The 430,708-nt window shown below is 40.8% G+C and overlaps 4 protein-coding genes, 1 long non-coding RNA gene, 2 other non-coding genes and 4 pseudogenes across 87 annotated transcripts, besides 27 other annotated features; 6 read left to right on the forward strand and 5 right to left on the reverse strand.

Moving 5' to 3' along the window:
* Nucleotides 1-875: 875 nt before the first annotated feature.
* Nucleotides 876-32,042, reverse strand: LOC105369915 (uncharacterized). Of its 2 annotated transcripts, XR_945226.2 has the most exons (4): nt 31,801-32,042; nt 28,430-28,590; nt 14,017-14,127; nt 876-1,094 (listed from the first exon to the last, which is right to left on the reverse strand). It is a non-coding gene; the product is annotated as an uncharacterized LOC105369915 (long non-coding RNA). The 2 variants fall into 2 exon arrangements; XR_001749264.2 differs by lacking the exon at nt 14,017-14,127.
* Nucleotides 26,318-26,858: an enhancer, noted in NCBI's record as "NANOG hESC enhancer chr12:95316310-95316850 (GRCh37/hg19 assembly coordinates)". NCBI's record gives its function as "activates a minimal SCP1, AML or CMV promoter by ChIP-STARR-seq in naive H9 embryonic stem cells {active_cell/tissue: H9 hESC(naive)}" and the evidence as "EXISTENCE:reporter gene assay evidence [ECO:0000049][PMID:30033119]".
* Nucleotides 45,339-45,388: a silencer, noted in NCBI's record as "silent region_4735". NCBI's record gives its function as "represses an Ori minimal core promoter by ATAC-STARR-seq in GM12878 lymphoblastoid cells {active_cell/tissue: GM12878}" and the evidence as "EXISTENCE:reporter gene assay evidence [ECO:0000049][PMID:35858748]".
* Nucleotides 63,627-63,887: a silencer, noted in NCBI's record as "fragment chr12:95353619-95353879 (GRCh37/hg19 assembly coordinates)". NCBI's record gives its function as "represses an EF-1alpha promoter that drives an FKBP-Casp9 reporter gene in an ReSE screen in K562 erythroleukemia cells {active_cell/tissue: K562}" and the evidence as "EXISTENCE:reporter gene assay evidence [ECO:0000049][PMID:32094911]".
* On the reverse strand, nt 75,117-107,481 carry NDUFA12 (NADH:ubiquinone oxidoreductase subunit A12). 2 transcript variants are annotated; one of them, NM_018838.5, is made up of 4 exons: nt 107,379-107,481; nt 106,523-106,605; nt 97,954-98,041; nt 75,117-75,404 (listed from the first exon to the last, which is right to left on the reverse strand). In NM_018838.5, the coding sequence occupies exons 1-4, from the start codon at nt 107,462-107,464 to the stop codon at nt 75,224-75,226; spliced, it is 438 nt and encodes a 145-aa protein (NP_061326.1). In that variant the 5' UTR covers nt 107,465-107,481; the 3' UTR covers nt 75,117-75,223. The 2 variants fall into 2 exon arrangements, with proteins under 2 accessions (NP_061326.1, NP_001245267.1); NM_001258338.2 differs by lacking the exon at nt 97,954-98,041.
* Nucleotides 93,145-93,656: an enhancer, noted in NCBI's record as "NANOG hESC enhancer chr12:95383137-95383648 (GRCh37/hg19 assembly coordinates)". NCBI's record gives its function as "activates a minimal SCP1, AML or CMV promoter by ChIP-STARR-seq in naive H9 embryonic stem cells {active_cell/tissue: H9 hESC(naive)}" and the evidence as "EXISTENCE:reporter gene assay evidence [ECO:0000049][PMID:30033119]".
* Nucleotides 107,112-107,739: an enhancer, noted in NCBI's record as "H3K27ac hESC enhancer chr12:95397104-95397731 (GRCh37/hg19 assembly coordinates)". NCBI's record gives its function as "activates a minimal SCP1, AML or CMV promoter by ChIP-STARR-seq in primed H9 embryonic stem cells {active_cell/tissue: H9 hESC(primed)}" and the evidence as "EXISTENCE:reporter gene assay evidence [ECO:0000049][PMID:30033119]".
* Nucleotides 107,204-107,603: an enhancer, noted in NCBI's record as "active region_6804". NCBI's record gives its function as "activates an Ori minimal core promoter by ATAC-STARR-seq in GM12878 lymphoblastoid cells {active_cell/tissue: GM12878}" and the evidence as "EXISTENCE:reporter gene assay evidence [ECO:0000049][PMID:35858748]".
* On the reverse strand, nt 124,013-177,402 carry NR2C1 (nuclear receptor subfamily 2 group C member 1). 13 transcript variants are annotated; one of them, XM_006719585.3, is made up of 15 exons: nt 177,164-177,402; nt 171,115-171,175; nt 166,634-166,671; nt 166,292-166,522; nt 163,690-163,768; nt 162,094-162,273; nt 161,515-161,662; nt 161,337-161,427; nt 155,546-155,727; nt 152,852-153,017; nt 144,260-144,381; nt 135,133-135,272; nt 132,171-132,308; nt 128,934-129,039; nt 124,013-126,187 (listed from the first exon to the last, which is right to left on the reverse strand). In XM_006719585.3, the coding sequence occupies exons 6-15, from the start codon at nt 162,104-162,106 to the stop codon at nt 126,013-126,015; spliced, it is 1,281 nt and encodes a 426-aa protein (XP_006719648.1). In that variant the 5' UTR covers nt 162,107-162,273; nt 163,690-163,768; nt 166,292-166,522; nt 166,634-166,671; nt 171,115-171,175; nt 177,164-177,402; the 3' UTR covers nt 124,013-126,012. The 13 variants fall into 13 exon arrangements, with proteins under 13 accessions (XP_006719648.1, XP_005269190.1, NP_003288.2 ...); XM_005269133.3 differs by lacking the exon at nt 166,634-166,671 and having other exon boundaries at nt 132,171-132,293; NM_003297.4 differs by lacking the exon at nt 166,634-166,671.
* Nucleotides 126,782-127,014: a silencer, noted in NCBI's record as "fragment chr12:95416774-95417006 (GRCh37/hg19 assembly coordinates)". NCBI's record gives its function as "represses an EF-1alpha promoter that drives an FKBP-Casp9 reporter gene in an ReSE screen in K562 erythroleukemia cells {active_cell/tissue: K562}" and the evidence as "EXISTENCE:reporter gene assay evidence [ECO:0000049][PMID:32094911]".
* Nucleotides 158,445-159,297: an enhancer, noted in NCBI's record as "NANOG-H3K27ac-H3K4me1 hESC enhancer chr12:95448437-95449289 (GRCh37/hg19 assembly coordinates)". NCBI's record gives its function as "activates a minimal SCP1, AML or CMV promoter by ChIP-STARR-seq in primed H9 embryonic stem cells {active_cell/tissue: H9 hESC(primed)}" and the evidence as "EXISTENCE:reporter gene assay evidence [ECO:0000049][PMID:30033119]".
* Nucleotides 159,298-160,149: an enhancer, noted in NCBI's record as "H3K27ac-H3K4me1 hESC enhancer chr12:95449290-95450141 (GRCh37/hg19 assembly coordinates)". NCBI's record gives its function as "activates a minimal SCP1, AML or CMV promoter by ChIP-STARR-seq in naive H9 embryonic stem cells {active_cell/tissue: H9 hESC(naive)}" and the evidence as "EXISTENCE:reporter gene assay evidence [ECO:0000049][PMID:30033119]".
* Nucleotides 176,820-177,099: a silencer, noted in NCBI's record as "silent region_4736". NCBI's record gives its function as "represses an Ori minimal core promoter by ATAC-STARR-seq in GM12878 lymphoblastoid cells {active_cell/tissue: GM12878}" and the evidence as "EXISTENCE:reporter gene assay evidence [ECO:0000049][PMID:35858748]".
* Nucleotides 176,820-177,499: a biological region, named in NCBI's record as "H3K27ac hESC enhancer GRCh37_chr12:95466981-95467481".
* Nucleotides 176,989-177,489: an enhancer, noted in NCBI's record as "H3K27ac hESC enhancer chr12:95466981-95467481 (GRCh37/hg19 assembly coordinates)". NCBI's record gives its function as "activates a minimal SCP1, AML or CMV promoter by ChIP-STARR-seq in primed H9 embryonic stem cells {active_cell/tissue: H9 hESC(primed)}" and the evidence as "EXISTENCE:reporter gene assay evidence [ECO:0000049][PMID:30033119]".
* Nucleotides 177,180-177,499: an enhancer, noted in NCBI's record as "active region_6805". NCBI's record gives its function as "activates an Ori minimal core promoter by ATAC-STARR-seq in GM12878 lymphoblastoid cells {active_cell/tissue: GM12878}" and the evidence as "EXISTENCE:reporter gene assay evidence [ECO:0000049][PMID:35858748]".
* FGD6 (FYVE, RhoGEF and PH domain containing 6) lies at nt 180,533-321,251 on the reverse strand. The gene is made up of 21 exons (NM_018351.4): nt 321,009-321,251; nt 312,627-315,051; nt 276,384-276,528; nt 256,710-256,777; nt 256,595-256,625; nt 245,172-245,323; nt 241,306-241,462; nt 238,523-238,610; nt 217,435-217,485; nt 212,287-212,345; nt 212,132-212,203; nt 211,347-211,415; nt 210,738-210,821; nt 208,791-208,870; nt 198,376-198,478; nt 196,483-196,629; nt 195,491-195,593; nt 193,353-193,480; nt 189,564-189,692; nt 188,282-188,430; nt 180,533-185,340 (listed from the first exon to the last, which is right to left on the reverse strand). The coding sequence occupies exons 1-21, from the start codon at nt 321,022-321,024 to the stop codon at nt 185,304-185,306; spliced, it is 4,293 nt and encodes a 1,430-aa protein (NP_060821.3). The 5' UTR covers nt 321,025-321,251; the 3' UTR covers nt 180,533-185,303.
* Nucleotides 204,310-204,832, forward strand: LOC100287148 (peroxiredoxin 6 pseudogene; annotated as a pseudogene).
* Nucleotides 218,524-219,257: an enhancer, noted in NCBI's record as "OCT4-NANOG-H3K27ac hESC enhancer chr12:95508516-95509249 (GRCh37/hg19 assembly coordinates)". NCBI's record gives its function as "activates a minimal SCP1, AML or CMV promoter by ChIP-STARR-seq in naive H9 embryonic stem cells {active_cell/tissue: H9 hESC(naive)}" and the evidence as "EXISTENCE:reporter gene assay evidence [ECO:0000049][PMID:30033119]".
* Nucleotides 229,522-230,207, forward strand: RPL14P4 (ribosomal protein L14 pseudogene 4; annotated as a pseudogene).
* Nucleotides 236,684-236,884: a silencer, noted in NCBI's record as "peak1898 fragment used in MPRA reporter construct". NCBI's record gives its function as "represses an SCP1 promoter by STARR-seq MPRAs in K562 erythroleukemia cells {active_cell/tissue: K562}" and the evidence as "EXISTENCE:reporter gene assay evidence [ECO:0000049][PMID:32103011]".
* Nucleotides 294,781-294,850: a silencer, noted in NCBI's record as "silent region_4737". NCBI's record gives its function as "represses an Ori minimal core promoter by ATAC-STARR-seq in GM12878 lymphoblastoid cells {active_cell/tissue: GM12878}" and the evidence as "EXISTENCE:reporter gene assay evidence [ECO:0000049][PMID:35858748]".
* Nucleotides 301,915-302,416: an enhancer, noted in NCBI's record as "H3K27ac hESC enhancer chr12:95591907-95592408 (GRCh37/hg19 assembly coordinates)". NCBI's record gives its function as "activates a minimal SCP1, AML or CMV promoter by ChIP-STARR-seq in naive and primed H9 embryonic stem cells {active_cell/tissue: H9 hESC(naive and primed)}" and the evidence as "EXISTENCE:reporter gene assay evidence [ECO:0000049][PMID:30033119]".
* Nucleotides 302,417-302,916: an enhancer, noted in NCBI's record as "H3K27ac hESC enhancer chr12:95592409-95592908 (GRCh37/hg19 assembly coordinates)". NCBI's record gives its function as "activates a minimal SCP1, AML or CMV promoter by ChIP-STARR-seq in naive and primed H9 embryonic stem cells {active_cell/tissue: H9 hESC(naive and primed)}" and the evidence as "EXISTENCE:reporter gene assay evidence [ECO:0000049][PMID:30033119]".
* Nucleotides 302,572-302,671: an enhancer, noted in NCBI's record as "active region_6806". NCBI's record gives its function as "activates an Ori minimal core promoter by ATAC-STARR-seq in GM12878 lymphoblastoid cells {active_cell/tissue: GM12878}" and the evidence as "EXISTENCE:reporter gene assay evidence [ECO:0000049][PMID:35858748]".
* Nucleotides 312,437-312,731: a silencer, noted in NCBI's record as "tiled region #9597; HepG2 Repressive non-DNase unmatched - State 15:Elon, and K562 Repressive non-DNase unmatched - State 16:ElonW". NCBI's record gives its function as "represses a minimal TATA promoter and a strong SV40 promoter by Sharpr-MPRA in HepG2 and K562 cells {active_cell/tissue: HepG2 | K562}" and the evidence as "EXISTENCE:reporter gene assay evidence [ECO:0000049][PMID:27701403]".
* Nucleotides 317,754-317,833: an enhancer, noted in NCBI's record as "active region_6807". NCBI's record gives its function as "activates an Ori minimal core promoter by ATAC-STARR-seq in GM12878 lymphoblastoid cells {active_cell/tissue: GM12878}" and the evidence as "EXISTENCE:reporter gene assay evidence [ECO:0000049][PMID:35858748]".
* Nucleotides 320,915-321,509: an enhancer, noted in NCBI's record as "NANOG-H3K27ac-H3K4me1 hESC enhancer chr12:95610907-95611501 (GRCh37/hg19 assembly coordinates)". NCBI's record gives its function as "activates a minimal SCP1, AML or CMV promoter by ChIP-STARR-seq in naive H9 embryonic stem cells {active_cell/tissue: H9 hESC(naive)}" and the evidence as "EXISTENCE:reporter gene assay evidence [ECO:0000049][PMID:30033119]".
* Nucleotides 321,110-321,339: a silencer, noted in NCBI's record as "silent region_4738". NCBI's record gives its function as "represses an Ori minimal core promoter by ATAC-STARR-seq in GM12878 lymphoblastoid cells {active_cell/tissue: GM12878}" and the evidence as "EXISTENCE:reporter gene assay evidence [ECO:0000049][PMID:35858748]".
* Nucleotides 321,510-322,105: an enhancer, noted in NCBI's record as "NANOG-H3K27ac-H3K4me1 hESC enhancer chr12:95611502-95612097 (GRCh37/hg19 assembly coordinates)". NCBI's record gives its function as "activates a minimal SCP1, AML or CMV promoter by ChIP-STARR-seq in naive H9 embryonic stem cells {active_cell/tissue: H9 hESC(naive)}" and the evidence as "EXISTENCE:reporter gene assay evidence [ECO:0000049][PMID:30033119]".
* Nucleotides 321,570-321,809: an enhancer, noted in NCBI's record as "active region_6808". NCBI's record gives its function as "activates an Ori minimal core promoter by ATAC-STARR-seq in GM12878 lymphoblastoid cells {active_cell/tissue: GM12878}" and the evidence as "EXISTENCE:reporter gene assay evidence [ECO:0000049][PMID:35858748]".
* Nucleotides 321,591-406,583, forward strand: VEZT (vezatin, adherens junctions transmembrane protein). Of its 67 annotated transcripts, NR_147917.2 has the most exons (16): nt 321,591-322,061; nt 345,948-346,048; nt 347,725-347,793; nt 355,724-355,855; nt 360,334-360,406; nt 360,934-361,023; nt 366,690-366,865; nt 370,141-370,416; nt 373,823-373,972; nt 378,530-378,673; nt 386,097-386,428; nt 391,448-391,641; nt 398,056-398,156; nt 399,835-400,042; nt 402,646-402,727; nt 403,949-406,583. NR_147917.2 is itself a non-coding variant. In NM_001352118.2 (15 exons), exons 7-14 carry the CDS (start codon nt 370,151-370,153, stop codon nt 402,678-402,680), a joined length of 1,422 nt encoding a protein of 473 aa, NP_001339047.1. In that variant the 5' UTR covers nt 321,591-321,670; nt 327,964-328,020; nt 347,725-347,793; nt 355,724-355,855; nt 360,934-361,023; nt 366,690-366,865; nt 370,141-370,150; the 3' UTR covers nt 402,681-402,727; nt 403,949-406,583. The 67 variants fall into 67 exon arrangements, 55 of the variants coding, with proteins under 55 accessions (NP_001339047.1, XP_047285064.1, XP_047285066.1 ...); NR_147918.2 differs by lacking the exons at nt 345,948-346,048; nt 347,725-347,793; nt 402,646-402,727 and adding exons at nt 362,029-362,071; nt 366,088-366,211 and having other exon boundaries at nt 321,591-321,670; nt 373,835-373,972; NM_001352118.2 differs by lacking the exons at nt 345,948-346,048; nt 360,334-360,406 and adding an exon at nt 327,964-328,020 and having other exon boundaries at nt 321,591-321,670; nt 373,835-373,972; nt 378,526-378,673.
* Nucleotides 322,410-322,459: an enhancer, noted in NCBI's record as "active region_6809". NCBI's record gives its function as "activates an Ori minimal core promoter by ATAC-STARR-seq in GM12878 lymphoblastoid cells {active_cell/tissue: GM12878}" and the evidence as "EXISTENCE:reporter gene assay evidence [ECO:0000049][PMID:35858748]".
* Nucleotides 339,847-340,544: an enhancer, noted in NCBI's record as "H3K27ac-H3K4me1 hESC enhancer chr12:95629839-95630536 (GRCh37/hg19 assembly coordinates)". NCBI's record gives its function as "activates a minimal SCP1, AML or CMV promoter by ChIP-STARR-seq in naive H9 embryonic stem cells {active_cell/tissue: H9 hESC(naive)}" and the evidence as "EXISTENCE:reporter gene assay evidence [ECO:0000049][PMID:30033119]".
* Nucleotides 390,072-390,728, reverse strand: CBX3P5 (CBX3 pseudogene 5; annotated as a pseudogene).
* Nucleotides 394,476-394,583, forward strand: RNU6-808P (RNA, U6 small nuclear 808, pseudogene; annotated as a pseudogene).
* Nucleotides 412,204-412,297, forward strand: MIR331 (microRNA 331). Its single transcript, NR_029895.1, has one exon. It is a non-coding gene; the product is annotated as a microRNA 331 (primary transcript).
* Nucleotides 412,298-413,706: 1,409 nt separating this feature from the next.
* Nucleotides 413,707-413,768, forward strand: MIR3685 (microRNA 3685). Its single transcript, NR_037456.1, has one exon. It is a non-coding gene; the product is annotated as a microRNA 3685 (primary transcript).
* Nucleotides 413,769-430,708: the final 16,940 nt, after the last annotated feature.

Below are 430,708 nucleotides of genomic sequence, written 5' to 3' on the forward strand. Positions count from 1 at the left end.
TAAAATATTTTTATTTTACTAGATCCTGAGTGGAAAATTTTATTTCTCTCAGGACAGTGCAAACAGAGCATCAGAGCCAAAAGCTGGCAGCTGTGTCCTCAGAAGCAGAACCAGAATAGGGAAGGGGTGGCAGGAAACTGGGAAAATTCTGGAAACCTCTGGAAAATTCCAGGCTAGTCAATCTTCAGTGGTGACAGAAGCCCTCTTACCCTCCCTCTGGTTTCCTAACAGGGGCCAAGTGAAGGCAATACAGTAACAGTCCTGCAAACTACTAATCTTCTATCTTCAGGAAGGGCTGCCTTTACTGAATTCACCTTTATCAGGGCCTGCTGCTGTGCTCTGTGCTGAAATACTGAGGCACAGTCCCTGCCCTTCTGGAGCTTAGAATCTAAAGATAAAGTCTTTCCCTTTAAATTCCACTTACTCAGAATTTCAAATATTTCTGGCAACCATTTTCAAGCATGAAATGTTTTCTGGAACCCTGAGATTTTTGTCAGACGTGGACTGTATCCTCCAGTATGTAGATCCCAGGATGCTAGGGACTGAGTTGTCTTCCTTCTCCCTAAATTCATATGTTGAAGCCCTAATCCCACATGTGACTGTACCAGAAATAGGGGCTTTAAGGAGGACTAAGGTTAAATGAGGTCATAAGGGCGAAGCCCTAATCCAACAGAACTGGTGTCCATGCAAAAAGAAGAGATACTGGAGCTCTCTCTCTGCATGTGAGTCCCAAGGAAAGGTCATGCGAGCACACAGTGGGAAGGCAGCTGTCTGCAAGTCAGGAAGAGAGGCCTCACCAGAACTCAACCATGCTGCACCCAGATCCAGCCCCCAGAACTCTGAGAAAGTAAATTTATGTTGCTAAAGCCACTAAGTATTTTGTACTTTGTTTAGTAACCCAAGCTGATGAATATACAGGAAAACTTCCAGACCATGTCATATTGATGAATACCAAGCTTGCTTGTGCAGTGGGGAGCTGGAGAAAGAATCGTCCTCAGTGTGAGGCTGTTGGCGTCTCATCTTCACTCTTGTCTTCTGAACTTGCCTAGTGCATCTGAATTTGAACAGTAAGGCCATTCCTTGGGAAGCAAAACCTAGAAGAAAAAGACAAGCTAGTACACTTTTTCAATATGCATCAAAACTTGGATCCTAATCACAGCTAAGAAGGAGAAACCCTCTACGAGGAACTCTAAGGTGGTTAGTGATCAATGAATTAACCAGGTGGTCTTCCCTAATTATAGAATCTATGAAGAGGAAAACAGTAAGGCGTATGTGTAACCATTCTGCATGTGAAGTTCTATATGGTTGTCCCTTGGTATCTTAGAGGGATTGGTTCCAGAACCTCTTACATATGCTAAAATGCCTAAGTTCTGATATAAAATGATTTAGTATTTGTATATGACCTATGCATATCTTCCCATATACTTTAAATCATCTCTAGATTATTTATAATTACCTAATACAATATAATATATTGTATTATATATTATATGTATTATATGTATAGATGCATTGTATATAATACCTGATATAATGTAATACCTAATACCTTCCTGCTAAAGGGAACACAGTGTTCCTTAAAAATCTCTCTCACCATCATCTCTCATCATCTTTCTATTATCAATCAGATCATCAGCCGGGCGTGGTGGCTCATACCTGTAATCCCAACAGTTTGGGAGGCCAAGGCAAGTGGATCAACTGAGGTCAGGAGTTCAAAACCAGCCTGACCAACATGGTAAAACCCCATCTCTACTAAAACTACAAAATTAGCTGGGTGTGGTGGCACATGCCTGTAATCCCAGATATTTGGGAGGCTGAGGCAGGAGAATCACTTGAACCTGGGAGGCAGAGGCTGCAGTGAGCCAAGATCAGATCAAGCCATTGAACTTCAGCCTGGGCAACAAGAGTGAAACTCTGTCTCAAAAATAAAAAATAAGATCATCAATGGGCTGCATAGATACCCATGCACCCTGTGCATAGTAAGTTCTCAATAAATATTTATTGATAATAATGACATAATAATTTTACTCTCACAGTTGCCCTTGACCAATGCCAGCAACAGCATCATTCAGTTTGGAATTTAGAAACCAAATCTTCATGGGATCAACCCTGGATGTCTCCAACAACAGATTTCCTGGAAGTTTTGGGATCTTGCTGATATGACCTCTCGTTGGTGCCAAATTCTATCAACCTTGAACACATCTCCAGAATTTTGTGACTATTCTAAAGAAGACTTTTGTGCTGAGGATTATTAAAAAGAAACTTCCTGTGACATCTCTAGTCCAGTTGGAAACAAAGCAATCTTACTCCTGCTAAGCAGATATGCTGCTCCAGGCTCTGAGCATGTAGCTGGAAGGGTTTGCTGCTCCCTGCAGGCAATCCCCATCCATGACTGCACTTGCAGCTGGCGCCTGAGACAACTGCTCCATCCTGGGAAGCAGCCTTTCTATACCTTTCTGAGAGCCCTGCATAACACACAATAACATGTTGGATTATTTAACATTACATGTAAAGGTCAAGGGGAAAAAATGGTAATGCAATGCTAAGTCTAAATGACAATTGGGAATGAGTAAATCTGGTTGTCTTGGTAGTTGGATACCTGCTTTCTGCTCCTAATAGTATTAGGTGGCTTAGCCACCTAAGCTGTCATCCCCTATTCCATTAGATTCTCCTATAGCCTTATGCTCTATCCCTAATCTTTTTAAGAATATGCTACTAGCTTCTGAAGGACAAATATCAGAACTATGAAGGAGACAAAGGAACTCCAGTTATAATAAGATAAATGCAGATGAAAACCACACTAAGACACCATTTCTCAATCATCAGATAAGCAGAAATATAATATTAGATAACATACTCTCTCTGTTGGCCATTCCAAGGGCTAATAGGCATTCTTATACATTATCAGCAGGAATGCAAAATGGTATAACTTCTATAAAGGGTAATTTGGCAATATCAGGCAAAATTATACATGCATTTACCCTTTGATGCAGCAAACCCACATGAAGACTCTATCCCAAAATAAAAGAACATGAAAAGACTGGAATAGCACCACTAAACAAACCCTAATGAAATGAAGGATCTAGACAATGATCACCAGCAGCTGTTAGGAACACATAAAGAGAGACATCATGTGCTTCCTGGTGAAGTTCACAATAAACCCTGTAATGTATTATTGCAAAAAAATCAAACTGAGTCAGACCAAGCCTCTAGATTTAACTGTCAAATTATAGGAACTATAAGGGACAGAGGAACATATTAAACAACACTTTAGGCGATGCAATGAACAAAATCCAGACTGTAGGAAACAGTATAGGATAAACAGTCTGGCTGAGAATCTTCCAGAGTTCGTGAAATATATGAATCCTTAGATTTAGAAATCACAGTGAATCCTAAGCAAAACATATAGAAAAAAAACTATATTTGCACACATTGTATTGAAAATGGTAAAAACAAGATCTTGAAAGCAGCCAGAGGGAAAAATATTATCCAGAAAGCATAGCTCATGAAAAATAGGAGAAACTAACAGATTGAAACCAAAATCTATTGTTTTTAAATGACATACAAAATCTAAGGTCCCCTTCCCAGAGACGGGCTACCTATTGGCAACAAGGAGAAATAACATAGATACATAAACTCTCTGCTTAAAATCACTGTTTGTTTCAAAATCACTCTTGGATGGGTGCAGTGGCTCATGCCTGTAATCCCAGCACTTTGGGAGGCCAAGGCGGGTGGATCACTTGAGGTCAGGAGTTTGAGACCAACCTGGCCAACATGGTGAAACCCCATTTCTACTAAAAATACAAAAATTAGTCGGGTGTGATGGTGCGTGCCTGTAATCCCAGGTATTCAGGAGGCTGAGGCAGAAGAATCACTTGAACCCAGGAGGCAGAAGTTGCAGTGAGACAAGATCACGCCATTGCACTCCAGCCTGGGCAAAAAGAGTGAGACTCCATCCCCTGCAAAAATAAAATAAAATAGAAATCACTTTTGCCTATTTTTCTTATTTCTATTAAGGCGTGGGAAGAAACTGTGTCCAGGTAGGAGAGTTGAAATTAGATGTCACTATTAGTCCTTGATTTCTGCTCTTAGGAAACAAATAAAAGCAGTTAGCCAGCCTTCCTTGCTTGGCACGGTCACTTTGTTGCGCTTGCAAAGATTTGGTTGGGTTCTGAGCGACAGCTCTGGTGTCTGCCATCAACACCAAGTGGGAGATACCACCCCAGGGGTGAGGATGGTTTGCACAACTAAAGAAGCCACTATTTGGGCTGAAGACAGGAGCAGCGGGAGTGGTGCATCTGATAAGATAGGAGATCAGGCAAGTGCAAAACTCTTCTGGCTGGTCTCTGCCTCCTGGGATCCTACAACTTCTATTATGTGAAATCAAAAAGAACCACAGTACAAACTGCCTCAGAGAAGAGAAGCAGTCTTCAATTTGGCAGACCCCAGAACCACTTCTGTGATCATTCAGGCCTCACTGAACAATCAACCAGAGCAGGACAATACCTGCTCTGGCTTGGAAAACCACTGAACCATGGCACTTGGTGGGCCAGCCTCAGCCAAGGCCATAGGGACCTTAACTGGCACAGACAGAGATCTGAGCAATACGGCCCCTCAGACAAAGGCTTCTACCATCCCTGACAACAAATCACCCCATCTCAGCTTGGGCTGAGACTTTCACTTCCTTCCCTTGTGAAGGGAAGGAAGCCTTCCCTTCATGGCACATGAGCCATGGAAAACCAGCACGGTATGTACCCAACTCAGTGCATGCAATTATCTCATTTAGTTCCTACCCTGTGAAGTCGTACCTATCCCCATTATATATGGGAAGAAACTGAGGCTGGGAGATACTAAATAACCCGTTGGTAAGTGGAAGAACTTGCAAGACTGGGTGACTGCAACACCCACATTCTTCACCACTGCCATAAAATGTTTCCACATATTCAGGCCAGCCTGGCGGCTCAAGCCTATAATCTCGGCACTTTGGGAGGCTGAGGTGGGTGGATCACTTGAGCTTAGGAGTTTGGGACCAGCCTGAGCAACATGGCAAAACCCCATCTCAACAAAAAAATAGCTGAGTGTGGTGGCATGCACCTATAGTCCCAGCTAGTCAGGAGGCTGAGATAGGAGGATCACTTGGGCTGAAAAGGTCAAGGCTGCAGTGAGGTGAGATCACACCACCGCACTCCAGACTGGGAAGCAGAGTGAGACCCTGTCTCAAAAACAAGAAAACAAAACAAAACAAAAAAGGTTTCTACATATTTAAGACTCCTGCTCCTAATGCCTTCGATGAAAGAAATTCAGGCTTGCACACCCCGGCTGATTTCATAAGCTTCATCTAATAATCTTTATCCCTTTTACTCTTAGAGAGAAAACTGTCCTACTGGCACCCTTCAAAATATTTACTCTCTCAAGAGAGAAGAGGTTGTCCTCCAACACTTTCTCAATCTTAAGAGTGCCTGGCACGACCAGGTGCAGTGGCTCATGCCTGTAATCCCAGCACTTTGGAAGGCCGAGACGGGTGGATTGCCTGAGGTCAGGAGTTCAAGACCAGCCTGGCTAACATGGTGAAACCCTGTCTCTACAGTCCCCGCTACTCAGGAGGCTAAGGCAAGAGAATCGCTTCAACCAGGGAGGCAGAGGTTGCAGTGAGCCAAGATTGTGCCACTGCACTCCAGCCTGTGTGACAGAGCAAGACTCCATCTTAAAAAAAAAAAAAAAAAAAAAAAAAGAGAGTGACTGGCACATCGTTCCTCCAAAAAATACAATAATTTTTTTCTATTATTTTAGAGATGGGTATCACCATGTTGCCCAGGCTGGCCTCAATCTCCCGGGCTCAAGCAGTCCTCCCGCTTTAGCCTCCCCAAGTGTTAGAATTACAGGCGTGAGCCACCACGCTCAGCCATAGAAGCATGTCTCCAGCCCTAGAGCTGGACCATTTACTTCAGTGTCTCTGGCCAGGCACACTGAGGATGATAAAGGCTGCTGATGCCACGGCACTGACTGCACCCTCAGGAGAGCAAAGCATTGCCAAAGAAGCCCAAGCTGTTCGGTGGATGAACAGATCCCAGGTACCTGGAAGGCTGAGATGGAGGATCACCTGAGCCCAGGGAGGTCGAGACTGCAATGAGCCATGATTGTGCTACTGCACACCAGCCTGGGTGACAGAGTGAGACCCTATCTCAAAAAAAAAAAAAAAAAAAAAAAAAAGGCCCGGCACAGTGGCTCACACCTCTGTAATCTCAGCACTTTGGGAGGCTGAGGTGGGCAGATCACTTGAGGTCAGGAGTTTGAGACCAGCCCTGCCAACATAGTGAAACCCTGACTCTACTAAAAATACAAAAAAAATTAGCCGGGCGTGGTGGCGCCCACCTTTAATCCCAGCTACTTGGGGGTGCTGAGGCAGGAGAATCACTTGAACTCGGGAGACGGAGGTTGCAGTGAGCCGAGATCGCGCCACTGCACTCCAGCCTGGGCGACAGAGAGAGACATCATCTCAAAAAAAAAAAAAAAAAAAAAAGTAGCAGGATATGCCCCGGCTGCCTGCTACTCTGTACAAATGATAACCAAAGGCACATTTCATCAAGGGGCTATTGAGAAACACCTGGTTTACAAGGTTTTGAAAAGTTTTGAAATAACCATCACTTGAGCTTCATTCAGCAGTTGGAGAATCAACCCAAAGATAGAAAGGTGATATTTGATGTCCTGTGACTACTGCATTTATTTCAGTAATATCAATATTGGCAGCAGGATGGGCCTAAATTGGGTGGGGAGGGTGTTTGCTTCTTAATTAAAGGCCCTTCCTCACCTCATATCTATTCTCATTAGTCAGTAACTGGAGACAGCCATCTATGAAAGATTTTGTTTTTCAACGGTGTTTTATTTTATTTTCCTAAAATGTCAGTTGGATGGCCAAGGAAATTTTTCCCCCAAGAGTCCTTGGAGATTATTTTGAGCCGAAATAGCCACCATCACGGTTGGCTGAGCACTAAATGAAAAATAGTGTTAGATGTCAAATTAATATTTTAGGACCGAAAATGTACAAACCCTCCCTGGCATGTCAGCCAGCGTCATAGCAAGTGTTAGCTACAAAACTGCAGGGTGACGACTGGAAGGCTGGAGCCACAAGTGGCCATCAGTTCAAGAGCTGAAATCCAAGAGCAGGAGAGAGAATTACAGGGAGTAGGTCTCTATTCATCAAATTTGGCAGACTAGAGGGGCAAGAAAAGACAAGAGTGATGACGTTTTTAAATGGATTCATTTTGTGAGATGACTGCTGGGTGAAAAGCAGTGGATTAGGGCTTTGTCAAAACCACAGCTGAAGCCTTAAGAGAAAAATATGATACTGTAGAAAATGACAATGGAAAATATAGCAATGTGACAAAAGCAGGCTACAAACCAAATGTACAACATTGTCCAATTTTTGAAAAATACCATGAGAGGGGGAGCACACACAAGTGAGTGCAAGAAGCCTGGTTTTGCCACAGAATGTTCTAGAATGTTTTCTTAAAAAATACAGATCCTTTGGCCCCACCCCTAGAGGTTCTAATTTATTAGATCTGGTTTGGGTCTCAGGTACATGGGTTTCTTTTTTTTATACTTTAAGTTGTAGGGTACATGTGCACAATATGCAGGTTTGTTACACATGTATACATGTGCTATGTTGGTGTGCTGTACCCATTAACTCGTCATTTAGATTAGGTATATCTCCTAATGCTATCCCTCCCCCTCCCCCCTCCCCCCACCCCATGACAGGCTCCAGTGTGTGATGTTCCCCACCCTGTGTCCAAATGTTCTCATTGTTCAATTCCCACCTATGAGTGAGAACGTGCGGTGTTTGGTTTTCTGTCCGTGCAATATTTTGCTCAGAATGATGGTTTCCAGCTTCATCCATGTCCCTACAAAGGACATGAACTCATCCTTTTTATGGCTACATAGTATTCCATGGTGTATATGTGCCACATTTCTTTATCCAGTCTATCATTGATGGACATTTGGGTTGGTTCCAAGTCTTTGCTATTGTGAATCGTGCCACAATAAACATACGTGTACATGTGTCTTTATAGCAGCATGATCTATAATCCTTTGGGTAAGGTATACGGGTTTTTAAAAGCTTTTTAGGTGGTTCTCTCTGATATAGAGCAATAAAGAGAGGGTTGGGGGGAGGAGAAAAAAGATCAGAGATAGCTTTATGGGGCATTCCATTTTTTTTTTCTTTTCTCTTTTTTTTTTTTTTTGAGATGGAGTCTTGGTCTGTCGCTCAGACTGGAAGCTCAGTGGCACAATCTTGGCTCACCACAACCTCCACCTCCCGAGCAAGCAGTTCTCCTGCCTCAGCCTCCCAGGTAGGTGGGATCACAAGCATGTGCCACTATGCCCAGCTAATTTTTAAAAAATTTTAATTATTATTATTTTTTTAGTAGCGACAGGGTTTCACCAGGTTGACCAGGCTGGTCTTGAACTCCTGACCTCAGGTGATCCACCCACCTTGGACTCCCAGAGGGTTGGGATTAGAGGTATGGGCCACCGTACCCAGCCTCATGGGGCATTTATGATTTAAATGTTTTGCCAGTGGATTTTCTATATTTACATATTGCTCCATGAATATGCATTGTGTTTACTCTCAGAAAAGGTTATTAGTACAAATTCTAACTCAACTTCTTAGGAGAAATAGCCTCTGGCCACAATAATAATAATGATTAATGCTTACAAAGTGCTTCCTGAATGCCAGACACGGTTTTATTAATGCTGCCATTTAGTCTTGAAAATAACTCTGATGTAGGCACCAGTGTTGCAGCCATTTTATAGATGAGAAAATCAGAGGCCAGAGATTCTAGCTCAGACAACTAGAAAAAGACACAGTATGAGCATAGATAGGGACTGTTACTGGGAGCCTGAGGCTTCACTCCCACATTCTATTTCATCCTAGTGAACAGGATGCTTCGGACAGGAAGAAGTCTGTGGTTCAGACACCCACCTGAGGCACTGAGGGCTCCCCTCAGATCACATCATCCCATGCACTCTGGCTCCTGGGCCTCAAGGTGCCTGCTTTGAGCTTCCCTGGGAAGTCATGGGAAGTTTCTCCCTGCCTTCCCATCAGTGTCCTGTTCCTTCCAGAGACTTCCCAGAGTTTGCTACTTGCCTGACAGGAAGAATTCTATCGCCAGGCAAGCTAAACAGAGGGAGAAAGTATGAAGAAATTGAACACCCCAGGACACTGGCTGGCTATTAAGGCATGCCATCACCAATCCTTTGAAAAAATTCTTAATTGGTTTTTTAATTGAAGTGGAGAATGAACTTCTGTGAAGTACCCCATACCATTGTACATGAGGATACAGATATGAAATCTACAGGGGTTTTGACTGGAGAGAGGACAGAGCATTCATTGAGATTATTTCCCCATTTTGCAGATGGCGGTGCCAAGTCATTAAGTAATGTCCTAAAAGAGAAAAGAATGAGTTGATGCCCCTCCCAGAACCAAAGGTCTTCACTAGTACAAAAATGTTGGGAGCCAGCCCCCCAAAACCTGGCCATAAACTGGCCCCAAGACTTGCCATAAACAAAATCTCTGCAGCACCATAACATGTTCATAATGGCTCTAATGGGCAAGCTGGATGGTTGTGGGTTTAGGGGAATGAAGGCAAGGAACACCTGGCCCGCCCAGGGCGGAAAACTGCTTAAAGGCATTCTTAAGCCACAGACAATAGCATGAGCATCTGTGTCTTAAGGGCGTGTTCCTGCTGCAGTTAACTAGCCCAACCTATTCCTTTAATTCGGCCCATCCCTTCACTTCCCATAAGGGATACTTTTAGTTAATTTAATATCTATAGAAACAATGCCAGTGACTGGTTTGCTGTTAATAAATATGTGGGTAAATCTCTGTTCAGGGCTGTCAGCTCTGAAGACTGTGAGACCCCTGATTTCCCACTTCACACCTCTATATTTCTGTGTGTGTGTCTTTAATTCCTCTAGTGCCACTGGGTTAGGGTCTCCCTGACAAGGCTGGTCTTGGCACAAAGTATTCTGTGGATTTTAAAGATTTTACAAAATCAGTAGGTATTTTAATTCATTCTCTTTCATGGTAAGGTTGCCAGATAAAACACAGCATGCCCTGTTAAATTTGAATTTTGAATAACAAATAATTTTTTGTAAAGTATGTCCCAAATATTACATAAAACATATATATATATGTTGTTGTTTTGTTTTGTTTATTTTATTTTGTTTTTTTGAGACGGAGTCTCACTCTGTCGCCCAGGCTGGAGTGCAGTGGCACGATCTCGGCTCACTGCAAGCTCTGCCTCCCGGGATCACACCATTCTCCTGCCTCAGCCTCCCAAGTAGCTGGGACTACAGGTGCCTGCTACCATGCCCAGCTAATATTTTGTATTTTTAGTAGAGACGGGGTTTCACTGCGTTAGCCAAGATGGTCTTGATCTCCTGACCTCGTGATCCACCTGCCTCGGCCTCCCAAAGTGCTGGGATTACAAGCGTGAGCCACTGCACCCAGCCAAAACATATTTATATTTTAAAATTATTTGTTGTTTATCTGAAATTCAAATTTATCTGGGAGTCCTGTATTTTTATTTGCTTAATATGGCAGCCCTATTTCATGGGAAACATGATTTATTTTCTCCTTGGAGATTGCTTTTTTTCCTCAGTGTCACTAGCTCAATGATTTGAAGAAGCATAAACCAGAAAATTAATCCCAGCCCATCCTTTTGTGCCAGACACCCACAGGGTCAGTTCTTTTGGTAGTCAGTGAGTATTACATATTGCAAAAGCACACATGCATGCACACTCACCCACACACCTTCAAGCACACATGCACACACTTTCACATCAATGTTCTTACACTCATACATACAGATACAAATGGATTCTGTTTCTCCTAATATCCTAAAATAAAAATCCCTCACTCCATTCAGATTTTCATGGCTTTCCAAACACATCATTCTCCTTTTTGGTCAGTGTCTGTCTGTTCAAGGAGAAAGTCATATCCCCAGCTTGCTTTGTGTGCTCAGCTACACTGACTCAGCTTCCCACAGAGTAGGCTGGCACTGAGACTTTATCTCTTGTATTTCAGAAAATTTGAATTCTCTTTTCTTGCCATTGCATAAAACTGCCTGTTTTAGTATAAAGGGATGAAAGTTGTCTTAGGATCAGATAATGAATGCAACTTACTAACAAGAAAAAGTACAGAACTGAGAATTGAAAACTCAAGCCATATAATGAAAACATTTGAAAATGAGAGAGAAGAAAAAATTTTTGTGTATTCACAGGAAGCAGTATAGCACAGTGGTTAAATCATCACTCCCATAGCCAGGCTCCTTGAGTTACTAGATGGCCAAATTATTTACCCTAATCCGTAAAGTGGAAATAATAACACCTGCCTCCTAAGGTTGTTGTGGTAATTAAGTAAATATATAGAAGATGTATGAAATTGTATCTGACACATAGTGTTTGCTTTTATAATGATCTTCGATTTGCCAGGCACAGCAGTAGCTTCTTCATGTGTATCCTCCCGTATAATTGTCGAAATAAGCCTTGAGATGTGTGGACATGAGGAAACTGAGGCTCCAAGAGGTTGACTTGCCCAAGGCTACACAGGTGGCATGCAGCAAAGCCAAGATTCAAGTATCAATCTCAGGACACAGCCACCCATCTCTCAATTACCCAGTATTAAGGCGACAAAAGGTGGAAGGTTGATGGTTCTTTAGAGAAGTGACAGCATTCCGTCTACAATTGTTGCTTTTGTGGGATGGTGGTGCATCTGGAGATGTTTGCAGTGGTGCTTTTGGGGGAGGACAGGACCCTTTGTTTTGGTTACAGACCTGACCCAAGTGTCTGCCAACCAGATGAGGACCTTACTTTCTTGTGACTTCTCCAAGCAAATCCCCAGGAAACGGGAAGCCCTGATCCCAGACTCTGCCTGGCTTTCCATCATTAAGGCAGTATAAGGCAGGGTCCGTCGGCATGCGGTGGGGGGACAGTGGTGCCAGCAGGAGCCCCAGGACTCTATCCTCAACTCTGTTCTCTATTTGCACGCTTACCATAGATCATTTCATTCAGTCCCTTTGTACCATTTATAGGCTAATGATTCCCTAATTCATGTCTCTAGCCTAGACCTCTCCCCTGAACTCAGACTCACAACTGCCTACTCAGCATCTCCACTAGGATATATAATAAACATCTCAGAGTTTACAAATCTAAAACTAGATTTTATTTAAAAAAGCAAAAACCTGCTTCACTTCCAGTGTCCCTGGGTCAATCTATGGCAATTCCATTCTTCCAATAGGGCAGTCCTAAAGACTTGAGATCACTCCTCACTTCTCTCTTTTTATGGCTTGACTATCCAATCTGTCAGCTCATCCCATTGGTTCCACCATCAAAATGCCTCCTGAGCCAGACTACCTTCCATCATCTCCACATCTACCATTTTGGACCATTGCAATAGACTCCTGGTCTCCCTGCTTCCAACCTTGCCTCCTGCCATGGTCTATTCTTCATACTGCAAAGTATTCCTGTTAAGACATAACTCAGGTTACATCACTGTTTTGCTCAAACTTCTCCAAAGCCTCCCATTTCAGAGGAAAGTCAAGATCTTCCATGACTTGAAAAGCCCTCCATGGTCTTAGCCTGCCCCAGCTCTCTCCAACCTCACTTCCCGTCACTATAACCAGCCCCACCTGCACCAGCTGCTAGGCCTCCATGCCAGTCCTTGCATAAACCAAGCACACTCCTGCATTGGGCCTTTGCACTTGCTCTTCTTCCCATGGGACATACTCCATCCACCACAAAGTCCTCATGCCTCACAACCCAATGTCCTTCAACCCCTGCTCAAATCTCACCCTAACAGAGAGGATTACCGCATCTACCTGCATAAAACAGCCACATGCCATCCTCATCTGAGCATTCCCTCTCCCCTAAACTGTCTTATATATTTTTTTCACAGCATTCATCCTTTATCAGCACCTGATGGGATCCATTCATTTATTCACTTATTGCCTCCATCCTCTGGAAGGGACCATCTATGTGGATAGAGATTTTGTCTGTTTTATTGACTGCTATATCCTCAGTGACTGGAAGGATGTGTACACACAGTAGGTGCTCAATAAGTACTGAGTGAATGGAAAGAGCCTTCTAGATAGTCTCGTGCCAGCTGAACAGACTGCTTCAGCTTCCCTAGCACACAATCAGGCTTTCAGAAGACTCCGTCCTGTACTCCTTTCCATCTAAGGAGTCACAGCTCTAGGATGATACTACATACAGTTTCTTTCTTCCTTTCTCCCTTTCTCTCTTTCTCCCTTTCTCTCTCTCTCTCTCTCTCTCTCTCTCTCTCTCTCTCTCTCTGTCTTGCTCTGTTGCCCAAGCTGGAGTGCATGATCATAGGTCACTATAACTTTGAACTTTTGGCTTCAAGTGATCCTCCCACCTCAGCCTCCCAAAGCACTGGGATTACAGACATGATCCATCATGCCCAGTCACACAGATCTTTTCTGATGGCTTGCTTTTGTGTTTTGTATCTCTGCTCTGTTTGATTTGGCAGAAAAGGCTCCTGCGCAAAGCCACGTGCAAGTCTCCCTGTATGTCTTGGCTGCTCCTGTGCTCCTGATGGAAATGTGTCGGGGGACATTATTCTAAAGGATCCAAATCAAGCCGCAAATGATGAAAACCTCATTGCTCAAGTAGAGAGGAAAACAAATCCATCCATCCTGACTCCCACTGCCATGGAAACCCCAAATGAGTTCAAAAGGCCAGTACAGGCAATGCTTGCAGCTTTTCTTATGCTCTCTTGTCATTTCAGGGGATTGTGTTTGCAGGCACATGCTGAGAAGAGGAGGCCTTTTGAATGGAATGCACCAAGGAGGAAGCTTTCCAAAACCCAGGCTAATCATCTGTAGCAGCATCAACATAATTATTATTATGTGAGGAGTTTGTAGCCAAACACTTCGGTACATCTATTAGGGACCCTCAAACCACACCAAGTGCTCAGCCTCTCTGCAGAAATTCACTCACCCCTTAATCAAGCAACGCTATTAGAGGAAAGCTTTGCTGATTCAGCTGGGAGGCATCAGGCAATCCTCTGGCTTCTGCAGCATCTCCTAACAAAGTGTTGCTTCTGGAACCCTAGAATGAACATTGAACATTCATTGCAAGTGTCAAATACTAGGACCTGTGATATCTCTGTACCCATTCCTAAAAAGACCCAGGTATATCCAATCAAAAGATCCAGGTAGGCTGGGTGCCATTGGCTCACGCCTGTAATCCCAACACTTTGGAAGGCTGAAGTGGGCAGATCACCTGAGGTCAGGAGTTTGAGACCAGCCTGACCAACATAGTGAAACCCTGTCTGTAATAAAAAAAAATAATAATAATACAAAAATTAGCCAGGCGTGGTGGTGAGCACCTGTAATCCCTACTTGGGAGGCTGAGGCAGGAGAATCGCTTGAATCGCTTGAACCCAGGAGGCAGAGGTTGCAGTGAGCTGAGATTGCGCCACTGCACTCCAGCCTGGGTGACAAGAGTGAAACTCCATCTCAAAAAAAGAAAAGGAAAGAAAAAAAGATCCAGGCATAGCAAAGGATAAATGAATATTATCCTCCAGAATTATTATTAGCAAAACTGTCACTAGGCCAGAGTGTCTATTAATGGGTCCCAGGTTCAAGAATGCATGTTCCATCCACATAAAGACAGTGCCCCAGTGGAGGTGCTTAACTCTGTGGTTTTTGATACTCAGATCAGCAATGGCACCTGAGTATTCCTGAACATTCAGCCAGCAGAAATTTCTAGCTCATCTTTTAAGTATATATAATATGTTGGCCAGGCACGGTGGCTCACGCCTGTAATCCCAGCACTTTGGGAGGCTGAGGCGGTGGATCGCGAGGTCAGGAGATTGAGACCATCCTGGCTAACATGGTAAAACCCCGTCTCTACTAAAAATATAAAAAATTAGCTGGGCATGGTGGTGGGCACCTGTAGTCCCAGCTACTCGGGAGGCTGAGACAGGAGAATGGCGTGAATCCGGAAGTCGGAGGTTGCAATGAGCCGAGATTGCACCACTGCACTCTAGCCTGGGTGACAGAGCGAGACTCCATCTCAAAAAAAAAAAAAAAAAAAAAAAAAAAGAAAGTATATATAATATGTCTGTGTACATCATATTTTATTTTATCTGTCATCCATTTTTAAGACAGACCATTATTTTGTGTAAAATTAAGAAAGAAAATGATTTTGTCAATTAAATTAGAATGAGTCATTGATTGTAAGATGCGTCCTGATCAGAGACTTAAATTGTAAAAACATAAAGCAATTGTTAAAGGTCAACATTCAGCAGGACACAATGAAATCACGTTCATGATATCTGTGTTTTTTATTCGCTTACCCCCATCTTTCATCTCATGCTGGTAGTTGACAGAACTAGAGAGAACATCAAATGTTACCAAACAGAACACATCAAACTCAGGGAGTTTGGCACATCAAACTCGGGGAGAAGAGCATTAACAGTTTTCCAAATTTATGCATTGACAACGAGCATTTTAAGGCTCCAAAATGCAGTTGATTGCTAAAGAGTAACTACAAGAGGCTTAGACCATTTACAGGATGGAATTAGAATGGCATAATTCAGCAGAGGGGATAGACCTCTTAGCAGGAGAGACAAGAGAAAGTATAAACCTACAAAAAGACACCTTCTGGGGAAGCACTCACATGTTTGAGCATGCTGTCTGGTTAGAGTAGGCCCAAACTCAAAACTTTTATTTCTAACCTGTGACCCCAGACATCTACACACCCAATCTGAGTCAAACAGAAGGAATTGTTCTTTTCTATTTCAAAACTTCATGGAGACCAGGCATGGTGGCTTACACCTGTAATTCCAGTACTTTGGGAGGCCGAGGCAGGTGGATCACTTGAGGTCAGGGGTTCGAGACCAGCCTGCCCAACAAGGTGAAACCCCGTCTCTACTAAAAAAAAAATACAAAAATTAGCTGAGTGTGGTGGTGCACACCTGTAATCCCAGCTTCTTGGGAGGCTGAGGCAGGAGAATCACTTGAACCTGGGAGGCGAAGGTTGCGGTGAGCCAAAATCATGCCACTGCAATCCAGCGTGGGTGACAGAAAACAACAAACAACAACAAAAACATCATGTCTCAAAAAACAACAACAAAAAAAAACTTCATGGGGGGGGAAAAGCTTTAAGCACCTAGCATCCATTCTGTAGCAAAAGCTAATAATATTCATGCACTGGAAACTTGTATTAATGAGGGTTCTCCAGAGAAAAGAACCAGTAGGATATATATACAGATATATTGAAAGAGACGTATTTTGAGGGATCGGCTCCCCAGTTCTCAGGGCTTTCAGATGCAGACTGGGACTTACACCATCGGCCTCCCCAGTTCTCAGGGCTTTGGGTTTGAACTAGAACTATACCACCAGCTTTTCTCGTTCTCCAGATTGTAGATGGCAGATTGTGGGGCTTCTCAGCCTCCACAGTTGCATGAGCTTGTTTGAATGAGAAAGCAATTGCTTGAAGCAACAGCAGACAATACAAAATTCACATTTTATATTGAATCAGGAAGAGGAAGCAAAAGTATAAAATGATGAATCTCCCCTGTTCCCCAGTTCTGCTCGGGCTTTGCCCACTCTTTCCTGCCTGCATGTGGATATTTAGAAAGTGCACAGAGGCACTGGCGTTCCAAACAGTCACCCACCGACTCGGCTTCTTGCACTCTGTTTGTAACTCATTCAGAAACTGCAAAATAGAGTGAAGAAGAAAAAGCAGGTGATTTTCCCTGCCTTCTTTTACCAAAGAGGGGGCATGCTGTGGCCTTATTTCTGCATCATCTTGAGCTGATAGAGTGTTCCTCAGTCATCCCCAAACCACAGCTGGGCTGCTCTTCCCTCCTGTACCCCTGCTGAAAGTTTCGGTCTCTCCATTTTCCTTAAGCTACTGCAAATCTTGTCACCATAAGGGCCAGACACTTTGCCCTGGCATGTGGAAAGACACAGGGCTTGATGGCACTTGCAAAGGGGACTGTACTAGTCTCCATTTGTCCCCCATGCCTGCCACCATCCTTTGCCCTCCTCTACCTGCCTGGGGGCCCCCAAACGACTGATCTCTAGGGCTGAATCACCCAAGCCCCTCTGTCCTCAGGTTAGACCTGGGGGAAGGAGGGACAGGAAGTGGTTGGAAAGCTGGTGGAAGCACGGAATTAGTAGGGCATTACACAGATCAAGGTTCTTAGTTGCAGACAATAGAATTCATTCACCATGGCTAGTTTAAGCAGAAAGAAATACATGAAAAACTTCATTTACTCCGATGTGATTATTATACATTATATGCCTGTATCAAAATATCCTATGTACCCCATAAGTACATACACCTACTATGTACCCATAAAAACTAAAAATTTAAAAAAGAGAAATACATAGAAAGAACTAAAGAGCTTATAGAATCTTTCAGAGGACCAGAGAACCAGGCTTGAACACTACTCAGCCAGAAACAATGCAGCCAGAAAAAAACGTCCTCTGATGGCATGCAACTGTTTCCATGCACACCCCAGCAGAACCAAGTGCTTCCACCACTAAGCTTAGCAGAGAATCTGTTCTCTCTCTGGGCTCAGCCACCACCTTGCTGCTGTGCCTCACACGTTGGCAGAAACTGTCGTGAATATCAATCTAGCTGCAAGGGAGTCTAAGAATGTAGTTTTTTGCTTTCCTGATCGAAAGTGATTCAAATACGTATTGAATGAGTCAACTTACAGTATCTGCCGCAATAATTTTAGGGCTCCTTTCCTGTGGCTTTATTAATATGATTTGTGCCAGAAAGACTGTGAGGTATGGCGAAAAGAATATGGGCCATGAAATCAGATAGAGGTGGTTCTTTCTTTTCCTTGAACACACCAAATTTGTTCCTATCTTAGGGTCACTGCATTTGTTCACCTTTTGCCTGAAACACTCTGCACCAGTATCTTCTCATGGGTCTTCAAGTTCCAGCGCAAATGTTACCTCCTCAGAGAGGCTGCCTTCCCTGGCCAGCCCATCTACAGCAACCCACCTCACCCTCACCTCCCATCATCTCACCTTTTAAATTTTCTTTTTAGGACTTCACTGCCATTTTCTTGCTTTTTGTCGTTTATGATCCAAGCTCCCCTCATCCCAAATAGAATATAAATTCCATAAGAGCAGGGACTTGCTCTGTCTTGTTCACAGCTGTGTCGCTGGAGCCCACAAAAGTGTCTGATACACGACAGTAATAGCATTGATTATATAATTACCATCTGCCACATATTGTTTAATCCTCATGCTACTCTTTATGAAATAATTACTGTTATCTTTGCCCTTGCAGAAGAGAAAATAGAAGCTGAGACAGGGTAATAATTATTTGTCTCAGGCCAGACAGCAAGTAAATCATGGATTCAAACCTAGGTAGTCTGGCTCCAGAGTCTAAACTCTTAACTGCTATAGCATGCTGAATATAGTAGATGTTCAATAAATACTTTGTGAGGCTGGGTGTGGTGGCTCACACCTGTAATCCCAGCACTTTGGGAGGCTGAGGTGGGAAGATAGCTTAAGGCTGGGAGTTTAAGAGCAGCCTGGGCAACATAGTGAGACCTCGCCTCTAAAAAATAAATAAAAATGTTGTGGCTAAGTGAATGGACACCTTGTAGTCATCTCACTGACACTGTGTTGCATTTAACACTGCTGGATTATCTATTTCTCCATCTCTCTCATGGGCTTCTCTTCCTGAAACCCCTTTCCCCCTTCCTTAAACACTAGCGTTCCCCAAACCTCCATCCTGTGTCAGCTGCTCTTCTTACTACCTGCTCTCTTGGGTGATATTATTCAGCATCATGATTGAACCATATTATATACTGATAAGTCCCAGCTCAACCATAAATCTCTAGCATCGACTCTCCCAGAGTGAGAGAATTAAATGTTCATGGCTTCCTGATACCACCCTTTTTATTTTTTTATTTTTTAATTTTTTTATTTTTTTTTTTGAGATAGAGCCTCACTCTGTCGTCCAGGCTGGAGAGCAGTGGTGTGATCTCAGCTCACTGCAGCCTCCACCTCCCAGGTTTAAGCAACTCTCCTGCCTCAGCCAACTGAGTAGCTGGGATTACAGGCTTAATGCCACCATGCCCAGCTAATTTTTGTAATTTTAATAGAGATGGGGCTTCGCCATGTTGGCCAGGCTGGTCTCAAACTCCTGGCCTCAAATGATCCATCCACCTTGGCCTCCCAAAGTGCTGGGATTACAGGCGTGAGCCACCGTGCCTAGCCTGATATCACCTTTTGAGGATGCTTTGGGCATCCCAAACTCAACAAACACAAGTTAACTTAATTTGCTGTAGGTACAGTCAGGTTAATCCCAGCCAGGCTGTGAAAAGCATTCCATTTCATCTTCCCCCAAACAAAATCTGCTCCTTCTCCCCTATCCCCCACCTCAGCCAATATCACCACCATTTATCCAGCTTCCAAGGCCAAGAGCCTGGCAGGCATTTTGGAGTTTTCCTCCCTCGCCTCATTGCCCACCTGTGACTAAGTCCTGTGGATTCTACGTCTTAAGTAGTTCTCCAATCCATCCCTTCCTCTCTATTCCTGCTCCCAGCGGGACTATTGAATGTATTCTGAAGATCATATATTACAGTTGTGTTGCAGGAAAGGGGTCCCGATCCAGACCTCAAGAGAGAGTTCTTGGATCTCACGCAAGAAAGAATTTAGGGTGAGTCTGCACTGCAAAGCAAAAGCCAGTTTATTAAGAAAGTAAAATGGTGAGAAGACAGCTACTCCTTAGACAGAGTAGGATGTTGCCGAAAGTAAGAGGAGGAACACATTCACCCTAGGGACAATGCTTGTATATATAGGGGGATGTGCTCTGCTACAAGGGTTTGTGATAAAGAATTAATTTTCTTCATTACTATGTTTTGCAAGAATTGATATTATTATCTTTAAAGCAAAATTAGGAATGCCTTTGTGCTCCAGATATTGGGATATCTGCACACTCCCAAGTCTGGGCCTGTTTAGCAAACATTATTAATTTGTTGCCCGAACCATAAACCTCTAGAGGCCAGGAATGCCTAACTTCTGAGAATGCAGCCTAGCCAGTCTCAGCCTCATTTTCCTAGCCCTCACTCAAAATGGGGTTGCTGTGGTTCGAATGCCTCTTACAGTAGCATCCTAACTTCTCTACCTGTCTCTGGTCTTGCTCCCTTCTATGTGTTTCCCGAATACCCCAGCATGACCTAACTGCAGTAGAAATCTGCTTGCTCGACTCTAGCCTCCCCAGTGGCTCTGCCATTCATTGCCTTCAGGACAAACTTCCAGCCTGTTAAAAATCAACCTTGATGCAGTCCCTGCCCACGCCTCCAAATGTGGCATCAAGCCTCCCTCCCCCGACCTTTACCATCACCCTATGCTTCAGAAATAGCCAGGTCACCGCATTTCCCCAGCAAAACTCACATAGAGTCATGCTTTTCTCCTTATAAAACAGTGATCAGGGAAAGCCAGTCAACTTGAGAGGAGAGGGATGGACATCATTAGAGCTTTTCAGTCCCCTATTTTAGTTTCTCCTTGAGGCCCAGCTGCAGTCCTGCCATTTTATTTCACCAGACACTCCAAGAGCTTTATAATTCAGACTCTTCATTTGCTTCTGCGAGCTCTCATTGAAGTCTGTTATTTGCAACCAAAAGAGTTCCAACAAATGCACTGATGAACTGAAAGAAAAGGCGTCTATTTACATGAAATGATTTGCATGAGAGGAAAGAAGGAGCCACTTCCCAGGAAGAGAGAGATGGGACTGGGGAGGATGGTCGCGCCAGCCCCAGGGATTCGTATCTGAGCACGGTGGCAAGAGAAGCTGCAAACAGAAGACAAAGCCTGTTTTACAAAGGCTCCCTCTTGAAGCACACAGTTTGTGTGCCCAAGGGACAAAGTGCCACACAGAGCAGGGCCTTCTTGATGCAGTGCAGCTTTGGCACATTTAGGGTTCCCAGTAACAAGAAACTGCTCTGGCATCTCCAGGGCTGGCTGTCCAGGGATCACTGGAAGTTGGCATTCTTGGGACAGTCTTAGGGTTATCCCAGGGGGCACCAGCAGTTTGGGTGGTGGAAATGCACATTCTCAAATGGCTAGCTGGGCAAAGGATATCTGTGGGTCAGAGCACAGGAAGAAGGCATCACATTACCCAGTAACTGTAGAGGATACACTTGTTTGCAATATACCCTCTGAGAACTTCCAGAAATAACTGAGTGAGACTTGAGTGGGGTACTTGAGGCACCCAAACCTGAAGACGTTAGATAAATTCAGCAAAATATGGGTTATCACCATTAATGTGCCCCCCTTTCAACCCACAGGCCAGGGGAACCTGAGGAAATCAGGTTCATGGCATTAGGCTCACTTTAAAAAATGAAAAAGAGAAAGAATAAAATAACCTACTAAACTATAAATGGAATTACATGCGGGGCTTTTATTCTTCCTTCAAAGTCTTCTCTATAGCTCTCAAGATATTTATGAAATGTCATCTGCTAAAAGAAGTAGTTTATAATTTAGCTTGTTAAGATTTTTCTTTTAATTCAGCAAAGTAGAATGGGATGAACTTATATTCCAGGGCCACAGGTCTGAAAGTCATAAAATTATGAAATTATAAAGTCAGCCAGGTGCAGTGGCTCATGCCTGTAATCCCAACGCATTGAGACACTGAGGCAGGAGGGTCGCTTCAGGCTAGGAGTTCTAGGCCAGCCTAGGCAACATAGTGGGATCTCATCTCTACAGAAAATTTTAAAAAACCGGCCAGACTTGGTGGCACGGGCCTGTGCTCCTAAGTGCCAGCCACTCAGGAGGCTGAGGTAGGAGGATCACTTGAGCCCAGGAGTTCAAGGTTACAGTGAGCAATGATCACACCACTGCACTCCAGACTAGTCAACAGAGCAAGAACCTAACTCTAAAAAAATAAAAAAAGAAAAAAGAAAAAAATCACGGGGTCTCTGGTTAATCAAAGAGCTCTTGCACATTTTCCTTTATCTCATTTTGGAAAGAAGCAGACAGGCATTTTTGTAAGCTTAGTTTTAGTCCCACATTTTATATTATATTGCTTGACCCAATGGTGAAATGGCACATTTTGCACAGGCTGGTTGGGATTAACCCAACTGAACATACAGTAAATCAATTCACCCATGGAATGGATGTCAACAGAGCCTTAAAGAGAAACTTTATCTCTACAGAAAACTTTGAACTAAATTCAACTTGACACTTACATATCCTTCATGCTCTTCAAGTGCTTTTTTATTCTTATTAGTAATGAGATAATGAGTTTTTCATTTGAGCTGATTCATTATAAAAATCTTCTTTTAGGCCGGGTGCAGTGGCTCATACCCGTAATCCCAGCACTTTGGGAGGCCGAGGCAGGCAGATCACGAGGTCAGGAGATCAGGACCACGGTGAAACCCCGTCTCTACTAAAAATACAAAAATTAGCCAGGCGTGGTGGTGGGCGCCTGTAGTCCCAGCTACTCGGGAGGCTGAGGCAGGAGAATGGCGTGAACCCGGGAGGCGGAGCTTGCAGTGAGCCGAGATAGCGCCACTGCACTCCAGCCTGGGCGACAGAGCGAGACTCCGTCTCAAAAAAAAATATATATATATTCTTTTAAAACATCTTAACTATGTTTATTCTTTGAGACGGAGTTTCACTCTTGTTGCCCAGGCTGGAGTGCAATGGCGCAATCTCGGCTAACCGCAACCCCCACCTCTTGGGTACAAGTGATTCTCTGCCTCAGCCTCCCAAGTAGCTGGGATTACAGACATGCACCACCACGCCCAGCTTATTTTGTATTTTTAGTAGAGATGGAATTTCTCCATGTTGGTCAGGCTGGTCTTGAACTCCTGACCTCAGGTGATCCGCCCGCCTCAGCCTCCCAAATTGCTGGGATTACAGGCGTGAGCCACAGTGACCGGCCAACTATGTTTATTCTTGTAACAGCCTGGAGACATGAAATGCAGGACCATTAGTTCACTGGAAGATTAAAAACTTGGGGAATTATGTTTTTCAAACATAAACTTTCAAGTAAATGAAATCCAGGAATTAAACTTGCTATGTGATAGGAATTGTCCACAGCAATTCACAAAACCTTATGAGAAAGACACTGTTGTTATCCCTAGGTCATAGACGAAGAAACAGAAGCTTGGAGAGCTTATGTAACTGACTTGCCAAAGACCCCACAGCTTGTGAGTGTTAGGGCAGGGATTTAAGGCAACCTGACTACAGAGCCCACATGTACTGATCAGGATACTCTGCAACCTCCCAGCTTCTCCTACCTCCTTTCTTGAGCTAGCGTGTGTGTCTTTGGGCTGTTTTGTTACCAACTCTGACTCCATCTATACGTGATCTTATCTTACCTAGCCCCTAAGAAAGTCTAACTGGCAGCCAAGTGCGGTGGCTCATGCCTGAAATGCCAGCATTTTGGGAGGCCAAGGCAGGAGGATTGCTTGAGCCTAGGCGTTCAAAACGAGCCTGGGTAACATAGCAAGACCCCGTCTCTATTTTTTTAAAAAAGAAAGTCTAACTGGTTTAGCTTGGATTATGGTCCACATTTAAATGGTGAGGACATGGGCTGGAGAGTCCCTTAAATGCACCCACTACATCTTGTTGAATTCTCTGCACTCAAGACTGGAACAACCACCACAGGCAATAATATAGCAAGAGGAGAGTGGCAGGAAAACTAACCAGTGTTGATTACCTAGTAGGTACCAAACACTATGCGAAGTGTTTTAAATGCATTACCTCATTTATCTTTATAACAACACAAGGGCTAAAGGAGACCAAAGACTACCAAAAGGTCAATCAAAACCATTTCTAAGGTTAAAGAATAAAGATAATGCAAGACATTAGAAAGCCCCAACAGCATAAGAGGAATGAGGATAAGAAAAATGGCACTAAGGAAGAGCCTTGAAAAAGGAGACTTAATTTTTTTTCTTAATTTATATTTTGAATAAATATTACAGTAATGGGGCTGGGCGCGGTGGCTCATGCCTGTAAGCCCAGCACTTTGGGAGGCCGAGGTGGGTGGATCACGAGGTCAGGAGATCGAGACCATCCTGGCTAACACGGTGAAACCCTGTCTCTACTAAAAATACAAAAAATTAGCTGGGCGTGGTGGCATGTGCCTGTAATTCCAGCTGAGGCAGGAGAATGGCGTGAACCCAGGAGGCGGAGCTTGCAGTGAGCCAAGATTGTGCCAGTGCACTCCAGCCTGGGCGACAGAGCAAGATTCTGTCTCAAAAAAAAAAAATAAAAATAAAAATAAAAAAATAAAAAAATAATATATATATATATAACAACAATGGTACAAAATTCAAAAGATATATAAGAGAGTTTTTTGTTATTTCCTTGTTTTATATAGTCAAAACAGTTTATTGATTGGGACCATAAACTTTTCTTTTCATAAAAGTTTCATAATGGACATTTGTCATTTGTGTCTGCCTCAAATCTTTTTTTGGTAGTTCTTCTATGTTGTGAATTCTCTTTTCCATAGGAAGAAAAAAAACAAACATGCCGGGTGCGGTGGCTCACGCCTGTAATCCTAGCACTTTAAGAGGCCGAGGCAGGTGGATCACTTGAGGTCAGGAGTTCGAGACCAGCCTGGTCAACATGGCAAAAACCCCGTCTCTACTAAAAATACAAAAATTAGCTCAGCATGGTGACATGCGCCTGTAGTCCCAGCTACTCAGGAGACTGAGGCAGGAGAATCGCTTGAACCTGGGAGGCGGAGGTGGCAGTGAGCCGAGATCGTGCCACTGCACTTCAGCCTGGGAGATAGAGTGAGACTCTGTCTCCAAAAAAAAAAAAAAAGAAAGAAAAGAAACAAACAAACACAACACATTTCTTTCAAGACCCTTTGCTGCTAGGATATAGACATTTGACTATCTTCCAACAAATCCAAACCTAAGCAACACTTGAAATATAGGTGACAGGCTGCAGACACACAATATTCTAGTAAGTCTGGACACAATGCTGCCTGGTTTTCTGCACGAACTGTAATGAGGGTCCTGGTGGTCAGTTCTGGTTTTATAGATGTTAAGCATCATCTGGCAGCAACAGCAGGATTTCTGCTAGAAGAGTCTTAGGATATTTGGGACATGTGTGGGATGCTTGGACATTCCTCCTGGCTGCTTCACTTCTGGCTGTGTAATATCCAGGCTTTGTTTCTCGGCTCTCCTAGAAATTCTAAGTAATACCATGTAATAAAGTTCTGCTGAAACTAGCTAGACTGGCTTGTTTTCCTGAAAGAGATTCCAAGGTATTGGGAATCTGGAATTGACTAGGTGACTTGGTTGGATTTGGAAGTAGTAAGGATAGGATACAGGAAAAACATGACATCTGGTGGCCAGGAAGTCACTAAAACCATTGTTAGAGAAGTTAGCATGACACTATTCCTGCCTCCATTTGTTTTTTATTTTTATTTTTTTAAGAGTGAGTCTTGCTCTGACACCCAGGCTGAAGTACAGTGGTGCGATCTGGGCTCACTGCAACCCCCCCCTCCTGGGTTCAAGCAATTCTCATGCCTCAGCCTCCTGAGTAGCTGGGATTACAGGAGTGTGCCACCATGCCCGGCTAATTTTTGTCTTTTTAGTAGAGATGGGTTTCACCATGTTGGACAGGGTGGTCTCAAACTCCTGACCTCAGGTGATGTGCCCGCCTCAGCCTCCCAAAGTGCTGGGATTACAGGTAAGAGCCACTGTGACCAGCCGCTGCCTCAGAGTAGATTGAAGCATCAACAGATTAAATCTCAGGATGCCAAAATTAGATTGAGACCAACCACCACACCCCCTCCCCCGCCACCTACCTCACCCCTGCCATGCAGGATTTAGAACAGGAGTGAAGGAGACCCTTTTCCACATCTCCTAGGGTTCTCGATGAAATCAAAGATACAAAAGGGGTCAGTGGGAAGATTTAGTAGAAGATGGTTGAGGAGATTGTTTTGAAGAGGGTTTTGCTCTGCTGTGAGCCCTCTCCCCTTAGGATGAGAGGCAGAGGCTCTGTCTCCCAACCATAAGCCTAGTGAGAAGGTTTTTAGTTGTCCACTGGGAGAGCTTTTAAACGTGTGCCTTGCAGTTGGAAGACACAGAAGACTGGGGCGGCCTGACTAAAGAGCAAGAAACTTAGAGTGCACCACGAACTGAAGTCCAACTCCACCAAGAAAATTCAGAATGTTTTCCTCCGTTACAAAGCTGGCTACGTGCTTTGGAGATGGAAGAACAAGCAGGGCTTCTATATTGGGATCAGCGGGCACTCCTGGAGTTTCCTGAGGCAAAGGATGAAGGAGACTTCCCAAGACCATATGGGGGTAACACAAGACAAGGCTTGAGTCCTGTCTACCAGGTCCTCTGAGAAGGACCTCAGCAGAAAGCAGCTGAGCACGTTCAGCTGGATACTCAGAGGCTGAGGAAGGATTTGAAAGAGACAAGCTGGAATAGAGATACATCCACTTGAGTCAAGGGAACTGCAGGAGAGCGGGCCTGCAGGGAGCCTCTCCAGCATTCCTATTCAAGGGCCAGAAGAGAAAGAATCAGCTTGAGCTATCGTCCAGGCCCCCTGGGGGTTACCAGCTTTAATCATCTGCAGCCCCAGAGAGCACGAAGCTACCAGATCAAGTAGTGACTCACTTACCCCTTTTTCCTCTCATCTCTACCCTACCTTCAACCCTGGAAGAGAAAGAAAATGACAGCTAGTGGGTAGAAGTGAGGGTGAGCAGGGAAGAAAAACCAGAGAAGCCATCAGAAGTTTCTTCCAGGGCTAGAGGAAGGCCCCTGAATAAAGTTTAAAGAGTTGGTGAGAAACAAATATAAAATCGCATTTTGATTAAATCATGAGTTGTGTTCATAGATGTCCACGTCATCCAGTGGCAGAACACCAAAATTATCACCTGTAGTGACACAGAATGAAGTGCCTATTGAAAGCAAGGCCCTGGGGGCTGCAGCGCGGGGATTATAAAGGCCACGAGGTGAGCAGTTACATCTAACTGCACGATGAAGTTTAAAGAAAAGAAATGGCATTTTCAGGGATTTAAATTCTCACTTCGAAGCATGGTCAGTGAATGAGAAAATTTCTGTGACTTCCTTCAAGTACTCTTTTATGTCATGCAGGTTCAAGGCTAATGAAGCTGAAAATCAGAGGCAGAGGCAGAGCCTGAAGATTGATGAATCTCAAAATTGACTGAATTCACAGTCCCGCTATGACTTTCTGGGCATTGATTGGGAAAAGGTGGTTTTTCCCCTGAGTATTGGAGTGGAAATATTTTGGAGGTGTTAGATAACGCCAAGAATCTGAAACCCCAGGACTCACAGAGCCTCGTAGGCCAATAAAATGAGAGCAGCCCTTCCTCCCTTTCTGATGAGGCTGGTCCTGTTTTATGCAGAGACCCTGTATCGAGCTCACTGAATGGTCACCTTGCAACGGGATGTGGCCCATGGGCCACGAGGACTCTGCTCATGGTCTCCAGATCCACAACTAGAGTCAGATTCTAGAATGTCCTGAAATCAAAACCAAACCTGGGAAGAGAAGACTTACGTACCAAAAGAATAGCAAGATTATGAAGAGGTTTACACTTCCTGCTTGGCTGTCTAAAAGTGAGACTCAATGGTGGCCTGTGCAGGAGAAGTCAGATGCCACACAATCCTTGATGCGCTGTGGAAAAAGGAACCCAAAGCCTTAGAGAGATACAAATGTTGGTGTATTAGTCCATTTTCACGCTACTATAAAGATACTACCGGAAACCGGGTAATTTATAAACAAAAGAGATTTAATTGACTCACAGTTCCACATGGCTGAAGAGGTCTCAGGAAACGTATAATCATGGTGGAAAGCAAAGGGGAAACAGGCACTTTCTTCACAAGGTAGCAAGAGAGAGAGAGCTCAGGGGAAACTGCCACTTTGCTTTTTTTTCTTTTTTGGGGGGGACAGAGTCTCGCTTTGTCACAGGCTGGAGTGCAATGGCACGATCTCGGCTCACTGCAACCTCTGCCTCCCGGGTTCAAGTGATTCTCCTGCCTCAGCCTCACAAGTAGCTGGGATTACAGGCACCGGCCACCATGCCCAGCTAATTGTTTGTATTTTAGTAGAGATGGGGTTTCACCATGTTGGCCAGGATAGTCTCGATCTCTTGACCTCGTGATCCACACGCCTCAGCCTCCCAAAGTACTGGGATTACAGGTGAGCCACCGCGCCCGGCAAAACTGCCACTTTTAAACCATCAGATCTCCTGAGAACTCACTCACTATGATGAGAACAGCATGAGGGAAACTGCCTGCATGATCCAATCACCTCCCACCAGGTCCCTTCTTCCATATGTGGGGATTACAATTTGAGATGAGATTTGAATGGGGACACAGAGCCAAACCTTCAGTTAGAGTGGATTTATAATCACTGATCTACTCACCCACCTTCAGAAAAAACACACATTGGTGAGAGAGGAGTTGGCATTCTTGAAAAGCGGATGCCCTCTGTAGGCCAGGGATGATGGTGAGAGATGCTTTGATGGAAAGAGGTTTCCTTGGGGGGCAAACATCAGCTTTAACCTTCAGGGGCAAGCACGTCCTGATTCCTGAAAAAAAGCAGAAGACTTAGATGAGATTATCAAAAGGATTTGACTCTAAGGGATATTTGAGGGTGCTTAATAGATCCTAGGGCCTTTGGGGCTGAAATACATGGACGCTAAAGTCTGACCTAATATGTATAACAACAAAATATAAGTCTGGGGAACAGAGGACTGACTAGTCGTGATGATGGCGAGTCCAGTCCTTCACCCAATGCCAGGCCTGAGTCACTTTCCAAACCCAGAGCCCTTTGAATAGCAGGGAGACAAGATGCTCTTGAGGAACAACCCAGCAATGACAGCACAGTGTGTACTGAAGTCTTCCTCCTATCCTTTCAGGAAGGCACTTGGGACAATTTACCAGGGCAATTGGACCCTGGGAAAAGGAACTCATAGACCTTTCAGGATGACTATCTTTTAACTAATGCTAATCCTGCAGGCCCCAAATGCCATCTGTGATTCTCTGGTAGGTGTATGGAATTTTATGGTAATAGCTGATAGCGGGGCTTACTCACAGCGGGGACTGTTCCCAGTGACCCCAGTGGGTCCTTGAACTCATAGTTATTTCCTCAGTTCTTGAGTGCTTAGTTGTAATCAAAGTACCGGCAGAATAGTCACACTGGCTCCCTGACCTGTGATGTGAATGTTATTACAGTTGGAAGTGTTAAGAGGAAGGCTCTGGAATGGTCCCTCCCTGCTGAAATAATAAACCAAATGCTTTGTGTCTATTAACTCATTGAATTTTCACAGCAACCCTATGATGTAGGAAATATGATCGTGCCCATTTACAGATGAGGAAACTGAGGCACAGAGAAGTTAAGCAATTTGCCCACGTTTACATGGCTGGTAAGAGTGAATTCAAATCCAGTCAAATTTTAGAGTCCACATACCAACCAAAAATCCTCAGTCAGGCTGGGCACAGTGGCTCATGCCTGTAATCCCAGCACTTTGGGAGGCTAAGGCAGGAGGACCGTTTGAGCCCAGGAGTTCAAGACCAGTAGGGGCAACACAGTGAGACCCTGTCTGAAAAAAAAAAATTAGCTGGGCACGGTGGTGCACGCCTGTAGTCTCAGCTACTCAGGAGGCTGAGGCAGAAGGATCACCTGAACCCAGGAGGTTGAGGCTACAGTGAGTTATAATTGTGCAACTGCACTCCAGCCTGGGTGACAGAGGGAGACATTGTCTCAGAAAAAAAGTCCGCAGTCAGCTGAGATGCTTGCTACAGGCAAAAGGGACATCAAAGGAGTGGTGGAGGAAAGATGTTATAAACACCAATTGCGCCCTTGTGAATATTGTAGAAACAAGGAATGAAGTAGCTATTCATGTTGAGTATAGTTAAGAGGCCCAGGAATAGAATTTGAAGTCAGACTGAATGGGTTCAGATCCCAGATTTACTGCTGAAGATGTTGAAAAATTTTCTTAACTTCTATTTGGCTCAATTTCCCCATAAGTTAAAAAAAAAAGTGGGGAGAAGGGAACACTGATAGTTCTTATTTAGTAGGCTTATTATAAGGATTAAATTAATTAACATTTATGTAAAGTGCCTGGAAGGCAGTGTTTGCTATTATTATCTTCCTTACTGTATCGAGTACATTTTGATGCAGTTAACTAATTTTCTATTTTATTTCTTTTTTTTTTGAGACAGAGTCTCGCTTTGTCGCCCGGGTTGCAGTGCAATGGCACCATCTCGGCTCCCTGCAACCTCTGCCTCCCGGGTTCAAGCAATTCCCCTGCCTCAGCCTCCTGAGTAGCTGGGACTACAGGCACCTGCCATCATGCCAGGCTAATTTTTGTATTTTTGTAGAGACGGGGTTTCACCATGTTGGCCAGCCTGATCTCTAACTCCCGACCTTAGGTGATCCACCCACCTTGGCCTCCCAAAGTGCTGGGATTACAGGCGTGAGCCGCTGCACCCAGCCTATTTTCTTATAGCTTTTCTCCTACTATTTTGTATAGTCTATGTCAACGATGGCCAAGTTTACAACTTAGTTCAGGGGTTATAGAATAACAAGATGGGCTGCTTCTTCTTCTTCTTCTTCCTTCTTCTTCTTCTTCTTCTTCTTCTTCTTCTTCTTCTTCTTCTTCTTCTTCTTCTTCTTCTTCTTCTTCTTCTTTCTTCTTCTTCTTCTGTTATTATTATTAATATTATTATTATTATTATTATTATTATTATTATTGAGACAGAGTCTTGCTCTGTTGCCCAGGCTGGAGTGCAGTGGGATCATAGCTCACTGCAGTCTCAAACTCCGGGGCTGAAGCAATCCTCCTGCCTCACCCTCCCGAGTAGCTGGGACTAAGGTGCACATCACCGTGAAGAGGGCTTATTATTAAACTTGAGGAGGAACAACCATCACTCAGAAGTCCTGGACTTGGAGAAAGATTCAGGAGCTGCTATGACTTCAGGTCTCTCCTTTAGGGAAGAGAGTGAACATGTTCTCATTTTTACAAGGGATAGTAACATCTCAAATTATAGAAAGTTATATGGCTTAAAGGTAGATTTTCTTTTTCTTTCTTTTTCTTTTTCTTTTTTTTTTTTTTGAGATGAAGTCTTGCTTTGTTACCCAGGCTGGAGTGCAGTGGTGCAATCTTGGCTCACTGCAACCTCTGCCTCCCAGGTTCAAGTGATTCTCCTGCCTCAGCCTCCTGAGTTGCTGGGACTACAGGTCTGCACCACCGCGCGCAGCTAATTTTTTGTGTGTATTTTTAGTAGAGACGGGGTTTCGCCATGTTGGCCAGGCTGGTCTCGAACTCCTGACCTCAAATATTCCACCTGCCTCGGCCTCCTAAAGTGCTAGGATTACTGGCATGACCCACTACACCCAGCCTTAAAGGTAGATTTGCTGTGGATGCTTTGCTTTTAAAAATTATGACTATGGTGAATGTTCATTAATATTCACCTATAGTTTATCCAATTAGTTACGATGCTGGTTACTGATGCTAATGCTGATAATAGCATCAGACTGTAGAGCTCATAGAATAATTATGTAATGTCATCTATTTCATTAAACTGTAAGCTCCATGAAGGTCAGGGTCTTTTCTCTCTTGTTTTCCATCATATACCCAGAGCTACTGCAGTGTGCTGCACACGGGATCTCTCAATACATATTAGAATAAATGACCCATTTATTTTGAGTATGACGATTGTATTAGTTACCTATTGATGGATAACAGATGACTACAAATTTAGCAGCTTAGAACAGCACGCATTTAATATCTTACCATTACTGTGGGTTTGGGTCAGGAGTCCAGGCATCCGTTTGTTGGGTCCTCTATTCCAGAGTCTCTTCTGAAAGCTGCAATCGCATTTCTGACCAAGACTGCAGTCTCATTCACACGGTTGTTGGCAGAATTCATTTCCTTGTGGGATGTTGGACTGAGGACCTCCGTTTTTTGCTGGCTGGCATTGAAGATTATCTTCAGTTCCTGCCACATAGGCCACTCCATAGAGCAGCTCAGAGCAGGGCACCTAGATCCATCAAAACCAGGAAGGAAGAATGTGTTAGCAAGAAGGATATTACAACCTTCTGTAACATACTAATGTACATGTAATCACATACATCGCATTATCTATCTACTAAAGGCAAGTGACAAGTCCCACCCACGCCCAAGGGGAGAGAATTACACGAGAGCGTGAGTACCAGGTGGCAGCGATCACTGGGGGCTGTCCTAGGATTCTGCCTCAAAATTCACCAAATACTCTCATCAGATCAGCTAACCCGGGGTTGTTCCCTAAGGAAGGCAGGATAGTTAACGTCTGCGAAATGGCAGTGAGTCCTCATTAGCTCAGCTCTCATTATCAAAGTCTTTGCGTTGCCAGGTTGCACAGGGAAGCGAAGGTCATCTTAAGATGAAAATATCACTAATATTATCAAATTAGTCCCCACTCTAGCAGACATTTCTCCTCTTAATGCTAGTTACATCCTTGTACATCCCATTTTTCCAGAGCAGCCGCATGCTAATTATATGAGTCTACAATGTAAATTCAATCAAACCAATTGCTCAGGTTCTTCAAAAGAAAATTATTTGAATATCAGGGGCTTTGGAGAGGCTTTTGAGGAAACTGATGAAATGCTCAAATAATTTTGCACGAATGATTTTTGTTTGAATCATGTTGGGAAATTTGAGTGTGGGAGATTATGTATCCTGCTATCATTTCATGTTTGGGAGAATACTATGAAAAAATTCCAGCAAAATATATATTTTTTTCATTCTAAGAAAATTACCTACATGCAAAACAACCTAAATAATTGAACCTTAAAAGTAATTTGGCCTGGCCAGGCGCAGTGGTTCACGCCTGTAATCCCAGCACTTTGGGAGGTCAAGGCGGGCGGATCACGAGCTCAGGAGATTGAGACCATCCTGGCTAACAGGGTGAAACCCCGTCTCTACTAAAAATACAAAACAATTAGCCAGGCGTGGTGGCAGGCATCTGTAGTCCCAGCTACTTGGGAGGCTGAGGTAGGAGAATGGTGTGAACCCGGGAGGCAGAGCTTGCAGTGAGCAGAGATCACACCACTGCACTCCAGTCTGGGCAACAGAGCAAGACTCCGTCTCAACACAAAACAAAACAAAACAAAAAAAGTAATTTGGCCGGGCACCGTGACTCACGCCTGTGATCCCAGCACTTTGGGAGGCCAAGGCAGGCAGATCACGAGGTCAGGAGATCAAGACCATCCTGGTCTTTAGCAGTGAAACCCCGTCTCTACTAAAAATACAAAAAAAAAAAAAAATTAGCCAGGTGTGGTGGTGGGCACCTGTAGTCCCAGCTACCCAGGAGGCTGAGGCAGGAGAATGGCATGAACCTGGGAGGCGGAGCTGCAGTGAGCAGAGATTGTGCCACTGCACTCCATCCTGGGCGACAGAGTGAGACTCCATCTCAAAAAATAAATAAATAAATAAATAAATAAATAAATAAATAAATAAAATAAAAAGTAATTTTAAAAATAACATAGTTTCATAGTTTTACTGTTTATTATAGTTTACTGTAAATTTTGGTCTCTTGTGAGTGGTGCTTTGATTCAAATCCTAGCTATGTCAGTTACTAGCTGTGTGATCTTGGACAAGTTATTTAACTTTCCTGTGCCTCATTTAACACATATATAACATGGGGATACCAATAATAATAGTATTTATAGCACTAACTACACCATTTGACTCTAGCAACAACCCTGTGAGGTCAGTGTTATGGCAGGTACCTTGGACAGAGTGACCTGTGGTTGGGATAAGATGACCAGATGTCCCATCTTAATCTCTAAAATATTAAGCCTTAGCATCATAAACCAGGACGCCCAAGTAATTAGGGAAGCTCAGAGGGTATCTGCAAGTTTTGGATAATTTCCTCATCCAAGTCTAACTGGTTTTGGAAAAAGTTCTGCCTAACTTGAATTCACCTAAAAGAGAAACCAAATGATATTCTCTCCCTCTCTTTCCTCTTCTTCAACTAAACCTTTCATTTCTTAGCTCTCCCCTGCTCCCAAACCCACCTCTTAAGTTCCTCCAGGGTGCTATCAAAGGTCTTTGAACAGTACCCTTAAATTCTCAGGAAAAGAGAAACAATCTAAATCAAAAAAGCAAATATACAAATATTGAACCACAACCACCTTCCAACTGTTTTGTTTGAACAGAGAGAGAAAAACCCAAAGCAAGACTCAGGAGTGTTAAAGTTCATTTTCAAAACACAGAACAAACAGCGTTCATTCTTAATAAGTCAACGGAGCGTAACAGAATTCAGAGGGACCAAGGAAAGGGTTACTGTACGACAGATCAGTGACACAAACATAAGCGGTGGAGTCCACAGAGGGGCAAACACAGGAGATTGAGCTGCTGCTTGGGGCAAGAAAGGCTCGTTGGAACTTGGGGTTCTGAGCATGAAACCTCGCATTCCCCATTCAAGCAAGTCACAACATCTCTGCTTCTTCAGATGTAGAGAATAACAAAATCCTTAGAGGCCAAGCTTGGGGAAAAGAAAAGAAATGGTGGTATGCAAGTAGTACTGAAGTAGTATTGCCTTTGGAAAGTAATAACTAAGGGAGAAAAGAAGCATGATTCCATAGTTGGTGCTGGATACAATCTGAAGCATCTAATAAATTTATGTCACTGTAGAAATTTCGATTCCACTTTGATGGAAATGAAAAGAAACTATAGGTAACATAACACATGGTATTTAATCATAAGGCTTGAAAGAGGATAATCTCCTTAACAAAAGCACATGGAGAATTCAAAACCATGGGGTGGTATTTCTCGTCTCAGTAAGATGAGAAAAGGGGATTGGAGAATATTTACACTTCCAGGAACCCCAGAAAAACAAGAACCAATAAATATTTTCTAGATGGGTCATAGATCTTAAGTTCAAAAAGTTCTTATTATCACTCATAACTCTGATCACTACCATTTCAATATTTAAGGGTAAAAAAACTCTCCAATATAACAGTTTATTACATATGTGTTTAAACTCTCTAATATATAACCTTTAATCTTGAGTCTATGATATCTACAAAGCTTGTAAACCATGTCCCCGTTATAAGTATTAGAGTGTTATTTGTAGGAAATTAGATTTCCTCACTGTCTTGGATCACATTGCCTAGAAGCAGAGCCTGAGACAGGGATTGGAGTGTGCATGATTTGAAGGAATGCAATCGGGAGAAAGGGAGTGAGAGAAGGAGAAGGCGGGAGAAGGGGCTCAGCAAAACTGGGGTCTCAAGCCTGGAGAGGAGCTTCAGCCTGATCCTGCGGCCAGCTCTGCAGCATAGATTACAACTCAGAATAGGTCCCACATTGAGGCCAGGCATGGCTGACGCCTGCAATCCCAACACTTTGGGAGGCCAAGGCAGGAGGATCGTTTGAGCTCAGGAGTTTGAGACCAGCCTGGACAACATAGTGAAACCCTGTCTCTACTAAAATTAGCTGGGCATGGTGGTGCACGCCTGTAGTACTAACTACTTGGGAGGCTGAGGTGGGAAGATCACTTGAGCCCTGAAGGTCGAGGCGGCAGTGAGCCATGATTGCACCACTGCATTCCAGGCTGGGTGACAGAGACCCTGTCTCAAAAAAAGAAAAAGGAATTGAAGAATTGACCCACACTGAAGCAAGGGGGCCAGCCTCAGAACCTCGGTCATTGGCTACTGCTTGTGACTGGGGAGGTAGTGTAATTTCTTTATTTGGGGTGAGGCAATTCTCGAAAGAAGGGGAAAGCTGTGAGTGCTCAGCAGCCAAAACTGCAGCACCTGAGGGTGGGTGCACCAGCCAGGTAGAAGGCACCTGGGGGCTGGGCGTGGTGGCTCACACTGTAATCCCAGCAGTTTAGGAGGCCTAGGCAGGTGAACCACTTGAAGTCAGGATTTCGAGACCAGCCTGGCCAACATGGTGAAACCCCATCTCTACTAAAAATACAAAAATTAGCCAGGCGTGGTGGTGTGCACCTGTAATCCCAGCTACTTCAGAGGCTGAAGCACGAGAATCACTTGAACCCAGGAGGCAGAGTTTGCAGTGAGCCGAGATTGTGCCACTGCACTCCAGCCTGGGAGACAGAGTGAGACTCTGTCTCAAAAGTAAAAAAAAAAAGGCCAAGCGCAATGGCTCACGCCTGTAATCCCAGCACTTTGTGGGGCTGAGGTGGGGTGGATCACCTGAGGTCAGGAGTTCGAGACCAGCCTGGCCAACATGGTGAAACCCTATCTCTACTAAAAATACAAAAATTAGCTGGGCGTGGTGGCAGGCGCCTGTAATCCCAGCTACTCGGGAGGCTGAGGCAGGAGAATCGCTTGAACCCGGGAGGCAGAGGTTGCAGTGAGCAGATATCGCACCATTGCACTCCAGCCTGGGTGACAAGAGTGAAACTCTGTCTCAAAAAAATAAAATAAAATAAAATAAAGGCACTGGGTCAGCACACCAACAGCACCCAGTGCACTCACTACAGCTGCAACACGAGCTCAGCCACCTGTGACAACTAAGCCACTATCTACAACCTCACCAGCCTGTGTCAAGGAATCTCACTACTATAAATATGGAAGAGAGGTTCTTGGTTGTCTGTCACCAGTGTTCGCTTTTCCCATTGAAGCCTGTTTGAAATAAATACTTTCTCTGGCAGATTCAAATATAAATACAATGGGAATTGTTATTTTTCCACAGCCACAGGCAAAACCAATTAAAGATGGATAAAAGTAAATAATGTTTAAAAAACAAACGTTAGAAGACTGGAAGAAAGTTGAATTGAATATTTATCATCATTCTCAAAGGTAGATGATTTTTCAAACCTAGAAGTAAGGAGGAAAAAATCATGAAGGTTTTATCGTATAAAAATGTAAAACTTCTGGCCGGGTGCAGTGGCCCATGCCAGTAATCCCAGCAATCTGGGAGGCCGAGGCAGGCGGATTACTTGAGGTCAGGAATTCAAGACCAGCCTGGTCAACATAGTGAAATCCTGTCTCTACTAAAAATACAAAAATTAGCTGGGCATGGTGGCAGACGCCTATAGTTCCAGCTACTCAGGAGGCTGAGGCAGGAGAATCTTTTGAACCAGGGAGGAGGAGGTTGCGGTGAGCCGAGATTGCACCACTGCACTCCAGCCTGGGTGACAGAGAGAGACTCTGTCTCAAAAAAAGACAAAAGTAAAACTTCTATCCACCAGGGAAAAAAAGAAAAAACAACAGTGCATTGACAAAATTAAAAGGTAAACAACAGTTAGCAAAGAATATTTCTGCAAATTTAGAAACAAAAATTCCTTGTCAAATCAAAGTTGCTTGTGTGTTGCAGATAGTGTTTTCACAGCATGCTCCTTGGCCATATTCCGGAGTAAAACCCCCACCCAACGAAAGAAATGTTCCTTTTTGAGCGCTGTCAGTGACTAGCTGTGACCTTGAGGAAGTTACTTAATTGCTCTATACCTCAGTTTCTTTATAATGAGGGGACAATAACAGTACCTGCCTCTTTTTTATCATGAGGGCTGCAAGAGCCACGGGTCCTACTAGGAATTAATTGTCCTTATTTATTTATTTTAGAAACAGGGTCTTGCTCTGTCACCTAGACTGGAGTGCAGTGGCCTGATCATGGCTCACTGCAGCTTTGAACTCCTAGGCTCAAGTGCTCCTCCCGCTTCAGCCTCCTGAGTAGCTGGGACTATAGGCACACGCCATCATGCTTGCCTAATTTTTTTTTCTTTTTTTGTAGAGATAGGGTCTCACTATATTGCCTAAGTTGGTCTAGAACTCCTGGGTTCAGGCAAGCTTCCCAGCTTGGCCTCCCAAAGTGCTGAGATTACAGGCATGAGCCACCATGCTCAGCCTAATTGTCTATACTTACAGAAAGAGGAAATCAAGAGTTAGAAAGAGAAAGGGGAGCTATGGTGGGTGACACAGGACAACTACTAGGGAGGAATACACAGAGATAGGGTTGACAGAGTTCAAGGAAGTATAGCCAGCCAGGTTCTACCATGCTCTGGCATGAAGCTATCCTTGGCAGAGGTAAAGACTTAGAACTTGGGTCAGGGAGTTGTCAGGTGACCCTTAACACTCCCCTTTATCTACTATGACAGAAACAAAATTAGTTTCTTCTTCATCTTCCTGGGCTTCTTGTAGTGGATGTGGTCATAAGACCAAGTTCTGGTCTATGGAATATGAGTGGAAGTGGTGGGTGCCATTGCTGGGCTGACATGCATTGTGTTCCTTCCTTTCCAACAGCTGGAAATTGGATCTAATGACTCAACCTGGACCTTGCAGAAGGCAAGAGGCCCGAAGACAGGGCAGAGCCACTAGATGGAAAGAGCTTGGGTCCCAGAATTACTCTGCGGAGCAGAACTGCCAACCAACCTGGAACACCCACACTGGCAGTTTTGTGAGCAAGAAATAAACTTCATTATTCCTTACAGCACTAAATTAACAGGTCTTGTTACAACAATTTAGTCTGCCCTAATACAGCAATGTTGAGCTAAGCCCGTTGATAAATGGCACTAAGATCCTTTCCTACAGAAACATCCAAAGCATTCCAGAAGTTACCCTACCAACAAACAGCAGGAGACAACACATTCCTGCTGAAAGCTACACATACAATTTAAAGTCTACTGCTAGGCTGGGCGCGGTGGCTCACATCTGTAATTCCAGCACTTTGGGAGGCCAACGCAGGCAGATCACAAGGTCAGGAATTAGAGACCAGGCTGACCAACATGGTGAAACCCCGTATCTACTAAAAAATATAAAAATTAGCTGGGCATGGTGGCGCGTGCCTGTAATCCCAGCTACTCAGGAGGCTGAGGCAGAAGAATCACTTGAACCTGGGAGGCAGAGGTTGCAGTGAGCCGACATCATGACATTGCACTCCAGCCTGGGTGACAGAGCAAGACTCCATCTCAAAAAATAATAATAATAAATAAAGGCTACTGCCAAAAGCACTTCCCTTTCCCCTCTTGGCCTAAAGTAGGGGTTGGCAAACTTTTTCTAGATATTGTACTTGGCTTTGTAGGCCATTTAGTTTTACAACTACTCAACTCTGCCAGGGCGCCGTGGCTTACGCCTGTAATCCCAGCACTTTGGGAGGCTGAGGCGGGTGCATCACTTGAGTCCAGGAGTTCAAGACCAGCCTGGCCAACATGGGAAACCCCTGTTCTCCAAAATTAAAAAAATTAAAAATAAATAAAAATAAAACTACTCAACTCTGCCACTTTGTTAGCACAAAAGCCACCGTAGGTAATACTGAAATGAGTGGGTGTGGCTCTGTTCCAACAAGTCATGATTTACAAGAACAGAGTGTAGGCTATTTTTGGCCTGCAGGCCATAGTTTGCTGACCCCTGGCCTACAAGGACCCCTGGAATGTCCACTGTTAGACAATCATTTGTTTGGCCTATATGTAGGAGGGTCTTGTTAAAATATAAACATTGGCAGCAAACCAAATTGTAAAAGTCTGCATGTTTTGTGTTCTAATGACAGCCTTATGTTGCACCTGATTTTCTTGAGAAAGCTACATTATAATAGGTTGACACTCCTGACCAAGGGTCTAAGGTTAAACTTTTATAAAAATTATAGCCATCATATTTAGTCAATTAACTTTATACCTGCCCAATGTAATGCTTTCTAAAATAGATAAGCATACTTTAACAGAAAAATATTGTGAACACTCATATCAATTTTTTCTGAGACAAGGTCTCACTCTGTATCCCAGGCTGGAGTGCAGTGGTATGATCTCAGCTCACTGCAGCCTCCACCTCCTGGGTTCAAGCGATTCTCCTGCCTCAGCCTCCCAAGTAGCTGGGACTACAGGAGCAGGCCACCACGCCCAGCTAATTTTTGTCTTTTTAGTAGAGATGGGGTTTCATCATGTTGGCCAGGCTGGTCTCAAACTCCTGACCTCAAATGATCCACCCACCTTGGCCTCCCAAAGTGCTGGGACTACAGGCGTGAGCCACCACACCCGGCCTCATATCAATTTTATTTAAGACATTTCTAGAGAAAGTTACGATTGATTGATCTGCTACCATGGTCCAGATGCTGAGTTAGGAGCTTTAAATACATCATCACAAAAACTCCTAAGGTGCCTCACAGAGGGAGAAATTGAAGCTTAGAGGGGTCAAGTAATTTGTCCAAGATAACCCAATCAACTGATAAATAACCCGCCAGACATGTTTAGTTTCAAAGCCTCTATTCTCATACCACAGCATCCTGCCCAGGAAAAAGAAGGGCATGGGTTGAAATTTTGATGGGAAACTAGAGGCTGGCTAGAAGAGGCTACATGAGTTCTGCTTCTCAAGGCATAGGTTTCTATGGTCAAAAGTATCAGGAGAAGAAGCTTGGCCACTGCGCATTTGTCAATGGCCATTCCATGAATAACTGGCATGTATTCCAAGTGGGAATTATTGTAAGTACATGTGAGTAGCCTACAAAGAGGAGATATGAAATTAATAAATTTACTGAGTACCTACCATGTGTCAGGCAGTGTTCTATATACTTTACACGGATTCTATCATGTAATCTTCACAGTAAGGTAAGTGCTATTATCATCTCCATTTTATAGTTAAGGAGACAGAAGCACAGGGGGATTAAAGTAATTTGTCCAAGGTCAAACAGAAAATGGAAAAGCTGGCCAGGCCGGCGGCTCGTGCCTATAATCCCAACACTTTGGAAGGCCAAGTTGGGTGGATCACCTGAGGTCAGGAGTTTGAGACCAGCCTGGCCAACATGGTGAAACCCTGTCTCTACTAAAAATACAAAAACTTAGCCAGGTGAGGTGGCAGGTGCCTGTAATCCCAGCTATTCAGGAGGCTGAAGCAGGAGAATCGCTTGAACCCGGGAGGCGGAGGTTGCAGTGAGCCGAGATTGCACCATTGCACTCCAGCCTGGGCAACAACAGCAAAACTCTGTCTCAACAACAACAAAAAAAGACAGAAAGAAAGAAAAGAAAAAGAAAATGGAAAAGCTAGGCTTGATCCTATCAGACCTCAAAGACCACATCTTCATGTCCTATGCTATACTGCTTCCTGAAACAGCAAATGGTAAAATTCTACCTTGTTATAATTATTCTTATCACCATCCCTGTTCATTTCTCTAAATAACTTATCACAACTTGCAATGATGTGTATTTTGTTTTCTTTCTTGTCTCTTTAAATAGTAAGTACCATGAGGGCAACCGTGTCTATTTTATCCACCAGTCTCATTCCTCATACAATGCCTGGCACCTTGCAAGTATTTGATAAATATTTATTAAATGAGTTCATGGGCCAACAGGGGAACTCATGATAGGATAATGTCTATGCAATGGAAAGTGGTTCTTTTCCTAGTAAAACTCAAAACAAATAAACAAACAAATCAGAGTTGGAACCCTTGTGTATGGCTACTAGGATTATGTGATGGTACAGATGGTATGGAAAACAGTTTGGTGGTTTCTCAAAGTTAAATACAGAATTACAATATAATCCAGCTAATACTAGTATATATGTAGTAAGTAATAGCATTTAGTACACGTACAGTAAATTACTGGTTTAAATATTAGTAATTATTATGTATTCCACTCCTAGGTATATACCCCATAAATTGAAAGCTGAGACTTAAGCAAATACTTGTACACAGAAATTCATAGTGGCATTATTTGCAATAGCCAAAAGATAGAAACAATGCAACTGTCTACCAATGAATGAATAAACAAAATCTGTTATATCATATGATAGAATATTATTATAGAAAGGAAATTCTGATACATGCTACCACATGGATTAACCTTGAAAACATTGTGCTAAGTGAAATAAGCCAGACACAGGACAAATATTATATGATTCCACTTACATGAAGTTCTTAGAATAAGCAAATTCACAGAGACAGAGCATAGAGTAGCGGTTACCAGAGGTTAGGAGCAGCGGGGATGAGGAGTAATGTCATGGGCACAGTGTTTCAGTTTGGGATGATGAGAAATCCTGGAAATGAACAGTGGTGATGGCTGCACAACATTATAACACTGTAAGTATACTTAAGGCTACTGAATTGTACACTTAAAAATGGTTAAAATGGGCCAGGCACGGTGGCTCATGCCTGTAGTCCTAGCACTTTGGGAGGCCGAGGCGGGTGGATCACCTGTGGTCAAGAGCTCGAGACCAGCCTGACAAATATGGTGAAACCCTGTCTCTACTAAAAATACAAAAATGAACTGGGTGTGGTGGCAGGCACCTATAATCCCAGCTACTTGGGAGGCTGAGGCAGGAGAATCACTTGAACCCAGGAGGCAGAGGTTGCAGTGAGCCAAGATCACGCCACTGCACTCCAGCCTGGGTGACAGAGCGAGACTCTGTCTTAAAAAAAAAAAATTGGTTAAAATGGGCCAGGTGCAATGGTTCACACCTGTAATCTCAGCACTTTGGGAGGCAGAGATCGGTGGATCACTTGAGCCCAGGAGTTCGAGACCAGCCCAGGCAACATGGCGAAACCCTGTCTCTGCAAAAAAAATACAAAAATTAGCCAGTTGTGCACGCCTGTAGTCCCAGCTACTCAGAAAGCTGAATTGGGAGGATCACTTGAGGCCAGGAAGCAGAGGTTGCAGTGAGCTGAGGTCACACCACTGCACTCCAGCCTGGGTGACAGAGTGACACTCTGTCTCAAAAAAAAAGTTAAAATGATAAATATTGTTATGTATATTCTACCAACATTTTTTTTGAAATAGGAAATATAAAACTGTTTCCACCAGCACATCACTCAGGTCAGAGAGAGCCACCAAGCAGCAGGCCTGCTAGGGGCACATGGATCTGAGAGAACAGCTGTCCTCAGGATAAGGGTGCTGGTGTCTGCAGAGCCCAAGGGGGCTGAATGATGGCAGTGAGTCTCTGGCAATACAGATGATACTGATTCTTCATAGAGTTAAACTCTGAGCCACGGTAGGCAGAGCCCAGCTCATGCTGGTCATTATGATAAAGTCCTGGGCGCAAGGAAGTGGGCACTCCACTGCAGAAAGAGTGGTGAACCTCAGACACCATGGAAAACAGAAGATTCACAAGACAGAATCCTGCTGCAAACATTTCCATAGGATGGGGACAGAAACATGTCTTTCAACTACCTGTGGTATCCACCAATCCTCTGATAAGAAAGGACTGAAGGCTCATGCCAGGGCCTACTGCACGCGACACAATGTTGTCCAAACAACAAGTGCCTGGGACTACTTACTGAACACTGCCCATAGCTCCAAGAAAAGTGTTACACATTTTTATCATTAATACTTTGGCATGAATTAGCTTGCTAAGCAGATAAGCAAGTTAATGACTTTCCAAGGCCCGAAGAAAGAAGATCCAGGTGAATAAGTTTTTGTTTTTTGTTTTTTGTTTTTGAGACGGAGTCTCACTCTGTCACCCAGGCTGGAGTGCAGTGGCGTGATCTCTGCTCACTGCAACCTCCGCCTCCCGAGTTCAAGCAATTCTCCGGCCGCAGCCTCTTGAGTAGCTGCGATTACAGGCACCCGCCACCAGGCCGGGCTAATTTTTGTATTTTTAGTAGAGATAAGGTTTCACCGCGTTGGCCAGGCTGGTCTCAAACTCCCAGCCTCAGGTGATTCGCCCGCCTCGTCCTCCCAAAGTGCTGGGATTACAGGCGTGAGCCTCCGTGCCTGGCCCCAGGTGAATAAGTTTTGTAGGAGACAGAGATAGTATTTAGGAAGAAGCAAGGGATAGAGCCTAAGTGGATAGCCAGAGTGAAGCCCAAGAGGGCTGGAGGCCGCAGGAGGGGAGGCTCTGAAATATCCAAAGGAAGCTCAGAGGGCACAAAAGAGAAGGTCTGGCTTCTTTCCAAACGTTAGTGTCCATGAAATGGAGCCATCTAACCTCCAGAGAGTAGCGAGAGCCTCTCATCAAATGCCCTTCCCTAGCTAAAGCAGGGGCCCTGGAGCCACAGTTACACTCAGGCAAGCTCATTCTCATTTTTAGGCCTTATTGATGTGTATAGGTAGCAATGATATGACAATGAGAGGAAAGACATTGGGACTTTGGAGCCAGTCTTCAGGATGAATCCTGCTTCTTCCACTTACTGGCTTAGGAATTACTTAAATTCCCTGAGAATCAGCTTATTCATTCATAGAATGGGTTAATATCAACTTAAGGTAACACCATATACCATGGTAATTCCTATTAGGTAAGTAGGTGCTATGGATTGGATATTTGTGACACCCACCCCACCCCACCCAGAATTCATATGTTGAAATTTAAACCCCAATGTGATGGTATTAGGAGGTAGGGCCCTTTGGGAGGTGATTAAGTCATGAGAGCAGAGCCCTCATGAATGGGGTTGGTGCCTTATAAAAGAGGCCCCAGAAAGCTCTAGCCCCCATTCTGCCGTCTAAGGATACAAGAAGTTGGCAGTCTGCAACTCATAAGAGAGCCTGCCATCAGGCCAGGGATGGTGGCTCATGCCTGTAATCCCAAAACTTCGGGAGGCCAAGGCAAGTGGATCAGTTGAGGTCAGGAGTTCGAGACCGGCCTGGCCAACATGCTGAAACCCGTCTCTACTAAAGATACAAAATTAGCTGGTGGCGCATGCCTATAGTCCCAGCTACGTGGGAGTCTGAGGCAGGAGAATCGCTTGAACCTGGGAGGCAGAGGTTGCAGCGAGCCGAGATTGCGGCACTGTACGCCAGCCTGTGCGACAGAGTGAAACTCCATCTCAAAAAACACACACAAAAAAAGAAGAAAGCCTGCATCAGAAGCCAACCATGCTGGCACCCTGATCTTGGACTTCCAGTCTCCAGAACTTTGAGAAATAAATTTCTGCTGTTTATAAGCCACCCAGCCTGTGATACCCTGTTAGGGCAGCCCACTGCCTACAACAGCAGGTAATACTTAATGCCGTGTCCAGCACACAGTTACATGTTCCATAGATGTTCATGTCCTTCTTCCATCCCTAATTCCAGTCCTGTGCTCTGCCTACCCTGGAGTGAGCATGTTGCTGTTTCATTTATTCTGCTCCCTGAATTTGAGATGTCAGAGGTCAGTGCCTTCTTTTTAGCCAGCACTGTAAGAATTTGTAGCCTTTATTTTCACACTGCCCCTCCTCTGAGGCTCTCTAAGGGCTTAGCAGCCTCCAAGGGGGAAATGTAAACAATTTCTATTTTACCAAGAGGGAAGCTGGAACACAATGCAAGATCAGCTGTTTTTCCCAAAAAAAAAAAAAAAAGAAATTTCAAATTTTCTTCCATTCCCATGGTTCATTCCACTGTGTAAACGGCTGTCCTGGAAACCAGCCAAGAGCAGCCAGCAATCGGGGACCATTGCGGGCTCCTGGGGACTGCTGAGCAGGGGCTGGCTGGAGGAAGATTTTCAGTCATCGCATCTTCTGCAACCCTCTCAGACTGCCCCTCCCAAATGATGACACGTTCAGCTCAAGAGTCATTTCATTCTGAAACAATTGCCAAGCACCAGGCGTGCCCAGCCTGTGGATAGGAATGAATGACGTGCTTCCTCTGATCTATGTCTGTCCCTTTGAGAAAACACTCACTGCTAAGTGATGTTAACCTCTTGTATCACCTCCTATTTTTAGCCTCTTGAGTGAGTGATAAATCAGGTTATAATCTGACAGGATGTTTAAAGACATATTAGAATCAAATTAAATGACAGGGCCTCAGACATCATACACACTTTTAAAGAACAGAGCCAGAACACATTATCCCCGCCCAGTTTCAATGCATACCCATTGAAACCTAGTTTTTGTAAAAGGACTTGGCTTATGTCATAAGGTTGACTCTAAGATTAACTATGTCTCCTCCAATTTTAATCAAGCCCCATGTACCCAGCCAGCTCATTCCAAAAGCTGGAGACCGAGATGATTTCTCTGGAATATTATCATTATGCTGTGAGCTCAGACACTGCTGGTAGAAACCATACTCTCATCCATATCTGTAGGGAGCACCTACTTCATGACAGCCACTGCCTGAGGCACTGTGGGGACAGTGGTGAACACAGAAGACATCATTCTTACCCTTGTGGAGCTAGCTTAGTGAGGAGATAGATGTTAAGCAAACAACCCAATAAATAAATGGCTGGGTCACTGGGTTCCACTGCTGAAATTATGCTATTTGGCGTCTGTTTTAGTCTCTCTCTTCATCCATCCCTTATAGCTGTCTTCTATTTGGCTTCATTTTCCATAAGATTCTACATGACTAAGGTGGCCACTTGCAGCTCCTGACTACTGCGGTGCTAATGAATGATGACCCCAGAGCAATGACTGTCCCCAGAGTACCACCAAAGTTTCAAGGAGGAGGCTGACTGGCCCGATTCAGATCACTTGCCCGTTCCTGGACCCATTGTGGAGAACTGCAGAAGAAATAATCCGGCCAGCCCAGGTCGCATGCACACTCTCAAGGTGGGAAGAGGGAGGGGTGGTGTTGGTGCCCCCGGCACCTTATGGCAGAGCAGGATTCCGATGGCACAGGAGAGAGTGGTTTCCCAAATGAAAGGATGGTAGCTAGTGAATGTTTGTCCACAAGTGTTAGAGAGTTGATGTTTAAAGTTGGTCAAGTCAAAGAAGAAAAGAGGCAGCACTGTAAATTGTGGGTTTTTTTGGTGTTTCTTCCACCTCGTCTTGAGTTGTGCAACATGGTAGAAAGAGAGAGGCCTTCAGAACCAGGCAGATGTGGGCCCACATCCTGCCCCCATCACTTCTTAGTGGCTATGTGGCCTTGTGCAAGTCATCTAACCCTCTCTGAGACAGTTCCTTGCTGGTATCATGGCAATAGAAGCTCCGTATGGGAAGATGAAGTGATAGGATTTTTTTTTTTTTTTTGAGTTTTGCTCTGTCACCCAGGCTGGAGTGAAGAGGTGCGATCTCGGCTCACTGCAACCTCCACCCCCCAGGTTCAAGCAATTCTCCTGCCTCAGCCTCCCAAGTAGCTGGGATTATGGGTGCCTGCCACTAAGGCCAGCTAATTTTTGTATTTTTAGTAGAGACGGGATTTCACCATGTTGGCCAGGCTGGTCAAGTGACAGAATTTAAAGAAGTAGGCCAGGCGTGGTGGCTCATGCCTGTAATCCCAGCACTTTGGGAGGCCAAGGCAGGCAGATCACGAGGTCAAGAGATAGAGACCATCCTGGCCAATATGGTGAAACCTTGGCTCTACTAAAAATACAAAAATTAGTTGGGTGTGGTGGCGCACGCCTGTAGTCCCAGCTACTTAGGAGGCTGAGGCAATAGAATCGCTTGAACCTGGGAGGCAAAGGTTGCAGTGAGCAGAGATTGTGCCACTGCACTCCAGCCTGGTGACAGAGCGAGACTCCATCTCAAAAAAAAAAGAATAATAATAAGAAGAAGAATTTAAAGAAGTACCTCATTACTGGGAGCACTGGAGGTACCTACTGGATGGTGGGTATTTAGAAATCTCCCTGGAGTATCATGTCCTGTAACAAGCTTTGTAAATAGTCTCCAGAACTGTGCAGTGGGACGAGTGAGTGATGCTTACAGACAAGAGAAAGAAACAAAATATAAACAAATAAATAAATAAGCACTTCCATATTCTGATAAGTGCTCTGATGGAAATAAACAATGTGACAAGATGATACAGAGTAATAAGGGTGGAGGTCTCCTTAGACAGGTGAGACCAGAAAAGCATCCATGGGAAGATGACCTGTGAACTGAATCCTGAAAGATCAGAAAGGGATTGCTATGCAAAGAATACAGGCAGAGGATTCTAGACAGAGGTAACAGGAAGTGCAAAGACCACAAGGCAGGAAAGGGGTGGGCGTGTTGAAGAAACAGAAGGAAGGCCAGTGGTTTGAATGGTGAGATTAAAGAGGTGGGTAGGAAACAGATCATAGAAGGCCTTCTTCTTTTTTTTTTTTTTTTTTTTTTTTTTGAGACGGAGTCTCGCTCTGTCGCCCAGGCCGGACTGCGGACTGCTGTGGCGCAATCTCGGCTCACTGCAAGCTCCGCTTCCCGGGTTCACGCCATTCTCCTGCCTCAGCCTCCCGAGTAGCTGGGACTACAGGCGCCCGCCGCCGCGCCCGGCTAATTTTTTGTATTTTTAGTAGAGACGGGCTTTCACCTTGTTAGCCAGGATGGTCTCGATCTCCTGACCTCATGATCCACCCGCCTCAGGCTCCCAAAGTGCTGGGATTACAGGCGTGAGCCACCGCGCCCGGCCAGAAGGCCTTCTAAGACACAGTAAGAAGTTTGGGGCCAGGTACCAGGGCTCATACCTGTAATTCCAGCACTTTGGGAGGCTGAGGCGGGAGGATTGCTTGAGCCCAGAGGTCAAGGCTGCAGTGAGCCATGATTGCACCACTGTACTCCAGCCTGAGTGACAGAGTGAGAACCTACCTCAAAAAAAATTAAAGGAAAAAAAAAAGAAATAATTTGGGTTTTACATTGAATTATATATCTGGTTAAAATTCTAATAAGATAATTAAGGTTGTTGGGTACAAAAATAGGTAGATAAGGGCATACGTGGAGACCAGTTAGGAGACCATTGCAATTGTCTAGAGAATAGACAACTGGGGCCCAGCCTAAGGTGATGGTACTGGAGATGGGGAGAAATGAATGGATTAAAGATGTTTTTGGTGCGCCGGGTGCGGTGGCTCACGCGTGTAATCCCAGCACTTTGGGAGGCTGAGGCAAGCTGATCACTTGAGGTCAGGAGTTCAAGGCCAGCCTGGCCAACATGGTGAAATCCCGTTTCTACTAAAAATACAAAAATTAGCAGGGTGTGGTGGTGTGCACCTGTAATCCCAGCTACTCGGGAGGCTGAGGCAGGAGAATCGCTTGAACCCAGGAGATGGAGGTTGCAGTGAGCCGAGATTGTGGCGCTGCACTCTAGCTTGGGTGATAGAGTGAGACTCGGTCTCAAAAAAAAAGATGTATTTTGGTTGTAGGACCAGGAAGAGTCAGAGGTGGATTTGTACATGGGAAAGGAGTGAAAGGGAGGAATTAAAGATAAATCTTGACACTGAGGTATAAACAACTACCTGGGAGTATATGGGGCCATTTATTGAGATGGGGAAGATTTGGGATGAAGGAGATTTAAGATGTTGAGTCTGAGATGCCTATAGGGTCTTAGGTAGTAGTAGGGATTAAGACATCAGTTGGGCAAGTTTGGGTCTCAAGGGAGAGGCCAGGGCTGGGGTACAAATTTGAAGGCATGGGCATGGATGAGATCTCAAGAGACTAGATGAGAAGGGAAGAGGTGCCAGCCTTTAGGCTCACCTATCTGAGCCTCGAGACCCGTAGAAAAGCCAGCAAAAGAAAAGAAGATCTAGGAGGGAAATCAGGAGAGCTGGAGTGATAGAGACCAAGAGAGGAAAATATTTCAAAAAAAGCAAGCATTCAACTCTGGTTTAAGATGTTGAAAGACTAGTGAAATGAGGACAAGGAAATGAACTTTAAATTTAGAAGAAGAAAAAAAATCTACCCTTTACAGTGGTACCCCCAAACTGGACCCTTCTAAAACAAATCTGATCATGTTTCTCCCTTGATTAAAAGATTCAAGCCTGGCACAGTGGCTCAAGCCTGAGGCAGGAGGATTGCTGGAGCCCAGGAGTTCAAGACCAGCCTGAGCAACACAGTGAGACCCTATCTCTTAAGAATTTTTAAAAATTCAGTGGCTCATCACAACTTCTTATTTTATTTTATTTTAATTTATTTTTGAGACCGAATCTCGCACTGTCGTGCAGGCTGGTGTGCAGTGGCGCGATCTCGGCTCACTGCAAGCTCTGCCTCCCAGGTTCACGCTATTCTCCTGCCTCAGCCTCCCGAGTAGCTGGGACTACAGGCACCCACCACCACGCCCAGCTAATTTTTTGTATTTTTAATAGAAACGGGGTTTCACCGTGTTAACCAGGATGGGCATCACAACTTCTTAACAGCTTAATTAACAATTTGGCCTCCATCTGCTGTCATTCCACACCCTACTCTGCCAGCTCTTCCAAAGAGCAGTGACCAGATTCCTCCTGCCTCGCTCGGCACCCTCTCTGTGTCTGTGCTTACGCTGGATCTCTGTCTGCTTGGCCCTTCTCTTGCCCTGGTGGATGTGTACCCCTGACTCAGCTGAGCTGCAACTCCTTAGGTGAAAACTTCCCTGATTCTACCTCCAGACAGTGTTGTTTGAGCCATTCTCTAGGGACTCACAAACCTTCTCCATGGATCTCTGACATAGTATAGTACTTCTCAGGTTCCTTTTATTTTATTTTATTTTATTTTATTTGAGATGGAGTCTAGCTCTGTTGCCCAGGCTGGAGTACAGTAGTGCAATCTCAGCTCATTGCAACCTCTGCCTCCTGGATTCAAGTGATTCTCCTGCCTCAGCCTCCTGAGTAGCTGGGATTACAGGTGCCCACCACCATGCCCAGCTAATTTTTGTATTTTTAATAGAGGCAGGGTTTCACGGTGTTGGCCAAGCTGGTCTTGAACTCCTGACCTCGTGATCCGCCCGCCTTACTCTCCCAAAGTGCTGGAATTACAAGTGTGAGCCACTGCCCCCGGCCTCAGGTTGCATTTTAATCATTTTCATATTCATGTCACCCATCAGACTATGAGCACCTTCACAGTGGGGAGTGTGTTTTATTCATCTTTAGTGCCCAGTACAATACCTAACCCAAAGTAGATACTAAACAGGTATTTGTTGAATAAATTCCCAAAAGACCACTCTTTGAAACAGACATTCTAACCATTATAAAGGAAAAGCAAAGTTAAAATGTATCTTTTGAACTTGAATATACACACAAGTTCCCATCACCCAAAAAATCATCTTAGTGGTTAGAAACATATTAATACCTGTATTATGGGTTGAACTGTATCTCTCCCACCCCACCCCCCAAAATATTGAAGTCCTAACCCCAGTACCTCAAAATGTGATCTTATTTGGAAATAGGGTCTTTACAGATGTAATCAAGTTAAAATGACATCAGTAGAGTGGGCTCTACTTCAATGTGGCTGGTGTTCTTACAAAAAGGGAAAATTTAGACATGGAGACAGACATGGTCAGAGGAAAATCATGTGAAGACCTGGAGTTGTGAAGACAAGGATTGAAGCAACGCATCTACAAGCTAAAGAGTGCCTGAAGCTACCAGAAGCGAGGACAGAGGCATGGAATAGTTCCTTCCCTAGCCCCTTTAGAGGGAACACGGCCCTGTCCGCACCTTAATTTTGGACCTGTGGCCTCCAGAACTGAGACAATGAATTTCTGTTAGTTTAAGCTGCTCAGGTTTTGTTTTGGCAGCCCTAGGAAGCTAACAGACCTCACAACATGACAGAAGCCAAAATATATTTGCTTTGCTTTACCCCTTTGGAACTCTGAAAATTTAATTCTTTTCTTTTTTGGCTGAAAAATTGTTTTTATGCTGAAAAAAATCCAAGAAAACCCAAATAGCACTCTGTGCAATTTTGCCTAACAGAGAATTAAGAAGAATCCCAAAAGATCTCACTTTAATTGGGTTTAAATTAATCTACATTTTACATTTATAATGACATTAAATTAACCAAATGCATTTTTATAATAATAATGCATTCTGAAGGGTGGAAATTGGATTATGTTAATTAGAGTGCTCTATTTTTATTTAGTAAAAGAAAGTTATGCATCTTCTGCTCATTTCATAACTCTGGATGAGCCTCATTATAAAATAAAATAGTCTATTAATTAAAATGTACTCTATGAAAACTGTAGAATTCTGGACGGAAAGCAACAGGATGGAGGTAAGTGGTGAAAATTTCCAGAATCCACAGGGAGGTGACGGAGAAGGTGTCACTAAGTGGTTTTGGCAGTGAAAAAAGAAAAGAAGCTGATATGTTGGGGAGGAATTGGTCAGTCTAACCAGAAAACAAAAGCCACTTTAAGTGTCTTAACAGAGGGAATTTAATCCAGGGAAAATAGACATAATGGAAAAGCTACACATCCAAAGGGATAGTGAGGCAAACCTGAAATTACAGCAGAAGGAACCACTGCTGGCTTCAGGCTAGAGCACTTTCTCAACCTGGGCACTCTTGACATTTCTGCTGGGATAACTGTTTGTTGTGGGCAGTTGTCCTGTGTTTCATCACATGTTTAGCCTTCATCTCTGACCATTATCCACTAAATGCCCCTCCCCAAGTTGTAACAACCAAAAATGGCTCCAGACATTGCTAAACATCCCTTGGGTGTATTTGTGTGCAGCGGCTGGGGGTAAGTAGTAGACAGACATGCTCCCAGCTGAGAGCCACTGAGCTAGAAGGACAAAAGGAGAAGTAATGACCAGAACCCAGGGCCAGGGTCACCCAAGCAAGAAGAGCTGGAACCACGAAGCAGAGAGGTCTGTCCAGTAGAGAAGGGGAGGCCTCAGGCAGAGAGGGGAAGGGACAAACACCCTGGCTTCTCCCTTGTCCCCACGTTCTCCTTCAGGTGGCTGTTGGCTTCCTGCCATACAGAGCAGAGCAAGGGAAAAGAGAGGAGTGGCTCTGAGAACACAGGCCAGGGGCAGCACTTTGCTTCTGAATAAGGACAACAATTTAGATTTCAGATCCAACTCAGACTGGTGCTCCTTCAATTTGCCAGATCCCCAGACAATGGCTGCTTCACACAGGGGTCCCCGGATGACGGCCGCTTCACACAGGGGCCCCCGACTGACGGCTGCATCACCCGGGGCAGACCTACTGTGAAACTAAAGGCGCCTAAACGCCAAGCCCCTTACTTGGGCAGACTCAAGGTCCTTGGAGGGCTCTGGTAATATTTTCCTCATGGCCTCACATTTAGTCAACTTGGCATCACACTTCCCCTCCTGTTGAGTGGGACTGAAGTGGGTGTGGGCATCTGTTTAAAGGAAGGTTGAGTTGGGGATCACACTGCCCTTGGACCTGGGCAGCAGCGGCTCCTGCCCTGAACCCCACACTTAGGAGGGCCTCACCCTGGTTCTCCTCCTGCTATACCCCTCCCTTTAGGTTGAAAAGCCCACAGAGTCCAGGAGATATGCCACCCAAAATGTACACACCCCTCATCCCCAGTTCTTGCCCATACTTTCAGTACCTAAGACCCCAGGATTCTCTGCTCAAAGGCCCTGAGTCTGCCTCCAGGATGTACAGGGTCCTCTCCCCTGAGTCCAGCCTTCCAAGAGTGGACCATGCTGTCAGAGTGCACACCCTTAGACCCAGGAAGTGGCCAAGGCACCGCTCTTTGCTGGAGGTTGTGGATAAAGCTTGGACATTGTAGACTAGGGTATCCACATACATGTGTGAGAGGCTGCTCATAGTATGAAACGGAGTAGGGAGTAAGAAGAGAATTGGGGGTTCAGAAATGAGCAATAAAATCAATAGAAATTATTCTGGGTCAAGCACTATGGTTCGCACCTGCAATCCTAGCAATTTGAGAGGCCAAGGTGGGAAGACCACTTGAGCCCAGGAGTTCAAGGCCAGCCTAGGCAACATAGGGAGATACCATCTCTACAAAAAATGTAAAAATTAGCCAAATGTGGTGAAGTGTACCTGTAGTCCAAGCTACTCTGGAGGTTGAGGTGGAGGAACACCTGAGCCCAGGAGGTCAAGGCTACAGAGAGCCATGATTGTGCCACTGCACTCCAGCCTGGGCAACAGAGCAAGACCCTGTCTCAGAAAAAGGAAAGAAGGAAAGAAAGAAAGAGAGAGAGAGAGAGAGAGAAAGAAAGAAAGAGAGAGAGAGAGGGAGGGAGGGAGGGAGGCAGAGAGAGGGAGACAGAGAGAGAGAAAGGAAGGAAGGAAGGAAGGATGGAAGGAAATTATTCTGACAATGAGAAGCAAACTGTAAGCCAAAATATATTTTTTTTCAAATTATACCCAAAGTATAGTAACTAACTCATTTAGAGGAAGAAAGGACTTTCAAACAAAGAATAGGCTTTTATATTGTTTGATTATCTATTTATTTTTTATCTAACATGAAATACTGATACCATAATCCACCAGTTCAATGGGGTTACCAATGACAAACTGGCTAATGAAGGTCATCAATTCAGAATACTTAAGATCAGTCCCTCTGTGAGAAAACTTGAAATGTACATGAAGTCTTACAGTTCATATATGAAAGAAATTTTCTGTGGAGTTTCCCAAATTTGGCAACAATTTTTTTTTTTTTTTTTTTTTGAGACGGAGTCTCGCTCTGTCGCCCAGGCTGGAGTGCAGTGGCGGGATCTCGGCTCACTGCAAGCTCCGCCTCCCGGGTTCACGCCATTCTCCTGCCTCAGCCTCCCAAGTAGCTGGGACTACAGGCGCCCGCCACTACGCCCAGCTAATTTTTTGTATTTTTAGTAGAGACGGGGTTTCACCGTTTTAGCCGGGATGGTCTCGATCTCCTGACCTCGTGATCCGCCCGCCTCGGCCTCCCAAAGTGCTGGGATTACAGGCGTGAGCCACCGCGCCCGGCCGGCAACAATTTTAAAAATTTACATGACTTACCAATAGCCAGTTCTGAGGCTGAAAATCTTTTCTAATATATAAATATTTTAAAGGAAGAGTATTCAACCATGCTATAGGGAAGACTGAATTCTCTATCTCTAGAAAATGATATTACGAAATCATTGCATGTGAAGAAGCACATGGAGGTATGCAATTACAAAAACAGAAAAGTGTAAAGAGAGTGTTGAGTAGTCCAATAATAAAGATATTATTTTTCTGGATTTTTGTACTATTTGTCAGCTTTTAAAACTTTGTAACATGCTATAATTTCTTTTCCCATTTTAAGTAAAATATTCAATTTCATACTTAATTTTATATTTATAACTTTGCATTCTTTTTCCTAGGGAAGGAGCTCACCTCCCCACAAATTGTATAAACCTTAGTTTCCACAAAACCTGGATCTTCCCTGGCATCATCATTTATTATGTGAGTTGTTTGGGTGTGGAGAGGTGAAGTGAGAGGTGCTTGAGGGCTATGTCTGGGGAAATTTATAGAAAATTATCTGAAAGGGCAGCTTCTGCTGACCCATAAGATGTCAAGATGTATTATTTTGAGGTAAACATGTCAGCAACTGGTACTTCTCGGATGCCTTTTCAGATGACTGAATTCTCTCCTCATTTCTCCTTGTTTTTGTTGTGTAGTCATGGTGGCAGCTGATAAGAGGTGAGATAATGGGGCCAGGGACAGATACCTTAGCTGTCACCTCACAGTCTCCCACACCATAGAGAGCAAAGAAAGACAATGGTAAAAAAAAAAAAAAAATCCCACCCAGGAGCCCCCCGGAACACGCCACTCATCCTGACAAAGAGCTGGTTTCCAACTGGGACAGATCCCAGAAGCAGACCAAGCTGGGGTGTGGGCCCCAGGGCAGTAGGAGCCAAACCAACTTGTTTCCTCTGTGAGGCTACAGGCTGCAGAGCCAGGACTATTCTTCTCATGGAACAAAGCACAGGGATTAATTTGCAGGATGAAATTTATTATGTCTTTTACAGTAAAGACATTTTGCCCTGAAGCTTATTAGGTTTCTGAGTGCTCACATTTTCTGAAAAATAGCCACTGCAATTTGCAGATTTAATTCCAACCTAAGTTGGTGTGGTTCAGGGATGTGTCCAAGACAGGCTACCCGGGGCAATGCTGCGCATCCATTTCCCAGCAAAGCTTCTTTGATTTCTGAAAGACTTTACCATTAAATATAGTGAGTTGAACACAGGCTTTATCTCTTCTCTCTTCTGAAATCTCAATCACATGACTGTAAAATAACAAAATCGGTGTGAAGTAGGTATAAATCCACGCAGAAAAAAAGAATGAGAGGAAGATAACAGCAGACTAGAGATTCAACAGAATTCTGGAAGCTGGAATCCTGAGAAGTGGGACTTGCAGGGCAGAGAAAACTGGATCAGAAATACTCACCCTGCCCCTGCCACATTAGGCCAGAACAGAACACCTTTCACAAAGTAATTTTCAATGTATATGTTATGAGATTATTTTCTAAGATGGATCACTTATGATTATAAAACAAAGAACTTTCCTTTACTAAATAGGAGGAGCTAATCAGGAGCAAGTTCATTGTTATTCTATGTCTGCTCTCCAATCCCTGGCCAAGAAATTCTCTTTCTGGAGAGGGTGAGCCCGCAAATCCCTGACTCAGGAGGACTTGGGTGAGATGTCACAGTGCAAACAGAGGTAAAGGTGGAGTTGGCTCTATCTGAAACACAGACTGAAGAAGAGAAGAGTGGTTTCCCCAGAGGAAAAGAAGAAAAGTGGGGTAAAAATAATAATAATGTGGACAGGAAGCAAGGAAATACTGGGTAGAAGAGGGTGGTTCCCTGGCAAGGGCCCCACTCTCAAGCCTGGAAACCCACGGGAACAGGCATTCTTGTTTTTGTGCCCAAATGTTGCCTTTTGGCCTGCCACGCCCCCTATCTTGTACTCATATAAACCCCAAACTCCAGGTTCCACAAGCAGATGAGAAAACAGAAGAGCAGCAGAGTGGTGCAACAGAGAAGGAGAGAAGAGAAGGAGCATCTGAACATCAAGAGGAGTTCAGCTGGGGACAGTTGGTTGGGAGATCAGCTACAGGACAGCCAAACTCCAGGGGAAGATGATCTTCCCACTCCATCCCCTTTCTGGCTCCTCATCCATTCTGCTGAGAGCCACCTCCAGCTCTCAATAAAACCCCCACATTCACCAGCCTTCAAGTCTGTGTGTGATCTGATTCTTCCTGGATGCTGGAAAAGGACCTGGGTACCAGAAGGACAGGGTGTAAAAGGCTGTCACCCTGACTCTCTACTGAGCTGGTGTAGCAATTAGCTGTCCACAGATGACAGCTACTAAAAGGGCATAAATTGTAACACCTTCTTAGATGCCACCATGGGGCCAGAGCCCAAAAGTGCTCACCCCAGCTCCTGCATCTGCCCATCTGTGTGCTCCCCCTCCTGTAAGGTGTTTGAGTGCATGGTGGTCGAACATTTGAGCCATACTCCTGCTGCATGTCCTGCCGGGGGGTCAGGGAACTCTCCCATTTCAATAAGAGTTTATATATAAACCTGTACCAAATAGTGTTTAAAACACTTTCTATACACTAATTCAGTTAATTCTTACACGACTGTGTGCTGGAGGTGCAAATATCACTTAATTTTACATTTCATGAGACTGAGACACAGAGAAAGTAAATTCCCCAAGGTCACACTGCTGGTAAGTAGCAGAGCCAGGAGATGAACCCAGACAGTCTGGGGAAAATGGTTCCTGGGTGACAAAAACACAAAAGTTCTGCCATAGTTAATTTTGCGGATGGTACAATTTTACCCGGTTTCCCATAATTAGAAAATGGGACGAGGAAATGCCATAAGGTTAAGCTCGTTCCTCTGAGCAGATTCTTTTCTGCAGCAGCAGGTCCCCCTATAAATATGGGTCTGTGATAATCTGAGTAATGGCCCCCAAAAGATGTCTGTGTCTCAGTCCCTGGAACCTGTTACTTTACATGGTCAAAGAGACTCTGCGGATGTGATTAAATGAAGGATCTTGAGATGGGGAGATGAGCCTGGATGGGTTCTCCAGTCCTCACAGGAGACCCCACACCCCTTTCCACTTCCAGACCACGAGGGGAGGGGCTCACAGACTAGAAAGCCCTCTGCAAATGCTACCCTGAGCCCATATCACTATTGCAATCACTGGTAAGAATCTGGGGACAAAGGTGAGTGGGATCTCAGACAGATATCTCTCCAAGTTGGGATATAACTGAAATCGGCACTGATTACACCTGACATTGGATACCCATATAACCAATGGTTTATGATCACAGAACAGCAAACTCTCCCATCAAAATCAGGGTAAATATACCAAGATATTTGTAGAATTCAAACACCAATCTAACTTGATTTCATTCAGGAAACACAATGTCTAGAGTGTTAAAGACTTTGCTGTGGTTTCAAGGAAAGAATCATGAATAAAGTCTGGCTCAGCCATGTCTATAAAAAGGATTAAACTTTATGAGTCATGGATGAGAGCTGGTGTGTGATCAACAGCCCACCTGTTCTCTTGGTGTAAATCATGTCTTTTCATTTTTAAGCTACTTTTATATTGTAAATCTATAATTCTAAAATGACCTTTATAGCTGGAGGATTAGAGAGGAACCCTATTGTTCTGGAATGGGCCACCAGAGACTTGAGCAGATGGGAGAAGCAAATAATATAAGCCAGGAAGGGCACCAAGAGAGTCATTTGTCTTAGGGTATGTCAATCATTTCAGGTCTGCAACAGGACTCTGTGTTCCCTAGATAAGGAGCAGAAGTTTATTGGGTACACCCATATGAGTCATGAACCAGGAAAACACACGTTCAGCCAGGAGCTGCAGGCAGACATTGGGAGGCCATATGACTGTCAGAGGTACTAGGCTCAGACCTTGACTTAGAACAGAGACATCAAAAACATGAGGCACACTCCCCATTCCATGTCCATGGCAGACATTACTAAGTGATCACTGCATACTTTCTTGCTGAGACCAGAGACAGCCTCAGAATCTCTCTTAGCACAGATCCCCATTATCTATCTCCTACTACCTATTTTGTTGTTGTTGCTGTTGTTGTTGTTGTTGTGAGACAGGGTCTCACTCTGTCTCCCAGGATAGAGTGCAGTGGCATGATCATGGCTCACTGCAGCCTTAACCTCCTGGGCTCAAGCGATCCTCCCGCCTCAGCCTCCCAAATCTACTACCTATTGAACAGAGTTGACCCACAAAATAAAACCTATTTGTTATTCCTGGTCCAGAACAAAAAGAAAAGGAGGCAAACTTCAGTTGGAATAAAATCTGCATTAATACCTGTCTTGAGAATGCACCAAAGGCACGTGGCATTGAACAGAGAGCTCTGGACAAGAAAAGAAGGGAGGATTTCCGGGCGCTGAAGCCAAGGAGGCATCCAGGGAGTTGTAGAAGATGACACTAGCCACGCTGAAATCTAGATGAGCTTTAATACTTCCTCATGTCTCTTTGGCCTTAATGGAATCAAGTGCCCATCCTGAAGCAATCACTGTAGTCAGATGCAAGGGCTTTGTTGATCGGCTTAAGTTAATCAGAGCCCACCCATGGAAAAGAAGGAAGGCATGTAAAGGAGTGATGAGAAGCAGCTGTGTGAGCTCAATGGGCAGAAAACCCGTGCATTACAGAGCAAGAAGAATTTGTAAGTAAGTAAAAAGGGAGCCATCAAAAGAAAGCAAGCTGGAAATCCGCTACAGTGTCTTTACAAGTGGCATCAGGTGGGCTGATGTGGAACTAAAGTCATTCCCACCTAAACCACATGACTCACAGTGGGGGTGAGGTGGCGCCTCACAGAAAACTGGGGTACTATTACCATGAAGAAGAGGAGAGGAGATTTAATGCCAAGGAGTAAATAACAGGCGGCATTCACAGTAAGGTAAGATTTCCAAGGACTGGAGTGAGAGAGCTCTACTCGAAGTACAGGTATCTACAAAGCAGGTGCAGAGTGGCCTGAAGCCCAAAGAAATCATTTCTGGAGACCAAATGGGAAGCACTTTCGTTCTCTGAGGAGACCTAGGGTATGAAACCGGCCATAAAAATGAGGAAGCAAATTTAGGTTGTAACTCAGAATGCTCCCAGGACTAGCAAATGTGCCGGCATGAATTTTCCTGGAGTAAGTGGTTAAGGCCAACCTTCCAATGTCATATGAGAAAGACACCCTAGAGCCACTCAGGTTTTTCTTACTGCACCTAGATTCATAATAGACCACAAAGACCCTAAGAGCAAATGATTTCTACAACCTGTGCAAACACCCCACGTTTGTAATTCTTCCCTGGATATTTCCTTACAGTGGTTAGCAACAAATTGCTGAAGTCAGAAAGCTCCAAAGTGCTTGCCTTCTAGGAAAGAAAGTAAGGAAACTGGCGGGGGGTTGTGCCCCATTTCTTTGTCATTCCTAGAAACAGGAAAGTTCCCAGGGATGAAGAGGGAGATGGCAACGTTGAAAAGAAAAGGATTCAGGGCTGGGCGTGGTGGTCCATGCCTGTAATCCCAGCACTTTGGGAGACAGTAGATCACTTGAGGTCAGGAGTTTGAGACCAGCCTGGCCAACATGGTGAAACCCCATCTCTACTAAAAAATACAAAAATTAGCCAGGTGTGGTGGCAGGTGCCTGTAATCCCAGCTACTTGGGAGCCTGAGGCAGGAGAATCGCTTGAACCCGGGAGGCAGATGCTGTGGTGAGCCAAGATAGCACCACTGAACTCCAGCCTTGGACCTATGGAAAAGAAGGAAGGTACATAGAGGAACGATGTATTTCTTTACAACTAGCATCAATTGGGTCATGTATCTTTTAGCTTTAAGCATTAAAAAACCTTCCCCAAACTGGCTTAGACAGAAGAACTTATTGGCTTACGAAAGAGAAAAATGGAGAATGAATTTTAGGCAGGGTTTGATCCAGCAACTCAAGGGCATCCACGTCTTCCCATCTCTACTCTCTTCATCCTAATGTTGGCTCTCATTATTGCAAGATGCTGACCAGTAGCCCCTGGGGCTGGGAGAAGGGGAAATGTGTCCTCATTAATATCAAAGAGAAGAGAAAGGAGTCTGTGTCTCAGAATTCTTGTCAAAGGACCTCGGATTGGACTAGCTTAAGTCTTGTGCCCGCCTTTGAGCCAATCGCTGTGTCCATGGGGAGGAAAATCAGGTTCTAACCAGGAGATGGCTATGGAGCCAGCCACATAAAACCTGCAGAGCTGAGAATGGTGGGAATGAGTGCTGGTTTCCCCAAGAAAATAGGATATTGTTATGATGAATGAAGAGAAATAGAGGCTGGACAGCCAACAACAGGTCTCCTAGCATCAGATGTACAGGGGAAGGTGGAATGTGTGTACTGCACATTCTAAATCAAAGGTAAAGTTAACAGCTGAAGTTTCTCCCTAGAAGTAACTTTTGCTTGAAAAAAAAAAAATGCAACAGGAAGAGAAGGCTCCCATGATGTGATTGTGACCATGCTCAGCTGGGTAGCAGCTGCTCTGCCAGATGAGACACAGGGATAGCCAATGCACATGAATAATCTCTGAAGATGGATCTGATACATGCACTTTACCTAACAGTCTTGGAAGGACTCATAGGATACACCCCAAGGAGTGAGTTAATGTTGTGTGCTTTATTTATTCACAAGGATGGTTTCCTCCTGAAACCCAGCACTGTGTTAACATTCTGCATGTCACTTTGGTTCAAGCAAGTCCCAGGAAGATGGATCACTATTTATTCACTGAAGAATTTCCCAAGTTAAAGAAGAGATACAATTAATAACGTTAGAGTAGCCCAGCTAGAAACTCTAACAAGTTATATAACATAGAAGACAGAGAATAATGAGAACAGTTATTCCTTTGTGCTTCAAAGAGAGTAGTAAAATAGACTCGATAGCATGAAAATTTTTCAATAGTTTTTTTTTTCCCCACTCTTGGCCTAATGGGCCTTGATTCATGCCAGGGGTCTATGGGGCTGAAAGAGCCAACATATCTATCTGAAATAGAGTTCTCCAACCATTATGTCAGATATAACAGTAGTTTTCAAAATCTTGTCTGATAATGAGGCGATTGTTTAAATGAGTTATGATATACACCTACAGTGAAATTGTACTCATTCATTTAAAATGATGCTGTAGGCTGGGCATGGTGGCTCATGCCTGTAATCCCAGCACTTTGGGAGGCCGAGGTGGGCATATCACTTGAGGTCAGGAGTTCGAGACCAGCCTGGCCAACATAGTGAAACCCCCTTCTCTACTAAAAATACAAAAAAATTAGCCAGTGTGGTGGCAGGTGCCTGTAATACCAGTTACTCAGGAGGCTGAGGCAGGAGAATCACTTGAACCTGGGAGTCAGAGGTTGCCGTGAGCTGAGATCATGTCACTGCACTCCAGCCTGGGCAACAGAGCAAGACTCCATCTCAAATAATAATAATAATGCTATAGATAAAAATGCATTAATTTTGCCTAATGTTTACAATTTATTACTTTTTTCTTTTTCTTTTTTTTGAAATGGAGTCTTGCTCTGTTGCTCAGGCTGGAGTTCAATGTCGCAATCTCAGCTCACTGCAACCTCCGCCTCCTGGGTTCAAGCGATTCTCCTGCCTCAACCTCCTGAGTAGCTGGGATTACAGGCATGTACCACCACACCCGGCTAATTTTGTATTTTTAGTAGAAACGGGGTTTCACCATGTTAGTCAGGCTGGTCTCGAACTCCTGACCTTGTCATCCACCCACCTCGGCCTCCCAAAGTGCTAGGATTACAGGCATGAGCCACCGCACCCGGCCACAATTTATTTATTATTGAGCGAGAAAAGCAGATTAGGAAACAACATGGAGAGGTTATAATCATACTTAACTAAAATATTAAAATATTTACATTTTACACAGAAAAACGAGAAGATATACTCTGAGGTATTAACAGTGGTTTTTTTTGGATGCTCTAATCATGAATATTCTTGAATCTTTTCTTGTTTATATTTTCTAAATTTTCTATGATGTACATGTATTGCTTTTGTAATAAGAAAAACACATCAGAGAGATTTTATTTTAAAATTATGCTTGCTGCATCTGTAAGTCTTTAATTGTGCTTATACTTTCCTCTTCAAAACTTTTGGGTGGCAGCTCATGCCTGTAATCCCAGCACTTTGGGAGGCTGAGGTGGGAAGATCATTTGAGGCCAGGAGCTGAAGACCAGCCTGGGTAACATAGTGAGACCTCCATCTCTACTGAAAACTTTAAAAATTAGCTGGGTATGGTGGTGTGCACCTGTAGTCCCAGCTACTCAGGAGGCTTAGGTGGGAGGATCACTTGAGCCCAGGACACAGTGGGCCATGATCGTGCAACTGCACTCCAGCCTGGGTAGCAGAATAAGACCATCTCTTAAAAAAAAAATGGCATTCTTTCTGTCAGCAGCGACAGTCATCTGTGGATTGATGTAGGGGAGTAAAAGGATATGCGCACGGAAAAATGAATGAATGAATAAACACAGCACCAATTAGAGCAGTGAAGGAAACTCAGGAATCCAGAGGCCAACCCCCAGTTCCCTTCATTCCATCTAGCTAACATCTAAATGAGATCCTGTTCCAGGCTATCCTCTTTCCAGTCACTAGAAGGGACAGTCCGCAGGAGGCATTTTAGTGCTTCCAGATCTGGAGATGGCGTTTTCTTGCTCTCAGGAGGGGCATCTTAAGAGTCTAGACTCTCAGACCCTTCTAAGGGGTCAGCCACCTCCAGCCTCTACCCCTTGAGGAATTTATCTTTTCATTGATCTCTAGATCCCTCCAGCCTCCCCAGGTGGGGCCACAGCTTGTCTCGGAAGGAATGCCATCCCTGCTGAACCTCAGGGGCTCCTTGACCTTCACCCTGTCTCAGTCACCTTCTCCAGCGTTGCCACCCCCACACAACCCTCATTAGTGGCCACCATCACCACTGCCGCCGTGCTGCAGCCCTGTTAGAGACGACTTCCCTCCTCTTCAGTCCTGAGCAAAGAGACAAGGAAACACCTTCTCAACAGCCTCGTGAGTCTAGAAACACAGAGGTCCCATTCACGGGGCTTTTCCCAGGTAGGGAGGAAGGCGTGGACTCATCAATCTTCCATCTCGGCAGCACCCCTTCCTCTTCTTGTTAACCACCCTGCTAGCTTGAGGGACAGAAAGTGACAAAAAAAGGAGGCGAAACAAACTGAAAGCCTGCAATTAGCTTAAATGAGCTATCCACTAGATGCTGAGCTGTAGTGGATTGTTGCGAAGGGCCCCATGTTGACAGGTTTGGTTTTTTGTTTTTTTTTTTAAATTTTTCAAGAATAAGCAGAAATCTAGATTCTTATGTATAGTCTCCCAGATTTTAAACATTGGTGACTCATTTTTTTTAAGACAAAAGTCTCTCTCTGATGCCCCGGCTGGAGTGCTGGAGTGCCGTGGCACCATCTCTCCAGTAGCTGGGATTACAGGTGCCCACCACCACACCCAGCTAATGTTTGTATTTTTAGGAGAGATGGGGTTTCACCATGTTAGCCAGGCTGGTCTCAAACTCCTGAATTCAAGTGATCCACGGCCTCAGCCTCCCAAAGTGCTGCAATTTCAGGCATGAACCACTGCACCTGGCTTCATTCTATTTTTTAATCCCAATATAAATTTGTACCCATTAGAAAATCTATTCAGCTGCTTTTTTTTTTTTTTTTTTTTTTTTTTTTAGACAGAGTCTTGCTCTGTTACCCAGGCTGGAGTGCAGTGGCACGATCTCTGCTCACTGCATTCTCCGCCTCCAGGGTTCAAGCAATTCTTCTGCCTCAGCCTCCTGAGTAGCTGGGACTACAGGCGCTCACCACCATGCCCGGCTAATTTTTGAATTTTTAGTAAAGACGGGGTTTCGCCATGTTGGCCAGGCTGGTCTCAAACTCCTGACCTCAAGTTATCTGCCCACCTTAGCCTCCCAAAGTGTTGGGATTACAGGCATGAGCCACTGTGCCTGGCCCAGCTGCTTCTATTTCAGAGAAATAATATGGCTTAAGAGAGAGACTTCTTTCTCTCCCACCTGAAAGAAGTCCAGAGGTGGGCAGTCCAGGGCTGCATGTGGCTCATGAGAGCCCTATGTCTGAATTACATGGCTTGGGTTTCTTTCTAGCAGTTTCTAGAATGCACTGGAGCTTCAATTCCAGATCAACCAGCTAAATGTCCCTGGGAACAGCCATTTATCTTTCTATGCCTCTGTTTGCTCATTTGTAAAATGAACAATAACAGCACCTCCCTCACAGGTTGGCTGTTGAGAATTAAATGAGATAATACACAAAAAGTTGTCAGCACAGAGCCTGGAACACAGCCCCAAAAGTGTAAGATTAAGTGACCCCATCTCCACTCTTTGATTACCTGGGTCATTATAAACTGTAACAACAAAGCAAAATCACTTGAGGTCAGGAGTTTGAGACCAGCCTGGCCAATATGGTGAAACCCCCATCTCTACTAAACATACAAAAATTAGCTGGGCCTGGTGGCATGCGCCTATAATCCCAGTTACTCGGGAGGCTGAGGCAGGAGAATTGCTTGAACATGGGAGGCAGAGATTGCAGTGAATCAAGATCGCGCCACTGCACTCCAGCCTGGGGGACAAAGTGAGACTCTGTCTCAAAAAAAGAAAAAAAAAAAAGAAATGGGAATCAGGAGCCAAAAGTTAATCTGTAAGAACATAAGCTCTACCCCTCCCTGAAGCTTTGGATAGATTGTTGGATTTTCTTCAACTGTGAAGGGGAGAGGGGCTTTCTGAGTCAATTTTATCTAGATCTAAGGAGCAGGAAGACCCCAAGTGACATTTGATTTGTATAGTTAATGCCTACCCTCCTTCTGTCCCCAACCACTTCTAGAGACTCTTGGCAAAATTGGATGGGAATTTTCTGACACTGCCTCTGCTTGTACAATACTGAGAAGTCAGGAAGAGCTTGAGTTGGCTGTAATTCTAAAGGGTGAATGGATGCTGATGGTGTTTCCTAGCAACAGCTGAAAAGAAATCAATGTCAAGTGATACAAGTTCCATGAGTAGAAGAAGCAAAATATCCACTGAAACATGGTGAGAAGTCACATGACCTAGGTACTGACTGTCAGGCCCAAACTGGCCATTGTAAGCTAATCTTGCTGTTAGGATGCTGTAAAGATGAGGCAAGAGCAAAGGGGTTGTAGGAAGCCTCATAAAAATGACCCCAAATCAAAATGTTCAATCAAAGCCCAGCTTTGGAGCAATGGCCTTAGCCAGAGAAAACCACTTAATTTGTAGATAACCAAAGGTCATAGAAGGTTGTCAAATAAATCCCTTTAATCTAATTATGAATGACATTTACCTCAATAAAGCCACATGGTATTAAATAAGACATTAATAATCATATCTCACAAGAATGGAAATGACTCTCATCCATTACCCATCTCATAAACTTAGAAAGCATTGATTTTTAGCCAAGAACCAACTGAAGAATACTAATACCCTACTGCATTAGTCAGGGTTGTTTTTGCTGCCAATGAGAGAAATTCAGCTGGAATTAAGCAAATTCAAGGGGACAGAGTAAGTCATAGAATCAAAGGAAGTCTCTCTCTCTCTCTCCTTCCTAGGGAGGCTGGGCATGGTGGCTCACACCTGTCATCTCAGCACTTGGGGAGGTTGAGGCGGGCGGATCACCTGAGGTCAGGAGTTCAAGACCAGTCTGGGCAACACGATGAAACCCCATCTCTACTAAAGGCTGGTGAAACCAGCCTGGGCAACATGGTGAAACTCCATCTTTACTAAAAATACAAAAATTAGCTGGGTGTGGTGGCACACGTCTGTAATCCCAGCTACTTGGGAGGCTGAGACAGGAGAATCACTTGAATCCGGGAGGCGGAGGTTGCAGTGAGCTGAGATTGCGCCACCGCACTTCAGCCTGGGTGACAGAGGGAGACTCCGTCAAATAAAAAAAAAAAAAAAAAAAGAAAAGAAAGAGAGACAGAGAAAGAGAGAAAAAAAGCAAGCCAGCCAGCCTAGGGAATAATTTGATTAGCTTGGTGTGGACCGCACATATGTCTTATTCCAGGGCCACTTATTAGGGCCAGGAGGATGGTGTCAGAAGGCAGGAGGCAGTGTGCTGTAGTTAGCAGGGCTAGAATGGGAAGGAGAAGTTTTCCAAAGAAGGCGGATGCTGTTTTCAAAAGGGAAGAAACTGATGCTGAGCAGACAAATACCAAATGCCCGGCACATTTATTGAATCTGTGATAAGAGTGAATTTTATAACCTGCCACTATCATTAGCTTGTCTAAGTTGTCTTGGCAAAGGTAAAACATTACAGAATCCAGGGCTGTCTGGAATGTACTGTGGATTTGATCTTTCTAAATCATTTGTAATTATCTATCATAGGAGGTGGAACGTCAGCTGTACATCTCTGAAAATACCAAATTTCATTTTCCTGTAAATAAAAGAAGGGCACTATAAAGATAAAAGCTAATATTATAGCTATATATCTAATTTTGTCTTCAAATATAACCATTAAGTGTTTTAAGTAAATAATTTAAAATTGAGTTTCTAGTAAAACTCAAAGGAATATTACATAAAATAACTTTTAAAAAGTCTCTAAGTCATTCTTGTATAGTGATCTATATTAACTAATAAAAGGCCAAAAATTAATCATGCTTTCAGGAACTGTAAATCAGTAAACTAAATTATCATTATTTAATATTGTTGTTAAGACTGGGTGCGGTGGCTCACGCCTGTAATCCCAGCACTTTGGGAGGCCGAGGCAGGCAGATTGCTTGAGCTTAGGAGTTCAAGATCAGCCTGGGCAAGATAGTGAAATCCCATCTCTACTAAAAATACAAAAATTAGCCAGGCGTGGTGGCGCATGCCTGTGGTCCCAGCTACTCAGAAGGCTGAGGTGGAAGGATCACTTAAGCCAGGGAAGCGGAGGTTGCAGTGAGCCGAGATCATACCACTGGACTCCAGCCAGGGTGACAGAGTGAGACCCCATCTCAGAAAAATAAATAAATAAAATTGTTAAAATTTTGGATCTTTGCTTATGATTCCACCAAGATCGTTAAGATATGATGATAATAATACTAATGTTTACCATATGTCAGATGCTTTACCTAACAAGTCTAAGGAAGATTTAATCATCCCCGTGTTACAGATGAGGAAACTGATTTCCTCTTAGGAGGTGACAGTTGCCCAACGCTACGTGACTAAGCTCTGGGATGGTCCTAGGTCAGTCCAACTCTAGAGCCGGATCTCTTTCCAATCTGTCATACTGCTTCCCTGACTCAACGGTGCTGGAGAGAAGAACGCATCTGTTCAGGATGTTTGTTAATCAGATAGAACTCTAACAACTGAGTGTTCCAAAATAATTATTCAGTCCACAACCACACCACCCTAAACATGCCCAATCTCATTGAAAATAATTATTGAATCATAAATTATATAAATGTGCCATACAGTTGGACAAACAAGTTAACTTATTAGATTTTTAAATGTACTCCAAAAATAGAGTAGACACACTTGCGGTGTGTACGATGAGATAAGTGCCAATTCTAGGATCCTAAAAGAAATCTCAACATCAAACTCAACGAGCAAATACAGACAAACAAGAAATGAGGGCAAGGCAGCCATTCCTCCGTCAAACGTAGGGGAGAAACTTTGCTTTAAGTGACCACAAGAGAAAATGTGAGAGTGAAATCTTAGTTTTTCACCAGTGGAAAATTAGTTAAGGGTTTTAATTTAGGGTTGTGGGGGCTGGGTGTGTGGAGACCGTAAGGGAGCTGGGACAAGCACAGCTGTGTGACAAATATTAATGGCTATCGCAATTCTCAAACTGAGAAATTCAGGTCAGCCTGTAGGGCAAGCTGCCTCTAAATGCAACAACCTTTTTATATGGCTGACTACTTCTTCCATGAGTAATTTTTTTATTTTTTCACTTAGCTCAAGTTGGAATTAATGGTTCTAGTGATTTGTGTTGCCTTAGATGAAATTCTTAACATTGCAATTTTATTAATCCTACCTGCAAAGAGAGAGCACTCGCGCCTGTAATCCCTGCACTTTGGGAGGGTGATTTCTCATTTCTCAAAACTGAGAAAATAGTTTTTCATGTAAGTTAATATTTAAATTTTCAAATTAGGGGCTGGGCACAGTGGCTCACGCCTGTAATCCCAGCACTTTGGGAGGCCGAGGCGGGTGGATCACGAGGTCAGGAGATTGAGACCATCCTGGCTAACACGGTGAAACCCCATCTCTACTAAAAATACAAAAAATTAGCCGGGCATGGTGGTGGGCGCCTGTAGTCCCAGCTACTCGGGAGGCTGAGGCAGGAGAATGGCTTGAACCTGGGAGGCGGAGCTTGCAGTGAGCCGAGATCGCGCCACTGCACTCCAGCCTGGGTGACAGAGCAAGACTCCGTCTCAAAAAAATACATAAATAAACAAATAAATTTCAAATTAGGATCCAGGTTTTCTTGCATGTAATTTTTCCATCCCCTTTGTATTACTTTGAAAAGAGTATCATACATCACCTAAAATTGTGAGGCTGATGCTTACCCTTATTTAGTGACATAAAAATGACTGCCAATTTTTTTTTTTTTAGCAATTTTATTGTGGCTCAAACTTCCAAGTCCAGGCTACATGCAGGCAAATCTGTAAATCTGACTTCTCTGCAACTGGAATCAGGTAGAGCCATCACTTACAGAAATTTTAAAGGCCCGGATATATCCTCAAATGTACATGCAGAGGTTTTATGGAATACATGTATCCATTTCAACACAAACTTTAAGTTTTTAAATAAAGCTATTTATTAGCTTATAGTAATAAATCCTGGCAAACACTACTGGTTCATAATATGCCAAGAGTTATGAATCAGAAGATTAATAATCAGGGCTACATCTAGTAAGAAAGGTGGCTGGCTGGGCATGGTGGCTCACGCCTGTAATCCTAGCACTTTGGGAGGCCAAGGCAGGTGGATCACCTGAAGTCAGGAGTTCGAGACCTACCTGGCCAACATGGAAAAACCCCATTTCTACTGAAAATACAAAATTAGCAGGGCATGGTGGCGGGTACTGGTAATCCCAGCTACTCAGGAGGCTGAGGCAGGAGAATCACTTGAACCCGGGAGGCAGAGGTTGCAATGAGCCAGGATAACGCCATTGCACTCCAGCCTGGATAACAGAGTGAGACTCTGTCAAAAAAAAAAGAAAGAGAGGGAAGGGAAGGGGAGGGGAGGAGAGGGGAGAGGAGAGGAGCAAGCAAACTTGGGCAACATAGGAAGACCTTGTCTCTATAAAAAATTAAAAAACTAGCTGGGCATGGTGGTGTATGCCTATAGTTCAAGCTACCTGGGAGGCTGAGGTGGGAGGACTACTTGAGCCCAGGAGGTCGAGGCTGCAGAGAGTCATGATTGCACCACTGCACTCCAGCCCGGGCAACAGAGTAAGAACCTGTGTCTGGGAAAAAAAAGAAAAAAAAAAAAAGGAAAGGAAAGGAGAGGGGAGGGGAGGGAAGGGAAGGGGAGGGGGGAAAAAAAAGAAAGAAAGGAAAGGAAAGGGGAAAAGGGAAAGGAAAGGAAAATGAAGAAAGAAAGGAAGATAGTACACAGCAGTAACAAATTCTATTACTAGAGGAGAAGTAATAAAGCCATAAGGATGCTGTATCAGTGAGGACATTCAGCTGCAAGTGAAAGAAGCATAAGTCAATACAGATTTGAAGTCAAGCTATAAGAAAATAGTTGGGGAAATTTACTGGTTCATTTACTGGTTCATGTCATTGAAGAGTGTAAGTGAATGTACTTCAGGCACATGTAGAACCAGGTTCTCAGACAGCAGACATCAGCCTGGAAAACAGCGTTTCTGGCCAGGCACGGTGGCTTACGCCTGTAATCCCAGCACTTTGAGAGGCTGAGGCGGGTGATCTCTTGAGGTCAGGAGTTGGAGACCAGCCCGGCCAACATGGCGAAACCCCGTCTTTACTAAAAATACAAAAATTAGCCAGCCATGGTGGCATGCATCTGTAATCCCAGCAACTCAGGAGGCTGAGGCAGGATAATCGCTTGAACCCAGGAGATGGAGGTTGCAGTGAGCCGAGATTGCGCCACTGCACTCCGGCCTGGGCAACAGAGTGAGACTCGGCCTAAAAAACAAAAAATATACACAGACATTAACTTCCTGGAGCCAGAGCTGATAAATATGGCTCCATTACTATGCTCTTATGATGTGTGCATTTCATACTATGGGCACTTGGCACCAGTGTATGAATTAACTTGTATTTGAGAAGAATGTTAGGAACAGGACATCTCCATTCATAGAAGGATGACTTGAAAGCGGGGATATAGACCGACAGGTCTTTGCAAGCTGATCACACAAGTGATTGCAAACCCTTGAAATGATCACCAATTTTTTGGAAACACAGCATGACATCATGGTAATTAGTGTTCTTTTTTTCCTGTAAAAATTGCTTAATGAAACTTTAGAAATTTCCTATGTATAACTATTTGCATGTTTAGATGTTATTTCCCACAAGAATTCTTACTTTCTGAAACTTCAGAATTTACTGTTCTGGGCTGCCGCTGTTTAATTTCAGTCACTATCTCACCTCCAACAAAAATTATTATTATTTTTTTTGAGACAGAGTGTCTCTCTGTGGCCCAGGCCAGAGTGCGGCAGCGTGATCTCAGCTCACTGCAGCCTCTGCCTCCCAGATTCAGGCGATTCTCCTACCTTAGCCTCCTGAGTAGCTGGCACTACAGGCATGTGCCGCCATGCATGGCTAATTTTTGTATTTTTAGTAGAGACGGGTTTTTGCCATGTTGGCCAGGCTAGTCTCAAACGCCTGACCTCAGATGATCTGCCTGCCTCAGCCTTCCAAAGTGCTGGGATTACAGGCGTGAGCCACTGCACCCTGCCCTAAATCTAATCAATACAGTTTTGCTTCATTATGTCTACATGTAGAGTGCTTTTGTAGGTGGACAGTGGCTGTTTAGTAAATGCTCAATACACAGATTCTTTACTGGAATAATTTTGTTCAGGCCTTTTCCCAAAAAGTAACAATAAGTACTATGAATAAAATAAAACAAGGAAATTCATACAAATAAACAATAATAGGAAGTTCCTGAGGAAGCTACTTTAGATTAGATGGACACAGAACATTCTGTTGAGGAGGTGATACTTGTAAAGTAAGATATGAATGATACCAAAAAAAGGAGCAACACAAAGATGTTAATATTCTAGGCAGAAGGAAGAGCAAGTGCAAAGACCTAAGACGAGAATGAATCCAGTCTTTGAAGATTAGACAGAGGCTTGTGTGGCTGACCTGTAGTGGGTGATGCAGGGAGAAATGAGAGATGATATCTGAGAGGTAGGTCAGTAAGGCACATCATAAACACAAGCAGGGACTCCCACAGGCAGTTCCACTGTCTTTTTTTTTTTGAGACGGGAGTTTCACTCTTGTTGCCCAGGCTGGAGTACAATGGCTCACTGCAACCTCCGCCTCCCGGATTCAAGTGATTCTCCTGTCTCAGCCTCCCAAGTAGCTGGGATTACAGGCGCATGCCACCACACCTGACTAATTTTTCTATTTTTAGTAGAGGCGGGGTTTCATCATATTGGTCAGGCTGGTCTCGAATTCCTGACCTCAGGTGATCCGCCTGCCTTGGCCCCCCAAACTGCTGGGATTACAGGTGTGAGCCACTGCACTAGGCCTCTTTTCTTTTCTGTGAAGTGAGTTTCTCCACCACGGACACTGTCCTACATATGACAAGGTAGAAAGCATTCTAATCCCATGAATGCTGATGTTGACCAAGGCATGATAGGCAAGGAAAACAGACCCAAATTCAGAATAAGTGCCTATTCCCACAAAAACAAATCATCTCTCCCTCCAATATGGAAGAAGTCCCGTGAAATGAACTTGCCGCATTGACGATACTGGGCTTAGATATGTGTTTTCTGTTGGGATCTTCAAGAAGTAGGCACTGAGACAAAGATTTGTTCCCAGAAGGTGATCTCAGTAATCATCTGGCTACTTTGTTCTAAATCTTTTTGGATTACAGCTCCAAGCCTCAAGGTTCATTTGCCAAGCTCCTCCCAAAACTTTTACACTAATCTTCCATGTTGCTTTTCTCCATCTCTGACTATCTAGCCAGTGACTGGTTACGGTTACAGATCCTCACCTCAGATCATGTTTCTCTCAAGTCAAAGTACATGATAAAAGACAGTGCTTGGAATTCTGCCTACAAATTGAGATTTGCCCTCTACTGTCCTTCAAGACCACCCCAAATATACACAGTACATTTCTAGCTGATAGTGCCTATTGTTCATGGTATCTGTAAGCCAGGTTTGGTTTTTTTCATTTTCAGTTAACTGGATAATAATGCTCCACAAGGGTAAAGGGACAGATTGGTAGGGGCGAGGTGTGGGAATAGAGTAGTTAAAGGCACAGGGTCGGGAGAAATCTGTTCAAAGGAAATGTGTCTTCATGGCCTGTCTGGTCCCACCTGCTAGGTGATGGAGTGCTGCTGGAAATGGTCAACTTTATGAGTAGATGGATTAAATAGCACCTGGTGTCCCATAGCCTCCAACATCCCCAGAAGCAAATTAGAACCGTTTCTCAAAAGGAGAATAGTAATCTTCCAGAAGGGGGTATGACCTTGCTCCAAAGTCCTGTGGGCTTCCATTGTGATTCTCCTGGAGAAATTTGTCTCTGACTTCAATAAGTCTCCCAATCAGCCAGATAGACTTTGAGAGGGCTGAGCAGCAGAGCTGCTTGGACTGCAGACTGGGCCACCTACAGGGACTATTTTTGCTCTGCCAGCTTTTCAGGTCACCAGGTAAATAAATAAGTGCAAAACACCTGTATGTTATATGCTGTCTCAAAAGTCCAGGGCTCAAAAAGCCAAAACAGCACACTGAATAGTCTCTTGAAGGCACTGAATTCAACCTGATCCAGCTAAGTAAGGGATACTCAGGACATAGGGCTGTAGTAGACTAGTTTCTTATGAATGAGGAAGTTTCAAAATAACTGGTTTTTGCATGTTGGTTCTTTAGCACAGTTGTTCAAAACATTGGCTGTAAATGGAACCACAAGGTGGGTGCAGGGAGAGGTTTTAAAAATTACTGATGCCTGGAACCTGCCTTCAGAGATGCTGGTCTGATTGCCTGGCTTCTAGATTATAAAAAAGCTAATATGCAGCCAAGGGCAAAGACCATTGTTCTAGTTCCTTCTAGATGTCCCTATACCAATAGGCAGGGTCCCACTCTATCCCTTCATTTTCATATAGGAAACCAAGGAGGTAAGCTAACTCATATAATTACCCTGCGTTTCACTTATAACCCGAAAGGTATCTGAGACAGGTCTCAATCAATTCAGAAAGTTTATTTTGCTGAGGTTAAGGCTGTGCCTCTGACACAGCCTCAGGAGGTCCTGACAACATGTGCCCAAGTGGTCAGGGTACAGCTTGCTTTTAGACATTTTAGGGAGACATGAGACACCAATCAGTATGTGTAACATGTACACTGGTTCCGTCAGGTAAGACTGGACAACCTGAGATGGGGGCTTCCAGGTCATAAGTAGATAAGAGACAAAAGGTTGCATTCTTTTGAGTTCTTGAGCAGCCTTCCACTGAATACACTTTAGTCCGGCTCAGTGAATCCGTATTTTTAAATAAACAATAAGGCAGAGGAAGCAATCGGTATGCATTTATCTCCAGTGAGCCTCAGAGATGACTTTGAGTTCTGTCTGTCCTTTGTCCACAAGGAATTTCAAGGAAGGAGATATGTAGCTTTTTATCTTTGTAGCTATTAATATCTTATTTAGGGATAAAATGGGGGTCAGGTTTGCCTGACATAGTTTCCAGCTTGACTTTTCCCTTGGCTTAGTGATTTTGGGGTCCCAAGACTTATTTTCCTTTCACACACTTGATGCCTTGAGTTGAGATTTGAGAATCAAGGTTTATTCTCTCTTAAGTCATTCAATGCCCTTGGAAACAACCACCTGACTCCATAATCCTAGCATTTCTTTCCATTGCTATTAAATTGTTCCATGGTGGCTGCTAACCAGTCTCCAGGGGCCTTATCCTAAGGGGGCTCATGGATTCTGGTGACTAAAGGCAATAGCCTGCTAAGCTCCTTGATCACTGGAGCTGTGAGCTTTCCATCTGGAATGCAGAGAGATGTGGGCCTTTCACCCTACCCAGACACAACAACCAGTTCCAAAGATCCCGCATCATTTCCTTGAAGGTCTTTTGCCTACCTCTGGTACCAATCTGGATATTAAAGACTTTTTTATTTGTAAGCAACAAAAAAAATCTGTGACCCTAGTTAGCTTAAAGAACTAAGAATATATTGGAATAGAGTCTAGGATAGTTTACAGTTTAAAATGAACCATTAAAGAACCAGACTCAGGAAATACGATATCTCTGATAACCTCCTTAGAGAGCGTCAATAAAAGCCACCCAGTTTTGATGACTTTCAGCCTTCGTGTCTCTCCATTCAAGTTCCAAATTCCCATGAGAAAATCTGGCTTGGCTTAGGTCTTCCCATATAATGAGCTATGGTAGTAAGGTACGGTCCCAAAGCACAAACAGGACCACAGAGGCTGTTTCCAGAAAAGGGAACTGTAAACCAGGCAGCTACCCCAATACAAGTCTACTTCAATCACCATGTTTGGAAGCATCTATTTTGCAGTTGGAAAACAACAAAGTGAAGGGCAAAAAGGCACGAAAGACATTGTTTAGTCACACAATTTTAATTGTGAATTATAGTGAATGGTAAACAGTAAAAGAGTAATTACATGAAAAGCTCCATATTTTGCATGTTTCAACTGTTCTTCATTGTCTTTACTTGTAAGGTGTTGAAGGTGGGATCCACTCCTGAATCTTCTTTCTAGTGGTAGAATAAGGTACATATTGTTCTGGGGTGCCAGTCACGTTGAATTTATGGTTCGTCCAAATGAATTTACGAGCAGTAAGTGGTTTTGTTGTTGGAGGATCATCAGTCATACTGTGAAGCCAACGATGCCTTAAAGAGGGGAAAAAACCCAAACAGTTATGAAGAGGCAGTACAGCATAGTGGAAGGACGGTTAAAAACGTAGCCCTGGAACTATTTTGTTGCTTGGGTTCAAGCCTCAACTCCATCAGTTACTAGCTGAATTCTTCTATGCCTTAGATTTTTTCCATCTGAACATCCCTACTCCTCAGGGATGGTATAAACATAAAAGGAGATAATAGACATAAAGCACATAGAAAAATTCTTGTGTGTGGCAGATACGCAACAAATGTTAGCTACCGTTCTCATTACTGTATTTTTTTTTCTTCGTTTTCTTTCTTTCTTTCTTTTGGAGACAGGGTCTCACTCTGTCACCCAGGCTGGAATGAAGTAGCACTATCATGGCTCATTGCAGCCTCGAACTCCTGGGCTCATGTGATACTCCTACCTCAGCCTCCTACATAGCTAACACTACAAGAGCATGCCACCACCATGCCTGGCTGACTTTCAGAAGATTTTTGTAGAGATAGGATCTCACTATGCTGCCCAGGCTGATCTCAAACTTCTGAGCTCAAGGGATCTTCCTGCTTCAGCCTCCCAAAGTGCTGGGATTATAGGCATGAGCCACCATGCCCGGCCCATTACTGTATCTTATCAAATCTGACACTATCCATTTTCAGACATGCCATGATTTTATCTACCTCTAAGAAAGAAAAGATGCTACCAAATAAATTATGGCCACTACTGATTATAATATGTATCCTAATTTTAGACGTGGAAATGCATTTTAGAACTGATAAAAATACAGTATTACTATTAGGTGCTAGAGGCCGATTCTGGATTTTCAGTATGCTCAGGTTACTCTGGCTCATGAAGGTTTAGTTTAAAACCCATGAGGCTCCTGCTGAGAAGAGCCTGATGCATTGTAAATTCAAGCATGTGAGTGTAAACACTAGAGAATATGCAACTTGTTATATTAAAAAATTAAATCAGGGCCAGGCACAGTGGCTCATGTCTATAATCCCAGCACTTTGGGAGGACGAGGTGGGAGGATCACTTGAGGCCAGAAGCTCAGGACCAGCCTGGGCAACATAGTGAGACCCTGTCTTGAGAAAAAAGTTAAATCGACCCCCAATTCACAAATATTTCAGTCATAAGTGCTTAACAATTTAAGAGGATATGTTCCAGAAATCAGACCTAAAAGCTGGATACCTGGAGTTGAAAGGGAAGAGACCACCGATGCTGCTGCTAATGACAGGGAAAGGAGGAATCAAAGTTTGTGGGACAGAGTGCAGGAAGCTAAGCTGAGGGGTTTACATGGGAAAGAAGGGAAGACAGAATTTGTCCCAGCCTCTAAGACCTGGAGCTCACAAGACAGAGATGACCTTATTGGGGGAAAAGAAAATGAGAAGACAGCCACAGAACTGCAGCCCGGGGGTGGGGGGAAAAGTGATTATCTAGCTGCAGAGAAAAGGACAAGAGGAGGATGTTTCAGTGGAATAACTAAAACTAAAGCTAATGAGAAAAAATTTTTGTTGCTATGTAAACCTAAGAATATTTGCTAGCAGTAATTGATAGATATAGCTAGGTAACTGACTAAAAACCAGTCTGAATAGAGATAAAATATGATTACAGTTGCTATGTTTATGTCTAAAGATAATTGTATCATGATCAGCTTATACAATGAAGAATGCAGAAGGCTGTACAAGCTAGGTCAGTGTCTGTCTTACATCCTCTAAAGGAAGCTGGGGATTAGTGAAAGTGACCTGGACCAATAAACTGTAACCATTCATATGAGCACACGAGCGCTGAAGCCCTTATGAGACGATAGTGGTGAGCCAGGCTCCACTAACCACTCAGAGGAGGGATTAGCTGTTAAAGTCAAGGCTGTCACTTATCAAGGGGCTTTATGTGAGCTTACGGCACAGCTGAAATATTTAACTTTTACCTCACTGAGTCAGCTTAACTAAAGAAAAATTTTATTCAAAAAATTGCTGTCAAGACTCCGGAAGGTTAAAATGATATTTAAGGAACCATAGTCCCAAGCTTATGCCTATTCAGTTACTTAAGTGAGGAAGTGAAGAGCTCATGGAGAAATGGAAAATGCTCCAAAAAAGGAAAAGATAATTTTTATCACAATACACAAAATCTGAAAATATTTATCCTAGCAAGCCTACATGCAAGAATCAGGGAATTAATAAATAATAAACTATACCCATTATGGCAGTTTATAAAGAATTATAAGAAATAAGGAAATGTTTATAGTCTGCTAGGCAAATATAACCCTTGTTATTTTATTATTAAATAAGGGGTAAAAAAAAATCATATCTTTCAGATTGCCACACCAGAGAGTTTTACTTGCAAAACAGACTCTTGGGTCTTTTTTTTTTTTTTTTTTTTTGAGACAGAGTCTTGCTCTGTGGCGCAGGCTGGAGTGCAGTGGTGATATCTTGGCTCACTGCAACCTCTGCCTCCTGGGCTCAAGTGATTCTCCTGCCTCAGCCTCCCGAGTAGCTGGGATTACAGGCGCATGCCATCATGCCGGGCTAATTTTTTTATTTTTAGTAGAGACGGGGTTTCACCATGTTGTCCAGGCTGGTCTCGAACTCCTGGCCTCCAGTGATTTGCCCGCCTCGGCCTCCCAAAGTGCTGAGATTAAGGCTACCGCTCTGGTCCACAAGGAGCAGTAAAAAAAACCTACAATGAGATATTATCTCATCCCAGTTAAAATGGCTTTTATACAAAAGACAGGCAATAATAAATGCTGGGAGGATACGGAGAAAAGGGAACCCTCAAACACGTTGGTGGGAATGTAAGTTAGTACAACCATTATAGAGAACAGTTAGGAAGTTCCTCAAAAAACTAAAAATTGAGCTACCATATGATTCAGCAATGATGCTGCTGGGTATAACCTAAATGAAAGGAAATCAGTATATCGAAGAGACTTTTGCACTCCGATGTTTGTTGCAGCATTGTTCACAACAGCCAAAATTTGGAAGCAACCTAAGTGTCTGTCAACAGATGAATGAGTAAAGAAAATGTGATACTTAAATACAATGGGGTACTATTCAGCCATAAAAAAGAACAACATCCTGTCATTAGTAACAACATGGATGGAACTGGAGATCATTACGTTAAGTGAAATAAGCCAGGTACAGAAAGACAAACATTGCATGTTCTCATTTATTTGTGATACTTAAAACTCAAAACAATTGCACTCATGGAGATAGAGAGTAGAAGAATGATTACCAGAGGCTGGGAAGGGTAGTGGGGTTGGTTTGGGGATTAGGGGGAGGTGGGGATGGTTAATGGGTATAAAAAAAAATAGTCAGAAAGAATGAATAAGACCTAGTATTTGACAGCACAACACAGTGACTATAGTCTATAATAACTTAATTGTACATTTTAAAACAACTAAAAGAGTATAATTGGATTGTTTGTAACACAAAGGACAAATGCTTGAAGGGATGGGTACCCCATTTTCCATGATGTGATGATCACATATTGCATGCCTGTGTCAAAACATCTCACCCCATAATATATACACCTACTATGTACCCAAAAAATTAAAATTGTTTTTAAAATTGAAAAGTGTATGTCCTAAAACACTATAAACAGGATTAAAGACTAAAAGAAACAGGGGAAAATATTTGTAATATACAGAAAAAAGGTTCATCTATCATTACAAATCAGAAAAAGTCAAATATCCAATAGAAAACTGGACAAAAAACATCAAGAGATGTCAACAAAGAAAAAATTATAGTGGCAAACAATGAAGTTTAATCAAGGCAATGCACATTAAGGTATAATTTTTTACTTGCTAAATTAGCAAAGATTTTAAAAAATAAAACCCAGAATCAGTGAACTTAAAGAGAAATCAGTACTCATATACTATTCAATATATTTATCCTGAGAATATAAATTGGTATAGCCCTTCTAGAGGGCAATTTGGCAGCAGGTATCAAAAACTTATAAAACATGTATACTCCTGGTGGATCCATTTCCATTTAAGGAAATGAGGATATGAATACTCATGTACAAGGATATTTATCAGAGCTTTATTTATAACAGTGAAAGAATGGAAAGAACAAAACCAAAAATAAAGGGAATAGCTCATGGCATATCCATATGATGGAAGACTAAGGCATTATTAACATTTATGCTATAGATAATATTTTGGCCAGGTATGGTGCCTCACACCTGTAATCCTAGCACTTCTGGAGGCCAAGGTGGGAGGATCGCTTGAGGCCATGAGTTCGAGACCAGCCTGGGCAACATGAGACCCCATGTCTACAAAAAATGCAAAAATTAGCCAGGCATGGTGGCAGGCACCTGTAGTCCTAGCTACTTGGGAGGCTGAGGCAGGGATCACATGAGCCCAGGAGTTCAAGGCTGCAGAAAGCCATGATCGTGCCTGGACAGCGGGGGATCCCATTTCTAAAAAAAGAGAAGAGAGAGAGAGACAGAGAATATTTTATGACTTGAGAAAATGTTCACCATATATGTTTTAAAAGCGGGTTATTTGCCTAATTTATTTAATACTTATAGATAGCATTTATAAGTCATGGGCACTAATCTATACACTTTACAAATATTAACCTATTTGATCCTTATAACAACTCGTGATAAATATTATTATCCAAATATAGTAAGTGAGAAAACCAGGCTGCCAAAAGTTAAAATAACTTGCAAACCCAGGCTACTTCTTCAAAAAGCTCAATTACATTAATAACAAAAACAAAAGAATATATATGCATAGAAATCGAGGAGATAAGAATAAACAGTTGTCCCTAGTGTCTATGGGGGATTGATTCCAGGACACCCTGTGGATGCCAAAATCCACAAATGATCATTTGTGGATATGCAAATGTAGCATTTGCATATAATTTATGCACAACCTCCTGTATACTTTAAATCATCTCCAGGTTACTTATAATGCCTAATATGATGTCTGCATATGACTTCATTCATGTGGATTCAACATAATACTCGGCACACAGCAAATCCAAGTTTTGCTTTTTGGAACTTTGTGAACTTTTTTCTGATATAATTTCCATCTAATGTTGGTTTAATCCATGGATGCAGAACCCACAGATACTGAAGGTCAAATGTGTATCAAAATATTAATAGCAGTGGTTTCTACAAGTGGTGGGATAACAGGCTATTCTTATTTCTTTTGTTATTTTTTGAATTTTCTATAATGAACATGCTGAGCAGTTCCTCATTCACCAAGAGTAATACATAGTTTATTTCCACATTCCACATATGGAATTTTCCAACAAGGCATCTTTGTAAAATGTTAGAATCAATATTAAATGAAGCAATGAATACTCAGTGAAATGTGTTAAATAAAAGCTGAGTTTTAAAAATCAAAACAATCTTGTCTTCTGCTTATAATGAACACATTTTAACAGAGAAAGGGTATAAAGAAAAGTAACATTCTGTAACATAAGAGAAACTACCCAATTAATGCAGTTTGTAGTTTCTTAGAACACAGTCTCCTAATATTCTGATTTTTCTGGAGCAGAAAATAAACATTAGGAAGGACTTACTTTGAAGAAAATATTATCTGCCATTGACAGCTAGCAATTTATTTAGAGAAATAATATTTTAGAAGACTGTAACAGGCTAGGCACAGTGGCTGTCACATATAATCCCAGTGCTTTGGGAGGCCAAGGTTGGAGGATCACTTGAGGCCAGGAGTTTGACACCTTCTCTCTCAAAAACAAAAACATTAGCTGGGTGTGGTGGCATGCACCTATACTCCCAGCTACTCAGGAAGCTGAGGCAGAAGGATAGCTTGAGCCCAGGATTTTGAGGTTGCAGTGAGTTATGATCACGGCACTACACTTGGCCTAGGTGACAGAGCAAGACCTTGTGTCAAAAAAAAAAAACACCCCTCCGCCCCTGCCCCAAAAACCCCACAAAACTGTAACAAATGATTCAGTGGGTCAAAGTACTAAAAAGGACAGGTTGAAATTGCAATGTAATTCAGAGGTAAATCTAGTTTCAAATTCATTAGAAAGCTATAAAGGAGTAGCAGAAGATGCCATTTTTGGATCAGCTAAAGTGAAGAAAACTGATTATCATACCCAAAAAATAATGTTTGTTTCAAGTAAAATGTATATGTACATCCATTCATTCAACAAAAATCTATTGCAGAAATACTATGTGGTAGGCACTGTTCCAACATGGTATTTGGGGAAACATACAATAAATTAAATAATATAAAAAAAATGTTAAGCAGAGGTAGTTAAGTGCCATCAAGGAAAAAACCAGAGCAGGGGAAGAGTATGGAGTATGAGAGGGAACAGGGCTCTTATAGACTAGACCACCTGAAGAGCCACCAGATGGGCACTTGAATAAAGTGAAGGTGTGTGAGCCATGCCAAATCTGGGGAAACAGCTAGTGCAGAGACTGAGTTGGGAGTATGTTCACTGTTCAAGGAAAAGCAAGAAGGCCAATGTGGCCAAGTCAGAGTCAACAGGGCTGTGACTAGGACAGTGCATGCAGACTGTGATCACATAACGCCTCGCAGAGCATGGAAGGAGTTGGGGTTTTTACTCTCACTGTGATGGGAAGCCACTGGGTCATTCTGAGCAGAGACTTGATGTGTCTGATTTACATTTAAAAATATGCACTCTCATCACTTAGCATGTTGGGAACGCTAGTGCACTGCAAGAATGTTATCAAACCAGTTGGGAGGTGACTGTAGATGTCCAGGCAAGAGATAATTGTGCCTTGGACTAGGGTAACAGTCATAGAGGCAGTGATGAGATGTGGGATATATGGAGAAACGAAAGCAGGATGAACTTGCTAACAGACTGGACATTAGAGAATTAGACTGGGGGATGACACTGAAGTTTTGGGCTTGAGTAAACAAGAGTCATTTAAGTGCTTAGGAACATTTTGCTTGATAGGTTAATCTGCCTATGCACTGGGGATTTGAAGAATTGAAAAAACTCAAATATCAAATATGTTCAATTTATAAATGTGACTAAACTGCTTAAAGAGATGTATTAACTAAATTTGCAAATGGGTATTACTGTTTAGGACAATGTAATCCTTTCCATTAGAGTTTACCGAACATTCATCAAAGAACAAGAGAAAATGATTGTTCCTTATTTTTATGCAAAAAGTAATTCAATTTACTAATCTTTTTATCCTATTTATAAATTGAACCTCAAGAATGAAAAACAATTAGGTTTTTAAATTTGCAACTATAATAAATAGTATATTAATTTTAAATCCAAATTGCCCAACAATCCTTTCTAAATACAAAAGCCCCACAGAAACTAAAACACTCGAACTGACACAGTATTTAGTGAGACAGGAAAAATGTCTGTGACATATTAAGTGAGGGGAGGGAGAAGCAAGTCAGAAAATGTTGTATACATTATATGAGAAATGTGTAGGTATATGTTATTTATAATAATAAGCTTTCTTCTAAAGAAGGTGTGACCAATAAACTACAATCAGTTTTTCACACTGTGGTCTTTAAAAAACATTCCTCTGTGGAGTCCCAGCTACATGGGAGGCTGAGGCAGGGGGGATGCTTGAGCCCAGGAGTTCAAGGCTGTAGTGTGCTATGATTGCACCTGTGAATAGCTCCTGTACTCCATCCTCGGCAACAGAGCAAGACCCCACCTCTAAAACAAACACCCCCAAAACATTCTTTCTCTACCCAAAAGCAGACCCTCAAATAGTTGTTGAATCAGTGAATAAAATATTAACAGTATTGCTTCTGGGCCAAAGAATTGTTTCTACCTCATATTAATAATTCTCCAGATTTCCAAATTTTCTATAGCAATTGTATATTCTTATAATCAGAAAAAATCTTTTAATGGTGATTATAAGGATTGTTTTAATAACATGAAAAATTGCTTATAATATTGATGGAAAAAAGCAAGTAAAATGGAGTATGGTTATGAACACAACTACACAGAAAGGATTAAAAAGGGACGGGGTGAGGTGGCTTACACCTGTAATCCCAGCACTTTGGAAGGCTGAGGCAGGCGGATCACATGAGGCCAGGAGTTTGAGACCAGCCTGGCTAACATGGAGAAACCCCACCCCTATAAAAAAAAAAATACAAAAATTAGCTGGGTGTGGTCATGGGACCTGTAATCCCAGCTACCCAGGTGGCAGAGGCACAAGAATTGCTTGAACCTGGGAGGTGGAGGATGCAGTGAGCTGAGATCATGCCACTGCACTCCAGCCTGGGTGACAAGAGCAAGACCCTGTCTCAAAAAAAAAAAAAAGGATTAATGGAACTATGTCCAATATTGACAGTGCATGTCTACTAGGGGCTATGTGGATCACTCTCCTTTGCTAGAATGTTCAAACTTTTCTGATCTCTCCTCATTTCTTTCAAGAACAGATTCTATGTAGATTCAATGAATTTCATATTGCCAAATCACACGGACATTTTTCTGTCATCATCTTCCTCAACCTCTTGGCAACAATCAATACAACGAGGCTTCCCTGGCTGAAATACTCCTCTTTCTTCCCTTTCCTCCTACCTTGCTAGCTACTTACCTTGTTCTTTGCTGGTTTGGCAGGTTTGACCATTGTCCTAAGCTCGATTTGTATATTCAGCTGTTTACTTGATATATATCTAATCATGTAGATTTCACAACAGGTATCACACACTTACTATGTCCAAAAAGAGGCTTCTGATTCTAATTCTCCACCCCTACCAACCCGCCCTTCTACAAGTCTTCTCATCTCAGTGAATGGTCCCAGCATTATGGTACCAACCACTCAGGCCCCAAACCTATGAATCATCCTTGATTCTTCTCTATCGCCTCCATGTAATGGCCCTCACCTGCCACCCTGTTTCTCTACAAAGGCTTCTAGAACACATCACGCCAAATGAAAAACAGCTGACCACCACGATGTTAAGCATCTTAAACAAATTGGCCTTTCAAGGGCAAAACCATTTATTAATTTTTCCCTGGGCACAGAAAAATTTTCAGGGACAAAATTATTTTCTGTTAAAAAAAAAAAGAAACCCTTTACCATACACTATTATTTTTTAAATGATGTATTTATGTATTACTTCAGTAAATTAATTTTAATAAGAAAAATCAATGTACGAGGAGAGACTGGTGTAACTATGCTGAGAGAGAAAGACATGTTACTAAGAAATGAACAGAAAGTGCCACCAAGTGGGAAAACGGTATACGTGCAATAGAGAAAAATCTAACCAAGCCATGTCTTGCTTTGTTTTTTTTTTTAACTTGGTTCAAAGGACTTCAAGGTTCCAATACTTCAAACCACAAAAAGCACATCTTTATTTCTTCTGATACAAGTGAAAACAATAATTTTATACAGCCGTGCATGAAATAGCCCAAACTTTCTACTTTTCTACACTAATTCTATATAAATGCTAACTACCATAACAATGAAAATGAAGACTTCTGTGTGTTACTGTGTAGACGGTGGCAATTAGATAACTTCAGAATAAAACTGAAGGCAATAAAATTGGCATTGAACAAAATAAAGACAAGAACAAGAGAAAAAAAAAGAAAGAAAAAGTAGTATAGAATAGTACTTGAGCTGGGCACGGTAGTTCACACCTGTAATGTCAACACTTTGGGAGGCCAAGGCAGGTGGATAGCTTGAGCCCAGGAGTTTGAGACCAGCCTGGGCAACATGGCAAAACACTGTCTCTACTAAATACATACATACATACATACATACAAACAGTAGCCGGGCATGGTGGCCCGTGCCTGTAGCCCCAGCTACTCCGGGTGCTGAGGCAGGAGGATGGCTTGAGCCCAGGAGGTCGAGGCTGCAGTAAGCCAAGATCGCACCACTGAACTCCAGCCTGGGTGATAGAGCGAGACACTGCCTCAAAATAAAATAAAATGTTATTTGTTATCTACTTAAATACTTTCAGGGTATTCTACTCAATCAAATTAAATATAAATTCCTGAAGAAGAAATTAATATCTTGTTGCTGATCCCATAAGAGAATAAAACATATAGGAAAATGAAGGTACTGTAAAAAAAGACACTAAATTAGAACACAGTATTAGTACTAGTATTCATTAAGTGCCTATAAACTACAAGAGAACAAAGACCATACATATTTCACTCACCACTGTGAATATATAAACCCATCAAGGCCTGACATATAGGGGGGTGCTCAATATATATTTGTTGAATGAATCAAGTTTGTAAGCAGACTGTGTTAGGTTCTAGGCAATCCGTTTCTTATTTTCAAGGCACGTGTAGCTCAACTGCCCATCCAAGAAGTTTGCACCACCATCTTTTGTTTTTGTACTGGTGGACTTAGCAGCCTTTACTGGTGGCTGGTAGATTCAAAGAAGTGAAGGCCTTTAGACCAGAGAGATAAAATGAGCTCATTTTTCCACAAGATTTCTAATGTTTCCCATAAGATTAGAGAACATTAAATGAAACAGAGAAGCTGACTAAAATTCTATCCAAAACGCTAATGTCTCTAAGGGAAATCTTTCCCTAGGTGAGATTATGCAGCTACTGAACAGACTCATAAGACTATCATAGGCCACACTTGGCATCTGAGAACTCAGGACAGAGGACAGGAATCACAGCTTGCCAGCTGGGCAGCATCAGATGTTCCTCTCCCTGGGAGTCTGTGCAGTTGTTCATGCAAGTGACAGCTCACCCAGCCGTCCAGAAGCTATTTTCTTTTTCTTTTCTTTTTTTTTTTTTTTTTTGAGACAGAGTCTCTCTGTTGCCCAGGCTGGAGTGCAGTGGTGTGATCTCGGCTCACTGCAAGCTCCGCTTCCCAGGTTCATGCCAGTCTCCTGCCTCAGCCTCCCAAGTAGCTGGGACTACAGGCGACCGCCACTAGGCCCGGCTAATTTTTTTTTGTAGTTTAAGTGGAGACGGGGTTTCACTGTGTTAGCCAAGATGGTCTCGATCACCTGACCTCATGATCTGCCTGCTTTGGCCTCCCAAGGTGCTGTGTGTGAGCCACCACGCCCGGCCCAGAAGCTATTTTCTTTAACTCCCTAGATGACACAGCTCAGGCTCAAGGGAGATGAGAGCATCATGAGACAGGTGCAGGAGCTGCCCTAACTTCAAAGCTTTACGCTCCACCAGAGCCAACGTCTCTAGTAACTCCAAAGGCATAGCTTCAGGATTCCCTTTCCCACAGGGTCATGCCAGTTCTAAGAGCAGCAGCACTCACCAGGCATTTCTAATTCCTCTCAATCCAGAGGCAATTTCCCAATCAGAGGTCGATTTTATATTGCAATACTGTTAAAACAATTTTATCTGGTTTCCAGGATAACAGAGCTAGGCATTTAACTGAAGGTCATATTCTCCTAACCCTTAATTTATAAAGTTAAGTTGAATACTACACTAGATAAAATCAAACCAAAATCCTATCTCCAGCATCAATCTCTAGCCTAACCAACAGGCTAGTTTTCAACTGTCTACTCACCTTCTCACGTGGTCGTCTATCAAGCTTCTCATACTTAACGTAGACTACCTCTTCTAAACCTGCTCCCCCTACTCCACTCTTCCCTATCTCAGTAACTGTACCTCTAGTAGTTCAGGCCAAAAATATTGAAGTCATCCTTGACTGGTTTTTCTCTCAAAAGCCAATCAATCAGCAACTCCTGCTGACCCCATCTTACTTGGCACCCTCTAAGAGGGCCTCCAACGATCACTGCCTCCTGGTATTCACACCCTTGTATAATACCCTCATTTTAAGTGTGGCTGGACTGATTGACTTGCTTCTAATAAATAGACAACTGAAGTATGGGATATCACTTCCTAGATGAGGTTTAAAAAGACTGTTCCTTCCACCTTGGTCTGGGGAAGCCAGACGCCATGTCAAGAGGTGGCCTGTGCAGAGGTCTACTGAATGAGCTGGGAAGCAAATCTTCTGAGGTCTGTCTACAGCCACATGAGTAAGTGTGGCAGTGGGTCCTTCCCAAGTCAAACCTTGAGAGCACAGCAGCCTCAGAGAAGATCTCAGCTGTAACCTTGTGAGACCCTGAGCCTGGGGCACCCAGCTAAGCTACACTCAAATTGCTGTGAGATAACATTTACTGTCTTAAGCTAAGTTTAGGATAACTTGTTCCACAGTATAGACAACTAATACGATCCCAAATCTCACAACCTGCATCACTAGCACCCTAGTCCAACCCCATCAACAGCCTAGGCCATGACTTACAACAGCTTCTTAAGTGAGTAGCCTGCTTCCACACTTGCCTTGCCTCCTTCCTTTATTCTTCACAGCAACCACAGAGATGCTTTAAAAATGTAAATCAGAGTGCAAAAGTCATTAAGTGGGCCCGAGGAATGTAGCACTTGGTATGTGAGGGAGGGTGTTGCGGTAGCCCAGCAAGATGTGTCAGAGCCTTTGTGGGGAGAAGAGCCTGTCCACACAAGGAGAAGGGAGGGTGGCAAGCTGGTTTGGGGTGCTGGAGGCAAAATAGGGTAAGGAGGAAGTCCAGTGGGGGAGGGGGGATGAGAGGGCAGCAATGGGAACTTAGTTACACACAGTGGAATTGATCAAATAACTATATTAAGAAGAAACCAGCTATAAATGTGGAAAGGGAGAAAACTGGAGTGTAAACTGTAGTGCTGGACTGCCGTCAGTGGTACTGGTGGGGACACACAATCATTACCCATGTTTCCTAGCTTGTCCACTGAGAAGGCCTGGAAGCACTGACATTCCAATAATGATGAGCACATCTGACATTCATATCTTAGTTTCTAATACCACTCTCCACTAAAAAACAAGCAAACGGCCGGGTGTGGTGGCTCATGCCTGTAATCCCAGCACTTTGGGAGGCCAAGGTGGGTGAATCACCTGAGGTTGGGAGTTCAAGACCAGCTGACGCAGGAGAATCGCTTGAACCCAGAGGCGGAGGTTGCGGTTGAGCTGAGATTGCGCCATTGCACTCCAGCCTGGGCAGTAAGAGTGAAACTCCGTCTCCAAAGAAACAAAAAAGCAACAAAAAAAAGCAAACAAACACAGGGCTCCTCAGAGAAATGGCTGTCTCCAAGGCTGGAACAGAGAAACTCTAAGATGAACCTGGAACACCTCATGTCAGAAAGTAAGAAGGTGCTCCAAGAATGATGAAGACTTTTCAAAATGACCCCCTCTAATGCTAATAGCCAAAAAAAAAAAACAACAAAAAACCCATATATATATAATATATATATATGGAATTAAAAAAACTCACCATCCTGGCCAACATGGTGAAACCCCATCTCTATTAAAAATACAAAAATTAGCTGGGCGTGGCAGCGCACGCCTGTAATCCCAGCTACTCGGGCGGCTGAGGCAGGAGAATTGCTTGAACCTGGGAAGCAGAGGTTGCAGTGAGTCAAGATCGCACCACTGCACTCCAGCCTGGCAACAGAGCGAGACTCTATCTCAAAAATTAAAATTAACATAACATAACATAAAATAAGATAAAATAAAATAAAATAAAAGCAAAGTGGCTGGGCATGATGGCTCATGCCTGTAATCCCAGCATTTTGATAGGCCAAGGTGGGAGGATTATTTGAGGCCAGGAGTTACAGACCTGCCTGGGTAACATAGGGAGACTGTGTTTTTATAAAAAAAATTTTTAAATTAGTCGGGCATGGTGGCACATGGCTGCAGTTCCAGCTACTTAGGAGGCTGAGGTGGAAGGATTGCTTGAGCCCAGGAGGTCAGGGCTGCAGTAAGCCATGGTCACACCACTGTACTTTTGCCTGGGCAACATAGCGAGACCCTATCTTTAAAAAAAGTGGTTGGTAGGCCGGGCGCAGTGGCTCACGCCTGTAATCCCAGCACGTTGGGAGGCCGAGGTGGGTGGATCACGAGGTCAGGAGATCAACACAATCCTGGCTAACATGGTGAAACCTCGTCTCTACTAAAAAAATACAAAAAATTTAGCTGGGCATGGTGGTCAGCGCCTGTAGTCCCAGCTACTCAGGAGGCTGAGGCAGGAGAATGACGTGAACCTGGGAGGTGGAGCTTGCAGTGAGCTGAGATCACGCCACTGCACTCCAGCCTGGGAGACAGAACAAGACTCCATCTCAAAAAAAAAAAAAAAAAAAAAGCGGTTGGCAGGGACAAAGTACCCAGACATTTCTCAGAAGACATACAAATGGTCAACAGCTATATGAAAAAAATGCTCATTGTCACTAATCATCAGGGAAACCAGATCAGACTGTGCAACATAGCAAGAGCTCACTTCTACTAAAAATAAAAATAGGCCAGGCACAGTGGCTCACACCTGTAATCCCAGCACTCTGGGAGGCCGAGGTGGACAGATCACCTGAGGTCAGGAATTTGAGACCAGCCTGGCCAATATGGTGAAACCCCGTCTCTACTAAAAATACAAAAGTTAGCTGGGCATGGTGGTGTGCACCTGTAATCCTAGCTACTCAGGAGGCTGAGGCAGGAGAATCGCTTGAACCCGGGAGGCAGAGGTTGCGGTGAGCTGGGATCACGTCACTGCATCCCAGTCTGGGCGACAAGAGCATAACTCTGTCTCTAAATAAATAAATAAATAAATAAATAAATAAGCTAGTCTCAGCTACTCAGGAGGCTGAGTTGGGAAGATCGCTTGAGCACAGCATATTGAAGCTGTAGTGGGCTATTAATGTGCCACTGAACTCCAGCCTGGGAGACAGAACAAGACCCTGTCTTCAAAAGAAAAAAAAAGAAAAACAAGCAGAGTAGAATGGTGGTTACCACGGGCAGGAGGAGTGGAGAGTATAAGAAAGAGGAGATGTTGATAAAAGAGTACAAAATTTCAGTTAGGAGGACTAAGCTTTAGTGCTCTACTGCACAGAATGGTGACTGTAATAAATAATAATTCACTGTATATTTGGAAATTGCTAAAATAATTTTAAGTGTTTTTACCACAAAAAAATGATAAGTATGTGAGGTAATTGATTTACTAATTGGCTTGATTTAATCATTCCACAATGTAAACATGTATCAAAACATCATATTGTACCCCACAAATATATACAATTATTATTTGTCAATTAAAAATAAAATTTTAGCCTGGGCAACACTGTGAGACCCCTATCTCCTAAAAAAAAACCAGCAGGTTGTGGTGATGCACCCCTGTAGTCCCAGCTACTTGGGAGGCTGAGGCAGGAGGATGGCTTAAGCCCAGGAGGTTGAGGCTGGAGTGAGCTGTGAAAGCACCAGTGCACTCAGCCTGGGCGACAGAGTGAGACCCTATCTCAAATAAAATATTTTTAAAAACTGAGAACCCCTCCCCTCTAAAAACCTCCAAAGAACTCCAAATGCAGCTTGAATGGGTTCCAACTAGTCAAATTGAGCCCAATTTGAACAATAAAAGAACCATTTAAAGCAATGGATTATAACCCATTGATTAAAATAGGAGTTGATACAGATACAAATAATGAATTAAAGCTTTGATGAGTAAGGGGATACTTACATAACCTCAAAGTGTCTCCCCACAAAATGCTAATTAATTTCAAAGGGAAAATTAGTAACTTTAGAATGGAGAAAACCGGCAGACCCCTTAATCACGTGATAGAGGTTTTCATTAATAATAGGACAAAAACAAATCAGCTGCTACTTAATAGAGTGCAACAAGAAAAACATGGCTTCAGTGACAGGAATGTCACAGAAGCATAGCCTGAACCTAGTCATGAGGAAACATTCAACAAACTCACTGAGGGACCTTCAACAATATAACTGTCAAGTAATTTTCAAAAGCGTCAAGGTCATGAAAATCACAGAAAAGTTGAGGAACCAATCAAGTGTGAAGGAGACTAAAGAACTTGAGATCCATATGAAATGTGTGATTGGATCTCTCTATAAAGGACACTGTTGGGACAACTGACGAAACCTGAGTGGCTGAAGTTCAGAACACGCTGCTCCAAAATATGCAGCTCTGGCATATGGACTATGCTGAGTTAAAGGCACTTGAACAACAGCAGGCACGGCTGGGTGTGGTGGCTCATGCCTGTAATCTCAGCACTTTGGGAGGCCAAGGTAGGCAGATCACTTGAGGCCAGGAGTTCAAGACCAGCCTGGCCAACATGATGAAACCCCGTCTCTACTTAAAATACAAAAATTCGCCAGGTGTAGTGGCACATGCCTGTAATCCCACCTACTTGGGAGGCTGAGATAGGAGGATCATTTGAGCCCAGGAGGTCGAGGCTGCAGACTGTACCACTGCACTCCAGCCTGGGTGACAGGGCAGGACATTGTCTCAAAAAAAAAAAAAAAAAAAAAAAAAGGTAAAGAAAAACAGCAGGCACAAGAATAATATGGCCTTTTTCTTTCTGAAAGCAGGAGAAAAAATTCCCACATCAAAGATATCCTCCCTATACCAGAAGGAAACTATCATTCTACATCAAGGACAGGAAATTGAGGTCAAGGGAAATCTGCACAAACGTTGTTAAATTAACTTTTATCTTCTTAGTCACTTCTCCACCCAATTAACCTACTCAAGCCCAAGTCCCTTTGTCTTCTCATTTTCAGTGTTCTACTCCTTGTCCAATTCAGTATCTAAGTGTTCAACATGAACTGCATCTTTGGGTCTTCATCCCTTATGAGGGCTCCACATCACGGAACTCTTATATTAAATAAATTTGTATGCTTTTCTCCTGTTAACATGTCTTTAATTCTCAAGCCCAACCAAAAAGCCCTAAGAGGATAAGGGTAAAATTTTGCCTCCCTTTCATAGTGTATCTTTGTTACTTTCCTGATATTTATGGTCATATTGTGGTTATGTAGGACAATGTTCTTGTTTGCAAGACGTACACACTAAAGTATTCAGGAGTGATGGGGCATCAATTTGGCAACTTACTTTTATTAAAATATTAGTAATGATTCTGAAAGTTCGGGATTATTCCAAATGTTAAAAAACTGTAAATCAGATCACACCCTATCTTACCTTCCAGTGACTTCCAAATAAATTCAGACAAAAAGCCGAAGTATGTACCATGGCTTACTGAAAGATTCTCCCTGAGGCCTGAAAGCTTGAAGAGATGAATAACTCCTCCCTTCTCAGGCCCAGTCCCAAGCTTGGGCCAGCAGCGTGGGTCAGCAAGACAGCAGAAGCAGGAAGAGAGCTGGCCGAAAGACACATACCCCCTTGAAGATTGAGGGGCAGGCCGTCCAGGTACTATGTAGCAGTTACATCAGACTGAGACACTTCCTGTTTACAGGAGACTATAAAACCCCTGCCCCATCCTCATTTGGTGCTAACGCCATTTTAGGCATCAGCCCACCTGCACCCAGGCGCTCATTAAAACAGTGTGTTGCTCCACACTGCCATGTTGTCTGCTGATGCACTCTCAGGGTTCGAGCCGATACAAGAACCTTTCATCTTACAACATCTACATGATTTGGGCCCTAGCTATTTCTCCTACCTCGTTTCTTAACATCTTCCCCTCACTCATTCCATTCCAGCCAAACTGGCCATACTGCTGTTCTTTGAACAGACCAAGCAATACATCTCAAACATACAGGCTTTGCACCTGTGGTTCCCTCTGCCTGGAACGCTTTCTCCCCGCTTCTACGTCTTTCCTCAAATGTCACTTTCTCAAAGAAGCTTTCTCTAACTGCTGTATAAAACAGCCACCTGACCCTTCCATTGCTCTTGATTCCCATGAGGCCCAGCTTCATATTATCTTCCTTGCATTTTTCATTACCACAATTATATAAAGGATGTTTTTCTGCCTTCCCCTATGAAAACAAGGACCTTGTTTTATTCACTGCTTTACCCCAGGTTCTTGGCACCTGGTAGGTACTAAATAGTTATTTGAATAGGGATGATAAATTGTATCTGTACAATTACTCTCTACACGTGATAATACCTAGCTCTCTAATTAGAGATATATCAACCCAACATCAAATTTATTCATGAATCAAAGGTAAGAATCCACAGATTTAGAATTCCACAGTGTGTCACGGTCAACAAAGAGGGGTTTGAGAAACAAACAGCTAAGCTTGTTCAACACCATTTCTCCCTAAAAAGATTCATCACAAGCCGTGAAGCTTCCCATACAAATAAGGGTCATCAAAGGTACTCAGACCTTAGGAGGCTCCTCTCCACAAAGAAATGCAGCTTTGAATCCTCACTTGCCCTTAGGCACCTGCTGGAGTGATCTTCTACAGCTCTTAGCTTCATTTTCATGTGGTCTCAGATCAAATAAAAGGACTTGCTCCACTGAATAGAACTTTTAGCTTTTCAGGTTTTTACTATTTTATAATTTTAAACATAATTAATCGCACATAATTGAAATCACACCCCTACCCCTCATCTCCCAAAATGTGGCCCCTGAGCACCAATGTTAGATGAACATTTTGAAGCAGGTAGATGTCAATCTGAATAAGACAGCTCACATGCCTTCTATAGCCTCCCAGGACCAATTCCACCCAAGAAACAATCTCTCAGTTAAACAAAAACCAGGACACCTCAGCTCCTAAAGCCTGAATTCCATGTTGACACCTTGGTCTCAAATAGTCCTCCTAACATATAGAATGCCCCTTTGGAGAAGGTTGATGGTTCTAAACCTAAAACCAAAGCTCAATGCATGCTGGGCTTAATACCTAGGTGATAGGATGATCTGTGCAGCAAACCATCATGGCACATGTTTACCTATGTCAACCTGCACATCCTGCACATGTACCCTGGAGCTTAGAATAAAAGTTGAAGGAAAAAAATAAAGAGACATAGAATGTGGAAAAAAAAAAAACAAAAAAACCCCACAGCTCCTCAGACCTTAACGGAACCACAGGTTGTTATTTCCCACTAAAAAGAGTGCAACAGCAATCCCCAAATGATGTAGCATGAGAAAGCTCCTAATCAGTGCTGCTTTCTCACGGTAAGAACCAAAGAGCTTTTTTTATTCAGAGACAGGGTTTCACTCTGTCACCCACGCTGGAGTACAGTGGTGCAATCATACCTCCTTGCAACCTCAAACCCCTGGGCTGAAGGGATCCTCCCACCTCAGCCTCCCAAGTAGCTGGAACTACAGGCATGTACAACCATGCCTGGCTAATTTTCTAAAACTTTTTTTATTTATAGAGATGAGGCCTTGTTATGTTGCCCAGGCTGGTCTCAAACTTCTGGCCTCAAGCGAGCCTCATGCCTCAGCCTTCCAAAGTGCTGGGACTACAGGTATGAGCCACCACACCAAGCCCCAGTGAGCTTTTAAAGATATTATCCATTATCATATTCTTCAAATTACATCACTGACACAGTCAGTGCTCACAATTAGTCCAAGTAGTAGAACAGGGGTTGAAATCTGGTTATAGCTCAGCAAAAATGTACAGTACAAATATGTTTTGCTTAGCTCACAGTATTTGAAAAACAAACAAACTATTCTGTCCAATCGAGTAGCCTACTTATCTTAAATAAAAATTTTAAAATGTCCTCAGTTGCATTATCCACATTTTAAAGTGCTCTAGAAAGGCCAGGTGTGGTGGCTCATGCCTCTAATCCCAGTATTTTGGGAGGCAGAGGTTGGCGAATCATTTGAGTCCAGGAGTTTGAGACCAGCCTGGGCAACATGGCGAAACCTCATCTGTACTAAAAATACAAAAAAATTAGCTGGGCATGGTGCCACATGCCTGTAGTCCCAGCTACTCAGGGGGCTGAGGCAGGAGGATCACTTGAGCCCAGGAAGTCGAGACTGATTGTGCCATTGCTCTCCAGCCTGGGCAACAGAGTGTCCCCGTCTCAAAATAATAATAATATTAATAATAATAAAATGTTCTGGGCCACACGTGGCAAGTGGTTACCCTATTGGACAGGGCAGATAAAGAACACTTCCGTCATTGTGAAAAGTTCTGCTAGATAATGCTGTATTTAAAATGTCAAATATTTTTAAAAATTAATTGAAAAAAAAAAGAACTGACCCGGTGCAGTGGCTCATGCCTGTAATCCCTACACTTTGCGAGGCCAAAGTGGGTGGATCACTCGGGGCCAGGAGTTCAAGACCAACCTGGCCAACATGGTGAAACCTGTCTGTAGTAAAAGTACAAAAATTAGCCAGGTACGGTGGCAGGCACCTGTAGTCCCAGCTACTTGAGAGGCTGAGGCGGGAGAATTGCTTGAACCTGGGAGGCGGAAGTTGCAGTGAGCCAAGATGGTGCCACTGCACTCCAGCCTGGGCGACAGAGTGAGACGCTATCTCAAAAAAAAAAAAAAAAGCAAGAAAAAACAAGAAGTCTCACAAATAAATACAGATGTCCACCTTTGAAAAATCATCCAGAAACCCTTCGCAGAATTCTCACCTGATGGAACTGCAGGTTGCTGAATAAGCCTGCTGCCCTCTTTGACAAGTCTGTACTTTTCAGTTCACTGCAGTCTCCACTACGTCCTATTGTTTCATAGCTGCACTTCACTCACTTATGTCACATATCTGGGTTTCCAAGTGACTCTTTAGAACAGAGGCAAATACACTGAGATTATCCCACTTTCTACTGAAGACAGCCCAAAACTAGCTCTGATGATCAAATTCAATTAAAATAAAATGTCACAGCCCACCAGATATACTTATTTCTAGTTTTTGGGTGAAATTTTCTAGACCACTGGAAAGGAGCTCCAGAGTTTAATTGTATATCAACTGTATGGTATTATTTCAGCAATCTATGAAACAGATATAAGTACTTTGCTTTGAAATACGTCATGCAAAATTTGGTAATTCAAGTGAGCATTTAGAATTTCATTTCAAAATATGCGTATTATAAAGTCATACAAATTTTAGAGACCTAAGGAATTTTAGGGCTCTCATTTTATAGACAATGAGACTAACCCCCAGAGAGGTTAAGGAACTTGCTTAAAGTCAAACTGCCAGATAAGATTACAGCCAAAGTTCTTTTCACCTTTCGCTTCACCCAGACAGGTGATACTATGGCATATTGTTTTTCCAAGACAGCCACACCATTACACATCCCAATATATACTGTGATGTTGACATGCCTCCATCAAGAGATAGGTTCATGTTTTCTCATGTAGAACTTGGGTGGAGCTTTCTAATTGCCTCAATCAATGGAATATGAAAGTGACACTGGACAATTTGCAAGACTAAGTTAGATAAGGCAATATGGTTCCTGCCTAGCTCACTCTCTCAGAGCACTTGCCTGTGTCAGCCCAGGCAACAGGAAGGTGTTCCAACCCACAGGCCCAACTATACCCCCAGCTGACAGCCAGCAATAAATGCCAGATACTAAGTGAACAAGTTTTCAGATGATTCCAGTGTCCAGACTTGGAGTCTTCCAGCTGAGGCTCCAGACATCAGACATCTAGGAGCAGAGACTAGCCACCCTCGTTTTATCTTGTCTGAACTCCTGACCCAAAAAAAAACTATGGAGAGAGAAACAGTTGTTGTTTTAAGCCACTAAATTTAAGGGTAACTTATTATGCACTCAATGTAAATAGGACAGATACTTTCAGAAGAACACCACTGACTGCTTTATAGAGAGATATTCAATAAATATTTTTGTAATGAAATAAATATTGCCAAGTTAAATAAAATAAAATGAACCAGGCATGGTGGCTCGTGCTTATAATCTCAGCTACTTGGAAGGGTGAGGTGAGAGGATTGCTTGAGCCCAGGAGTTCCAGCCTGGGCAACATAGCAAGATCCCATTTCAACTAAAAAAATAAATAAAAGCTGGGCATGGTGGCTCATGCCTATAATCCCAGCACTTTGAGAGGCCGAGGTGGGTGGATCACTTGAGCCTAGGAGTTTGAGGCCAGCCTGGGCAACATGGCGAAATCGCATTTCTATAAAAAATACAAAAATTAGGCCGAGTGCAGTGGCTCATGCCTGTAATCCCAGCACTTTGAGAGGCCGAGGCGGGTGGATCACCTGAGGTCAGGAGTTCAAGACCAGCCTGGCCAAAACGGTGAAACCCCATCTCTACTAACAATACAAAAATTAGCCAGGCGTGGTAGCATGAGCCTGTAGTCCCAGCTACTCGGGAGGCTGAGGCAGGAGAACTGCTTGAACCTGGCAGTCAGAGGTTGCAGTGAGCCAAGATCATGCCACTGCACTCTAGCTTGGGCAACAGAGTGAGACTCTGTCTCAAAAAAAAAAAAAAAAAAAAAAAAAAAAAGCCAGGCACGGTGGCTCATGCCTGTAATCCCAGCACTTTGGGAGGCCGAGGTGGATGGATCACCTGAGGTCAGGAGTTCGAGACCAGCCTGGCCAACACAGTGAAAACCTGTCTGTACTAAAAATACAAAATTAGCCAGGCGTGGTGGCTCACACCTGTAGTCCCAGCTACTCGGGAGGCTAAGACAGGAGAATCGCTTGAACCTAGGAGGTGGAGGTTGCAGTGAGCCAAGTTTGTACCACTGCACTCCAGCCTGGGCGACAGAATGAGACTCTGTCTCAAAAAAGAAACAAACAAACAAATTTAAAAACAAAACAAAAATTATCCGGGTGAGATGGCATGGGCCTGTAGTCCCAGCTACTAGGGAGGCTGATGTGGGAGGATCACTTGAGCCTGGGAGGTCAAAGCTGACATGAGTCATGATCATGTCACTGCACTCCAGCCTGGGTGACAGAGTGAGACCCTGTCTCAAAAAAGAAAAAAAAGAAAGACAAATAAAATGTTGTCTTAGCTTACCATTCAGGAGGCACCATGCTTCCATCCACATCCCAGAATGTGTTTTTGCCATTCATTTCAGTAGTATATACAACCCATCGGTGACGGCCTGGGTGGGAAGATGAACATTTAAAAAGAAAAACTTTTTTTTTTAAAGCATAGATGCATAATATCAAAGAAGACAACCTTTTTATTAAGAAAAGACTTTTTGTGATCTTATATAAGAGAGCTATTGGAGGAATAACACCCTGGGTGAATTCGTGAAGGTAAGCTCCAGGAGGTGTGTGGCAAACTTTAAGCAGCAACCCGCAGCAAGGACTGAGATGATTCACTGCTGTGGGTGGGGCTCAGGCCTTTCCCACAGGGGAGAATCCTTGCTTCCCTGCCAGCTCCCCACAGAGGGAGTAGCAGACAGGATAGGAAAGTGTGTTCCCAGATGTACAGGGTATTCAGAAAAGAAGGTGTTCCTCTTGAGACTGGGGAAAAAACACATTTGTAGCAATCATACTTGAATTCTATGTCTCCACATAAGTATTTTTTTAAAACCACCCTAGATCCTTTTGGAAATTTGTGAATTATATACAATAAGCAAACATTAGAAATGATGGTTAGGTACATAGGACAGCTCATGTCATCAAAATAATATGGCTGCACTCCTCATTTAGGAAATTTCTGTGCACTAGTTGAGGGGCCTAACCACTACTTATTTACACAATTGGGTCCTTAAACTGAGCAAAGACTTGGGCTTTGTCACTTATTATCAGTGGTTATTAGGCAAATTTTATGAGCCTCAGTTTCTTTATCTAGTAAAAGTGGATGACTATACCTACATCTTAGAGTTGCTGTGAAAATTAAACATCACATACATTCACCTAGTTCAGCATCAGCCATATAAGCACATAATAAGTATTAATTCCTTCTACCCCTTCCTTACTGCTCTTACCTGCCAATAGGGAACACTGAATCCATTCATTCCTATGATGGACTTTAAACCAATAAGTAAAAGGTAATCTGCATTTCATTTACAGGGTTTTCCCAGGTAAACATATAATCAACAAAAATTGACTAACGGTACTTAAACATGACCTCATCTCTTTTTAAAAATACAGATTTCAATCAACATTTACTGCTTCATTTAGAGAAATAAATCTTAAGAATAGCTAACTAAAAGTAAACTATAATCCAGTGAGGCAGGGGAATGTGCAGGCAGATGGAGGAGACCTTGGGAAAGGTTTCATAAGTCAAGCCCTGACAATACAGTTAGGCTATAATGATGGAAGTGGGCCCTAACAATCTCTCTCTCTCTCTGTCTGTCTCTCTCTCTGTATTTCTTGAAATGTTAAATGCCTATTCTCAGACTCAGAAATTCAACTTTATTTATTTATTTATTTATTTATTGGAGACGGAGTCTCGCTCTGTCGCCTAGGCTGGAGTGCAATGGCGCGGCCTCGGCTCACTGCCTGCAACCTCCCCTTCCTGGGTTCAAGCGATTCTCCTGCCTCAGCCTCCCGAGTAGCTGGGACCATAGGCATGTGCCACCATGCCTGGCTAATTTTTGTATTTTTAGTAGAGATCAGGCCAGAAATTTATTTAAACACATGAATGTAGTTACAAGCAGGTTTACAGTAGCATCATTCCTAATAGCAAAAAGTCAAAAGCAATCTATGTGTCTATCGATAGTAACAGGATTGAAGAAATAATGGTTCTTCCATACACTGGAATGTTGTGTTGCTATTTTTAAAAATGCTGTGCATTTTTTTTTTTTAATAAACACAACTGGCTGGGCACGGTGGCTCACTTCTTAATCCCAGGACTCTGGAAGGCTGAGGCAGGGGGATCACTTGAGCTCAGGAGTTCGAGACCATCCTGGGCAACATAGTGAAACCTTGTCCCTACAAAAAATACAAAAATTAGCTGGGCATGGTGGCACATGCCTGTAGTCCCAGCTACTCTCAAGGCTGAGGTGAGAGGATCACTTGAGCACGGGAGGCAGAGGTTGCAGTGAGCCGAGATCACACCACTGCATTTCAGGTGGGGCAACAGAGAGACCCTGTCTCGAAATAAAAGAAAAGAATTTTAAATATACATAAAGACTAAACTATTGAAAGAGTTGCAAAATTATAAGGGGAGGGAGCTTTCATACACCAAATATATATAAATACATACATATATAGGTACACACACACACACACACACACACACACACACACGAGATGGGGGTCTCTATGTTGCCCAGGCTGGTCTTGAACTGCTGGCCTCAACTGATCCTCCCACCTTAGCCTCCCAAAGCATTGGGATTACAGGCATGAGCCACCATGCCAGGCCCTAATTTTTTTTTAATTAGCAAAAATAAGAATATTTCCAATGCAAGGGAGAACAGAAGAAAGGAGGCTGGCTGCAGTGGCTCACACCTGTAATCCCAGCACTTTGGGAGGCTGAGGCGGGTGGATCACGAGGTCAGGAGTTCAAGACCAGCCTGACCAACATAGAGAAACCCCATCTCTACTAAAAATACAAAAAATTAGCTGGGCATGATGGCGCATGCCTGTAATCCCAGCTACTCAGGAGGCTGAGGCAGGAGAATCACTTGAACCTGGGAGGTGGAGGTTGCAGCGAGCCAAGATCGTGCCATGGCACTCCAGCCTGGGCAACAAGAGCAAAACTCTGTCTCAAAAAAAAAAAAAAAATTAAAGAAAGGAAAGAATGTAATATTATAGTTTGTAACAATACAGTGAGAAGTAGAAAGAATAATTACCCCAGGTTCTGCCATTAATTACATGATTAAGTCTCTTTGGTAAAGATACTTCCTTGGGCCTCAGTTTCTTCATCTATAAAACAATAGTTTTTAGACAATCTCTTAAAATCTATTCTAGGTCTAAAATTCTGTGATTTATGTATTAAAAATATCATAACTAGGTGTGACAGTATGTGCCTGTAATTCCAGCTCCTCAGGAGGCTAAGGCGGGAGGATTGCTTGAGCTCAGGAGTTCAAGACCAGCCCAGGTAAAATAGTGAGACCTCATCACACTCACACATACACACACACACGCACACACACGCACACACATAGAGTACATAAGATGTTTACTTCTTATAGACCAACATGCATCCAAAGCAACCACATTCCTGAGAAATATTCCTAACTATTCAATGACTTACCTTCTTCATCTGTGAAATGGGGGCGGAGGAGCACAGAAGTGCTTATCTCAAGGAGATGTTGAAGATTAAGGTAGATAACGTATGTTTTTGTTTAGCACAGCACCTAGCACATGGTAATCACTCAATAAATGCCAGGCAATTATTTTTTCACGTTATACATTGTTCCCCTGGATGAAGACTAATTGCTTTTTCCTCTTTGATACTTTTCATCTCAATCAAGAGAGTATTTTTTTATTATTATAAAAGTAACAAATGCACATGGGAGAAAATTCAACAATTCAAGAAGGTACAGGTTGGGTATCTCCAATTCCAAAAGCTCCAAAATTGGAAACTTTTTTTGTGTGCTGTTATGACACTCAAAAGAAATGCTCATTAGAGCATTTCAGATTTCAGATTAGAGATGCTAAACTGGGACGTATAATGCAAATATTCCAAAATCCAAAAAAACCTAAAATCTGAAATACTTGTGGTCCCAAGCATTTTGGGTAAGGGATACTCAAACTGTAAAAATAATAACAGCAGTCACAGTGCTAATATTTATTGAGCACTTATTATGTGCCAAGCATTAGGCCAATGGTTCTTAACAGATGGAAATTTTGCCCCCAAGGGGACATTTGGCAATGTCTGGAGACATTTTTGGTTTGTCAGTCAGTGCTGCTGCTGCTGGTCATTCTATGATGCACAGGACAGCCCCTCACAACAAAGAATTAGCTGTCTCAAAAAAAGAAAACTACAAACCAATATCCCTGATGAACACAGATGCAAAAATCCTCAACAAAATATTAGCTAACCAAATCCAACAGCATATCAAAAAGATAATAATATATCATGATCAAGTGGGTTGAATACTAGGGATGCAGGGATGGTTTAACATACCCAAGTCAATGTGATATATCACATAAATAGAATTAAAAATAAAAATCATATGATCATCTCACCAGATGCAGAAAAAGCATTCGATAAAATCCAACATTCCTGTATGATAAAAACCCTCAACAAAATTGGCACAGAAGGAACATACCTCAAAGTAAAAAAAGCCATATATGACAAACCCACAGCAAACATCATACCGAATGGGGAAAGGCTGAAAGCATTCTCCCTGAGAACTGGAACGAGACAAGGATGCCCACATTCACCACTTCTATTCAACACAGTACTGGAAGTCGTAGCCAGAGCAATTGGATAAAGGAAAGAAATAAAGTGCATCCAAATTTAAAAAGAGGAAGTCAAACTGTCGCTGTTTGTTGATGATAGGATTATATATCTAGAAAAACTTAAAGACCATCCAAAAAGCTCCTAGACCTGATAAATAAATCCAGCAAAGTTTCAGGATACTAAATCAATGTATACAAATCAGTAGCACAGCTATACACCAACAATGACCATGCTGAGAATCAAATCAAGAACTCCATCCCTTTTACACCAGCTGCAAAAAATAAAATAAAATACTTAGGAATATACTTAACCATGGAAGTGAAAGATCTCTACAAGGAAAACTAAAAAACACTGCTGAAAGAAATCATAGATGACACAAACAAATGGAAACATATCCCATGCTCATGGATGCACATAATCAATATTGTGAAAACGACTATATGGCCCAAAGCAATCTACAGATTCAATGTAATTTCCATCAAAATACCATCATCATTCTTCACAGAACTAGAAAAAACAATTCTAAAATTCATATGGAACCAAAAATGAGCCCACACAGCCAAAGCAATACTAAGCAAAAAGAACAAATCTAGAGACTTCACATTACCCAACTTCAAATTATACTACGAGGCTACAGTTACCAAAACACTATGCTACCGGTATAAAAGTAGCTAGGTAGACCAATGGAACAGAACAGAGAGCCCAGAAATAAAGCCAAATACTCACAGCCAACTGATCTTCAACAAAGCAAACAAAAACATAAAGTGGGGAAAGGACACCCTATTCAACAAATGGTGTTGGAAAAACTAGCAAGCCACATGTAGAAGAATGGAAGTGGATCTTCATCTCTTGCCTTATACAAAAATCAACTCAAGATGGATCAAAGAGTTAAATCTAAGACCTGAAAACATAAAAATTCTAGAACATCACATCAGAAAATCTCTTCCAGACATTGGCTTAGGCAAGAAGTCATAACTAAGAACCCAAATGTAACAAAAACAAAAATAAATAAATGGTACCTAATTAAACTAAAAAGCTTCTGTTCAGCAAAAGAAATAATCAGCAGAGTAAACAGACAACCCACAAAGTGGGAGAAAATATTTGCAAACTATGCATTAGACAAAGGACTAATATCCAGAAACTACAAGGAACTCACACAAATCAGTAAGAAAAAAACAATCCCATCAAAACGTGGGCAAAGGACATGAACAGACAATTCTCAAAAGAAGATATACAAACAGTCAACAAACCTATGAAAAAAATGCTCAACATCACTGATTATCAGGAAAATGCAAATTAAAACCACAATGAGATAGCACCTTACTCCTGCAAGAATGGCCATAATTAAAAATTCAAAAAATAATAGATGGTAGTGTGGATGTGGTGAAAACACAACACTTTTACACTGCTGTTGGGAATGTGAACTAGTACAACAACTATGGAAAACAGTAAGGAGATTCCTTAAAGAACTGAAGGCAGAACTACCATTCGATCCAGCAATCCCACTACTGGGTATGTACCCAAAGAAAAAGAAGTCATTACATGAAAAAGACACATGCATACACATGTTTATAGCAGCACAATTTGTAATTGCAAAAATAAGGAACCAACCTAAATGCCCATCAGTGAACGAGTGGATAAAGAAAATGTGGTATATATACACCATGGAATACTACTCAGCCGTAAAACAGAAAGCAATAATGGCCTTTGCAGCAACTTGGATGGAGCTGGAGGCCATTATTCTAAGTGAAGTAACTCAGGAATGATAAACCAAATATCGTATGTTCTCACTTACAAGTGGGAACTAAGCTATGAGGATGCCAAGGTATAAGAATGATATAAAGGACTTTGGGGACTCAAGGGGATAAAAGACTACATACTGGATACAGTGTAACACTGCTCGGGTGACAGATATACCAAAATCTCAGAACTCACCACTAAAAAACTTATCCATGTAACCAAAAACCACCTGTACTCCAAAAACTATTGAAATAAAAAAACAAAAAATGAATAGAATTATCTGCCCCATAGTGTTAACACTGCTGAGGCTGAGAAACCCTAATCACAGTAAGTTCCTCCCATTCACTTTTCATCTTTTAATACAGCTTTAGGAGGCACATATTATTATTATTCTACTTTACAGATGAGAAAACTGAGGGTTAGGGAAGTTAATTAAGTTAACCAGGTCACAAAGTTATAAAGTGGAGGGGCAGAATGTTGAATCTCTATCATCTGATTCTATGAGTTTATTGAGTTTCCTTCCAAAATTTAACATGCACACAAAAAGCATGTATTTTCTCCTTTTAAGGATACCAAACATTGTTCTGCTACTGGAATTTTTTTATATTACACACATCTTTGACATCTCTCTATATTAAATTTATAGGTTTATATCATTCTTAACAACAACGTATTCCAAAACACGTATACATATGTAACAAACCTGCACGTTGTGCACATGTACCCTAGAACTTAAAATAAAAAAACAACAACAAACTATTCTAAAAAATGTTTAATTCATCAGTATCCAACTTACGCACACTAATGTTGCTTTTAAAATTTACTAGCACGGTGGCTCATGCCCGTGATCCCAGCACTTTGGGAGGCTGAGACAAGAGGATGGCTTAAGCCCAGGAGTTCAAGACCAGCCTGGGGAACAAAGTGAGACCCCATCTCTTTAAAAAAATTAAAAAATTAACCAGGTGTGGTGGTGCATGACTGTGGTCCCAGCTACATAGGAGGCTGAGGCAGGAGGAAGGCTAGAACCCAGGAGGTCACGGCTGCAGGGAGTCAAGATCACACCACTGCCTCCAGCCTAGGCGACAGTGAGACCCTGTCTCAAAATAACAACAACAAAAACAAACAAAAATGCTGTGGCCAGGCACAGTGACTCACATCTGTAATTCCAGCACTTTGGGAGGCTGAGGTGGGAGGATCACCTGAGCCCAGGAATTCAAGACCAGCCTAAGAAACATAGCAAGACCTCGTCTCTCCAAAAAAAAATTTTTTTAAACAATTAGCCAGGCATGGTGACACATGCCTGTAATCCCAGCTACTTGGGTGGCTGAGGTAGGAGGACAGCTTGAGCCCAGAAAGTTGAGGCTGTAGTGAGCCATGATCGAGTCACTGCACTCTAGACTGGGTGACAGAGCGAGACCCTGTCTCAACATTAAATAAATAAATAAATTTTTAAAATATAATAAAACAATGCTGTGATGTATGTTGGTTTGCAAGAATATTTGTAGAATTAATTCTTTTTTGAGATAAGAGTCTCGCTCTGTTGCCAGACTGGAGTAGAGTGGCGGGATCTGGGCTCACTGCAACTTCCGACTCCCTGGTTCAAGCGATTCTCCTGCTTCAGCCTCTCAGGTAGCTGGGATTACAGGCACACGCCACCACATCCAGCTAATTTTTGTATTTTTAGTAGCGACTGGGTTTCACCACGTTGGGCAGGATGCTCTCGATCTCCTGACCTCGTGATCCGCCCGCCTCCGCCTCCCAAAGTGCTGGGATTACAGGCGTGAGCCACCGCGCCCAGCCGAATTAATTGTTAAAAGTGGAAGTGCTGAGACAAAGGATATGTGCAATGTAAATTTTTACAAATGTTACCAAATTATCCCTCCAAAAAGACTGCATTAACCTACATATTTATATGGTTTTGCCCACATTGGGATTTATCAGCTTGAAAAATACTCAAGGCTGGACGCAGTGGCTCACGCCTGTAATCCCAGCACTTTGGGGGGCCAAGGCGGGTGGATCACGAGGTCAGGAGTTCAAGACCAGCCTGGCCAATATGGTGAAACCCCATCTCTACTAAAAAATACAAAAATTAGCCGGCCATGGTGGCGCCCGCCTGTGGTCCCAACTACTCAGGCAGGCTGAGGCAGGAGAATCGCTGGAACCCAGGAGGTGGAGGTTGCAGTGAGCCGAGATCGCGCTACTGCACTCCAGCCTGGCCGACAGAGACTCCATCTCAAAAAAAAAAAAAAAAAAAAAAAAAAAGAACAAAAACACTTCAAAATTTGATAGGTGAAAAATATATAACACTGTTTTTAAAGTTGCATTTCTGTTGTTACAAGTGAGAATGAGCATTTTTCCATACCTTCATTGGCTGTTTACTTTTCTTTTTTCTGTAAATTATCTTTTTTCATTTTCTATTGAGTTTTTCATCCTTTTCCAGGTGTTTTGTAAAAGCTCATTGCATAATATGGAAAATAGACTCAAATCAAATCCCAATCCCAATCCAATTATTCATACTAAAAAATACTGCACTCACCAAAAAATTGCTTGTTGTCTTCATAGTATTTGTTTCCATATTTGTCTTCCCCCACTAATGTACCAACCTTCGCATCATTTGTCCTGTGAATACCCAAAAGAAAACAGACATTTTAGAATGATTCTTAGTTCAAAACATAAACGGAAATAAAGTGAGAGTAACAACTTTCAGACACAAGGGCTGCTGCATCAACTAGCAAAATGAAGAAGTGCTGGGGATGGGAAAAGATGAATTGACAACTGATGTGCTCAAATTACACTAAAAATATAAATGTAGTCTCTTCAGATTACAGGACTACTTGTATCTACTATCCCTCAGCCAGGAGGCACTGGAATTAGCAAAACCTTTAGGAAATCAAAAAGCCAAAGTATTTCATCTTCTTACAATGATACGAAGGTCTCCAGGCTCTTTCATTCCACTCTGGGTCTCCATTTAGGTTTCTGCGAAACTATGCTGCTCGTGGGATCAGTGAATGTCAGGAAGAGAAGGGACCATCATTATTACCTTCAACGCCTTACAGACAAGGAACTGTACGGCAGTGCAGGGAAAAAAACTTTACCAGGGTCACTGAGTTAATGTCTTGTAATCCTCATTACTCTCCAGGGCGTGGGAAAAGAGGGGAGCCCAGATGCCCTTGCCTCCGAGTCACAGCTCTGACTCTACAGATAGCTTCGGTCTTGTATCGGGGATATATGGGACAGAGACCAGCCTGGGGGTGGCAAGGCAGAGATTGGGGCGGTTGTCCTTGACAAGAGCTGTGGATTCTCCAAGGTGACCCGAGCCTGGGACCCCTTCCAAGAAATCAGCCAGCGAAAGTCCAGCCCCAGAGGCCAAGAGCATGGCTCTGGCCGCCTACCTGAAAAAAACCCGTAGATAGCCTCGGAGACCGCCGTGGCCGGTGATCTGCTGCAGCCCGCGTTTCAGGACCTGCACTAACTCCATCTTGCCTCGCTGGCCCCGCCTCCCGGGTGCGCCGAGCAAAACCCACCGGATGGAAGCTGCCACTCAGCCGCAGGAAGCCCACGCCCAGAAGGTTCTCACGCGAACGCCAGACGTGGTGGCTCTGCGCGTGCGCAGAGCTAGGTCTTGCCTACGCGGTCATGTTCTGGCTTCCCAAGTAGGCAGAATTGGTTTCCCCTGGAAGCAAAGGTACCTTAAAATTTAGTTTTCAGAGGTTAAATCTAGAAGGCGGGCATATGCTGGAAAGCTCACCTACACGAGGCTTTCTCACACGGGGATTCCCCCTTTGGGAATTTCAGTTTCCTCATCTAAAAATAATTGGCTCTGGTGGGCGCGGTGGCTCACTGTTGTAATCCCAGCACTTTGGGAGGCCGGGTAGGGAGGATCGTTTGAGCCCAGGAGTTCGAGACCAGCCTCGCCAACACAGCGAGAATTCTGTCTCTACAAAAAAAAAAAAAAAATTAAAAATTAGCTGGATGTGGTGGCGCGTGCCCGTAGTCCCAGCTACTCGGTAGGCTGAGGCTTAGATGGGAGCATCGCTTGAGCCTAAAAAATTTCAATATTACTTCATTTGTTAACCACAATTCTTCTACAAAGAGAAACCTCCCTTCAACTATTTGGCTCCTGAGATACAATTAATGTAGGAAAGGCAGTATGGGTGCTTGATTCTCTTACTTTTTTTTTGTTTTTTAATTTTAGAGACAGGCTCTCTGTCACCCAGGCTGAAATACAGTGGTGTGATCATAGCTCACTGCAGCCTCAAACTCCTGTGCTCAAGCAGTCCTCCCATTTAAGTAAGTGCCACCACCCCTGGCTAATTTTTTTTTTTTTAGAGATGGGCATCTTGTTATGTTGCCCAGGTTGGTTTTGAACTCTGGCCTCAAGTGATCCTCCTGCCTCAGCCTCTCAAAATGCTGGGATTACAGGTGTAAGCCACCACACCCAGCCGATTCTTTCCCTTATGTGTGTTTTCAAAATAACAATTTAGTTCCCTAGCTTTTTTTTTTTTTTTTTGGTAGTGGTGGTTAAAAACACAAAATATAAAATTTACCATTTTAACCATTTTTAAGTGTACAGTAGTGTTAACCACATGCACATTGTTGCGCAACAGATCTCTAGAACTTATTCTTCTTGCAAAACAGAAACTTTATATCCATGGAACAACTTTTTCCTCTTTCTCCATCCCCTGCCAACCACCATTCTACTTCTGTTTCTAAGAGTTTAACTACTTTAGATACTTCATATAAGTAGAATCATGAGGTGTTTGTCTTTTAGGACCTGGCTTATTTCACTTAGCATGATATCCACAAGGCTCATCCATAGTGTAGTATATGACAGGATTTTCTTCTTTTTATAAATGTTGAATAATATTCCACTGTATGTATATGCCACCCAGTTACCTGTCCATAAACATTTCTGCTGATTCCGCCTCTTGGCTATTGTGAATAATGCTGCAGTGAACACGGGTGTGCAGATATCTCTAAGATCCTGTTTTCAGTTCTTTTGGATATATACCCAGAAGTGGATTGCTAGATCATATGGAAATTTTATTTTTTATTTTTATAGGAATCCCCATACTGTTTTCCATGGCAGCATCACCATTTTACATTACTAACAACAATGCACAAAGGTTCCAATTTCTCCACCTCCTCACCAACACTACATATTTTCTGTGTTTGTTTGTATGTTTGTTTGTTTGTTCTGAGACGGAGTCTAACTCTGTTGCCCAGGCTGGCGTGCAGCGGTGCGATCTCGGCTCACTGCAACCTCCCCTTCCCAAGTTCAAGCGATTCTCCTGCCTCAGCTTCCCGAGTAGCTGGGATTACAGGCGCCCACCACCACCCCCGGCTAATTTTTGTATTTTTAGTAGAGACGAGGTTTCACCATGTTGGCCAAGCTGGTCTTGAACTCCTGACCTCAGGTGATCCACCCGCCTTGGCCTCCCAAAGTGCTGGGATTACAGGCGTGAACCACCACGCCCAACCTGTGTTCATTTGTTTTTTACAGTGGGCATCCTAATGGATGATGAGGTGATACCTCATTGTGGTTTTGATTTGCATTTACCTGATTACTGATGTTAACCATGTTTTCATATGCTTGTTGGCCATTTGTATATCTTCTTTGGAGAAATGTTTATTCAAGTCCTTTGCCCATTTTTGAATCGGGTTTTTTGTTGTTGTTGTTGAGTTGTAGGCATTCTTTATGTATCGTGGATATTTTCTCCCGTTCCCTAGGTCATCTTTTCATTCCGTTGATTGTGTCCTTTGCTATGCAGAAGTTTATGTTTGATGTAGCCCCAATTGTCTATTTTTACTTTGTCTGTGCTTTTGGTATCATATCTGAGAAATCACTGCTAAATCCAATGTCATGAAGCTTCCCCCGTTGTCTTCTAGGAGTTTTATAGTTTCAGGTCTTACATTTAGGTCTTTAGTCCATTTTGAGTTAATTTTGGTATATGGTGTAGGGTAAAGGTTGAACGTCATTCTTTTGCTTGCGGATATCCGGTTTTCCCAACACTATTCTCTCCCCACTATGTAGCTTTGGTACCCTTGTCAAAGATCACTTGACCAGATACTTGAGAGTTTAACTCTAGGTTCTCTATTCTGTTCCGTTGGTCTATATGTCTGTTCTTATGCCAATACCACTCTGTTTTGATTACTGCATCTTTGCACAATGTTTTGAAGTCAGGAAGTGGGTTCTCTATTCTACTCCGTTGGTCTATATGTCTGTTCTTATGCCAGTACCACTCTGTTTTGATTACTGCATCTTTGTACAATGTTTGAAGTCAGGAAGTGGAAGGCCTCCGGCTTTATTTTTCTGAAGATTATTTTGTCTATTCAGGGTCTTTTGAGATTCCGTATGAATTTTAGGACTTTTTAAAAATCTGCAAAGAAAAATGGCCCTGGGATTTTGATAGGTATTGCAATGAATCTGTAGCTTACTTTGGGTAGTATGGGATTTTAACAATATTAAGTCTTCCAATCCACAAACACGAATGTCTTTCCATTTATTTGCATCTAATTTCTTTCAGCACTGTTTTGTAGTTTTCAGTATATAAGTCTTTTGCCTACTTGATTAAGTTATTCCTAAATATTTTATTCTTTTTGATGCTATTTTAAATGTGATTGTTTTCTTAATTTCCTTTTTGAGTTGTTCATTGTTAGTGTTTAGAAGGCAACTGATTTTTGTGTGTTGATTTTGTACCTTGCAACTTTGTTGAATTTATTTATTAGTTCTAACCATTTTTTGGTGGAATCCTTAGGGTTTTCCACATATAATACCACATCATTTGTTAATGAAGATAATTTTACTTCTTTTCCTTTTTTTTTTTTAAGGCAAGGTTTCACCCTTATCACCAAAGCTGGGGCTCAAGTGATCCCCCTGCCTTAGCCTCATGCACAGCTGGGACTACAAGCATGCAACATCATGCCTGGCTAATTTTTAAAAAGTTTTTTGTAGAGATAGGGTCTTGCTGTGTTGCCCAGACTAATCTTGAAATTCTGGCCTCAAGCAAGCAATCTTCCCGTCTCAGCCTCCCAAAGTGTTGGGATTACAGGATGAGCCACCGTGCCTGGCCCTTCTTTTCCAATTTTCAGCTTTTATTTATTTATTTTTTGCCTAAGTGCTCTGGCAAGGGCTTTTAGTAATATGTTGAATAGAAGTAGCAAGAATGTACGTACTTGCCTTGTTCCTGATCTTAGAAGAAAAGCTTTCAGTTTTTCACTATTGAATATGATGTTAGCTGTGGGCTTTTCAAACATGGCCTTTATTAGGTTGAGATAATTTCCTTTCATTCGTAGTTTGTTGAGTGTTTTTGCCAAGTGCTTTTTCTATATCAATTGAGATGATAATATGGTTTCTGTTCTTCATTCTGTTAATGTGCCTCTCAACTTAAAATGGCATTACATTCTGACATGCCCATTGTAAATAAAAAATATCTAAATAAAAAATGTACCGAGGCCAGGTGTGGGGTGGCTCACACCTGTAATCCCAGCACTTTGGGAGGCTGAGTCAGGCAGATCGCTTTGAGCTTAGAAGTTCAAGACCAGCCTGGGCAACATAGTGAAACCCCATCTCTACAAAAAATTAAAAAAAAAAAAATGGCTGGGCATGGTAGCATGCACCTGTGAAGCTGAGGCTGGAGAATTGCTTGAACCTGGGGAGCAAAGGTTTCAGTGAGCCAAGGTCATGCCACTGCATTCCAGCCTGGGTGACAGAGTAAGACCCTGTCTCAAAAACAAAACAAAACAAAACACCACAAAAAAAATGCATTGTAAACACCAATAAACCCATCATAAAACAAAAAAATTGTAAGTCAGGTCATGATCAGTTGCAAACCATTTGTAGTCCATTACACTGATTGATATTTGTATGTTGAACCATCCTTGCATTCCAGGAATAAGTCAAGTCCCACTTGGCCATGGTGTATAATCCATTTTTTTTTTTTTTTTTGAGACAGAGTCTCACTCTGTTGCCCAGGCTGGAGTGTAGTGGTGCGATCTCAGCTTATTGCAACCTCCGCCTCCTGGATTCAAGCGATTCTCCTGCCTCAGCCTCCCAGGTAGCTGGGATTACAGGCGCTTGCCACTATGATTGGCTAATTTTTGTATTTTTAGTAGAGACAGGGTTTTGCCATGTTGGCCAGGCTGGTCTTGAACTCCTGACCTCAGGTGATCCACCCGTCTCAGCCTCCCAAAGTGCTGGGATTACAGGAGTGAGCTACCATACCCGGCTGTATAATCCTTTTAATGTGCTGTTGAATTCAGTTTGTGAGTATTTTTGTTCAGGATTTTTACATGAATATCCATCAAGGATATCTATAGTTTTCTTGTAGTATCTGTTGTGGTTTTGGTATCAGGGTATTGCTGGCCTCATAAAATGAGTTTAGGCTGGGCGTGGTGGCTCACACCTCTAATTCTAACACTTTAGGAGGCTGAGGCGGGCAGATCACTTGAGTCCAGGAGTTTAAAACCAGCCTGGCCAATGTGACGAAACTGTGTCTATACTAAAAATACAAAAATTAGCTGGGCCTGGTGGTGCATGCCTATAATCCCAGCTACTCAGGAGGCTGAGACATGAGAACTGCTTGAGCCTGGGAGGCAGAGGTTGCAGTGAGCTGAGATTCCACCATCACACTGTGGCCTGGGTGACAGAGGGGAAACTCTGTCTCAAAAAAAAAAAAGAGTTTAAAAGAGTTACCTTGGCCAGGTGCAGTGGCTCATGCCTGTAATCCCACGCAGCATTTTGGGAGGCCAAGGCGGGTAGATCACCTGAAGTCTAGAGTTCGAGACCAGCCTGGCCAACATGGTGAAACCCTATCTCTACTAAAAATACAAAAATTTAGCCAGGTGTGGTGGTGTGCTCCTGTAACCCCAGCTACTCAGGAGGCTGAGGCAGGAGAATCGCTTGTACATGGGAGGTGGAGGTTGCAGTGAGCTGATTGCACTATTACACTCCAGCCTGGGCAACAAGAGTGAAACTCCATCTCAAAAAAAAAAAAAAGTGTTACCTTCTCTCTTTCTTCTTTTTTTTTTCTTTTCTAATGAGATGGGGTCTCACTATGTTGTCCAGGCTGGTCTCAAACTCCTGGGCTTAAGTGATCTTCCCACCTCAGCCTCCCAAAGTGCTGGGATTACAGATATGAGCCACTGTGCCCAGCCAAGTGTTACCTTCTCTTTAATTTTTTGGAATAATTTGAGAAGGATTGGTATTAACTTTTCAATTAATTCAAATGTTTGCTAGAATTCTCCTGTGAAGTATCTGTTCCTTGGCTTTTCTTTGTTGGGAGTTTTCTGATTACTGATTTAATCTCCTTACTAGTTATGAATCTGTTCAGATGTTTTCTTCTTTTTCTTTATTTAAAATTTTTGTTTGTTTGTTTTGAGACAGTCTCACTCTGTTGCCAGGCTGGAGTGCAGTGGTGTGATCTCGGCTCACTGCAATCTCCGCCTCCTGGGTTCAAGTGATTCTCCTGCCTCAGCCTCCCGAGTAGCTGGGGCTACAGTCATGTGCCACCATGCCCAGCTAATTTTTATATTTTTAGTAGAGACGGGTTTTCACCATGTTGGCCAGGATTGTCTCGATCTCTTGACCTTGTGATCCACCCTCCTCGGCCTCCCGAAGTGCTGGGATTACAAGTGTGAGCCACCGTGCCTGGTCTCTTTTTCTTTATTTTTATAGATGGGATCTCACTCTGTTGCCCAGGCTGGAGTGCAGTCATTCAGTCATAGCTCACTGAAGCCTCAAACTCCTGGCCTCAAGCAATCCTCCCACCTTGGCCTCCCAAAGTGCTTGGATTACAGGTGTGAACCACCATGCCTGCCCTGTGTTTTCTATTTGTCAAAGTATTTTCCTTTTAATTTCTTCTTTGAGGCATTGGTTACTCAAGACTGTTTTGTTTATCACTGCTGCTTGGTTGGTTGGTATTAAAAAAAAATGTGTTGTTTCATTTCCACATTTGTGGATTTTCCAGTTTTCGTTTTGTTTTTTACTTCTTTTTCTTTTCTTTTTTTTTTTTTTTTGAGACGGTGTCTCGCTCTGTTGCCCAGGCTGGAGTGCAGTGGCATGATCTCGGCTCACTGCAACCTCCGCCTCCCTGGTTCAAGCGATTCTCCTGCCTCGGCCTCCCAAGTAGCTGGAACTACAAGCACACACCACCACACCTGGCTAATTTTTATATTTTTAGTAGGGATGGGGTTTTACTGTGTTGGCCAGGCTGGTCTCGAACTGCTGACCTTGTGATCAGCCCACCTCGGCCTCCCAAAGTGCTGGGATTACATTACAGGCATGAGCCGCTGTGCCCAGCCCTTTGCTTTTGATTTCTAGCTTTATTCCACTGTAGTCAGAAAAGATACTTGGTATGATATCAATCTTCTTAAAATTTGTTAAACCTTGTTTTGTGACCTAATATGTAATCTATCACAGACAATGTTGCATGTATGCTTGACAAGAATGTGTATTGTCATTGTTAGGTGGAATGTTCTCTGTATGTCTGTTAGGTCCAATTGCTCTAGAGCATTGTTCAAGTCCTCTGTTTCCTTTTCGATATTCTGTCTGGGTGTTATATCCATTATTGAAGGTGGGGTTTTGAAAACTACTTTTGTTGTGTTACTATTTCTATTTCTCCTCAATTCTGTCAGTGTTTGCTTCCTATATTTGAGTGTTCTGATGTTAGGTGCATATTGAATTGTTATATCTTCCTAGTGGATTAACCCTTTTATCATTTTGTAATCCCTTTGTCTCTTGTGACAGTTTTTCACCTAAAAGTCTATTTTGTTTGATATAAGTACGGCCACTCCTCTTTTTTTGTTACCATTTGCATTAAAAATCCTTTTTCTGTCTTTTCACTTTCAACCTATGTGTGTCCTTACATTTACCCTATGTAAATCTCTTATAGAGAGCATATAGTTAAGATTCTGGTGGGTTTTTTTTTTTTTTTTTTTTTTGGTCCATTTAGCTACCCTGTCTTTTGACTGGGGAGTTTAATTCTTGTACATTTAAAGTAATTACTGATAGGGAAGGATTTACTACTGGCATTTTGTTAATTGTTTTCTGTATTTTTTGCTGTTGTGTCTCTCTCTCCTCTCTTGCCACCTTCCCTGTGTTTCATTGGTTTTTTGGTAGCAATTTGCCATTCCTTTTTCATTTTCTTTTGTGTATCTTTTATAGGTATTTTCTTTATGGTTATGTTGTCCCTAGGTTTTTTTTTTTTTTTTTTTTTTTCAAACTGAGGCGGGGTTTTAATATGTTGCCCAGGCTGGTCACATGCTCCTGGGCTCAAGTGATCCTCCCATCCTAGCCTCCCAAGTAGCTGGGATTATAGGCACATGCCACTGCACCTGGTGTCTCTAGCATTTTTAAAGTACAATATGTACTTATAGATTTAAATGTTTGATATGTTTCAACCCATTGCAGTTATTATTCTAATCAATTACCAAATTGTTTTATCTTTGGTTAGTAGAGACCTCTTCAGGTTGGTTCCTGAGTTTCTGAGACACAATCTAGTCATCTTTGATAGTTTTATTATCATTATTTTATTTTTGGTGTGACAAGATGTTCCCAGCTCATCTTACATATTTCCTACCCGGACCTGCAATCAGCCTTTCTTCTGGGGAGCTCTACTCCAGGGCTTATGGTTGCTTAAATCTCAACTCTATCACTGTATTAGTACCCTCTCACACTGCTAATAAAGGCATACCTGATACTGGGTAATTTATAAAAGCAAGAGGTTTAATTGACTCACAGTTCAGCATGGCTGGGGAGGCCTCAGGAAACTTACAATCAGGGTAGAAGGGGAAGCAAAAACATCCCTCTTCTCATGGTGGCAGAAACGAGAAGTGCAGAGGGAAAGGGAGAAAAGCCCCTTATAAAACCATCAGATCTCATGATAACTCACCCACTATCATGAGAACAACATGAGGGTAATTGCTCCCATAATTAAAGCATCCTTTCCACAACATGTGGGGATTATAGGATTACAATTCAAGATGAGATTTGGGTGGGGACACAGCCAAACCCTATCAATCACTAATTAGCTATATTGAGCAAGTTGCTTACACCTTAGTTTACTCATTTGTAAAATGGGGTTAATAATATTACCCATCTCATGAGATCACTGTAGGCATTAAATAAGGTACATAAAAAACACAGTGCCTGGTGTATCATAAGTACTCAATAAAGGTTAGTTTGATAAATTACTTCTAAATAACAATAGAGACATATGTCTTCTTGAGCAGATTTTTCACAGAACATTCTGACTTCCTGTTCTAATTTTGATCAGTTGTCTTTAGGCCTCATTCATGAATGGATGATCATTCTGGGATTTCTTTTCATTGTGTTTCTGAATAAATGAGTCTTATTTTATCTTGGATCCTGCATATTTTTCTTTCTTAGAATTCTCTCATTTAGGGTTGCTTGTTTTTTTTGTTTGTTTTGGTAGAGCACATTTTTGAGACTTTTTTCAAAAATGCATGTAGGAGATAACATTTCCCTCGATTGATCCTTTACTTGGTCATAAAACCCTAGGTTCAAAATAGTTTCCTCACAGAACTCTGAAAGCATTCCTCCATTGCCCTCTAATATCTAACATTTAGCTGGGTGTGGTGGTGCATGCCCATAGTCCCAGCCACTTGGGAGGCTGAGGCAGGAGGATTGCTACAGCCCAGGAGTTAGAGGCTGCAGTGAGCTATGATCGTGGCCACTGCACTCCAGCCTGGGTGTCAGAGTGAGACCCTGTCTCAAACAAAACCCCAAAACCTCTAACATAGTTGATGAGAATCCTGCTGCCAATCTGATACAAATTCATTTGTTAAAAACCTGTTTTTCAATCTTTTGAAGTTTTTCAGATTTTTCTATTTGTCTTTAAAGTTCTGAAATTTCATGAAGATTTATCTAGGGCTTTTGTAGTTGATGTTTGTTGGAATTCAGCATCATCTTTGAATTTGGAGATGTGACATTTTTAGCAGTAGAAATTGTTTTAAATAATTTTTCCCCTACATTTTCTGTTACTTCTTTCCGAAATCTGGGTATTAGGTGAACATTGACCCTTCTGGATTGATCCCCTATTATCTTTTTAACGTTACCTGAATATTTTGTTTTTTCTGCATATTTTCCATTTTCATCTTTGTGCTTTACATTCTGAACCATTTCTTTGCATTTATGTACCAGTTCACTAATTTGTTCCTTGTCTAGGTCCAGTCCATCAGTCCTGATAGATTTTTTCAACATGATTTTTAGTTTAAAGAATGCTTAAAAAAGAAAGAAAGAAAGAACTCTTTCTTTAATCTCTCTTCCTTTTTTTTTTTTGAGACAGAGTCTCACTCTGTTGCCCAGGCTGGAGTGCAGTGGCGTGATCTCGGCTCGCTGCAACTCCACCTCCCAGGTTCAAGCGATTCTCCTGCCTCAGCCTCCCAAGTAGCTAGGACTACAGGCGTGCGCCACCACACTCAGCTAGTTTTTGTATTTTTAATAGAGACAGGGTTTCACCATGTTGGTCAGGCTGGTCTTGAACTCCTGACCTCGTGATCCGCCTGCCTCAGCCTCCCAAAGTGTTAGGATTACAGGTGTGAGCCATTGTGCCTGGCCAGTCTCTCTTCTTTTTCATAGTATCCTGTTCTGATTTTTTTTGTCATTAACTTGGTATCAACATTATTATAGAACAACTAAAGTTAAAGAGACACACAGAATTCAGTTGGATAATACCGACATGTTCATGTGAACAAACATTGCCAGAAGCCTTAATTCTTTCTTCAATGATCTTAGCTTCAATTTAGCTCATCCATTTTGATCATTTTCCCTCTTAAATTTGGTACATTGAACATACGTACCTCACTGAAGAAATCATATAGTTCCATTTTCTGAACTGATTTCCCACTCCTAGCAACAACTACTTCCAACCCTTTTAGCTTAGTTATTCCCTACCATATTTCTAAATTACATGCTTATAGTATTTCTAGAGTTTTTCCAACTTTAGGCATTACTTGTTGACTTCTCAACATAGGTGAGGACTTTTAGGGCTTTCACACACTCCCCTCCTCACACCTAGCTCCCCCTCCAACTTCCTGCTCCATTTTTCATATACGGTTTACTAAATTTTCTGTTACATATCCATGTAAGGACAATTTAGTGTTTACAACTTCTCAAGGGCTTACTCCCCTCCCTTGGATACAGGGAATTGTGGAGGAGATCTGGAGATCTAACAGCACCTCATTTTTTCCACATAAGGATTTATTTTTCTATCAAATATTGGGAAATATACAAAAGTGCCTATTTGATCTTAAGAATCTACAGTCAGCTTAATAAGTAGAATAGTATCAGAGATTCAAGTTTTCAAAAAACATGGCTGAAAAAACAGCTTTGATTCCCTAAACTCTTCCAGAATCTTCCCACTTTCCTGTCAAAGGGCATAGTTTATCTTCCCTTGAATGTGGGTGGGTCTTTGCATCAATAAATAAAATGACATGGAAAGCAATGTTGCTTGGTTTCTGAGGGTAGGTTAGAAAAAACCATCTGGCTTTTCCCTGGCACTTCCTCTCTCAACACTTCCTCCAGCAGCCACATGGAAATTACCCTTCATTTCCCACAAAATGGAGTCCAGTCTGTAGCTGAGTAGTTTTCTTAGCCATCTCCTGCCCATACAAGTTTGAAGGTCCAAGATGATACCCTCCTGCCATTTTTTTTTTTTTTTTCAAATTTTAGAGACAGGGTCTCACTCTGTCACCCAGGCTGGACTGCAGTGGCATCATCATAGCTCACTGCATCCACCAGCTCCTGGGCTCAAGCCATCTTTCCATCTCAGCCTCCAGACTAGCTAGGGCAGCCATGCACCACCATGCCCAGCTTAAGATGTTACAATCCTTTAAACTTCTTATGATTTCTTATGTATCAATTTGTAAACAATTCCATAAGATGAAAACCACCCCCAACCTCCCAGGCCCCAATCTTGTCCAGGTAAGCCTTGTCTACCTGGGTTTCCAAGTGAGGCTGCTGAGATGGAATATTTTTTCCCCCAAATGAGGGAAACATTTCTAGTATTTCTGGTTCCATATGCTCTTCCAGAAGCTTGCCACTTCATCATCAGGAGGTGGAGTCTATTTCCCCTCCTTTTCCATCAGCACAGACCTTTGTGACTTCTTCGATGAGTAGAATGCAGCAGAAGACACTGAATTAGTGTTTTTTTCATTTTTTTTTTTTTGAGATGGAGTCTTGCTCTGTCACCCAAGCTGGCGTGCAGTGGTGCAATCTTGGCTTACTGCAACCTCCGCTTCCCAGGCTCAAGCGATTCTACCACCTCAGCCTCCCGAGTAGCTGGGACTGCAGGCACATGCCAGCAGGCCTGGCTTTTTTTTTTTTTTTTTTTTTTTATGTAGAGATGGGGTTTTGCCATGTTGTCCAGTCTGATCTTGAACTCTTGAACTCAGGCAATCTGCCCGCCTTGGCCAAAGTGCTGGAATTACAGGTGTGAGCCTGTATCCCCTGCCTAACACTGGATGAATTCTAATGCCAGGCAAGAAATGGTAACAGAGCTCCCACGTGGCCTTCTCAACCCTTGTTCTTGGAACCTAGCCTCTAGGTTGTGAGGAAGGGAAACAGGACTAGGTATGTGTTCTGGCTTCAGCTCCACCTGAAGTCCCAGCAAACAGTCACTATCAACTTCCAGACATATGAGTGAATGATTACATACATTCCAACCTCACTATTTGAGCTCACCTAGCTGTGGCTGAAAGGAGCAGAGACAAGCTGTCTCTCCCAAGCTCTGTCCATGTTGCATATTCATGAACACAGTACATGTTGTTTTAAACCGTTACGTTTTGGGATGGCTTGTTTAAAAGCAAATAGTTAGAACTCTGTCAATACTTTTCAAGCCCCTTGTATTCTGTTTTTATCCTCTTCCCACCCCTTCAGAAGTAACTAGTATTCTAATTTAGTATTATTTCCTTTGCTTTCACAAAATTAGCTTTCCCACATAAATACCTCTCAACAATGTATCTGCCTGTTTTCAGTAAACCAGTTAAATTATGGTTTTGTATACTTTTGGGCTTTTTTCATACAACATTGTATTTTGGGGATTCACCCATGTTTATAGTTTATTCCTTTTTTAGTGTTGCATAGTATTCCATTGGGTGATTATACCACAATTAACTTCTCCATTCTCCTGTCAATGGATATTTGAACAGTTTTCCTTTTTTGCTCTTACAATGCTGACATGAATATTTTTGTATGCCCCCTGGTACATGTGTGAGTTTCTCTAGGATAACTTCATGCATGTTCAACTTTCTATTTAATGCAAAATCTTTCCCGAATTTATTGTACCGACACTCCCTCCATCAACACACATATTTTTACTCCACATACTCTACGTTTGGTTTCGCCAGACTAAAATTTTATCATTCTGGTGGGTGTGTATTTACTTCCAAAATAGACTTTCAGCAAATCCTTCATCTTCCCCTCCAGAGATGTCATAGTACAAGAGCATTTTGGAGGATCTGTGGTACAAATCAGATTGCTTCACAGTTTTCCACACTGCAGGATAAAAAGTCCTTCTCAGGTTTGCTAGGATCATCACTACTAATCTATTTTTAGCTTTCAAAAAGTTGTGGTTATCATTTATTTCTGTCCCATTTTTTTGTCTTTGTAAGATGCATTAAAAAACAAACGAAAACCATAAAGCAAACCAGGTGTGGCAGTTCACACCTGTAGCCCAGCTAATCAGGAGGCTGGGAGACTAATCAGGAGGCTGAGGTGGGAACATAGCTTGAGCCCAGGAGTTCCACCCTGGCCAACACATTGACACTTGGTGTCTAAAAAAAATAAAAACAACCCACAAACCTTTAGCTGTTTTAATGCAGTTTTAGAAGGAACTTAGGGTTAAATGTATGCATTCAAGGCATCTTTCACCAGGCATTAATTTTTTAATTTCAGTAAATTTTTTCTAAATGTTTTTTGGCTTTTCAAATCTACTTGGTTATTTTTGCTGCTGTTTCTTGTTTACTTTTAGATTCAATTTTTTTCTCCTTAAAACATATCATATAGTTGCATTCTGCATGTGACAATTTTAATATCTAATACTGTCTTTGAGGGTCTTTATGTATTGCTTATTTCCTTGTGAGTTTGATAATTTTGTGTACTCATATTTGGTTGAGCCTAATCTGTGAGAATATCAAGATTTTAAATTAAGGGTTGGTAAACTATACTCCAAGAGCCAAATCCAGTCCACTGCCTGTTTTTGTATACGCTTTATTGGACCACAGGTATGCCCACTCATTTATGTTGTGTATAGTTACTTTAGCACTTTTTGAGTCGTTTTAACAGACACTGCATGGCCTATGAAGCCAAAAATATTTCCTTTCTCAACTTCTGTTCTCAATTATGAATATTTTCTCCAGAGAAGATTTACACTTGCTTCTGCCAGGACACAGGGGGTACTACTGACCTGAAACAACCTTAGCCTTCTTTAGGAAGTCATCTCAATTTGGTGAACTCAGCTAATAGATCAAAGGCCTTCAGAGTATCTGTTCCTCTATGCTGCTAAAAATAGCAGTTGTCTTCTTTGACTATATGATGATTTCAAGATGCCATATCTTTTAAAATTTATAATGGTGGATCATTTCCACCCACAGACATGTGTCCTTTTGTGGAACTTTTCTTACATTATTTAATAATTTCCTTTTCTGAAATCTTTCCTATTTTCCCTTTCTTAAACTCTTAGTATTGAAAGTGTTAGACCTTGGCCGGGTGCGGTGGCTCATGCCTATAATCCCAGCACTTTGGGAGGCCGAGGTGGGCAGATCATTTGAGGTCAGGAGTTTGAGACCAGCCTGGCCAATATGGTGAAGTCCTGTCTCTACTAAAAACAATAAGAAATTAGCCGGGTGTGGTGGCGTGTGCCTGTAATCCCAGCTACTGGGGAGGCTGAGGCAGAATTGCTTGAACCTGGGAGGTGGAGGCTGCAGTGAGCTGAGATCGCACCACTGCACTCCAGCCTAGGCAACAGAGTGAGACTCAACCCCCCTTTCCCCTGCCAAAAAAAAAAGACCTTGTTTGATTCTCTGATTTTATCATTTCTATCCTATTTTCTATTCCTTTGTCTTTTGGGTTTACTTTCAGGGTGAATTCTTCAATTTTATCTCTCAATCCTTCTAATGAATTGCCTTGACTATCATTTTTAATTTCTAGGGGCAATTCCTTGCTCCACATTTTTTTTGGGAAAATTCTGTTCTCCTTTTATGGATACATCTGGTTTCTCTCAAGATACTAATTATATTTGGGGAATATTTTTCTGATCTTTGCGTTTTGTATCTGCTCCCCACCCCTCATGTCTGGTCTCTCATGTATAGAGATTTTCCTTAAATATCTGGCTATCCTGGGCTGTAAGTTCACATTTAATAATAGGGCACTAAAGAACTGAATGGAAACCCAATACATACACACATGACTTGGTAATTGGAGGGCTTCATTGAAGAGTGATAAGGTGGCAAACAGGCTTTATTTATTTATTTTTTTATCATTAAGGGATAACCAAAATGGAGATCTTTTCTCTGGGGCCATTTAGCTTCTCCAAAGAAAAAAAACCTGGCAGAGAAAACTGTACTTGATTGCCAGTATCCTGGGAAAAGGGTAGCAAGCCTACATATCAACCAAATGCAGACTTTTTTTTTTTTTTGAAACAGAGTCTCGCTCTGTTGTTGCCCAGGCTGGAGTGCAGTGGCACAATCTCAGCTCACTGCAACCTCTGCCTCCTGGGTTCAAGCAATTCTCCTGCCTCAGCCTCCTGAGTAGCTGGGATTACAGGCGTGTGCCACCATGCCCGGCTAGTTTTTGTATTTTTAGTAGAGACGGGGTTTCACCATGTTGGTCAGGCTGGTCTTGAACTCGTGACCTCGTGATCCACCCACCTTGGCCTCCCAAAGTGCTGGGATTACAGGCGTGAGCCAACGCTCCCGGCCTCCAAATGCGGATTTTCACTTCCTCCACATTTTCAACCCTGTATCTTATTCACACCATTTGTTATCCCTGGTATCCTGTTAAGTCCTATGCTCTTCCAGTTCAGTTTCTCAGAAGAATTATCTCTGGCCTCCTCCTGCTTGAAAAGGGAGAAGAGAAAGTGGCCACCTTTTTTTTTTTTTTTTTTTTTTTTTCTGAGACAGGATCTGGCTCTGTTGCCCAGGATAGAGTGCAGTGGCATGATTTTAGCTCACTGCAACCTTGGTCTCCTGGGCTCAAGCCGTCCTCCCACCTCAGCTTCCTAAGTAGTTGGGATTACAGGTGCACACTACCACACCTGGCTAATTTTTTTTTTTTTTTGTAGAGATGAGGTTTCACTACATTACACCGGGTAGTCTCGAACTCCTGGACTCAAGCAATCTGCCTCGCTCGGCCTCCCAAAGTGCTGGGACTACAGGCATGAGCCACGGTGCCTGGCCTCCACCCAACTTAAGTAGGGCTGGGGAAAGACAGTCGAATTATTCTGTATCCAGACTTGCCACCAATCTATTTTTTTTTATGTCTCAAGCATCATCTCTTCTTCTGAGCACTGTTTCCTTCAGGGTACTGAGCATCTTGTTTGGTATGGCTTCTTTCTCATTGCATTGCCTTTTGCAGTCACTCAGTTAAAGCTTCTTTAGTTCTGGTTCTACTAAATCAGTCATTCTTTCTCTACCTGCATTTTGTTTTCCAAAAATTTACTTTACTCTATCCTTTGATTTCTTCTCTCCTGTTCCATTTGTCCTCGTGTAGTTATTATATTTTATGGACATTTTACTGAGATTTCGGGAACGAAAACAAAAGCTAATCTGCAGTATTTAGCTGGGAGTCTTCAAATTGAATTGTAAATAACCCTAAAATATAGGACATAGAAATGTTTCCATGTTTTTCTCTTCCTGGAGAGAGAAAATCATGATTTAATTAAAATCACCCCACCTAAGAGTCACCTATTATATCAGTGGCGATTCTTATTAGAGCTTTCTTAATATAGCAGATCTATACTTGCTATAGATGAAAGCACAATGGAACAAACGAAGGATAAGCAATCACTGAAAAGGAAAATGAATAATATATTTACAAATATACTGGTAAGACACAGAAATTTGTAATGCAAGTCACATTTTAATATAGTTTTAAAGTCTTCCAAATATAGTAGCAAATTTAATCAGAAAAAACACCTGAAACATCTTAACTATTAGTACATTATTTTAAAGGATTATTTCCCTGATTCCTTGGCTTACTAAACTGTATTTATAAAGGTATAAACTACTGATTTTTCCATTTGAGTATTATACTAAATGTAATTTAGCTGATAATTATAAATAAAATTGTTGACTAAGATCATGTTTTAAATAGGGAAAAAAGTTTCCCTTAGTAAACTGGTAAAGACTGTAAGTTGATATTTTCAAACTTTTGATTACTATAAAGTAGTAAGCAATAAAATCCACATCCCCACAAAAACTTCACTTTTCTTCTATTGCAAAAATCTTTACAAAAAATGTACTCTGAGTGCATTATCCGTGTTTGCTTTAAAAATCAACAAACATACCAAAATAATTCATCAAGAAATCAAAGCAAAGAAACAGTTATCAGTATCAGGTTTGCTAAAAGAATAAATTACTGTGGAAGACATCCGAGGAGTCTAAAATGAATTTGTTGTAGCAGTAACAAGGCTTCAGGCTGATTCTTATACTGTTGTTAAAGCAGCCCTCCCGTGCTTTACAGTGAAAAAAATCAGTGAATATTTCTTTATTTTAAAAAATTATCAATAGCTTCAAAATAATGTTTAAACTTGCCTTGAGAACATGTACTGGCTATGATAAATCCATTATTTGACATATTGGGTGAGTTTTTTTAGTGATCTAAAAGAAATTGGCTAAAACCCATACATGACAGGTTTGGGAAGCTCTAACTCAGGTCAGAAAAGTGGGAGAGAGATCAGATCCTTTTTATGGAATGAAAGAGCAACAATTTAAATATCTTTTTTGAAATAGTGAAACATTTTGGGCTCAATTAGTCTTTATTACTTTCTTTCTTTTTACAGAGACGAGGTCTTGCTATATTGCCCAGGCTGGTCTCGAACTCCTGAGCTCAAGCAATCTGCCTGCCTCAGCCTCCCAAAGTGCTGGGATTATAGGCATGAGCCACTACACCTGGCTAGTCTCTATTATTTTCAAAGACAGCAGTAGGCCAGGCACGGTGGCACGCGCCTGTAATCCCAGTACTTTGGGAGGCTGAGGCAGGATCACTTGAGCCCAGGAGTTTGAGACCAGCCTGGGCAACAGTGAAACCCACCTCTATAAACGAAAACAAAAACAAAAACACGAGCAGTAAGCTAAAAATATTAAAATATCAACACTAGCTTATTCTCAAAAACAATTTTCTGCTATATAAAGTGCTTGTAACTAATAATATACATTAAAAATGGCAACTCTTAAGATCATGAATGGCCTGTCTCACTGCCAGCAATGAGAGTAGTATATGCTAAGGGACACCATGATATTTAGAGAAGACAAAAAATATGTATTCAATTATTTCCTATAGTTCTAATACTGTCATTATACCAGTAAGCATAAAATAATCTTATTTTGATATGGTAATTAAACAAAAATTATTATGGCAGAGTAAAATGCAAGGAACTAACTCCTTAGGGATTTCTGACCATTAAGTATTTTTACTAGTTCATAATGAAGTTAAATATGACTAGAACACAATTCAGAAAAAAGAGACTAATTTATTTGTTTTATAAAATAGAATGAGCGCTTAGTTTAGATAATCAAGAGGTGACAGCTTCAGGTATCATCTTCACCAAGAATAAATTTGTAGTGTTTCATATTCATTTAAAGGAATCAGGAAGAAAAATTCATTTAATTTCTGCTGCCTGCCCAGTCACTTCAAAAATTCTTAAGGGAAGCTAAAATAAAAATACCTTGGATTCTGGTTACTTTTTAAAGTAAAAATTTCCAGATGCCTCAAAAGCAGTGAGTTCAATTTGGTGTCTTGTGTTCTGGCAAAGAACAGTTAAGTTTACAGCACTGCAGTCACAGTTTTCAAATGCTGTGACCAATTATTTGAGAGTTATAATCTGCAGGCTCCATTTTCAAAATATGTGGGATAACACTGTCAATTCGTATATTGCCAATGAGACCTTTGAAAAACAATTCTTCAGTGATGGTAGCATTCATCAGTCTTAAAGCTGGCAATCTGAGTAGTAGTCTGGATAACCTAAAAAAAGAAAGAAAAAAGGGAGAGGAACAAGGTTGTAAACCAGAAAGAAATTTAGTAGAAAAATATGAGTAATTTCTGCATGTGGCCTAATTTAATAAAGATAGCATTTTCAAAAGTTAAAATCAAAACTTTAGTATTCTCAAGCCTTAGAACATATGGCAATTACCTGGCTATTAATGCAGTCTGACAGACTCCACAGGGGAAAGCCCTGCTCTTAATGCTACACTGTACTGCCTCCACTTGGCTGTAAGGACTGTGGAACTGAGTTGTTAAACCATGCATCAAGTTATACAATTTTTTTTTTTTTTTTGAGAGAGGGCCTCGCTCTGCTGCACAAACTGGAGTGCAGTGGTGTGAGCTCACTGCAGCCTCAATTCCTTGGACTCAAGTGATCCTTCCCGCCTCAGCCTCCCAAGTAGCTGTGGCTACAGGAGTGTGCCACTATACCTGGCTAATTGTGTTTGTTTTTTTTTTTTTGTAGAGACAGGGTCTCACTATATTACCCAGGCTGGTCTCACACTCTTGGGCTCAAGCAATCCTCCTGCCTTGGCTTCCCAAAGTACTGAGATTATAAGCGTGAGCCATTGTGCCGGGCCAAGTTATACATTTAAGAATGGCGGCTGGGTGCCAGTGGCTCACCTCTAGGAGGCTGAGGTGGGCAGATCACTTGAGGTCAGGAGTTCGAGACCAGCCTGGCCAACATGGTGAAACCTCATCTCTACTAAAAAAAATAATAATAAAATAAAATAAAATCAGCCGGGCATGACCAGCCTGGCCAACATGGTGAAACCTTGTCTCTACTAAAAATACAAAAAATAATTAGCCAGGCATGGTGGCATGTGCCTATAACCCCAGCCACTTGGGAGGCTGAGGCAAGAGAATCATGAGAATTGCTTGAACCTAGGAGGCAGAGGTTGCAGTGAGCCGAGATCATGCCACTGCACTCCAGCCTGGGTGACAGACCAATATTCTATCTCAAGAAAAAGAAAAAGAATGGCTTAGCAACTCATTTCAGGTTTTAAAAATGGCAATGTTTTGTGTTATCAGGACATAAGACATTTTCTTGGTTTTGCTCTGCAAAAAACTACTGGAAGTAGGCAATAGTTGCTATTACTGGGAAAAGCACAGAATGTGGAATCAAGACCGCTGGGTTCAAATCTTGATTGAACTGCCCACTACTTATATAAATGTGTGCTTGCCACTTACTGTCTCTCACAGTGCTGTTGTGAGGATGAATGAAATGATCCCTGCCAATTTCTGTGCCAGGTAGTGAGGTTTCTTAGGGTAAGACCCTATCTTGTGTCAAAGTGCCTTATAAGTTGAAAACTACTATCCAAGGATAATGTATTATTTTTAAGTAACCAACAATGTAAAAAACTGAGAAAGCTGCAGTCACAAAGGAAAAAAATTTAAATACTGTATTTATTTGTATAATGAGGCATAGAGTAACTTTTAAAACTTAAAGATGCTGAAAAACAACCACAACAAAACCACCTTTTCAAAAAGACTGTGGTGGGTTTATCCTTCTGTCCTAACGCCTTGCACTCTAACACCTCAGACCAAATTAGACCAGCAGCCCCCAGGATTATCTTCCTGGAGCTGTGTGCTCTACTCCTCAAATTACTTAGCATCCACATCAAATTACTCAGCTTTTACAGAACTGGTAGAAAGCAGAATAGGAAAACGAGTTAAAGTAAGGCTGATATTTAAGATGAGACTGGCTTATAAATCTACATTATTTAATATATGTAAAAAAATTATTATATGTAAAAATGTTATCTTACTAGTTTGAAGTATGCCAAACTAATAAAATGTTTTATTTATTATAAACAAACACACTTATATAGCCCTTACTGTATGACAGGCACAGTCCTAAGCACTGTACATATATTAACTGATTTAATCCTTAAAATAATTGTAAAAAGTGGGTATTAGTATTATCTCCATTTATAGGTGAGGAAACATGCCCAAGGTTATGAAGCTAGCAAGTGCAGGAGTCAGAATTCAAATCCAGGTACTCTGGCTCTATAACCAGGTGATTAACCCCTCGGCTATAATATCCCTCTTTAAAGAAAGTGGCTCTTATAAAAAAAGAATTTTTCTCAAAGAATATTGGTGAGAAATAGCTTGGAGTGAATTTCATAAACCATGTTTCAAAATTAATTATAAAACAATCTAATGGTATTTGTTTTTATTTTTTAATATTTTTTAGACAGGGTCTCACTCTGTCACCCAGATTGGAGCGTAGGAGTATGATCACAGCTCATTGCAGTCTCACCTCAGCTTTCTGAGTAGCTGGGACTTCAGGCATGCGCCACCAAGCCGGGCTAATTTTTGTATTTTTTTGTAGAAACAGGGTTTCACCATGTTGTCCAGGCTGGTCTCTTGATTATTTTTTATCCTCCTTTTGCTAACAAAATTCATTATTTTATCCAAAGAAAAAGAGTTTGGATTTTAGAGTCAGACTACTTGGGTCACAGTCAGGTGCTATCATTTACTGTGTGACCTTAAGCAAAGTTAACCTCTCTGTGCTGAAGTCTCCTCTTATAAAAAATATAAGAACTGGATGAAATATTTTATGTAACGTACTTGCAACAATGCAATACTGCTTTTTATAGCATTAGTATTTCAAAGTTAAGGTTGCCTAAAACATTTAATTATTGTGAGAGTAGTAATAATGAGATAACAGATCCACAAAAGGTTTTTCAATTATTTTAATTATATAGAATTTAACTCTAGATACCTGTAGGTGTCATCTGGATATGTTTTGGTTATATAATCTTGGAATTCCACATAAGCCTTTTCCTGAAATTTCTCTATCTGTTCCATGTTTTCTAGGCTTGGATGATCTGAAACATTAAAGAAAACATTGGTACCCTAGTTCTGAATGTTCATTTAAGACAGAGTGGATATGAAAAGAGACAGAAAGAATAGTCAAAATAGAAGCCCCATCATAAAATGTGTGGCTCAGGCCGGGCATGGTGGCTCACGCCTGTAATCCTAGCACTTTGGGAGGCTGAGGAGGGTGAATCATCTGAGGTCAGGAGTTCAAGACCAGCCTGACCAACATGGAGAAGCCCCATCTCTACTAAAAATACAAAATTAGCCAGGCATGGTGGCGCATGCCTGTAATCCAAGCTACTCAGGAGACTGAGGCAGGAGAATCACTTAAACCTGGGAGGCAGAGGTTGCTGTGAGCCGAGACAGCGCCATTGCACTCCAGCCTGGGCAACAAGAGTGAAACTCTGTCTTAAAAAAAAAAAAAAAAAAAAAAAAGTGTGGCTCATTCATTCCACAAATATTGATTGAGGCCACCTACTATATACCAAGCACTATATTTTACATATTTAAAATTATTTTTTATCTCGTATACATATGCTAACAACTAATAAAAAATAAGCGGGTGTTACCAAAACAAACAGCTTTCTCTCCATTCCAAAAGTAGTAAGAATGCATTTGATAACTTTGCCTTTAATAGGAGCAAAAGGTAAATGACTCAGCTTAAAAAGACATCTTAAGGCTGGGTGTGGTGGCTCATGCCTGTAGTCCCAGCACTTTGGGAGGCCGAGGTGGGGGGGATCACAAGGTCAGGGGTTCAAGACCAGCCTGGCCAACATGGTGAAACCCCGTCTCTACTAAAAATACAAAAAATTAGCTGGGTGTGGTGGCAGGCACCTGTAATCCCAGCTACTTGGGAGGCTGAGGCAGGAGAATCGCTTGAAACCAGGAGGCGGAGGTTGTGGTGAGCCGAGATTGTGCTACTGCACTCCAGCCTGGGCAACAGAGTGAGACTCCGTCTCCAAAAAAAAAAAAAAGGCATTTTAAATCCATGAAATATTTGCAGATTATATTCTATGCCATATTTTTCTAAGTCAAAAATTCTATTTTTAGGTAAAAAGGTATATAAGAAATTATGAAACCACAAATATTATCTCTATCAGAAAAATAACAGAAACATGAAAAAATCTATATAAGCATTTCAATGGTCACTATAACATTACACAAAAACAGAAATATTAAAAGAACTTCATAAAAATTATGCATAGCTTAAGAAATGTTGAATATGGAAAGCTCTGTTCTCATGGATGAAAATTTTAAAAAGTACTAAATGGAAAAACCTAAAAATACTTAGTAAAATAAAATTACATTAGAATTTAAACTTCAAATCTATGTTCCTTCAATTTTCACCTAAGGAAAATAAAGGTGACAAATTGTGCTAAGAATAGAGACATACGTTACTAACTCATAAGAAACATTAGAAGAAATAGTACAAGCTTTCATGTTCTTACTGGTATTACTGACAGAAAGAAGCAGGTTTCCTCAGATAATTTTATTATGATGCACAAGAACAGAAACATATCAGAATGAAAAATACAGAACCTAAGAGAACAGTCAATTTCTCTTATTCAGAAATTGATCACTGAGAGCTTACCGTCATTTTACCATCTGTGAAAACTGTAAACTGGCAGGAAAACAAGAAACCAGTTTTTTAAATTTGTTGGTAACTCATATAAGATGTTTGGAAATCTAGCCCATCAACATAGCAAATAGTCATCTCTCATTCTGCCATTTAGTAATGCCTAAAAAAATACACCTAAGAATTCAAATGTTGACGTGACAACAGAAATAAAGGTCTATAACATTTTTTACATTTTCATTTATTTTTGAGACAGGGTCTCCCTCTGTCACCCAGGCTAGAATGCAGCAGCATGATTAGAGCTCACTGCAGCCTCAAATTCTCGGGCTGAAGTGATCCTCCCACCTAAGCCTCCCAAGTAGCTGAAACTACAGGTGCACACCAGCACATCCAGCTAATTTTTTCTGTTTTGATTTTTGTAGAGAAGAGGTCTCATTATGTTGCCCAGGCTGGTCTCAAACTCCTGACCAGTCCTCCCATCTCAGCCTCCCAAAATGTGAGGATTACAGGCATGAGCTACTGCGCCCTGCCAAGGTCTATCATATTATTTCACTGACTTCTCAACCTCCCTTTTCATACCCATATAAATGTCTAACATCCTTAAAATTCACCAATTTAAAGTATACAATTCAGGCCAGGCGGGTGGTTCACTCCTGTAATCCCAGCACTTTGGGAGGCCGAGGCGGGTAGATCACCTTAGGTCAGGAGTTCAACACCAGCATGGCCAACATAGTGAAACTTGTCTCTACTAAAAATACAAAAATGAACTGGGTGTGGTGGTACATGCCTGTAATCCCAGCTACTGGGGAGGCTGAGGCAGGAGAATCGTTTGAACACAGGAGGCGGAGGTTGCAGTGAACTGAGATTGCACCACTACACTCCAGCCTGGGCGACAGAGTGAGACTCAGTCTAAAAAAAAAAAGTATACAATTCAATAGTTTTTAGTATGAATATACTGATAATTGTACAACTATCACTACAATCTAATTTTGGAACATTTTTGTCACTCCAAAAAAAACACTCTACCCATTAGCAGTCACTTCCCATTTCTTCCTTCTCCTTAGACCCTGGCAACCACTTACCTATTTTATGTCTATACAGGTTTACCTATTTTGCGTATTTTATATAAATGAAATCAAACAATATGACTGGCTTCTTTCATTTAGCAGAACTTTTAAAGGTTCATCTGTGTTGCAGTATGTGTTAGAATTTCCTTCCTTTTATGGCTGAATGATATTCCATCATATGTATATATTAAATTTATTTCTTCATCTGTTGACCGACATTTGGGTTGTCTCCACTTTTTGACTATTATAAATAATGCTGCTATGACTATTTATATACACATTCTTGCATAGATATATATTTTTCATTTCTCTTGGGCTGACAAGAGTGAAGCTGCTGAGTCATATGATAACTCCATGTTTAACCTTTTGAAGAACTACTGAACTCTTTTCCCAGGTAACTGCACCATTTTACATCCCCACTTGCAACATATGAGGGCTTCTATTTCTCCACATCGTGAAACATTTTATTTTGAATAAAAAGTAAATGTTTATATACCTGGACTGAAGAGTACTATTGCCTTCAGGTAGGCATATTCGTATCCATCAATGCAGAGTTTAACCATGCTGTTACAAAACTCCTGTAGTTTGAAGATGTGCTCCATCAATAATTTTCTTCTTTCTGTTGACATTTTATCTTTAATTAAAAATAAACAAATGCTTCTAGTGTTTGTCTAAAATGAACAACTACTTTCATCCAATATATTTCCCTCTCAGGAATTTTGAAAAATTTTTTAATTCTTAAATTTTTTTTGAGACAGGGTTTTACTCCTGTCGCCCAGGTGGCAGTGCAGTGCAGTGCGGTGATCTTGGCTCACTGCAACCTCTGCCTCCTGGACTCAAGCAGTTCTCCTGCCTCAGCCTCCCAAGTAGCTGGGACTAGAGGCGCATGCCACCGCGCCCAGCTAATTTTTGTATTTTTTGTAGGATGGGGTTTCACTATGTTGCCCAGGCTGTTCTTGAACTCCTGGGCTCAAGTGATTAGCCCACCTGTGCCTCCCAAAGTCTTGGGATTACAGGTGTGAGCCACTGTGCCTGGCCTTCCTCTCATGAATTTCAAGCTTTGAGTATAACCAATCTAGAAATGTTTAAAATTAAGTATTTCTGCAATTATAGCTAAAACTAATCTTAAGATATTATTCATTCAAGAACAAGCTGTTAGTATAATCTGTATAAAAATCGTAAGTAGAAAGGTTTATATTTATTTTTCTTGAGACAGGGTCTCGCTCTGTTGCCCAAGGCTGGAGTGCAGTGGTGCGATCTCAACTCACTGCAACTCTGCCTCCTGGGTTCAAGCAATCCTCCCACCTCAGCCTCCTGAGTAGTTGGGACTACAGGTAAGCGCCACCATGAATGGCTAAATTTTGTATTTTAGTAGAGATGGGGTTTCACCATGTTGGCCAGGCTGGTCTTGAACCCCTGACCTCAAGTGATCTGCCTGCCTCAGCCTCCCAAAGTGTGAGCCACTGTGCCCAGCCAGGTTTATATTTCATCTTAATTCTTTTGATGTTGTAAAAGTACTTTTAAAAAATGAATTATTTTCTCATGGTAATTGCTTTTGGGGAAAAAACTATATATAAAAAATGGATTTGGATGTTTATGGCACTTGGCTTGTTAAAAAAAACAACAAACCAAACAAACAAAAAAAGAAAACTCTAAATGTAATGGTTCCTTTTTTTTTTTTTTTTGAGATGGAGTCTCGCTCTGTCGCCCAGGCTGGAGTGCAGTGGCACGATCTCGGCTCACTGCAACCTCTGCTTCCTGGGTTCAAGCAATTCTCTGCCTCAGCCTCCTGAGTAGCTGGGATTACAGGCGCTTGCCACCACGCCTGGCTAATTTTTTTGTATTTTTAGTAGAGACGGAGTTTCACCATGTTTGCCGGGCTGGTCTTGAACTCCTGACCTCATGATCCACCCGCCTAGGCATCTCAAAGTGCTGGGATTACAGGCGTGAGCTACCGCGCCCAACACCCCCCTCCCCACCCTTTTTATTTTTTTAAAGAAATGGTTCTCACTCTGTTGTCCAAGCTAGGGTGTAGTGGTGCCATCATAGCTCACTGCAACCTCAAATTCCTGGGCTCAAGTAATCCTCTGCCTCAGATTCCTAAGTAGCTGGGACTATGACTATAGGCATGCGCTACCATGGCCAGCTAATTTTTAAAAAATTTCTGTAGAGGTGGGGTACCACAATGTTGTCCAGGCTAGTCTCGAACTCCTAGGCTCAAGCAGTCTCACCTCAGCCTCCCAAAGGGCTGGAATTACAGGTGTGAACCACCCCACCTGGCTGAAATGTTTGCTTTCAAGATATACCTTTGAGAAGATAGGATGTAAAGATAACCATCTGAAACACTAGACAACTAAAAGTACATAAGACTCAAATTTTGGTAATAGGATTTTATTTAAGCTTATATTGGTTGGGAAAAAATGAGCAAAACCATCTACATGTTTCACTACCAAGACTACTATAATAAAAACAGATATTTAGTAAAAACACTGTTAAGAAGAAAAAAACTGAAGCAGAATAAAGTTTTACAATAAAGATTTTAATTTATTGTAGAGGGACATGTTTAAAACCCATCCATTAGTAATTAGTCAACCATAGCTTTCCTGAAGGTAGGCTTTATAACCATTACAGGCATATAAGACATGAACCAGGGGTAGGAGTCCATAAGTAAGATGGGAATGTGATGCTGCCTTCTAGTAGATCTATTTTTGATGACATTTTAAGGTGATTACCCCTCTGCTGTTAAACATAAGGAGGAAGCAAATGATTTAAAAATTATATAAAACAATAAGAAATAGAATATGCTAAAGAACTAAAAGGTAGTCCCCAATTTATAAATTATTCCTGAGCTCAAAAGGCAATTTTCCCCATTTGTTGATGGGGCACTGTTTTGGGTAGTCATAAGCCATTCTATAGTTAAGCATTTATAAATCAGTGATTGCTCGTCTTGTGAAATGAATGAGGGCTGCAATTACCTTGGCATCTAGGAAAGGAAAAACAGAATAAAAAGGATTGTTCCTGACTCTTCAGAACTATTTAGGTGAGAGAATACACTCTGATGAATTGATACAAAATCAACCTATCTTAGGATTCAAAGGGCTATAATAAAGAAAGGTCATTTAAAAATTGCTGAGTAGTATATGTTTTAAAATATTTGACCACCTCTACATAAGCTCACCCTGGATTCTTTGATAGTTGCACAAAAATTCACAAGGCCTGGTCAGAAATAGCCTGCCAGACTTAAGTATACTGTTTTCAATTTTGTTGCACTCTATTTAAAAAATATTTTTAGAGGATTAGTAAATTTATAAAATTGTAAAAATTATCTAAAGTAAGAAGAGCATTGGTACCTAAAACACTAATATAATAATTATTAGATATCTAACTTTAGTCATAACATTTAATGAAACTCATGCCTCCTCCTACAACCTGGAAAAGGTAAGGAAGGTGCTTTTTACCTTGTTGAAGACTATTGTGAAGACAATTGACAAATGTTGCTAATATAGTTGCTACATTCATCACTTGCCAGCACTGGGCAAGACCAAGAGTAAAAAGTTCATTCCAGTAAGCTTTCACCAGTGATATGCTGTTTTCTTGCCTATTAAAAACAGTAATAAAAGCACAAATCAGATATTATTAAAATAAGTTTTATAAACCTTACAGCTAGTCCAAATACTTAAAAACAGCATATTACTAAACTAAAATTATTCTAGAAAGATTTGAGCAAGTCTGTGTTTTGTATAGCTGATAACAAAATGAGAAATGAGGAATGCTTAGGCATTTAAATAGTAGCTAGCTCATCAATCAGCCAGTTTATAAGAACAATTGCAAGTAATATTCAAACTAAAAAAGTTGGGGCTTTAACTTCACATTTCATAGAAATGGAATAAAGATTGTTCTTAAAAGCAAAAGCATATATTAAAAAAAAACTTTTGCTTTGAATATAGGTAAATACCTTTTAAAAGAAAGAGCAATTCAAATTATTTTATTGTTTTGAGACAGAGTCTTGCTCTGTTGCCCAGGCTGGAGTGCAATGGCGTGATCTCTGCTCACTGCAACCTCCACCTCCTGGGTTAAAGCTATTCTCCTGCCTCAGCCTCCTCAGTAGCTGGGATTACAGGCATGCACCACCACATGTGGCTAATTTTTGTATTTTTAGTAGAGACAAGGTTTTGCCGTCTTGACCAGGCTGGTCTTGAACTCCTGACCTCAGCTGATCCGCCTGCCTTGGCCTCCCAAAGTGTTGGGATTACAGGCGTGAGCCACTGCTCCCAGCCTCTAGAATTATTTTATAGTAGGCAAGCAACCAATTTTAGGAGAAAAATGGTTCATTGTATGTTTCAGAGGAGATATTAGTATCCCTATAAATAAGATACCCAGGATTTTACTATGAATAACAAGAGATTAGAAAGGTCAAAAGTTCTCTCCTGAATTTCTAAGTAACTGATCTCAGCAGCACAAGGAGGCTGAGGCAGGAGAATGGTGTGAACCTGGGAGGCAGAGCTTGCAGTGAGCAGAGGTCGCACCACTGCACTCCAGCCTGGGTGACACAGCGAGACTCCGTCTCAAAAAAAAAAAGGAAAAAAAAAAAGACCCCCATCTCTACAAAAAATGAAAACATTAGCCGAGCATAGTGGCATGTGCCTGCCGTCCCAGCTACTTAAACCTATTTATCCATTTGAAATTAGGCAAACTTCCCAGGTCTCAGGTTGTCTAATGATACAAAATGCAGAGACACTATACGTCCTATATCTTGCTCAGAGTTATTAAGAGGTGAAAGGTAAGAATTAGCTGGGGCTGGGCGCAGTAGCTCACGTCTGTAATCCCAGCACTTCGGGAGGCTGAGGCAGACGCATCACTTGAGCCCAGGAGTTGCAAACCAGCCTGGGCAACATGGCGAAACTCTATCTCTACAAAAAATACAAAAATTAGCTGGGTGTGGAGGTGCACACCTATAGTCTCAGCTACTCGCAGGCTGAGGTGGGAGGATCACCTAAGCCTGGGGAAGTTGAGGCTTCGGTGAGCTGTGATCACACCACTGCACTCCAGCTTGGGTGACAGAGTGAGACCCTGTCTCAAAAAAAAGAGAGAGAATTAACTGGGTGCTGTGGCACATGCCTATAGTCCCAGCTACTCAGGAGGGTTGAGGTGGGAGGACTGCTTGAGGCCAGGAGTTTGAAGGGGTAGCACACCATGATTGCATCTGTGAAGAGACACTGCACTCCAGCCTCTAACCTGGCACAGGAAGACCCTGTCTCAAAAAAAAAAAAAAAATTGAGAAAGTATATGCCAGGTACTGGAGAAATAGCAATTAAGAGATTAAGTTTGCCTTCATGAAAAAAAGGGGAAATAACAAATATATAATTTCAAGTATTTTATATAAATATACATATATGATTATACATAATTTTAGGTAATAAAAATTCTACATTAGTATAAAGGATGTATATTAGAAAATGGGAAGGTTCAGATAAGGTGGTTAGAGAAGGCATTTCTGAGGTGGTGACATTTGACTGGAGAAAGATGGCAGAGAATTAAAACAAACAAACACAAAAACCAAAAATCAGATCTAGGGGAATAGTATCCCAGGGAGAACAAGGGCAAATGTGCTAAGGTGAGAACAAGCATATTCAATAAAACAATAGATATTCAATAAAAATTGTTAAGTGAATTACTAAATGCTATCCTATTGTCTTGGAAGGTCCTTTCGTAGCCTTGTTTTCCTGGCTAATACCTACTGATCCCTTAAAATATAGCTCAGAGTTCACTTTCTAGAAGGAACATTATTCCTCTCTCAACATATTCATTCCCCCTTCAGTGTCACGCACACACGTATCCTCACTGAAGGCAGAGACTCCCTTGCGCATTTCTGTATCTCAGAGACCAATGCAGTACATGGTACACAGAAAGAATTCTGCAAATGATTTCTGATCTTAGCGAGTACAGAACAGGCAGATGTGAGAACTTTGATGAAAAGAGCTGTGGGCCCTTTTACAATTAATCTTTAAACCAAACCTACAGACTTTATTATAAATAAGATGATGCAACTATAAGATTTCTTTCCTTAAATCTCTGGAGAGATATAAGTTGGTAAGAACGTCCTGATAGGAAATATGTCCAACTTAATGAATGGTACTTATATATTTTTCTTCTTAATAAAGCTTTAAAATTAGGATAATCAGTATGTTTAACAGAAATCATTCGTTAAGAATCACAGCCTTATGACATTACATTTTATTAAATAATCGAACATACTTGCAACAAATGCTAATACTGTCAACTCAGTCACAGCAAGTTTTTTTTTCTGAGAATTATTAATGTGAAATTTTAACTTCAGGCTGATCTCTTTTCCATTCAGTATCCAAGAAGGATCACTGGCCACAAGAAACTGCCTGTCATTTGAAAGTAAAGTTTAAATGCAAAGAAAACCGGTATTTTATAATATTCCTATAGAAAATGCTTAAAAATATCAATCTTAAACAAAATCAAAGGAGATAAAAATAAAGGATACTATTTTCATTAAAGATGGATAAAATCCAGAATTGAGGAAGAGGTGAGGAAATAAGTATTCATTCTCATACACTGCTGACGTGAACATAAACTGGATCAACATCTTTTCAGAGAACAGTTTGGTAGTACCCATCGAAAGTTGAAATGTGCACTTTCTTAGACCCAGCAATTTCACCTCTAAGAAACTATGTTATAGAAGTACAGTCATGCATAGCACAATGTTTTAGTCAACAATGTACCACATATACAATGGTGGTCCCTTAAGATTGTAATACCATATTTTTATGGACACTTCTCTATGTTTAGATACACAAACATTTACTATTGTGTTACAACTGCCTATGGTATTCAGTACAGTAACATGCTATACAGGTTTGTCCTAGGTTTGTAGCCTAGGAGCACTAGGCTGTAGCATATAGCCTTGATGTGTAGTAGGTTTGTGTAAGTACACTCTATGATGTTCACAATGACAAAACTGCCTAATGATGCATTTCTCAGATTACATAGCCATCATTAAATGGGCAACACATGCCTATACTAACATGACCATACTAAAAAAAGTGGGCGAAAATACATACACAATGCCACAAAATGCACATTGTAGCACTGGATATAATAACAAAGAAAACTGGCAACAACCCAAATGTCTACTAATAAGGAATGAATAAGTGCATAAAATGGAATACTATAATAGAAGCCATGAGGACAAATGGGGTAAATTTACATGTACTAACATAGGAAGAAGTCTATGAGTGTAAAAAGCAAGGCAAAGAATAGGATGTGTAAATATGTGTATGTATTTAATTGTCTAATAAGTATCTCACAGAAACATTCTAGTAGGACACCAAACTGTTAACAGTGGGGTTAGTTACCTCTGGTGAGTGAGGTTTTACTTTATAATCCTATACTTCAATATTACTTTAAACATTAAAAAAAATTAAAAGCTAACATGAAGGAAGTTAGAGTAAACTCAGTTTCACTTTTAACCTCTGATTCTGAAGTTTTAAGGAGGAAACAGCTAACCAAAGTAGTTTGCTAGTAAACACAGGAAAGGAAAAATAAATGGAAAAAAATCAGAGCTGGCTTGTGCTATGCATCTTGTAGTAAGAAAGTACCTTGGCATTGCTGGAGAAGCTCAGAAAAAAAGGAGTATAAGTGCAAAGGATAAGAATACCAAAATTATTACTAAGGAAAAAAGACACCAGTGGCAGATGAGAAATAACCTACCAGATTATTGTGTTTCCAAAAGAAAAGGGAAAAGGACTGTAGAAACCAACTACAGAAAGGTATCTATTTACATTTATCTAAACCCCAAACCAAAAACCCTGATGGTATAGCTAGCTATGTTTTTAAAAGTTCAATTATGTTAGGAAAGAAAAACAGCAAGGCTACTCTAAAAAGATGGTCTTTAAGAGAATGACGAAGAATGACCTTTTATTATCTACTTTGCAGCAGGCAATGGCTTAGATGCATTTACATTCATTATCTCACCTATGTGATGTAGTTCATAATGAAGTGTTTCTGCTCCCAATTTACAGACACTGGGCCTCATTTAAGTTACGTGGTCCAAAGACACAAAAGCCAGCAGATGTATAAAAACAGAATTTGAACCTTTATGCTCCTTTAAACCTCATTACACAATTTAGCAAGTGAAATGCTAAAGTCAGTAAATTTCTCAGTAGAGACTCCTCCATTTAAGGTTAATATTTTGGGATGGTAAGGGCATGTTTGCTACCAGTTTTTCCTGTTAGGAAAATAAATGACTATTGTAGTTTATGTTCAAAACATCTTTAAGAAGCAAAAAGAGCTGAGTAGAGACTGTAGTTAAGGTTATCACTAAGGCATCTAAAAAGCAACACGAATGTTGAGATTAAAAAAAAAAAAAAAAAAGGCCGGATATGATGGCTCATGCCTGTAATCCCAGTACTTTGGGAGGCTCGGCTGGGAGAATTGCTTGAGGCAAGGAGTTCAAGATCAGCCTGGACAACAGTGAGACCTCCATCTCTAGTTTTTAAAAAAGCATTAACTTGTAAAATTAGTAAATATGTTAATTTCTTTTACAAATAGGTACAGGTATTTTTCTCTAACTACTACACTATATTGTGGGTTTACTTTTTTTTTTTTTTTTGAAGGAGAGTCTCACTCTGTCACCCAGGCTGGAGTACAGTGGCATGATCTCAGCTCACTACAACCTCCGTCTCCTGGATTCAAGTGATTCTCCTGCCTCAGCCTCCTGCGTAGCTGGGATTACAGGCAGCTGCCACCATGCCTGGCTAACTTTTGAATTTTTAGTAGAGACAGGGTTTTGCCATGTTGCCCAGGCTGGTCTTGAACTCCTGGCCTCAAGTGATCCGCCTGCTTTGGCCTCCCAAAGTGCTGAGATTACAGGCATGAGCCACCAGGCCTGGCCTATATTGTTAACATTCATTATAGGACTCACAATTAGAGGTTATATAATTGTTTATACTATTTATTTTCATAAAGGAATATAACTTTTGAGCCCCTCATATCTGGTAATACTGAAGGCACCAGTCCTCAGGGAAAAGTATCAGTGATAGTCAAAATGAACCTAAAAAGTTACAGGTTTCAAAACTACAAAGTTACAGGAAACATTACATTATGCTTCAGTGGTAATTTAAAAGATTCAGCTGTCTGGCTTGGCATTTAATGGAAGGCTATTGATTACATTATTCAATAAATAAAGTCTCCTGTGGTAAACGGTGGTGGCTTGGAGCTTTTGGTTATATTTTAAGAATCTAGGTAGAGATGACTGCTGCCATACTTACTCCAGGCAAATCATGACAAGTATTCTCCACTACCCCGCAATGGAATCTACCACTATTCATATAGTCACTTAACCTAAATTTTGCAGGGAGAACTTAAAACCAACAACTGAATTACTCTAAGTACTGAAACTACAAATCTTAAAACAGAAAATCAATACCTTTGTAAAATACAGAAGCCTTGTAAAATATTAGTAGTATTAACTGTATACTGACAATCAACACCTTTGTAAAATATAGAAGCCTTGTAAAATACAAAGGTACTAACCATGCACTGTTTAGTAAAATTATTTAAGTTACTGTTCCCTTCAATTAAAGTGATCAAAACAATCTTGATTTCAGAAAATGATTAATGTTGCTTATCTGTTTCTCTCTGTAAAATTAGGACTTTGTCACCAACTTTTATATTTTTAGATAAAAATGCAATCTTGGCCGGGCACGGTGGCTCACGCCTGTAATCCCAGCACTTTGGGAGGCCCAGGCAGGCGGATCACGAGGTGAGGAGATCGAGATCGGCCTGGCTAACACGATGAAACCCTGTCTCTACTAAAAATACAAAAAATTAGCCGGGTGTGGTTGCAGGTGCCTGTAGTCCCAGCTACTTGGGAGGCTGAGGCAGGAGAATGGCCTGAACCCGGGAGGCGGAGCTTGCACTGAGCGGAGATCGTGCCACTGCACTCCAGTCTGGGCGACAGAGCGAGCCTCCATCTCAAAAAAAAAAAAAAAAAAAAAGGAACCTAATGCCAGTTTCTACTTTTAGAATAGCTTTTATTTCCATATAATAGAATTTTTCCATCATGAGCACTTTGTCCTTATCCGTATGATTAAGTAAACACATAAATAAGATCTATGAATCATCTAGATAGGGATAAAAAATAAGAGTTTACATAATGGCCTTGACTGCTAGATCAAGTTATTCTAATTACAAAGAATCTTGTGGTTGTTACATTGAAACTGATTCTCAATACAGATCACAGGAAAATGTGGCTACCACTATAAAAATGACTTATTTTATAAACAGAAACCTCCTGAGGCCTTATTTTTGGTTTCTCAACATCTGCGTTATTTCCATAGGATAATTATACTCAATTTAATAGAAGTACTTAAGATCAATGGTGGTGTAAATAATTCAAGGAGTTCAAACCACTCCCCAAAATTCCTCCCTTTTGTTGTTTTATTATAATAACTGATAGCCTATCATGAAAAATATCACCACGTTACTTTTTAGACATGTGAATGTGAGTTACAAGATGAGTGAACTACACTTAATATTTTAAAATTAGTCAATTGCTGGCTAGGCACAGAGGCTCACGCCTATAACACCAGCACTTTGGGAGGCTGAAGTGAGCAGATCACTTGAGGCCAGCAGTTTGAGAACTGCCTGGCCAACATGGCGAAATCCCATCTCTACTAAAAATACAAAAATTAGCTGGGCTTGGTGGTGCACACCTGTAGTCCCAGCTACTCAGGAGGCTGAGGCATAAGAATTGCTTGAAACTGAGAGGTGGAGATTGCAGTGAGCCGAGATCACGCTACTGCAATCCAGTATAAGTACTTATTTTAAAAATTTTGGTCGATAATAGACTAATTGTTCTCCAGATTACCCCACCCCTCAGTAGTGTGTACTTGGTTTTCTGTATCCTCACTATATTTGATACTATTGATCATTTCAGTAATTACAAAGTAGAAAAAAGACTCTAACCCAACTAACTAAAAAAAAATCAATTGCCAATATGCAAATTTACATTTTATTTTTTTCTACAAACACACACACTGGACGTTGGGCGAGGTGGTGCATGCCTGTATGGGAGGCATCCATATAGGAGGATTGCTTGAGCCCAGGAGTTCCAGATCAGTCTCAATGACAGAGGAAGAACTCATCTCTTAAACAAAAAAAACCCCAGAAAACTAGAGAAATGCTGAAAATTGAATGTTAAAAAAGGACTAACAATCATTTTAAAGGTTAACCATCCTAAATCAGGCTTTTAGTCTATGTAACTATAATATCTGAGCACATGATTTAATGCATAGTATAATGCTGATTAATAAACCAAATTATAATGTTAAATATGCCTTTATTCAATTCTCTGTATGCCTTTTACAATCATGTTCACATATTTCTTTGTTATATTCAAAATAGTCTTTGAGGATAACAGGTGGGCAATTATTATTCCCATTTGGCAAATGGAAGAACAGGTATACAGGATGTGAAACTGAATTGTTTACAAAATCATACTGGTGAATAGGGTCCTAGGAGTTGAATAAAAACTTTCTAACTTTGAATAAAAACTTTCTAACTATGGGCTTAACTTTTTCCATTGCTTTGCCTTTAGACACACCAGTTATTTTAAAACAATTTAAATACATTTGGCAAACTTTAGGTAAAGCTTGAGTTTCTTATAGTAGGCCATTTTCTATCTCATCTGATTTCTTCAGAACAGAATGTAGATATACTCTTTTTTAAGAGACAGGGTCTAGCTCCGTCCCAGGCCGGAGTGCAGTAAGCAATGTGATCATGGCTTATTTCAGCCTCGAACTTCTGGGCTAAAGTGATTGGCCCCCCTTAGCCTCTAGAGTAGCTGGAACTACTAGTGTGCATCACCATGCCCAGCTAATTAAAACATTTTTTTTCTTTTTGTAGAGACAGGGTTTCACTCTGTTGCCCAGGCTGGTCTTAAACTCCTGGCCTCAAGCCATCCTCCTGCCCTGACCTCCCAAAATGCTGGGATTACAGGCGTTAGTTACCATGCCCAACCTCAGATGTACTCTTGAGTGGTAAGACTAACCCTCTAAGTCATTGTAGTGGTACTATGAGGTTTTACATTTTCTTTTTTTTTTTTTGAACCACATGATTGGAAAACAATTATCTCTACTTTTAACATAACCACTGTAGGCAAAATTCAGCTCTTTAGTAACATGCCTGGGATGAACACTGAAACAGTAGTGATGAGAGAGAAACAAGAACCTAGGGCAGTCTTACAGTCTCTCTATCTTTGAGCCAATGAAAGATGAGGCCTGTTACAAATGCTAGCCATAGTCTTATCAATTCTACTGATCATATTCCATCCAAATTCTTAACTTAGTCAAACTACAAAATATGGATACTCTTCCACATAAATACAGAGAAAATACTAGTTAGCTGCCATGATTTGTCATTTGAATGACACAACTTAAAGCTATAATGTTATACTGTTTTTTCCTTTAATGCAAATCTTCCCAAAATAAAAAGTTTTGTTTAATGTACATTTGCACTACAAAATCACATTTATATTCAAGATTTCAAAACACTCACCCTAGAGCCTGGAAAGAAGGAATCGAAAGTGCCCAGTGCATTGATAAGAACAGCAGTCTGGAGGCAGACTCCCCAATGTAGTGCACATTCAGGTACTCAGGCATAGGAGAAGGCATGGTGAGCTAGTATGAACAGGGATTTAGGTAAATTATCTTATGACTGAAAAGTTCTAAATTATCATTTCTTTGAAAAAGTTTAAACGTAACACATCAAATGAGAGCTAATATATTCACAAAAAAAGCTAATCTTGAAATAATCCAAGTCACTAGAATTTACAGCTAACAGGGCTTAGAATAAATAAGTAGCCCATAGTTTCTAACAAGCCAATATTTAGACAAGCAGAACCTCAACAAATATCAACGATGATATTATCTGGTTATGTTACTTCCTGTCTTGGTCTAACAATATGTTTCTTTTCCTTCCTTCTCTCCATTAATGATAGCATACAACAAATTCAGTTTAAGGAGAAATTCTGTCCGCTAAATGTTTCTTTCATTTAGGCTAAGGGGTTAACAAATTCAAATGCTTACAAAGCCAGGAGAGTAAGGAGTGCAACAGGCTTGCTGGTACCAACTGGGAAGAGCATATTTATTCCCAGATAAAGGACACAGCTGTGAATTGAATTCAGTGCAGTGAAAACATATGGAATTGTGGGCTGAGCACTGCCAGCTCTTTCAGTTTTTCAAAGAGCACATTCTGTGTGAAACCTCCCTATTTAAAAAAACTGGCAGGCCGGGTGTGGTGGCTCGTGCCTATAATCCCAGCACTTTGGGAGGTGGAGACAGGTGGATCACGATGTCGAGAGATCGAGACCATCCCGGTCAACATGGTTAAACCTCATCTTTACTAAAATACCAAAAAAAAATTGAGCCGTGTGTGGTGAGCAGTCCCAGCTACCCGGGAGGCTGAGGCAGGGGAATTGCTTGAACCTGGGAAGTGGAGGTTGCAGTGAGCCAAGATTGAGCCACTGCACTCCAGCCTGGGCAACAGAGTGAGACTCCATCTCAAAACAAAACAAAACAAAAAAACCCAAACTGGCACTAAATAAAAAAAAAATGTTTTAAAAATTACAGGTATGCCTGTGGACATACTACTAGTAAGTGGTCAGTTTATATTGCTGATCTAGTTCTTTAAAATGTCTGACCACTGTTGAAACTTTTTTCTACTTTGTAATTACTGAAATGACCAATAGTATCAAGTATAGTGAGGATACAGAAAACCAAGTACACACTACCAAGGGTGGGGTAGTCTGGAGAAGAATTAGTCTACCATCTACCAAAATTTTGAAAGTAAGTACATGCAATAATACCACTTCTAAATCTCTGTTCCAGCAAAATACTTGCATACATGCACAAAAAAAGCATGTGTAAGGATGTCCATTGCAGCTCTACATCTAACAATGAAATTAAATGCTGGCAACAACCCAAATTTCTATCACTAGAGAAAAGAATAATCCATGCTATAGAATATATGTGGGCATTAAAATTGGAAAGATAAACTGAGATGTAATGGTATACAAAAAATCTCACAGACATCCAAGTGGAAAAAACTGTAAAACAGTATGTATTAAATAGATGACCCAATTTATGTTAAAGAGTACATATATATGTATACCTAAAAAGTACAGAAGGAAACACGCCACACAGTTAACAGTGGCTACCTCTGGGTGGGGTAGGTAGATGTGTCCATATGTATTTTTCTGGGGAATGACTATTATAGCTTTCATCAGATTCTCAAAGGTATCTTTTTTTTTTTTTTTTTTTTGAGATGGGGTCTCGCTCTGTCACCCAGGCTGGAGTGCAGTGGCGTGATCTCAGCTCTCTGCCCAGGTTCAAATGAATGTCCTTCCTCAGCCTCCCCAGTAGCTGGGACTACAGGCGTGTGCCACCAGGCCCCGCTAATTTTTTTTGTATTTTTAGTAGAGACGGGGTTGTACCACGTTGGCCAGGCTCGTCTCAAACTCCTGACCTCAGGTGATCCGCCCGCCTGGGCCTCCTAAAGTGCTAGGATTACAGGCATGAGCCACCGCACCTGGCCTGTCAAAGGTATCTGCTATCTAAAATACCGCACCTGGCCCCTCAAAGGTATCTTCTATCTAAAAGGCTTGAGGTTTGAAACAAAGAAAAGTTACATAAAAATGTAAAAAACAACCCCTGCCTTTGTTCATTATTAGCCAAGAATGGTTTACCTATTTATAAATTGTACCAAGTAATAAAACAAAAGGGCAATTAATAGTTGAAATTCTGTAAGTGAGAAGAAAATTTTTTACATATTTAAGAATGTTTGAGAAAGGTTTACTACAGCAGTAAGTTAAAATACAATTATTTAAGACAATTCTTGGCTGAGCGCAGTGGCTCGTGCCTGTAATTCCAGCACTTTGGGAGGCCAAGGTGAGAGGACTGCTTGAAGCCAGTAGTTCAAGACCGGCCTGGGCAACATAACGAGACCCATTTCTACAAAAAAAAAAAAAAAAAAACCGACACACAAAACAAAAAATTAAAAATTTAGCCAGGAGTGATGGCTCACACCTGTATCCCAGCAACTCGGGAGGCTGAGGTGGAAGAGCTGCTTGAACCTAGGAATTTTGAGACCAACCTGGGAAACACAGTAAGACCTCATCTCTAAAAATAAAAAAATTAGCTGGACATGGTGGTGTGCACCTATAATCCCAGTTACTTAGCAGACTGAGGCAGAAGGATCCCTTTAGCCCAGGAGGTAGAGGTTGCAGTGAGCCAGGATTGTGCCACTGAACTCCAGCCTGGGTGACAGAGCAAGACCACATCTTAAAAAACAAAATATATCATATCTTTTCAGAATTACCCAAGGTGAGTAAAAAGGAAGTCTGAAAAACTAAGGGAATTACCAAAAATTACTAGTTTTGGGGGAAGGGGCAAGTAAGATGCAAAACAACAACAAAAAAGTCCTTTGTAAGGCTAGGCGTGGTGGCTCAGGCCTGTAATCCCAGCACTCTGGGAGGCCAGGGCAGGCAGATCACTTGAGGTCAGGAGTTCAAGACCAGCCTGCCAATGAGGTAAAACCAGGTCTCTACTAAAAATACAAAAAATTAGCCGGGCATGGCGGTGTGTGCCTGTAATCCCAGCTACTCGGGAGGCTGAGGTGCCAAGAACAGCTGGAACCCAGCGGGTAGAGGCTGCAGTGAGCCAAGATTGTGCCACTGTACTCCAGCCTGGGAGACAGAGCAAGACTCTGTCTCAAAAAAAAAAAAAATCCTTTGCAAAATAGTTTAAAATTGCATTTAAATAAAATATTAATACTTGTAATGTGTAAACACTGGATATAATGGTTTTGCTTTACACAACAGTGGTGGTAACTCTGAAAACTTTCTGCTGGTTTAATCATAAAATGGAAATAGTTTACAACACACACTAAAGGGACTCGTTATTTAAAATATTACTACACCATGTTAACTTATAAAGAGAGAAAATGTTTCATAATCTGTTCTACATGCTCAATAAAACTCTAGTATTCTGAATCAGAAAGCTAATGTTGGCTGAAGAAACAATAGTCCATTTCACAAGTCTTTGAGACTGAAAAGACAAAGATTTATTCCTATATAAAGAGTGAGCTTCCCCAAAATGCCTGTATATCTTTAGGTTTATAAATTGAATTATACACATTTTTCAAATTAGAAAAGTTCAACATATTGAGTGAATTTTTAAAGAGCATTGACAAGAACTAAACCTGACCAATCTGTTTTAGAAGTTATTAGTTGCTTCTACAATTATCTTTCTAGCAGTTTCTGTATTGAAATCTTATAACAGCCTGCGTGATATAGCTTTTTTTTTTTTTGAGATGCAGTCTTGCTCTGTCGCCCAGGCTGCAGTGCAGTGGTGCCATCTTGGCTCACTGCAACCTCCGCCTCCCGGGTTCAAGCAATTCTCCTGCCTGAGCCTCCTGAGTAGCTGGGATTACAGGTGCCCGCCACCACACCCGGCTAATTTTTTTTTTTTTTTGTATTTTTAGTAGAGACGGGGTTTCACCACGTTGGTCAGTCTGGTCTTGAACTCCTGACCTCGTGATCCACCCACCTCAGCCTCCCAAAGTGCTGAGATTACAGGTGCGAGCCACCCTGCCCAGCCGATATAGCTTTTAAAAAATCACTGGATGGCCGGGTGTGATGGCTCACGCTTATAATCCCAGCACTTTGGGGGGGCCGAGGTGGGCGGATCATTGGAGCTCATGAGTTAGCATGGGCAACATGATGAAACCTCGTCTGTATTTAAAAAAATACAAAAATCAGCTGGGAGTGGTGGTGCATGCCTGTAGTCCCAGCTACTCAGGAGGCTGAGGTGGGAGGATGGCTTGAGTCTGGGAGGCAGAGGTTGCAGTGAGTCGCGATCATGCCACTGCACTCCAGCCTGGGCTATAGAGCCAGTCTGTCTCAAAAAAACAAAAACAAAAACAAAATCCTTGGAGGCTGAGCACAAGCACAGTGGCTCAGGCCTATAATCTCAGCACTTTTGGGAGGTCGAGGTGGGAAGATCATTGCTTGTGGCCAGGAGTTTGAGACCAGCCTGGGCAACATAGTGAAACCTCATCTCCACACAAATAGAAAAAAATCATTTGAGTTAGGAGATCTGGATTCTGCTTCCAACTTTTTGTTAATCACTTCGCCTAATTACCAGTATGACCCTAGATTACATATTCATTCAGTAACTATTTACTTAGAGTTCACTGGGAACCAGTAAGTGCTATTGTCTCAGTGGAAGAATAAAATAAAAACTGAATGAGCTATAGAAAAGGGCTAAGAAAGCTAATGGCATGTGTGAGAAACCATGAGCAGCTGGGTCAGAATGTGGAGGGCCCTAAAAGGTCAAGTTATAGAGACCGGACTTAATTTCATAACATATGGGCAATGGGAAGCTACTGAAGGCTGGGCAGAGTGACATAATTTGATTTTTAACAAATATAACGCTGGTACCAGCACACAGGACAAGATGGAAAAGAAAGACTGGAAGCGAAGATATTAGGGTAACAAATCAAGAAAGGAATTTTAAAAGGCCTAAAATATGGTGAAGGAAATGAAGAGGAAGGGAGAAATTCAAGCAATGGAATGGTTAAAATTCAGTTATGGAATGAGAAGAGTGAGGCTTAGGGAGAGTAACTGCCTCTAAAGTTGCAAACATGGGCGACCAGAAAGACTGACTCTAATGTGAAAATAATAAAATTTTAGAAATAAGTATATGCAATTTCCAAAACCACCTCACTTCTGTTGCATGTATATAATTTCTAAAATGGGAATATGATCTACCATATTCTTAAAATCTTCTAAGGAGATTTTAAGAATCAAGTAAAATAAAGTACATGAAATCATACCAAAAATTATGAAGTTTAATAAAAATCTTTTTCTTTTTTTTTGAAAGATGGAGTATCGCTCTGTCACTTAGGCTGGAAGGCAGTGATGCAATCTTGGCTCACGGCAACCTCCGCCTCCCCGGGTTCAAGCAATTCTTCTGCCTCAGCCTCCTGAGTAGCTGGGGTTATAGGCATGCACCACTACGCCTGGCTAATTTTTGTATTTTTAGTAAACACGGGATTTCGTCATGTTGGCCAGGCTGGTCTCGAACTCCTGACCTCAGGTGATCTGCCTGCGTAGGCCTCCCAAAGTGCTAGGATTACAGGTGTGAGCCACCACACCCGGCCAATAAAAATCTTAAATATTACTACTGCCCTTGATTTTTCAAAATCAAACTTCAAGTTTCATTATTAGACTATTTCTCCCTACTACCAAGATTGCTTTGAACAAGACACTAAACATCTCTACATCTCTTTCTTCATCCACCAAATGAGAATAAAAATTCTAACCCTACCAGGTATGGTGGGTTACACTTGTAATCCCAGCACTTCGGGAGGCCGAAGTGAGAGGATCACTTGAGGCCAGGAGTATAAGATAAGCCTGGACAACAAAGTGAGATCCCATCTCTACACAAAAATTTTTTAAATTAGCTGGGTGTGGTGGCACATGCCTGTGGTCTCAGCAACATGAAAGACTGAAGCAGGAGAATCCCTTGAGCCCAGGAGGTCGAGGCTGCAGTGAGCTGTGATTATGCCACTGCGCTCCAGCCTGGGTGAGAGTGAGACCCTATCTCACAAAGAAAAAAAAAATTAAAAATTCTAACCTCAGCTTATGTGGTGAGGCCCAAAGGAAACAGTGTATGTGAAAATATGCTGCAAACTACAGTGTACATAGAAATGCAACAGAGGAACAAAATGCTATTCAGCTCAGCAAGTAAGAAAGGACTGAGTTGTTTGATTACAGATGTAAGGTCTTGAAACCCATGATCAGAAAACTTCAATGTGAGAACCATGAAATTACCAGACTCTAGGAGCTAAGCAGGGAAATCACTGAAAAGTCAAACATTTGACTTCACAAGGCTGTAAGACTCCGAGAAAGATGAAGTGGTCCTTTTCAGGAGAGTAAGAAACTTTATAGTGCTGACTGTGAGGATACTTAGGAAGACAAAGATGGGAATGACAAAAGCCAATCCTAAGAAGAAAAAAAAGTTGTAATTTGCCAAATTCTTCTGTCCAAAACATTTCAAGCAATCAAAAACTTTGAGGACCAACATTAACAATAAACAGGTAAACTACCCCTACTTTCTAAAGAGCACTCTGGTCCTTTTCCCTCACAATGGGTCCTGTTCCTACATCTGTCTCATTTCATCCTTCCTCCCATTTAAATCCAAAGCAGAACATAAACCTAAGAAAACAAAAGAGTATCTTTTATTTAGAATACGAAAGAACAATGGGAAAAATCAAGTTTTGCCTTGCTCCACCCTTGTCCATAAATCTTACCATAATTTTTTAGAATGATACTGATTATTCCAATTACTTTTTCTTATAGCACTCATAAAAAATTTTCCTGTAGAGTGTAGAAAAAAAATTTCTAATTTTTTCCATGTAAATTATCTTTGGTAAAATTTTACATAAAAATTGGCTTCACTGATATATTTTATTGACTACATCAAATTACACTATTTTAAGCCACTGAGTTTTCTCTGTGGCTATTTCTACCAAGTCAAATTTTATAGATACAAATATTACTTTGCACTCATAACTTCTACTGGTATACATATTTATTTGATAGCTGTACATATTCTCCTAAAAAAATCCATGGAATTTTATAATCTATAGTAAAAGTATGAGCAGTCACCCTCAGGTATTCCAAGACTGCTATATATTGCTAAGTGAAATCTATATGCATTCAATCCCTTTGCATACATCTTGCTAAGAGTATCCACAGCTGAGTGGTTAAAATGGAAGAGTCAAAACAACAGGATCGTAATGTAAGGTCTCCACAGTGAGCATGGCTATAACTCTGTCCAAGCATTATTTGAATGACAAATAGTAGAAAGTGATTTTCTAGTCTTCTACATGTATTATTTCTAGTATTCTGCATGTATTGTTTCTGTCATAAATAAATTAGGTTGGTGAAAAAGTAATTGCAGCCTTAAAAGTAATGGCAAAACCCACAATTATTTATGGGAACAAAATAAATTATAAATGTACCTTCTCCAAAATGGCTAAAAAGTGTAAGTTAAAAACTAAAAGTTAAAATATATTAAATAATTTGTATCTTTTTAAATTTTATTATGTAATTTTAATTTATAATAGAGATGAGGTCTCGGCATGTTGCCCAGGCTGGTCTCCAACTCCTGGACTCATGCAATCCTCTGGCCTCAGCCTCCCAAAGTACTGCGATGACAGGTGGGAGCAGCTGCACCTGGCCAATTTGTATCTTATAATAATGCTGGAAGCCAGCTAATTAAGATGATACATAACAAATGGAGCTCTTTGTAGTTACTATGGTAAGAGCAAACTATCTGGGTCTTATTGATTACGATATAGTAGTAGCTAGGCATTGAACAAAAGCAGTCCATTCAACACATCATGAATGCCAATACTTAAAGTTTAACAAAATGTGCTGAAAAGTTATAAAAGCTAACTTTTAAACGCAATAACTGCTATTATAACTGACTTAACAGGATGCTTTATTACGCCATTATCTTATCTACATAAGGCTTTAGCCTCCTGCATAGATGCACACTAACATGCCCAGCTTATTCAGTATCTTGATAAACAGAAGAGAAAAGCCTAAAGACATTTTGTTTCTATATGCAGATGAGTTTTTTTTTTTTTTTTTTTGAGACAGAGTTTTGCTCTTGTTGCCCAGGCTGGAGTGCAATGGCGTGATCTCGGTTCACCATAACCTCCGCCTCCCGAGTTCAATCGATTGTCCTGCCTCAGCCTCCCGAGTAGCTGGGATTACAGGCATGCACCATCACACCTGGCTGATTTTGTATTTTTAGTAGAGACAGGGTTTCTCCATGTTGGTCAGGCTGGTCTCGAACTCCTGACCTCAGGTGATCTGCCCACCTTGGCCTCCCAAAATGCCAGGATTACAGGCATAAGCCACTGTGCCTGGCCCAGATGAGTGTTTTAGCTGCTGTTCTGAAATTCTATCAGGGATATTTCTGACTTTAAAAGCACAACAAACATACTTTGATTTTTGAAAGGTAGATCAAAATCAAGCAACACAACATACAAGTTAAAAAAAACATATAGAAATACCCTGAAAGCTACATGTGAATCGCTGAGAAGTGGCCCCTCTTTTTCGGTGTAATTTATGCTTGAATCTCCAGTGATTAGGTGTACACTTCCTTCCATGCCCGCTACTGAGCTCTGGCAGGCTGTGCTCTCTCCAGGATTCAATGCTTTTGCAAGAGTGTCAAATGCCCTGTATGAAGACATCAGAAGCTATGAGCTTGACCAAACACCGCAATAAAATAACAATTCTACATAGGATTCTGGAATTAAGATTTAAGCCTAAAAAACTGGCCAGGCTGGTCTAGAACTCAAGTGATATGCCCGCCTCAGCCTTCCAAAGTGCTGGGATTACAGGTATAAGCCACATGCCTGGCCTAAAGTCTCTTTTTAAAATCTTGCATAATTAAGGGGGAGAAGCATCTTCATATTTTCATATAATAATATGTTTTTAAAAGTTATATATTTTATCGCTTGAGTCCAGGAGGGCAGGGCTGCAGTGAGCTATGATCACACCACTGTACTCCAGCCTGGGTGACACAGCAAGACCCTGTCTCAATTAAACGAAATTCTTTTCAATTAATTATTTTTTAAGAACATTATATGTATGATATATATATATATGATACTACAAGACTATCAGCCTATTTATTTTGTATACAAAAGTTACTTAGAACAAGGGTAAGAACTTATGTCAACTTTATTATACACAGTACAATAGGTCTTAAATTTTATTTAAAAATTCAGAAAACATTTTACTCATGTTTATTTTTGAAACACATTCTCCCTGTGTCAGCAAGGCTGGAGTGCAGTGGCATGATCATGGCTCACTGTAATCCTGAACTCCTGGGTTCAAGCAAGCGATCCTCCCACCTCAACCTCCCGAGCAGCTGGGACTACATGTGCGCACCACCATGCTCAGCTAATTTTTAAATTATCTGTAGAAACTGGGCCTCACTATGTTGCTAAGGCTGGTCTCCCAACTCCTGGACTCAAGCAATCCTGCCACCTTGGCCTCCCAAAGTGCTGAGATTACAGGCATGAGCTACTGCACCCGGGCAGAGAGTATTTTAAAATGTGTGGTCACATAGCTAAATCTAAACTGTAACAATTTGATATTAGAATAATAACAAACTAATGTTAGCAAATAATTACTCAAAATAGTTCCCCATATTTTTCAATAAGCCTCCTAGAGTTTCTTAAAATCTCATGTTCAACAAAGTATTACTTATTGTGACTCTTAAATGTAGTTTATTCAGTATATATATTATGTTTTGTTGTTGTTTGAGACAGACTCTCGTTTTGTCGCCCAGGCTAGAGTACAGTGGCGTGACCTCGGCTCACTGCAACCTCCATCTCTGGGGTTCAAGCGGTTCTCCTGCCTCAGCCTACCAAGTAGCTGGGATTACAGGCATGCGCCACCACACCCAGCTAATTTTTTCATTTTTAGTAGAGATGGGGTTTCACCATGTTGGCCAGGCTGGTCTCAAACTCCTGACCTCAGGTGATCCACCCCTCTCGGCCTCCTAAAGTGGTAGGATTACAGGCATACGCCACCGTGCCCGGCCAATTCAGCGTATTTTTATCATATCTTTTTTTTTCCTTTAGAGATGGGGTCTAGTTGCCGGTTGACTCAAAATCCCAGGCTGAAGTGATCTTCCCGCCTCAGCCTCCTATACACTAATGTGTTCAGCTTATTCAATATTTTAAATGATAAACGCAGTGTAGGAAAACCCTGAATAAACTGTTTCTATATCCTAAGCATTAATATTTACAGAATAAAAAACAGAATTCTGATACTACTTTCTTCAACTGTAACTTAAAACTGTAGTTGATTAAACTAAACCTTTTACATTAATTTTCATCACTAGAAATTGAGGAGCAGGATCAATATGATTGCCTAGAAAGACAAGTGTTTCGCTCTCCATACACATCTTCATCTTTAGAAGAAAAAATTCCTAGGTTTTAAGACCACATTTCTAATCTTCTAATATTCACTTACTGATTTTGTCATTTAGAATATAACCTTTCATAATGAATGCAGGTTTTCAGTGAAAACTTACTATGCCTTAAATTTTCTAAGTGAAAATAGAAATGTAGGTTAAGCATTCCTAATACTAAAATCCAAAATGCTCTAAAATCAGAAACTTTTTGAGCACCAACATGATGCCACAAGTGGAAATTTCACACCTGACCTCTCATGATGGGTTGCAGTCAAAAAGCAGGTGTATTACAGTTTATTCAGTGTTTATTCCCTGTCCCCAAGGGAAAAAAGATCCTCCCAGCTGAGATAAATCTTTTCTGTATACGCCCAGACTCCCCCAAGTAAGCACGCCCACTAAGGATGATAAAATGGCACATGTACAGGCCAGACATGCCAATGGCAAGTTCCCCCGATTCCCCATGAGGAGCCAAGACCTATGTGTATTACTCACTGTGGATTTTTGCATATTCTCTTCTTTGTGGTGTAAAGATATTTTTGAAAAGGTCAGAAAGGCCTGCATGGTACCCAGAGTAATGCAAACATTCCAAAATCTGAAATCTGAAGTGTTTCTGGTCTGAACAAAGCATTTCGGATAAGAGATAATCAACCTGTATTTAGATAATCAACCTGTATTTGTTTTCTGAAACTTTTATAAATAGCATTTAACATAAAAATGTTTTAAGAAATACTGAAAGACATGTAAACAAAAGGACATTGATAATCAAAAGATACCTTACCTTGAAACATCACCGTTGGTCTGCATTTCTTGAAATTCACACAAAGAGGTATCATCATTGCTTAAGCTTTCAATCATAGACATTTCATTACTATTTTGAGAAAGATCTTTAGTTTTTCCAAGATTCGCTAATGATGTAACCACATTGGCCAATGTACTTAAATCTCCCTGACATGATTCAGCCTTTAAAAAAAAGGGTATTAAAATTCTGTGAATTGGTATCACTATTTTTTTCAATCTGAAATATCCAATTATAGATTATGATATGCCAACAAAAGAACAGTATGATAAATGAAACCTGGAAAGTTAAAGGGCTGAGCTTTCAGAAATTTACTGAGGAAAATACAAGTTTAAAAACATCAAGTGTATTTCTTAAGAAATGTTTATATGTTACTTTGTTTTTTTTTTTTTTGGGAGATGGAGTCTCACTCTGTCACTAGGCTGGAGTGCCGTGGCATGATCTCAGCTCACCGCAACCTCTGCCTGCCAGGTTCAAGCGATTCCCCTGCCTCAGCCTCCCAAGTAGCTGGGATTACAGGCACATGCTACCATGCCCAACTAATTTTTTGTATTTTAGCTGAGACAGGGTTTCACCATGTTGGCTAAGATGGTCTTGATCTCCTGACCTCATGATCTGCCTGCCTCGGCCTCCCAAAGTGTTGGGATTACAGGCGTGGGCCATCGCGCCCGGCCGTATATGTTACTTTTTTTTAAGAGACAAGGTCTCCCTTTGTCACCCAGACTGGAGTACAGTGGCACGACCACAGATCACTGCATCCTTAAATTTCTGGGCTCACTGATCCTCCTACCTCAGCCTCCTGAGCAGCTGATCCTACAGGTGTGCACTGCTATGCCTGGGTTGTTTTTTCATTTTTAGAAATGGGGTCTTGCTGTGTTGCCCAGGCTGGTCTTGAACTCCTGGTATCAAGTGATCCTCCCTGCCTCAGCCTCCTGAGTACAATTTCTAAAACTTACTATACAAACTATAAACTTGTATGGAATATGAAGAATACTAGTGAAGAGCGGGGGAAAAAATGGCAAATGAATTGTTGAACAGACTTCCTAGGATGCCAACTTTTGCCAAACATTGTGTTAATTAAATGTGTTAAAAGGCACTGTGTTAAACACAAACATTAAAAGAAATAGATCAGTTACCCATTATTCTCTTCACTTTTTTGTCACTGGAGTTGAAAACTCTCTTTATATAGGTAAGATACTGATCTATTTGTCTTTTTTTTTTTGAGACAGAGTCTCACTCTGTCACCCAGGCTGGAGTGCAGTGGTGTGATCTCAGCTCACTGCAACCTCCAACTCCTGGGTTCAAGTGATCTTCCCACCTCAGCCTCCTGACTACGGGCGCATACCACCATGTCCAGCTAATTTTTTAATTTTTTGTAGAGATGGGGTTTCATCATGTTGCCCAGGCTGGTCTCAAACTCCTGGGCTCAAGTGATCTACCTGCCACAGTTTCCCAAAGTGCTGGGATTACAGACATGAGCCACCGTGCCCGGCTTGTCTTCATTTTTTTAATGTTTGTTGAAAATGTGTATATTACTTGTGCATTAGCTACAATTCTTTTATAAAAAAGAATTTTCTCTCAACTCTTTTGACAACTCAGAAATATAATTTGTACGGGAAAGGCAGGTAAGTGCTTTATTTTTCTTTTACTTTGTTATCAATTTTCAGAGCAAGAAGCTGATATCCTAGCAATTTCTAATTATGATACATGAGTTTTTCTGAGTATAATTTTTAATTCATAGATTTTCATATATTTGATTTAAATTTATTAAATTCTTTTGTAAATCCTTTCCCATCCTAACCTAATGAGAAGCCTTTTAAGTTGCCTTCTATGGCCTACTGGGCCAACCCCTTAATGGTATCTTCTTATTAATACTTTCTTCATGGTTTTTTCTTTTTGGTGTTTTTTTTTTTTTTTTTTTTTGAGACAGAGTCTTACTCTGTCGCCAGGCTGGAGTGCAGTGGTGCGATCTCGGCTCGCTGCAAGCTCCACCTCCTGGGTTCACGCCATTCTCCTGCCTCAGCCTCCTGAGGAGCTGGGACTACAGGCGCCCGCCACCATGCCCAGCTAATTTTTTGTATTTTTGGTAGAGACAGGGTTTCACTGTGTTAGCCAGGACAGTCTCGATCTCCTGACCTCGTGATCTGCCCGCCTTGGCCTCCCAAAGTGCTGGGATTACAGGCGTGAGCCACTGTGCCTGGCCCTTTTTGGTGTTCTTAATACTAAAATAACACATATGTTCCCATGATGTTTCATTTATTATAACAATCAGTTTCTGTGAGATTTTGGTGAATCAGTAGAATAAAATAATTTTTGTGCCTTCTCCAAATTAATCAATGGTCCAAAAATCATTTACTGAAAACCCTACCAGTTATCATGTTCTTACATAATTAATACCTATATATGCATTTTATTTAACTCCCATAACAACTCTGAAATAGAAATCATCATTCCTCTATTGCTAACCAGAAAAATGACCCAAATAGTAGAGGTGGGACTGGCTGACTGCCAAAGTCTATGCTTTTTTTTTTTTTTAAGAGACAGTGTTTTTTAGAGACACTCCTATCGCCTAGACTGGAGTGCAGTGCCAGGATCATAGCTCACTGCAGCTTTGAACTCCTAGGCTCAAGTAATCCTCTGCCTCAGCCTCCCAAACAGCTGGGACTACAGGCATGTACCACCATGCCTGGGTAATTTTTTTATTTTTAGAGACAGAGTCTCGCTATGTTTCCCAGGTTGGTCTCAAATTCCTAGCCTCAAGGAACTCTTCAACTTCAGCCTCCTGAGCTGCTGGGATACAGGCTTGAGCCACTGTGCCCAGAAAAGCCCATAATGTTAAGCACTGCCCCAAGAAATTTTCTTATATTTGAATAAAAAGTACATTAGTTACAATTTTAAATGCTTTAATATTCACCTAAAACTTAGAAGCTTATATAGTCTCTTCTACCTAGCAACATATCTAACTAGATTCTTTTTTATTTTATTTTATTTTTTTATTGATCATTCTTAGGTGTTTCTCGCAGAGGGGGATTTGGCAGGGTCATAGGACAATAGTGGAGGGACGGTCAGCAGATAAACAAGTGAACAAAGGTCTCTAGTTTTCCTAGGCAGAGGACCCTGCAGCGTTCCACAGTGTTTGTGTCCCTGGGTACTTGAGATTAGGGAGTGGTGATGATTCTTAACGAGCATGCTGCCTTCAAGCATCTGTTTAACAAAGCACATCTTGCACCGCCCTTAATCCATTTAACCCTGAGTGGACACAGCACATGTTTCAGAGAGCACAGGGTTGGGGGTAAGGTCACCGATCAACAGGATCCCAAGGCAGAAGAATTTTTCTTTCTAACTAGATTCTTAAGTTTTTGCCCCTAAAGGCTCTTAGCCAACATAGAAAACTTTCATCTTGTGACTTCAGAGTTTTGGGGCAATTTATCAGAGAAGCTTACCATACGGTTGTCATAACAATTTAATACAAAGATATACAAGAGAGCACAGTGTCTGGGCAGAGTAGTTTGTCAAGGAAACCTAGTTCCCTTCCTTTCTTAAAGGAGTTAATATGTCAGTAAAACCAATTATCATTCTAACCTTGAATCATGCAGACAGGGCTAAGTGAAGTTTTCCAAAATATATGGCAAGAGGCCACTGCCTCACCTAGCAATTACATGCTAAAGCCCAAACTGTAAGATACTTTTATTACTCTTATTTTACAGATGAGAAAGTAAGGCACTAAGAGGTCAAATAACTTGCCTAATGTTATATAGCTAGTAAGTGGTAGATGAAATTTGATTTCCGAGCCTAAGTATTTAGAGCGCCTTAAAGCATCAAGTGACAAATATATAACAAATCTTGCATAAACAGGACAAATAATCTTATAGGTTATATAAAATCAGATCCCGGCCGGGCGCAGTGGCTCACGCCTGTAATCCCAGCACTCTGGGAGGCTGAGGCAGGCGGATCATGAGGTCAGGCGATTGAGACCATCCTGGCTAACATGGTGAAACCCTGTCTCTACTAAAAATACAAAAAATTAGCCGGGCGTGGTGGCGGGCGCCTGTAATCCCAGCTACTTGGGAGGCTGAGGCAGGAGAATGGCGTGAACCCAGGAGGCGGAGGCTGCAGTGAGCCGAGATCGGGACACTGCACTCCAGACGGGGTAACAGAGCAAGACTCCGTCTCAAAAAAAAAAAAAAAAAAAAAAATCAGATCCCAGCTAGGTAGGGAGGCTCATGCACATAACCCCAGCAATCTGGAAGGCTGAGGTGGGAGGGTCACTTGAGCCCAGGAGTTCGAGACCAGCTGGGTAACACAATGAAACTCGGTCTCTACAAAAATAGGAAAAATTAGCCAGGCACAGTGTCACGTGCCTGCAGCCCTAGCTTCTTGGGAGGCTGAGGTGAGAGGATCCCTGGAGCCTGAGAGGACGAGGCTGCAGCAAGCCATTACTGTGCCACCACCGTACCCCCAGCTTGGGTGACAAGAGGGGACCCTGTTTAAAAAACAAACATGGTTGAGAGAAACCCTGATCATAGGCTTCCTAAAATCTGTTTTCAGATATGAGTTTTCAGGAGAAATTTTTGCTTCTTGTTCTCCCAAAGGGCTTCTGACAAGTACAGAAACTCTTCATGTTCAATTTAAATAAACAAACTGTTTTTCCTTTAGACCCTTGGTCTAACATAGAGCTGCTCCAATCTCTAAGAGAACTGGATGACTTGGATACATAAAAGGAGAGCTCTTGCAGTCCTATTCCTACTCTTGACTCAAGTAAATATTTTGATGGAGGTGAGCTAAGAATTTCCTTTTACCTGAAATATTTTAAGTATTTTGGCACTAAAAAATAAAAAAAGTATTTTGGCACTAACAAATCTGTAAGGGAGCATAAAAGAAATATTAAGAATTGTACGGCTGGGCGTGCTGGCTCACGCCTGTAATCCCAGCACTTTGGGAGGCCAAGGCGGGTGGATCACGAGGTCAGGCGATCGAGACCATCCTGGCTAACAAGGTGAAACCCCGTCTCTACTAAAAATACAAAAAAATTAGCTGGGTGTGGTGGCAGGTGCCTGTAGTCCCAGCTATTCAGGAGGCTGAGGCAGGAGAATGGCGGGAACCCGGGAAGCGGAGCTTGCAGTGAGCCGAGACTGTGCCACTGCACTCTAGCCTCGGCAACAGAGTGAGACTCCATCTCAAAAAAAAAAAAAAAAAGACTTTTACACCTATAATAAATGTCTTACTGAGGACTCGTATTTCAAGATGAGGGAAGAGTACGTGTTTGTTGCTTTCATGTTGAAGGGATAATCATCCTAGTGAAATTATGAACATTTCTGATTTTTTTTTTTTTTTTTTTTTTTGAGACAGAGTTTCGCTCTTGTTGCCCAGGCGGGAGTGCAATGGCACTATCTCGGCTCACTGCAACCTCCACCTACCGGGTTCAAGCGATTCTCCTGCCTCAGCCTCCCGAGTAGCTGGGATTACAGGCATGCGCCACCACGCCCAGTTAATTTTTCCATTTTTACTGGAGACGGGGTTTCTCCATGTTGGTCAGGCTGGTCTTGAACTTCTGACCTCAAGCGATCCATGTGCCTCGGCCTCCCAAAGTGCTGGGATTACAGATGTGAGCCACTGTGCCCAGCCGAACATTTCTAATTTATATTAAAAAAAAAAAGGCAACTTGTAATATGGAATATTTAAGAACAAAGCAATTTACCAAAGCAAAGGAAGTGATTAGAAAACATTTTAAAATGCTTAAAATTATCTAAGCTTTAAATTGTACTAAACACACCTTATCTGATGTCATCAGCACAGCTGACTCAGTTTTTACTCCAGATGGATGAATATTCATGAACATTCCTGAATCTAACAGTCCTGTTGACCTGTAACAAATCAGCACAAATTTTGGCCTGAGTTTCATTGGGAAGAAAAACAAAATGACCAGCTACTCAGTGTCTGTTTTACTTTACCTTGTACTTTCACTATCTGTTACAAAAGTTGGAGTTGCAGTTAATGGGCTACGAAGGTCCTTTCGGATATAGATTTTTTCTGTTGAAGCGGCACAGTTGGAAGATTTTTCTCGTGATACTTCAATGGGTTTTCTTTCACATTGGACAGCTACAAAAATGTGTTAAACTATTATATCACAATATAGGATTTACAGACAATTAGAAATGTAAGCTGTAGGTAAGCTTAATGCTGCTAATAGGAGACATGGCTACCATACTAAACTCCAAAGATAACCATCAATCTTTAGAAATTATGTGCAAGTTCAACAAAGTTGCTTTAGATTAGTAAAACAAACCAATTTGCATCTCTCATTCTTTTTGCCAAACACAAACTACAAATACGTGCTTTTTACACAGGTATTCAATAAATATTAGTTGAATAAATAAAAAAGTACATACGTAGGTCTGTATTCTTATATTTTTAGTTGGAAAACTGTAAACTAAAAAGTATACATATTTGACATATTTTGTTAATTTCAATACTCTTGTAGTTTGCTGGAATCTTTAAAAAGTATTTTCTCCTTAAAAGCTAATACATACAGTCTTGCTTCATTCCAAACGCAATACATCTCTGTAACCTGCAGTATTGACAGCGGTTTCGGTGGTGCTTATTAATAATACAATCCTTTGATCCTCGACATGAATATACTAAATTTTTTCGGATGCTTCTTTTAAAAAATCCTTTGCAGCCTTCACAAGTTACTGCTCCATAATGACGTCCTAGAGAGAAAATGTTTAAGAAAATATAAAAGTCACATTATTTCAGAACAGAAATGACATAAGCCAATTTCTTCCCTTTAAACAACATATAAGATGAAACTGATTTTTGAGCTTCTGACATGAAAAACATTTTTAGAAGTTATTTTTATTTATCATAACTTTTTTAGAGACGGGATCTCGCTCTGTGGCCCAGGCTGAAGTGTAATGGTGCGATCACAGTTCACTGCAGTCTCGAACTACTGGACTCAAGGGATATCCCCAACTAGCTGGGACTACAGGCTTGCGCCACCACACCCGACCAGTTTTATTATTATTTTTTTTTGTAGAGGCAGTCTTGCCATTTTGCCCAGGCTGGTCTTGAACTCCTGGCCTCAAGCGATCCTCCTGCCTCCACTCCCAAAGTGCTGGGATTACAGGCATGAGCCATCTCACCTGGCCTAATGTAATATATTATTAAAGATCAGAAGTCATTATTTTTAAATGATTCCTTTGCCAAAATTTCTAGTTTTCACATTAAAAAATGTTTCTACAGCTGGGCGTGGTAACTCACGCCTGTAATCCTAGCACTTTGGGAGGCCAAGGCAGGTGGATCACTTGAGGTCAGGAGTTCAAGACCAGCATGGCCAACATGGCAAAAGCCCGTCTCTACTGAAAATACAAAAATTAGCAGGGCATGGTGGCACACGCCTGTAGTCCCAGCTACTCAGAAGGCCGAGGCAGGAGAATTGCTTGAACCCAGGAGGCAGAGGTTGCAGTGAGCCGAGATTGCACCACTGCACTACAGTCAGGGTGACAGCGCAAGACTCCATCTCAAAAAAAAAAAAAATTTTTTTTTTACATGTTCACTTTCAAAAGTGAAATATGCATTTTATTTCATTACAAATCATATTAAATTGCACTGAAGTTAAAAAATATAAGTGAATAAAGAACTTTGGGACCGGGCATGGGGGCTTACACCTGTAATCCCAGCACTTTGGGAGGCCAAGGAGGGGAGGGTGGATCACCTGAGGTCACGAGTTTGAGACCAGCCTGGCCAACATGGTGAAACTCCATTTCCAATAAAAATACAAAAATTAGCCATGCGTGCTGGCATGCACCTTAGCCCCAGCTCCTTGGGAGGCCGAGGCAGGAGAATTTCTTGAATCCAGGAGGTAGAGGCTGCAGTGAGCTGAGATCACGCCACTGCATTCCAGCCGGAGCAACAGTGAGACTCTATATCACAAACAAAGAACTCTGGGAAAAAATTAGTTAAATGTTATAGGCTACAAATATGAACCATAAAAACGACATACTCCTTTATTTCTCTTCTTACTTTTAGTAGAAGAAACATGGTAGTGTGGTAGTTATTTCAACAACACGACACATATAGGAGGTTATTTTTTTTTTCTGTTTTTAGGAGGTTATTCTTAATGTTACCTGATGCTTTGTCTCCACATACTACGCAAAGATCAAAAACCTTATTTGGTCCTTGGTCTGGAGAATTATCTGTTAGGAGCTAAAAAAAAAAAAAAAAAAAAAGAAAACAAAAACGAAAACCTGTTGTTACTCAACAGCACTCATTCTATTAAAAAAATTAAAGAACATTCAGTTGGTCTTGCTTTGTTGCTTTCTTTTTCACAAGTTATTTTTAAACTTTGTACTCTATGAAGAGCTCAGAACCTTTCCACATGTAATGACGACAAAAATAAGCTTATAATGGCATAAAGAGATAACTCTAAACCTTTTAAATAGAAAAGGGGCTATAAATAAATTTCCTTGAGGTAATTATAATCATGCAGATGTGCTCGCTATACAAAGGTATGGACTTAAAAAGCTCATCACTAGGCACAGCTAATAAGATACTGGCAAAGGAAACTAGTTTCTTCTTTAAAAAACAAAAAAAGGCTGGGTGCGGTGGCTCACGCCTGTAATCCCAGCACTTTGGGAGGCTGAGGCGGGCAGATCACCTGAGGTCAGAAGTTCAAGACCAGCCTGGCCTACGTGGTGAAACCCTGTCTGTACTAAAAATACAAAAAATTAGCTGGGTGTGGTGGAGAGTGCCTGTAATCCCAGCTACTTGGGAGGCTGAGGCAGGAGAATCGCTTGAACCCAGGCGGCAGAGGTTGCAGTGAGCCGAGACTGCACCACTGCACTTTGGCCTGGGAGACAGAACGAGACTCCATCTCAAAAACAAAACAAAACAAAACAAAAAACAGCAAACTAGTTTCTTCCTTTAGGTTTATCTTTCAACCTTTTCATCATTTTCTTTCAATCTTGAAATGTGAACAAATAAATTCAATTAAAGAAAATGGAATGGCATTTGAATTCCTCCAGGAATACTTCTGATTTTATGAACTTTAAATGGTTCTTAAAATGACTGCCCCTTACTATGTAATATATAGCATCATTTCTTCTTATATCACCACAAAAATCAGTCTTCAGTAAGTACTTAAGCTTCTGGTACTAGATGTCCTATGAAAGCATCTATGGCAAGTATTACTCTTTAATAGCCTACCTGTTGCAAATGGTGCTAATCTTTTATCTATTATTCCTAAGTCTGGAAGGAGATATTGAGAGATTAAGGGATTTACCCACATTCATGAGAAAAACATCAGACCAAGTCCAATAGTGGCACATCCTACAATATACCTGGCCAGTACTCCTCACGTAATTGTCAAGGTCATCAAAAACAAGGAAAGTCTGAGAAACTGTCCTAGCCAAGAGAAGCCTCAGGAGACATGTCAACTCAATGCAATAAGGTATCCTGGATGGGATCCTGGGACAAACAAAGCCATTAGGCAAAAACTAAGGAAAGTCTAAACACCTATAAACTTCAGTTAACAATGTATCAGTATTGCTCATTAATTATATCATGAATGTAAAATGTTAATAATAGGGGAACTGTGTGTATTTACGGGGGAGTAATATGGGAACTCTGTTCTATATGCTCAGTTTTTCTGCAAATCTAAAACTATTCTAAAATATCAAGTCTACTACTTAAAGAAAAATTAAGGTACATATAATGTTATACATTTTTTTGTGACTTTTGTCTTGTTGATAAAACAACTTCTTATAAATCTGTGACTGTATCCACTTTCTACCTTTATTTCCAAAACTAATACAAATATCATTGGATGAATAGATGATATCAGGATATACAGACAAAATTTCGTGTTTTATGAATTCAGAGTTTTTCAATCCAAAGAGGAATTTTCTTTCGTGAGTTTTTCATCATAAAAGATAGAACCCAATTTTAAGTAGACCCCCTTCAAAAAGTTTCTGAAGGCAAACTTCAGAGTACATTATATTTGTATTCAATCATAGCAACCAGCAGTGAAAACATCGACATAACCACAGGCATGTGGTGTATAAAAGTTTTTGAGTCTTTGAAGAATAATGTGTAATTTTCTATTCTAGCGAAAACTAAAATGATGTAATGTTAACATATACTACTTCATTCCAGAGTAAAGCAGGAGCCCATGACTGCACTGCTTGCTATTTCATGAAGATGTGCATGACAACAAAGGAGGCACAATGTTGAAGCCAGCAGCTATAGTCCAAACTTCTTGATTTGGCAGCTTCCTGTTTGTAGCACAGGCAGCTTGGTTCTGGAAAATACAGCTACAAAAGCTGCTCCTGATTTGACAATTTCCTAATTATGAAGTAGGAGGTCTCTTAGAAGCCAGTTTTGCAGCATGCTCCAATAGTCGATCTTGAAAACCTGGCCTAGAACTGTTTCTTCAACCTTCCTAACAATTCTGCAAGCTCTCTGTATCCTTTATTAAAGGCTGTTGTCCTGGCTACAATAGCCAGAGTGGATCTTACTGTATGCAACAAAGAATCCCCAAAATATATGAGTGTGAGGAAAGTACAGTGGCCCATAGGAGAGGGCTGTCACTGTAGATACTGTGTTACACATAATTTTATGCATTTTTTTCCTACTGAATATACATAGATCTAAAGTCTTCATGGCAGGGCTTATGATTAAAATTTTTTTTTTATATATGTAAGAGGAAAAGACACTTCTATAGTTATTTACCTGCAGGTGTTGTGCAGACAGATCAGGAGTGGTAAAAAATAACTGGTTGACACCTGCTGCATCTGGAGTTGTAAGGAAAACTTTTCCCGGAGTGGAATCTTGCCTGGCCAGAATGACTTTGCTTGGAGTAGAGCCGTCGTGATTTGTCAGAATGAACTGCTTGCCTTGGGTATTATGATCAAGTGCTGTCACAATCTGGATTTTCTGCCCAGTTTGCTGCTCTGTAACAATCTAACAAAATCATGAAAAATAATCAATGAAACTCAATAATTTTTCTTTAATGACACAATTATCTTCTTAGAAAAGCACATTACATATATATTCAATATAACACACACGTACCTTTTAAACTACCGATTCTATTGCCACAAAATTCTATCCTACAGAAATAAACAAATGTGCAAACAAAGGTACAATAGTAAGAACATTTTGACCTCACTATTTTGATTCCCTCCTTCCCCTTCCCTCCCATGTTCCATTTAGACAAACATATATTGGGTGATTTATATTAGCTGTTCTGCATACTGGGATGTAGCAGTGAATAAAACAAAACTTTTGCCTTCATGAAGCTTTTATTTTAGTGGGGAAAGACAGATAATAAATAAGCAAATAATAATATTGTCATGCGGTACTAAATGCTATGAAGAAAAACAAGGCAAGGTGAGACAGTAACAGAATGAGGGCAATGAGGGAAGCTCACGCTAAGGAGGTGTCATTTTTGCAAAGGCCTGAGTGAAGAAACAGACCAAGGCTTAGGACTACCTAGGGGAAGAACATTCCAGGTAGAGGAAACAGAGCATATAAGTAGGTCCCAGGGCAGGAGGGAGGTGTTTGACACATGTGAGGCACAAGGCACAGCAATAGAGATATATGATGAGTAAGACAGAAGGGAAGACAGGGATTACAGTAGAATATGGGATCTGAGTGACAGCTGGGACTCAGAGGGCTTTGTAGGCCAAACAAAAGTCTAGATTTCCTAATGTGTGAAATGGAGAGCCACCAAAGGGTTTGGAGCAGAGGAGTGACAGGATTTTATTTTTTAAAAAGGAATCAGACAGGCACAGTGACATTATCTATAATCCCAGCTACTTGGGAGGCTGAGGCAGGAGAATCACTTGAGGCCAGGAGTTCGAGACCAGACTGGGCAACACAGTGAGACCCTGTCTCAAAAAAAAAAAAGAAGTATAAAAAAAGCATTCTAAATTTAGTGTGAAGAACAGACTGCAAATGTTCAAGAGTAGGCCGGGTGCAGTGGCTCACGCCCATAATCCCAGCACTTTGGGAGGCTGAGGCAGGTGGATCCCTTGAGGTCAGGAGTTCAAGCCCAGCCTGGCCAAAATGACGAAACCCTGTCTCTACTAAAATATAAAAATTAGCTGGGCATGGTGGCGGGTGCCTGTAATCCCAGCAACTGGGGAGGCTGAGACAGGAGAATCGCTTGAACCCTGGAGGCGGAGGTTGCAGTGAGCTGGGATTACACCACTACACTCCAGCCTGGGCGACAGAGGACTCTGCCTCAAAAAAAAAAAAAAAAAAAAGGGGATGGACACAGTGGCTCATGCCTATAACCCCAGCACTTTGGGAGGCCGAGGCGGGCAACTCATGAGGTCAGGAGATTGAGACCAACCTAGCTAACACAGTGAAATCCCGTCTCTACTAAAAATACAAAAAATTAGCTGGGCATGGTGGCATGTGCCTGTAATCCGAGCTATGTGGGAGGCTGAGGCAGGAGAATCACTTGAACCAGGGAGGCGGAGGTTGCAGTGAGCTGAGATCGCGCCAATGCACTCCAGCCTGGGTGACACAGTGAGAGTCTGTCTCAAAAAAAAAAAAAAAAAAAAGTTCAGAAGTAAAATTAAGGGAGATCAGAAAGGACACTACTGCAGGTACCATCAATATCTGGTTATGACATATGGGCAGAAATACTGACCAGGAACAGGGTAGCAGCCATGCTGGGGGTGAAAAACAATTAAATTGGGATTTACTTACTTATTTATATATTATTTATTTATTTTAAGAAGAGAGAAGTAACAAAATAATGCTGATAGACTGAAGGGGAATATGAAGAAAGAAGAGTCAAGGATGATTATAAAATTTTGGCTTGAGCAATTGGGAGGACAGAACTGCCATCTGCCATCTGGGGGGGAGGAACAAGTTCATGAATACACAGAACTATTTCAGCATTGAGAGTTTCTGTTATTCAGCAAATATATCCCAGATTAAACATCATTAAGCCAATTAAATTCCTTGATTCAATTTTAAAATGGCAAAGTCCGTTTGTTTCTAATTTTCCAAAATTCCAATCCTGTTCCTTCTGTACCAAATTTTTTCTATTTTTATTTTCCTGAAATTATTTCAAGATTCTTTTCTATGCAAAATTTAAAACAAAGTTCTGATTCACTAATCAGTTTATGTCTAAAGCAAATTGTTTGGATAAAAGACTAATAGTTCATACTGACTTCTTAGAGAAGAGCATTTGGCGCATTCATGGTCCAACTGCTCCTGGGTTGAAACATTCTGCTTAAATGAGTAAAAGGACATTACTGCAGCATAATAATTGTAATAATTGAATATTTGGGCAATCCAAAGAGCCTTCAATAGAGAAGAGTAGTAAATTATGTAAACAGTTCTTAGCTTTTAGGACTCTTTATATTCTAAAATATTACTGAGGGTTCCAAAGAGCTTTTTTTTTGAGATGGAGTTTTACTCTTGTTGCCCAGGCTGGAGTGCAGTGGTGCGATCTCGGCTCACTGCAACCTCTGCCTCCCAGGTTCAAGCGATTCTCCTGCCTCAGCCTCCTGAGTAGCTGGGATTACAGGCGCCCGCCACCCCACCTGTCTAATTTTTTGTATTTTAGTAGAGATGGGGTTTTCTGCATGTGAGTTAGAAATTCAAAGAGAAATTTTAAAAATAGTTGATTCATTTAAAAATTAACAACCCATTAAATGTTAACATAATTTTTTTAAATTTATTTTTAATTTTCGTGGGTACATAGGTGTGTATTATCTTTGGGGTACGTGAGATGTTTTGATACAGGCAGGCAATACATAATAATCACATGGAAAACAGGGCATCCATCCCCTCAAGCATTTATCCTGTATGCTATAAACAATCCAATTATACTCTTTTAGTTATTTTAAAATGCATAATTAAATTATTATTGACTGGGCGCAGGGGCTCACACCTGTAATCCCAGCACTTTGGGAGGCTGAGGTGGGCGGATCATGAGGTCAGGAGTTTGAGACCAGCCTGAGCAACAAGCTGAAACCCCATCTCTATTAAAAATACAAAATTTAGCTGGGCGTGGTGGCAGGCACCTGTAATCCCAGCTACTCAGGAGGCTGAGGCAGGAGAATCCATTGAACCAGGGAGGCGGAGGTTGCAGTGAGCCAAGACAGCGCCACTACACTCCAGCCTGGACAACAGAGCGAGACTTTGTCTCAAAAAAAAAAAAAAAAATTATTGACTATAGTCCCTCTGTTGTGCTATCAAATACTAGGTCTAATTCATTCATCCTATTTTTTTGTACCCATTATAACCTATTTCTTAATGACTAAAAAGTTTATTTTCCAAACAAACAAAAATGTAGTGCAGAGAGTGGCTTTGTTTTACATTTCTACAAATTGCTTTAATATCTAGTTTAACAGAAGTTGGAATCTCATATCTGTTTCTTTATTTAATCTGTTAGACTATGTTGTTTTGGTTATAACAAGGCTGGGCACAGCACCTCACGCCTGTAATCCCAGCGCTTTGGAAGGCCAAGGCCAGTGAACTGCTTGAGCCCAGGAGCTCCAGACCAGCCTGGGCAACATGACAAAACCCTGTTGCTACAAAATATATAAAACATCAGCCAGGCACGTGAGCACAAAAAATGGCCACAAAAAATCAGCCGGAAACCTATTTCTTCACCATATATATACATATACATACATACATATATGTATATATGTTAAAGAAAATTCAGCTTCGTATTTATTGGTTGAAAAGGGGAAGGATATTTTAATACCCTTTTCAAACTGTGAAAGTTGTTCGACACTACATCAACTCAACAAGTGGCAGCTTTTCAAAGGTTAGCAGCAATGTAGAGTCATAAACTATATTAAAATCTGTTGGTCTATCCTGCAATTTAAATGGATCCTTCACTCATGCATAATTTTGTAACATTATACACTGGTCATCCGGAAAGCAATGATTCATTGAGTTATGTACACCTTATAAATGCTGACACATTTCATCATATAGTATCATCACATGTCACACAGTCTGTAGAAAATTCCATTGTATACCTGGGAGAGAACAATACTGAAAAGGCAAATAACATTTCAGTATTATTATAAAAATGGTCTTCACCTGGTTGATTCTCTGAAGTGTCCCCAGATAATACTTTGAGAACTTCCAAATTATGTGGTATCTCTTACTAAGTAATAGGACACAACCATTTAAAAAAATGAAGATGTCAGTATTGATGCTGAACTCCTACTGATCCCACCAAAACTAGGCTCAGATTGTACCCTCTAAAAAGAATTCCCTCAAAAGCATTCCTACTCACTCTACAGCTCTTTAATTTCTTTCCTTCCTTCCTTCCCTTCATTCCTTTCAATTTTCTTCTGTGCTCCCATTGCACCTGATACAATGACCTGTCACAGAACTTACCACATTCTACTATGAATTGTCTGATTATTCAACTATCTCTCAGTAGCTTGAAAAGCTATCTTAAGTTAGGGAATATCTTTTATTTCTGGAACTCCAGAACCTGGTATATGCATTTAGTAGGAATTAGAAAAGTTTGGTGGGCCAGTGCATCAACCGTAAACTAGACATACCTCTCCCATCTGTTGTTCAATAATTTGATGTGCAATTTCTTCTATGGTTGCCATGATCTACCTGCCAAAAATAAAAAGATGTTTTATAATTAAACTCACAAAACACTCTTATTAAATAATTTACAAATAAAACTATATGATATTTAAGATTTGCTTCAAAATAATCTAGTTAAGGTGGGAGGGTTGGCTTTTTCTGAAGTTTCTTTTTTCCATTCATGGGTTGCCTTTTCCATGTGTCTTTTTTATTTTTTTTTTTTTTAAAACAAGGCCCACCCAGGCTGGAGTGTAGGGGGCACCATCACGGCTCACTGCAGTCTCAACCTCCTGGGCTCAAGTGATCCTCCCACCTCAGCCTCCTGAGTAGCTGGAACTACAGGTATACACCACCACACCTGGCTAATTTTTTATTTTTTGTACAGATGGGGTCTCACTGTGTTGCCCAGGCTGGCCTCAAACTCCTGGGCTCAAGCAATCTTCCTGTCTCGACCTCCCAAGTGTTGGTATTGGAATTATCAGCATAAGCCACCATGCCCACCCCTCCATGTATCTTTTTTTTTTTTTTTTTTTTGAGATGGAGTCTTGCTCTGTCACCCAGGTTGGAGTGCAGTGGCATGATCTTGGCTCACTGCAAGCTCCACTTCCTGGGTTCATGCCATTCTCCTGCCTCAGCCTCCCAAGTAGCTGGGACTAGGCACCTGCCACCACGCCAGCTAATTTTTTTGTATTTTTAGTAGAGACAGGGTTTCACTGTGTTAGCCAGGATGGCCTTGATCTCCTGACCTCGTGATCTGCCTGCCTCGGCCTCCCAAAGTGCTGGGATTACAGGCGTGAGCCACTGCACCCGGCCCCAGCCCTCCATGTATCTTTATATGTTTATACGGTCTTCCCTCTGAGTGTCTGTGTCCTCTTCATAGAAGGACATCAGTTATTTTGGATTACGGTACACTCTAATGAACTAATTTTAACTCAATTATCTCTTTTAAGGCCTTATCTCCAATATACTCAATTCTGAGGTACTGGTGGTCAGGACATCACCATAGGAATTTGGGATTCATATGATTTTGTGGGAGAACCGAATTCAGCCCATAACACTCAGGCATAAACCCAATAAGGAACATGCAAGATCTAGGTAGGCAAATAAAACTTTAAAATGCTGCCTAAAGACAAGAAAATCTACACTTGGACCGGCCCCGGTGGCTCACATCTGTATTCCTAGCACTATGGGAGGCCAAGGTGGGCTGATTACCGGAGATCAGGAGTTTGAGACTAGCCTGGCCAACATGGTGAAACGCCATCTCTACTAAAAATACAAAATTAGCCAGGTGTGGTGGTACATGCCTGTAATCCCAGCTACTCAGGAGGCTGAGGCAGTAGAATTACTTGAACCTGGGAGGCGGAGGTTGCGGTGAGCCGAGATTGCACCATTGCACTCCAGTCTGGGCCACAAGAGTGAAATTCTGTCTCATAAAAAAAAAAAAAAAAATTAGCCAGGCATGGTGGCGGGTGCCCGTAATCCCAGCTACTCAGGAGACTGAGGCAGAAGAATCCCATAAACTTGGAAGGCAGAGGCTGTGGTGAGCCAAGATCGTGCCACTGCACTCCAGCCTGGGTGACAGAGAGAGACTCTGTCTCAAAAGAAAAAAAAAGAAAAAGAAAAACTACATCTTAAAAGGACACATAAGAAAGAAAATGGATCCAATAAGTACCTCCAAGGAAAGAAACTGCAAGTTTGGAAACAGGAATGGAAGGGAGACTTATTTTTCATTGAATAAGTGTTTGATGCTTTTAAATTTTGCTTAAATACAAGGATTACCACAAAAATTAAAGTAATAAACAAATAAGAAATCTCTTCCAGAAATCCTAAAATCAACACCAGTGTATTGGTGCATTAGACTCAAAGAAGTCACCTCCTAATGAAAACTTAGGGAGATAAACTATTTGTTTATCTGAATGAATTCCAGGGACTCATTAGATCAATATATAGTCATGTACTGCACAATGTTTTAGTCAATGAATGAGACTGCATATACAATAGCGGTACCACAAGTTTACACCCATAACACTGTATTTTTACTACACCTCTTCCACGTTTAGATTTGTTACTTACATAAATACTACTGTGTTAAAACTGCCTACAGTACTCACTAAAGTAACATGCTGTGTGGGTTTGTAAATTAAGAGCAACAGGCTATGCTGTATAGCCTATGTGTATGGTAAGTTATACCATTTAGTTTTGTGTAAGTATGCTCTATGATGTTCATCTGTGATAAAATCACTTAGGGATGCTTTTCTCAGAACACATCCCCATAACATATGACTATATTTTCCAAGACTAAATTTAACTCCGAAGATAAGGCAACACACACATTCCTTTTTTTCCCCCATAATTTTGTGACTGGATGACTGAAAAAAAATGCTTTTAAACATTAATCCATCCATCCATGCATCTATGCATCCATGCATGCATCCATCCATCCATCCAACACTCACTGCTGCTACTGCATGGGGATTCTCAACCTTATAAAAAAAAAGCAACTCTCCCTTTCCCTAACTACACCTTTCAGTTGATTGAGTCCCTGATGTCTTCCAGGATCTATGCCTGACCCTGGGATAGGATAATAAAGATGGTCTCTACCCTGAAGAGATGAGAAAGAAGTAGGTAAGTAATGGTGTAAGTTAAGGCTGCTCTGATAGCAGTGTCTGTTTTCTTCCCATTCTTCCCAACTTCAAATAGGATCCAGCCTGATAAACTGGCCTTGAGTAGCCAATACAAAAGTAAAATTTACAAGTTTTTTTTGTTTTTTGTTTTTTGTTTTTTTGAGACAGAATCTTGCTCTGTCACCTAGGCTGGAGTGCAGTGGTGCAATCTCGGCTCACTACAACCTCTGCCTCCCAGGTTCAAGCAATTCTCCTGCCTCAGCCTCCCGAGTAGCTGGGATTACAGGCATGCACCACCATGCCCAGGTACTTTTTGTATTTTTAGTAGAGAAAGGGTTTCACCATGTTGGCCAGGCTGGTCTCGAATTCTTGATCTCAAGTGATCCGCCCACCTCAGCCTCACAAAGTGTGGGGATTACAGGTATGAGCCACCACACCTAGCCAACACACACATTCTTTATACACTGTTGGTGGAAGGTTAGACTGTTTTAACCTTCCTAGAAAAGTAATTTGCCAATGTATACCAAGAGCCTTAAAAATGTTCATATTGACTGGCTCAAAAATTTATTCAATTTTCTTCCATTCAACAAATCACTTGTTGAATGCTTACTAGGGGCCAGGCATTCACAGAACGACTTATCCTTATTCTCCAGCTTCAGACCATCAGTGCTGCTTTAATGGCAAGGGAACAAAGTTTTAACCCCTTCCCTTGGTATTCATTCAATATTTATTATGCATTCACAAGGTGCCTGGCACTGTGAACACCACAATGGAGAGTTCTTTTATAATCCGACTTCCCCCTATTCTCATTTCCTATCACTCCCAAGAGGGGCCTCTGTTCAGGTCAAACTACGATGTTCTTTATTCCCCCAACATATTCCTACTTTCTCCCTCATTTAAATTCCACCTGACTTTTAAGATTTGGTTCAAGCCAGGGGCGATGGCTCACGCCTGTAATCCCAGCACTTTGGGAGGCCAAGGCACGTGGATCACCTGAGGTCAAGAGTCCAAGACCAGCCTGGCCAACATGGTGAAACCCCATCTCTACGAAAAATACAAAAATTTAGCCGGGTGTGGTGGACGGCGCCTGTGATCCCAGCTATGCAGGAGGCTGAGGCAAGAGAATCGCTTGAACCTGGGAGGTGGAGGCTGCAGTGAGCCGAGATCGTGCCATTGCACTCCAGCTTGGGAAACAAGGGCAAAACTCCGTCTCAAAAAAAAAAAAAAAAAATTTTGATTCAAATAGTTTTTTACCCAGTCTTTCTTGAAGGGTCGAACAATTATTTTGTAGACTAAGGTTGTTAGCTAGGATTCAGAAATAGATTTCTGTTAACTCCTAATACTGTCTGTAAAATTTTATCTAAAGGTGCATTTTTCTAGACAAGTTCATAAAAGACTTCAAGAGGCTGTAGATGGTCTTGTCACTGAAAAACGGCAACGAATTATATTTATACTATTATTTATTGTATGCTGTTTTGTTTTTATTCCCCAAGAGTAGGGATTATACATTGTGTGGCAGACACACAGACGGTGTGTGTTTGGGGATGTTTGCTCCCTCAAAATCCTTCCTTAAGATGCGGTGCCTGTAATTCCAGCTACTCAACAGGCTGAGGCAGGAGGATAGCTTGAGGCCAGAGATCTGTCTGGATAACAAAATGAGGCCCCCCACCATTTCTATAAAACAAAACAAAAAAACCTTTCCTAGAAGAAACTAACATGCCCCTTGAAAAACTAAGATTAGCAACATTTCATAAAACCCACTTTTTTTTTTTTTTTTGAGACGGAGTTTCGCTCTTCTTGCCCAGGCTGGAGTGCAATGGCGCGATCTCAGCTCACTGCAACCTCCGCCTCCCGGGTTCAAGCAATTCTCCTGCCTCGGCCTCCGGAGTTGCTGGGATTACAGGTGTGCGCCACCACGCCCGACTAATTTTGTATTTTTAGTAGAAACGGGGTTTCTCCATGTTGGTCAGGCTGGTCTCGAACTCCCGACTTCAGATGATCCGCCCACCTCAGCCTCCCAAAGTGCTGGGATTACAGGTGTGAGCCACCGCGCCCAGCCGCGACCCACTTTTAATGATAGAAATACACATCGCTTTTTCAGATATACTAACTGGACTTAAAGCAAAGTTTAAAAACAATCATCGGCCGGGCGCGGTGGCTCACGCCTGTAATCCCAGTACTTTGGGAGGCCGAGGCGGGTGGATCAGAGGCGGGTACATCACGAGGTCAGAGTATCAAGACCATCCTGGCCAACATAGTGAAACCCCACCTCTACTAAAAATACAAAAAACAAAAACAAAAACAAAAACAAAAAAACTAGCTGGGTGTGGTGGCTCGTGTCTGTAATCCCAGCTACTCGGGAGGCTGAGACAGGAGAATCGCTTGAACCTGGAGGCGGAGGTTGCAGTGAGCCGAGATCGCGCCACCGCACTCCAGCTTGGCGACAGTGAGACTCCCTCTCCCTCTCAAAAAAAAAAAAAAAAAAAGAAAAAAAAATCGAGTATCACCAACCACACAGCAGAAATGGTTCAAAAAAGCTCAAAATCGAAGGTCCATTTACAAATTCTAGCGGTACTAAACCCTAAAGGCCGTAATTTTAGGTCTTTCTGCTTTTGCTTTCCGGTTACTTTTTTAAAGGCTGACCTACTTACTGAAGATTATGGGACAACCTGGCAACATTCGTACTGCACAAAAATGGTATCTGCCCGAGTTGGAAGAATTATTTCTTAACAAAAGAGCTATCTATCGGAAGCTTGGACATGCCCCCTGCAGTGAGAACCCTGGGGCCGTTCCATTTCTTCTGAAAAGATCCAGGCCCACAGGCAGCGACGACCCTGGCCAGATTTGCCGTGAGAGAAAAGTGAAAGTGGGGGGAGTCATTCTGTCCGTCCCGTGAAAGCACGGGAGTTAGTGACGGGATGCAGGCCGGGACTTGCGGCCACTAGCCGAGGGTCGGCCTCTCCCACGTCTCACTCGTGCCGGCGTTAGCCGTGCGCCCTGGAAGCCCCGGCGCTGCGCGCGGCTCTCCCGGGCGGGGAAAGCTGCAGCGCCGCGGAAGCTTTCCCTGCAGGTTAAAGGTCAGAGGCGCTGCGGTAAGCGCAGCTGGAAAGGGGGTTGTGTGCTCCAAGCCGCTCGCCGTCCGGCCCCGCGTCCCGCCGCCCCTGTCGCCCCCGCCTCTCCCGGGGCCCCGCGCATTTGGCGCCGCAGCTCCGCGCTCCCAGCCGAAGTCGAGCAGCCCCAAGCGGCGCTCCCAAACTGAACGGCTCCGCTGGCCGCAGGACGCCGGCCGGGGGATGCGCTGGGACCGCGTCCGTTGGCGGTTGGGGTGAAGGGCACCCCCTGGCCCCCGCCCCCGACGCGGTCGCTGGTGTCCCCACCCAGCGTTTCTTACCGGCGCTTTTGCGCCCTGCTGACTCCGGCGTCGGGCGCCGACGCGACAGTCCCGCGGCTGCCACTCGTGGATTGGGGGGCGCTCCGGGAAGAGAGGTTGAAGAAAGCCGACGGGATGTGGGATCGAGATTCACGGCGGAGAGAGCTTTCTGTGTTTGGGTATTTCTGGGGGGTCAGAGTTCGTGACCTCTTTCTCGGCTCGGCGGCGCGCTATCCCGCCAGCGCCTGCGCATTAGCAACGGGGAGAAGCGGCGAGAGGAGGTCGTGACGTTCCCAGGGTGGGGTGGAGGGATCGGAGGGCCGAGCAGCGGCTCTGTGAGTCCACTGCCCCCTTTTGGCTTGGAGGCAGAGTGCCCCGCCAGAGCTACGCGTTCCCAGCCAGGTAATTTTTGAAGCCACGTGCAAAGGTTTAAGCATCGTTTGCCAAAGGTGGGCATTAGGGGAGGTTTTGAGTCAACGTTTTAGATTTGAGTAATAAATAACCCTCTGGGTCTTAGGCATATCTGTTTCTAATTTCTGGAAAACTGGGCTCTGGGGTAGAGTCCAATCATATTTAAACTTTTTTTTTTTTGTATTACACTTTAAGTTCTAGAGTACATGTACACAACGTGCAGGTTCGTTACATATGTATACATGTGCCATGTTGGTGTGCTGCACCCATTAACTCGTCATTTACATTAGTAAGCTTTATATATAATGACAAGCTGAGGCCGACTCATGCAAATGGTAAGGCAAAGTTTCACTTATAAACTGTTGTGAGTAAAGAGACATAATGGCTAAACAGGGCAAGAATATAATCACTAGAGACTGGGCACGGTAGCTCACGCCTGTAATCCCAGCAAGTTGGGAGGCCGAGGCGGACGGATCACTTGAGCCCGGTTGTTTGAGGCCAGCCTGGCCAACATGGCGAAAACCCGTCTCTACAAAAAAATTAGCCAGTCCTGGTGGCGCGTGCCTGTCGTCCCAATTACTTGGAGGCTGAGGTGGGAGGATCACCTGAGTCAAGACGGCAGTGAGCCAAGATCACACCACCGCACTCCAGCCTGGGTGACACAATGAGTCTTTCTCTCTCTCTCTATATATACACACACACATATATATGTATATTCCACATCCTCTCTATAATATATATATTATTATATATTGAGGATTATCCTCAATGGCCGTTTTTTGTCTGTTTTGCTCAGTGATGTATTACCAAGCACATAGGACAATGCCTGCTATTCAATAATGATGTATGAAATGAAAGCCAGGCAAGTGGCTGCTGGGAGGCCAAGGAAAGATCACTTGGGGCCAGCAGTTGGAGACCGGCTTGGGCAAGATAACAAAACCCTGCCTCCACAAAAAAAATTTTTCAAATTGTGAAATGAAGAGACATTGGTGGAACATCGCATTCTGACAGTGGCCACCTGTAGTGGCAAGGTGTGGCAGGAATAACTGCCCTGTGTGCAAAGTACTCTGCGCTTTAGATTTTGAAGCATTCTTGAAATTTCTAGTTTTTTTTTAAATCTCCTTTGTTTTGTCATGAAATTTCTATTTTATCTAGCTTAGGTCGGCACTGTAGGAAAGCAGCCACAAACTCAGGGCAGAAATCCAAGGAAGGAAAAACAAACGTTTGCTGGGAATGAGAACATCTCTGTTATTTCTCTCTGGAACTAGGCAGACGGACAGAGATCAAGGCATGAAACAATCCCTAACAAGTAAAAATATGCTTTATCCCTCATTAAAAATCCACCTCTGCTGAGCACAGTGGCTTCTGCCCCCAGAGCCTTGGGAGGCTGAGGTAGGAGGCTTGCTTGATGCCAGGAGTTTGAGACCAGCCTGGGCAACATAGTGAGACTCCATCTCTTAAAAAAAAAAGAAAAAAAAAAGGCATGGTGGTGCAGGCCTGTATTCCTAGTTACTGAGGAGGCTGAGGTGGGAGGATTGCTTAAGCCCAGGAGTCTGGTCCAGTGTTGGCACCATTGCATTCCAGCCTGGGCGAGAGTGAAACTTTTTTTTTTTTCCAACCTCTACCTTTTAGCATTATTTGTTGTGTATTTGGTTTGGTTTTAAGGGAGACCCCTGCCAATACCATAAGCTGGTCCCAAAGGTGAAAATTATGAAAGTATAGTCACGTCAGGGATATGTTCTGAGAAATGAGTCCTTAGGCAATTTCATTTTACTCTCATCATAGAGCGTACTTATACAAACCTAGATGGTCTAGCCTAGACACACCTAGGCTGTATGTTGTAGTCTGTTGCTCTTAAGTCACAAACCTAGGACAAACCCGTACAGCATGTTACTGAATACTGTAGGCAGTTGTAACATAATGGTAGGTATTTGTGTATCTAAATATATATAAACATAGAAAAAGTAAACTAAGTCCTTTTAAAAAAAAAGTGCAGTAAAAATAGGGGATTATAATCTTATGCAACCATTATTGTATATGTGGTCTGTCCTTGACTGAAATATTGTTATGCAGTGCATGACTGCACTATAGGCCTAATGGATACAGGCAATCTGAGACCTCTTCACTATTCTTGGTGGAGAATATGTATGCCTATAGTGATGCTTGTGGTTACCCCTTATCACCCAATTAATTCACTTAAGTCACAATAAGTTGACTTGTTAAAACTTGGAAGTAGAAGCCATTTTAGGAACATCATTTGTAGGTGAAGAAGCGTTTCCATTAATTATGCTTCAGGAAAAGAGGTAAATGAAGTTTATTTATTTTTGAGACAGAGTCTCACTCTGTTGCCCAGGCTGGAGTGCAGTGGCTTGATCTCAGCTCACTGCAACCTCCGCCACCTGGGTTCAAGAGGTTCTTGTGCCTCAGCCTCCCGAGTAGCTGGGATTACAGGCGCACACCACAATGTCTGGCTAAGCTTTTTGTATTTTTAGTAGAGACAGGGTTTCACCATGTTGGCCAGGCTGGTCTCGAACTCCTCACCTCAAGTGATCCGCTCGCCTTGGCCTCCCCAAAGTGCTGGGATTACAGGCATGAGCCACCGTGCCCAGCCGAAGTTCATCTTTAAATGTGTGACTCTAGCCGAAGTTCATCTTTAAATCTATGATGCTGGCCAGGCTCAGTAGCTCACGCCTGTAATCCTAGCACTTGGGGAGGTTGAGGCGGGTGGATCACCTGAGGTCAGAGTTTGAGACCAGCCTGGCCAACATGGTGAAATCCCGTCTCTACTAAAAATACAAAAAATTAGCCGGGCATGGTGGTGCGCACCTGTCATCCCAGCTCCTCAGGAGGCTGAGGCAGGAGAATTGCTTGAACCCAGGAAGTGAAGATTGCAATGAGCCGAGATCGCGCCACTGCACTCCAGCCTGGGCGACAGAGCAAGACTCTGTCTTGAGGGGGAAAAAAATCACACCAACAAAATATATTATAGTAAATTTATTTTGTATAAATACATATTAACATTATTTACAATGCTAATTTTTTTATTTATAAAGTATATATGGACAAAAAGATACAAACTGTTATCATTTTAAGTACAAAGTATTTCTAGAAATACATTATAAGCCATTAAAAAAAAAACGATATTTCAAGATTGGTTCTTACATGCTATGACCAACTCATATGAAAGAGCAAGTTGCTCCCCCTTCATTCCTTCCCCCAACTCCAAAGGGAAAGGAATTTGATATTTAGGCTTTAAAAAATTTCCTACTACCTTTATCTTTTAAAAAACCCTACTCAAAACAACTATCTCTTATAAGGGAAAATATCATAGATAAGATTTTCCTTTAGAAAATGACATTAAAAGTGGCATGAGCCCTAGAATGATATGTGTATTAGAGGCACTTAAAAAAAATCAGAAGGGATCCATAGGAAGGAATTTAATTCAGCAAATACTGAGTGTCCACTGCATGCAAGGTACCCTGCCAGAAATCTCAAATGAGTAAGTTGTCCTTAGGGATAGAAGGTGCTAAGCATCATGCAAAAGATATGAACTGAAGGCTGTGTCGGGGCTGCAGGAAGGAGACAGGATCTAGTCTGGAGGAATAGGGGAGAGAAAGACTAAGGGTCAGCTATCACAGAGAAGTCTTGGATAAACAGAGATGCGGATGGGTCAATGAGGAAGGAAAAGGAAACTGTGTGAACAAAGAAAGGTTGGGTAAGAGTTAGCTGGAATGTATGGCAACTGAGGACGTGTTCCATGCCAAGTCACTGGGAAAGCCACTGAGGCATGTAAAAGTGGGGATGAAACTAGATTAGAGCTATGTTGTTGGAAGACTGCTCTGGCCGTGTTTAAAATGGGATCACACAACGGCATTGGAATTAGAAGTTATTGCAATAATGGGAACAAGTAACAAGGACTTGAACCAGGGCCTATGTAATAACAGCAGGGCAATGAGGATGGAAAGGATACTTGAGTAATTGCAGAGTCTTGTTGAGAGTTAGAGGCAGATTCTGGAGTCTCAAATGGTATCTTTCTCTTACAGAAGAAAATAAACAGATTTGAATGGGAAGGAAGTTGAGTTTTATTCATGTAAAGTCTGAGATGCTTGAGGACTCATATAGATAGCCAATAGGTAGTTACAGATGTAGCTTTGCAGGATAGTGGAGAAAGTAGGTCTAAGGTCCAGGTTATAATGTGGATATTTTCAGGCTGTGTTGGAGTTGTAGATGACAAGAATCCTGTTTTCAATTGAACAAATATTTTCTCTTTAAAGACCCTCCTAGGAAGCCAGGCCTGGTGGTGCATGCCCCTGTAGTCCCAGCTACTCCAGAGGCTGAGGTGGGAGGATTGCTTAAGCCCAGGCATTTGAGTTCAGCATGGGAAACATAGCGAGACCCGGTCTCTTAAAAACTAAAAAGACCTAGGGCAGTATTATGGAAGACAGTGATATATTAAGTACAGTATCTGCCTTCAAGGAGTGTGTGGTACACTAAGAAAAACAATATGTATCTCTGGAAATCCCATTGACTACATTTGACTAAAGTGGATTTCAAACTTTTCAAAAGCTGAGCACAATGGAAGCACACTCCAAAACATACCAACATATGCTGTGATATAACATTTACATTTTAACTAAATTACCAAATAGGAGACTTTCCCCACATCTAGATATATTCTATGAACCAAATATAAAATACACATTTGGCTGACAATTATACTTTAAAACTGTCGCCTTCTCTTTGTTGTGTCATTACAGCTTTCATGTGAATCAAGGGTTGGTCTGATGATCTCATTTTAAGAAATGCTACTACACACTCAAAGAATCAAGAATCTTGGGCAACCAAAATACAATAGGGGGATGCTGGGTACATTACAGAAAAAGGGAAAAGAGATTGGAAAGAGTCGGAAATGTGGATGATGCCAGAGATAATTACTCTCATTTTCTTAGGACTCTGATGGGTCCTGTACATTTATAGCTGCCACAGATAAAGGTGGACTGCTAGTTGGGGACACTAACAATGCCAGCCTTCCCCTGGTTCAGCCTGGCGTCTCATCTACGTTATGCTTAGCATCATTTTTAGCTTAGCTTTATAAATGCCCTACTCTTTCCTCCTTATGAATTAAAAGGAGATACCTGAAAAAGGGTTTGATGGAAGCACAGGCACACATATCTGTATAATAAATATAGTATCCTTGGAATCTAGATACTACTTAACTTTTCTCCCCATTTATAGACTGTGCCCAATATCATTTTTCCTCTAAAATACTAGCAAAATATATTTTTATAGCTTTTTTTACAATAAATTGCATATAATTAGGTTCTTAGTTGACAATGAATGAGCCAGGTTACATAAATAACAATTGGTCAGCTTTAGTAAGTTATGAAGGACTCATAAAGGGGCAGGGGAATGTAATACTATTCCACATTTAAAACATCTTTTTGGGAGAAGGATAATTGGATAGCTTCCACAAAGACTACACATTTTTCTAAACCCTCCATGGGGCTAAGCCAATAGGTAATACAGTCACATGCATTTTACATGTAATTAAAGAGACTGTAAGTTTGTGCCAGATTTCTTCCCTCTCTCACTCTCTTTAGATTTAGAACTGGCTCATGATTCAGCCAGGTCTTAGAAGATAGAATAGCCTGGCTGATATTTTTTAGATTATAAGGCTTAAGCCAAACCTTGTAGTCAGAAGGCTGAGAGCTCAAGAGGAGGGAAAGAAAACCCAAATAACTTGTCTTGCTAAATGCCAGACGCAGAAACAGTTTATAAGGTACAACTTTAGCCTCCAAAAAGGAATACACTAAAAACTGCAACGATTCTAACATGGAAGCCTTATTTATGTGATCTTGATTATATAAAATTGAGCTACAAAGAAATTTTAGTGTACCTGCTATGACAGAAAGGGGATGGCATGTTAGGATTGTGTATGAGGTTCAAATGACTCCATGGCAAAAAATCGCCACAAAAAACTATAGCAGCCAACTCTAGATCTAGTAGGGACTCTGGTGCTGTACCAAACAGCATTCAAAAGGCCCCAGAAAGGCACTCAGTAATCCTCATGGTTGCTGTTAAGGATCACACTGAATTAGGAAATCCTTTATTTAGAGGCAGAAAGGAAAATTCTTGTACCCTTTAAAGAAATATTATATGGATAACCTTGCTGTTCAATTTTTTTTTTTTTTTTTTTTTTGAGATGGAGTCTCGCTCTGTCATCCCAGGCTGGAGTGCAGTGGCACCATCTCGGCTCACTGCAACCTCTGCCTCCTGGGTTCAAGCGATGCTCCTGCCTCAGCCTGCTGAATAGCTAGGACTACAGCCATGTACCACCACGACCGGCTAATTCTTGTATTTTTAATAGAGATGGGGTTTCACCATATTGGCCAGGCTGGTCTCGATCTCCTGACCTCAGGTGGTCCAACGGCCTCGGCCTCCCAAAATGCTGAGATTGTAGGTGTGAGCCACCGCTCATGGCAGTTAAGATAATTTATAGTTTAAACTTAGTTAATAAATTGTGTATTGTGAACATCAGGGATGGCTTTTATCACAGTGTTATTTCATTTTCTTCTGCTAATCAACAATTGTATGTGCAAGGTAGTTCATATGTTAAACAGTAAGTGCACCAGAATTATGAATCTAAATCTTTCCTAAGGAGGTGTGCTGATAGCTGCTTATAGAGAAAGGATTTGTTGTTTTTTTTTTTAATTAGGAGGGAGGATATCACAAACTGGCAGAAAAAGACCTTTTGAAAATGAATACTATAGAATTTCAGTTATTACTGGCTTATAATTATGCTTTTCTGATATAGTAATTCCAGTTCCATTTGTAATGCACAATATTTTTGGAAATGTAACATTACTTATAGATACAAATATCATCATTGACTTGGGCTCAGAACTCTTATAATAGCAGGGAATATTATGTGACATAATGCTTGCTATATTTTGCTATTTTAAAAAATGATACATTTATGTTTGTTTCGAAGTGGTAGATTTTTTAAAAGATTGGACTTAAAAGCCGGAAGAGTTGGTTATTTGTGGTATTCTGCAAATAAAAACATCTTCATTCCTACTCACAGTTTTAAAAAATTCAGATTCTATCTCTTTGCTATAATTCTTTGATGATGTAATATTAACTCCTGCCAAAGAGGTACCTAACAACAGAAATACTTTAGATAATTTACTGAAATTTCAGTTCACAGTTACTGAGGTAGAAGCTGGCCATGTTTTTCCACTAAAAGATACAAATATTCACCCAAGTTTATTGATTCAAAGACATGCATTTTTTTCATCAGCAGTTTTATAATAATCACAATTCCTAAACCAAGCACTTTGTGGAAATTTGCTCCTTGCTATGTGTTTTTTCCTTACAAAGACTTTCCACCAGTAAGATTGTTACAATGTAAGGTAAGAAAACAGTGTGAACTATGTCACGAATAGTTAATACAGTATACAGTATTAAGATAGTTTTTCTGGTCTCTAAAGAAATGGTACTTTAGAATTCAGTGTGTCTCAGAAATAATTCTGACCATTAAGTAAACATCAAAATTTTAATAAATAACATAAATGAAAAAACAAACACCTTTTAAAAATTGCTTATACCTAACAAAACAATTTCTTTGATGAAGGGTCTGGTTGGCTTTATCTTGGCAGTGTTCATTTTTATACAATTTTTGAATTGCATTTACTCCATTCTGATGAAATTCCACCTCTTTGGAATCACAGAAGAGATGAAACCAATACTGCTACAATATTGTGCCTTCCTGAAATGCTTCTATCCACCTATTGATAAGAGAAATCGGTTAGATTTGTAAAACCTAATCATCTGACGTGTGAACACCATATAGATGACAGCTGGGCCTGTGGTCCTCATTACCATAACAACATAGGTAAGATATATATATATATGTATTTTTTTTTTTTTTTTGAGACAGAGTTTTGCTCTCGTTGCTCAGGCTGGAGTGCAATAGTGCTATCTCGGCTCACCACAATCTCTGCTTCCTGGGTTCAAGCGATTCCTCCCAAGTAGCTCGAATTACAGGCATGTGCCACCACACCTGGCTAATTTTGTATTTTTAGTAGAGACGGGGTTTTTCCATGTTGGTCAGGCTGGTCTTGGACTCCCGACCTCATGTGATCGGCCTGCCTCGGCCTCCCAAAGTGTTGGGATTACAGGCGTGAGCCACCGTGACCGGCCAGTAAGATCTTTTCTTGCAGCAAATTGGCCTTCTGCATACATGGAACTACCCTTTATTTGGTAATTTGGTCCAAAATTTAGCCTGGAAAGTGTGCCTCTCATTTCTGATAGGCATAAGGAAGGGACCATTTCATGTATAAAGGTTCTATGAAGTCTTGATGCTACCAATTAATTTATTTTGGAAGTTGATATTTCAGTGAAGGCTTTATTACAACTTCTTTTTTATCTGGAATTTGGACTCAGTGCTTTTAGGAACACTAGTTCCCTGTCTCCTCCTACCTTAACTCTAGCTATCAGAGTTTCCTTGTATATCCCCTAATCCAGACCTGTTTCAAGATTTGCAATTAAAAGGAATCTGGCATCTAGTGTTGATCAAAAGTTTGCATGCTGTATGAGAGCTTCTCGGCTGGGCGCCGTGGCTCATGCCTGTAATCCCAGTACTTTGGGAGGCTGAGTTGGGCAGATCACCTGAGGTCAGAAGTTCGAGACCAGCCTGGCCAATATGGTGAAACCCTGTCTCTACTAAAATACAAAAATTAGCTGGGCGTGGTGGTGTGCGCCTGTAATCCCAGCTACTTGGGAGGCTGAGGCAGGAGAATTGCTTGAACCCAGGAGGCAGAGGTTGCAGTGAGCTGAGACTGCGCCACTGAACTCCAGCCTGGGCAACAGAGCGAGACTGTCTCAAAAAAAAAAAAAAAAAAAGAGCTTCTCAAAGTTTCACAGACATCTTTCCAAAATTCTTTAGTCTCAAAGTTTTATCTGACAATATACACAGCTGCAATTATTCAGAAGATACTTGAGAGTAGTCTTTTTCCTCCCTACTAATGTAATTGCTTCTGAACTTTTTCTTCTTTCTTATGGAAATATCATTTCTTACGGTATTATTTTATGTAGGCTGGGCATGGTGGCTCACACCTGTAATTCCAGCACTTTGAGAGGCTGAGATAGGTGGACTGCTTGAGCCCAGGAGTTTCAGACCAGCCTGGGCAACATTGCTAGACTCTGTCTCCATTAAAAAAAAAAAAAAAAAAAAAAAAAAAAATATATATATATATATATACACACACATACACACACACACACACACACACAGAAGAGAGTCCAGAGAACTATGAACACTTGAAATCACTCAGTTTAATTATTTTGTAAAAGCAACCTATAACAGATTCAGTTCAAATTTTAAGGAATTTTCAAAAATTTAATATTGAACATAAATAGCATGTTATACTGCCATAGCAAGGCTTTTTTCCCACTAAAATTAATACATTTTAATATTCTGTCATGTACTTCAAAAAGCAATCCATATGATATTAATAAAGAGAAATTTATAATTTAGCCTGGGTCAATTCTAAATTATAAGTAAACTGACTTCCTTTACCTAACTACATGTAATTCTGTCTTGGTGGCATTTCTATCTTGTCAACTCAATGATATAAGCAAAAGATGACATATATTGAAAAGCAGTACTTTTTTTCAGTTTGATGAAAATTGTAAGAAAGCTAATATCTGACAATATTAGGGCAATTACTATTTTGTCTAAATAATTTTTATAGAAAAGATGGTTAAGTGACATAATTTAAAAATATTCTCCAGTAGCCAAAGGAAAATATTTGGAAGAATAGCTATATACTGTTGGATATCCTAAAATAGACTGAAAAAAGAGTCTTACAGAGTGTGTGTAACATTGTGCCTGGCTGGTATTCAGGGATGTGTGCAATTCTGGTACATTAATCTTAACTGTCTTAAGAAACTAAAAGCTTTGCTCACTCAAAGCATTCTTTTTTATTTTCATGCACTTTTAAGCTTGTGGAGAACACATGAACACCTCTTCCTGAAAACAAAAATGTATTCTTTTGTGAAGCCAAGGTAAAAATCAAATGAGAGATGATGAACTATTTTGTTCAAAAGAGACCTAATTTCACAGAGGTAGATACGCATCTCTATGTTAAGCAAACTGATAACATCTAAGTAAAGATTCTTGCTGGAATTCTGAGGAGACTGTTTCAGCCTTTGCCATCTAAACTGATAGCCATTTCCTTCTACTCAGTCACTGGAACAGCATGGGAGTCTCTTAATGTGTTTGACCTTTTCCCCAAAGAAGTTAGCGAGCAGCTGTTTAAACTCCTGCTGTTCCATGGCACAAATGAATCGCTGGATTGCCAAAGTCCTGGAATGTTTCAAGGGAAGATTCTTACCCTCATAGAAGGAGAGGTCAAATGCCTTAGCTTTCCTTCCTTTCAGCAGAGCAGCATCACGCTGCTTCCTCTGAGATCACGTGTAGATAAAATACTTTGTATAGGACTACCTATTTTCTTTTCCCCTCTGCCTCCTGAAAATATTCCAGATACCCCTGCCTTGTCTTTAAAACAATTCTGAAGAGTTTAAATAATACGTTAAATCTTTCTAATTAAAATCTCTGATGTAAATTTTGAGTTGTCCCCATGCCTTAAAGTAGGTCATTTTACAAGCAACCATTAAAAAACTGAAATCTCATGAATAAAAGAAAAATATGGCCAGATTACTTACTTCTGAGCCGAATGAGCATCCTCTGCTTTGAATACATAAAATAACATGTTTTTGTGCAGTAACTGAAATACTTTAGACTCGGAATTCTCATCTTTAACTTGAATAACAGTGAATCCTAATAAAGGCTGACTCTCCAAAGCGGCCACGTCCTAATTTAAAAACATACAAATGGAGAAAAGTTTTTAGATTGAGACAAAATTCAGATTTGAAAACTCTTGATCTACATAGCTCTAATTTAATTTCAATTATTCACATATAAGGTAATGATAATTCTAACAACTTACTCACTTCTCATTTATTCAATAATATTCATTGAGCCACTCCCTCCCTAGGTACCCTATATGCCAGGCACTGTGGCACACAATTTCTGGCATGTTCACATCTACTGAATTTCACAACATCCTCACTAAACCAAGGAAGGCACGTGATTATATTACTTTCATTTTATGGATGCAGAAAACAGCTCAGAAAGGTAAGCTATTCACCTGGATCTCACTAAGGAAAAGTGTGGACCCTACAGCAGTGTTTTCATAGGATGGTGGAACACAGGGTGATCAGGTAGGAGAAAAGGACAGAATTAGAGTAAACTGCTAGAATTGTTTATAATCCAAAAAAGCCTATCTTATCTATGCTGCTGTCAGATCAATGCAATCTAACGATGACAGTAAAGGGAGTATCACTCAAGAGAGCTTGGCAGAAAGAAACACAGCTCTGCCTTTTTTTTTTTTTTTTTTTTTGAGACAGAGTCTCTCTGTTGCCCAGGCTGGAGTGCAGTGGCACGATCTCAGCTCACTGCAACCTCTGCCTCCCGGGTTCAAGCAATTCTCCTGCTTCACCCTCCCAAGTGTCTGGGATTACAGGCACTCCACTAATATTTGTATTCTTAGTAGAGACGGGGTTTCGCCATGTTGGCCAGGCTAGTCTCGAACTCCTGACCTCAGGTGATCCACCCCCACTCAGCCTCCCAAAGTGCTGGGATTACAGGTGTGAGCCAGTGCACCTGGGGGCAGCTCTGCCTTTAGTAAAGTAATTAGTAGTCACACGACACACACAAAAATTGCATTTTAATAATATGGAAAATTCCTAACACATTTGAGAAAGAGCTCTCCAGGTACAAAGCAAGAACACTGTTCACATTAAAAATAACAGCAACAACACCTCCCCCATCCAAAAGCAAAGCAAAAAATCTTATGTAAAATAAATGGATTTTTAAAATATTGTAATTACTTGCAGTTGGCATTACAAAACCCCAAATTACTCATCTTTAGATTTCAGATCTTACCTCACTTGCAGCATATGTATATAGTACTTTATTTTTTATGACAAACCAAAAGTGTTTCCAGGGTTTTTTATTGCCCTTTGATCTGTACAAGTAGCCACTCATAGAAGAATCCTCTGTGTTTGCTGATACCTAGATAAGAAACCCCATACAAAGTTTAATGGTTTTCAGACAAATTATAACAGCAAAATTATTTGCAACCAATAGGTGCTGAAAGCAATAACTGTAATGATAGAATGTTTCAGAATGAAATATATTTTCAAAGTGCTACTATACAAATTGAACTCTGCTATTAACATGAGCACAAAAAAGAAGACAACCATGTTAGAGGCAATTATAGAATTTTACTTGGTTTAACTGTGCCTGCACGTGTTTGCGTATGTTTCTTGGTGGGTTCATCTGTGTTTTCTGGGTTGGCAGGTGAAGAAAAATAGTTCCAGAAGACTAAAATGCTTTTCTAAAAGCTGGATTTGGGGACTTGGGGATTTGTTTTTTATTGCTCTTATTTTGGGGCATCAGGGAAAATTATTTGAACCTTTAATTCTGTTCCTAAAAAACTTTTTGGACTTCTAAAAACCATACAAACAGAATAATAAACAGAAAATTCTACTATTAAGGAAGCTCATTTTAAGAATCAATCTTTGCTTCCCAAATTATAGTAAGAAAGAAAAGAGGCTAATTTTTACTTCATAAAAAGTTGAAAATGTTTTCATCTCTATGCAAAAAGACAGTAAGCTTTTACTGATTGATTTTTTTTTTCTTTTTTTTTTTTTTTTTTTTTGAGACTGAGTCTTGCTCTGTCACCCAGGCTGGAGTGCAGTGGCCCGATCTCAGCTCACTGCAAGCTCCACCTCCCAGGTTCACGCCATTCTCCTGCCTCAGCCTCCCGAGTAGCTGGGACTACAGGCGCCTGCCACCACGTCCGGCTATTTTTTTTTTTTGTATATTTTTAGTAGAGATGGGGTTTCATCATGTTAGCCAGGATGGTCTCCATCTCCCGACCTTGTGATCCACCCGCCTTGGCCTCCCAAAGTGCTGGGATTACAGGCGTGAGCCACCACACCGGCCTTTTTTTTTTTTTTTTTTTTTTTAAGACAGTCTCACTCTGTCACCCAGGCTGGAGTGCAGTGGCACAATCTCAGCTCGCTGCAACCTCTGCCTCTTGGGTCCAAGCACTTCTCGTGCCCCAGCCTCCCGAGTAGCTGGGATTACAGGCGTGCACCACCATGTCCAGCTAATTTTTGTATTTTTAGTCGAGACAGGGTTTCGCCATGTTGGCCAGGTTGGTGTTGATTTGCCTGCCTTGGCCTCCCAAAGTGCTGGGATTACAGGTATGAGCTATCGTGCCTGGCCTATTGACTCTAATAATGGTTATTAAAAGCTGTGTTCTTAAAAATGTAGGAGTAGATAAATAACAAAATGTTTAGGATCTACCTTAGTAATGGTATGGCAGGCACACGCTTAAGGTGGCTTCCCATGACCCTTGCTGTAGAGAGTCACACTGCTGTACATTCTCCTCCCCCTGAGTGTGGACAGGACCTACGACTTGCTTCTAACTAAGAATTTGGTGAGGGTGATAGGATGTCACTCCCATGATCAAGCTACCTTATATATGGCCCTGTCTTGTTAGGAGACACTCTAGAAACTTTCTTCCTTGCTGGCTTTGAACAAAGTAGCAATGTTGAGAGGTCCACATGGCAAGGAGCTGAGGACCTCCAGCCAAAAGCTAGTAAGAAGGCAAGGCCCCCAGTCTTGCAAGTACAAGGAAATGAATTCCCAGATGAGCCTCTAGATGAGAACTCAGTACTTGCCAAAACTTTGATTATAGCCCTGCAGAGTCCCAGCTAACCCATGCCTGGACTCTGGAGATAATAAATGTATGTTGTTTTAAGCTGCTAAGTTTGTGGTAATTTATTATGCAGAAATGGAAAACTAATACACATGCGCTCTGTGAATTTTTAAAGTGTATCTTTAATTATATTAATTTCTTATAAATTTCATGAAAATAATTATATATTGTTTAGTGGGAAATTTAAGATCTAACATTAAATTAGAAATATTTGTTAAGCAACAGTAGGTTTATATAAATACATCCTTATAAAGACTACCAAGTAATTTTTTAAAAAACTAGAATTGTTTCCTATCTCAGTGAAAAAAAAGAGGAAAAAAATCCAACTAGAATGTTTAACATTCAAATGAGATTTTGCTTAAAATATAGTTACATTGGAATCCTACTATATTCTTATCTAAGTTGTTATTAATGTTGCTCAAAATATATTACATTTCTCCTTTATACCAATTTAGGACCAGTTTAGTAGCCACACAAGAAGATCAACCATAATACTGAATAGCCATGACTAGACCTATATTTTCAAAGATAAAACTGGTGTTCACCAACTTAATCACCTAACTGATCCACAAAACATGTCTTCCAATGATTTGATTATTTACAAAATAAATCAGGGTTGTGGGGGTGAGGGACTATAAAACTACATTTTGGGTACACTGTATACTGCTCAGGTGATGGGTGCACTAAAATCTTAGACTTTACCATTATACAACTCATCCATGTAACCAAAACCCACAGGTACCCCAGAAGCAATGAAAATTAAAAAAAAATAATCCAACTCCAACTCAAAAGCTGTAGTCTGCCATTACTGAGAGTACTGAGGCTCTAAATGTAATTCTAAAAAGAGGAGTTTCTAAAAATATTTTAAACATTACTAGAATAAGAACACAACTTCCCAGTTCCTCAAAAAGTTAAACATAGAATTACCATATGAGCAAGCAATTCTACTTCTGGGTATAAACCCAAGATAAATGAAAACATATGTCCACACAGAAATTTGCACATGAATATTTCTGTCAGCATAATTCGTAATAGCCAAAAGGTGGAAACAACCCAATATTCAACAAGAGATGGGTGGATAAACTGTGGTATACACAAACAATGAAATATTATTCAGACATAACAAGAAACGAAGTATGGATACGTGCTGTAATTTCCATGAACCTCTAAAACACTGTGTTTCAACTGGGAATATACTCGTAACTTTACATAAGAAACATGATCTTGATCAAATTTTTAGAGTTCTTTCCTTCCACTATGTATGCTAGAACACCTCCTCAGTAAAAAAGCAAGAGAACCAAATTAAAAACTACTCTGCTGGCCACAAAACTAGCACAGGCGGACCTCACTAATAAACTGATCATAACGGAGTAGCCAAAATGGCAATGCTGTTTGTTCTTTGACATCTAAATTTGAGGAAATGGGATAGGATATCAACAAAGTCTGTGGATTACACCATTAGCAGGTCTAAGCATACAGGCTATTATCACTATTTAAAGTTTTCTTTTAAAGGAAGTTTAAAGGAAAGACAACCTACTATCAGTGATATCAGCTGTGCATAACCAACCAATGCCTACAAATAAACCGTGCAGATCACTAAATGCTAACAAAATGCCCAAAATATCCTGTGGACTTCTTCCCTCTGGCAAGGATCTTGCTCAAAGTCATTTTAAAAAATTCATGTGTGTCCAACTTATCTTTACTTTCTATCACTGCTATTAAATGTTCTCTAAACCTTTCAATAGCCATTTTCTAAATGACTTAGGTCAGACGGGAGACCAAGCAAGATTGTGAGGCATCAGCCACATCCATCATCAGTATTAAAATTCATGACTTAATAGTTGTGGGAAATGACATCTTCCTTTATGAAAGAAAAACGGTGTATTATATGCATATGAATAATTCAGCCTCTATCACATTGCAAATTTAATGGAAACACTTACTTCTTTGAGAGCAGCTGGGATTTTTTTCTGTTTCCTCCCTGATGGAATGCTATGTAAGACTGATGATAAGGCACTTGAAGGAGATTTGTGATTTCCAGGAGATCCAATCCTAGGGGAGTGCTGGTGATCTAGAACAAATCAGGCATGCTTATGTAGGCAATGCTCAGCATTTTGCAATTCAATTTCATTCAAATCCATAAACACTGTTGCATAAAATATCCATGGAAGGACACTAAGAAACAACATTGATAACTCCTGGAAAAGGACAATGGATGGCTGGGAGTTGAGTGGCAGGAAGACTTTCTACTATCTATGGTTTTATACTTTTTGAACTTTATGTGAAAGGATTACTCTTGTGTGCCTTTAGAATTATGAAACACGTGACTATACTACCAACTTAAAAAAAATCCAAAAAACCTTCCCTACTGCCGTAAACCCCAAAGAACCCTGGTATTGTTAAGTGTCTAGATACTAGACCAGCTACAATGAACAAAGCAGCTTAAAAAAGGGGGCTATCGGACACGGATGAAGAAGTAATGAATTCTGATTGCAGAGGGTTCAGGGAAAGCTGAGAAGATAATAAGATAAAAGCTGGCCATGATGGAGTAAGTAGGAATTTGCCAGGTTAAAACAAGCAGGAGGAACACTGTGCGCTAAGAGGTCAGCATGAGCAAAGGCAGAGAGGTATGAAATTAAATCATCTATCTGGAGAATAATGAGGCCAGATTAAAAAAAAGGGGCTGGTTTGAAGCAAACTGGACTGTTGTTTATATGTTTTAGGCTGGGGAGTGACATGAGCAGATTAAATTTGGAAAAATAGATTATATCTGGCAGTACTAAGGAGAAAGGACTAACAGCAAGAAAACTTGTTAGGAAATTATTATAGTTGTCTAGATGAGAGATAACGAAGGCCTTATTAGGGCTGGGATGGAGAAATCAAGACAAAGATTTTTGATGATAAAATTGACAAGAGTTACTGACCAAATGGGTATAGGTGATGAGGAAGGAGAATTCAAAGACGAATTTTGAATGTTTGCAGCTTATACCATATACCCAGACTAAAGAGAGGAACATAAAGGAAGAGATGGATGGGTCTTCTTGGAAAATGTACACAAATAATAATAAATTATTCATCTAGAAATATGTGGACTCTGAAATACCATGTCATCCACTTAGAAATTCCTCCTTGCTAATGAAAAGCTATCCTTCAGGGAAATGAAGAACAGACTTTCAAAAATTTAGATCCTGGCCAGGCGTGGTGCCTTATGCCTGTAATCCCAGCACTTTGGGAGGCTGAGGCGGGTGGATCATTTGAGGTCAGGGGTTCGAGACCAGCTTGGCCAACATGGTGAGACCGCCCCGCGTCTCTACTAAAATACAAAAATTAGCCTGGCGTGGTCACGCGTGCCCGTAATCCCAGCTACTCAGGAGGCTGAGGTACGAGAATCGCTTGAACCCGAGAGGCAGAGGTTGCATATTGTGTCACTGCACTCCAGCTTGGGCAACAGTGCAAGACCCCATCTCAAAAAATATATATAAATAAAATTTAGATCCTACAGGTTTCAGGAATTTAACTAAAAATCTCTTCCCAAAACATAGACCTGAGCAGTCCTGCTAAGCTGCATTCATTTTACTGGAGGATACCTGCAAATAATGAGCAGGGAAATAGGAAGTATCATTTTTGTGTTCGGTCAAAAAGCTGCACATTCAGATGTACATTAACATCTCACTAAATCAGATTAACTGACTAGAATTAAGCTAACGAAGTGCCACCTAAGTAAAGAGAATTACTTTACATATAGATAAAATGATTTGTAATGAGCACACTATCATGTGAAACTATAGACTTCAAAATTACTTGAAAGTTAAAGTTCCCTTTTACTGTTTTAAGTGTTTTACCCTGTAATTACATTTCTACAGTTTTCTTAGCAAAACCTTTTACACAGACTGAAACCAAATTTCAGCCCAACCTCTCCCAGAATTACAACAAAATATGAATTAAGAAAGCTTACTACAAATTTGGAGATAAGTATCAACAATCATATTGCTAATGTACCGAAGGTGTTTCTCTCAGAAGGTTGTTTGAAAGCATCTGGGGAATAAAGGAATTTTTGGTTAAATCCTTACTTATATATTACCTAATTTCTGCAGTTCTTGGAAACAATGTTCACATACTCTTGCTGGTTGATTTTTCAGGTAATCTAAGCCATACTTATTAGACGAACAAGCTTGGCATACAATCTGAAAACACATTGGAATTATGTCATTAATTTCATTAGAATAACTTGTGTTTCTACACCATAAAGTATGTTACAATTTACAGTGCTATCCACTTTTCAAAACAGTTTCAGAGTCACTGAGTCTCACTTCGTCTCAATAATAACTCTGGAGTTCAGGCATATAGTGAACTAATGCATAGTACCACACTTGAAAGATGAAGGGGCCACAGATGATTACTTACAGAGGGCTGACTACATAAAATAATAAAGTAAAGCAGTTAATATATGCAAAATGCTTAGAACCGTACCTGGCATGCAAAAAGGCCTGTGAGGTATACTGATCACCAGCACTGTCATCATCATAATCACTGCTGCAGCAACGACCACGTCTCTGCAACTCTACCAAGTTTTTGGGCTCCATACTAAATGCTCTCTAAATACAACCTCATTTAATTTTTAGAGTGACTCTCTGATGTCACTGTTTCTACACCCATTTTACTAATGAGATCATGAAGGCTTAGAAACATCACTAGAGATAACTTCAACACTGAACATTCCCCGTACTGAATACTATGGATACTTAGTACTAGAGAGATGCAGTTTAAATAATAGCTGTAAATGTGAGGGCCTGTTTAATTGTGGATTTGTTAGATTTTGTTTTTGAATCAGTTATTACTGATGTTCTAATGTAACTCTGAAGTAGGAGGGTGGAAGTTCACTAAGAAGATTGCCCCTGCCCCCTAAATATTTAGAGAAAACACCATTCATGTTTGCTACCATTAACATAATAATAATAATAGTTATTGTTATTCTTGAACTATAATGGTTTATGAGGGGAAATATGCTTCCTCACTATGTACAGCCTGGAGACAGTAAAGACCACAATGGAGATGGGTGTTATCATCGCCAACCTTTCCACAGGCCCGGCAGTGGTGTCGTCTCCAGGTGAGAGTGAATTCGCTTGTGCAGATCATACACATTGTGGCTCTGGTATCAGGAATCCAGATGGGAGCCTTCGATCCAAGAGGACTAACTTCTTCTTTATTTTCTGAGTCTGCCTGTGGAAGAAGAACAACTTCTGATTATCTCCATGCACACTGCCTGCCTTTTTATTCGGCAGTGGCATCTCACACTACCAAGATGGGGATGAGGGTCAGGCACAGCAGCTCACGCCTGTAATCCCAGCATTTTGGGAGGCCGAGTCGAGTGGATCACATGAGGTACGGAGTTTGCGACCAGCCTGGCCAACACAGTGAAACCCTGTTTCTACTAAAAATACAAAAATTAGCCGGGTGTGGTGGCGGGTGCCTGTGATCCCAGCTACTCAGGAGGCTGAGGCAGGAGAATTACTTGAACCTGGGAGGTGGAGGTTGCAATGAGCTGAGATTGTCCCACTGCACTCCAGCCTGGGCAACAGAGTGGGACTCCGTCTCAAAAAACAAACAAACAAAAAAGATGGGGATAAAATATGGGCCATTGGCTGGGCATGGTGGCTCACGCCTGTAGTCCCAGCACTTTGAGAGGCCAAGGTGGGCAGATCACAAGGTCAGGAGATGAAGACCATCCTGGTCAACATGGTGAAAACCTGTCTCTACTAAAAATACAAAAATTGCCAGGCGCGGTGGCTCACGCCTGTAATACCAGCACTTTGGGAGGCCGAGGCGGGTGGATCACCTAAGATTGGGAGTTCAAGACCAGCCTGACCAACATGGAGAAACCCTGTCTCTACTAAAAATAACGACAATTAGCATGGTGGCGCATGCCTGTAATCCCAGCTACTCAGGAGACTGAAGCAGGAGAATTGCTTGAACCTGGGAGGCGGAGGTTGTGGTGAGCCGAGATTGTGCCATTGCACTCTAGCCTGGGCAATAAGAGCAAAACTCTGTCTCAAAAAAAAAAAAAAATACAAAAATTAGCTGGTCATGGTGGCACGTGCCTGTAGTCCCAGCTACTTGGGAGGCTGAGGCAGGAGAATCACTTAAATCTGGGAGGCAGAGGTTGCAGTGAGCCGAGATTGCACCACTGCACTCCAGCCTGGCGACAGAGCAATACTCCATCTCAACAAAAAAAAAAAAGAAATATGGGCTATTGGCCAGGCACAGTGGCTCATGCCTGTAATCTCAGCACTTTGGAAGGCCGAGGCAGGCGGAAAACCAGAGGTCAGGAGTTTGAGACCTGCTTGGCCAACATGGTGAAACCCCATCTGTACTAAAAATACAAAATTAGCTGGGCGTGGTGGTGCATGCCTGTAATCCCAGCTGCTAGGGAGGCTGAGGCAGGAGAACCACTTGAACCCAGGAGGCAGAGGTTGCAGTGAGCTGAGTTTGCGCCATTGCACTCCAGCCTGGGCAATAAGAGTGAAATTCTGTCTCAAAAAAAAAAAAGAAAGAAAAAGAAAAGAAATATGGGCTATTATATTTTTCACGTGCTCGGAATACTAAGTTTAGCTACAATCTAAAAATTTTCTAATACAAAATTAACTTAAAAAGACGCCTGTGGTAGTGGGATGGCAGCTGATTAGTTTCTGCCTTAAACTGTTTCGTATTTTCTAAATTTCCTACAATGAAGTTTTATAGCTGGGAAGAAACATGAATATGCTATATGCTATCACAGACTTGCAGTGAGACAACAATAGGAGGATAAACTTTTAGCGCTGAAATGAGACATTAATCTGTAGAGTAACTCTCTGATGTCCAGTCCAATCATTTTCTGAAACACATGTTGCTTTCTTAAACCCCTGTGAAATGTTTAAGGTAAAAACTTTGAAATGCACTGGAAAAAAAAAAAAAAGGAGAAAACAATACCTCATCAAGACTCCTACTAGGACAGAAGGTGATTCTTTTCTTGGCATACTCTTCTATTGCCCTGGAAATCGCTTCTAGCCATTCATCCCTTTCTGTGGCAGAACTGTTGGGGGCAAAAGGTTTCATCAACCAGATGTCAGTTTTTGTTCTTTTCCTTTTTCTTCTTTTCTTTCTCCCATGGCAACAGATCCCACCACCCTCCAACAATACCAGTCAAAAAAGTAGCAACTCCTCAGAGTTGAGGCAGGTTTAGTGAACAGATCATCAGAACAGACAACAGAGAACCCGTGATGGCATTTTAGCAAATACAATGCTTATTTTTTCTTTCCAAAAGTTCTGCTTTATATTAAATAGCTTTTGAACTCTCCTAAACTTGAAAATATTTTTGGTTTGGTTTAAAGGATAATTGTACAATTAATAATTATGATTATTTATATAGCCAGGGAGTTTCTTAAGACATCATCCTAGAATTTAAAAACATTCCAATAAGTCAAGTTTCAAATTCCAATTTATAGCATAGAATACTAAATATCTTTAGATTACTAAGGATTACTAAAATTTTCTAGGAAGGGCACTGGGGTGAAGGGAACATATTTTTTTGTATTAGAAAGCAGATGTTGACAATGAGGTTCACACGGTAAAGGCTGCAGTTTTTGTTAGGGCTTCTCTACCTATTTCACCCACCAAGTTCTCTGTCCCTACCCAGCTCATCAGGAGGTATCTTTAATTCAGCGCTAGATGGGAATGGGCCAAATAGGGGCAAACTTGGTCAGACAAGGGTATTTTTTTTTTCTGTTTTTCCAACCATGCCTTTTTCCCAAAACCATGTTAACTCCAAATCATTACTGGTATCAGCATACTTATGAAACCACTGTTTAAATTTTGTTTTGTATATTTAAAACTGAGAGGCACATGTTAGGTATTATAAATAAAAATAAATATATAAATCTATACATACACAGTACAGAAAGAGCAGAAAAGAGGAAGGGAGAGGGAATGAGAGAAAGAAAGACTTTAATAAATAATTAAAACTCCATCATAATAAAACAAAATTCATCAGAATGGGATTGTGACTGTGTTAAAAAAAAAAGTCTGTAGTTTAATTTACAGAGGCATTTTGAGGTATACAGAAGTAAAATCGGCCAGGCGTGGTGGCTCACGCCTGTAATCCCAACACTTTGGGAGGCTAAGGCGGGTGGATCATTTGAGCTCAGGAGTTCGAGACCAGCATGGCCAACATGGTGAAACCCTGTCTCTACTAAAAATACAAAAGTTAGCCGGGTGTGGTGGTGCATGCCTGTAATCCCAGCTACTCAGGGGGCTGAGGCAGGAGAATTGCTTGAACCAAGGAGGTGGAGGTTGTAGTGAGCCGAGACAGTGCCACTGCACTCCAGCCTGGGTGACAGAGCAACACACTGTCTCCAAAAAAAAAAAAAGCAGAAGTAAAATGACCTGATATCTGCAATTTGTTTTAAAATAGAAAATTATGAAACAGGAAAATCAGTGGCAAAATCTTGATGATTATTTTTAGTTTGGGTGCCTGAATATACAGTTTCTGGTATTATTTGCCCTAACTTTAAGTATATTTGAACTCTTAAAGAGTGTTTCTAAAATAAAAAATTCCACCATTAATAATGGTACATATAGACATATGTTGCTGTATTTTAGAGAACCCAGGTCAGATCAAGAATAGAAACCACTCACCTTCCCTACAATCATCATTCTCAGAAAGCGCCTCCCTAATCCATGGCTTGAGTGCCATTTAGAATGTTCATTCATGTGGATTAAAAAAGGTAGAGATCCACTTTACAAATAAAATTTTAAATCAAATTAATTTCTCAAATTTTCATTACATACAAAGAACAGCAAAAAAGAAATAATCTCTTTCTCTCTAAACCAAACAAAACCCTGCCTTATTTACCGCTACTATTCTAGCATTACTGCCAAAACAAGATGCCATTTAACAGTTACTACGTCAGCCAACTCTGCTAAATGCTTAGCAAATGTCACCATGTCTCACCCTCAGAGCTTCCCCATGGAATACACATTGGATCTTACACCCCTTGCCCCCAACTACAACATCATCACCCACCTTCACCATTTACAGGTAAGGAAACTGAGAATTAGTAATGTTTGATAATTTGCTTTATAGACAACAGACTAAGTGATGAGCTGTTATTAAACCCAAGTGTAGTTAAGGACTGGACCTCTCACCACCAGGTCATTGCTAGCCTCTGCTCATGTTCTCTGCAGAACTACATGATGAGAATACATGCTCAGGGTTCCAAGCAAACATTCATAAAACATTACCATCTCTCCCTCCCTCCCCGGCTCCTCACCAGAAGAGTAACAGAAAGCAGAGAGGCAGATGGTAAATTTGAGAATTGCTGTTGGATTCTTCTGGAGCCCGGGGAGCATGTGGAATGTGATTCAACTGTGTAAATCATGTCACATATGCTGTTCTTTCATTTAATCATTCCTGGCTCTCTCCTGTGTGGGGTTCTGCCAAGACAATGTTTACCAGCTCTTGATAACACATTTCTCACAGACCACACACATTTGCCCGCAGCATCCAGTGGAGATATTCTAGTCTCCTTTTGTAACATGATTAGCAGAAGAATCAGCATCTTCTTCAAACTGAAAAACTGTTAAGTCAAGTATTATTTTCTTTATAGAATGTGTATAGTACAAGAAAGCAAATTTGTGTCAAGTAAGTACCACTTTCCCAATGACTGGGATGAATTGCCAAGGGTTAAAAACCTGGCCGGGCGTGGTGGCTCATGCCCGTAATCCCAGCACTTTGGGAGGCCGAGGAGGGTGGATCACCTGACGTCAGGAGTTCGAGACCAGCCTGGCCAACATGTGAAAACCCTGTCTCTACTAAAAATACAAAAATTAGCCAGGCATGGCGGTGCGCACCTGTAGTCATTGCTACTCAGGAGGCTGAGGCAGGAGAATCACCTGAACCTGGGAGGTGGTGGTTGCAGTGAGCTGAGATTGTGCCACTGCACTCCAGCCTGGGCAACAAGTGAGACTCTGTCTCAAAAAAAAAAAAAAAAAAAAAAAAAGACCATGCCACACCATTTACTACATGGACTAACTGCAGGATGCTTCTCTGAGGTTCAAAGGCCACATCACTTTGATTTGTGAGTAACGCTGTGAGTAACATTCACTGGGAGCCTACTAAGCCAGGACCTAAGCCAAGAACTGGGCACACAAAATATACCTCACTTGTAAGGATGCACACTGAATTGAGGTGAAACATGTATTAACATATGATATGACAAATGTAGATAAATAACATAGAAGTAGTAAATTACCTTATGTAAGTAGCAGGGATGGCTCTGCAAAGGTGATGACAAAGTTAGGACTTAAAGAGTTACAGGAGTTTGGCAGGGAACTCTCTGTGTACCCTCATTCAGTCTGCCAGCCGTGGTCATCTCTAAGCTAATGGTGCCCAAATATATGTCTCTGGCCCCTACTTCCCTCTGAAATCCAGATCCTTACAGAAACTGCCCCTTGATGGCTGCATTTGGATGTTGCATATGCACCTCACATTCCATATGCACACCTGAAACTCAACTCCCAATTTCTCCCCTAAAGCTGTTCCTCTCCCAGTGCTCCCTGTCACAGTGCATGGCACCATCTCCCAATTCATAGTATATGCTGGAGTCTCCTCTGAAGAACTCCTCTTATACCCTGTGTCCAATCAGTCCCCTCCTTTAGGCCACCTCCCAAACCAGATTCCATGCAGCAGCCGGATACTCTTTAAAAAATGCCAATCTGATCACATCATTCCCTTGTATAAGCCTTTCAGCGGTTTCCTGTGGCTCTTAGGCTAAAGACCAAATCCCACAAGATGGTTCTGCACCATCTAAGTCACCTGTCCCTCCAGGCTTATCCTGGGTCATTCTCTTCCTCATTCTTGAGCTCGTGCCACACTGACCTTCCAATTCTCTGAATATGTCATGCCCCTTCTCACCTAAGGACCTTTGTACACAGTGCTCCTAATGACCAGGAGGCTCTTCCTTTTTCCTCTTTGCCCCTCTGACTCCTACTTATCTTTCCTAAGTCAATATAAACAGCAGGGTTTGTAGGAAAGAGGCTGCCCTCTCTCCCCCATTGCAGTTTAAGGTCCTTTGCTTTACAGCCTCCTAGCCCCTGGTACTTTTTCTGTGCACCATTTAATCACCACAATACTTAATTGTGTTAATATTTGCTAAGTGCGTGTCCTCCTCCATGGAATGTCAGCTCAGTGAAGGAAGGGCCCTTTTAATTTTTTTTTTTTTTTTTTTTGAGACGGAGTCTCGCTCTGTTGCCTAGGTTGGAGTGTAGTGGTGCGATCTCGGCTCACTGTAACTTCTGCCTCCCAAGTTCAAGCAATTCTCCTGCCTCAGCCTCCAGAGTAGCTGGGATTACAGGCGTGTGCCACTATGCCCAGCTAATTTTTATATTTTAATGTAAAATATTAAACGGGGTTTCACCATGTTGGCCAGGCTGGTCTTGAACTCCTGACCTTAAGTGGTCCGCCTGCCTTGGCCTCTGAAAGTGTTGGGATTATAGGCGTGAGCCACTGCACCTGACTTGACCCTTTTAATTTTTAATCCACTGTGTCCCGATGCGCAGCACAATGCCTGGCCCAAGGTAGAGGCTCCATATTCCTTACTGAACGAAGGGATGAACTGCAGGTGGAGGTAACACCTGTGGAAGGCAGATGGCTGTGGAGTTGTCTGGCATGCATGGAGTCACACGCAGATCCGTGCTGATGGAGCATGCAGTGTGTTGGTGGGAAGAGATGGAGAGACTCCTTACCCACTTTAATATGGGATGCAGTACCTGCCTAACTGGTTGGAGGAATCTGGAAGGAGAGCATGGCATACCGATGACATTCAATATGCCTTAGCTCTCTTTCCCTCATGCCAGCTTGATCCTCCCTTGGAAATTTATTTTTCCTTTATCAAGAACTTTTCAGTTCAATGATTTCCCCTGCAGAGCCCACATTCAGCCCATTAGTAATCCTATTGGGTTTTTTTCTGATTCATACCATTGTTCATCACTTTAACCCAAGACACACCATCATCTGCTGGGCACTCACTACCTGGCTGCCCAACTTCTACTGTAGTCTCCTGATGGTCTGTCTTCTACAAAGAAGCCGGTGTGATCTTTCACAAACATAAATTAGATATTATCACTTAGCTGAAAACTCTTAAAAATTCAATGACCTTACTATGGGTGGCCCCTAACTCTTGCCCCTAAACTGTAACTCACATTTAATCTCCCCTGGTACTAGGGGAGTACTAGGCTCTCCCCGGAGTACTAGGCTCTACCTATATTGGAATTCTTGCTGTTTCTTTAACATACTATACCCTTTCCTGCCTCCCTGGTATGTCTTTTGTTCCTGCTGTTCCTTCCATCTGGGATTTGCTTCTGGTCTCTGATGCTCCTCAGAGATAACTTTTCTGATCCCCCCCCCCCCCACCCCATATAAGTTCTTGACCTCATCACTTTCTATCTGCTCAGCCTACTTTATTCTTCTTTATAACATTGAATACTCCAAATTATTTCTATGTGCATAGATATAAATAAACCTGATTATTATGTATCTCCCACTTTAGAATAAAAGCTTATCCTTAAGGACAGGGATTGCACACCCCCAGCTCCTGGACAGGGTAGGTGATGCCCAGTAAACATTTGTTAATGGTTGATAGCAGACAATCGCCTTCCCTCATAGCTCTCCATATGCCAGTCTCCAAACAATGACTTTCTCTCATCACTAAAGTTAGTTTGACTCAGCAATGATTGCTCTCAGTTATCACTGCTTATCACTAAGCCCCAGACTACTAACAAAAGCACAAACAGGACTGCCCAGACCAGCTGGCTGCTTGCTGCCGTGGCTACACTGTCTCGCCCACCATGTCACTACTGCTGCCATCCACAAGGCTCCCAACTCGGAGGCTAATCGCACTGTTGGCTGTATCTGTTCCCACGACTTTCTAGGAGACTCCTGTGGCATTCTTTTTTCCCACCCTTGGGACTCTAAACCAGTGTGCACTATGGAGCTTGGCAGAGCTGCAAAGCTGGCACCAGAATTCACCAAGAGCAATGTGAAGTTGACTGCCCTTGCAACAGACAGTGCTGAGGACCATCTTGCCTGGAGCAAGGATATCAATGCTTACAATAGTGATGAGCGAACAGAAAAATGCCCTTTTCCCAACATTGATGGTAAGGATCAGGACCTTGCCGTCTTGTTGGGCATGCTGGATCCTCCTGAGTTGGAAGAAAAGGGAATGGGTGTCAGAGCTTATGGTGTTTATTTTTGCTCCTGACAAGAAACTGAAGCTGTCTACCCAGCTACCACTGGCAGGAACTTGGATGAGATTCACGGGGTAGTTATCTCTCTCCAGCTGACAGCGGAAGAGAGGTTGCCACCTTGATTGATAAGAAGAATGGAAATAGTTATGTTGCTGGGCATGGTGGCTCACGGCTGTAATCCCAGCACTTTGGGAGGCCAAGGTGAGTGGATCACTTGAGGTCAGGAGTTCAAGACCAGCCTGGCCAACATGGTGAAACCCCATCTCTACTAAAAATACAAAAAAAAAAAAAAAATTAGCCGGGCATGGCGGCGCACCCCTGTAGTCCCAGTGACTCGGAAGGCTAGGGCAGAAGAATTGCTCGAACCCGGGAGGTGGAGGTTGCAGTGAGCCAAGATCGCGTCACTGCACTCCTGGGCAACAGAGCGAGACTCTGTCACAAAAAAGAAAAAAGTCACAGAAATATAAATCTTGATCAGAGCTGTTCATTACACCTGTCTGGTACTGATCTGGAAATCATGAACATCCAGATATTCACCTAACAACCAAGGAAAGAAACATTCACTATAATTTCTTGAATGATTTAATCTTAATAAAATAGATTACTGTTTTTCACCAAGGCTCATTTTTACTTGGGAAATAGAAGTGCAATTAAAACTTGACTTTTCTATAGGCATTTCTGCCTTGGAATTTTGAAAATAACCTCTTGATTTTAAGAACCAAGCTCAAGCACTCACTGGGAACATGATATACATGGTCTTAATGTTCTTTGAACTTTCTTTTTTTTTTTTTTTTTTTTGAGATGGAGCCTCACTCTGTTGCCAGGTTGGAGTGCAGTGGTGCGATCTCGGCTCACTGCAACCTCCACTTCCTGGGTTCAAGCAATTCTCCTGCCTCAGTCTCCCGAGTAGCTGGGACTACAGATAAGCGCCACCACACCCGGCTAATTTTTGTATTTTTAGTAGAGACGGGGTTTCCCCACGTTGGCCAGGATGGTCTCGATCTCCTGATTTTGTGATCCACCCGCCTCGGCCTCCCAAAGTGCTGGGATTACAGGCATGAGCCACTTAGCACCGGCCTTGTTCTCTGAACTTTTGTTCAAACTCCTCTATCCCTCAAAAACGAAAAAAGGGCTGAACACAATCCTGCCTGTAGCACTTTGGGAGGCTGAGTGGGGGTGGATCACCTGAGGTCAGGAGTTCAAGACCAGCCTGGCCAATATGGTGAAAGGTCATCTCTATCTTAAAATTAAAAAAGATGGCCAGACGTGGTGACTCACGCCTGTAATCCCAGCACTTTGGGAGGGTGAGGTGGGTGGATCACTTGAGGTCAGGAGTTTAAGACCAGCCTGGGCAACATGGTGAAACCCTGTCTCTACTAAAAATTAAAAACTTAGCTGGGCATGGTGGCGCATGCCTGTAGTCCCAGCTTCTTGGGAGGCTGAGGCACAAGGATCGCTTGAAGCCGGGAGGCGGGGGCTGCAGTCAGCCGAGATCGTGCCACTGCACTCCAGCCTGGGTGACAGAGCGAGACCCTTTCTCAAAAAAAAAAAAAAAAAAAAAAAACACAACAACAATAAAGGAAAAGAAAAGAAAAAGTCACAATGCTAAGTGATTGAGAGTTTACCTGCACTCTCTAAATATTGGTATCTGGTGGATGCTTCAGGTACCCCCAAGAAATTTGCTTGTTCTGACTGCTAGCTGCGAAGCATTTGACAAACCCTAGACACAGGTATTTGTCTTCTCCTGTCATCCTGTATGTCAGGCAGCAGTAGCCATTGCATTTCAGAGGAGTAGCACACCCCAGGATGACTCTTGTGGTCCTCTGATTTTGGGAAGTCAGACATTTGGTTTGAGTCCTTGACATTCATGGACGTAAGCAAAATTATAAAGGTTGTCAGAAACACCTAGGTTCAAATCACAGCTCCACTGCTTACTACTCGTGTAACCTTAGATGTGTTATTGAACCTCTCTGAGCCTCCATTTTTCTAATCTGGAAGATCAAGATAATATCCACCCCACAAAGTTATCATAGAACTTAAAAGAGAAAATAAATATAAAACGAAACATGAGCACTGTGACTGATGCAGAGTAATAAATGATTCTGGCCACTACTCCACCTGCTCCTAAGATCCTAGTTGATTTCAGTGGTATGGACAATTGGAAACAGACTGCCTGGTTTCAAATCCTGGCTCTGCTAGTATAGCTGAGTGGCTTTTCTCAGCATAGAATGGGTATAATAACGACAACTTGCCTTACAGGTTGCTGTGAAGATGAAACGAAGTACTACACATAAAGTCTTTATGATGGTGCCTGGCATACAGTAAGTGTTACAAAAGCGTTTGCTTCTATTTTTATTAGATCAAAGGTTAGGTCTGAGAAGACAGTGTCTCATTATTTAGATTGTGCAGTGGAGCATGCTATGACTATTGGCATCTCTCCCTTCACCAGTCAAACCTTCCCAAATACCCACTTCCGCCACTCAGTCAGTAACTCAGTAATGTATTTTTATGAGTCATAGAGTTTCAGGTTTCCTCAGCACTTGAATTACATTATGGCAACATATTAAGTCACTGCAGGTTCCGGTCTGGGGCAAGGTGGTATCATAAATAATAATGGATTTCTTTTCCCGCCCTCCCTCCATTCTTTCTGAGATGGAGTCTTGCTCTATCACCCAGGCTGGAGTGCAGTGGAGTGATCTCGGTTCACTGCAACCTCCACCACCCAGGTTCAAGTGATTCTCCTGCCTCAGCCTCCCAAGTAGCTGGGATCATAGGCACATGCCACCATGTCTGGCTAATTTTTTTGTATTTTTAGTAGAGATGGGGTTTCACCATGTTGGCCAGGCTGGTCTCAAACTCCTGACCTCAGGTGATCCACCCGCCTTGGCCTCCCAAAGTGCTTGATTACAGGCGTAAGCTACTGCACCCAGCCCATAACAATGGACTTAAAAGCAAAAGACTTCGATTTGCATCCTGGCTGTGTCAAATATGTATCCGTAAGACAGCAACTCCATTTTTCTGTAATTTAGTTTCCTAATTTTTAGAAGGAGATTACACCTACCTCATAGGTTTGTTAGAACCTTTAAGTGACACCTACAAATTTCCTAATAACCTATAAAGCACTAGTTGTTCTTAAAAACAATTTGAAATAGCCACTTAAAAAATGATCAGCAAAGCACTTTCACCATTGTTATTCTATTCAGAAGAACATTTTAATCTCTGTGCTTCTAGCATACTGTTGCCTCTGCTCTCAGCCACTTCCTTGCATGGTAAATCAAGAGTAAAACTGCACGGTATTGGGAAAGAAGAAAAAGAAGAACAAAAAGTCAGTAGCTAACCTAAGTGCAAAAAGTGTTGGCAATATCTTTCCCTGTTATACTCACAAAAATCTATGTTTATGTATTCTTAAAAATAGGCCGGCACAGTGACTCACACCTGTAATCTCAGCACTTTGGGAAGCTAAGGTGGGAAGATTGCATGAGCTCAGGAGTTCAAGATCAGCCTGGGGAACATATGGAGACCCCATCTCTAAAAAAAAAATTTTTTTTTTTGAGACAGAATCTCTCTCTGTCACCTAGGCTGGAGTGCAGTGGTGGGATCTTCGCTCACTGCAACCTCCGCCTCCTGGGTTCAAGCAATTCTCCTGCCTCAGCCTCCTGAGTAGCTGGGACTACAGGTGCCTGCCACCATACTTGGCTAATTTTTGTATTGTTAGTAGAGATGGGGTTTAATCATGTTCATGTTAGCTAGGCTGGTCTCAAACTCCTGACCTCAAGTGATCTGCCCAGCTCAGCCTCCCGAAGTCCTGGTATTACAGGGGTGAGCTACCACACCTGGCATACAAAAAAATATTTTTAAAGTTAGCCGGGTATGGTAGTGCATGCCTGTGGTCCCAGCTACTCAAGAGGCTGAGGTGGGAGAACTGCTTGGGCCATGGAGGTGGAGGCTGCAGTGAGCCGTGATTGTGCCACTGCATTCCAGCCTGGGTGACAGAGTGAGATGCTGTCTCAAAAAAAACCAAAAACCAAAATTTTCCTGACATTCCCTAGCAAGCAGACTCAGAATGAGAAAAAAAAAAAAAAAAAGAAGAAGAAAAAATTTACCTGGCTGAGAGAATGAAGGAACGTTCTACACTTTCAATCTTTAATTCATTCTGATAGGCTTCTTGGGTAGGTTTTCTGACCTGGAAGAAAGCACAACAATTTGAGCCGACTCATCCTACTGAAAACCATATCAATGAGCTGAAGTTGTCCAATGGCCCTGGCTGCTTACATCCACAACCAATCTTCCTATCCAGCTTTCTCTACTGCTGTTCTCCTTCATCTACTCTATGCTTCAGATGAATTGAAAAGCCCACACACCAGCCCACCTTTCCCACCTCCAGGACTTTGCTCACAGTATGCCCTCCACCTGGAATGCCTTTCCCTTACATCTCAGCATGGCCAAATGTGACCTATACTTTAAGGTCCACTGGCTCTTCCTCCTCTTTCTCCTTCTTTCCTAGCTGCTCTCAAAAGCTACAGGCCAGTCCCCACCATGACCATCAAACACTGCAAGTTCTTTATTTTCTGAATTCCCAAAACTGTAATTGTGCCTTTATAGTGATATTTATTACTGTCTACTTTATAGGTATTTACGTGTAGTGTACTGTCTTCCCAACTAGTTGCTAAGTCCCTGGGGGAGGAAAGACAATAAGAATCATGCTTCAACTTATCTTCATATCTTCCACCAAACCCATTACTGTTTTGTTTATAGTAGTTCTCAATAAATATCCTATGAATACATTAATGCATGAGTGAACAAATGACTACATGAATGAATAATCAAATGCATAAACAGGCAGGGCGCAGTGGCTCACGCCTGTAATCTCAGCACTTTGGGATGCGACGGTGGGTGGATCACTTGAGGTCAGGACTTTGAGACCAGCCTGGCCGACATAGTGAAACCCCGTCTCTGTGAAAAATACAAAAATTAGCTGAGCCTGTAGTCCCATCTACTCAAGAGGCTGAGTCAGGAGAATCTCTCAAACTCGGGAGGCAGAGGTTGCAGTGAGCTGAGATCGCACCACTGCACTCTAGCCTGGGTAACAGAGTGAGACTCTGTCACAAAAAAACAAAACAAAACAAAACAAATGCATAAACAGTAACATATATAGACAGAAAAGTAAAGGATATAAGAAAGATGTTTATCTTAGGGAATTTTCTCTAAAATATATATTTGTTGTTGTTATTATTTTTAATAGAGATGGGGGTTTCACTGTGTTGCCCAGGCTGGTCTCTAACTCTTGAGCTCAAGTTATTATCCTGCCTCAGCCTCCCAAAGTGCTGGGACTACAGGTGTGAGCCACTACGCCCAGCCTTTATTTGGGCTTTTTTTTTTTTTTTTGAGAAGGAGTCTCACTCTGTTGCTCCAGCTGGAGTGTAGTCGCGCGAGCTCAGCTCACTGACACCTCCGCCTCCCAGGTTCAAGCGATTCTCCTGCCTCAGCCTCCTGAGTAGCTGGGATTACAGGTGTGCGCCACCACGCCTGGCTAATTTTTGTTTGTTTTTTTTTTGTATTTTTAGTAGAGATGGAGTTTCACTATGTTGGTCAGGCTGATCTCAAACTCCTGACCTTGTGATCCACCGGCCTCAGCCTCCCAAAGTGCTAGGATTATAGGCATGTGAGCCACCACACTGACCTTATTTGGGTTTAAAAACAAATCACCTGGGTGGGCATCATGTCTCACACCTATGTAACCCCAGCACTTTGGGAGGCCAAGGCAGGCTGATCACCTGAGGTCAGGAGTTCGAGACCAGCCTGCCAACATGGTGAAACCCGTCTCTACCGAAAATACAAAAATTAGCCAGGCGTGGTGGTGGGTGCCTGTAGTCCCAGCTACTCAGGAGGCTGAGGCAGAAGAATCACTTGAACCCAGGAGGTGGAGGTTGCAGTCAGCCAAGATTGTACCACTGCACTCCAGCCTGGGTGACAGAATGAGACCCCGTCTCAAACAAAACAAAACAAAACAAAACAAAACAAAAAACAAAACATCTAACAGATGCACACACCTTCATTCCAGCCAGTGAGAGCATGTTGTTCAGTTTATACATCCCAGACTGCACTGGTGTTGTATACAGCAGGGCATCATTAAACTGAAAGTAGAAACATTTCAGGGGAGAAAGTAAAGAAACACATTACTGCCACAAAGATTTTGACAAGATACAAGATTAAAGGATAAATAATACCTCTTTGCTAATAGCTCTCTGAATAAAATACTTATATTCTGCTATATACACTAGAACTACCCAGAATGTTTATTAGAATATAATTTAAAAGGCACTTTCTGGAAAACGTGCTTTATTTCCAAGTTCTGTAACAGATTTAATGTTTTTTGAATTCTAAATCCCACAAAGGTATTAGTCTGCCTAAACAAATGATTAGAACAATTTTCCAAGTTAGAAATGGAATAAATTCCAAAAAGAAATAATCTTCTGGTTATACATCATAACAGACGTTATTTCCCATACTTGAAATGCAATTAAGTGGTACGGCCAGTTCAAGAAGCTGGTGAGGCTGATATTTGAAGGTGCTAAGCTTATCTACCATGTATAAACGTCTCCTTTCCTTAAGCAACTATCCCTACCTCGGCCACATCAGAACTACACAAGTCCTCTTACCAGGAAAAACATTCGAGGTTGCATCACTTTCCGAGACAGCTTCATCAGAATTCCTTCTTTGAGAAAAACCTGATTCACCCAAACAAACACCCATTTAGTCCTACCATCACAACACAACGACAATATAATTTCCTTTTCAACTTTCTTCCCTGAGAATTTTTTTCATGACAGACTGGGGAGCCACAGTTTCCTTGAGATTTTTTACAGTCATAGTTAATTTTAAACCCTTAAATCATTTAGGAATCGGACAAGCAAGCAGGGTTGGATAATTCCAATATTGGCCCCTGGGATACTGTATGGAGGCACATGTAATTGACTGAGCGTGTACTTGATCCTGAAGCATACCCAACATCCTGACAACCGCATTTTGTAATTTTCCCGAATTAATTCCCTAGGCCACTTTTGTGCTATATGAGGAGGATCAAAATACCAATCTCCCCCCTCCCTTCATAATCCTCTCTTACATTAAAGATGTTAAATGAAATTGTCTTCAAAACTGTGTGAGGTCGCTGGCATCACACAAGAAAACGATCCCATTAAATCAGATACTCTGTGGGGTCCCTTGCCGCTCCCCTAATTGAACTGGACTTACTTCATAAATGGGCTTATTCCTAATTGAATTGTCACAGTGACTTACATCATGAATGTTTTGAACGGATAAAGTGATCAAAATTGAATCAATGAAGAGTAACAAAAACAACCTATTTTTATAAAATGATAAACAGATACAGATGGTACCTAAATGCATCGTATTAAGTTTGCGAAAAGCAATGTAAAATGCTTACCCGACCAGGCTGCACAATTTCATGGTGTCCATTTAAGCTGTACTGAATTTGCATAAGTTTCTGAAAGTTGTCCTACAGAAAGACAATGGAAAGCATATGAAGGCCTGGGCTTTCAGGTTCAAGACCACACCAGCCACTGACAACAAGACACTTACTCCTTGCTTCATGGTGTCATTGGCGTGGTTGGCTACCTCTATAACAACAGCAAGGGCATCTGAAATAGGCAGGAACAAAACGTGCATTTAGTAATTACAATGGAAACAAATAGTTTGCAACATTAAGCAATTCCAGGGGACAAGATAGCTAGTTTATAGCAACCAACCTCTGGAGGAGCTTATTGACTGTGAGTAGGCAGAAATATAAGGTTCAATGAAGGCAAAACCAAACCAAACCAAACAACACCACCACCACCAAAAACCTGGCCAAAACAATATATAGGGAAACAATGAGCCAAAAGAAGACTCTAAAGAGACACTGTAGACCATGTTTACTAACAGTATGAATGTCAGGGTTGTTTTGTGCTGTGATTTGATTATCCTATTCAAGTTTACAAAGATAAGGATGGGATTTCACCTGGAAGATAAGGACCAGCCCAGTATAAACTGTCTTGGGAGAAAAGGATCGTGAGGAAAAAGGATCTTGTTATAGGAAATAAAAACTACAAGAAATGACTAAGATCAGGTCTCAGTCTCTTAGTCTGATTCCAAGAGGCATGAATTAGAAATGGGGGAAATGCCACATGGAAGCATCCCAGATCTTAGGAATTTGCAAGTGTCATTTTGTGAGCTGGGTTATTAGCTTCATGGGCCTATCTGTGTTTTATTCTTTTTATTAACCCTTTGCCTTTAGCAAAGTGTTTTTCCATACTCCAGCCTTGTCATCTTTATAACTAGGTCTAAAGGAAAAAGTCTGCATTTTCTCAGCTTTGGGGCTGCAGTTATTCTCAACCCAAGGCCATAGTGCTCCCTTAGGGACATGTGAACCTGTGTAAAGACAATTTTTGCTTGTCACAATGACCAGGAAGATCCACTGGCCTTTGGTGGGTAGGAGGCAGGGATGCCAAACTCCATGCAATACTCCTTAGAAACCCACACAAAGATTATTCAGAACAATATGACAGTAGCATTCCCACTGAGAAAAACTGGTAGAGTGTTAGAGAGGGAAGCATCTCCTCCTGAGGCTGCTGTGGCAGTGACAGTGGTCATCAAAAAAAGGACTATTAAAAAAAAGAGTGGCTGGGCGCGGTGGCTCACGCCTGTAATCCGAACACTTTGGAAGGCTGAGGTGGGCGGATCATTTGAGCTCAGGAGATCGAGACCAGCCTCAGCAATAAGGTAAAACCTTGTTTCCACAAAAAATCCAAAAATTAGCTGGGTGTCGTGGCTCATGTCTGCAGTCCAGCAATTTGGGGCGCTCAGGTGGGAGGATCATTTGAGCCCAGGAGGTCAAGGCTGCAGTGAGCCCAGATCACACCACTGCATTCCAGCCTAGGTGACAGAATGAGGCCCTGTCTCAACAAAACAAAACGAAACAAAAACAACAACAGTAAATCAATTTCTGAAAAGGGGTTGAGGTGTTTTGGTCCAGTTATTGTAATCTATCAAAGGACTGTCTTCCTGGTACCAGCCGTGGAGGCTTCTGTATTCTTTTTTTTTTTCTTGCTCTGTCACCCAGGTTGGAGTGCAGTGGCGCGATCTTGGCTCACTGCAAGCTCCACCTCCCGGGTTCACACCATTCTCCTGCCTCAGCCTCCCAAGTAGCTGGGACTACAGGCACCTGCCACCACGTCCAGCTAATTTTTTGTATTTTTAGTAGAGACGGGGTTTCACCGTGTTAGCCAGGATGGTCTTGATCTCCTGACCTCGTGATCCGCCCGCCTCAGCCTCCCAAAGTGCTGGGATTACAGGTGTGAGCCACCACACCCGGCCTGTATTCTTTCCACATGTATCATCATCACTATTATTAAAGGAAAGCAGGTTTTTCCTTATATAGAGACCCTGACTATATATCAGAATTTTTTTTTTTTTTTGAGACAGTCTTGCTCTGTCTCCCAGGCTGAAGTGCAGTGGCATGATCTTGGCTTACTCAACCTCCGCCTCCCAGATTCAAGCAATTCTCCTGCCTCAGTCTCCTGCATAGCTGACATTACAGGTGCACACCAGTATGCCCAGCTAATTTTTGTATTTTTAGTAGAGACGGGGTTTCGCCATGTTGGCAGGGCTGGTCTCAAACTCCTGACCTCAGGTGATCCACCCGCCGCAGCCTCCCAAAGTGCTGGGATTACAGGTGTGAGCCACGGTACTCAGCCATGTATCAGAATTTACGGTGCCTGGTACCCTTTTCACAGCAGGTTCAAGAGGTTACCGTGGACACATTTCCTGCTTTCTGGCCTGCTGGAATTCCCGGTGGACAGGGGAGAGATGCCTTAAGATTTAATGGATGACAAAGCTGCTGCTGCTACTTGGTCACCTGGTCTCCCAAGCTCTACCTTCCCTACTCCATGCTGTGATTCTACTTTCCCCACGTCATCCCGTTAAGAGGCCCTGATGCCTCTATTCCTTTAACTCTTCTGCCTACCTTTCAAAGTTATTCTTGCCTCACCTTCCCTCACCCTTGAAGTCTCATCCACACTGCTCACCACTCTTTTTTTCCTGAGACAGAGTCTTGCTCTGTCGCCCAGGCTACAGTGCAGTCGCGGGATCTCGGCTTACTACAACCTCCATCTCCCAGGTTCAAGCGATTCTCATGCCTCAGCTACTGAGTACCTGGTATTACAGGCATGCACCCCCATGCCCCACTAATCTTTGTATTTTTAGTAGCAAAGGGTTTTGCCATGTTGCCCAGGCTGGTCTTGAATTCCTGGCCTCAAGTGACCCACCTGCCTCGGCCTCCCAAATTGCTGGGATTATAGGCATGAGCCACCACGCCCGGCCACTGCTCACCATATGATTGCTGTGCCTCTGGCCATACAGTGGGCCTCACTGTTCACTGGTTTTCTCATCTATGTCTTTGCTGTCACATGTAATTTCCTTTAAATAAGCTCCTTAATCTCTGACCCTGAATTTGTTTTATGTGTAAAATGGAGCTAATAACTCACTTTCATTGAAGGCAGAAGCCCAGGACCCAGGACAGATGTTTTCTTTCTATTCTATAAGTTCCATGTATAATTTGTATCCTCACGAGAGGGGCTGCCGTCGGGAATGCTCATTTTTCCTCTCACCCACTCTCCCACTCATCTCCAGTCCTACTTTTTCCTGCAAAGCTTCCCTGCCTCTTTAACCTTCACACTTTTCTCTGTCATCCAAATAATTCTGTCCTGCTCGGTGCACCCTTACTTTGAAGTCATTTGCTTTGTTCTTTATTTGATGGATATTATAAACTTCTTCATCAACTAGATATGATCACTGAAGACAGGAAACTTGTCAGATCCCCAACCACAAGCTTTTCCTTTAAAAAAAACCGCCTTTAAAAGCATAATGTACACAAACAGAAGATGTTAAGAGAAGTAAAATGATTAAAAGAATATATAAGAATCTCTACAAAAAGGGTTAAAAATGTTCACTTTTTACTCTGCAAATGTAAAGGATATACAAGAATGTGATCAGGCCAGGTGTGGTGGCTCATGCCTGTAATCCCAGCACTTTGGGAGACTGAGGCAGGTGGATCGCTTGAGCTCAGGAGTTCGAGACCAGCCTGGGCAAGATAGTGAAACCCTGTCTCTACAAAAAATATAAAAATTAGCAGGGTGTGATGGTATGTGCCTGTAATCCCAACTACTTGGAGGGCTGAGGCAAGAGAATTACTTGAGCCCAGGAGGTTGAGGCTGCAGTGAGCCGTGTTCATGCCACTGCACTCCAGCCTGGGTGACAAAGTAAGACTCTGTCTCAAAAAATTAAAAAAAAAAAATGTGATCAAAATTCATAAAATTAATGGACTTGCTTAACATGTTTCTGCAGTTAGACCCAGGCGTTGCTGGGCATGGTGGCTCACATCTGTAATCCCAGCACTTTGGGAAGCCAAGGTGGGCAGATCACTTGAGGTCAGGAGTTCGAGACCAGCCTGGCCAATATGGTGAAACCCCATCTCTACTAAAAATACAAAAATCAGCCGGGCATGGTGGTACATGCCTGTAGTCCCAGCTACTTGGGGGGCTGAGGCAGGATAATTGCTTGAACCCAGGAGGCAGAGGTTGCAGTGAGCCGATATCGTGCCACTGCACTCCAGCCTGGGTGACAGAGTGAGACTCTGTCTCAAACAAAAAAAGAACAAGGGGTATACCTGTGACATTTGAAAGAGGTTGTTGGGAATAAACAGAAACACCCAAACAGAATTAATCTGTGTGTATGTGTGTGTATCTGCGAGAGAGGGAGGGAGAGAGATTGTGAGGGAGAGAGACACAGGCACACAGACACAGGAACTCCAATTATCCCACTAGCTATGAGTCCCTCATGTTGTAATGGATTGTTTCCCTTAAGTACTACTAGGGCTGAGGGAAGGCTAATATCCTATTGTTAGACAGTGCCAGAATAATATGCTTTTTTAGACTCATCCCTGCTTTGTAGTTTAGTCACTTCATGGACTCATGATTTTGAAGCTTGAGGACCTTGCAGATCTGGTTCAATCCCTGTTTTTGAAAGACAAAGAAATGGACCTCTAGGGAAACTGAATATGGCACGGGCACAGAGTGACTGAGCACAGGAGGGCAAAGATTCCTGACCTCAGCCACCACGCTGGCTTCACAGTCGCAAGAGGCTGGTTCCCATGCAGGGCTGGCCATGGGTCTCCCCTGCCCATATCATCTCACCTATCCCCAGCACTGCTTTACTACTTAACTGGTTCTATGTTAATCTGCTCAAAATGGAGTTTCCAGGAAGGCCTCAAGTCTTTTTTTTTTTTTTTTTTTGAGAAGGAGTCTCGCTCTGTCGCCCAGGCTGGAGTGCAGTGGCGCTATCTCGGCTCACTGCAACCTCCGCCTTCCGGGTTCAAGCAATTCTCCTGCCTCAGCCTCCCAAGAAGCTGGGATTACAGACGTGCACCATCACACCTGGCTAGTTTTTGTATTTTTTTTAGTAGAGAAGGGGTTTCACCATGTAGGCCAGGCTGGTCTCAAACTCTTGACCTCAGGTGATCTACCCGCCTCGGCCTCCCAAACTGCTGGGATTACAGGTGTGAGCCACCGCACCTGCCCTTCAAGTCGTATGAAGAGAGTTTGTAATGGATTTTGTTATCAATATATTTTTACTTTCTAGCCCTACCTAAATAAACATAATATAAAAACTTCTGCAACCACAGAAGTTATTTACCTTGAGTGTCTCTGTAATCTCCAGCATCTTCTATGAGATTCTTCAAATAATCTAGAAAAGAAGAAAAAAAAGTATTTAAGTACAATAAACCAGTGAGCCCCAAACACATATCTTTCTTTTTCAATACTTCATTAGTCTTGCTGGTTAATATACATGCTAGTCCAACTTGTGCTAACTTTCTAAAAATGTGAAAAAATAAAGCCCTGAGATCAATTTGAAATCAAGACATAGAGTCAGAGCTAGAAAAAGCCTTGGAGGAAACATTGGTTATTTTAGAGATGAGGAATCAGATTACTGAGCAAAGGATCTCACCCAACTCACACAACCTCTAGTTGGCAGAGCCAGCATGAGAATTCAGGTCTCCTAATGCCCAATTCAGCTTTTATCCCAACACATAGGAAGTACTTTAATCTTGAGATCAGACACACGTCTAGTATAAAATTCTAAGGCATTAATCCAATCCCTAAAAGTCTCCTGGATTTGTTAATCTAAGAGTCTAACAATGCTCAGGACACCAAGGGAACTCAATATATGTATTTAAACAGGTGGTTTTCAAATGGGGACAAATTTGCCCCCTAGGGTACATCTGGCAATGTCTGGAGACAGTTGTGGTTGTCATAACTGGGGAAAAGCGGGGGCTACTGGTGGCTAGTGGTTAGAAGTCAGAGATGCAGACTGGACTCGGTGGCTGATGCCTGTAATCCTAGCACTTTGGGAGGCCAAAGGGGGTGGATCACTTGAAGTCAGGAGTTCAAGACCAGCATGGCCAACATGGGGAAACCCCATCTCTACTACACACACACACACACACACACACACACACACACACACACACACACACACGTCAGACGTGCTGCTAAATATCTTATAATGCAGCCCTGCAACAAAAAAAAAAATTATCTGACCCCAAATATCAATAGGTCTGAAGTTGAGAAACCTTGGTTTGGATAAAGATAGTCTGTAAATAAGTAATATGGTATATAGTAGTTCTTGTAATACAGAAAAAGAGGTAATAGAAGAACCTATATTTAATAAATCTTTAACACCAAGGTAAGTCATGGAATTTCAAGGCAATACTTCCTTCTCTGTTGAGAAATGCTGGATGGCCTCCCATTACCTGTTAAATTAATACAAATTCCTTTCTGGAATTTAAAGCCCCCTGCTACATGGTCCCTATCAATTTTTCTCTCTCTCTTGCTACTGCCTAAAATGGGCCCTTTGTTCTGACTAAATTTGATCTGTGCAACCCCTTAAACACTCCCCATGTGTCCCCCTGGCTTCACACCTTTTGTCTCTAATAGTCCCTTTTTCTCCATCCCTTCCTCTGTCTCGCTTATACAAATTCTACTCACACTCTTCAAGGCTCTTCTTAAATGCCCCTTCTCTTACAAAATTTCCATTTGAAAGAAACGTTTTCTGCCTTTGAATAACACATGACACAGCAGTCTCACTTTATGCTTCTATCATTTTCTTTTTCATTAGACTCAAAGCTCCTTGTGAGCAAGTCATCTGACACATCTTTCTCTCACATAGCACTTAGTCAGGGGCTTTGCACAAAGGGGACAATAAATGCTTACTGAATAAAAACAGTTCACTTACTCATTCAAGACAGAGTCTCACCCTGTCGTCCAGGCTGGAGCACAGTGCTGCAATCATTGCTCACTACAGCCTCAAATTCCTGGACTCAACCAATCATCCTGCCTCTGCCTCCCAAATAGCTATGACTACTGGTGTGTGCCTCCATGTCTGCTTTTTTTTTTTTTTTTGCAGAGGCAGGGTCTCGCTTTATTGCCCAGGCTGGTCTTTAACTCCTGGCCTCAAGCAATCCTCCTGCCTTAGCCTACCAAAGTGCTGGAATTACAGGCAGTGAGCCACTGCACCTGGCCAAGAATATATTATTTTTTAGATAGGATTGTATTTTAGTTGAGGTAAAAGGCAATAAATGCTGAAACCAATTCTAATGCCAGTGGGAACTGAGGAAATGAAAGGAGGAAAGGTGTGTTCAGTGACTGAATATATCTTTATCAGACCCAACTGCTAGTTAGTACTATTATGGAATAGATACAACTTCATCTCATGGATTTATGACATCATGCTCAGAGGAACAAAGGAAAACAGGGGTATTGGTGCCAGATCTTCAAACATAACAGATGACACAAACACGCGCCCAATTGCTGAAACTTCGTAAGTCTTTGAGACAGTGATCTAAGAGCCTGTGTGAGTCTAGACGTGCACCTTATAAATATCCAGCACTGGCAATAAGCCATGGTGAGATGTTATGTATAAACATATTAAGCTTCCCTGCGCCATGGCATAGGTTCTATCTTGCCAGAGACCATCGCTAGCAATTTAGATCTTAATCTGAATGAAGAGAGCATCCCCCGCAAAATATAAAGGAAAAATGAAGTGGGCACACACAAAAAATAAAAAATTCCCAAATTAACAAAATACATAAGTTATATGTTACACTTAGCCCCATCTGGAGATGAAAATAAATATTCTCACTCTGACCCCACTCAGAATGCATTCAATATATTACATAATCCGTGTCTGGTGAGTGCAAACATTTAACATTTCTATGGCTGACAGTTGACAGGGTTGGGGAGACAAACTTACCCTACCCTCCCTATTAGATGTTCTCAAACCCTAAGCTACCTCATTAATCAAGTGATTTTCCTTAAGCTGTTAGATAGTTACTATATCTTGTTGTGGGAAGGAATGCAGATTTACCTAAATATTGGACTCATGGCGACTTCCTAGTTTGTCTTAAATTTCTGTTTTTTAATACAGAAGTATATCCATGAAAACAGAGACATTTCTCTAAACCAAAAGGGCTCCCCAGAAGATGTCCATATTAGGAAATCCTGACCTCAGAATCACTGTGCTGAGCCTCATAAACTTCTAAGTTGCATTTTCTTTGCTTGTACTCAAACATGAACTTTTATGAACACAGTTGAAATACACTGAGCAGAAAACCCACCGTTAACACGTTGCAACATCATGCTATTAATCAAGGAAGTAACGGAGTTAGGTTTACCCTCCTTGCCAATTTTTAAAAATATCTTTATGGTCTACAAAATCCAACTCTCCAACTTATCCATCCATCCATCCATCCATCAACCCATCCATCCATCCATTCATGTTTTTAGGGCATCTTCTTGCAGTATATCTTTTTGAGAACTTTTACCTTGGCAAAGAGAGCAGGGCCTGGATCTCCTTAAACAGTTAAGAATCACCTGGGGCCTTAACTGCAGCATAAGAATGTGACTGATCACCCTGAGTCAGATGGGAGGAACAGGAAACCAGTAGCTGCCCCAGTAACTGTTATAACCCAGGTGAAACCCAGGAAAGGAGACCAGACAGACACGCCTATATTGGTCATAGTGAACCACCTATTACCTATCACTTAGGACCTGGTATTCGGCAGAAGCTTTCCTAATAACAACGAGGAGAGCAGTCATTTCAGTTTGCCATGTTAGACTGGTAGTATTCTATGACCTTTCTGCTCCTGCCAAAACAAATTGAGCATTATTCAAAACTTCACTAATAAAACTGCCTCAAATGCCACTGAGGTTATTTTTATCAAAGGAAAAAAAAAGCAGATGTTGGTTCAGCATGTAGGTACACTACAAAATGTACTCTCTGGCCACCAGGTGGCATCACTGATTAATAAAAGTTAATTAACTCCATCACCATCACCCAACATGAGTAGCAAAAAATTAACTGGAACACAACATACTATGTGCAACTTCTAGGGATATGCAAGCTGCCTTTTTTTTTTCTTTCTTTTTTTGGAGGGTCTCGCTCTGTTGCCTAGGCTGGAGTGTGCAGTGGTGTGACCAATGCTCATTGTAGCTTCAATCTCCCAGGCTCAAGTGGCTGTCCCACACCTCAGCCTCCCAAGTAGCTAGGACAACAGACCTGTACTACCACGTTGGGCTAAGTTTTTGATTTTTTGTAGAGACGATGTCTCACTATGTTGCCCAGGCTGGTCTTGAACTCCTGAACTCAAGTGATTCTCTCACCCTGGCCTCCCAAAGTGCTGGGATTATAGGTGTGAGCCACGGTGCCAGTACAAGTTAATTTTGTTCTCATATAAAATGCCCAAGGCCACCGGGCGCAGTGGCTCATGCCTGTAATTCCAGCACTTTGGGAGGCCGAGGTGGGCGGATCATGAGGTCAAGAGTTCGAGACCAGCCTGGCCAACATGGTGAAACCCTGTCTCTACTAAGAATACAAAACTAGCTGGGCATGGGGGCGCATGCCTGTAATCCCAGCTACTCAGGAGGCTGAGGCAGGAGACTCGCTTGAACCTGGGAGGCAGAGGTTGCAGTGAGCTGAGATCGTGCCACTGCACTACAGCCTGGGTGACAGAGCAAGACTCTGTCTCAAGAACAACAACAATAACAAATTCCCACGGCCAGGCATAATGGCTCATGCCTGTAATCCCAGTACTTTGGGAGGCTGAGGTGTGCAGATCACTTGAGGTCAGGAGTTTGAGACTAGCCTGGCCAATATAGTGAAACCCCATCTCTACTAAAAATATAAAAATTCACCAGGCATGGTAGTGGGCACCTGCAATCCCAGCTACTCAGGAGACTGAGGCAGGAGAATTGCTAACTCAGGAGGTGGAGTTTGCAGTGAACCGAGATTGTACCTCTACACTCTAGTCTGGATGACAGAGCGAGACTCTGTCTCAAAAAAAAAAAAAAGAAAGAGAGAGAGAGAAAGGATGAGGACCCAATATATACTATATCTTGTTGGAAATCTAAGTTTTCTGTATAAGGGTTCCCAGGGAGCCTTACCACCACTCATTGATTACCTAATCAATACATAACCAACTTAGAGCAGAAACTAGTCGGAAGTCCTGTTAACCATTAATAAAAATTAGTCATCTGTGGGAATCTGGGACTTTTTGCATTCAACACCCAGTCAGATTCCTGGACCGTGCACTGAGAAATGTTTGGCAGCAAAGCACAGAGGAAATGAGTGTATAGGAGGGATAACATTCCAAAGTCAAGTGTTTTGAATTTGAGGACATGTCTTGCTTTGTATTTTTCAGATTTCTTCTTTCCTCCATAAATATGTAGTGGGATCAGCAACACATACAGAATTATGGGATCCAGAGAAAAGTAAGTCTAGTCAATATGACTTTGTAAAGTTTTATGAAGTTTCAGATTTTGCAAGAAACAACCTAAAATTAGCCTGACTTGTGAAACAAAGTACTGATCATTTTAAATACCAAAAACAAGCATCAAGTGTCAACTTACAAAACATACTGACACTTCAAGGCAGCTTGGCGAAGTGGTCAAGAGCCCTTGCTCTGGAATTAGAAGACAGAAATTCCTGGGCCAGGTGCGATGGCTCATGCCTGTAATCCCAGCACTATGGGAGGCCGAGGTGGGAGGATACAGCCTGGGCACATAGTGAGACCCATCTCTAAGTCTTTAGATGATGATGATGATAATAATAATAAAGATAGAAATGCTTACTCTGCCTGGTCCAGCCACATCTAGTTGAGGCATGGGACTTTGGCCATGCCCCATAGCATTTTTGTGTGTTAATATCCTCATGCATAAAATAACTAGGCTGAACCAGAATGAAAACTGTAACGATTCTCATTCCAAAATATCATGAAACATATTTTGTTGAATAAAATAAAAAATGAAAAATTTGAAAAATTAAATAATGAGGAAAACTTAAACTATGAACATCTCTGAGAAAAACAATTACTAAACTATTTCCTTGTTTTTATAAATGCTTGATTTGACTTAAAAACCATCCTAGGGGTATATCATACAGTACTTAGGTGTTCTATTAGCTCTTTAGTGCATTTAATTTGTTTTGGCTATTTACATAAGTAGGATGGCAATACAACCTTATCTCCCCATATAGTCCTGCCTTATACCTGCTGTCCAGGCATAATTATAAATACTGTCCTCTTTTACTTTTGTAAGTTAATGGGTTTGGATTTATAAGTAACACTGATTAGCACTGTCGGCTGGTGTGGTGGCTTACACCTGTAATCTCAGAACTTTGGGAGGCCGAAGTGGGCAGATCACCGGAGGTCAGGAGTTTGAGACCCGCCTTGCCAACATGGCAAAAACCTGTCTCTACTAATTAGCTGGGGGTAGTGGCACACGCCTATAATCCCAGCTACTCGGGAGGTGGAGGCAGGAGGATCGCTTGAACCCAGGAGGCAGAGGTTGCAGTGAGCCAAGATTGTGCCACTGCACTCCAGCCTGGGTGACAGAGCAAGACTCCATCTCAAAAAAACAAAAATAAAAATAAAAAAATAGGCCAGGTGCAGTGGCTCATGCCTGTAATCCCAGCACTTTGGGAGGCTGAGGCGGGAGGATCACGATGTCAGGAGTTCGAGACCTCCCTGACCAACATGGTGAAACCCCATCTCTACCAAAAATACAAAAGTTAGCCGGGTGTGGTGGAATGCTCCTGTAGTCCCAGCTACCCAGGAGGCTGAGACAGAAGAACTGCTTGAACCCAAGAGGCGGAGGTTGAAGTGAGCTGACATCACGTCACTGCACTCCAGCCTGGGTGACAGAGTGAGTCCGTCTCAAAAATAAATAAATAAAAATAAATAAATAAATAAATAAATAAAGCATGCCTTCTTCCATATTTCAGATTCTTTTCTTGGGATCAGGGAGAATAATTTATTTATTTATTTATTTATTTTTTATTTTTTTTGCTTCATGATTTGTGATATAGAAAAAAATTAAAGTTAAAAAAAATTTTAGGCTGGGCATGGTGGTTCATGTCTGTAATCCCAGCACTTTGGGAGGGTGAAGGAGGTGGATCACCTGAGGTCAGGAGTTCAAGACCAGCCTGGCCAACATAGCGAAACCCTGTCTCTACTAAAAATACAAAATTAGTAGGGCATGGTGGTGTGCGCCTATAGTCCCAGCTACTCGGGAGGCTGAGGCAAGGAGAATTGCTTAAACTCCGGAGGCAGAGGTTGCAGTGAGCCGAGATCGCACCACTGCACTCTAGCCTGGGTGACAGAGTGAAACTCCACCTCAAAAATAAAATGAAATAAAATAAAATATTAAATTATTTTTGGGTGCTTGATACATATCACAAAAAACCTTTCCTAAAGGGATGTGAAACTTTTAATACAAATATATGAGAATAACAGTTTCAGTAAATGCCAATTTTGTGTGCTGCAGTTTTTTATTGCTAATAGAATTGGTAACTGTTTTATTTGATAGTTATCATTCGAAGGACACAATACACCACTATATATTTATTATGTGCTCTTTTTTTCTAAGTTATTATATTTGTTCATATTTTTAGTCTAGATGTCTATTTTTAGTATTTGTGCTGAAATGAAAATTTCCTAGAGGTATATTTTCTGATGTGCTGTTTGCCTTTTTACTTTGACTGTATTTTAAACTTTTATAATATTTTAATGTTATTATAATGGTGCAAATGTGCCTCAAAAAATAAAATAAATAAAATGAAATGAAAAGTGTCAATATTTTCATTTACAGGCTGGCTGCTGTGGCTCACCCCTGTAATCCCAGCACTTTGGGAGGCCGAAGCGGGCAGATCACTTGAGGTCAGTTGTTTGAGACCAGACTGGCCAACATGGTGAAACCCTGTCTCTACTGAAAATACAAAAAATTAGCCGGGCATGGCGGCAGGCACCTGTAATCCCAGCTACTAGGGAGGCTGAGGCCGGAGAATCACTTGAACCCCTTGAACCCAGGAGGTGGAGGTTGCAGTGAGCTGAGTTCACATCATTGCACTCCAGCCTGGGTAATAAGAGTAAAATTCCGTCTCAAAAAAAAAAAAAGATATATATATATATATGTATATATATATATATATATATTCCTTTATAATTAATTTTTCTGGGCCTACAAAACTATCTTTCATCCTGTCCTCATTTTAGAGTTTCAATAAATAGCCAGTTTTATAATTCTTCATATTTAGCTCTGATTTTATTTGTAGTATATGTATTAATGTAGGAACCTTAATTTGTTTTTCAAATTATTATTATTTTTGAGATGGAGTCTCTCCTGTTGCCCAGGCTGGAATGCAGTGGCATGATCTTGGCTCACTGCAATCTCCGCCTCCTGGGTTCAAGGGATTCTCCTGCCTCAGCCTCCCCAGTAGCTGGGACGACAGATGTGTGTCACAACGCCCAGCTAATTTTTGTACTTTTAGTAGAAATGAGGTTGTACCATGTCGGCCAGGCTGGTTATTTTTCAAATTATTAATAGGTTATTTAATAAACAATCTTTTTTCTATTGTCTTGGGTTTCCTACTTTGTCATACATTAGATTCTTATAAACAGTCCATTTCAAGTTACTTCCTTATTACATAAGGAATAATTCCTTTTATAAAAAAATTAATAGATCTATTCTTGCAATGCTATTGTGTAACTTTAATTGTTGATGCCTTAGAATATGTATGCACTGGCATTTGCCTCCCAGAATATTATTTAACAATGTACATATCCTATTTATTTCTATACACAAAATCATTTTGACAAGTAACAATAAAACTCCAAAATTCTAAGTTAAGTTTAATGAGAATATGTAATGTCATGAATATATTAGAAGCTAAGTAAATGGTACTATAATATAAGGTATCATTTTATGCACAAATGCTAAAACTGTGGCCTTCCTGAGGACAGAAAGCCTGATTTTAATTATTGTTGTAGCCCCTGCACCTAGAAGAAGATCTGCTATGCCAGGCACAGTGGCTTGCACCTGTCATCCCAGCACTTTGGGAGGCTGAGGCAGTTGGATCACCTGAGGACAGGAGTTTGAGACCAGCCTAGCCAACATGGTGAAACCCCGTCTCTACTAAAAATACAAAAATTAGCCGGGCGTGGTGGCTCATGTCTGTAATTCCAGCTACTCGGGAGGCTCAGGTGCGAGAACTGCTTGAATCCAGGAGGCAGAGGTTGCAGTGAGCTGAGATTGCACCATTGCACTCTAGCCTGGGCAACAGAGCGAGACTCAGTCTCAAAAAAAAAAAAAAAAAAAAAAAAGGCTCTGGCCTTTGGCTCTAATTCTTCTGCTTCTCAAATACTCATTCAATTCTAGTCCTTGAATCTGTATGTGGCCTAGAACCACCTCTTATAGATGTGGTGCTTGCCTAAGTTAGAAAGTGTCATCTCGGGAGGGGCACAGTGGCTCATGCCTGTAATCCCAGCACTTTGGGAGGCCAAGGTGGGCAGATCACATGAGGTCAGGAATTCGAGACCAGCCTGGCCAACATGGTGAAACCTCGTCCCTAATAAAAATACAAAAATTAGCTGGGCATGGTGGTGCATGCCTCCAGTCCCAGCTTCTTGGGAGGCTAAGGTAGGAGAATCACTTGAACCTGGGAAGTGGAGGTTGCACAGCCTGAGCGACAGAGTGAGACTCTGTCAAAAAAAAAAAAAGCGATCTTTCTGGGCTCTCAGGTTGCCTTTCTGTGAATTAGAAAAGGTCCCTTTCCTGGGCCAATGCACCCCCTCCTCACCAGGGCACAAAATATGGCAAGGAAAGGATCACCTGAGGACAGGAGTTTGAGACAAGCCTGGCCAACATGGTGAAACCCTGTCTCTATTAAAAATACAAAAATTAGCTGGGTATGATGGCTCATGTCTGTAATTCCAGCTACTTGGGAGGCTCAGGTTGGAGAACTGCTTGCAGGCATCCTTGTCCAAGAATTATGTAAGGAAGCCCTGATCTATCCTAGACTTTGACACAACCCTGGTCCTGAGGCGGCATCCCCACAGAACTCACAAACCAAACCCAACTCCAGGCTCATCCTAAGGCAAAATTTTGACACAGATCTCATGATAGATGGTATCTCCCCAGGTCCCTTTTTAGTGGGAAAGTCTAGCTAGGCATATCCAGAATGTTCTAAGAAGAGGCAAACTGCAAAAGTCAATATACATTTTTTTTTTTTTTGAGATGGGGTCTCTCTCTATCCCCCAGGCTGGACTACAGTGGCGCTATCTCTGCTTACTGCAAGCTCCGCCTCCTGGGTTCATGCCATTCTCCTGCCTCAGCCTCCCAAGTAGCTGGGACTACAGGCGCCCACCACCACACCCAGCTAATTTTTTTGTATTTTTAGTAGAGATGGGGTTTCACCGTGTTATTCAGGACGGTCTCGATCTCCTGACCTTGTGATCCACCCGCCTCGGCCTCCCAAAGTGCTGGGATTACAGGCGTGAGCCACCACGCCCGGCCAATATACACACTATTTTGACTTGACTTGTCTGAGACTGCTTTTCTTTCTTCCTTTTTTTTTTTCTTTTTTGGAGACAGGGTTTCCCTCTGTTGCCCAGGCTGGAGTGCTATAGCTCACTGCAGCCTCCACCAACCTCGACCTCCTGGACTCAAGCGATACTCCTGTCTCAGCCTCCTGAGTACCTGAGACTACAGGTGTGTGCCACCATGCATGGCTAATTTTTTTTTTTTAAAGAGGTGGGGTCTCCCTATGTTGCCCAGGCTGGTCTTGAACTCCTGAGCTCAATGGATCCTTCTGCCTCGGCCTCCCAAAGAGCTGGGATTACAGGCGTGAGCCACCGTACCTGGCCTGAGACTGCTTTTCTTAGTGGATACATTTTCTAGTAGCTGCCAGTTTATTAAGCAGGAATCTTAAGTGTACGGAAATGGCCTTGGCACAGTCGAGCCACACTTAAAAGAAGCTGTTACCCATATTTGGTCTGTACCACCCTGAGTATCAACAAAGCAAACTTACGTTTAGGGACATAAGCACATTTTATTACCTAACAGCCAAGCGAAGAATAAAGCAAATGTAAGCACCACAGTTCAAATTTGATTAAAGTTCAGTGTTTTCTCCAACTGAAACAGGTCCTGATGAGAGCCCATGATTCTGACTAAAACTGTGAGAGCAACTTTAGCAACAGATTCTGCTTGCTATAGCTCTGCCAAGACAAGTCCCAGCAACAGAGGCAATTGGTTACTTGCAGGAAATCTGGGTCAAATCTGCACTTAGAATTGGAAAAAGAATGGCTTTGTAGCAATGTCTATGGGTAGAATTTGGGGTATCTGCAAACTTGGAGGGCAAAAAGAGGCACACAAACAAACCCACCCTATTTTCACTAACCTCTACGTGTAAAATAGGATTTTCTTCCATCATAAATGTAGGTGCAAACCACAACAGTATCAGTGATATCTGTGACTTTATCACCACAGATATTTTTATAGCATATTACAGTTGTGGCAGACATCTTATCCCTCTTAGCACTCCTCTCACCCCTACTTCAAAATCGTGGTACTTATTACATCTGCCACCTGATCTTATTTAATGCAGTACTAAAGAAGTGCATGCATTAATTACTATGTCATGATTAAAAAATATTTTATTACTGTGATTGTGGTATAGCAAAAAAAAATTTTTTTTTAATAACTGTACTTCAGCCCAGTTGGTTTTCCCTTTAATCTTATGTAGTTTATTCAGCACTTAAAAAAAATTATTCTGAGAAGGGCTCATAGGCTATATCAGACTGCCAGAAGAATCTAGGCACAAAAAAATTTAAGAACTCCTGTTCTACAGAGAAACTAAGATTACATTTAAAAGCTCTAAGCTAATAAAACAGGTGGATGAAATGTGCTACCCTTGATCTTAGCCAAAAGGCCGAGAAGCGATGATGAAATGTGCTTGCCTCATATACCCTAAACACTTTCCATAGCATTAAAATATTTCATGGATGGCTAGGTGTAGTGGCTCATGCCTATAATTCCAGCACTTTAGGAGGCTGAGGTGGAAGGATCCCCTGAACCCAGGAATTCAAGATGAGCCTGGGCAACATAGTGAGATCCCATCTCTACAAAAAAAATAGAAAAAATTAGCCGGGTATGGTGGTGCATGCCTGTAGCCACAGCTACTTGGTACGCTGAAGTGGGAGGATCTCTTGAGTCTGGAAGGTTGAAGCTGCAGTAAGCCATGATCCTGCCACCACACTCTAACCTGGGAAACAGAGCAAGACCATGTCTCAATAAATAAATAAATATTTATATTTTGTGGATACCTGGATACAATTTATTCAATACTATCTCTCAAAATACCTTTTTCACAACTACAATTAAAAATGAATTCCTTCTCACCGACTGCCGCCAATATGGTGTTCAGGCACTTCATGGAGGTTGGCTGGGCAACCTACGTCGCCTTTGGACCTCATGCTGGAAAATTCATTGTGATCATAGATGTTATTGATCAGAACAGGGCTTTGGTTGGTGGACCTTGCGCTCAAGTGAGGAGACAGGCCATGCCTTTCAAGTACATGCAGCTCACTGATTTCATCCTCAAGTTTCCATACAGTGCCCACCAGAAGTATGTCCCACAAGCCTGGCAGAAGGTAGACATCAATACAAAATGGGCAGCCACACAATGGGCCAGGAAGATTGAAGCCAGAGAAAGGAAAGCCAAGATGACAGATTCTGATCATTTTAAAGTTATGAAGGCAAAGAAAATGAGGGACAGAATAATCAAGAATGAAGTTAACAAGCTTCAAAAGGAAGCTCTCCTGAAAGCTTCTCTCAAAAAAGCACCTGTTGCTAAGGGTGCTGCTGCAGCTGCTGCTAAATTTCCAGCAAAAAAGATGACCGCTGTGGGCAAGAAGGCTCCAGCCCAGAAGGTTCCTGCCCAGAAAGCCACAGGCCAGAAGGCAGCACCTCCTCCAAAAGCTCAGAAGGGTCAAAAAGCTCCAGCCCAGAAAGCCCCTGCTCCAAAGGCATCTGGCAAGAAAGCATATGAGGCAACTATAAAAACAATAAAGGTTCTTTAAAAAAAACAAACAAAAAACAAAGGCCAGCCATGGTGGCTCACGCCTGTAATCCCAGTACCGTGGGAGGCTGAGGCAGGTGGATCACTTGAGGTCAGGAGTTTGAGAACAGCCTGGCCAATATGGTGAAACCCTATCTCTACTAAAAATACAAAAAAATTAGCTGGGCATGGTGGTGCATGCCTGTAATCCCAGCTACTCAGGAGGCTGAGGCAAGAGAACTGCTTGAACCCGGGAGGTGGAGGTTGTAGTGAGCCGAGATCACACCACTGCACTCCAGCCTGGGCGACAGAGTGAGACTCAGTCTCAAAAAAAAAAAAAAAGAAAAAGAAAAAGAAAAAACAGAACAATAAAAATTAGCCAGACGTGGTAGTGGGCACCCATAACCCCAACTACTTGAGAGGCTTTGGTGGGAGAATTGCTTGAACCCAGGAGTCGGAAGTTGCAGTGAGCTGAGATCATACCACTGCACTCCAGCTGGGGTGACAGGGTGAGACTTGGTCTCAAAAAAATAAAAAATAAAAAAACAGGAATTGCAACAGAACAAGAACTGAGCAAATTACAACATGAATTCTGAATTCTGAGTTGCATTATCTTCCTAATTTAACATGGTTGGAACTACCTTATATCAGACACCTTTGGGCTCGTCAGAAACTAGATAACTAGATTCCTTGTCTGGAGTGCAGGACAGCCCTACTTTTTTTTTTTTTTAAATCAAGTTCTGCCTTAGAGAAAGTGTTAAAATAACTTTGATACATACAATTAACCCTAGGTTTTAAAATAAATACTTGCTAAACAGAAGTTTTCCGTAAGGGTTTTTAAAAAAGAGTCATCTATTAGCGGCTGGGCGTGGTGGCTCACGCCTGTAATCCCAGCAGTTAGGGAGGCCGAGGCAAGTGGATCACGAGGTCAGGAGTTCCAGACCAGCCTGGCCAATATGGTGAAACCCCGTCTCTACTAAAAATACAAAAATTAGCTGGGCATGGTGGCACGTGCCTGTAGTCCCAGCTACTCGGGCGGTTGAGGCAGAAGAATCACTTGAACCCAGGAGGTGGAGGTTGTAGTGAGCCAAGATCGTGCCACTGCACTCCAGCCTGGGCAACAGAGTTAGACTCCATCTCAAAAGAAAAAAAGTCATCTATTAATTTAATTGTGATCTTTTTTATATGCGCTTGTTAGCCTGTACATAGCTCAAATTTATAGCTTCAGAACACTATAACAGATGTTTTAAATATCTCATTTTCTACCAACATGAGAAATCCTAGATTTCTAAAACCTAGAGGCAGTTAATATCATCCTAAAGGCAAAGACAACGAGAAAAAGTAATATAATATGTTGTTAAAGTAGCCTTTTATATAACATAAATATTTTGAACAAGATCAAAGAAACCACCTGATCCACATTTAATCAAAGGACTATTTTTTTCTAACTACATAAGTGGAAAAGACTTATCAGAGGAATTTTAAAATTCCTGTATCTTATATTTTCTCTATCAGGATCCTTACTGATTTAACTTGTTTCAACACTAATGTAATAACCTTCCACAAATGAAAGGCTTTTTTCTGAAAAACAAATTATACAACATATAGCACAGGTAGATGGAAAAAAACTAAAAGGATATGTGATAGCCATCTCTGGATGGTAGAAGATGAAAAAAGACTTAGTTTTTTCATAATCCTTAAATATTTTTGTATGCACAAAAGATCCCTTCAAAGACAAAAAGTGGCCCTTACAAAAATAACACATCACCAGAATATACTTTCTCAAACTGAGTGAGTATCTTTTGTGACTGCTACTTGCACTGAAGTCTGCCTCTGACTTTATTTTTTTGAGATGGGGGTCCTGCTGTGTCGCCCAGGGTGAAGTACAACAGGCACGATCATGGCTGATTGCAGCCTTGAACTCTTGGGCTCAAGTGATCATCCTGCCTCAGCTTCCTCAGTAGCTGGGATGACCGGTGTGTGCCACCACACCCAGCTAATTTTTAAATTTTTCTTTTGTAGAGACAGGGTCTCACTATGTTGACTAGGCAGGTTTCAAACTCCTGGGCTCAAGCGATCCTCCCAACTCAGTGCTGGGATTACAGGCACGAGCCACCATGCCCAGCCCTGCCTCTGACTTCAAGGGGTTTACAATCTAGTGGAGAAGATAAGGCACAGATCCATGGTATAATTAAACAACTAAAAGATTTAGTCACAAGACAAAGGGCAAGATCAATACAATTTTTAGGAATTGAGAAGGAGAAGGCTCAGTGGGGGCCTAAGTGATTGGGCATGACCTCAAAGAGGAAGACTGTAAGCCCCATCAGGGCAGGGGCCACCACTGGGTTGTCTGCCAGTGTATATGGGTGTCCAGCTCAGGGCCAACTTATATAAATATTTGTTGGTGGAGTAATTAATGGAGGAGAGAATCTGGTTTTGAAGGACAGCTTTCAGGAGACAGCAAGAAACCTACTATAGCTAGACTAAAGGAAAAGAAGGTTCAGGTAATTCTGGGTTATAAACTGGTCTTTATACTATGAATAAGTGGGTTTTCAACTTTTCTAATAAACAGAATGAAAGTGTGTCCTTGGAAGAGAAATTAGGCAGTAACTGTGCTAGGCTACATGGAGGGGTGATAAGAGGTAGCATGACCACCAGCAAGATATTGCTATAAAATGGCGTGAGTTTAGAAGGGCCTGGCCTGGAGCCTAACAGAGAAATAGAAGGAGCAGAAACTAGAGGTGGAGGAAAATTTGCTGGCAGATCCTACAGGGAGGAAAGAGAAAAGGGAAGGATTTCAGTCCTTTCCATAATTTTGTGACTGGATGACTGAAAGAATGCTTTTAAACATTTATTAATCCATCCGTCCATGCATCTATGCATCCATGCATCCATGCATGCATGCATGCATCCATCCATCCATCCATCCATCCATCCATCCATCCATCCATCCATCCATCCAACATTCATTGCTGCTACCGCATGGGGATTCTCAATCTTATAAAAAAGAGCAACTCTCCCTTTCCCTAATTACACCTGTCAGTTGACTGAGTCTCTGATGTGTTCCAGGATCTATGCCTGACACTGGGATAGGATAATAAAGATGGTCTCTACCCGGAAGAGATGAGAAAGAAGAAGATAAGTAAAAGTTAAGGCTGCTCTGATAACTACAAGTTAAGAAAACAGATAAGTCTGTTTTCTTCCCATTCTTCCCAACTTCAAACAGGATCCAGCCTGATAAACTGGCCTTGAGTAAAATTTACAAGTTTTGTTTGTTTGTTTTTTCTGAGACAGAGTCTTGCTCTGTCACCCAGGCTGGAGTGCAGTGGTACGATCTCAGCTCACTGCAACGTCCACCTCCCAGGTTCAAGTGATTCTCCTGCCTTAGCCTCCTGAGTAGCTGGGATTATAGGCGCATGCTACCACGCCCAGCTAATTTTTGTTTTTTTTTGTAGAGACAGGGTTTCACCATGTCGGCCAGGCTGGTCTCGAACTTCTGAGCTCAAGCAATCTGCCCACCTCAGCTTCCCAAAGTGTTGGGATTACAGGCGTGAGCCATCATGCCCAGCCAAAATTTATAAATATTTAGGCTTAAATTATATAAATCACTGATTTTGTTATACAACTATATGCATTCTTTTAGATCCGGTTTGAACTGATCTTAAAAAAATACTAACAAGAATGTAGGTGTAAGTGTTTTACTACCATGCAGGAAGAGATTGCCCAAATAGAATACCCTATAGAAACCCAAAGTAAGTCCAGAAAAGAAAACACTGGAAGACAATACCATGGTTATTTGAACAGCAGTGACAGACTGCTCTATCTGGGGATTTCCGCTGATCTTTTCTAAAAGGATTCCAGAAGAAACCATCTTATCTTATCATCTATGCATATCTCAGTGGGAGGCACAAACCTACTTACATTGAATCAGGCAGGACTCCTTCCCCTTCTCAGCCTGAAACTTAAAACAGCAAAGTTGCCAGGAGTTGCCTCAAATGAATGAAGTACCACTCCTGCCTGCTCTTGTATATTTTGTGCATTTGGAATCAATCCAAACTCCAAAATGGAAATAAAAGTACTTAACCTCACAAAGTTGTTGGAGGATTAAATCATTTGAGCTTTATTATCCAAAGTAATTAACATGTTTGAAAGATGCAAATTTAAGACTTAAAATCCAACTTTAAAAAATCTCAGACTGGGCCCAGTGGCTCAGGCCTGTGATGCCAGCACTTTGGGAGGCCAAGGCAGGAGGATCACTTGACCCCAGGAGTTCGAGACCAGCCTGGGCAACATGGGGAAACCCTGTTTTTACATAAAATTTAAAAAAAAAAATCTCAGTGCCTAGACAGCAGTACTTTCACAGCAACAGTAGATATGTCTTGCAAAGTAAAGAGTAATCAGAACATCACAAAAATGAGTACTGGAAAATCAGAATTTTAAATAAAAATAAAAAGCATCAGTTAACAGGATGGATCACTTAAATACAAAAATAAAAATAAAAAAGCAAATCTTTAGTATTGACCTGCAAGGTTATAGGAATGTCCTTAGGATTATAGGAACATAGGTGCTTCAATTAAAGCTGTGTAGCCTTGGGAGGACATTTCACCTTTGTGCTTGTGCCTTTCTTTTTAGGAGAAGATATCATCTCTAATATAAATGTTGTCTCAATGTCATTCTTTGGACAAAAAACATTTTGGCTAAAGAGTTTTTTTTTTTTTTTTTTTTTGAGAGGGAGGTTGCTCTTCCTGGCTAGGCTAGAGTGCAATGGTGCGATCTCAGCTCACCACAACCTCTGCCTCTCGGGTTCAAACAATTCTGCCTCAGCCTCCTGAGTAGCTGGGATTATGGGCATGTGCCACCATGCCTGGCTGATTTTTGTATTTTTAGTAGAGATGGGGTTTCTCCATGTTGGTCAGGCTGGTCTCGAACTCCTGACCTCAGGTGATCTGCCCGCCTCAGCCTCCCAAAGTGTTGGGATTACAGGCGTGAGACACCACACCTGGTGAGATGTTTTAAACCTAGCTTAAAACCAATCTAAATTACTTCCTGAACAGCTTCAACATATCCAAAACTGACCCAGATATTTTGGAGGCCACTAAATTATAGATATAAGACACACTCCCTGAACTCAAGGTTGGAGAACTGAAGCAATCAGAGATGGCTACAAAGAGAATGGACTTCTGACCTGACTTCAGGTCAGGCTTAGGGGAAGGAAAGAATTTTAAGCAATGGAAGAAAAGGCATAGGATGAAGAATACAAAGTCTACTACGTTCTTTAATTTTAGTCCTGATTTCGTGGCCTTGAATAAGCCATTCATCACTTTTCCCCCTTCCCAAATCCACCAGTATCGAGGGCCTATTATATATAAGGTATTGTGCAACAATTAACGAATGGAAAAGCCGAGGTGGGCAGATCATCTGAGGTCAGAAGTTTGAGACCAGGCTGGCCAACACAGCAAAACCATATCCCTACTAAAAATACAAAAATTAGCCAGGTATGGTGGCAGGTGCCTGTAATCCCAGCTACTTGGGAGGCTGAGGAGGGAGGATAACTTGAACCTGGTAGGCGGAGGTTGCAGTGAGCTGAGATTGTGCCACTGCACTACAGCCTGGGTAACAGGCAAGATTTCATCTCATAAATAAATAAATAAATAACAGAAAAGATTTCCCAATCTAAGATTAAGTAAGAGGTAGCTCAAACTAAAAATAACTCCAAGCTCACATGATGTTGGTATTATAAAACAAAATTCTTCTTCTTTTGTTTAAGAGACGGAATTCTCACTGTCACCCGGGCTGAAGTGCAGTAGCATGACCATGGCTCACTGTAGCCTCAAATTCCCGGGCTCAAGCAATCCTCCCGGCTCAGCCTCCTGAGTTGCTGGGTTATAGGCATAAGCCACTACACCTAGTTAAAATCTATTTTAGTAAAGAGAGTTTTTTAAAACCTGCTTTTGTCATTTCACACTTTCTCAATAAAAAACAAACTAAGCATGAAACCTAAATTTAACATATGTAGACTTTTTACTACTTAGAACAGTCGTAGTGTGTAAAATAAAATAAATAATATGGCCGGGCACCGTGGCTCATGCTTGTAATCCCAGCACTTTGGGAGGCCAAGGCAGGCGGATCACAAGGTCAAGAGATCAAGACCATCCTGGCCAACATGTTGAAACCCCGTCTCTACTAAAAATACAAAAAATTAGCTGGGCGTGGTGGCATACGCCTGTAGTCCCAGCTACTCGGGAGGCTGAGGCAGGAGAATCTCTTGAATCCAGGAGGCGGAGTTTGCAGTGAGCTGAGATTGCACCACTGCACTCCAGCCTGGCAACTGAGCAAGATTCCGTCTCAAATAAATAAATAAATAAATAAACAAATAAATAAATAAATAATATGTAAAAATTAATCTTTGCACTAAATTTTCAGATTCTTGTTCCATTCCCCTCCCATTTGAAACTACAGCTGTCTTTTGCCACTAAAAACAGTACTTCATTTGACAGCTATGGAAAGAGCCTATGCCATTCAATAGCTGGTTTATGAGAAGCACTGAGTTTATCTAGCAAAAACACAACATGTGTATCAGTACTTCCCTTTGTCCTGTGTATTCTAAATCTCTGCCAAAAGCAGAAGTAAGAAAGTACAGAGGGACAGGATATCCTTAAATTATTCAGTTGGCTTTATGTCATTCCAGACAGAAACCTAGTGCCTGATTCATCCTTAGAAATTTAAATTAAGGGCCAGTTGTGGTGGCTCACGCCTATAATCTCAGCACTTTGGGAGGCCAAGGTCGGCAGATCACTTGAGGTCAGGAGTTTGAGACCAACCTGGCCAACATGGTGAAACCCCGCCTCTACTAAAAATACAAAAATTAGCCGGGCATGGTGGTGCACACCTGTAATCCCAGCTACACAGGAGGCTGAGGCAGGAGAATCGCTTGAACCTGGGAGATGGAGGCTGCAGTGAGCCAAGATGGCGCCACTGCACTCCAGCCTGTCCTGGGGCTAAAAGGTAGGTCTTCCTCGTGAGCAGTCTGTCACTAGGCAAGCTTTGAAGTGCTGAAGCCTTTTCCCTAAAGAGAAATGAGGAAATCCTGGTTTTTCAGGATTCACCTATTATCTCCAATATAGCTCTTGGCTTAAGAGAGTGAAGTTAAGAAGAAAAGCATGGACACCATTTCTTAAGGAGAGTAACAGAAACCCAGTACCTCCAAATTTACTTATAGAACACATTGACTTTACGGTTGTGGCCACATTTTGACGTTCTTGTCCATTTTGATACAATTTTAATGCGTATTATATATGCATATTAAGTCACTGTACATCCAATACAGTTCAGCAAATATTCCAGAGACCCTAGTAGTAGGTGTTGGGTAACTATGTTTGGTACTGAGACTACACTAGCCTTTTTGTGATGCCAAACCACTTAATTTCAATAAGCCTGTTATCTCATCTGTGAAGATAAAACTGATATTTGCAAGGCTATGGTGAGGATTTAAAGAGCCAGTGAATATAAAGGCCTGATTACAGCAAGTTCCTTCACTCAAACACAGTGTTTTTGCTTTTTTCTTTCCTTCTTTTTTCCTTACTAAACAGACATAGCTCTATAATCTTGAAGCTTACAGTCTAGTAGAAGATAGACTATTATCATAAGGAAATAACTATCAGGATAAGAATACTACTATTACTAATAATAGTAAAAGCTAATACTTATGTAGAACTTGTTATAATTAAAGCATTATTCCTGTTTTTTTTAGACAGGGGTCTATGTTTCCCAGGATAGTCTCAAACTCCTGGGCTCAAAGATCCTCCCGCCTCAGCCTCTCCAGTAGCTGGGACTACAGGCGTGTCCACTGCACCCAGCTACGGTACTATTCTAAGCACTGTCCACATTTAGCTCATTAATCAAACCTTATAACAACCTTCTGAGGCAAGTAACTAGGGCTATGATAATGCTATATAAATATGTGGGAGTGACCCTCTAAACTCCACTCTCGAGTAGTTGGGGAACGTACCTTCTTGGAATTAATAATATTAGCCAGGTGAAATGATGCACGGGTATGGGCTTGGGATGGTCAAAGATGTTCTGAATTAAAAAGCAGCTACATGTATGAATGCCCTGAGGTGAAAATGCACACATGGATGGATGATCAAAGAACCGAAAGCCGTTCAGTTCAGGCAACGTATATGTAAAGTATATAAGCAATCTACAAATCCACGTATTAGGCAACGTGGTGACGGGGGTGATATACAAAGAGAGGCACCCGAGTTTCATAAAGGCAAGAAGAGTTGGCTGATGGATAAACCAACTGGGTGGTTGGCAAAATGCTGGAGAAGCCCACCTGTCAGCAACAGCCTGTACTGGGGGATCCTCTGAACCGGCTTGAGCAGGTAGTGCTTGAGGGCCAGATTAGCACAGCGAGGGCTCATCTGAAAGGAGAAGGCATCTAAATTAACACAGTGTTTTCTAAGAAGCAAGGGACCCAGATTCAAGTGCTCAGGAAGCCAAACTTTAAACATCAAGCAACTCTGGAAGGAGATTCGTAGAGAGGCTCCCTTTTATTTTAAGGTACAGCTGTTAGATACACTGAGAGTGAACCCCAGCCAGACTGACCACCAACCTCCACCCTTTCCTGTAGGCAGTCCCTGAAACCATTTGCTCCTAGGAAAAACTTGTTAACAACCCTCTCAAAGAGCGTGGTAGCCACAGTCTGTGTCCTAGGCTAGTTAGAGCCCACCCTACTCAGCAGCTCCCACTTGTATTGATAAATACAAACAAATCCCAATGGACCAAGAAGGAAATGCATGGCCCCTAAAATAAGGCAGTGGAAATACAACTGCCAGGAATTGGATTCAAATGATAATCAGAGCCTTGTGGTCAATATAGTCAAAATAATGGTGGTGGCAGGGAGAACTGTAGAAAGTAAAGATAACCTGAAAAGCGGCCTTGCTAAGTATCCCTTCTTTAAGAAGTCTGAAGAATGTAAAAGTCTTTTGCAGATGAATGGCCTTATAAAAAGATAGCCCCCAAATCACAGCATTTATAGGAACATTTGATTATGGAACCACATTTTGGCTTGACTACAAAGACATTTGGTTATCCCTTGAAACCTCTCTTCCTTAGTATGTACAACAGACATCTATCTCGGCCCATTCCTGAGCCTCACCCTCATTCTCCAACCTAAGAGTTTACTGTGAGGTGGCATCAAAAAGGCCAAGTGAAAATGTCCCTGCATCCTAAGAACTACAAAAAAGAGTCACGCTTCTAACATAGCGCAAGTTGGTTGATAAGTTTTGTTAGATTTGCTCAGACTTTTATCATTTTCTAAATATGTACCACCACTATCTGGTACACAGAGTGATTATGAAATTATAATGATAATGCATGTTAAGAAAGTATCTTTCATCCAAGCATCATTAACCCAGATTACTAATTCTCCTGGCCTTATGGCTCCCCGTTTTCTTTTGCTAACAAGGTAACACAACTCACTGGACTCTTACCAAAACCTGGGTCAATCATCAGTTGCCACAATTACATTGCACTTTGTTTTTTGATAGCACAAAGACAACAGAGGAGAGGAAAAGAAGAAAAAATTACAGATGACTTTAAAATTTAATTATTTGTCTATTGCACAAATCAGAAATCAGCAATACCATACTATTTTAAAAACTTTTCATTTTGGTTGGGTGAGGTGGCTCACTCTTGTAATCCCAGCACTTTGAGAGGCCAAGGTGGGTGGATCATGAGATCAGGAGTTCGAGACCAGCCTGGCCAACACAGTGAAACCCTGTCTCTACTAAAAATACAAAAATCAGCTGGGCATGGTGGCACATGCCTGAAATCCCAGCTACTCGGGAGGCTGAGGCAGGAAAATCACGTGAACCTCGGAGGCAGAGGTTGCAGTGAGCCGAGATCACACCACTGCACTCCAGCCTGGGCGACAGAGCTAGACTCCATCTCAAAAAACAAAACAAAAACAAAAACAAACAAACAAAAAAAACCCTTTTCACTTCTAGTTTTGTGTGACTGGAATTCACCGATCTTTTAAGCTTCAAAACAGAGAAGTACTAAAATACAGTACGCAAATTTTACTCCAAACTGATGGAGGGGACTTGTGATTTTATCTCTAATTAAATCAGGGTTCCACCCTCACAGCTCTGAGTTAAAAGTCAAAGCTTTGGCTGACACATGCTCTGAACAGGTTATTACTTTTTCTTAACTTTGGCACCAAAACCATGTTATTTATTTATCTAAAGGGAAATATAAATTCTATTTCCCATCCATCATTGTAAGTTAATTGTTAGGATAAAAGAAGAAGTTAAATTAAAAGTTAAGACATGTTCCTTAATCAAGTTCATTGAGTCAGAAAGCAGAATGGTGGTTGCCAAGGGCTGGGAGGGAAGAGAGAATAGAGTTAATGTTTAATGCCTATAGAGCTTCAGTTTTGCAAGTTGAAAAGAGTTCTGGGGATCTGGTTGCACAAGAATGTCAACGTACTTAACATTACTGAACTATAAACTTGAAAACTGTTAAAATGCTAAGTTTGTGTTGTATGTATTTTACCACAGTTTAAAAAGTCCCATCAAAATATTCTTTCCAGCTAGGCACAGTGGCTCACGCCTGTAATCCCAGCACTTTGGGAGGCCGAGCAGGGTGGATCACCTGAGGTCAGGAATTCGAGACCAGCCTGGCCAATGTGGTGAAACCCCATCTCCACTAAAAATACAAAAAATTAGCCAGGTGTGGTGGCACGTGCTTGTAATCCCAACTACTCGGGAAGCTGAGGCAGGAGAATCACTTGAACCTGGGAGGCGGAGGTTGCAGTGAGCCAATCTACGTGCGAATGTACTCCAGCCTGGGCAACAGAGCAAGACTCTGTCTCAAAAAAAAAATTCTTTCCAAGTCAAAATATTCCCATGTGCAATAACAGATTTTCAAAATTAAGTCATGTACATTCTTGAGTTCTCACCATTTAAATTGTTCAATTCCATCTTTGATTTTGAAGGGATTACTTTTTAACTTTTTCTTTGTTTGCAAGCTTTGTTTTCAATGACTGCAACTTGTTATTAAAGCTTCAACAACAAAAAGAAAGAGAAGTGTTCAACATTAGATAGTAGCAAATACCTCAAATTCTCTAACAACAGCAGCAAAACCTGGATTTTTCTTGCACTGTTCATCCAGCAAGGCTATATTCTTATCAAATTCTTTGATGTATGTGGAATACATTTTTAGATATGGTCCCTTCTTTACAAAGATATCAGCAATTCTTTGTTGTTCAGTCCTATGGATAGAGAAGAGATACACAAAAAAATATAAAGAGAGATTGATGAACATATGCAATGATACGCAGAGTCCACATCTAAGCCGCCAACTTATCTTTTTTTCTCTTCTTGTAAGACATACCTCAAAATGCCTACTTTTCACCATTTCCACTGCCACCATCCCATCTTGCCTGGACTCTAACTGGTCTCCCTGCTTCCATTCTTGCCCTCTCCAAACCATTCTTCAACACAAGGAGAGACTCTTAAAAAATGTTTACCATGGCTGGGTGCAGTGGCTCATACCTGTAATCCCAGCACTTTGGGAGCCGAGGTGGGCAGATCACCAGAGGTTAGGAGCTCAAGACCAGCCTGACCAACATGGAGAAACCCAGTCTCTACCAAAAATACAAAATTAGTCGGGCATGGTGGTGCATGCCTGTAATCCCAAGACAGGAGAATTGTTTGAACCCGGGAGGGGGAGGTTGCAGTGAGCCGAGATTGTGCCACTGCACTCCAGTCTGGGCAACAGAGCAAGATTCTGTCTCAAAAATAAATAAATAAATAAATAAATAAATAAATAAATAAATAACTCACTCACTCCTTGGATGGGCACGATGGCTCACGCCTGTAATCCCAGCATTTTGGGAGGCCGAGACGGGCAGATTACTTCTGATCAGGAGTTTGAGACCAGCCTGGCCAACATGGTAAAACCCTGCCTCTACTAAAAATACAAATATTAGCTGGGCATGGTGGCAGGCGCCTGTAATCCTAGGTACTTGGGAGGCTGAGGCAGGAGAATCGCTTGAACCCGGTAGGTAGAGGTTGCAGCGAGCCGAGATTGTGCCCACTGCACTCCAGCCTAGGCGACAGAGTGAGACAATGTCTCAAAAGAAAAAGAAAAAAAAAAAAAAACTTCTTACCTGGCATACAAAGGCCTGCCCTTTCTGACCCCTGTCACACTTCTCTTCCTCTTCCCCATTTCTCTCCCACCACACTGGCCTTCTTTATCTTCTTTGGAGACATGGAATTCATTTCCACTATGCAGACTTCCACTAATGGTTCTACATGCCTGGAAATATAGAACCCTGGCTGGCTGCTCCTTTCCTTTCAGATATCACTGTAAATATGCCACCTTCACAGAGGGCTTTCCCTGACCACTCAAGCTTCATTTGCTACCACAGCGTCCTATTTCAGGTCTCTGCAACTCAGAAACTGCTTCTGGTAGTTTTCTTGTCTATTTATCTGGTCCTTCCCCTACTAAATGTCTGCTCCATGAAAGCAGGATGTCTGTTTTGTGCACTGTGATATCCTCTGCATACTTAAGAGCACAGACTAGCACATAGTAGATATGCAAACCTTCTTGAATGTGAAAATAAAATATTTCATCAATTGTTGTTAAAAGCCAATGGAAAAATGTTATTTCAGAAAGTCAACTAACACCAAAGAATATGTATTGACTTGAACCCTAAGAGAAAAATATTTTAATAAATAGAAAATTAGGCTAGGTGCAGTGGCTCATGCCTGTAATCCTAGCACTTTGGGAGGCTGAGGCGAGAGGATCACTTGAGCCCAGGAGCACAAGACCAGCCAAGGAAACACAGGGCAACCTGTCTCTACAAAAAATTAAAAAAATTAGCCAGGCGTGGTGGGGCACACCTGCAGTCCCAGCTACTTGGGTGGGTGAGGTGGAAGGATCACTTAAGCCTAGGGAAGTCAAGGCTGCAGTGAGCCATGGTCACACCACTGAACTCTGGCCTGGGCAAGAGGTGAAAATCTGTCTCAAAAAAAAAAAATCGGAAGCAAATAAGCCCCAATTTTTTTTTTTTAACTTAAGAAAAAAAAAAAGATTTGTTTTTTAGTAGAGACAAGGTTTCACCATGTTGGCCAGGCTGGTCTCAAACTCCTGACCTCAGCTTATCTGCCTGTCTCGGCCTCCCAAAATACTGGGATTAAAGGTGTGAGCCACAGCGCCCAGCCAGTTATATTTTATTTCTATCATGACTTTTTTTTTTTTTTTAAAGGAGTCTCGCTCTGTCACCCAGAATGGAGTGCAGTGGCACAATCTCGGCTCACTGCAGCCTCCGCCTCCCAGTTCAGCCTCCCGAGTAGTTGGGATTACAGGCATCTGCCATCATGTCTGGCTAATTTTTGTAAGTTTACTAGAGACGAGGTTTTGCCATGTTGGCTAGGCTGGTCTCGAGCTCCTGACCTCAAGTGACCCACCCGCCGCAGCCTCCCAAAGTGCTGGGATTACAGGCATGAGCCACCGTGCTCGGCCTATCACGACCTTTAAAGACTACATTTTAGTCATTTCTCAGTCCTAAATTGTGTATTATTTTATACTTAGGCTACGGCTATGTATTAATTGCTTATCTGCCATATTTACCCAACATATAGAGGCAAGATATTTCCAAAACAAGCAGAGGTATTTTTCTGGTTTATATATAAAGAAAGCTTAGAGAAATTTTGAACATGAAAGTAGGTGATACTATTTTCTTATTCTAATCATGTTGTGTTCCCCATGGTTTTCAACAGTAAATTCAATCCTCCTACACCCATCTTTCTACATTATTTCCACAGAAGTCACCAAGCCTCTGCATACTTATTTTCTTCAGCCTAGTGGAAGTAGCTTCCAATACCAACCTTTTGGTATTCTTTTCCTATTCTTAAATCTACAGCTTCTACAAGCATGTCATACATATATAAATTTGCCTTTCTTTGGGAGGCCAAGGCGGATCACCTGAGGTCAGGAGTTAGAGACCAGCCTGACCAATATGATGAAACCCCGCCTCTACTAAAAATACAAAAATTAGCCAGGCATGGTGGCATGCGCCTGTAATCCCAGCTACGCAGGAGGCTGAGACAGAAGAATCACTTGAACCTGGGAGGCAGAGGTTGCAGTGAGCTGCGATCGTGCCATTGCACTCCAGCCTGGGCAACAAGAGTGAAACTCCATCTCAAAAGAAAAAAAAAATTGCTTTTCCAAAACAACCATCCTATTATTTCAGTGAACGGCCTCTTTTTCAAAACTGGAAAGGGAGTTTCATGACCTGCAGCTCCAGAAGGTAAATAAAACATTTAGAAACTATTCTAATGTGAATATAGCATATAGCATCTATCTACACTGAATCTCAAAAATCTTGATTGCCCAAGTTCACCTATAGAAATTTAAATCGGCTGCATCTTGCTTCTGAGGCAGGATTACGAAAGATTTGTTTAAAATAATAGTATTGAGCTTGGTGTGCCAAGGTTGTGAATTTTGGGCCATTGAAAATAATCAATCTGGTCAGGCATGGTGGCTCACACCTGTAATCCCAGCACTTTAGGCAGAGGCAGGCAGATCACCTGAGGTCAGGAGTTCGAGACCAGCCTGGCCAACACGGTGAAACCTCATCTCTACTAAAAATACAAAAAATTAGAAAGGCGTGGTGGCACACGCCTATAATCCCAGCTACTCGGGAGGCTGAGGCAGAAGAAACGCTGGAACCCGGGAGGCAGAGGTTGCAGTGAGCCGAGATTGTGCCACTGCACACCAGCCTGGGCGACAGAATGAGAATCTATCTCAAAAACAAAAAACAAACAAAACAAAATCAATCTATGGATAACTGCAAAGACAATATATTCAAACAACTCAATGTAATGAAAATATATCTCTGTCACATGTGGGGCCCTTATGGCTTCATCTAAAATTGGAAACACTAGGAAAATCTGAAAACGGTCCATTTTTACCAGTGCAACATTCTTTCCTCCAGTTCCTTCAAGAGATCCCGGTTGAGCTCATACAGCTGAGGCAAGTAGTATAGGATCTGATTTAGAATCCGGTCCTCAATCACTGGTTTCCCAAGTTGCCTGGAAGCATGAGCTACTGCATCCCGGAAATCCTATTACAGTCCAGAGCAGGAAAAACAATACACACACATGTAACTTGATAACAAGCTTTTATCCTCAGTCCCCCTCCTCCCTAAAATGATACAGATTGCACAGCTGTATTTCTCATGCAGAATTACAAATCTAAAGTACCCCCTTCCTCCTACCCCACTCACCTAGATAGGAAATTAAAAATAAAAAATAGTGAGACGATTATTTGATTTTCAAACATACTATATGATATTTATCTTAAACCTTTTAGTTTGATCTCTAAACTTAGCAATTATACTAAGCGAGTGTCTGGAAATTGTAATGCAATTCTAAATAGTCTTTAGAATTATTCCAATACCATCAATATAAACACAATCCATTTATTTTAAAAGTTCCCAGGAGATCTTAGCTAATTTTATTCTGGATTTAAGAGTCCCACTGTCCACTTTCAGTCATCATTTCCCAACAACTGGAGCATCCTAGGTGAGGCATGTGGAGAGAGGCACGTGTTGTGGGTCTCCCTCTGTCATCCAGGATGGAGCGCAGTGGCCCAATCTCAGCTCATGGCAACTTCCCGAGTAGCTGGGACTACAGGCGCGTGCCACCATGCCAGGCTCACTTTTGTATTTTTTTTTTTTTTTTTGAGATGGAGTCTCGCACTGTCACCCACGCTAGAGTACAGTGGCGCGATCTTGGCTCACTGCAACCTCCGCCTCCCGGGTTCAAGCTATTCTCCTGCCTCAGCCTCCCGAGTAGCTGGGATTACAGGTGCCCACCACCACACCCAGCTGATTTTTTGTATGTTTTTAGTAGAGACGGCGTTTCACCATGTTGGCCAGGCTGGTCTCGAATTCCTGACCTTCTGATTCGCCCGCCTCAGCCTCCCAAAGTGCTGGGATTACAAGTGTGACCCACTGCACCCAGCCCATTTTTCTATTTTTTGTAGAGACAAGGTTTCACCTTGTTGCCCAGGCTGGTCTTGAACTCCTGAGCTCAAGAAATCCTCCCACTAGGGCCTCCCAAAGTGCTGTGATTATAGGCATGAGCCACCGTGCCTGGCAGGCACATGCTTGATAATCAGAATCCTGGATCCAAGCCTTTGCTCCTTATTTACTGTGTTTCCTTGGGCCAGCCTGATTTCCCTCATCTGCTAAATGAGTATAATACTAGTTATGAGACTTTAATTAGATATTGCACATAAAACTTTTTTTGCAATGCAGTTGGCACACAGAATGAAACATTTTAACTCTGGACCTGAAATTCTCCCCTCCCTCTTGTCAACCTCTCAATAAATTCACCAGGGTTTACACTTTTCACAAATAAGAATCTTTCTCTTCACCTATTATTTTTCATTTACTGTTCTCTAGACTATCTGTACCATGTTTTAATATAGGTCAATATCACCGCACCCTATTACTCCAGAGCACTTGGAAAGGGTGGGGTAGGAGATAAGTATTTGCCTAGATTTCATTGTCCCCTAAGGGTGGGCCTCAAGATATAAGTAAAACAGAGTGAAATCTGTTCCACAGTCCTGAGGATTCAAAAACAAAGATTTTTTCCTTTTTAGAAACAGCAGTTTTAATTAAAATCTGAAAGCAAAGTTTGGGTAAATGACTAATAGGCCTTATCTTCCCTTACCTTTATTTCCAACTGCTTTCCCTTCAGGGATTTACCGGGCAAATGAAATCAACCAAAAAAGTATACTGTTCCTTCCAATGATCCTTTCAACACCTGCCCCTAACATACATATATTAACCATGAGGTTTGTTTTTTTTTGTTTTTTTTTTTTTTAACTCTGGACAACCAAAAACCTCATAGATAACTTAAAGTATATGAAAGGATTCTTTTTCTAAAGGATGGCTATTTTGAAGAAGTCCAGTCCTCTTATGCTTAATCAATGCTAAAAAACCTTTCACTTAGGACTCAGTACCTGGGACTAAGTTTATTGATCCCACAGTCACATTAGCCCAAAGGAGCCAACTACTCACACCAGTAACTAAAGGACTAACTTGTATACCTAATTAGTATCATATAAAATAAGAGCATTTAATTCTCATAGTATTATAAGCTCTAATCCAGAAAACCACTCAGAACATCTCCAGAAACCAAATGGATATCAGCCATATTTCACCTCCCAACAGCTTGCTTCAATCAGCACTCACATTTACTAAGAGAAAATAGAGCCACTTAACACTTTTGAAAATCATTAGGCTGTCTGCTATCATGCAGGGCTATAGAATACATTTACACATCATGAATAATGTATTCAAAGCAGAATAGTTAAACATCCTCTATGGTTATCTTTTTTGCTTTTGTTTTGACCAGTTTAGTGATTAATATAATCTGGATGCAAGAGTTCCTTGCTCAGCAAAGCAATAAGCGCCACCCTTTCTTCTGGTGGAGTAAGTAATGGCTATATTTGTCTCCTGGCAGCAGGATAACTTTTGTTTCCCAGTTGGAAGGTATTTCCTCTGCCATGACAGTGACAGTGATGTTAGCTGCTAAGTAACTTAAGGACCCGGTTTGACACAGCTTTTGCCAGACCCTGCATTCCATATGTCTGCCACCATTGCCAAAAAGGGAACTTGTTTATTTAAGACGCATTTAACAGAGACCAGCCAAATACAAACTGAACTGACCAGTGAGATGGCTGCCTCTAAATGGAGGCCCTTGTCACACACCAGGCAAAACTCTGCTTTTCCCAGTACTACTGGATGTTTTCAGGTAGCTCGGAATGGACTGATGGCCCACAATGTTTTCTTTTAAATTAAAAGCAGTATGTCAGAATAAAATAGAAATTTAATAATTAAAATAGCAGAAGTACACTTAATAAAGGCTATAAGAATTTTGAGAGTATATATCCATGAAACCCACAGAGTTACTTTTTTTTTTTGAGACAGAGTTTCACTCTGGTTGCCCAGGCTGGAGTGCAATGGCGTGATCTCAGCTCACCACAACCTCCGCTTCCCGGGTTCAAGCAATTCTCCTGCCTCAGCCTCTTGAGTAGCTGGGATTACAGGCATGTGCCACCACACCTGGCTAATTTTGTATTTTTAGTAGAGACAGGGTTTCTCCATGTTGGTCAGGCTGGGCTCGAACTCCCAACCTCAGGTGATTCACCTGCCTCGGCCTCCCAAAGTGCTGGGATTATAGGCATGAGCCACGGCGCCCAGCTTACTTTTTTTTTTGAGAAAGAGTTTTGCTCTTGTTGCCCAGGCTGGAGTGCAGTGGTGCAATCTCAGCTCACTGCAACCTCCACCTCCCGAGTTCAAGTGATTTCTCCTGCCTCAGCCTCCCAAGTAGCTGGGATTACAGGCGCTTGCCACCACGCCTGGCTAATTTTTGTATTTTTAGTAGATACGGGGATTTCACCATGTTGGCCAGCTGGTCTCGAACTCCTGACCTCAGGTGATCTACCTGCCTCAGCCTCTGAAAGTGCTGGGATTACAGGCGTGAGCCACCGCACCCGGCCTTTTTTTTTTTTTTTTTTGCGACAGAGTCTCGCTCTGTCGTCCAGGCTGGAGTGTAGTGGTGCGATCTCAGCTCACTGCAACCTCCGACTCCCAGGTTCAAGCCATTCTCTTGCCTCATCTCCTGAGTAGCTGGGATTATAGGTGTGTGCCACCACATTTGGCTAACTTTTTGTATTTTTAGTAGAGATGGGGTTTCACCATGTTGGCCAGACTGGTTTTGAACTCCTGGCCTCAAGTGATCTTCCTGTCTCAGCTTCCCAAAGTGTTGGGATTACAGGCGTGAGCCATTGTGTCCAACCAGAGAATTACATATTCTAAGTAAGCACTCGGCAAAGATTCTGTACTGGTCAGGTTCCTGAATCTTTTCTTAGGCCCATCTGTGCACTTTCTTGTAAAATCCAGTTTTAGCAAGAACCTCCCACCCTTTATATTGTTCGGGTTCTTCATCCTCTACCATTGCCCAGGTGATGTATGATCACCCTGGCTGGTCCGTCTTCAGCAAGAATCCTCTTAAGTTGGTTTAGCCAGAATCTCCCCTGCTCCTGAAGTTTCTTGTTAGTAATTTTCCATCCACTAACGCCCACTTTGCTCCTCCTTGGCTATAAATTCCCACTTGCCCGTAATATATTTGGAGTTGAGCCCAATCTCTCTCCACTACTGCAAAATCCCATTGCAGTGGTCCCTATGTCTGTTGTTTTTTGTTTTTGAGATGGAGTTTTGCTCTGTCGTCCAGGCTGGAGTGTGGTACGATCTCGGCTCACTGCAACCTCTGCTCTTGGGTTCAAGCGATTCTACTGCCTCAGCCTCTCGAGTAGCTGAGATTACAGGCATATGCCACCACGCCCAGCTAATTTTTATATTTTTAGTAGATATGGGGTTTCACCAGGTTGGCCAGACTGGTCTCGAACTCCTGACCTCAAGTGAACCACCCACCTTGGCCTCCCAAAGTGCTGGGATTATAGGCACGAGCCACTGCGCCAGGCCCCCTATGCCATTGTGATAGTCCTGAATAAAGCCTGCCATACTGTGCTTTTGCTTCAACAAGTGTCACTGAATAATTGGGCTCCACTCCCAATTTTGGCCTCCATAACCACATGCAGCAGCCCTGGCCCCAGTCTCATTCCCTCACCTCTTGGGCCACCATTTCCTGACAGCTGTGTGCTACAGCCCCAATGCCAGATGTAACTAATTCACACAGGAACCACACGCAGAATCTTTAACTTCTCAGCTCTTCACGAACCTCAGCCATTGTCAAAACTGGTGCCACTGGGAGGAGGTGACATCTTTTTTTTATAAAAGGATTATTACAACATATGTCTGGTTATTTTTCTAAATGTTAACAACCAGGATAATTTGGGAAAGTGTGATGACACTTAAAAGCCAGAGGCAAAGCTATTTTGAGGCAGAAGAATCTAAATTCACTAACACCTCCTTGACAAAATCGGTGAGGATGCAAGACAGCAGGATTAGCTCTTCAAAAGTTAGATCCAGAGTTTAATTTTTCACACTGGAAAAGCTGGGTAAATAAAATATTAAAATAGTGGGGGGAGGAGTTAAGAGTGTGAAAATGTTAGTTAGCTATAGAGTTTGTTAGCATCAAGTACCTCGACTTCATCCTTACAACAAAACCTACCAAAGATTCTGCATGCAAAATTGAACCACCTACACTGTAGTTTCTGGTCATAATAACCAAATGCTTGTTTAATGTGGAATTTGTAGAGCTAGAAATGGGCCTCTGAATTATGAAGCATATGATAATATTATTCTTACTAATTCCCCAAAACCTACAAATCAGAATCAGATTAACTTTAAGTTGATCTTTAATTCTTTTGAGATATTAACATACCAGCTTGGCCAGCTCGAATCACTTAGGGAAGACCTAAGCAAAAAATCAATGCAAATAAAATCAAGTATGAGCATCTGAGGCAATGAAGCACAAAACAGATGGCCTTGTTCATGGGGTCAGGTTTTATATCTCCAGCACCAATGAGGGGTATGTGACTTAATTACCAGCTGTCCTGACCCAGCTGCCTGACCTCAGGGCATTACTGAACTACTATCATGACACAATGAATTACAAAGACCAAATGAACATATGGACAGACATGGAGCCCTACAAGGTTCCCTGTCCTCATGAAGGACACCAGGAATCACTTCACTTTAAGCAAAAGCAAAGCAGCTGTGGAGGTCAAAGTGCTATGATAAATATGCAGAAATGAGTGTGAAACTATGGAGTAAAAGTAGAGGTGGGAAAGTCCCCACATTAACCATTTGACTTTGTTTTTAAAATAAAAATATTTTCCCAATGAAATTATTCTTCCCTCTCTATATGTAGACCCAGTGATACGGTATATAATCATCAGTGGTGCATAATCATCAATGCAAAACTGTAGAAAACATAATTGAAAGCAATCTTTTATGTCTAGTTTCCAATCTCCTTTAATAACACTAACAAGTAATCATCATAATAACTCTAAGTGACCAAAATCTAGCTTCATTGTCATCTTTAGAAGATGAAAAATAAGTTTCTCTGGTTTCCAGGGCAACTAAAAGAATTCTGAAAGCAAGCTAATATATCCAAAGATACACTATATCCTATACAGCATGGTAGAGATTTCAAGTAATAATTTTCAATCAATTGCTAAAGAACAACTAAGTACAAGGGCTCAGACAGACCAGACTTGAAAGTCTGGTTTTCCTATTAAGTAGTGGGTTATTTTTGACAGTTAGCTTACTTTCTTCATTGAAAAAAATAGGAATAACATCTATTTGACAGGGTTGTTACGAGGATTAAAACAGATAATTGATGTAACATAGCATGCTGCAAGGAACATAGAGAGCACTTAATAGAACACCATTTATTTAACTAAAGGGGATTTGGTTAAGTTAAATGATTAGATGAACATCATTTAAGATCCACAAGTCACCTTCCCTCCCTCTCTCCACAAGTCCCTGAAGGCTTGGAAAGACAGCTGTGAAACAGAGGCATCTAAAGAGAAGGAAATACCAAACCAAGGTAGGGAAAACACCTCAGCAGCAAAACAAAGGTACTCTGAACAATGAGCTTCATTCAGTGAAGAACAGTTCTCACATGAAAGAAGCTGCTCCAGAGTGAAGGTTTGGTAGCCATGTCAACAGAAGCTAGAGAAAGATTCTTTACAACTAAAGAAAAAATGCTGAAAATGGTTCACAAGACTCAAAAGTCAGGGTGTATTCAGTGAAACAGCATGAAGTGATTTTAACATGGAAAAAAAAATGAGAACTGAGAAAGTCTTCTATTCCTTTTACAATGCAAAAAAAAAAAAAAATCTATTTAGTAACAGACATCTGGATCCAGGCCTAGGGTAGCCTTGCCTCTGGCTCTATGGATTTTATTGAGTCTCTCAAATTTTCAAGGAAATGTACGTCTCCACCTAAAGAAATTAGTGAAGCAAAGATGCTTCATTACTAATACTATATAGCCAGTCCATCTTTGTCTAAAAAATCCCTTCCAAATATATATATAATATAATATATAGCATATATTATATTATATATTATATAATATATAGCATATATTATATTATATATTATATATTATATAATACATAGCATATATTATATAATACATAGCATGTTATATATATTATATAATACATAGCATATGTTATATTATATATATTATATATTATATAATACATAGCATATGTTATATTATATATATTATATATTATATAATACATAGCATATGTTATATTACATATATTATATATTATATAATACATAGCATATGTTATATTACATATATTATATATTATATAATACATAGCATATGTTATATTACATATATTATATATATTATATAATATATAGCATATATTATATATATTATATAAGATATAGCATATATTATATATATTATATAAGATATAGCATATATTATATATATTATATAAGATATAGCATATATTATATATATTATATAAGATATAGCATATATTATATATATTATATAAGATATAGCATATATTATATATATTATATAAGATATAGCATATATTATATATATTATATAAGATATAGCATATATTATATATATTATATAAGATATAGCATATATTATATATATTATATAAGATATAGCATATATTATATAATATATAGCATATATTATATATTATATAATATATAGCATATATAATATTATATATTATATAATATATAGCATATATAATATTATATATTATATAATATATAGCATATATATTATATAATATATAGCATATATATTATATATTATATTACATATAGCATATATAATATTATATATAATATATTATATTATATAGCATATATTATATAATATATTATATAATATATAGCATATATTATATTATATATAGCACATATTTTATATATATAGCATATATTACATAATATATAGCATACTATATAATATATAGCATATATTATATATAATACATAGTATATTATACATCACATAGTATATATCACATATATTATACATAATATATAGTATATTATATATAGTTTTATATAGTATTATATATATATAATATATATAGTATAATATGTATAAGAATCCCTTGAGCCTAGAAGTTCAAAACTGTAGTGAGCTGATTGCACCACTGCACTCTAGCATGGATGACACAGCAAACCCTTTTTTCAAAAAAAAAGGACAATATTTTGTCACCCTAACAAATTTGTTGAGTGTCAAGCTTATTGTCATTTCATATAAATTATGTTTGATAAATAAGTGACTATACATATAGTATTATATATAGTATATATAGTATATTATATGATATATAATACTATATAATAGTAATCATTATATATAATATATAGTACATATACTATATAAAATATGTATAATATATAATAGATTGCTATACTACATATCACATACACTATACTATATAATTATATATACAATACAAAGTATATTATATATACTACATATCATACTATATATTATATAGTATACTATATATGCTATATATTACACACACACACACACACACACACACACACACACACACACTTTTTTTTTTTGAGAGGGAGTTTCGCTCTTGTTGCCCAGGCTGGAGTGCAATGGCACAATCTCGACTCACCGCAACCTCTGCCTCCTGGGTTCAAGGGATTCTCCTGCCTCAGCCTCCAGAGTAGCTGGGATTACAGACATGTGCCACCACGCCCGGCTAATTTTTGTATTTTTAGTAGAGACGGGGTTTCTCCATGTTGGTCAGGCTGTCTCGAACTCCTGACCTCATGTGATCCGCCTGCCCTGGCCTCCCAAGGTGCTGGGATTACAGGCATGAGCCACCGTACCCGGCCCAAATATTTTTTTAAATGCAGACTATTTGTACGTTTACATAATATTTTTATTGAGATATTTACTAAGGCTAGCTCCCATCAGAGAGCAATAAGACAACCAAAAACCTTCCTATTAACTTGTACTTAATTATATCAGATGTCTACGGTGTGGTGGGGATGTTCAGGGCAGAGCAGCAAATATACAAGAAATTCATTTTGAAAAGCCACTTATTTATTAAACATATTATAATTTATATGAAATGACAGTAAGCTTGCCACTCAATAAATTTGTTAGGGTGACAAAACATTGTCCTTTTTTTTTTGGAAAAAGGGTTTGCTGTGTCATCCATGCTAGAGTGCAGTGGTGCAATCAGCTCACTGCAGTTTTGAACTCCTAGGCTCAAGGGATTCTTTTGGCTCAGCCTCCTGAATAGGTGGGATTATAAGTGTGTGCTACCCATGCCTAGCTTTGTCCTATCATTAAAAAAAGAAAATCTATTACAAAAGAGAACTGGCTGGGCATAGTGGCTCATGCCTGTAATTCCAGAACTTTGGGAGGCTGAGGTGGGCAGATTGCTCAGGAGTTCGAGACCAGCCTGGGCAACATGGCTAAAACCCATCTCCACTAAAAATACAACAAATTAGCCTGGCGTGGTGGATGGCTGTGGTCCCAGCTACTCAGGAGGCTGAGATGGGAGGATCGCTTGAGCCCAGGAGGTAGAGCTTGCAGTGAGTGGAAATCATGCCACCGCACTCCAGCCTGGGTGACAAAGTGAGACACTGAGTCATTAAAAAAAAGGAGAGAGAGAGGAAGAGAGAACTTATCAATATTACCAATATAGCCAAAAATCAATGTGAGAAACTATTCACAGGGAAATATTTTCTCAAAACACATTAGCAATGTTAAGAATTTTTAAAGAATTTCCAAAGCTACAGATTTTTCACATAGGAATCAGGCCCCTATTTTTGTTTTGTTTTGTTTTGAGACAGAGTCTTGATCTGTCACCCATGTTGGAGTGCAGTGGTACCATCTTGGCTCACTGCAACCTCTGCCTCCTGGGTTCAAGTGATTCTCCTGCCTCAGCCTCCTGAGTAGCTAGGACTACAGGCATGCCACCACACCTGGCTAATTTTTGTATTTTAGCGGAGATGGGTTTTAGCCATGTTGGCCAGGCTGGTTTCAAACTCCTGACCTCAGGTGATCTACCCGCTTCAGCCTCCCACAGTGCTGGGATTACAGTCATGAGCCACCACACCATGCCAGGCCCCTGGGTTTCTGTTGGACCAAGTACAGAGCACAGGTAATCATTTAGTGAATGTGAATCATGCCTAAGTGTAACTTACTTTTCATGTTTGTATGTATCCATTCAAAGAAAACCTGAAAATAATGATACTGTTTGCCAAGACTTAAATGGATGTATATTTGGTGAACCTTTCATTTCTCCACAATTAAGCCTAATTTATGATGTTAATAATTACACCACATAAGTAAACTGTCACTTCAACTCCTTTTTTCATTTTCATCTACCTTTTCCTTTTGTTTTACCCCTTTCTTAAGTCTTAATATCTTGCCTAAATATAATTGAAATAAAGTAACCCTAAAAGCACTTTAACTGTCAATGCATAATGAAACTTGTGAAAACCTGCAAGGACAAAGGAGTGCATGAGAAAAATGAATATGCACCCTGACACATATCATAATTCTTTCCTAACAAGTCTGTTCAAGTTGACAATTATAGGCTGGCTGCAGTGGCTCATGTCAGTAATCCCAGCACTTTAGGAGGCCAAGGCGGGTTGATCACTTGAGCCCATGAGTTTGAGATCAGCCCGGGTAACATGTTGAAACCCCATCTCTACAAAAAATACAAAATTTAGCTGGGCATGGTGGTGAGTGCCTGTAGTCCCAGCTGCTCAGGAGCCTGAGGTAGGAGAATTGCCTGAACCCAGGAGGTTGAAAGGCTGCAGTGAGCTAAGATCGCACCACTGCACCCTAGCCTGGGCAACAGAATAAGATGCTCTCTCAAATCAAAAAAACAAAAAAAAGTTGACCATTTAAAAAACAGAAAATAGAACTAAAACTTAGTTGTAAAAATGTCTATTTCTAATCTCTCCTAAATGGAGGTAGTAAAAGGAAAAATAGTAAGAAAATTGCCTATTTCAAATCTGTTTCTGGGAGCTTATTTAGGTAGGAGAAAAACACTTTTGGACAATGATAATGATGCTCTTCATGTATTGCTAATGCAAAACTCTAACAGCAAGTATCTTCAGCAAATGCCTAAGAAAATATATTATCACCTTCAAAACTGTTATGAAGACATAAAGTTTGAAGACTTTGGACATATAGCTACTAAGACTCTTTCAGAAATCATGTTATCTACATATATGAAATACATACATTTTAGAAAATGTCTATCATTAAGTTAGTAATGCTGAAAACTTCTAGGGGTAGGGAAAGTACAAAAGGGAATAGTCTTAGACTTCAAGAAAATATTAGCAGATACTTACAATATGCAAAAGTTTTAACACATCCACAAACCTGTAAAAAACAACAATGAAAAAAATGTTTTAAATGTGCCAATGGGGGGAAAACAGTCTTCTGAATTGTAAACTAGATACCTACACTTTCTCTGAGCTCATGATCTCCTTGGCAATATGATGAACTTTACTTTTCATTCCATTATCTTCATCCTGTGGATAAGAGCACATTTAACATGAACTCATAAAAGAATAATGAAGATCAGCTATGAGCTAGTCAGACACGAATTTTAACTCTGATACTTGTAAGTTTCCTCCTAGCACACAGTTCATACCATATAACATTTCAAATGGCAAACGTGGAGAATTGGATGAGGGATAAACCATGTCACAGGAATAGCTGAGAGCAATCAGTAATCTTCACTGTCATTAGCTGGATTGATGAACTGCCCTGAGTAGCTCCAGAACCTTGCTGGGATGCAACCATCAGTGGTTCAAAATGGAAGTCACAAACTAAAAAGGCTACAGGGGAAGTGGCCCCTTACAGATAGATACCAGAAGAAGACTCCTTTGGGTGTGTACAAATAATTTAAGAATTTGGCTGGGTGCAGTGGCTCACGCCTGTAATCCCAACACTTTGGGAGGCCGAGGCGGGTGGATCACCTGAGGTTGGGAGTTCAAGACCAGCCTGACCAACATGGAGAAACCCCGCCTCCACTAAAAATACAAAATTAGCTGGGCATGGTGGCTCATGCCTGTAATCCCAGCTGCTCGGGAGTCTGAGGCAGGAGAATTGCTTGAACTCAGAAGGCAGAGGTTGCAGTGAGCCGAGATCGCGCCATTGCACTATAGCCTGGGCAACAAGGGTGAAACTCTGTCTCAAAAACAAAAACAAACAAACAAACAAAAATAATTAGTTAATATCCAATAGGAATGTAGATGAGAACTTCACCATAAGTAAAGGTATTTTAACTCACAACTTAAATATAGTCTGAACAGGGCTCTTCTTCAATCTATAACAAATATAAGTCAAAATTACAGTCACAGGCTCTCCGAATTTCCTTAAAATCCCTTTTAGATATATGCTTAGAGAGTCAAGGCAGTTTTATGCTAAGGAGCTGAAATGAAATTCGTGTGTGTGTGTGTGTGTGTGTGTGTGTGTGTGTGAGTGAGAGAGAGAAGAGACAGAGAGAGAGAGAGACAGAGTCTCGCTCTGCTGCCCAGGCTGGAGTGCAGTGGTGTGATCTCAGCTCACTGCAACCTCTGCCTCCGGGGTTCGAGAGATTCTCCTGCCTCAGCCTCCCGAGTAGCTGGGACTACAGGTGCGTGCCATCACGCCTGGCTAATTTTTTTGTACTTTTAGTAGAGACGGGGTTTCACCATGTTAGCCAGGATGGTCTCGATCTCCTGACCTTGTGATCTGTCCACCTTGGCCTTCCAAAGTGTTGGGATTACAGGTGTGAGCCACTGTGCCCGGCCATGAAATTCTTTTATTATGGACTACTTTGTATAAAAACTAAATGCCCTAGCAGGAACAAAAAAAATGTGCATCTTTAACAAAATAATAATAAAGATGACTCAAAAAGAGGTCTCAGTATTTAGGTGAATTTGTTGTTGTTGTTTTCAATAAAATATCGAGAGTTGGATTTAGTTCCAGGGAAATCAGAGAAAAGGAGAGAAGCTTCTCTCCATTTATGTTCCAGTTCAAGATCAGAACACTACAGTTCCACAGTAAAGACCAAAAAGAGTAAATAAGGAACAAGCAAGTATAAATTTTAGATGTTACACCTAAGGTGAAAATGATGACTGCTGACATTAAAACGAAAATGCTTGGATGTTTCTTTGAAGAAACGTCAGACCTGGTTTTAGAAAGAGGTCTCTTTGCATTCTCGTAGGCACTGGCAACACCAGGACACGGTTATTTTGTGCTGACCAGGGTGCAGCTGGACAAGGCAATGACATGATAAACATTAAAAATGACCATGACAGTCCAGCAGTCATTCATTAATGAAATGCCACAGGAAAAAAAAATATGGTAGCAACTTCTCTCTAAAGTAGTCTTCTTTTTAACATTGGAATCATGGATCTAGCAGATCTGTTTCCCTGAGACTCACTGTGATGGATCACATGACTATGTTAGTTCTTCATTTGGGAAAATTTTTTTTTCTTTTTTCTAAGTTTCCACATACAACACTGAGGGAAAAAACTTTTTTCGACTGCTTCCAGAATTTCAGTGTCACAACCAAGGTAAAAAAATAGATGCAGGTTTAACAATGAAACCCTTCTGAAAATTACATTTTAATAAATTAAAAAAAATATGACTATATATGTTCCATACATACACTGAAACCCTTTTATTTGTTACTTTATTAAAGCATGGGTGATGTTCAAGTGAATAAATGAGGAGAGGATTCCTCAAGGTTTTATAGTATGTTAAAATTTAGATTTTTAAAAACTGTAATCAGGCCGGGCGCACTGGCTCACACCTGTAATTCCAGCACTTTGGCAGGCCGAGGCAGGTGGGTCACCTGAGGTCAGGAGTTCGAGACCAGCCTGACTAACAAGGGGAAACCCCATCTCTACTAAAAATACAAAAAATTAGCTGGGTGTGGTGGCGCATGCCTGTAGTCCCAGCTACTCGGGAGGCTGAGGCAGGAGAATCGCTTGAACCTGGGAGGTGGAGGTTGCAGTGAGCCGAGATGGTGCCACTGCACTCTAGCCTGCGCAAGAAAAGTGAAACTCTGTCTCAAAACAAAACAAAACAAAAAACAAAAAAAACCTGCAATCACTTCTATGCTCACAAGAAGTCAGAGAACTATAGGGGAAAGTTTTATTTTTGCATTCATTCTTTTTATTATATTGAGAACCATTAGAATCATAAATAGTAGTCAGTCATTAGAGTGAATGAAGTCAAACACAGGGACTACGTAAAGTGAGAGTTGGACCAAGAGCACAGTCCCAAAGAACACCCACTTAAAATAGGGATTTGCCAAGACTCAAAGTTGACTATTTGTTGTGGGAAGTCAGGAACCCCAAATGGAGGGACTGGCTGAAGCCATGGCAGAAGAACATAAATTGTGAAGATTTCACGGACATTTATTAGTTCCCCAAAATTAATACTTTTATAATTTCTTATGCCTGTCTTTACTGCAATCTCTGAACATAAATTGTGAAGATTTCATGGACACTTATCACTTCCCCAGTCAATACCCTTGTGATTTCCTATGCCTGTCTTTACTTTAATCTCTTAATCCCGTCACCTTCGTAAGCTGAGGGGGATGTATGTTGCCTCAGGACCCTGTGATGATTGTGTTAACTGCACAAATTGTTTGTAGAGCATGTGTGTTTGAACAATATAAAATCTGGGCACCTTGAAAAAAGAACAGGGTAACAGCAATGTTCAGGGAACAAGAGAGATAACTTTAAACTCTGACTGCCAGTGAGCTGGGAGGAACAGAGCCATATTTCTATTCTTTCAAAAGCAAATGGGAGAAATATCGCTGAATTCTTTTTCTCAGCAAGGAACATCCCTGAGAAAGAGAATGCATCCCTGAGGGTGGGCCTCTGAAATGGCTGCTTCGGGGCCGGCAGTCTTTTATGGTCAAGCTGTAGGGATGAAATAAACCCCAGTCTCCCATAGCGCTCCCAGGCTTATTAGGACAAGGAAATTCCCGCCTAAAAAATTTTTGGTCAGACCGGTTGTCTGCTCTCAAACCCTGTCTCCTGATAAGATGTTATCAATGACAATGTGTGCCCGAAACTTCATTAGCAATTTTAATTTCGCCCCGTCCTGTGGTCCTGTGATCTCGCCCTGCCTCCATTTGCCTTGTGATATTCTATTACCTTGTGAAGCATGTGATCTCTGTGACCCACACCCTATTTGTACACTCCCACCCCTGTAGAAATCACTAATAAAAACTTGCTGGTTTTACGGCTCAGGGGGCATCACAGAACCTGCCGACATGTGATGTCTCCCCCGGACACTCAGCTTTAAAATTTCCCACTTCTGTACTCTATCCCTTTATTTCTCAGACCAGCCAACATTTAGGGAAAATGAAAACAACCTACGTGAAATATTGGGGGTGAATTCCGCCCAATATCTGGCTGAATTTCCCCCAATAACTATTAGCACAGTTGGAAAAAGAACCCAGATTTCCCAATATTTAACCTACAAATAATTTTATTACACCTTGAATCTCTCTTCAATATCTGCCAGTAATCTCAGCATATCCTTACAAATAATTACTGCTAAACCTAATACCCACACATCCACTCTCCCACCAAGATTTAACAAATCCAAACATTCTGAAATACTTGTTTTAAATCTTTCTGTGAAACAAATTGTTAAATTATGATATTAAAGTTCTCTTCTTCCTCTGACAGAAGTAGCCACTAATCTTACAGTTTGTGTATATTTGTCCCTTCATGTTTTCTTACTTTACTACAGAATAATTTATATGCAATACCAAGAAATCCTGACCCTTCCATAAGAATATAAATACTGGGCTGGGTGCGGTGGCTGACGCCTGTAATCCCAGCACTTTGGGAGGCTGAGGTGGGTGGATCACCTGAGGTCAGGAGATAGAGACCAGCTTGGCCAACATGGTGAAACCCCGTCTCTACTAAGAGTACCAAATTACCCTGGCATGGTGGCAGATGCCTGTAATCCCAGCCACTTGGGAGGCTGAGGCAGGAGAATCACTTGAACCCAGGAGGCAGAGGTTGCAGTGAGTCATGATCGTGCCACTGCACTCCAGCCTAGGCGACAAGAGCAAAACTCTGTCTCAAAAAAAAAAAAAAAAAGAATATAAATACTGTTATGCAAAAAATATTCAAAGAAGGTTGTGAAACCAACTACTTGTGAAAATAATCTTTAAATGGATTACTAATTCAGAGTCCAGTCTAATGAGCCTAGGATACTTTTTTCATGCTACTTTACCTTAGCTCTCAAACTCTACTGCTAAAAGGACAATTAGATAGACAGATGAATATGACCTCTATTCCTGTTATTATTCCTCTTTCCTAATGATGGAGACTACCAGGTTGGATATGTTTTACTCAACTACATTCACTCACTTTTTGTTTTGAGACAGAGTCTCGTTCTGTCGCCAGGCTGGAGTGCAGTGGTGCAATCTCAGCTCACTGTAACCTCCACCTCCCGGGTTCAAGCGATTTTCCTGCCTTAGCCTCCCGAGTAGCTGGAACTACAGGCATGCACTACTACACTCAGCTAATTTTTGTATTTTTAGTAGAGATTGGGTTTGACCATGTTGGCCAGCATGGTCTCGATCTCCTGACCTCGTGATCCACCTGTCTCAGCCTCCCAAAGTGCTTGCTGGGATTACAGGCATGAGCCACCGTGCCTGGCCATACATTCACTCACTTTTTTTTTTTTTTTTTTTTTTTTAACACAGGGTCTCACTGTTGGTCAGGCTGGAGTGCAGTGGCGTGATCTTGGCTCACTGCAATCTCCGCCTCTTGGGTTCAAGCGATTCTCCTGCCTCAGCCTCCTGAGTAGCTGGGACTACAGGTGTGTGCCACCATGCACGGCTAATTTTTTTTTTTTTTGTATTTTTAGTAGAGACGGGGTTTCACCGTGTTAGCCAGGATGGTCTCGATCTCCTGGCCTTCTGATCTGCCTGCCTCAGCCTCCCAAAGTGCTGGGATTAGAGGCATGATCACTCACCTTTTAAACTACACATAGCTATATTCCTCAGGAAGACTGCAGTCTTAAGCACAGTCTGACCTTGACCTGGCAGACCACATATCAGGCACTAAATAATCATGATTACATAAGTGTCTACACACACATACACACACACACACGGATAACTGTTATTTTGAAAACATATTTTAGCAAGTCCAAACTTTTCTATCACAATGGGGTTCTCCATATAATCTGTAGATAGAAAAGTTTAATGTTTACAAAATACAGTGTATAAATTTTAAATTAGAAATGGGCTTGGCATGGTGGTTCATGTCTGTAATCCCAGCACTTTGAGAGGCCAAGGTGGGAGGATTGCTTGAGCCCAGGAGTTTGAGACCAGTCTGGGCAACATAATGAGACCATGTCGTTAGTAAAAATAATAATAATAATAATAATAACATAAATAAAATTAAAATTACAAATGCATTATAAGTGAGAAAAACAGAAACCAAAACCATTCAGGGAACTGAAGCCCTGACTCTTCATTTCCAAATAATGTGACATCCCTTAAAGGTCAAGAGCGGATCTTATCAGTAGCTTTAAAGAAATGCAGGCACACTATAGATGTGGAAGCATTTGACTACTGGAGTCAGCTAAAATGTGCACGAGCTCGACACAAAAATTTCAAGTAGCTGTTAATTTATTTTTGGCACCTACCCTTTGTTTCCTCTCCTCTTTTTATCACTCTCCTTTTGTTAGGTCTCTACTCTGTAACTTTTTTTTCTCTCCTTCTCAGGACCTTGCTCTGCCAGGGCCTGCATTACACAGACTTGTGTAGAGGAGGCTACTCCATACAAAAATTAACTAAAAATGTGAAAACTGTAAAACTTCTAGAAGAAAACATTTTAAAAAATCCTTATGATCTTGAATTAGGCAGAGTTATTAGATATGACACCAAAAGCATAACTCATGAAAGAAAAAAACTGATAAATGGAACTTCATAAATTGTTCATGCTTCAAAAGACATCATTAAGAAGATAAAAAGATAAACCATAGACTGGAGAAAATATTCGCAAATCATGATTCTGAGAGAGAATTCGTAGCTAGAATACATTAAGAACTCTGATAGGGCTGGGAGTGTTGGCTCATGCCTGCAATCTCATATTTTGGGAGGCCAAGGCAGGCAGATTGCTTGAACACAGGAGTTCGAGACCTGGGCAACAGGGTAAAACCCTCTCTCTACAGACAATACAAAAATTAGCTGGGCATGGTGGTGCACACATGTAGTCCCAGCTACTCAGGAGGCTGAGGTAAGAGGATCACTGAACCCAGGAGGTTGAGGCTGTGGTGAGCCATGATTGAGCCACTGCACTCCAGCCTTGGCAACATAGCAAGACCCTGTCTTTACAAAATAAAAAAATAAAAAACAATTAGCCAGGCATAATGGCACACACCTGTAGTCCCAGCTACTTGGGAGGCTGAGGTAGGAGGATCACTTGAGCCCAGGAGTTTGAGGCTGCAGTGAGCTATCATCACAATATTGCACTCTAGTTTGGGTGACAGGGTGAGAACCTGTCTCTTAAAAAAAAAAAAACAAAACCAAACTCTGATAACTCAATATAACTCAAACAAAAAGGCTGTGTGCGGTGGCTCACGCTTGTAACCCTAGCAATTTGGGAGGCTGAGGTGGGAGGATCACTTGAGCACAGGAGTTTGAGACCAGCCTGGGTAACAAAGCAAGACCTCATTTCTATTTTTTTTTTAATTAAAAAAAGAGATAAAAGATGTGAATATGTGAAGAAACATTTCACAGAAGAAGATATAAGAATGGGCAATAAGTATATAAAAACTTGTTCAACATAGTTATTAGGGAAATGTAAATTAAAACCACAATGATATACTTCACACCCACACAATGGCTATAATAAAAAAACAAACAAACAGTAAATACCTAGTGTTGGTGAGGATGTGGACCAACTGGAACCTTTATATATTGTTGGTGGGCATGGTAGCCCCTACTCATACGGTGTGAAAAATGAAAAATAGCTCAGAGCAAACTGAGCTATGTGAGGTATGCAAAATTTATCAGGCCCAGAGAAACATGGGTATGAGACTTCAGTGATGGCCCAACCCCCATGCCCAGGTGCAACTGTTTGAAGGCATTTTTGTCCCTGACCAGCTGCCTCCACCCATAGTCTCCATGTTCCTAGAATTTGTGAAACAAAGAACAATGTAAAGTCAATCAAACAGCTTATGATATTTTAATATAAATTACTGACAAACAACTTAGGAATTGCCTCTTCTTTTCCTTTAAAAAACCCACCTGTGTGGGAGGCTGAGGCAGGAGAATCGCTTGAACCCAGGAGGCAGAGGTTGCTGTGAGCCAAGATCATGCCATTGCACTCCAGCCTGGGTGACGAGAGCAAAACTCTGTCTCAAAAAAACAAAACAAACAAACAAAGAACCCACTTGTGGCCAGGCATGGTGGCTCATGCCTGTAATCTCAGCACTTTTGGCCAAGGCAGCCGGATCACTTGAGGTCAGGAGTTCAAGACCAGGCTGGCCAACATGGTGAAACCCCGTCTCCACCAAAAATACAAAAATTAGCTGGGCATGGTGGCACACACCCGTAATCCCAGCTACTTGGGAGGCTGAGACAGGAGAATTGCTTAAACCAAGGAGATGGAGGATGCAGTGAGCCAAAATTGCATCACTGCACTCCAGCCTGGATGACACATTGAAACTTCATCTCAAAAACAAAAACAAAAACAAAAACACCCACTTGTGGCTGGGCCAAGTGGCTCACACCTGTAATCCCAGCACTTTGGGAGGCCAAGGTGAGCGGATCACTTGAGGTCAGGAATTTGAGACCAGCCTGGCCAACATGGTAAAACCCCGTCTCCACTAAAAATACAAAAATTAGCCAGGCGTAGTGGCAAGTGCCTGTAATCCCAGCTACTAGGTAGCCTAAGGCAGGAGAATCACTAGAACCCAGGAGGCAGAGGTTGCAGTGAGCCGAGATCACACCACTGTACTCCAGCCTGGGCAAAAGAGCAAGACTCTGTCTCAAAAACAAAACAAAACAAAAAACCCACTTGTAACTGCTCCTAACAGGAGTCTTGGATCTATGCTCCAGGCTTGTAGTCCTCAAATTTGACCCAAATAAACTCTCTACTTACATTAAGTTTGCTCATTTTTTTTCCCATTAGGTCGACAGGGTTTTCTTCTGTCTCCTAATGTCACTGAGCACAGAATTCATATTTCTTCTCCTTGTTATTCTGAGATCATTTTCAAGAGAAAGATGTCAGTACCATCTTTACACTTTCATTTTAAAATCTGAAGTTAGTAACTGACTTTCTGTCATTTGATAGCAAAGTTAATAAGAAAAAACTGTTCTACCACCCGCCCATTCACTGCTCTACATATAAATTTGAAAACATTAGTGATCATTAGAATCACAGGCAGATCTTAAATTTCAGATTCCCAGGTACTGTCTTAGAAATTCTGATTGTGTAGGTCTAAAATGGAGCATTAAAAGTAGGTGTTAGAAGAAGGAATTACACAGGGCACCATGGTTCACATTTGTAATCTCAACATTTTGGGAGGCAGGAGGATCACTTGAGGCCAGGAATTCAAGGCCAGCAAGGACAACATAGTGACACCTGAAAAATACAAAAAAAAAAAAAAAAAAAGCCAGGCATGGTGGCATGTGCCTGTAGTTCCTAATCACTTGAGAGACTGAGGTAGGAGGATCACATGAGCCCAGGAGTTCAAGGCTGCAGGGGACTATGATAAATAAGAATAGCCCCAGTTGGCCAGGTGCGGTGGCTCACACCTGTAATCCCAGCACTTTGGGAGGCTGAGACAGGTGGATCACTTGAGGCCAGGAGTTCAAGACCAACCTGGCCAACATGGTGTAACCCTGTCTCTACTGAAAATACAAAAACTAGCTGGGCGCCGACAGTGGTGCATACCTGTAGTCCCAGCTACTTGGGAGGCTGAAGCATGAGAGTCACTTAAACCTGAGAGGCGGAGGCTGCAGTAAGTCAAGATTGCGCCACTGTACTCTCCAGCCTGGGTGACAGAGTGAGATTCTGTCTAAAAATTGAATGAATAAATAAATAAATAGCCCCAGCCTTCAAGAAGTGAACAATGGAAACGAACTGAACATACAAATAACTACATATAAGCACAACTATGAAAAGTGCTGCCACCTTGAAGAAGAGAAAGACCATAATCAGGCAGAGGTGTGTCAATCAGGAAAGGCTTCACAAAGAATAAAGCATTTGATGACTCCAAATCACCGTTTAAACACAATCCATCAGCTACTCCTATACTAGCTACTGTAGATACCAACTCATTAATGCCAGAAACCTGGACTCTTCTTTTTTGTCCCCATAGTCACCTTTTATTATTACAACTGAGTCAAGTCCTATCAATGTGTCCCGAAGATTTAAAGCTTAAATGATCCTTTCCTCTCCTTTGATGTTGCCTCCTTACCTCTTGCCCTCACTATTACAGCAACCTAAAAGGTTTCCTTGGCTCTGTGTTTACCCCACTGCAACCCCTTCTGTACACTGCCACTAGAATATTTCTAAAATGCAAATATAACCAGGTTAGTTCTCAGGCTAAATGTTAGCAGCTCCCTATCACAGATGGATAACAAAGATTCAAGTTTCTTTCGCCAAGGGTATTAGGCATTTCTCAACATGTCCACTCACCTTCACCAGGCTTCTCCCTCCTCCTCCACACTGTGTACTCTCTAACCCACCACGCTGCAACTCCAGCCATGCTCTCCCCTTCTGTGTCTGTCCCTTTGCGCATATACCTTTCCTTTTGCCTTGACTTGCTTCCCCAGCACTTCTCCTTCTCCCTGAAGATTTCTGCCTTTCATATTCCAAACGTCCTTTAAGACAACACTCCAACTTTTTTTTTATGATGGCTCCCTTGACATTCTTTCCCTCCTACTATCAAAGGACAAGATAATTTTCTTATTCATGTAATATTTATAGGACTTAACCCAGTAGACTGTGTTTACTTGCTGAAATGTCTGAATTCCCTCTAGTCTCCGATCTAATTCACCCTGTATCCTTCTGCACATAGCACGCTGCTTGGTCCACTGTGCAATTAATATTTACGAATAAGCAAATGTGTATAAGGATGGCTGCCACCTTCTCAGAATCTGAGACAGAGCATATTGCTTTTGAAGATGTGTTGCATAACACAAAAATGCAAACTCGAATGAACTAAAAGCTTTAATCACATAAAAGAGTAGGAGGTTGGACTAAATGATTAAGGTCTTTTCCAATTCTAAGGTTCTAGGAGTCTATATATTCCATTGTCCATTTTACCTTCTAAACCAGGAAAGCTACAGAGCTAAATAAAGAGGTATAAAAATTATTAGAAATAAGTCAATGGATTATAATCATCTTCAAAGTGGACAGAAAGTCAAATATAAATTAAAAAAAAATTAAAAGCTCTATATTATCTCCAACTTGTAAGAACAATGACTGATTGTGACCCAAGTCAAACAGCGATGGAAAAACACACACCCCATGGCATCTCAACTTTTCAGCTAATGAAAATCCTCACTTAAATTACATTGCATTTCAAAGCAGTTCCCTGTTAAATAACAGCGTCTCCCAAAAGTACACTGTTGTGGAAGTTGAAACATGAGCCACAAATGAAATAACTTTGTCAAGGTCATAAAATAAGTCAAACAAATTCCAAAACAGAACCTTTGATCTGAAATCTAGTTTTATGTTCCAATCTCTTGACGCTAGCCCAGCTTTGTAAATTCTTTTTTTTTTTTTCCTTCCTTTTTTTTTTTTTGAGACGGAGTCTCGCTCTGTCACCCAGGCTGGAGTGCAGTGGCACGATCTCGGCTCACGGCAAGCTCCGCCTCCCTGGTTCACGCCATTCTCCTGCCTCAGCAGCTTTGTAAATTCTTAATTGTGTTCTTATCATATGTGTTCACTACAAGTGACATTCAGTGAAATTTATCCATTCCTTTTTTTTTTGAGACAGAGTCTTGCTCTATCACCCAGGCTGGACTGCAGTGGCGGGAATCTCAGCTCACTGCAACCTCCACCTCCCGGGTTCAAGCAATTCTCCTGCTTCAGTCTCCCGAGCAGCTGGGACTACAGGTACACACTGCTGTGCCTAGCTAATTTTTGTATTTTTAGTAGAGATGGAGTTTCACCATGTTGGCCAGGCTGGTCTCGAACTTCTGACCTCAAGTGATCCACCCACCTGGACCTCCCATAGTGCTGGGATTACAGGCAGGAGGCACCATGCCCAGCCTATCCATTACTTTTTAATAGAATTATTAAAAGGCCTCTTCTATCCTACTCTAGAGTTCTAATAAAAAACAAAAAATGTTAACATCCAGACTGCCTGAGAAACATCTCTTTATCATTAAGTTATTTCAAAAATGAGGTGACATCATGATTAATCTCTAAACAATGCTCTCTTAGGTTTTCGCCCTTTCTTTATGAAAGTATGTATCATATGAGCTACTTTACAAAGATTTTTTAAAAAAACAAGGAAATCAATATATAAGAAAGATGAAGACGATGAATATTCTAACCACAAACAAGTAGAATAAATACATCTTACTTTTTAAACAAGCATTTAAGCCCTGAAAGGAAAGACCAAAAACTATAAAAATAAAAATTTAGAAAAGGGAACAGGACAGATCAGCATGGCTAGGTATTTCACCTCAACATGTTTCATTGACATCATTCAGCTTCCATGGCTGTACCAAGTTGTTAGTAGAGACAGATTGGGTTAAAAACCCCAACTTGGGGTTCCAAGGCAAGTTACTTAACTTGTATAAGACTCCTTTTCTTCATGCAACATGAAGAAAAACAGTACCTATGTCAGATGTGTATCAATTTTCTTTTTTTCTTTTTTTTTTTTTTGAGACAGTGTTTCACTCTTGTAGCCCAGGCTGGAGAGCAATGGTGCGATCTCGGCTCACTGCAACCTCCGCCTCCTGGGTTCAAGGGATTCTACTACCTCAGCCTCCTGAGTAGCTGGGATTACAGGCATGCACCACCACGCCTGGCTAATTTTTTTTATTTTTAGTAGAGACAGGTTGGTTTCTCCATGGTGGTCAGGCTGGTCTCGAACTCCCGACCTCAGGTGATCCGCCAGCCTCAGCCTCCCAAAGTGCTAAGATTACAGGCATGAGCCACCGCGCCCGGCCAATTTTGTTTTTTCCTAAGTGAGATGAGGCCTCCCTGTTGCCCAGGCTGGAATGCTGTGGCATGACCTCCACTCACTGCAACCTCCATTTCCTAGGTTCAAGTGATCCTTCCACTTTAGCCTCCTGAGTAGCTGGGACTACAGGCATGAACCACCATACCTGGCTAATTTTTTGTGTCTGTTTTTTTTTTGTAGGCATGGGGTTTTGCCATGTTGTCCAGATTGGTCTCGAACTCCTGGGCTCAAGAGATCTGTCCACCTCAGCCTCCCAAAGTCCTGAGATTACAGGTGTGAGCCACCATGCCTGGCTTGTTTTTTCTTTTTCTGTTTTTTTTTTTTTTTTCAATAGGGTCTTGCTCTGTTGCTCAGGCTGGAGTGCAGACTGGAGTGCAGTGGCCTGAATATAGCTCACTGTAGCTTCAACTTCCCAGGGGCTTGCCCCACCACACCTGGCTAATCTTGTTTATTTTTTGTAGAGACAAGGTCTCACTATGTTGCCCAGCCTGGTCTCAAGCTATCCTCCTTCCTTGGCCTCCCAAAGTGCTAGGATTATAGGCATGAGCCACCATACCCAGCCTGATATCACCGACTTTTCCTGAGTTGCTAGAAAGCCAAATTTGTGGCCCATCCTCAGCTAATGAATAGGACTACATGATATACATTACTCTGTACAAATCTTCCATTAGCACTATTGTTTTTCCTTCAGCAAGGTTTATTTTATAACAGCTTTGTTGAGATATAATTCATATACTACAAAATAGGTTTTTACCCTTTTAAAGCATACAATTCAGGCCAGGTGCAGTGGCCCATGCCTATAATCCCAACACTTTGGGAGGCCAAGGCAGGAGGATTGCTTGAAGCCAGGAGTTGGATGCCAGCCTGGGCAACATGGCAAGACCATGTCTTTAAAAAAAAAAATTAGCCGGGCATGGTTGTGTATACCTGTAATCCTAGCTACTAAGGAGGAAGGGACGAGAGATCACTTGAGTCAAGGAGGTTGAAGCTGCAGTGAGCCATGATCTCACTACTGCACTCCAGCCTGGGTGACAGAGCGAGACCCCATCTCAAAAAAAATAAATAAATAAATAAAAAGAAACTCCATGCCCATTATCAGTCATTCCTCATTCCTATTTTATGGCTGAATAGTATTCCATTGTAGGAATATAAAGCATTTAGTTTATCCACTCATCATTTGATTAGTATTTGGGTTCTTTCTACTTTTTTTTTTTTTTTTTTTTGAGTCAGAGTCTCACTCTGTTGGCCAGGATGGAGTACAGTGGCATGACCTTGGCTTGCTGCAACCTCTACCTCCCGGGTTCAAGCAATTCTCCTGCCTCAGCCTCCCAAGTAGCTGGAATTACAGATGTGCACCACCACACCTGGCTAATTTATGTACTTTTAGTAGAGACGGGATTTCACCATGTTGGTCAAGCTGCTCCCGAACTCCTGACCTAGTGATCTGCCCACCTTGGCCTCGCAAAGTGCTGGGATTACAGGCATGAGCCACTGCACCTGGCCCTTTCTACTTTTTTGACTATTATGAATAATGCTGTTATGAACATTCCTCTACAAGTTTTTGTGTGGACATATGCTTTCATATCTCTTGGGTGGATACCTAAGAGTAGCATTGCTAGGTCATATGGTAACTCTACATTTAAACTTTTCAGAGCTGCCAGACTGTTTTCCAAAGTGGCTGCACCATTTTAGATCCTATAAGGACTCCCATTTCTCCACATCCTGACTAGCAGTTGTTACTGTACATCTTCTTGATTATGGCTACCCTAGTGGGTGTGCAGTGGTACCTCACTGAAGCATTGCTTTGTATTTCTTTAACGGCTTATGATGTTGAACACCTTTTTACATCTTTATTGGCCACTGTATATCTTCTTTAGTCTATTCAGATTCTTAAGCCTGGGTGATTGATCTTTTTACTGTTTGAGGTTTTTTTTTTTTTTTGAGATGGAGTCTAGCTCTGTCACCCAGGTTGGACTGCAATGGTGTGATCTCGGCTCACTGCAACCTCCGCAACCCGGGTTCAAGCAATTCTCCTGCCTCAGCCTCCTGAGTAGCTAGGATTACAGGCATGCACCAACACACAGGGCTAATTTTTGTATTTTTAGTAGAGATGGGATTTCACCATGTTGGCCAGACTGGTATCGAACTCCTGACCTCAAGTGATCTGCCCGCCTCGACCTCCCAAAGTGCTGGGATTACAGGTGTGAGCCCCCGCGCCCAGCCAAACCACCGCACTGGGCCTGAGTTGTTACATTTAGGTCTATAATCCATTTTGAGTTAGTTTTTGTGTATGTTGAAAGGAAGGGGGTCCAATGTCATCCTTTTGCAGGTGGATATCCAGTGATTCCAGCACCATTTATATGTTGACAACCTGATTTCTTTAAAAAAAACATTTTGACTTTTTGTATTACACACATTTTTTTTAAGTCACCTGAAGTCAATTGTGAAGTGATACTCGTGTAAATAAACTGACTTTAAAAAATTACTCGACCAAGGTCATACAGTTAGTAAGTGACAAATCTAAGACTAAAACCCAGGTCTTAGGATGCCAAATTTCAAGTTTTCCCATTAAACAAAATACTACCTTACATGTAAATAAGTTTCATATTTACTCATCAAAGATAAGAAAAGCCAAGCCAGAAACAATATATTTATTGGTAAGATTACAGAAAGCTTGATTTGAGATGTTTAAGATTTGGCTTGCTTATTTTCATAAAAATCGTTAATAGCAGCCAGGCGCGGTGGATCACGCCTGTAATCCCGGCACTTTGGGAGGCCAATGTGGGCAGATAACCTGAGGTCAGGAGTTTGAGACCAGCGTGACCAACATGGAGAAACTCCGTCTCTACTAAAAATACAAAATCAGCTGGGTGTAGTGGCGCATGCCTGTAATCCCAGCTACTCAGGAGGCTCAGGCAAGAGAATCACTTGAACCCTGGAAGCAGAGGTTGCAGTGAGCCGAGATCACACCACTGCACTCCAGCCTGGGAGACAAGAGTGAAACTTCATCTTAAAAAAAAAAAAAATCAATAATAGGTAAAAATCTACTAAGCATTCACTTTGTGTTAAGCTCTGTTCTAAACAGTGTATAATCACTTAATAATCACAACAATCTTAGAAAATAAAGTCAAGTGTCCACTTTTTTTCCTCTTCTTTTTACAGATGGGGAAACTAAGGCAAAGTAAAATTAAGTAAGTTGTTCAAGATCACAGAGCTAGTAAGTGGTGGGAACCCAGGCAATCTGACTCCAAAGACCGTGTTCTAACAACTATGAAAGCAAATTACTTAAGAGAAGGGCATTCACCAGGCTGTGGCCAGATGGATTAACAAGTGTCTGGAAAGAAAGAGACTATTCTATTAGTGCTATTGTTGTCTCAGATGAAGAGACAGAAAGAGAAAATTCATTAGCGTGGCTGAGAATTCTAAAGGAGGGAAATTATTAGTACTAGTGGCATCAGGTAAAAAATGTTCAATGTCCATAATTAGGGGTGGAGGGTATTGGGAATATTTAATGGGTACAAAAACACAGTTAGATAGAATGAACAAAATCTAGTATTTGATAGCACAACAGAGTTATTACAGTCAACAATTTATTGTATATTTTAAAATAAGAGTATAATGGGAATGTCTGTAACACAATCACATAAAGGCTTGGTAAATGCTTGAGATGATGAAAAAAATAAATGTACTCTGTTGCACTAAAAACAATGTCCATGATTAACTAAAGAAATAGTCCTTTAAAAAAAAAAAGGATAAAAATTTAACAGGGCTACTGCAATATAGCACAACTAATAACATAAAACAGTAATATAAATACAGGAAGGGAAAGGAAAGGCAGGCACAAACGCAGAGGAAGGAACCCTGGGAGTCTCCACTGCCCACAGAATGAGTGAGTCAACCAGGCGGTGTTATCACAGGATGTGTTGGAAACAGACATAACACTGCTGGGTTAAAGATTAATCCTTCCTTTATACGATGTATCAGTGAGATCCCTGATAGAATGTGGAAACCAATTTTGGTCAGTGCTCCAAGAAGTATGGAAAGAAATGGGAAAAGATTCACGCAAAACAAACAACTAGACCAAAACAATAGAAAAGAGTGTCTGCTAGGAAAAGAAAAAACTTGGGAGTTGCTTTTCAAAGAGAGTCAGGATTGATTTAATTATGGCCCTCAAGAAGACAATTTGAGGCCAGGCGTGGTGGCTCACACCTGTAATCCCAGCACTTTGGGAGGCTGAGGCGGGTGGATCACCTGAGGTCAGTAGTTTAAGACCAGCCTGGCCAACATGGTGAAACTCCTTCTCTATTAAAAATACAAAAATTAGCCAGGTATGGTGGTGGGTGCCCATAATCCCAGCTACTCGGGAGGCTGAGGCAGGAGAATCGCTTGAACCTGGAAGGTGGAGGTTGCAGTGAGCCGAGATAGTGCCACTGCACTCCAGCCTGGGAGACAGAGCAAGACTCCGTCTCAAAAAAAAAGAAGACAATTTGAATGTTCTTCCTCAAATTCTTCACAGGCTTTGGTTCTTTCCAGTCATTTAAATCCCAGGCAAATATCATTTTCTAAGAGGCTTTTTCCCAAAGTACCTTCCTGGGTTTGTAGCACATCACTCTGATTTGTTTCCTTCATAGCTTGTAACACTCTGAAGTTCTTCCTGATTATGATTAAGCACAGTAGGTTCCTCTTATCCTGTTAGAACATAGGCTAGGCCGGGCAGGGTGGCTCATGCCTGTAGTGTTAGCACTTTGGGAGGCCCGAGGTGTGTGGATTACCTGAGGTCAGGAGTTCGAGACCAGCCTGGCCAACATAGTGAAACCCCGTCTCTACTAAAAATACAAAAATTAGCTGGGTATGGTGATGGGTGCCTGTAATTCCAGCTCCTCAGGAGGCTGAGGCAGGAGGATCACTTGAACCCGGGAGGCAGAGGTTGCAGTGAGCCGAGATCGCGCCATTGTACTCCAGCCTGGGCAACAAGAGCGAAACTCCTTCTCAAAAGAAAAGAACGTTGGCTACATAGAAGCTTAGAACCTGAGTACTGCTTATCTCTAGTAAATACCAGTGGTACCTGGAACATAGTGCAAATTCTATAAACATTTGTAGAATCTATGTCCATGAAGCTGCAACATGGAAAACGAGCTTTCAAATTAAAGCAAGACAGACACCAGTAAGACACAAAAGGAATTACTTGATAGTCAAAGTAAAATCTATACATTGCTGAGTGCTGTGGGTCTTTAAGAAGAGAGTCACTCATCTGTCTTAGGGGTTTTACAAATTCACTAGCCTAAGTAATTTATAGTGGTTATTCCCAACACCATGATTTAATACTTCACAGCATAGAAATGAAGTCTGGCTAGTTATAAATAAATGATCACTGAGCTATTATGTGCCGATCAATATTCTAATGCTTTCCATGTATCAGATTATTTAATCTTCACAATTCTATGAGTACTATTCTTTTTTTTATCTATAAAATGGTACTCTTTAGTCCCAAAAGGTTAAATAATTGGCCCAAAGTTGACCAGATCATAGCTGGTGGATCTGGGACTTAAATTCAGACTGCTGCACGTGGGCCATTCATTTAAGCCTGAAGATAAATTTAAACAGGGCAAAAATATTAAACAGGAAGAACAATAGATTGATAAAATTATGGCACAGGAATTAGGCGAAATTATGGCACATGAATTTTCTCCATGGCTTGCTATGCTATGTGGATCTTTTCAAATTCCATATTGCTGTAACATTCCTGGGGATATTGTTGATGTACTAACTTTTTCCCTTTAATAATGTCTCTTAAAAAATGTGGTTTCAAATGAAAGAGATAAATATATTCATGCCAAACTAGAGAGACATTATAATGAACCCCTGCATCATGCATCTTTTTTGAGACGGAGTCTCACTCTGTCACCCAGGCTGGAGTGCAGTGGCGTGATCTCGGCTCACTGCAAGCTCCGCCTCCCGGGTTCACGCCATTCTCCCGCCTCAGCCTCCTGAGTGGCTGGGACTACAGGTGCCCACCACCATGGTCGGCTAATTTTTTGTATTTTTAGTAGAGATGGGGTTTCACTGCATTAGCCAGGATGGTCTTGATCTCCTGACCTCATGATCCACCCCCCTCGGTCTCCCAAAGTGCTGGGATTATAGGTGTGAACCACCGTGCCCAGCCCTCATGCATCTTAAACAACTCTGAACACATAGACAATCTTCATGTATGCTGTGCTCCCCCCAAACTCATACACACACTGGATTATTTCAAAGCAAATGATGATGTACTATTAACAGCCATCTTTATTCTTTCCCAAAATAATTTGAGTCTAAAATGCATATAATTTCTTTATTTCAAAAAAATCTACAAAAAATTGGTAGCAGTACAGGGAACAATTCTAAGGGGGGGGGGGTTGTTATCAAAAAGCAAGCCATTGGACATTAGGAAAAAGAATTTCTTTGCCTGGCACCATGGCTCACGCCTGTAATCCCAGCACTTTGGGAGGCTGAGGCGGGTGGATCACTTGAGGTCAGGAGTTTGAGGCCAGCCTGGCCAACATAGTGAAACCCCGTCTCTACTAAAAACACAAAAATTAGCCAGGCGTGGTGGCAGGTGTCTGTAATGCCAGGCACTTGGGATGCTGAGGCAGGAGGATGGCTTGAACCCGGGAGGTAAAGGTTGCAGTGAGCTGAGATGGCGCCATTGCACTCCAGCCTGGGCAACAGAGCAAGACTCTGTCTCAAAATAATAATTTCTCAAAAATCACTAAGTAATCTCTAAGTGATACATACTTGGTAACATGAGAATATTTTAGGTGCCACATTATAGCAGGAATTAAATTTAAATTTTGAAAGTGTTTTATAAGTTTTAAGAAAACTCACAAGGGTTTCTGTGCCTATTATGCAGACAAATATCATTCCCAAGCATAGGGAGAGGTCAAGAAGCAATTAAGTACCAAAGTATACCTGTTTATCTTCCAGTGGGTCAGGCTCTCCTTTACTTGACTCAGAGCTGACATCATCTTCATCAGAACTGTTGATGATTTCCTCCTCATCAGAGGGAAGGTCACCAAGACCAAGATCATTCTGTTCCTCCTGGGATGCTCCTGAACTGCATTCAACAGAAAGCAGGTATTAGTCACCTTCAATAATAAGAAGTGCTAGCAAAACAAAAACCAAATCAACATCTTATCTTCATAATGCAAACAAGATATATCTAAGGGATGTGGAAGAATGAAAAGACCCAGATCAGCCAACTTTCCCTTCCTTCACCCTGTCTCAGCTGCCAAAAACTCAAATTAATTTTTTGAATTTTTAATGTTAAGAAGGTGGGTGGGAAGCAAGTTTCCCAGCTGCTCCCATCCTATGCTTCTATATATCCCTCCCAAAGAAGATCAGGTCTCTACTCCTAGAATAAACTAAGAAGCTTTACAGAAAGTGAGCTGGTTTACCATAAAAGGCTGCCAGGTATACCAGAAGAATTGCTGTTTCCTTGGGCCTTGGTGTTTAAAACAACAACAAAAAACAAGTAACAAATCTATGAGGACTCGGGGGTAATAATGGTGACGACAATCAACAGTGCAGGTGCAACTGTGAACATGTACCCTGCTCTATGGTTATCACTGTTCTGTTCACAAGACATGGGGAGGAAGAGGAAATGTTACAAATTCTCAGATTATGCTCAAGACCTGCTGCATTAGAACTACGAGGGGCCCAGGGCCCAGCAATTTGCCCAGCAATTACAACTACCTGGGGCACAGGGCCTAGCAAATAATAAGTAAGCTTGTTTAATGCTTTCCAGGTGATTCTGATACAAGCTGAACTTGGAAAACCACAGAGCCAGGCCATTTACCAATTCCTCCTTGCCAGCCTGATATCATCAAGGTTCCTCCGTTTGTTTTAATATAGATCTCATGAATCTAAAAGCCACTGTTGCAATCCAATCTGTGGGGGGAATTCCATAGGAAAGTTCCCTAAGAAGAGATGAAAATAATTCCTTCTAGCATTGGCTGGAAAGATTCAGGAGCCAATTGCCTGTAGCAACTGCTTTTCTGTCGTAAGTCTACAAGAATATCTGCAGAATAGAAGAGTATAGGTGGGGTCAGTAAAAGATCCACAATCATCAGGAAAAACACTCAAGCAGAATAAGGAGACAGTTGCATTCCACTCTGGCAGGCTCTTTCAGCAGGTCACAGGCAGGTCACTCAACAGCCAAGGTTACAAGTTACGAGAATCTCTAATGGGAATCTTAAAAGCTAAAGATAAATTTTCTGCCAGTTCCTGATTACACATGGTAGGATACAGACTTGCCTCAGAAGCCATTCCTGGAGCCCAACTGTTACACAAACCAGCTGGCTGGAGGCACAGTGCCAAAAGGAACACCTCTCACTGCTAAAGACGGGGTTTTCCATTACTCAATGGCTGGGGCCTCTGGGAGTCATATCATAGCCTCGTAAGGTGGGTGCATACTTTATCACAGCTCCCCAAGACATGCAGGAGACTCACTCCCCGGGGGTAAGTGGTGGATAGAGGATAGCAACTTTCTGGTTAGATCACTGGCAGGATTCACTGTCTCTGGGTGCAGGGATAAGAGCCAACCCCGCCGGATAGTTAATTGTTGACTGAGATTAGCGAGAGCAAATGAGAGTTAACAGGGTGGACAGACTATAGGATCCAACCATATAGCTAGAAGAAAAGGTACCCCACCACTTGTTTTTATCGTAATTCCTTATCTCTTTATATCTTCTAAAACCCTGTTAACACAACACATGTTCAATTTCCAATCGGCAGCAGCATCACCTGGAAGCTCCTCAGAAAACACACGCTCAGGCCACCCACAACCCACCGAATCAGGATCCGTGCTGTAACAAAATCCCAGTCTATGTGTGAGAAGCTCTGCTCTAAAAGGCTTTTTGATCCAGCCCATCTGGGTACTGTTTTAGACTCCTAAGTATAATAGATTCAGATAGTTAGTAATAGGGCTGTGGCACCTATGAAGAAATTAGGTTTATTTGGCCAGGCGCGGTGGCTCACGCCTGTAATCCCAGCACTTTGGGAAGCTGAGGCGGGTGGATCACGAGGTCAGGAGATCGAGACCATCCTGGCTAACACGGTGAAACCCCGTCTCTACTAAAAATACAAAATATTAGCCAGGCATGGTGGAGGGCGCCTGTAGTCCCAGCTACTCGGGAGGCTGAGGCAGAGAATGGCGTGAACCCGGGAGGCGGAGCTTGCAGTGAGCCGAGGCTGCACCACTGCACTCCAGCCTGGGCGACAGAGTGAGACTCCATCTCCAAAAAAAAAAAAAAAAAAAAGAAATTAGGTTTATTTTGTCTGAAGAGAGGGGTGAAAGGTGTTTCTTGGTCAAACATCATTTGGAAGGCTATTATTAAGAATATAGTAACTAGGTGTTGCCACATCCATTAGGGATACAAGAGGGATTAAAGTACAAAGTGAACATCTGAAAACAAGAAAAAAGCTTTAAATATTAAAACTACATGAATCAAAACACAATGCCATGAAACAAGGAGAGATTTTGGTGTCTCTTCTGAATCCTTTAACTATCTCACTAAACTGCACTTGGTGGTAGACTTGTTTCCCTCATTAAAATGTAAATTTCCAAAGACAAGGAAATTGAAATTGTGTTTTCCAGCTGAATCCTCACCATACAGCCCAACACACAAGAGACCCTCAAGAATTTTTCACCAAATAAATGAAAATGATATCAGAAAGCAACAGGTGTTGAATTTTAATGGTGCAGGTGGCCTGAACCAGGGTGGCTACATCAGGAATTGAGAGAAAGGGATGGATGTAAGAGGAAGAAAAATCAGGGCCGGGTATGGTGGCTCACACCTGTAATCCCAGCACTTTGGGAGGCCAAAGTGGGTGGATGGCTTGAGCCCAGGAGTTTGAGACAAGCCTGGCCAACAGAGCTAAACCTGTCTCTACTAAAAATACAAAATTTAGCCGGGTGCAGTGGCATGTGCCTGTAATCCCAGCTACTAGAGAGACTGAGGCAGAAGAATCACTGGAACTCAAGAGGCAGAGGTTGCAGTACTCAGGAGGCTGAGGTAGGAGAATCGCTTGAACCAGGGAGGTGGAGGTTGCAGTGAGCCAAGACTATGTCACTGCACTCCAGCCTGGGTAACAGAGTGAGACTCTGTCTCAAAAAAAAAAAAAAAAAAAAGAAAAAAAAAAAGAAAAATCACCAGGACTTAGGGTAAAGGGGTGAGGAGGAAAAACTTATGGAAGACATCAAGGTGTCAAGTCCAAGTCACAAGCAGAATGAGGGTGACATGAACTGAAACAAATGTTAAAACAAGGGAGCAGATTTTAAAGGAAAGATAATGGTTTAGCAGCAAAATCTAGGATCCACATTTTACATGTTCATTTCTAAAACAATTACTCTATTTTCCCAAACAACTGTTGTCAGCTTCTGAATCTACCTAGATAATTTTAGATTTCTATTTTTATTTTTTTGAAAAAATAGACAAGGGTCTTGCTGTGTTGCCCAGGCTGATCTCAAACTCCCAGGCTCAAGCAATCCTCCCACCTCAGTCTTGCCAAAGTGCTGGGATTACAGGCATGAGCCACCATATGCAGCCAATTTTAGATTTCTGATAATGAAACAAGGACTCCTTACTAATGCCAATTGTATAGTTTGGAGTTCTGTTTATTTCCTTCCCACTGTCCGAATGATAACATCCTAAGACTGTCTGCTTTGTGGGGTAAAGGAACAGGACATAGGGCTTCCTCCACGTCTTTCTGCCTAGTTAGTTCATAATTTGATATCTGAAGTAAAAGGAAAGTAAGCTCCAACAGCAACCAGAACAAAGAGTGGGCTCTACTTCCCCAAGCACCCTAAGTCAGATTTGCTTCTGCAAGAAGCCACAGTTTCTAGAAAATCAGTTTGTTTCCAGTGCACTGGAATTAAGACAAACAAGTAAAGCCAGACTTAAATTCCTACTGATGGGTAACTGTTTCCTTCAATTCCACATGCTAACATCTACACATCTGAAGTGAAGACTACATGATGCCATCACTTTTTAAAAGTTATTTTTTTCTATATGCTAGTTTCTATATATTTACAGCACACCTCCACTGGAAGTATATCAAATTTTTCTTTCAGGTAATAAGTCACAACTAAAGTGAAGTCCTTCTCTTTTAGAAGGAATTATCTTTTAAAATTTTAATTTATTTTATTATTATTTTTTGAGATGGAGTCTCACTCTGTCACCCAGGCTGGAGTGCAGTGGTGTGATCTCAGCTCACTGCAACCTCGCCTCCCTAGTTCAAGCGATTCTCCCATCTCAGCCTCCTGAGTAGCTGAGACTATAGGTGTACGCCACCATGCCCAGCTAATTTTTGTATTTTTAGTAGAGACGGGGTTTCACCATGTTGGCCAGGCTGGTCTTGAACTCCTGGCCTCAGGTGATCTGCCTGCCTCAGCCTCCCAAAATGCTGGGATTACAGGCATGAGCCACCATGCCCAGTGGAATTATCTTTTTTAAAAATACTAAATCCATTTCCTCTAAGAGTTTTTAGGAACAGAAAACCTGTACAATGATAAGCCAGCATAGCAACTGCCAGGTTCACCAAAAAACATCCTTCTGAGCCCCTACTAAATTAAAAATTCCAGCAAGGAGAAGGGATAAGGGATCGGATGGCCGAGAGAAGGAAAGGAAAAGCTGAGTTAAGAATGGCTTCTCTGTTGTTGACAAATTCCAGCTATCTTTTTCTTCTTTTGCCTGTGGTTTTATTCTGAGCCCCTTTACCAAGGAATGTTTCATGTAATTCCTCCCAAGCTTGAAGAAAGAAGTTCTTTCCAATTCCCTCACCTTCAGAAGTTTCTTTCTTATTTCCAAGTCACCACATGTAAATCTCAACTTCTGTGGTCTTTCTCTTCCTCTTCTTTCTACTCCTGGCCCAAACTGAACAGAAACCTGCTTGTCCTCAGGATGTTGTGATAATTTTTTTTCAAATGCTGTCTCATTATGACTTGGTGATTATGTGTTTCCTTTGGCACATTTCATATTTATCACAGAATGAGGGGAAAAAAACTACCATTATGGGCTTTAAATTAGCAAAATAAATTTCAAGTTATTTAGTAGTTATTATAGCACACTAACTATAAAATTGGTATACAATTTTCACCAAAAAATTATTTCTATTTTGTTTTACCAGGAAACATTTCCTTCTGTTACTTCAGTTCCCTTATAGGACTGCAGATTCCACTGTCACAGTAAAACCATGAATCAAATCAATTTTAAACAACAATTTATTTATTTATTTATTTATTTATTTATTTATTGGTACAGACAGGGTCTCTCCCTACATTGCCCAGGCTGCTCTTGAACTCCTGGCCTCAAATGAACCTCCTGCCTTGGCCTCCCAAAGTGCTGGGATGACAGCATGAGCCACCGTGCCTAAAAAAAACTATTTAAAAAATCCTTCTTACTCTCCTTTTCAGGTCTTCTCAATTACACAGCAATTCTAGAATTTTCTCCATCCCTTACTCAAGTAATGTTCTTGAGGTCTACCACCAAAATGAGTTTGGAAACATGGCACGACTTGTGAAATAGGCATAGTTGGCCATTTGCATCCTCCAAAAAGCAACCGTCACGTATGCACATCATGTTTTTAGGTTTTTCAAACACAAGATGGTGCACAATTATTTTAAGTATGTGCAGAGCCAGGTGACAGGACTGAACAAATATCAAGTTCAACCAGTGTGACTCCTGAGTGCTGGTAGGTAAAGTAGGTAAACTAGGTAAACCAGATCAACTAGTAGGTCTTTCTCCACTCCTAACTGCTTTCACAAAAAAGAAACATCAATGCTTCAGTAATACGTAAGGCTATGGATGCTGATGTTCTTATTGAATAAGTATAATAGCAGAAATCCTTCCCCCTGAAAGAAAAGGACATCTATCAATTTTTTTATGTCCTTGCATTATAAAGGTATCAAATATATTGATTTTTAATCTTCTCTTCGAGAGGTTGCTTGATTAAAGGTTAAGACAAATTTTAATTTAAAAATTAATGATTTTATTATCTCAATTTCAGTTTTTAAAATCCTATAATGTATATATGTAGTGTATAAACTTTTTGAGTTAAATTCTTTAGTATTCACAAAATAAAAATAAATAAAATCACTAAAATACTTAAAGGGACAGTACCACAGAATTTTGTTACTTAAAGATAGAAAAAATGAATAAACAAAGAAACTTACAACATAAAATGTACACGATCAGTGTTTTATTTTTTCATTCTTAAGTTTTAGAGGTTTTAACAACTGAGCCTTTCAAACTAGCAAGCTAGGGTTCTATGGCTTCAAAAAAAAAGAAATCACACAAAAATATCCAGCTTCCCTGAAATATAAACCAGAAACTGTTTAAAACTGTCTCTGGGTGACTCTGTTAGGGTAAAATGCCAGGCTTCAAATGATGGATATTTTTTAAAAACAGGCTTGCTTCATTTTCCAGAAGCAACCTCCACCTTTGCGAATACCATTACTATCACCTTCCCCCAAGTAATTACGAGGATTCTTAGAATTGTATGCTACTGACTAAAGACATAATCAGAGCCGGGGTGGTGACTGATGTCTGTAATCCCAGCACTCTGGGAGGCTGTGGGGGGTGGGGGTGATTGCTTGGGCCTAGGAGTTCGAGACCGGCCTGGGCAACACAGGGAGAGACCCCATTTCTATGAAAAAAAAAAAAAATTGCATGGTGGTATGTGCCTGTGGTCCTAGCTACCTAGCTACTTGGGAGGCTGAGGTGGGAGGATCACTTGAGCCCAAGAGGTCGAGGCTGCCTTGAGCCACAATTATGACCTTGCACTCCAGCAGGTGAGGGACCAAGACCTTGTCTCATAAATAAATAAATAAGACCAAAATCATAATCAGTACCTTGAGGCTGCTATTTAAAATACAGTCCTCACAAGACAACTCTGAAAATTGTTTAAAAAACAAATAGAATGCAAAATTCTTTAAAATAGAAGAGTACCTACCCATATGCTTGCAACTTTTATATGTAATTGGCTTTAAAGTCATTCATTAAGATTTAACATAAAGAAGCAGTCTTAAAGGGATCTTCCTTCAATAGCCATTAAAAAAAGACCGGTTAAATAAATTGGGGTTATACATTCATATAATGAATTACTAAACAGTTATTTAATTTGTTTAGTAATTACTAAACAGTTATTTAACAGGCTAAGGCAGGTGGATCACCTTAGGTAGGAAATTTGAGACCAGCCTGACCAACATGGAGAAACCCCATCTCTACTAAAAATACAAAATTAGCCAGGCGTGGTGGCACATACCTGTAATCCCAGCTACACGGGAGGCTGAGGCAGGAGAACTGCTTGAACCTGGGAGGCCAAGGTTGCGGTCAGCTGAGATCCTGCCATTGCACTCCAGCCTGGGCAATAAGAGCGAAACTCTGCCTCCAAAAAAAAAAAAAAGGAGGTAGATCTATGCACAGTGGCATAGATCATTCTCCAGGAAATATTGTTAGGTTAAAAAGAAATCAAGGCACAGAGTGTGCTCCTATTTGTGTAGAGAAGCAAAAAGAAGAGTACATATACACAAAACCATGTAAAAAGTGTGTATATTTGTGTGTGTGTGTGTGCACAAACATGCTGACATATACCAGGCTGTCCCCGAACACATTCAGAAAAACTGATAAATATAGTTGAAGTACAGTTGCCTCTGGGACTAAAGTCCTGAGAATAAAAGACAGATTTTTTTTTTTTTTTTTTTTTGAGACAGGGGCTTGCTCTGTCACCCAGGCTGGAGTGCACACCCAGGTTAGAGTGCAGTGGTGTGATCACAGCTCACCGTAACTTCTGTCTCCCAGACTCAGTGATCCTCCAGCCTCAGGCTCCCAGGCACTTGGGACAACAGGTGCGTGCCACCACACCTGGCTAATTTTCGTATTTTTTCTTTTGTAGAGACTGGGTTTTGCCATGTTGCCAAGGATGGGCTCAAACTCCTAGGCTCAAGTGATCTGCCTGCCTCAGCCTCCCAAAGTGCTAGGTGTGAGCCACCACTCCTGGCTGAGAGATTTTATTATTTGCCCTTCAGTACATTTTTAAAAGTTGTTATCACGTGCATTTTTACTTTTTCAAAGTTGACCACCCCCCCGACACACACAGAGTCTGAAAAGCTTCATAAAAGGTGGTTCAAAGCATATATGTATTTATACATATATACACATATTTTTATATGTATATAAACTCTTTAGGGATAGTTTATTTTCTTCCCAGGATGATGAGATTAAAGATATTTTCTCCTGTTCTTTCCCTTTCTCCCCCAACCCCCAGACTTGGAGGTCTGTGTAAACATTTTCAGGATTGCCGTTTCAAAAAAAAAAGAAAAAATCTCTTTTAACTATTGCTTAAGTTGTTAAGATATATAAATTACGGCTTTCCCTTACTGCCGAGAGGGGTTTGTTTGGGAGAACCTTAAGTCTAAGTCTCTAAATAATAGGTAGGAAGGGGAGATCTGGCTAGCCAGTTGATAGCTTTAAAAAAGAAAAAAAGAAGTCAGTAGAGGGATGTTCAACAGCCTGCAGGGCCCACAGAGTAACCACACAACTTGTTGACTACGTCACAGTGAACAGCAACATAATAATAGGGTCCGTCTCCCATAGTTCTCCATTTGGTTGTGGGAGAGCTTCCTGACCTGCAAGTAAAGATGATCATGTGCTTCAGGGTTCCTGGTCCTATCTTAATGACACAGGAGGAGCCCCATGGTGACAAGAGTCCAACAGACACTCTTGGCCATCTAGCTTAGCTGGGAGGCATCCAGGTCAAACTTAGCTAGAAGGAATCCAGGTCTAGCTAGAAAGGAATAAATTGTTACAAAAATGTCTCCTGAAACAAGCACTACATAAAATAAATCTGCAACATTTAATTACCATCAATTTTGCTTTCTTAGAATTGGGATTCACATCACGAAATGTGGACAACTTTCTTGTTAATACAAATAGAAAAGCATTCTGAGCTTGAGGTTGCCTCCAATAAAATATGGCAAGTTCCAGTTGGGCACAGTGGCTCACGCCTGTAATCCCAACACTTTGGGAGGCTGAGGCAGGCAGATCACAAGGTCAGGAGATCAAGACCATCCTGGCTAATGCAGTGAAACTCCATCTCTACTAAAAATACAAAAAAATTAGCTGGGCGTGGTGGCGGGCGCCTGTAGTCCCAGCTACTCAGGAGGCTGAGGCAGGAGAATGGCGAGGCAGAGCTTGCAGTGAGCTGAGATCACGCCACTGCACTCCAGCCTGAGAGACACAGCGAGATTCTCTCAAAAAAAAAAAAAAAACAAAGGCAAGTTCCCAATCCAATTCCATCATTGCACCAAAGATGATGTTTCTCTTATTGAAAACGAAAAAGTTTTAAGACAAAGTTAGAGTTGACTTAGTATCATTTCTCCCCTTCACATCCTCATTATGTAATATACTGTCTGTTCCTACTTGATGCCAGAAAAAATAAAGGCCATTAGAAATAAATAATGAGGTTGGGATGGCTACAAGAGAATACTTCACAGTTGCATACACATATTTACACATATATATGTATACATACTTTTTTTTTTTTTTTTTGGAGATGGAAGCTGGAGTGTAGTGGCATGATCTTGGCTCACTGCAACCTCTGCCACCCAGGTTCAAGTGATTTTCCTGCCTCAGGCTCCAGAGTAGCTGGGACTACAGGTGCCCCACCACGCCCGGCTAATTTTTGTATTTTTAGTAGAGACTGGGTTTCACTATGCTGGCCAGGCTGGTGTCGGACTCCTGACCTCAGGTGATCCACCTGCCTTGGCCTCCCAAAGTGCTGGGATTACAGGTGTGAGCCACCTTGCCCAGCCTATACATACATTTTTAAAAATACTTTTGTAATACTTAGAATATATAAAAATGGTGATGCCATTTATTTCAGTAAACATTTATCGAGGGCCTACTATGTTTCATTTACTATTTTAGGAGGCAGATGAAGATAATATTGAATTAGTTACAATGTTCAAACTACAAATTCTATTGACTGCTTCTCTTTATTTTCCTACTGAGACCTTCTTAAACAGATGAAGGCAGAAGGGATTGAGATAACCACAGTAATTTAAGACAAAGGAAAGAACCACTTTCTAAAAAGAGACAACTTGGCTGGGCACAGTGGCTCACGCCTGTAATCCCAACTACTCGAGAGGGGCAAGACTGGTTAGTAAGTTAGTAGAAAAAACAGCTCATCCTTTGACTACCTTCTCTAACAGGGTGACCACTTTGTCCTGGTGTCAGCTGTACACACCCCTTTGCTTCCTCTAAGGTCTTGTCATCATAATCCTAACAGCCACTGAAAAGGTGGCGAGCCTTTTGGAAAATATGACTACTCCGCCTGGCCACGCTATGCTCTTGATTGTGAGTCAGCACAAAACCATTGCGGTGCAAGGCTGAAAATTAAGGCCCAATATTATGCTCTGCCTTGACATCTGGGGAAAATCAGAAGGGCTCCAAATGGTCTCACTACACACTGCCCTTCCCACTATGCTTCTGCTGATAAAGTCCCCTGGCCACCCTCTTAGTCACAAGGACCAGGTGCAGTGTCTGCCTAGCCCTGAGAAGTGGGTTTTAGTTCCCTGCCAGTCAGCAGAGAGTCATTTAAACAAGCCAATCACATCCTCTCATGGGAACCAGGAGTGACCCCCACCCTCTTGTATACAGCCTGCCTCCCGCAACCCCTAGTTGTTCCTGAGTACAGGCCTGGGTGGCCAGGTGTGGCATGCTGTGCCCTCCTCTAGGCTGGGACTACATGTGAATGAGAAACTGCTGTTGATCTCACCCGTCCAGTGTCGAGCATCAGGATTCAGCCATTCCCGTAACCCTAAGCAGAAATCCCTCCCTCACTAACGGGGTGAAGAGGAGGTAATTCAAACAACCTCCAAGGCCAGGAGCGGTGGTTCCCAGCAATTTAGGAGGCCAAGGCAGGAGGATCATTTGAACCCAGGAGTTTGAGATCAGCCTAGGCAACACATGGAGATCCCATCTCTACAAAACATAAAAAATTAGCCAAGTATGGGGGTGAACACCTGTGGTCCCAGCTACCTGGGAGGATGAGATGGGAGGATGGCTTGAACCCACAAGTTTGAAGCTGCAGAGAGCAGTGATTGTGCCACTGCACTCAGGCTGGGTGACAGAGCAAGAACCTGTCTCAAACAACAAAAACAACAACAAAACAACCTCCAAAAAAGGTGCCATTGTCTGGGATCGCGAGGTACAAAGCAGGTGCACTGGCAGATTTTAATAAGATTATCCTGAGAAATTACATTGAGAGGTGTACAAAGTCAGCTTTGTGTTTACCTAAGTATATTTTGCATATACATCTAGACTCTGCCATGATACACTCAAGCAATTTTCAAGTTAAAGGCATTAACTTACATGTTCCAGAAATGTGGCATATTCCATGTTACAGAATGCTAAATGTTACATTATATACAGACCCCACTATAATGAAAGGGTAGGGGAATTACAAGGAAACCAATAGCCAAAACCAAAGGACTTCTGCAATCATTCCCAGATGTTATTTTATCTAAACCTATTTAAGTGTATCAGTTTCCAATAGGAACTACAATCATATCTGGGATTTCCCACTAACATGGGGGAAAAGGATCAAAGGCTTCTTGGGAGCCCATGAGGAGCCACAGAGGGGGAGGTTAGTCATTGCTCAAGAATAAATCTGTCTACTTCCTTATTTAAAACTATATACAAGTAAGCCTATTTGCCATCTTTCTTCTTCAGATTCTATTCACACAAATGATATGTCTTCAAGGTCTACTCTAGACCAGTTATAAACCATCAATAACCCCCCAAAACCATAAGGAACCCACATCTTTCTGAGACAGCACCCTGGGGAAGCTGTAGAGGGTGTCAGGAAAAGACATGGATTTCTTCCTGCACGTTTTTTTTTTTTTTTTGAGATGGAGTCTTGCTCTGTCGCCCAGGCTGTAGTGCAGTGGTGCGCGATCTTGGCTCACTGCAACCTCCGCCTCCCAGGTTCAAGCGATTCTCGCGCCTCAGCCTCCTGAGTAGCTGGGATTACAGGTGTCCACCACCAAGCCCAACTAATTTTTTATATTTTTAGTGGAGATGGGGTTTCGCCATGTTGGCCAAGCTGGTCTCAAACTCCTGACCTCAAGTGATTTGCCCGCCTTGGCCTCCCAAAGTGCTGGGATTACAGGCAGGAGCCACCACACTCAGCCTTTTTTTTTGAGACGGAGTCTCACTCTGTCATCCAGACTGGAGTGCAGTGGTGCGATCTTGGCTTACTGCAACCTCCGCCTCCCAGGTTCAAGCAATTCACTTGCCTCAGCCTCACAAGGAGCTGGGATGACAGGCGCCAGCCACCATGCCCAGCTAATTTTTGTATTTTTAGTAGAGACAGGGTTTCACCATGTTGGCCAGGCTGGTCTTGAACTCCTGACCTCAAGTGATCTGCCTGCCTCGGCCTCCCAAAGTGCTGGGATTATAGGTGTGAGCACCCGGGCCCTTCTTCCACTCTTAATCCCACGCATCAGTGAGTCCTTACACCAGTTACATTGCTGACTAGTTCTGTGTTTATTTTTAGCTTCTTTGATTGGGAAACCAAAAAAAATCACTACTTTTCTATCAAACTCAGATTACATCTTCGAAAGCGAGAGTCAGGGAAAATGGAAGGGAAGTGAAAATAAACGTGTATTCAAGTAAAATAAACATTCGCTTCTGACAGGATCACAAACATTTATCACAGTTTCATACATTTCTACGAGGGAAGGAAAGGCAGCAGAGAAGAAAAAAAAAATGCTCTTTCAGCCTAAGAGACCTGCATTTGAAGGCAGGGTCCACCACTCATGGCTGTGTGTAACTGGCTAGTTAATTGGACTAAGTTTACATTTCCCTATACTATAAAATTGAGATAATAGGCCGGGCGCAGTGGCTTACGCCTGTAATCCCAGCATTTTGGGAGGCTGAGGCAGGAGGATCATGAGGTCAGGAGTTCGAGACCAGCCTGGTCAACATGGCGAAACCTCGTCTCTTCTAAAAATACAAAAATTAGCCAGGCATGGTGGTGCGCACCTGTAATCCCGGCTACTCAGGAGGCTGAGGCAGAAGAATTGCTTGAACCTGGGAGGCAGAGGTTGCAGTTAGCTGAGATTGCACCATTGCACTCCAGCCTGGGCAACAGCGCAAGACTCCATCTCAAAAATAAAAATAAAAATTGAGATAACATACCACCTGCAATGAAGATTAAATGAGATAATGTGAATATATCTGTTATATGCAATGGACAGGAAATAAAGACAGCTTTTTAAAAAGCAGGCATGAGAAAGGGGACAACATCATAGTTCATCCAGTAAGCAGAATGGCAAGAGGAACTGAAAGTTGTTCTTGTTCCCCCTAGAAATCCCAAAATGTAGTATAATACCTTTCTTGCATGAATGTATTAACAAATGAATGGATTCCATCCTAATATCTCACACATACATAGTATAGTATGATTAGGCAAATCTAACCTGCTGCCTGTTTTTGTAAGGTCTATGAGCTAAGAATGCTTCTTATATTCTTCTTCTTTTTTTTTTTTTTTTTTTTTTTTTTTTTTTTTTTTTTGAGACGGAGTCTTGCTGGGTCACCCAGGCTGGAGTGTAGTGGCACAATCTCGGCTTACTGCAACCTCTGCCTCCTGGGTTCAAGCAATTCTCCTGCCTCAGCCTTCCAAGCAGTAGAGATGGGGTTTTGCTATCTTGGCCAGTCTGATCTTGAACTCCTGACCTTAAGTGATCCTCCTGCCTCAGCCTCCCAAAGTGCTGGGATTATAGGCATGAGCCACTGTGCCCAGCCTGGCTCTTATATTCTTAAATCATGAAAAAAAAAAAAAAAGAACAATATTTTGTGACACATGAAAATGATTTTCATGTCCATAATGAAGTTTTATTGGAAAACATCCATGCTCATTTGTTTCTGTACTATCTGTCACTGCTTTTGCACTACATTGGCAGAGCTGAAGAGATGCAACAGAGACCTATGGCCTGCAAAGTCTAAAATATTTATCATCTGGCCCTTTACGGAAAACGTTTGCTGATCCTTGGTACAGCAGATTACCCAAAAGAAGCAGTATATTTCCTTTGGGGCAAAACTGCCTGTGTTCGAATCCGAGTTCTGCCACATACTAAGTAGGTGAAATTGAGTCAGTTTTTAACCTCTCCGTGCCTCAGTTTTTCCTCCATAAAATGAGGATCATAATATTGCCTACCTGACAGAATTTTGTGGGGATTAAACAAATTAATACAAGCAATGCACTAACAATGCCTGGTACACAGAAAGCTCGTTTGCTCACTCACTGTTTCTCTTGTATATACTTAAAAGTCTAGAACTGTATAAAAAGTGACTTCAGGCCGGGCATAGTGGCTCATGCCTGTAATCCCAGAACTTTGGGATGCCGAGGCGGGCAGATCATGAGGTTAGGAGATCGAGACCATCCTGGCTAATACGGTGAAACCCCATCTCTACTAAAAATATAAAAAATTAGCTGGTCGTGGTGGCAGGCGCCTGTAGTCCCAACTACTCGGAAGGCTGAGGCAGGAGAATGGCATGAACCCAGGAGGCGGAGCTTGCAGTGAGCCGAGATCGTGCCACTGCACTCCAGCCTGGGAGACAGTGCAAGACTCCATTTCAAAAAAAAAAAAAACAAGTTACTTCAGGCTGGGCGTGGTGGCTCATGCCTGTAATCCCAACACTTTGGGAGGCCGAGGCGGGCAGATCATGAGGTGGGCAGATCATGAGGTCAGCAGATCGAGACCAGCATGGCCAATATGGTGAAACCCCGTCTCTACTAAAAATACAAAGATTAGCCAGGCATGGTGGCATGCATCTGTAATCCCAGCTACTTGGGAGGCTGAGGCAGGAGAATCACTTGAACCTGGGAGGCGGAGGTTCCAGTGAGCCAAGATTGCGCCACTCACTCCAGCCTGGGTGACTGAGCGAGGCTGCGTCCCCAAAAAAAAAACAAAAAAAAAAAAGTGACTTCAGAGAGGAGCTTCTGCATTATCAATCATGTGAAACAGCTCATCACCAGCTTAAAGGTCTGAGTCAAGAACTCCTACAGTGAGGTCATGTGAGCCACGGTTTTGCAGCAGGTTACTCCTAGAGCTCATTTTCCATGTTTAATTTCACTACTTATTTTTGGTAGCTTACTACTTGTACAGTAATATCCTGAAGCTCAGAATAACTACAGTTTCATGCATATCTCAATATTCTTTCTTATTTCTAAAACAATTTTAGTCACATATAATGACGAATTCACAGGTATTCCACTAGATCTCAAAGTACCTTTTCAAGTATGTTTTGAAAAGCTGGCTTTGTCCCTCTTTGCTTAATAATGATCACATTGATGCGACAAAGGCCAAGGTGGCCGATGAATGACACTGATAAGCATACCTCACGTATGCAATAAAGTTGCTGATTTCTCTAGTAATGTAAACTTCATTTTGCAATATAAAGCAAAGAGTCCTATTTCTTTTCTAAATGGAAATTTTCATATTGCACTGAACTAGAAAAAGCCCAGTAGAATGCAATTTCAAAACAGTGATCACTTGCTCTGAGCTACTAGCTGAAGGCACAGAAAAAAAATGGGGAGAAGAGGGAAGCAGAAGAAATGAAGAAACCAGAAAACAGTAAGTAAGGCAAGGTAAAGGAGAGAAATAAGCAGATGGGCAAAGCACCATCCGTGTGTGTGTGTGTGTAGAGGACATGTTACCACAGACACAGGAGAAGGAAGACAAGGTTCCTGCCCTGGGGAAAATGGAGCTGTCAGCCTTTGTCTTTCTCATGTACCTCAAAGATAACAATAACCTCATAGGGACAGAGTTTACTCCTAAACTTTCCACTTATTCTAAAACTTTCCATGTGAAAAATCAAAACAAACAAAACCCCCAAAACCTTATCTCTCCAGTGGAACGGAGGTGGATAAAGAGAAGAAAAGGAGGGAGGATTTTACTTTTCACTTCATGTACATTTAACTTTTTTTAAGACAACAATTTTATATAACTTTTATAACTAAACAAATACGTAAAGAACTGAAAATCCCCATTCTCTCTTCTCCAAGTTTACTAATCTCAGTTATTTCAAGTATTCCTTAAAAACAACTTTTTTTTTTTTTAATACTTGGTAAGGAAAGGTCAAAGGTAAAGCAGGCAGAGAGGATGAATTAGAGAAAGCTATCCCCATCTGCTCTTCCCACAAAATGCAAAGAAAGAAAAGAAAAAAATCTGGACATGTTGACATGTGGATTACAGCAATAGTTTTTGGTCTACTTCATGTAGATAATCTCAAAATGAATTCTCTAATTCCCTAGACCACTCCCCGCTCTGAAAATAATAAATTCCCTGTACTTTGTAAGGTAAACCCAGTGAACAAAGAATATTTTCACCCTGGGCATCAGGAAATTATGTATAGCAAAATGGAAGCTTCTATACACCCCCACACCCGTGTTCACAGTCACAGATTTTACTTAACAGAACCCATCCACAGGGTATTAGCTGCATAGCCAGCACAGATATTTACTGGGGCCAAGATTTCAAAGACCAGGCAGAGAAGACATTAATTTGTAGAGTACAAAAGAGCACACAAAAAATGTTTTTGCTTCTTAACACTGTGAGGGCTCAATAAGAATTAAAGCTGCTTAGAATCACTGCTATCAAGAGTCAATCTAGCTGGGTGCAGTGGCTCACGTCTGTAATCCCAGCACTTTGGGAAGCCGATGAGGGAGGATCGCTTGAGCCCAGAGTTCGAGACCAGCCTTGGCAACATGGTGAAGCCCCATCTCTGCAAACAAATACAAAAATTAGCTGGGTGTGGTGCCGTGGGCCTGTAGTCCCAGCTACTTGGGAAGATGAAGTGGGAGGATCACCTAAGTCTGGGAGGTTGAGGCTGCAGTGAGCTGTGATCTTGCCACTGCACTCCAACCTGGGTTGACAGAGCGAGACCCTGTTTCATAGGAAAAAAAAAAAAAAAAAAAGAATCTAGTAAGGTCATATTCAAGAAAAGGAGAAGCATCAACAGTTAATCAAGTAACCACTGGGTATAAAAACATACTTAAACTAATTTTACCATCAAAAAAACCTCCTAACCTAGCTAGAGCTAATATATTTGCTTATTTTCACAGTATTTAAGTTTTGCCCTACAGAAAGATTTCACAGAGTATTTTAAAAAGACAAAATGGATTTCCTTAATAGTAATAGAAAACTTTCACCTTTCAGATCTTTAATATTCTTCGCTTGTTAGTACTAACTTTCATTGTAAAAGTTCCTTTTATATTCAAATATGGTGCTCCACACACAGTGAATGTGCAGTAAGTACCTGTTAACTAGAAAGAGTATTTAATACATTGAGAAAAGATGTACTATATTAAATAGTTTTCAGTTTGTCTTTACAAATCCTTTAAGCATTTTACCTGCCTTCTAACAGCTAAGACATGGGATTTTATCTGTTGTACAGTAGGAATAAAAAGATAAGATGTTTTCTTTTGTTTTTGAAATGGAGTCTTGCTCTGTCGCTCAGGCTGGAGTGCAATGGCACAATCTCGGCTCACTGCAACCTCCGCCTCCAGGGTTCAAGTGATTATCCTGCTTCAGCCTCCCGAGTAGCTGAGATTACAGGCGGCCACCACTGCGCCCGGCTACTTTTTATATTTTTAGTAGGGACAGGATTTCGTCATGTTGGCTAGGCTGGTTTCGAACTCCTGACCTCAGGTGATCTGCCTGCCTCGGCCTCCCAAAGTGCTGGGATTATAGGTGTGAGCCACTGCACCTGGCCAAGATGTTTTCTTAAATTAATATTTTTCTAAAAGATTTTATAGCTCTTAGGTAATACTCTTAAATCTTTTCCATATCGATATCTAATTAGTCCATTCCAGGGCTCGGAAAAAACTGTATTTTATTTAGGCCGTACCCATATGTTACATGGAGACAAGACAGCAGAGTCTAAAATACTATATTTTGGCCAAAAAATATATGTTGAAATCCTGAACTATATGGATTATTCATCCTGTAAGAGAAAACATGCCTTCCATAGCCAAATCATTCTGATATTTCCCCACATATGTAAAAATTTTGGGCGAGGCATGGTGGCTCACACCTGTAACCCCAGCACTTTGCGAGGCCAAAGCAGGAGGATTGCTTGAGGCCAGGAGTTTGAGACCAGCCTGGGCAACATAGTAAAATTCTGTCTCTATATTTTAAAAAAAAGTTAAAAATTAAAAAATACATTAAAATGTCACTAGACCCTTCACCAGAACATTTTAGTAAATTTTTGCTAACTCCAAAGCTACCTACAGACTGCCTAGATTTTTTCAGTTTCAGTCTTACTACATGTAAGACTACAGGGACAGTTCTTTCATTTACAGTTCCATCAAACTAGATTTTTTTAAGTGATACATCTTCTTTGCATTTTCTGAGTAGCACATTTAGATATGGTAAGACCTGTACTAACCAAGAAACTGTCAAAACTGCTTTTGATTGGCATGGGAATTTAGACTCCATGCTTTCTTTCTGCAGGTTTGGTGAGAGGACTGGTGGAATGGAGTGCTTCTTGCATAACCATCCCACAATACGGAAGGATGCTCACCATGTATCTAATAAAGACAGATGCATGTGAGGTCTTTTAATTCAATTTCTCTTCTCCAAGGGAGCTTTGTTTTAGCAAATAGCAGTAATTCTCCACACCAGTGTAATTGCTTTCCAAAATTAACAGATGTTTCCTGTACATTCTGGAAGCCTGGTCAGTGGGACACTGGTTTACTCAAAATGCAGCTGGATTCTGACTTCACACAAGCAAAAGCAGTGTTTAACCTGACCACTGTTTGCTCAGATGTGACTACTTAATTTGTGCCAGGTATCTGCTGGGGCCAAGGATACAAAGGTGTTGTAATCTCTCACAATATTTATTCTTACATAGTTGTCCCTGGGTATCTGTGGGGGATTGGTTTCAGGACCCCCCACAGAGACCAAACTCCATGGATGCTCAAGTCCCTTATATAAAATGGTATGGTACTTGCATATAAACTACATATATCCTCCTGTATACTTTATTTATTATTATTTTGAGACAGTTTCGTTCTTGTTGCCCAGGCTGGAGTGCAATAGCACGGTCTCAGCTCACTGCAACCCCACCTCCAGGTTCAAGCAATTCTCCTGCCTCAGCCTCCCAAGTAGCTGGGATTATAGGCACCCGCCACCACGCCTGGCTAATTTTTTTGTATTTTTAGTACAGATGGGGTTTCACCATATTGGCCAGGCTGGTCTCGAACTCCTGACCTCAGGTGATCCACCTCCCAAAATGCTAGGATTACAGGCATGAGCCACCACTCGCGGCTCCTCCTGTATACTTTAAATCACTGTTAGACTAATTATAACCAACTAATATAAATGCTACACAAATAGTTGTTATATTATTTAGGGAATAATGACAAGAACTAAAAGTCTAAAAGTCTGTACATGTTCAATACAGATGCAACCATCCATTTTCCCCCAAAATTTTTTCAATAAGCAGCTTAGTGAATCCATGGGTGTGCAACTGATGAATACAAAGAGCAGAATGTACATGTATTTTTTAGGGGGGAAGCAGAGGGAGGTTAACAAAATGTTATGATAGAATGATGAGTTGGTGCTGTGCAACAGTAGAAGACCAAGGAAAGGGGTCCATTGTACTGTTTGATATGTAGTTAAAATCAATATAGTAAATGTTAGCTATTTTTATTATACCATAAACAGGATATGCCAGGCAATATGCTAGAGAAGGGAGTGGAGGCACAATGTACAAAAATTCACTTCCTCATTCATTCTTTCAATAAATATTTACTAAGCACCTATGTGTCAGGCACTGTTCTGGGCACTGAGGACAAGGCAGTGTAACAAAATTTAGGATCCCCCATCCATGCAGGCTGTTTTCTAGTAGGAGAGACACATAAGCAAACAAGTAGATAATATACTGACAAGAAGAGGCAGTGTTAGAAAGGAAGAACGAGATGAGTGGATGGAGAACAATGGGGAAGATTGGGAGGGGAGTGTATTTTGTTACCTTTCCTACATTGGAAGGGGAGGATTTCCACAAAAGGTAGCATGTGAATTAGGTCTAGAAAGATGAAAAATTCTCTGTCTGGGAAAAGGGTTTTTTAGGTAGTGGAACAAAGCCATGAGAGAAGAGCATGTTTTGGAATGTAGAATGTGGTCAATTTTGTGTAGATGGGCAATAAGATGATCAGACTGGGAAGGCAGACTGCCATAATGTGATATTACTGCACACCTGTCAGCATTGCTAAAATAAAAAACAGTGACAACTACCAACTACCAAGTGCTGGTGAGGTGTGCAGACACTGGGTCACTCATACATCGCTGGTAGGAAAGCAAAATGGTATACCTACTCTGGAAAACAGTTTGGCAGCTTCTTATAAAACTAAACATGCAATTCCCACACAACCCCTAATTGCACTTTTGGGCATTTATTCCAGAGAAATGAAAATATATTCACACAAAAACCTGAATATGAATGTTCATGACAGATTTATTTGTAAAAGCCAAACAGTGGAAATGGCCCAGATGTCCTTTAAGTGAAATACTACTAATATTTAGCAATACTTAGCATTAAAAAAGAAAAAGCTATTGGCATACGCAACAACTTGGATGGCTCTACAGAAAATCATGCTGAATTTTTTTTTTTTTTTGAGGCGGAATTTCGCTTTCATCACCCAGGCTGGAGTGCAACAGCATGATCTCAGCTCACTGCAACCTCTGCCTCCTGGGTTCAAGCAATTCTCCTGCCTCAGCCTCCTGAGTAGCTGGAATTACAGATGCCCACCACCACACCTGGTTAATTCTTGTTTTTTTTTTTTTTTTGAGACGGTGTCTCACTCTGTTGCCCAGGCTGGAGTGTAGTGGCGTGATCTTGGCTCACTGCAACTTCTGCCTCCTGGGTTCAAGCGATTCTCTTGCCTCAGCCTCCCAAGTAGCTGGGACTACAAGCATGCACCACCACACCCAGCTAATTTTCATATTTTCAGTAGAGACAGGGTTTCACCATGTTGGCCAGGCTGGTCTCAAACTCCTGACCCCAGGTGATCCGCCTGCCTCGGCCTCCCAAAGTGTTGGGATTATAGGCATGAGCCACCATGCCTGGCCCATGCTGAATTTTTTTAAAATGCCAATTCCAAAAGGCCACATGCTATATGATTCTATATTTTTATTATTTTGTTACATTTTATTTTCTACTTTATTATTTTATATTTTATTTTTATTTTTTTGGAGACAGGGTCTCACTCTGTCACCCACGCTAGAATGCAGTGGCGTGATTACAGCTCACTGGAGCCTTGACCTCCTGGGCTCCAGTGATCTTCCTGCCTCAGACTCCCAAGTAGCTAGGACTACGGGCATGTACCATCACGTTTTTAAATTTTTTGTAGAGATGGAGTCTCGCCAAGTTGCCCAGGTTGGTTTTGAACTCCTGGGCTCAAATGATGTTCCTTCCTTGGCCTCCCAAAGTGCTGGGGTTATAGGCATGAGCCACTGTGCCTGGCTGTGATTCCATTTTATATAACTTTTTTTTGAGACGGAGTTTCACTCTTGTTGCCCAGGCTGGAGTGCAGTGGCATGACCTCAGCTCACCACAACCTCCACCTCCCAGGTTCAAGCGATTCTCCTGCCCCAGCCTCCTGAATAGCTCAGATTACAGGCATGAACCACTATGCCTGGCTAATTTTGTATTTTCAGTAGAGTCGGGGTTTCTACATGTTGGTCAGGCTGGTCTCGAACTCCCAACCTCAGGTGATCTGCCCACCTCAGCTTCCCAAAGTGCTGGGATTACAGGCGTGAGCCACCACGCCTGGCCTTATATAACATTTTTAAACAACAAAACAATCTGAAATAGACTAGTGGTTGCCAGGGGTTGACGGGAAGAGGTGGGAGGGGGGTGGGTGTGGGTATAAAAGGACAAGAGGGGTCTTGGTGGTGATGGAATGGTGAAGATGGAGATGCAAACCTACACATCTAATAAAATTATATAGAATTAAATACACATGTGAGTACAAGTAAAAACGGGGGGAATCTAAAGATCAGTGTGGATTCTGTCAATGTTAATATACTAGTTGTGATTCTTTACTATAGTTCTATAAAATGTTACCATTAAGGGAAACTAGCTGAAGCAGACTAGTTTCTCTCTCTATTGTTTCTTTGCCACATGTGAATCTACAGTTATATCGATAAACATTTCAATTAAAAACAGTAATAAACCACATTGCAAATTCCTCCTGGGTAAGAACTATCCTTAATTTCTATGCTGTTTTTTCACTTCCACTTCCAAATGCCGAGAGCAGCCTCAGATAAGGACATAATCGGAGGTAATTTATTTGTTTCCTGGTTTTCCTGAGGGGACATGAAGTTTACTGACTTCTATAAAAGTAAAATCTATTATTTTGCTATAAATTTTATATTTAAAATGCCATATAAATTCTATGAAATAAAATCTAACAATCCAAATCTCTCTGAAGCACCTGATTAGCTACAACGGACTAAAATCACCTGACAACATCCCCTCCAGCAGGTAAAATGTCACTATGTTTACATAAGAATCAGAGATCTCTGAAATCAACTGTCATCAGGTAGGAATCTCTGCCAAAGAATACTGGCAGATTGAGGCCACAGGACTTCACCAGGTTCTATAACAAAAGCCTTCAGAGCAGCATCACACCACTGTCCCTTGGCCATCCTCTGTTTTGTTTTTAGCATAAAACAGGGAAAGGCAGGAAACAAGCGATGAAAGGCAGTGAAATGGACACGTACCTACACCTGTAGACTAAAAACTGAAAGCCTATACTTATATGCCCTTTGATAACGAAATGTCCTGGCAACCAGGCCAACTGTGTCGCTATTTGTGGGTAGATTTTAATTTAATTTGAGAGGAAAAAAAATTACAAATTCATTAAAAAGTCAGAATTATAGGATATTTTAAATAAAATACAGTTTGAAAGGGCCGGGCATGGTGGCTCACGCCTGGCCTTATATAACATTTTTAAACAACAAAACAATCTGAAATAGACTAGTGGTTGCCAGGGGTTGACGGGAAGAGGTGGGAGGGGGGTGGGTGTGGGTATAAAAGGACAAGAGGGGTCTTGGTGGTGATGGAATGGTGAAGATGGAGATGCAAACCTACACATCTAATAAAATTATATAGAATTAAATACACATGTGAGTACAAGTAAAACCGGGGGAATCTAAAGATCAGTGTGGCCAAACATGGCCAAACCCCGTTTCTACTAAATATATAAAAATTAGGCAGGTGTGGTGGCGCACGTCTCTAATCAGCTACTTGGGAGGCTGAAGCAGGATAATCGCTTGAAACCGGGAGGCGGAGGTTGCAGCGAGCTTGAGATCACGCTGCTGCACTCCAGCCTGGGTGACAGAGCTAGACTCTGTCTACAAAACAAAACAAAACAAAACAAAAAAACATTTTGAGTAATTTCGTATTTTTAAATATACCTTTAACAGCCAAGTACAGTTTTTCAAATCAGTTTGGCTCTACAGAAGCCTGTTACATAATTAGCACAGTAACAGCAGGTTGTGCATAGAAGGAAGTTATTATTTATTTATTTAGAAACAAGGTCTTGCTACGTTGCCCAGGCTGGTCTTGAACTCCTGGACTCCAGTGATTCTCCTACCATGGCCTCCCAAAGTGCTGGAGGCCACGCCCAGCTAATTTTTTGTCTTTTTAGTAGAGACGGGGTTTCACTATGTTGGCCAGGCTGGTCTCAAACTCCTGACCTCGTGATCCACCCACCTTAGCCTCCCAAAGTGCTGGGATTACAGGCGTGAGCCACTGCACCTGGTCAGAAGGAATTTAAATATGCTTTCTATACTATGACTATGGCATTTATTCACTTAAAACAAGACAAACCAAGTTCAGTTCAGCATAGACAGTATTAATAAACATGCCAATTTTTTTCTTTTTTTTTTTTTGAAACAGGGTCTTGCTCTGTCATCCAGGCTGGAGTGCAGTGGTGCAATCTCAGCTCACTGCAACTTCTGCCTCCCAGACTCAGGTGATCTTCCCACCTCAGCCTCCCAAGTAGCTGGGACTATAGGTACATGCCACCATGCCTGGCTAATTTTTAAATTTTTTGTAGAGACAAGGTCTCACTATATTGCCCAGGCTGGTCTCAAACTCCTGCCTCAAGTGATCCTCCTGCTTTGGCCTCCCAAAGTGCTGGGATTACAGGCATAAGCCACCAGAGCCAGCCAGATGACAAATTAAAAAGTCACAAAGAGGCATCTCAATCCGTTTTACCTTGGAAGTAGATTCAGCAAGCCTTTTGGGAGACAGGGTCAGTGACTATAACCTGTGTTCCAGTAATGCTAGCAGTGGTTTGCCTAAGAACTTCTCTCAACTTATAGCCAGACTGAACATGCTCCCTCATCCAGTATCCAGGTCCTACTCTCTCACAATTCAATATGCTCAGGCCAGGCACGGTGGCTCATGCCTGTAATCCCAGCACTTCAGGAGGCCGAAGTGGGTGGATCACTTGAGGTCAGGAGTTTGAGACCAGCCTGGCCAACATGGTGAACTCCGTCTCTACTAAAAATACAAAAATTAGCCCAGTGTGGTGGTGTGCACCTGTAATCCCAGCTACTCAGGAGGCTGAGGCAGAAGAATCGCTTGAACCTGGGAGGTGGAGGCTGAAGTGAGATCACGCCACTGCACTACAGCCTGGGCAACAGAGCAAGACTCTGTCTCTAAAAAATAAAAACAAACAAACAAAAAGAACCCCAAAAGGCTCCATAAAGTCTTCCTTCTCTAAGAAATCTTCAACTAATTAGAGGGAACATATCACCTGCGTCTTTTGGGGGACTATACCCCTACCATTCATTTAAATCTATTTTTTCCCTAAGTTAATAAGGGTATTATCTTATTACAAAAAGTATTTTAGCCTTACAAAATATTTACTTTGGGGACCCATAAATAACATTATTAAATAAAAGTGCTTTAGACGTCAGAATGTACTTGACAGAGAGAACAAAATGAGAAACAGGGATAAACTGGTTAAAAAAAGCAGCTCTCATGTAAATCAGTGGGGAAATATGAGACATGCATAATCCTTTCCATGCCATTAATGTCCACATGCAACTAGTAAATGACAGGAATCATATTTAACTTGCTTTGAATAGCAGCCACCACCTACCGGACTAAATGCAAATATGACATAATGAATTCAGTTTCCAACCTTTGAAACACCTATTACCTAACCACAAGAGCTTTCCAATCAATGAACTCTTCCTGCATGAAAAATCTGGGGTCTCTACAAATGCTCATTAATTTCTATTCCTATCACTGCAGGTGTCTCTGTGTTTTCCCTCTAAATAGTGAACAAATTAAAGACAGAAATAGTTTGTCCCTTGTGGTCCCTTGGGTAGAAGATTCACAGACCTCTACCAATATTAATAATAAAAAATAAAATAATAGTGAAACCATGGCTCACAGCAAAGCACAACATCAACATGTTCTGATTAAATGTCAGTCTGTCTCAGGATCAGAAAACTTGGTTCCATACTTCAGTTTATCTACAAGTTAGCTCTGTGCCCTTGAGCAAGTTATTCAACCCCATTAAGTCTTAGTCTCCTCATCTGTTAAAGAAAACAATAATATCTATCTTAAAGGACAAAAGGGACGAAATGGTACACGCAAGAGCTCCTAGCATAATGCTGGCATATCGGAAATCTTGAGTAAATCCAAGCGATTACTATTTTTTTTTCTGTTTTTTGAGACAAGAGTCTCGCTCTGTCACCCAGGCTGGATTGCAGTGGCGCTATCTCTGCTCACTGGAAGCTCCGCCTCCCAGGTTCACGCCCTTCTCCTGCCTCAGCCTCCCGAGTAGCTAGGACTACAGGGGCCCGCCACCACGCCCGGCTAATTTTTTGTATTTTTAGTAGAGATGGGGTTTCACCGTGTTAGCCAGGATGTTCTCGATCTGACCTCGAGATCCACCAGCCTTGGCCTCCCAAAGTGCTGGGGTTACAGGCGTGAGCCACTGTGCCCGTCCACGATTACTATTAAGCCTAAAACTCATGCTATTTATGTGAATGGCACTTCTAATCCTTCCTCTTGTCTGGTTCATAGACTTTTGGTGAGGTGGAGTAAAAACTGGATTGATGGGGAGTCAGTTTGGGGGAAGAAAGTTTTGTTAACGTGTATTAGTAGCATCAGATTATTTGTTTGCTGAAAGTTTCTGCCTGGTTTGAATATTCACCTTGCTGAAATCACCATTTTAAAAACAGCCATATAATTCTGTGTTCATATGCATCTGTGTGTGGGGCCTCCTTCCTCACAGCGGTAACAACACTGTTACAAAAGGAGAAAAAAGTGCAATGATGCAAGTAAACCTGAACCTTTGTGCAACAACTAAGATCACTTTCGTCTTCTAAATTTTGCTCACTTTCTCTATAAGGCTTTCCACCCCAGCATTAGAAGCTCCAGGCTGGAGCTCTGGTTTTGGAATTTCCCATTTCTGTGGTGTGGGCAAAGTCGACAAGTCTTCACGGGCTTTGGTTGCATCAGTGAGTGAAGAGACTTTACTGCATGATTTATAATGATTCCTTTAGTTCTAAACTTTAATGATCCTAAGACTATATTTAACCTAAAATCATTAACAGACATATGTTAATTTCTCACTTTTTTCAAACCACTTGATTACACAACAAAAAAAAATCCTTATTTATTTTTTTCTTACCCCCAGACTTCTAAAAGACTAAGATTTCAGAAACTTTTGTTATCAAGCAAATCATACCTGGACTTGTAAACGATTTCATTATCTATCCCTGCCTTCCTCCCCAGTAAGAAGGGCAGTAGAGATGGACTGTGCTTTATCTGCATGTTTTTAGTGGAGCTATGGAAAGAAAAATTAAGTAGTGGAAAAGCTACCTTTTTTTTTTTTTTTTTTGAGATGGAGTCTTGCTCTTTTGCCCAGGCTGGCTCAATCTTAGCTCACTGCAGCCTCTGTTTCCCATGTTCAAGCAATTCTCCTGCCTCAGCCTCCTGAGTAGCTGGGACTACAGGCACGTGCCACAACACCCAGCTAATTTTTGTATTTTTAGTAGAGACGGGGTTTCACCACATTGGCCAGGCTAGTCTCGAACTCCTGATCTCAAGTAATATGCCTGCCTGGGCCTCTCAAAGTTCTGGGATTACAAAAAGCTACATTTCTACACTGAAATCCCTTTCTTCTTGGGACTGTGGGATACATCAAAAGACCAAAAGAAAGTTAGGGAAGGTGGGGATAAGCTACAAATTATTCCTTCTTTATACATTTTGTCGACTTAAAACTACAGTTGCCCAACAATTCAAAATCAGAACTGCTTTTCAGATATAAAACAAAACAAAACAGGCTATTCTAAGTTTATTAAAAACCATATCTACTCTTTAATTTCTAATGTTTCATACGATACTAACATATGCCAAAGTATGTCAACTGTTATAAATGTTATCAAAAAAAACTGACTTCAAAAAATAAATGATCTAAGTAAAACATGAAGTTTTCGACTGAATCCACAGGAGCTAAAAGAACAAGCAGTTACACCATTTCAAACATAAAAAGCCTAAATGTGTTTGTTTTCCTTTTAATTTTTATGGAAACATCAGGGGGAAACTGGTTTTCTTTGTTCAGTGTTTATTATTTCACCTTTCCTGCATCAGAAACCAAAATACTTTGATAAATGGGAGAGTCTGGTAAACAGACCCTTGAAGATGAGGGCTCAGAACCACTAATCCATCGCATTTCCATCACTGTTCATTTTTCATGAAATCACTTAACCACCATAACTCAATTTCTTTGCATATAAAAGGGTAACACAGCAACCTTACTCCAATTCATGCTTATATAGAACCAAAAGGGGGCCTATAATAAATGCAAACAAGAAGGGCTGAGAAACCTGGGAAAGAAAACTGAAAGAAGACAGCTGTTCTTCCCAGAAATACAATCATCATATTTACTCCACTGACAGTCTATTTGGCCACTCCTATTTTTATTGCTCCAATCATAGATTATCTCTGCCTGCTGTCAAAACTACTTACAAATACAGTTTTTGCTCCAGAGATCCACGAACACAATTACCAGAAGCAGGCTAAGCCACCGAAGTAGTTTTTCCATACCACCCAGAAGAAAGTAGGCAGTTCCATTCCTGAACTTAAGACACTCAGCATTAAAAAAAGGCCAGTACTTCTTTGTAGCTACCCACACCCAAATGTGCTATAACACGAACTGTTCTTTGTACCTAACATAGTTTCAAGAAAGTATTAAAATAAATAGGCTGATATAAACATGTCTAGTCTGCTTTTTTTTTTTTAATCCAAAAGGGCTTCCCTAAAGACCAAATTTATCTATGCGATTCCAGGAATAGATAATGAATTTTTAAAAAATGTCTAGAAGAACATAAAAAGCTATCAAATGTAATATACAAGCACAGGCATTACTTATGAATATGTGAAATATGAATACTCATTCCCTTCCATAAAGACACACGCCCAGATCTGGAATTCCCCTGAACCACCTGGAAGATCAGGGAGATAAAAGTTCATCTCCACCTCTTCATCCTGTTCCCTTCCCCCTTGCTATTTCCCTCCTCAACACACTAACCTTTCCCTTCTTGAAGGCACCATCATTCAAGAGTCACAAAAGCCATTTATTTAACTTCACTGCTGTTTTATTACTGCCATAGTCTCATTTCCTATTACTTTCTATCACATTTTTCATATATTAGAAGCTAAATATGTTCTTGTGGGCGGGCTGGGAAAGCAACCCCCACTCAGTTATGACTACTGCAAAAATGCATTCCGATTTCCAAACACCCTACTGCTAGGTTTTATCCATTCCTTGACTGAAGGATGATTGTCTGATTACCTTTATATATCAGGTCATTACAAGAAGTGCAAATACTTAGGAGAACATAGTGGGCCCTCCTTGTCACCCTCCCCACTTCTGCCCTTCCCAAAAGACTTACACTGGGGACATTTCTCTAGGACCTAGGTCAGAAATTCACTTTACAAAGCAATGTTTGTCTCACTGATTAACTCAAATTTTATAAAAACAAAATAATCATATCCTTGGCTAAATTTAAGATTTTTAGATCTTTATTATTCAAGAACTTGATGAAAACACAGCAATGGAAAACTAGTTAGCTCTAAAAATAATAATGCAATCTTTTATTCTCCCAAAGTGTGCAAATTTCAGCTATCTCAAAAAAATGTTTTACTAAGCAGGACAGAATACACACACACACACACACACACACACACACACACACACACACACATCTTCTTCTTCCATACATTTTTGTAGTCTATATTTTTTTCTTCTATCTCTAAAAATATGTCTCTAAAAGTGTAGAGTGACAGTCTACCACACAAAAACATACATATGGGCTGGCCGCGGTGAGTCATGCCTGTAATCCCAACACTTTGGGAGGCCGAGGTGGGCTGACTTGAGGTCAGGAGTTCAATACCAGCCTGGCCAACATGGTGAAACCCCATCTCTATTAAAAGTACAAAAAATTAGCTGGGCATAGTGGCAGTGCCTGTAATCCCAGCTACTCAGGAGGCTGAGGCAGGAGAATCTCTTCAACCCAGGAGGTGGAGGTTGCAATAAGCCAAGATTGCACCACTGCACACCAGCCTGGGCGACACAGTGAGACTCCATTTCCCAAAAAATAAAATAAAATAAAATAAAATAAAATAAAATAAAATATCATTTATCTGCTTTGGCAGGAAATGAGACCAAAGTAACACAGCTGGACAAAATACTGCAATTTAATTCCTAATATTTAATTGATACTCTTCATAATACTTATTCCTAATTCCTTTAAAAAAAATTTGTTTCTCCTTTTTTTCATAGAGATAGGGTCTCACCATGTTGCCCAGGCTGGTCTCGAACTCCTGGGCTCGAGCAATCCTCCTGCCTCGGCCTCCCAAAGTGCTGAGATTACAGGTATGAGCCACCATGCCTGGCCCCTAATTCCTTATTAAAAGGAAAAAAGAACAGCTTTATTGCCAAGAAAGAAAACCCAATGCTTCTGCTGCAATTTCAAATGCAGGGTAAGTATGCAAACAAACAGATTTGCCAGAACTGTGTGGCTACAATTCTAACACGAGAAACACAAAGTTAAAGAGGCATACAGATTTTTTACATTTCCTGAGCTGTCTCTGAAAATAACTTACAGGAAAGGGCTGCTGTTGAATATCAGTCCCAACCCCCACCTTCTAACTGTGCATAATCTTAACTGTGCTACGACAACATGGAAATGTTCATAGGCTGTTAATGTATACTCTAATCCTTACATTGAAATCCAACAATACCATGAGGTGGTAAATGTAACCAAAGAGAGAGGTCTTCTAGACTAGGTTTCCTGATTTACAATGAAAATCCCATAATAGGACTTGCAGTGTCATTCAGCAGCTCTTCAAGACCAGTCTCAAATTTAAAATGGGGAGAAACAAAAACTTAGTACTTTCTTTCATCAGAGATGAGGGTATACTGATTCATTTAAAAGAAATAATTTTGAAGTTCAATTTATGTTGAATTCTGGTGCTTGAAGACCAAAAGATAAATCCAAACCTGTCAAATGACAGGCACTTCTGGGCAAAGTTTCAAGGGACAACAATCCACATTTCTGATTCCACTTCCTCTCTTCTCAGTCCCAGTTTGCAATCTGGCTCCTTCTCCAACAGTACCACTAAAACTGCTCTCACCAACATTAAAAAACAACCTCCTAAACACCAGATCTAATCACGCCCATTTAAAAAAGACTTGGTTCAAGTGTTGCCATGTAGGTGATGTTTTCTTTAATACCCTATTCAGGGTACAACTAAGAAAAAGACAACTAATTAGTAAAACCATGTATTATAAATTTCTGTCACCTCAATGGGCAGAAGTTCCTTGGGAGTAGGCATCACTTTTCACCTTTGAAAGTACAATGCTTGACATATGGTCAGTATCTGTGAAATAAATAAATCGAGGGTTTGCTAAGTTGCCTAGGAAAACCCAATTATCATACTTTTTCTTTGAAATATTTATAATAAGAACAAATTGAAACAACACAGGAAAAACTTGGAATGTTTCCAGGGACAGTTTTCTTTATAGAATCAAGAAATCTGCCTCAATTTCAAAAAGGAAATTCCAACATTTGGACACTATTATTTTGCTGATTTGTCTATAGCCCTTGAATAAGGGTTACAGACAAAGGCTCAAAGGCTCAAATTTTAGGAACTTCTCTCTGAACATCAAACTTCTTAAATAAAAATAGTAGTAAATGGGTACCCATCACCTGAATATCAATAAGATAGAAAGATCCTTTGCCTGCTGGCTATTTTATGTTTATTATATCTGAAACATTTCAAGGAAGAGGTCTCATAACTATACTCCCAAAATGTCAGAATAATCCAGAGTGGCTCACAGTTGCACTACCAACAAAACTGCCTCTGAGAACCCGGAGCGGTGACTAAATGATGACCTATCTGGAACACCTAAAGCTATGGTTTCTCCAGCCATGGGAACTTCCCTTCCAGTCTCCTTCATCTTCAGGTTTGGCTGTTCGTCCTTTCTCCTCTGGGGTTTCTCAGTGCCACTCCTTACACCCTCATCCAGTCTCCTCCTCTGGTTTCTTCTACTCACTCTGCCAGGCATCAGAAACTCAATTAGCCGAATGATGCAGTTAGCAAAGGAGAACGGGGAGGGAAAGAGAGAAGGGATTGGAATAAGAAGAAAAGGAGGTAGAGAAACTCACTGCCTACTAATTCCCAGCCACTACCCTACCCTTCCCCCTTATCACTCCTGACGACTTTCAGTCTTCCACACAGCTCACCCAGCCCCCAGTTTCCTCATTCTTCCTTAGTCATCTCATCCTTCCCACAAACCCTGGGGCCCCAGGCCTTGTAGATTTGCTCCTCTGAGATCCCAGGTGCTTAACCCCACCCTGGCTACCGCCTCAGCCCCAGCTTGCATCACAGGGACACACGTGCATGCACGCGCACACACACACACACATACACAGTCAGAGATAATTCACCTCCCTTGGGCTGGGGTAGGGAGAGGAGTGGAGGGGAAGACAGGGCAGTAATGGTTAATATAACCTGCGGACTAAACTGAGGACTTCACCACCATTTCAAAGCTGTTTCTTTGGGAAATACACTCTGAGTTCCAAATTACCATGAACTTTTAGAACACAATCCTTTTAGGAATTGGGGACTGCCTACAACTACTTTCTGATAAATTGTAAACATGTTGTTATAAATTTGTAAATGTAGGCTAGGCATGGTGGCTGACGCCTATAATTCCAGCACTTTGGGAGGCTAAGGCAGGAGGATGTCTTGAGACCAGGAGTTCGAGACTAGCCTGGGCAACAAGGTGAAACCCCATCTCTACAAAAAATACAAAAATTAGATGGGTGTGGTGGCACATGCCTGTGGTACCAGCTACCTGGGAGGCTGAGATGGGAGGATCACTTAACCCCAGGAGGTCAAGGCTACAGTGAGCAGTGATGGTGCCACTGTACTCCAGCCTGGGCAACACAGCATGACTCTGTCTCAAAAAAAAAAAAAGTAAATGGTAAGCAATGGATTTATGAAACATCTATATTCTAAAGAATAAGACCATATGGGCTACACCCAAGCTTGTCAAAAGTCTGTTTACTAACCAGAATTTGGTTGGTCACATGTGTAGACTCTGTAAAATACATGATTCAGTGAATTAGAGCCCTGACCCAGACTTTCTTCCCTGAAGGTTGAGAAACTAAGACACCCTTGTGATGACCCCAGCAGAAAAATCTTAAACAGAGTTCATTTTCACTTTTTCTTATCATTTTAGAACCCCAGTCAGTGTACTGGATTTTGAATTAAGTATTCTAAGGCACAGGTCTGTATTTTCAACAGCGAGATTACCAAACAGGACCCTTTGAGCTCACCTGAAATGTATGCCTCACTGTTCATTTATTTGATCTCAGGGTGTCAAGGTGTCCTCCTCAGGAAGACTTGAATTTCTTTTCTCCTCTATTCAATGTTGTTTACAAGAGGAACAACCTCCCAGGCAATACTGTGATTCTGACCCTATGACTCAGGGCTTTTGATTCCTCTGGCACATTTTAGTAGTCTCAAGCCTGTTGCAGGCTCCCTGCTGCAGGCCTAAACAAAAGTCTCCTTGGAAAGCGAAATTCAAAAGCAAAGCTCACCCAGCTTTTACCAGGCTGCCCTACTTGACAGCCTATAACCTGTCCAAAGCCGCCCTGGTTTCCTGTGGCCTCCAGAAAGAACTCTCCTTATGCCACTGGCTGGCTGCGTCCATTAACCCCTTCTCACCAGCTTCCACCCAGTCGAGTAGCAGGCCCTAACAAACTAAGCAGCATAACAGATAAAAAACAAGCTCCAGGATTGGCAGAGATAATGGTAAGCCCTTAGGGTTTAAGCCTGATGGCCAACAGAAAACACACCCCAATGGCCAAACCTCCAATTTCAAGAAAAAATTGTACTCATTCACAAATAAAGTGATTAAAAAAAAAATTTATCTTAGGCAAGGATAGTAGTACATTGTGAAGAAGCCAACCAAACTTATTACACACAAAAAAATATGCAAAAGCATGTTTAAAAAAAAAAAGGATAGTACCAATAAAATGGTTCTGCAGAGAAGAGCAATCCTGAAAACAGACAATTTGAAATATTTATGCCAAGAACCGGTAGTGGTGGCTCATGCCTGTAATCCCAGCACTTTGGGAGGCTGAGATGGGAGGATCACTTGAGCACAGGAATTTGAGACCAGCCTAGGCAATACAGGGAGACCCTATCTCTACAAAAAATAAAAAATAAAAATCAGCTGGGTGTGGTGGTATGCCCCTGTGGTCCCAGCTACTTGGGAGGCTGAAGGTGGGTGGGGATCACTTGAGCCCAGGAGTTACAGGCTGCGGTAAGCCTTGACTATACAACTGTACTCCACCCTGGGAGACAGAGAGGGGACCCTGTCTCCAAAGAAAAAAAAAAAAAAAAAGAAAAAGAAGTACTTATGCCAAGGAAGGAGCTTTTTGCCTAGGTACTAATATTCAGGAAGCAGAAATATGAAAACAGAATGCAGCTGGCTGTGAGAAAAATTAGACAAGGGAGGAAAGTAGCCATTTTTAGGCAAAAGGAGGAAGGGCAGGAAAGACTGACTACGAGTAAAGAGAAATGCTATGAGAATACCTGACAGTTAAAGGAACTTAAAATAATTTACTTTACTTGGTACGCTGACTTGCTCGACAATTTTATTTATTCAATTCACCCAACAATGCTTTTTTTTTTTTTTGGAGCCCCCAAGATATGCTTTGGCTGTGCCCCCACCCAAATTTCACCTTGAATTGTAGTCCCCATAATCCCTACATGTCGTGGGAGGGACCCGGTGGGAGGTAATTTAATCACGGGGGCGGTTTTCCCCCAAGCTGCTGTTCTAGAGATAGTGAGTGGGTTCTCACAAGATCTGATGGTTCTATAATGGGCTTTTCAATCTTTCGGTCTGCACTTCTCCTTGCTGCCCCCATGTAAAGAAGGATGTGTTTGCTTCCTCTTCCGCCATGATTGTAAGTTTCCTGAGGCCTCCCCAGCCATGCTGAACTGTGAGTCAATTAAACATCTTTCCTTTATAAATTACCCAGTCTTGAGTATGTTTTTATTAGTAGCGTGAGAACGGACTAATACACCCCACTATGTGCCAAGTATTTTCTAGAAAAGTCACATTTCAAGACTTGAATTTCAAAGACCTGAAGTTAGTGGACTAAGAACAATCTAAAGATTTCCAAAAGGGTCCATGTGCTTTTTTGTTAAACACAAACAAACATTAGAAATACAATGGAAAAGCTACCTATGCGACTATGGAGAGAAGGAAGCCGCTGCAGTGGTTGCTCTCTTGGCCTATTTTCATTCATTCTCTCTTAGACCCAATCAACATCTACTGATTCTACTAGGCCTCTTGCTTGGCTTTATCCAGGGCAAAGAGATGACTAGAACTCTTCATGGAGCTTAAAACCAAATACAGAACATCAGACATGCCAATAAATAGTTATACATTAAGACAGCCTGAGATGAAAGGATATCACAGCATAACTGGGTGGTCAGAATAGGAAGTAAACACTTCTGACTAGGTAATTGTAGAAGCTTAATGAAGCCAAAGACTGAGGGGGTGGATTATTGAGGATGGGCACGATTTTAATAAGAGAGATGGAGTAGGTATTCCACAGGTAGGAAGTGCACACACAAAAGTGAGAAATAGGCCCAGTGTAGTGACTCATGCCTGTAATCCCAACCCTTTGGGAGGCAAAGGCAGGAGCAGTGCTTGAGCCCAGGAGTTCAAGACCAGCCTGGGCATGATGGCAAAACCCTGTCTCTACAAAAAATACAAAAATTATCTAGGCATGGTGGCATGCACCTATAGTCCCAGCTACTCAAGGAGGCTGAGATGGGAGGACTCCTTGAGCCTGGGGAGTCGAGGCTGCAGTAAGCCATGATCATACCACTGCACTCCAGCCTGGGTGACAGAGTAAGACCTCATCTCAAAAAAAAAATTTTTTTTTAATTAAATTATTTTAAAAGTGAGAAATAAAGAGTAGTTACGTGTTTCCTGCATTTTTCCTATATCCACTTGAGGTCAGCAATTAGCCATCAACAGGTAAAATGACCAATCTTCAAAGAGTGGTGAACTTCTAAAAATGTGGAGGTTCCACCTGATAAGCGCACCACACGTAAATGCCTACATATTTCAGTAACTTCAGACTTCTTATACCTAGCAAATAAATGTCATTGAATTGGCCAATTTCCTGCCCCAGGTTTCCTGATATGACTTCTGAGCTGGTGTCTGGAGGCCCAGGACCTCTCTGTTCCACGCCTTCCTTGCAGCAGCACCTACATTGCCACTGGTTCAAATTCTTTGAATCGGTTACTAAAATAAATTAACTACTTCAAGCTTGTATTGCAAATACCCATTCCAACTGTATGCTAAAAGGAGGCTGCACTTGAGAATAATTACACATTTTCTAAACTATTCCTTCAACCACGTGTTTTTTTTCCCCCTGCATTCCTAACTCACCAGGCTGTTGAAGGTTAATTGCAATGATGCATGCAAAAGTGTCTGTCTGGCACCTGTTACCTGGAATGCTGATGTCTGGGTCCAAGCTGCAGCTGGCCATCTGGAGCTTCATACGGCTCTTCTACCTCATACACATTTGCATCAGCGTCCTCCATGCTGCTGGAATTCTGCCATTCCAACTCTTGAGTTTTCCGTATAGCCATAATAAATGGCAAGTTCTCGTACTCTGGTATTTCCTCATAATGGCGTATATTTTCATACTCCGGTGCACAGAGGCTTGTAACAGACTTGTAAGGTGCCTGAGATGATGACTCCCGGGAGAGCATTTGGTCATCCAAAGACTCAGCTCTCAGACCATTAGCTGCACTGGTCTGGCCCCGAGACTTCTTCCTCTTCTTTTGAGATTCCAGGCTATAGTTTTCTGTGGAATATGCCTTGATGGGTTTACTTCTCTTCTCCTCTCCTACCAACAAGCCTTGCCAATCACTTTCAATCCCCTTCTGCTCCCCACTGGAGAGGTGGCCTGTGGTGGTGTCTCCGAGTTGGCTACTCTTGGACCAAAATTTTTGAAAGTCACTCTTCATGAAACAGATGGACAGTTTCATGCTGAGCAACTTTTTAAAAGAGTTTTTCTTTGTAGAGTCTTTGCAAGGCTTAGTGCACTTTTCCACATCCATAGCAGATAACGATTTTGCTCTGGGCTTGGTTAGGGCTGTTGAAGGCTCACTGTTTGACGATACGGTGACAGACTTTAAGAATTCTGGGTTCCCTGAAAAGGGTAAAATAGGATGAGGTAACTTCCACACTGGCTTTTCTGAAGCCCGTTTAGGCATATCAAAGGAGGATGACACACCACGGTTTTGGGCACACAAATGCTGAAGGTGATTTCTTTCTAGACTCTTCTCTGAACTTTTTTCTTCACTTGAAGGATAAGAACTTTTTTCCAAAAGCTCCTCGGAGGCAGCCTTTTTAAGCACTCCTGTAGCAGGCAAGCTATGTCTTTGAGGTTTTTTGGGGACAATTCGTAGAGAATTTTCCTCTTTTATAACAGATTCCTTTTGCATTTGAGGGGCAGAAACTCCCAGGTTTCTCCCAGATTGCAAATGTTCATTGCAAGTTAATTTGAGCTGCTTAGGCAGGCTCATAGATACAGTACATCTTATAAAACCGGTCCCTTCGTCCACAGCAAGCGACATACTAGAACCATCTACAGTTGTGCTGTCAGAACTCAAATTAGAGTCTTTATCAAAAGAAGGTGCCATTTTTTCAAAGGAAGTTGTTTCATTACACATGGCTTTCTGTGAATTGACTAAGTCCTGTGCATCACTGTTGGATTCCATATTCAATTCACTTTTATTTCCTAGCTTCATTTTATCCACCTGTTCCTGCTTACACAAAACATTCTGATGCAGAACACTGATTTTATTGATTTTCAAACTATTTTCAGTAAGACAGGAAGAGCTACTGTCTGAATTCCCCGGTTCTTCAGTGCTTTCACTAGGAGTATCTACACACTTTTGGCGTAACAGACGAGCAGTTCGTGTCTTTCTGGGCTTGGGAGTTGGAAATTTTGGGGTATATGGTACTAAATGAATTTCTAAGGGACCAAGGTCTTTGACTTCTGATTTCTTACTAACTCCATCTGAAGATATTAAAGTACTCCTTTTCCCATTTTCCAGAGCCTCTAGTTCAGATGACTGAAAGCAATTATTGCTTTTTTCACTGTCATCCTGGCAAGTTTCAAAATGTTCACATTCATCACTAGGAAGCTGTAAGTGGCAACTGTGATGATCAGGAACTTTTTCAAAGCTGGATGGGGAAGGTGACAAATCCGCAAATTCAATTCTGAATTGTCCATTTGAATTACAGCCACCATTCATTTCTGGGCTGTCTGTGGGCCTGTGCTTCTGTGCAGAAATAAAAGGTGGCATTTGGTGTATTAAGGCATCTTTGAGCTCCTCTTCTAAAACGCTTGCCTTTAAAACAACCCCACCCTGGTTCTTGGCTTTTTCACCATACAAATCACATTTACTCCTAGTTTTTATAGTCAAAGTCTCATCAATTTTACTGTTTTCTAAATTTTCATTCATTTCCAGGGGCTCTAAAACAAGCTGCTTTACACACAAATTCTCTCTATGGCCCAGCTTATGGATACACTCAGAACTGCAGGAACACATTGGTGAAATATAATCATTGCTCTGATTGCCTTCATATTTACAATTAAAGTTGTCAGTGCTTTCAGCTAATTCCTGTTTATGCCCTTCCAGGTTCAACATGATTTTCCTTGATGGCGACTGCCCAATCTCTCGAACAGGTGAGGTCTTCAGGACTTTTGGTTTTGGGGCTATTGCTGGTTTCATTTTCTTTGTCGACTGTGGAACACTAGAAATCACAATGTCGGGTTTAGGTGCAATAGGAGGTGGGGCTGGCTTATTATTTGCCACAACAAACTTGGGCTTGGGGGCCACTGGTGGCTTCTTTATCTCTAGAAAGGAAAAAATAATAATTTGATGTCAAAACAACCAAAGCACAAAATGATACATGATTAAATCTGATAGCATTTTTTATTTTTAACAATATGACCTTGCCTTTTACTGAGTATGTTACATTATATAGTATCAATATTACTCCTGAAAATTCCTTAAATTGTCTTTCAATTCCATACATAGCTTTGGGTCTATTGTACATTTTTAAATAAATCCAATACAGTTTGTTTCTCCAGCTTTGGAACTGTTACCATATCTTTTTTTCTTTTTCTTCTTTTTTTTTTTTTGTGAGACGGAGTCTTGCCCTGTCGCCCAGGCTGGAGTGCAGTGACATGATCTCGGCTCACTGCAACCTCTGCTTCCAGGGTTCAAGTATTTCTCCTGCCTCAGCCTCCTGAGTAGCTGGGATTACAAGTGCGCACCACCACATCCGGCTAAGTTTTGTATTTTTAGTAGAGATGGGGTTTCACCATGTTGATCAGGCTGGTCTCAAACTCCTGACCTCGTGATCCACCCACCTCAGCCTCCCAAAGTGCTGGGATTATAGGCGTGAGCCACCGCGCCCAGCCCATCATATCTTTCATTGACAAAAAATGAGATAATTGACTTCAGTTTGGGACCCACATAGTTGTTCTTCAATTCATTTGCCAAGTGCTGAAAGTTGAATTTGCCTAAGTTAAATGTAGGATGCAGCTCTTTAAACTTCAGATCAATGATCAATGATCTGTCTACCTCGATAGATAGAACCCCAAAACAATATTAAAAAAGGAAGACAGAAATCAGAAATTTTCTAAATTTAAAAACTGAAAATTAATTCTTTGGTATTATTTAAGGCTCATAATAAACCTGGTATTTCTTTCTCCAAGAGTTATTGGTTGGGAATTTTCATTATATTCCTTCACGGAGCTCTATTTTTTAAAAAGTCACATGTCTAGGTCCTACCCTAGAGTGAACTAGTTAGTTTCTGGGGATAGATCCTGGACATCTGTACATCTTTTAAGTTCCACAGGTTATGTTGTTTATCCCTCATTAACATCCACTGTTCTACTACATTTAAAAGATAACTACAATTTCTAGTGTAGCAATTCTTCCTAAACATTATATATAAGGTATTTAACTAACACCTATTATACAATGCTGCATCGGTACAGATCTGCTCCTATACTATAGGAACCTAATAAAAGCTTTACACAACAGACCTATAAAGCGAAAAGATAAATAAAGCCTGTATATCTGTAAGTTCCTTTATGTTCTTCCACCTACACTGTCATATTATTGACCACATTTCCCCAAGGAGACATGTCATAAAAAATATTTTATCTTTTACATTTATATTTGTTCGTTTGACAGGATCTAACACTTAATAAAAACTTAATTTACTGAAAAAACTTTTCAAAATATCTGCTGCAAAGGACTGCTGGACGTTGTTTAATTACTTGAATAGACAGGGGCTCTGATATTTCATTTGGTGATGACTTACTTTTGAACAAAGGAAATTAGTCACGACACTTGGGAAGCTATTACACGGAACTGAGTTTTTTTAAAAAAAAGAGGAGTAGGGTGCTCTACTTCCTTTTACCAACCAAGGAAGAATTCCCTAAATCTCTACTTCTATGTGTGCAATAAAGATTATATGATGTATATGATGATACATGTCCTCTCACTCAATTTCTAGGTATAATGTCATCATCAATAAAAAATTATTTTCAAAATAATGCAAATTCCTATACTACATAATTTCAGTTAGCTGTTCAATCATCATAGTTAATTTTGTCTGAGTTTTTTTTAGGCAGAAAATAACTGAAAAACCCTTCAAATCCTAGTGAGAAACCTAGTTGTAAATGTCTATTAAATCAAACCCTCCATTTAGTAAGTCAAGTCTTAAGAGAAAGTATGAATGCCTTAGGCCTCTTCCCAACGGCCCATCTTACTCAGTACGACTGTCAAGTTGATTTTATTTCTGTAACCATTATCAAAACATCCTACCTCTGGGATTTTTCAAAGAATTTTTTAAAAATTAGTTTTGGCAGCCTGGCATAGTGGCTCATGCCTGTAATCCCAGCACCTTGGGAGGGCAAGGTGGGAGGATTGCTTGAGCTCAGGAATTGGAGACCAGCCTGGGCAACACAGTAAGACTCCGTCTCCATGAAAACAAAAAAAATAGTTTCGTAAAATGAAGAGTTCTTGAGATTGGATGTACCATGTGAATGTACTTAACACTTCTGAACTATACACTTAAAAATGAGTAAGACGGTAAATTTATCTTATGTGCTATTTTACCACAGTTGGAAGAAAACTTCATCTCTCATCAAATTAATCTTTTACTTTCCGTATCTTAGAACCTTGTCAGAAGCTTTAGGGTCATTTAAATATCATTTTTAAAAAATCCCTGGTACCAATTTTACTCTTTTTAAAAAATGCGTTTTGTACACAAATCTGCTTCCAAGAGATATAAATTCCTGTTCTAGTGTCACAGAAATTCAATTAACTACGTATGTGCTGGAGTTGATTCCCAATAAATATAGCAAAGTCCTATTACGTACATAAAACCCTCAACGCATACTCACTGAATTCAATTAATAACTGTGAACTTGGGCTTGCCATTGTTAGTTAACTGTGTATTGAAGGAAGTCACAGACATAACTCAGGGAGCTGGCTAACCTAATTGTGGGCCTTGTACAGACCTGGCTGCCTCACTTTCCTTCCTTATAAATGGGGGAGTTGAACAGGCCTCTAAAGCCCATAGGAATCTGAGATGATAACTTCTGAGACACTCATTTCAGAAGAACCTCATGTACTGTGGCCTCTGTCTCCTGCGTTGATGTTTTTTCAGTTCACCTTTGTCTGTGTTCAGCATAAGACACAAGCTCCAGAAGGGCAGGCACTTTGTCTCATTCACTGATGTATCCCAGTGCTAACAACAGGGCCTGGGAATAATCACAGCTGCCACATACACATACTCTTTAATATGTCTCCATAACAGAAAATTTCTTCTTTAAAAATAATCACATTCAAAAATGTACATCCATTTTAATGTAGAATAATATTTTGAAAAGTTAGCAGGAATCAATTTCAATACGATTATTGAAAAATTCCTTAATTATTAATAGGAACAAGTGTTCAACTAAGTCACTGGTAGAGCAATATCCAAAATCCTTCATTATTTTTTTTTCATGGCTCTATTTTGGAAGAAACACAACTCAAAAAATAATAAGCCATTATATTATGGTCTACTCCAATGTGAAATAAGTGCATGACATTTGGCAATAAATCTAGCACCTTTGGATCTTAATACTGCATCAACAGTCAGACCCAAAGCTTCTTAGAGCAAAGCAGCAAATCTTTTATTTACACAGCTGTTTGGCTCCAGGGAAATATAAGGTAAGAAAGTAAAGCACTAGTACCATTTTACTAACTATTACAAACATACTCGTCATCTGTTACACACAGATGGCTGTGGTTCACGTGTACACTCTCTGGCTACTGGACCAGCCAAAACGCAAAGCACAGACAATGAAGACAGTGACCTGTACATGTTCAAAAGGACACAAAATATATACCTATATATACCTATAATTCTCTCTCCTTTTTTCTTTTTTTTTTTTTTTTTTTGAGATGGAGTCTTGCTCTGTCACCCAGGCTAGAGTGCAGTGGCTCGATCTCGGCTCACCACAACCTCCGCCTCGCTGGCTCAAGCAATTTTCATATCAGCCTCCCGAATAGCTGGGACTACAGGCGCACCCCACCACACCTGGCTAATTTTTGTATTTTTAGTAGAGACAGGGTTTTGCCATGTTGGCCAGGCTGGTCTCAAACTCCTGACCTCAAGTGATCCACCCGCCTTGGCCTCCCAAAGTGATGGAATTACAGGCTTGAGCCACTGCGCCCAGCCTCTCCTTTTTCATATACAGCTTAAAATAATTCTGAAATCTCCACTAAGGGCAGATTATTTTATAGATGTAGAAAAACAAAGCAAGCTTTTCTGCTGGATACATATAACCTAGATGTTCTACAACATTCCTTTTATTTTCTTAAATTAAACCAACCCTTCCAAATACCACAGATTAGATTCAAAAGCAAAAATCCCCTCCCTTAACTTCAAGTAACTTTCCTAAACGTTTCAATGAATTTGACTATTGTTCCCAAAAAGCACCATAATCAGCTTGTAAGAACTATGTATACATATAAGAATGGGTAGAAATAAAACCCCAGTTCTCTTCCATATTCCCCATCTAGACACCAGAAAGAATTATGATAAATCCAACAGATGGGTGAGCAAAAAAGTAGTTGATGCTTCTCAGCCAGCAATGCTAAAAACCAACCAACTCGGCTAGACACAGGAAGTGTCCCACTTTAAACACCACAAAAATTTCTGTGGATTTCTTTAATTGTAAAGTTGATAAAATACAAAAATAGCTTGCATTATTTTAGGATAATTCAAATGCAAGAATCATGAACTTCCAGTCTGGGCCCTAGAAATTGGGTTTACATAAATGTGAAATTACATGCTTCTGTGCCTGTTCCTTATAAACTGTTAAGACTGGAATTGAAAACTGATACATATAAGACACGGTTATTTTAAATACATTTGACACCTCCAAAAAGGAAAGAGCTAAAACTGGCTGGAAGGATTTTAAAATTTCCAACCACTTTTAATTTAAATCAATTTCTTGAACGAAGGTAAGGCACAGAAATGTAGGATGAAAATAATTTACCTTATGTAAGTATAAAGCCTCCCTTTGGCAAAGAAAAGAGAGTTTATAAAGATATCTCATATAAGTGCATATAACATCAAAAAGGAAAGACCCACACAACACCCACTTCTTGCTTTCTTTTCCTATTGGCTAACTTCTTGTTTCGTTTGTTGTAATCTGATCACAGGGAGCAATGCAACACTACAATATATCTAGGCTTTAGAAATAATACAAATCAGAACATTTGAGTGCTGTTGGACAGTTTCAAGTTGCAAGAATTTTAAACAAATGCCAAGAAAAGCAATGAAAATTTAATCTGATACTTAAGTGCTGATTCTGGAAGTAACCTTGAGAAGAAGCTTTAAACTATTTCACTATAAAATTTCTAATGAAAGTTTCAACGTGGACAAAAACGTAAAATAACCCATAACACTCTACTTAATACATAAGTTCTGGTTTAAAAATTAACCTATGTACTTACGAAGTGAACGTAACACCACTTTGGTAATTATTTTGTAAAACAGAAATTGTTCCTTAAGAATGTTCAGAAACACAACGTCTAGAATTGCTGAAAATCCACACAAAGATAGAGGCTTTGTCATTTGGATGAAGGGGAAAGAACTATGGGAGGCAGACAGAAAATAAAGCTTTGTTTACCCTAATCAGGTAGAAACAAACAAAATAATTGTAATTGGGTGCAGACAAGCAAAAAAAAAAAAAAAAAAAAAACCTCAACAATCTCAACTCCTCTGCTTCTCAGGTAACAGAGGTAAAACCACCAGGACATGACAATGTCTACGCCTCTTTAAAATGGGTAAAAGGTTTACCAGCAGATACAAGGTTGAAAGCGACTCACTTAGTGGCCAAATTGAACACGCTGAGAACACTGCCTTTACCTATAATAACTGATCTATTAACTTGGGAATCTACACTATTTTCACATGCAAAGGCGAAGTCCTCGCACTGCTGGAGAGATGAGCGAACGCCCTTCACACATCGCATTTCACCTGGTGCAGAGCCCCCAGCACAGTCCCCCTTGGAAGGGAGATCCCGAGAAATCCCGGGTTTCCAAACAGCCCCTCTGGGCAGGAAAAGACGAGAAAGCCGGCAGCGAATCCCATTAGCTCCGCGCTTGCCGAGGTGCTCGGCAAAGGTACGGGGCACACAACTCGCCCACCCCGGCGAAGAAAGTTGCTCGCGAGCCCAAGCCTAGCAGCGCTCGCCACAAACTTTCCCGCGGCAGCGCGAGCGCCGTCACTTACCGGCTGCAGAAGTCATGATTCCCCGGTGCAGCTCGCTTCCCCGCTCGGCCCCTCAATCCATCTTCCCCTTTCAGTCCATTGTTCCCACAGTTCGGGTAGGAGAGAAAAGCCCCCGCAGCGCCCACATTCCGTCCCGCCGCCCCGCGGCGCAGCCTGAGCGCCACACAAAGGACGCGGCCGACTCTAGCGACCCTGCGGCGCTCCCGGGCGCGAGCCGCCGGGGTCGGGCGGGCGAGCACTAGCACCGCCCCGCAGAGCGGCAGGCTGACAGCCAGGCGCGGGCACGAGCAGTGCTCTCTTCGGCTCCGCTGGCGCGTGCCCTTCTCGGGCTCCAAAAATCAGCAGTGCTCCGGGCGCCCCCTGCTAGTCGCGGCCGTAAAAGGCAGACAAAAGCCCTAGCCTCCTCCAATCGGAGGGCTCGAGCTTCAGCTCGCTCCCGCCTCTCTCGCTTACACGCTCACTCTCTTCTCCAATAAGCGGGCTCGAAAAGGGGGCGTGAGCGGCGAGGCATATTGGGAATTGTAGTTTTCTGGACCCACGGGACGGGCAGGAGCTGGAGCTCCGTGCCGCCTGTACTCCCGCCTTCATTTCCCATCGTGCTGAGGCGGGTGGCATGGCGGAGAAGGATGACACCGGAGTTTGACGAAGAGGTGGTTTTTGAGGTAAGAGGAAAATGGCGGTGGGTGTGGATTGCCTTTGTTTGAGAAGGACGAGACGGAAATCGAGGAAGCAAGGCGTTCCCGGGGCGAGGGATCGGGTGACGCGCTCCAGCTGGCCTCGACCACCGAACCCCAGCGATTTCAGGGCCTAGAGTCCGTCGTCGCCTGACAGGTGTAGCCAGAGGCGCCCTGGCCGTGGCCGGCCTCTATCTCGGGCCCGCCCAGAATTCCCAGACGGTGCCCGGTTGCCAGGCTCTGGGCTGGAGCGGTGTCTCTTCCTTCCTGGGAATGGATGTGCGGCGGGGGGGACTGCGCCCGGCTGGGGCGGGGCCGAATCGTGCCTTTTAGATAGTCACAACTTAGCCTCCTCCTTTTCCATCCGCGATTTTTTTGGGTCAGTATCCAGAGTGCTTCAGGTCACTGTTCACCGTCAAGGCGTGGCCCTCGGAATGAAGGCAGCAGGTGCCCGTTTTCTAACACGGTTTAAAGTCTATTTGTGGGACCTACTGTGGGTAGTTAGGGCCAGGGCATCTCAGCATCTAGATTCGATTCTTTTGTCCTTTGCTGTTGCGCTAGGTGTAGCCAGTTCTTCTGACTCGGGGCTCTAGATGTGAGTGCTTTTGTGTGGGACTATTTTAAGACGTTCTCTGCCATCTTGAATGAAAAAAATCGGGCGAGTGTTTTTGATGCCATTTTTTTCCATCAGACACAGGTCAAAACTCGCACCCCTGTACGTATGTGTATTGCATGTATACGCTTTACTTTCATTTATCCAACTAGATTTTAAGAAAATTTAAAAATGAAGTGGCCCATGCCATACAGCGAGAGAGCGAGGCACAGACAGGACAGAATGCTAAATGTTGAAATATGTACAAACTGTCATTGAAGGATTAATTTCTGTTCTTGCGGCCTCCCAGAGGCTACACCCAGTACGCGATATCCGAGGTGAATCTTTAACTATGAATTGGATTAGAAAAACCGGCAGGAGAAAATGTATTACAGGGAAAGAGAACTGATTATGCCAAGCTTGGGAAGTGTGAAAGTACCTGGTGTGCATTTTTAGGGGGCGGGGTGTGGAGGGTGGCTATGTAAAGTGGCTTGATGTGGCTGCAATGAAGAAGCAGTGGAAAATGTGGCCATTTTACCGAAGTGAAGAGTCTAGATATGAGGCGTTCATTAGGGAAGACAAGGGCCTGAGATGAAATGAGAGACGTAATGGAATAATGGCTTGGACAGACACTTGTAAGTTAAAATCGAGGCAATGTTTATAGATTGAATGTGGTAGCTGAAGGAGAGAGAAATATTTTCTAGAGTAAGGGTAACTGATGGGTGTATTTTTTTTACCCATTATTTTTGATTTCTGAATATAATAGTAATATATGCTCAAGGAACATTTTATTGTAGAAAATAAGCCCCCAAGTTAAAATCATCCATTATCCCACCACCCAAAGATGGTAACTATTAACAGTACGGTATGTGTTCTTATAGACTTTATTTCTATGTAAATGTGTGTTTATGTGTGTGTAATTTTTTAGCCTCTATATTAAGACACAATGTGTGTGTGATATTTTTTAAAACAAAAGGTATACCACGTAGAATTTTGTATATATTTTTCACTTGACTTTATCGTGAATCTTTTCCCATTCATCATTCTCTGAAAACATTAATATTATAATATCCCCTCACGTGTATCATAATATAACCTTTTTTTAAAAAAATACCATTGTAATCAACAGTGATATAAGCCTATTTTTAACTACAACTCTGATTTTCCTCAGAATAATTTTTAGAAGTAGAACTAGTGGGTGAAAGAATATGAACATTTAAGACTTACGCAGAAAGGTTATACCAATTCCGGTTTCCATTAAGAATAAGAGAGTATTGGTTTCACCAAATCCTCAACAACAGCCTTAACAGTTTCCTTTAATCTTTGCTAATTTGATAGGCAAAAATAACATTCCATTGTTTTAATTTACATTTTATGCATTTATACATTTATTAGCTATTTTTATTTCTTTGAACATTTCTCTTCATATTTGTTGCTCATTTTCTTATTAGATGCTAGCTTTAAAAAAATTGACTTGCGTGAGTTCTTCATATATTACTAAGCCTTTGTCATACTTGCAGAAAAATTTCCAGTTTGCTGTTTGTTTGCTCTTTGATATACACAATTTTTATTGCAGTATAATTTACATAAGGACAGGGCACAGATCACAAGTGTGTGGATGGTTATATTTTCACATGTTGAGCACACCCATGTAACCAGCACCCAGATCAAGAAACGGGACAGATGGGGCATGGTGGCTCACACCTGTAATCTCAGCACTTTGGGAGGCTGAGGCAGATGGATCCCTTGAACCCAGGAGTTTGAGATTAGCCTGGACAACATGGTGAAACCCTATCTCTACAAAAAAGACAAAAATTATTTGGGCGTGGTGGCACATGCCTATAGTCCCAGCTACTCGGGAGGCTGAGGTGGGAGAATCACTTGAGCCTGGGTAGGTCAAGGCTGCAGTGAGCCATGATCGCACCGCTGTACTCCAGCCTGGATGACAGAGCCAGACTCTGCCCCAAAAAAATAAAAAATGAAAAAAGAAACAACATCACCAGCACACCAGAAGCTCCCTCCTGGTCCTTTCCATCACTACTCCCTACCCCAAAATGATCACTATTTAAACATAATAACCTAGATTAATTTTGTCTATTTTTATTGTTTAGACACTGTGCATTTCCATTTATATACTCTCTTATTTCTGACTTTTTTTTTTCCTCTCTGGCTTTATTTGTGAGATTCGTCCATATTGTTAACATGAGAATTTTTATTTTGGCATAGTATTCCATGTGAATATATGATCATTTTTAAATTCATTCTTCTATTAATGGTCATTGAGTAGTTCCCAGGTTTAAACTAGTGCTACTGTGAACCTTTTTGTATGTGTTTGGTTAAACATATTTCTGGTGGATATATATGTAGGAATGGAATTGCTGGGTCATAGCAAATACCTAGATATTTCTGTAGATATTGCCAAACTTTATTCCAAAGTGGTTGTACCAGTTTATTCTCCAGCCAGGAATGTATGAGAGGTCCCATTGCCCCACATCCTCATCAACCCTTGCTAATTTTAGTGTTTTTCTTTTTATGATTCTAGGGGCTATGTCCTGGTATCTCCTTGTGGTTTTAATTTGTATTTTCTTGATAAAGATGTTAAGATTTTTAATGTGTTTATTAGCCAATTGTATATCCATTTTGTGAAGCCACGTCAAATTTCTTGCATATTTTTCTATTGGGTTGTTTCTTTTTCTTGCTGATTTGAAGGAATTATTTACATACACTGGATACAAGTCCTTTGTTAGAGATGCAGTTGGCCCTCCTTAGCTGAGAGTTCCACATCTGCAGATTGGACCAACCGTGGCTCACGCCTATAATCCTAGCACTTTGGAAAGCTAAGCCAGGCAGATCACTTGAGGCTAGGAGTTTGAGACCAGCCTGGCCAACATGGCGAAACCCAGTCTCTACTAAAAAATACAAAAACTAGCTGGGCATGGTGGCATGCACCTGTAGTCCCAGCTACTCCAGAGGCTGAGGCATGAGAATCGCTTGAACCCAGGAGGCGGAGGTTGCTCTGGGTGACAGAGTAAGATTCCATCTCAAAAAAAAAAAATAAAGGAAATACTCTGGCCCAGTGAGGTGGCTCATGCCTGTAATCCCAGCACTTTGGGAGGCTAAGGTAGGAATATTGCTTGAAGCCAGGAGTTTAAGACCAGCCTGGTCAACATTAACAAAACCCTGCATATTAAAAAAAAAAAAGAAAAAAATTAACCAGGTGTGGTGATGCATGTCTGTAATGCCAGCTACTCCACAGCCTGAGGCAGAAGATTGCTTGAGCCCAGGAATTTGAGGCTGCAGTGAGCTACAATTCCAGCCTGGGTGACAGAGTGAGACCATATCTCTAAATAAATAAATAAATACTCAAAAATATTCAAAAAATAATACAAATAAAAAAACTATACAGGATAACAACTATTTACATAGTGTTCACATTGTATTAGGTATTACAAATAATCTAGAGATGATTTAAAATATGTGGGAGACTGTGTGTATGTTATATGCAAATACTATGCCATTTTATATAAGGGACTTGAGCATCCATGGACTGGGTATTTGCCCTAGTCCTGTGACCAATTCCCCATGAATAAAGAGACAACTGTATATACCTCATATATCTTACCTTGGGCTATATGTGGCCTCTGCACTCTTTTAATCGTGTCTTTCAATGAACAGAAGCTCCTTATTATAATCCAATTAAACCTTATTCTTTTGTGATTAGTGCTGTTAAAAAAATATTTGCCTACTCTAAGGTCACAAAGATATTTTCTTTAAAAGCTTTATTTGACATTTTCCCATTTAGATCTGTCATCCATCTGGTACTGATTTTTGTATGGTAACAAGTGAAGATCAACATTTTTTTTTCCCCGTATGGATGTCCAGTTGACCTGGCACCATTTACTGAACAGATCATTTTTTCCCCACTGAACTGTAGTGTTGCCTTTGTCATAAATCAGGGAATCTTTTATGTGTAGATCTCTTTCTGGACACTGTCTTCTTTGCCATTGATCATTTTGTCTATTCGTGTGTTAATACCACATTATTTTAATTACTATAATTTAAAAAATAGGTTTTAATATCTGATAGCATAAGACCCTTCAGCTGTATTTTTCTTCAGGATTGCCTTTGGCTATTCTTGGCCCATTATATTTCCATATAAATTTTAGAATCAGCCTGTCAGTTTTTGTAAAAAAATAAAAAATAAAAATAAAAAAACCCTACTGAGACTTTGATTGAAATTGCTTTGAAGCTATAAATTAATCTGGGGAAACTTAACATCTTTACAATCAATATTGAATCTTCCAATCCGTGAACATTTATTGCTTGCCTTCTAAATGAATCAAGCAACTTCTCATCTCGTTCTGTGCTCTAGGACTGATTTTACAAAATGAGAATTATCTGTTTCTTCAGAGTATAGCTAAATTGGCCTTTCCTGGGGAAAAGAGACTGAATGTTGTCTATCAGCTCAATTTCTTTTATGGTTATTGCTCAGGTACAATTTTCTATTTTGATAACTTTTTTATTCTGAAAGGCAGTGTAATATAGTTAAAGATATGGGCTCTGGAGCTGGATAACCTAAGAAATCCTAGGTCAGCTATTTATTAGTTATATTAGTTAATGTGACTTTGAGCAGGTTACTTAACTTGTCTAAGCTTCAGTTTTCTCCATATTAAATAAAAATAACAGTAACTATCTCGTAAGGTAGTTATGAGTACTAAATGATTTAATATAAGTGAATTACTTAGATGAGTACCTGACACATTGTAAACACTCAGTAAATGTTACCTTTTATTAAATTTTTCCAACAAATTGCTTTTTATCTAGGTTTTCAAAATTATTGATATATTCTTAGTAGTCTCTTTAGTTTCATTTATAGCACAAATTAGATCTGATTGTTGTTATGTTTTTCTTTTTGTTTTGCATAGATGTGCTGGAGTTTCAACTTACCAGATAGACTTTTCTTTTTTTTGAGACAGAGTTCCACTCTGTTAGCCTTGTCGCCCAGGCTGGAGTGCAATGGCAGGATCTTGGCTTGCTGCAACCTCTGCCTCCTGGGTTCAAGCAATTCTCCTGCCTCAGCCTCCCGAGTAGCTGGGATTACAGGCACCCATCACCATGCCCAGCTAATTTTTGTATTTCTAGTAGAGATGGGGTTTCACCATGTTGGCCAGGCTGGTCTTGAACTCCTGACCTCGGGTGATCCACCCACCTCGGCCTACCAAAGTGCTGGGATTACAGATGTGAGCCACCGTGCCTGGCCTCAGGTAGACTTTTCAAAAAACTAGTTGGTTTTGTTTGGTCAGTTCTATTGAATTTGTTTGTGGTTTTAAATTTTTTTAAAATTTCTACTTTTATCTATTTCCATTCATCTATTTGTGTTTATTTTGCTATTTTTGTTCTGTTTTTTTTAGCTTCTTGAGTTAAAAACCTAAATGCCCAAAATAACTTGTAAGGCTATAAATTTCCCTGAGTATTGCTTCAGTTGTATCACGAAAGTTTTGAAATGTAGTTTGTCTCATGGTTGTATAAGTTCCATTTTTATTTCTTATTTAATACCCAAGTATATAGTTGAGGGATTGATGTTATCATTGGTGATTATTTTTCTCCCTGTGTCCCTCAGACCCATAATTCCACCCTGATCATTATGGACTGCATCACTGCATTCCCTTGTCCTCTGGGTTCCATTTAGGTTCGGCCAGTGGGAAGGACCTGCAGATCAGAGGATGGAGGAAAGAGCGCCAGAGAGGTTTGGGTGTTTCTTGTCTGAATTCTTTCCCTCTACGGCTACTATTTGTTAGTGATTGCATTCCTGTACCTAAAGCCACAACTTTTTTTTTTTTTTTGACAGGGTCTTGCACTGTTGCCTAGGCTGGAATGCAGTGTTAACCATCATAACTCACTGCAGCCTCCAACTCCTGGCTCAGGTGATCCTACCACTTCAGCCTCTCAAGTAGCTGGGACTACAGGCAGGTGCCACCATGTCCAGCTAACCTGTAACTCTTATCACGGGATTCTTCTTGGGAAAGGCTAGGAGCAGCCATCTTATTTCCTGTGTTTGGGCTTTACCACCTATGAGACCTGTAACCCCCTCTACCCCTATTACCACTTTCATTCAACTTAGATCTCAGGCCACTGACTGAGAAAGGCCTTCTTTTGAAGAGCTGAAAGCTTGTAAGGCATGTTTTCTTGCCATCTACCACTTGATTACTCAGCCAGTGGAACATATTTCAGGTTCTGCTGAGTCAGCCCTACTTCTAGATACTAAGTACTGTGTCACCCATACATCCTAATGCACAGTGACTGGTTTTTGGCACCAGGGACTTGTTTCGTGGAAGACAGTTTTTCCAGATGGAGGATGGTTTCAGGATGAAACTGTTCCACCTGAGATCATCAGGCATTAGTTAGATTCTCATAAGGAGCTCACAACCTAGATCTCTCACATGCACATTTCACAATAGGGTTCCTGCTCCTATGAGAATCTAATGCTGCCACTGATCTGACAGGAGGCGGAGCTCTGATAGTAACGCTTGCTCACCCACTGGCCCACCATCCTGCTGGCCTCGGGCTGTATTCCTAACAGGCCATGGACCGGTACCAGTGCTGTGCAGGCCTGGGGGTTGAGGACCCCTGTTAATGCAGTAAACAGGAACCTGTCTATGTGCCATAAGCAGAAAGGAATTTAACATAGGGAATTAATGGTTAGATTATCATCGGAAGGCCTACAGGATCAAGCTCTATCAAAGTTGCTATATGCTCATGAAGACAAGAGCACGTGATCATGATCATAGTTACAATCCAGGAATTAGAAGCCATCACCACTTTGGGAGTCCGAGGCGGGCGGATCACCAGGTCAGGAGATTGAGACCTTCCTGGCTAATGCTGTGAAACCCCATCTCTAGTAAAAATACAAAAAGAAATTAGCCGGGCTTGGTGGCGGGCGCCTGTAGTCCCAGCTACTCGGGAGGCTGAGGCAGGAGAATGGCGTAAACCCAGGAGGCTGAGCTTGCAGTGAGCCAAGATCGCGCCACTGCACTCCAGCGTGGGCGATAGAGCAAGACTCTGTCTCAAACAAAACAAAACAAAACAAAACAAAACAAAAGCCATCACCACATCTGCCTCTCAATAACCTAACAAAGTGATACCTTGGTATTGGAACTTGGAGTCTCTCCACTGTCTCTACCACACCTGCAGCTGTGTTATCAAGAAGCTGGAGAATCCATATTGGAATACTGCTATAGAAACATTTTGCCTCCACAGCTTTGTTTCATAGCAAAAAAAAAAAAAAAAAAAAAAAAAAAAAAAAGAGAGAGAAGGATGGAGGGAAGAGAAGGAATGAGAGAACAGACAAATGAAAGAACAAGGCCAGCAGTGGGGGGATCACTTGAGGCCAGCAGTTTGAGACCAGCTTGGGCAATATAGAGAGACCTTGTTTCTACAAAAAATTATTTTAAAGAATTAGCTGGGCATGGTGGCATGCATCTCTAGCCCTAGCTACTCAGGAGGCTGACGCAGGAGGATTGCTTAAACCCAGGAGTTCAAGGCTGTGATGAGCTTTGATGAGGCCACTGCACTCTGCCTTGGTGACAGATTGAGACTTTGCCTTTATTTAAAAAAAAAAAAAAAAAAGAACAGTTGAAACAAAAGCCAAAGAAGCAAAAAGTGGACTTCTGCTCTTCTTCCACCTTCCAAATCTCTTACACCATACACCTACTTGGGGAAACCCTGATTTATATCTAGAATCCTAGCTGCAAGATAATTTGGGAAATTTCAGATGTAGCTTTCCTGCCTCTGTAACACAAGAGATACATTGGAAGAAGGATTATAGAATAGAGATTGAACAAGCCAAGCCAATTTACCATATCTATCTTAGGGCTGAACCTCTCTTCCCCTAAGAAAATTTAACTGTGATTTTTTTTTTTTTGGTATATTTGTTGTAATACTGTTATTTTAATGATCTTCAGATAGAAATCAGAGTCATTCATGTATTGAGACTTACCTAGAGAATTACATGCTGCATGAAAGTTAAAAACTTAAATCATGCAGAGTTTTGGATAATATTCCAACAACATCCCTTCCCTTAAAACAAACTCTTTGAGGTATCTTGTTTTAATTTCTGTTTCTTGGATTATTTGTAAATTTTACTGTACTATATTTTGGGTCATTTGTATTTCTCCTTCCAGTGATCACTTTGAGTCCTCTTAGTCTGAGAGGACTAGATGTGCACTGAAAGATGATAATATAAGAGAAGGACTAAGGGAGGAAAGAAAGAGTGAAGTGCCCAGGCCCAATTCCCATTTCTTGCCCTAGAATCTGATTACCCATTTTATCAGAGCTAGATTCCGTATGTACTTTCAATGTTAATTCCATTATATTGGAGCCTGACTCCTCCTCCTATAAGATCATTTGTTTTAATTAGAATCTTCTACCATCATTCTACTCTAAGAGGCTGAATTGAGAAGGACAGTATAACCTCAGTCTTGGACCTCTCAGGCTAAACAGCAACAGAACAAAGTTTAGAAAATGATGGATACTATGTCTAATGTGAATATTAACAAAATAAGCATGAAATACCAAGATTGTTGTTTTACTCTGTTATCGTCATCATTAATTACAGTGTTTTGAGAGTAAGAATTCTCCAATTACTTTAGAAAGGTATTAAAGTTCTGATGTTGCTTTCTTAACTGTTTTTTAGACAGGGTCTCACTCTGTCACCAGGCTGGCCTCCAATAGAACAATCACTGTTCACTGCAGCCTCCACTTCCCAGGCTCAGGTGATTATCTCATCTCAGCCTCCCAAGTAGCTGGGACTACAGGCATGTGCCATCATGCCCTACTAATTTTTTCTTTTTTTTTTTTTTTTTTGAGATGGAATTTTGTTTTGCTCTTGTCGCCCAGGCTGGAGTGCAATGGCGTGATCTCGGGTCACTGCAACCTCCACCTCCCGGGTTCAAGCGATTCTCCTGCCTCAGCCTCCCAAGTAGCTGGGATTACAGGTGCATGCCACCACACCCTGCTAATTTTTGTATTTTTAGTAGAGATGGGGTTTCGCCATGTTGGCCAGGCTTGTCTCGAACTCCTGACCTCAGGTGATCCATCCGCCTCGGCTTCCCAAAGTGCTGGGATTATAGGCATGAGCCACCATGCCCGGCCAATTTTTTGTATTTTTTGCAGAGAGTGGGTTTTGACATGTTGCCCAGGTTCAAGTGATTGTTCTGCCTCGGCCTCCCAAAGTGCTGGGATTACAGACATGAACGACTGCACCGGGCCTTAAATTTTAATTGCAGAAACTTCAGGTCATCTGTCTTAAACCTTGCTATTCCTAGAGGGAAGAGTGCCTGGAAATAAGACTTTTTAAATCTGAAAGACTAATTTTTCTGCCTCTTTGCATCATTTGAAGTTCATTTAAACCATTCCTTTGTAACTTTCTTCTAGTAGGGACAATGTTGTATTAAAGGGATCTTTTACTCAAATCTCTTGCCTTGGTAACCTTATCCTCTGTAGGTGAACTCGTTACTGTTTTTGGTGTTTGTTTAAATTCCTTCTTCCTCTTTTCTTTTCTTCCTGGCTGAGAAAGATAATTTTTGCCCATTTTGTCATGATTTCTTTTTCTCCTACTTCTTTCATACTTCTGTGTAAGTTATTAAATGTTAACCCTTTGTTGGCAGTATGTTCAGCTTTCGCCCTTTTCTCCCATAGCATTTAATCAGTTAAATGAAAGGAAATGACTCTCACAAAACCTTTCACATTTAAAAGGAAGTTTTAAAAAATTTCTCTCTTCCTCGAGAGATTCCCTTTTCTTTGTATTTTTAAAAGTTATTATGCATCTCTGAGGAACATGAAGGTACTTTTTCCCTAAGTAATAATTGTAGATTCTTTCTTACTTGTATTATTGATTTGACCAATGGAAGAATATTGTTTTTGTCTGTGAACATATACATGGACAGTATTTGCTATTTTGATAATGGAGCTTCCTGTCTAGAATAATTATACATATAAAATTTAAGGTATTATTATATCATTTAATTTTTTTTAATATATCCTGAGTTTCAGTTTGTCAAACATAAAGCCCTAAATTGTATTATTTAAAATAATCTTGTTCCAAGTAGTAGCTGAGATTAGAAGTATAGCAAAATTCATGCTATCACTATCTATAATAGGAATAATATTTATTAATAGTGCTATTAAATCACAACTCTATTGACATCAAAGATTGACCATTAAGACCAAGTCTAGCCAGATATGGTAGTTCACACCTGTAATCCCAACAATTTAGGAGGCTGCGGTTAGAAGATCACATGAACTCAGGAGTTCAAAACCAGCCTGGGCAACATAGTGAGACCCTGTCTCTACAGAAAATGTAAAAATTGGCCAGTGTGGTGGCATGTACCTGCAGTGCAACCTGCTTCGGGGCTGAGGTGGGAGGATTGCTTGAGCCCAGGAGGTTGAGGCTGCAGTGAGCTGTGATTTCAGCACTGCACTCCAGCCTGGGCATTGAAATAAGACCCTTTCTCAAAACAAAAACAAAAACAAAACACCAACTCTGGTTTATAACCAAGATATGCAAGAAGAAATTCCATGTTTAATATGAATTATAAAAATTATTCTTGGGGAACAAGTCTGCTTTTTTTTCTGCTTATGTTGTGTCATTTCTTCTGTTTTGGCTTCTTCACAGATCCTTGGGGCTCCAGTTTAGATTAAAATTTTGTTTCTGTTTTATGTCTAAACATTCAAGAAAAGTAGGTAGTTCTCTCTTTTATGTATTTTTTATTGCATTTATTAAAATGTAAGTCCATTTGTCTCAAGCTATGACACACACAGTGCCTACATTATTTTTTTTAGTTACCTTGGTATTTTATGTGCAGCTATATTGAAGGTTTTCATTTTTTTAAAAGCATTGTGGAAAGAGGACCAGACGAGGAGTCAAGAGACTGACTGACATAAATTAGCAATGAAATTCTGAATAAATCACTTAATTTCTCTAGAGCTTGTTTCCCAGGATCATCCTTTATACCATATCATCCTTTGGTATGAAATTTTTCTTAAATCCATTCTAGGGGATCGGAAACTATCTAGTGGGTTGAGTAAATGAGAGTAGGCCCTTAGAGGCTTCCATTAATTAGGAAATACAGGAAAAGAATCTATTCATTTCCAGTCTCTTTTTATATTAGAAATCCTGACTCAATTTTAGTTTTCCCTGGTTCTGTACCAGGTGTTCTCTGAGTTCCTAGAAGCAAATCATGCCTTAAGGATTTAGGAGAAAAGGCCCAAAGCTCAGTGTACTCGACAGGGGCACAGTGTTAGAAAGTGTACTAACTTCGACCAGATGTGGTGGCTCATGCCTGTAATCCCAGCACTTTCAGAGGGTGAGGCAGGCGGATCGCCTGGGGTCAGGAGTTCGAGATCAGCCTGGCCAACATGGTGAAACCCCATCTCTACTAAAAATGCAAAAATTAGCAGGCTGTTACAAATGCAAAAATTACAGCTGGTGCCTGTAATCCCAGCTACTCGGGAGGCTGACGTAGGAGAATTGCTTGAACCCAGGAGATGGAGGTTGCAGCGAGCTGAGATCACACCACTGCACTCCAGCCTGGGCAACAGAGAGAGATTCCGTCTCAAAAAAAAAAAAAAAAAAACGAAGTGTACTAACTTCATTGCCTCTGGATTTTTTGAGTATTGCTTATAGTATACATTGAGACTTCCTGTTGTTATTATTCCCACTATAGGAAATCAGTGTGCCCATTACTTTTTATTTGAAACAATATATTTGAGGACATCATTTATTTTAAAATCTGCATTGTAATTTATGTAGTTGACAGAATATAGCCTCCTATCTCTTATTGTTGAGGTTTTTGCTGATTAAGCCACAACTTTTAATATTATCTCATTAAGATCTTTATTAAAATGGATTTTTTTTTCTTTTTTCTTTTTCTTTCTTTTTTTTTTTTGAGACAGTCTCACTCTGTCAACCCAGGCTGGAGTGCAAGTATTGCAATCATAGCTCACTGCAGCCTTGAACTCCTAGGCTCCAGCTATCCTCTCCTCTCACCTCATCCTGTGTGAGCCATTGTGTCCAGTTATCTCTCCTTTTTTTTTTTTTTTTATTTATTTTGGGATAAGAAGCAAAGGAAATAAAGTTGGATGTTATCTCTTAATATCCAAACATTATATTAAAGTTTACTGCATGCTCTCCTCACATCCAACATTTTGCCAATTGTGTTTGATCTTCTGGCCTTTGTCTTAAAGCAGTTGAAAATGAAGTTTTGCTTCCTCTCCTTGCTTCTGCTCTGCATTCATTTAAGTGACCGATGTGTGCCAGTTAATTAGCTAGATTTCAAATAATATTTAAAGTAGCATCAGAACCAAGGGGATATCAATCTACCATTGCTGACTTCTCTCCATTTAGTTAAGACAATCCACTGCTGTCCTTGCTTTTTAGTCAATAGAGTATAAAAGCTGTGTAAGTCAGTTTTCTCCCATTGCATCTCTTAGTCTTCTGATGGGTATGTTTGATTTTTATTTAGATTTTGGACGTAGGTAGTATTGCACTTGAGTATCTTTGTACTGTTGTATAAAAAATCTTAAGGTTACTCTTTTTAAAAATGTTTGCTATTTATTACATCTCATATCAGAATCATTGGATAGGATTTCAGCGGAAAATATTAGAAGCCTGCAGCCAGACAAACTTCTTAATATATGTGTCTTACTTTTTCTTGGTTTATTTAAAAACTTTTAAATAAACACTAATACTAAAAACATCCTTTGAAGGCGTTTTTAAAACTCCAGTATTCCTATTACCTTTGTCTGTAGTTGCTGAGTAATAACAGCACTGAAGAAATAATGTTCAGATTTTTTTTCAGAGGGCTGCTTCTGATAGGAAAATGCTTAGTAATGACAGAGGCACGCCCTCCAATTCAGTGGCCATTTTGTACTGTGGTTCTTCTGGAGAAACAAGTGGGAATCATCAAAGAAAGAAATGTATGGATAAAAAAGAATATGGACAAGAGGCAGTAAATTTTTCATTTAGGTCAACTGGAGAAATTAGAACCATGCTATCTGTGAGTAGTTTAATTAGTTGGACCAATTTTAATGGACCCTTTTAGCTTAATCTCTTTAAATTCTATGATTAGATTTTACTTTGCTGATTAATTAATTAATGCTTGAATTTGGGGCTTTGGTATATTAATTTAGATATTATGTTGAAATGTGTAAGCTCCGAAAAGCATTTCCTATTATTTTATATCTTTAATATCCTATGATATTATCTAAGGTTTAAGGGAGATAAAGGCACGAAGTAGTTAATTTCAGATTATATTTTGTGATTGCGTACTGAATTAAAGATAAGTGAAAAGGCTATATAGAAATTTACTACATTGGCAATACAATTATGGGGAAATTTATTTTCCATGATGGGGTTTTGTTAATTTTGACAGAGATTTAGCCTTTTAAGTAGATTCCTCATTAAAAATTGAGAAAAATCACTGCCTTTTATAATTTGTTAATAGTCTTACTCATCACTTTATTTTGTGATACTCTGCAGCTAGCCTGGAAAAACATGGAAATCATAGCAATTAACAACAGGAGTTTAATCCTTTTTAGTGGTATTTTCCAAAAACAATATATTGTTGTTCTATATGTGATAGTCACATTTAGACCTATAGCTTTAAGCTATATTCAAAGATAAAAGGTTTTTTTAAATGCTTTAAAATAACACATAATTTTCAGGCAGATATTTTCCCATCAAATCCCTTTAGTTGCAGATACCTTTTCCCTAGAGATTTTATTTTGAATTAAAGATCTTTTAGAGGTTCTGTTGGCATGGTAGAAACTTTAAAAAATATGTAATTTACATGGTAGTATGTAGAGAACACTTTTTTTCCAGAGAAATTACAAGTTGGTACAAACTTGAGGAAAAGTTACGTATAACTTGGTGAATTCTGTAACTTGGGAATGGAAATCAAAGGCTTTTTGATCCTTTGAACCAGAATAAGCACAGATTCATATAGGTGGGAAGTCTGTGTTAACAAAATTACTTCTCAAACATTACACAGTTTCGGGCTTTTGTGCCAATGCTTTGTGCCTCATACTCTCTTCTCTGTTAGTAGCTAGTGTGCCTGTGTTTTCTTGTTGCTTTTTGTGTTTAATATGGACTGCATGGCCCAAATGACATCTGACATCTGACAATAGTTAGCATTTTGCCAAACCTGATAGTGTGGTTTAGATATCATACTGACATTTTAAATAAAGGAATGTATAATAGTTGAAGTAGAGCATTAGTTTTTGGGTTGGTTTGGTTTGGGTTTTTTTGTTCGTTTGTTTTGTTTTTTGGGTTTTTTGAGACAGAGTCTCACTCTGTCGCCCAGGCTGGAGTGCAGTGACGCAATCTCGGCTCACTGCATCCTCTACTTCCCAAGCTCAAGCGGTCCTCCTGCCTCAGCCTCCTGAGTTGCTAAGAGCACAGGTGTGTACCACCATGTTTGACTAATTTTTGTATTTTTTGTGGAGACAGGGTTTTGCCATGTTGCTCAGACTGGTCTCAAATTCCTTGGCTCAAGTGATCTGCATGGCTTGACCTCCCAAAGTGCTGGGATTATAGGGGTGAGCCACTGCATCCACCCCATTGTTAGTTTTTATATGGGAAAGTGTATTGGCTCATTTTATTCATTTACTAAATTCTCATGTAATTAGGTACCTTCTTTTTTCTTTTTCTTTTTTTTTTCTTAGCAGACCTTAACTATGTTTTTCCACACAGATAACACATGAATATGTTCTCATTGTAAAACATTCACATAATACAGGGAAAGGATCAGCTCTCCCTTAATCCCCCTTTTCCTTTGCAGGTCCACCTTTCTCCACAGAAGTACCACTGTAATCACTTTCGTATATTTTCTTTTTTAAATTATTTTTTATTTTTATTTTTTATGTTTTTTGAGACAGAGTCTCACTCTCTTGCCGAGGCTGGAGTGCAGTGGCACAATCTTGGCTCACTGCAACCTCCGCCTCCCAGGTTCAAGTGATTCTCCCACCTCAGCCTCCCAAGTAGCTGGGACTACAGGTGTGTGCCACCACGCCTGGCTAATTTTTTTGTATTTTTAGTACACACAAGGTTTCACCATGTTGGCCAGGCTGGTCTCAAACTCCTGGCCTCAAGTGATCCCCCCACCTCGGCCTCCCAAAGTGCTGAGATTATAGGTGTGAGCCACTGTGCCTGGCCAATGTTGGTATATTTTCTTTCAGATTATTCTCAGCGCAATTACATTCATCTATATGTGTATGTGTATATATATATATGTGTGTGACATACATAAATATATTGTATAATTCCATTTTGTGGGTTTTTTAAAACACAAATGGGGTTTTTAAATGGCTAGTACTAGTCGATATTCTTGTATGTATATTTGGCATACTTTTATAATTGTATTCATAGACTGGAAGCTTAGTGGTAAAATTGCTAGGTCAACGGATATTTGCATTTATATTTTTATACCTATACTCCCACTAATAGTGTATGATGTATCTGTATTCCAACGTTGCCAAAACTGAGTATTCTCAGACTTCTTAATTATTGCCAACTAATAGGTAAAAATTGTGTCTTTGTTTCAATTTGCATTTCTTCAAAGGTGAAGTTTAACATGTTTTCATTCATATTGACCCATTTGTATTTTTTTCTTTGAACTGCTTCTTTATATCCTTTACCCATTTCTACAATTTAAAAAAATATTATTACTGGTTTATGTGGCCTTATTGTAAATTAAAAAACTGTTGCATCATGTTAGCCAAATTTTCTATCAATAATCTTTTTTTTTTTTTTTTTTTTGAGACAGAGTTTCGCTCTTGGCCCCCAGGCTAGAGTGCAATGGCGCGATCTGGGCTCACCGCAACCTCCCCGCCGGCCGGGTTCAAGCGATTCTCCTGCCTCAGCCTGCCGAGTAGCTGGGATTACAGGCATGCGCCACCACCCCCGGCTAATTTTTTTGTATTTTTTTAGTAGAGGCAGGGTTTCTCCATGGTGGTCAGGCTGGGTCTTGAACACCTAACCCCAGGTGATTTGCCCGCCTCAGCCTCCGAAAGTGCTGGGATTACAGACATGAGCCACCGCGCCAGGCTTCCATTTTCAGTGAGTTGTTTTTAAAACACATTAAGCTAGTTTTGAAAGTAGTTTTGTTTTTTTTGTTTTTTATTTATTTATTTATTTATTTTTTAATTGATCATTCTTGGGTGTGATTTGGCAGGGTCACAGGACAGTAGTGGAGGGAAGGTCAGCAGATAAACAAGTGAACAAAGGTCTCTGGTTTTCCTAGGCAGAGGACCCTGCGGCCTTCCGCAGTGTTTGTGTCCCTGGGTGCTTGAGATTAGGGAGTGGTAATGACTCTTAAGGAGCATGCTGCCTTCAAGCATCTGTTTAACAAAGCACATCTTGCACCGCCCTTAATCCATTCAACCCTGAGTGGACACAGCACATGTTTCAGAGAGCACAGGGTTGGGGGTAAGGTCACAGATCAACAGGATCCCAAGGCAGAAGAATTTTTCTTAGTACAGAACAAAATGAAAAGTCTCCCATGTCTACCTCTTTCTACACAGACACGGCAACCATCCGATTTCTCAATCTTTTCCCCACCTTTCCCCCCTTTCTATTCCACAAAACCGCCATTGTCATCATGGCCCGTTCTCAACGAGCTGTTGGGTACACCTCCCAGACGGGGTGGTGGCCGGGCAGAGGGGCTCCTCACTTCCCAGTAGGGGCGGCCGGGCAGAGGCGCCCCTCACCTCCCGGACAGGGCGGCTGGCCGGGCGGGGGCTGACCCCCACCCACCTCCCTCCCGGACGGGGCGGCTGGCCGGGCAGAGGGGCTCCTCACTTCCCAGTAGGGGCGGCCGGGCAGAGGCGCCCCTCACCTCCCGGACGGGGCGGCTGGCTGGGCGGGAGGCTGACCTCCCCACCTCCCTCCCGGACGGGGCGGCTGGCCGGGCAGAGGGGCTCCTCACTTCCCAGTAGGGGCGGCCGGGCAGAGGCGCCCCTCACCTCCCGGACGGGGCAGCTGGCCGGGCGGGGGGCTGACCCCCCGACCTCCCTCCCGGACGGGGCGGCTGGCCGGGCAGAGGGGCTCCTCACTTCCCAGTAGGGCCGGCCGGGCAGAGGCACCCCTCACCTCCCGGATGGGGCGGCTGGCCGGGCGGGGGGCTGACCCCCACCTCCCTCCCGGACGGGGCGGCTGGCCGGGCGGGGGGCTGACCCCCACCTCCCTCCCGGACGGGGTGGTTGCCGGCCGGAGACGCTCCTCACTTCCCAGACGGGGTGGCTGCCGGGCAGAGGGGCTCCTCACTTCTCAGACGGGGCGGCTGCCGGGCAGAGACGCTCCTCACATCCCAGACGGGGTGGCAGGGCAGAGGCGCTCCCCACATCTCAGACGATGGGCAGCCGGGCAGAGACGCTCCTCACTTCCTAGATGGGATGGCGGCCGGGAAGAGGCGCTCCTCACTTCCTAGATGGGATGGCAGCCGGGCAGAGACGCTCCTCACTTCCCAGACGGGGTGGCGGCTGGGCAGAGGCTGCAATCTCGGCACTTTGGGAGGCCAAGGCAGGCGGCTGGGAGGTGGAGGTTGTAGCGAGCCGAGATCACGCCACTGCACTCCAGCCTGGGCACCATTGAGCACTGAGTGAACGAGACTCCGTCTGCAATCACGGCACCTTGGGAGGCCGAGGCTGGCGGATCACTCGCGGTTAGGAGCTGGAGACCAGCCCGGCCAACACAGCGAAACCCCGTCTCCACCCAAAAAATACGAAAACCAGTCAGGCGTGGCGGCGCGCGCCTGTAATCGCAGGCACTGGGCAGGCTGAGGCAGGAGAATCAGGCAGGGAGGTTGCAGTGAGCCGAGATGGCAGCAGTACAGTCCAGCTTCGGCTCGGCATCAGAGGGAGACCGTGGAAAGAGAGGGAGAGGGAGACTGTGGGAAAGGGAGACTGTGGGAGAGGGGAGAGGGGAAAGTAGTTTTTAAGACTAGAGTACCATTGTTTCTGTAGTCCCCAAGAATCTTTGCAGCCAGTTTCTAACCTTGTGTAACGTGAGGCAAATGCTCTTACTGAATTCTTTTTTTTTTTTTTTCTGAGAGGGAGTCTCTGTTGCGCAGGCTGGAGTGCAGTGTCATGATTTTGGCTCACTGCACCCTCCACCTCCTGGGTTCAGGTGATTCTCCTGCTTCAGCCTCTCCAGTAGCTGGGATTACAATAAGCCCACATTACAGTCTCCTGCCACCACGCCCGGCTAATTTTTGTATTTTTAGTAGAGACGGGGTTTCACTACATTGGCCAAGCTGGTCTCAAACTCCTGACCTTGAGTGATCCATCCATGTTGGTCCCCCAAAGTGCTAGGATTACAGGCATCAGCCATGGTGCTTGGCTCTTACTGAATTCTTACATGTGAACTATAGCTCATCTGAAGCAAAAATAAGGCAATTGGGAATAAATGTAGATATTATCAGGAGAATAATGCTAGCCTATTTTGAGTTTTCTAACTTAATCTGCTAAATAGATTTAAAATTACAAGTTTAGTTTCTAGTTAAATAAAACAACTATACACAGTACTACATTAGACCAAATTAATGAACTTGTTTACTCAAAATTATTTGCAATATGATGGGGTAGGTAACAGCACTGAATCTGTCAGGTTTTTCCAACTCAGAAAAATCCCTCTTCTGTTGTTTACTACTATCTGTCCTTGTGACCTTGGGCAAGTTCCCTTGGTCTCTCTGTGCCTTAGTTTCCTCATATCTAAAATGAGCCATGCCTCATAAGGTTATTGCAAAGATGAGACAGGCTTGTACATAAAAAAAAAATACTTAGATTAATTCCTGGCCCTGTCTGGGTACTCAATAAATGTTTAGTACTGCTGTTGTTTGTGGGGAGATGGGTGGAAAAGAAATCAACCAACCAGATAGGAACTACACTGGATCATCCTCCTGTGAGAAAATTGTGCATCTGGGTAGTATCAAGCAGAATTATCAGCCTCCACTGATATCACCAAACCAGAGGTTAAACTTGCTGTAACCTCAGAAATGGGCAGTGGGAGAAGATCAAGGGCCATTACCAAACACTCACCACGTATAGCCCCCATAGCCTTGGGAAAACACAGCACTGGAATATTATTTTGTTTTGTTTTGTTTTTATTATCTTGTTCATGTTGGTGTCTGTTGTGGCTCTGTTTCCCTTGGAAACTAAATTTCTAAATTGGTAATCCATTGCCTCTTGATTATTTCTCTTCTCTGAGTTTATACCTTAAAATTTCTTGACTTCTTGCCATTTGCTACTTTATATTAGCCTTAGGCTAATAAGTATAGAGCTCTCCCTGAAGGATGAATAAAAGTCATGGAGCCTGTAGATCATAATAACACCAATTTTATATGAGCATTTTCTAAAATGTTCTCACGAGAAAAAAGTCTGTATTGGTATGTTCCCAGATTCTGTAGCTTCTATGAAACTTAAAGCCACCAATGGAAGGGGACAATTTAAGATGAAGTTAGCTTGAAGAGAGACAAAAATATGATTGAATTAAAAATTATGCCTTGCAGGGTTGAGCATTTTGAACCTTATAGAATATATCATATGATACATATGGTGAACTTGAGAGAGGTTGTTTCTTTTACATCTCAATTTTTCTCAAAGAGACAATTTTATATTATAGTTTAAAAGTATGGGCTTTGGAATCAGACTAACTGGGTTTATATTCTGATGGGTGACTTTAAGCAAGTTATAACCTCTTTATGACTCAGTTTCCTCATCTGTAAAATGAGGGTAATAATAAAAATACCTCTTTATAGAGTTGTTAGAATTAAATGAGGTATTATAAAACGTGCTTAACTCAATGCCTAGTAAATAAGCAACTCAGCAAATGTCAACTATTTTTAGTGTTACTACATTGTTTTTCAGGCTTGGCTCTACTGTTTTCTAAAATATATATAGTAACTCTGTTAGGGCCTTCCTGTCTTCTCTTGCCATTATCTCTAGTTGATCTTCCAGACTACATATGTTTCTATACTGGTATGTCATATGAGTTTGCCACCATATTTATATGCTAAAAACTTGAATGTATACATTCAGTAGGCTACTTTCCTGACCTCCAGACATTTTAGGTCTAAGCCATTCACATTTGACTATCTCATAGGCACTTCTAATACATCACCTTCCTCCTCAGATTTGTTGCTACGCCACTGTTTCATATTTCATTAAATAGCACCACCTGATTCTTCAAATCAGAAATCTTAATCTTGATCCCTCCATTGCCAACCATTTCAATCAGTAATCAAGTTATTTTGATTTTAATACTTAAACACATTTATTAAATGTTTTCATTTTTTATACTTCTTGTAGTCCCAGTTATCCAACAATAAGAGACTGGATAAATAAATCATGATAGATTCATAGAATTGAAATGCTATAAGGACACTAAAAAGGAATAAGGTACAATATATGTCCTAATATGGAAAGGTCTCTAAAATACATTCGATGAAGCAAGTGCAGAGAAAAGTATATAGTATATTTCCATTTGTATAGAAATTTTGAAGGCTATTCATACATATATAAGTGGATACTAAATTTTGGGGGAAGGATTCATGAGCTAAATATTTATTACCTTTTGGGTGAGAGACTAGGGGACTAGGGTAGGAAAAACAAAGTTATTTCTCATTTTATATCTTTTTGTATTTTTTAAATTTTTAGTATAAAAGTAGCAAGGCAGTAAAAAACAAAAAAACAAACTGAGGTTGAGCAGTTGAGCTTAGTGTCCTTTTACAGATGAAATAAGTTAACTTTTCTTGTATATCCCCAGAGAGAAGTTAATGGCAGAGAACTGCTAAAGTAACTAGTGCCTGACACAGAGTAGGTGCTCAATAAATATTTGGCTAGTGATAAAGGAGTAAATGATGATTGTCCCTTTTCTATCCAGATGATCTTTACCCTGGAATGCTGTTAGCACTCAGTCATTGCCATCTGCAAGAGAGAATAGATAGTGTGAGGGATCAGAATCAGAATTTGGCCACTAGTTAGTGCAGACTACAAATTGCTTTTCTGAAAGGGTATATGGCTCTGAGATCAGCTCTTCTGATAAAGGGAAGGAGAGAGTCTCAAGGGTGCATCAGGGCTAGTGTGAAGAGCTCGGAGGGTTCAGACAGACAGAATAAGTGACATAAGGCCCAGCACGGTAGCTCACACCTGTAATCCCAGCACTTTAGGAGGCCAAGGAGGGCAGATCACTTGAGGTCAGGAGTTTGAGACCAGCCTGGCCACCATGGTGAAACACCATCTCTACTAAAAATACAAAAATTAGCCAGGTGTGGTGGCACATGCCTTTAATCCCAGCTACTCGGGAAGCTGAGGCAGGAAAATCACTTGAACCTGAGAGGTGGAAGTTGCAGTGAGCTGAGATTGTGCCACTGCCCTCCAGCCTGAGCAACAGAGGGAGACTCGAAAGAGAGAGAGAGAGAGAGAGAGAGAGAGAGAGAGGAGAGAGAGAGAGGAGACAGAGAGAGAAAGAGAGAAAGAAAGGAAGGAAGGAAGGAAGGAAGGAAGGAAGGAAGGAAGGAAGGAAGGAAGGAAGAAAAGAAAGAGGAAAACAGAAACATTGCAACAATGACTACTGAGTTGGAAGATAGACAATCATTGACTGTTCTTAGCCCAGTAGATGTGCTGGATTGTGGACCTGTAGTATTGATATTAATAGTGTGTCAATATCCAAAAGAAACCATTCAGTAAAGTGCCATTTGTGGAAGAGGCTAGGTTTATTGAGATATCTAACTTTCCTAGTTAATATCTATGGCCCAGATAGTCAGATTTGCACTTCTTTTCTTATGTTGACACCCCAACATAATTTTTTAAATAAGGAAAATTTTTTATTGGAAGACTGAAGTTCAGTTAGATGAGCATGAAGTTTATGTAGAAATAATCTCCCAACAGCTTAGCTCAGCTATTCTTAAAGTTTTTAAAATTTAAGGCTCTACTGGAGTAAAACGATGTTATATAGAAAATTATTTTCTTCAGATATTTTTAATACTGTAATAACATTTCTTAGCCTATTTAAAGGTTCATATTGATTATCACAATACTTAGTGTAACCAAGTGCTATAATTATTTTGGTTTTATATTAGTAGCTGATTAAAATTTCAATGCATAAATTCTAATGCAGTTATTTCGAAGGTAACTCATTTCACTCTTAGAAAGCCTGTTTTTGCAACAGGCTGTTGAGCATTGCAAGTCATGGAAAAACAGCTAATTTTCCATTTTGGTCATTGCTTTTCAAATCAGTCATCGTCCCAAAATAAAAAGTAAATAATGAAAGCAGCTGCTAGGCTACATATTTTTTTGTGATTTTTTCAATCTTTGATTCCTTATACTCAAAAACAGGTTCTCAGCCTTAGAACTATTGATGCTTTGGGCCAGATAACTCTTTGTGAGGGTTGTCCTGTGCAATATAGGATGTTGAGCAGCATCCCGATCTCTACACACTAGATACCAGTAGCGCTGCTCACATCCACCCCACAGTTTTTTGGGGATTTTTTTGTTTTGTTTTTGTTTTTTAAGACGGAGTCTTGCTGTGTTGCCCAGGCTGGAGTGCAGTGGCGCTATCTCAGCTGCAGCCTCCGCCTCCCGGGTTCAAGTGATTCTCCTGCCTCAGGCCTCCCAAGTAGTTGGGACTACAGATGTGCACCACCACGCCCGGCTAATTTTTGTATTTTTTTTTAGTAGAGACAAGGTTTCACCATGTTGGCCAGGCTGGTTTCAAACTCCTGACCTCAAGTGACCCACCCATCTTGGCCTCCCAGAGTGCTGGGATTACAGGTGTGAGCCACCGTGCCTTGCCAACAGGTTTTGTTTGTTTGTTTTGAGACGAGTCTTGCATGGCTTACTGCAGCCTTGACTCCAGGCTCAAGCAATCCTTCACTTTCAGCCTCCCAAGTAGCTGGGACCAGAGGCGCACACCACCATTTCTGGCTAATTTTTTTATTTTTAGTAGAGACAAGGTCTTGCTTTATATTACCTAGGATAGTCTCAAACGCCTGGCCTCAAGCAATTCCTCCTGCCTTGGCCTCCCAAAGTACTGGGATTAAAGGAGTGAGCTACCCTGCCTAGCACACCCCTCAGTTTTAACAATGAAAAATGTCTCCAGAAATTGCCAAATGTGGGGAGGGGGAGTTGTGCAGTGATGATTTACTTTGAGAACCACTGCTTTATAAGAACATAGTAGTTTTTTTGTTTCTACTTTTTGTTTTTAACTGTCTTGTTTAATGGTGATTTTAAAACATGGCTCAGAAAAATCACATAATTGAGAATAGTTTATTCCATGAACTTTACATTAGTTTGTGGAAAGAAAATGTGAATAATTCAAATTGACAGGTAAGTAGACACTTATTTGTGCCTCCACTGAGACTAGCAACTTGAAATCATGTTGCTAGAGGATACCTTTGATATTTGTTGACCTTGGCGAAAATATTAAAAAGCGTAGACATTGTTGCAGGAAGTTTGCAAGTCCAAATACTTGCTCATCATTTTCTGAATTTTTTAAAAATAAACACAAAAAATAGCACATGTACAAGTTACACTAGTTGATACACATGTGATTAACTCATAAATTTATTTTAGATCTTATCTATATTAACATTTGCTTTTTGTCGTATTCTCTTTCAATAGACATTAAAACTACCACTACTATGGAAGTACCACTACTAGATGGAAGTTTGACCTGGACATGGTGGCTCACACTTGTAATCCCAGCACTTTGAGAGGCCAAGGTGGGAGGATCGCTTGAGGCCAGGAGTTCAAGATCAGCCTGGGCAGCATAGTGAGACCCCATCTCTAAAAAAAATAAAAATAAAAATAAAATCACCTGAGACTATTAGATAGAAGTTTGTAAGACTCTAATGGGTTTTTTCTGGTTTTTATTTTGTTTTGTTTTCTTTTCTTTTTTAGAGACAGGATTTTGCTATGTTGCCTAGGCTGGAGTGCAGTAGCTATTCACAAGTGTGATCATAGGCCCTACGGCCTCAAACTCCTGGGCTCAAGCAGGCATCCTCAGTAGCTGGGACTACGTGTGGAGTGTTTTAAAATCTAATAAAATGGGCCGGGCGTGGTGGCTCACGCCTGTAATCCCAGTACTTTGGGAGGCTGAGGCAGGCAGATCACCTGAGGTCAGGAGTTCGAGACCAGACTGGCCAACCTGGTAAAACCCTGTATTTGTAAAAATACAAAAGTCAGCTGGGCGTGGTGGCTGGCTCCTGTAATCCCAGCTACTTGGGAGGCTAAGGCAGGAGAATCACTTGAACCTGGGAGGCGGAGGTTGCAGTGAGCCGAGATGGTGCCATTGCACTCCAGCCTGGGTGACAAGAGCATAACTCCATCTCACCAAAAAAAAAAAAAAAAAAAATCAGTAAAATGATATTTTCCCCAGATTATAATAATAAGTTGAATTTTTTCAAGTTTACATTTTTGTTCCATAGTATTTTCTTAAGCCTTTTATACCAGACTTTAGGAAAACCTAGCATCTGATTTTTAAAAGACTTTTATTATAGACCTTAAAAATGTATTTTAAGGGAGAGAATACTACAATGAAAACTCCATGGCCAGGCCTGGTGGCTTATGCCTGTAATTCCTGCACTTTGGGAGGTTTGAGGTGGGCAGATCACTTGAGCTCAGGAGTTCCAGACCAGCCTGGGCAACCTGGTGAAACCCCATCACTACCAAAAATACAAAAAGTGAGCTGAGGGTGGTGGTGCATGCCTGTGGTCCCAGCTACTTGGGAGACAGAGATGGGAGGATCACTTGGAGGTTGCCGTGAGCAGAGATAGTGTCACTGCACTCCAACCTGGGTGACAGAGTGAGACACCATCTCAAAAAAAAAAAAAAAAAAAGCTCCATTTACCCATCACTCAGCTTCAGCTTCAGCTTCAGCAGCTGTTAACATTTTACCAAACTGTCTCATCTATTCCTCTCACCCTCCCCCATCTTTTTTCTTGGTGTATTTTAAAGCAAATACCATGTGACTCCCATTTGGCCTGTTATAAATAAATAAATAAAAATAAAGCAAATATCAGACATTACCTAATTTCACCTGTAAATGTATCAGTATGTATCTCTAACAGACAAGTACTTGCTGTGATTTAGGTGTGGTTTGTCCCTGCCAAAACTCATGTTGAAATTTAATTGCCATGCTACGATGTTGGGAGGTAGAACCTTTAAGAGGTAGGACCTAATGGGAGGCATTTAGGTCACGAGGCTCCACTTTCATGGATGGCTTGGTGCCATTCTCACAATAGTGAGTGAGTTCTTGCTCTCTCAAAACTGAATTAGTTCTCTTGGGAACTGATTAATTCCTGAAAGAGCAGGTTGTTATAAAGTAAGGACTTTCTTAGGGCTTGGCCCCTTTGCACATACCCACTCCCGCTTTGACCTTCTACCATATTATATCTAGGCAGCAGAGCCCTTGCTAGAAGCCAGTGGCATGCTCTTGAACTTCCCAGCCTGCAGAACTATGAGCTAAGTAAGCTTCTTTCTTTATAAAATATGCAGTGTCAAGTATTCTGTTATAGCAACACAAAACAGACTAAAAACTCTTTTTTTTTTTTCCTTTTTCAAGATAACTCTGGCCAGGCACAGTGCCTTACACCTATAATCCCAGTGCTTTGGGCCGAGGTGGGAGGATCACATGAGCCCAGGGGTTGGAGACCAGCCTGGGCAACATAGTGAGACCCTGTCTCTAAAATAAAAAACAATTAGCCGGACATAATGGCACATACCTGTAGTACCAGCTACACAGGAGGTTGAGGTGGGAGGATTCCTCGAGCCCAGGAGTTTGAGGCTGCAGTGAGCTATGCACACCACTGCATGGGTGACAGAACGAGACCCTGTTTCTAAATAAATAAATAATGATAACCCCAATATAATTATCTCATCTGACAAAATTAATAATAATTTCCTAATATCTAATACCTAGTCTGTGTTTGGGCTTCCTTAAATTCTCAAAAATGCCTTCTTACAGTTGTTCCAAGCAGAATCCAAAACAAGTCCCTACGTTGCATTTGGGTGATACGTCACTTTAGTCTTTCCCCACCCTCTTGCCTCTTTTTTTTTTTTTCTGAGACAAGATCTGGCCCTGTCATCCAGGCTGGTGTGCAATGGTGTGATCTCAGTTCACTGTAACCTCTGCCTCCCAGGTTTAAACCATCCTCCCTCCCACCTCAGTCTCCTGCCTCTCACCTTTTTAAAAGTCATTTATTTGTTGAAGAAATTTGGTAATTTTTTTTGGTGTGTTTTTTTTTTTTAAAGACAAATGCATTTCATTATTTATTTAGATATGTCCTTGAGTCATAGAAACTAAATAATTTGATCTACAGGATTTCCATACTCTGTATTTAGCTTATTTTGTAGCATAAGATGACATTTGGTTTAGCACAAAATTCTGTATTTTAAAATACCACTTTTGGCCAGGCAAGGTGGCTCATGCCTGTAATCCCAGCACTTTGGGAGTCTGAGATGGGCGGATCATTTGAGGTCAGGAGTTCAAGACCAGCCTGGCCAACATGGTGAAACCCCATATCTACTAAAAATACAAAAAATTAGCTGGGTGTAGTAGCGCATGCCTGTAATCCCAGCTACTTGGGAGGCTGAAGCAGGAGAATCACTTGAACCCGGGAGGTGGAGGTTGCAGTGAGCCAAGATCGTGCCACTGCACTCCAGCCTGGGTGAAAGGGGGACTCTGTCTCAAAAAATAAAAAATAAAAATACCACCTTTTATCTTGTTTCTCAGAGTGTCGTGAGTTTTGTTTTACTACCTGAACAAGTTTAAGAGTCCCATAGCATTCTTACTTTGTACTTAAGGAAGCTGAAACAGGGAGAGGATTTTTCTGGAAACAGAGCATACCTAGAAAGTACCAGAGCACTCAATATTTCCTTGATAATGTTGAAAGCTTGATGAACCGTGGTTTTATCAGAAGTATTACAAGATAAAACTCTTTTGGGAAAAACTGTTCCTGTTTTGTTTTATCCCCTGTGCCTACATGTTGCCTGACATGGAAGATGTTCAGTAAGTATTTATTATTGAATCAGTTGCCTAATTCTGCCATCTTTGGCCCATTCTTCTCTGGCCCAAGACCTGAAAGCTTACAACTTGTTCTATCTATAAGAGTTTAAAGCAGTTTAAAAGAGTGAAGCTAATAATAAAAGCACTGTAGCCAGGTAGAACTGCTCATGCTTATAATCCCAGTGACTCAGGAGGCTGAGGCAGGAGGATCCCTTGAGGCCAGGAGTTGGAGACCAGCCAGAGAAACATAGCAAGACCCCATCTCTACAATAAATTTAAAAATTATCTGAGTATGGTAGCTTGCACCTGTAGTCCCAGCCACTCAGAGGCTGAGGTGGGAAGATTGCTTGATCTCCAGAGGTTGAGGCTATAGTAAGCTATGATCGTGCCATTGCACTCCAGCCTGGGTGACAGAGAAAGACCCTGTCTCAAATAAAAGCTAACCAGCAATGATGTAGTAATGACACTGGCACTTGTACAGAATACATCATGAATCATGTAGAAAACAAGCACTGCCATAAGTGAATGGTTGGACTTTATACATCTGGGAGATCTGATATCTTTTCTTTTTTTTCTTTTTCTTTTTTTTTTTGAGACGGAGTCTCGCTCTGTTGCCCAGGCTGGAGTGCAGTGGCGGGATCTCAGCTCACTGCGACCTCCACCTCCTGGGTTCAAGGGATTCTCCTGCTTCAGTCTCCCGAGTAGCTGAGATTACAGACATGTGCCACCATGCCTGGCTAATTTCTGTGTTTTTAGTAGAGACGGGGTTTCACCATGTTGGCCAAACTGGTCTCGAACTCCTGACCTCAAGTGATCCACCCGCCTTGGCCTCCCAAAGTGCTGGGATTACAGGCGTGAGCCACCGCACCCACCCAGATCTGATATCTTTATGTGGGGCCTGCAGGGAGCAGGGCTGGCAAGAAGTGTCAGTAGTGTAGGACTTGGATGAGACATTTTCTTAAAGAGCTTTCTTCAGCAAAAATGTGGGATTTTCCTGTCTATTTTTGTTTATTTTTATTGCAAAAATGTTTCGGCCACCAGAACAATCTTAGCACAACCAAAGGTTCTTGGCTGTTTTTCATTTAGCAAAATTCTTTCTGGTGTTATGATATGTGTTTTCTGTCAGCTAAAACTTACAGGAATAGTGAACCACAAAGATTTCCTGAGGAGCTCCCACATGCTGTGTCTGAGGTTTCTCATATTTCTTTTGGCATCAGTAACATTCTCCAATACTTCGAAATTATAGTTTGAATCCAGTGTTAATGATTTCTCTTCAAAAAAACAACTTAAATAAAACATTTGCGGTTTTATTTTGCTTGAACCAAGGAAAAGTCATAATAGAGACAACTACCTACTCTGCCTTACCCTCTGCACAAAAACACCCCTTTCTAAAGCTACCATCTAATACTTTATGAAAAATAAATATTTCCCTGTATTTATTAGTGTATAAGCCTAATATCCCAAAACCTCTAAAATATAGTGGTCAGAACAGTTGCAATAGGGAGCCTCCCCTTGCTGTAAAAGAAAAAAAGTCAAAATAAATTATGTTGAGTGATCAGGTTTTAATACTAAGACATTATTTGCCTTTGTCACTGTCATTCTCATGTGTGTATACAGAGTACAAAAAGCTCATCAGATGGTTGCATATTCTACGTTAACATTTAGCTATTTGAAACTATTACTTGTTTCGGTACGGCTATTCTTCTTTGATACTACAATGATCAGAAAAGACTATTAAAATACTTCTGGCTTTCCAACTATATTATTTGTGTAAGCCTTTATTTTTCTGTATACTTCACCCAAAACAATACATTGCAACACATTGAATGCAGAAGCAGATATAAGTATCCGGCAATTTTCTATTAAGCCAAACAATAAAGAGATTTGCAAAAAGTGTAAAACAATCTGTTCTTCTCAATAAATTTTTTTCATTTTGGAGAATTTTTTCATTAACATATGTTGTTTAACATTGTAACAGGTTTATTGCTATTTTCAAGTAAAATAATAAGTTTTTTTTAAATTTTAGTTTTGAGTTCTAATATGATGTCATTAGACGTCCATGTAAACAAAAGCTCTTTGGGGCTCTCCATAATTTTTAAGATTATAAGGAGAGCTGAGACCAAATAATTTGAGAACTACTGGTTAGGATATGGTTTTCTGAGATCTATTAAATAATATACAAGTTATTTGACAGTTTCGGAGAAAAAGTGATAGCAATTTTATTCCTAAACATTTTAAAAGAATTAATGTAAGCATAATGAATAGAACTTGAGTGTTCACAGTGTTCATACAGTATCTGGGTTTACATGTGTTAGGAAGTAATATGATTTGCACTAACAGCCAAAAATAGAAAAATGCAAATATGAAATATAATAGTAGATAACTAGAAATTACATTTTATTAAACCTGCAATACATTCACCTCAGTCTCCAAAGGTTGTCTTCTATGAAACTTTGACAAATGCTTTGTTACATACAGCCATGAAACAAAGTATGGTGATCACCTTGGTAAGCCAGATTTTTCCAGAACTGTAAAACAGTGCTTTCTGGGATAAAACTGATCTGTTACTAATGATGGGGAAGAAACCAAAACTACTGAGGAATCACTCATAGTTATATAGCACAAATGGGTGTGCCACACCTTTAACAAGAAGCCTGTGAAACCAGCCAAAAAGTTAATGAGAAATTGTATTTGCAGAAAAAGCAGAATAAACTACTAGTAGAATTTACTGTATCACATGATACTGTTGGATATGATCTGTGATATATAAAGTGAATGATTAATGTGCTGTCATTGTGAAATGTGAAATAGCAAGTGTTCCAGATTATGGTGATCCGAACTGAATGTGTATATATGCCCTCAGCTTATATACAGAACATATTTGAAGAAAAAAGTATTCTTGTTTCTCTTCTGGTTATCATTTTTTAAAAAACAATCTATACTACATTTTGTTATTTTGTGATCTGTGACATAAAGTGGAAAAGGAAAGGACGTTGGGGTCACTGATGAGAGAGCATCTGCTATCTGTACAGTAAAAAAGGGCATTATAATCTCAATAAAAAGTTTGTACTCATCTTGACTCTCTAAGTCTCTTGCCAGAGAACAGTTAGCAGTCAAGAGTTTGTCTCCTGGTTTTGACTGAGTCTTTTATTAGGAGAGGAGGGCACGATGGCTTGCACCTGTAGTCCCAGCTACTCACGAGGCTGAAGCCAGAGGATAGCTTGAGCCCAGGAGTTCTAGGCCAGCCTGGACAACACAGTGAGACCCTATCTCAAAAAAAAAAAAAAAAAGAAAGAAAGAAAAAGAAAAACAGAAAACAAACAAAAAGAACAGGAATCAGCAAATTAAGGTTTTTGGGCCGGATTTGCCACCGTGACCCGTACCCCCATTTTTGGATGGCAGGTTTTTAAAATGTTTTTAAACAGCTGGGGAAAATATCAGAATATTTTGTGACATATGAAAATTACATGAAGTTCAAATTTCAGTGTCTATAAATAAAGTTTTATTGGGACATAGCCATACTCATTAGTTTATGTATTGGCTGAGTCTGTTTTCTCACTACAGCAGCAAACTTGATTAGTTGTGACAGAGACCATATGGCTTGCAGAGTCTGAAATATTTACGATCTGGCCTTTTACCGAAAAAGGCTGCTGACCCAGAGTTAGAGTAACTTCCCTTTGATCCATCTTATTTATTGTTCTTCCCCATGGGAGTTCATTTGAAGAAAGGGTTCTACTGCCTTAAAAACAATGTTTTTTTTTAAAGTATGTAAGGTCGGCCCAAACAAATGAACTGGCATTCTTGTTCTTTTGCCCCCACTGGGGCAAGAGCAGGGTGGGGTTCACAGTTCACTTTGAAAATGCAGATTCACTAATTCAAGGCAATATTTGAATATACATTATGGGTGATATCAAGATTAACCATTTGTGCTGCCAGAAATTTTAAATCTGGTAGAGGGATATATTACTTTTTTAAAAAATATTTTTCTTAAAAAAAGAGATTAAACATAGCTTAAAAGAAAGGCATTTGACTCAATTCCTGTTCTCTCAAATTGATATTCCACAAATTGCTACCAGTCCAGCAGATTCCCACTCTTCCTTATTCTTCTGAATGCAAGAATATATTCCCTAAATGTCTTGGTCTATCTTAGGTATCTCTCCTGTTTCCATAGTATCCAAATACTTTCCTGACATTGTTAACTTGCTTGGTGTGTTTGTACTAAACTATAAGTAACTTTTTGGTGTCTTCCTTAATAGACATGGAAGGGACTGTTTCTTATTTTAGGTAATAGAGTATAATCCTGCTTTTTCTAACTGAGTGAACCCGTTTCCTCATCTATGGAATTGGAATAAAAATAATAATGATAATGATGATAATAATAACTTTTATTGTTGTGAACCTTAACTGAGAAGATGAAAGTAAAATACTTAGTTAAGATTTTGCCACATAGTACTTTAACTGTGTTGCTCTTTTTTTTTTCTGTTGTTTTATCTCTAAAACCTAATTATAGTCTTTTTTTTTTAATTATTATTATACTTTAAGTTTTAGGGTACATGTGCACAATGTGCAGGTTAGTTACATATGTATACATGTGCCATGCTGGTGTGCTGCACCCATTAACTCGTCATTTAGCATTAGGTATATCTCCTAATGCTATCCCTCCCCCCTCCCCCCACCTAATTGTAGTCTTTTTGGAGATTTAAATATTTCATTGAATGGAATCAAGATTTATTATTTTTTTTTTTAATTTTTTAATTTTTTTTTTTTTTTGTGAGACAAAGTCTTGCTCTGTCACCCAGGCTGGAATGTAATGGCATAATCCCGGCTCACTGCAACCTCCACTTCCCAGGTTCAAGCCATTCTCCCGCCTCAGCCTCCTGAGTAGCTGAGATTACAGGCACCTGCCATCATGCCCGGCTGATTTTTATATTTTTAGTAGAGACAGGGTTTCACCATGTTGGCCAGGCTGGTCTTGAACTCCTGACCTCAGATGATCTGCCTGCCTCAGCCTCCCAAAGTGTTGGGATTACAGGCGTGAGCCACCGCCCCCAGCCAAGATTTATTTTTAAACATGTCACCAACTGTATGCTTTAGAGAAGGTTGAAAGTTAAAATTTAAGCTTGCTGTTCAGAAATAGTTGTCCAGTAGATTTTCATCCAGTAGTGACATTGATATTTCTGTTTGATGGGGTTGGGGTGATTTTTTTTTTTTTTTGGTCTGTTCTGAAAATCTGTGCTGTTTCCACATAGCTTATATATAGTTAAAAGTATAAATGGAGTGCTTACTATGTGGCAAGGACTGTCCCAGATGCTTTATATTAATTTAATTTTCATAAGAACTCTATGAACTAAGTGCTATTACTGCTATTTTTAGATGAGACAGCTGATGCACAAAAGGATTATAAATTTCCTGGTTACTTAGCTAGTAAGAGGCAGAGTCGGGATTTGAATCTGTAGATTGGTTTTTGTTTGTTTGTTTTGAGATGGAGTTTTGCTCTTGTCGCCCAGGCTGGAGTGCAGTGGCGTGATCTCGGCTCACTGCAACCTTTGCCTCCTGGGTTCAAGCGATTCTCCTGCCTCAGCCTCCCGAGTAGATGGGATTACAGGCACAAGCCTTCATGCCTGGCTAATTTTTATATTTTTAGTAGAGTCAGCATTTCACCATGTTGGCCAGGCTGGTCTGAAACTCCTCACCTCAGATGATCCACCCACCTTGTCCTCCCAAAGTGCTGGGATTACAGGCATGAGCCACTGTGCCCAGCAGATTGTATTCTTAACCTCTGTGTTCTAATGCTTTTGTTAGCCATACTGTGTTCTATTTGTCATATGCTCGTATGTAAGATATAGCTTATCTAAGGTAACATTATTGAAGAGTTTTAAGTTTGTTCACAGTGCTGAGCATATGGTAGATAATACGTATTTGTGCTTGAATGAATTAAGGAATATGATGAGATGATAAAAATATTATAATTCATACAATATAATCATTGTTTAATTATTCTTGGCTTTGAGTAATAACATTGTCGTTTGAGTTATCTATAACATTGGCTATTTTGAAGCAATCTAAGACTATAAAATTTGGGACAGTGAAATTGCTTAACAATCTATTTATATTCCTAAATTCATTTTTTCTTGCTGGTACTCACTCAAAAAAAAAATCTGTGTGTTTTATTTAGAGTTTTTCCTTTTTTGGGTTCCTCTGTTGAATTGTTTGTTGATTTGTTTGTGTTAAATGGCATTGTATTATAACAGATAATTCAGTTCTTATAGAAGAAGCCTTAAAGAATTTGGACATACTGGTCACAATAGTGAAGTCTGGTATTAAGTTTGGCCCCCGAAACTTTTGAAGTAGTAATGATCTTGAAATTTGCTTTATTTTGTGTCTTTTTCAGAATTCTCCACTTTACCAATACTTACAGGATCTGGGACACACAGACTTTGAAATATGTTCTTCTTTGTCACCAAAAACAGAAAAATGCACAACAGAGGGACAACAAAAGCCTCCTACAAGAGTCCTACCAAAAGTAAGAACGCATGCTCATTCTTTCTGGCCGAATCTTTTGCACTTTACCTTACTGGCTATTCAGATACTTCTTAAGCACTTCCATATCCTCCCTCACACTGGTAAGACTATTTATTTCATCAATAGTACAAAACTTTCTGTTAGATAAACATGAATCCTTACTGCTTTGGAATACTTTGTAGGTAATTTATATCCAGTGAGGAAATAATTTGGTAGAGAATTAAAATACATTACTTATTTAAATATTGATGCTATCCAAACAGAATCGAAAAAAATATACTAAAACTTTAATGAGAGCACAACTAATAGGAATCCTCTACTAACTGGATTTTTCTCTTTAAATCTTTTTTTTAAAAAACAGCATGAATGACAAGAACGCAAATTGATATTTCTTAAACACAGTTTCAGGTGTAGATAATGGAGTGAGCATAACTTCTGGTGACTTTTTTATCTATAGAATTAAATACTTTTATACATTAAATATCTCATAGTCGATGTCCAGCATTGAGGCCGAGATACTAGAAAAATCTCCATTAATTATGTTCTACAAAATGCATTTTCTGGATTCATTTATGTCCTGCTAGCCATGTTTACTAAAATAAGAAATTTATGGGCCAGGCGCGGTGGCTCACGCCTGTAATCCCAGCACTTTGGGAGGCCAAGGCGAGTGGATCACCTGAGGTCAGGAGTTCGAGACCAGCCTGGCCAACATGGTGAAACCCTGTCTCTACTAAAAATGGAAAAATTAGCTGGGCGTGGTGGCGGGCGCCTGTAATCCCAGCTACTCGGGAGGCTGAGGCAGGAGAATCGCTTGAACCTGAGAGGCGGAGGTGGCAGTGAACCAAGATTGTGCCATTGCACTCCAGCCTGGGCAACAAGAGCAAAACTGTGTCTCAAAGAAAAAAAAATAAATTTACTCTATTTTTAGATGAGACAGCTGAAGCATAGGAGGATTATAAATTATCATAGGTTACTTAGCTTGTAAGAGGTAGAGTTGGGATTAGAACCTGTACTTTACTCCGAGTTTATGTTCTTAACCTCTGTCTACATGTCTAGTATATTTTAGTTTTAACCAAAGGAATTGTAATTTAATAGAAAAAACATAACCAAATTTCCTCATTCCTTGAGCATTCTAGTTTAATCAGTGTTTTATCACTATTGAGAGGAGCATTTAAAACTTTCAATTAGTCATTTACAGGGAAAGTATGGATTGGCAGAAGGATCCTTTCCCCAATCTTCTTACAAAGACACCTAAAATGTGAGGTAACCAAGCTGGCCCATTTGTAATAGTCTAGTAAACACTAGAGAATTTTTTGACTAACACCCAGAAGGTGAGAGTTAGGAGAGTTAGAGCTCACATGGATCAGAACCAGTTTTCCTAGTCCTCCATTTATACCATTTCTTCCCTGTGCCCCTTTTAAGAGTGAATGTTCCTGGGAAGTGGTTTGTATATAATAGGCTATTTAATAAGCTTGGATTTGAGGTTACTTGGCAACACAAAACAAAGAATGGCCAGGGGATAGTCTTAGAGCAGCAGATGGTCATTGACCTCTAATTTTTTGTTTTGTTTTGTTTTGATACAAACTTGGGTTTTATAGGTATTATTGTCATTTATGACAAGTATTTTTATATATAGAAATGTTGTTGCTAGTTTATAAATAAGTCAAGTGAGAGTTTAAAATTGAATCCCCTCAGAAACTGAGGAACAATAAAAAGCATAGCCAGAGGTTGTTTTAAAAAATTACCAGGCTGGGCACAATGGCTCATGTCTATAATCCCGGCACTTTGGGAGGCTGAGGCAGAAGGACCACTTGAGCCCAAGTGTTGGAGACCAGCTGGGGCAACATAGCAAGACCCCATCTCAAAAAAATTATCATATGTCTAGAAAGTTTGTTTTGTCTTCATTTTATTTATTTATTTATTTATTTGAGATAGGGTCTTCCCCTGTCACCCAGGCTGGAATGCAGTGGTGTGATTACAATTCACTGCAGCATTCACTTCCTGGGCCCAAGTGATCCTCCCACCTCTGCCTCCCAAGTACCTGGGACCACGGACATGTGCCACCATGCCCAGCTAATTTTCTTCTTTATTTTTTGTAAAGATTTAAAAATTACCACTCACTATGTTGCCCAGGTTGGTCTCAAACTCCTGACTTCAAGCAGTCCTCCTACCTTGGCCTTACAGATGTGAGCCACCACACCCAGCCATATTGCACATTTCTAAGACAAGTTTTTAACTGTAGGATCTATATTTTTCTAAAACGAAGTTCTTTTTTTTTTTTTTTTTTTTTTTTTGAGACGGAGTCTCACTCTGTCGCCCAGGTTGGAGGGCAGTGACGCAATATTGGTTCACTGCAACCTCCATCTCCCAGGTTCAAGCAATTCTCCTGCCTCAGCTTCCCAAGTAGCTGGGATTACAGGCACAGGCCACCACGCCCAGCCAAGTTTTGTATTTTTAGTAGAGATGGGGTTTTACCTTGTTGGCCAGGCTGGTCTTAAACTCCTGACCTCAAGTGATCCGCCTACCTTGGCCTAAACTGCTGAGATTACAGGCATGAGCCACCATGCCCGACCAATTTTTTTCCTAATTTGGGGAGAGCTAAATTTTAGAAAACTTGTTGTATTGTTTAGCTCATTGTCAGGGAATGTATGTTTAGAATTGCTCCCAAAATTCTGTTCAAGGAATGAAGTATCAATTATTTCCTCTGAAAAGCTGTTTTTCTATGAGTTCTTAATGAAACCATCCTTAGCATTAATTGCTCTCTCTTTTTTAACTTTATTTTTGCATATGCTTGTTAGTAGTTGTTAAGTAGTCTGCCCTGATATTCTTACTATGAATATTCATTCTGTCTCTTTTTCTGGTTTCTTTTCCTGTGATTATTCTTAAATTCATTCCATAGAGTTTTAGCAGCAGGCTTCTCGTTGGCTTGATATCTTCTCTGGGGATCTCATCTACTTTCTTGCCACTTATGTCCATTCTCCAGGCTTTGCTGAGTTCCAGGTGCTTGTTAGACATTTTCTTCTACATGTGCCCCACAAAGCTCAGATTCAACTTGTCTAAAATAGGACTTCCTCAGACACCCCCAAAACAAACAAACAAAAAATGTTCCTTTTAATAGTCCCAAATCACTACCCCCTCAGACACCCCCAAAACAAACAAACAAAAAGTGTTCTTTTTAATAGTCCCAAATCACCACCCTCTCAGTTACCATACCATTTCCAATCGCGCTGACATAGCCTTGGTCATCAAGTGATACATCAAGTCAGCTTCTGTGTCTCTTAAATCTAACTCTTATTCATGATCTTTTTTGTACTCATTACCTAACTTAAAGGCCTTTATTGTTATTTAGCTGAGTGATTAATTTTCTTTTCTCTTTTTTGAGATGGAGTCTCGCGCTGTCGCCCAGCCTTGAGTGCAGTGGTGCGATCTCAGCTCGCTGCAACCTCCACCTCCCGGGTGCAAGCGATTCTCCTGCCTCAGCCTCCTGAGTAGCTGGGATTATAGGTGCCCACCACCACGCCCGGCTAATTTTTTGTATTTTTAGTAGAGACGGGGTTTCACTATGTTGGCCAGGCTGATCTCGAACTCCTGACCTTGTGATCCACCCACCTCGGCCTCCCAAAGTGCTGGGATTACAGGCGGGAGCCACCGCCCCCGGCCTTGAATATCCTTTTAATCATGCTTCTTGTCTACAATCATACCCTGCCAGTTTAGCCCCTGCACTATTGCCAATTATTTTTCTTTATTGTTTCGCTTCCTTGCATAAAAATCTTTGGTAGCTCCTCACACCCTACAGGATAATGTTCATACTATTATGGTGTGTAAGTCTAAGATCCTTTAAAACCTATCTCAGTGTACCTTTTTAACTTCCTTACTAATCCCTTCTTCTCTTGGGTCATAACTGTCCTGGAGTGCGCCACCATCCCCATGACATGTGCTTTAATGGCTCTTTCCTTCATCCTCTTCCCTTGACTGAAGTGATCTTCTCTTTTTTTTTTGAGATGCAGTTTCGCTCTTGTCACCCAGGCTGGAGTGCAATGGCGCGATCTCGGCTCACCACAACCTCTGCCTCCCGGGTTCAAGTGATTCGCCTGCCTCAGCCTCCCGAGTAGCTGGGATTACAGGCATGCACCACTATGCCTGGCTAATTTTGTATTTTTCGTAGAGACGGGGTTTCTCCATGTTGGTCAGGCTGGTCTCAAACCCCTGACCTCAGGTGCTCCGCCCTCCTCGGCCTCCCAAAGTGCTGGGGTTACAGGCATGAGCCACCGTGCCCAACTCGTTCTTCCCTTCTTTGTTAAATTCCTACTCATCCGTTAGGACTGAACTCCAGTGTTAGCTCCTCTCTGACCTCCTCTTTTCCAATACTTTTTCAGACTTTACATTGATTGTAATTCTTTATATTGTCTCTTCTTCTATACTAAGTTCTTGAAAACAATAGTTACATGTATTTATCTTTTTTCCCATGACCCTTTGCAGTACCTGGGATATAGTAATCACTCAATGAATATAAACTGCACTTACTGGCATGCTCAAGGAATGGGCTATTAAGGTAAATTGAATTTTTGGTTGATTCAGTAGTAAAGCTTTTTTATCAATATATGACAGTTTTTCTAAAATGGTCAAAGTATCTTTTTGACTTAGTATTGTGGAATGAAATGGTCTTAATATTTGAGAACTTGTAACCACCCTATGATTTTTCTTTCTGAAATAAATACTATCATCATGTTGACATAGTACATAGTCTCCCCAGGATAAATGGGCTGCTTCAGAATGACTTCTGCCTGCTCTTTAAAAATCGGATTTTCAGGCCTCATTCCAAATGTATTGAATCAGAATCTTTAGTTTGGGGGCCCAAGAATATGTTTCTAACTAAAATCTCCAGGTGATCCTGATATGCAACAAAATTTAGGAACTAATAAGGAGGCTGAGATGTACTGACAAGGTATATAACCTGGACAATTTTTTTCTTCCTTTTCTGATATAAATTCTCATTGATTGGAGGTAAGTACTTTGAAGTTTTTCTGCTGTTTGGGTATGCTTTTAATAATCCTATACAATGTCATTCATTTCCTTCAGCAAGGTATCCTGTTAAAAGTGGCTGAAACCATCAAAAGTTGGATTTTTTTTTCTCAGTGCAATAAGAAAGATGACTTACTTCACAAGTTGGTAAGTGGTCACTTCTTTTTGCCACTTTTCAGGGTTCTAGGTTATTAGTGAAATAATTGGTGAATCAGAATTTGTTTTGCTATCAATTTGGCCAGCAATTGATTTTTACTAGAGATTCTGCAGTAACTCAGGATCTTTTAATTTGGGCTTACTGGTATTGTTTATAGCTTTTAAAGAGGTTATTAGCCACTCAGAATGGAATACTCTGATAGTTATTGAAACGTTATTTGTTAGATTGCTAATTTACTATTGCCCTCTTCCTCCATTGACAGGTATCCCTCTCTATAGGTAAAGGAATATGTCATTAGTGGGATCAATTCAATCTGTTAAATCACAGAATTTCCCAAAGACTCGAAACAGTCAACCTGAAAGGTCTTTGTGATTTTTGTGAGGCTTTGTTTTTTTCTACTCTCTGCTGTAACAGAACTCCAGGGGGGAAATACTTCAACCTTCTGACGTCCTAACAATACAAAATCCAGGGAGTATAGCCTAAAAATTCAAGTTATGTGGTTCTCATGGCTCCCAGAAGGAGTAATGTAGTTACAAGTAAGCAGGTTTCAGGATCTCTGCTGGCCTGTAACCTTAAGAATTATCATTCCTGTAAATTAACATTTGTAAGGAGATTGTTTACAAAGTGCTTTCACATTTTGATTTGGTAATCTAAACAACACTATAAGATTTAGTCTGCTTCAGTAACGAGAAAACCAAGGTTCAGACAATCAGTTTGTTTTAATAACTTACTGAGTGAATTGTCTAAAAATGTTCAGCTAGAAAGTGATAGAGCCAGAATTTGAACCCAGGTCTCTTGGTTCCAAAGCCATGCTCTTTCTGCTATAGCATACGACCTCTCTAGCTCAAGTATTATTATTTTTTGGCTGACTAAAATTACTTTTTTAGCAATCCAAATTGTCAAGTTCTTTGTTCAGGGTTTCATCTTTGTTGAAGGTGTATTGAGAAGGTCAATGAAGTGTCTTATCGTCTACATATAATGCCATTTTTATCCAGGTGGAGCCATCTCATTCTTCAGTGATACTAGGACTGTGGTAAGGTATATGGATCCATATACATTTTTCTGTGATTTAGTCATAGTCTGCCTAGGCCTGGTCTTTTCATTCTTGATTCTGTGTCACTGGCCACATGTTTCATGTGATGTTTCACTATACAGTGCCAGCTTCTGTATGCATCCCTTTTGTGCCTATATTATGGAGAACTATAAGAATACATACCTAAGGATTAGTTTACTAGTAATGGAACAAGAAATTGCCAAGGTGGCTTTTGGCGTGAGATTGCTTGACTTTTTCCCCTTGATTGTGACGTATTTAAAATGTTGTTAGCTATACAGATATTGAAGCAGGCCCTCATTTCTTTTGTAAGAATATTGGCAATTGCTCTGTGATATCTGAACATTTTACTAATGTTCATTTTTATAGTACTTTTCTTAAAAATTAAAAAAATCCTTTATAGCAACCATGATGGGTAGTGGTAATGGCACTTTTTAAGTGCCTTTTAGCTTATAAAGTGCTTTCACACGTGTTATCTTATTTGATCCTTGTATAAAAAGCCCCATGATATCCAAAGTGATTAAGATCTTTGAAGAATACTGACAAATGAATAAGTTCTCTTCTTCATCCCTAAGGAAAAAGAAATCAAAATCTCTTAATTTTTTATCTGTGCCTTCTCATAACCTTTCATTTCATCCATGCAGAAAGGAATTCCTAAGTACTTTCTCATGCCACTTCCCTATTTAGATCCTGGAAAGATCTTTATCAATCAAATCAAGTCCAAATTTGTCACGTCAGCACTAAAGAGTCTGCATAATTTGGCCCTAACCTACCTTTCCAGCTTTGTCCACCAGTATTTGTATCAATGAACCCAGTCTTCATTTTCCTTTATTCCGTACTTATTCTGTATGTCTATGTTTGTGCTCTTATACTGTGATGGAATACTTTCTGTTTTTTTTTTCTTGATCCATTAGAATCTTTTCAATAAGCACTCCTAGCTTTTTCTCAAAGCTTTCCCGAAACTTCAGCCTATTGTGTCTCTTATTTTCTGCATCAACCTAGTAATAATTACTTTGTGTTCTATAAGTTTTTGTATTGTAATATATCCAACGTGTGCTTTTCTTTATTGTTTCAGTTATTGCATAGATAGTGACAACAGTAATAGCTAACATACAGTGCTTACTATGAGCCACTCTTCTTGGTATTTTATAGATACTGACTTATTTAATCCTCATAACAACCCTGTGAAGTAGCTACTGTTATTATCCCACTTTTGCCAAAGAGGAAACTGGCACAGAGAGCTTATTAACATGCTTAAGTTGTGGAGCAAGGATATAAAGCTAGACACTAAGTCCTGGCACTCAGACTTGTTGAAAATGTGCCAAAGTTTACATAGTACACATCCCAGGAGCATAGAGCCTCCAGCCATGCAGGTGATACCTGCTAATATTTAAATCGATCAGAATTAGCACCTTTTCAGTTTCTTCATTTGTTTGAGACCTGGATCTGGGCTTCCCAGTCCAAATAGTACTGTCATGACATGTTTCTTAATTTGCAGGTGTCAGTTTTTCTGGTAGTTTGATTGTTACCTTGTAACACAGTTAACATGTTTTCTGCAGTTCTTATTTTTATAATCAAAGAGTAATATCTAATTTTACATTTTATCCTTAAGAAAGAAACTTAATTCATTAATCTGATTCAATTTAAACCGTTATAATAATCAGTATATAGTTCAAGTTTTTCCTCTACGTGAGGCAATCTAATCACTAAGATAACATTGTTTTAGTTATTTGGAGTGTCTTGGTGCCTTTCAAGTTTATTTGTATTCATAGATGATTGTAGGTTGTTGGTTGATCACTTTTTTTTTTTTTTTTTTTTTTTTTGAGACAGAGTCTCCTTCTATTTTTCAGGCTGCAGTACAGTGGCACCATCTCGGCTCACTGCAACCTCTGCCTCCCAGGCTCAAGCAATTCTTGTGCCTCAGCCTCACAAGTAGCTGGGACTACAGGTGCACGCCACCAAACCTGGCTAATATCTGTATTTTTAGTAGAGATGAGGTTTCACTCTGTTGGCCATGCTGGTCTTGAACTCTTGGCCTCAAGTGATCTGCCCGCCTTAGCCTCCCAAAGTGCTGGGATTACAGGGGTGAACCACAGTGCCCAGTGGGTTTGTCACATTCTTAAATCAGATATTCCTAATGCTATTAATACTTCCTCTAAGCACGTTGGTTTTGGGGAGGTGTTATCCCAGTTTTACACATAAGTCTGATGCCAGGGAATGGTGTTAAAGAAAGTGAGTAACTGATTAAGTAGAATATCTGTGAAGAGAGAGCACTGCCATTGAATATTACTGGCTTTTCCACTCTCTGTCAGCTTTAGCCTTCAACTCGTTAGGCTTCTTCAAACTTACCTTATATAGGTACATAGAAGTCTCATAAAAGGTATGGTCTAAAGCTTTTGTAGCAAAAGTTTGATTTTTAATACTTGCATTGAATATGGCTGTGTCTAATTGGGGAACCAAATAGTAAGATCAATTTCAGAGATTACTCAAAAAGCTACCATGCCCCTGCGCTCCTTTTTTCTCCCCTCTGAACAATAGTATAAAGTGAGTTGTGTTGCTCTGTTTTTATGAAAGTGGGGTGGGATGTCAAATTAAGTGGTTCCTAATGTTAGAATCAGAATTGTGGGAAGAGAGAAGAGGCAGTTGTTCAAATATGAAACATAAAAGTGCTGCAGAGGTACATGCAGAGTGTGTCAGTAGATGGTAAAAAAAAAAAAAAAAGCCATATCAGGCTAAAAGAAAGATCAACATTCCATTGAGAAGATGCTCTCTTTTTGGACTGAAGATAAATAAAATATATCTAAATGCACCTAATATTAAAAATCTTCTTCTCTAAAAGTGGCATATAACCCTGATCAAGAGGTCATGGGCTCAGTTTGATATATGGTTCACCTCATTCTTACTGAAGTCCTCATTATGATCAGCGAGGCCTGGAATGTGTGGTGTGGGGATGATTAAATTAACTAAGAAGAGCAAACCTGTTGCCTTCACACCCTAGACCTAACAGGTTTTACTTTAATTGTTAATGGCCTTGTCCATCATTCTCTTTATTTTGATCATATAGTAGGATCACTCTAGTACTAAATTTGTTTGTTTGGTTTTGGTTTATTTTTTATTTTTATTTTTTTTGAGACGGAATCTTGCTCTGTTGTCCAGGTTGTAGTGCAGTGGCACAATCTCGGCTCACTGCAACCTCCGCCTCCTGGGTTCAAGAGATTCTCCTGCCTCAGCTTCCCAAGTAGCCAGGATTACAGGCATGTGCCACCATGCCCAGCTAATTTTTGTATGTTAGTAGAGATGGGGTTTCACCATATTGGCCAGGCTGGTCTCGAAATCCTGACCTCAGGTGATCCGCCCACCTTGGCCTACCAAAGTGCTGGGACTACAGGCGTGAGCCACTGCACCCGGCCTCTATTTGTTTAAATTTAATACAAAATACAACTTTAAATTTTCTTTTGAGGCAGACTATATGCAGGGAAACACAGCTACCAAACGCTTAGGATTTGAAATCAAAATTCTGGAAAGTTACTTAATCTCTTTGGGCTTTGGTGTTCTCCCCTACATAATGGAGAGGAGGATGATAAGGTACATCACAGGGTTACTGTGAGAATTCACCTATCTGCCCTAACAGTGCTACCTCATCTCTCACCTCTCTACCATGTGCACTCTGTGCACAATCTATTAATAATATCATCTAATATCGACGACTCACACTTCCCCAAATTAGAAAGGCTTTTATCCTGTACCATCCCACTTCTCCAACTCCTTTGTCTGGTCAATTTTTGTTCATCCTTTAAAACTTAGCTCAGGCTTCACCTCTTTTACTTTCTCTGACTTCATTACAGGCTTGGTCCCTCTATGCCATTTTCATAGTACTCTAGGTGTATTTCATCACACTCCTTTGCATGTTATATTGCAACTGTTTACTTTTTGGGTCACTTCATTAAACTACGAACTCTTTAAGAATAGAGACTTGTATATCTTTTTCATTTTGTGTCTTCAGTGTCAAGCCTGATGCCTGGCTTATAGAAGATATTCCTTGATAGATGAATAGAAAGAAGAGAAGGAGAAATAAATGAGCTCGTATATGTGAAGGCATTTTGTAAACTATAAAGTGCTATGCAAATGTTAGTGTGATTTTACATTGCATTCCTTAATAGTGTATTTTTAAATATCTGAATATCCATTTTTAGGAGGCCTTGATCCTGCTAATAAAATTCTTAAATATTGGCTATATTGTTACAGCTTCAGGGACAGCATCTTTTATGTTATAGGATTATATTTTCCATGTCGTGCCCTAGCAATTTAATCAATTAGGCTTAACTAGACAAGTTTGTTAATCTGTAATTACTTTACATCTTGTTATTAAAAATTTATCTTTTACATCTGATGGCTCAATAATGTCTATCTCAACCTTTACTGTTTCACATTTACAGTGAAAATAAAACCCAGCTATCATACTGAAGGTAGATTGGACTGTTGTTTCTTCTTGAAGTATCTTCTGAAAATAAACACCACCAAATTTTATTAGTACATTAGGAGCTTAGCGTTTAATGCAATATTATATATGTGTTAATACCTCTCTTCTGGTATTTTAATGGCAAGGATATTGGATTCCGACTCGACTCATTACATACCATCCTGCAACAGGAAGTCCTGTTACAAGAGGATGTGGAGCTGATTGAGCTACTTGATCCCAGTATCCTGTCTGCAGGGCAATCTCAACAACAGGAAAATGGACACCTTCCAACACTTTGCTCCCTGGCAACCCCTAATATTTGGTACTGTCCAGAAAACACCTATTCTTTGACTGCTTACATACAGAGTATTAGCAGAGGAAACCCATCATTGTGCTCTCCATTGTAAAGGCATAAACATTCCATACATTTAGCAGTACAATTAAAGTAACAATATGGGGGGAAAAAGTGCCTTTCTAAAGTAAATACTATTTAAAGTGAAGCTAGGGAAAAAAATCCAATTTGGTTATTATATACTTCCAACTCATTAAAATTAGTTCTGTGCTCAGCAACCTAGCAAATGGGTATAACAAGTGCCAAAAAGTTACTCTGCCAGGTGCAGTGGCTCATGCCTGTAATCCCAACACTTTGGGAGGCTGAGGTGGTAGGATTGCTTAAGGCCAAGAGTTTGAGACCAGCCTGGGCAACGTAGCAAAATCCCATCTCTACAAAACATGAAAAAATGAGTTCAGGTATGTTGGCATATGTCTGTAGACCTAGCTCCTTGGGAGACTGATATGGGAGGATTGCTTGAGCCCAGCAGTTGCAGAGTGCAGTGAGCCGTGATCACACCACTGCACTCCAGCCTGAGCAACAAAGCGAGACCCTGTCTCTAAGGGGAAAAAAAAAAGAATTTATTTTACCCATACACCTATTCACATGTGTGCATGCAAACCTAACCTTCTTTGTGTTTCTTTATAATTAATAGGTTTTATCGTAACTATATTGTAGAGACACCAAGAATAGGATGGGACATGGAGGTAGGCAGTTGATTCTGGCTGTGTTGGCTGAGAAAAGATCACAGGGAATGTGATTTGATGATTCATTCAGACCATCCTAAAACTTTTCAACCTCTTGAACTATTTGGGTCTAGAGCAGAAGTCCCAAGCAATAATCTGTTAAAAGAAAAAAAAAGAATGTGTAGCAAAAAGCGATTATATATAAAAAATTATTGATGTCTTCTTCCTGTTAAAGTACTTTATTAAATTTGACATAGAAGGGAGGAATGAATCAAGAAGTACACTAAATCACTATTCAAACTGTTCAAGTTATATAGGCAGTTACATTCATTGGCCTCAAGGTTCTGTATTTATGTCTTCCCTGTCACACTGACAAATGCTTCATTCTGCAGTCACTCAGATATGATCATGAAGAAGTAAAGCTTCTTATCCTTCAAAAATACAAGAATTTAAGGAGCTGATAGAAGGAACCATAGGTTTTAAGAATTTACTACTTTACTAACTTTCCTTTACCCACAAATATAATCAAGCAACTATGAGACCTATAAATGATTTTAGAGTTTACTATTAACATACAAAAGTATATGATGAGATTTTGCTTTATGGTATTGCCAGTATTATCTGAAAAGTAAAGGATTCTAAAGGAAATTAGGGCAAATATTTATTTATTTACTTATTTTTTGAGACAGGGTCTCTGTTGCTCAGGCTGGAGTACAGTGGTGTGACCTCAGCTCACTGCAGCCTCAGCCTCCTAGACTCAAGTGATCCTCCTGCCCTAGCCTCCCAAATACCTGGGACTATAGGAGCATGCCACCATACCTGGCTAATTTTTGTATTTTTTTCAGAGACAGGGTTTTGCCATGTTGCCCAGGCTGGTCTTGAATTCCTGAACTCAAGTGATCTGCCTGCCTCAGCCTCCCAAAGTGCTGGGATTACAGGCACGAGCCCCTGCACCTGGCCAGGGCAAATATTTAATAAGAAATTGCATGTGATTTTCTTTGCAATATGATTATTATAACTCTTTCCAAATATTGCTGTTTTTCAGCTATTCTCAGACACATCCCCCTTATACTCCCCTCTTTCTTTTCTTTTCTTTTTTTTTTTTTTTTTTTTTGAGACAAGGTCCTGCTTTGCCACCCAGGCTGGAGTGCAGTGGCATGATCTCGGCTTACTGCAGCCTGCTCAAGTGATCCCTCCGCCTCAGCCTCCGAATAGCAGGGACTACGGATGCATGCAACCACACCCAGCTAATTTTTAAATTTTTTGTAGAGAAGGGGTCCTACTGTGTTGCCCAGTCTGGTCTCGAACTCCTGGGCTCAAGTGGTCCTCCCACCTGTGCCTCTCAAAGTGCTGAGATTACAGGCGTGGGCCACTGTGCCTGGCCCCCTCTTTCTTATATATACACATTTTCACCAAAGCATTCATTGCTTTAAAGATGTATTTTAGTCTGTTAGACTTGCAATTGATATGAATTTTAAAATGTGTACATATTTTTGTTTCAATTAAAGTAGTATAAAAGTACAAACCTTGTCCATATCATGGTCTGTGGTAAGTATGTATATTCCAAATTGATGATGATTATTTAAAATTAGAGGACTTTATTCAAACAATTACTCATCAAGTGTGTATCATTTCTAATTGGAAAAATGTGTACATATTCTTGATCTAGTATGTGTTTCTATGCAAATAAAGTTTGATTTTAGGAAAAGGGATTTATAATATCTCTGAAATAGTATTTTTACTTTTAAATCTATAAAATCGGATTTTAAAATCTCTAATTTGCTTTTTAGGTTAAGGATTCCATATATTTTTTATTTTTTTAAAAGTGGTTTCAGAAGATGCCTATTGTTATATTTATTATCATTTTTATTAATGTCATAAAGAGAAATGTAGCAATTTCTTTGGGGTCACAGAAGAGGGGTTGGCTAAAATTAGAAGTAACTATTTCAAGCTTTTGGCAAAATCTTCACAGAAGACTTGGTGTCAGAGGAAGGTTTGAACGCATAGGATTTTGGTATTAAATATAAGATGACACCAGGCAAAAAGGAAAGAGAAGGAAGAGATGTTCTGGTTTACAATGCTTGGAGTTGAGGGCTGGGATGCTGATCTGACTCAAGACATGTTCTGGGCCAACTTCTGAAGGATTTTGTAGACTGAGCTAATGAAGTTTGATTTTATCCTGCAGGCGATGGGTGGTATTTCTAGCTCCAGATTCTGTATATGTAGGAAATGTAGAGGCCTTTTGTTGGTTCTGCCCAGCATTCAGTCAGCACCTACAGAGAATTTGAGTTTCTTTTGTGAAATCAGCTTTACCTGATTCCAGAAGATACCTGTTTTCTTACTTAAATTTATCAGCTCAGATGTTAATACCTAAGCACTATTGTCTAGTTGCGAGGTATTTTAAAAATCTTTCACATCACCTTCTTAAATGTCATATATTTTTAAGTTATGCTTTACAAAGAAGCTAGCATTTTATTTATTTAGTAAACCTAAATTTAAATTTTGTTTTTACTGATTAAAGTAATTCATCTTTCTTTCTCTAATCTGATGCATATCATTTTCTTCCTTTCTTGTTCCCAGGGATCTCTCAATGCTATTTGCCTTCATTAGCTTGCTCGTTATGCTTCCCACTTGGTGGATTGTGTCTTCCTGGCTGGTATGGGGAGTGATTCTATTTGTGTATCTGGTCATAAGAGCTTTGAGATTATGGAGGACAGCCAAACTACAAGTGACCCTAAAAAAATACAGCGTTCATTTGGAAGATATGGCCACAAACAGCCGAGCTTTTACTAACCTCGTGAGAAAAGCTTTACGTCTCATTCAAGAAACCGAAGTGATTTCCAGAGGATTTACACTGTGAGTTCATTTTTTATTTTATTTCTTAAATGATTATTTTCTATTCCATAAAGGAGAATATTTATTACCTATTTTCATTTCTATGTTGCATTTATAGGAAAAAAAAGTGCTTTTCTCTTTAGTACTTACTAAAGTCAATTAACTGCTAAGTGAAGGAATAAATACATTATGTGCTAGATTTAATATGTAGTATGATTCTGCCTATCTGCTTTGAGGAACTAAAGTACTTTGGAGATCATGATTATTTCTGTATGTTACCATGTGATTATATGAGATAATATATAGAGAGTGTCTGATACTGAACCTAACGTGCAGTAGTTACCCAGTAAATGCTTGCTCCCATTACTCCCTTTCAAATGCCTTCTTTATGATAGACGTATCTGCTATAAATGCATTTTGAAAACTCTTGACATGTACTAATAACTGTTCAGGTAAATATTAGCAGATATTATAGCACTGATACTCTCAGAATATCATGCAAATAGTGATGTTTTCCATTCTTACAGGAAATTAAATATTCACCAGTCTAGCTGTAAGTATATTAAGCTGTAGGATATATTGACTACTTAATCTATTATTAAAGGGAAAGTTACATTTATTGAGCACCAACTATATTCCATATACTATGCTAGTCACTTTTGCATACAACTAAAGGCATAGAATTATAAATGGTAAATATTCATATCCATTCCATCTGATTCTAAACCCGGCTTGCAGTACACTGGACACCTGCCAAACACTAACAGATGACAGTTGTGTGCTAGTATATTTAATAATTTATATAACCTATATAACTTTTGCAATCTATAGGTGGGGGAAAGTAAGCATATGGTGAAGAACATTCATAGCTCTTAATTAGTCGTATCTAGAAAATCATGAAAAGAGGGAGTGAAGAACCTCTGGTAGCCATCGCATCCTTCACTCTGTTCTGCTCTAGAACATTACACAATCTTGAGATAAACACTGTTTCTAAAAAATCATGGAATAGAGAAATGGAAGAATCCCAGTAGTTATCTTGTTCTTTACTCTCTTGTGTTCTACACACAATCCCAAGACATAAGATGGATTTTATAATTTCTCTTTCTTCTCAATCAAAGTATAAAAGTCAGCCAGGCACAATGGCTCACACCCGTAATCCCAGCACTTTGGGAGGTCGAGGCATGAGGATCACTTGAGCCCAGGAGTTCAAGACTAGCCTAGGCAATCTAGCAAAACCCCATCTCTACAAATAATAAAAAATTAGCCAGACGTGGTGGCACACACCTGTAGTCCCAGCTACTCGGGAGGCTGAGGTGTGAGGATTGCTTAAACCCCAGGAGGTTGAGGCTGTAGTGAGCCAAGATTGTGCCACTGCACTCCAGTTTGGGCAACAGAACTGGAGACAACAGATTCTGTCTAGGTTGGGCAACAGACTTGGTCTCAAAAAAAAAAGTATAAAAGTTCTTAGCATCTGTTGATTTTTGTCGTTGCATTAGTTGAAGTCTACTTCTTATTGACTTAAAGGATAGCACGTTTTTAAGTTGTTTAAGTGTCAAATTTTAAAAGTTTAAAAAAATCATGCTTAAAATAAGTAATATTTCCGGCCGGGCACGGTGGCCCACACCTGTAATCCCAGCACTTTGGGAGGCCGAGGCGGGCGGATCACGAGGTCAGGAGATCGTAGCTATCCTGGCTAACACGGTGAAACCCCGTCTCTACTAAAAATACAAAAAGAAATTAGCCGGGCGTGGTGGCGGGTGCCTGTAGACCCAGCTACCCGGGAGGCTGAGGCAGGAGAATGGCATGAACCCGGGAGGCAGAGCTTGCAGTGAGCCGAGATCGCGCTACTGCACTCCAGCCTGGACGACAGAGCGAGACTCCGTTTCAAAAACAAAAAAAAAGTAATAGTTCCTTTTTATTTTATTGAGAGGACTTACTGGTTGAACAAAGTGGCTTTGTTCAACTAATGGTTAGGCGTGTATAGAGGATTCTGTGCCTTGTGTCATTTTCCAACTTTATCTGTCCCCATGGAATTTGCACGAAGAGGTAAAGTGGGCCAGTTAGACATGATTTACCTTCCAGATTATGACTTCTACCCATTCAGATGACAGACGAAGAGAAGTATTGGAAGAAATTGTGCTTCCTTTGTCTCTATCTAACTGGATAATGGGTTGAAAAATGAATAATAAGTCTTGAATCATAATTTTTTAGACATTTTCAAAATTAGACAGTTTTTAAAACTGATTTAGTAAAATGGAGCACAAGCAGTAGTGCCATATATTGAAATCATGAATGCTGTTTTGTTTCTGACTCAAATTGTCCTCTCTCACAAATAATTGAAACCTTTTTTGCCTTCATTCCCTTGTCTTAACATAAGCCTGTCAGTCATCATCCTCTGCTTTTTATAGATTTTTTAAAATTTGGTTTTTATAGATTTTTAATACCTGAATACATTTTAGTATGGTTTAACATTTTTAAAGTTTTGAGTTAGGTGTGTTGTTTTATAGCTTTGTGTTATAGTATAAGCAATTTACAAATGCCAATATTTTGTTTTACTGTTGGGAAAGATTACTGGTTAGGTGAAAAAATTTATCTGATAACCAGGTATTTACTCATATATACTGTAAGTTATGAAATGTAATACATTGTATGTCATTGTTACAAATTAGGTACTCCCCATTAATCTTATGGGAAGTGCCATGAAATGTGCTTCCTCTTGAACAGCTTTGAGAGTAGCTATGCTACTATGCAGTAACCCTTACTTTGCCTTTCTACTTGTATTCCCCTGTTGGCCACTGGTCCTGTTATCTTTCCACGTCCCCTACTTCATTTTGAGTAGGTAAGTGCCAGTGGCAGCAGGTGGGTAAGTAATTTTACCCTACTTTTATGAATGTACAGAATGTATTTCTATACAGTATTTTTTCTGTACAAGTGACCAAAATATGATCAGTGAACATATGTGATGAACGTATGTAAATGTATATTAAGAATTTAAAAGTGTTTATAATTAAGGTCTTCATACTTCCTATGGATATAGGTTTTGAAAACTGAATATAAAGTAGCTCTTCTCTAATATATGTTAGCAAGCATAGTGTCTATGTAAAAAAGATGTGGATTCTTAATAAATATTTCTACATTTCTGTTATATCTCAGCCAGAATCCATTGTTTCCCCACATCAGAGGAAGCCTTTGCTCTTTGAGATGTTAATTTTTTGTCTTTTTTTTAGTGGTTGTCTATATATACATATATATATATATCTAGTCACAGAAATGACTATTTTATGAGACCTGAGTTGACATATGTATAATCATTTTCTAGTGAAGATCATGAAAGAGGAATTTGTTTTCTACATTTAATAGAATTGTGGATTTAGGAAACAAAAACTTTAGGACACCTGTACAGTTGTATCACATTTTACTTTTCAAGTTTGCTTGACAGGGTCAGTGCTGCTTGCCCATTTAATAAAGCTGGACAGCATCCAAGTCAGCATCTCATCGGTCTTCGGAAAGCTGTCTACCGAACTCTAAGAGCCAACTTCCAAGCAGCAAGGCTAGCTACCCTATATATGCTGAAAAAATATCCTTTTCTGTTTATATATGAAACTAAGCAATGTTTCTGGAGTCCTGAATATAGATATTATAGTTGTATCCTGTGAAAGTTTACTGTAAAGTGAGATTGCCTATTTTGAAGCTAATTTCCATCATCAATTCTATGTTAAAACTGGAAATGCATTCCTGGGGGAATGACAATAACAGACAGGAAGAAAGTTCTGTTCTTCTGTGACTGCTTTTTAAACAAGGAAAAAACTTGAAGTCTCTTCCTTTACTCATCCAAAGAATGAAGTCGAAAGAGTCTGGCTTTGCTAGGTCTGACATTTTAAACAAATTTCTCAACATGGCAGATTTGCATCATGGCATGTTAATAAACTGGCAACTGGAAATCCTTCCCTTTTCAAAAAAACAGGTTCTAGGAGCAGAATGGCTAAGTTCAAACACTGGCTGTATCAGTTACTTCCTAAGTGACTTTAAGCAAGTTTCTTAACCTCTCTATACCTTGCTTTAGTCGTGTTTAAAATGGCAATAATAACATCATCTTCCTTATTGGATTTTTGTTAGGATCAAATGAGTTAATCCATGTAAAGTGATCAGACATCATCTAGCATACAGTAAGCACCCAAAGACTGCATGACAATAAGTCTGTCACTTAAATTTATTAAAATAGGAAATTAGTTCTATTAGCCAGAAAATAAAGGCATATAAGAGCTTTATTTTAGTAAAGACATATAGATAAGTTAAATCCTGACTAAGTAGAAGGTAAAAAGACAACTTTGCCACTTCAGAATGCTGGGTATTGTAGCACTGATAAATATAATACTTAAAGTTTACAGGGTGCTTTATGTTCTATCATATCCTTATACAAACCTTTGTAGCTAGATTTTCTTGTCTCCATTTTATGAGAAAACTGAAATAGAGGTTAAGTGACTTGTGCAGTATCATACAACTACTAATGGATGAAGTTGTGTCTTGACTGTAGGACTTATGACTTGAAACCATTTTTCTCTCTCTTTCTCTCTCTTTCTATATATATATGGAAATTTCACATATATATGAAATGGAGAGAAAGCATTTTAATTTTTATTAAGAACTTTTCCATTTTATTCCCCATTGCCTAAATGCCGGTCTGCTATATGTCAGCCATTCTTCCAGGTGCTAGGAAAACTGAGTAAAAATATGTACTACCTACTTCTAAAGACTTTTGAATGTGATCAATAGAGAAATCAGTATTCATAATATTATATAAGTGCCGTGGGTGCCTTCCAACATAGCAGGGCAACATACTTGGTTTATGGAGTCAGAGAATGCTTTCAGGGAGGTGACATCTAAGTTGAGCTTCAGAGAATGAATAGAAGTTGGCCATGAGGATAAGAGTCTGCATTCCAGATAGAAGGAAGCAAAAACATATGGAAAGAAATAGAGATATGACAGTGTGGCATGTGAACTGTTGGTCATTCAGTGAATATTTATGGAGCACAGACTGCCAGGCAATATGCTAATCACTAGACGTACAGTGGTAAACATAATAGACATGATCCCTGCCTTATGGAGCTTGTAGTTCAGTGTAGGGTAGGGAGTGAGAGGGTTAGCCTATCAAAGACTACAGACTGTATGAGTTCTTTGTGCCAGTCATTTTTCTAGAAACTGGGGACCTGGCAGTGAACAAGATAGACAAGATCCTTATTCTCGTGGAGCTTACCTTCTAGTAGATGAAATAATCAATAAAATATGGGCTTGGTGCAGTGGCTCATGCCAGTAACCCCAGCACTTTCAGAGGCTGGCTTGAGCCCAGGAGTTTGAGACCAGCCTGGGCAATATAGTGAGACCTTGTCTCTTAAAAAAAAAATTCTTTTAAATTAGCTGCATGGTGGCACACACCCGCAGTCCCAGCTACTTAGGAGGCTGAGACAGCAGGATTCCTTGAGCCCAAAAGGTCAAGGCGCAGTGAGCTGTGTTTCAGCCACTGCATTCCAGCCTGGGCAACAGAGTGAGAGCCTGTCTCAAATAAACTAAAATAAAATAATAAATGGACAGATGGGATTCTTCAGATAAAATAGTTACTATGAAGGAAAAAAAAAACGGGAATAGGATAGAGAATGATCGGTGGGGTGCTGCTTTTTATTAGATGGTAAGAGAAGGCCTCTCTGAGGAGCTGACATTTAAACTGAGGTTTGCATGCTGAGAAAGATCTGGGGGAAGAGTATGCTGGTTAGATAGACCAGTGAGTAGAAAGATCTTGTGGCAGGAATGAATTTAGCATGATTGGAGTATAGAAAGAAGACCATCATGAGTTGAGCACAGTAAGTTGGAGGTTAGAGTATGAAATGAAACAGAGGTGGCCAGGGGCCAGATCATATTCTCCATATAAAAAACCTTAATAAATTTAACTAAAAAAGAATCCACCAATCATTTTGAGAAGACCAGTAAGATATGTAAACCCTTATTTGCCTGATCAAAGTAAAGAGCAGAAATATACAAGATTAGTAATGAGAACACAGTGATAACCATTGATATAGAAGACATTAAAATAACTGTAAGGGGATAGTATATGCAGCTGCACAGCAGCAACTTTGAACATGTAGGGGAAAATGGTTCTTTTTGTTTCTTTTGAGACAGTGTCTCATCTGTCACCCAGACTGGAGTGTGGTGGCATGATCATGGCTCACTGTAGTCTCATTCTCATGTGATCCTCCTGCCTTAGCCTTCCGAGTAGCTGGAACCAAGGCACACAGTACCACACCTGGCTAATTTTTTTGCATTTTGTAGAGACAGGGTTTCACCATTTTGCCCAGGTTGGTCTCGAACACCTGGGCTCAAGGGATCCCACATTGCTGGGATTGTTATAGGCATGAGCCACTGAGCCCAGCCTCATTTCTTATCAAAATAAAAATCTGCAAAACTGACCTAGGAAGAATTTTAAAACTTGAAGAGATTGGACATAGGATAAAGAATACTCAATTTTAAAAAGAAAACACCTGGTTTATATGTAGACAATGCAAAATATGAAACTATTTTTAAAAAACAATGATAGAGTTCTTAGTGCTCTAATGTGGATCTCCAAGTTATATTAAGTGAAAAAAAAACACAAAGTGCACGGATTGGTATTTATTGTATCCTTCAATTTGTGCATAAAAGGGACTGTGTGTTTATACAGGGATAAATATGTATGTATGTATTTATGTACATGCATGCATATATACCTACGTATCTCCAGATACACATTTATATTTGAATTTGCTCTTATGTATGTATGCATAAACAATCTTAGAAGGTACTGGTAAATGGAATTGCCTTTGCATTTGGATAGTGGAACTACATGGCTAAGGAATAGAGGTGGAAAGTAGTTTTTGCTGTATCCCTTAATACCTCATGAATTTTGAATCCTGTGAATATACTACCTATTCAAAAACAAAGTGAATTTAAAATTTTTTAACTACCAGATCCAGATGGTTTTATAGTTAAAAAAAATTTCAGACTATAGAAAAGGTTAGAAAGTTTCCCTATATCATTTTATTTATGAAAATACTGTAATCTCAATACCAAAACATGTTGTATTACAAAGAATAAAAACCAGTTGTATTACAAAGAATATAGACCCATCTCATAAGTGGAGAAACAAAATGTTTAAATGGAATATTTATAAATTTAATATTGGATTGTATCAAAAGATTATTATAATATGACCAAATAGGAATATGCTAGAAATGCAAAGATGGTTCACGATCAATAATTATTTAGAAAAATAATTAAAAGGAAAAATCATTATTGATTTTGATGTGTCTGTAAGGATGAGGGCAGAGGAAACCTAACAGTAGTCTATGTCAAACAAGCTAGATAGAACAGGCCTGGTGCCACTTATATCAGTCTGTGTATTTCAGATAACGTTCAACTAATAATGTCCTGCAGTACGCAGACTGAGAGGAAAAGAATATTTACTATAGCATAGTGAGGGCCCTGAACCATGACACAGTAAAGTGCACAATACAGCTACAAATGGTAGGTGTCAAAAATAACGGAGCTGAGCGCAGTGACTCACACCTGTAATCCCAGCACTTTGGGAGGCTGAGGCGGGCAGATCACTTGAGGCCAGGAGTTCAAGACCAGCCTGGACAACATGGCAAAACATCATCTCTAGAAAAAAATACAAAAATCAGCTGGGTGTGGTGGCGCATGCCTGTAATCCCAGCTACTCGAGAGGCTGAGACATGAGAATTGCTTGAACCTGAAAGGCCGAGGTTGCAGTGAGCCGGGTTGGTGCCACTGCACTCCAGCCTGGGAGACAAAGCAAGACTCCATCTCAAAAAAATAAATAAATAACGTATCACTTTAACCCTTTTGAAGACTTGAACTGTTAATTTTTTAGACATTAAAAATTGTATCCACAAGTATCCAAGATATCTGAGGTATTATGTTAATATATTAGATACTTAAAATTAATTTGTGTTTAAAAACTGCTGTAAACCTCCTCATCCAAAAGTTCAGAATAAAGATTAGGGAATGTGATATAGGACAATTTCACTGTATCTTTTATGCTTTCATGAAAAGGCTTTGTTGATTGCCTTAACCTAATTTAACCTACCCCCTGAACTCTGAGAGTGACAATGTAACCAACTACATCTGTGTGGTGCCTTTTAAAGAGCTGGGCCTTGGACTTAGTGAAGAGCAGATTTCAGAAGAGGAAGCACATAACTTTACAGATGGCTTCAGCCTGCCTGCATTGAAGGTAATCCATTTGTGTAAGGGAAGGGCTGAAGAAAAAATAGATGCACTTGGATTGTGTCTATGCTTTCTGAATGTAAATAGTGCGTTTGTTCCACTCATTGTTTGCTGCATACCATCATCATAAATGCACGGGTGATGTTTGTAACTCTGTCTTTAAGAGCCGAGAGCATAATAAAGATTGGAAGAGGAGATCCTTAGATTTTGACGTCCAAATACTTAAAATGCTTAAAGAAATGCCTTAAATTAGAGTTTGGAGATAAGTGAATTTACTTTAATTGGAGGCCAACGTGAGTGATTTTATAACTAGCCATTTGTTTCAACAAACATGGATAATGGGTTATCTCCAAAATTCTTAAGTTTTTTTTTCATACATCAAAAGCCACATGAAAGGATACATTTAGCTACATAGAAATTAAACTTTTGGGCTGGCCGGGTGGCTCACGCCTGTAATCCCAGCACTTTGGGAGGCCAAAGCAGGCAGATCACCTGTCACCTGAGCTCAGGAGTTCGAGACCAGCCTGACCAACATGGTGAAACCCCACCTCTACTAAAAATACAAAAATTAGCTGGGTGCAGTGTCACATGCCTATGGGAGGCTGAGGCAGGAGAACCCGGAAGGCAGAGTTTGCAGTGAGCTGAGACCATGCCATTGCACTCCAGCCTGGGTGACAATAGCAAAACTCCATCTCAAAAAAAAAAAAAGTAAACTTTTAACTTCAAATAATGCATACTTCAAATGCAAACAAGCTCAAGAAAAATTACAATGATTTATAACAAAGAGTTTTAATTTTTTTTTTTTATGCAGAGCACTCTAAAGTGTCTAAGATCTATAGAAGATAAGTTGGGTGCATGAACTGACAGTTCACAAAAAAAGAAACACAGGCTAGTCCCAGTGAGGTTGTATTTTACAACGAATTGATCACAACCAGTTATAGATTTCTTTGTTCCTTCTTCACTCCCGCTGCTTCATTTGACTAGCCTAAAAAGAAAAAACAAGAAAAGAAGAAATACAAATGGCCAATAAATATGATAAAATTTTTCATTTTAGTAATGAAAGAACACAAATAAAAATAATAAGCCGACCATTTTGCCAAGTATATTGAAAGTTGGTAATTTCATTATCACTGAAGATTCAGGGAGACCTCACACACCAATGGTGAAAGTATAAACTGGTTCACTTTAGCAGTGAATACCAATCTTCATACAGGTGTATGAAGCAAAATTGCTTTATTCTAGCAATTTTAATTTGCCCTTACAGATTTATCTCAGAAAGTAACCAAAGATATACCCAAAGTATGTTCATGACATTAGTGTAGCAGCCAACATTGGAAACAAATTTTTTTTGTTTTTCTTTTTCTTTTAATTTTTTTCTTTTTTTTTTTTTTTTTTTTTTTTGAGACAGAGTCTCACTCTGTTGCCCAGGCTGGAGTACAGTGTGGCTCAATCACAGCTCACTGCAGCCTCAACCTCCCCAGGCCTCAGGTGATCCTCCTACCTCAGCCTCCCGAGTAGCTGGGACTACAGTTACATGCCTCCACACCCGGCTAATTTTTGTATTTTTTGTAGAGACAGGGTTTCACCGTGTTGCCCAGGCTGGTCTAAAACTCCTGAGCTCAAACTATTTGCCCACATCAGCCTCCCAAAGTGTTGGGATAACAGGCATGAGCCACCATGCCCAGCCTCCAGTAGTATTTTTAAGACATTGATCCAAATGTCTTAAGTTCCTACTAAGTATTTAGTAAGCTCTCTTTAGATGTTTCTTTGTTTTTAGTTTTTAAAACTTCCCTTGATACCGTGAAAATTAGTGCAAGTATTGTTGTTAGCATTTATCAAGATCCATTTTGTTTTGAGACTGTATTGACTTCCATATCTTTTACATTTTCTAAATCAACATAAATGTTCTAATAATCTTGTTTGTTTTCTTTCTTTCCTATTACGTAAAATTTGCTTTGGCTTATTCCTACTCCCCTTCTAACCCATCTCAATAAATGGCACCACAAAAAACCTGGACACCATCTTTCTTGTCCCTCTTTTTGCCCACTCACATCCAGTCTGTTAGCAGATTCTTATGTCACTTCTACCTTGAAAATGTATTTTAAACCCATCCACTTTTTTCTATATCCACCCCCGCCCCCGCACCATCCTAGTCCCAGCCACCATGCTAGTCCCAGCCACCATCATTTCATACTTAGGCTGCTGCAGTACTTTCCTCAGTTATCTAAAGTTATTTGTTTCAGAATGCAACTTGACATGTAAAGAACCTTTTTAATGATTTATCCTTTGAATTTGTAATTCCCCTTCTACAAACTGCAGGAAATTATTTAAAACATAGTTAAACTTTATATACCAAGCTGCTTATTCACTTTGTGTTTATAATAGTGCACAATGGAACACTGCCTGAAAGTTCAAAAATAGAGGAATGGCTGTGTGAGTCATGCCAGAGCCACATGGTGAACCATTGTGTAGCAGCTACAGCTTGCCCGTGAAAATTCTGTAAAAACTTGGAGAAACATCTGTTGCCAGTGAAACAATCAGGATACATAAGTGTATATGCAATATGTCCACAACCCTGTTTAAAAAAAAAAATGAGGAGAAAATACCAAGATATATATAGCTACTCTTTGGGGTGGTGGGACTATAGATACTTTCACACCCTTTCGAATTTAATATCCTAACCTTGCTTTATTCTTTAAGGAAAATAAAGATTTTTTTCAAAGTACAATTTAAGAGATTCTTAATGTGGAAAATGGAGCAGACCTGTGTTTATATTTTAGCCCTGACTGACTAGCCATTTGCCTTTGAATAAGTTATTCTTTGAACTTATGTCACCTGTGAAAAGGAGTTACCATCCCTGCCTTATAAGGTATTAGATTAAATGAGAAGACATATTAAATACCTAGAACAGGGCTTGACATATAATGGGTACCCCCAAATGGTAATAGCTGTTATTCTTTAAGAAGGACTTGGAGAAAGAATTATAGTATTTCATTTCCTTTTAAATTACTTTTTGTTAACTCATCAAGATGCCTTGGAGATTTATTTCTTTATGCTGTTGATGTACTGTTTTTAAAAGCTTATTAAATCCTGAATTGTACTCTAGCTTAAGTATAGGCAGCAAAGAGAAGTTGTGGACCCTGTGGAGTCAGATTTTCCAGGTTTCACTCTAGCTCCGTTATTTGACTACTGTGTGGTCCTGAGCAAATCATTGTTTCTGTGTTTATTAAAATGGGATAATTGCAATGCTTGCCTCCAAAGGATTAGATGTTTGTCAGTTCAGTGCCTGGTGTAGAGTAAGCAATTAATGAATGTTAGCTGATTTTTAAAATTCTATCTGATATGGCCTGCTCTGAAATGTGAGACTTGTTCTCTGTTGCTGTATCCCCATCCTACCTTCCAACAATGGTGATTATAGCTAGATTCCTTTTGCTCACTCACAGTGTTTTACAAATCAAACTATAATAGTATTTTTATATTTCTTTTATTTTTACATATAACTAACCTGTAACCAAACTCAATGATTGTGTTACAGTTACCACATTTATCAGGCTCTGAAAGGAGCCTTATCTTGAGGAGCTCTATAGACTTTGCAAACTGTTGAAAACCCCTGTAATGTTCAAAGACTGTGTATTACCCCCTTCTGTAGTTACCACTGTATCGTTATTCAGATAAGAAATTTAAAAATAGATTTTGTAAGTTAAATTTTTAAAAGTGTGTTGCCCCCTCTAAAGAAAATACATTTTGGATTTATTTTTTATTGTTCCCGTATCTTCCCTCAGGAAAGTTTAGTGATAGTAAGTATTGCACCTTTAGAAAGAAAAGCAACCTCCAAATTGTAGCCTGAGGAGACATAAATAAAATACAGGTTGAATATTTCTTATCCAGGCGTGAGTCTTATCCAGGCCTGGCACCGTGGCTCACGCCTGTAATCCCAGCACTCTGGGAGGCCAAGGCGGGCGGATCAACTGAGGTTGGGAGTTTGCAACCAGCCTGACCAACATGGAGATACCCCGTCTCTACTAAAAATACAAAAAATTAGCCAGGTGTGGTGGTGCATGCCTGTAATCCCAGCTACTCGGGAGGCTGAGGCAGGAGAATCGCTTGAACCCAGGAGGCGGAAGTTGTGGTGAGCCAAGATCGTGCCATTGCACTCCAGCCTGGGCAACAAGAGCGAAACTCCGTCTCAACATAAATAAATAAATTAATTGATTAATTAATTTCTTATCCAAAATGCTTGAGACTAGAAGTGTTTTGGATTTTGGATTTTTTCAGATTTTGGAATATTTGCATTACACATTGAGGTTGAGCATCCCTAATCCAAAAATTTGAAATTTGAAATGTTCCAGTGAGCATTTCCTTTGACTGCCATGTTGGTGCTCAAAAAGTTTCAAATTTTGGAGCATTTGGGATTTCATTTCAAAGTTTTGGATTAGGGATACTCAATCAGTCCCTAGAACACAGTCCTTATCCCTCTCTTTTCCTTTAAGTTTTTAACTAGTTTTTTAAATTTATGAAGTCATCTGTTTCCTGCTCTAGAAAAAATAAATGCACACATTGTGAAATGCTTTAAATCAAAATTTTCTGTTTACCTATCAGCTATGGTTATCTCCTTATCCAGAGGAGCTTTCCTTATCCAAAGAACAAACAGGAAAAAAGAAATACATATTTCTGAGTTCTGGTTTAAGTGGGTAATGTGACAGTGATTGGATGACAAATTAGTCTTTAGAGACAAGGTCTTGCTCAGTCACACAGCTGGTGTGCAGTGGTGCAATCGTGGCTCACTGTAACCCTGAACTCCTGGGCTCAAGCGATCCTCCCACCCTAGCCTCCCAAGTAGCTGGAACAACAGTTATGTGCCACCATGCCTGACTAATTTTTAAGAAAATATTTTGTAGAGGCAGGGGTCTCACTGTGTTTCCCAGGCTGGTCTCCCAACTACTGGCCTCAAGTGAGCCTCCCAAAGTGCTGGGATTACAGGTGGGAGCCACTGCGCCTGGCCTTTAGTCTTTTCAAAAGCCGCAGTAAACTGTACCAACTTGATTCTTGCAGTTATCTTGACCCAACATGCTGGAATCATCCTTGTTAACTCTTTTTCTCTCAATACCAATCAGTCAAGAGATTGTGTTAGTTCTGCTTTCACAATGTATCCAGAGTCCATCTGCTGCTCACCTTCCACCACTAACCACCGTGGTCTCATTAATGCTTACCTGGAATATTGCAGTAACTTCCTTACTGGTTTCTCCACTTCTACTCTCATTTTCCTATAATCTCTCAACTCAGCAGACAGTATGGGCCTGTTAACGCATAAATCAGATTATGTCATGCTTCTGCTCAGAACCCTTCAGTGGCTCCCCATTGCTTACCTGGCCCCAGCCGTACTGAGCTTCTTGCTGTTCCATAGATCTACCCTGTGTGCTCCCACAACAGTACTTTGCATTTGACTTCCTGCTCCCTAGAACTCTCTTCCTTGATGATTATCTCATGGCTCACTTCCTTCAGGTGACACTTTTAGAGACCTCCCCAGCCAGCCCCTTCTCCTCTCTCCTTCGCGCTTTCTGTCTCTCTCCCCCCCTTTCATATGTGTACACACACATACACACACACACACACACACACTATTCCCCCCCTTTCATATGTGTACACACACACACACACACACACACACACACTATTCCTCTTCTTTGCTGTGTTTTTCCCATCAACCAAGAAACACTATCTTTCTTTTTCTTCCTCGACAATCATTACTGCAAAAGGGAAATAGTATCTTTTACTTGTAAATTATTATCTGTGCCCCTCTACTTGAATATAAGCTCCATCAGAGTGGGGACTCTTCATTTTTGCTCACTGCTGTTTATCTGCACCTAGAACAGTGCCTGGCACATCATGGGTGCTCAAGAAATCATTTCTGAATGAACGAACAAAAGAATAAAAATCATTGTAATCATAAAATTTAACAGTTGAATAAGAAGGCTTGCAAGTAAACTTGCAAGTCAAGAATCCCTAGATATCACATCTGTAGCAACTAGGAAATTAGGCCTTGGTCACTTTAAAAAAAAAATAAGTTAATGGTAAAATAGATATACATGAAATAATCTTAATTCATTATTGGCATAATTTTAAAATTCATTTACTAAAACCATCTAAATACTGTCTATTTTCATGGTTGTGAATAATTGGAATCTAAATTACCCAAAGTGGTTTCATCCTCTTTTTATTCCCTGCTACCTCTTGTTTCATACTACATTGTTTCCTCATGCATTTGTTTCGGAGATATTGTCCTCATCTTGAATAGGACTATATCTGGAGAAATATTTTGCTGCCAGGATTCAGGATGTATCTCAGGAACGGGCCTATGAACATATTCAGACTGCATTTTAAAAAAAAGAAGAAGAATGGGATTTATCCTGGCAACATACTGAGACCCCATCTCTAAAACTTAAATATTAGCTGAGTATGGTGGTACATGCCTGTGTTTCCCGCTACTCAGGAGGCTGAAGTAGGAGGATCACTTGAGCCCAGGAGTTTGAGGTTGCAGTAAGCTATGATAGTGCCATTGCACTCTAGCCTGGGCAACAGAGCAAGACTCTATCACAAAAATTAATTAATTAATTAATTAAAATAATGGGTTTTGCAATTTCTCATGTCAGACATTCCTGGAGTATTGATTTTTTTTTTTTTTGGATGGAGTCTTGCTGTGTCACCCAGGCTGGAGTGCAGTGGCGCCATCTCAGCTCACTGTAACGTCTGCCTCCCAAGTTCAAATGATTTTCCTGCCTCGGCCTCCGAAGTAGCTGAGACTACAAGCACATACCACCATGTCTGGCTAAATTTTGTATTTTTAGTAGAGACGAGGTTTCACCATGTTGGCCAGGCTGGTCTCAAACTCCTGACCTCAAGTGATCCATCCGCCTTCACCTCCCAAAGTGAGCCACTGCGCCTAGCCCTGGACTGATTTTTATGTTAATTTCTTAGCTAATTCCTAGGGCAAGGTAATAGTCTTATTTTGAAACCCAAGCTTTTGATCCATGTGACTCATTTCTTTGGAGAGAAAAAAATATATATATATATGTATATATATCCACTAGTCCTACTATCTTCTTTTCTCCTATGTGAAAATTTTTTTTAAATAATGAGTGAAGATTCACTTTTACTAAATTATCTCATTCCATCAACACTTCCCATCTAGGGCAGAACTGTAGTAAATTATATATTGATGTTACCTGCTGTATTGGAATCAGAGGTTCCCACACACATAATTTGAAATCATATTCTTGGCTAATCTTAAGGTAGTTTAAGTTCGGCTATATTTATTATTTAGGATAAAGTGCAAAATTTAAACCAGAAGTTAAGATAAACAAATTTATAGTTTGTTTTGAACACTGACCAATATTTTTATTGATCTAGTTCTTTTTTCTTTTTTCTTTAAGGTTTTGTTCCAACTCTGGGTGGCACAGAGTTCAGAGTTCTTCAGACGGTTAGCCCTATTACTTTCTACAGCCAATTCACCTCCTGGGCCCTTACTTACTCCAGCACTTCTGCCTCATCGTATCTTATCTGATGTGACTCAAGGTCTACCTCATGCTCATTCTGCCTGTTTGGAAGAGCTTAAGCGCAGCTATGAGTTCTATCGGTACTTTGAAACTCAGCACCAGTCAGTACCGCAGTGTTTATCCAAAACTCAACAGAAGTCAAGAGAACTGAATAATGTTCACACAGCAGTGCGTAGCTTGCAGCTCCATCTGAAAGCATTACTGAATGAGTAAGTTTAGAAATTATACCAAGAAAGGTCTCGGTAATTAGCAAGCTTCATTCGTGTACCATTGTGGTTGTTGGCTTGTGTCCTACCTAGAAAAAAGAAACAAAACTGAGGCATGAGCATGAAGGGTGATTTATAGCTATAAATATAGCAAAAAAAAAAAATAATTTATAAGTACTATAACTTGAGGGAGTTATTATTTATAGTTTTTACTTTTCCTTAGTTCAACAGAAAACTTGGAAAAGTAGGCTAAAAGCAGGTGTTGTTCATTCTCTTTGAGAGCTGAAATGGAGATGGTTATAAAGAATGAGTTTCTTTTAACTGTCTTAAGGTAGTGCTCTTAAACTGGAACCTGCAGTCCAATAGAAATATCTACCAGTACTGGAACAGTATATATGTTATATATAGTGGAAGAGTAACATATTGCTATTTTTCTAAATAAATTACAGCAGATCTGAAAATTTTTTTGTATCACAGGACAAGCTTTGTGGTCCCAGTTGAAGAGCAAAATGTAGAGTCTAGAGTTTATATTTGTTCATTTCCTACCTTGCATGAAATTGTTGGTATACTACCTTAATTCCTAAATTTTTATGTCCCACTTTGGTATACCTTTATCAGCTGAAAATACTATTTTCACATATTTGTACATGGAAGTTTTCAAGTTTAAAAATTGAATCAAGGCATTTAATTGAATACAGTCATTTCCAGTGAAATTTTTCTCTAACAGTTAAATACTCATCGTGTAGGACTGGATCAAATGAATGGTTGGGTTCAAATTGTGTTGGTAATCAGGAAGGTCCTAGGAATTTAAAGAGCTGACAAGATTGTAGTTGATGTACTTGACCCTGGGATACAAGGCAAGAAGTGGAATGGGGAAGGCAGTATTTGATTATGTAAATAAGAATGGGTCAAAAGGACTTGATACATCAGCAAAATCAAAAGGCTAAATCAGCAAATCAAAATCACTGGAATTAGGGAGGATAAGAGATACAAGGATAGGAACTTAAAGTCAGAAAGATATTTTTAGAAGCTAAGTTTTTACCCATCAGTTCAAGGCCTGAGTTGGGCTTGATATAAGGCTTGATATAAGGCTGATATAAAGATTATGGCATAGGAAAAATGAAGACACTATGAACTCAGGGTATTCCAGTGGTCTATATCTGCTGTTCTAAGAAAGCAGGTAAATGCTAACGAGGCTCTTAGCCCTGCCTTCTACAGGGAACTGGGCGATAAGGCCATCTCCACTTGAGTGGGTGGCAAAGGTTGGATTGTCCTCAAAGGAAAATAAGATTTCAGTGGACAGGTTGTAGGCAAAGCCAGAGCCTCCGAAGAAGTAAGTTTTGGCAATAGAATCAGAAATATACGGCGCATATTAGAATGCATTTGAGTGAGGGAAGATGGCTCAGGGAAGAAAGAGTGCTACACAAGGTAGACATGAACACAAAAAAGAGGAGCTTTGTACCATGAGCAGGAATTGTGGATTATGCATAGGAAGTTTTTGTCCTGTTTTAAAGTGTAATATTCTATACATGCTAATGTCTCTCACCTTTCTAAGTATTTTCACTAGAAAGTACACCAGTCACAAACCATCATATCCAATTTGCTCTGTAGTGCTGCTACATACAACTTTTTGAATTGTTAACTAAATAATTGTTTTGTGTTTCATATTTTAGAATGCTCTTTTTGTGTCTCACTCCTCTCCCCCTTGTGTTCTTTGCTGTTCCCACTCTCAGTGCCTCATGTGGAACCATATTGTCTCTTCCCTACACTAGGGCATTAATTTCTAACTGTTCTCCCCACCTCCAGGGTGTGTATGGCCAGATTAGTGTTACTGAGGCATATATTTGCTTTCTCACTTCACTGAAAATCTTGACTGGTTTCGGAGTCATAGCAGCTCAAACTAAAGTCCTTACAAAACATACTATAGAAGGGTTTGTCATAACCTGACTACAGTCTGTTTCTATCTTTAATTCTCATTCCTTTCCTTCAGTCCAGCCAAACTGTATAAATGCCTTTTCCCATGGTCCTTCTATAAGTTGGTGCAAAAGTAATTGCAGCTTTTGCCATTAAAAGTAAGGGCGGGCCAGGCGAGGTAGCTCACGCCTGTAATCCCAGCACTTTGGGATATGATGGTTTGTGACTGGTGTACTTTCTAGTGAAAATACTTAAGAAAGGTGAGAGACATTAGCATGTACACAATATTCCACTTTAAAGGCTGAGGATCACGAGGTCAGGAGATCGAGACCATCCTGGCTAACATGGTGAAACCCCATCTCTACTAAAAATACAAAAAAATTAGCTAGGCATGGTGGCAGGCGCCTGTAGTCCCAGTTACTCGGGAGGCTGAGGCAGGAGAATGGTGTGAACCCGGCAGGTGGAGCTTTCAGTGAGCCAAGATCGCACCACTGCACTCCAGCCTGGGTGACAGAGCAAGACTCTGTCTCAAAAAAAAAAAAAAAAAAAAAAAGTAATGGCAACAACCTCAATTACTTTTGTATCAACCTAATAGAACAAGCTTCCGGCCAGGCGCAATGGCTAACACCTGTAATCCTGATACTTTGGGAGGCCAACTAGAGCAGATTGCTGGAGCCCAGGAGCTGAGACCAGCCTAAGCAACATGGGAAACCCTTATCTCTACAAAAAAATACAAAAATTAGCCAGTCATGGTGGTACACGCCTGTAGTCCCAGCTGCTTGGGAGGCTGAGGTGGGAGGATCACCTGACCCCTGGAGGTTGAGGTTGCAGTGAGCCGAAATCACACCACTGCACTCTAGCCTGGGTGACAGAGTGAGACCCTGTCTCAAAAAATAAAAATAAAAAATAAAAAGAACAACCTTCCTCACCTTTTGTATATGGGCCCAAATTTTATCCATCCTTCAATGCTACCTCAAAAATACCTCTTCCTTAGTTGTTCCCCATCTGTCCTTGCAGTTGGTAGTAATTTTCCCTTCTTCTGATTTCTCATAACACTGTCTCTCTGTGGTATTATCCTTTTGTGCCTGTATTCAGCCCAGTTTTACATCTTACTAGCTTTGTGACTCTAGGCAAGTTTCCCCGACTCTCTGGGCCTAATTCCTTATTATCTGTAAAATGGAAATAAAATGGTAGTTCTAATTATTTATGATATTGTAGTCTTTTTCTTTTCTGATAAAGAAAGCAACTACAGAAAGCTTGTATTTATTTATTCAAAGTAACCAGTGCTATTGATGCAAAAAAGAAAAACCCAACAATTCTTCCAACACTGCTTTCAAAATGAGCATATAAAACTTGATTTTCATTAGAGTGTAGTTATTTTGTCATACTAGTAAATAAAAAACCAAGACGCTCCCCCCGACCCCTTCTTTTTTTTTTTTTTTTTTTTTTTTTTGAGATAGAGTCTGTCACTCTGTTGCCCAGGCTGGAGTGCAGTGGCATGATCTCGGCTCACTGCAACCTCTGCCTCCCACATTCAAGCGATTCTCCTACCTTGACCTCCTGAGTAGCTGGGATCACAGGCACCTGCCACCATGCCCAGCTAATTTTTATACTTTTGTAGAGACGGAGTTTCACCATGTTGGCCAGGCTGGTCTCGAACTCCTGACCTCAGGTGATCCACCCGCCTTGGCCTCCCAAAGTGCTGGGATTACAGGTGTGAGCCACCGTGCCTGACCGCAAATTTTACATGTATGTATGTATGTAACAAGAATACCAAGTTAGTCTTTCTTCATAAAAAGCAATTTCAATTTGAGGATACTTCATATTTGCCTTTTGTGCCAGCACCAAGTCTGCCTCATCTGAATCCTTCCATTTCATGAGCAACATCAATTCTTCACTGCCATCTGTGGCACCAATTATTCTTTCAGGATCAAGACCTCTGGCAATTCCTCTTGGTTTGTCAACAGCATCTCTTCTTTGATTTGCTGTCATCAGATTCACTGCCAGATAAAGGTTTTCTTTTTGTACCATCTTTTTCTTCACCAGCTTTTTGAGAATTAAGAAATGCTTCAATTAACTCTGGACAATCTAAATTTTCTTCAGGTTCCAAAGTATTGTCAGCATCTGTAAATTCCTTCAGGAAATATTCCACTTTCCCATTCCCTGCGTGTCTATCTAGTACATTTTCCACCACAAATTCTTCAGGCTCTGCCTCTTCAACTTTTTTACTTTTCCATTCTGTTTCTTTCCCATGTTTTGCAATGTGGTTTTGTTGGAGGCCATTTTTTATTGCAGACCTGAAGAGCTATTATTCACTGCCTCCAAGCTGCTCTGGGTCATGGGTCTGTGGTGTCTCCAGTCTTGCATGTCACCAGCTCGAGCCACATCCAAGTGGGGAGGGAGCCAGGGAGCTGTTGTTGGCAGGGGAAGTGGGGGTGGGGTGGGGTAGGGAGGGGCGGTGGATATTATATTTTGCTTACATATATGTGTAATATCACTTGTTATTTCTTATGAATAGCAGATGAGTTTAATTTTTCTTTTTGGCCCATAAAATGCCTAGTATGTATGCAAGAAATATTTGTTGAATAAATATGTAATACTCTTTATAAGCTTTTTAAAAAATTGTGTCAAAGAATACATAACAAAAATTATCATTTAATCATTATAAAATGTACAGTTCAGTGGCATTAAGTGTATACACATTGTTGTGTAGCCATTACCACTGTCCAACTCCAGAACTTTTTTCATCTTATAAGCCTTTTTTCTTTTTTTTCTTTTAATTGAGATGGGATTTCACTCTGTCCCCCAGGCTGAAGTGCAGTGGCGCTATTGTGGCTCACTGCAACCTCTACCTCCCAGGCTCAAGCAGTCCTCCCACCTCAGCCTTAGGCACATGCTACCATGCTCGGCTAATTTTTTGTATTTTTGGTGAAAAAGGGGTTTCACCATGTTGCCCAAGCTGGTTTTGAACTCCTGAGCTCAAGCCATTCACCTGCCTTGGCCTCCCAAAGTGCTGAGATTTAAGCTTATTTTAAAATAAGCCTCGTAAATTATAAATTTTTCATTTCATATTATAGAAATCTGTTTCTGTTTTTCTTTATGACTCAGGGTAATAATTCTTGAAGATGAACTTGAAAAGCTTGTTTGTACTAAAGAAACACAAGAACTAGTGTCAGAGGCTTATCCCATCCTAGAACAGAAATTAAAGTTGATTCAGCCCCACGTTCAAGCAAGCAACAATTGCTGGGAAGAGGCCATTTCTCAGGTCGACAAACTGCTACGAAGAAATACAGATAAAAAAGGTACCTGTGAGAGATTTCTTTGCCATATGCTTATCAGACATGCTTATTCCACTCTGGTAGGATTTTATTAGGTAGACTTCTTGTCTTTATGATGAAACTAGCTTCAAAATTTCTTAGTTTACTTTTTTTTAATGTTGAATTTATATGTACAAAGTGACACTGAATACAATTCTTGGCTCTCATTTTGTAAATTAAAAATGAATATGATTTGAAAGTTCAGTGAATCATATCTCTTTTTTAAAAAGACTGAAATGAGAGAATAAATTTTGATAGCATTTTTCTATTATTAGAACTTCCAGAAACTCTTTTTCAGTTAGGATAATAAAAGAATGAGTTTGATAGTCTGGGGCTAGGAACTTGAGTTTTTCTTTTAAGATAAAATACTTAACTTTAGTCATTCAAAAATAATATACAAATGATATAATTAGTGGCACTGCATATTTAGTACTAAGATCTAAAGACATTGTGTCATTATTTAATAATATATCAGATTGCTTTGTGCTACTAGGTAAAAAAATATATATATAGTCTTGAGATTTTTCCACCAAGCTGCTTTTATGTGACTCCGATTTTATGCTTGTTTTTACCTCACTGATTTCATTTTTCAATGTTTGGCATATCAATTTTTAAAAACTGTGCTGCAAATCAGTACCATATTTATCTCTTGGATGTTTATTGTGAGGTTACTCAGACTTAGGCATAGAATTTGCATTGTTGCTAAAGATAATTAATGCTTTACCATCCTGTTATTTTTGTGTTTACAGCTAGATTTGTAATAATTTCTTTAATGTCTTAAACAAGCTTGAACAAATCCTTAGATAGGAAAAGTATTCACTTTTTCCAAAGGAAATATTAACATGCTAATTACTGATATATTACCCGTAGGTTTTCTTAATATCTCAAATGTAAACTGTGAATAATTTTTTCTCCAAAGGATAAATCTACCAAGAAACTCTGATATATGCAAATACTTATGCATATTAAACTTTCTGATATGACATCTAGAGCTTTTGTGTACATTTTCTACAAATAGAAACACTCAGAAGACCTTTGGTTGTTAAAAGATGCATCCTGGCCAGGCACGGTGATGGGAGTAGCTGTTACCCAGCTTCTCAGGAGGCTGAGGCAGGAGGATTGCTTAAGCCCAAGAGTTTGAGGCTGCAGTGAGCTATGATCGTGCCACTGCTGCACTCCAGCCTGGGCAACAGAGCGAGACTCCGTCTCAAAAAAAAAAATAAATAAATAAATAAATAAATAAATAAATAAATAAATAAAAAAGGCCAGGCTCAGTGGCTCACGCCTGTAATCCCAGCACTTTGGGAGGCTGAGGTGGGCAGATCATGAGGTCAGGAGATCGAGACCATCCTGGCTAACACAATGAAACCCTGTCTCTACTAAAAATACAAAAAATTAGCCGGGCATGGTGGCGGGCACCTGTAGTCACAGCTACTCGGGAGGCTGAGGTAGGAGAATGGCGTGAACCCAGGAGGCGGAGCTTGCAGTGAGCTGAGATCGTACCACTGCACTCCAGCCTGGGCAACAGAGCAAGACTCTTGTCTCAAAAAAAAAAAAAAAAAAAAAAAAAGAAAGATGCATCCCATTCATCCCTCCTTTAGCACACTATGAGATGTTGAATCTTAGTCTATCGCTTATCCACTATTGTTAACCATTACTGTGAAAACTTTCTCCACCTCATTGGGTAGGTAATTAAGATAAGCCATTTTCTAATTATTTTCTGTATGTGTGGCTTTTGCTTATAGATAATAATGATATGGATTAAGACACAAATAGTTCACAAACTTTTTTCACTAAAAAATTCACAGTGGCCATGACTACACAGGTTTAAATTTAAAAAATGTTCATTTGAATATTTTAAGAAGCAGGTACTTTAGTTAGCCATATCTTTTTTTAAAAAGGTCTTATTTTGAAATCATTTCAAACTTACAGAAAAGTTGCAATAGTTGAAAGTCTCCTTCATCAATATTCCCTAGTTGTTGACATTCTGTCACAATTGCCTTATCTATGTATGTATCTGTATGTGTGTGTAATTCTTTTGATGGTGGTGTTACTCTGAGCCATTTGAGAGTAAGTTGTAGACTTGAAGCCCCATTACCCCTAAATATTTCTGTATGCATTTTTGTAAAACAGGAACATTCTCCTGTGTACCCACAGTATACCATCAAAATCAGAAAATGAACACCAACCATGATATTGTCATTTTATCCACAGAACCCATTCAAATTTCCCTGATTGTCCCAATATTTTTTATATGTCTAGACCTAGATTGTGCATGGTGTTCAGTTGTCATGCTCTTTATTCTCCTTTTCCTTAAAGTCTTTCATGATAAATATTTTGTAAAGAAATACTCTGAGGTTTTATAAATATGCTTTCTTCATCAAAATTTTAACCACTATGAATGCATATACCATATGACCCAGTAGTATCATTCCTACGTATTTAACCAAGAAATATAAAAACTTAGTGTTCACACAAAAGCCTATACATAAATATTTTGTTTATAAACTAAAACTAGAAGCAGCTAGGCTTTGGGAGGTGACTAAGCTGTTACATCCATCCATACAGTGAAATACTACTCGGCAACAAAAAAAGTGAACTACCAATGCATACAACACGATGAATGAATCTCAATACATTATGCCAAGTGAAAGACATCACATTCAAACCACTACATACTATGTTATTCCACTTATGAGGTACTCTTAAGTTGGCAAAGGAACAGAAAACAGATCAGTAGTTGCAAGGAATTGGAGATGGAGGGAGGAATGGCTTGTAAAATCTTTTAATGGCAATGGCATTTAGAAACCAAGATTAGGGTACTTGGCTTTGGCGGCACATGTATTGAAATTAGAATGATACAGAGAAAATTAACATGTCCTTTGTGTAAGGATGATGTACAAATTCATGAATCATTCCATATTTTATATAGAATTTATATAAATATGTATGTATACACATATACATATATATACACATATATATCTACATATATATTGTGGTAAGCTCAGGAAATCATTGAGAATAGGTTATAACTTTGGCATTACTCGAGGATTACCATAGAAAAGAATCTCCAGTTAATAAAGTTTCCCATTGTTAAAAATATCACAGGCCAGGTGCGGTGGCTCATGCCTATAATCTCAGCACTTTGGGAGCCCAAGGAGGGAGGATCACTTGAAACCAGTAGTTTGAGACCAGCTTGGGCAATATGGCAAAACCCCATCTCTACCAAAAAAAACAAAAAGTTACTTGGGAGGCTGAGGTGGAAAGATTGTTTGAGCCCAGGAGGTCGAGGCTTCAGTGAGCCATGATTGCACAACTGCACTCCATCCTTGGTGACACAGTGAGACCCTGTCTCAAAAATATATGTGTGTGCGCATGTGTATGTGTGTGTGTCACATTATTTTAAAACGCTTCATATTTATTACCTCTAGGGCCTTGTTATTCAGAGTGGTCCCCAGACTAGCATATAAGCATCACATGAGAGCTTGTTACAAATGCACCCCTGACTTTAAATCCACCTGTATTTTAATAAGATCTGGTAGTTGCATCCACGTTAAAGTGTGAGAAATTTGAGAAGCATTGCTCTGGGATAAAGGTCTGCAATTTTTTTCCTCTAAAGATTTTCTGCCTTGCAGGCCATATGGTGTCTGTTACAACTACTTTACTCTGCTGTTGTAATGTGAAAGCACCCATAGACTATACTTAAATGAGTGTGGCTGTGTTCTAGGAAAAATGTATTTACAAGAACAGGCAGTGGGGCAGATTTGGCAAGCCCCTGCTTTCAGACAGTAGAATTGAGGGATAAGGTCTTCAGGGAGCTTTTTTCACTTTATAACCTTCTGTGCTGTTTGTAAAAGCTATTACTGCAAGCATGTAATTAAAAATCTGGTGGGTTTTTAAAATTTTTTTAGGCTTTTTGTGTTTGTTTGTTTTTGAGACAGAGTCTCACTGTGTTGTGCAGGCTGGAGTGTGGAGTGCATTGGCGCAATTTCAGCTCACTGCAAGCTGTGCGTCCCAGGTTCAAATGATCCTCCTGCCTCAGCCTCTCGAATAGCTGGAACTACAGCCATGCACCACCATGCCCAGCTAGTTTTTGTGTTTTTTGGTAGAGATGGGTTTTCGTCATGTTGGCCAGGCTGGTCTCCAACTCCTAACCTCAAGTGATCAGCCCATATCAGCCTCCCAAAGTGCTGAGATTACAGGCTTGAGCCACCACATCCGGCCTCTTGCTAGATTTTTGTTAAATGGATTGCATGCTGGAGCTAGCTCTCCAAAGATTGTTAAATATTCAGAAATTTGTGAGTCAGTTTAACATCATTGGTAGCTTAAAATTGGTCACAGTGGGTGCATTTACACCATGGGAACTGGAAATCAGGAAGTGCTGCAAATTGGGTGTTTTGTTTTGTTTAGAGCTGGATTGCCAGCACACTGTTTAATGTACCTGTTTATTGCTATTAATAATAGTCTTATGGATTTATTTGGTTTTTTTTCTTTTCATTCAAAGAACTCGATATATGGTGTCACCATTGATGTAATGAAATCTGTGTTCTGCTAATTAGGCAATAATGGCAGTTTTTGAGCATGTAATCTGTAGCAGGCACTTTTCATGTATTCTTTTTTAATCTTACAAGATAGTACTATTATTTTCACCACTGTTCTACAGATAACTGTAATTTTTTTTTTTTTTTTTTGAGACAAAGTCGCACTCTGTCGCCCAGGCTGGAGTGCAGTGGCGCGATCTCGCCTCACTGCAACCTCCGCCTCCCAAGTTCAAGCAATTCTCCTGCCTCAGCCTCCCAAATAGCTGGGACTACAGGCGCATGCCACCATACCCAGCTAATTTTTGTGTTTTTATTAGAGATGGGGTTTCACCATATTAGCCAGGCTGGTCTCAAACTCTTGACCTCGTGATCCACCCACCTTAGCCTCCCAAAGTGCTGGAATTACAGGTGTGAGCCACTGTACCTGGCCCTTTTTTTTTTTTTTTTTTTTTGAGACAGAGTCTTGCTCTGTTGCCCAGGCTGGAGTGTAATGATGCAATCTTGGCTCACTGCAACCTCCATCTCCCGGGTTCAAACGATTCTTCTGCCTCAGCCTCCTGAGTAGCTGGGATTACAGGTACATACCACCATGCCTGGCTAATTTTTCTATTTTTAGTAGAGATGGGGGTTTCACCATGTTGGTCAGGCTGGTCTCAAACTCCTGACCTCATGATCCTCCTGCCTTGGCCTCCCAAAGTGCTAGGATTACAGGCGTGAGCCACTGTGCCCAGCCAGTTAACTATAATTTAAACTAGAAAGCAGCAAGAGCTGGGATGTAACCCAGGTGTGACTAACTCTACAGCTCTTAGCCACTGTGCTATTCTGTCTCTCATTAGTGCTTCCTATTAATTTATTCATCGTTCTGCCATCTTGCCTACAAACTAATCAGTCATTTTTTGTAACATTTCCCAAATACTTCTTTATTTTAACCATTTAACTATTGTTACTTTTGAAAATTAAAAATCAACAAGTTTAAACCATACTTCTTTTTTTTAAGTAGAAAGATAATGATTAATGATAGCCACCTGGATATGAGACTAAGTAACCCTGTCATTAAATACCAAACATAAATTTTAAGAATTAATCAAAGTTAAACTCACTTGGGTGATCTTTAAAAGATATTTCCTTGTGAATTCATTTCCAATTCCAACCTCTGAGTGTTAAAATAGCCTCAGGGTAAGTTTGAAGTTTGTATTTTGTGAAGAAGAGTGATGGTCTGTCTTAAGACTGTTCCTATGCTGTGAATGATAATATTTTGTTCAACAAGTACTTACAGAGTACCTGGTGTGTACCAGATACTGTGAAGAGGTGAAGAGAGAAGGGCAGGTCCTCTTCTCCAAGAGTTTAAAGACTTAAAGTTAAGTTGTAAATCTACTAATTTATTGTTTTTCACTTTAATATCTTTATGTTTTTATAAATACAAAGTTATTAGAACAAGTTGGACTATGAAATTGACAAAGTATTAGTACCAAGGATTTTTTTGGTTGGGGGAGACAGGATCTAGCTCTGTTGCCCAGGCTGGAGTGCAGTGGTGTGATCACTGCTCACTGTAGTCTTGATCTCCCCAGCTCAAGCGATCCTTCCACCTCAGCCTCCCAAGTAGCTGGGATTACAGGTGTGCACCACCATGCCCAGCCAATTTTTATTTCAGTTTTTGTAGCGACAGAGTCTTTGTTTCCAGGCTGGTGTTGAACTCCTGGGCTCAAGCGATCCTCCTGCCTCAGCCTCCCGAAGTGCTGGGATTACAGGCATGAGCCACCACACCTGGCCCCAAGGGTGTTTTTAATTAGATGTTCACTCATTTCTGTGTGGTCTGTTTCTTATCTTTATTCCCATCTATTCCCGTTTTTTAAAGGCAAGCCTGAAATAGCATGTGAAAACCCACATTGTACAGTAGTACCTTTGAAGCAGCCTACTCTACACATTGCAGACAAAGATCCAATCCCAGAGGAGCAGGTAAGGGTGAAAATTACTGTTCTTTCCCTTGTTGGATTTCTGTTTCTAATGAGCTTCAAAATTACAACATAATATATTGAATTTATATCAGATCATTAGTTCTTAGTGCTTAACTCTGAATTCATTGAATCTGCCTGCAGACTTTTTTTTGATTGTTATTTATATCTAATTGTCTATATCTGAGTGGCTTTCAAAAGTGATTAAACACATTGAAAATTAGTACATTGGCAAAGCTACCTTTTGGGATGCTGGAAATGTGTTTATCTTGATCTGAGTAGCAGTTACTGGTATGTGTACATATGTAAAAATCCTGTGCACTTGACTGCATGTACTATGATATACCTCACTTTTAAAAACAATTTTTTAATGATCGCATTGGATATTGACAAAGGTTACTTTTGTTCATTGTAAGGAAAACCTCTTTTCCTTAGGTCATATTATCTATTCAGTATTTTTTTTCCGTGTATATTGCATAACAAGTTACTATTCAGTATTCTTAATTGCAAATGGAAACCAACCCTAGTTAGTTTAACAGACAGATACTTTATTTAAACTTTTAGGTAGCTTACAGAATATTTCAGAGAGCTAGATAAGCAGGCTTGAATGATGCTAGGGTAAACAGCCAAATCACTCAAAAGAACTGTTGCAATGGAACTATCATTGCTAAGTTAATGGGTGGAGACATTGCCCCTTGCTTCGTCAATGCTGAATAGTAAAACTTAACCTCCAGAAGTGCTACTTCAAGAAACATATCTGCAACATCCTGCCAGAATAGATTTTCCAAAGTGCTTGGTTCTTTTTTATATGAGACCGAGTCTCACTCTGTGGCCCAGGCTGGAGTGCAGGGGCGCGATCTCGGCTCACTGCAACCTCTGTTGCCCGTGTTCAAGCGATTCTCCTGCCTCAGCCTCCTGAGTAGCTGGGATTACAGGTGCCTGCCACCGCGCCTGGCTAATTTTTGTAGTTTTTAGTAGAGACAGGGTTTCACCATCTTGGCCAGGCTGGTCTTGAACTCCTGACCTCGTGATCCGCCTGCCTCAGCCTCCCAAAGTGCTGGGATTACAGGCATGAGCCACCGCGCCCGGCTGGTGCCTGCTTCTTTTATCTCAGACTTCTAAGTCCGATCTGATGCAGGTACGTCGATTAGAGAATCCCAGGTCATTTACCTGAGCCTATACTGTAAGGATACTGCTTGGGTAAGCAAGCATCCTACCCTCTCTGTCTTAGAGATAGGGAGAACCATAAGGTGGGGTGTTCCCTAATCCTAGGAAGAATGTTCAAACTTCCTGGGAAATCTGAAAGAACCACAAGAAAACAAACATGCCTGACCACCTCCCCAAAGTGCCAGCCCTTCTAATTTTGATTGGTTTTGATATAGCTAATGGCTGTAACACTAAGTGTATGGTATGTTACCAGAGTAGAAAAATAACTACTGAAGTTGTTAAACTTTTTTTATCCACAATGCTTTTTAGTATCAACTGTTAGGTTGTTTTTGAAGATTTCAATTTATCCATAGGTATATATTTGCTTTTTTCTTTTCCTAGCTCTGCTTTAATGACCTGTGCCAAATGCAAGTCCTTTTTTTTTAATCTCAGAGATAAGTAAGTGCAAGTAAATGAATGCTTACTAGAGAATTGTTTGCTTCAAGTAAAGTGCTTTTTCTTCTATTCATTTTCAGGAATTAGAAGCTTATGTAGATGATATAGATATTGATAGTGATTTCAGAAAGGATGATTTTTATTACTTGTCTCAAGAAGACAAAGAGAGACAGAAGCGTGAGCATGAAGAATCCAAGAGGGTGCTCCAAGAATTAAAATCTGTGCTGGGATTTAAAGCTTCAGAGGCAGAAAGGCAGAAGTGGAAGCAACTTCTATTTAGTGATCATGGTAAGCACTGACTTTAAAGTAACAGGTTATTTCAATGTAGGGGATTCTTTCTTTCTTGAACCATGAATGTTATTTTAGCTGAAGAATTCTTGGGGTTTTATAAGGGTCCACCAGTATGCATAGTACTTTTTCTTCTAGATGCTAAATCAATTTGATTAATAAAAGAGTAGGAATGTAACCACATTGGAAATATGAAGTCATACTTTTTTATGAGTTATTTAATTTTTTAGTAAATTTGTTTTAGAATGGGCAGTGAGTTGAATAATTTGGGATATTTTAAATGTTATTTTCAAATTTAGTGAATTTGAGATTCTCAACTCTGTTGTCCATATGTTAAAATATTTAAAAATACCTCAGTGAAGCACAAAATTAATAACTGTGCTCACATTGAAAAAAATGGCCCAGGCGCAGCGGCACATGCTTGTAATATCAGCACGTTGGGAAGCTGAGGCGGGTGGATCATTTGAGGTCAGGAGTTCAAGACCAGCCTGGCCAACATGGCGAAACCCCATCTCTACTAAAAATACAAAAATTAACAAGGCATGGTGGCGCGTGCCTGTAGTCCCAGCTACTCGAGAGGCTGAGGCAGGAGAATCACTTGAACCCGGGAGGCGGAGGTTTCAGTGAGCCAAGATCACGCCACTGCACTCCAGCCTGGGCAACAGAGGGAGACTCCATCTCAAAAAGAAAAAAAGAAAGAAAAGAAAAGAAAAGAAAAAAAAGGAATTAAAACCTAGACCAGTGAGCCACATCATTAGCATTATTTAAGTGGTTTGAGCACTTTAGTAGATGGGAGGGGAGCAGGGTGCCTGTGGGCGTACTCCCCATACTCTGATTTCAGCAGAGTGGGGTAGCTGGTAATACAAAAGCCTTACATTCCTTTCTGTTTCTCACCCTTCTTTTCTTAAGTCAAACTTCATGGGAGACAGGGAAGGAATCAGGGGAAGCTTAATACTTGACAGTATCAACCTAGCTAATTCTTAGTTGAATTAATGCCTATGGATTTCTAAGTAGGTAGAGTGTGGATTCTCTTCCATTTTACAGTATCTGTGTGGACCCTCGAAATCAACTGCCCTGCTTTTCCCTCCTCACTAGAAGTACATAGATTACCTATACTTCTGGAAAGTTCCTCCAGTTCTCTTTTTTTTTTTCCCCTCAGGAGCCCTATGTTTTCTCCTGTCCAGATCTGCATTTCTTGGTTTTATCATTCCTCTTTCTTCCCATTGGCCCCCTTTATAGCCCAGGTCCTCAGTAGATTATCCTTGTACATTAAAATACCTTCTTAGCTGACTTCCATTTTCAGTACTTTTTTCTTCTAAGCTATCTTGCAAACTCTTTGCAGATTTTTCTCCAACACTGCATTGATGATGGCTCTCTATCTTAAAACCTATAGTGGTTTCTCCCTTTCTTATTGTGTTGAATCTAAACTCTTTTTCCTGTTTTCAAGTCTCTTCATCATAAGAATTCATCTATCCAATTATATTTTCTACTGTTTTTACTATAGATATCTTCTTATGTTTATCGAATTAAACTACAGTTCACAAATGTGTTATTTTTATTCATGAAAAAAATTCATGCTGGCCAAGCACAGTGGCTCACGCCTCTAATTCCAACACTTTGGGAGGCCAAGGCAGGTGGATCACTTGAGGTCAGGAGTTCAAGACCAGCCTGGCCAACATGGCGAAACCCCCTCTCTACTAAAAATACAAAAATTAGCCAGGTGTGATGGCGCACACCTATAATCCCAGCTGCTCTGGAGGCTGAGGCAGGAGAATCGCTTGAACCTGGGAGGTGGAGGTTGCAGTGAGCCGACATCGCACCACTGCACTCCAGCCTGGGTGACAGAGTGAGACTCTCTCTCAAAAAATAATAATAATAATAATAATAATAATAATTCATGCTTACCCCTTTACCAAGAATTCTGCCTTCTCCACCAAGCTGTCCTCTCTACTAGTCTCTCCTTCTCCATGAATCCTTCTCTGAGTGCTCCAGCTCTGCCGCCTCTCCTAACACTACAGACCCTCACACTAGAGGAACATTGTGATAAAATATAAAGGAAGTCTTGAACCCCAAAGCATATAGCAGAGAAGGGAAATGATTAACAGATTGATTTCCTGCAATCTGTTCATTCATATACTGGGCCTACATACATCAGAGATTAATTTTAGGCACTGTTGTTTTCTATATGTTCAGGGTTTTGTTTTGTTTTGTTTTGTTTGTCTCTGTAACAAAATTACAGTCTTCTTAAATAGGGGCCTTATTATCCCACAGCATTCATTCAGCAAATTACTCATTCAACAAGTAGTTATTAGGTACTTGTTATATGTCAGGCACTGTTTACTGCTGTATCCCTAGCGCAAAGATCAAGAGACAAAATGTAAAGCCTCCTACCTGCCTCAAGGCTTAAATTCTAACACACTCGTCAATTGATCCTCTCATTACTCAGATTATATCCACCCCATTTAATTAGTAATAATTGTGAACTATCAACCAACTTCTAATATATGTTGCTTCCTTTAAGAGCTAACAGATTTATAAACTAAGAATGTACATATATTGAAAATAGCATTGTATATAAACTTATATCCTTTTTTATTGTTTAGTGTTTCTTCATATAGCTTTAAAATTATGCTATTGACATTATGGGAAAGATTTATCAATGAGAGAAATGTGTCTCTTTTTCAGGTATGTGCTTTTGATATAGTTTACATTGGAAAGGGTCATAATGCTGTTTTAGTTTGTGAAAATAAGTAAAAAGCTGCTGATACCATAGAATGCTTTTCCCATGAAAAATTTCAGTACATCTTCCAGAGCTGTTTTCATCTCTGCCTACAGGGGTAAAGTCCGCATGGAATTAGAGGGGGAAAGTCTGCACTGGAACCTGCTGTGGCCATTTTTTTTCTGTTGTTGCTGCTTCTCTAGTGGAGTTACTGCAGCTTAGGGATGGTTCCTGGAAGTGGACACATTTTACAAAAACGTTTTTTAAATACACGCCAGCTCTTCGAGAAGCACTTTTTTCCTTCCGTCATGCTTCATACTATATTGTATTGTACTAACCCCTCATGCTGGGATGAGCGACTGCCTAGCAAGCAACCCACTGCCTACTAACATCAAGAGGGGCTAAATAAAACTGCATTTTCCTTGCAAGGACAACTTCTACCGTATGAATATATATTATATTTATGTATTATATTTTGTACAATAGTTGATCTTGAATGCAGACTTCATTTGTATTTTTCGTGGTACTACAAAATGTGTAGAAGTTATGGCTTTTCTTTCATTAGGGTCTTGTTAGGTGGTTGGCAAGTAAGTTAAATTGTATGTTGCATTTTTTTCCATGCTGTTTTAACTTGTAAATATATATGTATACATATGGAAGATATTATTATTATCTAGATTACTTTAAGCCTTTTATCTGATGTATTATCAGTGAAAACCATGCTGCTTATTCCCTAATACAATGGTTCTCAAACTTTAGTGTGTATCAGAATCAAGATGAGGGCTTGTAAAATATAGCTGGTCCCTACTCCCAGAGTTTCCATTTCAGGAGGTCTGGGATCAGGCCCAAGAATTTGCATTTTTAACAAATTCCTAGGTGATAACTGATAATGTTGGTTCAGGGAACACACTTTCAGAACCACTGCTTTAATATTTTAAATAAGATAATATGTGAGGTGTCATAAAAACCTTCATCAAATCCCTATCTCATTTCATTTCTTAGGCATTTTCTCTCTTATAAAGTTTCCTGGATTTATAAATTTTCATTGATTTTACTAGAAAGTTTTATTTAGCTTTTATTTATTTATTGTTCTTTTTAAGAAAAAAACTGAGAGTTTGAATTAAAAGTTTAAATCATTGCTAGGTCCTTAGTTATTTTTTTTCTTTTTTCTTTTTTTTTATTTGAAGCCGTGTTGAAATCCTTGTCTCCTGTAGACCCAGTGGAACCCATAAGTAATTCAGAACCATCAATGAATTCAGATATGGGAAAAGTCAGTAAAAATGATACTGAAGAGGAAAGTAATAAATCCGCCACAACAGACAATGAAATAAGTAGGACTGAGTATTTATGTGAAAACTCTCTAGAAGGTAAAAATAAAGATAATTCTTCAAATGAAGTCTTCCCCCAAGGAGCAGAAGAAAGAATGTGTTACCAATGTGAGAGTGAAGATGAACCACAAGCAGATGGAAGTGGTCTGACCACTGCCCCTCCAACTCCCAGGGACTCATTACAGCCCTCCATTAAGCAGAGGCTGGCACGGCTACAGCTGTCACCAGATTTTACCTTCACTGCTGGCCTTGCTGCAGAAGTGGCTGCTAGATCTCTCTCCTTTACCACCATGCAGGAACAGACTTTTGGTGGTGAGGAGGAAGAACAAATAATAGAAGAAAATAAAAATGAGATAGAAGAAAAGTAAGAACCAAGATTCATATGAAGTGATATTAGATTGTTCCTTTTACAAAAGTGTTTAGCTTCAAGACTGGAAAGGGAATATGAGTGTAAGTTTACTATATATAAAGCTAAGATGTGGATTTACAGGAAGAACCCTGGTTTGAATAACTGATCTGAAATTAGTAGTTACCTGTAAATGGCAGATCTTTTAGGAAAATAAGAGAAAGGTAAGGGCTCTTTTGAATAAACTGCTGTTTTATTTGTGGCACAACTGATCAATCTTGGAAATTCTTTAAGTATTTTTAATAAGAAATGAATTATCATTTCTTGCCAGAATTTGCTACCTTAAGGTGATTGGGAAAATTCTGTTGCAAGAACATTAACATTTAGTATGACTCCTTTTTACTGTATTCTTGCAGTTAATAACTGCAGCTATTATGTTAATAACAAGTTGTTTGTATTTTATTTTTGTTTATACCAGTCTTAAAGATCCAGGTTCTGAATAAAAAAATTAATTGATACAATTGATGTGTGCTGGGGTTTGGAACTAAAAGTAGTTTCAACAGTGCGTGGGTTATGACATTTCTTATGTTTCTTTGTTCATGTGTGTATTTAGTAGTTAATTTTAAGATGTCCTAGTGATCTTTAAAAGAAAAATATTGTACCATTTTTTAGAATTACACTTTCACCTTTCTTTTTGCAATTGAAAGTGATGATGTCAAAGTGGGATTTCTGTACTCCAAGGCCCCACCCCCAATTTAGCAAGCAGAAAAACGTTCCTTGTATCACTTTACCTTGGATAATTGGGTGCCATTAACACAAACAGGTCACAATCCTGCTGTTTTCTAGCCCTGTCCACCATAATGAGATTCAGGAAACATCCTGTCAGCCTCCTGGAAAGCATCCTTGTCTCCTTAGTATTTCATTTACAAACTACCTCTTAACAGAGACTGCTTTTCAAATTGGCCAATCTTACCTGTTTTGTGTTGTGATTGCATTTTCAAAGAGTAATTATTTTCAGCATATACAGTTTTGAAACCTGTAGCTCCTATGCAATAACATAGTTCTATAGACATTATTTGGGGGAAATGTAGTAATAACTCAATCTATGTTGCTGTCCTAGAAAGGAAATTGCATGATGAATCTAGATTGTCTTTAGAGTAAAGAAACACATTCAAATTCCTGTAACTTATCACTTTCAGTGAGTAAATTTACTTATACCAAAGGGGATTTTTTTTCTTTCAGGAATCTAAGGAAATTTACTTTTTAACCTGAGAAAAAAACTTGGTTCTGCTTTATATAAACAGTAGAGATTATTGTACTATAAGTGATTTTGCCTTTTTGCCAAAATCCTGGAACTCATCTATAATTAACCTCTTCGGAGCAATACCTTAGGTTGGGCCTTGCTTTACTACTTAGAAATAGCTAAATTTCAATTTTAAAAATCTTTGTGTGTTATAACTGTTAAATTATTCAATAATACTTAGGGTTTACTTTCTTATTTAAATCACTTATTTAGTTTACCGACTTCATTTTTCTTTGGATTTAGAAGAAGCAATTATGGAAAAACTTGGTAATCTCTCTCAACCTATAACCTTACACAGGAAGAATTAGAGTTTAATAATTTTTAATTCTTTTATTGTATGTTACTTTTATTACACCAGTTTGGGGGAAAATCTTCATAAAATTGTATCAGTTTTATTCAGTGTTCTCTAAGGTGATACCTTTTAATTTTGAAAGACTAAATAATTTTAATCGAGAATTTCCAGTCTTTCAGTCTGATCTATTTAATTCACTACTTGTTACATAATCCAGTGAAAACTCTACTTGTTGAAATTATGACATAAAGATCTTGCAGCTTTATTTGAGTATTTGTTCTTTTGTGTAGTTTCCATCTTTTAAAATATTTAAAATATTTTCAAGATAAAGTATTATCTTCTCTGCAAAAATTCCTGGAGTAATTTTCTCTCATAATATTTGAAGTCAGTGGTTCTCAGTTGTATTAGTGGGGTAACTACATCAAAATAAATAAAGTCTTATTTTTAAAATGCAAATTTTAGACCATACTCCCAGTGATTCTTAGTTGGTCTTTTTGGAATGAGCCATAGGTAATGTTTATGTCCAATAAAATCTAGGAACCTCTGTCTGGAACTTTGCTCTTCTTGCCATGAATACCTTAGGAAGTATTAAAAAACAGGCCAATGTAATATGAGTAGGTTTTCTTGTTTGTTACTTTTCTAAGAATATTTTACTTCCCTTAGCAGGCTTTTGGCTAGCTTTCAAAGCTGCCACCCTGGCCAGGTGCGGTGGCTCACGCCTGTAATCCCAGCACTTTGGGAGGCCGAGGCAGGCAGATTGCCTAAGCTCAGGAGTTCGAAACCAGCCTGGGCAACATGGTGAAACCCCGTCTCTACTAAAAATACAAAAAATTAGCTGGGCATGGTGGTGGGTGCCTATAGTCCCAGCTACTCGGGAGGCTGAGGCAGGAGAATGGCGTGAACCTGGGAGGCAGAGCTTGCAGTGAGCCGAGATCGTGCCACTGCACTCCAGCCTGGGCGACAGAGCGAGACTCCGTCTCAAAAAAAAAGCTGCTACCCTATATACAGAAGAAGCCCTCTGGGGAAAAAAATAAAACACTGCAGGGAAAACTTATAATTGTGCTTTTTAAGTTTTACAATATGATTTTTAACAGTATGATTCTTGTTAGGAGTATCATCCTGACAGTTTTTAATACAGATATTTCTGTAGTTTGTTTTACCAGGACAAACCTAGTACTTAATGGAAGAATGCATGTGAGAGTCTATTTAGGTCACTCTTGAAGACAGAATTTGTACCCTTTGTCTACCTCCAGGTAGGAAAGTCCATTTAAAACTCAATTTTCTTAATAGTAATATTCTGATTTACGTAAGAAAAGTTATAAAGCTTTTAGTGTTAAAGCATTAAAAAAATCAAGTCCTGATACATTCCACAAAATTGTAAGTCAGTGGAGTGTTTACAGATCATTTCACTCTGGTGACTAACTCTTCACTTCCTATCAGTAATGTAAAATATGAAAAAGTTCAACTGATTTGGTTTAATCATAGTATATTGTTCCTATACCCAAAACAAACAAAGAAACAGACTAAATACTATAAGAGTGTATTATAGCTCAGCTAAATCATTGTTTGAACTAAAGTAGATATTATGCTAAGAATGACAACCAGACAAGGCATAAAGGTTGGTTTATTTTTCCAATTCTACTTACAAGAAAATAGTTATGCAGTTCACAATTAGAAAATAAAGCTACAAATATTTTAGAAGAGAAAATATAGAAAAAAAATGCAGTAACCATTTATCTGTCATCATAGACAGGTGATTAATTTGCCTAAGTTAACTTCTCAGCTAACTAAAACAAATCCATTTTAATAATTTAATAACTAAATGCACTACTTCTCTACTTTGTCTAGAGTATATAGAATATAATTTAACTTTTTCTGTCATCTTTAGGAATATCAGTTTCTATCATGGGGTGATAAACAGAAACTCATCCTCAGGGGCTACTGAGATATATGTCAGGTACCCCTTTACAACATGACCTCACACTGGTGTGCTTTTTTCAGTTATGTCTGTTTTTCACAGTTTCTCTATCTTCCCTTATAATCAGCTGTCACTTTTGCCGCCGTCTTGTGTGCCTGCCTCCTGCAATAGGTCCCTAATTTGCTGCTTCTAATCTGCTGTGGACTGAGAAACCAGATTGCCAAGCTTGCTAGAATTGTGTCTAAAATAAGAGTAAGTAGACTGAAAGAGAGCTAAGGGGCTTTTCTGTCAGTAAAGTGCATGGACTTTGTGATACCTGCTTGACTGCTTAGCATTGTTTTGTTTGCCTCTTAGTTCTTTACTAAAAACTTGCTAAAACAAATACTTGGTTGAATATGTGATTGCCATATATTTGAAGTTCTAATTCAGTTTTTATATAATGATGTTTCTAGGACTTCCATTAATGAATTCAACTATAAGAGAAATTTGACTATCATTTTTGAATAAATAATTGTGTATATTTCAGAAAAATGTTAAACGTATTGTTATCATTAATTGTTCTTAGTACAGTACACAGATTTAAAACTTATGGCACTATAAATGTAACTTCAACTCTGTTCATCAAGACTTATGTTCTAGAAATATTGTTATGAGACTAAAGATGGCTAATTTAGTAAGAACTGGGTAACTTGAATATTTGGGGAATGAGTCATTCTAGATATCCCAGTTTCCTGCAGAGCTTGAACCTCTTTCAGCCCTAAAATTTTTTGGAATAATCTCTGAAGGAAATCTTCATAAAATTGATATGCATTACTGTCTTAAATAATATATGAATGTATTTTAATTTGTTTGGTATCAAAATGATCAGCATTAACATCACTTATTATAATCTGATAGACTAATCAGACATTGAGAGCTGTTTGTCCCTGTACTAAATGGCTCCATTCTGCTGTACTCGTTTTAGTTTTCATGTCTTTAACAGTCGTTCTGATTCTTCCATTTCTATTACTGCTTGCTTAAGTGTGCCTGTAGCAGTAGCCCTTCTCCACCTTCATAATGTGCCTTCTGATCTGCTTTCATTTTGGAGACCAGACAAACTAAGTTTATTAGACTTCTGTGTAAAGTAAGAATAAATAAACTCAAAGTGAAGACTTGAGGAAGTGGATTATGCTTAAATGCATGGATTTTGTGACATCTGTTACTTTACTACCTGTTTCATTGCTATCGTTAAAATAAGTGAAGCTACCGAATTAGATACCTGCTCTCAAAATAGAAAAGTTGTTATGGTACAAAAGGAACTATTTTGTTTACATACTTTACTTTCTCTAAAGTTAGTTCTATACTAGAATTATTTGGCGCTGATTAAAACTGGTCCACTCAAGTTAGCATTTTCTATAGTATTTTCTATTTGAATTGGAGACTACATGCTGTTAAGAATTTCTTTGGCTTTTTTTTTGTTGTTGTTTTGTTTTGTTTGAGACAGAGTCTCACTCTGTTGCCGAGGCTGGAGTGCAGTGGTGCAATCTCGGCTCACTGCAAGGTCCGCCTCCCAAGTTCACGCCATTCTTCTGCCTCAGCCTCCGGAGTAGCTGGGACTACAGGCGCCCGCCACCACTCCGGCTATTTTTTTGTATTTTTAGTAGAGATGGGTTTTCACCGTGTTAGCCAGGATGGTCTCGATCTCCTGACCTTGTGATCTGCCGTCCTTGGCCTCCCAAAGTGCTGGGATTACAGGCATGAGCCACAGCGCCCAGCCGGCTTTTTTTTTTTTTTTTTTTTTTTTTTTAAGAGAGAAATGTATCTTCATTTCCAAGACATGAAAATAGATTAAGCCCTGAAAAATAAGAAAACATTCACTATTAATGTCACAGAGACCTGAGAAGTAATAAAATTTATAGACTATAGGCAATTATACCACAAAGAATTTATTTTTTGATTATGCTAGTTTTAAAAACAGGGTCTTTATTTTTATTCAGCTATAGTAAGCGGACGTTAAAAGCTTACCAAAAGTTATCAGTGTTAGATCTAATGATATTGGCAGATATTTGAATGACTAAATTCCCACTGTCATTCTGTACTGGGCATGATTAAATTGTAATTTAATATTTAATAATTAAGCAGGATCACTTTTCTCTCTTGAATGAAAAATAAAATTTGCACACTATAATATTTACAAGTAAAAGTCAAATCTGTATAGAAATGGATATCCTAGCATCAAACAACTTATTTTTAGCAACATGCTGATTATTTTAGTAACCATATATTGACTCATGTTTTCATTACAAAGTAACTGTCAAATCAGTCTGTTTATTTTATGACCATGCCTCATAGTCGGCATTCAGTTATCCATGCTAATGGAAGGGATCTGTGGTATAATAATCATAAAAGATAAGTGGTCCAGGCTGGGCGCGGTGGCTCACGCCTGTAATCCCAGCACTTTGGGAGGCCGAGGCAGGTGGATCACGAGGTCAGGAGTTCGAGACCAGCCTGACCAACATGGTGAAACCCCGTCTCTACTAAAAATACAAAAATTAGCCGGGCGTGGTGGTGGTACCTGCCTATAATTCTAGCTACTCAGTAGGCTGAGGCAGGAGAATCACTTGAACCCGGGAGGCGGAGGTTACAGTGAGCCGAGATTGCGCCATTGCACTCCAGCCTGGGTGACAGAGTAAGACTTCATCTCAAAAAAAAAAAAAAAAGATAGGTGGTCCAAACCAGTTTCTTGAGTTGAGACTGCCATTATAGAAGAGATAGTCAAGATACCAAAGCCAGGTCAGTGATAAAAGAAGAAAACTTCTGAGTGTAGTTGTGAGAGGAAAGTGATTCTATTCAGTGTAATTGCTGTAAACCAAAAAGAGGATTAATTGATTCAAGGATTCACACATGTAAAAGTTTAGCATGAATAAGGAGGAACTGATTTTATAGATATTCTAAAATGTGTGATAAGCTAGGACGTAGTGGCTCACACCTACAATCCTAGCACTTTGAGAGGCTGAGGCAGGAGGATCTCTTGAGGCCAGGAGTTCAAGACCAGCTTAGGCAAGAAACAGCAAGACTTGGTCTCTACAGAAAAACTTAAAAATTAGCTGGATGTGGTGGCACACACCTGTAGTCCCAGCTGCTCAGTAGGCTGAGGCAGGAGGATCACTTGAGCCCAGGAGGCCACAGCTGCAGTGAGCCATGATTGCACCACTGCACTCCAGCCTGGGCAACAGAACGAGAGACCTTGTCTCAAAAATAAATAAATGAAAATGGGCTGGGCGTGGTGGTTCACACCTGTAATCCCAGCAGTTTGGGAGGCCCAGGTGGGCGGATCACCTGAGGTCGGGAGTTCAAGAACCGCCTGACCAACATGGAGAAACCCCGTCTCTACTAAAAATACAAAATTAGCCGGATATGGTGGTTCATGCCTGTAATCCCAGCTACTCAGGAGGCTGAGGCAGGAGAATCGCTTGAACCTGGGAGTCGGAGGTTTTGGTGAGCCGAGATTGTGCCAATGCACTCCAGCCTGGGCAACAAGAGTGAAACTCTGTCTCAAAAAAAAAAAAAAAAAAAAAAAGAAGGAAAATGAAATGTGTGATAAATTAAAGTGCATATAGTATTTTTTATGGTATATATTTTAATGTATTTTAGCTTGTCAGCAATGAAATTAGTTTTATCTCTATGTATTGAACTTCATTTAGCAACATATTATTGCAATAGTACAGTATTTAAGCTGCATATTCTCTTGACTGCATTATCCTTTAAAATCAGTATATTCTGTGAGATATGGCTATGGATATATATATTTCCTCTCCTATTTATATCCTAAGATTTTCTTAAAGGATAATTTTACTGTTTTAGGCTTTATGTTTTTCAGTTTTATATCATTTCCTAAAGCTTAGCTACCTACAAATGAATATTATTGAAGAATTTTTCTAAAACTAAAGCATGTCTTTTATAAGTTTACTCTTTTATAATATCCTAAACAAAGCATATCCTTTTCCCCTTCCTTAAGTAAATTCTTAAGGAAATTAACTTCATTTCTAAATCAAAGTATTTTCTGCACTTTTATTGCACCAATCTGTTACCTTCTGTTCATACCATGACTTAAATAATGCTTACTCAGGCACAGTACTATCAGCTGACAACGTACAGAAGGCTCCAGAAATGTCACTCCCATCCCTTAAAGGTTGGTATATGGTCCTGGTACAGTCGTGGAGGTCCATATGGGTGAAAAGCCCAGAAGTCTACCTGAGCTGAAAGCACTCCCAAGGAGTTTGGTTTTGTTTGGGTTTGTTCTAGGTATGGTCCCAGGGATCCCAGATCAAACCAGGCCCCTGGGCCTATCCTAGAACCAACCTAAGCTCGCGCATCATTCCTGGAACATCAAGAGTGTGAAGACTGAAGATAACCTGAGGCCTACCAGACATCCTATATTCACCAAGATTCACATTTTTTGGTATGTGTGCCTACATTTTAGCAAAAATTGGTTGGTTAATCCTTCTAAAATTAGAGGGATGACATTGGGTAACAAAGTCTTCCCAGCCTTTGGCATTATAGTAATTTCTCGCAATAGAAATTCCATACAGATATTATTGCCAGTGAAGAGAGCTATTCTTGTTTATTATCAGTTCTATATTTTTAGCTGAAGCAACTTAGCCCTAAAAAACCCCAAAATCAACTTCTTCCTCCAAATTAAACTCTCCCCCAAATTTAATGGTTTCTGTTTTCTTAAATGTTTTTCTACTTGACACTGTTATGTCAGTCTCATGTAACTGAATAATTGTTCATAATTTCTGAAGAGCATTTAGTCTTTGCCATCTGGCTTCAGTGCCAAATGATTTTCAATTCTTGTTTTTGGAGACTAATGACTTTTTCCTTAATTTATTATCAAATTTGCCACATTTTAGAGCTCACTTTTAGAAGTTCTGCTATGGTTAATGAAAACAAGCTAGAATGACACAGTAGAAATTGGTTAATACGTCACATTTTACATCACTATTTTGTAGAAGATTTTTAGTAAGTTTCTCTATTTTTATTCCTTGCCACTCTGGATTTTACAAATATTCTGACCTAGTTGATCCATCACATGGTCTCATATCACAACTGTTGCATCGCTATATTCACATAGATGTTTTTCTGTTTAATTTAGAAGACAGTATTTCTGAAAAAGTATGAAACGACCCCAAATCCAAAAGTTATGGTGCACAATGAAAATGTATGCTTTTAATAATGCTGGCTTCTGCAGTAGGTGTAGACCATGTTTCAAATAACCACAGACTAATCAGAAACTCCACCTGTGAAAGGAACTTGAAATTGTGCTATTCCTCCAAGCTTATAACACCAGCAAATTGGGTCAATAGGTTATTCCTTTAAAATAGGACTATGAGCCTACAGAGGCTCACTCTGAAGAACTCAGCCGTGGAGTTAGTTCTGTACTATATCCATCACAACAGACATGCTTCATCCCATAGACTTCTTGACATAGCTTGAAATGAGTGAACCCATCCTTGATTTATATACATATATGTTCTCAGTATTTTGGGAGCCTTTCCACTTTTTTAAACCTTGTTCATTATGAACACTGAAAATAGGAATTTGTGAAGAGTTAAAAAGTTATAGCTTGTTTACGTAGTAAGTTTTTGAAGTCTACATTCAATCCAGACACTTAGTTGAGTGTTAAACTGTGATTTTTAAAAAATATCATTTGAGAATATTCTTTCAGAGGTATTTTCATTTTTACTTTTTGATTAATTGTGTTTTATATATTAGGGTAGTACATTTCCTACCCTACCTGAAGACTTGAGATTATAGTCTTTGGGGGGATGGGCAAAGTACTCTCTTTTTTTGCATCTTTTAAATTGTGATTTTTAAAAACACATATAAATTTTACTATCTTAACCATTTTTATGTGTATAGTTCAATGAGATTAAGTCCAGTCACATTGGTGTGAAACAGATCTTCAGAATTTTTTCATCTTGCAAATCTGGGACTCTATACCCATTAAACAACTCCCATTTTCCCCTTCCCCACAGCCTTGGCAACCATCATTCTACTTTTCTCTATGAATTTCACTACTTTAGATACCTCATATAAATGGAATCATACAGGATTTGTCCTTTTGTAGCTGACATATTTCACTTAACATAATGTCCTCAAGGTTCATCCATATTGTAGAATGTGATAGGATTTCCTGCCATTTTAAGGCTGAATAATATTCCACTGCATGTATTTACCACATTTTTTTATCCATTCATCTGTTGGTGGACGTTTGGGTTGCCTCCATCTCTTGGCTATTGTGAATAATGCTGCTGTAAACATGAGTGTGCAAATATCTATAATTTTTTAACACAGTACTTTATTTTCGGTATTTAATCATATGGAATTTTTGTCAATTATGTTAAAGGATTTTACAACAACCCAACTATAGATTTATATATATATGTATTATTGTTGTTCCTTCTAAGCTTAAGAAGTCTCTAATAAAATCCATACTTCCTTATATCTTTTTGTGTGTGTACCTTTTTTATTCTGCTCTTTGCCATATGGATTAATACCAAAAGGTAAAAATCCCTTTTCCTTCCTATCTGTTTTTCTTCCATTATAGTATTTTTCAGAATTTGTTAATATGCCAAAAGATGGCAGTTGTCTGGGAAAGCCATTGATTCATTACTCCAAGTTTTGTTTGTTCATTTAAGTGCCTCATATGATAATTTATCACAGTGAAAACAGCAGTGTAAATTTTAAAGTTCCATTTTTGCCATTCCCAGTGATTGTTAGCCACTGAATACATTCTGGGCATGTTATATTTATTGACTTATATAACCTCCTTGACAGAAAAGACACTGACACCAAGAAGGTCATGAACACCCGATGAAGCATACTTTGACAAGTTGGTTGAATTAATGTTACTGGTTTGAACCTTTCTAGGCTTACCTACACTCTTAGGAACATTCATGGGAACTCCAAAATGGTTCTGTATACTAAAAGCTAGTTAAAGAGAAAGTGGCCTCCCTTGAACCGGACTTTTAAATAATAAGCCATTTCTTTCCAGAAAAGATTTAAAGCAAGGAATAAATATCTATAAAGGCAATTTTTGAAACTTGACCCTTGTTTGGAATTTTCTAATTGAAAGTATGAGATAAGGTAGAATATGTGTAATTACTGGATTCTGAAGTCATTGAGTAGGAAATATCCCATATAGTAGTCCTTCCTTGTCTTCACAATTTGCTTTTGAAGGTCTTTAGCAGATGTGCTATAGCCATTGAAAATTAAGTTGGCAAATGGTAATTTTGCCTGAATGTACATCTGTAAAAATGAACATTTTCAGAATCTGATCATTAAAAAGTAGTCCCATTTAAAAGATCTCCAAATGTGTCTTTATGAGAAAATGTTCATGGTATACACATAAAATAGTCATCATACATGTTCCTAGAAATATATTCCTAGAAGATATTGTTTAAAGATAAGAAAACAGGCTCAGTAGTTTTCTCACTCAGTCACACACACAAAGTGTCAGAACCAGTATCCTAATTAGATAATTAGATCCTAAGAGATACCAACATCTGCTCTTCATCGTTATGATAAACTGCCTATGTATATACATTTCATTTTACAGCTAATCTCTAGGAGACGGTACAGAGACCTTGATTTTGGTTTTTTGTTGTTCTTCTTCTTTTTCTAAAAAGAGACAGGGTCTCACTGTGTTGTCCAGGCTGGTCTCAAACTGTTAGGCTCAAGTGATCCCCTTGCCTCAGCCTCGGGAATAGCCAGGATTACAAGTGCGAGCCACTGTGCCAGGCAAAGAGCCCTTAAATTTGGAAGTCATTAGACTTGAATTCTGGATTAAAAACTACTTCTCTAAAACTCAGGCAAATCACTTAACCATATTAAGCCACAGTTTCTTCTGTAAAAACAACAAACAGCATTAATTATGATTTATAAATGGGACTAGACCTCTGAAAGCCTCTTCCATTTTTAAAACTCTGTTCCTCTATTATTAATAAAAAGATACAACTCTACTAGGTAAAGCCAAGTTTGTCCTTCTGTGCAAGAGAGTTGCAAGAGAGAGCTTATTTTTAGGCACAGTAAATAACTTGAGAATATTCAACTGTTAGAGGTTGGACAGAAAGAATAAGAGGGGACTTCAGAGGCCAAAGCAGGCGGATCACTTAAGGTCAGGAGTTCGAGACCAGCCTGGCCAACATGATGAAACCCTGTCTCTACTAAAAATACAAAAATTAGCTGGGTGTGGTGGCACGTGCCTGTAATCCCAACTACTTGGGAGACAGACAGGAGAATCTCTTGAACCTGGGAGGAGGAGGTTGCAGTGAGCTGAGATCGCAGTAAGCTGAGATCGCACCACTGCACTCCAGCCTGGGAGACAGACTGAGACTCGGTAAGAAAAGGTGGCAGGGGAAGGAGACCCTAGTTTAAAAAAAAAAAAAAAATGTAGCTAGTTCCAGCACAGAACTTAATACTGCTGAGGGCAAAGTATACCCTTATATTTTCAAGCAATCCAACGCAAGTACTTGAAAGTTAAAGTGTACACATTCAAAAGGAACAATAGCTCCCTGTGATTACTTGTTATTCCTTTCTCCTTAGATAGCATAATCTTTTCATTATGAAGGGATGTCCTATTGCAAGGTTTTCTTTGTGGGTATACAAGTTTCTGGCTTATCTTCATTTCTGAAACAAAAGAATCTTTCTTATTTCATGTCTAGAACCATCTATGAAGCCATTGTTGGCTGTAATTGAGTTCTGTGTGGTTCCTTAATCTAAAATGGTTTGTCTCTGTTCTTTAGCACCCATGCCTGGCTATTAGCCATCAAGCCATTTATCTTGCTTGAACTTAGAAGATTAAGCTATGATACATGGGTCATGATAGCCAATGACAAGATTACAATAAAAAATACATACGTGAATATTTTATAAGATCTGAAGAACTTAATGATTCTTTCTAAACAGTGACATAAGGATGATTTTTAGCCAGTTTTTTTTTCCCCCAAAATGAACATGAAATACTTGTATCATTGGAGGGGGGGAAGATGAAATTTTAAAAATTGATAAGGACCAGGTGCGGTGGCTCAAGTCTTTAATCCCAGCACTTAGGGAGGCTGAGATGGGAGGATCACTTGAGCACAGGAGTTTGAGAACAGCCTGGGCAACATTGTGAAACTCCATCTCTATGAAAAATAAAAAATTAGCCTGGCATGGTGGCACATGCCTGTAGTCTCAGCTACTTGGGAGGCTGAGGTGGAAGGACTGCTTGAGCCCAAGAGGTTGAGGCTGCAGTGAGCCATGATTGTGCCACTGTACTCCAGCCTGGGTGACATAGCAAGACGCTGTCTCAAAAAAATTTGTTTTCAATATGTTGATAATGTTTCATTCTTATTTGGGGCTTATATTCACACATAAGAAAGTTTACCGTTCTGTATATATTCAAGCTATCACCTCATAGGCCTAACCTGGCGCCTAGAGAAACCGGGGCAGGGCTGTGTGTTCAGTTCTTGCAGGAATAGCTTAGTCTGATGATGTTTTATTGAGTTTTAATTTTAGTAGAACTTCAAAACCTGGAATAATCTAACCTAGAGGTTCTCAGCATTTTAACAACCAAGAACCCATGATACTCACCATGGGTGTCATGTTTTGAAGGTTTTCACCACAAAATCTACATTCATTAAAAGCCCTATAATTTGTGCACACACACATACACACACACACCCTTTTCAACATTAACCAAAGCCAGCCTGGCATGGCAGCTTACACCTGTAATCCCAGCACTTTGGGAGGCCAAGGCAGGCAGATCACTTGAGCCCAGAAGTTCAAGACCAGCCTGGACAATATGGCAAAAGCCCATCTCTACAAAAAAATACCAAAAAAAAAAATCAGTCACGTGTGATGGCACATACCTGTAGTCCCAGCTACCTGGGAAACTGAGATGGGAAGATCACCGGAGCCCAGAGGTCAAGGCTGCAGTGAGCCTTGATTGCACGCCACTGCACTCCAGTCTGAGCAACAGAGTGAGACCCTATATCGAAAAAAACAAAAATTAACCAAAGCCATAATGGCCACTCAGAGTGTTTGGTGCTAAGGACAGAGCAGGGAACAAGGTTTCTGCCCTCATTGAATACTAGAGGGGAAAGTTAGACAATAAATATATATTGGGAGGCAGGTGATGGTAAATGCTGTATAGAAAATAAAGCTGAACATGAGGGCTATGTGGGAATGGAGAATACTTTTTTATACAAGGTGGTCAGACATGAAAGGAGTGAGGGAACCATCCCCGCAAATACCACAGAGAGAAGAGTTTCCCAAAAGTAGTGAGAGGTAAGTGGCTAAAGCCCTGTAAGAACAGGGCTAGGAAGGTCAAGGAGCACCTTGTAATGAATGGAATATGGTTTTACTCTTAATGAGATAGGAAGCCACTGAAGGGTTGTAAGCAGTGGAGTTGACATGATTTCACTTAGGTTTGAAAAGCATTATTAAGTTTAAAAAGCATTCTTTTTCATGGAAGTCTGACAGGGATGGGGAGAAGGGAGACCTGTTGGTTATTGCAGTGATCTATGTGAGGGAGGATGGTTGGTGGTGAAGGTTGTGAGGAGGGTCAAATTCTGGATATATGGTGAAGGTAAGGCCAAGAGGGTTTGCTGATGTAATGAATCTAGTCTGAGAAAGGGGAAGTCTAAATAATTCTAAGGTGTTTGGTCTAAGAATCTGGAAGAACAGAGGTCCTTTTCTGAGATGGGACAGGCAGCTGGTTTTGGATAGGTTCAGTACGAAATAGCTATTAATCAACAGGTGGAAATGTTGAATAGGCAGTTTGATATAAGAGCCCAAGTTCGGCCAGGCGCGGTGGCTCACGCCTGTAATACCAGCACTTTGGGAGGCTGAGGTGGGTGGATCATTTGAGGTCAGGAGTTCGAAATCAGCCTGGCCAACATGGTGAAACCCCACCTCTACTAAAAATTACAAAAATTAGCCAGGTGTGGTGGTGCATGCCTGTAATCCCAGCTACTCAGGAGGCTGAGGCAGGAGAATCGTTTGAACCTGGGAGGATGAGGTTGCAGTGAGCTGAGATTGCGCCACTGCACTCCAGCCAGAGCGACAGAGCAAGACTCTTTCTCAAAATAATAATAATGGTAATACCAAAGTCATGAACATAGGTTGGAGTACTGTGTCAGAACTCTGACATCCTTGGGGAATCTACATTTCAGAGGTTAGGAGACAAAAAGGAACTTGCAAAGGAGACTGAAAAGGAGCAGTTGGTGACAGAAGTGGTGGCCTAGAAGCTGAATAACATTTTGTTATAAAAGAGGCCATGACTAACATGTCAAAAGCTGCCATAACATCAAGAAAGGTGGGGCCATTTGTATATCTTTTTTGAATAAATGTCTGTTCAGGTCCTTTGCTTGTTTTTGAATTCAGTTGTTTATTTTTCTTGTTGTTGAGTTGTATAGTTCTTTACATATTCTGGATATTAATCTCTTATCAGATTTTGCAAATTCTCCCATTCTGTAGGTTGTGTTTCCACTATCTTGACAGTATTCTTTGATGCACAAATGTTTTTAATTTTGCGGAAGTCCAATTTATTTTTCTTTTGTTGCTGAGTTTCCTTATCTTTTTCAAACAGGACAATAATGCTATCTGATTCATAGGCTTGTTATGTTGATTAAATAAATTAATACATGTTAATACAGATAAAGGGATTGAGACAGAGCCTCCCACATAAGAAGAACTCCATAAATGTTAGCTATCATCCAGGCTAAACTTACAGTATAAAACCCAGTGGTCAGCAGTATAAAATTAGGACATGTGACACAGAAGCCAGAGGAGGAAGGGGTTTAAAGAAGCACATGATCAACAGCACAAATCTTGCAAAGATGATAAAAACAAGCAAACAAGCAAACTTAGACATGACACCTAAAAGTCAGACAGTGGTGTTCAGGTCAGACGCCAAATTATACTGGATGAAGAAATGTTGCTAGACCCTTTCTGATCTCCAGAGCCAGATCTCCTGCTGTTTCAGCTCTTAGGGTGCTACAAAATGAGACAATCTGTTGGACTTTGCTGAGACATAGCAGAGAGAACACTAGATTTAACTGGGTTAAAGTGTCTGGTCTTTTACCACTTGATCTCTGTGGTCACCTCCCATAGCTCCAGTTCTCTCACTTATTGAGAACAATTATTCCTATTTCACAAGGGCATTGACAGGTTACAGTGAAGAGTAAGCATAATAGTAAGTCATTAATTATTAAGATCAGTACATGGCTCCTTTCTGACTGCATGCCTTGTTCTGTTATTCCAACACTGTTGGAATGAACACTGTTGTTCTTCCAGCACACCAGGTCCCACCAGCCACAGGCACCTGTGAGGTGGGACATTCCCATTTTACAGATACTTGGCTTATAGGTTTGCAATAATAAAATGAGATTAATACACATCAAATGCTGGCAACAATATTGGCGGCAGTTTTATTCTCATGGAAAGTTCTTGCCTGATTTTTAGTAGTGCTTTTCTCTTCAGGTCCAATTTCTGGGCCACTGTATTCCTCATAGCTTGCGATGTTCACCAACTTACCCAACCTCAGTGTTGCCATAAGAAGCAAGTGCTTATATATTATCATTGAACGTATCAATGGAGCTTTTTGTTCCCTCTGCTTTGGTTGCAGATATGAGAACGCACATTAAGTGGGTTATGAGTGTTCTGTTTGAGGATTTCATCTACTGGTGAATAAACAAAACATGGTGCTCTTGCTGGGTTCCTACAGCTACCAAAGCAAAGATGTCTTCGGTAGAGTAACTATGTCCGGTCCTGATCACTTTCGCCCTTGCAAGCCACATTTCAGAGCAGGATGTAAGTCATGTTTATTTAGTCTGGTTTTTACCCTGTTGTCTGGTTCCTGTTTATTCTTTTTTTAAGGTTTACATTTATTTTCTCTTTCTTTTCCTTTTTTTTTTTTTTTTTTTACAAAGTCTCACTGTCACTTAGCCTGGAGTGCAGTGGCACAATCTCAGTTCACTGCAGCCTCAACCTTCCTGGGCTCAGGTGATCCTCCCACCTCAGCCTCCCAAGTAACTGGGACCACAGTCATGTGCCACCAGGCCCTGCTAATTTTTGTATTTTTTTGTAGAGATGGGGTTTCGCCATATTGCCCAGGCTGGTCTCAAACTCCTGGGCTCAAGCGATTTGCCTACCGCAGTCTCCCAAAATGCCAGGATTACAGACATGAGCCACCGCACCTGGCCTATATTTGTTTTTGATTTATTACATATTCTAAGATACCTTAGGAATGAATAGATTTTGAAAATAGAGTAGGAAATTCTATAGAGAATACCTGAATGGTTTAGAAAAGCCAAAAGCGCTATTATGATTTTATAATATTTTGTTTATTAATAATGTATGGTAACAAATAGAATATTTAATTCAACATGCATTTATGGAATGACCTTCCTTGTACTAGACATACATTCACAGACATGCTCACATACATGCATGGGAATCCTAATTACCACTTCAGGCAACATAACAATTCCCCTGTTCACATTTAGTTTAATCACAGGACCCCTAAAAGAAGTTAATCAAGGCCGGGCATGGTAGCTGAGACCTGTAATCCCAGCACTTTAGGAGGCTGAGGCGGGCAGATCACTTGAGGCCAGGAGTTCGAGACTAGCCTGGCCAACATGGTGAAACCCTGTCTCTACTAAAAATACAAAAGTCAGCCAGCCATGGTGGCGGGCGCCTGTAATCCCAGCTACTCAGGAAGCTGAGGCAGGAGAATCTCTTGAACCCAGTAGGCAGAGGTTGCAGTGAGCCGAGATTGCACCACTGCACTCCAGCCTGGGTGACAGAGTGAGACTCCATCTCAAAAAAACAAGAAGTTAATCAAGTGGGCAATTTATTTCTCTGTGTTGTTCCCTTACATATTAAAACTATTCAGCTCATTTCTTTGGAATCACTCCCCCATGCCGCCATCCTCAATGTTTAAATTCCTTATTACTCATCAGGTTAATGTGAGAATCCTATTGCAAAAGCACTGTGTAAACTGAAAAGGTTTTCTTTTTATCTGGTTGGGGGATCCAGTCTGGCCTACTTTATCTAGTTGACTGCAGTGAGAGGTTAAATGTTTAAACCCTACCAGTTACACCATTGTTCCAGGAATTGAATTGAATGGAATTAAAAGACTTTTCCAAACAACTCAAACCAAGCAAACACTCCCTGATTTGTTCTCTCAAACAAAATATATTAGCCTGTGGCGACTAAATATTGACCTAATGACTAAATGAAAGCAAACAGATTCTATAATGCTCTGAAGTACTCACCACTCAACCTCAGTGAAACTCAATGAAACTTCCCAAGAAGCTTCCAGAGAGCAACTCTTTCAGTTAAGTAGGGACTGGAAAAGGTGCATGTCTTTAAGTAGAGAGAGTAGAGACCTCGAAAACACTCCCCCCTGAGAATCCTAAAAGTCTCATTTATATAAAAACAAACAGGAGACAACTCCCCACCCTATCTACCTGTGTGATATCCTATTTTAAAAAATAGACCAGGGGCTCAACATTGCTAATGGACCCATTTAACCCCCCATTTCTACACACACACGCACACACACACACACACACACACACACACCATCCTCACTACATTTACCACCATCATCACTAGTCAAAGTCGTAAAGATTGAGCTCCATATGTGAGTGTGACGCCCATTCCCTCAAAATACTATCAGCCCTTAGTATCTAAGGTTCCACATTCATGGATTCAACAAACTGCAGATGGAAAATATTTGGAAAAAAAAGAACAATCAATAATAAGTAATAATACAAATAAAAATGCAATACAACTATTTACATGACATTTACATTGTGTTAGGTATTATAAGTAATCTAGAGATTATTTAAAGTATATGGGAGAATGTGTGTAGGCATATGCAAATACTATGCCATTTTATATCAGAGACTTGAGCATCCTCAGATTTTAGTATTCTTGGGGGTTTCTGGAAGCCCAGACTACACCACTATGCAATATAGGTATGCAAGAAATATGCACTTGTGCACCCTAAATATACAAAAATTTTTAAAAATTAAAAATGGCTACTAAACTAGGTTAACTTTTAAAGCACAGAGCCATTACAGCTGTCACATAAAGGATAAGGAACAGCTGTGCACTGGGAATTCCTGATCTTAAAATAACTATCATGGCCACCCCCAGTGGCTCATGCCTGTAATCCCAGCACTTTGGGAGGCAGATGTGGGCAGATCGCCTGAGGTCAGGAGTTCAAGACCAACCTGGCCAACATGGTGAAACCCCGTCTGTACTAAAATATAAAAATTAGCTGGGCGTGGTGGTGCATGCCTGCAATCCCAGCTACTCGGGAGCCTGAAGCAGGAGAATCGCTTGAACCTGGGAGGCAGCAGTTGCAGTAACCCAAGATCATGCTGCTGCACTCCAGCCTGGGTGACAGAGCTAGACTCTGTCTCAAAAAAAAAAAAAAAACTATCACGACATCAATGTCAATCAGATTTTCATACTTCCTTGGTAGGTACTGGTTTTTCTCTCAGTCTACGAAAAGCTTTTTCTTAAGGCTCCAAGTAGAAGACATGTAAGCCTCTGTTCAAACATGCCTCTAAAAGCAGAAACTGGAAATGGGACTACAGGGTGACTGGCTGCTCACATACCATGTTTGGCTGGTGGGATTTGGTGAGGGAAGTTACTAAGTATATCCACATTAAGAGAGGACTTCCATTTCCCTTCTCTCTGTGACCATCCAGCCCCCCTTTAACACTGTGACCATTCCCCAAAGCTCAGCATGATGAAATCTCTGTTTCTTACCAATAACTGACCCCTAAGTTCTTAAACTTGTTTTGATAACCACATCCCTGTTGACTTGCCATACAGTCACAGAAAAACCTCTCAATGCAGCTTTATAAGATAGGCCTCCTTGCCAAGGAGAACCTGCATTCTAATTCCTCAGATTCAAACCAGACATGCCCAAACCACCTGCTTCTAGATATTTGTACTGGTCTCCATGGTACCAGACTCACATACTTAGAGTGAACTTTGAAGAGTTCAAAGCCACACTGAAGGAGGTACTAGACTTGGAAAGAAAACAGAATGAAAAATTCAATTATTTGTAATTGTCTAATTATTAGTTGGTTTTCTTCAGATTAATTCTTTTTGTTTTGTTTTGTTTTGTTTTGTTTTGTTTTGTTTACAAACTCTGTTTTTTGAGACAGAGTCTTGCTCTGTTGCCAGGCTGGAGTGCAGTGGCATGATCTTGGCTCACTGTAACCTCTGCTTCCCGGGTTCAAGAAATTCTCCTGCCTCAGCCTCCCGAGTAGCTGGGATTACAGGCATGCAACACCACGCCCAGCTAATTTTTGTATTTTTAGTGTAGATGGGGTTTCACCTTGTTGGCCAGGATGGTCTCCATCTCCTGACCTCATGATCCGCCCGCCTTGGCCTCCCAAAGTGCTGGGATTACAGGCGTGAGCCACCACGCCTGAACAGATTAATTCTTTTCTTAAACTCCATGCAGTATTTATTTTGTTTTTTAGAGGAGAACTAGGGGCCCATAAAAATAGCTATAAGTATTTATGTTTCTGTGGCCCATCTTGTACGGCTCTCACTGGGTAAGGTGTTAAAAGTGAAACTGCTGTTTAGCTTTCAAGCATATTCTGTTTGTGTGAATTCTCCCTGTCCTAAGCTTCAATTACTTGATTTTTCTTTGAGACAGAGTCTCTGTTGCCCAGGCTGGAGTGCAGTGGCACGATCTTGGTTCACTGCAACCTCCGCCCCCTGCATTCAAGCGATTCTCCTGCCTCAGCCTCCTGAGTAGCTGGGACTACAGGCGCATGCCACCATGCCCTGCTGATTTTTTAGTAGAGGCAGGGTTTCACCATGTTAGCCAGAATGGTCTTGATCTCCTGACTTCATGATCTGCCTGCCTCTGCCTCCCAAAGTGCTGGGATTACAGATGTGAGCCAACGCGCCTGGCCACATTTCCTTGATTTTTCTAGCCACTCTCTCTGTTATCATGCAGGAAAAAGTGGAGAAAAGGTAATTTACTTAGAAGAATAAAGAGCAATCAATTTCACTCTCAATACTTTCCCCTGTAAAAGCCCTAATGGAAGTGTCACCCAACCTTCCTAACTAGCAGTGTTATATTAGGTTGCCGCAAAAGTAATTGCAGTTTTTACCATTAAAAGTATGCAATTACTTTGCACCAACCTAATAGGAAGCAAACTTTCAAAGTCATTGATCTCTCAACAGCTATGCCTTTCTATTCATGTTACACTATGGAATTAGGATAGGCACCTATGAAGACTTTTCCAAACTAGAGCTCATGGCTAAACACGTGATTTTGCATGTGATTGCACAGGTGAGTCAAATCAGGCTCACATTATATCTCACTTTATCAGTGAGGCCAATCAGACTTTATCTCTTATGGGCTGCATCTGAAGCAGAAACTTTCCAAGATAGACAACATGAAAAGTTGATGCCATCTGGAAGCAGCGCCCTGGAAAGAAGGGTGCAGAGTGTCTGCTGCTGAGATTATTGAGGCTGCCCTGGCTCCCGCCTCTCCCAGGGTTTTACCAAGGAGCTGATGAAGGCTGTCTTTGACTCTGTAAATTGCCCTAAATCCTTTAAACCAACACCCCACTTAGGTTAATCAGAATTGGTTCCTGTTGCTTGCAACTAAAGATCTTTGGTTGATTAAGAAACAAAACACAGACCTGCATGCCTGTTAAGTGGAGTGGAGGATAACACTAGGAGGAAGAATGTCAATTTTTTTTGTCACTACCTCTTCCTTGTTGTTCAATGTATTTATAATTAGAAGGTACATTTAGAAATTCAAAAAGGAAGGAAACCTTTGAGCTTTGATACAGAATAATTTATTCGGGAACATTTGCTGGCTGAGCCAAACAGATTTCTAGTTTGTGTGCTATTTGTACAGCTCCATGAAAATCAGTTCACTTCCTCTACAGCAAAAATAATTTTTATGACACTCTTAACCTTGATGTCTGACTACATCCTTCTTGTTATTTTTTTTTTTTTTTTTTGAGGGAGCATTGGGGATGAGGTCCTTTTTTTTCAACCTTTTAAAAATTCAAATTCAGTGGTTTTTACTATATTCACAAGGTTGTACAACCATTACTACTATCTACTTCAAGAACATTCTCATCCCCCTAAAATAAACCCCATATCCACTAGGAGTCACTTCCCATTTTCCCCTCACTCCAGCATCTGGAAGCCACTAATCTAGTGTCAGTCCCTATAGATTTGCCTATTCTGAACATTTCATATACATGAAATCATACAATTTGTGGCCTTTTGCGTCTGTTTTCACTTTGCATGATGTTTTCAAGATTCTTCAAGAGGGCTTTTAAAAATATAGCCCTTAGGCCGGGGGCAGTGACTCATGCCTATAATCCAAGCACTTTGGGAGGTCTAGGCGGGTGGATCACCCGAGGTCAAGAGTTTGAGAACATCCTGGCCAACATGGCAAAACCCTATCTCTAGTAAAAAGACAAAAATTAGCTGAGTGTGGTGGTGTGCATCTGTAATCCCAGCTACTTGGGAGGCTGAGGCAGGAGAATCATTTGAACCCAGGAGACGGAGGTTGCAGTGAGCCGAGATTGCGCCACAGCACTCCAGCCTGGGCGACACAGCGAGATGCAGTCTCAATATATATATATATATATATACCCCTTAGTCAGGCTCTCATCAAATACAAAATTCATCTCAATAACTTTCTCTGTATATATGTAGAGACACTCCTGGAATCATTTTCCCTTTAAGATCTTATGAAGATTTATGATTTTGAACTCTAATGACTTGTGGATATATTCATGAGGACGGAAGGAAGGGTTTTTCCCTTTAAGATCTTATGAGAATTTATGATTTTGAAATCTAATGACTTGTGGATATATTCATGAGAAAGGAAGGAAGGGAGGAAGGAAGGAAGGAAGGGAAGGAGGGAGGAAGGAAAGGAAGAAAGAAAGGAAAGAAGGAAGAAGGATGGAAGCAAAAAAAAGAAAAATTTTTATAGGATAAAAACAAGGCCTAGAACCTTCTAAGGAACACCTTGGGGTCACCCTTTTCTGCTGCCCCTCTTTCTCACTATCCCTCTTTTTCCTTATCTTTATTTTTATTAGACCATTGATCACTCCCAACATAGTATTTATTCAGATATGTTGACTCAAGTCCTTGGAACACCTCCAAGTGGAACAGTCCAGTATGCCTTTGGGTATATGGGCCCAAGGCACAGGGGGATGTCTGAGCTGGTGGTGGACATTTGGGTGTCACCAGCATAAAGAACTAGTCACTGAAGCTGCAGGAAACTGTGGACAGTTTGAAGAGGACTCATGGCAGGCAGGACACTGAGGCATGTGACATCCAGGAGGGGCATTCCTCAACCAGGAATGCTCTCTTAAATATCTTGACCCCTTCATGATCCAGATCAAAAGAATTAGTTTTCCCATTTGCAATTCATCCTTCCTTTTTCTGGTTTTTGGAGGACACAACATTCTAAGCCCTGTGTTCTTTAATTTAACACTGACTATAAATTATTATTGAAGCAAGCCACAGCAGTTTAACAGCAGACCTGAGTATTTATCAAGACAAATACTCAACAACCCAATACATCTTAGACAGATTTAAGAAAAAGGATGATAAGTGTTACATATAAGCTACCATAAAGTGTACACTTATTCTGTAGCTTGTCAGTTTAAAGGTGTCTTTCTCAGATTGTTTGCTAAGGAGGGCAAAGAACTTTCTGATGATATAGAAAGATTTGTTGTAATGGTTCCAAGTCAACAAGATGGTTGACTTCTATCCACGAGACCATAAATATTTGTAATTAGAAACTGCATTTGTTAAGATGATATTTGTTTACTTAAAGTTATAAACTATATTTGCATAAGAGGTTGATTTTTACCCACCAAGCTTGAAATAATTAACTTCATCGACTTTATTCTGTAGCTTCTCTAGACTCTAGAGAAGCCTAGGGGATGTGGGGGGGAGAAAAAATAAACAAACTGGTGCCTAAGGTTTTTTTCCAACCAGAAAGCATCTAGATATTTTGTCTGGATTTCTTCCTACAGGCTTGTATTTTAATAAGCCTGGCAACTCTAGCACTCTAGCAATTATTTCTGGAATATTATTTCTGGAAATAATTGCGTCAGTTTTTCTTCATCACTTGCCTAAGAAACGTGTCTTTTTTTTTTTTCTTGAGATGGAGTCTCACTCTGTCGCCTAGGCTGGAGTGCAGTGGTGCAATCTTGGCTCAATGCCACCTCCGCCTCCTGAGTTGAAGCGAAGTTCTCCTGCCTTAGCCTCCTGAGTAGCTGGGACTACTGGTGCCTGCCACCACACCTGGCTAATATTTGTATTTTCAGTAGAGACAGGGTTTTGCCATGTTGGCCAGGCTGATCTTGAACTCCTGATCTCAAGTGATCCGCCCACCTCGGCCTCCCAAAGTGCTAGGATTACAGGCACAAGTCACCACGCCTGACCAAGAAATGTATCTTTTCCAAAGTGTTCAACCAGCAACTGGGAGCTCAGTAGTAATCCCCTGATATGGCTGCAGCTCTGCCCTTAGAAAAGGCATTTTTCTGATTGACTGTTAGAATTAGGGGGATACCTAGAGATCATTTAATCCAGGCTCCCTTGATTTACAGATAAAGAGACTAAGGACCAGAAAGGTAAAGTATCTGTGGTCTCCCAACAAGTCAGAGGTTGACCAGGACTAGGATCAAGGTTTGCTGCTTTTCCTACACTGCCTCTCTTTTCTATTGTTTTTGAAATCTTTCTATATTGTGATGAATATATGTATCATAAAATTGACCATTTTAGCCATTTTTAACTGTACAGTTCAGTGACATTAAGTACATTCACATTGTTGTACAACCATCGGCACCATCCACCTTCAGAACTTTTTCATTATTCTAAACTCCCAGAGTCACTGTTTAATAACTCCCCGTGCTCCCTCCCCTATCCCTGGGAACCACTGTTTTGTTTTTTGTGACTATTCTAGGTACCTTATGTAAGTGGAATCATATAATATTTGTCCTTTTGTGTGTCTCATTTCACTTAGCATTGTCTTCAAGGTTTATCTGTGTTGTTGAATGTGTCAGAGGTTCATTCCCTTTTAAAACTGAACAATATTCCACTGTCTACATACACACACACACACCCACCCACACACACACACACACCACATTTGTTTATCCCTTCATCTGTTAATGGAAACTTCAGTTGTTTCCACCTCTTGGCTGTGTGAATGATGCTGCTATGAAATAATTATCTGTTTGGGTATATAACCATATGTGGAATTGCCAGATCATTGAGGAAATGCCATACTGTTTTCCATAGGGGCTGTACCATTTTACATTCCTGCTCCTTGTTATTACTATTATTATTTTGTGGAGACGGAATCTTGCTATGTTGCTGGGCTTGAAATCCTAGGCTCAAGTGATTCTCTCACTTCGGCCTCCCAAAGCTCTGGGATTACAGGCGTAAACCACTGCACCAGGCCTACTCATTCTTTATTTATTTATTTATTTATTTATTTATTTATTTATTTATTTGATGTGCAGTAACATTTAGAAAGAGGATTGGATTGAAATTTGTCAACCCCAACCTCAGGACTGATTAGCTATATAATCTTGGGTAAGCCAATTCACTCCTCAGACTCAACCTCCCCAGTCAGGACGAGAGAAATGCTTTGCTGACCTCACAAAACTGTTATAAATGTGATATACATACAAGATGAAATACACCAAATGCTTTATAAATTAAAACAGGTTCTTTGATGTAAATTATTATTAGCCATTTATACTAAATTCAAGTCAAATCCAACTCTAAAGGAGAAAACTCTGAGGTATTAGGAAGGAAAGAGCTCTTTATTAGTAAGGAGAGAAACGTATTGTCCGGCAAAGATTTTTTTTTTTTTTTTTTTTTTTATACAGAGTTTCACTCTGTTGCCCAGGCTGGAGTACAGTGGTGAGATCTCTGCTCACTGCAATCTCCACCTCCTGGGTTCAAGCGATTCTCCTGCCTCAGCCTCCCGAGTAGCTGGGATTATAGGCACATGCCACCACGCCCAGCTAATTTTTGTATTTTTAAGAGACGGGGTTTTGCCATGCTGGCCAGGCTTGTCTCGAACTCCTAACCTCAGGTAATCCTCCTGCCTCGGCCTCCCAAAGTGTTGGGATTACAGGCGTGAGCCACTGTGCCCAGCCCAAGACTTTGAACTAAAGGTCTTTTTTTCTAAAACCTAGGCAGTTGGACCTTAAATAAAGAATGCTGTTCCTAAGCACAAGCACTAAGTTACAGTCAGCTTGGGGGAGGTTGAGAAAAGGGCAAAATGGCACATTTGAAAGCAGCAGTGGCTGGGGTCTGCCAGCTGCTTCAGCCTGAAGCTCTGTAATTCAGTGTTTTATCAGAAACATTTAGAACTGTGTTCACAATCCTCTATAAACACGTCATCCCTATGACAATGTGGCTTATCCCTTTGATTGATGATAACAGTTGCTGAAATATGTCCAACAAATTTCTTCATCTGAACTTAAATTACAGGCTTAGTTTTACTTCTGTAGATTAAACAGTAGCCTCTCAAATAGGAAATAAAAACTCCATGCTCACTTTTGAAAAAAGTTAGGGATACCTGTTTTATTAAATTCATTCTTCATCACAAAGCAACTAGACAAATATTGATTTTGTAGTTACTGTAAAGGATTGAACAAAAATATGAAGAGCAGAGTTTCTACTCAAAT

The sequence above is a fragment of the Homo sapiens genome, chromosome 12 (genome assembly GCF_000001405.40).
Source record: "Homo sapiens chromosome 12, GRCh38.p14 Primary Assembly".
Lineage (NCBI taxonomy): Eukaryota > Metazoa > Chordata > Mammalia > Primates > Hominidae > Homo > Homo sapiens.

What these genes read in the sequence shown, in the direction of transcription:
- NDUFA12 (NM_018838.5), bottom strand. Translation starts at nt 107,464, where the DNA reads ATGGAGTTAGTGCAGGTCCTGAAACGCGGGCTGCAGCAGATCACCGGC. An exon ending in TATCTACGGGTTTTTTTCAG is followed by an intron (nt 106,606 to 107,378) that starts GTAGGCGGCCAG and finishes GGGTATTCACAG; the next exon opens with GACAAATGATGCGAAGGTTG. An exon ending in AGCATGGTGCCTCCTGAATG is followed by an intron (nt 75,405 to 97,953) that starts GTAAGCTAAGAC and finishes CCCCTCTTTAAG; the next exon opens with GCATCGTTGGCTTCACAGTA.
- NR2C1 (NM_003297.4), bottom strand. Translation starts at nt 171,168, where the DNA reads ATGGCAACCATAGAAGAAATTGCACATCAAATTATTGAACAACAGATG. An exon ending in ATGTGGAGACAAAGCATCAG is followed by an intron (nt 162,274 to 163,689) that starts GTAACATTAAGA and finishes TTTTCTCTCTAG; the next exon opens with GACGTCATTATGGAGCAGTA. An exon ending in ACAGATAGTGAAAGTACAAG is followed by an intron (nt 161,428 to 161,514) that starts GTAAAGTAAAAC and finishes GATTTGTTACAG; the next exon opens with GTCAACAGGACTGTTAGATT.
- FGD6 (NM_018351.4), bottom strand. An exon ending in ACCCACTGGAAGATAAACAG is followed by an intron (nt 256,778 to 276,383) that starts GTATACTTTGGT and finishes TCTTATCCACAG; the next exon opens with GATGAAGATAATGGAATGAA. An exon ending in CTAGTAGGAGTCTTGATGAG is followed by an intron (nt 196,630 to 198,375) that starts GTATTGTTTTCT and finishes CTTCTTCCACAG; the next exon opens with GCAGACTCAGAAAATAAAGA.
- VEZT (NM_001352088.2), top strand. Translation starts at nt 321,635, where the DNA reads ATGACACCGGAGTTTGACGAAGAGGTGGTTTTTGAG. An exon ending in ACGAAGAGGTGGTTTTTGAG is followed by an intron (nt 321,671 to 327,963) that starts GTAAGAGGAAAA and finishes GGTTCCATTTAG; the next exon opens with GTTCGGCCAGTGGGAAGGAC. An exon ending in CTGGCAACCCCTAATATTTG is followed by an intron (nt 366,866 to 370,140) that starts GTACTGTCCAGA and finishes TCTTGTTCCCAG; the next exon opens with GGATCTCTCAATGCTATTTG.